General features: G+C 39.2%; 3 protein-coding genes, 2 long non-coding RNA genes, 2 other non-coding genes and 1 pseudogene across 17 annotated transcripts; 3 read left to right on the top strand and 5 right to left on the bottom strand.

Annotated features, from left to right (window-relative positions):
* Nucleotides 1–30997: 30997 nt before the first annotated feature.
* COQ10B (coenzyme Q10B) lies at nucleotides 30998–53355 on the bottom strand. Of its 2 annotated transcripts, none has more exons than XM_036880515.2 (5): nucleotides 53015–53355; nucleotides 49009–49158; nucleotides 45212–45404; nucleotides 40465–40566; nucleotides 30998–31300 (listed from the first exon to the last, which is right to left on the bottom strand). In XM_036880515.2, the coding sequence occupies exons 1-5, from the start codon at nucleotides 53128–53130 to the stop codon at nucleotides 31271–31273; spliced, it is 591 nt and encodes a 196-aa protein (XP_036736410.1). In that variant the 5' UTR covers nucleotides 53131–53355; the 3' UTR covers nucleotides 30998–31270. The 2 variants fall into 2 exon arrangements, with proteins under 2 accessions (XP_036736410.1, XP_036736409.2); XM_036880514.2 differs by lacking the exon at nucleotides 30998–31300 and adding an exon at nucleotides 37956–38964.
* Nucleotides 53356–53489: 134 nt separating this feature from the next.
* Nucleotides 53490–133062, top strand: SF3B1 (splicing factor 3b subunit 1). 5 transcript variants are annotated; one of them, XM_036880512.2, is made up of 25 exons: nucleotides 100650–100814; nucleotides 111435–111601; nucleotides 112949–113053; nucleotides 113434–113548; nucleotides 115382–115461; nucleotides 116423–116593; nucleotides 119292–119529; nucleotides 120515–120727; nucleotides 120979–121100; nucleotides 122446–122643; nucleotides 122741–122842; nucleotides 123387–123566; nucleotides 124232–124318; nucleotides 124438–124708; nucleotides 125014–125159; nucleotides 125261–125407; nucleotides 125551–125676; nucleotides 126056–126277; nucleotides 126569–126751; nucleotides 126837–126948; nucleotides 128389–128509; nucleotides 128818–128949; nucleotides 130072–130344; nucleotides 132106–132322; nucleotides 132576–133062. In XM_036880512.2, exons 1-25 carry the CDS (start codon nucleotides 100787–100789, stop codon nucleotides 132732–132734), a joined length of 3915 nt encoding a protein of 1304 aa, XP_036736407.1. In that variant the 5' UTR covers nucleotides 100650–100786; the 3' UTR covers nucleotides 132735–133062. The 5 variants fall into 5 exon arrangements, 3 of the variants coding, with proteins under 3 accessions (XP_057359753.1, XP_036736407.1, XP_036736408.1); XR_005023736.2 differs by lacking the exons at nucleotides 130072–130344; nucleotides 132106–132322; nucleotides 132576–133062 and adding an exon at nucleotides 127928–127997 and having other exon boundaries at nucleotides 100649–100814; nucleotides 128818–128939; XM_036880513.2 differs by lacking the exons at nucleotides 100650–100814; nucleotides 111435–111601; nucleotides 112949–113053; nucleotides 113434–113548 and adding an exon at nucleotides 113595–115076.
* A 64433-nt stretch (nucleotides 133063–197495) lies between these two features.
* Nucleotides 197496–484869, top strand: ANKRD44 (ankyrin repeat domain 44). Of its 6 annotated transcripts, none has more exons than XM_036880524.2 (28): nucleotides 197496–197669; nucleotides 310099–310182; nucleotides 349127–349205; nucleotides 362122–362192; nucleotides 373408–373608; nucleotides 373957–374044; nucleotides 376483–376625; nucleotides 377688–377900; nucleotides 386412–386490; nucleotides 393768–393882; nucleotides 402297–402379; nucleotides 403515–403578; nucleotides 405544–405612; nucleotides 407853–407993; nucleotides 409624–409704; nucleotides 412608–412719; nucleotides 452918–452989; nucleotides 461300–461501; nucleotides 465493–465580; nucleotides 466545–466662; nucleotides 467865–468081; nucleotides 471400–471487; nucleotides 473601–473684; nucleotides 474735–474880; nucleotides 475373–475455; nucleotides 477112–477194; nucleotides 478258–478349; nucleotides 481899–484869. In XM_036880524.2, the coding sequence occupies exons 1-28, from the start codon at nucleotides 197643–197645 to the stop codon at nucleotides 481955–481957; spliced, it is 2982 nt and encodes a 993-aa protein (XP_036736419.2). In that variant the 5' UTR covers nucleotides 197496–197642; the 3' UTR covers nucleotides 481958–484869. The 6 variants fall into 6 exon arrangements, with proteins under 6 accessions (XP_036736419.2, XP_036736417.2, XP_036736418.2 ...); XM_036880522.2 differs by having other exon boundaries at nucleotides 480617–484869; XM_036880523.2 differs by having other exon boundaries at nucleotides 403461–403578.
* Nucleotides 199272–199333, bottom strand: LOC118909785 (U7 small nuclear RNA). Its single transcript, XR_005023746.1, has one exon. It is a non-coding gene; the product is annotated as a U7 small nuclear RNA (small nuclear RNA).
* LOC130684090 (uncharacterized) lies at nucleotides 422627–436330 on the top strand. The gene is made up of 3 exons (XR_008998221.1): nucleotides 422627–423210; nucleotides 423768–430485; nucleotides 433941–436330. It is a non-coding gene; the product is annotated as an uncharacterized LOC130684090 (long non-coding RNA).
* LOC118909784 (U6 spliceosomal RNA) lies at nucleotides 425838–425944 on the bottom strand. Its single transcript, XR_005023745.1, has one exon. It is a non-coding gene; the product is annotated as a U6 spliceosomal RNA (small nuclear RNA).
* Nucleotides 440527–446673, bottom strand: LOC118909778 (uncharacterized). Its single transcript, XR_005023739.2, has 3 exons — nucleotides 446560–446673; nucleotides 446381–446468; nucleotides 440527–443696 (listed from the first exon to the last, which is right to left on the bottom strand). It is a non-coding gene; the product is annotated as an uncharacterized LOC118909778 (long non-coding RNA).
* Nucleotides 484870–519308: 34439 nt separating the features above from the next.
* Nucleotides 519309–519828, bottom strand: LOC118909779 (elongation factor 1-alpha 1-like; annotated as a pseudogene).
* Nucleotides 519829–526799: the final 6971 nt, after the last annotated feature.

Raw genomic sequence — 526799 nt, 5'->3', positions numbered from 1 at the left:
GCCGCGGGTCTGCCTTTCGGCCTCGGCAGCCGCTGAGAGGCAGTCGCGCAAGAGCAGCTCTTCCCGCCACAGTGCGTGGCGTAGATCACGCTACCGCAGATCTACGGTGGATGGTCAAGAGCGGGCCTTGCTTAAGGGATGAAGACGACAGCTCTGCGGGCCGGAAGGTACGTGGCCTCGGGGCACGGTCGGACCCAGACGGGGCGCGGGGACCCCTGCCTCCGCCTGAGGTGGCGGTGGAGCAGGATGAGGGGGCGGCCGTGCAAGTTGCTCCGCGGGCAGTGCGTCGCCCGTGTGGCCGGGAAGCGGCCGACGCGGGTGTTGGGCTCCCTGGGCCCGGCCGGGGGTCGGGAGTCGGCGCGCTCTGCCGGAGGGGTTGCCCGGGAAGGGAGGGAGGTGGAGCAAGTGCGCCGAGAGCCGCCGTCCGAGCGGCCAGCGAAGTTCGCCGGGGCAGCGGGAAGAGGGGCTCGCCAGAGCCGCTGCTCCTCCGTCCGGGACCGTTAGTGAGGGCGGCTGCTCCCCGCCCGGCCTGGGGCCGCGCCGCCGACCTGCTACCGCCGCCCGGGAAGGGGCCGCAGGCAGAGGAGACGGGCCGGGTCGCGCAGGTGTGGAGGCCGGTGGGCATCTTGCAGTGTGTGGATTTTTTCGGCGGGGGCCTCGAGGGCGAGGGCACTTCGAGCTGAAGTTCAAGTGTGACCCGCGGCGGGGCGGCGGGGGAGAGGCCGCCCCGAGGCAGCACCTTTAGAATTAAAGGTTTTTCATGAGGTACCTCTCGTATTTTTTATTTGGGAATGAAGTTTCTTTACTTTGGTCTGGGAATTGACAGCGCGTTTTCTTGTATTTAAAAATTCCTGTCTTTCTGTCATTGAGGTTTGTAGTCTGCAGCTGAGTAATTTGTAACTAGCCACAGAGATTCTGAGATAGGGACCGTGGGTGTAGTCAGGGTAGGGTGAGGGCCTCTGGAAAAAGATTCCTACCGAAACTCCGTATTAAACAGTTGAGCACAGTCAGAGTCACATTAATTCTCTAAAGTAAAATATAAAACTAGTAGGAGTATAAGCATTCTTCAGTGAAGATTTAAGAAAGCCTGGAGTAACTTGGCCTGTGAACGTCCCCCAGATAAGAAAATACCTCAGCATAGCCCATGTCTTCATTGTGTCAATTAAATGAGGCTATTGTAAAATTTACTTTACCTTGCTAAAAGGCCAGGCTTATCTTTAACTTTGCCCAGATGCTGCTTTTCCTCCTCGAGCCCCTAGTCAAGTAATATATAACCTGGGCAATTAATATGGCAAGTAAGCCCGGTCACAAACAACATAGTAAAAGGTAGGAAGGGTCCCATCTTAAAGATAAGATTCCATTTTAATACCCAGGAAGTTGAGAAGTAAGATTCTTTTTTATATTATTATTAAGGTGTTACTGATATACGCCCCTATGAAGGTTTCACATGAAAAACAATGTGGTTACTACATTCACCCATATTATCAAGTCACCCCCCCCATACCCATTGCAGTCACTGTCCATCAGTGTAGTAATTTGCCACAGATTCACTTTTTGCCAAGAAGTAAGATTTTTTCTTTCATTTATTTATTTATTTATTTTATTAGGGTATTATTGATATATACTCTCATGAAGGTTTCACATGAAAAAACCATGTGGTTACTACATTCACCCCTTTATTGTGTTCCGCCCATACCCCATTGCAGTCACTGCACATCAGTGTAGTAAGGTGCCACAGAGTCAACTGTTTGCCTTCTCTGTGCTACACTGTCTTCCCCCTGATCTCCCCCCACCCCTCCCCTTTGGTAACTGCTAGTCCCTTCTTGGAGTCTGTGAGTCTGTTGCTGTTTAGTTCCTTCAGTTTTGCTTCGTTGTTATCCTCCACAAATGAGGGAAATCATTTGACACTTGTCTTTCTCCACCTGGCTTATTTCACGGAGCATAATATCCTCCAGTTCCACCCATGTGGTTGCAAATGGTAGGATTTGTTTCTTTCTTATGGCTGAGTAGTTAGTATTCCATTGTGTATGTACCACCTCTTCTGCATTACAAGAACAAGTGGAAATACAGAACTTTGAGCAAACTGCCTCTCATTGCCCTGCAATACTAGAATTTCTTAAAGTGTTACTAACATATGTCAACACTTGAGCTTTGCCTGATGACTTCAGTGAAAGATTTTTTTTAAGCAGAGATCATTTGTAGATTATCTCTACAAATCTCACACGTCTTGATTTTTATTTAAAAAGGTGAATAATTAAATCATCTGAATGTGTAACTGAGAGTTTTTAAAGACCAAACATGTCTTGAATTCTATTTATTTTTCTTCTCTGTGGAAAGTGTTATACCTTGCAACCACGAAAAAAGAACTGTTGAACTCTGAGTCGCTGTGTCTTAGAGTGAGATGTGTGTACTGGACAGTGGCCAGGGAACCTGTCTCTTTATCAGGTTATTTACTATTGCCATTTGCATGATTTCAAGCAAATTGTGTAAAGACTCTTAGCTGTTCTAACACCGATAAAATGATTAGGATCCTTTGCATATTCTATCCTACATCAATGTGTCTCATCTATTTTATGATTTTATTAAATAATGTGCCTCACCTATTTTATTAAAACCACAAGTTTTACCCTATGTGCTTTATTAACACAAACCTGGACTTCCTTTCAGATTTTATTTAAGACCATGGAATCTCCAGACATATACATGATTGCTCTTCCTCTTTTTATATTTGAAAAGAAGACATCCCTTAGATGTTGGAATTGACATAACTGACCCCAAATGACAGAGTTCATACAGAAGGGAGGCAATAATAAAAAATAAATAATTGCCTCTGCCCCCTGGTGCCCTTTCATTGTGGAGATATGGGAGCCTTTGCCCCCTTTTCCCTGGAGAGCCAGGAGATGTAATAATAGAAGTGCAAGGGTTGCACTCTCCTGGACTCGTTGGTAAACAATGTCTGCCTGTCTGGCTCTGATCAGCTCCAGACACCACGGTTTTAAAAGACACCATGACATGCAATCAGTATCCGGTTCAGGGTGACTGGGAGACTGAGAGGTCTAGATTTATATTCTGAAGAAGACATGGCCAAAGGAGACAGACTGCTTCACTTTGGATTCTATGGGATGTTTACTTAAAAAGAAAAATAGACTATTTCTCAGTTGTTCCAGAAACAGGACTACCAACAACCAACAAATGGTGTCGCTTGGAGGGAGGCCAACATGAGCTCTGCAGAAGAGCTTTCTAGCAATTAAAGATGTTCAGACTGGAGCCCAGCCTTCCCACCAGGTGGGGACTGCTCCTCGCTGGAGCTCTCCTCCCAGAGGCAGGAGACCATCTCAGCAGGACAGGTACACTCACCTTGCTTTGGGTGAGCTGTGGCAATGGTGCTTTCCAAAGTCCCTTTCAGCTCTAAAATTGGATGACTGAATCTGAATACCCATTTGAAAATGCAGTTTAGTTCAGTGCTTCCTTTAGCCCTTCAAATTTGTTGTCTTTTCTGCCTAATCTGCCTTGATCACCTTTCATTATTTTTCCAGGAGTTGGAATAGAATGGAGAGACTTTGATCCTGCTGAGAATGCCAGTATAAGGGGACAATTCTGAAGCACTCCTTATGTCCACAGGAAGCTCCAGTGCTCAGCAGCCCAAGCATTGGTCCCTGTATTACCAGGCACAAGTCGAGTCCATATTTGTAACCAAGGGATCCCTACATGAGAGTGTGAAATTTCAAGCACAATAGTAGCCACAAACAAATTTGAAAGACTCTTGTCTAAACAATCTGAATCATCTAGATGTTCACAGAAACAATTAAATGATATGGCAAGGTAATCCATTTAAATATTGCAGAAAAAGAAAGGAGAAAGGAATCTTATATTTTCCCAGGATAATGGTGTTACTGGTCATATTTCCAGATAATACTCATTTTTCCCCAAGCAAATCACTTGTTTTCTAGCCTATCATTAGCAAATGAATTAGAAAGATGTATGGGTTAACCACAAAAATCGTGGCTACAGTAACTAACTGAAATTTGTCAGTGAGTATTATTGGCTCACACTAATGCCCATGTGCTGGGTGACGTTGGAGAGGTGAAGGGAGAGGCTGTGAGTCATGGCCCAAGATGCAGTTAGATCCAGGAGTGAAAGCCGATACACTGTATGGGTAAAGCATCCATGCATTCATTCACCCTCTCTCTTCTCACTGAGGACTCTATATTAGGTAGGGGAACCAGATACATAAATCAACAATCACATGATCTTTAAAGCCCCAAAAACAGCAAGATAATGGGGTCAGTTTTAACATGTTGTGGGGTCCATTCGTATTATATGTTTTTGTCTCTAGAGCTTGAGAGGGATTTTTGGGTTGTGAAGATTTATAAGAATCCTCAGTACCATGTCATTGCTGAGAGAGTGCATGTTGGTGAGGAAGTGTGTGTCAAAGGTTCTGGGGCAAGTCAGTATCTAGTGGGGGATAGATGTGATGGTGAAAGCCATCAGACCTGGGAGCCAAGTCATTCAAGGTGGCCCAGGGTCCAGGGCAGGAATGGAGAGGGAGAAGAAGGATGTAAAAGTGGAGAGACAAAGGTAGACTCAAAGACAGCATAAAGAGTCAGGAATTGGGAAAAAATGGAGAAGGAACTTCAGAATGAGCAGCATGGGGCATGATAGATTGGAATCTGGAGGGAATATATTGGTCATCATAAGACTTGTCTTAATCTCATGCATATTTATCCTTCTTCAATTGAAGCACTGTGAGAAACTTAAAGCAATAATGTGCAAAACCCACGGTCTGAAAGACAAATGTAATGATGTGATACAAGCATTTTTCACAGCAAGATTTCAACTCAAAATCAGATTTCAACTCAAGATCAGATTTGAACATGAGAATCAGATTTTAGATCAATAGTCAGCACTTAGTTGTTCATTAGTGAATAGAGAGCTAGGACATCTGTGTGGTTGACCCTGGGCTCCACACTGGGGCTGTCACCAAACACTAAAGAACCTAGTTTCCATTTCAAACTTTACCACAGTACCTAAGATTGCTCTTGTTCAGTAAAGTTTACATTACTAAAATCAATTTTGTTTTCAACAGGCTTTAACAAAATATTGAAATATTTGGAGATGGAAAAATACATCCTCATGCATCTGACTAGACTGAGCTTTCAATACTTCTTACCGAATATATTTCTTAGTCTAATTGTCCACTTACCATTTGTCTCTTTTCAATAGCTATCTGAATATTTTCATATTTATTTTAATTAGAAAATGCATTTTGTAGGAAGCTGGGATTTATTCCCAAATAAAATGCTCAATCATACCTTCATGATTTCTTAACAGATTTTCCAGCTTTCTATTTAGGAGGCAGATATTAACATACATAGGCACAAGCCTGAGTTGCATGATTTCTTCAATCCTTTTGTTCAAGTTTCTCGAAATACGTACCTGCCAAATTTACTGAACACTAACCTCTGGGACTTGAAAACAAAGAAGGAATCAGAAAAAGCCTCCTTTTTGTTTCCAGAGCTGTATTGGGCTTTTATTTAGTTGAGGTTTGAGCCCTAAGTGACACTTCCCTAGTTATGCGAATGTGAGTAATTTCAATGAGAACAAAGAAGTTGATGTTGGTGGAGGTGCCTTGACACACATCCTCAGCCTTTCATATTTAAAATGTTGTCCAAATCTGCAAAAACAATATTGGATCCAATGTTAAGAATGAGCATTTTTTAGTTTGGTTAATTTCATTTCCAGGGGTGAAAGTGTGTGTGTGTGTGTGTGTGTGAGAGAGAGAGAGAGAGAGAGAGTGTCTGTGTGAGTGTGTCTGAGTGTATGTATGAGAGAGAGAAACAAGATAAAAAATAGTAAATGCTTAATGATGGTAGTGGAAAAAATATAGAAGTTGATAAGAAAGCAAGCATCCTGGGGTTTGTTTGAATCTGGAAGAGAAGGTGGGGTGAAACGGGTCATTAGACTTTGAGGCTGTGACATTTGGAAGCCAGAGTTACATTTTCTTTGAAACTGTGAATAAACAGCTGGGAAAGAATCTTAGCATGTTCTTTTCTGATACTGGTTTTATTCCATTTGACTCAGGGCACTGAAAAGTAAGTGTGAGTTAAATTGTTTTGCAGCAATTATTATTGTGGAATGTGTTACTTTTAAATATTTTGATATCTTATATTTGATTTCAATGTAACTGGGATTTAGATTTATATACAAGCATATTGAAAGACCAGGAATCTTTCTGAGGTTGTTGTTATGTAAGTTGTTATATTAAACCTCCTGGCTTACATTCTGTATCGTGGAATAATATTTGTGACATGTGTTTACACAACTGCATAGCATCCTGGTGCTGGAAAGGGACTATAGCAATATGGAAATAAACGAAGATCAGACAAATGAGAACAGGCAAAGCCTATTTATTCAGAGTTTGTTATAGCAAGGTCGTCAGTCACCATCACTTACATTTGGCAGAAACTCGAAGGCAGGGAGATGAGTGGGAACGCTTTATAGGGGGTGAAAGGGGAATCTCTATTTTACACCCCAACTGGAGACTGTTGGCATGGGGAAGTTGTAGGCAGTCCAAGTACAAGCAGGCATGCTAGATGTTTGGGTAGAGGTGCATATTTTACTATCTCTGGTGGACCTATGTGGGAACCAGGGGCAAAAACTTAGGATGCTATCAGTTATTAATCAAGTTCTAACTGTTCTGTGACAATTATTATGCAGTTAATGTTTGGTTTCCTGGATTGGCTGTTAGAGACAGTGGCCTGACTTCTGTAAGTCCAACTTACAGATAGTAGGTTGGCTTCCTGGGCTCATTACTGTAGATAATGGGTGAGAGTTCTTTTTTTTAATATGTCGTCTGGAAATTTTCCATTTGTATATTCAGTCTTTTAGTGATTCTCTAGTCCAAAGGCAGAAAGATTAAATTCATAAAGGATAAATAGCTATGGTTTATTTAAATTAATACTACTTTTTACATATGTGGCTCTGTTTAATTTTTGAAATATTTAAAAATGTAGAATATTATTGGATCCTTCAAATTAAATTAGGGAAATTGAACAGGGCTGATATTGTCTCCATTTTGTAGTTAAGGAAAACCAGGCTCCAAGAGGAGAGACGGAGGGCTCAGTGATGTGAGTCACCAGCCCCTGAATGTGACCAGGGCTGCGAAGCTGGGCCTCTTGCATCCCTTGCCCAGGGCTGCTGTTATAATCCAGCCTGACCCACAGATTCAGATAATAGGGAACCAAAGTGGGACATTTGTATTATGTTCTATATTTGCATTATTTCACTGCTGAAATTTGATGAGTATTTGCATCTAAATATGAATAAATCAAAGTACAGATTCTTTGAACCATTTCTGTAATTTTTTTTTTACTACAGTCATTCTCAAAGATTCCTTATTCGAATTAAACTTTCGGCATGGTGAATTTTACAACTTGTGATTGTTATGTGATCAGATTTCTGAAAGTACTATTAGGTCTGTGCCACTTTAATACATTTATAACACTTGCTTGGTTCTTTTATTCTATTAGAAGCATTGCATTTCCTGCACACATCAGAAAGATGCCTGAGTTGAGAAACCAACTGAATGAATAAATTAATTCAATACTTACTGAGCAATATGCTAGGTGCTGAAGGCACCCAATGGGGAAAAAAAGCAAAAGATGAAACTCAGTCTCTGCTTTCAGAAAACCCAGATCCTGTTGAGAAGAGCAGATCCATAGAGAGGATATAAGAAAGTGTCGGGGCAGAGATGACCATCTCTCAGCATAGGGTGGTGATATGGGTGGGCGAGGCTTCAGAGGGGTCCTAAACTGAGGAACTAGGGCTCAGGAGAATTCACTGAGCAAACACAGATATAAAGGTATTCAAAACAGGTGAGATAGGAGATACTAGCTAGCTATTGGAAACAGTATTGTTTTTGTTGGAGGGACCAGGAAGGAAGAGGCTACAGCAATTTAGTGGTGTTTCTTGAACACAGTTTTCAGGTGGGAAGTGATGAAGTTATACAGGGGGGAATATTGACAGGGTGGAGAATCTTGTGGGTTATAAGAAGGAGCTTAGACATAATTCTGTGGGTAACTGGCTTCTGGAAGGATTATAGTCAGGTAACATTCAGAACAAGTTTTTATTTTTGTTTTTTTTTGTTTTTAAGTATTCTCTCCATGCATTAGAGAGTTGCTCTCGTATCAATTCCCTGAAAAAAACACTGATGTCAAAACAGGAAGTGAGTAACACTGTTAGGAACATCTTTTTCCATGTGTTTGAAACATGTCTCTATGTACATGACAGACTAGCTATCACATCAATTCCCTGAAAAAAATGCTGTTCTGAACATGCAAGAGGTATCACTCATAAACCATATTTGCTACATGCATTTTTAAACGCTTCTGTACATGTATTACAGAATGGCTATCACATCCATTCCTGAGAAAACACTTGTCTAGATTTGTATTTTAAACAGATCATTTGGCAGTATATGGAGCTTATTCCTCGGGTAGTCAAGGACAAAATCTAGGAGACAAGTGGCAGTAATTCAAGGGCTATGACTAGAGTTTGAATCAAAGTAGTTAAAGTAGATATGACACAAAGTTCAACAGAAGGGAAAGCAAGGTATTCAGAAATAAAATCTGCCTAATCTGCTGAGTGATGGGTTTGGGGAGCAGCAGTTTAAGAAAGGGAGAGTCAAGCTTCTAGCTTGGACGATTGGCTAGACAGGAAGAAATGGTGTCAGTTCAGTGTCTGAATGTTAAATTTGTGTTATCTGTTGGGTATCCAGATAGATGCATGCAGCACACAGTTGGAAAAATGAATCTAAAGCTCAGGAGAATGATCCAGGCTTGTGATAAACTATTTAGAAATCACTAACAATCAGGTGAGTGCTAGTTGAATCCTGGTAGATAAAAATCACAGAAAGAGTAGCTGTAGAATGAGAAGAATAGTGACTAAGCTAGTTAGTACCTTTGAGGCAACCAAGATGGAAAGGAGGAAGGGAAGGTATGAATGACACAGAAATGGTGTTAGGCATGGAACATGACACAGGGAGATGGGCCATTAGTGAAGCCAAGAGAATTCATGATATAAATAAGAGAGTAATCAAAGAGTCATCAAATGACTTAAAAAATGTCTTCTAAATTTCCCAACAGAAAGGCACTAGGTGATTTTAGCAAATGCAATTTTAGGAGACTGGTTGGGCTGAATTCATGTCATTGTAGACAGGGTAATGAATGGATGGAAGATGAGGAAGTAAAACAATTAAGTGTGAAGTGTTTTCTAAGAAGTTTCCTTGAAGATGAGCACAAGGGAAGAGCTATTAATGAAGATTCAGGATTGACTGAGGTTCTCCTCTTCTAATGAGAAAACTGCTTCCTCACAGTATTAATCTGCACACTGCAGAGAAAAAGCCCCATGTTATCTCCATTCCTATTTAATGGTGTCATCTCCAATGCAGGTCTAAGTTTCCAATACTATATTGAAAACATTTTAGTAAAGTATTCTTTAATTTTTAAAGGAATCTGGGGAGGATTTGACTTTCGTTTAACAGAATGTCATTCTGTTAATGCACAGACTCAACAGAGGAGCTAAAGGTCCAGAGCCACAGCACGGAGCCCTTACCAAGGCTGGACAGCAAAGAAGAGGGCATCATGGGGCATCTCCCAGAGAGCCCATCAAAGCTCAGGAATGGGATGGAACACCAGGGCCACCTGTGGTTGTCAGCAGACTGGGAAGATGCTCTGTAAGCCCCCTACCTTGTTAGCATGAAACCACAGTTCAGGTAAGAAAGATAGCAAATGATCTCCCAGATGGTAATTCTCCATGCATCTAGAAATTGCATTTGTGCAGTTGTCACATAGAGAACCATAACCATAGATATCTCCGTCTCTACTTTTAGGGAAAATGTTAAGTAGTTCTTTACACAAAGGGCTCTAATGACCTTTTATGCCCCTCCATGGAGCCTCATTCACAAGGACCCTAGAGAAGTGGATGGTGCTTCATGGAGCTGTGGAATGTGGCAGCTCTGCCATCTTAGAACATCTTGTACTGAATTTCTTCAAACGTATCCGGAGGCCTCATCTATAGCATTTTAGTGTGTGAAGTTTAAGTGATTTAGGGTTTATGTCTTCGTTGCTTCCTAAAAAAGAATTTAGGCAGCTGGGAAAAAATAAACAGTAAGTAAAATTGAGGATAAAAACATAACAAAGGCGATCTGAAGGCTGTAGAGAACATAGATATCATGAGGCCTATCAGTGATGAGCTGAAGTCTGTACCTGGACTTTGATCTTGGTACCATTTCCAAATCTAAGTCAAAAGAGTTAGAAAACATTTTAATCTAATAGACCTGTAAATTTCACAAGTTGAAATTAAAATATGTGATGTAATTTTCATTGTTATTAGATAAATATTACTAAAATTAATTCTGTAAAAGCAGCATATGTTTGCTTTGAACCGATGAATCTTCATGATGGACTCACAGAGAGCTGTCAATTGAAATACCCCCTTGCAGAAATAGATAATAAATACCAGGCAGCTTCCTGCATTTTTCAGGTTTCTATTCCTTAAGAGTGATATGGTTCTGAAGAATAAAACAATCCTTTAATGTTCTCAACTCTGATACTCATCTTGGAAAGCAATTTACATGAATTTAGCCTGTGGTCTCTCTGACAGTCATGCATAAAATTGAAACAGGATGAATGAACTCTGTATTTGGGAGGGGCTGTCTATAGGAGAGTACCCCAGCAAATGTAGAACAATTGCTTCCCCAGACTTAAAATGTAACTTAAAGCTCTGGTGATGTTGCCATGTCATGTATCATATGGGTGGCAACTTAACAGCATGAGTTCAAATCTTGGAGAAACATCATTATGTGAATTTAGCAGAAAGTAAAAAATATATTTTTGATAGGCATATGAGAAGAAGATATCTGTGTATTTTGTCCAAAAGAGAAAGAAAAATAAGGAACAAATATTTTGTAGGGAAAAAAGCCATCTCCCAAGGAATGTTGCCATCATTATTCAATTGAGACTTATGGTTAGTTTTTAACTTATTATTCATATTTTAAAGAATCATCTAAGTATGTGCCAGCTCTATCCAAAGCACATGAGCAATATTGGCTCCTACTGTGACTAGAGATATGAAAACTGAGTGTCTGTTATGTAACAGCCACTGTTCTGTGATCTGAGAGCACAATGATGAATAAGGCATCTTTGCATTTAGATGTTCAAAGTCAAGTACGAGACAAATAGATCATCACAATACAATGTGTTATATACAAATAATATGTGAAACTGAAGATTAATCCATTTTTTCTGGGAGTGTATGATTTTGGCAAGAATAGTGAGAGGCTTTTGGTGGATAAAATAATAATTGCTTGAGGATACTTGAGCTACAGTTTGGACCATCAATTGCTGCTCACCAGTTCAATGATGGAGAAGGAAAGTCTGCCTTCTGGATAAACACCTAAAACATAATGGGGTGGGACCAACTGTTGGTGTGAAAAGTGAGGGAAAATTGACTGAAGAAAATGTAAAGTTGGTTGGGACCAGATAGTAAGAATCCTGAAGGACCTTGTATATTAGATAGAAATGCTTTCAGCACAAGTACCAGTGACCAGTGGCTTAAGGGGAAAATGGCCTGTGTTAACTCCCATAGCATCCAGTCTGGAGATAGGCAGCTCCAGGTGTTTTGCAACTGTTACGTGATGATGTCACTGATGACCCAGGAAGTCTCCATCCTTCTAACTCTCCCCTTCTGCTCCCCTTGATGACTTTTTCCTTATCATGAGCTATGACATTTTGGGCATCATGCCTCTGCAGACACTTTCCTCTTGTTGGTCAAAACTGGGAAACATGTCCTCTGGACCAATTATTGTGTGAGGGGAAATGGATTTCCATGAGCTTATAGAGGGCCTTTTTTTCTCTTAAATCGGGGGAACTTTGACTTGAATCTGGAAATGAAATCATAAGTCTGTGTTCAGAGATGAGGGGAATGATATTACATAAGCAATGGGCAGTGTCTGCCACATCATGGTTAGGTTTTGAGTGTTATTTAGTGGACATTTTATAGCCATTTAAATATTTTTTAGGATAGGTGTAATGTAATACAGTTTTCATCACAAAAGATCCAATGATGACTCTAAGTCTTCAAGAATGGTTGACTGGGAGGCAGTCAATATGAGATGTGGAATAAGCTTTAGGTGAGAAAGTCAGGATTCAAATGTTGATTCTGTTAAGTTAGAAGTGCTCTGGGATATCTAATTGAGAAGCTAGTAGACAGTTGCAATTATAGGTCTGGAGTTGAGACTTATTGGTACTAGAGATTGAGCCTAGAGACTTTTGGAGTGGTGAGAACCCTAAGACTGGGTGATTCTCAACTAGAAGGGCAGGATACTGAATCTGGAGGGGGGAATTCAAATATTTCAAAGTGTGAGCAAAGGAAAAAGAATCTGTGAGATCAATAGAAATGGAACAATTATATGTTCCACATTTAAGCTTTTACTGAACACTTAGTAAGTTGCATAAAAATAGGTCAGCTGTAATATGTCTTGGCACTTTAAAATGAATCTTTCAAGAAATGCAGTGTGCAAATATAATTTATAGCATACTTTCACTTTCTTCCACTGCAAACTCCTGAGGCTGCTGTTACGTTTGATGGCATCTAAAATCTGCTTTCCTGTGTTTTTTAGCTCTGTTTTTAGAGCAGTAAATGGTCTACTGAACAGGGGAAATGACATAAATGTCTTCAACCCCTCACACTCTCCAACTTAGATTATGAAGGAGGCAGATAGAAGGGGAAGAAGAAAAGAGCTCTGTTACACCTTTAATAAGTACATTTTTTATCCATATTGGAAGAAATGTGATATATAAGGGCAAATATCTAGTCATATAGATAATGCCAGTGCAATTTAGGGATTCTTATGTGAAAGCAAATCTGTCAACATGAACACTCAAAAGAGCATTTCAATTACTTGAACTCCCAAATATACCATTGCAAGTGTATCCATCGAGGCTACCCTTATACCAGTTTTGAGGGAGAAAAGGAGAATAGGAAAATGTTTGTTATGTTTGTAGTTTTTATTTTTCTATAAAGAAAGATCCTAAAATGTGCCAATTCTGTACTAGAAAATGTCAGTTCCACTAGCAAAAATATATGAAATGAGACTATCTGAAGTTCCCTCACCTTTTGTGTTTGAAACAAATGATGCACCACTTCAAGAATACTCCTCAGTGAGATGGCCTTGGTCCAGAATAGACAAATAACTAGTGAGGAAAGCATTTTAGAATGAAAGAGAGTAAGTCAGAATTTACTCTTTCTCCTTCCCTTCACACTCTTTCTTCATTATCATCACCTTGCCAATGGGCCACTGGGCCACTCAACTACTAATCCCCCACGTGAAACTCTAGAAATGCAACTGACAAGCCTCCTTCTTGATCAGCCAAGGAACCCAACTCCACACCCGACACTCCGGAGGAGGGAGGAATCCACCAGGTCTTCCTCATGAATCCCCCCAACCTCTGTCAACTTGCTCCTCCCTCCCTCCCTCCTGCTTTACAAGAAGTAGTTTAGCCTCTTGAAATGGTTGTTCTTAACAGCTCTTATGAGGAATGGAGGAATTGCTGAAGTGGAGCGAAGGGATGTGTCAGGAGATCTTAGTTCTGATTAATGTAGCCACTGGTTGCTCTGGTGTTTATTAAAGGCACAGTTGTTTAGTAACTGGGGAATCAGAGATTCCCCAGAGGGTGATTCTTGAAGGAGGTGGAGGACTGGAACCCACATGCCCAAGTAAATAATGGGAAAAAGCAGAAATTATGCAAATAAATATAGTACTAACAAAAATTCAAATCTCCACCACTGAACCAATCAATCAGTAGTTTCCAAGCAGCTTGTATCTAACTGCAGTGGTTTCTGGGGGAGAAAGATGCACACACATACATATGCACATATAGATGCATACACACATACACACATGCTTGTACACACACACAGCATGTACTATATAAAACAATTTCTGCCACTCAAAGATCTATACTTCCTTATTTTAACCATAAATTAATTAATTAGTTTATAATTAAATATATTCATTATTATATATTATTGTTTACTGTATACTTAATGTCATTCAGAAAAGAGAAAATTAGTGTGGGCTTGAAAAAGGATAGAGGGTTTAATGGGAGACATTGAGTTTTAAACCAAGATTATAGCAGGTCTTTAAAAATTCGTTTATTATTATTGAACAGGAATAGATAGAGAACTTTCCACATGGGTGAAGAAGGTGGACAAAGGCTGAGGCAGACCTTTCCAGTCAGGCCATCCTGAGTGAAGAAGTATTTTTGAAAGTAAACTCAGAAAGTCTTAGCTTAATCCTACATAGAACAATCTTAAAAAGACCTCAGCTTCTGTGTGTCCATCCTTGTGTTTTTCTGCTGTTGTGAGAAGGTCTACCCTCGGATGCAAACTGAGATGCCTGGAAGATAGGCAGGTAGCATTAGTGAGTGAATTAGGAGGAGACCCTCCTTCAAAACAGGCATGTTTTAACTGCACATTGCATACATAGGCATGTTCTTCACTCCACCAAGAAAATAATTGCCCCATTTTTTGAAACTTGAAGCCCTTTTGTTCTAAGTCATACATTTCCATATTTGTTTAGAAGCTTAGTCATGGGAAAATATTTCTTCATTGCAAAGAAAATCCATTACATATTAGCAAACATCAGGATTAAATGATGGAAATGCAGGTGACCTGAAAAAACAGGGACATCTCAAGGGGACAGAAGCTCCTTAGTGCCAGCTGATGCCCGCCATGAGAAATACCCACCTACAATTCCCAGATTTAATTCTACCATGTGAAATCTCCCAGTTTTTAAATACAGCTCAATTTTCAGAAAATATTGAATCAAATAATTTACTTCTTCTGGCTAGGTATGCAAAGGCTGACAATTTGCATTTTCTGGTTTGTAAAATCAAGTGATGCCCATTCCATTTGGTGAAGGCATGGCATTGACCCTGAAGCACAGGGTGGTTGGATTATAGTAGAAGCAGCAGGAGCCAGGAGACATCCTGCTCTCCCAGCTTTTATTTTCTAGGAGCTGCAGCTCTTTGAGAAGGCTATGCCAAGGGTAAGAGGGGGTATTAGGAGAGGCACATGGCCTTTGATGATTAGAAGGGATTTCTAAACTCTCAAAGAGGAAGAGAGGCCTGGCATTCCATGAATAGTAAGGACCAGCAGCCTATGAACTCACCGCATCCTGGCAAAGTGGCCAGCATCTCACTGGGAGGGAGGACGGGTGCAGTACACTTTGCATAGGGCTTTTTGTGAGGCTGGACATTAGGCTTTATGGTTCCAACTCCAAAATATGGAACTCAGTACTTTTAGGGGCTCTCTATGCTTGGAAAACAGAACCCTGTGATTCTCAGGTGGACTGAACACTGGAAGAGATCTTATATAGTCTGCACAACAGTTCTAGGCCTTTTCATGACCCATTGCAGGAAAGCATTTTCCACCACTGTTAATGAGTCAGTCCTTCATATCCAAAAGCAGTCCTGGGCACACAGTTTCACAGAAGTAAAGACAGATATGGATTTGATTTCATTTAATGAACACAAAGAAATGCACCATTTCTTGCATACCACATTTGCAGAATAAATTTTTACAAATTATAATGCATGCATAAAGTATAATACAGTGGCTGAGCACTGAGGTTTGGGCATCCAGCAGACCTAGATTTAAATCTAAATTCTATTTTATTTGTGATTACATGTCCCTTCATCTCTCTGAGCTTCATTTATAAAAGATAGATGAAAATGGTACCTAACTCATAAATACTATTGAGAATTAAAGTTGAGAATTAAATGAGATAACATATTAACACACTTAGTGTGGTGTCTGGAACGCAGTGATCATTAAATAAATATTAATCATCATTAGGATTCCAGATACCTTCACAGATATCTTTGCAACAGAGCAGGAGAGCCTCTGGTCTGGGGCAATGTAGGCATTTGAGCAGACCTTGAACTAAGCAGGATTTAGACAGAGGAGGTAGGAAGAGAGACGTGCATCAGTGGAGCCGTGGGTTGTTTTGCCAGGGACGGTGAGAGCTCCAGCCCCCACATGGCGCTGAGCACACCCATACCCCAAACTATAGTTCATAAATCATTTGGAGCCCTAATTCATATTCTAATCATATAATTTAAGATTGGGAAAACCACAAGTATATTAGGGCACAAGCTGAAGGCCTAGAGTGTATACCTGGGAAGGATGGGGGCCATTTAATATAAGTAGCACAAAATTAGGATTTAGAAAAGGGAACTGCAATGGAATCTTAAGAGTGTAGTCTTTGAATAGTGAATTTTTACCAGTTGATTTATAAGGAATGCTTTCATCTTGAAAATTCTGAAACATGTTTACTGTACTGTACTTGATAATGCGGGAGTCACTGGCTAGTTTTGCTGATAAACCTCCTGGAAGCTCTAACTCAACAGCATTCATGATTCAGTCCTTCATACTCAAGAAGAGTCCCATGCACACAAACCTAGAGAAGTGAAAAACAGGTGAGCAGTGTAGCTGGGCAGCAGGACTGGGAACTGAGGTACAGTATTTATGACAATTCCTGGCAAACCATAATTAATCCATGTAGTTTGCCCCCCCACCACCTCGCCACCTTCCTTTTCTATGCAAGCAACTCATGCTTTGCAACAATGTTAGTAAATTAATATTTTGGTGGTAATGACTTGAGGAAATTACATAACATACTGTGCTCTGATTTCTCTATCTTTACAGAAAAGATAAAAGAAATGTCATGGTGTAGGTCTTTATGAGATTTAAATTTTAAAATGCATAGACATGCCTAGTATAAAGCTGGCTTATAATAGCTAGTAGACCAAAGTTTATTCTGTTAGCATTGAATTTTACTGCAGAAGTCTCTGATTTTTTTTTCTAGGCCCAAGACTGAAACATTTCCTTTGGAAAGCTCTGTTCATTGCAAATATAATATAAGGTTTTCTTCAGCTACACATAATATAACTGGCCATAGGACTACTATTCATGCAACAGCCTGTGCTTTGTTTATTTGCGCATTTTCCAATCAAGATTGTAGGACAGTGTGATGGCTGTTTTTGGATCCCTTTGAGTTTGCATTTATTAAATTTAGAGAAAGGGGTAGATGCAGGGTTTAAAACTTGGTTGCTGCATTATGCAAAGTTATGAAAAAGTAATCTTAATTTCTCACAGTGTTTCTATACTGCTTGATGGTAAGAATGGGATTTAAAATCATCTTGGCAAGGATGTGGAAATCACATGAAAATTTGATAGTCCCAAATGTATACATTTTCCTTAATAATAGTCAACTTAGTCTTCATCCATCCATCCATTCATTCCCTTTGTGTTTATTTTCTAAGAAATAGTTATTCAGCATCTACTCCGTACTATGCATGGGCTAGACAGGGTTGCAGGGTGTGCAAGGTAAATATGGCCAGCTGGACCCTGTACTCTCAGAGCACCTAGTCTAGCAAGGAAGACAGGAACAAAAATACAGATTCTTATAAATGTTATGGAGAGGAAATACTTGATTTATTTTCTGGCTAAAAGGAAGGCATTTCAGGCAAGTTTCCTAAAGAAAGTGGTATTTAATTTGATACTGGCATGACAAGCTGGAGCTTGACAAGGAAGAGGGTATTGAGTGTTCCCTGCAGCCCACTTACTGAGGTGTGGATGAAAAAGATTTATTTTTGGAACCTGATTAGTGTTAAACATTTTAATATGCTACATGATTCCCAAACTATTTCCTCTTCTCTTTCCTCCATTTCTTCATGTGGACTGGCAGCTTTGGGATGCTATTGTGGCAGTAACGGTCCCAATTACTCCCCTCTCTGTATTCACACCCTTTGCAATGTGCTTTTTGTAGTTCATTATCAAGAGTAAGGCCTATTTCCTGCCCCTTGAACCTGGGTAGTCTTTGTGTCTTGCACTGACCAATAGAATGAGATGCAAGTGACTTTGGGCCAATTCTGGGCCCCAGTCTCAAGAGGCCGTGAGGGCTGGTTCTTTTCCAGCCCTTGCGAGGTGGTGCACCATGTAAACAAACTTGAGCTAGCCAGTTGGAGAATGAGACAGATGTGGAAGAAAGCCAACAGCCTTCTGCCAGCCAACCCCCAAACATGTAAGAAAGCTCAGCATGACATAGCAGTAACACCTAGTTGGCCCACAGCTGACTACAGAGACAAGTGAGCTCAGCCCAAGACCAGAAGAACCACCAGCTGATCCATGGATTCGTGAATAAAACTAAATGAGCGTCATTTTAAGTTACTGAGTTGGGACGTAGTGTGAAATAAGTAACTGATAGAAATACCCTGGTCTGTTTGAATTTTGCTGGCTTTCCCTCATATAGAAATGCCTTGTTATTATGACCTTATGAGTAGAGCATGCTCACTGAGAAACGAACAGTCAAAACAAAAACGGAACATCCACTCTCCCATCTTTTGCCTCACCATCTCACTTTTGAAAGCATTGCTTTTAACTGTCATGGTTGCATCATTTAGGGCCTGTGTATTGCTAAGCACTACAAGGTCTCTTATATTTATTTTTACTATGCAACAGGAACAAGAAGTCAATCTGGTAGAGTTCAGGCCTCTACTGTAGTTTGGGCTTCGCTGTAGGATACTAACTTCCTGCTTGGCTCCACAACACCCCCAGGCAGCTGGGGGCTTCAGTGTCTGTGACCCTCAAGGCTTTCATTCTGTACTGTCAGCTCCGGCAGCAGAAGAGTTTTCCACATTTGCTGTCCTTCCCAGTCATAATTGGGTGCTTGCTTATTTCCTCAGGGAACATTGGCCAGATCCCAGTTACTAGGTTCTGCTTAGCATTTTACACACTAGAGTTTGACTTTCCCTTTCTGAATTCTAGTAGTGAACACATAACAGAATTCTCATTTGTACACAACCATATCCCCAGTAGCCCCACTTTTATGTCTCCGTGGAAAACTAACTTCTGCCTGCTAGAATTTGCATTAATCAGAGAAATAGTTTTATTTATATTTCTCCTGATACTTGTGATACAGCTTTGAGAAACAACCAGAAAAGGAGAACTTGGAATGAGTTAACTATTTTAAATAGCCATAGTATATCTTTATAGGTTTTGAATGTAAATAAATAGGTTATAAAATGTGGAAGGCTAATTAAAAAAATGATAGTAGGCCATGACTGTCACGTTCCAAAGCAAAAAGCTGGACCATTGAAGCAGAATTTGCAAAAAGGAAGTGATCAAAATGAGTTTTTCTGTCCTTAACTGAACTCTCTAGTCTCAGAATGTGGTTACAAGCTAAGAGGCTAGACACCAGGTATTAGACTTATGATAGAGTTTGTACGTGTGTGTATGATGAATCTCCATCCATGACAGAGGAGGGATGAGAAGTGAGAAGCGTCTCCCCCAGTGGAAAATAAAGTGAGAGACTTTAGTGGGACCTGGGAATCTTATTATTTGTTTTAATCATTGGAGGTATATAGTAAAAAAAAAAGTAACAGCAGTTAGGTAAATGACCTATGACCACAGAGCAGAAAATTGCTTAGCAAGTTACTCCAGCCACTGATGATGGGTTAAAGATGTGGGCCAAGTGTGCTTCCCATGGACCCAATTAGGCCATGAAGAGAAACCCTGGAGGTGGCTTAAGTCATGTGGCTGCCCAGAGCAACAAGGACTCTCGGTGTAAGGTCAAGGTGCACTTCGGGATGCCCAGTAGACAGACAGCAAGGAGATCTCCAGGTGGAGATCATGGGAGGCCTCCAGGGTCATGTGAAAGCAGCCCCAGAGTGAGAGGTGTTCACCTCTCTTTCTGTCCCTGCTAATCCCTGCTATAGCCACAGAGTGAGACGCCAGTACATGCTAATGCCAGTCAAGACCTTTCCTGTTCCCTCTCCCCTCCCCTTCATCCTACCTCTGCCCCTGTGGGGGCAAACACAGGAGGGACCAAATGGGGGGCTATCTCCTCTGTGTGCTATTTAGCAGGGTTAATTGGCCAGGAGAGAAGTGTTTTCTTGAAATAAAGTTCCAATTGTAGTTAATGCAAGGAGCTAGGCATTTCAATTATTTCCAAAATACATTCTGGGACTTCAAGAAACTGAAGGATTTTTAATTATCAAAATGCAAAGGAAAAGCTCTGGGACTTGGTCTAGGGTTCATCCAAAGGGCAAGAAAGAACTGCCAACCCCACCCCCACCCCAACCCCACCACCAGGTAGTTGGAACTGTTTGTGGGGAGCAAAAAATGACTGTTTTCTGTTTGTATCTAGGGTCTTCAATGTTCAGATTGTGTCTAAGGTCTTCCATGTTCAAATTAACAGCTAAATGAACAAGTTTAAGGAAAACAGGACCCTATATAATTAAAAAATTTGCTGTAAGATTATTGCAAATTATATTTACCCTGAATTACAAAATTTAAGTTTATCACCTTTGTGGATAATATTTGAGCCATTTAAAATTTTGTGACCAAACTGAAGCTCATGAGAAATCAAATATATTATGTAGACTTCTGATAAATAGCAGATTCGAACGGATTTCAGGTTCCTGATCCGTTCTGCTGCATTTTCCCCATGATTTAATTAGGTTGGGGTTCCCTATTCCCACCTCCACGATCATGAATTCATTCATTTATTCAGCCATTCATTTATTCACTTTTATTTTTTTCAATATAAAGTACTAAACATTGAGCACGTGCCAATGGGGGTGGCAGCTACTAATCACAAAGATTAAAAATGTAATTACAATCTGTGACAAAAGCCCTGGGCCAAGAAAGATGACACCATACTCCCTGTGGACTCTGTTACATGACTTCCTGACAACATGGGAACTGAGATGTCAGGTGAATTAGGAGAAAGAGAGATCAAAGGAGAGGATCAGGAGGTGCAGTGACCCTGTGACACTAGAATGTGTGTGGGAGAGTGGCTGGGGAGAAGAGAGCAGGGTAGCATGGCGAGTGGGGAAGCCTAGTGCCTGGCAAGGGCTGGCTGAGCTGGCCACATTGGTAATTCAGGTCTAACCTAAAAATGACAGGAAACCATTTATGGATTTTAAACTCAAGGTTTGTGTGAACTGATTTACAAAGTCAGCTAATGCATTATCATCTTAAACCAAGGGAAGCAGAATTACAAAGATAAATATGTTGCCCCAAATAACCCGCTTCATAAATCCAAAGTAGAAATGTTTTCTCTACTCTCCAGCCCATGAAATTTCTCTGTTCGTATAACTAATGGAGAGATACTTATAACTGATTGTTTTGATATAGCTAAAAATTAATTCTAGAGAACCTGAGTGCTCAGTTGTCTTTTCACCTAAAAAATAGCCCTGATGGTGTCTGCCTTCAAGGAGCTTCTGCACATATGATGGGGATGGTTTTTTACAGCAGGAAGGCATTTTTGCCCCCTGATTCAATAAGACAGAACACTAGACTGTTTTTCCGTAGTTCACGGGATTTTTTTTGAAACCACTTATTTTCTTTTTCCTAGCAAGATTGTTTGTTAAAGTTACAGGAGCAGTTGAGAATCAAGGAATTTGGTGACATTAACTGATATTATGTGTGTTTAAAGCCATGTGTGGGTTTTAAGCTTGGGTCTTATTTGATTTAGTTTGCAAAGACTGATAACTTCTTTCATATGCTATATATAACTATATGTGTGAGACACACACACACACACACACAGAGTCCCATAAACTTAATTTCTACTGAACATGGGCATAGCCCCTGAGATTATATCCTATGCTACACCATAAAACTGTTGGAAAGAATACAACTGTTTAGTAATTTCATTCTTGTTGAAGAAATTCTAAATATCCAACTACTCTCTGATTCTCTTGGGGAAAAATAATTAACGAGGCATAAGCAATTCAGAAAATGCAGAAGGTGCCTTCATCTTACTTGCCTCTCAATAGATTAATCCTTGTTAAGAACCATGATCACAATGCGCAGGCTCAAATTCTGACGGTAGTGCCAGATCCTTGTGTCTTTCATGGCAAGGAACCTGGCCCCACCCTGTGCCGCCAGGAGACCTCCCTGACATTGGTCCTAGTTGGCAGCTGCAGGTACAATGCACCAATAGTATTCACAAAGAATGCCTGTTTCGGTGAAAAGCCATAAAAGACATTATAAAGAAGAAGGTTGAGACTTATGCTGGACATTTACAGGGACTCATTCTGGAATCTTTGTAAACCGAAGAGGATACATGTCAAATAATATTTGCACTGCCATCTACTATCCAAGACAGGCATTGCAATTTCCTCTGTTTTTTAAACATCAAAATCAACAGAAGTCTGTTCTGTATTTTGGATACTTGAGAAAGGTAAAGAAATGGAGGAAAAGTTTGGTTTTTTTAATAAGAAATGTATAAATAATTCATCTTACACTGGCTTCATTCCTTAAAATGTGGTTTAAAATAAGTCATTCAATAAGCACTTCGTGAATCTTTACCAGGGATCAGTTATGTTACTCAGGAGAAATACAGTGTGGAATGAGATACACAGGGAAGCCTGTACTCACAGAGCATACAGGTTACTATAGAAGGAAAGGGAAGGAAGCGGGAAGGAATATGGACACCAGAGAGAGAGTGGAGTGGCATGATTAAGCTCCTAGAATGAAAGAAGAAGTGCAGAACTTTAAGAGAACCCAATGCACTATGGCAGCGGCAAGACTAGAGATGACCTGATTATGTAAGCTGAACCATGTGTCCCACTGAGGAAGCAGTTTAGATTCTATGATATTAGAAGAGGAGATGAAAGATCAGATTCATCTTTTTTTTTTTTTTTTAATAATTATTTTTTATTGAAGGGTAGTTGACGCACAGTATTACATTACATTAGTTTCAAGTGTACAACACAGTGGTAGAACATTTATATACATAATTCTAGGTTCCAGCTATCACCCTACCAAGCTGTTACAATATCTTGACTATATTCCTTATGCTATACATTACATCCCGGTTACTTATTTATTTTACCATTGGAAGTCTGTCCGTTTTTTTTTTTTTTGTGAGGGCATCTCTCATATTTATTGATCAAATGGTTGTTAACGACAATAAAATTCTGTATAGGGGAGTCAATGCTCAATGCACAATCATTAATCCACCTCAAGCCTAATTTTCGTCAGTCTCCAATCTTCTGAGGCATAACAAACAAGTTCTTACATGTAGAACAAATTCTTACATAATGAATAAGTTACATAGTGAACAGTACAAGGGCAGTCATCACAGAAACTTTCGGTTTTGCTCATGCATTATGAACTCTAAACAGTCATTTCAAATATGAATACTCATTTGGTTTTTATACTTGATTTATATGTGGATACCACATTTCTCTCTTTATTATTATTATTTTTAATAAAATGCTGAAGTGGTAGGTAGATACAAGATAAAGGTAGAAAACATAGTTTAGTGTTGTAAGAGAGCACATGTAGATGATCAGGTGTGTGCCTGTAGACTATGTGTTAATCCAAGCTAGACAAGGGCAATAAAACATCCACGTATGCAGAAGATTTCTCTCAGAACAGGGGGGGTGAGGTTCTAAGCCTCACCTCTGTTGATCCCCAATTTCTCACCTGATGGCCCCCCTGCGACTGTGCCTGTCTTAGGTTGTTCCTCCCTTGAGGAATCTTACCCGTCTCTGGCTAACCAGTCATCTTCCGGGGCCATACAGGGAAATGTGAAGTTGATAACTGAGAGGGACGCTTTATTGTTTGAAAAGGTTAGCTTTTTACTTCTTTGCATATTTATGCCCTGTGGCTTCTATGCCCAGCATTTGTCTTGAGGTATCTTTACCACTTGGAGGAGTTATGATACTCGGTAAATTTGATATGAGGCACGAATTCTATTTAAGGGTTGTAATTAGGAAGGAAGAAGAAAAGCTATAGAAGTAGCAGGCGGAAGAAAACATGGAAGATTGATTATTTCTTTGACATATCTTCTTGTAGAGTAACTTCAGCATATATAGGTTTTAAGCTACTACTTAAATTGCGCACACACATTAACATAATAGGACTATAGTTACATAACCAAAGCATATCTGTAATTACCAGCCATCTCCAGTGAAACCAAGAAAACCATTAAGGCACCTTAGGCATTTGTGAAAACTTATCTATGATATTGTGGATATTGTCCAACTGAACTTGAACAGTCTGAGAGAAATCAGACAAATTAAAACAACCCATTCCTGGGGACTGTTCACATGCCATATGTTCTTTTAACAGTAAATAGTCTGTAGTTGTAAGAGTTTGGAGCGCTACAATTTGCACTTCTCCAAATTCTTGGTTGAGTTCCAACAGTATAGATCCAGTCAAATTTGTTGTTTTACTGTATGCACAGGCCAGCTTAGATATCTCCTTCCTCATTCCCATGGCAAGTCCAGGAACTGGTGGGATGAGCGCATCTACAGCTGTAGCAGTGCGTGGATCTTTGTTGGGGTTTTTTGCTGATCATCTTCTGGCATGAGTCTTCCAGAGAGTGCAGATGTTGGAAGTTCTTTTTCATATCGTATCTTAGTTCATTTTCGGGGTAGCCCAATTAGGCTTTGATCCTCTGTATAAACACAAACAGACCCTTTGCCTACACTTTTATATGCCCTTTATACCCTTGTGCCCTTGTGTAGAACTCGTTGGAGGTTACCACACAGGAACTGCCCTTTTTTTTTTTTTTTGCTTTGTTTTTGGTATCACTAATCTACACTTACATGACGAATATTATGTTTACTAGGCTCTCCCCTATACCAGGTCTCCCCTATAAACCCCTTTACAGTCACTGTCCTTCAGCATAGCAAAATGTTGTAGAATCACTACTTGCCTTCTCTGTGTTGTACAGCCCTCCCTTTTCTCCTACCCCCCCATGTATGTTAATCTTAATACCCCCCTACTTCTCCCCCCCTTATCCCTCCCTACCCACCCATCCTCCCCAGTCCCTTTCCCTTTGGTACCTGTTAGTCCATTCTTGAGTTCTGTGATTCTGCTGCTGTTTTGTTCCTTCAGTTTTTCCTTTGTTCTTATATTCCACAGATGAGTGAAATCATTTGGTATTTCTCTTTCTCCGCTTGGCTTGTTTCACTGAGCATAATACCCTCCAGCTCCATCCATGTTGCTGCAAATGATTGGATTTGCCCTTTTCTTATGGCTGAGTAGTATTCCATTGTGTATATGTACCACATCTTCTTTATCCATTCATCTATTGATGGACATTTAGGTTGCTTCCAATTCTTGGCTATTGTAAATAGTGCTGCAATAAACATAGGGGTGCATCTGTCTTTCTCAAACTTGATTGCTGCGTTCTTAGGGTAAATTCCTAGGAGTGCAATTCCTGGGTCAAATGGTAAGTCTGTTTTGAGCATTTTGATATACCTCCATACTGCTTTCCACAATGGTTGAACTAGTTTACATTCCCACCAGCAGTGTAGGAGGGTTCCTCTTTCTCCACAGCCTCGCCAACATTTGTTGTTGTTTGTCTTTTGGATGGCAGCCATCCTTACTGGTGTGAGGTGATACCTCATTGTAGTTTTAATTTGCATTTCTCTGATAATTAGCGATGTGGAGCATGTTTTCATGTGTCTGTTGGCCATCTGTATTTCTTTTTTGGAGAACTGTCTGTTCAGTTCCTCTGCCCATTTTTTAATTGGGTTATTTGTTTTTTGTTTGTTGAGGCGTGTGAGCTCCTTATATATTCTGGACGTCAAGCCTTTATCGGATGTGTCATTTTCAAATATATTCTCCCATACTGTAGGGATCCTTCTTGTTCTATTGATGGTGTCTTTTGCTGTACAGAAGCTTTTCAGCTTAATATAGTCCCACTTACTCATTTTTGCTGTTGTTTTCCTTGCCCGGGGAGATATGTTCAAGAAGAGGTCACTCATGTTTATGTCTAAGAGGTTTTCGCCTATGTTTTCTTCCAAGAGTTTAATGGTTTCATGGCTTACATTCAGGTCTTTGATCCATTTTGAGTTTACTTTTGTATATGGGGTTAGACAATGGTCCAGTTTCATTCTCCTACATGTAGCTGTCCAGTTTTGCCAGCACCACCTGTTGAAGAGACTGTCATTTCGCCATTGTATGTCCATGGCTCCTTTATCAAATATTAATTGACCATATATGTCTGGGTTAATGTCTGGATTCTCTAGTCTGTTCCATTGGTCTGTGGCTCTGCTCTTGTGCCAGTACCAAATTGTCTTGATTACTATGGCTTTATAGTAGAGCTTGAAGTTGGGGAGTGAGATCCCCCCTACTTTATTCTTCTTTCTCAGGATTGCTTTGGCTATTCGGGGTCTTTGGTGTTTCCATATGAATTTTTGACTTATTTGTTCCAGTTCATTGAAGAATGTTGCTGGTAGTTTCATAGGGATTGCATCAAATCTGTATATTGCTTTGGGCAGGATGGCCATTTTGACGATATTAATTCTTCCTAGCCACGAGCATGGGATAAGTTTCCATCTGTTAGTGTCCCCTTTAATTTCTCTTAAGAGTGACTTGTAGTTTTCAGAGTATAAGTCTTTCACTTCTTTGGTTAGGTTTATTCCTAGGTATTTTATTTTTTTTGATGCAATTGTGAATGGAGTTGTTTTCCTGATTTCTCTTTCTGTTGGTTCATTGTTAGTATATAGGAAAGCCACAGATTTCTGTGTGTTGATTTTGTATCCTGCAACTTTGCTGTATTCCGATATCAGTTCTAGTAGTTTTGGGGTGGAGTCTTTAGGGTTTTTTATGTACAGTATCATGTCATCTGCAAATAGTGACAGTTTAACTTCTTCTTTACCAATCTGGATTACTTGTATTTCTTTGCTTTGTCTGATTGCCGTGGCTAGGACCTCCAGTACTATGTTAAATAACAGTGGAGAGAGTGGGCATCCCTGTCTAGTTCCCGATCTCAGAGGAAATGCTTTCAGCTTCTCGCTGTTCAATATAATGTTGGCTGTGGGTTTATCATAGATGGCCTTTATTATGTTGAGGTACTTGCCCTCTATTCCCATTTTGCTGAGAGTTTTTAACATGAATGGATGTTGAATTTTGTCAAATGCTTTTTCAGCATCTATGGAGATGATCATGTGGTTTTTGTCTTTCTTTTTGTTGATGTGGTGGATGATGTTGATGGACTTTCGAATGTTGTACCATCCTTGCATCCCTGGGATGAATCCCACTTGGTCATGGTGTATGATCCTTTTGATGTATTTTTGAATTCGGTTTGCTAATATTTTGTTGAGTATTTTTGCATCTACGTTCATCAGTGATATTGGTCTGTAGTTTTCTTTTTTGGTGGGGTCTTTGCCTGGTTTTGGTATTAGGGTGATGTTAGCTTCGTAGAATGAGTTTGGGAGTATCCCCTCCTCCTCTATTTTTTGGAAAACTTTAAGGAGAATGGGTATTATGTCTTCCCTGTATGTCTGATAAAATTCCGAGGTAAATCCATCTGGCCCGGGGGTTTTGTTCTTTGGTAGTTTTTTGATTACCGCTTCAATTTCGTTGCTGGTAATTGGTCTGTTTAGATTTTCTGTTTCTTCCTGGGTCAGTCTTGGAAGGTTGTATTTTTCTAGGAAGTTGTCCATTTCTCCTAGGTTTCCCAGCTTGTTAGCATATAGGTTTTCATAGTATTCTCCAATAATTCTTTGCATTTCCGTGGGGTCCGTCCTGATTTTTCCTTTCTCGTTTCTGATACTGTTGATTTGTGTTGACTCTCTTTTCTTCTTAATAAGTCTGGCTAGAGGCTTATCTATTTTGTTTATTTTCTCGAAGAACCAGCTCTTGGTTTCATTGATTTTTGCTATTGTTTTATTCTTCTCAATTTTATTTATTTCTTCTGTGATCTTTATTATGTCCCTCCTTCTGCTGACCTTAGGCCTCATCTGTTCTTCTTTTTCCAATTTCGATAATTGTGACATTAGACCATTCATTTGGGATTGCTCTTCCTTTTTTAAATATGCTTGGATTGCTATATACTTTCCTCTTAAGACTGCTTTTGCTGTGTCCCACAGAAGTTGGGGCTTAGTGTTGTTGTTGTCATTTGTTTCCATATATTGCTGGATCTCCATTTTGATTTGGTCATTGATCCATTGATTATTTAGGAGCGTGTTGTTAAGCCTCCATGTGTTTGTGAGCCTCTTTGCTTTCTTTGTACAGTTTATTTCTAGTTTTATGCCTTTGTGGTCTGAAAAGTTGGTTGGTAGGATTTCAATCTTTTGGAATTTTCTGAGGCTCTTTTTGTGGCCTAGTATGTGGTCTATTCTGGAGAATGTTCCATGTGCACTTGAGAAGAATGTATATCCCGCTGCTTTTGGATGTAGAGTTCTATAGATGTCTATTAGGTCCATCTGCTCTACTGTGTTGTTCAGTGCTTCCGTGTCCTTACTTATTTTCTGCCCAGTGGATCTATCCTTTGGGGTGAGTGGTGTGTTGAAGTCTCCTAGAATGAATGCATTGCAGTCTATATCCCCCTTTAGTTCTGTTAGTATTTGTTTCACATATGCTGGTGCTCCTGTGTTGGGTGCATATATATTTAGAATGGTTATATCCTCTTGTTTGACTGAGCCCTTTATCATTATGTAGTGTCCTTCTTTATCCCTTGTTACTTTCTTTGTTTTGAAGTCTATTTTGTCTGATATTAGTACTGCAACCCCTGCTTTCTTCTCACTGTTGTTTGCTTGAAATATGTTTTTCCATCCCTTGACTTTTAGTCTGTACATGTCTTTGGGTTTGAGGTGAGTTTCTTGTAAGCAGCATATAGATGGGTCTTGCTTTTTTATCCATTCTGTTACTCTGTGTCTTTTGATTGGTGCATTCAACCCATTAACATTTAGGGTGACTATTGAAAGATATGTACTTATTGCCATTGCAGGCTTTAAATTCGTGGTTACCAAAGGTTCAAGGTTAGCCTCTTTAGTATCTTACTGCCTAACTTAGCTCACTTATTGAGCTGTTATATACACTATCTGGAGATTCTTTTCTTCTCTCCCTTCTTGTTCCTCCTCCTCGATTCTTCATATGTTGGGTGTTTTGTGCTGTGCTCTTTCTAGGAGTGCTCCCATCTAGAGCAGTCCCTGTAAGATGTTCTGTAGAGGTGGTTTGTGGGAAGCAAATTCCCTCAGCTTTTGTTTGTCTGGGAATTGTTTAATCCCACCGTCATATTTGAATGATAGTCGTGCTGGATACAGTATCCTTGGTTCAAGGCCCTTCTGTTTCATTGTATTAAATATATCATGCCATTCTCTTCTGGCCTGTAGGGTTTCTGTTGAGAAATCTGACGTTAGCCTGATGGGTTTCCCTTTATAGGTGACCTTTTTCTCTCTAGCTGCCTTTAACACTCTTTCCTTGTCCTTGATCTTTGCCATTTTAATTATTATGTTTCTTGGTGTTGCCCTTCTTGGATCCTTTCTGTTGGGGGTTCTGTGTATTTCCGTGGTCTGTTCGATTACTTCCTCCCCCAGTGTGGGGAAGTTTTCAGCAATTATTTCTTCTAAGATACTTTCCATCTCTTTTCCTCTCTCTTCTTCTTCTGGGACCCCTATAATACGGATATTGTTCCTTTTGGATTGGTCACACAGTTCTCTTAATATTGTTTCATTCCTGGAGATCCTTTTGTCTCTCTCTATGTCAGCTTCTATGCGTTCCTGTTCTCTGATTTCAATTCCATCAATGGCCTGTTGCATTCTATCCATTCTGCTTATAAACCCTTCCAGAGTTTGTTTCATTTCTGCGATCTCCTTTCTGGCATCTGTGATCTCCTTCCGGACTTCATCCCATTTCTCTTGCGTATTTCTCTGCATCTCTGTCAGCATGTTTATGATTCTTATTTTGAATTCTTTTTCAGGGAGACTGGTTAGGTCTGTCTCCTTCTCTGGTGTTGTCTCTGTGATCTTTGTCTGCCTGTAGCTTTGCCTTTTCATGGTGATAGGAATAGTCTGCAGAACTGGGACGAGTGACGGCTGGAAGGACTTCCTTTCTTGTTGGTTTGTGGCCCTCCTCTCCTTGGAGAACAGCGGCCTCTAGTGGCTTGTGCTGCGCAGCTGCGCGCAGACAGGGTTTCTGCTTCCTGCCGGCTGCTATGGAGTTAATCTCCGCTGTTGCTGTGGGCGTGGCCTAGCTCGGGCAGCTACTCCAAAATGGTGGAGTCGCGTTGGAGCAGGAGCGGCTGGGAGGCTATTTATCTCCGTAAGGGGCCTCCCTGCTCCCTGCAGCCCAGGGGTTAGGGTGCCCAGAGATCCCGGATTCCCTACCTCTGGATTAGGTGACCCGCCCTGCCCCTTTAAGACTTCCAAAAAGCACTCGCCAAAACAAAACAACGCCCACCAAAAAAAAAAAGAAAAAAATTTTTTTTAATTAAAAAAAAAAAAAAGTTTTTAATTAAAAAAAAAAAAAAGGTGGTCGTTTGTTTTTCTTTATTCTGCGGTGCCAGCCTCAGGCCTCTGCTCACCAGTCTTTCTGCCCTGTTTCCCTAGTATTGGGGTCCCTATCCCTTTAAGACTTCCAAAAAGCGCTCGCCAAAACAAAACAGCAAAAAAGCAAAAAAAAAAAATGGTCGCGCGCTTTTCTTATGTCCTCTGTCGCCCAGCCTCCAGTGCCTGATCACTGTTCTTGCTGCCCTGTTTTCCTAGTATCGAGCGCCCTGCACTCTGGCCCGGATGGCGGGGGCTGGGTGCTCGGCTGTCCTGGGCTCCGTCTCCCTCCTGCTCTGCCTGCTCTTCTCCCGCCAGGAGCTGGGGGGAGGGGCGCTCGGCTCCCACGGGGCCGGGGCTTGTATCTTACCCCCTTCGCGAGGCGCTGGGTTCTCTCAGGTGCGGATGTGGTCTGCATATTGTCCTGTGTCCTCTGGTCTTTATTCTAGGAAGGGTTGTCTTTGTTATATTTTCATATATATATGTTGTTTTTGGGAGGAGATTTCCGCTGCTCTACTCACGCCGCCATCTTCTGCCCCCTCTTCCCAGATTCATCTTTTAATAGTAAAACTAGCAACATTTCTTTACATGCACATCACTGAGGTGAAATCTACATTTATTATTTTATTCTTACAATAATTTTATGAAGTAGGTACATTTATTTCTCCCATTTTACCTGTGGACAAACGGAAGCTTAGAGATGTCAAGTAAATCGTCCATGGTTGTTCAGCTAATACGGGATTAGAGGGTGGCAGCCCTCATTCAAAAATAAAGCCTTCTCAAGACCTCTAGCCAAAGTATGAAGACAGCTCTCATTGACTGACTTGCATCACATGTCCACCCCTGAACCAATCAGTGAGGCCAAGGGGTTAGAATGATGGACTGGATGGACCTGAGTCACATGGCTACTTCTGCAGCTGGAGTTCAGGCAGCCCCTGCAATGGAACCATAAAAACTGAGATTATTGATACTATCTCCAAAGAAAATTCAAACTACTGTTCCAGAAAAAAAAAAAAAGAGTCAATGGATTCTAGACAGGTGGAAATGACAGATGACCATTACCCCAGCCCCATAAATTTAATTTTTTTAAATATAGTTTTGCCATGTTTAACCATTTATTACCAAAAGTTTTGCCAACAATTTCATAGAATTTTAGCAAATAGCAAACTTGAGTTGTGCATAATCCTACCAACAGTTACAGAAAATGCACAAAAAAGCAAGCCAGAAAGGCGTTTTAAAAGTAGTGTGACCTTTTTCAGCTAGTTTATGATCAATCAAAAATATTTTTGAAGTCGTGGCAATTATCCCAACAGATTTCATTTATAAATATTAAAGAATCAATGAATGAATCTTGGAGTTTGCTTCTTATTATAAGTGATGAAAAAAATGCCCTGAGAATGTGGATGTCTTCCCTCAGGTCTCATGGGCAGGCAGTAGCTTTTCTTGGACATTGCTATTGAGATTTTTCTAGGACAGCATTTAAAAATTGGTGATGCTCAAATCTCCTGGAGTTTCAAAGTTCTTCCCACATTTCATGGTATTTTCTTTGATTTCAAGTTTTGTGTTTTAAATAACTCCACTGGCAAATCTGTTGTATAAAAAGTTACCTTTTTCAGAAAACTCTTTGGGGATTCAGAGTTCGTATAAACGAACAGTTCTCAAACTCTTCAGTCTCGGGACCCCTTATGTTCTTAAAAATTATTGAGAATCCTGAAGAGCTTTTCTTTTTTGTGAGTTAAGTTTAACAGTATTTCTCATATTAGAAATCAAATTGTGAATTTAAAAATTATCTATTCATTAAGATAAGCCCATTATATATTAACAGAATTAACATTTTTTTCATGAAAAATAACTATATTTTCCAAAACTGTAACAAGTGGTCAACAGATTGAGATTGTTTTACATATTTGCAAATCTCTTTAATGTCTGGCTTAATAGGACATAGATTTCTTGTATCTGCTTTGCACTGAATCAGTTCTGGATTCCATCAGATATATTGCTTTGGTGAAAATATATGAAGGAAATCTGGCTTTGTATAGATGCATAATTGAAAAGGGAGGATATTTTAATAGCCTTTTCTTATAATTGTGGATATTATTCGTTTATACTCTTCCCAAACTCAACAAATAGCAGTTTCATAAGGGTTGGTTACATGTCCGTAAACTCATCATGTTCTGTTACATTAAAATCCATTGGTCTAACTTGCACTTTAAATGGATCTTTTTCCCATGCATGATTTATAAGATCATGCTTTAGAAAATATCAGTTCATTAAGTCATGCAAATCTTCCATATGTTGACACATTTTTCTATAAAAATCAATACAACACATTAATTAATATCACCACTGATATCATAAGTCCTTGAAGTATTAGGATGCTATCAAGCTCACAGTGGTGGATACAAGCTTTTCAAAATTTTTGCTTGACAGCTCAAATTTATCATTGTCAACAAATTCTGTCAGTTGTCTCATTAAAGCAATAAGCTCATTTCATTCATTTCTGAGAAAATGTCTACCAAATAGCCAAGTCTATGTAGCAGTGAAAAATACATGATTACTAGTACAGCTTGATGCTGTAGCTTTGATGTGCTAAGGTAACAGCAGCACATTTATCCATCATTGTTTTTGGACTTTCAGTGCATTTGTCAGTACAGTGAGAAAGGCAAATAACACCTTACTTAGTATTTTTATGAAAATAGTTTTGACTTCATGTCCTCACTTCCCCAGTGGGTCTTAGAGATTTCCAGAAGTTCTGCTGCAGGGTGAAAAGACATGACTGTTACTGGAGATCAGACTGAAGTCTCCAGCCGCAGTGGATTTGACCATGTATGGTCTGTGATTTGTCTTGTTCCTAGACACATATATTGCTTAATTTATGCCCATAATGGGCAATGAGTGGTTCAAGGCAGAAGCACAAAGACCATGACTATTGAAACAGAACATGGTATCAGGACCATAAAAATTAGAACATTTGGTCATATTTTGTCTCAGGATAGTTTGTTCTTTAACAAACCACAAAAACCATGGTATAAAGAGGACATGTCACTAGTGTCATGTCCAGTTTTAATTTTCACTTATTAGGAAGTTTTCATGTTAATAAGCTAATGATATAGAAAATCTGAGCCAGGATTCTCCTTCATTTTGTTAGTTAGAAACAAAGTGTAACATGTTTCAAAAATAGGTGAAATGGTTTTTGTCATGTATTCATTTCTAATATCCAGTGATGAAGGGATTTTATTCTATTTTGTTTGTTTATTCTATTTTTGTTACCGCGACACAAAGTGAAATTTCTCTCCCCATGATAATATACATTTGATCCCGATACAAATCATGGTATGTCTTTTCAAATTTATATCTTGGCATATGGATTTTCTTTATGCAATGATTTTAAAGATAATTAAGAAGCACATATTACTTATTAGATAGGTAAAATATGTTGCTTTATACACACATACTTTTTCTTTTAATGTGAAATAAAGTATTTTTTTAAAACAAAAGTACATTTTCATATTTAGTTGAAGTGATGAAGATCCTAAGGGTGTTTCTGAAATTGTACATTAGAATGATGGAGGCTGTCAAATAAAAAATAAATAAAAACTGTTAATGCTCTGCTATGCTACGTTGTTGTGTAAGGAACCAACCATATATTGCAGCATCTCGGGGATCCCTATGTGATGAGCAGTATTATTTATATTCTCTCTACATAAGAAAGTGGAAGACAAGGGAAATCCCAGTTAGATAGAGAAAGCATACAGAGCTAACTTCATATGCATGTGATTCTCTTTGTCTTCTAAACAATGGGTCCTATAGTTCTCTATGTCCAACACTGGATCATAAATTCTACCCATCACATGGCTGCCTCGCTTCTCTCTGATTTTTAAGTCTTCACCAGAATTCTAGTATTCCTGAAATGAATTAACAATTACTTTAGCATCTGTAGTTTTACTATCTGACCCTTCCAAAAACGCTAGGATCTTGCTCCATGATTATAGGACAGTGGGACTCATGGAAAGCTATGTAAGTCTTAGGTGCCTCCTGAGAAGAAAGCTCCATGGAAAGCTGGAGAGAAAAAATTTCTACTCTCAGGGTAGAGTTTTGCATCCTGCTGATACTCTTTTTCTGTGGTCACAGCAAAATGATCAGATTCATTTTATTTTTTCAGCATTCAAAATCATAACCCCTAGGCCTATGAGCATCTTAGAGATCTATAAAAATATTTGATATTAAAAAAATAGCATCAAAATTCCAAAAGAGACCACCAAATTAACATTAATGAATATTTAATTGATTTAGGTCAACTTAATTATTAAATTTAGTATTAAAACAACTCCACTTCAAAACAATTTCTAGATTAGACTAATAGAGCAAAAATTTCTGAGAATGCTTGGTTGCTGTCTAGAAATCATAGTCAACCATGAATTAATTAGGTTATTCACAGTCTGACAATTTTAAAGCAAAATTATAAAATTTCATTCAAATTATATACAGAACAAGTTGCATTTATTATGAGACAGGAGGGTATTGTATATGTTTGTTGTCATGTAAAACAGCCTCTTACTGTTTAAACACCAGTTTATCTCAGATAGCATATGTGTTATTTCAAAGAAAAGGTCTTCTCCAGAAATGAAAGTAAGAGTTTGCAAGAAGCATACTTTGGTATATTAAAAAAAGCCCTCTCTGTGGCTTCTCTGTAGCCTTGAGTCATTGAGTGGAAACTTTCAGCAGTATGACTGACTTGGGAAAATCATGATATGTCTCTGCTAGTAAAGAAAAATATTGTGTATTTAAAAAAAAACAAGATGGAGAAAAGGTATGTCTCCTCAGAATTTGAGTGATTTAAATTCTTTGATGCTAGATGATAGATTTCTTTGGTGAAAATGCACAAATCTCGTATTGCTGGGTAGATACAGAGGCTGAGAACAGTCATTTGTCTTTGCTTTCTGAAAGCAGAGAGAACTCTGATGCTCCTGATAACAGTGCTGGACACCTTGGAGATTATCTGGTAACAATATCAAGGGACATAATCCTGAATAGAAATTCAGTTCATCTGAAAAGCAAAGATGAGAAATGATTGAGAAATGACTACCTTTAAAAAAAACAAAGTAAAACAAAGTGATCATAGGTTGTATGTACTAAGAATAAAAAAGAACTATTAAGTAACACATTCCAATGTCTAGATTCTGCATTTGGGAGTCCCCAATGAAGACTGGCTCACCTAATCACCTTATGGTGAAATTTACCAGTCAATATGCCCCACTTAATTCCAATGAACTTTTTAGTACCTTTCTTTTATTTTTTAATTAAGGTATCATTGATATACAATCTTACTAAGGTTTCACATGAGCAACACTGTAGTTATTACATTCCCCATTATCTAGTACATTGCTTTCAAGTATTAATGGACAAACAAGAAATTTTAGACAGTTGAGGACATCTTCAACTTGAAATAGGATAGCAAAACCCAGAAGGAACCTAGGGGGACCTTTAGATAAATCATAGTATCTTAAGATGAGATCTAGTTTTTATAAAACTGTAAGAAAAATTAGAAAACGAACTTGGAAATTAAAAACTATGGTAAATATAAAATTAACATAAAGGTCTGGTAGAATTGAAATCTAAAAGGCAGAACAAAAGCATGGAAAACAGGAAAAATATTAGTAAAGATTTAATATAAGAGGTAGAATGCCTAATTAGGGATTCTTGAATGAGAGAACCAGAGAATATGGATAAGAGGAAACAAAACAAATCAAGGAAATTCTCCAGGACCCAAAGAAAGGAGCCTGTGATTCAAAGGGCCCACAGGGTGCCCAGCACAATTAATTATGAGGGGGCAACAGGGCGGCAATTTCAGGCAACCCAAGAAAAAGAAATTTTAAAAGATTCCAGAGACCAAAGGAAAAAAAAAATGACACACAAAGGACTGGGAATAAGAATGGCATTAGATTACTAGAAGAGTACCACTGGATGCCAGAATACAATAAAGTCAGATCTTCAAATTCAGGGTGTATATATATATATAGTGTGTGTGTGTGTGTGTGTGTGTGTGTGTGTATTATTTTTAATGTAGAGTTCCACATACTCAATTAGTTGTGAATATAAAACAGCAGCATATTCAGACACTCATGGATTCTAAAAATTTAGCTCCCACTTGCCCTTTCTCAGGAAGCCACTAGAGGATTTCCTCAGCATTTTAAGAATAAATCAAAAAAGGGGGAAGCCAAAAGATTCAGGAAATAGGGAACCGCAGAGAGAGAGGTGAAGGGAAATCCTAGGATGACTGTAGTAATGCCCTAAGATTACAGTTAACAACAGCCTAGAGAACAACCAGTTCAGCCTGGAGCAGGATAGAGAGGTGGCTGCAAGTAACTGAATACCTAACTTTAAATGACTTAAACATTAGAGGTCTGCTATCTTAAATAACCGAGAGCAAAGTGGATAACTATGAGGCCTAATAATTCAACCTTTCATGTTAGAGTACGGAGTTGGCTTCTCTGGAATTATTGCCTCTTTTCTCCGAGTGAAAAGATGGCAGAGGTAGTTGCAAACGTCATGCCCTCATGCAATCATGCCAAAACCATGAAAGTTTCTAAGTTTCTTTCCACAAAGAGAAAAATCTGATCCAGCAGTCTCATCAGGGTTCCCCTCAGGTTCCAATGACCAGATGCCACTTCAAGTTTGTACCATGGTACTTTCCCTCTTAAGATATGGAAAGCATAATGCCAAATTTTAAGTCCACAGGCCATGGCCTCCAGACCGTTGTACTAAGTAAGTAAAACACATGAGCACAGATACTGCAGCCAGAATGCCTGGGTTTGCACTCTGTCTCTACAACTTACTGTGACCTGGGTTCTGACCACACTTGAGGAAACTCATGGTTCAAATGGATGGCTACATCAAGGCAATATTTGGATATTCTTGGGTTCCCTCACCAAAACACAATCTACAAACTATCATAATGCCACCCCAGTCACATCCCAACCACTAAGTTAGATTCTGTACCTAAGACTTCACCTATGGCATGTATAAGAGCAGTGGTAAAGTTTTAAGTTCTTATTTCCATCAAAAGTAGTACTGTACAGGGGAAAAATAAAGTATCTGAGTCTTTGCCATGAAAAAAAATTACTTACAAGGCACACAATTATATGCAAAATACTTATGCTCTGGGAAAGATACCTCATCTGTAAGTAGAAAGGTATTGCTTCACCTATGTGAAAGCACAACCAAGTTCCATGTGTACATTTTGTGACCACTACTTGTATAACCAGCACCTGATAGAGAGCAGGTACTCAGATTTATTCAATAAATTGATACATACATGCTTTTACACACAGAACTAATTGCTGAAGTCCCTTTTTGATCCCAAGAAACAAAGTTAATAGCACTATGACTGGAAGGGTAGTATAAGAGTTATGGGTATGAAGTGAAATGAGGGAAGATCAATATTGATTAAAGGATGACTGAATTTTGCCCAGATTTGTTTCTTCAAAAGCATTTTTAAGACAACAAATGCTATAATTAAACTTTACCATGTCTATGTAAATATACATTGAAATAATACAAGAGAACTTCAATAACCAAAGTAACCATACAAAAAATAAACAAATTAACTTTATTAAGTTACACTGATTTATTTACAGAAGTATCAGTTTGGAAAACATTGAAAGTGAGTACACACAATAAATACAAAAGAGGGATGAATGGTGCTGGAGATGTATCAACCAACTTATCTTCATTTGTGCCATTTTGTAGACAAAATTTGACATACAATCAGCATTATTAAAAGAGCAAAGTATCTGGGAGAGGGTTGGAAACTATGAGAAAAGTAGCTTAAAGCTCTGGACCACTCACCAAAAAAATATTCAGTTTATCTGGTAGCTAACCTCACTGTGACACTGAATTACTACTATCCATAAGAATTTCAAAATAAGAAAAGTGTCAGGGAACCTTCAATAACAGTATATTTAAGTCACAGCTTTTACTTTAAATATCTGATGATTACTCAAATATCCTAAGCCCTGAGGCAGGCCCTATGACAATAAGTTAAAAATAGTCTGAATTTAATAACTTAAACATGATATGGTTACTATAATATACTGTGTGAGCATTTTAACTTACCTTTTGCAGGTAAGGTGTTAATTAAAAGGTTGAAATTTACAGTTTCCATTTCTGCTCAGAAGAGTTATGTCAGTATTCTAGCAACAGTGAATACATCCCATTATTGTTAACATGCTAATGTGCATATTACTTATAATTCCACTTGATTGAATTCTATGTACACATGGTTCCATATTCCAAGTGCAAATTTTCAATGGTGCAGGTTTGTAATCAAAGCTGGATTTGACAAATGCTGTCTGACTTTTGAAAGCAAATGATGAAAGCACTTCCTAAAAGTGAATAAAGTTACAAATAGACGACCAGTTCTTTTTTCCCTTTACGTGTGATGAACTTCATGGAGCATTAATTCCCGAGGTATATTTGTTTCTGGACCATACAGTTTAGATGCTCTTCTTTCAAAGGCAGTTACCATCTGCTTTACAACCTCATCGAAAAACAATGTGGCAAGCTGAGAGTGTAGAAATGAGCGAAATTCAAAAGAAATCTGTAGGAAAGTATTAACGATTATTTTAGGACAGTCTTTCTTTTACTCAATCGCTACTTAGGGTAGTGGTGTTCACACTGTGAAATGGACTACTTGGCCCAGTGTCTAGCAGAGCTGTGCTGGTATATCTAGGTGAGATTTTTAACACCCCTCAGAAAAGGGAATCTTACTGACGTAAGCACAACTGCTGGCATGTGCTTTAGTAAACCAGGCCAATCTCATTTCAAGGCAAAGAGCCTGATTTTATTATGGAAAAAAGCTTTGTTGAATACCACATTTATCACTCTAGCATGTTATTAATGTCCTCCTTTTAGATCTATCCTACCTCCCAAAAGGAATTTAAGGAAGGAAAGTAATCCTTCTTGATAGGTAGTCCCATGAGAAGGTACAGCAGGAAGATGAAATTAATCCACAAGACAGATAGGTAGGTGATTCAATATTAAAGTAGATGATGATTCAGAACTTCATTTATAGTCCCTCAAAATAGAATTCAAGGCAACTGGTTTGAGAAATAGTATTTTAAGGCCCAAATATCCACTAACTTTTAAACTTTTAATTTTTAATTCTGGAATAATTTCAGATTTATAAAAAAGTTGCAAAAATAGTATAAAGACTTCTCTGTAATACACTCATCACCCAGATTCCCCTACTTTACTGTCTTACATAACCACAGCTTAATTATTAAAACCAGGAAATTAACAGCGGGAATTAATACCACCACATAATAGTGCTACTGTCTAATCTATATAAGCCTTATTCAAATTTCCCATTGTCTCATTAATGTCCATTAATTTTTTTAATGAAAGCAACTCAAAAGCTGAGAACATAACAGTAATTAAATCTAAATTATGCCCGAAATTAAAGTGTAATACCTGAGTTGCAAATACAGAGAAAACTCATATATTATCTGTTGGCAAAGAAAAAACCTCAGGTGGCTTTAAGTTTTCTATAGCTAAGGTGATGTGAGCAAAAAAATACCATAGTCCCTAGATTCTAAAAACATATTTTTCCCCTTTGCACTTTATTTCTGCATCATAAGATGCAGATCAAGGTGTAGATTTCAATTGGTGTTAGTAAACTTATTAAGCTGGTAGTGAAGTCATAGCATGTATCTTCTAACCTATGGACTTAGAGAAAGAATGATTATTCAAGGTTTCAAAAATCAAACATAAAAACAGATTCATTAGCTTTCTTTAATATAAAGTTAGAACAGAAAAAAGTGTTCAATATTAAGAACTTTGAGATTTTTAAAAAAACTTTTCAGTAATCAGTATGCATATAAGATTATTAATTATGGTATTTGGGTTCTAATAAATGGATTATTCCTTTACCAACTTCACCTGGTATTTGGAACAAATCAAGGGCTGTGTGAGCATTTTAACTTACTTTTGCAGGTAAGGTGATAATTAAAAGGTTTAAATTTACAGTTTCCATTTCTGCTCAGAAGAGTTATGTCAGTATTCTAGCAACAGTGAATACATCCTATTTTTAGAGACTTACTGAAAAATCCAAGGTACAAGTTCTTGGGTAGCCAGGAAGACCTGGGCTAAAACGCCAAACAGTCTCCAAATGATTGAAAAGTTTCCCATCAGTACAGGATGCCTAGAACCGCAACAAAAGCCCCACAGTATTAATACCATTCGGATTGCCCAGAATCTATGACTCAGGATGATTTCTTTGAGTATTTTTATAGATTACATCACAGGTGAGGAAAACATCTCATTTTTAGCTCTGTGCCAGGAAGTGACCTCTTGCCAGTATTAAGCCTTTTTCTTTTCCCGTGGGATTCTCAAAGTTGCCAGTCATTCTCTTTTCTACTGTTATCACCCACTATGTTACTTAGAGTTCTTTACTCCAACAGCAGAATAGGGAGTGATTTTCTGGAAGTTTATTTCCAACTCTGCCACTTAAAAGTGATGCTGAACAAGGTAATTCCCTGTAGCATACTTACTTATTAATCTGTAAAATGAGCAGAATACCTATTTTACACTATCACTATGAGATAGCTAAAACATTTAGCCACAGTGAAATCATAATGTATATGGCACAGATCCCAAGCACAATTCTGTAATTTTTCTTTCCTACCCCCCAATTTATCTTCTGCCAATCATATTTAGTCTTTCCTTCACTTGCTATTTTTTATTTCTAGAAGTTTCTATAGTTCTAATTTTCTGGAAGGTCTGGCTCTCACCCAAGTCCCTGACCCACTGCTTTCTGACCTCTGATCTCTTCAGTGCTCATATGTGTACATATTGAAACACAATACTTAGCGATACTATGTGCAGTGCATCTTTATATTTCCCACTTTATATCATTTAAAAAATGCTGATAGAGACCCATGAAAAGGGTTGCCTCCTGCAGTGTGAAAAATGATGGCCAGAACCATAGTCACTATTCCATTGTCAGGACTGTTTATCACCCTGAATGAAGTTCATCTTATTTATTTACTGTTGTAAGATGATGCTACCTGGACCTTATTTACTCATAGACAACTGACCTTAAGAATACATATCACTTTCCCTCAGCAGCAAACCACTTGTTAAAATCCTATTTCATCTAGACCTTCCTCCTCAAGCCTTAAATTTTCAACTTCTTTGGCATATCCTGGGACCAATAAATGATCAAGCCCCTCTTATCCCTTTCCTATGTGAAAGGTTTCCTATGTGAACTGGCCTCAAAGGTTTAGTGTGTTTCTGCCCGGAGGCTATACACTACGGAGCAGCAAAGTAACGACTTGCATAGGTAAACTCTGTTTTTCCCCAAGTAAATGGAGTCACTCTTCTTCCCCAGCTATAACCTCTCTAAACACAGAACACAGGATTATTTCTCTGACTGTATCTGGATCTCTCCACAGATAGCTCAAACCTGGGAACCAAAGAGCTAGAAATCTACTTGCAGTTTATTCTTCACTTCCTCTTCATCTAAACCCTTTTGAATTAAGTATCAAAAAAATACTAATTTTTAAAATGGAAACCAGTTAGAAGTTTTAAAATTTACTTAGAGATGAAAAAATAGTCATCAAAATACAAATACTTTAATAGCTAAATTTAGTCACCTTATGCTAAGTCACTGGGACTAGTGAAAGTTTTCTTCTGTTGGCTTTATATATAGTTCTATAATGGCCATTTACTTTTTAAGAGCATCCAAAGTCTATAATAAAATCTTACTATTTCAGTTAACCAACTTTAAGGTAATACATCCTGCTCTTCCTTACAAATCATGTAAGAAGCTTATATGAAATTTAACAATAAAGGAGGAACAATGGTTGTGAATACTCACTACAACAGCGTCTTCCTCTGACTACTTTGTCACAAAATGTGGCAGTGTGGTACTCATACTGATAACCTAGTCCAAGACACACATATTTTTTACTGGTATATTCTGACAGGGGGAATACTGCCAAAGACTTCATTCCAAATAGCAGAGATACTGAACACAGAAGGTGTTCTGATCATGACCTACAACTGGTTGTTCTGATTAAACTGACCCAGACCACACAAACTATGCCATATACAATGTTTATACTGTGAACCAGGCAGTTAAGACTCACGGAACTATTGCCTCTATTAAATTTGTGGAAAACTTTCAAGGGATTCTGGCCATTCCTAGTGTAGAATAGAACTACTGATACATTAAGTCACAGGCACATTTGGGGGAGCCAATAATTCACAGAAAATGTATTATATTCTGGGCCTTTTTTACTCTCTTGGTTGATGATCCCTTTGTTATAATTTTTTGTTACATGTCACATTTGTGTATTAGATATTAAAAACTAGAACCTAAACCCAGGGACAACTGAAAACAGCATATGTAGTTGTGTGTTATTCTCAATATACCTTCAAACCACAAATTAGTACATTAAGCGAGGTGGCTTATCTTTTTTTTTATGTGTGTGTGTGTGTGTGTATATATATATATATATATATTTAGTGAGAACATTGAAGTTCTAGTCTTAGAAAATTTGAATTATATAATGCAGTGTGAACAACTGTACTCAACATGTCTAACATTAGATCCTCAGACCTGATTCATCTTTTTAAAAAAAATTTTTATTAAGGTATGATTGATATACACTCTTACGAAGGTTTCACATGAAAAAAACAATGTGGTTACTCTTTTTACCCATATTACCAAGTCCCCACCCATACCCCAATACAGTCACTGTCCATCAGTGCAGCAAGATGCCACAGATCCACTATGTGCCTTCACTGTGCTACACTGTTCTCTCTGTGATCCCCCACACCATGTGTACTAAACATAATACCCCTCAGTCCCCTTCTCCCTCCCTCCCCACCCGCCCTCCCATACCCCTCCCCTTTGGTAACCACTAGTTCATTCTTTGAGTCTCTGAGTTTGCTGGAGGTGGCTCATCTTAATGGAAAAATAGTTTTGGCATCAATGACATAGGTAGTGTGAATTGTGTGCAGTTCTTAACTTCCCTTCCTCACAAAACTGAGACAGCTATGATCATCTAATACATTATGAAGAGCTTTTTTCCTAATACAGTTTCCTTCCTCCTTGGCAGTATTGAAAGTTACTGAGATTATTATGAACATCTCTGGATCTGCAATAACCCAAGAACACAGATGAGACCTTTATAAGCAAGGAGCCCTCGGATTCCCATCATTGTAGTATTGGTGCTGAGGATACAAAGATGGAAAAAAGAGGAACCCCATTCCCTCAAGCAGAAATATAGATGAAGAAGTAAATTATACTATAAAGTGGTAAGAGAAATAAATGAATTATTTACAAGGCCCAGAGGAATCACTGAGGTAGGACTCATCTGTATGAAAGGAAAGGGAACACTAGAAGGATTAATAAGCGAGAAGTTCCTTACATGTAGAAGGGTGAACAATATGCAAAGGCACAGGGCTGGAATCAGTACTTTATGGTGATTCATGTAACTTTAAGATGTATGGTATAGCCTGAACATTAAGTGTAGATTGTGTGTGTGGGGGGGGGGGGGGGTGACAGAGCGACAGACTGGCTTATGAGCAATGGTAAAGCAGTTGACTTTATCCTGTATGTGTTAAGAAGCCAGGGAAGGAAAGAGCCAGGGGAAGAAAATGAGATTTTTTTTTAGTGTTCTTTCAGATAGATGCAGCATAATATATTAAGATTAAATGGTAAGAGACTGAAGTCAGTAAACAGAAAAAATTTTTACAATTACAGGGGTATTCACTGATGTCAGACAGACTGAACTAGAGTCTTGCCTGTGTAACCTTAGGCAAGTTCTCTTCTAAGCTTTAGTTTGCTCAGCTATAAGATGGAGAATAATAACATTCGAATCTCAAAGGGCTGTTGTGAAGATTAAAGACTAAATGTTGTGAAGATCTGCGGAAGCACTACAAAGAGCTCAATAAATGTTAATTGTTATAAGAGAGACAGTGCAGTGTAGTAGGTAAAATGTCCAAAACTATTAGGCAAACAGGTGAACATATCTGTAATAATGGCGAAGTCCCAGACTGGGACACAGCCTTTTAAGTGGAGTTCAAGTTTTGAGAGTGAGACTAGGGTGGACTCCAAGGTCTCAGCTTCACTAGACATTATACTCTTTCTGGTATGAGAGATGCACCTCCTTCAAAACCTGGCAAAGAACTGATGACGGCATTTAGCTCTGGCCAATTACCAAGAAATGTTATCACCACTAAATCCTGAGGGCAAAAACACAACTCAAGCTTTAAGTCTTCAGTCACCACACTCTAAGAAATCAAAAGAAATGGGTATTGTATGAAATTCTGCCTTTCTGTGTGTTTAAGTCTGAGTACCTTTTTATATACCTGTATCCTCCTTTGACAAGGGTAAGATGATTCACATGAGGCATGTAACAGTAGTTGGCATTCAGTACCTGGTATATGGCAAGACCATTCACCAATGTTTATTTCTCCACATATCTTTTCTACCTTTCTTATACTCACTACTTTCCCTTCCTTAACTTAAAAAGAAAAAATAGTGCAAAGATTAAATTAAAAGATTTCTCACTTGTGTGATCCAGTCCTTTCTGTGCATTAGTAGTCCTCAACAGAAGGATAAAGAAAAAGCTTCTCTTTCTCATATTCTAGTCAAATTTCTATTTGAATAAAACAATATTAATACTGTCTTAAATAACACAATTAGGAGATAGAATAAATGATTTGTTTCTTCCCTCCTATTAGTTTAGGGAAATCTTTCTAAGCTATTATATACTATAACCTATTGGATTAATGTTTGGGGAACATTTAAAAACAACAAAAACCAAAACTATTACCTTTACCAAATGTGGTTTCACCAAGGTTACTACTGATGTATAGCGCTCCAATACAGGTGGAAATCCAATTTCTAATCGTGTTTTGCAATATCCAGATCTTTTTGATATTACATCTGATTTTTTGCACCAAGGAACAAAATGTTTGTAATCCTCCATTCCTGATACTACGTCATACATTTCCTGCATAGAATATCTTAAAAAAATAAAAAAAGGAGAGGTGTAAACAGCAAATAGTTACATAGTATACATATACTTTAAATAGAGTATGAATAAAACTTATTGTATAAGAGGCAATAAATCATTTCTCACACATGTTGAACTACATTCTGGAATCAATGACTTCAAAACAACACAGGAAATAAAATGGAACTAAATATATGTATATAGCAGGTATCATAATTTTGCATACCACAGGCTGGATCTGGCTTGTAGACATGGTTTTTATATTTTTTAATTAGTGGCCAGCATTTAAAACTTGAGAGTTTGAGAGAAAAAAACGGAAGCAACCTAAATCAGTGGATGGATATTAATAAATGCTTAATAATAAATGATTCACAAATTATGATACACTCATACTATGGAACTCTATCAGTTATTTAAAAGAATTATGATCAAATATATAGAGGAAAGAGGTTTATACTATATGGTCATATGAAAAAAGCACATGACATATGAAAAGCAGAAGAGTGGTTGTATTGTCTATTTAAGAAAAATTTAAGTATATACTGTAAATATACTTAAGATTAAGTATTTCCTTAACTTTAAATATTTGGGATTTATTTTTTCCTAACATAATAGTGTTATTAAAATGTAATCAAATATATTTTAAAAGTCTTGGAAGGAAACAGATTAAACAATTAACAGTCATTAACTCAAGAAAAAGAAGTGGGAGTGAAAACAGACTGACTCAGTATATATACTTCTGTATTGTTAAGCTTTTATACAGACATGTAATGTTTTTGTAATTAAAAAGAAAATAAACTATTCTAGAACACAAAGAAACCTCTTATTCTTTTTGTAAGCCAGGACAATATTCTGACAAACCAAATCTGACAAAGAACATTGGAAACAAAATCTAATAAGTAAATAAAAATAGGGGCAAAATCTGTAAGACTAATATCAATCACCTTTGAGTACTGAGGCAAAAAATTCCAAAATCTCAGGAATACATAAAAAAGTACAATCAAATGCAACTCATTTAAGGATGTATGGATGGCTTAATACTAAGAATTATATTATTATAGCCATATTAATAAGCCATAAGAAGAAAAATTATATGATTCCCTCCATAGATGGTACAATACCAAAAGCATCCTCATTAAAGTTAGAAATAAGACAAAGATGCTATCGTCATTTTGTAACATTATTCTGAAAATATTAGTCAAAGTAATTAAATCAACTCGTGATATGTGAGGCATATATGTGGAAAACAATTAGGTAAAATTACTGATTTTTTTGCTTATCAATTCAGAAGAGAATCAATTCAGAATTCAGAAAGGTAGCCTGTTATGAAACATAAAAATTAGTACCTTTCCTCTACTAACAAGAACCAGTTAGAAAACAGTAGCCAACAGTAGAAATGCAAATTATCTAGAAATGAATTCAACAAAAAACCCCTCAGGGATTAAATGAAAAAACAACCAACAACCTATGGATACAACTGAATGAGAGCCAGATACATATTATTATTGGTTATAAAGATTCAACAATGTTAAAACATAATTTGCCTCAAAATGATTAGTAATTTAAACATCAAAATCTAAGTTACAAATGTGTATTTCTTGAATATGACAGAGTGAGTCTTTATACGTTTAAATTAATCTTTATGATCATGAAGTGAGGCCCATAGCAGGGGTAGGGCGGGGGACAAGGGGTATCTACCCTCTGCAGGTTTTCAGACACTTTGAAATAAGTACCAAAATAAGCCCCACGGGAAGTACAAAACCTTGCAGCCTGGAAGCTAACTGTCATAAAAGTAGTCTACAATGACTGAGAAAGCAGTATAGCATAGTGGTCAAGGGGATGGACTTTGTAGTCAGAAAGGGGACTCTGTTCAAACATCAGTTCTAGAACATAGTAAGCCATGTGACCCTGGTATGTTGCCTAACCTCTCATCTTCACTTTTTTCATCCATAATTGAAATACTTCTATAGGATTTTTTTGAAGGCTAAATGAAATTGTTTCAGCATAGTGCACAGTGCCTAACAAGCACTCAGTAAATGGCAGCTATTATTATATGTTTATACAAAATATAACGGAAAAAGAGATCACTGGATAAGACCAGTTTGTATTACAAAGTATTTTAACATGAGAATGTTAAGGAAGCTGGCTAAGAATAAGTAAATATGGTGAGTAAAATAAGCTTTGGAGTTATATCATTTAATGCATGTTATCTCTCTCAACTTTAGTTTCCTCATCTCTAAAAATGGGAATAAAAATACCTACTTAACATGGCTATTGTGAGAATTTAAATGAAACAATAAATATAAAGCACCCAGCAGTGCTTGTCAAATGGCAGGTACACCGTAAAAGGAAGATATTCTTAGTGATTCAGAAGTAAAGCAGACCAATTCACTATTTGATTCTAATCTTTTCATTGCCGTTTCTTTTTAACAGATACAAGCTGTGGCAAAGAAGTCTACTTATCTAAGTATTTAGGCTTGCTTCATGCCATATTCTTGCCAGGAAGCAGCTAACATTAGGGGGCTACAATTCCTACCACTCCCTGTGCATTTAAATGGATTTACATTACTAGTGCTTGCTAATAATATCTGACAGTAAGCACTGAGTGTCACTTCCAGACCAATGTGGCCAAGAAGCAGGTGTATCTTTTTAAGAGACTCTGAAGACTAAGGAGTTATAAAAGTCACAGGTTGGATGGAACCTGGGTTCCTGAATCACTACTTGGAGGATTGCTGCCCCTGGACTGGGAACACTCACTTGAACTTTATATGAGAAACAAATAAGCTTTTGGGTTTTACCTGTGTAGCTGTTAACACTGTCTTAACTAATAGAGTGGCCAGTAATAAGGGTAAATTTAGGGACAAAAGCTATTATGAGTCTGCCAGAAGTCTTTTACTACAGAAAAATCAAGGGAAAAAACAACTGAATAAAATGCATTTTTATGAGAATTCATGCAATACTTAACGGCCTGTTGGGAATTAATGGCCCTGTAAAAATTCCCATATGAAAGGGTGCTGTATTTCTGGTTTAGCCAAATGGCAGTCTCTATCCTCTGCTAGAAGAGAGGTCAAACCTGGCCTGGTTTATAAATACAGTTTTATTAGAACACAACCATGTCCATTTATTACATATTGTTTATGGCTACTTTTGGGCTACAATGAGAGTTGAGTAGTTGCAAGAAAGAATGGTCCACAAAACCTGACATGTTGATTACAGAAAAAGTTTGCTAACCTATGTTCTAAACGGTAGAAGCCTCTTAGCAGGTCTATATATACATATATATGTGCATGTGTATATGAAGGAGCTATATATACGTGTATCTGGCCCAATATATCAGTAATGTTGCTACTACAAAAAGCAACAGTGTACAAAATTGCAGGTCATAAAGAGTTCAGTTATTTTCTTTACATGACAAGGTTTAAATCTATCTATAAAGTTACCATATAATTATATTTATTTAACAAATATTTATAAAACAGCAAGGGCAATGGAAAGACCAATCTAGAAAAACCAGGGCTTAGTTTGTCAGAACAAAGTCCAGAAAAAAAGAAGCATGATACTCTATAGAAAATTGCAAAGGAGCTCTTTTAGTAGCACTATTATTATATACAAACCCTATAATTCTCCTCTCTGAATATTCTTTTCTTTTGTTTATTAATGGTGCAGCAATTCTGAAGAAAGATCTTGCATGTATCTCCTTAGGCAAAATTGAGGTATGTAGTGGAAGAGTTCTGCTCATCCGTATACCACAGGGAGCTAAATATCTAAAAAGACAAAATTATTTGATTTAGAGTGACTCTGAAAATTGAGAAGGAAACACAAATTATAGAGATTGTAATATCTACCACAATTTAAAAGGCTTTGCAACCTTAGAATATTCCTGAAAAAAATACACACACAGGCACAGACACAGACAGAAAAAAATAAGCTTCTTAAGTACTATAAAGAAAACTAAAAATAATATCTTACAGCTAGGTTAGAAACCTCTGGCACAAAAGATCTTTCCCAGAAAGTTGGCTTTCATTCTATACTCATTTATCACAATATATTCTTACCACATGCTTGTTAGGATTTTCACTGTCTCTTTTACACTCATCTTATCTACTCAGGTTGTTTTCCCAGCTGGATCCTTAGGGGTTCCTTAATTCTTGATCTATTCTGAGACCTGAAATTGTTTCAGCCCCACAGAACTATTGCTCTGTTCTCTTTCACCTTCCAATCTCCATTTCAATGCATACATGTAAAAACATCTGTCAAAGTAGTTAAAATATTGTTTGAGACATTTCTAAATATGGATGCCTGATGTACTCTTAAAAAATATAGCCTTTCCCTAATAAGATTAATAATAACTATTTTATATTACTATTCATGCATTAATTCATATACTTAATTGCACTTCTATTCTGTGCTAGACAGTAGGGATATAATGGTGAATAAAACAAACAAGAACCTTATGAAGATTACATTCTAGGTGAGGATTTTTAAAAAATGCTAAAAAAGAAATGGGGTGATGACATGCAATTAAATTAGAACCTCCTTTAGATAGGGTAGTCTGGGAAGTCCTCTGAGGTTCCACTTCAGCTGAGACATAGTTACTGGAAGGAGGAGTTAGCCATGCAAAGAGAGAAATAGGTTTGTATGAACATAAGAAATGATTATGTGTTTGTGTATGCGCGTATATGGGAGAAGTAAGATGGGGGCAATCCAGGTAGTAGGGAAAGAGCTTGGCAGTATCCAGAGACTAAAAAAGACTTTAAGAGCGGCAGCAGTACAGCAAGACAGAGGGACAGGACCATGAAATAATGTTAGAGACAGGTTGTAGCTGGATCATGCTGGGGATTACTGGCCAGATGAAAGCAATTTAGAATTTATTCTCAATGAGAGTTCCAAGTAAAAGAATATTTCATTAAGTCAAGCTCCAAGTAACAGAATGAAATTTCATTGTATCAATTATATCTTCCAATTATTTTAAAACGGAAATAGGGTGGTCTGGTGAAATCTCATGTTATCATATATGGAATATGTTTTACATGTAAATAAAATTTCTTTGAGATGCTGACATCCTACAGTTTGTCTGGGAGGGAAGAGAAAATCAAGTTAAACAAAAATGGTTGAAAAAATTGGGAGTATTCAGCCAGAAGATAAGGGCTCATACTTCAGAATATGACTCCAAAATGTAAAACAAAAGCCCAATTAGAGGGAGATAATTTGAGCCCCATAATATAAGCAAAAGCTTTTGAACAATTAAAACTGTTTATAAAAACTGGATGGGCTTATTTCAGAAGCAATGAAATAGAGGCTAATGAAAACGGCTAAGCTAAATGCCACATGACTAATTGTTTAAGTGTAATAGAAAAGAATAAAACACATGAACTATATGGATGAATTTAATGGCCCCTTTTAAGAATTTAGAACTCTTATGTATCCAGCTATAAGTAATGCTTCAAGAAATGAAAAATGGGTAAAATGTAGTAAGGCAAGTTTTGTGAAGTTTTCTAAGACATCAAAAGTAGTATTTGATTTTATAAGAGCATACTGCAAAGCTATCTATGATGTCCTTTTCTAGCCAAAAAAGATTTTAGATTCATCTCCTAGAGAGAATAAGGAGGTTTTGTATTCCCCAAAACCTTTAAACCTTTAAGTGTTATGCAAACCTTATTTTAAAAGCTGAGATACTAAAAGAAGCCTGTTGTAAATTTTTGAGTAAACCTAGAGTTCACATAAAAGTAGGTATACATCAATAAACTGAATGAGTTACTCTGCTAAATGAAGAACAGTGGAAATAAAATAATTAGGCAGTTAATTTAGCTTCTTCCTTTAAAAGAAGCCACAAAAAGTAATTTAGGATTCTTTTTAATCACATTAATTACAAAAACCAAGTTTGGTGTACAAAACGCTTAATCATCCATTTCCCTTCTGAGATAGGTTTTAGATGTCTTTGTTGAAACAGTCTTAACTTCTTTTTCCCACTTTTGTACAGATAACATCTACTATTGAAAGCCAGTTATGTGGCAGATACTGTGTACAATAAAAATTTTCTGATGAATCGCTATCAGAAAAGGCAGCATCTCTGAGATAAACCTTTATTTACAAACAGATAAGACACTTATTTCTCAAGAGGTGAATTTGAATGTCTTGTTGACGAGGAAGCTCACTTTTCATGTGTATATGGTTTTGAATTTTGTACCAGGGTCATGTAATATTGTCCCCCCAAAAAAGAAACCCTTACACAGTCTGATTACAATTATAAGATAAATACCTGTATTAAAAGCAAGCTAATAGTTTTCCTGATCAGTTTGCATACTATGGTTACAATGCCCTGCACAGCACATCTATTTTCACACACTATCAAGAATTATGTGTCTTCAACCACAATATGAGGAGCCCTACAGTCATATATATACAGTTAAACCATGAAATGAAAATTGCCAGATGAAGAACAGCTGTTTTATCACTAATCTTCTAATATACTACATCTCAAAAACTCTATGCCAAAATCTGTTAATGCTTTAGCCTTGCAATGAACGCATAAACTCCCTACTTCATTATCATAAACAGTAAATATTTATATCTTGTAATTTAATCCCTAATTTGATCACTAAAACAACTGTATTTTTTCCTCAAAAGTTAAGTTTTTATTTCCTATTTGCAACCCAATATTTTATAAGTGTAATATAAGCAGATCTAAAGCATAATAGGTAAGTTTGCTTAGTACTACTTTTTCAGGTTATTTCCTAAAGCAGGAGTAAACGATATGAGATGATTTTATATCAGTTTCAATTAATATTTGTCTAAAAATTAGACATGGAGTTGGCTGTGTTGTTGCTATTTTAAAAATCCTTCATTTAATCTAAGTGTCTTAGAGCTCAACCAGATTTATGCTTTCTCCCTCCATCTCTGTTTACAACTCAATTTATTTAAAACACTAACTTTAATTTTAGAGCATAATTTATTACATTAGTGAAAAGTCACGTCTTCACCTCCACCTACCAAAAAAGAACCAACCACAAAAATAGAAAGCAGACTAGCTCAAGGTTACAGAACCTCTAAATACAGCGGAGTGGAAAAAAAAACCTTAAGTCCCCTACTTAGGCTATGTTTCGTTCTATAAGCGCTAAAAGGTGGGGGCAAAGACCTCTACCAGAAATTGGGAGAGCATGTCTGGCCAGCAGGCACGCTGTAGAAACAGAAAGGTGTTCACTGCCGGGCCAAAACTCCAAGGCGCCCAGCAGCCGGCAAACCGGCAAACCTTGCGCCGCAAAGTTAAAACTTTCCGACAGCTGCGGCGGTCGGCCGTAGGGGAGGAGGCCGGAAGAGCCCAAAGGCACCGGTCGCCGAGCTGCTTTACCAGCTGCCAGAGCCGCTCCGTCGACGATTCCCATTACCTCTGGCGAGCTCAGCGACTGACAAACACAGACCGGACGTCCGGGGCAGGCCGGCGAGCTCCAGCCTGGAGTGATTCGCGCGGCGCCTGGGTGCCTCAAGGCGCAACGCAGGAGTCCCTTTTCTTGTAGAGACGCGGAAATACAACCGGTCCGGCTCCCCAGAAATCCTCGATCCCCCAAATCAGCAGGCCCGGCAGAAAACTACTATCGTCGCGGCGCCCGTGCTGTGTATTACCTGACGTTCCGCGCAGTCCCCTGCGCCGGAGCCAGGGCTCCAGCCGCTGCCAGCGACTTCGCATAGCATCCCGAGACCACCTTTCTCAGGGCCCTGTGGCCCGTGCGAGCTGCCATGATGGTTCCCCCGAAGCCGGTGGCCACCTCCGGACCGGACCGAGACGCCACCCTCGCCGGCCAGGACAAGCCTCCCGGCGCTGGGCTTTCCAGCCAATCGGCTGGTCTCCCTCAGTCAGACACGCCCATCTTCCCGCCCTGATGGCGCAAAGAGTGACGCACACTTGTACTGCCGTAGGGGCGTTTGGTAAATGCTGTCGTCGTCCTGCAGCCAATCAGGGGAATCTCAGGGCTGCCTGGCACCACCTAGTCCCCGGCCGGCCACTTGTTGCCGCCGCGCCCCCTGGCCTCTTACGTCGAACGGACGGCGGCGGCTTACCCCACCTCCCGCGTTGAAGCTCTTCCCCCGATTCGTCGACGGTTGCTGTTCTCCTTACGGTCGCGAGGCCCGGCACGTGAGTCCAGCCCTGGCGCGGGAGGCAGCCAGAGGTTCTGGGTGCTAGTACTGTAACCTTGCAAACCGGTGAGTGCTCTGTGGGAACCACCCTCGCTCCTGGCTGCAAAGTCTGGCTGTCAGTCGTGCTGTTAATCATTGTCTAATACAATACCTGCGTGTTTATCCCTTGAGGTGGTTGTGAGGGCAACGTAAGGTCCAGCCCTTGGGAAAGAGACTAGGTTCTATCTGCCTCCTTGTGTGGCCAACATTTTGATTGTTTGTATGGCTTGGGTTTCCCTTATGCTGCAGAGAATAAACAGCTTTGCTCTCATCCAGTATTTCGGGAATCAGTCGTCTAGTTCTGGCAATTTTTCCCTTCCCTTTCTTCTCAGGTCCATATTTAACCTTTGCATGTCATAGTTCCTTGTCAGTTGTCAAGTGAAGATAGCAGCATTACCTACTACATGCAGTTTTGAGTAAATTAGATAGTAGGTTAAATAGAGCCAACAAATATTCAGCACTTACTGTTTGCTTTTTTAGGTCCTGGATAAGTGAACAAAAGTCTTTACCACCATAGAGCTTATATTCCATGGACGGAGATCAATCAGTATATAAATACAATGGCAGATAATCACATGCTGTAGAAAAAAAAGTAGAGTGAAAATATTTTATATACCACAGAGGTGGGCCTCTGAGGGGATGATCAAAGACCCAATGAACAAAGGCCTGAATGAAGTAAGGAAGTGAACAATTGAATGTTTGGGAGGAAAGTAACTTCAGGTGTAGTGAACAGGTGCAAAGACTCCAGACAGTAACAGTCTTGTGTTGTTTTGTGAAGAGCAAGGGCTTTGGATCACAGTGACTGAGGAGGAGAGTGGTAGGAAATGAGATCAGAGGTAGTGAGGGCTTTATCATAGTGCCTCAAGGCCACTGTATCAAATTTTGGATTTTACTCTAAGTGAAGGGGAGACATTCAAAGTTGAGGGCAGAATAGTGACTCGATCTGATTTACATTTACAGAAATAAATCAGCTGCTGTGTGTATGATTTTTTTTCTACTCTTCCTTTGTTCATTGCAGTTATCACTTAATCGATGTTTTGTAAAGTGAGTTGAAATCACCGGCTACAAAATTTGTCAAACACTTCAGTACAGTACAGGATGTACTTCTTGACTTAGGTGGTTCTGTAGCTGCATCTAAACAATTCTACATCAGATTAACTCCGTATACACAATCCCTGATCTTTTTGCCTTAAATCTTAAATATTTCTAGTAATGTCTTCCTTGAAAACACTTTATATTATTATTCCTCTGCTAAAAAAACTAGTGGTTACCAGTTAACTACAAAATATAAGCATTACACTGCTACCCCTACTAAGTTCTATTTCAAACTACTGGTATTGTTAACTAGCAAGTCTGTTAAACATATTTTTCAGAACAATATATGATTTATGTACTTAATATGCTGCCTTCTTCTATTTAGGGCAAATAAAGGAATCTTCCTAATAGATGATAGTGTATCAATTGACTTCTCAGCAAAGGAAATAATAATATGTCATATGCTTAAAAGTAGTAATAAACTCTGTTTCAGTTTCAGTAAATAACAGTGCTTCCATAAACTGGGAGTTTAAAGTCTATGTCAACGAACTAGACAAACTAGTTCTAAAATTCATATAGAACAAAAAAAAACCCTGAATAGCCAAAGAAGGAAGAATAAAGCTGGGAGGATTATGCTCCCTGACTTCAAGCTCTGCTACAAAACCACAGTAATCAAGACAATTTGGTACTGGCACAAGATCAGACACATAGACCAATGGAACAGACTAGAGAGCCCAGATATAAAGCCAAGCATATATTATCAATTAATATACAATAAAGGAGCTATGGATATACAATGATGAAATGACAACTTCTTCAACAATTGGTGTTGGCAAAACTGGACAGCTACATGAAAGAGAATGAAACTGGATTATTGTCTATCCCCATACACAAAAGTAAACTCAAAATGGATCAAACACTTGAATGTAAGTCATGAAACCATAAAACTCTTAGAAGACAACATAGGCAAAAATCCCCTGAATATAAACATGAGCAACTTCTTCCTGAACGCATCTCCTCGAGCAAGGGAAACAAAAGCAAAAATGAACACATGGGACTACATCAAACTAAAAAGCTTCTGTACAACAAATGACACCATCTACAGAACAAAAAGGCATCCTACAGTATGGGAGAATATATTTGTAAATGACATGTCCAACAAGGGGTTAACATCCAAAATATATAAAGAATTCACATGCCTCAACATCCAAAAAGCAAATAATCTGATTAAAAAATGGGTAGAGGAAAGATGGCAGCATGAGAGGTGAGACAGAGGCTTCCTTCTAAAAGCACATATAATACAAAAATATAAATAATACAACTGATCCTGAAAAAGCAACAGTAAAGAGGACTGTGCGCAACTGCATACACCTGGAGAAAAGAGCAGACCTCATGGAACAGGGTAATGTACCAAAGCTGTGGCCTGGGGGAACCCAAGCCCTTCCCCCACCCCAGCTCACCTTTGCAGGGAAGAAAAATGGAGCCTGGAGGGAGTGGAGGCCTGGGACTACTGAATACCTAACTCCAGAGATCTGCTCTGGGAGCACAGACCTGCATTTCATGATGCTTGCATGGTACTCTCGTGATTAGGGAGTTGGAAAGCTAAGGCAGAATTCCTGGAGAGACTGAGATTCCAGCTGCTTGTGGAAAGCAGGGATCCATATCCGGCTGCTCTCGGACAAAAGAAAGGCGGGCAGTCTGGGAGACTTCCTAACAAGGAAGCCCTTGGCAAGAGGGCTGCTAAAGGGGCAAGGATTGCACAGAGCTTACTGCTCAGGAGAAAGGACAGGTAGACAAAATTGTCCGGGTGCACTCTGCCCAGCAGGTTGGGAGCTTTCACAATCTTCAGGTGCTCCAACTCTCTGGCTGGCTACACAGCTCCAAGGACCCCCTCCGTGATATGCAGCCTACTGCGCCTTTCTCCCGGCCAGCCCCACCTGGCTCGCAAACCGGCAAACTCTACCTTGGTGTTAGGCCAGCCAGAGGGAAGATCTGTATACAGCAACTACAAACGCCAAGCATAGAGGCCTATACCTGTGTGCTTGGCCCCTGGTTCAGGCAATGGAGACAGGCATAGCAGCCGGGAAGCAGAAAATAGCTCTTTCCTCCCCCCAGGCACCAATACCACTCACTTGTGACCCCTGACATTGCTTAAAGGGCTGAGCAGCCTCAGAGAATAGAGCTTCTGGACACTAAAGGACGCCATACACAAATATGAAGTGCCAAAGGAACCTGGTTCAAAGTAAAATTACTAATACAACTTCTGAGAAAGATGTAAATGACATGGACCTCATGAGTTTTCCTGAAAGGGAGTTCAAAATAAAAATCATTAACATGCTCATGGAGGTATGGAAAGATATTCAAGAACTCAGGAATGAATTCTGGTCAGAGATCTAATTGTTAAACAGCATGATGGAGGGTATTAAAAGCAGATTAGAAAAATGAAATAGAAACTAGAGAAGAGGAATACAAAGAGCTGAGGCACAGAGAGAAAAAAGGATCCATAAGAATGAGAGAATATTGAGAGAACTGTGTGACCAATCCAAGCAGAACAATATTTACATTATAGGGGTACGAGAAGAAGAAGAGAGAGAAAGGGATAGAAAGTGTCTTTCAGGAGTTAATTGCTGAAAATTTCCCCAATCTGGGGAAAAAAATAGTCTTTCAGGCCATGGAGGTGCACAGATCTCCCAACACAAGGGACCCAAGGAAGACAACACCAAGACATATGATTATTGAAATGGAAAAAGATCAAGGATAAGGACAGACCATTAAAAGCAGCCAGAGAGAGAAATAAGATCACATACAGAGGAAAGCCCATCAGGCTATCATCAGACTTCTCAGCAGAAACCATACAGGCCAGAAAGGACTGGCATGATGTATTTAATGCAGTGAAGCAGAAGGGCTTCGAACCAAGATTACTTATCCAGCAAAATTATCATTTAAATTTGAAGGAGGGATTAAACAATTTCCAGATAAGCAAAAGCTGAGAGAGTTTACCTCCCACAAACCATCTCTATGGTGTATTTTGGGGGGACTGCTATAGATGGAAGAGTTCCTAAGGTTTAATAGCTGCCACCAGAGGTAATAAAACCACAATAAAGAAAGTAGAACAGCTAATTACTAAGCAAATGCAAAATTAAATTAAGTATCCCCAAAGTCAATCAAGGGATAGACAAACAGTACAGAATATGATACTTAATATATAAAAAATGGAGGAGGTAGAAAAAGGAGGAGAAAAAAGAACCTTTAGCTTGTGTTTGTAATAGCATATTAAGTGAGTTAAGTTAGACTCTTGGGTAGTAAGGAAGTTAACCTTGAACTTTTGGTAATCACAAATCTAAAGCCTGCAATGGCAATAAGTACATACCTATCGAAAATCACCCTAAATGTATGTGGACTGAATGCACCAATCAAAAGACATAGAGTCACTGAATGGATAAAAAAACAAAACCCATCCATATGCTGCCTATAAGAGACTCATTTTAAACCCAAAGATATAAACAGACTGAAAGTTAAGGGATGGAAAAAGATATTTCATGCAACTAATAGGGAGATAAAAGCAGGAGTTGCAGTACTTGTATCAGACAAAATAGACTTCAAAACAAAGGAAGTCACAAAGGACAAAGAATGACATTAAATAATGATAAAAGGGTCAAACCAACAAGAAGATATAACCATTATAAATATCTATGCACCCAATTAGGGATGGCGACATGAGAGGTGAGAAAGAGGCTTCCTCCTGGAACTACATATAGTGTGAAAATAGAATTAGTGCAACTGACACTGAGAGAGAAACAGAGAGGAGAACTGCACTGGACTGCATACACCCAAAAAGAGGAGCGGACCTCATGAAGCAGGATAACGTACCAAAGCTGTGGCCTGGTGGGACCCAAGCCCTTCCCCCACCCCAGCTCACCAATGGGAGGTAGAGAAACTGAGCAGGGAGGGAGTGGAAGTCCTGGACTGCAGAATACCTAGCTCTGGAGATCTGCTCTGGGAGCAGAAACCTACACTTCATGGTGCTTTCATCATACTCTCGTGATTACGGGGTTGGAAAGCTGGTACAGGCAGAGTTCCTGGGGAGACTGGGATTCCGGCCTTTTGTGGAAAGCAGGGATCCATATCCGGCTGCTCTGGGACAAAAGCTTATACCTGAGTGCTCAGCCCACTGGTTCAGGCAGTGGAGGCAGGTATAGCAGCCGGGAAGCAGGACTCTTTTCTACCCCCAGGCACCAATACCGCTCCCCTGCAACCGCTGGCATTGCTTCAGGGGTTGGGCAGCTCCAGAGAGTGGAGCTTCTGGACACTGGAGGGCGCCATATACAGATATGAAATTCCAAAGGAACCTGGTCCAGAGTAAAATTATGAAAACAACTCCCAAGAAAGATTTAAATAACATGGACCTTGTGACACTTCCTGGGAGGGAGTTCAAAGTGAGAATCATTAACATGCTGGTGGAGATGCGGAGAGATATCTGGGAACTCGGGAATGAGTTCCGGTCAGAGATCCAGTTGTTGGGGGACACAATGGAGGGTATTAAAAGCGGGTTGGATACAGTGGAGGGGATGATAAATAAAATAGAAACCACAGAAGAGGGATGCAGAGAAGATGAGGCACAGAGAGAAAAAGGGATCTCTAGGAATGAAAGACTATTGGGAGAACTGGGTGACCAGTTCGAGTGGAGCAATGTTCGCATTGTAGGGATACAGGAAGAAGAGAGAGAGAAAGGGATGGAAAGTGTCTTTGAGGGGGTGATTGCTGAAGACTTTACCAGTCTGATGAGGAAGATAGTCTCTCGGGCCATGGAGGTGCACAGATCACCCAACACCGGAGACCCAGGGAGGAAACCACCAAGACATATGGAAATTAAAATGGCAAAGATCGAGGATAAGGACAGACTATTAAAAGCAGCCAGAGAAAAATAAGGTCACACACAAAGGAAAGCCCATTAGGCTAACATCAGACTTCTCAGCAGAAACCTTACAGGCCAGAAAGGAGTGACATGATGTATTTAATGCAATGAAGAAGAAGGGCCTGGAACCAAGATTACTTTATCCGGCAAGATTATCATTTAAATTTGAAGGAGGGATTAAACATTTTCCAGATAAGCAAAAGCTCAGAGAATTTACCTCCCACAAACCATCTCTACAGTCTATTTTGGAGGGACTGCTATAGGTGAAGTGTTCCTAAGGTTTAATAGCTGTCACCAGAGGTAATAAAAATACACTAAAGAAAGTAGAACAGCTGATTTCTAAGCAAATGCAAAATTAAATTAAGTATCCCCAAAGTCAATCAAGGGGTAGACAAATAGTACAGAATATGATTCTTCATATATAAACAATGGAGGAAGAAAAAAAAGGAGAAGAAATAGAAAAGAACCTTTAGATCGTGTTTGTAATAGCATATTAGGTGAGTTACGTTAGACTCTTAGATAGTAAGGAAGTTAACCTTGAACCTTTGGTAACCACGAATCTAAAGTCTGCAATGGCAATAAGTGCATACCTATTGATAATCAGCCTAAATGTAAGTGGTCTGAATGCACCAATCAAAAGACGTAGAGTCACTGAATGGATAAAAAAACAAGACCCATCTATATGCTGCCTACAGCAGACTCACTTTAAACCCAAAGACATACACAGACTAAAAGTGAAGGGATGGAAAAAGATATTTCATGCAATTAATAGAGAGAAAAAGCAGGAGTTGCAGTACTTGTATAAGACAAAATAGACTTCAAAACAAAGAAAGTCAGAAGAGACAAAGAAGGACATTACATAATGATAAAGGGGTCATTCCAACAAGAAGATATAACCATTATAAATATCTATGCACCCAACACAGGAGCACCTACATATGTGAAACAAATACTAACTGAAATAAAAGGGGAAATAGAATGCAATGCATTCATTCTAGGAGACTTCAACACTCCACTCACTCTGCAGGACAGATCAACCTGACAGAAAATAAGTAAGGAGACAGAGGCACTGAACAACACATTAGAACAGATGGACCTAACACACATCTACAGAACTCTACACCCAAAAGCAGCAGAATACACATTCTTCTCAAGTGCACATGGAACATTTTCAAGAATAGATCATATACTAAAATGCAAAAAGAGGCTCAGTAAATTCTAAAAGACTGAAATTGTACCAACTAGTTTCTCAGACCACGAAGGTATGAAACCAGAAATAAATTATGCAAAGAAAATGAAAAATCCCACAAACACATGGAGGCTTCACAACATGCTCCTAAATAACCAATGGATCAATGACCAAATAAAAACAGAGATCAAGGCAATATATGGAGACAAATGACAACAACAATTCAACACCACAAAATCTGTGGGACGCAGCCAAGGCCGTGCTAAGAGGAAAGTATATTGCAATACAGGCCTACCTCAGGAAAGAAGAACAATCCCATATAAGCAGTCTAAACTCACAATTAATGAAACTAGAAAAAGAAGAACAAATGAGGGCCAAAGTCAGTAGAAGGAGGGACATAATAAAGATTAGAGCATAAATAAATAAAATCGAGAAGAATAAAACAATAGAAAGAATCAATGAAATCAAGAGCTGGTTCTTTGAGAAAATAAACAAAATAGATAAACCCATAGCCAGACTTACCAAGAAAAAAAGAGAGTTTACTCACATAAACAGAATCAGAAATGAGAAAGGAAAAATCACTACGGACACCACAGAAATACAAAGAGTTATTGGAGAACACTATGAAAAATTATATGCTAAGAAACTGGGTGACCTAGAAGAAATGGACAACTTTCCAGAAAAATACAACCTTACAAGGCTGACCCAGAAAGAAACAAAATCTGAACAGGCCAATTACCAGCAATAAAATTGAACTGGTAATCAAAAACCTACCTAAGAAGAAAACACCTGAATCAGATGGCATCACCACTGAATTTTATCAAACATTTAGTGAAGACCTAATACCCATCCTCCTTAAAGTTTTCCAAAGGGTAGAAGAAGAGGGAATATTTCCAAACTCATTCTATGAGGCCAGCATCACTCTAATACCAAAACCAGGCAAAGACACCACAAAAACAGAAAATTACAGACCAATATCCCTGATGAACATACATGCAAAAATTCTCAACAAAATATTAGCAAACTGAATTAAAAAATACATCAAAAAGATCATCCATCATGATCAAGTAGGATTTATTCAGTGATGCAAGGATGGTGCAACATTCAAAAATCCATCAACATCATCCACGACATCAACAAAAAGGACAAAAACCATATAATCATCTCCATAGATGCTGAAAAAGCATTTGACAAAATTCAACATCCATTCATGATAAAAACTCTCAAGAAAATGGGTATAGAGGGCAAGTACCTCAACATAATAAGGGCCATGTATGACAAACCCACAGCCAACATCATACCTAACAGCGAGAATCTGAAAGCTTTTCCTTTAAGGTTGGAAACAAGACAAGGATGCCCCCTCTCCCCACTTCTATTCAACATAGTAGTGGTGGTCCTATCCACGGCATTCAGACAACATGATGAAATAAAACGCATCCAGATTGGCAAGGAAGAAGTTAAACTGTCCCTGTTTGCAGATGACATGATATTGTACATAAAAAACCCTAAAGAATCCAGTCCAAAATTACTAGATCTAATATCTGAATTCAGCAAAGTTGCTGGATACAAAATTAATATGCAGAAATCTGTGGCATTCCTATACACTAACAATGAACTAGCAGAGAGAGAAATCAGGAAAACAATGCCATTCACAGTTGCATCAAAAAGAATGAAATACTTAGGAATAAACCTAACCAAGGAAGTGAAAGACCTAAACTCTGAAAGCTACAAGACACTCATGAGAGAAATTAAAGAACATACCAATAAAAGGAAACACATCCCATGCTCATGGATAGGAAGAATTAATATTGTCAAAATGGCCATCCTGCCTAAAGTAATGTACAGATTCAATGCATTTCCTATCAAAATACCAACAGCATTCTTCAACGAACTAGAGAAAATCGTTCTAAAATTCATATGGAACCAGAAAAGACCCCGAATAGCCAAAGCAATCCTGAGAAGGAAGAATAAAGCTGGCGGGATTATGCTTCCCAACTTCAAGCTCTACTGCAAAGCCACAGTAATCAAGACAATTTGGTACTGGCACAAGAACAGACCCATAGACCAATGGAGCAGACTAGAGAGCCCTGATATAAACTCAACCATATATCATCAATTAATATATGATAAAGGAGCCATGGACATACAATGGGAAAATGACAGCCTCTTCAACAGCTGGTGTTCATAAAACTACAGCTACATGCAAGAGCATGAAACTGGATTATTGTTTAACCCCATACAGAAAAGTAAACTCGAAATGGATCAAAGTCCTGAATGTAAGTCATGAAACCATAAAACTCTTAGAAGACAATATAGGGAAAAATCTGAATATAAGCATGAGCAACTTCTTCCTGAACACATCTCCTCGAGCAAGGGAAACTAAAGCAAAAATGAACTCATGGGACTACATCAAACTAAAAACTTTCTGTGTGGTAAAGAACCCCATCAACAGAACAAAAGGTGTCATTCAGTATGGGAGAATATATTTGTAAATGACATATCCAACAAGGGGTTAACATCCAAAATATATAAAGAACTTACATGCCTCAACACCCAAAAAGTAAAGAGCCCAATTAAAAAATGGGCAGAGTATATGAAGAGACAGTTCTCCAAAGAAGAAAGTCAGATGGCCCACAGACACATGGAAAGATACTCCACATCACTAATTATCAGGGAAATTCAGATTAAAACCACAGTGAGATATGGCCATCATCGAAAAGACTAAGTACAACAAATGCTGGTGAGGATGAGGAGAAAGGGGAACCCTCCTACACTCCTGGTGGGAATGTAAACTAGTTCAATCATTGTGGAAAGCAATATGGAGGTTCCTCAAAAAACTCAAAATAGAAATACCATTCGACCCGGAAATTCCACTCCTTGGAATTTACCCAAAGAATACAGCTCAGATTCAAAAAGACATGTGCACCCCTATGTTTATCGTAGCACTTTTTACAATTGCCAAGATATGGAAGCAACCTAAATGTCCATCAGTAGATGAATGGATAAAGAAGAAGTGGTACGTATACACAATGGAATACTATTCAGCCATAAGAAAGAAACATATCCTGCAATTTGCAACAACATGGGTGGAGCTGTATGACATTATGCTCAGTGAAATTAGCCAGGCAGGGAAAGACAAGTGCCAAGTGATTTCCCTCATATGTGGAGTATAACAATGAAGCACAACTGAAGGAACAAAATAGCAGCAGACTCAGAGACTCAAAAAATGAATTAGTGCTTAGGAAAGAAGAGGGGTGTGGGAGGAGGTGGGGATGGAGGGAGAAGGGGATTGTGGGGTATTATGTTTAGTACACATGGTGTGTGGGTTCACGGGGAAAACAGTGTAGCACAGAGAAGGCAAATAGTGAATCTGTGGCATCTTACTACACTGATGGACAGTGACTGTATTGGGGTATGGGTGGGGACTTGGTAATATTGGTAAATGTAGTAAGCACCTTGTTATTTCATGTGAAACCTTCATAAGAGTGTATATCAATAATACCTTAATAAAAAAATGGGCAGAGGATATGAACAGACAATTCTCCAACAAAGAAATTCTGATGTCCAACGGGCACATGAAAAGATGCTCCACATCACTAATTATCAGAAAAATGCAAATAAAAACCACAATGTGGTGTCACCTCAAACCAGTTAGGATGGCCAGTGTCAAAAAGACTAAGAACAACAAATGTTGGTGAGGATGTGGATAAAGGGGTACTCTCCTACACTGCTGGTGGGAATGTAAGCTGGTTCAACCATTGTGGAAAGCAATATGGAGGTTCCTCAAAAAACTAAAAATGGAAATACCATTTGACCTGGGAATTCTACTCCTAGAAATTTACCCAAAGAAAACAAGATCGCAGGTCCAAAAAGACATATGCTCCCCTATGTTTATTGAAGCACTATTTACAATAGCAAAGATATGGAAGCCACCTAAGTGTCCATCAGTAGCTAAATGGATAAAGAAGATGTGGTACATAGACACAGTGGAATACTATTCAGCCATAAGAATAAATCCTACCATTTGCAAGAACATGGATGGAGCTGGAGGATATTATGCTCAGTGAAATAAGCCAGGCAGAGAAAGACAAGTGCCAAATTATTTCCCTCATTTGTGGAGTATAACAACGAAGCAAAACTGAAGGAACAAAACAGCAACAGACTCACAGACTCTAAGAAGGGATTAGCGGTTATCAAAGGGGAGGGGTGGGGGAGGGCATGTGGGTAGGGAGGGAGAAGGGGATTCAGGGGTATTATGATTGGCACACATGTGGGTAATCATGGGGAAGACAGTGTAGCACAGAGAGGACAAATAGTAACTCTGTGGCATCCTACTATACTGATGGACAGTGACTGCAATGGTGTATGGGTGGACACAATAATATTGGTGATTGTAGTAACTGCATTGTTTTTTCATGTGAAACCTTCATAAGAGTGTTTATCAATACCTTTATAAAAAAGAAATTGTCTATGCAATATGAAGAAATTGGTAGTAAATTAAAACTCAGCAGATATCTTTCCGAGGCAGCATCTTAGAGTCTGAACCAGTTATGCTGTCAAAAATATGTTTTGACACACCACCACATATTAGAAATTCCTTTTAAAATAATCAAATAAATTTGGCCAAGCCTTTTGGTGTACCACTTTACACAGCGAAAAGAAGAACATGTTATTTGACACCAAGGGGATACAATCTGCCAAATACAGAATATGGTAAATTCTATAGGATAAATGACTAAATTTATTAAACAAATTTTAAATAAATAACGAGAAAGTGGGACCCTGTTGTACACATAAAAGCGGCATTATTTGGATTTTGCTTGGAACAAACTAAATATAAAATGACATGTTAAAGACTGGGAAATTCTACTGACATCTCTGCTTTTTGAAAGAGATTTATCATGAGGATTTTATAGGTAAAATAATGGTGTCTGTGATTTGCTTTAAAATAATCCAGTTGGGGTGGAGGAATAGAGTTATGCTGTCAAAAATAAGTTTTGACACACCACCACATAATAGAAATTCCTTTTAAAATAATCAAATTTTTTATTTGATTATCAACAAAATTACTTGTTGATAATTTTTGAACTAAATTATCGGAATATGGGGAGTTTATAATAGTATTATGTCTAATTTTTATAGATGTTTGAAATCTATAAGAAAACCATTATATATGTACATATATATAACTTACGTCTTTACATTTGATCTTTCCAAATGAAGTCTTCCTGATTGACTTCCATCTACAATCATACTTTAATGTTTTCCTCACTTCAGAACCTCAAGTATAGACTAAACAGAACCAGAAAGGTTTCAGGTAAATAGAGGTGGCTATGACTTTGTGTTAGTAGTGTTTTTAATCAATCCTCCAGTCAAAACAAATATGGTGTGAATTTTAACCACAGAACAAGACCTTTTCCTAAACACCACTTACATTTTTTTCCTGAAATAAAGCAAGTTTCTAAAGTTAACATAACCTCATTACTGGCATCTTTTTTGCTCAATAAAATAGTCTTCCCAGCATGCTCAATGGTTTCCTATAGGGATTAATGTTGTGAAATGATTGGTTGAAAGAACACCTTCCTTGGCTGAATCAGGAACTGAGTTATAAGAGATTGGTGCTGCTACAGGTGTTAGTTTCTGATAAAAACCAAACTATCAAAGGGGATTAATCAGACGGTTTATCCTTATTGACTGGCTATGTCAGTCAGGAAAATTACATGTTATTTTAACAAAATTTGATATAAGGATGTTAAATAGGGATTGGAGAACTACAGCGACAAAAAAAGGGACACAGATAAAAAAAAGAATAGTAACTGCAAGAAGTAGGCACCACCCCCAAATCCCCAAGACCACCTGTAGGTTCCATGATTTGCTGAGAAGACTCACAGGACTTGAAATATAGTTGTACTCAGTTATGATTTATTACAGCAAAAGGATACAAGGCAAATTCAGAAAAGGGAAAGGAGCATTGTAGGATGTCTAAGGGAAACCAGGTGCAAACTTCCAACTGTCCTTTCCCAGTGAACTTGTAGAGTCACACAGGACATGCTTAATTCTTCTGACAAGTTCTGACAATATATGTGAAATGCTGCCAACCAGATAAGCTCATTAGAGAATCAGTGCCAGATCACATAAGCACCCTTTATTTGGCATGCAGCCACATTCCAGGCTCCACAAGGAACGCTGATGTTCAACATAAAACATATTGCTTGCACAGTTTAGGCACAGTTAGGCACAGTGAGATAGTCTCTGTGAATGGTGGGAGCTCACATGAAACCCAAAATGCCAGCCAAGGGCCAACTTTATAAGCAGGTCTTTCAAAGGATACCAGGGCAGACCTCTTCTGCATATGCCTCTAGGGCTGGGGGACCAAGGAAGAAGTTGGGGTTATTAGAACTTAGAAAATTGGTGGAGGGGTCCTGATGCTGAAGCCTAGATCTCTGAGAAGAAGGACACTGCTTGGCTGGTGCTAGTGCTTAAGCAGTGTGGAGGAGACATACCCACTATTCCCAGAAAAAACAGTGAGGATGCAGATCTCTGAGGAGGAAGCGCTGGTTCATATTGGTGCATGTGAGGTGGTACAATGAGACCTTGATTCAATCCTTTAGCACATATTTACTAAGGCCTTTGAAAACAGGTTTAGGAATGTTAAGAAGCTTGCACAAGCTAGAAATCAGCACAGCCAGAGTGCTTTTTTATACTATATGACAACTTGAAAAATGTAGTACCAACGTTGTAAACTTGCTAGCGTTGTAAACGTCTAAACTACTGGAACTTTAAAAAAAAAAAACTGTTCAATCAGAGTGAATCAAAACTAGAAGTTTGAGAAGTAATTCAAACTAACAATTTGAGCAAGAAAAAAGAAGATAACTGACTACCTAGGAAGGGTCACAAAGGATGACAGCACAGTTTAGGGGCTCTTCTTAGCTTTCCAGATCCAGGAAGTTTTAGTTAAGGGCACTCAGAATTTATCAAGAATATTTACTCTTCCTGGCTGTATGCTCAGCCTCTTACCCAATCCTAGAATTTACCTTTTGCTACTCCCTGCCTCACACTGGCATCTAGCCACCTAGAACTGCCTCTAGATCATCTATAGACGTCTTGGTGTTTGTTGCCTGCATTGTCCTCTTTTCCTAGAGGTTTCTCCATCCTATTCCCATCCGTTTCTCCTCTATTCCCTTTCACCTGAATAACTCCTCATTCTGTGACCTGATCCAGTGTCACTCCACCCAGGAAGTCTCACCCTAGGAATTAAATATGGCTATAGATAGCATGGCTTGGTATTTCTGTACAGTTTTAAAATACCACAAACATCTCTCCAACTACTTTAGCCAATTTGTATTGTAATTGTTTCTGTATATCTTTCTCCCAGCACTGGACTATAAAGCAGCTGAAATACTGGGGTTTCTGTGATATTTCTATAACATATGAAGACAACAAGCAAAATATTTTATACCAGGATTACCATTTTTGAAATCTGAGACATAGTATCTATTTTCCTATCTTTTGGTGTGAAACATTATTTCTTTAGTCCTTTTGCATATAATATGGGTTTCAGGTCTTTCAGATCTTGTGTCTTTCACAAGTACTACATTTTGTTTAGATTGCTCTTTAAAGTGCTTTTGTTATCTACATTGCTTTTTAGCAAGTTCCATTGGCACCTGGGATGTGGTTGGTTTAGGCCAAGATACCTGCTCTCACATAAAGCTGTTACTCTTACTGTCAGCTCACTTCATTTAAACTAAGCCCATTTCCCTTTCACTCATTTTTTCCCCTTTCATTTAATTTTTGTTTTGGGTTATTTTTAATAGAAAACAAATAAATGAATTGGAGAGTGCATTTTGTTTTCTGTTAATTGAACCATCTACCTCAAGTAACAGAAGTAGTTTCATTATTTTTGCTCCAAACAAAAACCTTTTTACTTCTCTAAGCATTTCATCATAAGCCTCAGGTCACTGAGAGTTTAGCCTTTCTTACATTATTCTTATAGATTTCTGCCACTTTTAAATCTCTTTGGCTTTTTTTCCCCCCACTCACGAATATTTTATTTTACCCTTTTCCTAAGTTACTGAGTTTACAACCTGATAAACATTTTACCCAAATGTGGGAAAACTGCCTGAAGATACAAAGCACAATAAAGTAATTACATGAAAAAACACAAAAATACCCATTAAAAAGTTATTGTAGCTGGCAGTACTTAAATTGGTAATTCCCATTTTTAAAAAGGTTGCATAGCTCCAAGATGATTCCTTGCTGATTAACAGTTTTATTTAAGAGACAATATATTTAATAAATTACAATTTGATAGACAATTCTACATTTAATTAATTAAAATATAATTATATAGCTTGATTTACTCTTTGCATTGCATTCTGTTACTGCTAAACCATTAATTTAAAAATTAAGTTAACATGTTTTATGTGAAAGTCCATTTTCTACTCTTGGGGAAAGAAATAGAAGAACTTGAGATCATGTTCTATATTCAGAGAATGTTTTACTGCTTGATTACTTTTTTTTTTATACTTCTAAGAAGTAAATTATATGGTCTCCAATTTAAGAAGAGATGAATGCGGAAATGTCATGTTGAAGAAAATAAAGAACTCCCAAACTAAAACATAAACTAAAATACTGTTTTAGGGAACTTAATGAACAGTAAATAAACTTTTAAGTTGGTTAACTTTGGCGTCTGAATACAAACTGGTTTTTTTTTTTCAGTTTTACCTGTGTAAATAACTATTAAGGGCTTGAAGAATTTTCAAAATTCTTTGATAATTTGTGTCCTTTATATGCATGTTTGATATACTGTGTTCAGTGGTACTTGTATTCTCTTAGCAGGATATTTTTTCCTGTATGAGTGTCCATTTCTGTATTAATGCATCTCAGAGAAATCAGATTTCTGGCTGAGTATGCTTGCCTGCTTTTTTTTTGCTATGACATACATAGATGTGTGTATGTATATATATATATATATATATTTATTTATTTATTAAAGTGTCATTAACATACAATCTTATGTTGGTTTCAAATGTACATCACAGTGGTTCAAGAGTCCCTGTGATCAACTTATGAATTCTTGCAAATTATTGTTCCCCCTCCCTTCCCCCCGACCCCCTCAACCTGCACCCGCCCCAACCCCTCCCCCTTGGTAACTACTAGTCACTTCTCAGTGTCTATGTGTCTACTGCATTTTTGTTCCTTTTGTTTTGCTTTGTTGTTATATTCCACAAATAAGTGAAATCATATGGTATTTGTCTTTTTCCATCTGGCTCATTTCACTGAGCGTAATACCCTCTAGATCCATCCATGTTGTTGCAAATGGCAGGATTTCTTTTCCTTTTATGGCTGAATACTATTCCATTGTGTATATATATCACATCTTCTTTATCCATTCATCTATTGAGGGACACTTAGGTTGTTTCCATATCTTGGCTATTGCAAATAGTGGGACAATAAACATAGGGATGCATATATTTTTTCAAATCAGGGATTTTGTTTTCTTCCGGTAAATTTCTAGGAGTGGAAGTACTGGAGAAATGGTATTTTATTTTTAGTTTTTTGTGGAACCTCCATACTGCTTTTCACAGCAGTTGCACCAATTTACATTCCCACTAATAGTATAAGAGGGTTCCTGTTTCTCTGATTCCATCCAGCATTTGTTTCTTGTCTTTTGGAGAGTGGCCATTCTAACCGGTATGAGGTGATATCTCATTGTGGTTTTAAATTGCATTTCCCTGATGATTAATGATGTGGAGCATCTTTTCATGTACCTGTTGGCCATTTGTATTTCTTTGGAGAAGCATCTGTTCAGGTTCTTTACCCATTTTTTAATCTGGTTATTTGTTTCATGGGTGTTGAGGCATACGAGTTCTTAATATATTTTGGTTAACCCCTTATCAGATGAGTCATTTATGAATATATTCTCCCATACTGTAGGATGCCTTTTTGTTCTGTTGATAGTGTCCTTTGCTGTACAGAAGCTTTTTTGTTTGGTGTAGTCCCACTTGTTCATTTTTTATTTAGATTCCCTTGCCCAAGGAGATGTATCCAGGAAAAAGTTGCTCATGCTATGTTCAAGAGATTTTTGCCTATGTTTTCTTCTAAGAGTTTCATGACATATTTTCAGGTGTTTGATCCATTTCGAGTTTACTTTTGTGTATGGAGTTAGACAATAATCCAGTTTCATTCTCTTACATGTAGCTGTCCAGATTTGCCAACAGCAGTTGTTGGAGAGACTGTCTTTTCTCCATTGTATATTCATGGCTCCTTTATAGTATATTAATTGACCATACATGTGTGGCTTTATAGCTGGGCTCTCTATGCTGTTCCATTGATCTATAGGTCTGTTCTTGTGCCAGTACCAAATCGTCTTGATTACTATGGCTTTATAGTAGAGCTTGAAGTCGGGGAGCATAATCCCCCCAGCTTTATTCTTCCTTTGGCTATTTGGGTTCATTCAGACCATTTACATTTAAGGTGATTATTGATAGGTATGTACTTATTGCCATTTTATTAATTTTTTTCTGGTTTTTTTTATAGCTCCTCTAGTTCCTTTTTTCCTCTCTTATACTCTTCTCTTGTAATTGATGCTTCTCTTTAGAGTTGTAATGGATTTGTTTTCATTTAATTTTTTTTGGTGTATATTTATTGTAGGCTTTAGTTGTGTGGTTACCAAAGTTCAAGGATCGCTTCCTTACTATATAATAGTCTATCTCAAATTGCTGATTACTCTATTTCAAACACAATCTCAAGGTATTTTTTCCTCCTTCCATCTCCACATTTTTTGTATTAGATGTCATCTGCATTTTTTGTGTACTCCTTGACTTATTTGTAGTTGATTTTGCTTTTGTTTTGTTTTGTTTACTTTCATACTTGCTTGGTAATTAGTTGGTTTACTACCTTTACTGTGGGCTTATTTTCACTGGTGAAGGCTATTTAGCCTTAGGGACATTTCTATTTACAGCAGCCCCTTTAACTTATCTTGTAAGTCTGGCTTTGTGGTGGTGAATTCCTTCAACTTTTGTTTATCTGGAAGTTGTTTAATACCTGCTTCAAATTTAAATGATAATCTTGCCAGGTAGAGGATTCTTGGATGGAGTTCCTTCTATTTCAGTACATTAAATATATCTTGGCACTACTTTCTGGCCTGTAGTGTTACTGCTGAGAAATTTGCTGATAGCCTGATGGGATTTCCTTTATTATAAGTAATCTTTTTTTCTCTCTCTGGCTGCGTTCAACACTCTCTCCTTATCCTTGATCTTTGCCATTTTAATTACTGTATGTCTGGTTGTTGTCTTCCTGGGGTTTCCTTTGTTAGGGGATCTCTGTACTTCCATGAACTGAATATCTATTTCCTTTCCCAGATCAGGGAAGTTTTCAATAATTATTTCCTTAAAGAGACTTTCTGTCCCTTTGTCTCTCTCTTCGCCTTCTGGTATCCTTGTTATGCGAATATTGTTTTGTTTGGATCAGTCACATAGCTGTCTTATCTTTCTTTCATTGCTCGAGATCGTTCTTTTTCTCTGTTCCTTGGCTTCGTTGTTTTCCTGTTGTCTAATTTCCATTTCATTCACTGTCTCCTCTAACTGCACTAATTTACTCTTAAATCCCTCTATTGTATGTTTCATTTCAGATACTGTATTCTTTAGCTCTGAGTGGCTCTTTTTCAAGTTTTCTATCTCTTTGTTGAAGTCCTCCCTGAGATCTTGAATACTTCTCTGTAAATCTGTGAGTATTTTATGACTTTTATTTTGAAATCTTTATTAAGAAGATTGGTTATTTCTTTTTCATTTAGCCCTCTTTCTATTGGTCTGTCCTGTAATTTTGTTTGGAACATATTCCTCTGCCCACTCATTTTGTGAGGTTTTCTGTGTTTCTTTTTGTTAGGTCACTCTGCTATGCTATTTTTCCTGACCTATAGAAAAATAGCTTTATGAAGAAGGCATCTTATGGTGTCCAGAAGCTCCAGATTCTTTACTCTCTAATGGCTGGTTCTATTTTGCAGGGGACCCAGCTGTTGGTTTTCAGTGAGTGGGGCATCTTTCTGTCTGTGCTGGTAGTTGACTTCAGCTGCTGCCTTTGTGATCAGCTCATGAGTCTTGAACTTGCTGTGGGAGGGGCCACCCTCTGCCTGGCCTACAGCAATGGGTGCAGCGATAATGGGGTGGGTGGGTTGATGTGTGGCTCTGCCTGGGCCCAACGCACAGCATTTGGCTTGGACACCCACAGGGAGGAAGGAGCTCTTGGGGCTGGCTCCTGCAGGCACCTTCCTGGTTGGGCTGAAATGGAGCCAAGGAAGCTGGGAGAGTCTCCCTCTGCCTGCCAGGCAGCAAAGTCTGATGCTGCTGCTCGACTAAGTGGGTGGGCTCCTGGCAGTGTGTACAGGGATGAGCCTTGGGGCTGTGTTGGAGGATGGAACATCTGGGTCTCCAGTCTCCCATGTTCCTGATCTGTTGGGCTGAGGAAAAACAGGGGCGGTATCCTCCACCTGCCCTTTATCCTGAGGAGAGAGTTCTGTTGAACCCTTGCCTCTCTAGCCACCCTCCCACTGCTGGCAAGGCTTTCAATCTGCTGCCTCTGCTTTGGGTCTCAGGACTGGTGGAGCCTGCCTGTCCTCCACAATAGCTGGGTCTCAGCCTCCCAGAATGTTCCACCTGCCCTTGGTGTCCCGCTCCACTTATCACCACTTAGAACTCAATGTAATGTGGGCTTGTGCTCCTGGAGCAGATCTCCAGGGCCAGGTGTGCAGTGCTTCTGGACAAGTCAGTTGTGTAATAGTACCTCTTGGCTGCAGTTCATCAAGGCATATTGCATATTCCCTAGCATCTTTACTTGGTGCATCCTTAGATTTATTATAAGTTTTTTTTATAAGAGGCTATAACTCAGTAACAGCCAGATGGTAGAAATGCATAAGGTAATGTATATGGGAAGGGGTTCGGAGCTTCCGTGTTCTCTGAGTGCACCACTCTCCCCAATCTCCTCATGCTCACCAATCAAGAAGCTCCTGATTTATTTTTCTTATGTAGGCATCCTTTCATCTTTTCTCCTTTTCATTAAAGCCTGATTTTTTCAGGAAGTTTCTTATTTATTCATATTAGCATTCATATTCATATTAACTGAAACTCCTTACTTTTTGGAGTAACCTGTGGTTTTATAGTATGTGATTTTTGCCAACACCCACTTTCTTACAGTCTTCCCTTTAGGAATCTTGAATGTAAAAATTAGATTTTATGTATATATATATATATGTGTGTGTGTGTGTGTGTGTGTGTGTATGTGTGTGTGCATCTATACATATATACAGAATGGGTTTGAATACATAACACTAATCAATGAATACATAAAACATTTTGTGGAGTGAGAGAGGCAAGGAAAGGCTTCTACTTTTCATTTTATAGGTTTTTTGGGGGGGTACTATTTCAGTCATTTGTAACGTACATTGTTTTTTGGAATCAAAAGTAAAATTATTCATGACATTTGATCTGGCAGTGATTTCTTGAATATGACACCAAATACATAAGCAACAAAAGAAAAAAATTGGATTTTATCAAAATTAATAACTTTTGTACATCAAAGGACAGTGTCAACAGAGTGAAAAATCAGCCCACAGTGAATTAGAAAAACTTGGTTTTCCACTTGTGTGTTTCTCCTGTGTCTCTTTTACTACTCACACAAAACATTTCACTTCAGATTGCCAAAATGTTGAGGTTTTTCCTACACCAAGTAATTCTCTTCAACACCAACTGGGTGTCATTAAAATTTAACTCAGTTCTAACACTATCTACTTGGAGGTAATGTCAGATCCCACAAGTTAGGGCTCAGACTTACAAGACTGTTCCCATCCTATTTCAGATGTCAGTTGCAACTAGTAGGTCCTCATGTTACCCACTACATTTGTCTGATTTGTCAACAAAGTGGAGGCTCCCACTACCTTTTCCTCAGGGTCAATTAATGTCCCAGAGCAGGTCACAGAAGTCAGGGAAATACTTATGTTTATCACTTTATTAAAGGATATGATGCATGCTACAGATGAATGGCCAGGTGATGTACATACATACATCCTATGTAGGTATAGGATGAGGTCTGGGAGGGTCCTGAGCACAGGAGCTTCTGTCCTGGTGGAGTTGGGATGCATCAGCCTCCCAGTGGTTATGTGTCCACCAACCTGGGAGGTCTCTGACCTCTGTACTATTGGTATTTTATGGAAGCTTCCTACCTAGACATGAGCAACTATTAACTCCATTTCCAGCCCCTCTCCCTTCTTGGAGAAGTAGGAGTGTGGAGGTTGGGGAAAGGGCTGAAAATGCCAAGCTTTAAATTAAGACTTGGTCTTTTTGGTGACCAGCCCCCATCAAGGAGCTGCTGAGGATCTCATGACTGCTCAAAGTCATCTGAGTAGAACAAAAGGTGCTCCTAGTGCTCTTATCACTTAGGAAATTGCAAGGGTTTTATGAACTCTGTGCTAGGATAGGGGTTAGAGAGGGGGACAGAGGTCAATATATGTATTTTCTATTATCTTACATATAAAATAGGAAAGAATATTTGCCATCATGTATCTAATGAGGGATTAAATATCCAGAATATATAAGAACTACAATTTAATAACAAAAAACTCAACTCAAAAATGAGCAAAAGACTTGAATAGACATTTCTCCAAAGAAGAAATAAAATGGCCAGTAACCACATGAAAAGATCTCAAAATTTTTAGCCACTAGAGAAATACAAATTAAAACTATAGTGTAATACCACTTTCCACCTACAAGGATAGCTATATATATATATATGTTTATATATAAACCAATAAACAGAAAATAGGTGTTGATGAGGATGTAGAGAATTTGGATTCCTTAAACATTGCCAGTGGGAATGTAAAATGGTGTAGCTGCTGTGGAAAATAGTTTGGTGATTCCTCAAAAAGCTAAGCATAGAATTATCATATGACTCAGGCATTCAACTCCTAGAATTGAAAAAAAAAGATTCAAAGAGATATTTCTACACTAATGTTCTCTGCAGCATTATTCATGATAGCCAAATGGTAGAAACCCAAAACATAAATCAATAGAATGGATAAACAAAATGTGGTATACACATACTACAGAATATTATGCACTCTTGAAGAGTAAATTCTGATTTGTGCTACAACATGGATGGATCTTGGAAATATTGTGCTAAGAGAAATAAGCCAGACACAAAATGACAAATATTGTATGATTCAATTTATAGGAAATATCTTGAAAAAATGAATTCATAGAGATAGAAAGGTCAGACATTACCAGGGACTGGGGGTGGGAGGAGAATGGGAAGTTTGCTTAATGGGTACAGAGTTTCTGCTTGGGGTTATAAAAAGGTTTGGATATAAACAGTTGGGAGGGTTACACAACAGTTTGAATGTACTTAATGCCACTGAATTGTATACTTAAAAATGGCTGAAATGACATATGTCTGGTTATATATATTTTTACTACCAAAAAAAAGTGTGACCAGGGGTGGAGCCAAGGTGGTAGCATGAGTAGAGCAGCGGAAATCTCCTCCCAAAACCATACATATTTTTGAAAATTCAACAAATACAAATATCCCTAAAAGAGAGACCAGAAGACACAGGACAACATCCAGACCACATCCACACCTGCGAGAACCCAGCACCTCATGAATGGTGTAAGATACAAGCCACAGCCCAGTGGGACCTGAGCGCCCCTCACCCCAGCTCCCAGTGGGAGGAGAGGAGTCGGAGCAGGGAGGGAGAGGGAGCCCAGGACTGCTAAACACCCATCCCTAGCCATCCACACTGGGAACACAGACACACAGTGCATGCGGTGCTGGATACTAGGTAAATGGGACAGTAAAACCTGCAAGTGGGTCCCTGCAGCCGGTGCCCCTGAGATAAAGAAAAGTGAGTGCTTTTTGGAAGTCTTAAAGGGACAGGGACCCCACAGCTGGACAGAAGCATTCTGGGACACTTAGCCCAGCAGCTGGGAATCCCAGGGAACTCCAGGCGCCATAACCCCCTGGTGGCAGTGCAGCTCGGAGGCCCCTCACAGAGATAAAAAGCCTCCTGCCCATTTCCCCTCTGACGTGGCTCCGCCATCACGTGCAGCACCCTGAGGCAGCAGGGCAGAGCTTCTTTCACAGCGGTTGGGCAAGAATCAAGACACCCTGTCTGCAAACAGCTGCACAGCACAAGCCACTAGGGGTCACTGTTCTCCCAGGAGGAAGGCCACAACCAGCAAGAAGGGATGTTCTCCCAGCCAACACATGTGCCAGCTCTCCACAACTACCTCTATCACCATGAAAAGGCAGAAGAATTTGATACAGACCAGACTAACCCAGACGTCCTCCCCTGAGAAGGAATCTGGGGAGATAGACCTAACCAATCTCCCTGAAAAAGAATTCAAAATAAAGGACATAACCATGCTGATGGAGCTGCAGAGAAATATGCAAGAGCTAAGGGATGACGTCTGGAAGGAGATTACAGAAATGAAACAATCTCTGGAAGGATTTATAAGCAGAATGGATAAGAAGCAAGAGGCCATCGATGGACTAGTAACCAGAGAACAGGAACGCATAGAAGCTGACACAGAGAGAGATAAAAGGATCTCCAGGAATGAAACAATATTAAGAGAACTGTGTGACCAATCCAGAAGGAACAATACCTGCATTATAGGGGTACCAGAATAAGAAGAGAGAGAAAAAGGGATAGAAAGTGTATTTGAAGAAATAATTGCTGAAAACTTCCCCAAAGTGCGGAGGAAATAATCGTTCAGACCACAAAAGTGCACACAACTCCCAACAGAAGGGACCCAAGGAAGACAACACCAAGACACATAATAATTAAACTGGCAAAAATCAAGGACAAGGACAGAGTTTTAAAGGCAGCTAGAGAGAGGAAAAGGGTCACCTACAAAGGAAAACCCATCAGGCTATCACCAGACTTCTCAACAGAAACTTTACAGGCCAGAAGAGAATGGTATGATACATTTAATTCAATGAAACAGAACGGCCTTGAACCAAGAATACTGTATCCAGCACGATTATCATTAAAATATGAAGGAGGGATTAAACAATTCCCAGACAAGCAAAAGTTGAGGGAATTTGCCTCCCACAAACCACCTCTACAAGGTATTTTAGAGGGACTGCTCTAGATGGGAGCACTCCTAAGGTTAAACAGATGTCACCAGAGAAAATAAAATCACAGCAAAGAAAGCAGACCAACCAAATACTAACTAAAGGCAAAAAATAAAATCAACTACCCAAAAAAGCAGTTAAAGGAAACACAAAAGAGAGCAGAATAAAACACCCAACATATAAAGAATGGAGGAGGAGGAATAAGAAGGAAGAGAAATAAAGAATCACCAGACAGTGTTTATAATAGCTCAATAAGAGAGTTAAGTTAGGCAGTAAGATACTAAAGAAGCTAACCTTGAACCTTTGGTAACCATGAATCTAAATCCTGTAATGGCAATAAGAACATATCTTTCAATAATTACCCTAAATGTAAATGGACTGAATGCACCAATCAAAAGACACAGAGTGATAGAATGGATAAAAAAGTAAGACCCATCTATATGCTGCTTACAAGAGACCCCCTCAAACCCAAAGACATGCACAGACTACAAGTCAAGGGATAGAAAAAGATATTTTGAGAGGGGCAGAAGATGGCGGCGTGAGTAGAGCAGCGGAAATCTCCTCCCAAAACAACATATATCTATGAAAATATAACAAAGACAACCCTTCCCAGAATAAAGACCAGAGGACACAGGACAATATCCAGACCACATCCACACCTGAGAGAACCCAGCGCCTCGCGAAGGGGGTAAGATACAAGCCCCGGCCCCGCGGGAGCCGAGCGCCCCTCTCCCCAGCTCCCGGCGGGAGAAGAGGAGGCAGAGCGGGAGGGAGACGGAGCCCAGGGCTGCCGAGCACCCAGCCCCCGCCATTCGGACCAGAGTGCAGGGCGCTCGATACTAGGAAAACAGTGCAGCAAGAACAGTGAGCAGGCACTGGAGGCTGGGCGACTGAGGGCATAAGAAAAGCGCGCGACCATTTTTTTTTTGCTTTTTTGCTGTTTTGTTTTGGCGAGCGCTTTTTGGGAGTTTTAAAGGGATAGGGACCCAATACTAGGGAAACAGGGCAGAAAGACCAGTGAGCAGAGGCCTGAGGCTGGCACCGGAGAATAAAGTAAAACGAACGACCACCTTTTTTTTTTTTTTAATTAAAAAAAATTTTTTTTTTCTTTTTTTTTTGTGGGCGTTGTTTTGTTTTGGCGGGTGCTTTTTGGAAGTCTTAAAGGGGCAGGGCGGGTCACTTAATCCAGAGGTAGGGAATCCGGGATCTCTGGGCACCCTAACCCCTGGGCTGCAGGGAGCAGGGAGGCCCCTTACGGAGATAAATAGCCTCCCAGCAGCTCCTGCTCCAACGCGACTCCACCATTTTGGAGTAGCTGCCCGAGCCAGGCCACGCCCACAACAACAGCGGAGATTAACTCCATAGCAACCGGGCAGGAAGCAGGAACCCTGTCTGCGCGCAGCTGCGCAGCACAAGCCACTAGAGGCCGCTGTTCTCCCAGGAGAGGAGGGCCACAAACCAACAAGAAAGGAAGTCCTTCCAGCCGTCACTCGTCCCAGTTCTGCAGACTATTCCTATCACCATGAAAAGGCAAAGCTACAGGCAGACAAAGATCACAGAGACAACACCAGAGAAGGAGACAGACCTAACCAGTCTCCCTGAAAAAGAATTCAAAATAAGAATCATAAACATGCTGACAGAGATGCAGAGAAATACGCAAGAGAAATGGGATGAAGTCCGGAAGGAGATCACAGATGCCAGAAAGGAGATCGCAGAAATGAAACAAACTCTGGAAGGGTTTATAAGCAGAATGGATAGAATGCAACAGGCCATTGATGGAATTGAAATCAGAGAACAGGAACGCATAGAAGCTGACATAGAGAGAGACAAAAGGATCTCCAGGAATGAAACAATATTAAGAGAACTGTGTGACCAATCCAAAAGGAACAATATCCGTATTATAGGGGTCCCAGAAGAAGAAGAGAGAGGAAAAGAGATGGAAAGTATCTTAGAAGAAATAATTGCTGAAAACTTCCCCACACTGGGGGAGGAAGTAATCGAACAGACCACGGAAATACACAGAACCCCCAACAGAAAGGATCCAAGAAGGGCAACACCAAGACACATAATAATTAAAATGGCAAAGATCAAGGACAAGGAAAGAGTGTTAAAGGCAGCTAGAGAGAAAAAGGTCACCTATAAAGGGAAACCCATCAGGCTAACGTCAGATTTCTCAACAGAAACCCTACAGGCCAGAAGAGAATGGCATGATATATTTAATACAATGAAACAGAAGGGCCTTGAACCAAGGATACTGTATCCAGCACGACTATCATTCAAATATGACGGTGGGATTAAACAATTCTCAGACAAACAAAAGCTGAGGGAATTTGCTTTCCACAAACCACCTCTACAGAACATCTTACAGGGACTGCTCTAGATGGGAGCACTCCTAGAAAGAGCACAGCACAAAACACCCAACATATGAAGAATCGAGGAGGAGGAACAAGAAGGGAGAGAAGAAAAGAATCTCCAGATAGTGTATATAACAGCTCAATAAGCGAGCTACGTTAGGCAGTAAGATACTAAAGAGGCTAACCTTGAACCTTTGGTAACCACGAATTTAAAGCCTGCAATGGCAATAAGTACATATCTTTCAATAGTCACCCTAAATGTTAATGGGTTGAATGCACCAATCAAAAGACACAGAGTAACAGAATGGATAAAAAAGCAAGACCCATCTATATGCTGCTTACAAGAAACTCACCTCAAACCCAAAGACATGTACAGACTAAAAGTCAAGGGATGGAAAAACATATTTCAAGCAAACAACAGTGAGAAGAAAGCAGGGGTTGCAGTACTAATATCAGACAAAATAGACTTCAAAACAAAGAAAGTAACAAGAGATAAAGAAGGACACTACATAATGATAAAGGGCTCAGTCAAACAAGAGGATATAACCATTCTAAATATATATGCACCCAACACAGGAGGACCAGCATATGTGAAACAAATACTAACAGAACTAAAGGGGGATATAGACTGCAATGCATTCATTCTAGGAGACTTCAACACACCACTCACCCCAAAGGATAGATCCACTGGGCAGAAAATAAGTAAGGACACGGAAGCACTGAACAACACAGTAGAGCAGATGGACCTAATAGACATCTATAGAACTCTACATCCAAAAGCAGCGGGATATACATTCTTCTCAAGTGCACATGGAACATTCTCCAGAATAGACCACATACTAGGCCACAAAAAGAGCCTCAGAAAATTCCAAAAGATTGAAATCCTACCAACCAACTTTTCAGATCACAAAGGCATAAAACTAGAAATAAACTGTACAAAGAAAGCAAAGAGGCTCACAAACACATGGAGGCTTAACAACACGCTCCTAAATAATCAATGGATCAATGACCAAATCAAAATGGAGATCCAGCAATATATGGAAACAAATGACAACAACAACACTAAGCCCCAACTTCTGTGGGACACAGCAAAAGCAGTCTTAAGAGGAAAGTATATAGCAATCCAAGCATATTTAAAAAAGGAAGAGCAATCCCAAATGACTGGTCTAATGTCACAATTATCGAAATTGGAAAAAGAAGAACAGATGAGGCCTAAGGTCAGCAGAAGGAGGGACATAATAAAGATCAGAGAAGAAATAAATAAAATTGAGAAGAATAAAACAATAGCAAAAATCAATGAAACCAAGAGCTGGTTCTTCAAGAAAATAAACAAAATCGATAAGCCTCTAGCCAGACTTATTAAGAAGAAAAGAGAGTCAACACAAATCAACAGTATCAGAAACGAGAAAGGAAAAATCACGACGGACCCCACGGAAATGCAAAGAATTATTGGAGAATACTATGAAAACCTATATGCTAACAAGCTGGGAAACCTAGGAGAAATGGACAACTTCCTAGAAAAATATAACCTTCCAAGATTGACCCAGGAAGAAACAGAAAATCTAAACAGACCAATTACCAGCAACGAAATTGAAGCGGTAATCAAAAAACTACCAAAGAACAAAACCGCCGGGCCAGATGGATTTACCTCGGAATTTTATCAGACATACAGGGAAGACATAATACCCATTCTCCTTAAAGTTTTCCAAAAAATAGAGGAGGAGGGGATACTCCCAAACTCATTCTATGAAGCTAACATCACCCTAATACCAAAACCAGGCAAAGACCCCACCAAAAAAGAAAACTACAGACCAATATCCCTGATGAACGTAGATGCAAAAATACTCAACAAAATATTAGCAAACCGAATTCAAAAATACATCAAAAGGATCATACACCATGACCAAGTGGGATTCATCCCAGGGATGCAAGGATGGTACAACATTCGAAAGTCCATCAACATCATCCACCACATCAACAAAAAGAAAGACAAAAACCACATGATCATCTCCATAGATGCTGAAAAAGCATTTGACAAAGTTCAACATCCATTCATGTTAAAAACTCTCAGCAAAATGGGAATAGAGGGCAAGTACCTCAACATAATAAAGGCCATCTATGATAAACCCACAGCCAACATTATATTGAACAGCGAGAAGCTGAAAGCATTTCCGCTGAGATCGGGAACTAGACAGGGATGGCCACTCTCCCCACTGTTATTTAACATAGTACTGGAGGTCCTAGCCACGGCAATCAGACAAAACAAAAAAATACAAGGAATCCAGATTGGCAAAGAAGAAGTCAAACTGTCACTATTTGCAGATGACATGATACTGTACATAAAAAACCCTAAATACTCCACCCCAGAACTACTAGAACTGATATCGGAATACAGCAAAGTTGCAGGATACAAAATCAACACACAGAAATCTGTGGCTTTCCTATATACTAACAACGAACCAACAGAAAGAGAAATCAGGAAAACAACTCCATTCACAATTGCATCCAAAAAAATAAAATACCTAGGAATAAACCTAACCAAAGAAGTGAAAGACTTATACTCTGAAAACTACAAGTCACTCTTAAGAGAAATTAAAGGGGACACTAACAGATGGAAACTCATCCCATGCTCGTGGCTAGGAAGAATTAATATCGTCAAAATGGCCATCCTGCCCAAAGCAATATACAGATTTGATGCAATCCCTATGAAACTACCAGCAACATTCTTCAATGAACTGGAACAAATAATTCAAAAATTCATATGGAAACACCAAAGACCCCGAATAGCCAAAGCAATCCTGAGAAAGAAGAATAAAGTAGGGGGGATCTCACTCCCCAACTTCAAGCTCTACTATAAAGCCATAGTAATCAAGACAATTTGGTACTGGCACAAGAGCAGAGCCACAGACCAATGGAACAGACTAGAGAATCCAGACATTAACCCAGACATATATGGTCAATTAATATTTGATAAAGGAGCCATGGACATACAATGGCGAAATGACAGTCTCTTCAACAGGTGGTGCTGGCAAAACTGGACAGCTACATGTAGGAGAATGAAACTGGACCATTGTCTAACCCCATATACAAAAGTAAACTCAAAATGGATCAAAGACCTGAATGTAAGCCATGAAACCATTAAACTCTTGGAAGAAAACATAGGCGAAAACCTCTTAGACATAAACATGAGTGACCTCTTCTTGAACATATCTCCCCGGGCAAGGAAAACAACAGCAAAAATGAGTAAGTGGGACTATATTAAGCTGAAAAGCTTCTGTACAGCAAAAGACACCATCAATAGAACAAGAAGGATCCCTACAGTATGGGAGAATATATTTGAAAATGACACATCCGATAAAGGCTTGACGTCCAGAATATATAAGGAGCTCTCACGCCTCAACAAACAAAAAACAAATAACCCAATTAAAAAATGGGCAGAGGAACTGAACAGACAGTTCTCCAAAAAAGAAATACAGATGGCCAACAGACACATGAAAAGATGCTCCACATCGCTAATTATCAGAGAAATGCAAATTAAAACTACAATGAGGTATCACCTCACACCAGTAAGGATGGCTGCCATCCAAAAGACAAACAACAACAAATGTTGGCGAGGCTGTGGAGAAAGGGGAACCCTCCTACACTGCTGGTGGGAATGTAAGTTAGTTCAACCATTGTGGAAAGCAGTATGGAGGTATATCAAAATGCTCAAAACAGACTTACCATTTGACCCAGGAATTGCTCTCCTAGGAATTTACCCTAAGAATGCAGCAATCAAGTATGAGAAAGATCAGTGCACCCCTATGTTTATCGCAGCACTATTTACAATAGCCAAGAATTGGAAGCAACCTAAATGTCCATCGATAGATGAATGGATAAAGAAGATGTGGTACATATACACAATGGAATACTACTCAGCCATAAGAAAAGGACAAATCCAATCATTTGCAGCAACATGGATGGAGCTGGAGGGTATTATACTCAGTGAAACAAGCCAAGCGGAGAAAGAGAAATACCAAATGATTTCACTTATCTGTGGAATATAAGAACAAAGGAAAAACTGAAGGAACAAAACAGCAGCAGAATCACAGAACTCAAGAATGGACTAACAGGTACCAAAGGGAAAGGGACTGGGGAGGATGGGTGGGTAGGGAGGGATAAGGGGGGGAGAAGTAGGGGGGTATTAAGATTAACATACATGAGGGGGTAGGAGAAAAGGGAGGGCTGTACAACACAGAGAAGGCAAGTAGTGATTCTACAACATTTTGCTATGCTGATGGACAGTGACTGTAAAGGGGTTTATAGGGGAGACCTGGTATAGGGGAGAGCCTAGTTAACATAATATTTGTCATGTAAGTGTAGATTAGTGATACCAAAAACACAGCAAAAATAAAAAAAAAGGGCAGTTCCTGTGTGGTAACCTCCAACGAGTTCTACACAAGGGTATAAAGGGCATATAAAAGTGTAGGCAAAGGGTCTGTTTGTGTTTATACAGAGGATCAAAGCCTAATTGGGCTACCCCGAAAATGAACTAAGATACGATATGAAAAAGAACTTCCAACATCTGCACTCTCTGGAAGACTCATGCCAGAAGATGATCATCAAAAAACCCCAACAAAGATCCACGCACTGCTACAGCAGTAGATGCACTCATCCCACCAGTTCCTGGACTTGCCATGGGAATGAGGAAGGAGATATCTAAGCTGGCCTGTGCATACAGTAAAACAACAAATTTGACTGGATCTATACTGTTGGAACTCAACCAAGAATTTGGAGAAGTGCAAATTGTAGCGCTCCAAAGTCTTACAACTACAGACTATTTACTGTTAAAAGAACATATGGCATGTGAACAGTCCCCAGGAATGGGTTGTTTTAATTTGTCTGATTTCTCTCAGACTGTTCAAGTTCAGTTGGACAATATCCACCATATCATAGATAAGTTTTCACAAATGCCTAAGGTGCCTTAATGGTTTTCTTGGTTTCACTGGAGATGGCTGGTAATTACAGATATGCTTTGGTTATGTAACTATACTCCTATTATGTTAATGTGTGTGCGCAATTTAAGTAGTAGCTTCAAACCTATATACACTGAAGTTACTCTACAAGAAGATATGTCAAAGAAATAATCAATCTTCCCATGTTTTCTTCCGCCTGCTACTTCTATAGCTTTTCTTCTTCCTTCCTAATTACAACCCTTAAATAGAATTCGTGCCTCATATCAAATTTACCGAGTATCATAACTCCTCCAAGTGGTAAAGATACCTCAAGACAAATGCTGGGCATAGAAGCCACAGGGCATAAATATGCAAAGAAGTAAAAAGCTAACCTTTTCAAACAATAAGGCTTCTCTCTCACTTACCAACTCTACATTTCCCTGTATGGCCCCGGAAGATGACTGGTTAGCCAGAGACGGGTAAGATTCCTCAAGGGAGGAACAACCTAAGACAGGCACAGTCGCAGGGGGGCCATCAGGTGAGAAATTGGGGATCAACAGAGGTGAGGCTTAGAGCCTCACCCCCCCTATTCTGAGAGAAATCTTCTGCATACGTGGATGTTTTATTGCCCTGGTCTAGCTTGGATTAACACATAGTCTACAGGCACACACCTGATCATCTACATTTGCTCTCTTACAACACTAAACTAGGTTTTCTACCTTTATCTTGTATCTACCTACCACTTCAGCATTTTATTAAAAATAATAATAATAAAGAGAGAAATGTGGTATCCACATATAAATCAAGTATAAAAACCAAATGAGTATTCATATTTGAACTGACTGTTTAGAGTTCATAATGCATGAGCAAAACCAAAAGTTTCTGTGATGACTGCCCCTGTACGGTTCACCATGTAACTTATTCACTATGTCAGAATTTGTTCTCCATGTAAGAACTTGTTTGTTATGCCTCAGAAGATTGGAGACTGACGAAAATTAGGCTTGGGGTGGATTAATGATTGTGCATTGAGCACTGACTCCCCTATACAGAATTTTATTGTCGTTAACAACCATTTGATCAATAAATATGAGAGATGCCCTCACAAAAAAAAAAAAAAAAAAAAAAAAGGACAGACTTCCAATGGTAAAATAAATAAGTAACCGGGATGTAATGTATAGCATAAGGAATATATTCAAGATATTGTAACAGCTTGGTAGGGTGATAGCTGGAACCTAGAATTATGTATATAAATGTTTTATCACTGTGTTGTACACTTGAAACTAATGTAATGTAATACAGTGCATCAACTACCCTTCAATAAAAAATAATTATTTAAAAAAAAAAAAAAAAGAAAAAGATATTTCATGCAAACAACAGGGAGAAAAAAGCAGGTGTTGCAGTACTAGTATCAGACAAAATAGACTTCAAAACAAAGAAAGTAACAAGAGATAAAGAAGGATATTACGTAATGATAAAGGGCTCAGTCCAACAAGAGGATAGAACCATTATAAATATATATGCACCCAACATAGGAGCACCAGCATATGTGAAACAAATACTAACAGAACTAAAGGAGGAAATAGAATGCAATGCATTCATTATAGGAGACTTCAACACACCACTCACTCCAAAGGATAGATCCACCAGGCAGAAAATAAGTAAGGACACAGAGGCACTGAACAACACACTAGAACAGATGGACTTAATAGACATCTATAGAACTCTACATCCAAAAGCAACAGGATGCACATTCTTCTCAAGTGCACATGGAACATTCTCCAGAATAGACCACATACTAGGCCATAAAAAGAACATCAGTAAATTCCAAAAGATTGAAATCCTACCAACCAACTTTTCAGACCACAAAGGTATAAAACTAGAAATAAATTGTACAAAGAAAGCAAAAAGGCTCACAAACACATGGAGGCTTAACAACATGCTCCTAAATAATCAATGGATCAACGACCAAATTAAAATGGAGATCCAGCAATACATGGAAACAAATGACAACAACACAAAGCCCCAACTTCTGTAGGACGCAACGAAAGCAGTCTTAAGAGGAATGTATATAGCAATCCAGGCATATTTAAAGAAGGAAGAACAATCCCAAATGAATAGTCTAACGTCACAATTACCGAAATTGGAAAAAGAAGAACAAATGAGGCCTAAAGTCAGCAGAAGGAGGGACATAATGAAGATCAGAGAAGAAATAAATAAAATTGAGAAGAATAAAACAATAGCAAAAATCAATGAAACCAAGAGCTGGTTCTTCGAGAAAATAAACAAAATAGATAAGCCTCTAGCCAGACGTATTAAGAGAAAAAGAGAATCAACACACATCAACAGAATCAGAAACGAGAAAGGAAAAATCACGACGGACCCCATAGAAATACAAAGACTTATTAGAGAATACTATGAAAACCTGTGTGCTAAGAAGCTGGAAAACCTAGAAGAAATGGACAACTTCTTAGAAAGATACAACCTTCCAAGACTGACCAGGGAAGAAACACAAAATCTAAACAAACCAATTACCAGCAAAGAAATTGAAGCGGTAATCAAAAAACTACCCAAGAACAAAACCTCCGGGCCAGATGGATTTACCTCAGAATTATACCAGACGTACAGAGAAGATATAATACCCATTGTCCTTAAAGTTTTCCAAAAAATAGAAGAGGAGGGAATACTCCCAAACTCATTCTATGAAGCCAACATCACCCTAATACCAAAACCAGGCAAAGACCCCACCAAAATAGAAAATTACAGACCAGTATCCCTGATGAACATAGATGCAAAAATACTCAAAAAAATATTAGCAAACCGGATTCAAAAACACATCAAAAGGATCATACACCATGACCAAGTGGGATTCATCCCAGGGATGCTAGGATGGTACAACATTCGAAAATCCATCAACATCATCCATCACATAAATAAAAAGAAAGAGAAAAACCACATGATTGTCTCCGTAGATGCTGAAAAAGCATTCGACAAAATTCAACATCCATTCATCATAAAAACTCTCAGCAAAATGGGTATAGAGGGCAAGTACCTCAACATAATAAAGGCCATAGATGATAAGCCCACAGTCAACATCATGCTGAACAGCGAGAAGCTGAAAGCTTTTCCTCTGATATCGGGAACAAGACAGGGATGCCCACTCTCCCCACCGTTATTTAACATAGTACTGGATGTCCTAGCCATGGCAATTAGACAAAACAAAGAAATACAAGGAATCCAAATTGGTAAAGAAGAAGTTAAACTGTCACTATTTGCAGATGACATGATATTGTACATAAAAAACCCTAAAGACTTCACTCCAAACTACTAGAACTGATAGCAGAATACAGCAAAGTTGCAGGATACAAAATTAACACACAGAAATCTGTGGCTTTCCTATACACTAACAATGAACTAATAGAAAGGGAAATCAGGAAAACAATTCCATTCACAATATCATCAGAAAGAATAAAATACCTAGGAATAAACCTAACCAAGGAAGTGAAAGACCTATACCCTGAAAATTATAAGACCCTCTTACGAGAAATTAAAGAGGACACTAGCAAATGGAAACTCATCCCATACTCTTGGCTAGGAAGAATTAATATTGTCAAAATGGCCATCCTGCCCAAAGCAATATACAGATTTGATGCAATCCCTATCAAATTACCAACATTCTTCAATGAACTGGAACAAATAGTTCAAAAATTCATATGGAAACACCAAAGACCCCGAATAGCCAAAGCAATCCTGAGAAGGAAGAATGAAGTGTGGGGGATCTCACTCCCCAACTTCAAGCTCTACTACAAAGCCACAGTAATCAAGACAATTTGGTACTGGCACAAGAACAGAGCCACAGACCAGTGGAACAGAATAGAGACCCAGACATTAATCCAAACATATATGGTCAATTAATATACGATAAAGGAGCCATGAACATACAATGGGGAAATGGTAGTCTCTTCAACAGATGGTGCTGGCAAAACTGGACAGCTACATGTAAGAGAATGAAACTGGACCACTGTCTAACCCCATACACAATAATAAATTCAAAATGGATCAAAGACCTGAATGTAAGTCATGAAACCATAAAACTCCTTGAAAAAAAGATAGGAAAAAATCTCTTGGACATAAACAGGAGCGACTTCTTCATGAACATATCTCCCTGGGTAAGGGAAACAAAAGCAAAAAATGAACAAATGGGACTATATCAAGCTGAAAAGCTTCTGTACAGCAAAGGACACCATCAATAGAACAAAAAGGTACCCTACAGTATGGGAGAATATATTCATAAATGACAGATCCAATAAAGGGTTGACATCCAAAATATATAAAGAGCTCATGCACCTCAACAAACAAAAAGCAAATAATCCTATTAAAAAATGGGCAGAGGAGCTGAATAGACAGTTCTCTAAAGAAGAAATCCAGATGGCCAACAGGCACATGAAAAGATGCTACACATCGCTAATCATCAGAGAAATGCAAATTAAAACCACAATGAGATATCACCTCACACCAGTAAGGATCGCCATCATCGAAAAGACAAACAGTAACAAATGTTGGCGAGGTTGTGGAGAAAGGGGAACCCTCCTACACTGCTGGTGGGAATGTAAACTAGTTCAACCATTGTGGAAAGCAGTATGGAGGTTCCTCAGAATGCTCAAAATAGAAATACCATTTGACCCAGGAATTCCACTTCTAGGAATTCACCCTAATAATGCAGCACTCCAGTTTGAAAAAGACAGATGCACCCCTATGTTTATCGCTGCACTGTTTACAATAGCCAAGATATGGAAGCAACCTAAATGTCCATCAGTAGATGAATGGATAAAGAAGATGTGGTACATATACACAATGGAATATTACGCAGCCATAAGAAAAAAACAAATCCTACCATTTGCAACAACATGGATGGAGCTAGAGGGTATTATGCTCAGTGAAATAAGCCAAGCGGAGAATGACAAGTACCAAATTTTTTCACTCATATGTGATGTATAAGAAGAAAGGAAAACTGAAGGAACAAAGCAGCAGCAGAATCACAGAACCCAAGAATGAACTAATAGTTACCAAAGGGAAAGGGACTGGGACGATGGGTGGGAAGGGAGGGATAAGGGCGGGGAAAAAGAAAGGGGGCATTACGATTTGCATGTATAGTGCGTGGGGGACACGGGGAGGGCTGTGCAACACAGAGAAGACAAGTAGTGATTTTACAGCATCTTACTACACAGATGGACAGTGACTGTGAAGGGGTATGTGAGGGGGACTTGGTGAAGGGGGGAACCTAGTAGACATAATATTCTTTCTGTAATTGTAGATTAATGGTACCAAAATAAAATAAATAAATGAATTAATTAATGTAAAAAAAAATGGGCAGAGGAGCTGAACAGACAATTCTCCAAAGAAGAAGTTCAGATGGCCAACAGACACATGAAAAGGTGCTCCACATCGCTAGTCATCAGAGAAATGCAAATTAAAACCACAATGAGGTATCACCTCACACCAGGATCGCTACCATCCACAAGACAAACAACAACACATGTTATCGAGGTTGTGGAAAAAGGGGAACCCTCCTACACTGCTGGTGGGGATGTAAATTAATTCACCCATTGTGGAAAGCAGTATGGAGGTTCCTCAGAATGCTCAAAATAGAAATACCATTTGACCCAGGAATTCCACTTCTAGGAATTTACCCTAAGAATGCAGCAGGCCAGTTTGGAAAGGACAGATGCACCCCTATGTTTATCCCAGCACTATTTACAATAGCCAAGAAATGGAAGCAACCTAAATGTCCATCAGTAGATGAATGGATAAAAATGATGTGGTACATATACAGAATGGAATATTATTCAGCCATAAGAAGAAAACAAATCCTACCGTTTGCAACAACATGGATGGAGCTATAGGGTATTATGCTCAGTAAGATAAGCCAGATGGACAAAGACAAGTATCAAATGATTTCACTCATATGTGGAGTATAAGAATAAAGAAAAACTGAAGGATCAAAACAGCAGCAGAATCACAGAACCCAAGAATGGACTAACAGTTAGGAAAGGGAAAGGGACTAGGGAGGATGGGTGGGAAGGGAGAGATAAGGCGGAGGGGTCGGGGGAAGAAAGGGGGTATTATGATTAGCATGCATAATTAGCTTGTAGGGGGGCATGGGGAGGCTGTGCAACACAGTGAAAACTAGTGATTCATAGCATCTTACTACATTGATGGACAGTGACTGTAATGAGGTGTGTTTAGGTGACTTGGTGATGGGGGAGCCTAGTAAACATAATGTTCTTTATGTAATTGTAGATTAATTATAACAAAAATTTTTTTTAAAGTGTGCCTTCCAGATATAGCCCATGGGCCAGAGTTTGCTGTCCCTTGCTGTAGAATATTGTAGCCTGAGTGCCCACTTAGCCCTGCTTTATTAACACCTGAGGAGTTCTGGGACCATTTATGTTGACAACCTAATAGCAAGATACTCTTGCTTGTTATACTTGCCACCAAGTTAAAAGCCCATCTAATAATTATCCTCTCCTTATGCTATTATACAGCTCAGTGCTTCCTCTCACCTGATTTTCCCTCTTAAACCTTTCCTTTGTGCCTTCTGGAATATCTAACATGTGATTCATAAACTTCCCTAGTCAGTACAGCTCTTATTATAACCATTTTTTAATTTAATTTCTATTACATTACAGTTTAGGTATTGATGTTTTTTTAAATTATCTGTGTGATCAGGTCATATTCTATGAGTTTTATTTCAGGAGAGTAAAGGGTTGAGAACAATTGCCCTAGGTGAATCCTGGCTCCCCTGTGAAGCTATCCTGCGCTCTCTCTCTCATGGAGGCTACTCATTCTTTCTCATATGTAGGCACATTTTATCTAAAAGTGGGTGTTGTTCATGACAGGCCAAATACAATACTGTTGAACACTCAGGTACATTTATTTCTTCTGACCGTGAGACACTGGAGATCTGTCTGTCTTCTCCCAGGATGCAAATATAGATGAGAAAAGGCTTTGATATGCAGTGTTTCTTAATGCATGGTAATAGTCCACCTGTAATGAATTGTCAGCTCTTGGGCTCCACTTCAAACGTAAGGAAGTTTGCGTTCACAACCTACACTTTTAAGCAGTTCCTTGGCGGATCTGAGTACTCTTAAAGTTTGAGAATCACTGCATTAGTTGGAAAGAAAGAAGGATTCAGAACTGAGAGTTCATGCATTGCTCCCTCCAACCTCCTGCCCCTGCCAACTTCCCAAGAATCACAGAACCCAAGAATGGACTAACAGTTACCAAAGGGAAAGGGACTAGGGAGGGATAAGGGGGGGGGAAGAAAGGGGGTATTAACCCCCTCTAAAAGGCAATGCCTCCTTTACTCTTCTGAAATAAATCTCATAGAATATGACCTGATCACACAGATAATTTTTAAAAACATCAATACCCAAACTGTAATAAAGTAGAGACTCCTGGAGAGGCATAGCCATTGATAAGTTACCATGGAGAAAGAAAAGAGGCTTTAAAATTTTTTTTGATGAGTCACATTCCAAGAAAGAAAGTATTCTTTGAGAATTTTGTGAAAGGGCATTTGGTAACCCGTGTACTACTCTGAACTTACACATGTGCTTCAGGGTCAAGAGAGCAGAGCCATGGTGTCCCTTATTCATCACTAGTGCTTTCAGACCATTTTTTTACTCACCTTTTTTTAAAAGCCCAAACTTCCTTGAGGCTTATAATCTTCTTTTTTTTCAATATTTAAATTAAGGTATCGCTGATACACAATCTTATGAAGGTTTCACATGAGCAACATTGTGGTTACTACATTCACCCATATTATTGAGTCCCCCACACACCCAATTGCAGTCACTGTCCATCAGCATAGTAAGATGCTATTGAGTCACTACTTGTCTTATCTGTGCTATACTGCCTTCCCTGTGACCCCCCTACATTATGTGTACTAATCATAATGCCTTTAAGCCCCTTCTCCCTCCCTCTCCAACCACACTCCCCTTTGCTAACAGCTAGTCCCTTCTTGGAGTCTGTGGGTCTGCTGCTATTTTGTTCCTTCAGTTTTGCATTGTTGTTTTACTCCACAAATGAGTGAAATCATATGGTATTTGTCTTTCTCTGCCTGGCTCATTTCACTGAGCATAATATCCTCTAGTTTCATCCGTGTTGTTACAAATGGTAGGATTTGTTTTGCTCTTATGGCTGAATAATATTCCATTATTAGATGTGTATATGTACCACATCTTCTTTATCCATTCATCTACTGATGGACACTTAGGTTGCTTCTGTATCTTGGTTATTGTAAACAGTGCTGGGATAAACATAGGGGTTCATCTGTCTTTGGATCTAGGATCTTGTTTTCTTTGGGTAAATTCCTAGGAGTAGAATTCCTGGGTCAAATGGTATTTCTATTTTTAGTGTTTTGAGGAACCTCCATATTGCTTTCCACAAAAGTTGAACTAATTTACATTCCCAGCAACAGTGTAGGAGGGTTCTCCTTGCTCCGCATCCTTGCCAGCATTTGTTGTTCCTTGTCTTTTTGATGTTGACCGTCCTAACTGGTGTGGAGACTTATATTCTTAGGCGATAGAAGGGATAGTGTAATCCTCTGGCTCCATCATTGTTATCTCATGGAAGACAATTTGTACACTTGTAGTACATGCTGTGGTGGGCTGCCTGGATTCCTTCCTTTCTCTTCTTGTAACCAGAGCTGTTGGGAGTTCTGACGGTGACAGCTCTCTGTTGCATTCCTTTCTGGGTATTGTTTGTAGTAAAAAGAGAAACACCTCTCCCAAGGTGGTATCCTCTTCCTGAGCAAGCTCACATCCAGTCTTTATGTGGGAGTATAAAGGCCCAGCTCCCTTGTCCTAGTGCAGTATGATTCTGAAGGGCCATCCCATCTTCAGAGTTCCTAGAGAATCAGTTGAGACCTTTGTTGCAACTTAGTGGCCATTCAACTTCTGCCCAATTCTGCTTCCTTCAGTCACCCAAAGGTGTTGATCCTGAGAAGATTCCATGACAAACCTCTTCCATGCAAATCTCAAGTCAGCTTCTTAGGGAATTCAGCCTGTGAGCCAAGAAAGCAGACTCTAAAATGGGATTTTTAGATCTGGATCAGTGTAGTCCTGCTGGCATTGAGGACACTCTTAACTGGTGGTAGGCGAAACACTAATAACTTCTATTGAGATACTGATAGAAAGACACTGAACGGTTGAGAGTGATTCTTCACTAATTAAAGATTAAGTGTAAAAGCTAGAGGGCATTATTATTATTTCTTAGGATTGCAATCCTTCCCAGTCAGGGCCCTCACTTTGTGTAAGAGATTTGCTAAGGCTGCATATTTTGTCCACTTTTGGAGCTCTGCTACTCTTAGTATTAAGCCTAGTTTCCAGAGCTGAACTAGTTTTCAGACCTAGAACTGTTCAATTTCAGACCATTTCATTGAATGAGAAGCTAGGTCCTCAGGAAGGTGGACTCTGTAACAATATGGTAAGGTATGTGTTAATGAATCCCTTAGTACTTCTCCCAAAGCACCTATCATTGGCTCTAGTAACTATCCACTGGAAAAGTGGAATGACCATATATTTTAAAGGCTATGGATACATTGTTCAAGGTGATGTTGATAACCACATTGACATAGTGGCTCCTGTTAGAGTGGGGATGTATAGGGTCATAAATGGAGTCCTGGTCCAGGTCTGGCTCATGGTGCCTAGTGTGATTCTCCAAGTTCCCAAATGTATAATTGGAATGAACATACTCAGAAGTAGGCCAAACTCCCATATTGGTTCCTTGGCCTATGTATAAGAATATAATGTAAGGTTACTGAATAGCCTCCCCCCTCCACTGCTGAGATAGTGAATGAAAAGCATTATCATATCCTGGGAAATTTGGCAGAGATTAGTGCCTGGGAGACTTAAAGAATTAAAGGATGGTGGTCCCCATCATATCTACACTGAAGTTTGGTTCTTAGAATGATTATGCAGATCTTGGAGGCTGACAGTGAACTGTGACAAATTCAACCAAGTACTAGCTCCAGTTGCAGTTGTTTTGCCAGATGTGGTGTCTGGAGCAGATTAACATGACCTCAGGTACATGGTGAGCAGGTGTTGACCTGATGAAAGAGTTGCTTTCAATCTAATGATGAGGATTTAAAACTATGTTCTCTGGGGCTGGAGAACAGTATACATTTTAAGTTTTACCTGTGGGTTAACTCTCCCATAATAAAGTTTACCACAGTAATTCATCATATAGTCTTAAGTTATCTGGGCATTTGAACATAGCAAAACATTATATTAGTCCACCATATTGATGGCATTATGTTAATCAAATTGATCAGACTAGGTGACCAAGAAATGATAAGTATATTGCCATTGTAATGTGATGGAAAGACACATGTGCTCCAGAGGGTGGGAGATCAACCTAATGAAAATTAAAGGTCTGCTCTATTAGTGGTATTTTTAGGGTAGGATTTCTCAATGGTGGCACTATGTACATTCTGGGCCAGAAAATTCTCTGTTGTGGGGAGCTTTCCTGTACAACACACGATATTAAGCAGTATCCCTGGCCTCTAGATGCCAGTAATCTCTTTAAGTTGCTTGAGGTGTTGTAGTCCAGTTCAGGAGAAAGATACAGAAACAATTACAATACGAAGTGGTTAGAGAAGTCAGAGATGATTGTGGTATTTAGGAGTATGACAGAAATACGAAAGCATGCTATTATATCTTACTCGTAGGGTGATATTTCCTGGGTGGGGTGACACTGGGTCAGTCATACAGGATGAGGAGGAGTTAAGTCAGATGAGAGTAGGGGAGATGGGGGATGCAAATAGGGAGGAGGGCCCTTTAGGAAAAGCAGAGTTGTAGCAACCAAAAAATGTCTCTAGACTTTGCCAAGTATTTCTGGGAGATAAAGTCACTCCCAGTTGAGAACCAGTTTTAGGGACATAGTAGCCTAGAACATGCCTGGATATCCTCTCTGAAGGACAAACTATTATATCTTGTACCTCCCACCTCTAAGAAGGAAGCACTATGCCTAATAGGTCTCTCAGTTCTCATTAGCATCAAAAACTGCTGGTTTTGCACTGTAGCTATTGTTATTATTATTGCCAACTTACGTAGGATGATTCTGGTACCTGCCTACAACAGAGCCCCTGTCATAGACACAAGGACCCTAGTCTGCCTAACAACTCTTACCCTCCTTCACAAATCTAACTACTTTTCTGGTCCTCACATCCCACCTTCCTCTATCTCCTATCAGTTTCTTAGTTCAGCTATTGACAACAGCCAGCCCAAGCTGAATCATCAGTGACAGTGTTTCCTGCTCTTGTGTTGTACATCTATCACTGAGCATCCAGCAAACGTGTCAGGTCTCTCTGTATTAGCTAACAGAGGAAGTACAGAGCAGAAATGTTTGGAAGATTCCTTCATTCAATATTCATTCATTTTTTTCAGCACTGTAGAACTGCCAGGTGCCCCATGTACCTGGCCGTCTCATGCCATTGTTCCCCCCTTCCTCCACCATAGACACACCAACGTGTTGCTATTCTTTGAACACCCAACCTCATTCCCACCTGGTATTTATGTAATACTCTTCCCCCAAATTCTTATTTCTTTACTTCATATAGGTATCTGCTCAAATGTCATCCTGTCAGAGATCTCACGTTTCTTGGCCATCCTGACCATACTCTGCTTTTTTTTCCCACAGCATTTGACAGTACCTGAAATTACACACACTCAGATTTTTAATCTGCCTTAAAATAATGTCTGGTATATGACAGGTCCTCATTAAATATTTTTTGAATGAATGAATGGTGAAATTTACCTTTGGCATTTATAGCAATCAGGGTTCAACTGGAGAAACAGACCAGAGGAGATAAATATTAACAGATTTATTGCAAAGAAATGGGCTTAACGATTTGTGGGCACTGGCTAAGCAAGCCCCAAATCTGTAGAGTAGGCTATCAGTAACGACAGGCTGGAACTTTTGGGAACAGGCTGAAGTTGCTGTCCACTGGTGAACTTCTTCATCAGGGAGACTTCAAGTCTGCTATTATGGCCTTGAACAGATTGAATCAAACTTTACTCAGATTATCTAGGACAATCTCCTTTACTTAAACCAAGTATTATGGACTTAAAGCACATCTACAAAAGACTTCATAGCAGCACATGTATTCGTATTTGTTTGACTGTATACTCTGTATATATATTTGGGGCTCTGTAGCTTAGCCATGTTGACACTTTAGGAGACCACCACAGCATTCTAGGCATCTAATGCTTCTGTGCTACAGCCCCCTTAGCTGTCTGGGACACCTACTCAGACTTGACTTACGTGTCCTCTGAATCTAGCTACCTCACCATTATGAATTAGACAGCTTTCAGCTGACTTTTGACTAGAAAAATAGGCTAGTTAATGAATTCACAGTAAGATGTTAATATACTGCTCTTCTGGTTAGGCCTGATATAGCTGAAAGGAAGAGAAATACAACTAAGCTAGTTCAAGAAAAGCAGTATTATTTAAAGAATGGGCCTTTAGAAGCTGGGAGCTGGAGGTAGTTCTGGATTCAAGGTAGCTGTGGAGACTCGAGCAGCAGAAGTTCATGATTCTTCACTCTTGTCTTATGTCATTGAAGTGACATATTACTCTGATTCTGTTTCAATAGCAACTGTCAAGTTCCTTACATACCCAATTCAGATTCCAAGAGAATCTTGGCTTAGCCAGTAACTTCTTTTGTCTATGGGCAGGGTGTACTGTATTCCAGGCCAGCTTCTAGGTAGCTGGCCAGGTGCCTAGCTCTTCCAGGAGTACAACCCAGTGCTGTTTCTCTGAACAGAGAGTTTGGTTAGGTAAGCGGAAGCTATAAGGGAAACTCAGGCATGACAGGTACATTGACATATTCAGAACATCATCTCAAGGTTATCTTTTATTTAACTGAGTAATGTATTATGGTTATCTTTTATTTAACTGAGTAATGTATTAAATTTTCAAAAATAAGACTCTAGTTTTAGAATTTTAGGCATAATGAAAAGGCAGATGGAAATAGGTTTGTGGCCTGGGATAGGTAGAGTCTGATATCCCTTTGATATAGGAGAGTTGGTGAAACTCAGCACTGCAGATCAAGATTATGGCCATTTACCTCAGAAAAGATGGGCTTGATAAACTGTCACTGGTTTTCCTAAGCATGGAACTTAAGACCTTTATAATTTCATCCCCAGATGTAATTTGTGCAAGTTAGAGCTAACATTCATTTTGGAAAATCATCTTGTTATCTGTCTAGAAAAATTAGGTATGCTTGCTACTTTGCAATATTTGTTGTTTTTGTATTTGAGACTAGGAAAAGCAAGCCTCCAACTGCCCCTAAGAAAACAAATGGATTTTCCTTTTAACTGGCTGTTATCACTGTCAATTGTCTAGGTTTTAAAGCACAGATCACCCCTCTGACTTTTGAAACAAAAAAAAAAAACTCACCAGAAAAGGGGAGGAAACCCATTTTAAGTATCTTATTATTATTTATTAATATTGAAAATGGAAAGTAAAAGGTATTTATTGAAAAACCCTTGTTTCTGTCTGAATGTCCAGAGCCACTGTTTTATTAAAGACAAATTAGTCTTTAGAAGAAGTCTAAGAGAAGGAAATCTCCCTTGGTCTTTGGTAAAGTCTATCATATCTCACTATCCCACATATGCCCTTGCCTTAACCTAAGGAAATATGCTCATAATACCAAGTGGCCAGCAGGTGCAACTTCTATCTTGGAAAGACAAGGGATATGTGATACCTACTTTGCAGAAGTTTTTTATTCCCTTAATGCGTTTCTTTTTTTTCATTTATAAAAATAATACATGCTGTAGTAGATACTGCTGGAAAATACTCAAAATTTATATTTATTTATTTATAAATATATATATTTATAAATACTCATTTATAAAAATAATACATGCTGGAAAATACTCAAAATTATAAAGAAAAAACAACTTATAATTCTAGCATTCATAAACATACACTAGGAAAAGGTATCTTTTTCTTAACAGATATTTGTACATGACTGTGATGGCCTTGTGTATGTGTGTGTGTGTGTGTATGTGTATTTTTTAAACATGAGCCAAGAAGTGAAATATTTCATTCTTTTTGTCAACATGAATCTCTCTAGTTTGCTGATTATTGATGGATAATAACACCCTTCTGAGTTCTTATTTCTCATTCTTTTTCCTTTTTTTAACATGCTATTTTGTGTATATAAAAGATAATATATAATCTATGTGTAGTTTATAAACCATATAAGGAATACCTGTAGGTGAAGGGGACAAAAAGACATAAAATTCCAATTATGAATTAGTCAAGGGGATGACAGAACAGCATAGGGAATATACTAAATAATATTGTTAATATCTTGGTATATTGACGGATGGTAATTACTTATCATGGTGAACATTTAATGTAGATTATTATGGACCCTCTACCAATCCAAGAACTAGAATTTATCAATAATTTGCATAATAATTTACATGTTTTCTTATACCCCATCTATTATTTAACCTAAATTAAAACAAATCAAACATTTGAGACTTTTAACCCATCAAATTGATTTTTTCATTGATGCTAATAAAAATCTCACTTTTTTAAAAATAAAATTTCTTCTAAGTACTTTGTTTTGTGAATCTGTCACACAGCGAGGTAAACTGTTTTCTCTGTGGTGGCTCCATGATTCATGTTTTTTTAGGCTGCTCCCTGTGCCAACAATTTCCCTCCTAAGTTCTCTTTTTTTCAGTTTCAAAGCCCAAGGGTAGTGTGACAAGTTTATGCTAGTATAATTGTATAGGAAAAAAAAGGACCAAGGTATTCTATCTTTTTAATAAAAATTCCTGATTTAGGAATGATGTTCAGGATTAAGAAAGGCATTTCATCAATGTTAATACTGGCTCATCAGTGGTGTTCTAAAAATGCATAAAGTTAAAAGGCTTTGGAAGGGTGGCAAAGTTCCTGCTGTGTAATTAATAACTGTGCGACCTTGCACAATATGTATTACAGCCCCGCCTCCAGTTTTCTTCTCATTTCTTAAACGGGATTGGCAACAACTTGCCCACTTTACTGGGTGGTTTGTGAGGTTCAGTAGTGTTGGGAATATACGTTGTAAACTAAACTCCTACCCAATTGGTAAATAATTGTTAAAAAAGGAAGAAAAAGACCATGACTTACAGCACTAAGATTGAGGCCTGTTATGACTGTTTCCATAACTGAGCATTGCAAGCTGAGAACTGATGCTAAGGAAACCTTTTGTCTGGCACCAAGACGCCTTCCTGTGAATTAAGAGGAAAAGGGATTCAAGGTATGGGGTTTCTTTCTAGCCCTAAAAGTGTAGTGTTTCTCACCGAGACTAACATCGGCTCTCATGGAATATGCTTACGGCCAAGGGCAAAGTTACTTTAGCGCACCTTGGCTCATCTAATTCTTTTCGGGATCACCGCGAAAACCGCTTCCGGGGCCAGAGCCGGCCCTTCCCCCCACACCCACAATGCATCTCTCTGTTCCATCTAGGTGGCTGCTCTGTCACGTGCCACCCAGTCGGCGCGCACTCCCGCTTGGCGCATGCGCAGAGAGCAGCCCTAGCTATTTTTCTCCGTGGCAGCGGCGACGAGCGGAAGTTCTTGGGAGCGCCAGTTCCGTCAGTGTGTTCGAGTGGACAAAATGGCGAAGATCGCCAAGACGCACGAAGGTAAGCTGTCTTCTCCCAGTTGCGTGTCTTCTCCGCGGCCCCGCCTGCTAAGACTCCATTTTCCTAGCTTTCCTTCTCGTATGGTTTCTTTTGTGGGGGCACGAACCCGCGCTTCTGAGCCTCTGTCGTCTCTTCGGCGCGAGCGGCGCAGGCCACTTCCCCACGTAATGGCGTCCTACTCCAACACCCCCGACAGGCGCTTTGTTCGTGTTTGGGTGCTGCAGCTTCCGAGTTGCTTCTCTTCTCAGACCAGAGGCCTCGTTTAAACTGCTCCCTAAGGAGGATTCCAGGACAAGGGAGCTGAGAAGCTGGAGTGGGAAAAAGTCTCACTTGCTTCTCGGAACTGCCGTCGGCATAGTTCGTGCATAGAAGAGTAAGACAAGCCCTGAAATACGGTGGCCGTTTTTCGGGCAGCGCTTTATCGAACATAGTCAAACCGAGGCCCATTTCTTCTAACCTTGGCTAATTTGTGTGTCGGGCGTCTACGGTACATTTCTTTCTTTGTGTGCGCGAAATGATTGGGGAATAAAATCCATTGTTTTCCTCTCTCGATCTTTAGCATAATATTTGTCTTTTTTTGGGGACCAAATATTGGTGGAAGAAGGAAAGGCGCATTACTTATGATGGTCAAAGCTTTCGAGGCAGTTGGTCATTTTATTGAATACGGATTACACAAAATTAAGAGAATGTTGGAAATAATACTGGAGTCCATTAGGGAATATCCAGAAATGATAGGGTCAATTTTAAGGAAAGATAAGGCGTGGGAAGTTGGACTACCCATTGCTTGATTTCTGATTTGGGATCTGAAATTTTCATCCAACGCGAGGCTACAGGAAGTTTACTTAACACGTCTTTCTCGGTGCCTGGCTTGGTGTTAGCTTGTGAGAGGTAACACAGAATAAGGCCATCAAAAATTTTTACAGTCTAATGGGGAAAATGTATATACATCTTCTTTTATGAGACAAACGAACGCTTAAGTAAAACTACAAGCAATATGTTCTGGGAACCTGGGTAGCCGAGTAATTTATGCTTAAGGCATTTTCATAGAGGAGGTGACGTGTCCCTGATACCAAAGATCAATCCGTTTAAATTTAGGGGAGGAAATTTGAGCCTGAGAGAACATCTTGTAACAAGGCAGTGCGTCTTGAGAGGTGTGTTTGTGTAGTCGGCTGTGGCAGGAAACTGGGGGTGCAAGGAGGGAAAAAAGATTAATTGGGAAACGTTCTTTGGGCCCAGAATGTGAATGGCCCAGAATTGAATAATTGTGTCACCCACAGGAAATGAAATCCGTCTTTCTGCGATTACTGAAACATACTAACGAATTGTCAATGACCAATATTACTCTTATTCTTGTGTTTACCCCATAGTGTTTTTAGGCACTTGTCCTTTTGTCTTTAGACTATCTCAGCATACCTTTTGCAAAACATTTAGAATATGTAAAGATGTTGCTATTGTTCATTCAGGGGTAGACTATTCATTTGGTTCGTTTTGTGGCTTTAATTACTTATTTATTGGTATGTTCATTCTAAGATACTTTGGACAGGAAAATCAGAGTTCAAGTCAGTTTTTCTGCGTTTTGGAAGCCCAGTTAAAAGTTTAGTTTATAAACGATTGCAATTTATTGGCCAAATTGCTATTTTATTTGGGATTAAGCTGTCTGTCAATATGGATTAATTGATGCTGTAAAGTATTGGTCATTCGTTTTAACATCAGAGCACTGTCTTTGTACAAGACTGTTCATTACTGGAGTATAAGACAGAGTGAAAAGTGTTTTTGTGGAAATACCCATGTTTGTACAGAGTTTCTTGCTTCCTTCCTCATTTAATTTTCCTGGAGAACTCTAGGCCTTCATGGTCCTTTTCTGTTTTCCTTGTTGAGCTGTCTCTGATAACCTGGAGCAGAATTAGTTTTGTGGGGATTTGTTCTTGTTTTTTTGTGTTACTGTAACACTCAATAAATCTTTATTATACGTAGACTATTCTGTTATGTAAGGTTTTCTCTTCCACCTGGAGATTTTGTGTACAGGAACTGTACCTTGGTATTCCCAATAACTGTTGTGTAATGGGTGCTGAATAGTTTATCAACATTTATTGAGATTGATTTATACTGAAAGTATAGAAATAATTTCAAAAAATTATTTTCAAAATAATTACAAAAAAGAATAATTTCAAAGATCATTTAAACTGATCTTTGAACGATTGAGTAGGTTTGAATACATCTGTTTGGCTGTCATAGGTAGAAAGTAAGACTTACTCAATTTTTGGGAACCTGAGCTGACTGGAAGAAAGGTTAGTGTCAAATTAGAAAAGGCTTTTAACGATGAGCTAGGTTTGACTGACTACAGATTAAGGTCCCCTACTTCTTCTTTCAGGTAACAAGCTACTTCTGTAATTTAGGAAAGTCATTGGTTGCATTATGAAAGAATGACTAGTGCAAAGGATGCACTTTGAAAGGAGTAAGAGCAACCATTCTTAGGCCATTTGAAGTAGTTGAGAGGAGATAGCAGCTTTTAAAGGTGTAATACTTAGTTTTTGTTTTAGAGTTGTCCATCATCATATTGCTTTTTTAAGATTGTATGTTTTTATCCATGTTAGTATTGTTGATAAAGATACTTCCTTGTTGTACTTCATCACTTATTTTTAAATGGCTGCATCAGTAGGTTGTACTTGAGTCTTACAAATAATATTGTATTCAGACTGAAGTCGGTTATTGTTGCACCTTCCTATATAGTTCTTTTCACAGGGTATTATTTCCCGTCATTGAGCAAAACTGATAACCTTTTCTTTTCTTGCTGTCATGTTCTTTTCAGATATTTCTTTAAGGATGAGCCCTTAACATCCTCTTGAACCAACACGATTTTTACCCTGGTCAATTGTGGCTTATGCTTTCCAGTATCAAAATATTAAAAAGCTGGACTTAATCAAATATCTTCTTGATCTTTCTTCATGTTAAATTGTGTCAAGTGTATGTAATTATTAATGTGCATAATCTCGCCATCCAGCTGTTCTTCAGATATTGCAAACTTTGACAAGCAGGGGAATGTACTCTTTCTGTTTTAGCAAGGGAAATGGATCATCCCCAAACCCCGTATATTGGTTTGTTTTGCCACTATCTCCTGAGTGGGTTTTTTTGGGGGCATCACAAAGCTGAAAAAGATTTTTCTCTAATTCTTTGCTTGCAGAATTACTTGAGTAGTCATTTTATCATTCTGCATCTTCTGAGATTAGAATTATTTAGGAATTGATTTTTGGAATCTGTTAGGAATTGATATTAATGAATACTAAGTAGGAATTAATCATTTAGGAATTGATACATGTAGTGTTCAGTAAAATAATTTACCACTATAGTTAATTGTTGTATTGGGGTTATGTTTAGGGAACAGACATATTGGGGTTATGTTTAGGGAACAGAGTTGGAATAAAAATCCATTTTCTGTTTTTACGGATTTCTTTTAGTCGAAGTCTCATATTTGGAAAATCCTTGCTCACCACTTGCTTCTGGCCACTGGGGAATAGGTGCACTTATGGATGGACTAAACTAACAGGTGTCAGTGATTAATACCTGAAGGCTATTCCTGTGCAAAACATAATAAAAAGTGGTGATTTGAGCACTGCAAATTATCCAAATTGAAAATGAGGAATAAAGGTGCATCAAAGAGGAGGAAGTGCTACAAGCTAGGGTTAACAGTATCTGTGGCATAGAAAAAAGAAAAGGCACAGGAAGGGAAACAAGTAGAGGGAAGAATTGGTGGGGAGCAGTTCAGCAGTTTTATCAGATTTATCTGCTAAATCTGATAGTGGTGGTTTATCTCCGAGTTTGATATTTAGGTTTTAGTTTAAAATATAAGTGGTAGGTTAGATGTTGCCCATCTTTTAAAAGACCCCCAGTTCTACGGTGCTATGTTGTGGTGTCAAACTCAATTCCAGATAAAACATTTGACATATTATGTCAGAAAATTTAACTTTAACTTCACATTTTCTGATTATAAAAGTTATAAAGATAGTGACATTTAAGTAAGTGAAAATTGGAAATCATTTTTGAATAAATTAAGATTTCAAATAGGATACCTCACAAATTTATTCATTAATTCATACAGTTAATTGATGTCTGTCTAATAGAGATGATTTGTTCTGACAATAGAAAGCATTCCTAGAATCAGAATTTCAGTTAAATAATGACTTCTCTGCAGATCATTGGAGCAAATTTAGTTTTTTACATTAAAAGATTTTACATTAACATCAGTTAGCAAGATAAGAAAGCCGGGGGGGGGGGAAATAACAAAGATTCAGAAGAGTGGAACTTATAAGGATAAATATTACATAATAGAGTTAATAAGAAATTCTGTTTATGTATAGCAGGGACTGCATTTCAGAGAAGAGAGAGCTTTTTATTTTTTATTGCATATGGTTGGAGGTTTTGCTTTCAAGGGGCTAGAACACAGACCCAAGAATGGGAAAAAAAGAAACTTAAAACCATGCTTAAATTTTTTTTAATTGAAAAACTGCAAACACGGACAAAAATAGAATAATGAAATGAAACCCCATGTTGTACGTATCATCTAGCTTACAAATTATATAGGGCCGCTTTTGTTTAATCTGCACTGCTTTCTTCCACCCTTCTCATCATTTTGAAGCAAATCCCAGATGTATCATTTTATCTATACATTTTTCAACTTTAGCTCCAAAATGTAAGGACTTATGAAAAATACCATTAGTGCACCTAAAGTTAATAAAAGATCCAGTTAGTGTTTAATTTTGCTGACTGGGTTAATAAACATTTTTTTCCAGTTTGTTTGAATCAAGTTCTAAATATCCATACATTGTGATTCATTTTATATCTTTGTTTCTCCGTCTCATTTTCTTTTACCTTGCCATTCGTTTGTTGCAGCACCTTTGTTCTGTAGAGTTTCCTACAGTTTGGAGGGAAAGGGAAAGAAGTCAATAGAAACACCCACAACTTCCTCCTAGACTCTCCCACCACTACTGCTGCAGTCAAGATGTCAGCCCTACATGCAAAGGAAGCTCTAAGAAAATGACTGGCTTTAGGTTGGAACACAGTTGTGAAATCAGACTTCAGGTTTAACTTGGAGTAGCCATGACAAATAAATCTAACAAAGGATTTACCAATTCAAGTGCCTTTCCCACTATAATTTTGATAGCAGTGAATATACTCTAACAGTTTTCTAGGAGATTTAACTGCTATCTGAAATTGTTTTGATGAGCCTGGTGATAAATCTACCTTAATATAGGAATACCAGTTTAAGAAAAAGCCTCATTCTTGATCATTTACTCTCAGGGCCCCTCTTTAGTGAGGCTTTTGCAGACTTTGGGAAATAAATGTCTCAAATTTAAGTAATACTTTGATTTCTTGGCCTAAGACTTTTTAAACCTCATCTAGTTCCATCTAATTCAACTCTGAGATTTGAAGGATTACCTGCAACTTCAATTTTAGAATTCTTAATCTGTCAAGGTAAGAGACCCCTGCTTTCTTTTTAAGTGGTCAGCGTCAGTAACCAAGAGTGCTACCATATATTACCTCTCTCCCCCACTACAGATTTTACTGAAGGGAAGGGAGGTTTGGGTGGGTGAGCATTTCATCCAGAAAAGCAGGTAATTTAGAAATTCACATTAGATACTTCTACCTCCTGATATCCCTTTAACACAATAAGACTAAAATTTATTTATCTCATTTATCCCAGTTTTTCTTCATTTTACTTGTTCCTATAATCTCTCTTCAATGCCTCTCTCAAAATCCTTCTTCCTCTACAGAGTAACTCAACTAAAACTTACATAAACCCACCAAAAGGGCTTTCTGAGTTTCTTTCAAAATTAAATATATACTTAATAGACCCAGCAATCTGATTCCTAGGTATTTACCCAAGTTATTTAAAAACCTTTATTCACATAAAAGGCTGTACACAAACGTTTATAGTAGGTTTATTTGTAATCTCTACAAGCTGCAAATAATCTGAATGCTGCTCAAATAGAGAATGGGATAAACATGGTAGAATGGCGGAATACTGCTTGTTAATAGGAAGGTACAAACGGTCGATAACCTGAAGCCTGGAGTATTTATGGGTTTAGATGGATGAAAGAGTGCCGTCTCTTGGCAGTTGTATGTGTAGTCACTAGGAGGTCCTAGTCTCTTCTTGTCAATTCATTCACTAGCAGACAATATCCATTCTTTATCTTCACATTTGAATGTCTGGAACTATACAGGGAGTATAAATTGGGAAGTGATTAGGCAGGAACAGAGGGTTTGTTAATGTTGATCATAATTAAAGTGTGGAGAGATTAACATGACAAACATTTCCTCTTTTCCCTGCCTACTCAAATCTTTTATTTTGGACCTCTAGTTACTCTTTTTGTATATTCCCTCTCATTTCTTTTTCATAATTTCCAACAAATCTTACTCACTGATGATTTCTTGCCAGAAATTTTCTATTTCTCATTTTTAGTTCATATTTAAGAAAGTACAGGGAATACTTGCATACCAGTAGCTATAATTTCATGTTCTATAGCTTTGAAAATAAGGAGTTAGAAACAACTTGTTTTGTCTTTTCCAGAGATGTAAAATGTTTACAAAATTTCAAGTTGTAGAATTTAACAAACCTTTGCTGGCATGAATTGGGAGAGAGAAAAATTTGGAAAATTACTTCTAATGACTAGTACAGATTGAAAATTACCTTTTCAGGGAACCCTCCTTCCTATACTGCTGGTGGGAATGTAGACTAGTTCAACCATTGTGGAAAGCAATAAGGAGGTTCCTCAAAAACTAAAAATAGAAATACCATTTGACTCAGGAATTCTACTCCTAGGAATTTACCCAAAGAAAACAAGTTCTCAGACTCAAAAAGACATATGCACCCTCAAGTTTTCTGCAGCACTATTTACAGTAGCCAAGATATGGAAGCAACCTAAGTGTCCATCAGTAGATGAACGGATAAAGAAGAGGTGGTACATAGACAATGGAATACTATACAGCCATAAGAAAGAAACAAATCCTACCATTTGCAACAACATGGATGGAGCTAGAAGGTATTATGCTCAGTGAAATAAGTCAGGCAGAGAGAGACAGATACCACATGATTTCCCTCATTTGTGGAGTATAACAACGAAGCAAAACTGAAGGAAAAAACAGCAGCAGACTCAGACTCCAAGAAGGGACTAGTGGTTACCAAAGGGGAGGGGTGGGGGAATGTGGATAGGGAGGGAGGGAGGGAGAAGGGGATCGAGGGGTATTATGATTAGTACACATGGTGTTGCGGGGATCATGGGGAAGACGTGTAACAGAGAAAACAAGTTCTGACTCTGTAGCATCTTACTACACTGATGGACAGTGACTGCAGTGGAATATGGGGGGGAGCTTGATAAAATTGGTGAATGTATAGTAATCACATTGATTTTCATGTGAAACCTTCATAAGAGTATATATCAATGATACCTTAATTTAAAAAAAAATCACCTGTTTATTATGAAATAGTGGAACAGAGAAAAATGTAGGAAAAAATATAATGAATACAGTGTAGCCCACTGCCAAGCTTTATCAGTGCTTAATACTTTGCCATATTCCACAGTTTGTTTATTTTAAAAATGAAATATCACAGTGCTACTGAGTTGGAGATTGCAACTTAATATAATAGATATATTCTAAATATTTGAGTGTATATTTAGAAAAACTGATATTTTGACAGTCTTAAAAAATTGAATTTTCTAGTTTTTATTTCACTTGCTGAGTGAAACTGCAGAGTTTTGTGAGATCTGTTAATTTTGTAAATAACATGATGTTTGTGTGAATGTGCTGCAGTTTACAATGGGTAAACGAGATCCACTAGCTTTTTGGACTTTTCATCCATAGTTTCAGTCAGATTCAGAAACAGTATCTGTTTTGCATATAATCATTGGACTACACAACCTGTAGAATTTTAGTAATGAATTCCCCTCAGAATTAAGTAGAAAGCTGCCTGGCCCCAGAAGACCTTGAGCTAGGTAGTTTTGTGCTGAATTTTGATTTAATAGGAATCTAGTCTTGATATACATAGATATACATAGACTTTATGCAAACACTAACTCAGTATTTTGTGTGACTTTGTAATTAGAAAACTGTTGCTAATCAGTAAGCACATAAAATTAGTAGGTAAAATTCAGTGGATGAAAGTAGTTCCTGAGTAAGTGTATTATCCAAATGAAGGACGAGCTGAAAACTTAGAATGGAGAAAGTCTTCAGAAGGGAAATAAGAAAGGTGTTTGCGATGCATTGGCCCCAGGTGGAAAGGTGTGAGTGGGTGGGGAGGCAATCTGCACAGTGGTAAGTAAGTATGGTATGATGCAGTTTTTGTGAAACAATACCCCTTTCTCATTTTTCAGTTGTATTTGAGCTAGGAAGAAAGTGTCAAATGATGTTCTAATGGTAACTGTGGGCTAGGACTGGAAAGGGGGTGAAAGTCCATGAGTTTCTGGGGGAGTGTTAATGCGAAAACCTGGGCTGTTAAGTTGGAGATGGCAACTTGATGCATCTGAGGTCTTTAAGAGTCTGTCCTTGTAACAGGTGTCCCATGTGATTTCGCTGTGGGTGGTCAGTACAGGACACTGATGGTATAGAGGAGAGATGACAGACTGTTTGGCTTGCCTGATTCACCCATTTGTGTTAACTGCCTAGATCCTGTGGCAAGTGGCATTTGTGGTCCTTTGAAAGAACCAACTGATACGTGCATCTAGGGGTTAAAAATAGCGTCAAAACATTTCAGAAATGATAATGTTCAGAAAGGAAGAAAAGAGTAAATTTCTACTGACTTTTTCGCCAACCTTAGCTAAACACGGGTTTCTCCGTATTCTGGGAGAAAAGTGTATGAGGCTGGGAGGGGGGACACTAGGGGCGGGGAGCAAATAAGGATTTAAAGCTTTAAAAATGCATATATGATATTTCAAACAGAAACAAAGTAGTAAAATGAACCACCAATCTCAAAAGGGGGTATTTCTGTTTGTCTTTAATCATGACAGAGGTCTCTGGCTGCTTGAGCTGCGGTAACAATTTTGAGGAAAGAGGTGCAGTAATAACTGTGGAGATGGTGGTGATGTGACTTGAATTTTGAGATCTGGTTACAAACTGGCTGCTAACTTCAGTAGCAAACCTATTACTTTGAGTTTCTTAGGCCTCCCACTCTTCTGGGGAAGTATGGCCCTGCCATGCCTTGCACCTGGTAATGTTACTGCATTTTCTGCTTAAAACCACACCCATCATGAGGAACTGCAGAGGCTTTTCTCCCTTAGCCTGGGGGTAGAGGTTGGGCATTTGTATTTTCCCTGAGGTCTTTTCCTTTTGGTCCTAGCCAACTAGTAAAATTTTTGAAGTGCCTAGTGTTAAAGGGTTTAATTCAGCTGAAGGTAATGAGCTAGCAAGAACTGAAACATCTGTTAGGTCACAGAATTCATTGGTGGTGGAAACTGTTTTATTTACTATTTAAATTACTAAAATGAAACATTAGCCTGTAATTTAGAGTTTTCTGATGTCAGGAAAGACTAGAAGTACATAAAGGAGACTAAAAGAATATGACAACTAAATAAATGGAGTGCCTGGTTCTTGATTGATCATGAGTCAAAGACAGAACACCTAAAAAGGATGTTACAGGGATGATTGGGGAGATTTGATGCTGGATGATGTATTAGATGATATAAGTCAAGGTTTAATTTCTTAAGCATGTTAATACTGTAGTGGTTATATTGGAGAATGTCCTACATCTGAAAGTACATGTTGAAATATTAGGGGCTTTAAATGGCTTAAAGAAGTTATATGTACACACATATATTTGCTTTTTTATATACATAATCATTTGATGAATATAGGTAAAGAGTATGAGTGTTCATTGTAGTGTGTTACATTTTTTAGTCTTGAAAAAATTCATAATTCAAAATTGAGATGTTTGGGGAAACAGTTGAGAAGAGTTGCTACTTCATCCACCAATGTACCTCTTCTAAATGTTAGACCTATGGATAGAACATAGTGCTTGGGGAGGTGAGATATGGCAAGATTTAATTCATTAATTGAATTCTTAAGTGTTGCATGTTATTTCATTTAATCCTTAAAAAATATATATGTCGTAGGAAACTGAAACACATAGGACATAGATAGGTTAGATTAAATAACATATTAATTAGCAGAGAAAGAGCCTGTATTTGAAGATGGACATTTTGATTCTCGATCTCCAGCTCTTAATCATAATGTGATGATGGTTGCAGCCAATTTTGTAATTTTGAGTTTAATCTTGAGTGTTGCTCTTGGCTCCTAACCACCATTGACATAATTTTTTTCATTTGGGGAAGATTTAGAATTCAACAGTAATTTAATAAACTTTGGTAACCCATCCTTAAGATAAAAGTAATTTGTAGTTGATGAAATAGTATCTCCTCTGTGCATGAGTATTGTCTGTCGAGGTAGGGGAAATGTATTAAAAATCCGTACTTGGTATAGTTCTGCTAACCCCCTACATGGTATAATTATTTTAAAGTTTCTGTATTCAAGAGAGTCTTTTGATAATAGGTATACCTCATAAGGAAATGCAGTATTGTATTGGGTGCTCTTTAGAAAATGAAATTAAGGAAGTCTGTATTAACTTTGTTACAGATATTGAAGCACAGATACGAGAAATTCAAGGCAAGAAGGCGGCTCTTGATGAAGCTCAAGGTGTGGGCCTTGATTCTACAGGTTATTATGACCAGGAAATTTATGGTGGGAGTGACAGCAGATTTGCTGGATACGTGACATCAATTGCTGCAACTGAACTTGAAGATGTAAGTTACTTAATATACAAGACTCAAACTTTTCTTTTGATGGAGAGCCAGAAATAATAAGGAATTTATCTGTTTTAGTTGTTGGGTTTAATCTGGGGAGACATTTTGGAGATTGCAAGATCTTTCCTTTAGAGGATTAAAACTCTGAAGGTGTCCTTCCTCTGTAAGGTTCAGAAACGTTTGAAAGTGCTCAGTTCTGAATCTTTATATTAAAACTAGTTTCTCCAGCAAAGCACCTGCATATCATTCATTACCCATTGTAAAGTAAATCTCTATTGTACCTACTGGGCTCTATCTTGAGAGCCCAAGAGAGAAGTGACTTCATTGTAAAAAAACATCTGTCCTTGTGAATTTTGATTTCTGGCTTCAGCTTGCTGCTGTTTTTCCCTTGGCATCTTAATATGAAGAATGTTACTTAATATAAACATGTTACTTCTTACTGATACTAAGGGGCTTTCCATGCCTGTTTCAGTTACTCTGGAGATGACCACTTTTCATTTTTAAATACATCTCTCAAAATGTTTTAATATGTATCACATAACTTGTATTTTGTCAGACCATCCCAATGTCCAAATTTGGTGAAGTAACTATCCATTTTTTGTGTAATAGAGTAACAAAAATTAATGTGTAAAGATTATTAAACTTTTATAACAGTCAAGTCACATTTTATTTTATAGTTGGCACTTTTTTTCTTTTCAGAAGAATTTAAAAGTCTCAAAATTTCTAGAATCCGATCAGACTTCTATTTGCATTATTATACCTTAAGAGGTAGTGATATGTTCCAGAAATGGAGGGGGAAAGTGTTGTTTCCTTTTTCAGTAAAATAAATGAGGTGTTTAAGATCTTGAGATAATCATTATTGCACTTTTTATACTGATAAAGTAACAACATAATACTGTTCTGTTTAAACATACTATTAGGGAAACAAATACATTTAAGGTTAATTGAATTTTACTTGTTTCTGTGGTTAAATTACATTTTTAAAATGTGAGTTTAAAAAACAAGAAAATGGAGAGTTCTGAAAAAGCTGTTTAGTTTCATTAGCTTCAGTGAGAAAATGAAATGGCAGATTTTTCTAGGCCATATGTATTTTAATTGACTTTCCCAGAAGCAATCCTTTCCTTGTTTAATATTTTTCAAAGAGTAAAGAGAACTACATTTAATTTCTTTAATAGCTTTTTGAGTTGAAAGGAAAACCTAAGCATTTGTAAGTTTCATGGACAGTAGCTTGGACATCATACTGTTACTAATCACACTAGACTTTTGATTTTCATATTCAGTGTTTACATATTCTGACTTTTAAGTTTGGACATTTTGTTTATGGCTTTTTGGGGTATTTCATTGCAGGATGACGATGACTACTCATCATCTACAAGTTTGCTTGGTCAGAAGAAGCCAGGATATCATGCCCCTGTGGCATTGCTTAATGATATACCACAGTCAACAGAACAGGTGATTTTTTTTAAAAATTAAAATCAGAGTTTATTCAGCTAAAGAAAACAATGTCTCAATTCCCACGGAAGCTCACATGTTTTAGGAATCAAGGTATTAGAATGTTTTGAGGCGAGTGGATTTGGGAAAATTAAAAATGATACTTAGTTTATTTTATAATGGTAATCATTTCATGAACTGAATGGTAGAAATGTATATATGTATATTGTCTCATTTCTGTATGCATTATTTTTCATATTAATACTTATCCATAAAGTTACAGAATATTTCTTCTGTTAGTAGGCATTTATTAAACATTTTTGCATGTCTTAAAATTTTTGCTTGTGATATGCTGTTTGGTTATTTCATAAGCGGGTAGTAAATTAGTTACCTCTCTTCAGTATGATCCATTTGCTGAGCACCGACCTCCGAAGATTGCAGACCGGGAAGATGAATACAAAAAGCACAGGCGGACCATGATAATTTCCCCAGAGCGTCTTGATCCTTTTGCAGACGGTAATTCTTTCCCACTTTTCTATAAGTATTAAGAAATTTATTTGTATTAAGTTGTCTTTAGCCCTTTGATTTTTTTTGGCATGCTTATGAATTTGCTTTTCTTTTTTAAAATCCCCCTTATTATAGATTTGTATAGATTTGGTTGAAGTCACAGATGCCATATTCTTCATCTTTATAATGCAAGTTTTCTTTCCAGGTAGAAGGACAAGAAAATAATGAGCCAATGCCATAGAAACGCAAAGGGTTAAAGGTTTTTCTTTTACTTTTGTTTTGGGTACGCTTTCTATACTTTGAACAAATGTGTTTTTCTGCTCAAAATACTTTCAAATTATTGAAAAATCTCATTCCAAATCCTAGATTTTTAGGATTGTTACTTTGAGAAACTTTCTCACATTAGAGCTTCCCCCATATTGCTCTAAATATAGTTTAGTAAATGCACCTACTTTGCTCTAAGCATACTTAAAGTAAAAACAAAAGTATGTATACAAAGACTTTGATATTTTTAATAGTTGGAGTCTGTTTTGCTAATTTTAGTGTGCAAGTCAGCACAAGGGGCACAGTAAGCCTGATGGAAGCTTTCCTCAGGTGGGTGAATTTCAAAATCAAAATTAGGTGCCTGTTTCTTAAAATTAGATTCTGCTGCAGGTTTACAAATTAGACTTTCAGCCTGCATGAATTAGTAGGGATATTCTTTTTTTACTTGCATAATTGTAATTGATTTAAACATGTATGTCAGAATTCACAGGCCCATACTAACTGTCCTTAATTTCTTTCCTACAGCAGTACTGCTATATGCCAGTCCTGTCTGCATTCTTAAGGGTGCAGTTCAACACATCCTCTCTAGATTATGGTGAAAAAGTATTCCAAAGGAAGTCTTAACAGAGCTAGTGTCAGAAAGAATGACACTACCAATTGGGCATGATCGTCAGCATAGGAAATGTCTTAGAATTTTATTATTTTTTTCCTAAATTGTGATGCTATACTACTTGTATAGCTAATTACCACATTTCTAAAACATAGTGTGCCTCTGTGAGTCTTGTTATATACTGTTTGGGCTTCTTTAAGATATTTTGAAGTTTGAAAAGCAAATACTGAAACTTTAAACAAGAGACTAACACATCTCTTTGTATACCACTTTTCTTCTGTGTGCATCATAATAACTGGTAGAAGTAATATATTTCAAGTAATATGTTTCCAGTTGTATTTTATACTTGCTAAGAAAATAAAGATGTTTCTGGGTCAACAAAATTTAAAAAGCATGAAGCCCTTTTTAGTAACAACATCAGAATAAGATTCTGGGTATATTTTTTAAAAATCAGATTTTCTAAACTATAACTGTTTTAGAACATTGTATGAAGAACTTACTAGTCATAGTTATTTATAGTAAGGATTTTAACAGCTTGCAACAGGTAATGTTTTGCATATAGATATCTTTCCAAAGTGTTACTAATGGTAAAGAGATAATTTTCTAGGCTTCTATTCTGCTGCTTGAAGTCAGAACTGCTGATGGAGACAAAGGCACGAAAGTGTACGTATTCCGGATTAGCAACCCAGGAACCCATCACTTCTGAAGACTAAACTGTGCTGTCATTTTGTTTTTATATGCATTAAAGTATTTGTTTTAAACTGCTGTAGATATGTTTGTGTTCAAACAGGTTAAATTGATCAGCAAACCCAATAAAAAGTAAGATGTATAATTATTAAAGTTTTCCATCAAAAAATAAATTAAATGATTATGGAATAACATAATATTAGAGCAGGGCAGATAAATCAGTTAAACCTAATTGTCTTTTATTTATTGTACTCTTGTCCTGTTGCTGTTCTTTTCTGCAGGAGGGAAGACCCCTGATCCTAAAATGAATGCTAGGACTTACATGGATGTAATGCGAGAACAGCATTTGACTAAAGAAGAAGTATGTAACCCTGCTTTTAATTTTGATGGTGTTAAAGAATGTAAAGAAAGTTGAGATTGAGAAATTTTTGTATTTCCTTTTTATTTGCTGCACAAATAATGTTTTAATAGTATTAATAAAAATAAAGGTGAGAAAGAACCTTATGCAAAATTCTGCTACCTTCCAAATTAAACTTTCCTATTTCTGTATGGGTTTCTAGTCCCTGACCCTTTGGCCATATTTATACATACGTCTCTTATAGTGGGTATATCTGGGAGGGGGGAATAGACGCTGTGTGTCTGAAGCCAGTAGGTAAGGGAAAGTTGAATAGATAAATCACTCTTTGAAAAGGTTGTAAATTTTCCCATAAGATTCAGCTTGAGTATGGGCAAAAGTTACTGAAGAATTCCTGCTGGTCTACAGGTTTGGTTCTGTTTTGTTTGAATAGTAAGTCTCTATAATTTATTATGAATTTATAATAGATTTGTTTGATGGATTAAATGGGGTATGTAACCCCACTTTAAAATTTTGGGTAAATTGTAGATTTATTAATGACTATCGTATATAATTTTATAGTTACAATCATAGCATAATTAAAAAATTTTCACTTTCTTCCACTTTTCTGTCTTGTTACATAGTCTTAATTGCTATTTATGCAAGTTGTAAATAAAAATTTTGTTTCCGTGTAAGCATTTTGGCTCTCCAAGGTTGACTGAAGACTTGACCTCACTAACTGTATATAAAGTAGGGTGCTCTGTATTGTAAATTCTGTGCTTGTTTGCTCATCTCTTATGCAAAATGACCTTGTATAAAACTGAAAGTACAGTAAAGAGAGGAAAACTAAGAAGTGGGACTCCCAGTAACATTGGAAGGAGAATGAGGGAAGAATAAAATGACATTAAATAGACATGACTGTACAAATTATATAAAAATGTACTGAAAATGTTTTAAAGATACCCATTGCATATTCACGAATTTTTAGAGAGAAATTAGGCAACAGCTAGCAGAAAAAGCTAAAGCTGGAGAACTAAAAGTCGTCAATGGAGCAGCAGCATCCCAGCCTCCCTCAAAACGAAAACGGCGTTGGGATCAAACAGCTGATCAGACACCTGGTGCAACTCCCAAAAAGCTATCAAGTTGGGATCAAGCAGAGGTAATTTCTTTTTATTTTTTATTATTGCTGTTTTAATTTTCTTCTCTCATATGGAGTGTGTTAGTCTGTTTTCATTGACATAACAAGATACCACAGACTGGGTGGCTTAGCAGACATTTATTTTCTCAAAAAGTTCTGGAGGCCTGAAGTCTAAGATAAGATGCTAGCAGTGTTGGTGTCTGGTGAGAGCTCTGTTTCTGGTTTGTAGATGGCCCCCTTCTTGCTATGTCCTCAGCATGACCTTTTTTCTCTGTGTGAGCATGGAGAGAGAGCGTACGCTCTTTAGTGTCTCGTCTTATAAGCACACCAGTCCTATCATATTAGGGCCCTAATGACCTCATTTAACCTAATCACCTCCAAATATAGTTACATTGGGTGTTAGGACTTTAACATAAGGCTTGGGGAGACACAATTCAGTCCATACATGGAGTAAAAGGATGTTCCTTTGGAATATTAGAGATCTGTAAGTATGTCACGTTGTAGAGGTTGAATACAATCTTCCTTGTTTTCTGGATAGATTATTTAAACTTATGACCACACTGTTAGTGGGTTTCCTTGGTCAATTAACTTTTCTAGAGAACTTTGGGTGTTTTTGTTTTTTGGAATTTTTATTATAAAAATATATAACGTAAATTTAGCCATTTTAACAATTTTTAAGTGTGCAGTTCAGCAGCATTAATTATACTCCTAGTGCAATACTACCGTCACCACCATTTATTTACAAACCTTTTCATCACCTCAAGCAAACTCTGTAATCATTGAGTAATAACTGCCCCTCCTCCCACTGCAGAGAACTTCTTTGTATATCAAACCTGTAATACCTCTCTAGATGCTTCCTTTTTAGTTGATGACTTTGCTTCCTATTTTCTCCCCAAATAGAAACGGCAAAAAACAATGAAAACTTAGATATGTTCTAACTATGAAATCTACCAGTATGCCTGATAGAATCTTGAATCTATATCTTTTCTCATCTGCTGTGCTTTTTCTCATTACAATATGAACTGTAGTCTGATTGACTCTCCAAAGCTTAACTTTGCCTTTTATGTGCTGCTTCCCATCCCCTTATTACCCAAGGACTCTAGTATGATATGTTTTTTCTTCCATATTCTAGGTTATCATCAGCAAACACATTTTACCCATTTCATCATTAAAAAAAAAACAAAAAAAACCCTGCAGGAAACCATCCTTTGGTGCTTACATCCCCTTCCAGCTACCATCCCATTTCTGTCTCTTTTTACTTAATGATGCTTTGAGTTGTGTACACTTGTGCTCTCTGCTTATCTAGTCTCTCTTGCGTACACCTTTCCACTAAGACTGCCTCATTGCTAAATCCAAAGGTTAAGTCTCAATCCTTGTATTACTCAGTATACTATCAGTAGTAGTTGACATTGTTTGATACCCTTTTCTTTCTTAGCTTCTGGACTTCATTCTTTCTTGATTATCCTAATACTCTCCTCACTGGTTGCTGCTCCTCAGTCTTGTTTGTTGGATCTTCCTCAGTTTCCTTAAATTTAGGGTGTTCTGATCCTCAGTCTTTTGACCTCTTTTCCATCTAAACTCACTCCTTAGGATCTCATTCCTGTCTTTACATACCATCTCTGTAAGACAATTCTCAGTTTATCAATCTGTCCCCTACTTCTCTGTTCTTTGGACCTGGAATGTTTACTTGGATGTTCAATAGGCTTTTCAAAATCAGTATTTCTGAAGTAAAAGTGATTTTCTCTACTCATCACTCCGTTCAGTCTGCTCCCATGTCTGTTGACCAAACCTTAGGAGTTATTTCAGGGTCATCTTATACTCCTTTCTTATCTCTTACCCCATGTCCTGTCCATAAATAAATTTTATTGATCCCACTTTTAAATATACTCAGGATATAGCCACCTTCTTTCAGTCTGTCTCCACTACCCTAGTCTAATGAATCTTAAATCTGTTATGGTATTAATGCAAATTTACAAACATAAAGCTAAATAGAACTCCTATTGCATAGCACATCCAACTTTAAAACCAAATGCATAGAAATATAAAAGCAGTATAATACTTATGAGTCATTTAAATACAGATTTTGTTTTGCTTAAGTAAATCATCTGTTGCTTTGATATTATATTGTCTGATGGTCTATGTACATCACCTACTACTACCTGTCTCTCAACTACCATGGAACCTTTGATTACCCAGATCCACTTCTTATCTTTTTTTCACTAATCTTGCCAGCATCAGTTAGAGTAATATCATTTCAAGTTTGATTGTAAGTGTAAACTCAAGGACTGAAACCATGAGACATCCTTACATTAATTAAACACACAAAAATAGTAATTCTTAGTAAGAACTCATGGGTATATATCCCAGCCCCAGTTTGAAAAGTACTGATAGAATTAGAGCTGAAATTCCTTGACTGCAGATCTAGATGAAGAAACCTCTGATTTCCCCAAAGCTGTGGAGCTATTAGTAGCAGATCCAAAATAGATTGCTGTTTAAGCTAGGTCTTTTTTTTCATTGCTCCAAATTAAAACTTTATTTTGGTCATAAAAATGTTTGTTGGAAAGTAGGTATCTTTTAAGCAGGATAATCTACTCTAATTCTTAATTACAGAGCATAGAACAAAGATTTATCTGTTTAAAAATTTTTTGACACAGAATTTCTAGTTATTTTTATATGGGTGTATAGGTGTGTGAAATAAAATGTTTTTTGCTCTGTTAAGACCCCTGGACACACCCCTTCCTTAAGATGGGATGAGACACCAGGTCGTGCAAAGGGAAGTGAGACTCCTGGAGCAACCCCAGGCTCAAAAATATGGGATCCTACACCTAGCCACACACCAGCGGGAGCTGCTACTCCTGGACGAGGTGATACACCAGGCCACGCAACACCAGGCCATGGAGGTGCAACTTCCAGTGCTCGTAAAAACAGATGGGATGAGACCCCCAAAACAGAAAGAGGTACTTCTAATGGAATCTGGTGTGGGTGTGTGAAATGTTGACTCTATGATGGTATGTTCATAGGTCAGAACTTTTTCTCTGTAATCCTGAGTAGATAGGTAAATAATCAGCTACTCTGAGGAGAGATAAAGGTCTGAGCAAGACCATATGCCTAATTTTTTTCCCCTTTTTGAAGAAGTTTAAGATTTATTTTAGGAAGAATATAAGGGGGAAGTAAAATTTGTAGATCGTATCTTCTTGTTTTTTATTCTGCTAAAATATATATAATATAAAATTTACCATTTAAACCATTTTAAGTGTACAGTTCAGTGACATTAAGTACATTCACAATGTTGTGCAACCATTGCCACTGTTGGTTTCTAGAACTTTCTCATCTTCCCAAGCAGAAACTCTATACCTGTTAAACAGTGACTCCATATTCCCTCCTCCTCCCAGCCCTGGTAACCTCTACTCTACTTTCTGTCTGTATGAATTTGTCTAAATGTCTTGTATTTTGTGTAAATATCTGAAGGTATATTTCATTAACTGTGAGATTGGCTGTGGCAAGTTAAGATTTAAAAGTACATCTGTTAAATTAAAATTCTATAAACAATTTTTAATGATAGTAGGAGGGTGCATAATGGGCACTAGAGGCAGTATTGAATTGTATATGAAGAGTAGTCTCAACTGTATGGAGAAGCAAAAGTGGCTCAAGATACATAAAGTGGCTGTCTCTGGGTTGTGATATGGGTGATTAAAAAATAATTTGCTTTGTTTTCCTATTTCTCAATGATTACCATGTGTTGTGTTTATGATCGGTGGAAAAGAAATAATAGTGAAGGAGGAAAATACGAATCTGAAACAAAACCTTAAATGGGTCTCCATTTTAGGAATGCCTTGTTTTCGAACTTGATCATTTTTTTAGTGTGTTGGCTCTTTAGAGCGTAAACAGTAGTTTTTTGACAGTGATTAAAGTTTTGGACTCATTTTCTCTTTTTCTTTAAAGATACTCCAGGGCATGGAAGTGGATGGGCTGAGACTCCTCGAACAGATCGAGGTGGAGATTCAATTGGTGAAACACCAACTCCTGGAGCCAGTAAAAGAAAGTCACGTTGGGATGAAACACCAGCTAGCCAGATGGGGGGAAGCACTCCTGTTCTGACTCCTGGAAAAACACCGATTGGCACCCCAGCCATGAATATGGCTACCCCTACTCCAGGTAGAAATTCTTTCATTAGAAATAATTTTCCTTCTTGGAAGTATTTTGAATTTTTCTTTGTGTATTCCTGTGTGCTACTATTAACCCTTATTTTTAGCAAGAATAAAAGGATATAAAAAGTCCTGGTATGAGTTTATAATATAAAAGCAACTAAGTATCAGAATTGATCTTAACTGTCTTGTATCCTAAGGACATATGTAATGATAAAATCTTGGGCTGTAAATTGTTTTAAAATTTGGCTTTTTTGGTAGGTCACATAATGAGTATGACTCCTGAACAGCTTCAGGCTTGGCGGTGGGAGAGAGAAATTGATGAGAGAAATCGCCCACTATCTGATGAAGAATTAGATGCTATGTTCCCAGAAGGATATAAGGTAATAACAGTGATATGAATTTGCCGTTATGTAGGGTATGAATTTTATTTTAATATTCTTTGAAAGAATTGGTCAAGTTTGCAGTGGCCTTTCCCAAATTTATTACTACCATTCTTCTAGCTATTTCCAAGTATATTTTAATTCCAGAAAGTATTAATAGAGATGAAATGAATGATAAGCTTTTATTACTTTTTAAAGGTGAGACTTCTAGGACCATACTCTGAAAACTTCTGCCTTCAGTATCTTGCTGCTTCAATTTATCAGCAGTCCCAAGATTAAGCTCACATTATTAGATCATGTTTATTTTACTTGATTCCTTACAAGATTTTGTGTGTTTTAAGTTTGTGAGTTGCCAGTGAACTCAGAATATTCTCTTTTTACCTTAGCACCTTGAAGTTTATTTTAAATTATAAAATTCTCTAGGTACCTGGGACTCAGGGTCCATTTACCTGGTCTAAAAGTAGTGTGGTTGTATAGCTTGGTGTCATTCATAACCAGGGCTGGACCCTAGTCATTTGATGGCTTTTGCAGAGCCTTTTCTGCCAATTCCTATTGATTTTTAATAGTTTGTATATGTGTTTTTCCTCTATTAAGTTTGTATTAGAGTATTTGTTTCAAGTATCTATGAATTTCTGCTTTGTAATTTCTTGCATCCTCCACATCATTCTGTGGGTATGGATACTGTATGACCTACTATTGATCATTTCAGTGTCTTCTCATTTGCAGTCATTGATTTCCTTAATAACAATAGGAGGGAACAATCCTCTCCTGATGTGAATCTTCAGTGAATTTTTTTTTGGTTTAATCAAAGAAAATATATTTCATAGAGCTTTTGTAAATAATTTGGTTTTAGTTTTTAGTGCGTTTAGTGCATTTAGTGCGTTTAGTGCATTTAGTGCGTTTTTGTTGAGTAACTTAAGTATGAAGAGTTGTTTTTATGATGCAGAGATTTATGTGAATGATTTTTCATCTTACTAAAATAAAATCTTTTTTTACTTTATGTGCACTTTGTGAACTTAGTTCTATTTATATGACATGTTGGCTTACCAACCTATTTTTGTAGATCAGCGTTTGAATGTGATCAGAATTGTGTAAGCCTTCATGTATCTCCTCACTTGCTTACACTCCTAATAAATGTAATCTAAATTTAAATTTTAGGTTAGAAATATGAATATTTGTCATACATATTTTAGTTACATTTAAGATAGAAAAACAAGATTGATGCTAATTCTGGTCTCCAAGGAAAAAGCTTCCTGGCTAATAAACTATAAAAAAACTGTAAATGTTCATGTTATTTCTTATTTTATAAAGTCAAGAAAATCCTAAACTGTCTTTGAACCCTTAGGTACTTCCCCCTCCAGCTGGTTATGTTCCTATTCGAACTCCAGCTCGAAAACTGACAGCAACTCCAACACCTTTAGGTGGTATGACTGGTTTCCACATGCAAACTGAAGACAGAACTATGAAAAGTGTTAATGACCAACCATCTGGAAATCTTCCATTTTTAAAACCTGATGATATTCAGTACTTTGATAAACTTTTGGTAAGTGATAATAGAGATAAAATAACTACTTTTTATTCAGAAGCTACAAATCATAATATCTCAACCTACCTTAAAATTTTTTTCTTTTTACTATTAGGTTGATGTTGATGAGTCAACACTTAGTCCAGAAGAGCAGAAAGAGAGAAAAATAATGAAGTTGCTTTTAAAAATTAAGAATGGAACACCTCCAATGAGAAAAGTAAGTATCAGTTCATTGAATCATCATGTGCATTATAATTTTATGCTTAGACATTTATAATTAACCTCATATCTTACCAAAGATATAGTGTGAGGGAAAAAAGATGTGTAGTTTGAAGGATTTTATCCTTTTAGTAAAAAAAGTATTTTGTGCTAGTAAGTGTGTTGAAATGAGATTCTTTTTTGTCCTGAAGACCTTTAAAACATGATGAAGATTCTAAGATGACTAGTGGAATTAATTATATTAGCATTGTATGTGGCTTAAAGGTGGGTGATCTTCTAGGGAGAGTTCAGGAGTTTTATCGTGTCCCCATGGCTCCATTGTTCTGTTGAATTGCTCATTTTGAATACACTGAAAACACTGAACTTCTGTCACAGGAATTCAAACTTGTGACTGCTTTGATGAGAATGAAACTCATGCTACTTCATGTGAAATGTTTGTGAAATGAACACTAAAGTATTAAGATTCAGAAAATTATGGAGTAGTTTGCTTGTTCAGAATGCTTAATTATAAAGAAACACACCTTTTCTTTTTTCCCCCCAAGGCTGCATTGCGCCAGATTACTGATAAAGCTCGAGAATTTGGAGCTGGTCCTTTGTTTAACCAGATTCTCCCTCTACTGATGTCACCTACACTTGAGGATCAAGAACGTCATTTACTTGTGAAAGTTATTGACAGAATATTATACAAACTTGATGACTTAGTTCGACCCTATGTGCACAAGGTTTGTTCCCCTCAAGTAGTGTTTCTAATGGTTCAGTAGTTTGTAGTATAAAAGGAATTCACAGATACTTTTTACCAGTTTATTATTACATGTATTTGTGAAAATTAAAATTCTAAAAATGTAATAGCTAAAACTATACATTCACAATAAAAGGGAATTTCATCTTGTTGCAAGAGAGTTAAACAATGTTAAATTTACATGTACTAGACTTTAAGTAACTTTTTGTCATCTTTACCATTATGGGTTCATGTTACATTTTTTCATTTGATGAGAGAGGATGAAAATATGTATGTTTCTGTAGCATGCCATTTAGTATTAAGAACCATCTTTTTTTTGGTATTAATGATGGTTTCAAATTGTGAAATACAGATAGATGTGTAAGTTATTTTTTTTTAAATACTAAATGCTAGTGTGTGTGGTTAACAGTTCTCCCAAATTTTTATCTTTATATGGGGATTGAAATTGTCTCATTGAAGTGCTTAATTTGTCCCTTGAATAACTAAAGTCCCAGTAATTATAAGTTACCTAGTAAAGTGAGTTTTTTGTATGCTTGTGTTTTTAAATTATATAAACCACCTATAATAAAGAAAAGTCTGTATTTAATTCTGTTGCATGAGTATGGCATCAGTAATTGGTGTGAAAATGTAGCTCCTTCTCTTTTTCAGATCCTTGTGGTCATTGAACCATTGTTGATTGATGAAGATTACTATGCTAGAGTGGAAGGCCGAGAGATTATTTCTAATTTGGCAAAGGTACTTAGGTTTCTTAGAGAAGAAAGTTTCTCTGTTGATGGGGATTATTTGATGTAGAAGGAAATTATTGAAGGTTAATGTTATCAACTCATGACAGTCCTTTTTTGTTTACCTTTTAGGCTGCTGGTTTGGCTACTATGATCTCTACCATGAGACCTGATATAGATAACATGGATGAATATGTCCGTAACACAACAGCTAGAGCTTTTGCTGTTGTAGCCTCTGCCCTGGGCATTCCTTCATTGTTGCCCTTTTTAAAAGCTGTATGCAAAAGCAAGAAGTCTTGGCAAGCGAGACACACTGGTATTAAGATTGTACAGCAGATAGCTATTCTTATGGGCTGTGCCATCTTGCCACATCTCAGAAGTTTAGTTGAAATCATTGAACATGGTAAGTTGTAACTGTAACTTTGTGTATCTTTTATAAGGTAGATGTCCTGAAATTTGGGCTACCAATTTGGAGAGAGAAATGGGAGAGCTCTAACTACATAAATACCATATAGCTTTTGATAGGCTTTGTAATACTATCTGCTATGATAGGTTTTGTAATACTATCTGCTAATAGGCTGTGGTTCATACTAGCTTTCACCTTATTTTTGTCTAATGTGAACAGATTCTGCAATATGACTAAGTGGTTAGAATCTGGATGGTGTGGAAATTAAGTATGTTTCTTAGAACCTGTGTTTGGTTTTTTAGGTCTTGTGGATGAGCAACAGAAAGTTCGGACCATTAGTGCTTTGGCCATCGCTGCCTTGGCTGAAGCAGCAACTCCTTATGGTATTGAGTCTTTCGATTCTGTGTTAAAGCCGTTATGGAAGGGTATCCGCCAACACAGAGGAAAGGTAGATCCACCAGTTAGATTTTTTTTTTTTTATTTCTACTCAAGTTAAGGCGACTTAATTCTAATTTACTAATTATTTATGAATTTTTTATTTTAAAATAGGGTCTGGCCGCTTTCTTAAAGGCTATTGGGTATCTTATTCCTCTCATGGATGCAGAATATGCCAACTACTATACTAGAGAAGTGATGTTAATCCTAATTCGAGAATTTCAGTCACCTGATGAAGAAATGAAGAAGATTGTGCTGAAGGTAATTGTTCCAAATTGTCATTCCAGATTTGTTAATTTCGTGTGTTTCATGGTTCAAAGAGAACTGTAAAGCATGCTGTAAAAAAACTTAAATTTTAAACCAGGAGTGTGTTTATTTACTACCGTGACTTTTTAACCTTTTAGGTGGTGAAGCAGTGTTGTGGAACAGATGGTGTAGAAGCAAACTACATTAAAACAGAGATTCTTCCTCCTTTTTTTAAACACTTCTGGCAACACAGAATGGCTTTGGACAGAAGAAATTATCGACAGGTAATGTTGCATGTTGTTTTTTTGCCCTGAAGGGCCTCAGAGTTTGCATGTGCTTGATTTTAAAAGGAGATGGTTTTTGTCAGCCAGTTAACTTCCATTTTGATTTTGCATTCTGGGATAAACAACCATGAATTCCTGTCTGTCTAGTAAATGAAATGCTTGATCTGGGTAGGTGAAACATGAATACAGTCTTACCTTAAATCACCGTGACTTAGACTCACATTTAAACTTTTTGGCTAGATTACCTTTCTCAAAGTTTTTGAAATACGAGTTAACTCTTCTCTGCTTGGTTAGCTATATAGTATCTTTAAAATGTTTGGTTTTCATGTCTCTCTGTTTACTTGGAAGAGCAATAGATGTTCTTTCTTCCTCTTTTTAGTTAGTTGATACTACTGTGGAGTTGGCAAACAAAGTAGGTGCAGCAGAAATTATATCCAGGATTGTGGATGACTTGAAAGACGAAGCTGAACAGTACAGAAAAATGGTGATGGAGACAATTGAGAAAATTATGGGCAACTTGGGAGCTGCAGATATTGATCATAAACTTGAAGAACAACTCATTGATGGTATTCTTTATGCTTTCCAAGAACAGACTACAGAGGTAATGACACTAACTTATGGCAAGTTGTCAGACTTTCATGTTTGTAAAAAAAAAAGCATACTGCTTTTCAAACAAATACTGTTAAAAAGTAATTTAATTTGAAATAATTTTTAAATGTTTGCCTACTCATTCCATTGGCTATGAGGAATAATTGTTCTCCCTGACATTTATAGGTTTGATTTTGTTAAAAAAAAAAAGTATTGGTACATTTCAACTCCTGTCAAAACAAACTGAATTCTAGTTTCCAATGAGCGTTGTTTTTTAATTTAACTTAATTTTATTTTCCTTTAGGACTCAGTGATGTTGAATGGCTTTGGCACAGTGGTCAATGCTCTTGGCAAGCGAGTCAAACCTTATTTGCCTCAGATCTGTGGTACAGTTTTGTGGCGTTTAAATAACAAATCAGCCAAAGTTAGGCAACAGGCAGCTGACTTGATCTCTCGAACTGCCGTTGTCATGAAGACATGTCAAGAGGTAAACTTTTGTATCAGATTCTTATTTCTTCACCAGATAGGTTAAGGTGAATAGAAACATTTTAACATTATTTCCTTTATTACAGGAAAAATTGATGGGACACTTGGGTGTTGTTTTATATGAGTATTTGGGAGAAGAGTATCCTGAAGTATTGGGCAGCATTCTTGGAGCACTGAAGGCCATTGTAAATGTAATAGGTACGAAATTTGCTGGTTGTGTAAGATTTTTTTTTTTTAACTTTCTTTGGCTTTTTTGAAAGTAAAGTATAGAATCATATATAAGAGTTGAGTAATGATTTCTGGTACATCACAAAAATCTTTCCCAAAAACCCATTTATGTTTTACTTTAAAAGAGAATAGAGGGCAAGTTTAGGACCTGCAAGAGAGATGGGAATAGTCACAACTCAAAAAACTTTGAAGTTATGGAATGGATGATTCTGATAAAAATAGATTTTATTTGAGATATATTGGGGGGGGCGGTGGGGAAAGACAACCCTGAAGTTTTAATGTTTTAGGACAGAATACTCCATATTTATTCAAACTTGAGTTAGTAAATAATTATGGCATGTTTTTCTGCTTGCTGTCAAATTCCAAGAATATAACCAGGGAGAAAAGTGAATTGCTTTAGTTTTTATCTTGTTTTTTTATTCATATCCAATCCTTTATCCATTTAGTTTTCTAACCCAAAGTAAAAACACAAATATATTACAAATGGTCTGGGGTGTAGAGAGCAAAGCTTTTATTCTTTAAAGTCATTATGATGAAGCAAACAGATGATCTCTTTTGTTAATCCTTTACTGTATCGAACATAAACTGTGAAAGTAACTTGCACAGTTTAGTGGGGCCAAAATCTATCAGGAGGTCACAATAGTTTGCTGGATAGCTAGTTTTTCTCCTTTTAATAAGGGGTTTATATGTAATATAGGAGAATCATTGAAATACTGAATTTACAAATAATCCCCAACTCAGCCCTGTCCTCTATTTGAAGATAGCTACTTGCCAAAAAGAAGAAAAATCAGTTACTTGGCCACTTACGGGGCTCTGGTTTGCAGGGAATTGTAAACCATATTGTTGGTCAGGGAAACATGGGAAAAATCAATGGAGAGAGAATCAGAGCAAGCACTTCTAGTTAGAGCAAGAGCCCCTGCCAGCTGCCTCCTTTTTTCTCTCTTCATAGGTGTAAATACCATCCAAGTATGCCCTGCATTGCAGGGAGACTGGAGATCTGTTTGTTTTGCAGTTAAAGGGTAAGGGGGCCCTTTCTGGAAAATTTTGCTTTAATTTACATGTCTACCTCTGGCTTACATTGTTGTGTATGGCCGGAACATAAGTCGTCCCCATATTTAAATGTCAGTGTACAAATACATTTCAGAGCCAAATACAACTTTTTTTGTTGTTGAGTATCCATCATTAATCACTTCACTAATTTCTTTCATTTCTATGCATAATCAGAAGTTGTTAATGACGAGTTAAAAACAGTTCTGAGTCTGGTTAGAATCTGGGGCCTTTTCTTTCCTTAGGCAGCTGTAAGTTTATATTTATGCCTAGCTGTGTATATTACATTGCTAATAAAAGGTAAATTAAGCAAAGGTTGTGGTTCAAATTTTAATTGATAGTGTGCTGACTTCTATTAAATAGGTATGCATAAGATGACCCCACCAATTAAAGATCTCCTGCCCAGACTCACTCCCATCTTAAAGAACAGGCATGAAAAAGTGCAAGAGAATTGTATTGATCTTGTTGGACGTATTGCTGACAGGTAAACAGATTACCTAAATATTTTTATAAGCAGGATTGGTTTTCACATGTAGCCACTTTTTACTACTCACTTTACAAATTTGCTTAATGTTGGTAACGTGAATGTATATGGCCCCAGGTTATTTAGTATTTTTATTTTCAGTGAAATTTTAATTTGAATGGTAATAGGGGTGTGGCAATATAGTTCTAAGACAAACCATCTTTTCTGAAGAGTAATGTTTTTAATGCTTAAAATGAGTAGTCATGTTTTGAGAACTGAATTTACAGATTCACCTTGCAAAAACTTTCACTTTTTTTTTTTTAAATTAGGGGAGCTGAATATGTGTCTGCAAGAGAATGGATGAGGATTTGCTTTGAGCTTTTAGAGCTCTTAAAAGCACACAAAAAAGCTATTCGCAGAGCCACAGTCAACACATTTGGTTATATTGCAAAGGCCATTGGGTGAGTATTATTTACTTGTGTGTGTGTATATAAAACATAATAAACACATTGTGGTGGTGAAAAACTCTTCTATTTCTGTAGAAACTCCTTAAGGCATTACGTGAGTAATACAGTTAAAACACTTGATTTATGTTGGCCTTCAATTTTTGAAATGTTTTCTTAAATTTTAAAATTAATTAAAATAGATGGGAGGTTTTTAAGTTTCATTTAATCGTACTTCAGTTATTTTCAGAGAGTGAAAGAGTACCATCTTCAGAATAATTGCAAATTTTTGTTGGTCCTTTTTAAGACATACTGTTTAAAATATTAAGGCCTGTTCTTAATAAAACAGCATCATTCAAGTCTCATGTTAGTGTTTTGTGAAGTATTTTTCTAAAATTAATCCACAGACAACTGAATTATAGCTGTATTATTAGATTATCTGTGGTTATTTGCTTCCACTCTGTCAAACCAAGCTAAAAGAGTTAGTCATTGTAGAAAACAAGGTACTATGTGCATGTGGCTTAATAACAAAATATTTTCAAGTGATAAAACATAATAAAAGGTTGATTATGTAGTATCCTCACCCCCTTTTTGGTAGCAGTAATATTTATTTCAGTGGTGAAGTAGTCAAGAAATTTGCCACGAATAGCTGTTGGACATTTTTAGTCCCTGTGTCCCTCTAAATTTGTGGTAAAATAAATGCTGAAAAGGGAATAGATGTGGTAAAGGTGTGAGGGAGGGAGGATAAAAAAAGGAAATTAGGATTGGTGTATGTCATGGGAGACCACAGTCTGGATACAACTGTAAGATTGACCAGCTGTGGTAGCCATGTTTTGACCCCTTAAAGAATTGCTAAATCTAAACATTTGGTTAAATTTCTTTATATTCAGGAAATTTACTAAAGGCTGAAAATTATACTTGAAAATGAATCCATTTGAATATTCTAAAATGGCCACTTTAAATGAAGTTGTTAAGTACAAACAAATGCCAGTGACTTGGAAGTACTCTATTTTGCCTTAAAATTACTAAGTTTCCAGTGACTATTTACCATAAAGTTTTATTCTTTGTGTATTTTCTTTCCCTTCTGGGAAAATTTTGACTTGTAATCTAACAGTTTGCTGATACATTTATTTTTTTCAGCCCTCATGATGTATTGGCTACACTTTTAAACAACCTCAAAGTTCAGGAAAGGCAGAACAGAGTTTGTACCACTGTAGCAATAGCTATTGTTGCGGAAACATGTTCACCCTTCACAGTACTACCTGCCTTAATGAATGAATACAGAGTTCCTGAACTGAATGTCCAAAATGGAGTTTTAAAATCACTTTCCTTCTTGTTTGAATATATTGGTGAAATGGGAAAGGACTACATTTATGCTGTAACACCATTACTTGAAGATGCTTTAATGGATAGGTAAGTGACTTGTACTAAATGCAAGAAAACAGTTAAAATTCTTAGTTTTAGAACTTAGGAAGTAATTATTACATGATCTGTTTATTGTGATGCAGTTAAGTGGAATAGTAGGTATTTATGAAAGAGGAACTTGGGTATTTGTGAAACTGTAAATATGACTAATTTTATCTTCAAATGTTATTGTGGTTCCCCCAGTTATCTCTACCAAGTGTCCCCTCTCCTTTTTCATCCCCTTTCCTATCTATTAGAGTAAATACCTTTTGAAAAGCAGTAATTAATCAACTTCTGTTTTAAGAACTAATTAAAGTCACATATAATTAAAGGAAAATGGTGAGCATGAACTTATTGGTGTAGCAAAGAGACCTGATCTTTTTTAGCTTTTTGTTTCTATAGGTGACACAGAAATTCCTGTTAGGCCTTGAAGTACTGAACATAGCAATTCAGAGCTACCCTATTGCTGTTGCAGGCCCCCCCAGTTAACTCAGTTGGTGACCACCAGTACAGTACTGCCTAAGTTATTTGACAGATTCCTGTTAGCCTTTAAATCCATCTAGACTGACATAGCTTTAGATTCAAAAGTAACCGAAGAGCATGAAGGGAAAGTTCAAAGTCTAAGTAGGGGAGAGGACTGTTTCATTGGTTCTTTATTTTATAGGGAAAATGTTACTCAAGTAGAACCCATCCAATTACTTTTGTGTACAGATTAAAGTTACTCATTACTATATCACCTACCCAAAGGAAGGCCTAACAGGATCCATTTAACACAAGGTGTATGTAACATCTGGAGACAGAATTGAGAATCATGCTCTATAAATAAAGTCTGATCACCTGAGACCCTGTAAAATAGGAGTAAATCATATTTGTTCAGTATTTCTCAGTGGGATGTGCCTAAGCATCATAAGGCAGTCATTGATGGGTGTGACCCACAGTTAAAAATTACGTTCTTTTTTCTAAGAAGTTGAAGTAGTAACTGATGAAAATTACTAATTGAAAAAAAACTTTAGTTGGGAAATTCATTAATGAGGAGTGCTGCTTCACTATGGTGCCTAATAGATTAAACATTGTTACAGTAAATAAATAAGGAATGCTAGTTAACTTCACATATTTTTTTCTAACATACCGTTAAGGTACCCTTACTACCAAAGAGTGTGAGCCAAGTTTTTATAGCTACCACAAACCCATTATCTGATGTTTGTAGTCAGTCGAATAATTGTAGAATGAGTAACTCAATGATTTGTCATAAACATAAGTTAACTTGAGAGATGATAAAGTTCTTTCTTCTGTAGGTTTGAAAAAGACATTGGTTCTTCCTTTCTCCAAATTGAGTTCTTGAATGAAACTTTAAATTTACAAAGGAAGATATTTTATTTTAATTTAGTTATCTATTACATACTAGTACTGAATTACTTTAGAAGATTTAAAATGAGGTATTACCATTAATCAGTAATGTGTGACAAGTTGTGTAACTCCTCTTAGTAGCATAGTAAAATGTACACTGCACAGGGCTCTCGTTGATACTCCTTTGAAAAGTTAATTAAGAAATGTGTCTTATTTTTGAGCCATAGTGAGGTTTGAGTCATTGAAGCAAAAGTTCTCAAGTAGAATTAGTCATCCTAAAAGCCGTTCTATATCAGATATATAGAAAGTGAGGATGACTCCATCTGTTCCACACACTGGATTTGTAATTTAGTTTTTAATAGGAGAATGTTTCCTGTAAAAGTAAGACAAAATCTTAACAAAGAGCATTTTTTCCCATTACAGGGACCTTGTACACAGGCAGACAGCTAGTGCAGTGGTGCAACATATGTCACTTGGGGTTTATGGATTTGGTTGTGAAGATTCACTGAATCACTTGTTGAACTATGTATGGCCCAATGTGTTCGAGACATCGCCCCATGTTATTCAGGCAGTTATGGGAGCCTTGGAGGGCCTAAGAGTTGCTATTGGACCATGTAGAATGTTGCAGTATTGTTTACAGGTAGGTCAGAGATTACTCGATTAACTATTGCTATTGCTAATTATCAATATGGTATATTTTGCCATATGCCAAAACAGTCATGTGGGGAGGGGGGTTAGAATTTTGTCTTTGCTCGTTGAGTTTTGTGTAGTTGTCAGGGTTTTTTTTCTCTTAAAGGGAAATGTCTGGAATCATATCTTTATGGTTTGTTAGTTGTGTTAAGGTTATTCATGTTCTTGTAAACTGAAATAATGTAACCTTTTAATTATTCTAGGGTTTGTTTCACCCAGCTCGGAAAGTCAGAGATGTGTATTGGAAAATTTACAACTCCATCTACATTGGTTCACAGGATGCTCTTATAGCACATTACCCAAGAATCTACAATGATGATAAGAATACCTATATTCGTTATGAACTTGACTATATCTTGTAACTTTGTTTATTTTGTGTTTAATGCACAGCTGTTTCACAACTTAAACTTGCTTCAATTTGGTGATGTAAACTTTTAAACATTGCAGATCAGCATAGAACTGGTCATAGAGGAAGAGCTAGAAATCCAGTAGCATGATTTTTAAATAACCCGTCTTTGTTTTTGATGTTAAACAGTAAACGCCAGTAGTGACCAAGATATCACAGTGATTACACAGACTATACTGGAGGGATTTCATTTTTAATTCATCTTTATGAAAGTTTAGAATTCATTCCTTGTGTTTAAAGGGAATGTTTAATTGAGAAATAAACATTTGTGTACAAAATGCTAACTTGTGTGTGTTTTTTGAACATGACTTGTGAAATGCGGAACTTTTATTTACTTGTGTATAATAAAGTGGCTTGATTTCATTTTCTGTCACCTGGCTTATGGAAGGAAGTGGATACAAACTAAAGTGATGGCATCCTTGTCAAATTCCATTTGTTCTGTTGAAATGACATCAAGAAGAGTAGCTTTGCGGGTGTTTGCCTCAACCTAGCACAACTGTTCCATCACCATAGAAAATAAAGCACCTCTGCTGAACTGTCTTGAATAATACTATTTTGCCCTTACATAGCGCCTTTCATCTCTTGATTTCTCAAAATGCTTTATGAACCTGATTAGGGGAAATGATTCAAGTCATGTCCAACTCTTGACGAGGCTTAGTTTAGAGAGCGGGGAAAGTATCTTTACATCAATACTGTTTTCTACATACTGGGAGTGAGGCTACCTAAGTAATGCTAGTAGAATAAAGACAGCCTTTGGGCTGTTTCCCATGTCATAAATCACTACTCAGCAATATATTTGGCAAATGACCTGTTGAGCACCTACTGTGGACCAGCCACTATGCTTAGTGTAGGGGTTGCTAAGGTGCTTTCGACCTGCCCTTGCCCTTAAGAAATGCACATTAATGGTGAAGGGGAGACACCCAGTTAATGTTACTTAGGTACTGTGATACCACACAGAGGCAGAAGCTAAAATTTCTAGGTTGGCTTAGTTTTGCATTAGTAATCAGATAATTCATCTACAGGTGTCAAGCATAAACTGAAATGCCATTTAATTCTAAAGGAGCCAAGCAATGGGGAAGTACTATGTTTTGGCAAAGAATTTTAAGTATATTTTCAGCTTTTCCCAATTTTCTGGCCAGAAATGTCCTAGTTTTAGTCCTTTTACTACCCCTGGCTGTTTTTCTCAATGCTAATACTCCCGCGAACTCAGATTGTGCAGCAGTGCTACTGCAGGTGAAACTGCTATCCTGGGACCAGCAGGTGTCTTCCTCAGATTGTTAACACTTGCAGCTCCCTGTCCTGGAGGCCTACGTGGGAAACTGATGCTGAGCATTAAGCTGACTCTCCAGGCAGAGTTTGTAATTTCTTGTTTGTTCCTTGGGTGACAACTTTGTGACAGCAGTCACTGTGTACCAAAACAATTTCCAAAATCATCTCGCTGTTCTTATTTAACAGTAGCCCCCCTACAACGTTAAATTTTGTTCTCTGTAGTTGATCACTGACCTTCAGTAATTACTAGTCATGAAAATTGAAGAATACAATTAGATTACAAAGACAAAATTTGTTTTTAAACTTGTCTTGGGAAAATTTAGTTAAATTTTCACTTCAAGTACTTGGCATAACTTTAATTTGCTTGGGCCTTTGCTGTTTTTGGAAAATATGCTTTGTGGGGACATTGTGGAGCAAAGGAGACTACTACACCGTATGTGACTACTAATGCAAATAATTTGACTACAGAGAAGCGAGGGAAATACTGAAGGCTAGTTGGGACCAAATAGAGGCTCACAGATGTTTGGATTATTTTATAAGCATTTTGTGATACACTTAATGTGAAAGACGCTATGTGAAGTTATAACTAAGACCTTTGCACTTTCTTTGGGCCTTTTCTTAAAGCCACACTTAAGCCGAAGAAATTAATGTTCTTAAGGGGACAGTGGGTGGGTTTTCCTGTGAGCTTTTGTTGGTTTTCCTGTGGGCCCTCTAATGGAATTTATCTCTTTGGCTGTTCAGTTTTTTTCATACTGTATTTTTTAAATTTGTTGTATGGTGCCCTGTGAGCATCAAGTACTCCCAGATGAATAAAACTTACTGTATCTAAAGTCTTAGACCAGTTTTTAATCTTAGTTGACTACTCTTCCCGCACTACAGACTGTTGTGGTTGTGCTATTTCAGCAATACTGAGCTTTTTGGATTGTTTTCCAAACGGGAACATGATGTTGAAGAACCAGAGAACTTTTAATTAAGAAAATGAAAAACAATTGCAGCCATATAGGTTTAACTGTTGGTGGCTTTGGTTTCCAGTGCCTCTCAAATCTGGTGAGGTTGAAAGAAGCAGAAACTACAGCAGTCAGGGATTTTCAACCTTGGCATTATTGACATTTTGGGTCAGATACATCTTCATTACAGGGGTACTGTCCTGGGTATTTAGGATATTGAGCAGCATCCCTGACTTCTATCCGCTAGATGCCAGTAGCAGCCCCACCCCAGGGTTGAAAACCAAAAATAACCTTAAGGTACCATCCCATGTCCCTTGGCAAAATCTCCCTAGGTTGAAAATCATTTAAAGTAGTTTAAGCAGGATGCACGTTTGTCTTGATAAAATTAATGATGTATAAAAGTATTTCATTTTAGGCAGCAGTTGCCCAGAAAGTAACTAGAAATACTTAACTTTTGGTAAAACACCCCATTGGTCCTGGGAAGGCAAGCTGAAAATGCGTAAGATGTTGACATTAGTTCTCAGCATCTCTGGCGTGGTTGGAGCCAGGCTCGTGTGGCACAAGGACAGGAGCACCAGGGGCTTGGGGCTGTGCTTGTAATGTTCAGGGCCCTCTGAGAGGCAGGGTGTGGTAAGACAGGCCGGGCACAGAGGCCCTTTTCTCTAATAATGTGAATAGGAAGCGATAAATTCAAGGCATCTTGATAGAGAATTTAGATTTGCAAGGCAGTCATGAAGAGGGAGGTGGGGGTAAGTCTAAACTCAAGTGTAGGTCAGTGACATTTTTAGTGTTCATGTTAGAAAAACAGTAAGTTTCAAAACCCCTCATTTTAGACAAAAAGTTTTGTATGGCGTAATGATTTTGGAAGGAGAAGCTCTGGAGGGGATTTAGTCTGAAGAGTTTTCCTGGAATATCTCTGTACTAGGAAGAAACTTGCAAATAGGTTAAATTGATAATTTTACCTGTCTAACCCAAACTTAACAAAAGTTTTTCAATAATTGAGAAAAGTTAAAAGGATAGTACAATGAACACCCTGTATATCTTCCACCTGAGTTCAGCAATTAAAGTTTTGCTACATTTGCACTTTATATGTTTCTAAATAGTGTTCTATGAAACTATTTTCTGTCAGTATTACCATAGAGAAATTTGGGACCAGATAAAGTAAGGTTAATGAGCAAAAGAAAGCAGGTAACTGCTTAAAGTTTTTGACGAGATAGAGGTGAAGGTCAGGACACGGATGGAAGCATATTCTTGGACAGGAAGAGAAACGTTTATCGTTCTGAGTCCATAAGGAAGACGATATAAAAAGTAACTTTTGTCTACAGTATATAGCATGTAAAAGTTACACTGGAGCACAATATCATTTACACATTTGGGAATAAAATCACTTAGCACCAATGTGATCATCAAGAAGGGCTATTCATGTGCCGAATATCTAGTCATTTCTACTCAAAGTGTGGTCTGAAGATCAGCATCAGTGTCACTAGGAGCTTTTTAGAAATGCAGACTCCCAGGCTCCCCCTCAGACCTACTGAATGAAGATCTGCATTTTGGTAAGGTCCTCAGGTGGTTTATATGCACATTTAAGTTGGAGAAGTGATAGTCTAAGGTACCTCTTCATTCCCAATATGTTAATGATAGGATAATAAAAGGGACGGAAATGCCTACTTAGGTGTGGAAGCAAGTGAGCCTATAGATAGCTGAGGTGATCAGAACACCCGTAGGATGCTACTTTGCTAAAACATGGGTGAAATCAAAAGGGAGGGAGCGAAAGGAGAAATTTTAGTTTTTGTATAAAATCAATTGCTTTTCTCAGGAAGGCTATGCTATGAACTGAATATTTGTGCTCCCCCAAATCTGTGTGCTGAAACCCTAATTCGTAATGTGATGGGATTAGAAGATGGGAGCCTTTGGGAGATAGGTCATGAGGGTAAAACTTTAATGAATGGGATTAGAGCCCTTTTAAGAAGAGAAGTGAGAGCTGGCCTTCACTCTCTGCTCTCTTCCTTGTCAGGATATGATGAGAAGATGGCAATCTGCAGACCAGAAGCAGGCAGGCCCCCACCAGACGCTGGATCTTGCCTTGCGCCTTGATCCTGGACTTCCCAGCTTCTGGAACTGTGAGGAATAAATGTGTTTTTTTTTTTTTTTTTTTTTTTTAATAATTATTTTTTATTGAAGGGTAGTTGACACACAGTATTACATTACATGAGTTTCAAGTGTACAACACAGTGGTAGAACATTTATATACATAATTCTAGGTTCCAGCTATCACCCTACCAGGCTGTTACAATATCTTGACTATATTCCTTATGCTATACATTACATCCCGGTTACTAATTTATTTTACCATTGGAAGTCTGTCCTTTTTTTTTTTTTTTTTTTTTTTGTGAGGGCATCTCTCATATTTATTGATCAAATGGTTGTTAACGACAATAAAATTCTGTATAGGGGAGTCAATGCTCAATGCACAATCATTATTCCACCCCAAGCCTAATTTTTGTCAGTCTCCAATCTTCTGAGGCATAACAAACAAGTTTTTACATGTAGAACAAATTCTTACATAATGAATAAGTTACATAGTGAACAGTACAAGGGCAGTCATCACAGAAACTTTCGGTTTTGCTCATGCATTATGAACTATAAACAGTCAGTTCAAATATGAATACTCATTTGGTTTTTATACTTGATTTATATGTGGATACCACATTTCTCTCTTTATTATTATTATTTTTAATAAAATGCTGAAGTGGTAGGTAGATACAAGATAAAGGTAGAAAACATAGTTTAGTGTTGTAAGAGAGCACATGTAGATGATCAGGTGTGTGCCTGTAGACTATGTGTTAATCCAAGCTAGACCAGGGCAATAAAACATCCACGTATGCAGAAGATTTCTCTCAGAACGGGGGGGTGAGGTTCTAAGCCTCACCTCTGTTGATCCCCAATTTCTCACCTGATGGCCCCCCTGCGACTGTGCCTGTCTTAGGTTGTTCCTCCCTTGAGGAATCTTACCCGTCTCTGGCTAACCAGTCATCTTCCGGGGCCATACAGGGAAATGTGAAGTTGGTAAGTGAGAGAGAAGCCTTATTGTTTGAAAAAGTTAGCTTTTTAGTTCTTTGCATATTTATGCCCTGTGGCTTCTATGCCCAGCATTTGTCTTGAGGTATCTTTACCACTTGGAAGAATTATGATACTCGGTAAATTTGATATGAGGCACGAATTCTATTTAAGGGTTGTAATTAGGAAGGAAGAAGAAAAGCTATAGAAGTAGCAGGCGGAAGAAAACATGGGAAGATTGATTATTTCTTTGATATATCTTCTTGTAGAGTAACTTCAGCATGTATAGGTTTTAAGCTACTACTTAAATTGCACACACACATTAACATAATAGGAGTATAGTTACATAACCAAAGCATATCTGTAATTACCAGCCATCTGCAGTGAAACCAAGAAAACCAGTTAGGCACCTTAGGCATTTGTGAAAACTTATCTATGATATGGTGGATATTGTCCAACTGAACTTGAACAGTCTGAGAGAAATCAGACAAATTAAAACAACCCATTCCTGGGGACTGTTCACATGCCATATGTTCTTTTAACAATAAATAGTTTGTAGTTGTAAGACTTTGGAGCGCTACAATTTGCACTTCTCCAAATTCTTGGTTGAGTTCCAACAGTATAGATCCAGTCCAATTTTGTTGTTTTACTGTATGCACAGGCCAGCTTAGATATCTCCTTCCTCATTCCCATGGCAGGTCCAGGAACTGGTGGGATGAGTGCATCTACAGCTGTAGCAGTGCGTGGATCTTTGTTGGGGTTTTTTGATGATCATCTTCTGGCATGAGTCTTCCAGAGGGTGCAGATGTTGGAAGTTCTTTTTCATATCGTATCTTAGTTCATTTTCGGGGTAGCCCAATTAGGCTTTGATCCTCTGTATAAACACAAACAGACCCTTTGCCTACACTTTTATATGCCCTTTATACCCTTGTGTAGAACTCGTTGGAGGTTACCACACAGGAACTGCCCTTTTTTTTTTTTTTTTTTGCTATCACTAATCTACACTTACATGACGAATATTATGTTTACTAGGCTCTCCCCTATACCAGGTCTCCCCTATAAACCCCTTTACAGTCACTGTCCATCAGCATAGCAAAATGTTGTAGAATCACTACTTGCCTTCTCTGTGTTGTACAGCCCTCCCTTTTCTCCTACCCCCCCATGCATGTTAATCTTAATACCCCCCTACTTCTCCCCCCCTTATCCCTCCCTACCCACCCATCCTCCCCAGTCCCTTTCCCTTTGGTACCTGTTAGTCCATTCTTGAGTTCTGTGATTCTGCTGCTGTTTTGTTCCTTCAGTTTTTCCTTTGTTCTTATATTCCACAGATAAGTGAAATCATTTGGTATTTCTCTTTCTCCGCTTGGCTTGTTTCACTGAGCATAATACCCTCCAGCTCCATCCATGTTGCTGCAAATGATTGGATTTGCCCTTTTCTTATAGCTGAGTAGTATTCCATTGTGTATATGTACCACATCTTCTTTATCCATTCATCTATTGATGGACATTTAGGTTGCTTCCAATTCTTGGCTATTGTAAATAGTGCTGCAATAAACATAGGGGTGCATCTGTCTTTCTCAAACTTGATTGCTGCATTCTTAGGGTAAATTCCTAGGAGTGCAATTCCTGGGTCAAATGGTAAGTCTGTTTTGAGCATTTTGATGTACCTCCATACTGCTTTCCACAATGGTTGAACTAACTTACATTCCCACCAGCAGTGTAGGAGGGTTCCCCTTTCTCCACAGCCTCGCCAACATTTGTTGTTGTTTGTCTTTTGGATGGCAGCCATCCTTACTGGTGTGAGGTGATACCTCATTGTAGTTTTAATTTGCATTTCTCTGATAATTAGCGATGTGGAGCATCTTCTCATGTGTCTGTTGGCCATCTGTATTTCTCTTTTGGAGAACTGTCTGTTCAGTTCCTCTGCCCATTTTTTAATTGGGTTATTTGTTTTTTGTTTGTTGAGGCGTGAGAGCTCCTTATATATTCTGGACGTCAAGCCTTTATCGGATGTGTCATTTTCAAATATATTCTCCCATACTGTAGGGATCCTTCTTGTTCTATTGATGGTGTCTTTTGCTGTACAGAAGCTTTTCAGCTTAATATAGTCCCACTTACTCATTTTTGCTGTTGTTTTCCTTGCCCGGGGAGATATGTTCAAGAAGAGGTCACTCATGTTTATGTCTAAGAGGTTTTCACCTATGTTTTCTTCCAGGAGTTTAATGGTTTCATGGCTTACATTCAGGTCTTTGATCCATTTTGAGTTTACTTTTGTATATGGGGTCAGACAATGGTCCAGTTTCATTCTCCTACATGTAGCTGTCCAGTTTTGCCAGCACCACCTGTTGAAGAGACTGTCATTTCGCCATTGTATGTCCATGGCTCCTTTATCAAATATTAATTGACCATATATGTCTGGGTTAATGTCTGGATTCTCTAGTCTGTTCCATTGGTCTGTGGCTCTGCTCTTGTGCCAGTACCAAATTGTCTTGATTACTATGGCTTTATAGTAGAGCTTGAAGTTGGGGAGTGAGATCCCCCCTACTTTATTCTTCTTTCTCAGGATTGCTTTGGCTATTCGGGGTCTTTGGTGTTTCCATATGAATTTTTGAATTATTTGTTCCAGTTCATTGAAGAATGTTGCTGGTAGTTTCATAGGGATTGCATCAAATCTGTATATTGCTTTGGGCAGGATGGCCATTTTGACGATATTAATTCTTCCTAGCCACGAGCATGGGATGAGTTTCCATCTGTTAGTGTCCCCTTTAATTTCTCTTAAGAGTGACTTGTAGTTTTCAGAGTATAAGTCTTTCACTTCTTTGGTTAGGTTTATTCCTAGGTATTTTATTTTTTTTGATGCAATTGTGAATGGAGTTGTTTTCCTGATTTCTCTCTCTGTTGGTTCATTGTTAGTATATAGGAAAGCCACAGATTTCTGTGTGTTGATTTTGTATCCTGCAACTTTGCTGTATTCCGATATCAGTTCTAGTAGTTTTGGGGTGGAGTCTTTAGGGTTTTTTATGTACAGTATCATGTCATCTGCAAATAGTGACAGTTTAACTTCTTCTTTACCAATCTGGATTCCTTGTATTTCTTTATTTTGTCTGATTGCCGTGGCTAGGACCTCCAGTACTATGTTAAATAACAGTGGAGAGAGTGGGCATCCCTGTCTAGTTCCCGATCTCAGAGGAAATGCTTTCAGCTTCTCGCTGTTCAATATAATGTTGGCTGTGGGTTTATCATAGATGGCCTTTATTATGTTGAGGTACTTGCCCTCTATTCCCATTTTGCTGAGAGTTTTTAACATGAATGGATGTTGAACTTTGTCAAATGCTTTTTCAGCATCTATTGAGATGATCATGTGGTTTTTGTCTTTCTTTTTGTTGATGTGGTGGATGATGTTGATGGACTTTCGAATGTTGTACCATCCTTGCATCCCTGGGATGAATCCCACTTGGTCATGGTGTATGATCCTTTTGATGTATTTTTGAATTCGGTTTGCTAATATTTTGTTGAGTATTTTTGCATCTACGTTCATCAGGGATATTGGTCTGTAGTTTTCTTTTTTGGTGGGATCTTTGCCTGGTTTTGGTATTAGGGTGATGTTAGCTTCATAGAATGAGTTTGGGAGTATCCCCTCCTCCTCTATTTTTTGGAAGACTTTAAGGAGAATGGGTATTATGTCTTCCCTGTATGTCTGATAAAATTCCGAGGTAAATCCATCTGGCCCGGGGGTTTTGTTCTTTGGTAGTTTTTTGATTACCTCTTCAATTTCATTGCTGGTAATTGGTCTGTTTAGATTTTCTGTTTCTTCCTGGGTCAATCTTGGAAGGTTATATTTTTCTAGGAAGTTGTCCATTTCTCCTAGGTTTCCCAGCTTGTTAGCATATAGGTTTTCATAGTAGTCTCCAATAATTCTTTGCATTTCCGTGGGGTCCGTCGTGATTTTTCCTTTCTCGTTTCTGATACTGTTGATTTGTGTTGACTCTCTTTTCTTCTTAATAAGTCTGGCTAGAGGCTTATCTATTTTGTTTATTTTCTCGAAGAACCAGCTCTTGGTTTCATTGATTTTTGCTATTGTTTTATTCTTCTCAATTTTATTTATTTCTTCTCTGATCTTTATTATGTCCCTCCTTCTGCTGACCTTAGGCCTCATCTGTTCTTCTTTTTCCAATTTCGATAATTGTGACATTAGACCATTCATTTGGGATTGCTCTTCCTTTTTTAAATATGCTTGGATTGCTATATACTTTCCTCTTAAGACTGCTTTTGCTGTGTCCCACAGAAGTTGGGGCTTAGTGTTGTTGTTGTCATTTGTTTCCATATATTGCTGGATCTCCGTTTTGATTTGGTCATTGATCCATTGATTATTTGGGAGCATGTTGTTAAGCCTCCATGTGTTCGTGAGCCTCTTTGCTTTCTTTGTACAGTTTATTTCTAGTTTTATGCCTTTGTGGTCTGAAAAGTTGGTTGGTAGGATTTCAATCTTTTGGAATTTTCTGAGGCTCTTTTTGTGGCCTAGTATGTGGTCTATTCTGGAGAATGTTCCATGTGCACTTGAGAAGAATGTATATCCCGCTGCTTTTGGATGTAGAGTTCTATAGATGTCTATTAGGTCCATCTGCTCTACTGTGTTGTTCAGTGCTTCCGTGTCCTTACTTATTTTCTGCCCAGTGGATCTATCCTTTGGGGTGAGTGGTGTGTTGAAGTCTCCTAGAATGAATGCATTGCAGTCTATATCCCCCTTTAGTTCTGTTAGTATTTGTTTCACATATGCTGGTGCTCCTGTGTTGGGTGCATATATATTTAGAATGGTTATATCCTCTTGTTTGACTGAGCCCTTTATCATTATGTAGTGTCCTTCTTTATCTCTTGTTACTTTCTTTGTTTTGAAGTCTATTTTGTCTGATATTAGTACTGCAACCCCTGCTTTCTTCTCACTGTTGTTTGCTTGAAATATGTTTTTCCATCCCTTGACTTTTAGTCTGTACGTGTCTTTGGGTTTGAGGTGAGTTTCTTGTAAGCAGCATATAGATGGGTCTTGCTTTTTTATCCATTCTGTTACTCTGTGTCTTTTGATTGGTGCATTCAACCCATTAACATTTAGGGTGGCTATTGAAAGATATGTACTTATTGCCATTGCAGGCTTTAAATTCGTGGTTACCAAAGGTTCAAGGTTAGCCTCTTTAGTATCTTACTGCCTAACTTAGCTCGCTTATTGAGCTGTTATATACACTGTCTGGAGATTCTTTTCTTCTCTCCCTTCTTGTACCTCCTCCTCGATTCTTCATATGTTGGGTGTTTTGTGCTGTGCTCCTTCTAGGAGTGCTCCCATCTAGAGCAGCCCCTGTAAGATGTTCTGTAGAGGTGGTTTGTGGAAAGCAAATTCCCTCAGCTTTTGTTTGTCTGGGAATTGTTTAATCCCACCGTCATATTTGAATGATAGTCGTGCTGGATACAGTATCCTTGGTTCAAGGCCCTTCTGTTTCATTGTATTAAATATATCATGCCATTCTCTTCTGGCCTGTAGGGTTTCTGTTGAGAAATCTGACGTTAGCCTGATGGGTTTCCCTTTATAGGTGACCTTTTTCTCTCTAGCTGCCTTTAACACTCTTTCCTTGTCCTTGATCTTTGCCATTTTAATTATTATGTGTCTTGGTGTTGCCCTTCTTGGATCCTTTCTGTTGGGGGTTCTGTGTATTTCCGTGGTCTGTTCGATTACTTCCTCCCCCAGTGTGGGGAAGTTTTCAGCAATTATTTCTTCTAAGATACTTTCCATCTCTTTGCCTCTCTCTTCTTCTTCTGGGACCCCTATAATACGGATATTGCTCCTTTTAGATTGGTCACACAGTTCTCTTAATATTGTTTCATTCCTGGAGATCCTTTTGTCTCTCTCTATGTCAGCTTCCATGCGTTCCTGTTCTCTGATTTCAATTCCATCAATGGCCTCTTGCATTCTATCCATTCTGCTTATAAACCCTTCCAGAGTTTGTTTCATTTCTGCGATCTCCTTTCTGGCATCTGTGATCTCTTTCCGGACTTCATCCCATTTTTCTTGCGTATTTCTCTGCATCTCTGTCAGCATGTTTATGATTCTTATTTTGAATTCTTTGTCAGGAAGACTGGTTAGGTCTGTCTCCTTCTCTGGTGTTGTCTCTGTGATCTTTGTCTGCCTGTAGCTTTGCCTTTTCATGGTGATAGGAATAGTCTGCAGAACTGGGACGAGTGACGGCTGGAAGGACTTCCTTTCTTGTTGGTTTGTGGCCCTCCTCTCCTGGGAGAACAGCGGCCTCTAGTGGCTTGTGCTGCGCAGCTGCGCGCAGACAGGGTTTCTGCTTCCTGCCCGGCTGCTATGGAGTTAATCTCCGCTGTTGCTGTGGGCGTGGCCTGGCTCGGGCAGCTACTCCAAAATGGTGGAGTCGCGTTGGAGCAGGAGCTGCTGGGAGGCTATTTATCTCCGTAAGGGGCCTCCCTGCTCCCTGCAGCCCAGGGGTTAGGGTGCCCAGAGGTCCCGGATTCCCTACCTCTGGATTAAGTGGCCCGCCCTGCCCCTTTAAGACTTCCAAAAAGCACCCGCCAAAACAAAACAACGACCACAAAAAAAAACAAGAAAAAAAAATTTTTTTTAATTAAAAAAAAAAAAATTTTTATTTAAAAAAAAAAAGGTGGTCGTTCGTTTTTCTTTATTCTCCGGTGCCAGCCTCAGGCCTCTGCTCACCGGTCTTTCTGCCCTGTTTCCCTAATATTGGGGTCCCTGTCCCTTTAAGACTTCCAAACAGCGCTCGCCAAAACAAAGCAGCAAAAAAGCAAAAAAAAAAATGGTCGCGCGCTTTTCTTATGTCCTCTGTCGCCCAGCCTCCAGTGCCTGCTCACTGTTCTTGCTGCCCTGTTTTCCCAGTATCGAGGGCCCTACACTCTGGCCCGGATGGCTGGGGCTGGGTGTTCGGCAGCCCTGGGCTCCGTCTCCCTCCCGCTCTGCCTGCTCTTCTCCCGCCGGGAGCTGGGGGGAGGGGCGCTCGGCTCCCGCGGGGCCGGGGCTTGTATCTTACCCCCTTCGCGAGGCGCTGGGTTCTCTCAGGTGTGGATGTGGTCTGGATATTGTCCTGTGTCCTCTGGTCTTTATTCTAGGAAGGGTTGTCTTTGTTATATTTTCATAGATATATGTTGTTTTGGGAGGAGATTTCCGCTGCTCTACTCACGCCGCCATCTTCCGCCCCCTCCAATAAATGTGTTTTTAAGCCACCCAGTCTATGATATTCTGTTAGCAGCCAAAACTAAGGTTGCTTAGGTCAGTGTAGTTTTAAAAAGTCACAGGTGTGTATCCACATTGTTTCTCCTACAGTTGACATTGTATGAGAACCTTCGACTGAAGGAGAGATGCTCGTTCTCTTAAGGCCGATACGAGCTGAACTGGAGTTAGAGCTATACAACCTATTGAGAATCCTCTCTGCCTTCATCATGCCCAAGGGAAGAGTGGAACAGGGAGTCAACATAGAACAGGCTTACCAATTGGCTTTGGAGTCTAATATCCAGGTTTTAAATCCAAATCCTGGTATTGTAACCTCAGTATGCCATTTAGTGGCTTTGTGACCTTGTGCAGGTTATCTGACCTCACTATGTTTCAGTTTCCTAATTTGTAGAGTAGGGATAACAATAGTACCTACTTCAATAAGCGATGATCCTTGTGAAGATAACAGAGATACTGCCTGTCTGTAAGGTAAAATGCCTAAGCATAGTGCTTGATAAATGTTGCAGACATTGCTGTTGATACAGTTTATTATTTTTATTACCATAAGGGAGGAGACCCCTGTTGTCATTGCTGAAATTAGAGGGGATAAAGATTGGTAGGTGGCTTCAGGAGAAGCCCTTTGGAAATAACTCTTGAGGAAACGAGAAGGACCTCAGCTAGGACATTTAGGATTGTAAGATAGTCTCAGGGCATTGCAGGGTATTCTCTGCTATTACTCAACAGTCCAGGTGGATGGAGGTGTTTGGTTGGCTTGATTCGCAGGTACAGTGGAAGGAGCGAGAGGATTAGGGGTTGGCATTAATGCAGTTGAAGATTTGAAAGCACAGGTTTGTTGTTCAAATCTTCAAATCATTTTAGAAGGAACTGGTGTCACTGTCACTCAATGGTTAGAAATAAGCATGCTTAAATTTTATTTCTCTGGAGATGGTGACATGATGCCACCTCAACTACTTAGCTAGTGAGTTTATGCAGTCCAACACATTTTCATTTTCTGATGGGCATTTTCACATTTTCATTGCATTGCATGATTTTGAACAAATCGCCTTTTTGGCTTTTGAGTTTATGAAATCATGCCTTTAAAGGGATTTGAGAAATGTAGTCCCAGGATATAAAGAGTATCTACAACTTAAGTCAGAAGGACTTCATCCATTCATTTATTTGACAAATAATTACTAAGTGCTAACTATTTATTACAAGGCCACCTGCTGTAAGTACAGTCGAAGAGGTCCTTCCCTGAAACATAGTGGAGAAAATATTGAAGTAAAAGTAAACAGGAGATAATGCCAAAACACAGCTGTAGCTCCCATTCTCAGGGAGTTCCTTCATATGTGAGAGGAAATAGAGCAAATGTGATTAGAAGGGAGCTTGAGGAGGTGCTCTTAAACATAATCTTTAAGGAAAAGTTAGAATGGCACATATGGTCTTGCAAGGGAAGGACAAAGAACTTTGACAATATAGTGGAAGCTTGTGTTGTGTCTAAAAAGGTGTAGGCTGGTAGGCAGCCCTAGTGATAAGAAATAGTGGGATATCAGATGTAGCCCCAAGAAGTTAGGGTCAGCATCTGATAACACCTGTTAAGATCTGAATCTCCAGCTCTGAGTGTAGTTCCTTCCTTCGTAGGTACCCAATACATACTTACTGAACAAATCCATAATGAGATGTACTTTAACTTCTGTTTACAGAACTCCTCCAAAGCTGTTCTTTAAACTTTATAGGCAACAAGTAACCACCGACTACTCAACATTCATCTATTCAACAAATATTTATTGAAGGTTTTAAAGTAGGGAAATGGCATGAATTGAACTGTGCTGCAGGAAGATCAATATCCCCAGTTCATTTCCTTGAGCACAGATTTATATAGAATTTATCCAGCAAGTGTTCTCAGAGCAGGCATAGTTCAGAGACTCAGACAGACTCAGTGCTGCATGGCCCCCACTCAGCACCTTTCTCCTGCCTCCTTGTCTGTCATGCTGTGGCCCTGTTGGTTGCCACCTCAGTGCTAGCCCACTGCTGCAGAAGAATCTGGGCCAACTGTGGAAGGAATTGATATCAAGCTGGTTTTATGTTCTGTAAATGATTTGCTTGTTTGCATTTTTCCCTAAAAAGTCTAATCTTTATGGAATCTGAAAGGTTTTAGAAAAAGATTTGTTTATCCTACAAAGGGATCTAGAATATTCTGTATTTTTTAGGAGAAAAGGGTTGATGATGAACCTCCAAAAAGACCATGGCTAATTTGACTTGCAGACTGAGGGGCCTCCTGGATATTTTCCACATGAGGAGTTGGGATGGATGAGCTGTCAGTGTTGCTCCTGGAGTGTGACACTACAGCACTCCGGCCAGCAGCCCCTGCCCCACGAGACTGCTATACATTCACAACAAGGTAAGGAAACAGAAGCAGTTAATGCTCTGCAAATTTTAATGATATTTCTCTGTCTTCACTCAAAATTATTCATGGGTCCTACTTTTTAATATTAACTACCAAGGATAAAAGCCTCTTCTTTCTCTCATAAGAAAAATGAGTTTTTATTAGATGTCAATGTTATCAATCATCTCTATCCAAGAAATATCATTAAAGGGGATCAAGCTACCTAGTCCCTTTGATGAGCCCCATCCATGGAGGTTTACCATGGCATGCCTGTGTTAGCTCTGTACCCCAAATGATTTGGACTTCTGGGAAAAATAAATAATAGTAGCCTGAAAAGGGATGGATGATTACTGATTAGTACTTAATATTATCTTGGGTTAGAAATAAAAGACCACGAAGGGAAATTCTTTTTGAAAGCAATGCTGCTTTCTTGCATGCTGAACTTTTGGTCTTACTAGTTTTAGCAAGAATCAATTAACCGGGGCTTATCAGAACAGAATCATTCCCAATTTTGGCAAGGTCCTGAAACAGTCAGATATGGACAGAAAAAGAACATTGTGATTATAACCTTAGTGTTCAAAAGCAGCAATTATGAAATCTACATTCATACAGTAAGCAATTTAACAACATGCCTTATATTTGATTAGTGCTTTATAATTTCCATGATGCTTTAGCATCTATTTGCTCATTCATTCCCCCAACAGTTTTATGAAGTATACATTTATTACACTCATTCTACAGAAGAGAAAATTAAGTCTCAGGGCATGTGACGATGATACCCTTTCGACTGATGCATGTGTTCAGCGTTACGGTTAACTATTTTGAGTACTGAAATTAGTTTTTGATCCTGTTGTTCTGGACCAGTGAGAAATATATCATTTTTTATGGAGGGGTGTCATTTTCTTACCAAAATCCTTCAGGACCAATAAAATCAAAGAAGTCCTCAGGAGATCAGAAAATGGAAAACCTTATTATAGAGCATAGAAATAAATGCCTATTTAATGTTCGTTAGAGAATGAACTAAACAGAAAGAAAAAGTCATGGAAGAATTTTTCAAAAGGCTGTTCAGAGGAAAAATATATGACTCATTGAATGGTGATGCAGATAAATGAGATAAATAATGGAAAACTAAATGGTTAATGCCTTGGTGCATGTGTATTCTGACAAAGACAAAACAGTTTTTGTGAGGTGAAGCAATTGCCCACCCTAGGGGAAATAGGGGAAGTGGACACTAAATTTTAAGTACCTCCTCATAGGTTGTTTTCAAATCCCATAGATGGTCACTGTTTTCTTTTTTTTCCCTTGCTCTTTTTTTCTGTTGTCTTGTGAACAGTAGCTCTGATTACATGCAGATCTTTATTGGCCATTTAATGGCTCCCTTTCCTCATTCAGGTCTCGAGATAGTGTCCTCAGTTGGCTGGTAAAATACTTTGCCGCTTTTGGAAGTAAATGGAATGCATGGAAAACAAAGGGCAGCTGATGGCGCCTTAGTGGGATTTTCTGCCTGACTGTCCACTTCAGGAATTCCTTTATTCCCTGATCTCTGGCCTGGCCATACTCAGACACAGTGAAATGAAGTGGCCCTAAGATCAGAAGGTGCCAGGCAGAGGAGTGGCAGCTGGGTAAGTGGGAGTTAAGCCCACCACATGATTCAGTTCCCTTCTTGCTGTGGCCTGAACGTGCCACCCTCTTCTGGGCTTCCCCACCCTGGCTCATACAGGTGCTGCTGTCTGAAAAAGCCTTTTGTTCCCTTTTTCTCGTGGCTGGCTTCTGCTCTTTCTTTGAGAATGGGCTTCTTTTACTTCATTTGGAACCCACTGGCTAAGGGGTGCGTCACTGCTCCGCAGCACCTGGTACCCCACAGCTGTGCTTGCTCTATGTTGAAGTCGCCTGCACACTTGTGTATTTTGCGAGTGCGCTGTGAAGGGCATGAACCCATGCACTGACTCCAGCACCTACCTGTCTGCTGCTCAGCACACGGGTGCTCAGGGACTCGGCAAGTGAGGGCTGCCCCAAATTATTTCAGGCAGGTTATTGCTGCTGTGATTATTATTACTGCTGTGCAAGGACTTCTAGGCAGTAAAGCAAGCAGGCGCATAGTTAGGCAAATAATTCACAAGATAATGAGAATATCCTATTTCACCATGTCTTTGAGGGAATCGTATAAACCACTGTTCTGTGAAAAGCTTTGTTCAAAAAATTCTGTTTCCTGTAACAGACTTAGCTCCTGACAGGGGGCAGCAGAGCCCATAAAAACAAAGGCTGGCCCCTTAACTGATGCTTTGCAAACATTTGGAATCAGACCTTTAACAATTTTCAGCAGAAACCAGCCCACAATATCCAACAAACCTCACTGGGGACAAAAAACTTTAAGGTAAAGGTTGGCTTCTATTAATTTAATATTCTTCGAAGGCCCTGCAAATGATTTACTGTTCTCTTCTTTTTTTTAAGGACAAATAATTATTTTTTTTAATGCAGACGACCATTTCCCTCATATTACTAGGTAGGAAAACCCTACTTTCCCCCCTGTGTATCTCTCCCTTACTACTCACACAGAGCACTTCACTTCTGACACTTCCAATCACCAAATGTGTGTGGCATTTTCCCTACCAAGCAATTCTCTGCAATACCAGCTGGGCAACCTATAATTCAATTTCATTGGAGTTAGCATTGGATCACACAGGTTAAGAGCTCAGTCCCACCAGACTGCCCACCCTCCCTTTGCAAGTTGCAAGTCCCAGGTTGTCACCTGCACTTCTGACCAATTGGCTATATCAGGGTCCCCACAAATTCCTCCTGGGCTTCAATAATTTGCTAGAGTGACTTACAAAATTCAGGGAAACACATTTGCTGGTTTATTATAAAAGGATGTGATAAAGGGTATTCCTGCAGATGGAAGAGATGCATAAGGCAAGGTATGTGGGAAGGGGTGAGGAGTTTCCATGCCCTCTCCAAGCCCACCACTCTCCTAGTGCCTCCAGGTGTTCAACCTGGAAGATCCTCAAACCTTGTACCTTTGGGATGTTTATGGAGACTTTATTCCATCATAATAACTGATCATGAAAGCCATAGGCCTCCTTACCTTTCTGAGGGATAGGGGATGGGGCTGAAAGTTCGGAGCATCTAACCATGTCTCGCCTTTCTGGTGACAAGCCCCCATCTAGGAGCCCACCAAGCATTGCTTGTTAGGACAAAAGGCACACCTATCACTTAGGAAATTCCAAGAAATTTAGGAACTCCGTGTCAGGAGCCAGTGTTAAAGACCAAATATTAGAACAAAAGATATTCCTACTGCTCTTCTCACTTAGGAAATCACAAGAGTTTTGGGAACTCTCTGCCAGGAACCAGGGACAGAGGCCAATATATATATTTTCTATATATATATATTTTTTTTTCTATTATTGCACAATTACAAAGTCTTAAAAAAAGATGAGTGTTTATTTTTTGCCAGCAATTGTAAAATGATGCTAAGGCATGAGATAATTCCAGTTGGTATTTGGTAGTGTGAGGATTTGCAAATTATTACTAGATGCTGGGGCTCCCCTCCCCTCATCTCCCTTGGGGAATACAAAGACATAAAGTAAATAAGAAAAGATAAACAATGAAAGCAACTGAGGTAATACCTACAGCAAATAGCCAGAGCCTAAATCATCCTGCCCCTGCCCATCATGGTGTTCTTGGGTGCTGGTCTCATGCTGGTCTTGGGCACCTTCCCTGGTCTAGTGCCCAGTGCTGGGCCTGGTGGGTGGTAGGCACGTGTTCAGCAAATGTGTGGAATTGAACAAACACCCGTGGCCTGATCATGCAAGTTCTCCAGGGGTGTTCCCAAGTTGTCTATCACATCTAGTACTCCCATAAACCTGTGCAGGTGAGAGATTTGCCCTCAGAAACATGATCTCAGGTCTAACCTCAGGAACTGTGTTGATGTTCCTCTTCTAAAATCATGCAAGTGGGAAGGGGGAGGGAAAGAGGCAGGAGTCCACGTTGCTGCCCATTGAGCACATGGAAAAGAGACATACAGGTGGGTTGGGTCTGGTTGTTAGGAATTTGGCTCTTAGCCCACATGGTCAGCTTGAAACCAGGAATACAGAAGAAGTTGGCAGAGTATCTTAAGGCTCTCTGATGTTCTTCTCCTGCTTAGTCTGGGGACACCACATGAAACGCCATGTGAATAAACCCTTTGAAATCATGCAGTATCACACGACCTATTGGAGGCAGAGCCCAGATTCATATGTGGGCTGTTTGACTCTACAGCCTGGTTTCTTAGCACCCCTTCATATTGCACTTTCAAGACAACCTTTTCTGGAGCCCAACATTACCTAGTCAGGTCTTCATTCACATGTGTTTTCAGTCTAACAAGAGAGAACACTGCACAAGTTATAATTGTCAGGAGAAAAATGAACTCTGGACTCAGAGTCAAGAGGCTGGGGCTTGAGTCCTGCTTCTGACTCGTTTGCCTTTGGCCAGTCATCTAATCTTGTCACATAGTCATTTGCTTTCCTGTAATGTAAAAAGAAGGGTGTACCCTTTTCTCAGGCTCAGGGTGAAGGCTCAGGGAGATTAGTGAATGTGAAAGTGCTTTGTAGGCTGGGAAGTTCTGAACAACCTTAAGGGTTAATACAAATCAAGGGAATGCATGGGGCCAGCAGGCAGTCATTTATAATTTGGGCTGATATGTATGCAGAATATTGACCTTATATGCCTCATTTGCTTCTGTGAAAAATGTACAAGTGATGGTGTCTTGAGTCTGCAGCCAGAGGAGGGGCCTTTTTGTGTGTTGTGGGTGTTGCAGGGGCTGAGGGAGGAGGCCAGGAAATGAAAACCATGTGCCTCTGAGTTGGGCCTTAAAGCTTCAGGCTTCTCCACCAGGAGGAAGAAGAAGGTGTGCTAGATGTTCTTGGGTGATAACAGTGAGAAATATGAACCAAACATAACGTTCTTGGCTTCTTGTATTTCTCTTAAGCAAATGTTTCTGCCCTTTAGGCAACTTAATAGCTAAATCACCTTTCATTTGTTGAAATATGGCAAAATTGGGCAGAATCAGAGGCCCAGGATGCTGTAGTAAAAGTGAGCTATAAAATTTAAATAACTCTCAAGTGAATTTGACCTCAGGCATTAACTAAAGTTAAAGAAGAATTGTGTGAACTTGCATATTGCTTTTTCTTACTGTCCTCTGCTATGGTGGGCAGGTCTATTTGCAAAAGTGCTCACGTTTACAATTCTAGTCTTTAAGGAGAAAAAGTAGAGAAAGTTCTTTAACCTTTCATTTCCCTGCAACCCACCATTGCAGGAAGGATCCAGTTCAGGTGTCTAGGAAGGCACACTTGAGAAGTTCCATCCATAAGGGTCTGTGTTCTGGGGGTTGTGAGGCAATGGCATTTATCAGAGAGCACGAATGAAGACAACAATCACTTGTGAATCAGGCAGAGCTACTGAGCAGCAGGGAAATCAAAAGATCCTTGACCTCAATTTGGAAAACTGAATTAACTAGAAGGGTCATTAACAAATGTGTGGGTGCATATGGAAAAGAGAGTTTAACATCATAGAGGTACTCTGGCCAGGCATGAACAATAAACAGCTCTCACATCAAAAGTATCGAAGCAGAGCAGAGAAATACTGGTTTGTCATGTGAAGCTCCCTAAACAGATGATAAGCACATACTGGAATTACAGGTACAGCTTCTCAAACATCCACTTTAACAGAGAGCTTTCACCCCAGGTGATTGAAATTACCAACAAACACCTTATAAATCCAACTTAACGAGATGACCCCTGATTACTGAGAAAAGCAACTAGAAAAAAAATAGGAAAGTAACTTTGCTCATAAAAATGGTCAGTTGTGTGACACTCAAATTTTTGAGGCAATTCATTGACTCTTTGGAGCTGGAACAACTTCAAAGATTCTTTCATCCAAACCCCTCAGATGAGTAAACTGGGACCCAGAGAAATTCAAAGTCTTGCCTAAGGCCTATGATGGGAAAGGGGCTGAGCCAGCAGCTAGCTCCAGAGTCCTCTGTCCACATCCTGGATGAAACAGTCAGTGGGGTTTCCTCCTGAGGCTGCGCTTAGGATGCAGGGGCAGTTGTTCTGGGATACAAAGAAGCCTCTTTTAATATTCCCTCATTTTAAAGGGTTGAATTTAACATCTGGTACAGAGAGAGGAAAATAAATTCCAACTGGCCTCCTTTTTCATTCTGTTTTATTTCTTATTTAACATTGGGGGTAGAAAGAGGGGCTGGAAGTTGAAAGACAGTAACATGAGCCATGAAAGCACTATGTGATCCATAATTAGAAAGTGAAATGCTTCACAGATGCCACCAAAAAAAAAAAAAAAAAAAAAAAATCAAGCAAGCAAGCAAAGAAAAGAAAGAGGAAAAGGCAGTCTTGAACCCTGGTTGCACCTCTTTACCTTCCACATCAACCAGGTAAAATGAATCAAATACTAATAATAACATGTCTGCTCGACTCCATGACTGTTTATGCAGTTGGCACTGTTAGGCTAGAGGAAGGAAAAACAAGGACATGCAGAGAGATGCCATAGGGGGAGAACAGACCAGATCCCAAAGTCCATGCCGTATATGGAAAGGGGACAGCTCTCCCTGAATTCCATCTGGATGTGCCAACTAAGACCCGGATGTCAGGCTCCTCCCTCTTGGAAGGAAAAAAGTTTCTAGTTGTCTATTATGTCACCTTCAGCCAATCATACCTCTCCCCGCCCCCTAGGATAGCTTGCCCACTCCTCCCCCTCCTAACCCCTTATAAGCCCCCACCTCCCTGACCGGGTGTGACTTCCCCGGCCTGTAATACCCAGACCGGGGAACATCACCTGGGAGTTGCACTCAAATAAACTACCTGGCCCTTTGTTGCCTCTCTTTGCCTGCTTATTTTGGCTAAAATTTATCTTACAGGCACAAGTGACCGTAGAGTATACATACCCATGTTTTGAATCAGATTTCTGTGCTACTTCCTCCTAGTTCTAACCTAATCAAAGTGGATGTTCATGTCCTGGGGTTCTTTCTTCACAAATCTAAAATCAGACTTGAAATTCCAAGCATACAGAGGAACTGGTATGTGACTAGTTGCTGTCAAAGTACTAGGACTTGAACTTGCCAAACTTGTCAAAACAGATGAAAGTTCATTCTTGGGCTTGTCCATCTCTTTACACCAGATAGTCACTTCCTACTCATCCAGCCTGAAGTGAACTCCTTCTACAGTTTGCTGCTTTCCCAATAGGCTTTTTTTTTTCCATTTAAGCCAGAACAAACCTAAGAGAAGCCTGGAAGATCAGGATAGATGCTCCTTGATGATATGCTGAAGGAATATTAATTAATAGGGGTGAGATTTCCCATTTATTGCTGAACATGGGCAGGTGTATTTTCTTCACTTTAGATTATAAGGGGTTGTAACTATGGGGGAAAAATACATTCCCAGCTTGCAGCAAATAACCTTTGAAGCCGAAATCAGTCAAAGGGAGAAATGAAGTGGGAGAAACCTGTGATTTGCTTTTAAAAAGTCATCTGCTCCTGCTCACCCAGGTCCCTCTCAACCCAGTTGCAAAAAAGACCCCACCAAACTTCACTAGTTTGGTCACGCCCTTCTCCCCCTCCCATTGTAATCACCTATTGATATGGAGATGACTATTTCTCTCCACCCCTTGGAAACACTTATTGATATGGAAATACACTAAGGCCAGGCAAGAAATTCTGGAAATATTGCAATTTTCCTCAGGGGTAATGATGGATATTTTACTTCCCTAGAATATTGGTAATTTAAAGGGTTGGCCACAAGTAACAGAGAACCCAGTTTACTAAGGCTTAAACAGTGAATTTCAATTGCTTACTTAACAGGAAGTCTGGAAGTAGGAGTCTGATGGCGTTGGTTTGGTGGCTAAAAATGGTGGCCAGCATCCTGGTGAGTCCCTGGGCCTTTCCCCTGCAGTTGCCAAACATTGCCCAAATACATGGCAGAAAGAAGGTGGGGAAAGGCAGGCCAGCTGTGATGACCTCTTTTTACATCAGGAAAGCTAAGGCTTTCTTAGACCATGCCTCCAGGAGGATTTCTGCTCTGTCTCTTTGGCCTGAAGTGGAACATATGGCCACCATTTGCATGTGAGCCAGCAAAGGAAAGGAAGGAAAGGTGATCATGATTAGTTTAGACCAGTTTTGATGTACCTGAGACTGGATTCATTGCTTCTCTTAACTAAATCAGGCTTTTGTCACCAAGGTGAAATTTGGTGATAGATTTTTAAGTAATAACTAGCAGTGTGCATACAATGGAATTCCAATTCAGGACATTTACAAGTATAATTTTTATTGTTAATAGTACACAAAGCATATTTAAAATACAGATATGTTTACTACATTATTTCCCCTTTGTCTTGATGGACTTATAGTTTCCTTTGAAATGGTCACTGACATCCATTTTCTTAAAAGCAGCATTGTTAAGACTACGCCTGGCTGTTTGCCTCCAGGGTTCTGACATGCGCAAAGCTACATTGGTTTCCTGGTACATATATCTTCGTGAACAGCTGGAAGTAATTTCCAGCCTAAGCAGTTCACATTTCATGGATGGGTGAACTTTACAATAACTTTTGAAGTATTCTAAAGCTCATACATCTTTGACTGGATACTTAACTAACCCCATCTATTTCATTGGTGCTTAAATATTTAAAAACTAAAAAGGTCCTTCCCAGAGTTGTAAAAGAGACACAAGAAAGGCACAAAGAAAAAAAATCATGTCTTCTTGTTTTTCTTAGTACAGTCAGTCTATTCTCTACACAACAGCCGAAGTAATCCTTCAAAATAAAAAGTAGACAATGTCGTATTTCTGTTCTCATCCTCCAGGGGCTTCCAGTCATTCTCCAGCACAATCCGAAGTCCTTATGATGGCTTCCCGGGCCCTGTGTGCCTGTCTGTCACATTTCCTACCCCTCCTCACTCTTCTTTGGCCACACTAGCCTTCTTCTTTGTCCCTCAAATTAGCCAACCATGTTTCCATCTCAGGCCTTTCTCCTGCTGTCTTTTGGCCTGGGATTCTCTACCTTAAGGGATTTGAGTGGCTTGCTCCTATCTCTTTTCAGCTCTCTGCTCACATGTCACCTTCTCAGAGAGCTTTTTCCTGACCAACCTATCTAAATTATCATCCTGCACCCCCACCCATCATTCTCTATCCTCTAGCCTGCTAGAGGCCTTTTCTACAAGGCCCTTATTTTAAGCTGGCATTATATTATATATTTATTATTTGGCTTGTTTATTATGTGTTCCCTACCAAAATGTGAACTCAACAAGGAACTTGATTTTGTTTGCTGCTTTATCCTCAGTGCCTAAAATGGTGTCTGGTACCAGTATGTATGTAATAAATACTGATAAGTATTTGTTGGATGGATGAATGAATAGGTTTAAACTGGTTCTACTGTCACTCTTCAGAAGATGCATGAGTGGATCAGAGCTGGTTGGGCAGTTTTTTTCCCATGAGTATACTAGTATTTTATTTATTTCATAAGAATAAAGCTTAATAAAAATGATCAGTTAAGTCAAACAGTATTACATTGAAATGTGGTTCTTTCTTGAACCATTCATTCAACAAATATTTTTTAAGTGCCTTGCTTTAGGGAAGTGCCATGATTTTTCATGTTTAATGTTACCTCTATATTTCTCTATGGAGTTAACTTTACATTAACTATTAATAAAAGGGACCAGGAGAAAGATTTCTAAATTTTCTTCAGGACTCAGTTTTTGGCCCTATTTCATGAACATGTTTTATTGATGACATGAATGAAGTTATAGAAGGCTCTGTGACCAATTTAGCAAATGATAGGGAGCCATTTGCATCAGTGATATTACAGAATCAGGATCCTTAAATGTCTTGACCAGCTTGAAATAATGAGATACCCTACCAGAGATTAAAAAATCATCTGGTAAGAGAACGTGTTCCAAGAACAAACTGAGTTTAATAGCAACATACTGGGAAAAGATTTAGAACTACAATTACTGTGACTCAGTAGTGTGCTACAGTTATCACTAAAATGAAAGCAAACTTAGATGGGCTAACATTAGAATATGACCATATTATTAGTTATATTGATCAATATAATTATAGTTATATAATTATAATGTAATAAATATAATGTATATTGTCACATAAGGAACAAATCTGGATTTAGGAAGGTCTGAGACTTTATTAGAAAGGATTGTTGCAGAAGGGGAAAGAAACTATTGAGGAAGGGGAGAGGAGTAATTTCAATAGGGAAAGCACTTGGAGCATAAGATCTTCAACAACTCCAGAGATGGCAAAAAGACTTCTCTTTCACAGGAAGGAGTAAACAAAGAACCAGGTGTTGGGAAGTGGGATGACGGGTGACATGATGGGACAGCAGGTCAGAGAATGTTTTACCTGAGGCCAGCCTGTTCTCAGGACAGGCTATATACCAGCTCAGGCTGAGGAGGGCCAAAGTTCAGGGGCCTGGAGGAAGGAGAGAAGCTTAACCAAAGTTTAGCTGGGAAGAACAGTGCAGCTAGTCATTTATGAGGCAAAGGGAATTTTGAGGGTCTGTGTTTGGCCTTGTAAAGGAGGAGGGCATCTGTGAGTCTTATTGAAGTCATGGGAAAAGGTGGTTCCTTGTAGTAAGCTGTTCTCCAGAACACGAAGAGGGGAGATTTCTTAACCTTCACAGTTTTCCAGGCTCACAGGGCTCAGGTAAAATTCAACCTTTATATAATATATAAATTATATAATGAATAATGTACAAATCAAAATTATAGTATATAAATCATATAGTTAAAAAAATATATAACATATATGTTACACACACACACACATAAATAGCTGGTATAATATAATGTCAGTGGCCTATTTAGTGTCAGGGAGGTGACAGTCAGCTTTACCTTAGTCAGAGAACTAGAAGCCCAGAAAGGTAAATATTGCTCACATGTCCCCATATTATTTGGCTGGCATGTGAGCTTAAAGTTTTGAATATGAAAGCTTTAAGTCGCAGCTTAAGTCCAGCTCCTGCCATTCCTATGTCTTTACACTGGGCCATAGCCACACATTTACCTTTAGTTAGGGTCTGGCTCCTGGAAATGTCTGAATTTGCAACCCTTAATCAAGAGCATTATGGGCCCACCCTTTAAGGAATGTGGACAAACAGGATCATATTCAGGAAAAAAACAACACAGTTGGCAAGGGAACAGAAAGAATGGCCACCAAATGAGGACTTCAGAGATTTAGTCTAGACAAGATGGGGCAGGAGGAGGATGAGAGAGGCCATCAGGACTGACTCCGAATATTAGAAGAACATTTTGCCATGGGGAAGAATAGATTTGTTCTGTTTGGTTCCAAAAGGGTAGTACTAGGATAAGTGGGAGGAAATTAAAAGGAAATAGGTTTTGTATCAGCACAAGGAAGCACTTTCTTACGGAACTGCCTCCAGAGAGTGGGGCTCTCCCTGTTCCGCCTGTCTCACTGCCACGCGTCCTGGTGGAGCTGCAGGAGAGGATCCAGCTGTTGAACGGGGTGGGTTACATTAAGTAGTTTTTGAAGATTGCTTCGTACTGTAAGACTTTGATTCTGTAAGATAAAGTAAAACTCCATTATTTTAGCATCTACATCTACTGATTTTGAATGAGTATAAATTCTATTGGTGGGGTTGGATGAATTTTGCCTTATAACATTTTATAATATAGTACTAATTGTTATTATTTTATAATATTTAAAAACTTTTCTCATTAGGAAAACATTTCAACTACCTAAAATTTATAAGATGATAATTTATTGTTGATTGTGTATAGGACACTAAGTTTTATGGAGCAAAAACAGAATATAGATGCATCCAAGAGAGAAAGATGCCTAAGAATAAACTTAGCCAAGGAGGTACACTGAAAACTATAACACATTAATGAAAAAACTGAAGAAGACCCAAAGAAATAGAAAGATACTCTGAGCTCATATGTTGGAAGAACGGAATGTAGAAAGACAATATATTCTTCCATGGGAAGTCATGGTTTTTGTGGGAAAATTTGATAAGCACATGGGGCAGTAAGTGAACCAGAAACTATGTTCATTTATATGCTATTTATTTACAAAATAAAGCAAAATTAGGAAATAATAATGCACTAATTGTCAGGAAACTCAGTAAGAGTAAAAGGGGAGCAAGTGAATATAGTGAAAGCATGGTTTACAAACAAAACATCAGAACCCAAATCAAAGATTACTAACCAAGTATTTGATGTCAGACTGTCTGAAAAAAGAAGGTCTGTACAATCATTAAACAAACAAATTGAAGAGTCATCATGGACAATTAGAATCGTGGATCTTGAATTTGTCCTCGAATGTTGGTTATAAGGAAAACAAACTAGGCTAGCAAGCATCTCAGAAGTAGGTAGAAATGAGGCAGGTGAGGATGAGAGGTGACAAGAAATTGTCCAGCTGAGGGAGGGTGTATGACAGGAGTGGAGGGAAATAAGATCATTGGATAGACCCACTGTGAGATCCAGGCAGGGATGTTTGCACTCAGTGCAGTGGGGAGCCAAAAAATGAAATCATGCGAGAGATTTAGAAGAGCAGTTTCTAGTTCATTCACTAACCATTTATTGAGCCCTTTACTTCACAGCAGGCATACACAAGATGCTGAGGATCTCAGTACCCTCGAGGATATACTATTAAGTGGGAGAGAAGGACAAGGAAAGGCTATTGTAATTCCGTGGATAAATCCTGGAGAGAGCACAGGCTACATCTAGTTCAGGAGAGGCCTGGGTAGGGTTGGCCCTACCCCAGGTGAGGGTTGGTCCAGTGTCACAGAAGGCCTTCAGGCACAGTAGTATCTGAGCTGAGGTTCAAAAGACATGCATGTGAGGTTTCGGGACAGGCTTGCTAGCAAAGTGATCAGCACATGCAAGTGACCTGAAAATAAGTGGGGAGGTAGGAAGGTCACACAAGAACTGGCATGCAGAACTCTGGAGGGTAATACAGTGATGGGTGACAGTGAGAGATGGGCTGAGCCAGGTAAAGAAATGAATGAGATTGTGGAAAGACTGAGAAGCCAGAAGGCCAAAGCAGGGCCCCTGGGCTAACCATGGTTTCCTTTTATACACAATCAACCATCTCTTACATACTGGTCACCTGCTGTTAAAGCAAACTTCTGGCAGCCTCTGCTGGGCCACACTAGTGGGTCTACTTTAAGTCTTCAGACCTTCATAGCAGGGTAACAAAAGATTCATTTTCTTGAAAAAATTTCCCATGATTCATAGTTTTTCATTTTTGTTCTTACAACCTAGAACTGTTAATATTTCTGTTGTAGGTTAAAATGTTTTCCCAGGATTGGTTAAATAAATTGTTCACTAAGATACCACATGGTCATTAAATCATGCCTTGGAAGAGTATCTAATGACACAGGAAATCACTCATGTTTTATAAGCAAAAAAAAAAAGCTGCTATAAAACTGTATGATGTTATTTAAAAAATTACTCATTCTGTATTTGTGAGTCTTATTTTCCTCTTCAGTGAAATAAATGTATTAGATACTGGTTTTACTATCCTCCATAAACAGTGATAAAACTGTATAAAATATATAAAGCAACTGTTTTCAGGTATTGGATTACACTTCAGACAGTACAGGACTGTGTTTTTTAAGAAAAACACCAAAGGCAAGACCCTGCATTCCCCCTGGCTTTCTGTCTGGGGACATGTTTGAACTGTGGTGCAGAGCAGGAGCCCAAGCAGAGCGGCTGTCTCACTGAGCAGCAGTTTTGTGAGTGAGAAAGTGGAGATCAGAGTCCAGCATTGCTGAGATAGACTCTGCAGCAGAATACTGAAGAAGAGGGACCCAGACAGAAGGGTCCTGAAGTCTACTAGAGGGTTCTCCACGGCTTTCAGCTAGTGCTGGCTGCTTACCCAACAACAGACTCCACAGGGCCTAGTGGCACAAGAGAATTCTGTGGGTGAGGGTGGAGAAAAGAGTGGATGTAGGCAGCATGGTGCTTGGAGATGCTGGAATTCGGCCAAGTTCTGGCTCACACGTCAGGAATTCAGTTAAGATCCCAGAAATGTCATGCCACAGGAATAAGAATCATACTAGATTGAGGACAATACCAAAGTGGTCCCACCCTAAAAACACCCAGAATTAAATGTGACCTGACCAAGAAGGTTTGGCAGTAATTTAACCACTTGCCAGAAAAAGCTCAGTAGCCTTAAAGGAAGCCAGTGTAATCCAGATTCCATACCACTAAATAAATAAAGGTTAGATTAATAATGCCTAAGACCCCTTCTAATTATAAAATTCTATAACCTAGAAAGAATACCTTGTTTTCCATTTGGCTTCTCTCTGTTCCTCTCCCTTTCATTTTACAGATCTGGAAACTAAATAGTTCAGTAATGAAATATTTAATTTATGTGGCATTATTTAATCTTTTAAAAATTATGTTTTATATATTAGTAGGTTGTAGGATGTGTAGAAGTAAATATTTGAGTATTTATTGTGTGTGTAAAACTTTGCTCACTATTAAGAATCCTACAAAGAAATTCCACCTTGAAGGAGTTTATAATCCAGTTGGAAGGGAATGGAGATTCACATATAAACTGATGAAGAAGAATGATGAGCAATAAAAGTAAAACCAAATTCATACATTCCATCACCTCAGAGAAACATGACCAGAGGAAAAGCCATGGCCTTAGCGCATACTCAGGTTTGCTCCCTAGATGGCCTACACAACCGAGAAGGGGGCACGGCCTCTGCCACTGCCTCTGAGCCCACCAGCCTTCCCAAAGCTTTGAGGTTCTGGGAGGACAGCCATCCCACAGGCTGACTGCCCCTACCAGGTAGCTAGAGGCCTCTGGCCAGGTGTGCAGGCTGCTCCCCTTAGCCCTTCTCGCTTCACTGCTGCTCCTGCTCTCGACCTCCCATCCCCTCGAAGAGGATGCCCTCTGAGGAATCTCTCCTCCCTGCCTCACCCACTCATCCTCACTTAGGACAAAGTCAGTTGGTGGATGAGTGCTGCTATGCCCTCCACTGCCAACTGCTGAAGGATCTCATGCTTGGGAATACCAGTTGCTAAGTTAATGCCCTCGTCAGTTAGGAGCAGAGAAATGCCAGCAAGGTCTGTCCTTTGCAAGTCCTTTTCCTGCTCCCTTCCCCAAAGTTGTTATATCAAGGACAGGGCATTCTTATTTATTCCCAGACCTGCTCAGAGGAGCAAAGATTAATTACTAATAACTCAATAGCTTGTCTTGATTCCTGAATTAACCAAAATATTGTGGCCAGGTCTTGTTGAATAGTTCATTATCCAGAATTTACTCTAAATAATATATTTGAAACTAAAACAAGGATAACTCTAACTTCTTTCTACTGGGCAAGATTATAATAGTTGAAACCTGTAGATACCCGCTCTATATAATTGTATGAGTTCTTCATTTGTAGTTATACTTATTATGTATATATATTTAAAATGTTTATAACAGTAAAAGTGCCAGAAGTCTGTAGAATAATGGGCAAAGGACTCAGAGTAATACATGTTTTTAGTAAGTAAACATAAAGATGCTTAACTAATGAGTAACTGAAGAAATGCAAATTGAAACAAGATGACATTAAAAAAATTTTTTTTATTAAGGTATGATTGATATCCATTATGAAGGTTTCACATGAAATAACAATGTGGTTACCACATTTACCCATATTATCAAGTCCCCACCGATACCCCAATACAGTCACTGTCCATCAGTGCAGCAAGATGCCACAGATACACTATGTGCCTTCTCTGTGCTACACTGTTCTCCCCGTAATCCCCCACACCATGTGTACTAAACATAATACCCCTCGATCCCCTTCTCCCTCCCTCCCCACCCACCCTCTCACACCCTTCCCCTTTGGTGACCACTAGTCCCTTTTTGGAGTCTGTGAGTCTGCTGCTGTTTTGTTCCTTCAGTTTTGCTTCCTTGTTATACTCCACAAATGAGGGAAATCATTTGGCATTTGTCTTTCTCCACCTGGCTTATTTCACTGGGCATAATGTCCTCCAGCTCCATCCATGTGTGGCAAATGGTAGGATTTGTTTCTTTCTTATGGTCAAATAGTATTCCATTGTGTATATATACCACATCTTCTTTATCCATTCATCTACTGATGGACACTTACGTTGCTTCCTTATCTTGGCTACTGTAAAAAGTGCTGTGATAAACATAGGGGTGCATATGTCTTTTTGAATCTGAGAAGTTGTATTCTTTGGGTAAATTCCAAGGAGTGGGGTTCCTGGGTCAAATGGTATTTCTATTTTTAGTTTTTTGAGGAACCTCCATATTGCTTTCCACAATGGTTGAACTAGCTTACATTCCCACCAGCAGTGTAGGAGGGTTCCCCTTTCTCTTCATCCCCGCCAGCATTTGTTGTTCTTAGTCTTTTTGATGCTGGCCATCCTTACTGGTGTGAGGTGATATCTCATTGTGGTTTTAATTTGCATTTCCCTGATGATTAGTGATGATGAGCATCTTTTCATGTGTCTGTTGGCCATCTGAATTTCTTCTCTGGGGAACTGTTTCTTCATATCCTCTGCCCCTTTTTTAATTGGGTTATTTGCTTTTTGGGTGTTGAGGCGTTTAAGTTCTTTATATATTTTGGATGTTAACCACTTGTCAGATATGTCATTTACAAATATATTCTCCCATACTGTAGGATGCCTTTTTGTTCTGTTGATGGTGTCCTTTGCTGTACAGAAACTTTTTAGTTTGATGTAGTCCCATAAGTTCATTTTTGCTTTTGTTTCCCTTTCTGCATTCAGAAAGAAGTTGCTCATGCTTATATTCAGGAAATGTGTGCCTATGTTGTCTTCCAAGAGTTTTATGGTTCCATGACTTACATTCAAGTATTTGATCCATTTCGAGTTTACTTTGTGTATGGGGTTAAACAATAATCCAGTTTCATTCTCTTGCATGTAGCTGTCCAGTTTTGCCAACACCAGCTGTTGAAGAGGCTTTCGCTTCCCCATTGTATATCCTTGGCTCCTTTATCATATAGTAATTGACCATATATGGTTGGGTTTTTATCAGGGATCTCTGGTCTGTTCCATTGGTCTACGGGTCTGTTCTTGTGCCAGTACCAAAATGTCTTGGTTACTGCAGCTTTGTAGTAGAGCTTGAAGTTGGGGAGCATAATGCCCCCAGCTTTATTCTTCCTTCTCAGAATTGCTTTGGCTATTCGAGGTCTTTTGTGGCTCCATATGAATTTTAGAATGATTTTCTCTAGTTCATTGAAGAATGCTGTTGTTATTTTGATAGGAATTGCATTGAATCTATAGATTGCTTTAGGCAGGATGGCCATTTTGACAATATTAATTCTTCCTATCCATGAGCATGGGACGTGTTTCCATTTATTGGTATCTTCTTTAATTTCTCTTAAGAGTGTCTTGTAGTTTTCAGGGTATAGGTTTTTCACTTCCTTGGTTAGGTTTATTCCTAGGTATTTTATTCTTTTTGATGCAATTGTGAATGGAATTGTTTTCCTGATTTCTCTCTCTGCTAGTTCATTGTTAGTGTATAGGAATGCCACAGATTTCTGCATATTAATTTTGTATCCTGCAACTTTGCTGAATTCAGATATTAGATCTAGTAGTTTGGGAGTGGATTCTTTAGGGTTTTTTATGAACAATATCATGTCATCCACAAACAGGGACAGTTTAACTGCTTCCTTGACAAACTGGATGCCTTTTATTTCTTCGTGTTGTCTGATTGCCATGGCTAGAACTTCCAGTACTATGTTGAATAGAAGTGGGGAAAGTGGGCATCCTTGTCTTGTTCCCGATTTTAAAAGAAAAGCTTTCAGCTTCTCGCTGTTAAGTATAATGTTGGCTGTGGGTTTGTTATATATGGCCCTTATTACTTGCCCTCTATACCCATTTTTTTGAGAGTTTTTATCATGAATGGATGTTGAATTTTGTCAAATGCTTTTTCAGCATCTATGGAGATGATCATGTGGTTTTTGTCCTTCTTTTTGTTGATGTGGTGGCTGATTTTCGAATGTTGTACCATTCTTGCATCCCTGGAATAAATCCTACTTGATCATGATGGATGATCTTTTTGATGTATTTTTGATTTCAGTGTGCTAATATTTTGTTGAGTATTTTTGCATGCATGTTCATCAGGGATATTGGTCTGTAATTTTCTGTTTTTGTGGTGTCTTTGCCTGGTTTTGGCATTAGAGTGATGCTGGCCTCATAGAATGAGTTTGGAAGTATTCCCTCTTCTACTCTTTGGAAAACTTTAAGGAGGTTAGATATTAGATCTTCACTAAGTGTTTTCTAAAATTCAGTGGTGAAGCCATCTGGTCAAGGGGTTTTGTTCTTAGATAGTTTTTAATTACCAGTTCAATTTTGTTGCTGGTAATTGGTCTGTTCAGATTTTCTGTTTCTTCCTGAGTCAGCCTTGAAAGGTTGTATTTTTCTAGAAAGTTGTCCATTTCTTCTAGGTTATCCAGTTTGTTAGCATATAATTTTTCATAGTATTTTCTAATAATTCTTTGTATTTCTGTGGTGTCCGTAGTGATTTTTCCTTTCTCATTTCTGATTATGTTTATGTGTGTAGACTCTCTTTTTTTCTTGATAAGTTTGGCTAGGGGTTTATCTACTTTGTTTATTTTCTTGAAGAACCAGCTCTTGCTTTCATTGTTTCTATTGTTTTATTCTTCTCAATTTTATTTATTTATGCTCTAATCTTTATTATGTCCCTCCTTCTACTGACTTTGGGCCTCATTTGTTCTTCTTTTTCTAGTTTCATTAATTGTGAGTTTAGATTGCTTATATGGGATTGTTCTTCTTTCCTGAGGTAGGCCTGTATTACAATATACTTTCCTCTTAGCATGGCCTTGGCTGTGTCCCACAGATTTTGCGGTGTTGAATTATTGTTGTCATTTGTCTCCATATATTGCTTGATCTCTGTTTTTATTTGTTCATTGATTCTTTGGTTATTTAGGAGCATGTTGTGAAGCCTCCATGTGTTTGTGGGATTTTTCATTTTCTTTGCATAATTTATTTCTAGTTTCATACCCTTGTGGTCTGAGAAACTGGTTGGTACAATTTGAATCCTTTTGAATTGACTGAGGCTCTTTTTGTGGCCTAGCATATGATCTATTCTTGAAAATGTTCCATGTGCACTTGAGAAGAATGTGTATTCTGCTGCATTTGGGTGTAGAGTTCTGTAGATGTGTGTTAAGTCCATTTGTTCTAATGTGTTGTTCAATGCCTCTGTCTCCTTACTTATTTTCTGTCTGGTTGATCTGTCCTGCAGAGTGAGTAGAGTGTTGAAGTCACCTAGAATGAATGCATTGCATTCTACTTCCCCTTTTATTTCAGTTAGTATTTGTTTCACATATGTAGATGCTCCTGTGTTGGAAGCATAGATATTTATAATAGTTATATCTTCTTGTTGGAATGACCCCTTTATCATTATGTAATGTCCTTCTTTGTCTCTTCTGACTTTCTTTGTTTTGAAGTCTATTTTGTCTGATACAAGTACTGCAACTTCTGCTTTTTCTCTCTATTAGTTGCATGAAATATCTTTTCCATCCCTTCACTTTTAGTCTGTGTATGTCTTTGGGTTTAAAGTGAGTCTCTTGTAGGCAGCATATAAATGGGTTTTGCTTTTTTATCCATTCAGTGACTCCATGTCTTTTGATTGGTGCATTCAGTCCATTTACATTTAGGGTGATTATTGATAGGTATGTACTTATTGCCATCGCAGACTTTAGATTCGTGGTTACCAAAGGTTCAAGTTTAACTTCTTTACTATCTAAGAGTCTAACTTAACTCACTTAATATGCTATTATAAACGCAATCTAAAGGTTCTTTTCTTTTTCTCCTCCTTTTTCTTCCTCCTCCATTCTTTATATATTAGGTATCATATTCTGTACTGTTTGTCTGTCCCTTGATTGACTTTGGGGATAGTTAGTTTAATTTTGTATTTGCTTAGTAATTCACTCTTCTACTTTCTTTACTGTGGTTTTATTGCCTCTGGTGACAGTTATTAAACCTTAGGAACACTCTCATCTATAGCAGTGTCTCCAAAATAGACTGTAGAGATGGTTTGTATGAGGTAAATTCTCTCAGCTTTTGCTTATCTGGAAATTGTTTAATCCCTCCTTCAAATTTAAATGATGATCTTTCCAGATAAAGTAATCTTGGTTCCAGGCCCTTCTGCTTCATTGCATTAAGTACATCATGTCACTCCCTTCTGGCCTGTAAGGTTTCTGCTGAGAAGTCTGATGTTAGCCTGATGGGCTTTCCTTTGTATGTGATCTTATTTCTCTCTCTGGCTGCTTTTAATAGTCTGTCTTTACCCTTGATCTTTGCCATTTTAATTTTTATATGTCTTGCTGTTGTCTTCCTTGGGTCCTTTGTGTTGGGAGATCTGTGGATCTCCATGGCCTGAGAGACTATCTCCTTCCCCAGATTAGGGAAGTTTTCAGCAATTACCTCCTGAAAGACACTTTCTATCCCTTTCTCTCTCTTCTTCTGGTATCCCTATAATGTGAATATTGTTCTGTTTGTATTGGTCGCACAGTTCTCTCAATATTCTTTCATTCTTGGAGATCCTTTTTCTCTCTGTGCCTCAGCTTCTTTGTATTCCTCTTCTCTAGTTTCTATTTCATTTATCATATCCTCCACCATATCCAACCTGCTTTTAATACCCTCCATTGTGCTCTTCAACAATTTGATCTCTGACTGGAATTCATTCCTGAGTTCTTGAATGTCTTTCTGTACCTCATTAGCATGTTAATGATTTTTATTGTGAACTCCCTTTCAGGAAGACTCATGAGGTCCATGTCATTTAAATCTTTCTTGAGAGTTGTATTAATAATTTTACTCTGGACCAGGTTCCTTTTGTGTTTCATATTTGTGTATGGCACCTTCTAGTGTCCAGAAGCTCTACTCTCTGGAGCTGCTTAGTCACTGAAGCAATGTCAGGGGTCGTATGGGAGTGGTATTGGTGCCTGGGGGGAGTAAAGAGCTGTTTCCTGCTTCCCGGCTGCTATGCCTGCCTCTACTGCCTGAACCAGTGGGCTGAGCACACAGTCATAAGCCTTTGTCCCAGAGCAGATCTCTGAAGCTAGGTATTCAGCAGTCCCAAGCCCTCCAATCCCTCCCTGCTCAGTTTTTCTTCCTCCCACCAGTGAGCTGGTATGGGGGAAGGGCTCGGGTCCTGCTGAGTCACAGCTTTGGTACGTTACCCTGTTCCATGAGGTCTGGTCTTTTCTTCAGGTGTATGCAGTCTAACGCCATCCTCTTTCCTGTTGCTCTCTCAGGATTAGTTATATTAATTATATCTTCATATTATATGCGGTTTTAGGAGGAATCCTCTGTCTCACCCCTCACGCTGCCGTATTTTAATCCTCTAGCAAGATGACATTTTTAACTGCCAGTTTGGTAAAGATTTAAATATTAATAGAAGTATGAGGAATGATACTCTTAACATGCTATTGCTGAAAGTGTAAATTGGTAAAACCTTTCTGGAGGGCCATATATGTTCAGTTAAAAAATTTGTATAACATTTACCCTAGGCATCTTATTTCTAAGAATTTCTAAGGAAATAATTAGACATAGGCACTAAAATGTAACTGCATGCATGTTCACTCTAATAGTATGCATAATAATGAAAAGTAGTACCAGATAAACATTAATATAGGATAAGGAGGTATGTTTTAAACACACAGACAATGCTTATCTCTCTCATTAGCTGTACATTGTGATGATATTCTCCATAAAAGTTTTGCTGAGCATTAGATAATTGGGGACAGAAAGGTTGGGAGAATTGTCTCAACTGCTTTACCATGGTGAGTTGATTATATAATGTGCACCTAATGGAAAGGCAGCTTGCCAGAATAGATAGCTCTCTCCCATAGTGTCCTGGAGCCTATTTGCTTTTTTAATAAAGAACATTTTTGACCCACTTAGAAATGGTAAATTTAGTACAAAGCTTTCAGTTGTTTTGGAGGGGGAAAAAAGAAACCCTAAACTGATTCAAAGAACACAGGGACTTAGAATTTCAATTGAAACCAGATGTTCTCATTGTGGTTGTGTTTTCATGGCTAACAGCAATCAAATCCTAAAACCTACATCTTTGACATGGCTGGGCTGACGTGAGTCACCCACTAATGATTGGACAAATGACCTGGTTCCTCTGTGGACAAGGAACAGATAGCATGCTAGGAGCCTGGGTGTGTGGAGAACTGACTCTGTGCTCAGCCTCATAAGTAGGCCTTACATTCATCTTACCTCATTTAATTCTAAGAAACCTATAGAATCAAGTGCTTTCTCTATTTTATAAATGGAAAAGTTGAGGCCATGAGAAGCTAATGGCTACTTAAGGTCCTCTTGCAGGGATTCAGGACCACAGCCTGGTTCTTTCCATGCTGTACAGGAAAGGAAACCTGTAGAAGAAAGGGTTGTAGGAGGGTTGATATTCAACTGGTAGACACCATTGTGGCCACAGTGATTTTCTAAATATTAAAATATTTGCAGACTGATTGGTGAATAGCTGCTCCTCTTTAGCCTCTCCTCACCCCCAGTGCTCTTCTACTGCCCTTCTCCTGAGAGCCCACCCCTCCCAACTCCTAGCCAGCAACTAGAAAGGTCACACCTGATCCAGTGGGGCCTCAGGAGCTCTTCCAGGGCTTTCTGTTTGGGCAGTGTGGGGATTAAGTCTCTGAATTTCACCCCTGAGGAGACTCTCTAGTGAGCACAGGGCTGAGACAGAGCAGCGAGCTCTAGAACATTCAGCCTTATTTGTCCCATGCCATCTCTAGCTACTCTACATTATACATTAAAGGCTGTCTTTGCTTCAGTCCTAAGTCAATCGTATGTTCACTCTTGGCTGCTGCCCAGCACCTGGGGCATGAGATCTGGCCTTTCTGTAGTGCCTCTTCTTTCCTAGTGGCACCGGTTCCTCACATCGTACTTGGTGCTGTCAGCTCCAAGGCACAACTACATGTGATTGCAGCATTTGGAATGTGGGGGAATTTCATCACATCTAAGACATCATTGACTGTGAGGTTCACTGTTACTTTGTGTAAAGGAAGAAAGAAAAAGCTGCCAACCAAGCTGTGACCCATGGAAGTGCCGCGCCGATGAATCAGTCACACCAGCCTCTTGTGGTTTTGAAGTTTCTCATCTGTTCTGGAGGAGCTGGCACTCACTCCTGCCTTTGGTTGCCATGATAGGCAATCCTTCTGCTCTCTTCTATGTAACAAAATATACTACAGAGTCATCTACTTGTGGGTACTCATCTTCCTTTCTTAGGTTCTCTAAAGACTGTGCTTGGTTTATCACTTTGTTAAAAATACGTAAATATGCAACTTTAATACCAAATTCACATTCTACTCTTGTTTACATTTTGTGCTATGCTGTTGCTACTGAAACTTTTCATATCGGTGTTGAATCACGATGTAATCGTTGTGGAGACACTGTAAATGGTGATTCAAATGTAAACTATCAACAATGCATGTAACTCCATTAAGGTGATACTGTGAGCCCCTAGGAGCAAGTTAACAAAAGCACAGGCAGGGACAACTCTGTTGTGGTTACTGCCTGGCCTGCAGTGATTACAAGATGTATCCTGATTTCAAAGAATTTACATTTGAAAATATGTGCATCTTAGAATGGATTAAGATGCACTTCATTTATCTGAGGTAAATCAGTTGAACTTTGCAGATGCAAACACTGACTGCAGATGCAATGCAGAGCAGTTGAAGCACTTCAGGGTCACAAAACTCATAATCGATGGAGCTGGTGTTCAGATCCAGGTCTGTCTAAGTCCAAAACCCATGCTTCTTTCCACATAACTAATCATCCAAATGGGAGAAAAATCAGTCATATATGAATACTGAGGACACTATTAGTATTTCACTTGGTCACCTTAGCAACCATTACTGGTTCTGTGTTCCCATCTGCAGTTTCCAGGGGCTTCTCTCTTTCTAGCTCAACTCTGCAACCTTCTTCAGAGAACTACCCTACAGCTTGACCTGGACCCTTCCTGGGCTGAAAGTACATGAATGTTCCCATGCCTGCAGAGCAGCGGAAAGGCAGTGACTGACCGCTGCAGGAGGAGGAAGCCCGGCTCCTTGGGGCAGGACCGATTCTGCAGTGACACTGGCCTTGCAGAGTCTCTCTTGGGGTCAGGCGGAGGCTGGGACCTCACCAGCCTGGCTTCTGCCTCCTTCCCCTTCTCTATCCTATTTCCCCACACTCTTACTGCTTTCTCCTTGGAGCCCTTCCTTAATCACTGGCACACAAATCCTCATCTAAGGGTCAGCTTCTGGGAAACCTGACCCAAGACTCTGAAGACATGAGTGAATAAGGCAGCGTTAGAGACGACACCATAATGCCAATGGGATATGCTAACTGAGGCCAGCCTTTGCCACTCCTCCAGTCCTCCAGCCAGTCCCATGTTTCCTGAGTTTCACTGTTACAGTTCTGACCAAGTTCGGGGAGCTATGGGTCTTGTTAAGTCCTGTCCCTTCTGGGTCCCAGGTGAGATCCCCTTGGACTCCTGAACCTAATGATGATCTGCCACATTCAGCATCAGCTACTGGGCTGGAGGCTGTCTGAAGCTGCTCCTAGGAATCCTGTTTTTATTGTTGTCACTATTCAGGCCCAAACCTAGATTATTCTAGAGGCTGTATCCCTGGGCTCCACATTTGGGATCAGTAAAGTCTGGATTTTCTTCTATAAACATGATTTGCTTCCTGCAGTGCTGAAAAATCATCTGGAAGTGACTTGCTCAAGGTCAAAAGAAAAAGCTGGGAAACTGCCTAGGAACCACAGTTCTGTTTCTAGTACAGCCTTGCCCTCAGCTCTGGAGTTAATGTGCTTCTGAGTAAGACACAGAACAAACTTGTTTCAAAGAGGACAGTTCCCTCCATTTTGTGTGAAATTCAAATCCCACTTATATCTAAGAATACCTAAATTATTCTCCCTTACAGTCCTTGAGGTCTTCAAGAATGTCACATTTATCTTTCAATGCATAAACCTAATCCCTTCATCTCTCATCTAGGATGCCCTAGACACTTCCATTTGCTTCTTGGGGTGGGGACAATGTGCTTCCCTCACTCATGTGTGCAGAAGAGCTGCCTCAGAAGTCTGTCCTTCATCTCAGAATTTGATCCCTACTCACTGGTACCACTAAAGGGAAAAAGGAAAAGCCCCAAAAGCAAAAGGAATTAACTGGAAAAAAATGATGCTCCAGATTTGTGCTGTGCTATTGGCCCATTTGAAATCTCTTCTGGGAAAACAGAGGCTAATGTACATTGGGCTAGGAATTAAGGTAGAGCTGATTTTGGATTTGTTATTCATACATCATAATCCTGCACAGAGAAAGGTATTTCTCAGCTTCACTAGCCTGAGGCAGAATTATGAGGGACCCAAGGGTCTTTTTTGGAGAGCCTCCTCTCATAGCCCTCCATCCTCTGATAAATGCCCCTTAGTGCTTGGTGCCCCCAACTGCCACTGTATCTTCTGTGGGGGTGGTATGTGACACAGTGGAAAGAGATGGACCAAGTGAAACATGGTCTACTTGCCATCTAATGCATATACTTACCATTACCATCTCCTGGGACCCGGGAGACCCGTGTGACTGTCTGAGCCTTAGTTATTCTAGTTATGTGAGGGCTTAACACTTCTCTTTCCTAGCTCACTGTACAGGGGACATTACATGAGATCATCTATGAGAAAGCACATTCTTAGACTGTGCTACCTTCTCTGTGGTCCTTGCTTTCTTCTGGGTGATATTGGGCCTCAGTCAGTGAAATAGATAAATTAGTTTCCTCAACTTCAGTGGCTCGTGTGCCATCTTCTTGATTTTTACCATATCCTCATGCTACACATACTGTTATCAATGTAATATTCATATGTACATGAACTTACTAGCCATATTTTTAAAAATTAAGTTATCATTGATATACACTCTTATGAAGATTTCACAAGAAAAACAATGTGGTTACTACATTCACCCATATTATCAAGTCCTACCCCCATACCCCATTGCAGTCACTGTCCATCAGTGTAGTAAGATGCCACAGATTCACTATTTGACTTCTCTGAGCTACACTGTCTTCCCTGTGACCCACCCCCACACCATGTGTGTACTAACCATAATACCCCTTAATCCCCTTCTCCCTCCCCACCTGCCCTCCCCCATCCTTCCCCTTTGGTAACTGCTAGTCCCTTCTTGGAGTCTGTGAGTCTGCTGCTGTTTTGTTCCTTCATTCTTATACTCCACAAATGAGGGAAATCATTCGGTATTTGTCTTTCTCTGCCTGGCTTATTTCACTGAGCATAATCCCCTCTAGCTCCATCCATGTTGTTTCAAATGGTAGGATTTGATTATTTCTTATGGCTGAATAGTATTCCATTGTGTATATGTACCACCTCTTCTTTATCCATTCATCTACTGATGGACACTTAGGTTGCTTCCATATCTTGGCTATTGTAAATAGTGCTGCGATAAACATAGGGGTGCATATGTCTTTTTGAATCTGAGATCTTGCTTTCTTTGGGTAAATTCCTAGGAGTGGAATTCCCAGGTCAAATGGTATTTCTATTTTTAGTTTTTTGAGGAACCTCCTTATTGCTTTCTACAATGGTCGAACTAGTTTACATTCCCACCAGCAGTGCAGGAGGGTTCCCCTTTCTCTGCATCCTCACCAGCATTTGTTGTTGCTTGTCTTTCTGATGTTGGCCATCCTAACTGGTGTGAGGTGATAACTCATTGTGGTTTTAATTTGCATTTCTCTGATAATTAGCAATGTGGAGCATCTTTTCATGTGCCTGTTAGTTATCTGAATTTCTTCTTTGGAGAATTGTCTATTCATATCCTCCACCCATTTTTTAATAGGGTTATTTGCTTTATAGGTTTTGAGGCATGTGAGTTCTTTATATATTTTGGATGTTAACCCCTTGTTGGATAAGTCGTTTACAAATATATTCTCCCATACTGTAGGATGCCTTTTTGTTCTGTTGATGGTGTCCTTTGCTGTACAGAAGCTTTTTAGTTTGATATAGTCCCATGTGTTCATTTTTGCTTTTGTTTCCCTTGCCTGAGGAGATGCATTCAAGAAAAAGTTGCTCATGTTCAAGAGATTTTTGCCTATGTTTTCTTCTAAGAGTTTTATGTTTCATGACTTACATTCAGGTCTTTGATCCATTTCAAGTTTACTTCTTTATATGGGGTTAGACAATAATCCAGTTTCATTCTCTTGCATATACCTGTCCACTTTTGCCAACACCAGTTGTTGAAGAGGCTCCAACTAGGTAAATTTAAGTATATTATTTAAATATGTAAGTTGCTAGTTGTGATATAATGAATTATAAGAAATACATATTTGGTCATTCATATGACCAGATACATATTTCCCAGGTATATTTGGTCTTCATCCACTTTTGAAAACACTGCAGAGCCTTAAAGGTGAAATGGGTGTTTTGTCACGTTAATGAGAGACTTGGACCTCTTCCCCCACCTAAAGGTATGGGCTGGATGTTGAATCAGTCAATGGCCAGTAATTTAGTCAATCATGACTATGCAATGAAGCTTCACAAAGCCTGTGAGAAGAGCTCCCTCATTCTCTCTCTGGGGTCTGCTCTGTGCTGCTCGGCTCCATTGTGTCCTGCTTCTCCATCAGGGAGAGCTTCTATGCCTGGGGAACCAGAACGCCTCCACGAGCTACTGAGCCAGGCCCCAAGCTCCATGAGGACAGAAGCTCTTGGGACCTTGCCCTATGTCTCTCTTCATCTGGCTCTTAACTTGTATCCTTTATTAAACTGGTAAATGTAGTTTTCCTGAGTTCTGTGAGCTGCTCTAGCAAATTAATTGAACCTAAGGGGTAGGTCTTGGGAGCCTCCAATCTGTAGCCAGTAGGTCAGAAGCACAGGGAACTGCCTGGGGCTTGCAACTGGCATCTGGAATAATGGCTGGAGGGCAGTTTTGTAGGATGGAGCCCTTAACCTGGGGAATGTGATGCTGTCTCTGGGGAGATAGCACCAGAATTGAGTTGTTCTCCAACACCCTGCTGGTGTGCAAGGACTGCTTGGTGTTCTATGTGGGAAGACCCCACCCTCCCACATAGGAATTGGGTCCGGGAACTTAAATGGAGCTTTACTACTCTTACTGCTGGGTATAACATTGTTATTGTTATACATATATGTAGGGAACAAATACCCCATTGTATTTGGTGTCAGATGAGTGAGAATCACACTAGGTAAGTCAATTCAAATTATTTTAAATGATAATTTCTTTGAAAACCCAGGTTTGAGTTGCTAGTTACATGTCTTCCTAATACATATTAAAGAGAAATGTATAACTATTACATTGGAAAAAATCATCTAGACCACCTCGTTGACTTTAAAAAAGGTATGTGACACGTTTTGGGAAAGGAATCTCTGTTGCATGTTGACTTGCTAGTAGCTCCTGGCAGTTCTCAGCTAGTGTGCAAGGTGAATCCTTCACAAGAGGTGGGGGGGTGTTGGCAAATTTTGACTAACGTGTAACAGTAATTCTTGGGATTCAGTGGACATTTATTTATATGATGTCTGTCAACTGGAATAGGCTGAGAGGGTTGCTTGACACAATGAATGTACAATGGCATAGAACTTGCTGTAGGTAAAACAGAAGAGGTGCAAGGATAAGTGTGAGCCGGTGTCAGAGAAAAACTCTTCTGTTGTTTGGATGCGAGACATGAGGTAATTGCCCTAAAAATATATAGCAGAGCCTGGTTAGGCAGTAAAAGGGTCTGTCCAATAGTAACATGGTGATCAAGGGTGACAGTGATATTTGAGGCTGCTTTGGCACACTGCAGTGCGATTGTGTTGTGATCATTGCTAATTGGCTTAGTATTGTCTGAAGTCTTTCAAGTGTGCCGCTGTTGTTCAAAAATGTCCTGCAGACCAAAAAGATTCAGAATTGCCAGTAATCCTTTAGGCCAGTTACAGTGTACACACCTGCTTAAAGCAGAGGCCCTTAAGGGTAATGTTATTGGTAGAAATCTCTGGAAAACTTGCAGGCCAACAAGATACTAGTTTGAGAAAAAAATCTGCCTCAGTCATTGATCATCCCAATTACTGAGTCTTCTTTTTGTACATTGTGGATGGGCAGATGGCAGAGGGATAGAGGAAAAAGACCAATTTTGCTGCTAAAGGAATTCCTGAATGCCTTTTCACCACATGTCTTAAACTGGCACTGAATTATTTGAGGTTACGTCTACTTTCCCTGCCTAATTCCAGTTATATTTTCTCTTACTTATTTTCTTATTGAATTAGTTTTGAAGAGCTGCATTTTTTTTAGTTGATTATCTGCTTACTCTGTTTTGAGGTTTATTGTCAAAAAGTTGTTCTTAAGTATTCTCTCATTTTTAAAAATCTTTTTTGAATTTATAATAATGTTGCCCCTTGATTCCTAATATTGTCTTATTTATCCTTTCTCTTTTTATTTCTTTAGCAATTTGCAAAGTTTTGTTATTTTTTTATATGTCTTCTGGAAGAGTTCTATTTTGGCTTTGTTGATTCTCTTTTAACTTCTTTATAATCCATCTTTATACCACATCCCTTGGCAAGCGTTATAATATCTGTATGTGAAAACTCCCCGAATAACTAAAAGCTGCTGCTCTGAATAAACGAAAAGTCCCCTTATCTGGAAAAACTTTAAAAAACTTCCTGTGTGGGTGTATTTCCTTATTTTCAGTCTGCTTCTATAAACTTGTTTTAATATTCTTGCTTGAATTCTCTTTTCTTTGGACAACATTTTCCCCAATTACGGGTTCATTCCCTCTCAGTTTCATTGCTGTTCAAAACCTGAAGCACAGCAAGAAAGTCCTGCTTCAAGGGCAGTAAGTCATTAGCTTGGTTTATTTTGGAAAGCTCATACTCAGGTTGAGCTATGGAAGATGATTGTGATTTGGGTAGGGGGAGGGGAGCAGTGGTATTCTGGGTAGGGCTTGAGGTGTGTGTGGATGGCAATGAGATGATTCCCCTGCCCTACCAAAAACCTGGAGGTTCAAAGTAATATCCATCATCCAACCTCCGCTTGAACCTGTTCTCTGGCTCACTGTGCCCTGCCGGAGACCATCTCTCAAGGTCTCAAATCTGTGCTCCTCCCTTTTACCTCAGGGCCTCTGAGCCTGCCCTTCCCTCTGCCAGGATGTTCTTCCTGTCCTTGCCACTTCTCCCTATTTTATTTCTATTCCCCTTCACAGGAATCTGTTTAATCTCTGACCTTTCTTCATGAGTACTTTTCTGGTTCCCACCAAGGAAGGTCAAATTCCCCTATTATAACTTACTGTGAGTGTAATTTTATATTAATTGTATGATTCCATATTTAGTGGCCATCTCTCTCTCTGGAACGTAAACTTCTTGAGGGCAGGAACTGTCTTACTATTTTTGAATTTTTGCCCAGTGCCTCACAAAGAGTAGGCACTCTGGTAGTAGTTGTTCAGTTTTCTTTTATTTGATAATTAGTTAACATAGAGCTGAACAGTGCAGAGAGCTATGAAGTCCATCTCTAGAGACATATCGTCCAGACAGCAGCTTCTTGGAATTTGAGAGTACTGAGCTGTTCTCACTTACTAAAAGAAACAAAGAAATACAAAACAGACCCAGAAGCATTATGCTACTTTAAATGTTTACATTGAAGCAACTAACACTTGATTGTGCTACTCACAAGATAATTATGGGATTTATTAAATTGTTCTTTCACAGTGTGTTCAGGCAGTGGGGACTGATATTGGGGTTCAAGCATAAAGGCATGCAATACATGCCTTTCTTCAACTCCATTGTATCTCCTGGCTCTCTAAATAGCCTCCTCCATTCAAGGCCCTTTGTGAAAGTGATGCCCATGCCGCATCCCCTCCTGGGCCACTGCCACCCCGTGACAGGACCAGGCTTGACCAAGGGTCTTCATCCATCTAAAGAAAGAGCCAAGGAAAAGGAGATGTGCTCAGCACTGGAAAAGGGATCTAGAGAGACAGACCCTGGCAAGCTCTCTCCTGCACCATACACCCTGGGAACAACCGCCATCTCACTGCGTGCAGGTCAGGTCCCAGAGACGAGTTGGAAGCATCTGGGGATCAGAGGGCCAGCATGCCCCCTTGGCTCTGAGTTTAGGCTCACCAAACAAGGTGCAATAATGTCAGACACAGTGCTGGTAACACTGTGATCTGGGTAATACTCTATTAAATTCCCCCACATCCCATTTTGTGTTGTTTGAGTATTGCTGCATCAGATAGTCCCTGATTCTAGCAGTTCTGGGCATATCTAAACTATCTGACAGTTTCTCAGTCCCAAAGATATATTAAGGGATTTAACGAATACAAAGAATATATAACACATTCTCTAAGAATATAGGTGGGTAGATTGCACATGGACTATTATTATTTCTGGGTTAAAGTCAATGCTTAAAGGCTGATCCCTTATCTTTTATTCTTGTCCTTGTAGGGGAACGAGGGGCCTTGAGATGTACTTATCTCTGTGGTTACCTTACATATGGGGTGACTAGGAACAAGTGCATTAAAGTTGAGCGTTCACAGCCTCTTTTACCCACAAAAAAGTATTCTGCATCCAGCAGCTGCCACCTCCCCTTTGCCCTGAGAGCTAAGGAGGCTTCTGTCTTTGCTAGGCTGGCTTCTGGGTTTTGTGATGTAGAACTGGGCGATAGTAGAAAGATAGAACAGGGGAGAAAAGATGGGATAGGGTATTTTCATGGAAAAAGGTCAAGATTTACTTACAAGAGAGAAGAAAGAGGGAGGATAGAAGTGGGGAAAGAAAGGGAAATCCAGAACTATGAGGACTGTGTTTTCCTGTTAAGTTCTGTAATTGAGACATGAAGGTCAGGGGTTGGAATTGGAAGACCACTGAAAGTGGAGGTGAGAGCATTTAAAAAAAAAATGACGTTTTGTTCTGTATTAAAAATATACTTTCCTGTTCTTGCTGCTTTTCAAGATAGATGGTCATAATGATTTCATTTTGTTAGTTTGATTGCTGGACCATTTGAGTGGCAGATTTCCCTGAGACTGGCCTTGGAACCGCAATTCTGTGTGAGTGAGAATTAGACGCTGGGATGGGCTGTTGTTTCCTCTTGGAGTCTTCTTCAGGCCTTGGGTCTTTCATCCTGCTTTGGTCAGAGCCTGGCCTTCTGGGATGTTGAATGGCTTTGTCTTAGCCTGGGCCCTCCCAAAGCAGATCATGAGGAATTTGATCCTCAAGATCTGAGTTCAGGTAGATTTTTTGGAAATGTGATCCCAGAGTATGCGTAACTGGGAAGAAGCAGCCACTACGTGGATGTGGCCCCTGAGGTTGGCACAGGTGTGGGTGACTAGTGTTCTATCCGGTGGGACCTTCTGAGGGGCTTTATGAAATGTGTCTCAAAACTGTCCTCTCAGGGAACAAAAGGAGAAGAAGCATTTATCCACTGGTTCCCATCTTCTGTTGGTCAAGAGTGGCCTCAGAGGCTTAAGTTGTTCTGGACTTTTGGCTTGTGCCCACCTGAGAGGTGAGCAGTATTAAAAGATAAACTGAGACATATTAAAATTTTTAAGAGTTTATTTGTGCCAAAAATCAATTCCAATCAGGCAGCGCCAACCTCAGAATGGTCAGGAGAGCTCTGTGAGCAGGAGCCAGGGAAGCCTTCACAGGGAACATGTGGGAGCAGAGCAAGGAAATGATTTGATTGACTACAGCTTAAGTCCTAGTTGGCCATTTCTGGTCAGTTGTCCTTAGGCATTTACAGGCTTAGATTTTGGTTTGCCTATGTAGGCCACCACAGCATTAAAACCACCTCAGTCCAATGGTCTCCTCCTTTAATGAAGCGAATAGTAGTTTCTCACAGACGTCCTACTTTGTGAAGTTAGAGAAGCCACAAGTCATAAAGCGAAAGGCCCTGGTGTGGAACAGAGACAAGATGACCTGAGGCTGTGCTTGCCCAGGCCTCATTGCCCCAACAGTGGCATGTAAAACAACAGGTATGGAACAGAAACTCTTGGGAGATGGCAGTGTGTCTGCCTGGACAGTGTCTGCCAAGTGCAGCAGAGAGAGCGGGCAATGTTGAGGGAGGCTGAGTGAACTTACGGACTTCATCCTGAAAGCAGTGGGGGACCGGTAAAATGTTGATGCAGATGAGTGGTCCAGTCATATCTGTGTTTTAGAAAAAAGAGCTAATATCACTGGTCATAGTGCACAGGATGGATTAATGGGTGTGTGTAGCATGTGGGGGTGTGAGGTGGTTGTTACGGCAATTGTCAGGGAAATTGTGAGACCTGTTAGGAGCCAGTACAGTCAGTCCAGGTGAGAGAAATGAGGATCTAAAATACGTCTGTGGTAGGCAGGGTCTGAAAGGGAGGTGGAACAAGGGAAAATGGCCATGGTTGTGCGGTCTTGTAACCCAGGCGGAGCAGAGCAGGGTCATGCTTTGCAAACTATTAAGATGTGACCTCAAAGCTAGTGGCTGCTCTGTTCTCCACTATGTAGAAAAATACTGTATGTGAGCTCTTTTAGACACTTTGATTATCATCAGGAAAGACAATCTTTCAATACCTAATAATTAATGTACACCATTGTTTTTGCTTTGTTTTTCTCCTGGACCTGTGAGAACAAGGCCTATACACATCAGATGCTGAGGGGGGTATGGTGTGTATGAGTGTGTGTGTGTGTGTTTATGTGTATGAGTGAAAGGGAGAGAGAGAGAGAATGACTTTATGCTGTGGAGTTCCCACATCCAGTCTACAGTCTATCCCAATGCCCACTTTAAACCCTACTTTCCATAGTTTGATGGTTTGTTTATATGAACATATAATTTCTCTCTTTTGGCTTAAGCCGCTTGAGTTGAGTTTCTCAAAAGTCCCAGCTAAAATAATATCTTTGTAACTAAAGCTTTTTTTCCTACTTTAAGTATTTCTTCAACAAATACTCTTCTAAGGAACAATAATAGGCCCAAAATTATCACCAAGTTACACCATCTCCAGAAATGCGTAAGAGTAACTTATTTCACCATATTCTTGCAAGTATTGAGTAATACAGTTTTTTAAACCTTTGTTAATTTCTTAGGTTAAAAAAATCTTGTTTAAAATTACTTATTTTTAATTACTGGTAAGGTTGAAAATATTCCAATTCTATTTGTTTTATATTTTCTGTTTTTTGGTGAATTGTCTATATCTTTTAACTATTATCTTTATGGGGGTCCAAATGTTTTTGTTTTTAAAATCAATTTGTATGAATTTTCTCTAGCTAAAGACTATTCATTTGCCTGTCATATTTATTTCAAATGTTTTTCCCACTTGGTTGTTTGCTCTTAATTTTGCTTATAGTTCTTTTGGAGATACAGAAATTATAAAACGTGATGTAGTTAAATGTGCTTTCTTTCACAGGTCTTAAACAGCAAAAAATAAAGCAGAACCATTTTCTGTTCTTTTGCCTTTATAAGTAGGCTACAAATTTTTTTAAAAGAAATGACTCTTATTTTTGTTTAAAAATTAAAATAATTTTTTATTTTTGTATTGGTTTCAGTTGTACAGCATAGTAATTGACAGTTATATACATTACAAAATGCTCACCACAATAGGGGTAGTTACCATCTGTCACCTTGCAGTTATACATTTTTTGACCATACTACCTATACTGTATGTTTCATCGCTGTGGCTTATTTATTTTTTAATTGAAGTTTGTACATCCTTATTTCCTTCACCTATTTCACCCCTCTCCTCACCCCTATGCCCTGTGGCAACTACCAGTTTGTTCTGTGTTTGCAAGTCTATTTCTCTTTTGTTTGTTTTATTTTTTTAGATGCCTCTTCTAAGCGAAAACATATGGTATTTGTCTTTGTCTGACTTATTTCACTTAGCATAATACCCTTTAGTTCCCTCTATGGTAGCAAAAAGCAAGATTTCATTCTTTTTTATGACTAAGTAATATTCCATTGTATATATGGACCTCATCTTCTTCTTTGTCTCTTTCTTTCTTATTTATGTCAGTATGTATGTATGTATGTATTTATATTATAGTTGATATACAATCTTATACTAGTTTCAAATATACAAAACAGTGATTCAGCAGTTACCCATATTATTAAATCCTCACCCCCTCTAGGGCAGTTACTATCTGACAACATAGGAAGATGTTACAGAATCATTGTCTATATTCTCCATGCTCTACTACCATCCCCACGACAAACTTATATTATGATTAAGAATTTTCGTGGCCCTTTATCCCCCTCATTCTCCCCTCACACCTACCCAACCTCTCCCTCATGGTAACCACCAGTCATTTCTCAGTGTCTATAAGTCTATTGCTAATTTGTTCATTTTGTTTTGTTTTGTTTTTATATTCCACAAATAAGTGAAATCATATGGTATTTGTCTTTCTCTGCCTGGCTTATTTCACTTAGCATAATATACTCTAAGATCCATCCATGTTGTCACAAATAGCAGGATTTCTTTCTTTTTTATGGCTGAATACTATTCCATTGTGTATATGTACCACATCTTCCTTATCCGTTCATGTATCAATGGACACTTAGATTGCTTCCATATCTTGGCTATTATAATCAATGCTTCTTAAACATAGGGGTGCATATGCCTTTTCAAATCAGTGATTTTGATTCCAGGTAAACACCTAGAATTGGAATTACTAGGTCATACAGTATTTCTATTTTTAATTTTTTGAGGAAGCTCTATACTGTGTTCCATACTCCATACTGTGTTCCACAGTGGCTGGACCAATTTATATTTTCCCACCAACAGTGTAGGAGGATTCCCTTTTCTCCACATCCTCACCAACACTTATTTCTTGTCTTTTGGATAGTAGCCATTCCGACTGGTGTGACGTGATATCTCATTGTGGTTTTGATTTGCATTTCCCTGTTGATTAGTGATGCTAAATTATACAAATTGATTTAAAAAACAAAAACATTTGACCCCAATAAAGATAATAGTTAAAAGATATAATTAGGCAATTCACCAAAAAAAAAAAAAGAAAATATAAAGCAAATAGAACTGAAATATTTTCAACCTTATCAATAGTTAAAAATAAGCAGTTTTAAACAAGATTTTTTTTGGACCTAAATCATACTGATAATTTCATGTGTCTGTTGGTCATCTGTATGTCTTCTTTGGAAAAATGTCTGTTCAGGTCCTTTGCCCATCTTTTAATTGGATTATTGGTATATTGGTGTTGAGTTATATGAGCTCTTTATATATTTTGGATATTAGCCCCCTATCAGATAAATCATTTGCAAATATATTGTCCCATAGAGTAAGCTGCTCTTTTATTTTGTTGATGGTTTCTTTTGCTGCGCAGAAGCGTTTTAGTTTGGTGTAGTCGCACTTGTTTATTTTTGCTTTTGTTTTCATTGCCTAGGGAGACACATCTATAAAAAAATTGCTAATGATTTATTACTATTATCTCAATGATTACAACACTTCATGTTTCAACTAAAAATTTCAAAACACTTCTACTCCTTGAGCCCAGAACTAAAAACAATTAAAACACCAAAGCACTTTGTCCCTTGAAAAACAAAATGAAGAAAAATTTGTTCACTTCTTTTATTACCCCAATAATAATAGGATTACATATTGTTATATTATATATCTAATTACAGTCATATTTAATGATTATAGCCACAAATATCTCATTTCCCACACCTAGTTGACTGACAACCATCTAATCTCTATTCAAGAATGATTAATTCAGTTAACATCAAAACAAATAACAGTCATCCATAAACACAAAGGATAGACTTGAACCCTAGTACTTATGTCACTTATTCTATTTACTGATTCAACAAACTAAATAATGGGCAAGAAAAATAACAAGCCCAATAAATAAATAACCTCACTGCACATAAGTGTATTACTTTAAATGTGTAAATTCCAAGTGACTGACATCTCCCTAGATCCACTCACAACCTAACTTCTTAATGTGAGTTAAAAACTAAAGCAAGACACTGAAAATGTCTGTATGAGTTTACTAACTCCATAAACACATGGGTTTGGTCCCAGCCATTCTACTAATTTTTAATAAAGTCACACATTCAAGTATCCACAGCCCAGTGAGAATGCCCTCGAAATCACTACTACAGGCAATTGAAAGGAGCAGGCTGTCAAGCACACCAAAAGGTCACTCTTAATGCCTTGCTTAACCTCCCCCACCCCCGAAAGAGCAGTGATAGAAATTAAGCCCTAAACAAAAGTTTGACTGAGTTACATGAATTAAGGTTGGTAAATTTTGTGTCAGCTGCCACAGTCATATGATTACCCCAAGCTAATAAAATTTTAGCATAAAGTGTGTTAAAGATGTTTTCACAATAAGGTGGAATTTTAATTAAGCTGTAAAAAGCTACAACTAAAATAAAAATAAGCACTCAAAGTGACTTTAACATTCCTGACTACACGATAGATAGCAAAGATCCAAAGGTAGGTTTGATACTGCAGTATGCTTAGCCCTAAACCAAAGTGATTCACCAGAGTACTACTAGCAATAGCCTAAAATTCTCCTCTAAAGGAGCCTATTCTATAATCGATAACCCCCAGTAAGCCTCACCATCCCTTGCTAATTCAGCCTATACACCACCATCTTCAGCATACCCTTAAAAGGAGCTACAGTTAACACAAACACCTCACATAATAATGTTAGGTCAAGGTGCAGCTTGAGGGATGGGAAGAAACGAGCCACATTTTCTAATCAAGAACATCAGACTTACACGAAAGTCTTTATAAAATTAAAAACTGGAGGAGGATTGACTAGTAAATGAAGAATAGAGTGCTTCATTGACTTAGGCCATGAAGCATGCACACACAGACTGTTGGCCTCCTGTGAAACTCACATACAACTTATTAATAGTTACTAAATACAGAAGAGGAGATACCATAGAAGGTAAAAACACTGGAAAGTGTGGTTGGATAAATCGAACTGTAGCGTAAACATAGCACCTAGTATATGTCCAGGAGATTTCATGTTAAATGACCACTTTGAACTAATGCTAGCCCCAAACACTACCAAACTCAGTTAACATAAATAAATTAAACAAAACATTTACTCAGGCTTAAGAGTATAGGTAATTAGTGCTATAGAGGAAATACCTTCTGGGGATTTGAGAGAAATAATGAAAGTATTCAATAGAAAAGTTTACCCTTTTTTACCTTTTGCTCAATGAGTTAAGCAGAATAACTTAACAAAGGGAACTTAAGTTAAATAGCCCAAAACCAGATGAGGTATTTATGAACAGTTTTTATAGAACAAACTTATTTATGTGGCAAAATATTGAGATTCCTAGGCGGAAGTGGAAAGCCTCAGGAGCCTGGTGATGGCTGGTCATCCAGAACAGAATTTCAGTTAACTTTAAATTTACCTCACCTCCCCCACCCCCACAATAATTCTAATGTAAATTTAAATTATATTCTAAAAGGGCACAGCTTTTTAGGCATGGGGCACAGCCTTCCTTAGAGAGTAAGTATAAATAAGATCATAGTTGACCTAAGAGCAGCCACCAATTAAGAAAGAGTTCAGTCTGAACAGTACGTTCATCTTACTGCCAACAATAAAGCTAGCTGCTAATGTAACACTGGACTGATCTATTAAATAACACTGGGCTAATCTATTAAATAATAGAAGCAATACTGTTAATATTGAATAACAAGAAATATTTCTCCTTGTATAAGCTTCTACAAGAATGGATACCTGCTGAAAGTTAACAAGATAAACCTAAACTAATGATCATTTATCAAGTTAACTGCTAATCCAACACAGGTATGCAATTAAGGAGAGATTAAAAGAAGGTAAGAGGAACTCAGCAAGCACAAACCCTGTAAGGTTGCTGTAAGGTTGCACAGTATTATTGACTATATCCCCTATGCTGTACTTTTTGTCTTTGTGACTTAATTTCTAACTGGAAGTTTGTACCTGTTTATCCCCTTCACCGATTTCACCCAATTTCCCCCACCCCCATGGCAAGCACCAGTTTGTTCTCCATGTCTATGAGCCTATTTTTGCTTTTTTTGTTTGTTCATTTGTTCATTTGATTTTTTTTTTTAGATTTCACATAAAAGTGAAATCATATGGCATTTGACAAATGACAGTTATTAAACAATGATGGAGTTCAGAGAAATATGACAGAGAAAAAGAACAAATCAAACTAAATTCTACCATTTAAACATATCTAGTGGAACATGGAAGTAGACATACAATAGTTGGGTAGCTGGCTGGATGGAGATAAGGGGCAGGGATTTATGTTTGTTCTGTACCCTATTTATCCGCTCATGTAGAACAATGACCAGCATGAGGTGGGCACTAACAGGCTTGTTCAGTGAATGGACAGATCAAATTGTTTTCTAAAAATTGGATGGTACTCTCAGAACCCAAGAATGGACTAGCAGTTACCAAAGGGAAAGGGACTGGGGAAGATGGGTGGGAAGGAAGGGATAAGGGGGATAATAGGGCATTACAATTAGCACACATAATGTAGTGGGGGGGACACAGGAAAGGCAGTATATACAGAGAAGACAAGTAATGATTCTATAGCATCTTACTACGCTGATGGACAGTGACTATAGTGGGGTATGTGATGGGGACTTGATAATAGGGGGAGTCTAGTAGCCATAATGTTGTTCAAGTAATTGTACATTAAAGATATAAAAAAATTGGATGATACTCTATCTTTTTCCATTAAACAAAAACAATATTGAGTTTAATTTTATTTGAGTTTATCAGAAGGGAAAGCTTTAGTAAGTTGTAAGGAATTTCTGAACTGCATAAAAGATTTCTCAGCTTAAAAGATAGTGGTTTCTAGTACGTACACTCTTAAGATTTAAAAGTTAGAAAAAATGACTTCATTTTCTTGGACATTTTCAAATATTTTTCCAGATAAATTTTTGAATCTTGTCACCATCTCTTAAAAAATTCCATGAGATTAAAAAAAAAATGGAATAACATTAAGCCCATAAGTTTATTTATGATAAACTGACAACCTTATAGTATTCATTTTTAAATCTAAAACAGAGTATGTTTCTGTATTTATGTAAATACATGTAGCTATTCAACTTTGATTGGCATTAAAAAATACACCATGTAAATTTTCCTTAAAAATATTCCTACTCCTAGGTATTTTATAGTTTGTGAGGATATAAATACCATTTTCTAGCAGTTATGTGGCAGTTTAGGACAGCAGAGTCAGTTGTCCCCATGAATGATCCAGGGTGTGAGAACTGCAGAGGACTGAGGAGGTAAAGAGCAGTTCTTGGAGCAACATTTCTGGGTCACATGGAGTTCCGCCGTCTGTCCTACGCCTCATGGGCTTAAGTGCTAATGTAACCTTAGGCTGGTGGGGCTTGAGGAATGGACGCTCCACAACCCGACTTGGAACATTCTAAATGCTTCTTTACCTGGATAAAGCTTTTTTGTATGTCAGTAAGAGCTTTATAGACCTTCATCAAGACTCCTAAGAACTTGTCAGTGAACTAGTTGTTGGATTTGATATTTGCCAGGATATTTTTCCTCATGGGCTGTGGGCTAGCAATTACACAGCAGAGAAAGTCAGTGTAGAATGCACAAGCACATTTTTAGATTCTTTTGCTTTGTTCTTGATTTCCTTGTTAATACTTCTAATCACCAAAGTGTCAGACACTAAATCTTAATTCCTTCCTGTTTCTACAAAAATTGACGGTACTTTTCTAGGGGTTCTGTCATCACTGGTTTACATCTACATATTCTACAAACTGGATGGGAAACCCCAGCGGTATCTTTGCATCTTTGAATGTCTAATTTGAAAATTAACTGATTTTCAGTATTCAATGAAACCACATATAGACTTGGCCAAGCATGTTCCCCGAGTTTTTGAAAATGTGTACATCTTAAGATATGTGTTGAACACGTTCCTTGTTTGTTTACCATTGATTGCCCCAAATCTTGCACTGTGGGGGTTAGACACTGTCCATGAGCTCACAGAACCGTTTTTGAAGGTGCTCTTCTAAAAAAACAGGAAGTCGCAATACACCAAATGTCAAGTGAATTTGAACTTGAGAAGATTTGAATTAGGTTCAAAACTTTTGAGTTCATAAATTTGAGCTGGTTCTAAATCGGCATTGATGAGTCTCTTAGGCTCTAATTAGTTTTCGTCTACTCCGCGTGTGTGTGTTTACACAGTGCCTACTCTGTATGCACTCTAAAGTGCAGTGATGAGAAGGAGAAGTTCTGTTCTGACTACACTGGATTTGGGGAGGGAAGAAAAACAATCCTGAGGCTACAGACTTGGAAATTCAGAATGTGTATTTAATCCTCTGTGGACAGTGTGACTTTGGTCCTGTTCTTTGTCACATGTTAAAACCATTGAAATGGGGGATATTTATACTTAGTGGCTCGTTTTAAAGATATATTTCACAGATTACTTAACGTTTTATTGAAAAGAGTGCTTCACAAGATAATTTAAAGTGTGTATGTCCTAGACTGATCCTCTCTCTTTTTTTGTGGGAGGTGGTTAGGGGCCAGGAGGAGGCCTGGAAGCGTCCCAGGACCTGAAAGCCTGAGCAATGAGCTGACGTGCCAGCTATGCGCTGGGTTTCTTTAGTGGATGGTGAGTGAGACTGTACAAGTTGATTTAGAGAGAGAATTTTTAGAATATTAAGACATTAACTTCTTTAACAACATCCTATCTATTAGAAGAGATCATTTTAGTTCAGTTAATAAAAATTTAACTGAGGGAGTATGATGAGACCAGGTAACTGAGTGTGCTTGGAATACAAAGATGAGTTTGAACTGGCTCTTCCCTCAGGGAGTTCACAGTAGAGTTATAGACAAACCAACCATTGACTTTTAAATTGTTCTGCCCAGTGGTCAGAGTCTGTGTAAGGTACTGATTGTACAAAGGAGGGCAGGATTCACCCATGTGGGGTGGTGAGAGAGGATGCCCGGGGAATGTACAGCACCTGGCACTAAGCCCAGCATATAGTAGAGGTTCAATAAATGTTAGTTCCCTTCTCCCCTTCCTTTAGATACAATGGGTTTATATGCAAAGATTATGATGCCTGGCCAAACAGCAAGGGGATATAAATTTAGACCTCTTTCCTTGTGGACTGGTCAGTTAGTACTGGCTCCTCTGCATTTAAAATCTTTTGATTCCTCTGGGGACAAGTGACCCCAAAATCACTTACCAATGCAATGAGCAAGTTAAGAACAAAGAACAGACCTATAAATCAAAGCTCAAATATAAACTTGGCCCCTGATGTAAGTGTGTCAGCCACACTTTTTTTTGCCACATTTGCTGAAAGTACTTCATTCAGTCTTTGTTTCATTTCAGCAGCGTGGAAGCCTACCACACTTCTATTAGCAGTGTTTATTAAACTTTCCCTAAGCACCCCAACTGCATAAGCGAGTAAAGACTTACTCCTAGCTTGGGAATGTGAAGGTTTGCAGGAGGGAGATAGTGTAGAGTAGTCAGTCCCCTGTGAGCACAAAATATTTGAAGTCTCAGATTTATTTAGAAGATGTATGCAAATCCTGAAATCCAAACCAGAGTATTTCTGTCTATGTAAATATGAAAACACTGCTTCAAGTTACTGGCGAAGCCCAGTGATTTAACTCTGAATCATCTAGTGAAATTGGCACTCCAGGAAGAAGAGCTGTGTTTCTCCTGCAGTTTCCCTAGCCCTGGTATATGCCAGTTTGAACAACGTGGTCTTAAAAAAAGAAATAATAATAGTAATGATATATATATTTGTGATTATATATATATCACAGATTGTGTGACTGTGTTCTCACTTGTCCTGTCTTTTGAAACATCTGGCCACTCATTCCAGTTGAGAGGTGGGGTCTGTGCTTACTTCGGCAGCACAGGCATTAAGGTCTTACGCAGGACACAGGGGAGCGGTACCTCCTATGCCTTTCCTGAGAAACATTCCACTCCTTGTCACGTTCTCCTTGTGAGAATGCCATACAAGTTGTTCTCTCTCTCTCTCTCTCTCATCTGTTTCTTTCTTTCCACTTTGTGATGTATGTTTTTGTTGTTATCATTAATATACAATCACATGAGCTCAACCGCATAAGTGAGTAAAGACTCCATTGACACATGGCCCTTCCTTCCACTATAACCTTCACTCTGGGGCAAAGAGTAATGTGGGGATTCTGCCAGTTATTGAGTGTGTATTTTAATTACATATTCAAGAACTGAGGCTAGCGTGGGCCTGCAAACCTACTGAATCCATGGTGATTTATACTTGGGTGAAAACTCCATTTATCACCTGACAACTCTAAGTCTCCACTTTGATTTCTGGATCCAGGGATATTTTGGATCCTAAGGAATTAGCAATAATTTGGAAACAGTATCTAGTAGTCCCTGAAATATTGGACATTTCATTTTTCTGCATGCATGGTTACCCTAACAAGTGACATCATGTTCCTTTAGGGAAGGCATTGTGGTAACTAGAATCCCCCCTATTATCAAGTCCCCACCACATACCCCATTGCAGTCACTGTCCATAGTGAGATGCTATAAAGTCACTACTTGTCTTTGTGCTATACTGCCTTCCCTGTGTGCCCCCCCACCAACATTATGTGTGCTAATCATAATGCTTTTTATTCCCCTTTTCCCTCCCTTCCCACCTACCCTCCTCAGTCCCTTTCTCTTTGGCAACTGTTAATCCATTCTTGGGTTCTGTGAGTCTGCTGCTGTTTTGTTCCTTCAGTTTTTGCTTTGTTCTTATGCTCTACAGATGAGTGAAATTATTTGATACTTGTCTTTCTCTGCCTGGCTTATTTCACTGAACATAATACCCTCTAGCTCCATCCATGTTGTTGCAAATGGTAGGATTTGATTTCTTCTTATGGCTGAATAGTATTCCATTGTGTATATGTACCACATCTTCTTTTATCCATTCATCTACTGATGAACACTTAGGTTGCTTCCATATCTTGGCTATTGTAAATAGTGCTACATATGTCTTTTTGAACCTGAGAACTTGTTTTCTTTGGGTAAATTCTTAGAAGTGGAATTCCTGGGTCAAATAGTATTTCTATTTTTAGTTTTTTGAGGAACCTCCATATTGCTTTCCACAATGGTTGAACTATTTTACCTTCCCACCAGCAGTATAGGAGGGTTCCCCTTTCTCTGTACCCTCGCCAGCATTTTTTGTTCCTAGTCTTTTCTATGTTGGCCATCCTAACTGGTGTGAGGTGATATCTCATTGTGGTTTTAATTTGCATTTCCCTGATAATTAGTGATGTGGAGCATCTTTTCATGTGCCTGTTGGCCATCTGAATTTCTTCTTTGGAGAATTGTCTGCTCATATCCTCCACCCATTTTTTAATCCGGTTATTTGCATTTTGGGTGTTGAGGTATGTGAGTTCTTTATATATTTTGGATGTCTTGCCGGATATGTTATTTACAAATATATTCTCCCACGCTGTAGGATGCCTTTTTGTTCTGCTGATGGTGTCCTTTGCTGTGCAGAAGCTTTTTAGCATGATGTAGTCCCATTTGTTCATTTTTTATTTTGTTTCCCTTTTTGCAATGTATTTTTCATATGCATTTTGTCATATCATTCTGTAAGGCATTAAGGAGAGACATCCTTAGCCTTATTTGACCAATGAGAAACTAAAATCTACCTAGGTTAAGTGATTTTCTTAAAGTTACCTTCATTCAAAGGTATTTACTTTACACATACTTGTGTCAGACACTATCTAGAAACCAGACACAATGGTGAATAAAATAACAGCCCCTGCCCTAAAAGAGGAGCCAGGAAAGTAAACATGCAATTATAGGATCAAGGGACAAGTACAGTAATAGGGGTTAAGCAGAGGGCACTAAACATAAACTGTAGGGAAACTCTAGGGGAGAGCTTTCTGGGCTCAGTGACTTCTAAACTGAGATCTGAAGGACGAGTAGGATTAACTAGATGAAGATGTCATTAGGGCAGATGAAATTATAGACAGGAAACAGCAATATGCAAGGGTTCAGAGTGAGAGGAAATATCATGCCCCAGAGAAACTGCTTTTAGTACAGTGTATCAGGAGGCAAGGCCGCCATGGTTAGTCTCACAGGGTATGCGCTGCACTACTCCAGCCAGTCACAATTCACTTAGGATGTGAACCACACCTTCCAGGGTTGAGCAAAGTGGCTGGAAGAATGCAAGAAGAATGATGCAAGGGGAGAGTGGAGGACCTTGACAAACAAGCCTGCTAAGTGTTTATAAATAGCCTGAAGGCAATGGAAAGCCATTGAAACAGAGTGACTTGTTCAGGTTTGGATTTTAGAAAGATTTGTGTTGCCAGTGGAGTGAAGAAACCATCTAGGAGGCTATTCAAATAAGGCAGGTAAATATTGAGACTAGTCTGAAGTGAGGTCCTGTAAACTGGAATCGGAGTAAGTGATAGATTTAAGAGGTATGATGAAAACATAATTGAGTAGACTTGCACAAGCTCACCTTTTGTTCTTAGACTGAACTGGGTCCATGGTAGTGTCGTTTACTGATACGGGAAACATAGAAGGAGAATGAATTTACGGAGAGACTTAATTTCTTTTTGGACATGCTGAGTGTGAGGTGAGGGGTTTTTCCTGAGATATCCAAGAGAGAAGTAGGCAGTTGGATGGGTCTGGAGATCAGGAGAAATATGGTTTGTGTAAGACACAGGAATGCATTTTGGGCCAAAAATAAAATGTCATCAGGATGTACCTTAGCAAGGTTGGTTGAAGTGGCTTTGTTTGCGGGTGGCAGGGGAGCTCAAGGGAGTTGGCAAGGGCTGAGGAGGTGAGAATGTGGAGACAAGAAAGAAAAAGAGAGACAGCTTTTTTGAGAAGTTTGGTTGTGAAGAAGAAGAGAGGGAGCAGTTAGCAAATTTTGTGACTTTGCATGTTCATTTTTCAGGAGGAATGCTGAGAATGGCACCTCATATTCTACAGTGTCCCAGCGAATCTGAAGGACCACCATTGACACTTGACCCTTTCTTCCACTATAACCTTCACTCTGGGGCAGAGAAGTAATGTGGGGATTCTGCCAGTTACTGAGTGTGTATTTTAATTACATATTCAAGAACTGAGGCTAGCGTGGGCCTGCAAACCTACTGAATCCATGGTGATTTATACTTGGGTGAAAACTCCATTTATCACCTGACAACTGTTAAGTCTCCACTTTGATTTCTGGACCCAGGGATATTTTGGATCCTAAGGAATTAGCAATAATTTGGAAACAGTATCTAGTAATCCCTGAAATATTGGGCATTTCATTTTTCTGCATGCATGGTCAACATAAGTGACATCATGTTCCTTTAGGGAAGGCTTGAATGAAGATTTTTTGAATATACATGGCAATGCTGCAAAATTCTTCCTCAAGGGGACCAGTATCCCTTTCAATCAAGGGGCTCTATGTGAACTGGCTGAGGTATGGAAACTGGATGAGGAAGACTTCATTTTGATGGCTCAAATCAGGTTTAAGGCAGCGGACTATCAGAGTTTTGCCTGTTAGAAAGATCAAGGAATATTTCAGAATACTACCCATCTATTTCATTCCTAGGGCCACCTAGGTGTTACCAAATATATCTGTAGGTTGAGACCTTTGATACTACTTTGTCCCTGTTGCCCATTGTAGCAACTTGTCCCTGCCAATTGAGTGCTGTCCCTGGCCAATGCCATCCCAGGATCTCACTCTCATAGCAATCAGGGAGCATCTCAGTGGAAGCATCACTCACCATTATATCCAGTGACCACAGAACTTTTCTGATGCTACAGTTTCTAATGTGTTTTTCAATGCTTTAGGGTATAGAACATCATCTGGGCCTCTAGGGCTATGTAGTTTGGGGTGGGGCATACAAATTATACATAAAATCACCCCAATATTGCCATCTCCATAAACCTCTGGATTTTTTTGTTTGGATTTGGATACTAGGAACATTCTGACATCCCAGTCTCACTGAATATAGACCAACCAAGACCAACCAAGCATATTGTTAGAGTCACTGTCAATGCATGAGCTAAAATATTAAACCCAGAATATCTGGTAAATGCATCCATACCAATAAATATAGTCCATTCACTTGCTCTTCATTTTGTCTGGAACCTGACTAAGACTGTTCAGCCTTTCACAAAGGTAAGTCACCTATGATAACATGAATATTGCTATTTGAGTTGCTAATACAACACATTCATACCGGTTTGCATTTGTAGGCCTCTCATTCATAATGGTTCTAGATACAGGTGAAAGCATCATACTGTTTACTTTGTCTTCTAATAGAGCTGTGCTGTAGCATTTACTTATTGAAATGCACATTAACTACAGATTATTTTCCTTTATTAACACAATTAGGACATTATATTGATCTTTGGGGAAAGTTGCATAGGTAGGTAATATTATCTGTGAATTTCATTTCAGGATATAAGGGGAGTGTTAAAAAAATACAAGTTAAAAACAGGATGATGGGTCTGATAGGATTGAGAATGGCTCCCTCTTTTCAAACTGGGCCTCAAGAACTAATGTACAGGCATGCACATAATGAACCAAAGTGGATCTTGAGTGCATCCACCTGCTGGGGAGGAAGACACTTCCCCTACCCCTCGAGGTTCTTCTAGCTGGCTTAAGAATCAAATTGACATGAAACACTTTAATGGGAGAAAAAACTCAAAGTTTAATTATGTAGTATGGGGAATCCAAAGACATAGATTCCAAAGACCATCAGGGACAGTGAGGTATATATATGTCATCCTGAGCTAAGGAGAAGGTGGTAGGAGCCTGAGACTTCAAAGGGAAAGGGAAGTAATTCACAGGAATATGAAAGAGTAAATGTTTGGTTATCAAATGTTCATTGGGCCACAGAGGCATTTGGGACAATGGGACAAAGACAGGCATTTTAACACAAGTTGCCACCATCCTCCCTGTCTACAATACCTAGTGTAATGTAGTATCCATGGTGACAGCTCTCCTCCTGGAGCAATTCCTCCACCTAAATTCCTTTTATGCAGTTGTGGGGTGGTGGGCAGGGAGGGAAGGTCCAAGTGTCTTTCTGAGTCTTTTGGGCCTTGTTTCCAGCTGGGACAGAATCTGCACGCCGCAGTGCACATGTTGGAGTAGCCAGCCTTTGGCCCCCCAACACCAATTAAAATAATTTGCTATCACTCTTCTACAGGATGGCTATAGTTAGTTACTTATAAAGCCATGCAGGATGATATTGATATTACATAATAATATGTAATTAATATATTAATATGATTTCTATACAAACTACCTCATAGAAGCAACAAAAGCAATCTCTTTTGTGTTTGAGGGAGGCCTTGGAGAGAAATCCTTTTTGTCTCTGAGCATCACCCAAGGTGGAGGAGTAGAAACCAGGAGCAAGCTCCCTTAGTTCCCACTGTCTGCATGATCTGAGTTACGATTTCAAGGTTAGATGATTAATGCGAGGCTGCTACACAAATGCTGCCATTCCCTTCTCTCCTTTCTCACATGGTAACTTTGGAGAGACTCAGAAAGTAGGAAGGGTCCACTTTAATTTGTGAATGAAGGGTAGCTCTTTGGTTGTGACCCAAGAGCTCTGGTCTGGTTTGCAATGCTACTGCCCTGCAGGTTCGCTCTGTGGCGCACCAGGGGCGGCTCCCAAGTGGAGCTGCCCGGGAGCAGCAACCACCCCTTCCCCCCAAGACCCCCCACTTGCCGACCTAACTCTTCCTGCAGAAGCTCAGCTTTTGTCAAGTTCTCAGGAAGCCTGCCCTCACCCACCACACTGGTCTCATTCCTTTGTGTTGGATTCCCTCAGAAGCATTCCCCCCACCCCACCCCGTGATCCCTCATCTCAGTTTGTAATTACATTCATTCATGGCGACTTTGTGGCTTATGTCAGACACCCTCTAAAGGGAGGTATCTTTCCTGGTTATGCTCCCCCTTTCATCCAGTGCCCAACTGGTATCTGGTACAAAACAGGCACTCGGTACACAGTTGTTGAATGGGTAAATTGAATGAATTTGCTCCGAATTCCAGAGGTATCAACTTTTACTATGATTAAGTATATTACCATGGTATTTGTGTCCCATGCTGTTTGACAGCTGACTCTTCTATCTGTTGAAGAGCATGGTAATTGGATTGAGATAAGTGAGTCAAGACTGGTAGAAACACTCAGCCCCATTAATGAGGTAATTTAGGACCTGTTTTCTTCTCCAGTAACTGCTCTACCTCCATCCTCCCCAAATCAAAACCCAGTGTTTGAACTTAACGATGGGGTTGTGTGTGTGTCTTCCTAGAAGTGGCTAGGGACTCACGGTGGAAGGGCCAGAGCCCCTGTCCCCACCTCGCAAGTGTATGACCATCACTCGCGAAACACACACCGTGTTCAGGGCTTCCCCGCATTAAACAAAGAGAGCCTCGCAGTTACGCCCTGACCCAGGTGGGATAATTTGGAGAGCAGCGCCATCTAATTCCGGATTAGGGGAGGGGTGTGGCCCCGTCTCAGGTTCAAGTTGGTGGCTGGTGAACGGCAGCCCTTCTTGCCCCTCGGGGTGTGTCCGCACGGGCTGGCTCCCCGGTTTGTGTCCGTGAGTGTGTAGGCAGGTGAGGCACGCCTGGGGAGGGGCGCCTCTGAGCGTGGGGGCCAAGGCTCGCCGGGGCGGAAAGCAGGCGACAGTCCGGACCCACGGCGGCGCGCCGGGGGCGGGCGCAGGCGTGCCCCGGGGCCGCGGGCTGCGAGGCGCGGCAGCGGGCGGCAGGAGGCAGCGTCGGCCCAGGCGGCGCGGCCGCGAGTGAGCGGCGCGCGGTGATGTCAGTGGCGGCCCGGCTGGCAGCAGCCGGCACTTCCTGTGCAGAGGCGGGCGGGCTCGGCTGCAAACCCCACAAGCCAGTGTCAGCCTCTCGGCGGGAGGAGGCGGCGGAGGAGGAGGAGCAGGGGGAGGGCTGTCAAATTCGGGAGCCAGATTTCTTTCCCTTCCCCTGGCAAGCCCTTCCGCTCGCCCGGCTCCTGACGTGACATCTGCGCACCGGGGACCTGCATGTGTGCGCGCGCGAGCGAGCTGAAGAATGGCAGTGCTCAAACTCACCGACCAGGTAGGGGGCGGCGGCGCCGGCTGGCGGGACGCGGGGCCCCAGAGGGGTGGGGGCGCGGCGCCGAGCGCGCCCGCGGGCTGTTTACTCTCGGCGCCGGGAGGAGTGTGTGCGGCCGCCCGCTGCTCCCCGAGCCGCGGCTGCAGCTCTCCTGCCCCGCGCCGCGACCGCCCTGGGCTGTCGGACCTGCGCCCGGCTCGCGCCCGCCGGGGGCCGGGGCAGGGGCCGGCGGGGTGCGGGGGTGCGTGCGGGTGGGCTGTCCGCCCGACCGGGCAGGGGGAGGGGAGGCTCGGGGTGCTCCTGAGGCTCCTCCGGGGCAGCGCAGCGGGGGCTCCGCCAGCCCGGGCCGCCGAGGAAGGCTCGTCCGCGCCGCTGGGAGGAGGACGGTGGATGGAGAGGGAGAAAGGGTCGCAACCGGGGACCCTTTCCCGAGCCAGGCAGAGCCCGGCCCAGACCGCGGCTCTGCGTGGTCGAACTGTCTTTATCCACTTGACATGACATCCTGACTTCCTCTTTCGTAGCCCAGAGGCTGTGTGTGCGTGGTGCGCGATGGGGTCCCTTGGAGACGGCGCTCTCGGCCCTGGCCCGCCTCTCGGGAGGAGGAGGCGTAGTACGGCCGGCGAGGGCTGCCCTCCGCGTGTGTCCATCAGCTTTGTTGCTTTCCCGGCTGAGCCACCATACGGGGCAGCTCTAGGAGTCCTGGCTTGGAGAGGTGGGGTTTATTGCCGAATTGGAGAGGGGGCAGCCCTTGCTGCAGGTCCGTGGAATGGGAGCATCCCGCCGTTGCAGACGTTGCTGCTCTCAGGACATTGACACTCATAGGCGTCCAACCAAGTTGCACGACAAAACTCTGCAGCTCCTTACACGAAAAAAGGAAACAGTTTGCTTTTTTTCCCCCTGCCGTTTATTCATGGATAATGAGTTGAACGTTGTTTTAAGGTCCTGGTAGGCGGAGAGGCAGTCTTGCCTTTGACACACACAGTCAAACATGTCAGTCCTTGGTACGAAACTTCTCATGCATGTGGAGTGGGTCGCATCTGGTGCCTCCCTGTGCTCAGAACCCAGCCAGAATATCCTGCTGCTTAAATACAGTCAGTCACCACAATGATTTTTAATTATTTGTTCTCCTGCCATTTCGATTCAAATTTTTGGTTTGTTTTCACTATTTACAGGCTTTTTTTCCTTCTTTTGTGTGGGAAGGATCACAATTAAAATTCATATTATCCTTAAATTTAGTAAGAAGAGCAGCTGGTAATTGTGATGACTACTTTCTCCGACCGGTTCCAGAGCATTTAGAAGTGTTGTGAGTTGACACCAGAATCCCCCCCCCCCACCTTTAGATCATATACTTCAACAACCGTTAGATATTTGCTTGTTTTAAATCTTCCAGTTTTGGTCTGTCTTGGTCTTGTCATTTTACTGGTGCAAGTTACTATTCTTGTTTGTTAGTTCCTAAATCTTCAGAGAACAAAAAAGGCTTTTAATAGGCGTTACTGTTATTATCACATACACAAAAGAATTTCACATAGAATTTTAGACTTGTAAGGGATGCCAAAGGTGATCTTAGCCCAAAGCCTTCATTTAAAAAAAAAACTTTTTTTATTGCGGGGCTTTCCAGAAAGAACTGGAAAACCTACTAGACAAATTCTAAAAGAGCTGTAACCCAAAGCCTTCATTTTTAAAAATGAAATCCCAGAATCTGCTGTCTAGAGAAGTAAAACATGTTTTCCTCAAGCTCGACACTATTGGCCTGCGAGAGCTGAGACTACCTACCTCCTGTCTCCTGCCTTCTCGGCTCTACTAGAGTTTGTAAGATTCCTGTCTTCTCAATGGATATACTGAAAGGGTTTCAAGAAGGCATCCTCTCCTAAATCCAGGTGAACACCTAGTGAAAAGTGTATTTTTTTTGGTCTTAGAAAGAAGTTACTCTTCAGGACTTTTCAGAATAGAACTTTAAAAGATGTTTGTCTTTTAAAATGTTTCTCAATACATCCCTCTCCTTCTGAACAAACAAATAGTATTATGGAGACAAAGTGTCACATAACTTACATTTGGTTCTATCGCCTTATATATAAAAGAAATCTGAGGAGGTCTAAGATTCAGGAACATTAAAAAATTTCCAGCCTATCTTGGGACACAGCCAATGGGAGGCTGGGTGAGGAGGTGGTCTGAGTGGGGCGGGATTGAGTGGTGAGCAAAGATGATTTCTGTGTGGCTTAGGTCCAGGAAGTGTGTGGTCTTTCTTGCCTTATATAGTCTTACCTTTCAGTTTGAAACTAAATTCTTAGTTGCCAGTTCGTAACCTCACTAGGAGCTTAAAAAGCCTTTGCTTAAACTCCTACTACAAGAGTTTTGCTCTGTCATTGTGGGTGGGGAGCCCCCAGCTTGGAATCTCTGCCTTAGAGTTTGTAGAGGGGTGCCTAGCTCTCCATTCAGCTGTTGCTGAAATATTGACTTAATTTGTCCATCATCTCTTTAATGCCCTGTTTATAAAGTGAATCTTGCTTTTTGCTATGGCACTTGCTTTAGCTTGACATCTTGACTTTCTCAACACATTCTTGCTGTTGATAACCTGAATTACAAGTCTTGGTTTGTTTTGAAATGTGCCCAAAGTAAGGAGTGAAAGATGGCATTTCCTGTCTTGCTGCAACTGGGTGCAGGAGCTTGTTGGGGTGATGGCAGTCATCACTTCAGCAGTCGATCCTGCACTGATGTCTCCATCATGCAAAGGGAGGAACATGCCTTTTCTGAATTCTGTTTTCGTAAAGTAAAAGGAAAGTGGTGGGGGAGACAGGCAAGTTTTTTGTTCTTTGTTTTTTTTTTTTTTTTAACTATGAGAAGGAACTGGGAGCTGTTGCTACCAACAAACAGCATTTAGCACTTCTGCATTTGTAAGCTTATCTCTTCTGTTTTCCTCTTCACACAACACACATCATTTTTTTCTTACAGCATTTAGAGCACCAACCAACCCAGTGTGCCAAGGACTGAGGGGTTTCCCAGGATGTGGGACTTTTGTTACTAAATCTGGGGGAAAAAAAGCTGGGACAACTCATCATTCTGTACAGCATAGAACACACTCAGCTATGTAATTAGCATAATAATGTAAACTGTTCCTCCTAGATGGACATTATTAGGTTTGTTTATCTCTTTGATAAGTGAGGTAAATTTAAGTTGGGAAAGAAAATTCTATTACATACAAATGTAATGCATTCTGGCTTGAGATAGCCGTGGAACTCTGCAATTTGATTTGCTGTTGAGCTTTTTGTGGCTGCCCTTTATGCCTGCTCTTTATATCATATAATTAAGGCACTGCAGTCATTGCAAGTGTGTGCTCATACCTTTAGCCTGGCCCCCCTGCCAGCTTTTCAGAGTTAGGGAGCCAGGATGGGAAGTTGTGTTGGACCTTTGCAATGTTCACTAGTCTTATCTGAATATGCTAGTGAAGCAGAATGCCACTGCTGTCTTGAGGGCTGCCTGTGGACAAATGTGGCAGCAGGTGCCCCTTTCGGGAGAGCTTCTTGCCTGGAGACCTTCTGCTTTGGTGTCCCCTTGCCAAGTCCGAGCTCACACTTGAGTCACGTATCTCCTTGCCAAAGGCAGCAGTTGGCAGCTGGGGCAGTGGCAAGAGACTAGGACTCCTGTAACTGTGAAGCAGGATTTCTGGTCTGCAGTGTGAGGCCCTGGACACACTGCATATTTTATTGGGTTGCCCTCATCTTCCCATTGCTCCCTAGAGCCATGGGCTTACAGCAGACACTATGTTCCCGTCCTGCCTTCTGCAGAGATGAAGGGAAAAGAAAGGCTTTATTCTTTGGACCCCTCTCCAGTTCTTTTGGAACCCAGGCGCATAACTAGGGAGTGCGATTGAGGGCTGGTGTTCATGGCAGAGATGTAATAGTGGCTTATGTTTATTGTGATCTTATTGCATGCTGGGCCCTTGCTGTGAGTCATCTCTCCTAATCCTTACAGTCATACTAGGCAGTAGGTGTTAGTGTGAGTCCTACTTTATAGATGAGAAAACAGAAATAGAGAGGCTAATTGACTTGTTCAAGGTCACACACCTAGTAAGTGTTCAAACACAATGTCCTACCCAGTAGGCTGATGGCACAGGTCGGGCTGTAAGTGCAAGGCTGTATGTTAAGAGTTGCAATGGCAGTGTAGTCTGGGACTCATGGATGCTTGCTCCTATATATTGGGAAGCCACTGGGGGAGCTGCACTTCTGCACTTCTAGGTTTTGGGGCCAGATCTAGTTCTGTCAGTCAGGAGCTGCTCTGAGACCTCTGCTTTTGCCAAGCTTGGGCCTGGCTTATCCTATTAGCCTCTATCCCTCCCAGCCCTGGTGAAGGATGTGTTGGTTGGTAGCTTGGTGATGTTTTTTTCTTGGTTATTAACAAACTATTATCATTGTTGAAAAATCAGAAAGCTAGATAAAGGAAAACACTGAAAACCATCTGAAGCATGTATATTCAGTGACAACAACCATCGAAATCTTGATATAGAAGGAAACTGCTAGTCTTGGTAGCCAGGTAAGAATTTTTAAACTTTCTGCATGGTAACATCAGTAGCCTTCTCTTGAGAACAACCTTGTATCTATGCTGTCTTGACTGATGATTTTCCAAATAAACTGAACTTATGCTTCTCTTAAGTAAACGATTGGCTGCTCTAGTATAAAGGCAGCGGTGGCATACAATGTCTAGCCCTGGATTGACTGAAGGTTTTTTAAAAAATAAGATTTCAGCTTCTACTTCCTCTTTTTCTCTAAGCAGAGAATATAAATATAAACTCAAAAAGGCAGAGTTGTTTGTGCCAGAAACAGCACTGAAACATTTTTGAAAAATTTCTATTTCAACAGTGTAATGACAATTTTTATAGGCTAACATACAACATGAAATAATTTAAAAATAAGGGCTACAAGGATCTGATAATCCTGCGATTCTCAAACTTGCATAAGCTATAGATCTCCTTTTCATTTTCTCCAAAGAAAATTCCATATTGAAACTCAGTATGTAAAAGAGACTGGTGGTAGTAGGGTCCCTGAGGCTCTTTCACAGATTATGTGGGTTAGTATTATTTAAAAGCCCCCTTGTCTGAGAAAATTGCTGATGACTACTTTAGTGTTTTTTTCTTGGCACATTATATACTCACAAAACAAGCAACTGCATTTAGAAATGTTTGTAGATGATGAGGAATTACACAGAATTTGGATGACTGTATCATTTTTATCCAAACTGGGACAACTCTTTGAGAACGAAAGGGAGTACTGTTAAGTATTATCCTTGGGAAATAGGTGTGAACCAGGACACAGAGCCACATAGACTGACTCTGCTTACCTCAGGCTTGACAGTACCAGTGAACTAGGTTGACTAGTAGACTAGTCACTCTCTCGAATCAGGCTTATTACTGGAGCAGGTATTGTAAAGGTTGTTTTATGACCTCACGCAAGTCCAGGGTTGGAAAATGGCTTTCACCTCACACATGTGCTCTGACCGGTTGATGCAGCCTTGGCATCTCCCTCTCCCTGTGTGACTAGGCCCCTGTGTTGGAGGGTTTCCGCTGTAGTCTGCCTCAGAGAGGGGGCCACGGAGGGTGTCCTAGCAGATGGGCTCTACTTTAGCTGTCTGGGTAACAAAGTCAGACAGTTCACTTCAGGTCCAGAAGAGGGTTTTAACCAATGTCAGTGATTGAGGAAGTACCCTACCCACCTTTGTTTTATAGATAACAATTTTTATATTGTAGGTGATGAATTGTCTTGATTATTCCTCTTCTACCCTTTCCCCAACACCATGTTTGCCTTCTGCCCGCCATCAGAGATTGGGAGAGCAGGTATTTTCTCTTATCAATGTTAACGTTTGTTTAAAAAAAAAGTCAGGAGCCCAAGAGGTTGAAACTAATGATTCATGACTCCAGTTTTCTATGGTACTCATAATTCTTAAAGATCCTTTTACTTGTCTCCCCTTTTGAAAGTGATAATTTGTTGAGTAGTCTATTAATTGGTCCAAGCAAATGAGTATGTAGTCTACCTGTGGGCTGTTCCAGCCTTTACTAAACCAAGGCTTGCTTGTGCTTCTTGGTTTTCTTATGTCTATAATCCCCTAACTCCCACCCTCATGAGTCATAAGCAGCCCAATATAACTTCCTAAGGTAACTTGAATACCAGGAAGTCATTTTGCCCGAGGGAGCCTCCAGAGAGCTAGTAAAATTAGAGAGATTTGTAGGAACATCTGAGCCAAGACATGCAAAAGATAATCACCGTTCTAACCTGTCTCTAAGGGTTTCAATGTTAAATTGCCTTTCTTTATTTTAAAACTAACAGTATATTGGGACTCAGAAGACCTGGTTCTTTTTCTAATACTTGTGATGCTCTGGGCAAATCTTGGCCTCAGTTCCTTTGTCTGTAAAATGGGAGTGGGTGAGTGGAGAATCCTCTAAATTCTTTCAAGCTCTTAACATTCTAAGCAGAGCCGCAGATACATCATTGTCAACCCTCTGCACTTGTGGGATCTGGTTTGAAAAAGTATCTGCCTTCCCAGAACTTCTGATTTCCCCAAGGGTCAGGGGTCCTTGCCCCAAGAATGGCATCTTCTGGGAGTTCCAGGAGCTTGGTTTCAGGGACACAGAACCCCTGGGGCTGTTCTCAGAGTGGCTCTTTGAGAATGTCCTTGACAGGACATTCAGGGCATTGCAGGCAATGCCATTGCAGGGCAACCGGAGCTAACCTCCAGACCCCACCTGAGCCCTTCTTGGAGGAGCTTTTTAGCAATGGCCTGCATTCTCTCCATGATCCTGTTTTATCTGACTCCATAGCAACATCTAGGCTAACAAGTCTATTCCCCAACTGTTGGCCTCACAGATTGGGTGCAGTTGACACAGCAACCAGAGTTTCTCAAGGAGGGAATTCTACATGCAGTCAATAGCCTCTGTGTGTGTAGCCTCACATGTGCTCAGTCTGTGGAGGAAACTTGTCTTGCTCTCTAAGACTGGCAAGATGAAGAGAAAGGTAGGGAGCGCAGGAATACTGTCAAGATAGAAAGCCAGGCAGAAATTCAGGTTGGCGGGGACAAATCAACCAGTTATTGTTAAACAGTGGCCTTCAAAAGTTGGGGATGCTTCTAGGTCCGGCCGTGAGCAGGATGCCTTATTGAGTTTGGGAAAGAAAATATTTGAATTCTATTTCTTTTTAAAAATCCCTTTAATTTTTTTATTTTTGTGTATTTGTAATATATGCTGTATACTAGTACTATAAAATCCTCTAAGTTCTACTTCCCAGATTTTACCACTGGCCAAACCACCACTTGGTTGATTGCATTGGCCTTCTGACTAGTCTTCCCCTAGCCGGCCTTGGTCCCTACATTCTACTGTCAGCACAGCTGTCAGAGTGATGGAACTCAGACGATGTGGCTTCTCTACTCAAAACCCTCCCATCTCCCACATAAAAACTGAAGTCACCACCAGGCCCCCTCCACTCACCTGTCCAGCTGTGTCTCCTCCTGTCTGTCGCTGGCTGCTTGGCTGCAGCATGCATGCCTCCCCGCTGTTCCTGCCAGCTGTGAGGGGCTTCCCTAGATGTCTGCATGGTCCACCCATACCCCTTTCAAACCTTTACTCAAAGGTCACCTTCTCAGTAAGCCCTTTTCTGACTACTCTATCTAAAATGCCCATTCCACATTTCCTGTCCCCTTTTCTTTATTTTTTCTCCATAGTACATATACCTTATACCATATATTTTATTTTATTATTATTTTAAAATAAAAACCTATGTATAAGAGAAAAATAATAGGGCAAAGTTGTTGTTTTGGTTCATTTACTGCTTTAACTTAAGCACTTATGTGTAAGTGTAATTTATGTGTAAGTAACTTACACTTATGTGTAAGGCACATAGCAATTGCTCATTAAATATTTTTTTAGTGAATAAAGTAAATGTGTGCATGTATATGGACATCTACATATTCAAATGGTTTTAATCATGAGGTGCTCAAACAAACAAAAAACCTTGGAAACACTTCTGCAAGCAGAGCTTCCATTCGTACACTGGGGTATTGAAATTCCATTTAAACAAAATGCAGAGAAGTTTTTCTGCCCCATCAAAAGAGACAAGATCACATATCGTGGTCTTTTCTGGTTCTGTTTTCTCTCTTTTTAAATTGGGCTTTTGGTGGTGGGGATGGGTTAGCACTGTAGTTAGTTCTGAGTGAGTTCCTTTCTTTTTCAGAAGAGGTATCAGGGTGACAGTAGGGAAAGGGGAAGGGAGATGTTGGCCCTAAATATTAGAGGAGAACCTCGCACCCATGGCAAAGTGGATCTCCTATGGGTTCAAGCCATCAGAGTGTTTAAGAACTCCATTTCCATGGCAATGACTTTGCTGGAGTCCTCTGCTCCTCCTCTTTCCACAAAGTGTAAGAACAGGTACAATAAAATAATTAGAAACCACAGAGATTTGGGAAAGAGGAGATAAGACAATAATCATGCTTCATATTATTTAATCCTAACAATATCCCTATGAGAAAGTATTATTTAATTTTACAGATGAGGAAAATGAGAACTGAGAGATTAATCATCTGTACAGGGTCACATGACTCTGGAGTTCACATCTGGGCAAGCTTGACTCCAAGGTGTACATGATTAGCCATTGTGCTTCTGGCCCCCTGAAATAGGTGCACTACGACAAGAGGCCCTTTTCCTTATAGAGCTTATGTCTTGTTAGAGGTGATGTTGCATGCCTTTGCATGGAAGCCCTCCTCAAATGTGTGCTGAAATGCATGTGGCATGTGGAACAGCTGTCCAGCTAGGTGTAGTGCATGTGGGTTTAGACTACGTTTTGGGGTACTGATTATGGACTACAGGAGTCCAGAGAGGGGTGGTGTTATTAAGAAAGGCTTTAGGGAACAGGAGGGAGTCCAACTGACCCTTGAGGAAGGGAATCATTTAGACAGCAGCCAAGTGTGGAAGGCATCCCAGGTGAGTGGTGTGCCACGTACCTGTCAGGTAACCTGAGGACTGTGAATTAGTGAAGCAAAGCATTCATATTAGGAAGGCAGAAGAGGAAAGGAAAGAAATAGTCAACATGCAAACTTGGTAAGAGAGGATATTAACAAATCCTTCTCACTTGAGTTCTTAAAGGTACTATATTTAGGTACTACATATCCTTTCCTGGAGACATAAATTAATGAGTTTGTAGCTGCACAGGACTCCTTGTTTTCATTTGTTGTATAGGCATGTTCTTTTAAAAATTAGTTTGTATTTCAACTTGTTTCAAAAAGAATTGAAGTATAAGGTAAGATGTCACCTTGTGGGGCCTCTATCTCTGTGATACCCCCACCTGGATAGAATGTCGTATGTGTTCTTGTAACGGCAACATTTTGTGGACAAACGTGTATCCATGGAGTGGCGTTGAAAGAGGCTGGGTGGTATTCATGGTGTAGGACATTGATAGAATTATGTAGTGAGTCTGGAGATGGTCTGTTTCTATTAAAAATAAAACATTAGTTTAAGAAATTTATACTCTGGGGAATCCACAGGAAAAAATGATCCCATTTCTTTAAAAAATCAATTGCAAGAAAAAAAGATGGAGGGGAAATAGACTAAATGAGAATTAAGACACATATAAACTAATTGCAGCAAATAGATTTGGATTCTGACTCAAACAACACATTTCTAGGAGACAATTATGGAAATTTGAGTACTGACAGGATTTTTGATTATTTAAAATATGAATATAGTATTGCAGTTGTTTTTAAAAAGAGTCCTCATCTTACAAAACAAGGAACCCAAACCATCAAACCTTAGCCTTGCTCAGGGCACTTAAATATTTTAGTGACTCACCTTTTTTCTAAGCTATTTCTCCTTTTTACTTCTTCCTGCTCCCTTTGTGCTTCGCCTAAGCCCTCTACTCTCACTTGATAGACTATCTTCAGTTGGATATTAGAATCCTTTTTGATCATTTGTTAGAAAAGCACCCAATTCTGCTAGTTTTGTTGCCTAAAGACAGGCACTTCTGAGTTAGTCCTGAGGTTCACCCATCTATTGACTTAATTTAAGTGGCCCTCATAATGCAAATCAGATATTTGAGCATTTGCCTTAAAATCACATTTTGTGTGCCTTTAGGAAAACCTAGCTTTGGCTGTCCTTCTAAAATATTTCAGTGAAAGGTATTTCCATGGGAATTTAGATATTAGACCTGCCAAAATCACTTTTTAGCCACGTTTCTAGTTAAACTGGGTAGTTTTTAAAGACTGCAAGCAGTTTCAAGGTTTCAGTTTTAATGACACTTGCTGTCACTCCTCTCCTCTTACCTGAACAGGAGCACTTTGTTGTGCTCAAGGATTTCCATGTTGCTTTAGGCATGCTGAAATACATTCCTTTATTCGTACAAGTGTGAAAATCCTTTCATAGCCTTCTTAATGGAGTCCAGATTTAAGAATAGACTGTAAGCTTGATAAATGGCCAATTGCCATTTGAGTAAATAATATTGTCACTGGTAGTTTAAAAGCCAAGTGACTAGGGTTTTAGGTACTTTGGAACCTCAGCACAGTTATGTCCTGCAGTGTAACATTTAGTTGCTAATGTTTTCTCAGCAGCCAAGAAGAAACAAACTTCATTTGAGGAGCTCTTCTCTTTCGTAGGGTCTTTATCAAGGTTCCAGGGTACTCTGTTAACTGTATTTATAACATTTAAAAATATTACGGCAGCTCACTGAACAATTTCCAAAAATATCACATGGGAGAGGCATATAGTTCAGAGAATATTGAAGTTGATGTCTGGAGATCTAGGCTGTAGGCACATTTCTGCTCTTAACTAGTTGGGTCTGTTTTTGTATGACACAACTTTCCTTGATTGTAAAATGGGTTTAATAATACTTGCTTTCTAGGGAAATTGTGATAATCAAGTGGAAAAGGTCTTTGTATAGCAAGTGGCCCATAGTAGGTACTCAGTAAACAATCCTTGAATCTCTAGTTAGTTCTTTATTTATTGGGTTAAAGAGACTAGTTTCCTAGGGTTCATTTCGGTTCTATGAGGGTATGATTTTAATGATATTTTTTTAGCTGGTCTTCTTGCTAACTTAAATGACATTGGTAGAAAGTGTTTCTGTTTGTTTTATTTTTGTGTGAAATCAACATACTTAGGTTTGAATGGTAGCATTTTGGTTCCTACAATTTTAGAAAGTATACTTTTCTTTCATTTTGATTTTAACAAATTGATTGACTTAGTTTGACTGAAGGATTTTGTTTAGATAGATCGAGGAAGATAAATGTATGTCAAAAAAATTCTGAGGAGTTTGCAGTCATTCTTGATCTAAGTTGCCAAAAAGAACTGAAAATTACTTAGAAGAATGCCACTTCCTCTTCACAGAAGTATAAAACTGTGTCTTTTTGAGGAAGTGTGTAAGAACAAAATAGTTGATAGAGCAGTCTTCATAACAAATCATCATGGCAGCATTTCTGAGAAGCATTGATGTAAAATTTCAAGCCTAGAGTGAGTGTACAACAGGATAGAAAACCATAAAGTTCTCTGAAAAAAGAAGTGGTTAAAAAAGTCAGATGAAGAATCCTCTGTAAAAAGTCACTTTAATTTGGAGTCTTCTTCTATCAAAACTACAGAATGCTTTTGAAACAGGAGGTAAATTAAGCATCATTGGATGTGTATATTTCTAAAAGGTATTTCAGTTTGAGATCATACCCAGTTATAGCATAGGGCAAAATAGAAAGGGCCACAGAAAATGAAAATGAGAATTGGTACCCAAAAAAAAAAGGTGAATAAAGAAAGAAAAATAGGAGGATAGAAATAAATTTTTAATAAAAAAGAGGGAAGGAACTAGGAATGTGAGGGAGGCTGACCATGCTACTTACTGAGGTGAGTGCTAGAGACACTCTTGAACATTAAGCTAAACTGGTCATCACCTGCTGTGCTCTGCTTTTTAAAATAATTTTTAACATCCATCTCTGCTCTTCAACCACATGGACATGGATTTTTTGGAGTTCTAGAATTAGAATAATCAAAGTGGAGGTTGTTACTTAAGCTGCAGAAATGACCAGAGCCATATATGTGGGAGGCTGGGAAGAATCAGGCTGATGGGCTATCTGGCCTGACCTGTGGGTCGTCCCTGCTGATGGAGAGCCTTCAGAATCAGTGTGTGACCAGCGGACAATACACTGTTTTACACAGTGGGGAGGCAGGTATCAGAGGCTTCTATGCCTAGTAACTAGGTTCCTGTGACACATCTGGTTTTAAGCGCCCACTGCCTGTCCTTGTGAGCTGAACTCAAGAGGGACATTCCTTCACCCCTTTACCTTTTCAGTTAGCCTTTCCAGAGGTCTGATGCTTACCTCCACGTCTGCCATGAATTGGCTGTGAGACCCTGGCCAGTCTTTACACCTCCCTGGGCTTCAGCTTCCTCTGAGGAATGAGGACATTGGCTTTGGTGAGCTTGCGGCTGTTCCTGTTGTCAGTGGCTGGAGCCCCGAGGTTGGCAGACTACTGTTCACAGGCCCAGTCCAGCCCTCTGCCTGTTTTCATATGGCCTGTAAGCTAAGAATAGTTTTTACATTTTTAAGTGGTGAAAAAGGTCAAAAGAATAATATTTTAACACATATGAAAACTATATGAAGTTCAAATTTCAGTGTCCATAAATGCACTTGTACTGGAACACAGCCTCCCTCATTTGTTTATATATTGCCTGTGGCTACTTCTGTTGCATAAGAGCATAGCTGAGTAGTTGCTACAGACTTGCCTATATGGCCGACAAAGCCAAAAGTATTTACTATTTGGCTCTTTACAGAAAAAGTTTGTCAACCCCTGCTCTAACCTGAGCACAACCTAGGACCGACCACACTCCTCAGAAATTGAGTCTACACTTCTGTAGACTGAGTATTACCTAAGCTGCACTTTGATCTATATTTAATTAGATTAAGATGGGAATTTTGCTTTTATTATTTTCTCCTGGAGAAAGTAGAAGCTTAGTTAGCTTTCTTGGTATGCTTTTAATTAAAAAAAAATACTCCTTTAAAACAATAGTTTGTATTCAGACTTTTTTCCCCTCTCTCTAGGAATCATTGTAGGGAAGGAAGCAATATGTTTGTATTTTAAATCATTTGCCTTTTAAACTGGATTTTTTAAACTCCAGATGTGGGCTCAGAAACAGTTAAAATGTACTTCTGATGTTCTCACACAGCCATGATTGGAGAGAACTTTACTTCTTACGTTTGAGGGTGAAACTGAAATTTTAATATTTTCTATTTTCCGTTGTGTGCTAATGATACTATTTTTAGCTTCCTTGAGTAGGGACTCTAGATTAATATAGGGATGGAAATGGCTTTAAGTTTATGGAGAGTCAATTTGAACATTTTAAAGATACCCTTAATTTTTACAAATGGAAATTATAAAATTAAAAAATAAGTATCAATAGTATCTACTTATCTATCATTTCTCATTATCTAGAAAGTTCTCTCTGAAGCTAATTTCTGTGTGTGTTATGAGTTTGGGTGAGGAGTGTGCGTGTGTGTGTGGTTCCCAGTGTCATGTCGTTGCCATTAGAAAGAGGCTCTCCTCCCCTCGTGTACTTCCAGGGTCATCTGAATTACTCTAAAACTCCATGTAGGCCTGGGGTTCCTGTTGATCGTAGGAGACGATGGACACCTTGAACTGGTTAATGAGGGGCAAAAGGGAGGTCAACCAACACATCATCTTTCATGTAAAAATTAGCTTCATTTTCCTCTTCTGATCCCCCAGAAAGAATTAAGACTAAAGATACTTGTTGATAAAGGAAATTTGTACAGAAATTCATGTAATGTATAACTTTGAAAACATTGGCAGTGGCTCAAGCTTACTGAAGACCTCCAACATTTTCTGTTGAATAATATCATAAATCATCTGGGGGACACAGGAGGTGAGCACTAGATTCCCCATTTTTCAGAGGGAATAACTGAGGCCAGTGGTTGTTACTTGGTTTGCTGACTCTTAGTGAGGGGTAGAGCTCCTGTTCCACTCCCAGCCCCCCTCAGTCAGAGGTGCATTTCATTTGCCTATCCTGTTCTTAAACAGCACTTGTAAAATCACATGTCATTTCTAGTTATGTTTGGGATACAGCCTGAAACACTGTATAAACACCCTGTGATAGAACTGAAGTCCACTGCTTGGGTAATTATTACATGGTTTTGGTATCATATCATCATCTAGATTAGAATGTATCACCCATTTCTAAGTTGCTCTAGAAGACGGAGCCCATTATGTACAGGGCCAAAAGGATATTGCCTCATGTTCCCCTTTGGGTGAGGAACTTTGCGATACACAGAAGGCCATGGAACTTCATTCTTGTTTAAAAACACTTGTAACTGTTAACAGCACTGAAACGCTAAGGCTTTACCATGCCCTCACCCCCAAGATACCTCTACCGTGTATTTTGTTTTCTGTTTTAGAATTTCATGGAACAGGCTTTAACTGGAATTGCCATCTGAAAGGAATGTTTGTCACAGAACTGCCTAATCTTCAGACATGTCTAAATGCAGATGTATTTAATGAGCACTTTCATTTTCCCTCTTAAGCTGGAAGGGGGCGAGTTTCTTTGGTGAGCCTTTCACTTCTGGTTTTAATCCATTTTTAGCCTCTTGATTAATGTGCAGCTTGGGAAGGTTGGAGCTAAGCGATTACTTGCCCTTTTCTTCTGGGGTAAGATGTTTGCACCCCCACTTTTTAGTAGGCGAGTCTCTGGTTAACCTGATAGTAAGTTAGTAGTAATTGCTGAATGAATGAGTTGGTCTAGTGCCAGTCTCTGCTGCTGTGTTTTCTCCTTCCTGCCATCTTTCTCAATTTCTTACTATTTACTTTCTTTCCTCATCCTGGAGTCTTTACCATGAAGATGGAAAGGACAGGATGTGATTAATTTTTTGTTATATAAATAGCCCTAGTAAAAAGATTGCTAGTGGAAAATAATGCCAAGTTTTTTTGGTGCATTTTTTTTTCTTGGTACCTTGTTAAAAATTTAGACTCAAAAATTGTGTAACTGATAGTGTGGTGAGTTGTGGCATGAACAGATCTGAAACAGCTTCTCCCCTCATTCCAGTCAAGAAAGTAGTACAAGAAGGACATGTTTGCTTATTATTTTTTCTGTATTTGCAAGATTTTAGACAGGCTTTAACTGAGACAGCTCTTTAAAGAGTTGTACACGAAGTCACTATTAATGTGGGTTCTTGGTTTAAAGTGTTGAGCTTAGTCAAGCCCAAAGGAGGCAGAATATGATTCTCCCCAGTGATCCTGGTTGGAGCAAAGGGAGGGCAAAGCTGGGCCATCTACTCATGCTCACAAGGAATTCTGCAACATCTGAGCCCCAACTTCCACCTTCCAAAGATTTTTTACAAACTATGTATGCACTTACACATTTTTTTAGGTTGACATTGAAAGTTTTCCATCATAAAGTTAGAAAGATACAATGGATGTAATTCCAGGCATAATGTAAACATTGACTTTTAAAATGAAAAAGTATCATTGTATAAAATATATTGATTGGAATTTAAACACTATTGTTACTTGAGGTGTCCCATCATCACTTAAAAATCCGTGAACAATCACTTATTTAATAGCTGGAAATTTTGCATCATTCCTTTTTCTCCTTGAACTCATACTTCCATTCTGCTACCTTATACAGAATTTTCCAAATGTAATACAGTAAAAAAAAAAAAAAGCCCAATTATCCTATGGTTGTTTGCAATAAAAATATGATCCTAAGGTGCTAAGAGTTAAGTAAGTTCATGGATTCAGTTTATCTTTATAATAATTATTAATAATTTGTCAAAACATTATAAAGTTTGATAAATTATTAACAAAACACACCAAGTGAAACATACTTGTTCGTGTTTCTTGGTTTTTGATTAGGCTGGTTTTCTTGTTTTAAATGAGTTCATGGGTTTATAGAGAACATAATTTATTGCTGGAATGATAATCAAAGGAAGTTAATTAAAGGAAGAGGGTGTTAATTAAAGGAAGTTCTCCCAACCCAAGTATTCTAAATGTGCCCTTTCTTTGGAAACAGGGCGTTTTCACACCTTGAGGGTGATTCCCTCAGTCAGAATCAGAATGGTGAGAGGTTAAGTCTACCTTTTGCCAGCGCCAGTCAGAGAAAGAAGATCATGGGGAGGGAGGTGTGAGAAAAGCAGCAGTGTGATTCCTCAGCCACAGGCAGCTGCCTTTTAGGAATGTGTACGTATGGAGGCTGAGGATCTGGAATGTGATTCTACAAACAAGGGGTGCTTCCCGACCTCTCAGAGTTTCCCTGTGCTCCAGGGTAGAAGCCTTCCTGGGGGATGCCCGCGGCTCTAGAGAGGCAAGCCTGGAAGAGCCCCTGTCTTTGTGGGGGCAGCCTGCATTCCCGTGCCCCCTGGGTTCCCTTCAGTGGGCTAAGGATGGGTCACTGGGTCCCCTCACGTGTAAATGACACACACATCAGTCAGCTTCCACAGGCAGTACAGATTGCCTTTGAAAGTTCTTGCTTGTAGTTTTGCAAAACCAGGTTAATATGTATTAAAACTTTACCTTTTGAAGGTAAGGTAGAGGAATATGTGATAGGTCTTTATTTATCTTCTCACTTAAAAGTGTTTTGAGTTAATCCATGATCTCTGTGTTTCTGTAGGACAGTTCTAGTAAGTAGGTACTTGAGGAATGTTGGTTTTGTGTGTATGAATGTTTGCGCAACTTACCTCTCTGACATTTGAAACTTTATCTGGTGGTCATGAGACTTCCCCTCAGATGTGTGGGATCGGGCTCTATACGCCTCGCCCTGTAGTCCACTCTGCGACTGACTGAGTGATAGCAGGATGTTAGTAATGGTGTTTCTCATTAGATTTCAACATTTAATTAGAATTCAATATATTTGAAAGCTGATTTCTTATACCTAAAGACCTAGATCTTGCTTTTATAACTGACTTTTGGCAAACTAGGTGCTTGAGGGAGTACATGTGACAGCTACTCTAGCTTCTTTGTCAGTTCCTCAGTTAGCTAACCAGTCCCTGGATTTCCTGAATTGATAGTGAAATTACATTTGAGTAGGTACTTTATTAAAAAAATGAGGTGAAATATCTAGGCATAAAATTCGAAATGATACATACTTGTGTATATGCACTGACTGGCTTTTTCTGGCTTTGTGTGCTGTGTTTCAACAGCATCAAAAATGGTTCTTTGAAGAGAATTCTAATGTCTGATGACTAGTGTTGCTGGTTCCTCTTGAGCTCATCTCTAGACCAAACAGAAACACGCGTTCTCTCTGCCAAGTATTCTGTGATGTCACGAGGTGGCCCTACAGCACAGCAGCTTTTTCTTACACTTCCTTTTCTGGCTACAGGAGATTTAACCTCTTCCTCAGCAATTTTACCCATCTTCTCAGTAGGAGGATATGTACTATTATCATTTAGGACACCTAGTAATATAAACACTTTTCTTAAAAAAATAGTAGTTGTTTTTTCAGAGCAGTTTAAAGATTCACAGCAAACCTGTACAGAGCAAAAAGTACAGAGTTCCCATTTACTCCTGGCCCACCCCACCTCAACCTCCCTCACCATCAACACTGGGAGCCAGAGTGGACCATTTGTTACAATCCATGGACCTGCTTTAACACATCACTAGCATCCAAAGTCCATTCTTGATGTTAGGTTTACATCAGGATTCACTTTTGGTGTTGCATATTCTATGAGTTTTGTCAAAGGTTTAATGACCTGTTTCCACCATTATAGTATCACATATAATAGTTTCATTTTCCTAAAAATCCTCTGTGCTCTGCCTATTCATCCTTCTCTCCCCATCTCCTGGCAATCACTGATCTTTTTATTGTCTCTGTAGTTCTGCCTTTTCCAGAATGTCATATAGTAGAAAAAATTCTTTTTAAAGGGGATATAATAGGATAAGAGAATTTTGGAACTTTAAGGGATCTGAGAGAGTTTCTGTTGTGTGGCCTTTTCATGTTTACCAAAGCTACATATTTTTTAATAGTTTGAATAGAAACCAACACATTCAGCTTCACAAACAAAAGACTACTTTGCAGTGTTTAAATAAAGTTAAGTATTTCTGGGAAAAGTAAAGAGAAGCATTAGAAAAAAAAACCAAGGTGGAGGAAATAGAAGGACATTCTTTTTGTCCTTGGGAATTCCATGAAGAATTTGTAAGCCAACTTTGGTTGCCATTTTGGTGGAATATAGAGAGATTTTTGGATTAAATTAAGAGAGATTGCTATCAAGTGGAGAGAATTAGTATTAAATAGAAATGTGCTCAATTTTATTGCAAGGTATAACTGGAATCTGTTGAGGGAAAAGATGTTTGGAAAGGAAAATGTGCTTTAATAGTGTTATGGAGAACTTTTGTAGAGCAGCAAATGATTATGTCAGCTAACCAGCTGCAAATAGTCAAATGAAGTCTTTTCTTCGCTGTGCCAAACTGACTATCTTGCCTCCTTATGACCTGGGTGGTAGTGCTCTCAGACTCCCCCAGAGTTAGCTGTGGGGCTCAGGCATTTTATGTGGGAGATGGAATGGTTGTATTACTTTCACTGGAGTGCAGTGATAAAGCTGGCAGAGGGTTCCCAGAGGTGAGCACACCAAAATCTCATCTTTATTTTTTTTGGAATCGGGCGCTGTATCAGTTCATTGATTTCTTTAAGCTCTCCACAGGTTCAATGTCAGCCACAAATGGTGTTTTGACTTTTCTTACTGTTTTTTGGTAGTCTGTTTTACCAGGGTTTATTTTGCTGGAACTTGGGTGGGGGACATGACTGAGACTAATGAACAGGTCTAGTCTTTAGTGCTCTGACATTGGACTGTTAATAGTGTAGGAGACTGTTAGTTATAGAAGTAAGTCATAAAGCCACAGAAGGATTTAGCTTCTTGAGAAAATAAAAATCTATTTAGCATGTTTTTTTTATTAAGGTATCATTGATATACACTCTTATGAAGGTTTCACATGAAAACCACTGTGGTTACTACATTCACCCATATTATCGTGTCCCCCCCATACCCCACTGCAGTCACTGTCCATCAGTGTAGTAAGATGCCACAGAGTCACTACTTGTCTTCTCTGTGCTACACTGTCTTCCCTGTGACCCCCCCCCCACACCGTGTGTACCAATCATAGTAACCGTAATCCCCTTCTCCCTCCCTCCCAACTCGCCCTCCCCCACCCCTCCCCTTTGGTAACTGCTAGTCCCTTCTTGGCGTCTGTGAGTCTACTGGTGTTTTATTTGTTCAGTATTGCTTTGTTGTTACACTCCACAAATGAGGGAAATCATTTGGTACTTGTCTTTCTCTGCCTGGCTTATTTCACTGAGCATAATACCCTCTAGCTCCATCCATGTTATGGCAACTGATAGGATTTCTCTTCTCATGGATGAATAGTATTCCATTGTGTATATATGTACCACATCTTCTTTATCCATTCATCTACTGATGGACACTTAGGTTGCTTCCATATCTTGGCTATTGTAAATAGTGCTGCAGTAAACATTGGGGTGCATATGTCTTTTTGAATCTGAGATCTTGCTTTCTTTGGGTAAATTCATAGGAGTGGAATTCCTGGGTCAAATGGTATTCCTATTTTTAGTTTTTTTGGGAACCTCCATATTGCTTTCCACAATGGTTGAACTAATTTACATTCCCACAAGCAGTGTAGGAGGTTCCCCTTTTCTCCACAACCTTGCCAACATGTGTTGTTGTTTGTCTTTTGGATGGTGGCCACCCTAACTGGTGTGAATTGATATCTCATTGTGGTTTTAATTTGTATTTCCACAAATTACATGTGGAGCATCCTTTCATGTGCCTGTTGGGCATTTGACTTTCTTCTTTAGAGAAGTGTCTGTTTATGACCTCTGCCCATTTTTTAATTGGGTTATTTGCTTTTTGGGTGTTGAGGCATGTAATATTATATATTTTGGATGTTAACCACTTGTCAGATATGTCATTTACAAATATATTCTCCCATACTATCGGATGCCTTTTTGTTCTACTGATGGTGTCTTTTGCTGTACAGAAGCTTTTTCACTTGATGTAGTCCCATTTGTTCATTTTTGCTTTTGTTTCCCTTGCCCAAAGAGATGCGTTAAGGAAAAAGTTGCTCATGTTTATATTCAAGAGATTTTTGCCTGTGTTTTCTTCTAAGAGTTTTATGTTTCATGATTACATTCAGGTCTTTGATCCATTTTGAGTTTACTTTTGTGTATGGAGTTAGGCAATAATCTAGTTTCATTCTATTGCATGTAGCTGTCCAGTTTTGCCAACACCAGTTTTGGAAGAGGCTGTCATTTCCAAATTGTATATCTATGGCCCCTTTATCATATATTAATTGACCATTTATGCTTGGGTTTATATCTGGGCTGTCTATTCTGCTCCATAGATCTATGGATCTGCTCTTGTGCCAGTACCAAATTGTCTTGATTACTGTGGCTTTGTAGTAGAGTTTGAAGTTAGAGAGTGTAATCACCCCAGCTTAACTCTTTCTTCTCAAGATTGTTTTGGCTGTTTGGGATCTTTTGTGGTTCCATATGAATTTTAGAACTATTTGCTCTAGTTCGTTGAAGAATGCCATTGGTATTTTGATAGGGATTGCATGGAATCTGTAGATTGCTTTAGGAAGGATGGCCATTTTGATAATATTAATTCTTCCTATCCATGATCATGGGATGTGTTTCCATTTATTGGTACTTCTTTAATTTCTCATTAGTGTCCTGTAGTTTTCAGATTACAGGTCTTTCACTTCCTTGGTTAGGTTTTTTCCTAGGTATTTTATTCTTTTTGATGCAATTGGGAGTGGAATTGTTTTCCTGATTTCTCTTTCTGCTAGTTCATCATTAGTGTATAGGAAAGCAACAGATTTCTCTGTATTAACTTTGTATCCCACAACTTTGCTGAATTCAGATATTAGATCTTGTAGTTTTGGAGTGGATTCTTTAGGGTTTTTTATGTACAATATAGTGTCATCTGCAAACAGGGACAGTTTAACTTCTTCCTTGCCAATCTGAATGCCTTTTATTTCTTTGTTTTGTCTAATTACTGTGGCTCGGACCTCCAGAACTATGTTGAATAAAAGTGGGGAGAGTGGGCATTCTTGTCTTGTTCATGATCTTAAAGGAAAAGCTTTCACCTTATTGCTGTTAAGTATAATGTTGGCTGTGGGTTTGTCATATATGGCCTTTATTATGTTGAGGTACTTGTCCTCTATACCCATTTTGTTGAGAGTTTTTATCATGAATGGATGTTGAATTTTGTCAAATGCTTTTTCAGCATCTATGGAGATGATCATGTGGTTTTTGTCCTTCTTTTTGTTGATGTGGTGTATGATGTTGATGGATTTTCAAATATTGTGTCATCCTTGCATTCTTTGAAGAAATCCTACTTGATTATTTAGGAGCATTTATGATACATCTTTTTGATGTATTTTTGAATTTGATTTGCTAATATTTTGTTGAGTATTTTTTGCATCTATGTTCATCAGGGATATTGGTCTGTAATTTTATTTTTTTGTGGTGTCTTTGTCTGGTTTTGGTATTAGAGTGATGCTGGCCTCATAGAATGAGTTTGGAAGTATTCCCTCTTCTAGTATTCCTTCTTTTTCTTTTTTGCAAACTTTAAGGGGGATGGGCATTAGGTCTTCACTAAATGTTTGATAAAATTCAGCGATGAAGCCATCTGCTTCAGGGGTTTTGTTCTTAGGTAGTGTGGTATTTTGATTACCAATTCAATTTTGTTGCTGGTAATTGGTGTGTTCTGATTTTGTTTCTTCCTGGGTCAGCCTCGGAAGGTTGTATTTTTCAAGAAAGTTGTCCATTTCTCCTAAGTTATCCAGTTTCTTAGCATGTAATATTTTGTAGTATTCTCTAATAATTATTTATATTTCTGTGTTGTCCATAGTGATTTTTCCTTTCTCATTTCTTATTCTGTTTATGTGTGTAGACTCTTTTTTTCTTGATAAGTCTGGCTAAGGGTTCATCTATTTTGTTTATTTTCTTGAAGAACCAGCTCTTGCTTTCATTGATTCTTTATTGTTTTATTCTTTTTGATTTTATTTATTTCTGCTCTAATCTTTATTATCTCCGTCCTTCTACTGACTTTGGGCCTCATTGTTCTACTTTTTCTAGTTTCATTAATTGTGAGTTTAGACTCTTCATATGGGATTGTTCATCTTTCCTGTGGTAAGCCTGCATTGCAATATACTTTCCTCTTAGCACAGCCTTTGCTGCCTCCCACAGATTTTGTGGTATTGAATTATTGTTGTCATCTGTCTCCATATACTGCTTGATCTATGTTTTTTTTGTTTGTTTGTTTGTTTTTGAGAGAGCATCTCTCATATTTATTGATCAAATGGTTGTTAACAACAATAAAATTCTGTATAGGGGACTCAATGCACAATCATTAATCAACCCCAAGCCTAACTCTCAACAGTCTCCAATCTTCTGAAGGATAACGAACAAGTTCTTACATGGTGAACAAGTTCTTAGATAGTGAATAAGTTCTTACATGGTGAACAGTGCAAGGGCAGTCATATCACAGAAACTTTCAGTTTTGATCATGCATCATGTACTATAAATAATCAAGTTAGATATAATTATTCATTTGATTTTTATACTTGATTTATATGTGAATCCCACATTTCTCCCTTATTTTTTTTAAAAATAGAATGCTGAAGTGGTAGGTAGATGCAAGATAAAGACAGAAAGCATAATTTAGTGCTGTAAGAGGACAAGTATAGATGATCAGGTCTGTGCCTATAGACTAAGTATTAATTCAAGCTAGACAAGGGCAATAAAACATCCATGGATGCAGAAGATTTCTCTCAAAACAGGGGGGGGTGAGGTTCTAAGCCTCACCTCTGTTGATCCCCAATTTCTCACCTGATGGCTCCCCTGCAATTGTGCCTGTCTTAGGTTGTTCCTCCCTTGAGCAATCTTACCCATCTCTGGCTAACCGGCTGTCTTCCAGGACCATACAGGGAAATGTAAAGTTGGTAAGTAGAGAGAAGCAATATTCTTTGAAAAGGTTAGCTTTTTACTTCTTTGCAGATTTATGCCCTGTGGCTTCTATGCCCAGCATTTGTCTTGAGGTATCTTTACCACTTGGAAGAATTATGATACTCAGTAATTTTCAATATGAGGCATGAATTCTACTAAAGGGCTGTAATTAGGAAGGAAGAAGAAAAGCTATAGAAGTAGCAGACGGAAGAAAGTATGGGAAGATTGATTATTTCTTTGACATAACTTCTTGTAGAGTAACATAAGCATGTATAGGTTTTAACAAACTACTAATTAAATTGTGTACACACATTAACAGAATAGGACTACAGATACATATCAAAAGCAGACCTACAATTACCAGCCATATCCAGTGAAACCAAGAAAACCAGTTAGGTACCCTAGGCATTTGTGTGATCTATGTTTTTATTTGGTCATTGATCCATTGGTTATTTAGGAGCATGTTGTGAAGCCTCTATGTGTTTGTGGGCTTTTTAATTTTCTTTAGATAATTTATTTCTAGTTTCATACCTTTGAGGTCTGAGAAGCTGGTTGGTACAATTTCAATCTTCTTAAATTGACTGAGGCTCTTTTTGTGGCCTAGCATATGATCTATTCTTGAAAATGTTCCATGTGCACTTGAGAAGAATGTGTATTCTGCTGCATTTGGGTGTAGAGTTCTGTAGATGTGTGTTAAGTCCATTTGTTCTAATGTGTTGTTTAATGCCTCTGTCTCCTTACTTATTTTCTGTCTGGTTGATCTGTCCTTTGGAGTGCATGGAGTGTTGACATCTCCTAGAATAAATGCATCGTATTCTGTTTCCCCCTTCAATTCTGTTAGTCTTTGTTTCACATATGTAGGTGCTCCTGTGTTGGGTGCATAGATATTTATACTGGTAATATACTCTTGTTGGACTGACCCCTTTTTAATTATGTAATGTTCTTCTTTGTTTCTTATGACTTTCTTTGTTTTGAAGTCTATTTTGTTTGATACAAGTACTGCAACTCCTGCTTTTTTCTACCCAATAGTTGGCATGAATTATCTTTTCCATCCCTTCACTTTTAGTCTGTCTATGTCTTTGGGTTTGAAGTGAGTCTCTTGTAGGCAGCATATAGATGGGTCTTGTTTTTTTATCCATTCAGTGATTCTGTGTCTTTTGATTGATGCATTCAGACCATTTACATTTAGGGTGATTATTGATAGGTATGTACTTATTGCCATTGCAGGCTTTAGATTCATGGTTACCAAAGGTTCAAAGGTAACTTCCTTACTATGAGACAGTCTAACTTAACTCACTTAGTATGGTATTACAAACATAATCTAAGGGTTCTTTTCATTTTCCTTCTTTTTCTTCCTCCTCTATTCTTTATGTATTAGGAATTGTATTCTTTACTCTTTGTCTATCCCTTGACTGACTTTGGGGGTAGTTTATTTGATTTTGCATCTGCTTAGTAATTATTTGGTCTACTTTCTTTACTGTGGTTTTATTTTCTCTGGTGACAGCTATTTAGCCTTAGGAACAGTTCCATCTATAGCAGTCTCTCTAAAATACACTGTAGAGATGGTTTCTGGGAGGTAAATTCTCTCAGCTTTTGCTTGTTTGGAAATTGTTTAATCTCTCTATCAAATTTAAGTGATAATCTTGCCAGATAGAGTATTCTTGGTTCATGGCCCCTCTCTTTCATTTTATTAAATATATTATGCCACTCCCCTGGCCTGTAAGTTTTCTGTTGAGAATTCTGATGATAGCCTGATTCGTTTTCCTTTGTATGTGATAATTTTTTCCTCTCTGGCTGCTTTTAATACTCTGTCCTTATCCTTGATTTTTGCTATTTTAATTATTATATGTCTTGGTGTTGTCTTCCTTGGGTCCCTTGTGTTGGGAGATCTGTGCACCTCCATGGCCTGAGAGACCATATCTTTCCACAGATTGGGGAAGTTCTCAGCAATTACCTCCTCAAAGACACCTTCTATCTTTCTCTTTCTTCTTCTTTTGGTACTCTTTATAGGAATAAAGCAAACATTTTTCTGTTTGGATTGGTCACACAGTTCTGTTAATATTCTTTCATTCCTAGAGATCCTTTTTTCTCTCTGTGCCCCAGCTTCTTTGTATTTCTGTTCTTTAATTTCTATTCCATTTACCGTCTCTTCTACTACATCTAATCTGTTTTTACATTCCTCCATCGTATGTTTCTTTTCAGATATTGTATTCTTCAACATTTGTATCTCATTCTTGAACTCCTCCATGAGTTCTTGAATATGTTTCTGTAGTTCCATGAGCATGTTTATGATTTTATTTTGAAATCTCTTTCAGGAAGATTGAATTCAGTTTTACTTGGCCGTCTTTCTGGTGTTCGTGGGATTTTGGTTTGAACCAGGTTCCTTTAACATTACATATCTGTATGTGGCATCCTCTAGTGCCCAGAAGCTCTAGCCTTGGGAGCTGCTTAGCCCCTGGAGTGATGGCGGTGGTCTCAGGCGAGCGGTGCCTTTGTCTCTCAGGAGTAAAGAGGTCTTTCCTGCTTCCTGGCTACAGTGCCTGTCTCCACTGCCAGGGCCAGTGGGTTGAGCACACGGGGGGAAGCCTTTATGCTTCGCACTTGTAGATGCTGTAAGTGGAGCTGCCCTCCAGCTGGCCTGGAGCAGTGGCAGGGACAGCAGGTTTGTGAGCTGGTACCAGCCTTGAGGAATGAGCAGCAGGCTGTGTATCACAGTGGGGGGCTTCGGAGTTGCATTGCCAGCCAGGGGCATGGAGCGCTTGAAGCTCCTGTAAGTTCCCAACCAGCTGGGAGAGTGTGCCCAGACAATTTTGTCCAACTGTCCTTTCTCCTGAGCAGCATGCTCTGTGCAATCTTTGCCCCTTTAGCAGCCCTCTCACTGTCAGGACATCTGTCAGACTGCCCGCCTTTCTTTTGTCCCAGAGCAACTGGATGTGGATCCCTGTTTTCCACAAGCAGCTGGAATCTCAGTCTCTCCAAGTATTCTGCCTGTCTTAGTTTTCAAACCCCACTAATCTCCAGAGCACCATGTAATGTAGGTTCATGCTCCCAGAGCAGATCTCCAGGGCTGAGTGTTCAGCAGTCCCAGGCCTCCACCCCCTCCCCTCTCCATTTCTCTTCCTCCCTCCAGTGAGCTGGGGTGGGGGAAGTGCTTGGGTCCCTCCGAATCACAGGTTTGGTTCTTGACCCTTTTTCTTGAGGTCTGCTGTTTTCCCCAGGTGTAGGTAGTCTGCCACAGCCTTCTTGCCTGTTGGTCTTTCAGGATTAGATGTATTTGCTATATTTTCATGTTATATGTGGTTCTGGGAGGATGTTTTTGTCTCACCTCTTATGCTGCCATCTTGAATCATCTCCTACTTGGCATGTTAATGAGAAAGGACTGAGGGTCATTTCTCCGTTAAAGCCAAGCATTCAGGCTCCTACATCCAACTATAATGTTTCCATAGTTTGGCAAGTGCTTTAACACACAGCTTGCCACTCCTTAAACCTGTTTCTTCCAGTTGTTCCATCACAGGCAGGCTGCTGTGTATGGTCTCAGCCTAGAAGAGGAACAGGGAGAGCTTGATGCCACAGGTAGTATTTTATGGCAACAAACATGCTCCATTGATCTTCTCTTGGCTGTCATGGGCCCAACCACATTCCTGCACAGGAGGATTTGTGGAACTTGTTGATGGAGGTTTTGCTACATTGCTCACCAGGGGTCACAGGTCTTGTGTAACACAAACTTACTAACTTTTCATTACTTCCTACAGAATGTGTTATAGGTAGACTGAGGGATTTGACTAGAGACTAATGGGTAAGACTCAAAAATCATTCAGTAGGTAAAACTCTTGGGTGGCTTCTAAGTGCATATTGCCCAGAGGGCCACAAAACTGGAATATCACCTCTTCAGTTCATGCTCCCAGAAACTTTTACTTGCTTGCATATGAAAATGATCCTGCTTAACTAGGAGAAAAGATATTTCTAATTATAAGTATTATAGATCTTTATATCTTAAGATTTTATAACTTAAAATTGTCCAAGGAATCATCTTTCCAGAATTTTGTTAAACATTTATGTATATGTAGCTTTTGACTACACATTGCCTTAATGTCTTGTTAGATCATGTAGTATTTATTTATTTATTTATTTTTACATCTAAGAATTGGGAAAAGGGCCACGATTTTCATGGTCTGGCAATGTGGACCTGCTCATAGAACATGGTTGTCCTGATAGATGACAGTTGGTAGATCAAATTGTGGCAAAAACTCAAAGAAGTCCTGGTAGCCTCCCAGAGGCCCAAGGGACCCTTATTCATCCTCACCATACAATTCTTTAATGTTTGCAAATGGGTTTCACTAAAATGAGTTCCATCTTTTACTGTCACTAGGTATAGATGTCTGTCCATATTTGGAGATACTTTGGGAGGTGATCTTATACCAAATGAACATGTTATTACATACTTCTTTATATGAGGCCTGATACTTTATTTGCTCCAAGAAAAATGCTGATATTTCAGTACTGTAAATTCTGTTAACGCATTTTAGTTTTAGTTTTCCTGTATCCCTCAATCCAGCAAAGAGACAATGTCCTCAACCTTTCTGGGAGAAAATTGTTTAACTTTCTATTCATTTTCTTCTTGGTGAAATGGAAGTTACTTTGCTTAGTTAAAATTGGAAAACCATCATTAGGTCTTGTACAAGGCACCAACTCCCAGGTAATTCACGTCAAATTTCTTTTGAGGCTATGTGTTTCCAAAGCCAGCAATAGGATGTACAGTGCACCTTTTAATGAATCTAGCAGCATATGTGTTTAGAAATGAGGGGATGATGTTGCTAACTTGCAAACTGTGTTTTGAGGGACAATGAAAGGGGGTGTAGTTTGACTGGTATTTCCTCTATTAAAGGAATGCAGGCAAACTTTTCCCTTTGGAATTTAAAATGTATACATTATTCTAAAAGCCTCCTGGGAATTTGAAACTGTTGCTTGCTTGTATCTTCCTCTGATTTTCTTCCCAGCAGTAGAAGGGATGTTAAAATCTTGTTTAAATCCACAGTAAACTTTGGGTATTATGAGACTTGTTGGTAGGTTCTAATTCTTAATCAGTGTTCTGTCTAAAACCATGTGAAATGATTCTGATACAGATGTGGAAACTACACTGTCTACCAATATTTTCCAATGAAATTTTTGACTTGGGAGCATTGAAGAAAGAAGACAGGGTGGGTGAGGGCAGTTGCTGGTAGTGTGTGTGTATCTTGAAGGCCAAATTTAGCAGCTTATGGTAGCAGTGGGGTTTGTGGCACCCTGTGCTTAAGGGTTTGAGGATGAGTCTGGCATTTGCATATGGGTAGGTTAGTTTAGAGAGCTTGGCTGGGACTGTTGGAGTGGTTTTTCTGTAGCATGATGAGGCCCTGATGTGTATGGGCAGATCCGAGGGCCATTCTGGGATGTTGAGAGGAGAGACAGAGAGGAGGGATGACATTTGGGATTTTAGAAGGTTAGGAGGAAAGGGATTGGACCTAGCTTCTTACCTTTTTCACTACTTCCTTCAGAATGTGTTATAGGTGGACTGAAGGATTTGACTAGAGACTAGTGGGTGACACTCAAAAATCATTCAGTGGGTAAAACTCCTGGGTGGGCTTCTAAGTGTATAGTGCTCAGAGTGCCACAAAACTGGAATATCACCACTTCAGTTGTATGAAAACGAACCTGCTTAACTATCAGAAAATGTATTTATAAGTATTATAGGTCTTCATGTCTTAATATTTCACAACTTAAAATTGTCCAAGGAATCATATTTCCAGAATTTTGTTAAAAATTTATATACATGTAGTTTTTGACTGCACATTGCCTTAATGTGGGGAGGGTGAAGATGAGATATTTGAAATGGAATGAGCAATAATGGAAATGGATGGTGTTTAAGACTGTGTTAGGAGATGAGTTCTCCAAGTGAAAAGAGAAGCCAGATGCATGATCAGTGAAAGAAGCATCTACTTTCTTAGGCAGAGAATACAGGATGGGACTCTGCTTTTATGAATTAAGAATCTAACAGCTTCCAGATTATTACTTGGCAAAGTAACTAGTGGTGTTCTATATCTGTTTAGAAACTTTCTTAATTCTTTTAGATGAGTCCCTTCTAGTTTTTTTTTTTTTTTTGAGGGAAGGAAGCATCAGGGGAGTACTTCTAGAGAAGAGTACTTTTGTATAAAGTTGTCTCCACTTCACTTAGATTACCCCTTACTCACAGGATAGGTTAATTTATCTTGCCAGCATATGGAGACTGGTGAGAGAATTTGATGATCTCTATCTCAGAACTTGTTTGGCCTTGTCTGACACAGCCATGTGACACCAAACTGTGTTAGTTAAATTTTCTTATAGTGAGGATATTAAATGCAAAAAGCCCATTATCATGAATTCCCTAGGAACAAACAAAATGGAATACAGTTCATTTTCCATGAACAAATATTTATTGAGTCCTGTAAAATTTCATGTCAGTCTCTGGGCAGAGCCCCGAGATACAATCTTCCAATACTTCTACTGAAATTTCATTATTAATTTCCATGTTTCCATATGAAGCAATTCAAGTAAAAAATTTATAGTGAAACAATTGCTAGCATGATGTGCCTTTTAAAGTATAGTAAATATTTAATGTTTCCCTACAGAATAATTTTTATTCTTAAGAGAAACCCAGCTATTGAAACTGCAACAAATTAAAAACCTGGGTAACAAAAATTATCAAATAAATATATATTTTAATGATTTATGGTGGTGATTTCTCAAAACAGTTTAATATAGCAGTGAAGTCTTTGGGATCGCTGTTAGCAAAGTGGATTTTTAAAATTACATTTCCCTCTTGCAAATGTGTTTACAGCAGTAAGGAATCATCAGTGGGGCATGGTAAAGCTTGGGAACTGTCTCAGGTTTGAGGAGTCAGCCCTATGTCTGATAAGGGAGGTGTGCGGATTTTGGTATGGAGATTTTCAAGGTTGCACTGTCACGAAGGGTAGGGCAGTGATACCTGTATTCTATTACTTAATTCAGCACTAAGTGTGGAAGGATTTTATAGATGGAGGAGCACTGCTAATTATCTCTTTCCCCCTTTTGCAGCATCTATGGATGGTATGTAACCCCAGTCACTGAAAGGAAGAGAATACTCTTCTTGGAAATATTTTTATGAGCCTGGAGAGACAATGTTGTGAACAGAACCAGGGCTTAAGAATTTAATGTAAAGAATACTCTAGTAGTCAAAGACTTCTTTTCTCCAAGTGAGAACAGAAGAATATAAAAATAAAAACAAATCTTAGCTGAAGAGGTTTAGGATGGGTAGTAGCAGGATCAAGTAATGGGGAAAAAAGACTAAATACATTGGGAATTGATTGTTAACACGCCACTGTTAATTGGTAAAGGTAATCTGTTAACTAGTGATTGTCTTTCGTAAGTAGCTGGGTTTATTAAATCACGATGAGACCCCTTGGCAGCTTTTACTTCTTCAGTGATGAAGTCAGAAGCAGAATTGCTCCTCCACCAGAATGTCATCATCAAAGCCTAGCATGATCATGAATATCATGCAGGGGTGCTCAAGGCTTCCCCCTTTGCCTCCCCTTACCACATAATCTGCCCTGACCGACCTTACATGTGTGTGGAGCCAGTCAAAGTTTTTCCATTTCTCTGTTAAGTTTGTGGCTCAGGCACAGGTAACTGGAAACAGATGTGCTGAGTGAAAACTGCTGGTTTTCTTGTTGAGCTTTCAGAGAGTGGGGGTGGGGCACCCCATCTGCCTTTCACAAACCCTGTGTGCTTTTGTTACATGCACGGTTTTCCGACCTCAGCAGTATTTGCCCATATTCTATCCAGATGCTTTCTTTTCTGTTTCTTAGAGGGATCTCTGACTGAGGTGGAAAGGAGCCGCAGCCCCCTTTTCTTTATGCTAAGCTCTTTCTCTCTTGCCTGTTTCCTGTTTGTGGACTGCACATGGCCCTGTGGGACCTGGGGTGATTTTCCTACCTAACAATCGCCTCTTATGATTTTTCTGTTTAACACTCATTAAGCTATTCGGCAGCCCTAGGGACAGAGTGAATCGGCAGTCCTGCCACGTGCTCAGGCTAAAAGAGAGGACAATGATTGGACAGCAAGGCAGAGAAATAAGATGCTTTGAAGACAGAAGTATCTCAAAACTGTAAGTCTTAGTGAGGACCAAATGCTGATAGTGGGGACTGCTGAGGGATGATGGCAACGAACCATTTGTGAGCATCTGTCCACTCAGCAAGGGGAACAGGTGGGATGCTGGGGAAGCCGGTCTGAGATGCTGTGCCCAGGAGCTTCACTGTCCACCCGGGGTGGGCTGGGGGTGTGTGGAAATAAAGCAAGCACCATGCGGGGCTGTCTGTGTCTCTGCCAGCTAATCACCATCATGGCAGCCCGGTGGCAGAGAGCATCCAGGGAAGGGTGTTTCCTGAAAAGCAGCTTTGGGGAGAATGTGCAGTTTAAGCTGTTTTTTAAATGCCTCATGGTGGGAGTTCAGTTCTGCAGACTGGTCAGCAGGGGGGAGGTTGTATTCTGGGCAGAGGTCAGCAAAGCATGAGAGAAAAAGGAAGCTTAAGGCCACAAAAAGAGCCTCAGTAAATTCAGAAAGATTGAAATCCTACCAACCAACTTTTCAGACCACAAAGGCATAAAACTAGAAATAAATTGTGCAAAGAAACAGAAAGGCTCACAAACACATGGAGCCTTAACAACATGCTCCTAAATAATCAATGGATCAATGACCAAATTAAAATGGAGATCCAGCAATATATGGAAACAAATGACAACAACACAAAGCCCCTACTTCTGTGGGACGCAGCAAAAGTAGTCTTAAGAGGAAAGTATATAGCAATCCAGGCATATTTAAAGAAGGAAGAACAATCCCAAATGAATAGTCTAACGTCACAATTATCGAAACTGGAAAAAGAAGAACAAATGAGGCCTAAAGACAGCAGAAGGAGGGACATAATAAAGATCAGAGAAGAAATAAATAAAATTGAGAAGAATAAAACAATAGAAAAAATCAATAAAACGAAGAGCTGGTTCTTTGAGAAAATAAACAAAATAGATAAGCCTCTAGCCAGACTTATTAAGAGAAAAAGAGAATCAACAAAATCAGAAACAAGGAAGGAAAAATCATGATGGACCCCATAGAAATACAAAGAATTATTAGAGAATACTATGAAAACCTATATGCTAACAAGCTGGAAAACCTAGAAGAAATGGACAACTTCCTAGAAAAATACAACCTTCCAAGACTGACCAAAGAAGAAACACAAAATCTAAACAAACCAATTACCAGCAAAGAAATTGAAGGGGTAATCAAAAAACTACCCAGGAACAAAACCCCTGGGCCAGATGGATTTACCTCGGAATTTTACCAGACACACAGAGAAGACATAATACCCATTCTCCTTAGTTTTCCAAAAGACAGAAGAGGAGGGAATACTCCCAAACTCATTCTATGAAGCCAATATTACCCTAATACCAAAACCAGGAAAAGACCCCACCAAAAAAGAAAACTACAGACCAATATCCCTGATGAATGTAGATGCAAAAATACTCAACAAAATATTAGCAAACAATTCAAAAATACATCAAAAGGATCATACACCATGACCAAGTGGGATTCATCCCAGGGATGCAAGGATGGTACAACATTCGAAAGTCCATCAACATCATCCACCACATCAACAAAAAGAAAGACAAAAACCTCATGATCATCTCCATAGATGCTGGAAAAGCATTTGACAAAATTCAACATCCATTCATGATAAAAACTCTCAGCAAAATGGAATAGAGGGCAAGTACCTCAACATAGTAAAGGCCATATATGATAAGCCCACAGCCAACATTATATTGAACAGTGAGAAGCTGAAAGCATTTCCTCTGAGATCGGGAACTAGACAGGGATGCCCACTCTCCCCACTGTTATTCAACATAGTACTGGAGGTCCTAGCCACGGCAATCAGAAAAAACAAAGAAATACAATGAATCCAAATTGGTAAAGAAGAAGTTAAACTGTCACTCTTTGCAGATGACATGATACTGTACATAAAAACCCTAAAGACTCCACTCCAAAACTACTAGAACTGATATCACAATACAGCAAAGTTGCAGGATACAAAATTAACACACAGAAATCTGTGACTTTCCTATACATTAACAATGAACTAATAGAAAGAGAAATCAGGAAAACAATTCCATTCACAATTGCATCAAAAAGAATAAAATACCTAGGAATAAACCTAACCAAGGAATTGAAAGACCTATACCCTGAAAACTGTAAGATCCTCTTAAGAGAAATTAAAGAAGACACTAGCAAATGGCAACTCATCCCATACTCTTGGCTAGGAAGAATTAATATAATCAAAATGGCCATCCTGCCCAGAGCAATATACAGATTTGATGCAATCCCTATCAAGTTACCAACAACATTCTTCAACGAACTGGAACAAATAGTTAAAAAATTCATATGGAAACACCAAAGACCCCAAATAGCCAAAGCAATCCTGAGAAGGAAGAATAAAGTTGGGGGTATCTTGCTCCCCAACTTCAAGCTCTACTACAAAGCCACAGTAATCAAGACAATTTGGTACTGGCACAAGAACAGAGCCACAGACCAGTGGAATATATTAGAGACTCCAGACATTAACCCAAACATATATGGTCAATTAATATACGGTAAAGGAGCCATGGACATACAATGGGGAAATGACAGTCTCTTCAACAGATGGTGCTGGCAAAACTGGACAGCTACATGTAGGAGAATGAAACTGGATCACTGTCTAACCCCATACACAAAAGTAAATTCAAAGTGGATCAAAGACCTGAATGTAAATCATGAAACCATAAAACTCTTAGAAGAAAACATAGGCAAAAATCTCTTGGACATAAACATGAGCAACTTCTTCATGAACATATCTCCCTGGGCAAGGGAAACAAAAGCAAAAATGAACAAGTGGGACTATATCAAGCTGAAAATCTTCTGTGCAGCAAAGGACAACATCAACAGAACAAAAAGGTGCCCTACAATATGGGAGAATATATTCATAAATGACAGATCCGATAAAGGGTTGACATCCAAAATATATAAAGAGCTCACACACCTCAACAAACAAAAAGCAAATAATCCAGTTAAAAAATGGGCAGAGGAGCTGAGCAGACAGTTCTCCAAAGAAGAAATTCAGATGGCCAACAGACACATGAAAAGATGCTCCACATCGCTAGTCATCGCAAATTAAAACCACAATGAGATATCACCTCACACCAGTAAGTATTGCCACTATCCAAAAACCAAACAACCACACATGTTGGCGAGGTTGTGGAGAAAGGGGAACCCTCCTACACTGCTGGTGGGAATGTAAATTAGTTCAACCATTGTGGAAAGCAGTATGGAGGTTCCTCAAAAAGCTCAAAATAGAAATACCATTTGACCCAGGAATTCCACTTCTAGGAATTCACCCTAAGAATGCAGCAGTCCAGTTTGAAAAAGACAGATGCATCCCTATGTTTATCCCAGCACTATTTACAATAGCCAAGAAATGGAAGCAACCTAAATGTCCATCAGTAGATGAATGGATAAAGAAGGTGTGGTACATATACACAATGGAATATTATTCAGCCATAAGAAGAAAACAAATCCTACCATTTGCAACAACATGGATGGAGCTAGAGGGTATTATGCTCAGTGAAATAAGCCAGGCAGAGAAAGACAAGTATCAAATGATTTCACTCATATGTGGAGTATAAGAATAAAGAAAAGCTGAAGGAACAAAACAGCAGCAGAATCACAGAACCCAAGAATGGACTAACAGTTACCAAAAAGAAAGGGACTAGGGAGGATGGGTGGGAAGTGAGGGATAAGGGGTGGAAAAAAGAAAGGGGGTGTTATGATTAGCATGCATAATTAGCATGTGGCGGGGCATGGGGAGGGCTGTGCAACACAGTGAAGACAAGTAGTGATTCTACAGCATCTTACTACGCTGTTGGACAGTGAGTGTAATGGGGTGTGTGGGGGGGACTTGGTGAAGAGGGGAGCCTAGTAAACATGATGTTCTTCATGTAATTGTAGATTAATGATAACAAAATAAAAAATAAAAATAAAAAAGGAAGCTTAGCACAGGGGTTTCCAGGAGCAATGACTCGAGCACTTTGACTGGAGCAAAGGGTTTGCACTGACAGCTGGGGGAGATGAATTAGAGAAAATAGTTGGGCAGTGCCCATGTGTGGAGACTCCCAAAAAGCAGCTACACAGTTTGGATTCTGTGGAGCCATAGAAGATTTGGTCAGGGGTTGTGATTTGTGCAAAATAGTGTTTTAGGATAAATAATTTAACCATGAGGTAGAGAACCAATGGCTTATTTACTGCCTCAACTGTGTGAGACTTAAGCCATCTTCCAGTTATGAATGCATTTTTACTGTCCACAGGCAGACCCCTGGCATTGTGTTAGGAAGTGACCCTCACAGTCTTGTTAGTTAGGAGAGGGAAATGTTTTATCTCCAGCTTCTCTTAAATCCACAGGAGCAGTATTTTATCAGTCTTTGAAATGAGGGCTGGATGATTGATATGTGATCCACTCTTAAATTCAGCACTACTAAGCTCAACCCTGCAATCATCTGGTCATGAAATATTATCCAGTCTGACACCATAAAAAAGAATCCCTCTCTGTCTGACGTCTGACCTACTCACAAAACATCAGATGAGAACGTAACCTTTGAAGAGATGTGGAAAGACTGGAGAACTGCTGACTACATGAAATGCAAATGAGAATTGCATGTGGGGGAGTTCTTTCAGAGTTTTTGGTATTTTCTCCTCTTGAATGTTTGCTCCAGACCACACCACCTGTTTGTGCTCCAAATTTTTCCATGGCCAAAGGTCTCGGCCTTAGAGATTTGAGGCATTGGCTTGCTGACTCACATGCAATCCCAGAGAGCCGGGGAAGGATGGAGGGGAAGAGAAGGTGGGCAGAGAGACCTTTTGGTCTTTGCGGTTAATAAAAGCTGAGGCCACAAAGCAGTGCTTTGATTGGACTTCTTCATCCAGAAGCATCTGTTCTCCCAGCAATGCATCTGGAAGTTGGGGGAGCCATGGAAATGGGGTGTAATACATTGTTGTTAGTCTTGCTGCAGCTTAGCAGGAGAAATTCCCATTCCCACAATAACGCATGAAATAACTGGGCCTGCCTTACCTGCGACTCCTCTGCCAGGTCTGGGTAAGGCCGGTCCAGAAGAAACCTGAAGTCTGCTTGATTTGGGCTGATTACCAGTGGCTGAATGTGGGTGGTCAAACCAAGATTTCATTCACTGCAGAAGTCTGGTCTTCTTCTAACTGTGGACCTGGGGTTATCAGTCATAGAAGAACATAGGTCAATAGAGGGAAGGAGCAAAATAGAACCAATGAATTTTCTTTAGGGTCCTGCAGACAGAGAAGTAGCCACTCAGCTGTTTCTGACCTGGGACTTCTTGTCCCTTGTGACATATTCTGACTTCCCCTTTGATTAGCCAATCTCATTTCACATCCGTGAAGAGTGCAGGCTTCCTCTGTTTTCCTTGTCATTTCGTTCTCATTGTCCACGGACAGGTGACAGCCATTACGTGATTGTTTATGGCGATACTCTATTCTCAGATGATATGACAAACACTGGTTTAAAGCCTACTGGGAAGCTCCCCGAGCTGTGAAGGGAACCCTCCTTTGCTGGCTGAGGTCGCCTCACTCTTTGTTCACCCCTCAGCTGCTCTTTCATCCCGACCCCCCTTCTAAATGCCTCCTGCGACATTCTGAGTAGTGGTCCCCAAGGCGTGGTCCACAGGTCAGCAGAACCAGCACCCCCTGTGAACTGTCAGAAATGTAAATTTTAGGGTCCCATTCAGGAGCTACTGAGTTGGAAACCTCGGAGGGAGGGGCTCAGCCATCTGTGTTTTAACAGGCATTCTAGTGCATCCTAAATTCTGAGTTTCTGAGTTTGAGAAATGCTTGTCACACAATGGATGGCTTATGAAGAGCTTTCATCTTTCCCTTAATAATGATAAAAGTAAATTTTGTATCAATCTGGATGCACATCCAGGATGAGAATAAAAACAGAATCTGATACATTTCATCTTCATTCCTATTCATCGCTGACAATTTCTGTATTAGAATGGGGAAGCTTAGCACTTTGCAATTTAACAGCTAGTTAAACACCACTTAACCCCTCAGCACTAGCCAATTGCTTTTTCTCCACACGGGTTTCCATCCCCACCTTCCCCACCAATACTCTTCTGATTGCTGCAGTCACCCACTATTAGGCTAATTTGCTGCTCTGGGAGACAGTGTTAAGATGGCTCTCTGATTAGGTGGGAATTGATTAAGCAGAAGCTGCTTTATACTGTTGTTAGTTCAGTGGGAGCAACGAGAATGCTCCTAACTCCAAGCCTCCCTCCATTTTGCTGTTGCCTCAGTTAAGTAACTCTTCTGTGACTCGTGGTTCATTAGCATCGGTGAGTCCTGAATGCCTGCTCTCATTCTAGTCTTTCCAGATATATGTGAATGATAATATGCTCTGACTCCCCCATAATGGTGGTTTCTTGTCATCCTGAATGCTGGTGATGGGAAAAAATAGCAAGATGGAAATGCAGCTTTGGGACAGAACTCATGCTCGGTGAGCCACCTGGGCCCTCCCCTGTACTCACAGAACTCATCCCCACAGCGGGCTCCTGAGGATCAGCTGCAGGGTAAGCCATCCTCCTGGGGCTGGAAGACCTGACTTTGAAACTTGATTTAAGTTTCTGACTTCTCTAGGCCTTAGTATCTTCTGAAAGACACGGACAGGGCTGATGTTTACCTCAGAGGGCAGCTGTGAGTTTAGATGGAGGTAATGTGTGTGAAGGGCCTGTGCGTGAGGCTCCCCAGAGAAGAGGCTCCGGCTCCTATTGTTCCTCAGATCCCCACTCCTAGGTGCCTTCTTCAAGACACTTCCCTCAGGCTAGCATCTCCCTTGCTTGAATTCCCGTAGCACTTTGCTGGTGTCTCTTTCTGGCATTGACAGTTCCGTGAGTGCCATTACTGTTATCATTTACCCTCCCCTTTTAGACTGTGAGCACCCCCAGACAAGGTGATGGCCTGGCACCCCTATGTCCTCCACAGCTGTGACTACTAAGCCTCGATGGGCAAGAATCACCCAGGGAGTACGCCTTTGAGAAAATACAGGTTCCTGGTTCTAGCCCCAGAGAACATTCTGGTGAGTCGGGTTGGAACCTGGGAACCTAGATTTTTCATTTCATGGACGCTGCAGATTCTTCCCCTGCAGGTGGGCCTCAGACCCCAGTTTTATAATCAGTTCTGTAAGGTAGTAGTCTCCAACTCTGTTCAATGCACCATCCATTTTATATGTTTTGTAATGTCCCTTTACTTCCTGAAATGAAATTCAATAAGACCTCATTTATACACATTAAAAAAAATAAGAGTCTAATTATTTTATAAAGGAGAAATAACATGAAAATGATTTATAATAAAATAGCTTGTATTTCAATATGTGCACAACTGTATTAGAAGACATAATGAAATAGATATTTGCTCTTACAATAAATTAGGTGATTTTTATGATATATTCAACTGAATATTACCAATAACCTTATATATAAAACCTTAGAAATAAGGGTTACCTAAGTCTTTTTATGTATATCACTAAGACTAGATAACTGTAGATGTAGACTAATATAGCTGTGTTATAGGGGTGACTCATTAATATGAGGGACATTCCTGAAATTGTCCTGATTTTTGGAGAGTGTAAAAGCTCTTGAAGTTCTGAATAAAGTATATTCTTACCTTGATTAATAGGGTAATTGAATTCCTAGAAAATACAGCATATTTAAAATGGAACAAAATATTTTTATGAAATGCAGAGGTAAGATCCATACTCAGATAATTATATAAACCTTGTTTTTTCTCTCTTAAGAGAGTTGGGTGGGACATGGGACAGTCCATCATCAAGAAGGACCTTCTGGAGTATTGTTGGAATCTAGCGTTCCTGCTTGCCACCTCCTCAAAAGCCAGCAGAGCCCTGCAATTACTGTTAACAACCAAAAGCCCCCTACCCAGTTCTGAAGCCTCTACGGGCAGTGCCACCCCACTGAGAATCACACCTGTGGAGATGGAAAGATGTCAGCCCTGAAAATCAGTGTACAGCCCTTAGGGCCCCCAGCAGTGTGCCCCCAGGATGTGGTATTCTGTACATATTTGATGAATATGAATGAATTACCAGACTTTGAATACTTGAAATACACCTGCCAAAAAATCCTAGAAAGCAAAAGAACAAAGTTTATGAACTTGATTTTGTTTAATAAACAAGAACTGGCCTCTGCTTTTGGTCACATAATTGAAACCTTGGGGTACTTAAAATGGCAAAAGGGCTTTGTTGCAGATTGGGTTCTCTGGAAGCAGATGCCTACATGGAATTTGGGGTGCAGGGTGCTCCTTAGGGACCAACACGTAGCTAAAACAAGAAGCAGGATTGGGTGCAGGAAGAGGTTGAAATGGCCTCAGCCAACCTGGTGGGAAGCTGTGGCATGTTTGCAGTCGCGGTGTCCTGCTTTGTGTGAGAGTTGCTGGGCCTCAGTCACCTGGTGCGGATTTTTGCCAGAACAGCAGAAAAGGTGTGGTCTCCGGGAGGCTGCTCTGCAGCTGAGGCAGATGCTGCGGGAGCTGGCGGGGTGGCAGCCCTGCCCTGAAAGGGATCTGAGCAGCTGGCCACCATCCACCACAGGCTTTCATGTGTATCCTCTCTCATGCCTCAGGAGAGGGTACAGTTATCATTCCTGTTTCATTGATCAGGAAGCTGAGGCTTCGAGGAGTTGTACTAACTTCCCTGGTTTAAGTTCCTAACTGGATCTCAGCGAGGACCGTATTCCAGGCCTTCCAAATGCCAGGTTCCCTCAGTGATGTCCGCCTGGGCTCGGTGCTTCTCTGTCATCCGTTCAGCCGGTGTGAAGCGCTGTGAGCCATGCGTGACAACTGAGCTACCAAGCCCGTCCGGTTCATACTGTTCCTTTGCAGTTGGTCGAGTAGCTTACAGGTAGATTAGCACAGTGAGGTAGAAATATCTGAGTCTTTTAAATTCCCAGCTTTTCTCACTTGGTCGGCTTAGGGAATTAATTTTAAAAATCCTTGACATGCCCGAGAACTGCTTGTTTTGTGATCAGGTTTTCCTTATAGGCTGTTTCTGGCATGGCCAAGGACATTTGATTTAGGGCTTCTTTGAGAGAGTGTTGAGGGCTTTCAAGATTCCACTTCTCATGCTCCAGCCAACTGGAATTTGTGGCTGGCAGCTGCCTGGGGAATCCAACATGCACACCAGGATGCATGTGCTCACCAGGCCCCACACTCTCTTCCTCTCTCTTTGCTGGGCAGCTCCAGTGTGGGCTTTTGGTAGCTCGCTGAAAAAGCTTTCAAGTAATTTCTGGGTCCCCCAGAGTGAACTGCTGTCTTTAATCAAAGGCAAGGCATTCCTTCTACAGTGTGTTGGAATAATTTGGATTTTTAACAAATGAAATGGGAAATGACTGCTAGGCTATGAGGTTGGCCATAGGCAAGTCCAGTGACTTATAAGCTTGATTAACTCTGACAGATGAAATAAACACAATGGAAGCATAGTTCTTAGTTATATAGTTTGATATTTCCAAGGCTAGAATTCTTTTAAAATTTAATTTTTAAAAACTAAGGAAGACATGCTTGCTGTGACTAATCTTTCCTCTCCCATGCTCTCACACCCTCAAGGACATCACTGTTCACTGTTGTGTGTGCTTCCTTCCCTACCTTTTTCTGTGCTTATTCAAACATGTGCAAATATGTTCTCTCACATTGTTTTCCTTCTTTTTCAACAGAACTGTGATTCTAAATACCTTATAAATTGCTTTATCCACAACCAATATACTATGGACATTCCCTACCCTCCACCTCCTTCAGTATATAGCTTCATAATATTCCACAGTGTGGATGTAACATGATTTATGCAACTGTTTTCCCTACTGATGGACACTGAGCTTGTTTTCAGTTTTCATTATTAAAACAATGCTACAATGAACATTGTTTGTCCTAATAGTGCTTCTACACCACTGTGGAGCTGGGGTTAGAGAGGTGAACAAGACCACAATGCTCCCCACTTTCTGGAAGTTACACTGTGGTGGGAGGATGCCGTATGTAAACAGATAAAACAATACATAAAGTGGAAAATAGCAGTTACAGATAAGGGCTCTAAGAAAAATATAGCAAAATGCTGTATTGGAGGAAAGGCCTCTTTCAGGAGAAAAGCAGAGATAATAAATCTAAGCTGAGCTCACAGGACTGGAGACAGCCCTTTTCACACCTGCAGCAAGAGCTGTCCAGGTGAGAGCTTAGATTCTCCTCCTGGGGTTGTTCATTGATGGAGTCTGCCTGATCACCTTCTACAGAAGCTGTAGTCATTCCCGGTCCATGTGGCAGTGTCTGGAGCCCTGTTTCCCCACACCTTCCTCAGCTTTAGTTGTTATTAGTCTTTCAAAATTTTGCTGAGCCTATGTGTGAACAATGCTGTTTCCCTGAGTGCTGCTGATGTAAGCTTTTTCTGTGTTCTTGACCTTTGCACATTTCTATTCCTTGAATTGCTTTATTCAAATGACTTTGCTATTAAAAACAAATTGGGTTATCTAGCCTCTTCTGACCAATTTGTAGGCGCTCTTTGTCAGAACCTCTTATATGTTCTGACTTACTTTCTGTTCATCTTTCTACTTATAAGACATCTTTCCTTTATCCCCTGAGACATGCAGGGTTGGTTAATCGTTAGGGATTGTAGACTTGAGGCTTCGGGCCTATGAGCTTATCAGAGGCCTCAAATACTGAAACTGCAAAATTGCAGGTAGTATACATTTAATCAAATGCCTATAAAATATAACTATGTCAACTCCTCATTGACAACTCAATATATATAGTTATTTATAACTCAAAGAAAAGTAGTGTGTATTTAGTGTATATTTTTACATTTTTAATATTTTAATATAGTGTGGGGCAAGACCACTAAATGAGAAAATGGTCTGTGGCCTCAGCAATTTTTAAGCCACCCTCGAATCTCCTCGAATTCTGAAAATTCTGCTTTTCTCTCATGTGCATTTCTTTCTCTGTGCTTTCTGCAGCGTCTCTGCTTGATTGCCTCCTGGTCCCTTGGAGGTCTGTACTTAGGCTTTGCGCCCACCATGCCCTGAGCCGATCTAGCGCCTTCTCTGACAGCCTCATGGTCCAGCTCTCACCTTAGCCTGTTGTTTTCCTGGGGCTGTTGACCTTATTGACAACCTGCTTCTGGAACCTCGTGGCTTCCTTGATTTTTACCATTTTTTCCTAGTTTTCCTTCTACCTTGATGACCATTTCTCCTCAGTACCCCCACCTCCCAACTCAGTGTTGGATCCTCACTAATCCTTCCCCGACTGTCTTCTTCCCTTGGTTCATTTCAGCAGTGCCTTTGTCTTCCCCTACCTTCACTGTTTGCTGTATACAGCCTGCAGTCCTTCGTAGAGGAAAAAGAACATACATTTTCAAAAGAATTTGCATACTCTGCTACTCCCCAGTCAAAACAAACCGTTTACTATTGACTTAACCCAAGAGTGTGTTTTAAAGTAGTGATTTGCAACCCATTAGTGGGTTCCTAATGTAATGGGCTGTGCCTACTTTAAAAAATAATTAAATAGAACAGAAAATATAATTTTATATCACATGTATTAAGATAGATATTGTTTCATGTAACTTTTGTTAAAATGTATTTGTGTGTGTCACAACTGGCCTCATAACTGGGCTTCAATAAAAATTACTAGGAACTTAAGGATGGTGACAGCAGAGCCTGTCACTCACTGTGAGGGGGGTGCATCTGAGCTCGTGGCCCTGTGCAGCTGCCCAGCTTGCACGCCCATGAAGCCAGCCCCGTTGGGTATGACCTGGGTGGAGGTGGAAAGTTACCTTCTTACTATGGGTCACAGGCAAATAAATCTGAAAGTTGCTGTTCTAATAATGTGTGCCAAAATTCACATGACAGGGTGGCACCAGCATGGGGTCGCTGGTTCTAAACTGTCTGTGTTCAGTCACTCCTGCCCTGGTGTGCTCACCTCTACCTTGCCAGCCGGCTCTGCTTTCTCCGTGCCTGCCTGCTTGGGCCCAGGTGCTGCTGTGTTGGAGCCCAGCTGGGTAGGCCCCCCTCCAGTATCTCAGCTGTCTCATCCCCAGTTGCCCCTCTCCCTGGTTTGTTTAGCAAGTCTGGGGAACACCCCTCCTGGGCAGGGGGGCCTATGCCTGGGACATGCTTACAATTAGATGCTAAGGCTTCTCTGCCAGCCCACTTGACTCTCCTCAACATTAGTCTGTTTATTGCTTCTTAGAAATTCCACCTGGATTTTCCTTAAGTGCTTCGGACTAATTTGCACCTCACTTTTCCATCCCCCTCCAAACCTGCCCTTGCGCTCATATTCATCACTTTGTATAGTGCCACTGCTGTCTGTGCAGTTGGCCAAGCATAAAACCATGGGGTTATTCTTTTTCCATTCTTCCTTCCTCCACCTCCTCATATCCTGTGAGCTGCCAAGTCTTGTTGGTCTGGCCTCCTGCGTAACTGCTTTGAGTCTGTGGTCTCATCTTCTTGTCTCGCAGAGCTGGATTCCCAGGCAGGGCATGGAAGGCCTTTCCCTCTGGTGCTCACCTGCATCTCCTGCTCAGCTGCGCCCTCACCACTGCCAGGCCCCTGCTCCAGCCACACCTCTGTTCCCAAGTTCTGGGGCTTCTCAACTGTGAGCAGTAGCACACCTCTCACTCCCTGGTACATGTGGAAATGTGGGGGGCATTATATTCATTATGATAATGATTGGGAGTTGATGCCAGTGCTTAGTGGGTGGGTCAGAAATATCAGGTAGCTTCCAGTGTGTGGGGCAGTCCCTGAAACACGGAATGGTCTCACCCAGAATTGCCAGTAGCCACCCTGTTGAGAGATAGAATGGTGCTGCTGCCGGCCTCTGTCCTTTGTACCTGCCTTTCCCTTGGCCTGAGATGCCCTTCCTTGACCTCCACCTGGGGAACTCCTACTTAGTCTTTGAGTTGCGGTTTAAAAATGCCACCTTCCCTGAAGCTGCCTGCTCCCCTTTTTCACACCAAAGTTAATTGGTTCCCTCATTGTGTTTCAGAGCATTTGCACCACCAGCGGAGCAGTTCTTTGAGTGTGTCTTTCCCTGCAAAAGGGCTGGTCTCACTCAGCTTCGAGCTCCCTGCACCTGGTGTAGTGCCGGCAGGTAGAGGGCATGCAATAACGTAAAGACGGTGGAATGGCAGCAGTAAGCAAAACCCATAGTCTTGCAGTCATGCAGTTCTTGGATTGGGCTTTACTTGTTACACTTGAGTTTTGCCTTCTCCTCCCTCCCCACCCCCTCTCTCCTTTTTTCTTTCTCAATTGCAGGCTTTCTAGTGCTGGCATGCACTTCTTCATTACTACAGATTGGCTGTCTTCCATAGTTACAGTCATCTGTGGTTCCTCGAGGCATCTAAGAATTGAAATAGATCTTGGCCATCAATGCTCCCGAGGTGTGATTGCAGTAGTTACAGCTCCTGTTTCCAAGGCAACAGCCTTCGGGTTATGAGTGGAGTGCTTCTCTTAGTGGGTCTCCATTAGGAGAGAGAAGTCTTACCGCTTGTATCTCCATATTCAAACTTATCCTGCTTTATTGCTTATAAAACGTCAGTTTACATTAGAATAGGGCAGGGATAAAATACTACTCAGCTCTGGCTATTTAAAAACTTTTTATTGAAGCATACTATACATACAGAAGAGAGCACATATACTATGTATCTCCATGAACACACTTGTATAATTAGCACCCAGATCAAGAAATAGCACCCTAAAGCTTACTGGTTTTCATGAAAATGTTTTCTTTGCCCCCCTAATGTGCATTTCTTATTTTATCTAAGAATTACATTTTTCCCAAACTGACCTTAATCTAAGATCCTGTGAGATGCGGCCTGATTTAAGACCCTTGGAAAGTCAACCCGGAGGTTAGATAGGGACCTTCAGGTTGTTTCTATTTGAACATGCCCTTTCCCCAGCATTAGGGGGGTTCCCCGCGGGTCAGCTCTGCCAGTCTGAGGGAAGGTACAAATAAGGAAGGCCTCCGTGCAGGCCGGTTTCTCGAGCCCACGTGAAATAGACGCATGCACACACACAGGCCCTTCTCACCCCTTCTCCTGTTGCTGCTGTTTTTGCTTAGTCACGCCTCCTTGTGTGTCAGTTAGTGCAAGCAGGATTTTGGAATCAGGTCGTTCCAGAGTGAATCCCTCCTGTTACCCATGTGGTGTGGTGATAGACAATTCTTTTCACCCCTCTGGGTCTCCATTTCTTTACCTGTATAAAGGGAATAATATATTCCTCTTGCAGACTTAAAATGAGGAATGAATGAGATGAGTGTGGAAAACACTAGCAGTTGTGCTTGGCTCACAGATTGTCTCCATATATGATAGTTTCCTCTCTTTTTTCCCCCAAAGCTGAAATGTGTCAGAGCCTTTGCCACGTTATTCCCGGGTAGCCGTTGCCACTACGTGATCTTTTTGCTTCCTACGTCTCCTTCCCAGTTATCTCCAGTGCTTGTCCCTCCAGATTTATCTACCTGAACCACTCCTTCTTCCCTTACTATTCCCTTCCCAAGAAGACCAGTAGATTTTCATGGCACGTGTGTGTCAGCCTGACCTAACAGGACTTTGTAGGTTGCCTCCAGAGCCTCTGACTTACGTCATCACCGCCATGCTGAGAACTGTGTTATTTTAGCGAATGAATGTGTCAGTCACACTGTAATGCATGCAGAGAAGTCAAGCAGTCATCTTTTCAGTGCGCTTTAGGTTTGCAGTGGCCATGCCCTCTCATGGGTCAGCCACTCAGACATTTCAGATACAGAGGCCACTCTGCCCTTGGGCCATGGGGAAGAGGGTAGTTGGCAGCCCCATGCCCTTCCTTTCCTGTCATAATCTGCTGGGTTCCTCAGCCTTGCCAGAACCTGAGATATTTGACCCCTACCTGAGGTCCTGTCCCATTTGAGCTTTGAAGATTTCAGCAGCTCAGCCTTCACTCTGGGACTCAGTGGGAAGTCAAGTGTAGTTCTGCCTTTGTGTTGCATGTTGTAAAACTGGGTTTCGGTTTTATTCTCAAATTGTAATTTCTACCTTGTTGTTGATTCTGATGACTCGTTTCTCAGTTCCTCCCTTGGTGTCTTACTTGCCCCCAGCTCCCCTGGAATGACTTCTTCCCTTGAACCCTAGTGCTGAAAATGGGGTTTCCACTTCCTATGGACAGGCTTACCTGCAACTCCTGATATGTTGATTTGGACACCCCTCCTCTAGCCCTAGCCCAGTTGCTTACTTAGGTAACGACCAGTTATCTGGAGCCAACTGGTACCAGTTACCCCACCTAATGGAACAGTTGCCTCCTAGCCCCTGGAAGTGCACAGTGAGATGGTGTTGAGTTCATTTAGTACCCCTGTTTGGAACTTGGATGTCTGATCTCTTCCTATCTAGAACAAGGTGGAGAATCAGGAAGCAGTCTGAAAAACAGAGCTTGTGATATCCAAATCTAGATGTCTCAAGGTCTAAGGATCACATTCTCTACTCCTAGGAGAAGGCTTCAGGCCCTCACTTAGAAACTTCTACTCTTGCTTTAGATACACAACCGGTTAAGTTATGACTAATTGGCTTTTAAATGCACAGTAAATTAGAAACAGCCAATTATATAGGCTGTTTACAAGAGGGAGAAATGACAACCTAACAGAAAGGAGAGGGTGGGAAAATGATAAAAGCATAAAAGAGATGAAAAACTACATCAAAAACTTCAGAGTGATTTAGTATGTGAAAGTATGATAAGAGTGTTTTTGAAATATATGATATGCACAGTGGTGACCCTTTGCTATTGGAAAAATGTGCATTTATGGTCCTTATAATCGTCTCAGCAAGGTAAAGGAGGGGCTACTCCATAATTTAAGAAAATTTCCACATGAAATAACTTAAAATGAAATGTATTCCCAGATATATAGGGACTACATTTGTATTTGTTGACTTATCTAATAGTTAATGGGCACCTATGATACACTAAGCACTGTTCTAGGTGCTGAAGAAACATTTCAAAGCAAAACACAAAATCCCTGTCATCTTGGAGATTAATCTAGAAGACTAGGCTTTCTGGGACAAGTAATTCCCCATGACCTGAGAGGGACAAGCTTTTAAAAACATTATTTAAAATAGATTATTTAGGGACTTTTTCTACATTGCAAATAGATTAAATTGAAGAGATTTTTTCTAAGACTTTCCAAATTAGCTCTATGAATGGCATATATCACATTGAAGGTCTCTTTGGAACTTGACTTACCCTAGTTATTTCATTTTTCATCACAGCAGGATGCAGGAAGTATGATTTGCTTTTTTGCAGGTGCTGAAATGGGCGCGTGGAGAGGTGTAGTAACTTGCTTGAGGTTATACGGGGGTTAGTGGCACTCTTCAATGCCCAGATTTCCCACTTCCAAGTTCAAGGCACTGGGTTGGGACTTCCAATTTGTATACAGAAAAAGAGGAGGAAGTCCAAATTATAAAAGGTAAACAAAACAGAGTGATTTACTGTTTTGTGTAGTCGGTCCTAAAATGAATTCCTCACTTGTGGCTTTCTGGGTCAGATAGTTGAGACCTGGTTATGTATTAGTGGCTTAACTGGTAAGGGTATGAATTCAACTGTAATTTTCCTTTCCCCCCTCTTTCCCTCTGGCATGCTTATAGAAGGCTCTTAGCTATTATTTGAGACTTTCTAAATTATCATGATGAAACAGCTATTGTAGCTTTTATTCTGGTTCTTAATTAGAAAGGACTGAAAATGATGTTTGGTGGAGAATTCTTTAGATAGTCACCTCAGGTTCATCCCTGGAAAGGCTGTTTTTACCTGGAGGGGTAGTTACTACCCCTCAGATAGGTCCCATTTGCCTGAGCAGTCGCTTTGCTATTAAAGCTGAAAGCCTTCATATACAGTTTTCCCCTTTCCTGCATCCAGTTTATGCATGACTTTATGCTTAGACAATGAGCATTTGATATTTTTTACTAAGGGTCATTTCTTTATGTAGGGATAGTCATATGCTTTGCATTCTAGAATTTGCCCAAATCAAACATGCTTTAAATTTTAGCCTGTGGAGGGTGTGATAAAATTTATTTAATTGAAATAATTATGTGATATTTTACTTATTTAATTAAAAAAACTTTTTAATTGAAGTATTGTTGATATACAACCTTATGTTGGTTTTAGGTGTGTAACATAGTGATTCAACAATAATGTACATTAGAAACTGTTCACCATGATAAATATAGTTACCATCTGTCAACATACAAAGTTATTACAATATTGTTGACTATTTTCCCTATGCTGTACTTTTTTTCCTGCAACTAATTTATTTCATAACTGGAATTTTTGTACCTCTTCATCCTCTTTACCTGTTCCATTCTCCCTCACCCATGGCAACCACCAGTATGTTCTCTGTGTTTATGTGTCTCTTTCTGTTTCGTTGGTTCATTTGTTTTGTTATTTAGGTTCCACAAAAAAAAGTCATATGGAATTTGTCTTTCTCTGTCTGATTTATTTCACTTAGTATAATACCCTTTAGGTCCCCATGATAAAATATTTTTACTACTGGAATTCAATTTGGGAAAACATAGGTGGTTTGGATTAGAACTCTTTTGTTATACTGTTAAAGCCAAAGGGTTGAAATAGTATCAAAAACTTTTCTTTTGTCATTCATTTTAATATCATGGAATTATGTGCTCTTTCAAGTGTTAAAAGAAAGTCATACCCATTGGTTTATGATATTCTCATGGCAACATTTAATATGCTCTGTTCCTAAATGGTCTCAATTATAATACCTGCATATCAGAAATATTACACTTAGGAGTTAATCACAAAACAGAGCCATTTTTATTTGACAAGACAGAGGTAGTAAAGAAAAAAAAAAGCCCAAGTTTTCATTTTAAAAAAGGTTTTACTTCAAGTGTATGTATTAGTGTTTCTGTGACTAACACAGGAAAAAATTACCTGGCATGTGGAATGGGTTAATGATGTCTTACTCTTATTTGGATTTCGGGCTGGAGTGAGATTAGGGGTTGATATCGAAGAGAGTAGTTGTATGAGGAATCAACTCTGCAGGAGGCAAACTGCATTTTCTCAGTGTTTTTGGCCATGGCTGCCACCCAGACAACTTTTGCTTTCATTCTGTAAATGGTAATGAATGTTAAAAAATTGAGAAAGTTTAGTGTCCTATTAGATAGATTGTGTAATTATCTTTTTAAAAAGATTTTCTTTTTTTTTTTTTAGAGCAGCTTTAGGTTTGCAGCAAAATTGAGAGGAAGGAGTAGAGATTTCCTATATGCCTGCTGTCCTGCGTATGCATGGCCTGCCCATTGTGAGAATTCCCCACTGAGTGGTACATTTGTTACAATTAATGAGTCTACATCGACACATGATGATGATATGCATATGCATGTGCATGCTCACACACATATGCGTATTTATTTGTTTTCTTAAGAACCTAAAAATTTGACCTGGTAACTTTGTCCTAAGTGTTTTGTCCAGTTATCTGGAGTTACGGATTTTGATTTCACGAACTATGAAAATGTGACTTTTCTCTTTGTGTACCTGGGAGAGGTTAAGATAGGGGTCCCATTTTATAGATGATGTGAAGTATTCCAGGGCGCAGATACATCCTACCTCTCAGGTGTAATACCTGCCTGTCAGAAAAATGGAGAGATGATGAGGACAAGATGAGATCTTTGTTAGGTGGATGAGATGATGCTAAGGCAGAGAAAACCTTCCCTGAGGGAAGGTAGGAGAGCTACTTCTTGCCACAGGTTATTTGGTGTACATGTTGATTTCAGGGATTGTGACAATTTATACTAAAGACACAAAAAGATTAATGTTAAAATCTAACTAACATCATATACTGACAGTGGTTGCTAAAAACATGTTGCAAAACTTCCTTCAAGAAATCCAGAGTGCTTTCTGTTGAAGGAACAGAATTCAAAGTGCTTTAAGAGATATGTTAGTTAGAATACTAGTTTGGTCAAAATAAACACAGAAGTTAATTTTGTTCTCATCTATACTAGTCTGAGCAAAGCAGACCAAGGTTGAGAAGAGGACTCCATGATGTTGAAGATAGAGATTCTTTCTTATTACTATGCTGTCTCTGCCACATGTCTTCCACCTTCCATAGAAGCTGGAGGGGGTTGCTCCAGGTTCTATCACTGTGGCAAAGTGGAATAAGAAAGGAGGGGGGCAGTGTCTTTTCCTTTTAAAGCATGACCTAGCAGTTGCAAACATCATGTGCCTTATAGCCATTACTCAGAACCAGTCACATGACTACTTACCTGCAAGGGAGGCTGGAAAATGTAATCTTTAGGTTGGCAGCTGCACGTCCAGCTGAGCCTTCGATTTCTGTAGAGGAGGGGAGATGGGTATTGGGGAGAAAACTGGAGCCTCTGCCACATGAGTATGTTCTTCAGTGCTGTGCTACTTTGGCTTTAATTAAAACTTGACACTACACCTTTTAGAGTGGCATAATTCTAATTCCCAAAGAGCACCAGAACATATGCAGTGTTTATGTCTTACTTAATGTATTTCTCAGATACCCATGTTAGGCAAGTAAATTTTGAATTTGTTGTCATTCTTAGGTTAAAAATGATTGTACTTTCTTTTAAATATTCTTTTGTGAGAAGAATGGACTCATTTTGGCAAGTTAGAATTTTCACACAGAAATCCCATTAGCACAAATCCATATGCATCAAAATGAGACAAAACTCAGAAAGGGCATCCTCCAGGAGTGGGTCAAAATATTTCATTCTGGATGGGAATTTGATTCTGGAGTCATTAGTGGTCTGCAATTAAGGTTGACTTTATGTTGTTGATTCGAGGAATGGAGCCAAAACATTACAAACTCATTTGTAAGTCTCCCCACCTGCTGTGAGTAACCATATTAATAAGTAATTTTAGGGTCTGGGTTCTAAAATAATTTTATTAAAATAGAGTAGTGTCTTTTGCTTCTGTACAAGGAGATAGTGCCAGAAAGCTCTGCCATTTATTCTTTCTGGCTGCTTTCTGTCTGGATCTCATTTATTATTTTCTGCCCAGAATGCTCTATCAGAGGGAACTACTGAAGGGCCAGGAAGGTTTGTTTGTATAAATGTATGTGAGTATTTTGTCTTGGTTGGTAGGAAGCGAAGCACTGAAACTCAGATTCTTGTAGTAAAACCTTGCGCATAGCATACATTATAGATTTTTAGTTGCATTTATAGTTGTGTGTGTGTTTGTATGTTGCCCTTGGTTTTACTCTTATTTCATTGCACACAGCAAAGGTGATTTTGACAGCCTTCTCAGATCCTCTTTTCCTCATCAGGGTGAGCTAAACTTGTGGGCTCTGTCTCCTGGCCACCTCCGAAGCTAGCAGGCCCTGCCTTCTGTTCACTATGAAGCAAATGCTCTCATCGACATCATAGTATTATTGTGTCTCCAGCGTTGTTCTGGTTTTTGTTTGCAAAGAAAAGTCTCCGATTCTCTAGGGTAACTTGATGCCACGCTACCTTACACGTTCCCCCGCGGAGTCAGCAGTAAGGACAGCTGCTGCAGAAGACGCAGGGCGTCAGCTGTCATCAAAGCTTCATCGCTGGCATAGAGGCTTTAGGGGGAAAGTTTTTAGAAAAGGTTTTTTTTCTCTCTATCTCTTTTTGGCTGGCAAGAAAGTCGTTGGTGAATTTTCCTTTAAAAGATGGTTTGGTCCAGGCCTCTGCTTCCAGGAATGCCATTGCTACCATCTCTCAGGTAAGGCCACTGAGACGTGTGATTTTTTTCAGGCAGTACAGGCTCTTCTCTTTCTTGCACCACATTAGTTCCAGGAGTTACAGCAAGCACCCTGGGTTTATAGATGAGCAAAGGGTGGTTAGAAGGCCCAGAAGATACTTCAGGATTTCAGACAAAGAAAGAACCCGGCGAAGGTGGACTGTGTCCATGGGGAGTCCTTCCCGAGGGCACTGTGGCGCCTCCAGTGCCACGCTCAGCCCCTAGTGCACAGAGGTCTGCGGCATGTGCAGGCTGCCTGTTGAATTAATGACTATGAATTGGAGGACAGTTTAACAAAGAGAAACTTTCTCAGGCAGCCGAAGGAGGGTTGGATGAGCTTAGATGGAGAAGGGAAAGATATTATTTGTAGGAGTTTGGCAAATCAAGGGTGGATTAGACAAGAGCAAACCAGATGCCGAGAACTTGACAAGGACTTCTCTCCCAAGTGGACATTTAACTCCAGGGTCTTTTAAGTGTTGTCCTTGTTTCTTAGGTTTATGAAGCTGTTTTTATAACGAAAAGGTTGAGTCTCTTGCTGTGTTGCGTTCTCAATGCGTAGCTCTGGGAGGGGTGCCAGAGAAGGTAGGTGTGCGTGCGTGAGCAGGAGCCAATCAGCTAAGGCCTCAGGTAGAAGCAGCGATGCCTGACATGCCCAGAGCCCTGGGACCATCCTGCTTTTCCCCCACTCAGCTGGTTCATCTCTCCCTGGACAACAAGCACTTGCTTTATTGGCAATGTTAGGAGGAGGGCTGTGGGTAAGGCTGCTTTACTTGGCCCTTAAGAATCTGGAAAGAAACTTTTGAAAATATCTTTTATGTCCAGGGCCCAAGTTTTTGTACTTGGTTAAGACCTAAATAATGGAAACTCTGGCCTCTTAGTTTTACTGTGTTGGAAGATCTTCAGAACTCCCAGGTATTTCATGAGTATGTACCTAGAGCAATGATTACATTTCTATCCTATGGAAAGGGACACTGCAACAAAACAAAAGACATACTTTGAAATACCATGAAAAAGAAAGTGGAACAATCACTAATCATTAGGGAAATGCAAATCAAAACCACTATGCGATATCACTTCATACCCATTGGGATGGCTATTACATAAAAACAAAACCCAACGGAAAACAGTAACTGTTGGTTAAGTTGTAGAGAAATTGGAGTCCTTGTGCATTGCTGGTGGGATTGTAAAATGGTATGACTGCTGTGGAAACAGTATGGCTGTTCCTCAAAAATCAAACATAGGATTACTATTTGATCCAACTGTTCCATTTCTGGGTATTTTTTGAATGACTTGAAAGCAGCGACTTGAACATGTAGTAGTACACCAATGATCATAGCAGGAGTATTTACAGTAGTCAACAGACAGAAACAAGTCAAATGTCCATTGACAGACGGACGGATAAACAAAATGTAGTAAGTACATATGATGGAATATGATTAAGCCTCGAAAAGGAATGGACATCTGATATATATGCTACAACATGGCTGAATCTTGAAGACATTATGCTATGTGAAATAAGCCAGACACAAAATGACAAATATTATATGGTTGCACTTATATGAGGCACCTAGAGTAGTCAAGTTCATAGGAACAGAAAATAGAATAGAGATTACCAGGGGCGAGGGGGAGTAGACAAGGGGGAGTTAGTGTTTAATATTTCCATTTGGGATGATGAAAAAGTTCTGGAGAGAGAGGTAGTGGTTGTATAACAATGTGAATAGACTTAATGCCACTGAATTGCACACTTGAAAATGGTTAAACTGGTAAATTTTGTTACATATATTTGTGCAAAGAAAATAGTTTTAATATGCCAAAACAAAAGGAAGAATGGAACTGAAGAAAGTCATGGGTGTTTTTTTCCCAAAGGTTTATAGTAATCAGTAAAAAGCTGATTAGGACTATGTGTTGATTGCAAGTTTTATTAAGTAAACAATCTTCTCTGTGTCCCTTTAATTTGTTCTTTAGAGAATATTTTTTAACACTATTGTCAAATCACATTGAACTGGCTAATATCCAGCTTTCCTTGGTGGGGTCTATTTGGTATCCCCATTTAGCCACGTGACTTCCTTTGCAAAATGACCTGAAAGAGAGCCAACTGCCTTAACAATAGGAAATCCCATAGGTAGCGGTGGCCGCCTCCAAGTGAGTCCCAGAACCTGCTTAAGCTGAGGCTTCTGTGTTCTAACCCCTCAACCTGTGGAAGCAGTGTGCTTTCTTCTTACGGGTTGGATTTATATTTTCACCTATTCTTCCATTTTTATGAAGACAGTCTGCTTTTATAGGTTTAGAGACAGCTACTGAGTTCTCTCTTTTCTGCCCCTCCTGAGGCACCCAGAGCGTGAATACAGTTTTTTTCCCCTCCTCCTTTTGGGCAGATGCTGTCTTTATCCATAATCTGTGAGAAGGCTGAAGGCCCTCACAGCAGATGACTATTTACTGGGGATACATGGAAGTCTTGAACTAGGGTCATGTGGCTGGTTCAGATTTCATAGGAAGTAATTGGCTTAGAATATGACGTTCTCGACTTGTTTATGCACAGACCCTTACACCCCCCTCTTTTCCTTTGCCGTGTTCTGAAACACCTAGGCCTTTGTTTTAAATCTGTGCTACAGGAGATTAATGTGTTTGTATGTACATCATGTCTTCAGAATCAGTCTTAAAGTGTGTTTCAAAAAAAACTTGAGCCTGAAAGTACATGTTCAATGTTAACTTTAGGTTCATTTTATATATGTATTTCCCCTTCATCTTTCCCAGGCTGACTTATTTCCTGATGTGATGACTATCATGCACTGTGGTTTTGTTACTTTGATGTAGTTACTTATGTTCCTTGTCTGATCATTTGGCTCTGCTGTGCCTACACATACTTTTTGTAAAGCTGTCAGTATATGGAGAATACCTAAGTTTTGGAGCTTTAAAGTTAAAAGGTCTTTTAAAGACATGCAGCTGAAGACACATAATGGAAAGGCAGTGATCTTTTCTATTATTGCTCTTGACAGTTAGGGGTCCAGGCCCCACACACCTAGTGATTTAGAAACCAGCCTGGTCCCCTGTTGGACATTTGCCAGAAACTCACTCTTTTTTTCATTTAAAAATCTCCCCCTTTTTAATTTTTTTCCCCATTTTTCTTATTTTCTTCCATTTAGAGCAAGACAAGAAAACAGTAGAATGTGATGATACACTATCTTAGCTTTGAAAGTAGGTTTAAATTATAGATCATCCATACATTTTCTTTCAAACACATATTCAAATACAGCACCCATGAAAAATAGTAAATTCAGAATTATTTACAGTAAATTCCTAATTATTTTAAACTGCACTTAGTGATTCCCCTTTTAAAAGGTTTCCCACAATGCACAGCACAGATGCATGATTAAACGCTTATTGGTGGAAGCCTTTATGTCAGCGTGGTGCCCTGCTCTGGTGTTATGTGACTAGAGGTGCGTTGTCACCCCTTCAGCAATCCAGCCCTGCTTGCTCAGGTTTCTTATGCTGGTTGATGTGTCACTGGCCGTGATGGGGCAGCCTTGCTGGGGAAACTCGGGGGGCTGGGTGAGGGGCCTGCCTCTTTTTCACAGTAGCATATGTGAAAACAGCAAGGCATGTAACAACCTGTAGGAAAAGGGTGTCACAGTACTGCTACAGATGAGCCTGTACTTCTTTTTTTGCAGGGTATGAGGGGGCACCCATAACTTATAATTTACAGATTCTTCGTTCCAAAACTAGGACAGTTTAAGGCAAGTTAGACTGGTTCCTTCTTGCGAGGTAAGAAGTAATTACTAGTTGATATTCAAGTAGAAGCCTTGACCATTGCTTATTTGATTTTGCTGTCCCTTGTCTTTTTTATTTTTTTTAATTAGAGTTGCTGGGGCAAGACTGTACCCCCAGCAGGGTAATTTACCTTATGGTGAGTGACACTCTGGGTGCTGTATTGTGCCTTTTTCATTACTTAGCTCATGTTTCTCAAACTGGAGGTCTTTGTAGTGTGCTGGGGTGAACTAATCAGAGAGCTGATCTTCCAAATTGATGGAGCCCAGCCCAAGAAAGATGGCCCTCTGGCTGGGGCATCTGCAGGGACCCAGGCAGCATTTCATTCTACGTCTTGCCCATGCTTCTCTCTGGGTGTCTTCTTCATTCCTTCCCTTTCTGAAGGCTACTTTTCTTGACTCCGCAGACCACATAGCAGGACACATAGTTACAGGTCCATCCACGTAGAGAGATTACATCTTGCCCTTCATCTGTTCATATTCCCTGGATAGAGAGTCTCCTTGGTTGGCCAGCCTTGGGCAGAACATTGCACAAGTGGCTTTCTGGAACTTGCTTTGTGGCTGTGTCCAGCATTTGGGAAGCGGAGGGGAGCATTTTGAATAGTGCAGACAGTCTGATAGGTGTGTTCCTCACTGGGTACATGAAATGCTATCATACCTTAGTACCTCCCCCTCGAGTATCCATTTCTCCTATAGTTTTAGAAGAAATATCATTTTGATATTAAAGCAAATGCATACATTTAATAGGGACTCAGATGAAATATATGGAAAAAATTTTAAGATAACCATGAGGGAAGATAATTTAAGCTTTCTTTTGGGATATGCCTTTGCTGTTAGGGTACTTTGGTAGGACAGCTCAGGAAGCACCCAAATTTCTAGGCAATTACAGGCTGGAGTTGGAGAATTGATATGAAACCATGTGTTAAGATACTGAGTGCATGGCCCTGTTTTAGTTCAATGAGGCTAGAATATTTACTGCCGCTGTGTTATAGACTTGGGCATGAAATATTCCCACCGGGGCTGGATGATCTAAGAAACATTAATGTAATCTTCCAAGGAACCTTGGACTGATTATTAATGGTGTTTCTAGAATGAGGCAGAATAACAAGATGCAGACAATTCTGGGCCACCATGTACTTAAACAGTTAACACTTTTACTTGTTGACTGAAAGACCACCCAGAGTTGCCCCTGTGTCCTCATAGCACATTGTACACAGTGTGACTTTCTTCTTCTGGGCTGCAGAAAGAAGAGAAAACTCTAACCACAGGGGCATCTCTCCATCCAGTTGAGGCCAGAGCCAAAGTGCTTTTCTGTGATTTAAATACCTACATGGGAATACCCTGGGGAATAAGTAAAAACTTGACTTTATGGAGGCTTCTACATTAATATCCTCCTGGTTTTCAAGTTCATCCAAGTGTCTCTCTACATATCTACATATCCATTTCATACGTACATCAAATCAATGTATATAGAATAACTCATATTAATAGACTGATGGAGAAATCTTTATTGAAGACATTAATAAACTACCTGCTGTATTTATTGACAAAATAGAATATGTGTGTGTGTGTGTGTGTGTGTAGATAATACATAGAAATAGAATAATGTGGATGTGACATTGGATACGTTAATAACCTATCTGTTGTGCTTATTGACATCTTAGAATACAATTCTAATATGCCTAACAGTGACAAGAATTCAAAACCTACCAGTGAATAAATTGCGAATGACACCTGGGTTATTTATGAATTCCTTTGCAATTTTCCCTAAGGATAAAAATAACTTCCCCAAAACCTTAAGGAGAAGTTAGAAAAAATTAAATTGCTCATGATTGCACCACCCTCATAGAAGGGCTTCATGTCATTTCTAAGCAAGCAGCAAACAAACAATGACAAAACCCTTTGTGAAAAATGGGACTCAGGATTCCTGAATGCTTCCTTCAGGGAGTACCCGGAGGATGAACTAGGGGTATGGGTGTTGATCCTGAATGCTGCATGAGCCATACAAGGAGGTAAGTCAGTGTTTGTCTCTGGCCTCTGCTCTTCCTTAGGTAAAAGATGAATTAAGAGGCCCCTTTCAACACACAACAGATCTAAATACAGATCTTTTGCATATCATGGCTTAAAATTCAATATAAATATTCACCTTATGGTTCTTGTTAAGATTTAGTGTAAAATGAGAATTTTGTAGCTAAAATACTTGAAAACTTGGGGACTATTTTAAAAGTATAGATTATCAGGCTGCAACCCCAAAGATTCTGATTTGTTAGACCTGGGCCTGGGGGAGGAGCCAGGAATCTATATTTTTAAAAGACTTTTAGGGATTCTGGTTTGGGAATAAATATTTAGGTAACAGAAGGGAATTAAAGGCAGAGTCTAAAAAAGGTGTGTATAACAATGTGCCTTATGCCTTCTCTTTTTTGCTAAAAGATTGAAGAGTTTTATTATTTGTGTTGTTTAGAGGAAGTTCTTTTTTTTTTTCTACTTAGACAAAATCTGAAGATACTGGTTTTTTTCCCCCTCTCTGATTTTGCACCTACCTAGCAATTTCAGGATAGAAACACAAAAGAAATCTTATAATGGTTATTATCCCATTTTGAAAGAATAATCCTTTATTGCACAGTGTAGTTGACCCTGAAAACAAAGACTGATATATAAATGTTATTATTACTCTTAGAATTTTGAATATAGTGATCTTAATATGTGTTTTGGGAAAAAAAATAAACAGTGGAAACATTCTTCTTCATATTTTTATAGCTAAGATTGACATTTATGCCTCACTTGTTGAAATCTAGGAGGTTTGGAGAATGAGGTGGAATTTGGATCCAGCCAAGTGTGAGTCTAGATGAACCAGTCGTTTAGTCTGCATGGAGTTTGCGCCAAGGAAATTAAGCCAACTTTGTTTTGAAGTATGTGAATCACAACAGCACTAAAAACCAGAAAGATTAATGGGCAAAGAATAGGAACAGATTTTTTTCACAGGAGAAAATACTTGCAAACACTGTTGCAGAGAAAGATGCCGCTCCAAGTCAGAGAAATGGAAGTAAAAAACATGAGAAAGCATTTCATGGATATTAAACTAAGACAAGTGTAAATAAAACAAAGCTGATATGACCTCAGAATATGGTATATTCTTAGATATCTGGTAGCAGTGTTAGTAGATTAGTTTTTTTTGAAAACACATTGGTGTTGGATGTAAAAAGTAAGACCCTTTGACCCAACCACTCTACTCCTTGGAATTTATTCTACAGGAAAACTTATAAAGAAGAAAAAAGCAGTAAGAAAAAAGATATTTGATGTATTGTTATTTTAGATGTTGAAAATTTAGAAAAAATGTAGAGGGACAACAATGGATAAATAAAATAGGACTATTTTTAGCTATCCTAAATGATACTCAGGAAGACTGTAGAATCAAAGGAGAAGGTTTGGAGGATAGCATAGTGAAATGTATATACATATATTGTAGAATATGTAAGAAGATCATCAAGAAATAAACAATTTTATTATGGGGGGTAATATATGTGAATTTTTAAACATTAGAAAATAGTGTTAGCAATAAATAAAAGATATTTTAATGGACCATTATAAAGTTTGTTATACTTGTTATAGTTTTCCTTCTTTCTTGCATAATGCATTCAAGATAGGTGTTTTTCATTTGAAATTTGAAAGGCTTTACAACTTTTCTCCTTTTGCTAGTTTACCTCCCCAAGTGAATTTTCTAACCACCTCAGGTATCTTTTTTGCTTTTAAATTTTCATAGCCACCCTAGCCAAGTATTTGGTCTGACCCAAGCCAAGCTGACCCAGCTCTGGGGTCATACTGTCTGGATTTAACACCTATTTCTGCCACTAACCAGGTATAGACCCTGGAGAAACTGTATGACCACTCTGTGCCTTGTCTGCTTATTTGGAAAATGGAGATGATAATGCCTTCTAATTGGTGAGAATGAAATGATATAGTACATGTAAAGTGTGTAATAAAGTGCTGTACTAAAAGTACTCAACAATATAAGCTATTATTTACACATGTTTGGGAGGCCCTCCTGATTGCCACCCCATTTTCTTACTTGTTAACAGAATCCCAGTTTGGTCCAGGCATCTGGCTGCAATATGCCCAACCCTAGGAGTAAATGAAGACTTCTCAGCTAATCTTGGCAATTTTATTCCCATTGGACACAGATTGCTTTAGAAGTGGTCATGTGACTTCACTCTGATCTGTGAAACTTTATTGGAAAGTCAGTGGGAGACTTTGGGAAGGATATTCCTCTCTCATAAAAAAGGAGAGAGAGGGACAGGAAGATATGTCCTCCTCACCTCTCCCTGTGCTTAGCTTTCCTGCTTTGGACATTCTGTGTGACGATGTGTTTTTGGTGCTGTTGCAGCCATTTTGGAATCACGGGGGTGGTCACCAACAACCAAGGCTGGTGGAGCCTGATGGAAAGAGCCTGGTTCTCTGATGGCATCACTGAGCCATCAAACTACTCAGCCTAGATTCACCAACCTGAAGAGACTTTGTTAAAAAAGATATATAAACATTCAGATTACCTAAGTAAATTTTAATTGTCTCTTCTGGTATTTGTGGCTGAAAACATCCAAACTGATTTAGATAAGGTATGTTTAATTGTTATTGCCTAAGTGTGGTGATTTTAAAATGATGCACCAAAAGAAATTGTTTTTCAGGATTAGATTAAAATTTCTGGACTAAATCACCACTCTCCTATTAGTCTTTTGTTTTAGATGTAAAATTTTCATTATAGAAATAATTCTTTTAAAATTAAACCTAAATTAATACTGTCTTACATATTTTGGGCCTAGAAACTTCTTTAAAAACTTTGATAATAAAAGTGAAATGTAGGTGGACTTGTATGCTTTTAATTATCAACATGAAAAAAGGCTCAAAATAAATATTATAATGATGTAGACATTTTGGTCAGAGTGAACGTAAACCTGTAACTCTACAATTGATGATCTAGCTGCAGCTGTGGTAGGATTATGGCTTAAATATTTTGAATATCTGTTTAAAAATAAACTTCAGGGCAGCTGATGAAGAGATGATATGTTTGCTGAAAACTACATATGTAAAATAAATAGGAAGTTGTATTTTTCCTCTGCTCTGTCAAAAAACTTTTTGCTCCCCAGATAAAAGTATGCTAGTGGCCACCAGATTCTCCCACACAAAGAGCAAAATTGGGCAGTTCTTCTTCTTCCATAATGTAACTCTTACCTTCTTCAAGAAGGTTAAATTGATAAAAATTACTTGTCAAATGTGTTTTCTAGTGGGATTTTTGTAAGCAAAGTGAGCTTTCTACCACTTTTTTCTTACATATTATAGAATGTTCAAGAATAATAAACTCTTTTTAGTGAAGCTAAAAATGTTAGTTCTTCCTAAGCAAAAATTGTATTCAACTCAAGAATCCCCACCATCATTCTGCAAAGTCCATATGTATTAGTACTTCCCTCCACACAGACAGCACGTGCTCCCTGCTTTGAGCCATTCCTTCTCGTCTCCCCAGAGATCCTCCTTAATCTGTAGAAGATCTCCATGGTATTCTATCTTTGCAAGGTGGTGCCTGTGTTAGGATTCTCTACAGAAGCAGAACCAGTAGGAGATATGTATCGTATTTATTATCAGGAATTGGTTCATATGATTATGGAAGCTTTGAAGTCCAAAGTCTGGCAGGCAGGAGACCCAGGACTGCTGATGCAGCTCTGCTGAAGAGCAACCCCTGCCAGGGAGGCTGGTCCCTTTGTTCCATTCCGGCCTTCAGCTGGTGTGAAACCAACGCATGTTATGGAGAGCAATCTGCTTTATCCAGAGTTCACTCCTTTAAATGTTAATCTCATCCAAAAACACCCTCCAAGTTGACATATAAAACTCACCAGTCCCTCTAGTCTAAAGGAAATTAGGCTCTGCTCTCTCCCTGTAGCGACATTGGGCAGGAAACCAGGAGGGACCAGTGTGGATCTGGCTTCTTTTTTCTCTGCTTCTGGGTTGTGCAGGTGTTTTGGGAATTTGGGGGCGTGGAAAGGAGAACAAGAAGGAGGGAGAGGCCCTGTCCAGGATCATCACTGACTGTGCGCAGTCAGCACAGTGAGTGTCTTAAGCCCCAGAAACTTCGACCTGGAACCCCGTTGCCAGCCACTTCCCAGTTCTCCTTGGGCCCCTCTGTTCCTCAGCGTGGACTCTTGGTCTGGGTTGGGCAGAACTTTCTTTTCCATGGAAGTGGCTGTACGTGTGGGGAAGAGGCTGTGAGAAAATAACCGCTTTACCCAGCTGGGGTTTTGGGCCGGACTTGGAGAGAGGAGACGGGTTCCTATCTTCACTCTGTTGTGTGGTTGGGTAAGTCACTCATCATCTTTGCCCATCAGTTTCCTCATCAGCTAAATGGGATGATAATAAGGCCCCAGAATGCTGCTGTGGGGGTCACGTCAGAGACTGTGTGTAAGCGATTTATGTCCTGTAAAGCACTACATGAATTAAGTTTGGGTTTTTAAATTTACATTATTCCATTTGTTGCCACTGGAGAAAAACCAAATTTATGTAAAGCAATCAATTTTGCTCTGGAAACCCAGGACTTCTGCCAATATGACTGCCCTGTGATAGAGTTGCCAAATTTTCTTTCAAGGAACAAAAGGATTTATTGTAAGGAGTTCGTTTCCTGGATTGGGGTGCCATATTTCAATAACCTGTGCCCAGCAAACATCCCCCCACCCCCCACTCTGTGTGCTTTTTAACACATCTGGGATGCAGATCTGTTAGTGCTGCCTTGCTTGGAAGCCCTTGCTGACAATGAGGAGATGAATAATTAACCCAACAAGCTCTTGTGTGAGTTCCTTGTTGCTTGGTGTCATGTCCAGAGATTAGATTTCTTGGGCAGAAACTGAAACATTTTTTTCCTATGGCATTGAAAATAAGAACTGTGAATGAAATAAAAACAGTTCATTCATTAGCCTGGACGTTCATTCAGTCAAAATGTATTCAGCATGAGGAACTGCACTGTAGACAGTAAGGGAGGAGCAAGGGCGGGGAGAGGGAAAGAAGACTGGAAGGATGTGGCAGTGCTGGATGGGTAGGCTGGAGAGTTTGAATTTCATTCCGTTGATGTTACAACATAAGGGTTGCAGGCATCGGGCTTGGCGTTTGACCACCTGGGATTCAATTCTGGCTCTTCTTCTACTTGTTAGCTGTGTGATCTTGGGTAAATGACTCAACTGCTCTGTGCCTCAGTTTCTTCATCTGTGAAATGGAAAGGATGATACTATTGTATATATTTCATAGCATTGCAGTGAGGATGTAATGAGAGAATACATGGAAGGCACTTAGAATAGTGCCCGACCCTGGGGAACTGCCATAGGTGTTTGAGCTGTAGAAAGTGTGTGTCAGGAAATGAATCTGGCAGCAATATGAGGGTAAGGTGGCTACCATGGGGAAGGGCTGAAAAGGGTGGCAGCTGGGGAGACTGTGCAGTATGTCCAGGTTACTTGGAAGCCCCAGGGGCCTGGGAATTCAAGCCCCTTTTGTAGGGATAGCTGGACAGAGTGGTTTACAAAGGTAGGGCCTGTGCACGGCAGGGCCTAGGTATTTGTGGGGTTATAGCTGGGCTCTCGTCCTTTGCCCCACGTCCTCCTTGCATCTCCTGCATCAGCGCCTGGCCTGTGTCAGGGCTTGTGTGGCTGCATTAAGCTGAGGTTCTCTGGGTCACGTTCTGGTGTGGGGATAGACCAGAACATACAGGGGTGAAGAATCTAAAATAGTCACTCTTCCTTTTCCCCACTTTTTTTTTTCTATTTGTTTTCTGCATTCACTTTCATGAGATAAAATGTTGCATGGTAATCTGAGCATTTTATTAGGGAATATATTTTATTTGCCTGCCTTCTGAGTTTTGAAAATGAATTTAGGTACAACTTTGATTTGATCAGCCTCAATTCACTTTCCTGTCCCTTTAATTGTCCTGAGCATAAAGATACTCCATTGTCATTAGGAGTCACAGTTAACTAGGATGGCTCCAAGCTGCCTACTGACCTAGCAATAAGGAGTCTCGGCCTTATGGTGTGAGGGTCTATCACTGGGAAAATAACCTCATAAACAGCTTCACTCTTAAGTCTCCCTCTTCCCTTTATCTGATAAAAACAATAGCAAATGGTCTTTTCATTTTGTAAGGTAAATGAGCACCTGCTCATTTTAAGTTAGTCTGCTGTGTAAATTGAAATTTTCATATATTTTCTTAAAATCAGCAGCATATAAATACCTTCCAGATGGGCTGTCCATGGAGGCCTCTGCTTATCCATGCATTTTTACCGTGAATGTAGCAATCGGTCATCTTGGCAGAGCAGGGGGTAGCTAAAGAGATCAACGTCACTGCTGGAGATGGTGACTTGGCTGTCTTTTAAAAATTGTCAAACCAAGCTTAACATTAGTTAGACTTGCGGGTATAAAGTGAATAGCAAACGTCTTTGTAAATGTTGTAATTTTTCCCATCTTCCGTTTTCCTGTCCCTCCAGCACATATAAGATGTATGTGGTATTCTGTCCCAACTCTGTTCTGACATATGCTTGGTCAATAATTAGAAATGATTATTAGAAAATAATATTAGAAACACTTGAAATCCTTCAGAAAGACAGGGGAATAAACAAAAACTACTGCTTGCCTGCTTATATACTGACCAATCCCTAAGCCAGTACACTCTTCGCGTACGCTAGAGAGTGGGAAGCTATGTTGCCTCTAAGGCCATTGTGTTCCATCATGCACACGTTTATCCCCCCTTTCCCGTTACACCGTGGGTAGTTGTGAAGAGCGTCTTGACAAGGCATTTAAAAAAATTATTTTTTGTGTCGCTACTGACATGAACTATTAAGAAACATGAAACTTTAACAACAGCTGCTTCCTCTGTCATTTATAGCCACCTAAGTTGGTTTCAATTTCTTTGTGCTTTTGAGGTGTGGCTCGCATGCGTGAGAAGTATTTCGTTATTTTGATATTTTTGTCTTGGACTATGATGTGATGACTGCTAACTTTTATACATGGGTCACTTTGTGTCTGTGTTCATGGGTGACATAACAATAATTGTATGTTTATTGGTAATGCTATTTGATTTCTTAATAACTCCCTTGTTTGGGGCCCACAAAACAACTGTGGTTGTGACTGGGGACAGAAATGCCTTAGCAAGAGTGGTTTATAGAATTGCTAAATATGGGACTTTGATGTCTGGCTCCTCCTCTCTCTTTTGAGAAACCTGGTACAGCTGGAAATGTAGGAAGCCTTAGGATCAAGCACACTGAGAATTTTTTTCCTTTGACAGAATTGTAATTTCATTTTACTTTTCTGTATATTCCACCTTGCTATGATTATCGAACTGAAATTAAGTGACAGGAAGCAGCACATATTTGCTACATAGATGTTATAACTTTAGTTTTTCTATTTTAATTATTTTCTTTATTTTTTGTAAGTACTTTAAAATTTATTTAGATTGTTAGATACTGAAATAACTAGCCATGAAGAAAGATCTGCTTTCATGGAATTCTCCAAGAATAATCATGTATTTCCTGGCATATAACAGGCATTCAATAAATTGTTAAAAGAATGAATAATACAGCTTAAAGGTCTATTGATAAGAAAGGTCTACTGATAAAGTTTTATTTACAGTGTGCCCAGAAAGTTTGTATATATAGGGTACTATTAAGAGAGAAGTCAAGAAGTTAAACCTGAAAGACCTTTTAAATTAGCCGTTTTGATTAGGAGGAAAAATCCCCACAATAATGTAAATACATATTTTTAAGATTAATATTGTAGAAGTATTTTTATTATGTTTTTAGGTTTTAGTTTATTCATTAGTAGTGGAAAAATCTTTAAAGAGTTTCTTTTCCTCTTTCAGGCTGCCAGAACTCTTTAGTAAATCATCAAAATAAATTTTTCCTTTTTATTCATCATATTACTATCAGGATCTGGCATACCAGAGGCATAACAGTAAATCTTAAAAAACAGTAATTGCCTCTATTTACTAGAAAGAAAAATCTCATTTTCAGTTACTTCCGATTTTTAAAAATATTAAAATAATATAGATTCAAATATTAGTTTTCCTAGAAGTTGTGTAACTTTTTCAGAATATAAAAGCAATATAAATTCATTGCAGAGAATTTGGAATACAGATAATTAAGATTATCCATAAACTTCAGTACCCAGAGATAGCTATTTAATTTTGATATATTTCTTCCACTCCAGCAGTTTGCCGTGTGTAGTCTATATAAGATGCTTTGATGAACAAGAGTCCATGTAGGAAATCTGTCTACTGTGCCCCTCTTGTAGATACATAATGCTTATTGGCAATATTAAAGGCTCTGAAAAGGTATGTAAGAAAGAAATATTTTTCATTTTTTAAATCAGTGTTCCCAAGCTTATTTCACTACTAAGCCCTTTATGTGTCTGTGTGTGTGTGTTTAATGTCTATAAGCATCCTCACATTTTGACAAATTTTATTCTATTTTTTTTTCTTCTTTTAAGTCATTAGTTTTTCTGAGAGTCTGCTCAGGCTATGGGAAATTCCCTTTAAAATTTTTCAAGCCTGATCTCTTGGTACACCACAGAAAGACGACCAAGATTCAGAAGAGAAAATTTGCCCTGGAAAGGATGAATAGTCTTCAAACGTCTGATCACTGTGGGCTACATAACACGATTTTGCATACCTCCAGCCCAAAAAATCAAACGTACGCATTGTCAGTAGGATACTTCTGAGTCTTTCTTTGCCAGCTGTGGATTATATATCTGGGGAAAGCTGATGGAGAGGCCTTTGATCCCAGGCTGGCTTTTTGTAGAATTTCCTGATTGCAAAGAACAGACAATTATTTTTAGGAGAGGATGGGTGTGTATTGGGGGATGGTGGTAGAGAATGGGCCATAAATTGTGAGATTTGTTTATTATGGTGTATACCACGTCCTCGGATCTTTCTTTCTGAGATGACTTTTATCCATAGTAAAACATTACCACATGCTGCTGTGGTGATCAAAACAACGTGCTTCCAGACTGCTGTAGCCAAGCTAAATCTAAACCAGGCACAAAGCACTGTCACCCTCGGATAAAGACTTGCTAGAAACAAGGTAGCCTCTCCAGCAATTTTGGGGAGGTCTCCTTTAAGCTTCTAGCAACCATCACTAGTCACTAGATCGCTGTGTTTTGAACAGTTTGAACGATTTCCCTCTTGCTTCTTGCCCAGCTCTTACTATTAATTTCTGAAATGCAGTCTGCTTGGTGGTTGAAGTCTGAACAATTCTTTTTTTAAGGAAGGTATCAATTGGGTTGGATGTACCTCTTGAATATGTATTTCTATGCAAGTGTTCTCTTCTATAACCAATAATTCAATAATTGGTATTTGAGGTAATCTAGAAATTCTGTGAGCTAAAATGCATATATTATAAGGAAGTGTGTTCGAGAGCTTTGCAGAAAAATGGAAAGCCCTTCACCTGATGGAAAACCCACACTGAAGCCATTTGAAGAGAAGACTGGCTGCATTTGGTTTTTATATCAGTGTGCACCGGCCACATTTTCCCCTCTTGATTAGGGTCTCAAATCCACCAAGATATTGAAACTTCCAAAGACAGGTGACGAAAGCACGGAAGGCAGGTAGTGGACCTGGAAGGTATACAGAGTGTGGAGCTCTGCCTTCTGGGACAGTGAAAATGGTGCAAAAATTTTATGAAGTTGGAAGATAAATTCAAAGCAGAATGAAGAACACATTTCGGAACTCATGGATGATGACATTTGGTTGCTTTACATGGATACTGACTCTGCTCATGTCAAAGCTCAAATTACTTTTCATTGTTGAGCTTACAGGATTTTCCCCCCACTTTGGTCAAGTCTGGCTTGCTTAGACTGTGGAGAGACCTGCTGTTACCAGGAACAGCACACTAGAGCCCCTCAAATATTTTTGCCTTCTGTGGCAGAAACTGCTGTTTGTCTCCCAATATTTGGCCTTTTAAAATTTATAGTAATATGAGTCTCCTGGAATAAGACTATAGTCCTCAAGCTTCCCTTCCCACTAGGTATGACTGTGTGGCTACTGTATTCTGGCTAATAGACTTTAAGTGTGAAATTTTCTGAAAAGTGGAACATGACCCTTCTTTACTCTCTTTTTTCCCCTTGGTGTCTGGAATTGGATGGGATGGCTGGACTTCAACAGTCATTGTGATCATGAAGTAGAATCATGAAATAGATACTGAGGAAAGTTTTACAGCAGGAGAGATGGACTCTGGGTCCTTATCAGTGTAAAGTTTTATACCAATTCTGGGGAATTTTCCTCATAGACCTTATGATGAGGGTGAAATATACATCTATCATGTTTAGGACACTGTTTGGGGTTTTCTGTTCTGTGCTGCTGAACTTAATCCTTCTATCAGATTATGCTTTCCTTAGGGCTAAACCAGTTCTTTGTTGGGATCATGATTATAACACAGATCAAGGAAAACCAAAATTCATGGAGAAGAGCCAGTTTACTAGTATTATGCTGAGACAGTAGATTATGTAGTTTTCAGAACGGACTATCTTAGACTATCTTCTACACTTTGTCCTTACTTGGACTGACCATTTCCTGTGGTATGGTGTCAGGACATGATAGGATTTGCTTATTAATTCATTCAGCCAAAGAATTGAGTGCCTGCTGTCACCAGGCGTTGTGCTGGGCTCCGAGAGTCTAGTGAGAGCAAAACAGCCACAGCCTCTGTCCTGACAGGGCTTATGGTCTATTGTGGAAGATGGATATTAATCAAAGCACCATACAGTTACATACTTAGTCTACAAACTGTGCTAAGGGCTCTGAGGGAAAAGCACAGGAGGCTACAAGAACCCGTATAACAGAGGAATCTCATCTAGGTGGGGAGTAGGGGGACGTGGTGGTGGGGTTAGTCAGGGCAGTGCTGTCCTGGACAAGGGGCTTTTGAGTTGAGAACTGAAAGGTGAATTGGATTTCACTGAGTGAGGGGGTGTGTATAGGGTGTTACAGAGGCAATTGTCTTTGCAGAAGCTCCGAGGAGGGAAGGGATGGGTACATTTCAGCAGCTGCTGCATTGCTGTGCTGGTGCACAGGAAACAAGGGAAAGTAGCGGAAATTAAGCTTATTTGGCAAGGATTTCATTTGTGTAAAAAATTAGACGTTACCTTTTATTGCAAAATTATTTTAGAGAATCAGATCACTTAGTCCCAAGTCTGTCATGAAATAGATAAAGCCAAAATTTTGTGTCTTGGCAGTGATGCTCTGGGCCATATAACTAAGTTCCAGTTTCTGCAATTCTCTTTTGTAGTGATTTTGATCATGTACATTAGCTGTCATTGAGACATCTGCACAGGTGGAAAGTGGTCACAAATGGAGCCAGCATTAAGGACATCATATAAATTGAGGCTTTCAGCGAGAATGCTAATGTTGTGAAATATTTTTAATAAGTACATGCTCCCTTGAGTGGGGCCACATTCCTAAAAAAAAGTTTAGCAGAATAGTTTGAATACAAAGTAAGTTAGTGAGTCTTGTTTTTTGAGAAAAGTATTACTGAAACGGTACCTTTTAAGTTAATGTGACTGAAAGTAGAAACAGCAGACAGGAAAATACTTGTTTTCTAAACTTGTTTTATTTATAGATTGAGTTCTTAGAAAAGATGATTTAATAATTGATTCCTTCTTTGTTTTGAACAAATACAGTATTTTGTGCCTTTCTTTTAAGCATAGGAACTAGAACTGAAACATTCAAGAGTGCAGTACTATATGAGAACAAAGGTCTTTTCTTAGGGAAAAGCAGTAATACAGTCAGCTATTATACAGGACCCACAGTTGATGGCAAGCAATTTAAAGGAGTTGTGTGTGCTCTGAAAACGAGTCTCTGCTGCCTCTCAGCTCTGCTCTACGGCAGTGCCCTCTCTGCTGCTGCCAGGGCATTCGAGAACACTTTGTTTCATCCATTTTCTTCTAGTGAGTGGCAGACCGCAATGTCAGGCTTCTCTCCATTTTCCCTCAAATGTTCCTGAATGCTGTTAGGGCTTTGCTGCTTCTGTAGGAAGGCAGAAAGGCATCCTTTGCTGCATATTCTGTGCATACTTGGACCTGACGTGGTGCTGTGACTCTCTTTTTCTCAGTAGCTACTGTAAAATTTTTCTTCTTTCCCTTCCTTCCTTCTGTCCTTCCCTCCTTTCTTTCTTTTTTTAGTAGTTTGTTGTGGGGAGAGACAGGGAGTTTGGAGCTTAGATAGAGACTCTCTTTGTGACAAACAGAGAAAGAAAATTGAAAGTTATTTAAGAAACTCCATGAAAGGGATATGTAGGCAACACTTGTAACCATAGAGCTGAAAGTGCAAGGCCTGTAGACCAGACCAAGCCTAACACAGAAATAAGTTAAAACAAGAAATCTTTTATAATATCCTGTTGAAATATGCTTTGCCTGTGTTCTGTTGCTCCGTTTGTTCGTGAGTTCAGGCTCTGCCGTTGAGTGGCTGGGGAGATGGGTTCAGAACACCCTTGTGTTTGAGTAGATTGTTTAGATACTTGTGAATGCTTCAAGGCAGGAACCTTGTGCTTTCTTATGCCAGTCTTAACTTAGGCAGTGGGCACACAGTAGATGCTTTAGTGATGGTTTTTTAATGTATTTATACACACTCAGCCTTCAAGACAGGAAAAGTGCCTAATACTTAAATTCTGATCCCTCTAAGAAGGCTTTGCTGAGAAGTCCTTTGCAGCCTGTTTGGCCTGAGGAAAGGCAGGTGTAGGGGGATTCTGGAGAGCATTTGGGGTCTGTACTGAACCTCCATGTGGAATCTGTTGGGTTTTTACCTCTTACAGAATTATTTCCTCTGGTCCTGTTCCCACCAAGTGCACAATTATACTTCAGTTCATTTGTCTAGGTATCTCTTAGAGTCAGAGTTTATCATTTTATGGTCACATAAAAAATAGCCCTCATCAATTGATGGCTTTTTTAAGCCCTCATTCCAGTACTGAGGTCCCTGCTTAGGACTACTTGTTTGATGTTCCTTCCCTTAGGTTACTGCACCTGAGGGCTCCTCCTACAGCACTTACTGCTGGTGCTGTTCCCTGGCTAAGCACACTTTGCGTTGCTAGTTGTTTTATTCATATGACCCTCATCTCCCCAGTTGTTTTATAGTTTCTGGAAGGCAGAGGTTGGATCTTATACTACTTTTTGTTTTTTGATCTTATACTACTTTTAAGACCCTCTCAGCACATAGTTGGCAATCAACAAATACTTGGATTTGGAAATTCCAAAGGAGGATAGTTTTGCTTTTCTAGATGATTCTGATAATATCATTTCATTTAATTCTTTTATAGAGCCCAAGACCATGCTTAACTGGGTAGACAGTTCCTTATAGCATGCTAAGATTTTCACATGCCTGTCTTCTTTCTTTGGTTTTAGGATTTTGTGTGTGTGTGTGTGCGTGTGTGTGTGTGTGTTGAGGCTGAAGATTATAATGCTTAACACAGAGCCCACAGGTAGAGGTCCCTCTCTCTGCAGGTAAAATATAGGACTGATTGAAAAATGTCATTAACAGTAAACAAGGAATGCAGTTTGAAAGATTTAGCATTGAATGTAGATTGCTAAGCCTCTCTTTAGCCTCTTAAAAAGGTTATATTGAGTTCACACTATTTTCAAAGAAGAGCCTTCTACTTTTTGTCACTGGGAGGAGGGGGGTATTAGAAAGAACTTCACTGGAAGTGTGTTTCAAGTGAAATCTGGAGAGAGGCAATCAGCTGGAGTCCATTAACTTTAAAAGTTTAAGAAAGCTTTGTAATTTTGGAAACTGAGAACTACCAAACTACCATCAGTAGGGTTAAATAAAGTTTGGGATATTTGCCTAACAGAAACCCATATGCTACTAAAAAGAATGTGGTGGATATGCATACATGATATGGGAAAGTCTACAAAAAGTCAAGAAGCAAGTTGCAATGTGAAATAAATAATAAATAAATAAATAAGCAAGTTGTAGAACAATTCATAAAGTATGATTCCAGTTATACACAAAACAAAATGAGATTTCTGTATATATGCATGTATAGTCAGTTTGCAGAAAGGAGTCTGGCAGGATGCACCCCAGACAGATTGATGGTTGTTACCCCTGGGAAGTGAATTTTTTTGGTTTACTCTGTATATTTTTGTATTTGAAACTTTTAAATAGAGTGTGTATTTATGTATTATTTGGGTATGAAAAAAAAATACAGCCACTGGTCCATAGATATTCCCTTGTCATTCCAGCTTTGTGTTGTCTTGTGAGAGAAAACTGAGAGAACACTTGAACAGGGTGCAGTTTTGAATTGTTCAACTGCATTATTTTTCTTGGTCAAAGAGTGTGGTTAAACTTGAGTTATTGATAAACTGTGAGAAGCTGTGATATGAAATACAATGTAAGCAGTTTCTGTTTATTCCCTTTATTAAGTCAATTTAGAAGTCATCAGATACTGGCTGAAGGAAAAAGAGCAGCACTAAGTTTAAGAATACCGTTTACTTAATCAAGTTTGTATTTCCTAGTAGTTCTGCCTTGGCTAGAGACATTCAGTATCTCAGGGGCATACTGATCACTTCCAGGAAGAAGCTCTGACACCAGCATTACAAAATGCCTTTGCATATTTTATTCCATTTTAGGACCATTGAGTGAAGTGGAGCAGGCAGCAATGATTCTGCTTAACACAGGAGGAAGTAGTCCTGGGGAAAATTAGTGACATAAACTGAGGCACAGGGCTAGTAAGTGACAGGGTCAGGAATTGGATAGAGCAAGACTGTCCAATTGCAGTTTTTGTCCTCTTTTTACCCAGCATGAGGTGTACCCCATAACAGATCTGCCCAGGGTAGAATGTACTGGGACCATGTTTTGTGGCAATAAAGCCTTGAACCATTGAAAGGTATTGTGAAAGAATATTAGGCCTGCAGGAAGAAGTTGAGGGTCAGATAAAATAACTAATATGAAAGAACTTTCTTGAAAACATTTTACAAATGTGAGGTCACATTTCAGTTATCATTGGTATACCAACACATTCCATCCCTTCTTGGCATGCTTTTGAGAAGATCTGCTGTCTTCTAGATTGGAAGGCTGATGCGCAGGGAGAGGAGAGGTGAGAAGGGAACTGAGCCTCATGAACTGCCTTTCATTTGAATCAAACAGACACACTGCCTTTAAGAGGAGCTTCTTACTGGGAGTAAGTGGGTCCTATTCCAGAAATAAAGGGGTTCCTCTTCCCTTGTGTGGGTAGATTTTGAATGACAGACATTTTTGGAATTGTGCCCTATCCTTATGCACCATGTTATTGGAGCTGAGATGGTAGATGTATATGTAGAGCTCAGACCAAATGGAGTTCACAGTGCAGCTGCCAACGTGGGTGCAATTTCCTATGTATTTGGTTGTGGATGAGATTTTGTGAAGAGCTAACTTACAACAGCGAGGCTTGGTGCTTCATTACCAGCCTCTAAGGTCAAGTGCTCCTTTGAGCATTGGGTTTCTTAAGGACAGCTGGGTTATCACCTCCTTGTTGTTTTGTTGGGTTTTCAGAATGGGAAGACTTAAGAATGAAATGCCGTCATTTATTTAAAAGGTCAGAGTGTGGAACACAGTCGTTCAAGGTATAAAGTCATCCATCCATCCATCTGCTTATTCAACATGAACTATGTGCCTTGTATCAGTGGATAGTGGAAGATGGTGATGGACAGAAAGACCTGTCCTGTTCTTATCCTGTAACTCATAGTGGTGAAGAGGAAAAAGAGACATGGAAACAACTATTCCATTATAATGTGCTAGATGAAGCATGGGGCATAAAGTAAGTACTCATAAATGGCCCATGAATAGACATGTTATAAGAGATGTACAAAGTCCTAGGGCCAAGTTTTGTAACCACAGTGCTTTTGACATTTTGGGCCAGGTAGGTCTTGGTTGTGGGGGACTGTCTTGTGGGCTGTAGAATGTTTAGCAGCGTCCCTGGCATCTCCCTGCTAGATGTTCGTAGCTCTCTTCACCCAGCTGTGACCATCAGAAATACCTCTAGACGTTGCTAAATGTCCCTTAATGGGGCAAAATTGCCCTTGATTGAGAGCCACGGGCCTAGAGGAACATGGGACTATCATACCACGTTCGGCAGGGCCTAGGGAAGGGTGTGCAGGTTAGGATATTCTTAATGGTGAATAGCTCAGGCTCAGCTCAGTTTATCCCCAAGAAGCATGGCTGCTGACGGTGACTTAGGTAAAGGCCCCTCTGTTTATGTTTGTCAAAATCTGGATTGATTTCTTCCTCTTCCTCATGGCAGAGACAATGCTGTATTTCATCAAACCCCCTCTTTTATTCTTCTCTGTAGAGCCCATTTTCCAGGCTTTCTTTCAGTTGGGTAGGGACAGGTGATTGAGTTCTGGCCAATGGGATGCAGTTACTTTCCGGTTTCATTCCTATGAAATCTCCCACATGTTTCTTCACTTTGTCTCCCCTGGTTTGTTGACTGTAAGCACAGAAACCAGAAGAGGATCCTGAGGCCCTTCGGAGATGGTGGAGCCACTGGAGGAAGAGGCCTGAGACCCTGAATGGTTGTGTGGAGATCAGCCCTCTCCTGATCTGCACTGAGCTGTAACATGGTACAGAAAAAAGCTCTTACTGTGCTGTACCTCTGAGATTTAGGAGATGTCTGGTATAGTAGTTAGCTCTCCTGATTCATATGCTTCCCCTTTCTCCCTCTCTTCTATGGGATACCTCTCACATGTCACAAAGATACTGTTTAATGTTACTTCTCTGTGGTCATTCTGGTGACCTGCCATGTCATAACCTAGGATATACCTATCTTAGCAGCCCCTATGATGCAATTAATTCTATACCTTCCAAGCGCACATGGGTTTTCCTTTCAAAATCTTGGATTGGAAGGGATCAGTGTTTGGATCTGCCTCTAGCTGCCCTTTGAGACTACTAGGACCCGGTCATGGAATAAGGAGTTTGGGTTATAATCCAAGCAGAAATTCTTCCTGCAAGCTGAGTTCATAGTAGCTTTATTCCCTACACAGTTCAAATGGTGACATTCTTAAGGCAGAAGAAGAAAGAGGACAGTCAATTCCTTTATTTTAATTTTGGCAAGACTGGGTTATGGTGCTCTGGGGAAATGCAGTCACAGATATATTAACCTTTTAAAAAATTCTTGGCAGTCTAACTTGTAAGTCATAAACCTAAACAAAAGCAGTGTATCCTTGAAGAAAGTTTGTGTTGGCTATGTTTGACACCGACATCCCACCTTCCAAGATCATCCTTCTGTCTTTGCCTGTGAAATGCAAGTTCTATTTAGTTTCTTTTAATCAGTATCTGTTTCCTAGATTATTTGGGTGTATTGTGATTTTCAGCATTTAGACAGTGTTATGATTAGCTCAGCAATCACTGTGCTATATATGATTTGCTGCCAAGTAATGGATAAGCATAAGGGAGTTTTCCTTTTCTGATTCTAAGTGATAATAGTGCACCTCCATTTGAGAGGCAGCATAGCAGGATGGCTAAGACCATTGACTTTGGGGCCCTATCACCTGGGTTCAAACCCCAGCTTAGTGTTTTCCCTCCTGTGTGCCCTTGGGGCAAGTTGCTTAACTTCACTTTGCCTTGCTTTCAGAAACAATAATTGTACCCGCTTCATAGAACTGTTGTGAGAACCAAAGGGTTTACTTTGTATGTAGACTTTCAGTGCATACCTGGCTAAATGCCAAACTCTTGTGTTTTTGTATTTTAATTACATGGTAATCAAAAGGCGAACTTTTTATTATTGTTTAATTCATTGGGTCTTTAAACCTCCTCTGTGTTTTTTAAGGACTTAATTAGCCAGAGATTTTATATCTCATTTAGGAAAATTTTCTATTTTTATGTATATATACACAGACAGGGAAAAATATGAAAGAATATGTGCTAAAATGTTAATAGTGTCATTTCTGGGAGGTTTGATTATGGATGATCTTAATTCATTTATAATTTTATCATTTGCATTTTCTAAGTCTCTACACGTAAGCCTATATTACTTGTAGATTTTTGTTTTGCTAGAACAAGGAACTCAACTAATATTTTCGATATTTTTAAAGGATGTTATTTGTATTGTATTTTCATGTGATTTATAGGAAATTTCATATTAAGTCAATATTTTTTGCCCTAGCTTTTTGTGATTTTCCCCATATTTTCTCCATTTGAATGAAAACATTAGTAGGATCAGTGACACAAATTGCCACTCACGGAGACTTCTAGAACATAGCTGCACATTTCATGTAACTTCTCTTCGAGTAGCTTTTGTTTCTTTGTTTCCTGTGCCCATTATGTCTGGTAATTCTGGTAATTAGCTGTATTCCTGCCAGTCACCCTGATTAGCTATAGGATCAAATAGCTACAGGACATGGAGCTAATACTATGGGGACTACTTCCTGCTTTTACCTTGAAGAAAGCACTTAACATATGGGATCCCCATAGATGAATAATATCCCTGTGCAATTGGAGGGTGGTTAACTAGAACCCCTACAGTCTACCTGATATTTCTCAAACTCTGTAAAGAACTGGACCAGGTCAACAAAGAAAAATCTCCCAGTAAGAAAGGGAAAGGGAAGAGTTTGAAAATGTGGCCTTCAACAATATTTCCAATTCTGTCATGACGAACAACTGGTGACTCAAGTAGAGTAATGTCAACCACCTATTGAAAGCTTCCTATTCGCCTTCATTTTGCATATCTGATCCCAATATTTACCATAACCCTGTGAGGCAGGGAAGTAAGAACAATAATACTATTAAATAGTAACCAACAGCTAACATTTGTTGAGCACTTAGCATGTGGCAGCCACTGAGCTAAGCTCTTTACATGTTTGTCTCATGCCAACTTCATTGGATGTTTAACAGTACATGCCATCATGATCCCCACTGTATAGGTGAGCAACTGAGGCTCAGGGAGGCAACTTGACAGTGCTAAGATGTGACTCAAGTCTGCCTCACTCCACAGTCATGGTTGTTCCTCATGACATTATATTGCTGGATTGTTCCATAGTCAAGTCTTTTTTTTTTTTTTTTAGGAATTCTGTACTCTTGAATGTCTTCACTTTTCATCTGGTGGTATGTTTCTTTTCATCTCCTTTGTTTTTTCTAGTAATACCCACATTTATGTATGGTTTTTAAAGGATGTTTTTATATACATGTTCTCTCCATTTAATTATCTTTTTGGTCTTCATAATTAACCCATGGGGTGGTCAGAACAGGTGTTACACCAGCTTATCCATGAGGAAAATGAAGCACTGAGGAATGGACTTCCCTCGGCATATGTGACCAGTACATGGCAGAAGCTGAGGGCTTTGGACTCCTGGTCCAGGTCTTGTTCAACTCTGCCCTGGTTCTGACACCTCTTTCTCATGGGTCAGCTGCCTTTTTCTTCCTACCCCAAGAGGATCACACTTTTTATTAAAACAAAACCATTTCCTTGGTTGTTTTTAATAGTTCAGCAGGATTGGGACATGCACATGGGATCAGTCAGGACAAGCAGAGGAGATGGCCTTCCAGGAGTTATCACGCCTTAAGTTGTGTGTATCAGGAGGTGTTCACTAAAGCTGGGTGGGTTAATTGGCTTATCCCTTTCCAGAATCTTGGAGAGGAGCCAATGATGTAACGTGTCCCCCAGTACTTGAGGAACTTGGCCCATTTCCAGCTCCCTGCACTATTCCTGCAGGCCCATGCTCAGCTCTCCCTGGAAGCAAAGCTTCAGACCACCCGTCAGCAAATGAGACCTTTTTCAAGAAGTTGCCCTGAAGCCATTTCTTTAATGAAAGCTTCTAGTTCATCCCTTTGCTAGAAACTTAATTTATCACCGAATGAAGATTTTTAGAAGATATTGTTACTACTTTTTTAAAAGAGAAGTATCAGAGGACAGGGGTTGGTGAAAGCACTAAAGAAAACCATTAATGTGTATTGAGAATCAGACTGCTGTTTTCTGATGAAGATGGCAGGAGGGGCAGGTGTTACCATTTCACAGGGTGACAGAGTTTTCATAACACAGCAAAGAGCGGGGCAGAAAGGCAGCTGTTGGACTCTTGTATAGCAGACCAGGAGCTCTCAGGGAATTGGGTCCAAATTGTGGTGCCTTTTTTTGGAATCTGAGATTCTGAGGTCTAATTTCGTAAGGAGAAATGGAGTTATGAAAGAAGGTAATGTAATAGAGATAAAAAGAATCTGAAGATGTGGGTTATAACCCCAGCTATGTGACTAATTGCCTCTGTGACTTTAGGAATGTCACTTAACAGCTCTGGGCTTTAGCTGCCTTACCTGTAAAATGAGCTGGTTGGACCAGATCTGTGGTATCCGACCCTCACTATGCATCAAAATTACCCGGGAACCTTCTAAAAAAATAGAGGTTCCTGGGCCCTATCCATAGAGATTCTGATTTAATTGGTGTGGGTTTTTCCCAAACATCAGTATTTTTAAAGGCTCTCCAGGGACTTCAAATGTGCAGCCCAGTTAGATCGACTCTAAAATTTCTCTAGCACTAGCAGTGTGTTTTAAAATATGTATAGTTGGTCTCTTACCAAGGGATTTATAAACTGTACAACAGCTTGTAAATGGGTATACTGTAATGAAGAACACTGATCATTTTTGTCTTGGAAAACATAGAAAAGTCACTGAAGAGTTATTGAAGCTATGTCATTGAATCTCCAGGGGAAGCCACAAAAGTTTTCTTCAATGAGACATTGAAGATGGGAAAAAGAGAGCTTAATATGTCCAGAAAGGAGGAATTGTTCATTTATAGGTAACTGAAAGCATTTTTCCTCAGAGATTTATGCTAGGAGAATTTGTGCAGAGTTCTAGAAGAGAATGTTTGGGTTGCAAACTATTTTTAAGGTAAGCACAGTAATTTCTAACCTACACCACCTTTTAAGAGAAGAGAGAAAATCATATTTTTATAGATGCCGAATTATTAGGTCTGTTTTTAGGTCAAAATTCCAGTCATTACTAAAGCAAATTACCCTTCCTTGAGAAACAAATTCCCCCAAACAAGGTTTATTTCTAAATGTAGTGCACTGAAAAACATGATTAATTGAATAGTCTTTTTGTTTACTTAATTTCAAACTCTTAACCCTGAAATTATCTTATAGTATATCTTGTACATACTGAATTATATGATTTTATTGTATATGCTTGTGTATCAAAAGAAAAATTATGATGTGTGACATAAATTTGATACCAAAGTTTTCCCTTCAAGGACTTTCTGTTCAAATCTTTGGTCCCACAGATCCCCAGAGACGGTTATCATCTGACACATAAGCAGGTCATAGTAAATCCAAAGCCCAAGGTCACCCCCCTTTCCTTCTTTCCTCTTCCTCCCCACCACACACAGAGAGCTCTGGCTTTGTAATCCTCTTTTGTGTCAGAAGAATCTTGGCAAGATTCTGAACTGTTGTTTCTTCTAAATAGGAAGTCACCATATGTATCCATGATTAACTTCACATTTATTTTAAGTGTAGAGCCTGTGATCTGTAACAACTCTAGACCAGGAAAGTAAATGACCTCGTGCTGTGTCAGGTAGGAGCAGATGCAGTTAGATAAGAGGTACTTTTAAAACAATCAATGTTTCTACTTATTCCTAGCCCTTGATTCTTTTTCCTGAAAAGGGAAAAAAATGGAGTTTGTATTTAAAAATTCCATGAGGGTTTAAAAACATATTGGATGATAGTTTATTAAGTACAGAAAAGCATAGAGAGGAAAATAAAAATGAGCCCACCTGGGTAATTCATCACCTAGGTAATCCTGTAAACATTAGAAATACAAATATCCAAAAAGGACACAAAAGACTTCTCCCTAGATATCTACTTTAAATAGAGAACTTAATTTTTTAAAATTTCAAATATGAGTCTAGAAAATACTAACTAATATTTTGATGACTTATGTGCTGGCTCCTGTACTTACGTCTAATTCTGCAACAACTATTATAAGGTAGGTATTTCTATTATCCTCACTTTACAGATGAGAAAAGATGCTAAGTAATTTGCCCAAGGTCACGGTTAATATACAGGAAAGCTGGGATTTGAACTCAGACAGCTTGGCTTCCAAGGGCCAACTCACAAACCATTTTTCTGTGCTGCTTATCCCACAGTGTTTGGGAGTTAATCTGTAGGAATTTATAACTACTCCTGTTAAGTAACTAGACTGCTATGAAAATTGAGGTTTTTTTAAAAAACACATCCTAAAACCATCTCCTTCTGCTGCATATTCAGACCTACACTTTGGGATTGGCTCAGAAAAGCAAAATTTGGTTTTAACAATGCTACCTGAAAGATTATGCAATTTTATATGCTGTATTAGATTAAAATTATGTTTATAAGGAGGAAAGTGTCAATTGTAGATATAGCTTATTAAAACTGAGTTCCTTGTTTACCCTCTTTCCTTCTCATTTTTCAAACTCTTTTGTTTCTGAGTATCTTTAAATTGTGGTCCAGATTTAATCCATGGAGAGGCACTGCCATCAGAGCAATGGTAATGGTGGTGGTGTTTCTCGAACCCTACCTAGTGACGTCTAGGGCTTGATTCACCTTCTAGAATACAGAATGTGCCCAGGGAATGGTTTAAGGGACTGAGCTCTTTTCTCTACTTATAGTCAGCACCTCAGAAGCCAGTATTTCATAAATACAGACAGAAAATTCTTTTCCTAAATACATTTTATTACATTATTTTTTGAGGCTGGCTTACACATTATGGAATCTTGTATTCATTCATCAATTTTTTTTTTCTTTAAAATTTTTTGATCTTTAAGACTTGCTTCATAAGTAACAAGTGAAAGCACACAAGTAGATATAAACATTTACATAGATTTACAAGAGTTAAAATCTGAAATAATAAATGGTGGAGAACACAGGTACACAGGAACTCTCACACACTGCTCCTGGAACTGTAAATTGTTACAAACACCTGGAGAAGGATTTGGAGATAGTCAAGTTGAAGCTTTGTACACCCCGCAATCCAGGGATTCTACTCCTGGGTTTATACCCTTGCCTCTGTGTATAAGGAAACAAGTATGAGGGTGCTTGCTCATTATAACATGTCTGTAGTGAAAAGCAGACAAACCAGCCAACTGGAAACAAGCTTACCTGAAATGGAGAAATAAATTTCAGTGTTTTTCACACAGTGGAATACTATGCAGGAGTGAAAATGAATTAAGTAGAATTACATGGACCGATATAAATAAATCACCAAAACATAATGTCAAATGGGAAAGGCAAGTTCCAGAAGGATTTATCCACTATGATTGTGTTTATACAAACCTTTAAAACACTACATTGTTTATGATTATAAACATACTCTGTAAATATTTTAAAACATATGGGATGATAATCACTGATAGCAGGATAATGGTTCACTGTGGAGCAGAAGGATGGCTAATGGGTCTGGGGCTTATTGCTGTAATATTTCATTTCATAAACTGAGTAGTGGTACATGGGTGTCTGTTATAATATTGTCTGAACAGTTTTGTGTGCTTCAAGTATTTCCCAGTTTAAAAATAGGAAAGAAAACAACTTTCTTGAAACCCTGTTTTAGTTTCATCAAAATAGCAATAGCAAAGAGGAATAAGGGAAGGAAATCTGATGGAGTAACATGAAACGACCATTGCTTAAGGAAACACAGAAGGAACACAGCGCTACATGGTGAGAATGATGCCCTTTCTTTAAACTCCTCCTGACCCCTTATTTCTTGACTGTTATGATCTAGTAAAAGACCAAGGAGGAGAATGTGGAGGATAGAGGGTGTGTTCATGGGCTGGAGGAGAGATCTAATCTTCCAGAGGAATGGGAGCATGAAATGTTTTTTAAAGCTACCTGACCCACAGGTGATGGGCATCTCAAGGCTTTAATTAAAACTTCCATCTTCATGAAAGTTTCTGATCCTTAAAGAAAACATTTAGTTCTCATTACTCAGCATTTTGGTAGAGTGTGTGTGTGACTTGTCTCCTGCCTTTGAACTTCCAGCTACGGCAGAAGTTTAGGAGCCTCCTTCCCCACCTGTGTCTGCTATCAGGGCAGCAGGGGGTGCATTCAGGGAGTAAAGAGAAATAAAAGTACAAAGCGGATCCTGGTAGGCAGTTACAGCATACAGTGGTAGGGTTGACAGCCTAACACTGTCCACTTTAGAAGTCCAGTCTTTGGTTCTAGAAACCTTTATTCTCTGTCTTCCTCTAGGTGCCATTCTTAGTGCAGAATCACAGAAGAGAGAATCCAGGAAGTATTTTCATACTGGCATTTTAGTATAGGAAGAGGCCTTAGACATGCAGTGCAGCGTTCTCATTTTTGCAGGTGGTAAATACAGATTTCCAATCCACGGTGAGTAGGCTGACCCAAGAGGTGGTGGAGGGAGACGAGAACCCATACTCCCACACTTGAGGCCAAGAACCTCCTGTAACTCCACGTTGTCTCTCTAAGCCCATCTTGCCTTCTAGTCCTGACCTGGGGCTGAACTGGTGTCACTTTCCCCACTGTGTTCCATCTCTAGCTCTAGAACTTGTCCCGGTTATCTCTGATAAAAAAAGACATAACATACTATGTTGTCCTTGTGCTCAAGACTTTCCAAATGATCCAAAGAGAACACCGAGGGTGGTGAAAATAAATGCATTTAATCTGAGTCCCTCACTCTGCTGCTTCCTATCAGGAGGGAATTTTTCCTGGAAGAGATGAGAGGTTGAGGCAATCTGAGTTATGCTTCCCCTGTTAGGAATGAATTTCCTCTGTCATAGATGCTGGAGCAGGAAGTTAAGGTCAGGCCTGCTAGTCAAAGAATAACCAAACTATTATATTAAAAACAGTTTCCTTATCTAGCACCTGTGTTTTACAGTAATTCAAATTATGCAAAATTAGGAGAATACATTCTCTTAACTAATTTTGGAAAAATAACTTTTCCCATCACATAGTATTTCTCAAAAGCAAACGATCAGCGGTAAGCCTTCCTGTGAGTCAAAATAAAATGGGCTCCTGAATGTCCATTTAATAAAGATTGTTAAATGTCTCAGAGGTGTTAATGTTGATTTAGATGAACAGGTACATTTCTATGGCAAAATTCTTCTGGGACTGACTGCTGTGGGCAAGCTAGGTGCTTTGGCTTGGAGCTGTGCACAAATCCTTTTTTTCTTCTTTTCTGCCAGACATATAATCATCCTGAAACAGCAATTAATTGAAGCATACATCTTCAGGCTATATAGGCTCCCAGCCAAGTGAAGGGTATTTATGATTGAGTCTGGCTGCCAAGCAAATTGCCAGTGTCCACCTATGACAACTCTTCATCCCACTTCTTTCTCTAGGGCACATTCATTTTCTCAAAATACACACTGACAATACTTTGATGAGTGGAGAAAAAGGCAGAGAGATAAGAAAAACCCATTATGTAGAGAACCCATTTTATACGTTCACCAACATGATACCAAGAACATAATAGTGGCTAATCTAATGCCTTCTTGGATCATAACACTGTAGGGTTTATTATCAAGTATTTAGGTATATTAATATCAGAACATTTCATTCCTGGGGAAAGGAAATAGAGTTATTCAAATTTAAGTATGTGATAAAAGAAAGAAAAGCTGTGAAGTAGTTTAAGCCTGCTATAAGAAAGGATTACGTTATGACTACTTTTTTCTTTCTTTTTTTGTGCACTGAAAAGTATTATAGAACATTCTTATGTAAATTTTCTAGATTAATTTCAAAGTAATTTATATTGCACAGACTTTTCTGACATGAAAAAACAGGGTCCTAGACTATTCCTCCATTACACTTCTAATACATTATTTGTATTTATGTGTAAAGACAATATGGAGAACAGCTTCCTAAAGCTTGTTAAAATAAACAGACTCTATTCTGCTGAGGCTTTCATTCTTTTTCGTTCTCCTTCCATATTCTCTAAGGTTTTCCCTGGCCTTAGGAGATTGTCTGGCCTGACTCTGATTTCCTCTGTAGAATGTCTCCTTCCCATGGGAGATGAGAGGCACACTTTGGCATATTAGTGCTTTCTCCTGGTACAGATGTACAAGTAAAGAGTCCTTTTTTCAGGATTTTACACCATATGACCCATTTGGTTAATTATTTTCTGGTCTTCCCAGACTCTGATTATTCTTTCTTTCTTTTTTATTAAGGTATCATTGATATACAGTCTTATGCTCAGTTTTCACATGAGCAACATTGTGGTTGTTAGATTCCCCCTATTATCAAGTCCCTACCACATACCCCATTACAGTCACTGTCCATCAGCATAGTAAGATGCTATAGACAGACTCTTATTATTCTTAAGAATCTTAAATTAGGGTCCCATTTTACAGCACCAGAAAATTTTGCTTTATTCATTGTTTTTAAACAACCCTCATATCAATACTCTGCATTTATTTATTTGTCAGGATTTTGTTAGAGGCAAGTGACAGAAATACCACTCAAACTCGTTTACACAAAGGTGACGTTATGTTACAGAGATGGATGGTAGCGATGGTTGCACAACAACGTGGATGTACTTAATGACACAGAACTGCATCCTTAGAAAATGTGACTTTATTGGCACCCCCATTTGGGGAAACCTAAAGAGGCTTCAGGAAACTCTTTTTTTCCCTCTTTCACATGCCCAATATTTAATTTCCTGTTGTTCCTTTCTAAAGCTCCAGAAGTTCAAATTTCCTTCAGTATGTGACAGAGATATGTAGAAGGTGGGGAGTGGACTGGGGGATGGGCCACAGGTGGCTTCACAGCAGAGTTGGTTACTGACCCAGGTTACTGGCTTGGGAGCAGTTAGTTCTCCAAGTAAGGTGATGAGCTTCAGCAAAGGTGTGAGGGTGGAAACACCTAGATAACTAGTTCATTTTGTCTCTAGAATATTCTGTACAATGTGCACAGAGCAAAGGGGAGTGGCATGCTATAGCCAAACTCAGCAAAGGTGGCTGGGAAGGGTAGCGAGTACCACTGCCTGGGAACTTAGACATCCCTGGAGAATGAAGGTGAGAACGTGAGGGTCAGGATAGTGGTCCTCATAGAGAAGGCAGAGACTCCTGCTCTGGGGAATTGGAAGGGAAAGGAGTGTTGGGGAAGGAATATCTCAGGAAACATTTTTCATTCCATCTGTTGAAATGCCTTTTTATCCTTTCATTTACAGGATGACCTTCCCATCTCTCTGCCTTTTTAAAGTATCCCAACCATATAAGCATCCATCTGTTCTGATGTCCTGATCTGTAGAATTGTTCTATCTCATTCTACTGTTTTAATTCTGCCTATAAATTTTCTTATTTAATTTAACCTAAGCCCTCATGCTATCCACTCTTTTTATCCATCAGTAAGATGCAGAGGGATCTTATTTAGTCTAGGAGTAAAGGGCTTTGTTGCTAGATGTCCTTTCCACTGGGGCCAATTACTCAAGTATTTTCCTGGAAACTATGGGAATTGTGTATTCTGAGCTTAACTATAAATGTTTTTAGGTCTGAAAGGACCTAAAAGAACAACAACAAAAACATGCCATTCTGCCTATTTAACAGATGAGAAAACTGCATCCCACAGTTAGGTAACCGTATCATACTTTTATTACCTCAAACAACAAAAATCTCAAGGAAGAGCAGATGAGTGATTTAGAACCATTATTGCTCTGCCCCAAAGAGGAAAATAGCCTCTTCTGGACTTTTCTTACCCAGCCATTTTCCTGTTGCTTAACCTGTCAGTTGTTTTACACAACAATTGCAGGTGTCTTTCAGATACAGAGCTGAGTGGGTTATTTTTGCTGCCTCCCTCCAGGAGAGTCTGTTATGTCATCCAAGCAAATACTAGTCTGGCTCTAGTTGAATCACTTGAATTTTGGTAGGCTATGATAATGCCCACATTTTCTGTATTAAGGAGCACTAATATGTTCCCCCATTGAAATCCATTTCAGGGGCTATCCAACCTTAGTGGAAATCTGAATTTCTGGATGGTTTTAGAGGCTTTAAATGAAGTCCTGGTGATGTCCCCAGAGGGACATCGTATCTGTCCCTCTGTATCTTTCTTTACTTCTTTATGGGTTCCGACTGGCTGAAAAACATAGGCAAAGGAAATAATTGTGGTTCTTTAGATAACTTAGTAATGTGGAAGATAATTGGCCATGAAAAAAAACTGGCAAGTCAATGAAATGATTTCTATTCATGGGCAAAACCAGGCTCACCTAGCAAACGTGGTGGGAAAATAGTCAAAACTCCTTCCCCTTCACGCTCCTCTTCTGGGCTGGTGATTCTGTTTGGGAGCTTTTACAGATCAGCCAGCTTTGCCTTTTTATTTGCGATAGTGATTGAGTTTTTTATTTTGCCAAAGGAGTGATATTGGTCCTTGGTTTCTCTCCCAGCGGGCTTGCTCACAAGCCGGCTGCTGGCTGCTTGGGTGGGTCTCATGCTGTTTCAGGGCGGCGAGATCGTGTTTCCTGGAAGGTGACGCCTGTGAGGACAGAAATGTTTTTCTGCTGGAAAATGGCCTGGGAAGGAAGTTTATGTGTGAGATGATGTTAGTGCAGTCTGGGAAGTCTGCTCTCTCCCAGTTGTAGAGGGAAGACGAAGATGGTGAAGTGCACCCTTACTCAGTAGCATCTTGGAGGGAGGTCACCCCTGCTGCCCTCCCAAGATTCAAGTCAATTCCTAAAAGAGAATTCTGACTGGTCTGCCTGGGTCTTGTGCCCACCCTGGTGGTGAGGGCTGCTTAGGGAAGTGTTCCAGTGAAGAGTTTTATCTGAATCACAAGGGTCTAGGAGGGACAGTTCCTAAAATGGAGGGAGTTAAGATGGACTAAAAAGTCCCAGCTTTTTCCCACAGAGACACTGATCCTTTGGAGAACATTGATGAGTTCCCAGGAGGTACTCTGAAGAATTGTTGGATCACTGAGAGGATGAACCAAGCAGGGAATATCACTGTTCTCCGAAAGGGAGGGATTTTTCCAGTGAAAAATCAGCTCATTTCTTCAGTTGAATACAAGTACCCATTCTTGTATATTTCTAACAGATTAGGACAATCATTTTTGAAAAGCCATAGCAGACACTATTTTGAATGACCGTTTTGCAGCCTGTGCCTTCACAGGAGTTGTTCCCTTGAATCTTCACAGCAGCCCAGAGTGGTTGGCGATTTCCTTTTGGTTTTATGGATAGGGAGACTGGCACCTTTGGGGTGAAGTTTCAGAGCTGGCAAGAGGCAGAGCAATCCTTGAACCCTAGTTTGTGTGATTCTGGTGCTCTTTCCTCTATGCTCCAGCTGCTTAGGAGAGAACTGGCAGATGCTGCTGTTAATCAAGGTTGTGAAGTTGAATACAAATTGAGAAGGAAATGAGGAGGCAGCATCATAAATCCTGCCACACAAGTTTAAGACCTTCAATATGTCAGGGTTCTTAGGATCTCTCAGTTTGTTGCCATGTAATAGGGCCCAAAGTCTGAATTGCAGGTTCATTTTTGAAACTACATGCCCCTATACCAGCAAGATTTATGTTGAGACATTTATTTTACATAGATGGCTACTTAGTGACAGGGCTTAATAGGTATCTTTTGAAGTATCAGATATTTTTTTTACAGGTGCTTGGTTAACCACGAATGCATACCTTCTTCATTAACAATACATAGAAATGTTTATTTCAAATTGAAGCCATTTGAGGCCATCAAAAATTGTTTGGGGAGATTTTTCTCTTATCTGTGGTTTCAGGGATGGGTTAAGTTGGAAACTATGGACTTACTACCTGACACTTTTCCCATTTCGATTATTAACTTGAGTAATGGTATCAGCTAATTCCCTGCACAGAGAGAAGCTCACGCTGCCAAAACCGTGGGTTTCTGTAGCCCACCCAGTGCCATACTAAATAGCCTTTTCTCCACCAAAAGCAAGAAAAGCTTCAGGTGAAAAATTGGGGCTGGTTATTTACTTCTTAATGTTTTTCAGTAAGCAGAGTAAAATAAACAAGCATTTTGCTTCAGTATATCATCTGAACACAGAAAATTGTATTGCAAAACAAGGGATGAGGTATAAACTTGCTTTTTAATACAGCTGCTGTTTTTTCTGTTCCCTGAATTCTGCTTGGGCCTGACTTTGAGCATCCGTCTGGGAAATCTGTGACCTTTTGGTCTAAGGCTTTGCTATAGCTATTGATATCTTCCGACTTCCGTGTTCTACTTACTCTTTAAAAATTCTATTAAAAATGGAATTTCATTTAGACATCTGTTTTTATATTTAATTTTTGTAATGTTTCTTTTCTCTCCCAATATCAGAGGTGGTTATTAACTATAAAGATCTGGAATAAGCATATGAGAAAAAAAAGGGGGAAAATAACACACTTATAACCTAATCATTAAGAAATAAATACTGTTAATTTGTTGATATTTTTCTTCTTACTCTTTGCTTTATGCTTATTTATGTATGTGTATTTGCATTTAAAATATAGATTTGCTATCTTGTTTATGGTACTTTACACAACAAAATTCTTTGTGCATATCTGCTGTGTTCCAGGCCTTGGATATGGTTTTATTTACTTTTTTCTCTCCACCCAGTATTATATAACAAATATCTCTCCAAGTCTTTAAAAGTTCTTTGAAATGTCATTTTTAATTGCTGCATAAAATTCTACTGTTTGGATGTATAATATTTTGTGTGCTTATTCCCTAAGATTAGATAATTAATAAGCTTCCAATTATTTTTCATAATAAACAACAGCCTGATAAACATCTTGAACATAAATCTTTGTGCCCATCCCTGATTGTTTCCTTAGTGTAATTCCCCACAAGAATTACGAGGGTAAAGGATGTAAAGATAGGTATAGCTCATTTGAATGTACCCTTCAGTGGCAAGCTCCATCTTATGCTTTGGTTCTCTGTCCCCTAAACTTGGTTGCCTTAACGGGATCCTAAAATTCACATAGCATTAAAGAAACCTAAAATATATTTTAGAAAAAATTCTATACTCCCAAAGATACAACATTTAAACCATTTAAAGTGACTGTGGTTGAGATATGTGTCTTTCTAGCAAGGAATGAAAGAGTTCTAAGCTTGTTTATTCAAAAAGTCTAATAAACCAAATCATTAAAAGTGTTACAGTTGTCTTGTTTATGAAAACTTGCAGTTGGTTTAAACTGGCCATTTCAAAATTGTATGAATCAGTTGCCAAGAACTTAGCAATATACAGGGCCAATTCCATTATTTGCCCAATAACGATTTTATATTTACTCTTAGCATATAAGCCTGATAATTCTGGCATGATAAGACTGCACAGTGCTCAAGTGTATAATAAGCTTTGTTTAGCTGGAATAGAGAAATATTTACCAATGTTCTGCTAATGAGCTGTTCTTCATATCATTTAATTGGCTGGATTTATTTTAGCTAGGGTGAAATGTGTTTAATATGTTTAATAGAAGTCTTAAAGTAATGCATGTTGAACTCAGGAGAAATGCAGAAAAATTCCTAGCAGGCTTTCTGTGAAATAATCACCACACAGATATTATTTTGGTTCATCTTAGAAAAACCAGAAAGCTGGTTGGAAGAAGATATACTGAGTCCTAATTCATGCCAAAAATAATATTGTCTATATTGTTGACACTTCTTGTACAGACCACTTGTGTAAGCAGATGAATAGCAATCTCCTTTGGGAGGTATTCCTTATTTAACCTCATGCTTTGTGTGACTACCAGGCTGTTTTCAAGGTGATGCAGCTTTACTGAGTGACGGTTTTGAAGTCAGTATATGAGGCAGAAGTCATGTAGATTCAAAATTACCCTTGAGAATCCCTTTGAAAGTCTCCACCCTGGAGTCCTACATGATCTCACTGAGGCCAGCTCAGCCAGGTTGGGCCCTGCAGAGTTGGAATGGATTGCTGTTTCTCTGAGCACCAGATTAGCAGTTGGCCTGCACCGAGAGGCTAACTTCTATGAAAAACGTGTTTCTTTAAACACTAGAATTGCACTCACCTCTGTGAGATGTTCACACCGAGAAGCTCGCTGATAGAGATTGAGGAGCTATGGAATGGGTTTTCATCTCTTCTGTCTCTCCCCCTGTGGTGTGGGATCACTGAGTGGGATGGCTGGCCAGTGTGCACGTGTCTGCCTCTCTCCCTCATAGTGGGTGTTATTGAGTTCTTTGAGTGAAAGCACATGTGACATGATGCTATAGCAGTTGCTATAATGCAGAATTTTTACCTATGTAGTTCTTCTGTGAGACCCTGCAGTGACATTATTGGCTGACCCACACCATAAAATAAAGCAGAAGAGGCAGGGTAAATGAATATGTTATTTTAAAACATCCTATAATAATACTATGAACTTCCTTCCCTACATTCAATGTACATCGATTTATTGAGAACCTACTATGTGCTAGGAGTTAGGGACACAGTGGTAAACACAGTGGGTGCAGTCCCTGCCTTTCTGACACTTACGATCTTGGTAGGTCCCTGAGAATTTGCCTTTGCCTAGGCTGAATTGGATTTAGATAGGTATTAAACCTATAGAGACTGAAATATTTGGTGTAGAAAATGTTCATTTTGGATTTTGTTTTGGGACTGTATGGTGAAAATGGTCTCTTTGAGAACCATCCATTTTCTAAGCTTGCACACCTACTAGCTTATAGAAACCAGCCTCAGAAGCCAGTTGACCTTCCTATCTGATACCAGCCTGCTCTCACTGGATCACCATCTACTTGGTTTTAAACTCTTGGCTCTAGTGCTGTGTGATCTCTGGCATCTTCTGTATCCACCAGCACCAGCGCCTCTTGCTCTGATTCCTCATTCTCAGGATCTTCATGCCTGCAATATCTCCTCTCCTTCACCCAAAGTAGTGGTGGCAGGATATGTGTGTTTGTATGAGGGAGAGAGGTAGTCAACAAAGTAAATTCCTGTGCATGAGAGTTAGCTTTTGATTACTAATTCTTCATCATTGGTGTGTTGGTCACAGACCTGGAGAAGAGGGCAAAGTGATTGGGTTCCCACTTGTTGCATATGTTCCTTTGGTGTTTTTGGTCTATTAACCTTCCATGGGGCTTGGGCTGTGTCTTCTCCTGCAGGCTCTCTCCCATTCCTCCTCTTTTCTGAACTGTAGTTTATAACCTGCTGCCTTTCTTGAATATCTGAAGCCTCCAAAGTTGGTCAAAGAAGGCAAATCTCATGGTGGGGTAGGGCAGCTGGACCCTATGCCCTCACTTGGTCTAAGATTCTCATGCCTCTCAAGATGGCATGCCTGCAGCATGCCGGGGTCTGCGTGATTCACAGGATTGACATGGTTTATCTTCCCGATGATTATTTTTAAGCCATCTACTAAAAACATTATTTTTACATTGAAACAAATGTGAATATCTTAAGGCATGGACTGCAAAATTTACATGAATTTCAAGTTGAAAAGTTATTTTTGAGGCAGACACTTAGGGGAATACATTCACTCTTGTCTTCTGTTACAAGTACTCTGGAGGAAGAGTTGAAATAGGCCTGGTTGGATCCTGGCTCCTTAGCGATTTGAGATGTGCAGGAAGCATGTATGCCAGTTCGTTGCCTTCCCTCCCTGGTCCCCACTCCTCTGAGGTATCTCCTGTGTTATCACTCACACTAGAGGTGCTGTGCTCTGTATGTCACCCCTTCTCTGTGCCTATCTGTTCCACAAATGCTGCTGATGTTGCTCCTGGGCTTCATTGGACCGGCTCAAAAGGCAGGCCCTGTGGTCCCTCAGAATTTTGAGGGTGAATAGCACAGGACCAAGGGATCATGGGGAGTAGCTGTAGCCTGACTTCATGGCACCAGAGTGGGAGGCATGTGCTGAGAGAAGGGTACAAGGTCTACCTGGCCCATTACCCCTCTTGACATGCAGGTGCACAACGGTCTACACAGCGTGAGAGGGTGCTGTAGTCCCTACCTAAATCAAACTGGTGGAGCAGGACAGGATCAGCTTGTAGGTGACAACGCTGAGGAGAGCGGATTCTGCCCTGGATGCTTTCTGCTCCATCAAAGGCCCCATCAATCGCAGAAGGACATTTGTCCCCCGACCTTTTAGTCTCCTCTGCCTGGAACTGAGGCCGTGCTTAGCTTTGGTTTCTGGGCTCCTTTGAAGCTGCGTCTTTCTATAGGGAGGAATGATACCTGAGCCCGAGGAAGCCGACACACCGTTCCAGCCCATAGCCCCCAAACCCCTAATCCCTCCCAGGCAAGATGTTCCAACAGGTGGGGCAAGCCTTCTCTCTTAAGGCCTGTTTTGCAAAAAGAAAATTTGCTTCCTTCCAAATCTCTGGAAGAAGACTATGGAGTAAGACAGGCATCAGCCTCAAAGAAAATTTCTGAGCGTGTCACGTGTGTCTTTGACGCCTTCCCAAAGGAGCCAGCTCAGTGGAATGAGAAACGCACAAGCTTTGGGGCCAGACAGATCTTGATTTGGATCTGATCTCAGTCCCTCACTTGCTTTATAACATCAGTCGAGTTGCATTACTGAGCCTCATATTCCTCATCTGTAAAAGGGTGGTGTTAATAACTCGTTGTTGGTGGTGAGAGGGAGCAGGGTAGTGCGTGAGAAGCGCTTCCCATGCAGTAGCAACTCCGTAAATGCTCCTCGTGGCTGTCCTCCACCCCCAGCCCAGTGCCGGGTACAGGGCAGCCTGTCATAGGAGACTCCAGATGGCGTTTATTTCCTTTCCTTGTCTCTGTTGAAAACAGCCATCCTCTCCTTGCTGTTGGTCTTTATTTAGGAGTCAAGGGGGCCAAAAGCCTAAATAAACTAATTCTCCATAATATATGACTGAATAATAATATTCTAAAGTGCTCAGAAGTGGTTTCAGACTGATAGGGAAACTACCTCAAAGAAATTTCTGTTACTAAGAGAAGTCCCTTACGTAGTAGGAGTGGGTTCCTGTGTTTCTGGGCAGGTTCTTTGCCCATGTTCCCCCAGGTGAGGCCACAAAGGCCCTCTCTCCCCGGCAGCCCTTGCCTCCCAGCTGCAGGTCTGTTTTCATTCCTCTCAGGCTAAACTCTTGCCCTGATTCTTTCTTTGCTCTCCTGATTCAGAAGGCAGCCTTGTACTGTGTGAGGAGGCTGCATGCTTATCTGTCCATCTTACAGAAATCAGAAATGATTGTTTAGTACTTAACTCTTCCTAACTTTGCATGGTGAAAACTATCGCAACTACTCCAGTTCTTAGAAGAAAATAAAATAAAGTACTTATTATATAAAAGATTAATGAACTTATCTTTGTGTACTGAAAGATCATCTAAGTTTCTCTTAAACTAGAGTAGCAAACAGGCCAGCTGTTGATTGGCAATTGCTGCCCACAGTACTCAGGTGTTGAGAAAGCTTCTGAGGTTGTGTCTGTGTGTTGAAAAGAGGGTTGTGCTTGATTAGTAACTTCTGTTAGAGACACAGGAGGGGAAGTGGCTGCTCTGACTACAGGTTTGTTACGCCTTTCTCCAACTTTCCAACCTCCAGTCATTCTGCCACTTCTCTCTTCATTTGCTCTCCCACTTGACAGCCGTCAGGGAGTCAAAGAAGGTGTTTTCAAGCTAGGTTTACTCTGGTAAATGATTTAGCAGCGCTGAAGCATGACACCAAATAAAAAGTTTTCTTTGGTTTTCTGTAGATTTCATAATTACCATATTCTTGGTATCCATTCGCATAAATAATTAAGAGTTGTGGTGAACTCAGAGTTTTCGACCACAAGGTCTGTAAAAAGCATCAGGTTTGGTCGATTTGAAGACATTACTCAGAGCGTCTTGCCTTTTCATCTCTGAAGAGCTGTGAGCATGTGAACTGTTCAGGGGTCACTTGAGCGGCACAAAGCAAAGCAAAGAGCTGCCTCTAACAGTGCTGGCTGCTGTATCCACTTTGCCTTTATCGTCCATGCCTATTTTTTAGATAGCCTAATGGATGAGTCACACAATGTTCTGAGAGAAGCAGGCAAACAGCCTGGAGAAAATGGGTCATTTACATGGGCTTTCAGGTTATTCTTCTCCAAGGTTGCATGAGAACCCATTTGAAGGCATTGAAATGAAAGCTATTTTTGAAAAATAGACATGCATTGTGCAGTATGGCTTAGCTTTGCTCACTCACCTCTCCCAGGGGGAAATGGGACTGGTCTTTGAATACTGGAGTTGAAGGGCAAACAGCTCTGCCCTGAAGTGTTGTGTATCTCTTCCTTTCCCCCTCTTCCCTGGAATGGGGGGAGTGGTTGGGGTGGATAACCAGATGCACTTTTCTGAGGCCTAAGGAGAAACTGGCCGGCTCCCTCTCTCTGACCCCCATCTGGTTCTGGCGCTGCTGCTGTGTGGGGGGTTGTTCTCGGCCCTGAGCGTTCTCCACCAGCACACCAATGCACAGGTTTAGGTCAAACCTTGTTTTAAGGGGTCTTCTATGGGGTTACTTAGAAAATATCTAAGTACTTAACAAACTTGAGCCTCTCTTTGAGCATCCAGAGTAAAATACATATTTAGGAAGTTCCAGGGAAGCAATTTTTTACAAGTTCATCAGTATTATCCAAGACTAATAATAAAATAGCAACAGAAGCCCCCGGCACCATTTAGCATCTCCTCTTCTTTCCTTTCTGTGCAATTTATAAATGGAGGAGGAGGAGGACTTTAACATCTTACATTTAGGGATTTGATAAATTTTTCCAAAGCTGATTCTGTTTGGAGGTTGGCTCATGAGTACCCAGGGAGCATATGCCTTTTCCTCATTTCTGTTTTTCTCTGATTTGCTAACTGTGAAGGTTAGGATTATTCAGTCATACGGGATTTCTTTCTTCCTATAACATTTTTGGGAAAGCAGATTTTGACTCAGTACCACCAACCCAAGCAGTATGCTCCCTTGTGCGGGGGGACCAGTGGAAGTTGTACAACACACCCACGAAAGATCACCATGGCGGAAGAGGAAATTAGAAGAGGGACTTTCTCTGCGACTTGAGATCAGTAGTAATTACCTGAACTGGTGCTGTAAGAGTCATGTTTCAAATGAAAAACGGAAAGCGGAGGGAACAAGATCATTTTCTAATGTACTTTTTTTCTTGCCATTGACATCCTGGAATGAGCAAAGATCAGAGGAGTTGTCTGAGAGGTCACCAAAAATAAAAATCATGGTCATGAAATGTTACAGGAGGGAAGAAATCCCATATGATAAATAATCCTCACCTTCACATTTAGCCCACCATGAAAAACAGAAATGAGGAAAAGAGGAGCGGCTTAAGGTGCCAGCCACAGGCACAGCTGTTTATCGAGTGATTCTGCACTGGGATCAAGTAAAGGAATGAAGAGAATGTTGTAGCTGTGACTTAACCAGCAGGGGCTCTGGTCCGAACATCCTGGCCTCACCGGTGACCTGGGACTGAGACTGAGAGGAGTTCTTCAGGCCAGGGAACAGGGCAGATGTCTGAAGGCAGAGGATCAGGCACGGACGGGGGCCCCCCTGCAGACCTCTTGCAAGGCCCTGAACAGGTACACTCTTCAGACACCTCGTGAGTCGGGATTCCCCGGGTGCTTGTTCTGCCGTCAGTTCTTGGGTAAATCCACCCTTGTTCCCAGAACGCCTAGCAGTTGTCCCTGTTACAGCAAGAAGAGTTTTCCTTCTGTCAGGCCACACTTAGTAAGTTTTTAATAATTCTCCTAATTTGTTAATTTAATACCCCATACCCATTTTTTTCAGTCAGTCATTTGAATGATGAATTAAAATGTTTATAAATTCTTCTTAATTTCCATGAATGAAATACATTAGAAGGGGGTAGTCTGATTTGCTCTCTTATGGATAAATATTACTGATGTAATTCTGAGGAGAGCTGACCTTATTAGGATATAACCTTTCAGGTTGATCTTACGGGACTCTTATGCTTTGATTCTTTTGGAATTGATGATGGAGGAGGAGAACCATCTCTCTAATGTCCTTTAACTCCTATATTATTATGGATAACATCATCAACCAGCTTTTTGTATATTATTTAACACTTTCATAGAGTTCTTTCTTCAGCGTCTATGGCCTCGCAGAGGGTGAGCCCCGCCACAGCGAGGACTCTTTCCTTTTGCTCATTCATGTGTGTCTGGTCCCAGCAGAGTGATCAGCACCTAGCAGGGCTCTGTCGTATTATTTCCTGAAAGAAGGAAGGAAGGAAGGGAGGGCAGAAGGAAGGGAGGGAGGGAGGGATGGAGGTAAGAAGGAAGGAACGAATGAACGAACGAATATACATGTCATCTCTCAGCTTCACAGCATCTGCCCAGCCACCATCTCTGCATGGATGACCATCACCTCTTGGCTGAAATTACTGCCGCCACCTTCCATGTGCTCTCCCTGCCTCCAGTCGATTCTCCCCTGCAATCCATTTCCACACCACAGCCATGTTCATAAAATGTGATTCCGAGTACCTCACTCCCTTGTGTTAAGCCTCAACTCTTTCTGCTTGTCTGAGAGTAAATGACAAAGTCTTAGTGTGGCCCTGTGTGCTTGGGGCTCTGCCCTGCCCACCTCACCAGCCCCCTGTCTTGCTGCCCTTCCCCTGGATTACCATGCTCCAGCTGTCCTGAACTGCTCTCATTTTCCCACGTGTGCTCGGCCTCTGGGCCTCTGTAGATGTGCTCCCTCCACCTGGAGTCCCTTTTCCTTCTCACCTTAGGGCACCAGCTTTGAGGCTCTCTCCTCCTGGAAGCCTTCCCTGAAAACACATGGCTGGGCTGGGTACCCTTCCTGTGTGGCCCCCTAGTTCACTCACTGCCATGTAATCGCTTACTTTTCTGCTTTCCTCACTAGATTTCAGAGCTGCTCGAGTCTGAGACTGGGCCTCAGTCCTTGCTGAATGCCCCTCACCTAGTCCCGTGCCTGGCTCACCAGGGCGCTGGAGGAATACTAGTTGAAGGGGCAAGAGGGCGAGGTGGTGTAGCTGAACTAGCATGTGACTTGAAGCCAGAAAGTTCTCCATGACTGGCAGTAACCTTGGGCCATTCTCAAGCTCCCCAAACCTTAGTTTCTCTCTATGGGAGATGGGATGGACGGCGTCGCTTCAGACCTGTGTGGTTGTAATGAAAATTCAGTGAGAGGACGGAAGGAAAGCATTGTAGCCAGGAGCCCCCTCCATAATGAGTTCCAGGAAATTGTTCCCCTGCAGCCTCTCCTTCCCCTACCTGCCTGCTAGGTAAAACCACGGATTAGAGAAATAGAATGCCGGCACCAGGGTCAGGGCGGTTCAGTGCAGTGGTTCTAAGCCACCTGCCCAGCAGCTGAGACACTTTTAAAAAATGCACACTTTCAAAAAACACACACTCCTGGGCCTCAAAAAAACCACTCCTGTGGTTGTGTATTTTTTTCAGGTTTCTGATGCTCAGCCCTGATCGGGAGCCTTTGACCTAGTCCATCTTCCGACCCGAAGCAGGAATCTGCCTCTGCAGCCTGTGCCGAGACTCCTCCGTGATGGGCGTTTTGAAGTTCCCTTTTATTGTCAGGCAGCTGCTCTAATAGAAACCACCCCCTCATGTGCTGAGCACGGTTCTGCATCCTGCCATGCCCAGCCTTTAGGCCCGCTCTCTCTCCTGGAGACAAATGGGCCAAGTCCGCATCTTCCACATAGCTTCTCTTCAGATATCTGAAGTTACTACTATGTCCCTTCAAAGGTTTTTCTTTTCCAGGCTAAACACGCCTCTTCTTATAAACCAGAATTCGCTGATGGCGCCTGTGGGCTACATCCGGTCCATGGATGTGTTTTGTTTGGCCTGTGGTGTTTGAAAAACACTGAGTACGTCGCCAACATTTAAAAATCAGGACACCGAAAAGTCTTGAGCTTTAGCGTCTCTTGAAAACTCAGAGGATCTGAAGCCCCAATTCCAGCTTTGGAAAGCACATAACTTCTCTAGATTGTGGCAGTCTCAACTGCTCCGTACATTATTAAATTGACACTGAAATCATTGTGTCACTTTTTAAAATACTTTTCATTGTTCTTCCTCTCTTTTCTATCTGTGCTCCAAACTAGTCTCATTTCTTAAAAATTTATTTTTATGATTATAAAAACAATGTGTAACAATAATGATACTTAACAATGAAAATAATATTATAGAACATGTGGGCAATTACAAAAAAATAAAAGACAGAAAATATATATCAATAACCCTGCTTAGCAGTTTTGTAAGTTTTCTTTCGGTCCATGTTTTTTGATGCATATATATATATTACGAAGCTGGGATCACACTAAGTTTCATAGGCTGGTTTTTCCATATTTCCTACATCATTAAACTGCCTCCAAAGATCAATTTTAATAACTAAAATGTTTTATGATTATAGTGGTAAAATACATATTGCATAAAACTGACCATTTTAAGCGTTTTTAAAGCATACAGTTCAGTGGCATTTAGTATGTTTACAGTGTTGTGCAGCTATCACCACAGTCTGGTTACAGAATGTTTTCATCAGCCTAAGGAAACCCCCATCCATTCAGCAGCCACTCCCCATTCCCTCCACTTCCCAGTCCCTGGCAACTACTAATCTGCTTACTGCCTTTATGAATTTGCTTAATCTGGATAGTTCATATAAATGGAGTCATACAATGTGTGGCTTTTTTGTGACTTCTGTGACTTCTTTCACTTACCATAATATTTCCAAGTTTCATCTATGTGTAGTTTCCATCACTATACAGCATTTCTTTTTTTTTTAGTTGAACTATCGTTGATATACAATCTTATATGGGCCTCAGATGTACAGCACAGTGGTTCAACAGTGTTGAACCCATATTATTAAATCCTTACCCCCTCTAGGGCAGTCACTATCTATCAATGTAGGAACATGTCACAGAATCATTGGCTATATTCTCCGTGCTTTACTACTGTCCCCATGACCAACTTATATTGTGATTGTGAATTATTGTGCCCTGTTCCCTTCCCCCTCCTCCCCTACCCCTCCAACCCCTCCCCCATTGGTAACCACCAGTTCCTTCTCAGTCTCTATGAGTTTGCTGCACAGCATTCCTTTTCGTGATTGAATAATATTCCATTGTATGGCAATTGCACATTTTATTTCTTCATAAATTAACAGATTTAGTTTTTAAATTAAAATTAAAAAATTTTTTGGGCTGTTTGAGTTGTTTCTGCCATTTGGCTACTGGAATAGTGCTGCTGTGAATGGATGTGTAGAAGTTTTTGTTGGAACAGTCATTTTCTGTTCTTTTGAGTATACACCTAGGAGTGGAATTTCTGGGTCATAAGATAATTCTGTGTTTAATTGAGGAATTGTTTTCCACAAAAATGGCTGCAGCATTTTATGCTCCCATCAGCAATGTTCCAATTTCTCAACATTCTCACCAACACTTATTTTTTGTTTTGTTTTGTTTTGTTTTAACCATCCTAGTGTATCTCATTGTGGATTTGTATTTCTCTAATGATTAATAATGTTGAGCATCTTTTCATGTGCCTGTTGGCCATTTTATGTCTTTTTTGGATTTGTGTGTTGTAACTTGACAATTCCCCTACCTCTGACACTGGTTCCTTCCTAATTATGCTCTCATAAATATCATTGCTGTGAATATCTCTATGCCAAAACTGTTTGCATATCTAGTTATTTCTATAGGATAGCTTCCTTGAAGTGATTTAGGGGGTCCAAGTGTAACATTTCTAAGGTGTGGAGATTCAGTACTGTATGTTGTGTTTGAGGGACACAAAGTTGCCTGGAAAGCCTTTGCAAGTGCCTGTGCTGGGACTTCTATCTCTGACTTACTGCTTCAGGCTCACTGGGGTGGAACCCAATTTCCCAGGAGAGTCTGATATGCAACCCAGGTGTGAACCATTAGCCAAATTTCTCCACCCACCCAGGCCTCCCCACCCCAACACACACACCAAAAGGCACTTTAGAACTGCATACTATTGATCATGCCAATATTATGACCTGTGTTTTGGTCCTACTATTCTCTCAGAGTGAGCTTACCATCAGTTGGACCCCTTGGTGGGTTTTCTTGCTCCTGGGAGTTGATGGCTGTGAACATGTTTTCTCCGGCGAGGAAACGAAGGTGTCTGCTGGCTTTGTGACTTGCCCTGGTTGTCTAGCGCCTGCTCACCAAGGCGAGAGCAAACCCAGGCTCCTGGCTCCTCAGATCATTTCTTTCCACTTCTCTCGGTGGCCTTGTTTTGACACTTTTGATTGGTCACGATTCAAGAAGCAAAATGTAGTCGCACATGCCAAATGCACTCTGAGCGCTCCAAGAGAGAGAGAGAACAGGCCTCAGCGCGTCTGGGCAGGCCGTTTCGGTCACACGAGACCCTGTTTTACTGCCTTTGGCCAAGCCCACTTCTCACCCTGGCAGGAGGAAGGGCAGCCAAAGGTCCTCCTGAGTCAGGACAGTGGGACCATGTTCTCAAAAGGAATGTTGTGGGCTGCCTGGGTAGCAGTTGCTAAGGCTTTGATGCTAGATATGCAGATTCCCAGAGCTACACTGGACCTGCAGAGATATTAATGGGGTCTCCCCGTCATTTAGAGCCAATGTCAGGGGGAGGCTGGTGACGAGCAACCCCGGAAGGAGCTGGCTCAGTGAGGGGCAGTCAGGCCCCAGGAGGCCTCCGGACCCCGGCTCCCTCCCTGAGACCCAGTCTCAGATCTCAGTTGCTTTGTCATTGGACTGGTGCAGGGGTGGACAAGGACTTTTCTTCCCCCTCTTCTTTACTGCTGAAAGGAAACACACAGCAGTTAAGTTTTATTTAAATTCAGTAATTCCCTCTCCTTATTAAAAACCCTTATTTCCAGCAATATGACTGTCATGATTATGTCTTTGAACTTGGCATTCTAGTTAACATCCTGGGAGTAAATCTTGTTTTCCTACCTTGAAAAAAAATAGGTTGAAGCAAATTTTAGGAAAAAAAAAAAGGAAAATCACAGGCTTCCCTGTGGCACCATCTCAGTTAAAAATTACGTGCAACTTCTAAATCTCAAGTCTTTGAGATAGAAAAACACACTCATTTTCTTATGCCTAATTCATTTTCAGGACTTAACCGTAGAGCTACCTATATGCAGTATCAAGGCCTCATATATGTCTGGCATATACACTGAGCTCTCAAATCTTATTTATCAGTATGATAAATTTTGAAATAGGTTTTTAAGTCTGTTTTATAGTCACATGGACTTGGTAAATTGCCAACAGAACATAGCAACTTGGAGTGAAAGACCAATGCTGTAGTGGCTAGTATGTATGAGTATCAACATTTTTAACAGTTTTTGATTCTTAAAATAACTCCATTTTTTGTTAAATTGCAGTCACTTAAATAAAATTCATTATTACTTTCTTCCATGTTATTCATGTTATTTTTCAGAGGGACAGGAACAGTTTAAATGACTGCTATTGTTTGAAGGGCACAGAACAAGGTGGGGTGTGTGTGTGTGTGTGTGTGGCTGTGGGGAGGGCGGGGGCGGGGCCATGGGAAGGCATAGGAAGGAAGAGATGTGGGGAGTATTTTCAAGCTTATGCTGACTGGACGCAGTGCACTTTAAACTAGTGTTAGTGTAATGCTCTGTGGCAGCGAAGCTTGGGTTTTTTTTTATGGCCTGAAGCTGAGGCTGGGTGGGAGTGGGAGGAATATGAGAGGGGCTCTTTGCAGAAGCAGCAACTTAGAGAAGGGACTGCTTATCGTCTCTGCTGAGTGTTTCTGTGTCTAATGTCAGTGCTGTGCCCGGGCTCATCTGTCACTCCAAAGTACAATTTTTTTTCTCCATCGAGCTAAACCATTCCCAGGCCTTGTTCAAGTCCTGCCTCCTCCACAGACACCCCTGACTTCTTAGCCCTTCTTGTTTGCCCTTTTTCTGAGTCAGAGAAGGCCTCTAGACTGTTAAGGCTAAAAAGGCCTTTGAGCTATCTTTCCCATCTGCCGAATGAAAACTTGGCTTCCATTTGTGTGGAGCCTGCAGAACATGCTTCGGTCCCATCCTACACAGTCGCATTGTTTGGTGTGGGTCAGGCTTCCCTGCTGTATTCGGCCCTCTCTGGGGAAGGGACCGTAGCACACATTTCTCCTGTGTATTTCATACAAGGACTATATAGCAGGTACTCAGAAAATGCATTCAGCTCTGGTAGCATTTTCCTTTGAAACGCGCTGGTCAGGATAGATACTCATAGAGGCTTGCTTGTGGCACAAGCTAGAAACAACTTGACTGTTCATCCAAAGGGGAACAACTGAATACATTGTGGTACATCCATATTATAATAGCTTTCAAAGGAAATGAGTTAACCCTGTAGCTACTGATCTGGGGGATGCCCTCAATATATCATATTTTTACAAATAGGAAGAAAGGGAAATAGTGAAATAGTAAAATCCCACTTTTGAGAGAACAGTGTTACCCCCTACATCTGTATCTCTATTTCTGTATATCAGCAGCAACCTGGGGAAAGTGGAAGGATACACATTAGGCTGTTAATCTTGGCAGTGGGAAAGGTTATTATGTGTGTTCTTCACCATGTCTTTGTACTGTTACGACAGGAAAACTAAGATTAAAAACCAGCAAATATGAGGGAAAGAGGAAACACATAGAGGTTTTCATGGGTTAAGAAAGTCCCTTTCCCATAATACTCCTATCTTTTAAACTTTATGTGACTGGAAAAAAAAGGACTCTTATCCTTTGACTAAATTTTAGAATTAGGAAATAAAGATAGCATTATGCTTTGGTTAGGGATTTTTTGTTTCTTTCTTTTCAACTCATGGCATGAAGTTAAGTTTTTTCTTTCTTAGGCTGTGAAGATAAGTTTCCTTTTTACCAAAGGCTGAAATGAAGGTGGTACTGAAACCGAAAGCCTTGGCAGTCTGGGTCCTGCGGTGGAGCAGGGAGGGAGGTGCAGGTTACCCAGAAGCAGGAGGCTGACTGAGCTCAGGCCCTAAGGACTTCCTGCCCCAGAGCTGCACAGGGCAGAGCAGGCAACTGGAAGGGCTTGCAGAAGTGGAAAAGTAAAGAACGCAAATGCTGCTGAACTTCCGCTGCTCCTCGGCTGGTGGCTGGGTGTCTTTGCTCCAGAGTGGCCTGCATCCTGTGGAGGAAGTTGGCGAGTCTGAATATAGGCAGCCATGTACCCAGTGGGTAACTCTTGCGGCATGACAGGTGGCGATAGTTGGTTGAACTTTTCAGTCTACCTCTTGGCCTCCAGAAGAGTGCTTCCCTCACCACCAGAGGACACTCCATCTCCGTGACCTCTTGCCCAGACTGTTGTTGCAGTCTCCCAACTTACTTGCTAGTTTCACTCTAGGTTTTCCTCTCAGTGCATCACACAGTCCATTTCTAAGGGATCTTCCTAAAGCACAACTGTTAGGTAACTCCCCTGCTCAAAAAACCATGCGTGGCTCTCCAGTCTTACAGAAGAGAGTCCAAATTGCTTGGCTTGGTATTCAAAGCCTTCTATAATAGGGTTCCTGTCTACTCAGCTCACCTCACTTCTCTCATGCTCCACCACACGATACTGTTCCCTGTGTATGCTTAGTCTTCCAAGCTTCTGCCCACATTCTTTTGAGGTAGGAATATTCCCCTTCTGTTCTGTCCATATCTACTTTTTAAGTCTTCTCCAGTCTCCAATACTCAGATGTGATCTCCCTCTTCTTCATGTCCATCTCCTTCGGTATTATTACCTCACACTCAGGGTGTGTGTGTATTCATATGCTCTGGCACCTCGGGACTCCTTCAAGGGAAACTGTAACATCTCAGTGTCTGAATTTCTTAAGCTTAGTAAATGCCTTATGTTAATCCACCTTTGTTGGATTGAATTGAATATGGTTGTTATCTGAAACATACCAGGTTAATTTTTTTAAAACGTATCTTTCATCTCTTGTTGGCAGGGTACTGTGCAGAGTGATAAAGGAAATATCAACTGGGTGGTGTATCTGCAAGGAAATAGGATGTGACTGTCCTTTTTTGCCCAATTTCCCATTTTATATTATCTAATGTTTTTCAGTCACTTGGACTCCTCTCTTCCTGCTGCCTTATCATTTCCCTTTGACATCTGTCGCTGAACGTCCTTACCATGACATTGAGTGGGGAAACTGAGAAGATGCTTCCTGGAAGACTACACCAAGAGAATCCTTAATGGATTTGCATTCCTTGTGATTTTCCTGGTTTTGGGGATCAGTGGGGAATCTGCAATCATCTCAGGCAGAGACTGATAGAGGTCCTGGTCAACCCACTGCCTCAGATTTGAGAGTGATTTGACAGCCAGGGCCAGGAAGGGACTCAGTTCTGCACATGTCCCTCATTCCTCACCTGGCTCCTTGTGGACAGGGGGTGAGCATTTAATTGCTACCTCCTTTTCCAAGGAATACATACAAAATTCAAAGAAAAACTACAGAGACAAAGAAGAAGGTTTAGAGGGAAACTCTTCTGGGCTTTGGAAGGATTTGGTTGGGCAAAAAGTGGCTTTTGAAAGAATCCAGGTTCTAACAAATTTCAGACAAACCCAGTTTGGAGTTTGCCAAAATCACAAATGACTTCACGTGATTGAGTTAATCCATATATTTCCTATGTGGTAATTCCACCCACCTCAGATATAGCAAAAAATAGCCACTTTCTTGATGAATGCCCTTTATTTCGCACATTTATTTTGTTGTTGTTTTTAAAGGACAATTGAATTGCTTTATTTAGCTTTCAATTTCCGGTAATTATTAAGAATTATTACTTTAGACCAGAAGAAAATATTGCTGTAGTTATAATTGTCTATCTTACTTTCTTAGGAATATTAGTCTAACTGCACCCTTTTTATAAGGAATGTTCATACCAGGTACTAAAAAAAGTTGTGTTTTTACAATGCATCCTAAAGCTGAGAACCACTTTCAATATCTGAACAAAACTACACAGAATATACTTATTAGCCTGAAAATCATCTGGCTGTATAATTTTTTCCCTGTAAAAATCACTAAAATGACTTATATTGATTAACATTATCAAATCACCCTTCATATTTGAAACCACATGAATTCAGTATAAGATAAAGTTATAGGAAGAATGTAACCAAAACTAGAATTGAAATTAAACCTTTATAACAAATTTTCAGAACAGGAAACTGTTGTAGAAGTGTATTATTGTTCATTTTGTTTCACTGAAATTACACTGATTTAAATATTCTGTATGAACTGACCTTTTGCTTGCGTGTGCTCTTGCTTAAATTAACTTTCTTTGAAAGTTAACTCCTGAGTACTATTCAATTAACTGTGCTGAAGTTTAGATCTGATCTCAAGTCATTTGAAACTAGGCAGAGTGAAAAAAGACGTGGTAGTTGGCAGCAGATCCCAATAAAAATATAGCATTTGGCAGAGTGTGTCTGCCTTGTTTTGCTTTGCTTTTCTCTTTATGGATGTGGCCTATTTTTGAAATGCTATGATTTAAATTCAGGGATCAAGTGACAAGTCTGACAAAACAGAGCTTAGTTCCACGGAGGTTCTGTGAGGGGAGAAATGGACGTGTTCCAGGAACCAAAGGAAGTAACCTCAGTTTCACCTGGAAACACTTAGTGTCTTGGGGGCAGGAGATTTGGGCTATATATAAAAAATGAAGGAAGGTGGCCAAGATGCTGAGCCAAACTTGCATCCAGGAATAGAGTGACATCAAAGAACTGAAAACAGTATCTGTTGTTTCCACTATATCCCTGTAAGTAGCTATGGGGCACCCTGAGATGGAGGAAGATCGGAAAGTTCTTTCCCTTCATGCCTTCCATTGTGGCAATAGTCTTCTCCCTGGGTTTTCTACCTCCATTCTGTCCTCCTCCAATGCTCAGAACACACTGTGGACAGATGAAATGTTTGCACAACTTGGAGCTGTTCTCTTACTCAAAACCCCAGTTCCTGTTTGCCTACATGACTAGGTGAAAACTTCTTCCAGCACGTTGCACCTCCCACCAAGTTATTTATTATTCTAACCTCTTCATGTACTATTCCCCAACCTGAAAGATTTACTCCAATCTCACTCTTCAAAATCCAGCTTAACACCTACCTTCTCGATCCTTCTGGTAACTCAAACCCACACTGAACCCTGCTGCTTCGAAAGATCATACCTCCTTGTTCTCTATCTTTTGGCAAGATTGTTTTATTAGTTATTTTATTGAGAGTAACTCCATCTAGAAATATATACACATGTATAGTCACTATGTGGCCTAAATATACACACACAGATGGAGAGAATATATATATAGTGATATTTTTCCTTAGTCATAAGGTATTTTTATATTATGTTTATATTTTATTGTTTTTTATATATTTATATTTTATTATTATATTATTTATATTTACATAGTGAGTCATAATATTTCTCCATAGGAAGTACATTGAAATTGAGGCTAATTCCTGACATGAATGATGTATGTTCATTCTCTATTCATCATATATTATATCCTATCATATTAATCTCATATTACATGACATGTGAGAGAAAGTACTGAAGTGGGAGAATCAGGAAATCTAAGTTCTAGTCGCAGCTTTGCTACTAACGGGCAAATCATTTGATCCTCTTAACATCTCTGACCAGTGGATTAATCTCCTTTATGACCATCAGGAGATAATAAAGGAAAAGTATAACTATGCATTTATGATGACCTTCAGTAGTAAAAGTACAGTTTCATGTCCCATCCAGTGGGCATGAATATGCGGCACACTTTGATTAGTCAGAGAGATGATGTGTTATTCAGGTGAGTTGCTGCTGTTTTGATCTTAGAGGTTATGTGGCACTTTTGAGGTTGCTCGGTGTGACAAAGGCAACCGGGTTCGGTTTGATTTTTACTCCCCTCCTGTAAAACTGCTCTCTCAGTATGCTGGGCTCCTCTGCTGTAGAGGTGATGTTGAGGGGATTATAATCCTAACTTGATTTATTTGGTCTGTGTGATTTTTTTAAAGGAAACTCACTAGATTGCTGACTTTTCCTTTCATAGGTTGGATGTAAATGTACTTGTCTGTGAAAGTTTTTGAGTTTGTTAACTCAGTGTCACACGAATTGCTATTTTTACTGAGTGCACAGTAGGTGTCTGGCCCTGGAGGGGGTTGGGGGTAGTGCTGCATATATTAGGCTATTTCTTAAACAAATCCTGTAAAATAGCTCTGATAAGCCCATTTTATAGATGAGGAGACTGTGGCTAGTATTTAATCCCAGCTCAGTCTGATACCGTACATCAGTCTCACTGTGGAAGAAAGAGACACCTGGGGTCTGCAAATATCATTATTCCTCTAGATTTCAATTTAACCAGTACTGTTGTTTCATCATTTCCTTCAGTTCACCTTTGTGAGTAACTAGTAGCAAAGTTGACTTGCCCGAGTTTCATTTTTCCTCGGGTTAGCTATACTCTGCTGAAGGTGCTAATCAGTGGGATTAAAGAGCAGGGAAATAGCCAAGGAGGGTGTCAGAAAAGGGAGGTGCAACAAAGGATAAATGTTCCCAAAACTGATAATTGGTTCTTGATGAACTATTTCATAGCCCATGACTATGTGTTATTTTCATTTTGGAAAAGGTTAGATAAGAAACCAACCTTTCCATTTTCTCTTTAAGTGTAGTTTTTTTCATAATTAAGTATAGAGTTAATAAATAACTATGTATAGAGAGGGTATGAATGATACGTGGAATTTTATGCTTTCTTGTTTTTAACAATAATTAGAAGTATTATAGACATTTACTCTGTGGCATAGCCTGTAGGAAACATTTTCAGACATGTAGTCCTGCATTAAAAAAATGTTTATGAGGACTTAGTATGTTTTGTTCAGTTCTTAAGGGAAACAGATTTTGATTTGATGATCATCATTATCTTTCTGTGATGGAGTGAACTTCTCTCCAAGTAAAAAGTGATCTATATTTAGGAAGCACTTAATGGTATCCTTCCAGCAGATCACACAGCAGGACCCACATGAGTAGAGCTAACAAGTTTTGTCCATTAAATCTAGTGACTCAAACAAACTTTTATTATCCTTTTGTAAAAATGCAAGCACTGTCTTATACAAAACCATTTGTTACCTAATGAAGTGTCTCAGCATGTTCATATAAGTTAATGGTTTCATATGGCCAGTCATTGCTGCACCAGCTATTAGCTACTAATAACATGCTCCCATCTTGCTTTAATGACATACTGTATTCAGAACTCTCAAGTATGGACAGATGTTTGGGAATATCATTTTTTCCTCCTGGCTGTTGATTAATTCCCAACACCCACTCCTGATTAGAATGCAAGATGTTTTCTTTTAGACTTGGGAGTCTTTAATTACCCAATCTAATCAGAAAAAGACAAACAACATACCAGGAATGTGGAATGAAATACTGGAGCATCTTGTTGGACTTCGTACCATTGACTGTGGGCGCAGATGCTCAAGGCTTATCTTCCAGAGCCAATTCATTAGTAAACATGCAGCTCAGACAAAGGGAATGTGAAGAGTACTATACAAGGTTTTCGTAAAAATAGAATTGGTGGTTTCAGTAGGGGATTTTGGAGGGGAGACCCCTGACCTCATTAAGGGATGGAGTGGATACTCTAAACTAGCCACACTCTCTCTGTAAAACGCATGATGGGCTTCACTTTTAAAATAATGATATGTCTGATGCCACTGGTAGCGCTTTTTAAAAGTGGAATTGAGGAAATAATTGAGCTGGGTTTCTCAAATGATGAAAATGATACGTCAACACCTGGGTTTTAACATAGCTTTATTCTTATCTCCTAAAAATCTGGACCCTTAGTGAACAATAGGAAAATTGTTTTTTGTTTATCATCTTGGTATGAACATAGTCTGTGTGTGTTTACTTAGTACTAAGAACTCTTTCAGAAGCTTGAGTTCTTTTTTGTCTCCATAAAGTGGATCCTCCAGCTACCTGACTTCTCTTAATTACACAACCTGAACACGCCTATTGCACAGGTAACTAATTACTATCTTGCTCCCCCTAGTGGAACTGTAACTCTACTTCAAAGTTAGAAAATACTGTATCAGTACATATTTAATTTAGCATCTTATTTTTGGAAATAGGGTATTTTTCCAGTTTGTTTTCAAAGACTGAGTATAAAAGATAAAAATACTTCATTGGATGGGCTGATAGGGGAAATGGGTAGGGAAAGTGGCTTTTTGCTGATTAATTTTCAGTTCCTAGTGTTTGCAAGGTTAGCTACATAATGACAATGGCTGCCAACTTCAAGGGCCCTCTCTGCTCTTCATTTCTGTCTTAGAGGGGTCAAATGGCATCAGCCTGGCAGACAGTCACCTCTATAAGGCAGCTGTCAGCACTCCTGGCAAAGAGGATGGGGTGTGGATAGTTGGTGATGTTGAAAGACAGGGACAGGTCCCATCTGCTTGTTGAATCCCTCTTGTGCCATTGGTAAGTGGGCCCAGGAAGTACCCTTCCTCCTTCTGAATCTATGTGAGGGACTGCGCCACGGTACAGCGCATGGCAGTCACTTCCAGTTTATAGCTCCTAAGCATGCTAGGAAAATTCTTGTAACTGAAGCTGAGATTACTGCATACCTCCCTCTGGCTTTAAGAATTTAAATTTCTTTAGGGAATGATAACCATGGTTTCCTGGCATCGGAATCTTTTTTTCCTGCCACTGTTTGTTTTTCACAACTTTGACCCTCGTTATACATTTGTGTTTATTCAACTTTGTGTCCTATAGCACACAAGGCCCTCCTATTTTGCCTATGTTAGTGTTGAAGTGCATGAAACTTCAAAAACAAGTATCCATACATGCCAAGGCTTAAGGCTGTGCTCTTTTGCAGGTAACACTTTGCTTCTAAGCTTATCAAGGTCGAGGCAAAAAATGAAAAAGATATAGTGGTGACCAAATTAATGGTCAACAGAGTATATGTACTTAACACTATAAGCAAGAATACTGTAAGTAGAATACTCTGCTTTTTAAAAAAACTGTATAATAGAGAGGGTATTTAGATATACTTTTTCTAAATATTTATTCTCAGGGTAAGTGTTTACCTAAGGAAAAATAAAACATCAGGTTCAGATTAAAACCCCAACAAAAAGGAATGCCAAAGTGCTGTCTGGGATGTTTTATTTGGGAGCATGGGGGAAAAGAGAAACACCCATAATGCTTTAAAAAAGTACTATTTACTGAAGAATCATGGTAATTTTGTTGAAGAATTACATCCACGCCAACACACAGGCTTTTGCTAAGCAGAGCGAGTATCTGTGAAGTTCTGGTTTGGAATCCCATGATGCTTGGATTCACCCTTGTGAGGCAGTGTCACAGCGGCCACACAGACCAGCTGCAGCTACAGTGTCCACATAGCGAGACTGCGGGCTTTGGAGAGCAGGCACTTTTCTGTTCCACAGGGAGTGTGAGGGATTTGTGTGTGAACTGGTGTGCATCTCTGTGTATACATGCCCGAGTGTAGATACAGGTGTGTATGTACATGTGTAAACATGGGCGTGCACACGTGTGTATACCTATGTACGTAAGTGATGGCAGCATTGGGAAAGTCACAATAGCTCAGCTTCCTCTTCACAATGGATGCTGGGAATTCTCTGCCCTGATGATAGGATGCCCTTCAGAACAGTCTCAGGGACAGGGCCTAGAGCTATTTGGGAAGCTCTGTGCACCGCTGCCGGCTGGAGGACTGCGCTGGCACCTGGGTCCGGCAGCTTTGTCCGGGGGGCTCTCCTTGGGAACATTCCAACCACAGCTTGGAACCCCTGTCTCACTTGAGAAGTGTGAGGACTGAATGCAACAGAATTCCCTACATTCAGGAAGGATGAGAGGCTTTGCTTACTTAGCTGTGTGTCCTTAAAATGACCAGTGGGACACTACTGGGATGGGTTTGTTCCTCAGAATCTTAACTTCTCAACTGATTGATTGATCACTGTTGATTTAACACTAAAATTTTCCTGGACTCTCCTCTGCTTGTTATCCTGTGGTTCTTGGGGTTTGTTATTTGTTTTCTCTTGAGGTTCAAAAAGGCAGAAAAGTGCACACAAGCATTTGGCCATGGGCACCACAGATAGGGAATTAGAACATAGATAAAGAGTCAATATTTTTGTTGAAATCTTGAGTTTGTGTTTTATATGAAATGTGATTCTTGCCAGGGGACATATAAGCCAGAGACTTGGTTAGTAGGTAGGCAACAAGCAAGTGGAAGGGGCTCCTTGTTTTTAGGCAGGGCAACCAGTTGACACCGAACTAGTAGAAAACTTGCTTCTTTTCAAGACTTCTTTCTTGCTACTTAACTGTTGGCAATTTGAAAAACTATCTTTGACTCATATACTGTGGCAAGAAGGTAGATTTGAGAGAGTATTTTAGACACAAAACAGATACACCTGTCTACTTGCCTGAAACTTTTATGGCAAGGGGAAAGCCATGGACAAACTCCTGGCGTATTAAAATATTTAACTGCAATTTAACATTTTTTATATATTGTTTACTCAAGGAATCTTGCTATAGCCTACTGACAATACTTATCTTGGTCACCCCCCAAAAAACAAGAAACACCATGAGAACCTGTATGAAAGGCAATAGGAGGGTAAGAAAGACAAAAGGATATGTAGAGGGAAGACCAGGACTCGGATTCTCACAAAGACAACACTGGCAAAGGTCAAGGCAGGTGACAAGGATGACTTTACCGTGGCCAGTGGCTGTCAGTACATAGGAGTTAAGTGGGCATTTGTTAAAAATAGACTCACAGGCCTCCGCCCCAGATATACTAAATCAATCTCCAGGGAAGGAATCTAGGAATATTTTAATAAGCATCTCAGGTGATTCTCACAGTCAGGCAGGTTTGGGAGGCTGCTGTCTTACGACTGTCTACGAGGACTGCTGTAAAGTATTGCCAAAAGTGTGAGAGTGACTGTGTATGAGTGTAGTTGCCAAGCTTTTTAAAGTTTGAAAAAAATTATCAAATAATCCATATTGACGTTGAACATTTCTAATAAAAACAGCTGCAATTTGTGTAGGGCTGTATGGTTACAGAGGGTTTTCCCATGTGTTATCTCATTTGTTCCTCTAACAATCCTATGGGGGTTTGGGCCACAGATCATACTCCCCCAAGAGTACGCATGGGAAATGGGCTCAGTGGGTAGCTGATAAGTAGCAGGAACTGGCTTTAGGCAGGACCCTTCACCATGTGCGGCAAGCCCAGCATCAACCCCAGAGCCCACTGCTTTTCTTCTTTTACCTCATTGCTGCTCACCGGGTTGATGGCATTTCTAACATGTCAGGCTCTTTATTTTGCAAAGCCACACCTTTGCGCACCCTGAACCTTCTGCCTGGAATGCTCTTCCTTCCCAGTCTGCAGACTCACACTCATTCATTAAGGTGCCATCCACGAAACTTACCTGGATTCACTCTCTTCACCCTAACTACAATGCAGGCAAAACTGTGTTTCTGTCCCACTTTATATATCCTTCTATGGTATGTTGGGCTTTGTTCAATGTAGGGGATTTCAATAATGAGCACTCATCCGTGCCCCCTGCTTCTTGCTCCCCACTCGGCCATTGTACCACTTACTTAGAATAGGCAGTGGGACATAATCTCATCTAAAATGCTCAATGCTTGTTGGTTTTGGGAGTGATTTCAAGAGCTTTCCAAACATTGACAACAAAGTGTTCAAGAGGCCAGAAACATGGCTGTGGACATACTCTAGTAGTGCAGTTGTCTGAGGTTACGAGAGAATAGTGTCTAATGAGAGGTGGGGGAACAGTAGGCGACTGTATGCACAAAACCACAGATTTGGAGGTTTGATGGGGGAATTTAAGGGCCTTTCAAGGACATCTTCAACTATGGTGATTTTCATGTTCTACTCTAGTCCCAGGTTAGATGTGACTGTCATGGCTTTCAAATTGGATTATAGTTATTTATGTAGGTATCTTCCACACTAGACTTCTAGTGAGGGTGCGCCTGCCAATTGAAAATTGTTGAATAAACTTTTGTGGAATAAATCTAGCCACTCGCATCTGAATGCAGTCAAGTGTATTTGATTCTAATTCACATTCTCCTGTGTTTACAGCCACCACTGGTCCAAGCAATCTTCAGCGGTGATCCAGAGGAGATACGCATGCTCATTCACAAGACTGAAGATGTGAACGCTCTGGTAGGAGATGCGTGGTTTTGCCTGCTCAGGCCCTCTCAGTCTTTTCTGTGTCATGCACCTCTGGCATCTGGTGAAGGCTCTGAACTCTTCTCAGAATGTTTGTTTTTAAATCTATGAAATAAAATAGATAGGGTTCAAACAGAGATCAGTTATATTGACATACAGTTACCAAAATACTAAAAATCAAATTTGTGATATCGTAACATATATGCTTCTTTATCAACACATTTAAACATCAAGACACAGCAGGTCTAATACTGATCATAATTTAAAAATAGTGATGAGCATGATCAATATTTTTTATCTGTGAGCACTCTAATGTAGTATGAACATATCTGTGATTTCTGCTCATGACCACATCATAGTTACTACAGAGACTGCCTACATTCAGAATGGACAGAAATGTGAGACTTCCACTGGAAGTTAGTGAAAATAAAGTTGTAAAGTTGTGATAGTTTTATGTCTAGAACTCATGCCCAACAACAGGGATTGACAAACTGGTCCATTACCTGCTTTTTGTTACAGGCCACTGGCTAAGAATGGTTTTTATTTTTTAAATGGTGAGGAAAATGAAAAGAAGTAAAACATTTTGTGACACATGAAAATCATATGAAATTCAAATTTTGATGTCTATATAAATAAGGTTTTGTTAGAACACAGCCATGGCTGCTTCACACTCCAGTGGAGTTGAATAGTGACAGAGACCCAACTCTGCATGGCCCCAAAACCCCCCAAAATATTTACTATCTGATCCTTTGGAGGAAAAATTTGCTGACCTCTGTTCTAGAGGGTTCATGAACCTGGGATCAATGAATGAAGTAGGCACCCTGTGGGCACTCTGAAATCCTGTGTAATACACGTGTGTACTTGTGGATTATATATCTTGAATATAAGGCTCAAGACATTTCATTAAATTCTTAAAAGGGTCTATGACCCCCTAAAGATTAAGAACCACTGGATCTGGATGTTCTTGAAACAAACAAACCTACAGTGAAGAAAGGTGAAAAGAGTTAGTCAATAATTTACCCTTTTAATAGTTTACTAGACCTAGATGGAACAAGCAATTATTTGCAGTACATGCTACTAATTCTCTTAATGTAGCTCAATTACCTAAGCGCTCCGGTCCATCAGTGAGAGGCGTTGTCTTTGAAGTCTCTAGTGTCAGGTGGGAAGAAGAGAGCGTCAAACACACCTGCAGAATGAGAAGAGCTTTGCCACGGGAGATGGCGTTATGTCGAGGTTGTATGTCTGCATGGTTGGCCTGATGCTTTACGGAGCAGGGATCCGGTGCCACTTTGGTTCCATGGCAGTTTGGGTTGGGGCAGCAGGTTGGCAGTGCAGCCTCTTGGAAAAGCTTTGGGCAGCTTCTCCCTAGCTGGCACTGAAAACAACGGGGCAATGTTTTATGACATTTTGCAAGGTAAGAATAGATGAGTCCAGGGCCAGACTGCTCAAGATGGCATTTGGGCCTTTGTCCAGGGCCTGCGGGGCATGCCCTGAACTTCTGAGAAGAGGTGAGGCCAGCAAGCCGACTGTCCAGAGTTCTGACATCTACACTGTGTCTGTGGCCCAAGCCCAGGCAAGCCCCAGGCAACATTACTATCTTTTCCCAATGTTCATGAGCAAACAGAACTTTAGTTCAGTCATACACTGAGAAAGATTGTACTGTCCTCTGAATGGCCTTTATTTCTCCTTAGAAAGGTGACCAATGGTTGCCGGCTGGTAAAGGGTAGGAGAGCTTAATTTTAGCTGTGACCTGTGTTACTGAATTAGATAGATAGGTTAACTCCTGTAGCATAGACTCCTAAATGTAAGGTGGCTCAAACGTTAAGAGTTCACTTCTCTTATGAACAGATTAGAGGGGTGGCTGTTTTCTACGTAGGGTGCCAGGTGTCAACATGTAGCTTCTAAGTTCCCCTGAGGGGTTTGTCTCCAGGCCAGCTAGCCATCCAGATGGGGAAAAGAGCGTGGAGGCAAAGCACGGGAGGATTTTTATAAGTCATTTGGAAGCCCCACAGTCACTGCCACTCACATCCCACTACCAGAACTCGGCAACGCCACACCCAACTCTAAGGGAGGTAGGGAAATCAGTGTAGCTGTGTCCCCAAAGAGTCAAAGAGCATGGGCTGCAATGAACAGTTAGCAATCTTGGCCACACCCATTTTTTATCTCACAGAATTCTAGGACTTTAGGTGATAACACTGACTTGTCTGCAGTGTCTTATTCATTCAGTAACTATTTCCTGAGTTCAGACCCTGTGCTAGGTGCTAGGGATACACACAGCAGCAAGAAGACAACCCTTTCCCTCACGGAGTTTACAACATGGCAGAGAAATCAACAGCAGCAGAAAAGAGAAATCGTACTGCCTGATACTTCTGAAAGGGAAAATCCAGACACTGTGGTGGGGCCTGGGTTCATGATGAGGGACGAAGAGGTGGTGTGTGCGCTGAGCCGATGAGGCACTGCTGCGGGGGAGCCTTTGTGCAGCAGCAGCGGGGGTGGGGTCACGGGGTTCACAGTCTCTCCTTCCCTGCACCTTAGGCTCTCTCTTCACATCCTCTTTCTCTTCCCACAGGTGAGTATAAAGACTGGTTGGTTCCCAGGTACACTGGAGACACTAAACTGTCCTTTTAACGTCATGCTTTTCTTTTGCCAACACTCCTCAGGGTCAGTGGCATTACCTGTTTTGCTGGGAATGGATCAGGAAGTTTAGGGAACGTGGTTGTTAACAGAAGGCATGGGAGATGGAAGACAAATAAGCATTTGAAATCTACACCTGGAGATTCATTGCGGGAGGGAGGAGGGGCTGCGATCATGTACATTGAACTGTCAAGGAAGGGGAATAAATAGTGGAGGAGCTTCTGTCGGTGGGAAGACAATATTCATGTTCTGCCCTCACCCTTTGCTTTTCTCTCTTTTTACTCCTATTTATTCACTTTCTTTTTTCTTTGCCGTCCTACGCTCTGATTCTTTGCCTTCTTTTTTCTTGCCTGCCTTTCTGTATCTTTTGACGGGTTACCTGTTCTTTTGGCTTTATATACCCGTTGATTAGCTGACCCTGATGCAAACAATCTCATTCAGCTTGGCTTCTCTGTGTTCTTCCAAACTTTGTTTCCCACCAGTAGTAATCATGAACTGTGCATCAGCTGAAACAAATTATTCAACCTATGGGTATTTATGCTTTTCTTACTTCTCCACTGCGCTAATTCCATCTGTCCTTCCAGACCTACTTCTTCCTCCATTAAATCGTCTCATTCTCACCCCCTTTCTGCTGCCTTCTCTACCACCTTCTGACCCAGCTGAAGAAACCTACCTCCTCTTTCAGCTTCCATAGCTCTTTGCACCTTTACTTGGGTTATTTACATCTGTGTTTTACTCTTGAGAGACTACATGCTTGATGACATGGTTGCAATCTCATTCATTGTCATTTGCTCAATCTCCCAGTCTAGTCCTTGCAACACATGTTGAGTGGATGACTAAGCCCCACTTTATGAGTTATATTGAGCCAATTTGTGGTGGCCTAGTTTTCATTTCTGCCAATGAGGAAATGTTTGTGAATAGTGTCTGGCTTAGTTAGTGTCCCTCTGGTCTCAGTTATAAGATTGAAAGTTCTCTTCTTAAAACTAAAGATCTGCAGATGGTTTTGAGGAGCCACTGAGGATCAGGAAGACTACTCTTGAATCTTTTTGTGGTTTCTCTGGTTAGTGGCATACCAAGTCCTGGAGATGTGGGAAGACAGTTGTACACACCGAGAAATCCATTTAAACTGACCCAGATGTGGCTGATAACTAGAAAGATTGGGAGGGCTTCACCAGACTAACCAAACTGAGCTCAAGGTGGGGCATATGAATTCAAAATGAATGCAGAGGTCCTGGAAACCAAAATTTGAAACCCAAGAGAGGCATTTGGGGGATTGTGCTATGACAGCATGATACAAACACACAGTTTTGTTATGCCTCACTGGAGTAGGGACAGAGACAAACTGGTGCCTATGACTGGCAAGTGGTGCAGGCGGGAGGAACTATGCCTTGTGAGGAAGGACTGAAGAAAGTGGTGATTTTTAGCCTCAAGAAGGGCAGGAAAATGGTCCCGAATAGTTCAGACACTGTCAAGTTAAAATGGAACTGGACTTATCATTATGTCATGTGGTCGTAAGTGAAAGAAAATAAAATTTCAGCTCAAAATATAAGAAGTGACTTAATAGACAGAGCTGTCTAAAGAAGTAAGGACTGACCTGACAAGAAACAAGTCCCTGGAAGACCACGACACTGAAGGTTCTGAAGGAGACTGATGGTAGCGCAGACGGCCCCACTCTCCTGTCTTGTGCCCACGGCCAACAGTAGTATGGTTCATGCCTTTTCCCCCCCACTTCTTTGAATCTTAAAGACAAAAATTTCTTTCAGGACAGCACTATTAAATTGGAGTTGGCCTGTAAATTGAAACTTCCTTCCCATGCCTGGACTATGTGGTGTTTAAAGTCTCTTAAAACTGTTAAAGATTGCCTTCTAAGATTTCTAAGTCCCACCTGTTAGCAAACCCACAGAGGTCATTTCTTTTCCAAAGTATCACTAACAGATAGGAACACACGCAGACCTGTTATCACACCAAACAAAATGAGCAGTGACTCCTCAGGACCATCTCATACCCTGGGCACATTCAATTTTATTTTATTCTATTCTAACAATTTCAAAAATGTCTTTTTACAGTTGGGTTGTCCCCAAGTGGATTATTATAATCCATCTATTTTATACAACAAAATGATTTTGTCAAGCTGTTAGTGTTTATTGTTTTTCCTAATAGGATTTGGTCCAAGTATATTGGTGCATTTTGCTTACTCTCTCCAGTTACAAGATGGGAAAGGATGATACATGAATATAATAGAGGTGTATCTTGAGGTGGAAGCCAAGTGTATGTTGGCAAAGAACTGACAGTGAGAAAGGGGGATAAAATCATTAAAGCTGCAGTTCTTGATGACGAGCATTAATTCAGATGATGGTGGCCTGCTCCTCTCAAGAGCCAGGTGAGAAAATAGAAGCTGTAGCAACATTGTTGATGAGGGTTTTTCAAAATAAATAAGAAATTATCAATAGTAAACTTGTACTCTGTTCTTGTGTGTATGTGTGTTTGTGTAGAGATGTTACAATATTCCTTTCTTTCTTTTCTATATTGCAAAATAATCACCACAATGTCTAGTTAACATGTCACCTTATGTTGTTACCAAATTTTTTTTCTTGTGGTGAGAACTTTTAAAATCCACTCTCTCAGTAATTTGCAAATATGCAATACAGTATTATTAACTATAGCCACAATGCTGTACATCATATCCCGTGAATTATTTTATAACTGCACATGTGTATTATTTCTTTTAAAAAAATAGAATGTTATTTTTCAGTCCACCAAGAAGGGTGCAATTTGGCTTTCCTGAAGAGCTTTGACTGATAAATTTAATGTCTTTTCTAAATTTTTCTCAGCTCTGTTCTGTCAATTCCCCTAGCACATTAGAAATATAAATATAATATAGTACAGCCTTTTATGCTTCTAGATTTTTGTGCATTTTCCCTCACCTACGTATATCTTACCTGAATTTTTCTTTTTTTAATAAAGAATTTGACATGGGGATAAAGACATGAGCTGTTTTGTTAGCTTAGAGACCTGGGCACTTGCTCACTCAGAACCCGCTAGGAGCAAGGAGGCTGCAGGCAGGGGTGGCTGACTCAAGTCCCAGAAGCCATAGAAATGAACAGACTCGCTCGGCTCTCTCCCAGTGTTGTACAGGAATCCAGGCACAGTGTGGCCCAGACTTAAAAGTTTTTTAAGAGTAAATACAGGAAATCTCTAAATTGTTCAATGTTGGTTCCAAAAAAATGATAACATTGTTCAGGCCAAAAAAAACCACATCTGTTGGCAAAATCCAGCCTGCAGGCCACCGTTTTGCTAACTGTGGATGAGAACAGCAAATAGCAGTTTAGGTTTCTCTGGCCACCTGCATCTGGAAATCTAAGTGTGGTCCTGAAGCCGGTGCTCCGGGGAGAGCAGTGGCCTGTGTTCTCCAAGTGTGGGCAGCACTCCTGGCTCACTGGCCCTGGGCGGAGGCCGGTGGCCCCTTCACAAGATCCAGGAGGGGTGCTTTCTGTCCTGAGGGTAGATGCCCGTCTCTCAGCACATGCCTGGCAGCACTGTTACATCTCCTGTTCCTTGTTGGATCACTGCCCGGGCTGTGGGGCTGTGGTTTGGAAGCCATGCCCTGTGTCCTGTAGAGAATGATTCATGAACCCCAGACGGCACTGAGCAGGCTGCAGTGATGTGGCTTCGCGGCCATTTAAAATGTGGTAAGGGTTCTGGTTAGCATCATTCCTAATTGTCCTCCAGGGGATGCTGGGTAGCTTGAAGCCCCATTCCTCCAGCACTGGCCTTTGAGGTTGAAGAGGCATCCTGGGAATCTTACAGGGGTATATGATTTGTACCCTCCAGATGATGAAGATGGGTGTTTTGGAGCTATGGAAGCATTGCAAGAATAATGGCCTTAGTATTTTGTAATTGCTAGACATTTTTATAGCACAAAGAAAAGTATTGCAATTAAAAGATGTACTTTGTAAATAACTTGAGAATGTGAGCATTTCTGGGATAAAGGGTTATGGCTTTTTTTCCCACATTATATATTAACTTTGGAGGGAAGATGTAAATGTGAATAAATGAGGCACATTATTCTTACATGGAAAGAAGACTCATTTGTTTGAAATTAATATGTAAATATAGTGCAGTTGAAATAGGACTTGGGTTGGAGGGACTTAACAAGATCATTCTAAACTCTGTCTAGAGGAATAGACATGTGAGGAAGCTCTTGAAAAAGAAAATCAGGGGAGAGTTTCACAAAGTATGTTAAAACAAATTACAAAAGTATAGCAATTAAAACTGCGTGTTACTGGTGCGGGAATAGACAGTCAAATTAGTGGAACAGATTAAAGAGTCTAGAATTAGACCCAACTGTATATGGACATTTGTTATAAAAAAAAAAAAAGGAAGCATTTGAAACCACAGAGCTTAGATGGCTTATTTAATAAATGATGTTGAGACAACTGGCTGGTAAAAGCTAAATCCTTCACTAATTTCTAGTACCAAGATAGATTCTGGAGGTAGAAAATAAAAAGGTGGAAGTAGTGGAATACAAGGGGGAAATATTTTTTCAATCTTGGTGTGGGGAAGGACTGTTTAAGCATAATAGCCATGATAAAAACCATAATGGAAAAGGTGGAGACCTTTGAATATATAAAAACTATAAGTTTCTGTATATTAAGTCACCACAAACGATAAAAAAGATAAACTAAAGATAGGTACTATATGTGAAAAGTGTTAATACTCCTAATATATAAAGAACTCTTGCAAATTATTAAGAAAGAGATAAACACCCAAATAGAGAAGTGGGCACAGGACATGCAGGGAGCCCTCACCAAAGGGAAAATGCAAATAGCCAAAACATATGTGAGAGGGTGTCCAGTCTCAACATCACCTGAAATCTAAGGGCTCAAATAAAACAGCTGTACCATGCCATTCTTTACTGGTCAGTTAAACAAAGATGAAAATAAGATCTCAAGGAGGGTTTAGATGAAGGGACCTTGGATGCCTTTTTAGGGAGAGTGTAATTTGTACTAGCCTGTGGAGGGTAGTTGGCAGTCTGTACCAACATTCAGGTATGTGCGCCCTTTGACACAGCAGCAGGACTCCTGGGAATTATCCGTAAGGGAGACAACTGGACAGCTGTATATATAAAGTCTTTGTTGCTATGTGGTTTATAACAAAAAGGAATTGGAAATTACCAGTAGTTTATTTCTTAATTATAGTACATCTATATGTGGTAATATCATACTATATTTAAAAGAGTGGTTTGTGTCAGTTTTTACTTATTATATATATTTACTGATAGTTGAGATCTTCAAGGTACTTTTGAGTGAAAGGGCTAGTGCTTAAACAGCATATGTCACATGTATATACAAATAGAAGAAGATGTCTAGAAGAATGTTCTGTAAAAGGTTAATTATAGTTAAGTCTGGGTAGAGGGATTTTTGCTTTTTTCTTTATTCTTTTATGTATTATTAATATTTTTTACACTGATCATGTGTTATGTTGACAAATGGTGGAATCAAATACATTTTATAAAACATGCATGCATACACATCCACATACATGAAAGCCAACAAACTAGCTTCCAAGGTTATTTGTGTTTAGTGTTAATGGTGTAACTTTTAAAATGCACTTACTGCATTTGTCTGTTTGAATAAGCGCAGACCATACTTCAGTGGCATGGTACCTACTACCTGTAGAGACAAGCAGAGAGCTTTTCTCATCTCTTATTATATACAAGGGCCTCTCTTGTGGTATTAGCCAGACCCCAAAGAAGTGGTGGTAGCAGTTTGGTGCTATCTCAGTAAAGATCTTTTCCTCTTCCATCATAACTCCTACCTTTTGGAAAAATCTCAGGGGGACCCCCTTCTTTGTTATTGAAGACTGAAAATGTGTGTGGATGAGATTCTAGATGGCAATATAATAAAATTTCATGCCTTTTTTTTGAGGCATAGGAACTGCATTTCATATAATAAATTATAGAAAAATAATTTTTTAATTGAGGTAAGTTGACATATAACATTATATTAGCTTCAGGTTTACAGTATAATGATTCAGTATTTGTATACATTGCCAGATGATCACCCCAATAAGTCTAGTTCATGTCTGTCACCATACAGAGTTGCATTTTTTATTCCTTATAATGAGAACTTTTAAGATCTACTCTCTTAGCACCTTTCAAATATGCACTATATTATTATTATATATGTAATAACATATATAGTTAATAAGTGTTATATATGTAATAAATATTATTAGCTATAGTCACCATGCTGGACATTATATCCCCATGACTTATTTATTTTAGAACTAGAAGTTTGTACCTTTTGACCCCCTTCACACATTTTGCCCATCCTCTATCCCTTGCCTCTGGCAACCACCAATCTGTTTTCTGAATTTATGAGCTTTTTTTTTTTTAGATACTACACATAAGTGAGATCATATGGTTTTTGTCTTTGTCTGATTTATTTTATTCAGCATGATGCCCTCATGGTCCATCCATGAGGATTTCATTCTCTTTTATAGCTGAACAATATTCCTGTGTGTGTGTGTGTTTGTGTGTGTGTGTGTGTGTGTGTGTTTCCATTCATCCATCAGTGGCCAAGGTGTTCCATACATGGCCATTGTAAATAAATAATGCTGCAATGAACATGCATATATCTTTTCAAGTTAGTGTTTTTGTTTTCTTCGGATAAATACTCAGAAGTGGAATTGCTGGATTTTAGTTCTGTTTTTAATTTTTTGAGGGACCTCCATAGTGTTTTTCATAGTGGCTGCACCAGTTTGCATTCCCACCAGTAGGCACAAAGCCTTCCTTTTCTCCATATCCTTACCACTCTGTTATTTATCTTTTCGATAATGGCCATTCTAACAGGTGTGAGGTGATACTTTATTCTGGTTTTGATTTGCATTTCCCTAATAATCAGTGATATTGAGTATCTTCACATATCTGTCACCCATCTGTATGTCTTCTTTGGAAGAATGTCTATTCAGATCCTCTGCCATTTTTTAATTAGATTATTCCTTTTTTTTTTTTTTTTTTTTTGCTCTGGAGTTTATGAGTTCTTTTTATAGTTTGGATATTAATCTCTTATCAGATATGATTTGTAAATATTTCTCCCATTCAGTACGTTGCCTTTTCATTTTGTTGGTGGTTTTCTTTACTGTGCAGAAACTCTTAGTGTGCTATAGTCCCACTTACTTATTTTTGCTTTTGTCAGATTCAAAAAATCATTGCTAAGACCAATGTCAAGGAGCTTACTGCCTCTGTTTTCTTCTGGGAATTTTATAGCTTTAAGTCTTACATTCAAATCTTTAATCCACTTTGAGTTACTTTTTGTGAGGAGTGTAAGATAGTGGTCCAGTTACATTTTTTTGCATGTGGCGGTCCAGTTTTTCCAGCACCATTTATTGAAGAAAATGTTCTTTCCCCATTGTTATTTTTGGCTCCTTTGTTGTAAAGTAATTGACCTTATATGTGTGGGTTTAATTCTGGGCTCTTACTTCTGTTCCACTGATCTATATGTCTGTTTTTATGTCATACCATATTGTTCTGAGTACTGTAGCTGTATAATATAATTTGAAATCAGGGAACATGATGCTTCCAGTTTTGCTCTTCTCTCTCAAGATTACTTTGACTGTTCAGGATCAAAAAGTAAGTTTTGATGGTTAGTTTTGATTAGTATAAAAATCAAGTAAAGCTTTCCAGGCATTTTTTGTTTTATTTTTTAATTTTTTTTTTACAATGAGAATATCCTTGCAGTGAGAAAATTTTTTAAAAGCTTTGTGGAAGAGGTAGCTTATATTTTTTAAGTGAATTGGGCAGTGACAACCACATATCCAGATTATTCTTAAAGTATGTGTTTAAAAGGTATACTTAAGGTCACTTAGTTGTGCTGGCCCTGATTTTTTCCAAGAATATGTTACTTTTGGTTTCAGAAATTAAATAACTATAATTATAACAGCCAGAGGAGTTCCCAACTCTAGTTTTATAGGTGTATTATTATTAAAACTGACTTAAAAGAAAAGAAAAAATGCAAAGAGCTTAAATGTATATGTTATTCAATTAGGGTAGATGCCTTAGGGGGTGGGTGGGCTTCATCCCCAGGAGGTTGCATAGCTGGTTATAGTCATGTCACTTGCCAGCTTTCTGTTTAAAAGGGTGTTACTGGCAGTCAGTCTAGGACAGTTAGGGGTTTCTTGCTGTGTACTTTCTAAAGTCAGCCTCAGTGTAACATAAGCCACCTTGTCCTTCTCTCTTAGCACCCCCTTCCCCAGCTCCTTCCTGACTTTACTCACCTTCACATGCACGTGTTCAGTTTCTCATTGCCCAAAATGACCACCTGAGCTCCAGTTGTCATGCCCAAATTCCAACAAGCAGGAAGGACAAAGGTGGAAGAAGGGTATGCCCCTTCTCTTGAAGGGCACTTCCACTAAGGGCAGATTGCTTAGATATTGTCCAGAACCACATCAGATGGCCATGTACTCAGCTAAAAACCAGTGTTTATTGTGGAAGAAAGAGACAGGGGGGAAAACCAGAATCTTTGCTTCAATATGTGAAAGACTTTTATGACCTAGGAAATGCTCTGAGTGCAAAAAAATATTCATGTAATATTGCCATGAGGCAACTCATAGACTTTCATCCATTCACCAAATATTTATTAAATTCTTGCTGGAGGTCTAACACTATAGCTGACATCTCATATATATCCTCATAGATTTTCTTAGTCACTTTATGTGATCTCCAAAAAAAGAGCTTGAGAGATTCATGTAGCTGTGATTTTTTCCCCTGCACTTTGTACAGCATGTGGAAGCAGAACATCACTAAGATACTATACCCCTTTCTTTGGGAGGCAGCAGGGAGAAGGGTGACATTGGAGCATGTAGTAAATGTACTGCTCTCTAGCTCAGCAGTACAGACACCATGTCTCAAAGAAATCCTGTCTTCTGCAGTCAGTGCTTTGTGTTGATTTGTTTCTTGCATCCTCATTTGCTTTGTATATTTGCCTTTCTCCCCACTTAAAAACATGTGCTGAATTGGCTTTGCATCTTCTGCCTTCTCCCTTTCAAACAGGGAACACTCAGTGTTTGAACAGGCATGTATTTTATTTGGGAAGCAAAGATAGATAGATAGATAGATAGATAGATAGATAGATAGATAGATAGATAGATAGATAGAACAGGCATGTATTTTATTTGGGAAGCAAAGATAGATAGATAGATAGATAGATAGATAGATAGATAGATAGATAGATAGATAGATAGATAGATAGATAGATAGATAGATTAGATAGATAGATAGATAGATAGATAGATAGATAGATAGATAGATAGATAGATAGATAGATAGATAGATAGATAGATATGAAGGCAGATACGTAGATGGATAAATTGATCAATTGATTGGTGGTTGGATGGATAAATAGAGATAGATAAGTGAGCAGGCATGCATAACCTAATGCTCAGGCAGCATCATCCATTCCTGTCTGGTTCTCAAGGGCCCTGATGTGTGCAGGACCCTACGTAAGTAGGATCTACAGTCACAGGTTTAGGATATTCCACTTGGAAGGAATCTGGAAATGTCTTACAGCTTCCTTGTAATCTTTCAGGATTTGGTGGTATTGGGATTTCTTTTTTAAAAATCTTGTTTTATGAAAATTTTGAAAGATTCAGAAAACCACCATGAGCCCATCACTGAGATGGAACAAATGTTAACACACTTTGCCATATTTACTTAAAAAAAAAAACCCCAATAATATTTTACAGATGCAGGGCTTTTCCCCCACATAAACACGATGATCCTTGTGCCATGCATGTCTTTGCATAAATAGCACCTTGTCTGGGACACTGCCCCTGATCTGCCTATGTAGCCCCCCTCCACCAGTCTCTTGCTTCCATTTTTCACCACCTGACATATATAGTGTATTTCTTTGTTTGTCTTCTGTCTGTCTCCCTCCACTAGCACATCAGCTCTGTGAGAGCTGGGGTGTGGGTTTGTCCCCACCGAGTTGCCTTCGTCCCCAGTGGGGCTGGCACACACTGGGACCCGAGGAAGAGAGCTGAAGCCCTTTTATAGGCTTCCTGACCTGTCACCTTTCTCCCTGCTTCTCTTCCTGGGCAGAACCACTGCCTTGAAGTTTTATATATTCTCCCCATCCTTGTCTTTATATACTGTAATTTTATTTATACCTTTAAGTCTGTGTGCATTCTGTGCATATATGGCAATACAATAGATGGTGTTTTGTGTCTTTAAAAACATTACATAATCACACTGTTTACATCCTCTGTAACTTGTTTTTTCTCACTCAACATTATGTGTCGAGATTTATCTATGTGAATATGCAAACATTTACTTCATATATTTCATATTCCTATGATATTCCTTCTAGGATTTTACTGCAGCAGGTCAATTCTTGCCCAGAACCTATAATAACAGCGATATCACCTTTCTTTGGTCAGGGACCCTTGAGTCTGGCCTGTGGTAACAATTGTACCAATCCAAGAAATTGGTTAGAAAAATGGTTAAGATGGTAAATTTTATGTGTATTTTATCACAATTTTAAAAAGTTAAAAAATATCAAATCATATGCTTGGAAAAAAGTAAGTTAGAAAGGGAACCAAGTAAGGATATTCAATAAATATATACTCCTAATAAAATTAAATTATTGTAAATGGTATTTTTAGTGAATTTCGCTCAGCACCAATGAATACACTTATTTTTAAAATTCTCTTTTTCAAGGAATTGTGATTTTGTTCTTGGTAATTTAGAAAACAGAATTCCCTCATAGAAGACATAACAATACAGGTGGCTGGCAGGTATAAGAAATGGTGCTCAATATCACTAATCATCAAGGAAATGCAAATCAAAACTACACTGAGATATCACCTCACACCTGTCAGGATGGCTATTTTCAAAAACACAAGTGATAGCAAATGTTAGTGAGAGAATATGGAAAAAAGAGAACCCTTTGCACCATTGCTGGGAATGTAAACTGGTACAGCCACTATGGAAAACAGTAGTAGGTGCCTTAAAAAAAATTAAAGATAGAACTAACATATGATCCAGGAATCCCACTTCTGGTTATATAACCAAAGGAAATGAAATCATTATCTCAAAGAGATACCTACATTTCTATGGTCATAGCAGCATTATTCACAGTAGCTAAGGGGTGGAAATAAACTAGATGTCCATGGATGGATGAATGGATAAAGAAGTTGTGGTATATATGTACAATGGAATATTATTTAGCCTTAAAAAAGGAAGGAGATCCCACCATTTGCAACAAGGAGGAATCTGAAATAAATGAGACAAATACAAATTCTTCATGGTATTACACATATGTGGAATCTAAAATCCAGAAAGAAAAAGGCAAATATGTCAGGTGATAGATGTTTTCATTAACTCCCAGGGGGAATCTTTTCACTGTATGTATATATATATTTCAATACATAGTTCTCCCATATTAGAAAGCCTTTAATGGCTTTTCTCTCAAGGAGGGAAAACTAGAGAACAAGTATGTCAAGTTGCCCTAAAGTAATATTCAGGACTCTTGGCTTCTAACAGTATTCTGGGTGTAAGAGAAGTCTGTTTTTGCTGTAACATGATTTGACTTTGGTCATAGGTACAGAATAACTTCAGTGCCTGGATTTTCTGTAGGACACATTTAAGTATCTTCTTTCCAAGCTTCTTATTGAAAGAATACTTGTTAGAGGGTAAAGTTTTATTTACAAAGCATTTTGTAGACTTTGTAGGTATAATTGAAAAAAGTTATGAAAGATTTTACCACCCAGTATTTTGAATAATGACCCAGTAGTCCTTGCCTGAATGTGAAAGTGTTCTAGAACAATTCCATGATTGACCCTATTTTGCATTTTGCTCATAAAATTCCATCAGGGCTATGCAATGAGTATCTTGTTTCTAGAGATATACTCAGACTTTAGTTAGCTATTTAGCAATTTTGAAACAGGTCTTGTTATGAATTTCCTAAATTTGGTTGATATTTGTCCTCAAACCCTATTAAATTTGAATATTTAGAAAGTATTTAAAATACACGTGGCAGTTAAATTAACTACAACCATGGTTATTTCACTTCTTCTGTTCAATCGGCAGACATTTACTGAGTATTGAGCTTCTTCCCAGCACTATGCCAGGGGCTGGGACTATAAGATGAATAGGACAGGGTTCCCGTTCTCCTAGATGACATAATCAGGTGGCTGAGACAGATATTTAATCAAGTTCTCAGAGAAATGGTCAGTGCTACAATAGCAGTAGAAATGTTCTGTCTTTGCTCAGTCCCTGTGTGGCCAGGACTCTGAGAGTCATAGCTTAGTGCCCTGAGCATCAGTGCCAGGAAAGGCTGGGTAGGTGTGGGTAGGGATGGAGGGAGAGCTTTAAGCCCACCCACTATCTTTATCAACCTCCTTCTCCGGGCTACTTCTACAACAACTACCAATGGTAATGATAATAATAGTAGTTTTTTATTTGGGAAGTTGGTGTTTTCTCAGTCTTATAGAAAGCATGACTAAAAAGATCCTTAGAAAATTTTGAATTTTAAAAATACACTTTATTTTTAAGAGCAGTTTTAGGTTCACAACAAAATTGCAAGAAATGTCAGAGATTTCCCATATATCCCCTGCCTATACATGCATAGCCTTCCTCATTATCAACATCCCCACCAGAGTGGTGCATTGGTTACAATCCATGAATACATCATTTTCACCCAAAGTCCATAGTTTCCATTAGGGTTTACTTTGGTGCTGTACATTCTATGGGATTGGACAAGGGGGTAATGCCATGTCCTCACCATTGTAGTATATAGTATCTGTAGAACAGTTGTACTGCCCTAAAAATCCTCTGTGCCCTGTCTATTCATCCCATCCTCCCCTGTTTACTGACTATTATGTATAATCTAAGCAAGAACAGTTTGCCTGGGACACAGGGTCTGCTGCGCCAAAGCCTCCCAAACATGCCCTGGGACCACCGCTGGCCGCCAGCTCCTCCCGTCATCCACGCCTCTGTTTGAGAGCTGCTGTGTGTATAGCACTAAGTTTATGTCAGGGTCTGTAGCATAAATTAGATCCAGCCCCAAACCAATGAATGCAGCAGATGTGCTCAGAGCCGACTCAGTGGCCACTGTCTGCCCTCTCCAGTCTCACTTGGATCACCCTCGTCTTTACAGAAAGAGTGGAAGTCCCTGAACAGAACTGCCTCTGTGCAACTGAGGGTTGGGGGTCTTTTATACTCCAGATGTCTGATCGCAATACAAACAGACCTATTTGCTTTTAGGGAGCAAGTGTTTTCTGTGTTCAACTGAGCTTGTAAAATTTCATTAAGAAGCTAATCATTAGCCCTGATTAAGTAAACACTGGATGTTTGGCATGAATATTTTAACTTCCTCTTTCCAAGCTGGCTCAGCCTTCTCAAGGTTACTGATTGTCAGCTGGGACCCATAATTTCTCTGTTACTGGTGCAGTTCCCCCTCTACCCTGCCACCATCCCCCACCCCCATTCAACTGGGGAAGAAAACCAAGGTTCTCTCGGAGCCCCAGACATGAAGTTAGTTCTCTGATGCTCAGTAGAGGACTTTTCTCTTGCAATGTAAATAGTGAATCTCATCGCTGCCTACTCCAGTGCAGGACAGGAGACGAAGCTCTGCTTCTTTTTCTAATTCCACTCCATGTTTGCTTTTATAAAAATTTCAGGCTTTAACAAAGATCAGATTTCTTTTCACTGATATTTAAAATATACATATATGAAGAGGTGATAATATTAAGCATTTATTTTCATATCTTGGAAGCAGCAAAAGAGATAAAGATGATAAAGCAGAAAGCTTAAAGCAGTTGCTGCCAATTATTAATGTCATTGTAGGCACAATGAATCGGAATGGCATTAGAAAGACTTCTTTTCTTGTGAAGAATGCATTATGACACCATTTTCCAAAGTATGTTTCTTAAAGTCCAGGACAAATCTGGTGAGTATTAGAAAGGGAAAAAAGAGGTTTTGTCGATAAATAAGTCGGGAAATACTGCTGCATATTTCCTTCTGTTTGAGTGATTTCAGTGCATATTGCCATATTGGAGGCTCTGAGAATTCCTGCCATTAGGAAACCTTTTTACTTCCCTGAACACAGTGTTTTCCAGTCATTTGGCTTCAAATGCCTACCCCTTAAAAAAAAAAATTAACCTAACACCTAGAACTTTCCTTCAGAACCTGTGGCATGCACTTACACTTTGCTGTATTAGAGAGTCTCTGGAATAGGCTGTGACAGTGGGTCTTGCACTTGAGAGAACATCAGAATTTCGGAGGGCTTGTTAAAGTACAGGATGCTGGGCTTCACCCCCAGAGTCTGATTTGGGAGGTCCAGGGTGGGGCCTGAGAATCTGTATTTCTAGTAAGTTGCCTGAAGATGCTGATGTGAGCCCATAGTCCGTGATCACACTGGATGGAAAACAGAAGTTCCGGGGGTGTGTGGGTGGGGGGATTGTGGGTTGGGGTGGTGGTCCCAGGTGTGCTGCAGTACAAGTGTGTGAGTTCACGCACTCGTTCAGCACATGCTGGGGCCGTACTGGCGGCGACACAGGCCTGTCTTTGTCCTCAGGAGCCTACAGTGGAGTGGAAAGACAGGTAGGGAACTATGCAGGAGAGGATCCGACAGGCCCATATAAATTGAGGACACTACCGTGAAGAAACCAGCAGCGCTGTGACGCTGAACACAAGGTGGTCAGAAAAGATCTCTCTGAGATGGCGGCATTTAAGTGGAGACTGGCCATGAGAAGCTGGGGCCAGCGGAAGAGGGGGTTAATGTTTCAGCCTGGATGGAGACCTGAGCGAAGGCCCTGAGGGGTGGGGGCAGGGGGCGGCAAGCTCCGGGAATGGAAGGAGGGCCAGTGTGGCTGGAGGCTAGTGAGAGAAAGTGGAAGGAAAGAAGTTTGGAGAGGAGACAAGGAAGGGCCAGGTCGCCAGAGCTGAGGGAGGGAGCTTGGGTTTCATTCTAAATGCAAAGATCTGGTGAATGTTTTAAAAGTCACTCTGGGTGTTTGTGTGAAGGAAGGAATGAGAAGGAAGAGCAGGGCTGTGAGAGCAGCGGGAAGACCCCAGCGGGAGGCAGGGTGGAAGTGACCTGCCTGGGGCTGGGCGGCAGCGGGGGTCACAGCAGCTGTGCACTGGTGAGCTCCAGGGGGTGCCACTCACAGGGGTTACCTGTATCCAGTAGAGGTGGAGAGACGTGGATTGCTTCCAGGTGCATCAGGGAGGCAGGTCATAACAGGATTTGATGGTGGATTGAATGTGAGGGCCAAGGAAGAGAGGGGGCCAAGAATGACTTGTGGGCCCCTGGCTTGAGCAGTGAAGAAAGAGCTAGAGGAGGAAGAGGGGGTGGAGGAGCCAGGGCACTTCTGAGGGAGGGGACAGGATGAAAGAGTTGCTTTTCAAGGCATGGTGAAGTGGCCATAGCCCCCATTATTTCTGCAAATACAGTAACTGGCTGTTTGCTAGAATGCAAAAGAAATGCTGTTGGGATTTAATAAGTATTCTTATTAGACAGTTGCCCTATATGTGGTATAGCAATGGCTGCCTGGTTTCCCTGAATAGGAAACAATAAAGTTATTTAACACTAGACATAATGTTGTCTTTCTCTAATAATTCAGAGAGCACTTCAGAATCTCACAGAGACTGTTACTATTGCTGTGTAGCACACCACCCCACAATATCATGGCACAGAATAGCCATTATATTAGGCTCATGGATTTTGTGGGTTAATTCAGATGGCACATAATGAGTGGCATAGCTTTTCTCTGTTCCATGATTTCTGGGCTCAGCTGGAAAGACTTCTTGTCTTGGGGGGGGACTTGACAGATGGGTACTTGAATCATCAACTGGCTGTTGATGCTGGTTACACGTGACGTGGCCTCTCCATGTGGCCCAGGCTTCTCCACAGCAGGGCACCTGCAGGGTGGTTGAACTTCTGACGTGGCAGCTCAGGACTCCAAAGGAGAGTCATTGCTGCAAAGATCTTGAATCTCTAAATTATGTGGCACAGGTAGCTGGATTCATTCAACCTTAAAAGGGTGCTAGATCAGAGAAACTGCTAGGCGCAGCATTCTGCCTCGGGGATAATTTGGTAGGGAAGAAGAGCCCAGCAAAGGGAAGGGCTGGGTGTTTTGCATGAAACCGGATGACAATGATATTCTCACTGTGGCTGTGAGCCAGCCATGTGGTAAACAAGTATTTTTCCAGTCTCTTCCACTTGCCCAGCCCTGAGAAGTGAAGCAACCAAGAAGCATAGTTCATGCTTATCAGATAAAAGAGGATGTTTATAAATAGGACACATAAGAATAGGTTTGAATTATTTAAAAACATTACCTGGACACAGATTTCCCAAGACCCCTGCTCTCAGATCCATGTGGCTGGCTTCATCCATGAATTAGCAATGCACAGTGCTTCCTCTAAGTGTAGAAACTATTCTTGATGTGCATTTGGGTCATCTTTAATGATTAGTTGGAGGTCTAGCCCTAAAATAAGGTCCTTGATCTAAGGCAGGAGGTTCCAAGAAGGGAAGTACAGGCATCCCAGAAAGTAAGCAAGATGACCCATTAGGGCAGTGGAGTATCGTCTTCTCTTTCTTAAAAAACACAATGTATGTTTTTGGGTGCATCTTATAGAATATTATATATGATAATATAGTAGTGAGTATATGAAATTTATGAATGATTAGTTAAATAATTTTGTGCTCAAAAGTGATTTTTGCTGATAGGGCACTGCTTGAAGGCATGTTTAATCATTTATATCTTGTAGCTAATGCTTTTCAAACTTTATTATATATACAAATCACCTAGAAAAACTTGATTTTTCTCAGCTCAGTGCAAGAACGATTAGCATTTGGGGAATTGATTCACACTATCTAACCACACAAGTAACTGATTTATAAACCAACATGACAAATTTATTGATTTCCAATAGCTTGACAACTAGACCAATCATTTATATACATTATGTTTTTAATCTTAGACAAAGTAATTTCTCTTAGGATGCGAAATAGCAGATGAGAATTGGCTTGATGAACTTTAAACTAGAAAGACAGCTCTTGGTCCCTAAAGTGTATTTGCAAGAAGTCAGTACAGCCTGGTGGTAGGTGTTTCTGGGAGGCACACAGAACAGTGGCCAAAAGTGTGAGCTCTCATGGCCAGACTGCATGGCTCTGCAGCCTACCAGCTGCAGTGTGACCTTGGCTAGGTAATGAACCTCTCTGTGCCACTGTTCCCCATCTGCAAAATGGGGATAATCAGTTCCTACCCACTCTGAGGAAAATCCATGGAAAATGCTTAGATCAGGGCCTGCACATGTTAAGAACTCAGTCTCTGTTGGTGATTCTTCTCCATTCTTAAAGTATGCTACTTTCTAAAGAATTTTTTGTTTGTTTGTTTGGAATCAGCAGCTTCTACTACTCTAGACACATTCATGTCATGTAACATCCTCTTTATAGTATTCCTTGATTTCATTTGGTTTCCTTGCCATTTCAGTATTGTAAGGATCCTTGTTCATTCATCTTTGTATCCCTAGACCCTATCACAATGCCTGGATTTCAAAAACTACCCATCACAGCTTACAGCATCTCATGTGCCTCAGAACATGTTTTTGGACTGCAGTTTATTTGGTCCAAATTGCATTGTTTTGTACCAAAGACATGGGCATACTTAGAAGGGAAAATACAAATCTCTGCTGATGTCTCAAAAGCTTTCAGGGTGCAGTAGGCAGTTGCAGTGTGTGAAAAGGTGGCAAGGGGAAGGGGGCTGTGCTGAGCTACAGTGCTGTGGCCCCAGTAGAAACATTCCAATTTAGATTTTCAAAACCTCTGTGCCAGCCAAGTAGAAGATCTATGGGCAAATTTGGGGTCTGATTTTTGAGCCCCATATAGATTAAAAACAGGTGTACACTTAACATATATATTTATGGCCTCTACTGAAGTATGAATTTATGGTCTAGAACAGTGTCATTTCTCTTTTTTTCCAACCCTTCTCTCTAGATTCATTGTAAAAATTGTTAGAAACTCCTTCTGTTCATATCATAAAGTGACTCAAATCATTTTCATAATTTCTATGTCATTTTAAGTGTATAATTCAAAATAAGTCCAAGTTGAAATGTTGCCACATAGAAATAGGTACTCATAGTTACTGTCAAACAGTTTTTTCATTGGTTAGGTTTTAGGGTGAATGGTTCCTGATGCTACATATGCCAGTACCTTCTTTCATCAGTAATGCTTCCACAAATTGTATTTTGTGGTGGGTTACTCCTAGGAAAGCTCCAGAAGTTGGCTAAGTTGTCCATTGTCTTTTTGACACAGAATTGCATTTTCTGAGCTTCTCTGGTGTTCTGAGGGCTCTTCTTATATTTGTCCTCCTGGTTACCCACCTGTATTCCTAGCTGCTCACAGGGGTCATGGCTCCTTTCTGGAAATGAGATGCCTTGCATAAGCCACTTACTGTGGTGGGTGCTCACCCCTCCTTCCTGTCACGCAAGTAATTACAAGCAGTTGTGGCAACAATGAGGTCGTGTTCAGCAAAGATGTAAGGCTTGTCTGGTCAGCTCTTCTGTCAGGTGACACCTCCCACAATGTTGAGCATATTTTGTTTTTGTTCATCTGATCCCGTGCATCTCCAGCCACCGAAACTACTAGAGAGGATGTTTATCTGGCTTTGGTCATATATCCCCCCTGCCTGTTTGGATGGTACCTTCCTGATTACCCTGGAATTTCAGTGAGACTGTGTGGAACACCTTATGCTTCCTCACCTCTGTCCCCTCCCTGTCTTCTCTCCCTCGTTCCATCAGTTGGCCAGAATGGACATACTGGGAAGAGGGAAAACTTGTGTTAAAAAATACATTTGTTGAGTGCTAACTGTATACTAGGAACTGTGCCAGATGCTTTATTAGCATAATTTCATTCCATCTTACAGAAGGTAGGTATTGTCTTTATTCCCATTTTACAGGCAATGGCTCAGAGGAGGGTCCAGTGATTTGCCTGAGGTCCTATGGCTGCAGGTGGCAAGGCCAGGATTTGGTCCTTCTGCCTGCTAGGTTGTACTGCATCCTCAGAGGTACCTAAAATCCAAGCAGTATCAACTAAGTGCAAACAAATCCAGGGACCAAGAAGGGAGGGCCTACTGCTTCTGAGAGAGCAACAGAATCAATAGGAAATCTGAAGTAGCTGGGAAGGCATCGCTGGGAGAGCCTGAGGGTGGTGGAAGGCCGGATCTTGTAAAAGAACTAAGACATCACAGGGGTGGAGAAAATGAGGAGGAGGAAGGTGGTTCTGCTTAAGAGGCAGGCATGACTGAACAGCTGCCCGGTGTCAGGGCAGTTTGTGCTCTGGGGGCAATCAGCAGGGGTGGTGGTGATTGACATGGGGATGGGGTGGGCAGAGCTGCAGGGAGGGTAGCAGTGGGAGGTGTGGGAATCCTGTACAGGATGACCTTGACCTCCCTTAGATAATGGACTGTGGTCTCCAGAAGCCCAACCACAGGCTTCAGAGCCCATGCTCTGTGGAGGCAAAGCCTGCCCTTTTTCTTTCTTTAAAGAGACCGTGCTGTGGGGAAGGGCTCTCCTGAGAGCTGCTCTTCAGCTGGGGGTTGTGCATGACCTGCCTGACCCCACAGTGCGGCCCTGGAGAACAGAGGGAAAAGGCTTCCTGTGTTAGGCCTGCCTGGGAACTCCAGGAACACAACAGCTGTGCTTCCCTCCCTTTGATTTCAGCTGTGTGCCCTCCACCCCCAACCCACCCTTGACCTTGTGCTGCCAAAGCGCAGGTGGGGTCGGGGGATCCTGCTACTTAGATACAGCTGGTGGTGTCAGACCTCCAGTGACTGAGGAATGCAGACAGTCCCTCCTCAGCCAGGTTGGAGGCAGTCATTTCTCACTCTGAATAAAATTTCTGTTGGAATTCTGGTTCTAGCAGAGTGGCATGGCTGGTCTGAGATGTGGGTACCCCAGCACACCCCAGCCTCTTTGGGAAATCCATCCTTCTGGGAAATTTTTGTGGGCTGAGAAGAGTCAGATAGCACCTGTGACCCTACTTCTTCTTCTTGTCCTTTGTAAAGCACGTTGATGGAACCCCCACCCCCCACCCCCACCACCGCCGGTAATCTACGCAACCCTCTTTCAAGAAATAGTGCTAGTAAACCCATCACCAGCACCCTCCCCAGCAGCAGGCCTGTTCATAAAGACGACCAACCTGTGCCGCCTTCTTTCTATGATGCTCTTCCAACATCTAGGTTTCCTATGCTTGGAACTATTCCATACCAGTAGCTTCATTTTAACTGGAGCCTCTAATCATTTCATACACAGGTTTGGGCTAGTTAGAGACAAGGGAGAATATGTTCCACATTATTAAAAAATTCAGTGTCGGTTCCCTAGTTCCACAAGCCACTGGGTTTCTAGGAACTGGCACTTTAAACTGACCATAGACAATAACGTCCCTCTCTAGGTCTCATTGTAGGTGAGCTCTCACAGAAACCACAACTCCACAGCAGGCAGCCTTCGTTGGAGGGGGCACAGGTTAGTTTATTGACACGGATAGCTCTCTGAGCCTCATGGCTTCTTGTTACAGTCTTCTTAGCAAACCTTACCCGCTGGTCCATAAGGCCCCAGTTGAGAGCAACAGAATCAATAGGAAATCTGAAGGGCCGAGGCTTCTGAGATGGTCAGACTTCTTTGAAACAAGGTTAAGCCCTTCCTGTGATCGACCGAGGGGGCTGCTGGCTTCGATCAAGGTTAGAGATGGGTAAGAGCTACAACCATGGCCTTGTAGAGAACCACTCTCTGGCTCACCACAGAAGCCTGTAGGCCACCCTCACATAAACCCTTTTGTTATTGGGGGTTAGAATTAAGAATTCTTATTTTCTTTTTCTTTTAAAGAGTCTAAGATACATCAAGACATTATTCCCTTTTGTTCCTCCAAGATACATATACTGAGCACCTACTGTATGCCAGCTGTGGTGCTAGATGGGTACAGATGAATAAGACTGCCTCTGCCCTGCTTCCACAGTCTGCTTAGCGGGAGGCAGGAAAACCAACGCAGACAGTCAGATATGATGGTGCAATGATAGAAGAGTGGAGGGTGGAGGAAGGATGTGGGGTAGAGAATCAGAAGAAAGCATGGTTTTGGAGGAAAGGACACTTGAGCTGAGCGTGGGAAGACTCTTCCAGGTGACTCAAAATCTCCAAAACAGGGGCTGCCTATTTTGTGACTTAAAAATAAAAAGTTGTCCTTGTGTTATGTCAAATGTCCTGCTTCTTCTCAGGAGGAAATTGTACTGTGTTGAGTGTCTTAAAGCATCATGCTTCTACATTTCCATCTGTCTGAAATTCACCTTTGATCAGGAGGTCACTATGGCCATCAGTCTTTGCTTTGGTGAGGAGAAGGTAGAAGATGCTTATCAGGCTCACAAGGGAGGACATACAGAGTCTTAGAAATAAAATGGCATAAAGAAGTAGGCCAAAGGTCATAGAGCTCTGTTGGTCTGTCCAGTGAATTTCAGGAGTGGAAACCCAACCAGCTCACCACATTTAGGATGGGAAGGGAAACCATGTCAGGCCAGTTATGCTTAAAATCTAAGCATATCATCTTATAGGTGAGGTTGGGGAGTGATCTAAGGCTAGTATTGACTTAAGGATTATAAGGAGGAAAAAAATTACATACCAGAACATGCTGGGGGGCTAAGCCATCTAGCCAGGTGGGTCATAATGTTGTTGGGGTCCCCTGGGGATTTCAAGTGGAGTATCATACACATCAGTGAGTACAGGGCTGGTGGATAGGAGGTGGCTGATGGCCCAACTCTGGAGCCTGGGGGGACCTGGGTACCTTTGAGTTGAGGTAGGACAGGAGACAATGGCCAAGCCCATGCAGGCTGATTGCTTCTGGTGGGAGAGGAGGCAGGCAAAGAGCCGCTTCTGGACGGCTTTGAGTAGGCAGCATCGGCCCCTCCACTGGTAATCAAACATCAGTCCTTACCAGTAAAGTTGTTTCTCCAGAAAGTGTTCTGAATCTCCATATTTTGTCTAATCACCAAAGGGGACTGAAAAAATCAGGATAAGCCACAAAGTTGTCCATAATAATAATACTTGAATGGCTAACATTTTTTGGACATGTAATTTGTACCTGCAAGAGAAGTGATCCTATTTTCATTTTACTGAAAAGGAAAATGAGCTTCAGAGATTGATTTATTTATCCAAAGTCACACAGATAAAAAATGGCAAAAGAGGGATTCAAAGTCAGGTCATTATGACCCCAGAGTCTGTGTTCTTTTGGCTACACAAGGAAGCCTCTGATTAAAGTGTGTGTGTGTGTGTGTGTGTGCTGTGTGTTGTGTGTTGTGTGTGTGTGTTGTGTGTGTGTGTGTGGGTTGTGGTGTGTGTGTGTGTGTGTTGTGTGTCTCCCTGTCCAGCAGGTCACTTGACAAGAAAGACTAGAGTAGGACCAAGGCCTCCAAAGTGCTGTACGCGAGGTGGAAGCAGGTTCTGCCTTCGAAGAACTTCCTAGTCCCTAAGGCCCTATGTGGCATTGTGGGAGAACACAAAGATCGTGGTATCAGAAAACCCAGAATCAGCGAATTTTGGTGTGATTTTGGACAAGTCTTTTAACTCTCTGAGTCAGCCTTGGTCCCTATCCTGTAAAAGGGGGATAACAATACCTACTCGATCAGTCTCCCTGGATTTCTTCAGAATCGGATGATGCATTGTGGAGTACTTCGGCCACTTCATGGAGCACAGCACAACTGCTGTTTTCCCATGTTTAGTCATAAACATAGTACTTTGTCATTTGCAAAGAAACACATTCACACATCAATGATTTAAAACCTGCTGTAAGATAATGAAGGCTTTGGACAGGAAATAATGTTCACTGCTTTATAATTTATAGGTAACTACTTAAAACTAGCTCTTGTTAGAGAAGACCTATTTTTTTTAATAGGAAAGTCTTTTCTTATTTACAAAAGGAATTTTGTTTTCTTGTTTCTAAATTGTATTACATACAAGCCTTGAAATGCAGACAAAGGAAGGAAAGTGAAGAATGCCCATAAAATTATCCACCCAGAGGTAAGCTTTGTTACCGTATTGGTGTGTGCAGCCAATCCGGTATCGTCGGTCCAGGTAACTGCATTGGTGATTTTCACTATCAGTATTATATATAAACTCTGTTTCTAAAATATCCACCTGGAGGCTGAAAAAAAACTTGTAAGGAGATACTAATCATTTTTAGTTAAGATGATTGTCTATGGACCACAGCAACTATTTTTATCAGCTTTTGCTTTTATCCACCTCCCCTCCCGTAAGACAGAGAGAAAAAGAGAGAGAAACAGACCCAGTATCTGAGAGTTATTGTTTTATCCAAAGTAGATCAACATGTTTGAGCACTGTTTCCCTTCATGCCATAGTCTCTCTCTGGTGTTTTCTAACACTGTGTGTGTGTGTGCCTGCTCTTTGCTGACTGATGGGATCAATCTAATATTAGTCCACTGCAGGAAATGGCTCATGGTCTAGAGTCAAGAGAGAAAGATTCTTTGAGGCCCTGTGAGGCAGGGACCCAGCTCTCCACTGAGGCGGTCCCGGCGCAGGCGCAGTGCCTGGCACTCGGGAGTTTCAGGACGTGTGTCATTCATATGAATGAAGGGTTCCACCCTGCCATTCATAGCTGTATGACCTTGGGCCAATCAGTTCAACTCTCTGGTGTCCCTAATGTCCTTCCAGTTCAAATATTTTGTAATTCTAGGTTTCCTCTCCTGAGATTTTGATTCTGATACCATGTGGTCCTTCGGCTGATGACAGGTTTTCACTGTTGCCAGCCCTTTACAGGCATGAAAACTAGCAGCTACTTCCTTTTCACCCTTTCATCAGCAGGAGATAATTTTCCAATCGATTAAGTTATTTTCTTGGCTATCCCTTTCTCAATTAGACATCTATCCTTGTTAAATAAGTTGGCTGATGAACTGGTTAAAGAAAGACAGCCGGGGGTGGGGCCCTAACTGAAACTGGACTTCTCACCTTGCTGGTTTGCTCATTGCAACCAAGAGCAGTTCCAATCTGTGGGCTTCCTCAGATTCCCCTTAGCGCCAAAACATTCCCACCGTGTGTACAAGAATTAGGGTTTCTTTATGAAAACTATTTCACAAGTGCCCTACATTTAAAGACACCACTTCTTCATATGCTTGTGGATGCTGCAGGAGCAACTGTGAACTTCATAAGTCTTTAGGATGCGGGTGGAGGCGTGCTTGGGTTTTCATCAGATGCTCCTGACGATTTCTTTGCAGCGGGTGGGCATGTGTTACTGTTTCACTGGCGATAACATACACGCATCTTGGCCGGTTTTCTGTTCTGTAGGACTAGAGGACTAGAGCCTTTTCCCATATTCTGTTCCTATTGACGCTCAAGGAATGTCTCTGGTCAGTGATCTCAGGGCAACAGAACGAATGGTCGGTACTGTATCAGTTTTCTCAGGCAAAGACTGCTCAAAAAGGGTGCTAGCACTTGGGAATCTCTGGGTGCTGTGTTAGAATACCAGCGGTCCTGTGGTTATCCACTGCTGACATGCTGCAGTGCACCCACAGGTTAGGCATAAACCGTTCACCTTCCAACTTGTATGTAGTTTTCTAGATTTATTTTCTATATCCTTACTCAATGTACAGTTGTCAAAGATATTGTTTAGGAAATATAAATGTCCCAAGGGATTTTTGAAGAGAACTCTTGCTCGAGTCTGTTTTTAAAGCATGTACACTAATCCAACATCTCATTCTTTTGCAAGAACTTCATTTTCTATCTGTACATTAGCAGAATGTAACATGAATTGCCTCTAAAATGAACTCATTATTGGTTGATTAGATTTTGCCGTTTCTTTTCTCTTATTAACTGAATTTACCTTGTTGCCTAGGTGTATTTTTTAAACTCTTAAATATGCCCTTCTTTATGTTACACAGAAAATGTTTTATTTGCCTGCTTATATGTGAAAAACAGTTTTGTTGAGATATAATTGGCAAATAATAAAGCAGACATACTTGAAGTGTACAATTTGCAAAGTTTATACGCATGAAACCATCATGACAATCGAGATAATGAACATATCCATTGCCTGCCAAAAGCTTTCTTTTACTCCTTTGTAATCCTAAAAACTCCCACCCCTCCAATCTTTCCCCCAGCCTCCTCAGGTAACCACTTATCTGCTCCCTGTCACTGTACATTAGTTTGCATTTCCTGGAGTTTTATATAAATGGATTCATACAGCATGTACTCTTTTCTTGCCTGGCTCCTTCACTCAGTGTAGTTATTTTGATTCATCCATGTTGTGATATATAATACCAGTTTATTCCTTTTAATTGCTGAGTAGTGTTTCATTACATGGAACTACCACAGTTTGTTTATACACTCATCTGTTGATGGAAATTTGGATTGTTTCCAATTTTTGGCTATTACAAATAAAGCTGTTATGAGCATTCATGTGCAAATCTTTGTATGGATATAAACTTTTATTTCTCTTGGGTAAATACTTAAGACTAGAATATCCAGATCATATAGCAGGTCTGTATTTAACTCTTTAAGAAATTGCCAAACTGTTTTCTCAGGTGGTTATACCATTTTACATTCCCCCCAGCAGTGTAGGAATGTTCCAGTTGCTCCACATCTTCACCAACACTTGATGTCATCAGTCCTTTTAATTCTAGCCATTTTAAATAGGTATGTAACATGATTTTAATTTGCATCTCCCTAATGATTGATGATGTTAACATTATTTCATGTGCTTATTTGCTATACTTTTTTTGGTGAAATACCTATTCAAATTTTTTGCCAATTTTTTAATTGGACTGTTTGCTTTCATATTAGTGAGTTTTGAGACTTTTTGTATATTCTAGATAGAAGTTCTTTATTCAATTTATGCTGTAAAGATTTCTTCTAGTCTGTGGCTTGTCTTTTCATTCTCGTAACAGTGTGTTTCAAAGAGACCTTATCCATTTTGATTAATTTACCAATTTTTTTTAATGGGTCATGCTTTGGTGTTATATCTAAGAAGTGTTTGTCTAACCCAAGGTCACAAGGGATTTCTCCTATGTTTCCTTTAGATGTTTTATACCTTTAAGTTTTACATTTAGTTCTATATTCCATCTTGAATTACTTTTTGTCTAGGGTGCAAGGTATTGATTAAAGTTTTTTTTTTTAATATGATGTCTGTTTCAACACTATTTGTTGACAAGGCTATCCTTTCATCAGTGAATTGTCATTGTGCTTTGATTTTGGAAATCATGTGTGTTGTCCATATATGTGTCTGCACCAGTACCAAATTGCCTTGATCACTGTAGCTTTATGATGAGTCTCAAAATCAGGTTGTGTTAGTTCTCCAGCTCTATTCTTCTTTCCTGCTTATACATTTTACTTATGAGAATTTTGTTCTTTGATGTATAGTATTAAGGCAAGCACTCTAAGTGTAGTTGACAGTGACTTTCATATTGTTTACCAAGGCTTGTAACTATTCAGAGTCAACAAGAGCATGAACAATAGAATCAAATATGGTTCTGAATCCTGGTTCTGTGACTGAACAGCTGTGTGACCATGCTCAAGTTACTTATCATCTCAAAGTTTAAGCTCCTCAACTGTAAAATAGGGATAATAATATTTACCTCACAGTGTTGTTTTAGGGATCAAATTAGAAAATGATGATTGAATAAAGTTGTTTGATGGTGCAGTATATAGGGGCAAAGATTTGCTGTCAGCTTTGAGACATAGAAAATTTCAGACAAGGAAAATGTTCTCCATGGGATGTGCATACATGAAAGATGAATAATGAATATAAATCTAAATTTTTCTCTTATGGTGACTTGGGGTCACCACTGATCTGTCTCTGCTGTGTCTAGGTGAGGGCATAATTTGAGTTTTCATTGAAAGTTCAATTAAACAATATATTTTTTAAAACTGCACATCATAAGAAAAAGACTAATAAGTGAATTTAGAAGTGGGTAAAGGATATGCACAGGAAGTTCACAGTTGAAGAAGTCAGAACTTTTAGTAAACATATGAAAAGAATCTTAACTTCACACGTATTTAGTGAAATATAAATCCAAGCAACAATGAAATTCCATGTCAGGCACATCATCTTGACAAAGAGTAATAAGGTTGATAACTTCAAATATTGGCAAGGATGTTTGGAAAAGGAACTAATTTATGACTAGTGAGAGCATAAATGGGTAAAACTACTTTTGAAAGCTATTTGACAATCCCTAATTAAGTTGAATATGTGTATACTCTAAGACCCAGCACTGAACTTTTCTTGGTATCTGCTATGGAAGATTTTTCACATATATGCAGAGAGGCATGTACATTGCAGCACTATTTGTAATAGTGAAGAATAGAAGACAGCCTAATCTATCTTCTCTTTCTCTTTTACACACATACACACACACTTCAAATTATTTTCTGAAACATTACAAGTTACAATACTCATGGCACTTTACCCCTAAACCTATTTTTAAAAACAGAGTTCTGAAGCAGATATACAAAAATGTTAACATGTTTGATTTTGCTGATGGGAACATATAGACCTGCTATTTTCTGTACTTACTTGTGAGATGTTAAAACTTGAAAGTAAAGATGAAAATTTTTAAAAGAAATATGATACTCCTTTCTCTCTTTTGCTTTCTTTTCCTCTTTATAAACTTCCTTTAATTCCCCACCTTAGGACTAAACATCTTTCCCATTTTGTGTCTTGTTTGATTTAAATCTATACATTTTTTACTTTTTTCCTCATATGTTTTGAAATATCTCCAAGGTATCTATATTGTTTTCAGAGTTTCTTTACACATCTCCTTGCTTCTAGTGATCTCTTTCAATATCACATTAAGCTTGTTTGGTTAAGTTGTTACTTATTGCCTTGCTTCTTTGTTACTAGCAGGAGTTTGGATTGATGGTTGGAATTTAACTTCTGTATTTCATGATAGCAAGGCTTTGCAGGGCTTGTTTTCTTAATATTGCTCCATCTGCCTGTATTGGTATTAAGATACTTACATGTAAGGATCGGATGTTTGTTTTATAATGAAGATTAGACATGCACTTCTAGCTGAGAATTTCCAAAGCATGTAGTAAACAATTGTTAATCTTCAAAATAGAGGCTTAGGATGTCCCTTTAGTCTACCTGTCTACACACAGTATTTTTAGCTGTCAGAATGGCCTCTCGCCCCATGTCAAACTCACTTTATGTGTACATACTTCAGATTCCCTATTTTCTTTGATCTACTTCTTTGGTAAACAGAAGACAGAACTTCCTTTGCCTGATCTCTCAATGACGTAGTGCAAATTTAGGTCAGATGCTTGCTGGCTGTGTGTGTCTCTGGCTATTCATAGAAAGGGAGGGTTTACCTTCCTTCCTCCTGGAGAATCCTGGGTCTTTTCATGGGTCTGAACCTGTTCGCAAAAGGCTATTTGAAATTGGAGCTACTGGGTAATGAGAAAAGATCTTTCTTTTTGTGATACTTGAACAATTTTTTAAAAACTCTGTTGATGAATCATTTCCAATGTATATTAGTCTTACTGTGATTGCTTTGAACTTACTGTCTCCTCTAGTATTCATGAGTGCTATAAAAACCTACTTGACCAAGAGAGCTAATACCCATTCTTGTTAAAGTTTTCCAAAAAGTAAAAGAGGAGGGAATATTTCCAAACATATTCTAAGAGGTCAGCATCACTTTAATACCAAAACCAGACAAAAACATTTTACAAAAAAGAATTTTAGACCAATATCCCTGATGAACATAGATGCAAAAATCCTCAATAAAATATTAGCAAACCGAATTAAAAAATACATCAAAAAGCTCATCCATCACAACAATTTATTCCAGGGATGCAAGGATGGTACAATATTCATAAATCAATCAATGTGATATACCACATCAACAAAAAGAAGGTTAAAAACTACATGATCATTTCAGTAGATGCTGGAAAAGTATTTGACAAAATACAACATCCATTCACGACGATAAAAACTCTCAACAAAATTGGGATAGAAAGAACATACCTCAACATAACAAAGGCTATGCATGACAAACCCACAGCTAACATCATATTCAATGACAAAAAGCTAAAAGCTTTTCTTCCAAGATCAGGAACAAGACAAGGATACTCACTCTCCCCACTTTTATTCAGCATAGTACTTGAGGTCCTAGCAACAGCAAACAGAAAAGAAATAAAAGGCATCCAAATTGGTAAGGAAGAAGTAAAACTGTCACTATTTGCAGATGGCATGATACTGTATATAAAAAACCCTAAAAACTGCGCCAAAAAACTACTAGAACTAATAACTGGGTTCAGCAAAGTTGTAGGATACAAAATTAATACACAGAAATCTGGTACATTCCTATATACTAACAATGAACTAGCAGAAAGAGAAATCAGGAAAACAGTTGCATTTACAATTGCATCAAAAAGAATAAAATACCTAGAAATAAATGTAACCAAGAATGTGAAAGGTCTGTTCTCTGAAAACTATAAGACTCTCATGAAAGAAACTAAAGAAGACACAAATAAATGGAAATCTATCCTTTGCTCATAGATAAGAAGAATTAATATTGTCAAAATGGCCATCCTGACCAAAGCAATTTACAGATTCTATGCAATCTCTATCAAAATACCAACAGCATTCTTGAAAGAACTAGAACAAATAGTTCTAAAACTCATATGGAATCACAAAAGACCCCAACAGCCAAAGCAATCCTGAGAAAGAACAAAGTGGGGGTATTACATTTTCTGATTTCAAGCTCTACTTCAAACCTATATTAATCACAATGTGGTACTGGCACAAGAACATATCCATAGATCAATGGAACAGACTAGAGAGCCCAGATATAAAGCCATGCATATATGGTCAATTAATATACGATAAAGGAGCCATGAATATACAATGTGGAAAACAGCCTCTTCAATAACTTGTGTTGGGAAAACTGGACAGCTACATGTAAGAGAATGAAACTGGATTACAGCCTAACTCCAAACACAAATGTAAACTTGAAATGGATCAAAGACCTGAATGTAAGACATGAAACCATTAAACTCTTAGAAGAAAACAGGCAAAAAATCTCTTGAACATAAGTATGAGCAATTTTTTCCTGGACACATCTCCTTGGGCAAGGGAAACAAAATAAAAAATGAACAAGTGGACCACATCAAACTAAAAAGGCAGCCTATAGTATGTGAGAATATATTTGTAAATGATTCATTGAATAAGGGGTTAACATCCAAAATGTATAAAGAACTCATATGCATCAACACCAAAAAAACAAATAACCTGATTAAAAATGGGCAGAGGACCTAAAAAGACATTTATCCAAAGAAGAAATATAGATGGACAACAGGTACATGAGAAGATGCTCTATATTGCTAATCATTAGGGAAATGCAAATCAAAACCACAGTGAGATACCATCTTACCCCAGTTACCCTATCCAATCGACAAGAAATAAAAAATGCTGGTGAGGATGTGGAGAAATCAGAACCCTCCTACACTATTGGTGGGAATATCCCTTGGTGCAGCCACTGTAGAAAACAGTATGGAGGGTCCTCAAAAAACTAAAAATAGAAATACCATTTAACCCAGTAATTCCACTTCTAGGAATTTATCCAAAGAAAACAAAATCCCTGATATGGAAAGACACATGTACCCCTATGTTTATTGCAGCACTATTTACAATAGTCAAGATATGGAAGCAAACTAAATGTCCATCAATAGATGAATGGATAAAGAAGATGTGGTGCATATACACAATGGAATATTATTCAGCCATTAAAAAGAAATTCTGCAATTTGCAATAATATAGGTGGATCCAGAGGGTACTGTGCTCAGTGAAATAAGCCAGGTGGTGAAAGACAAGTACCAAATGATTTCACTTATTTGTGGAATCTAAAAACAAAGCAAAATGGAATCAACAAAACAGCAGTAGACTCATGGACACTAAAAAGTGACTATTGGTTACCATGGGGGAGGGGTTGTGGTGGGTTGTTGGGGAGGGTGAGGGAGATAAAGGGGCACAAAAATTCTGAATCACAGTATAACTTGGTCACAGGGATAGTAGTAGTACAGCATGGAGAGTATAGCAGGTGATCTTCCTATGTAAAAAAATAGTAACTGCACTAGTGGGGGTGAGGATTTAATAATGTGGGTAACTGTTGAACCACTGTATTGTATATTTGAGACCAATATAAGATTGTATATCAAAGACACTTCAATAAAAAAGAAAAGTCCTACATGATCATTCAGCAGCTGTTGGTCGTCATGAGCATCCACTTGGACAGCAGATGGGAGTGAATGCAAACAGCGCAGAACACTTAGCTTCCCACTATGCCTATTTGCTGCTCTGGTCTTGGCCTGGCTCTGGGTTCTAATTTTGATCCAGACACTATCTCTGAATCAGCCTGTAAGATATACTTGGGGCTTTGTAGTAACCTAAAAGTCTGGCCTAGGTCTTCCAAAGTTCCCAGATAAACTAGTTGGCAACAGGGCCTCTAGAAAGTCCTGGGTAAGATGTGTTTAGTTTCCAATTTGGAAAATATTTTTTTCTTGTCATTTTAGACTTTCTCCCCAGGGCACTTCAGAATTGGCAGTTCAGGGCAGTTTTCACTAAGACATTGGTCTCATCACTTTTATTTATTTTTATTTTTTTTAGTTTGATATCGTTAATGTACAATTACTTGAACAACATTAAGGTTACTAGACTCCCCCTATTATCAAGTCCCCCCCATACTCCATTACAGTCACTGTCCATCAGCATAGTAAGATGCTATAGAATCACTACTTGTCTTCTCTCTATATACTGCCTTTCCCATGTCCCCCTGCCACTACATTGTGTGTGCTAATCGTGATGCCCCTTTTCCTCCCTTATCCCTCCCTTCCCACCCATCCTCCCCAGTCCCTTTCCCTTGGTAACTGTTAGTCCATTCTTGGGTTCTGTGAGTTGGTCTCATCACTTCTGATAATTTTCACAAATCATTTAACATCACAAATACCACTAATTGCCACTTACTGGTATTGTTTTGTTCTGATGTCTTACATTTGGAAACTGGTAATTGAACTATAAGTTTCTTTAGAGTGAGGACTGGCTGTTTTTTAAGTTGTATTCCTATTGTCCACCACCATGTCTGGAGTATAACTTCTCAATAAATGTCTATGTCTAGAAAATATGCCTGAATAAATGGTTGTAAAACATATCCCAGAGTCACTATACTTATCTTTTTATTTTTATTTTTGCCTATCCTTTCTTACCTTTCTGTTTACCTCTCTTAGGCCAAAAATTTCAATGACATCTCGTGTCAAGTGTTCATACTGCTTTCCCTTAACTCTTCCTTTCTACTGCTTCCCTGAATTTTGTCCACTTAAAAACAATAGTGCTTTGTTTTTTCTCTTGGGCTTTGTCCTTCATATCTTTAGTGATTTTAAACATTGTTCATATTTCTATCTGATTCTTCTATTATCTCAAGTTCTTTTTGGTAGGTGTGCCTGCTGACCCTCGCTTATGGCTAATGGCTTCCACGTGGGTCTTGTGGCTTAGGCTTGTGAGCTCATCTTTAGTGGAGGTTTAATTGATGGGTGTTGCTTTGATTGAGGACACCTCTCTCCAGATAGGTTTTTTTTCCTTCTACTTAGCACCCTAGGGGTATCCTTGGCCTAGAGGCAATTTTTAAGCCTGTTTTTCAGCTTGAAAGTTCCTGGACTATACAGGTATTGTAAATGTAAAACCCCAAGCCACGTGAGGGAAGATTTGGGGGATGCAAATGCCCAGTGGAGACACTTTTATTCCCCCACCACTAGCCAAGGCATTGCTTTTCCAGCTGCTTGTGGGAACATTTGGCTTTTTTTCAAGCCCACCACTTCAAGAAACTTTCTTCAAGACCACTTTCAGAGTCTCTGTCCTTGAGGGTGTCTGTTCCTAGTTCTCAGTTCTCTGCCTTATCTTCTGTCCTTGAGCAACTGTTAAATCCCAAGCCCCTGGTCTACTGACTTCTTCTTGAAGTTTAAGATCATGTGCTTGGAGCTCTGGCTCTCAGTTTACTGTTCATTTCTGACCCCAGACTGTTTAATTTCTTACAAGCTCATTTAAAAGGATATTTACTATATGTTTGTCACATTTTTTCCAGAATTTCTTGGGGATTATAATGGAAAGGTTTTTAGACTACCAAGGCAACTTCTGTTCTTGCTTCCATTTTGATAAAGAAGAGAAGTTTTTGGTTGGGAGCTAGGACACCTAATTCTTTGACTTCAATTTGCTGTTTTGGGCAAAAGGCATATAACCTATCCAATGGCTTGGATTCCCTATCTTTTAAATGGTGATAATAAGGCTTAACAACACAGGTCTGCAAGTTGTGTCTCCCCTGATAGGGATGTTATGAGATTCAAGTAGTAGAATATTTGAAAAAGCATTTTGAAAAAAAACAAAAAATGAAAAGCACTCCATAATTATCAGATAGGTTTGTTTCTCCTTCTAGATACATAAAGGTATCATTGCCTAGAACCTATTTTTACTAATATTATTGCTCATATACTCTTTCCCCCAGAGCCTTCCCTTCCTTCTACCATTAAATCTCCTACCCCATTTATCTTGCTTATGGCAAAGTAGAGTAACTCTATATTTAGGCAGAGGATGAACTGCAACCTCTTGGCTGACTGCACCTGACTGGGTATGGTGATTCTTCTTGCTCTGTTACCCACCCCTCGGCTCCCATACTGTATATCACTCAAGCTCTTGGTTAGAGGCCAGCTGTTGGCTATCCTTTTTCAATAGTGGAAATGCACAATGATTTTAATTAGGTCTTAATAGCACACACATTTGTTTATACGGTTGTTCTGCTTTGGAGAACTAAAGCTGCCTGAATACAGTTCTCTGCAGTTCCTGTCTATGGCATGTCACTGAAGGAGACTATCAACTGGTACAGTTGTTTGGAACTTATAGGAAACCTTTAAATGCATACTAACAGGAAAACTGGGGCTTTACAATCATGAGTTTTTACAATATGATCTCACATAACACACCCATTTTATATTACAAAAACTTAAGTTTGAACAAGCATGTCATAAAAGGGACCACAGATTCAGTAAAGCCAGTCATATAATGACAGGCCAAGCAGATTTAGATTTTGGAGTTTTCTTGGCTTTTTATTTGAGGCCAAGTTCTCAAACAGAGCATTGACTTTGCTCCAGGTCAAATGAGTCATAATTGGGGTTGGGTTAGTCCTTGTTTAAATCCTCTTAGGTAAGGTTTAATGTTGAACCAAACCCTGGAACCAGTTCTTTTCACAGAAGAACATATAATTATATAACCTTTATCGCAAGACACAGGAGTTTTTCAGATATAGTGGGGGTTCAAAGGGAATATGAAGCTAAAGTGGAAAGTGTTTGCGGAGATATCAGTAGAACAAATAGAAATAGAAGGCATTTGTGAAAGCCTGGTCTCAGTTATTTACATAGTTCAGTGTACAAATTAATACATTTGATTCTCTCATAAGGAAACATGTTTGTGAGTACTGAATCTTTATTTTCACAGAAAGGGTGATACAGCTATAAGAGAGTTAACTATGATTATAAATCTTAACAGAATTTTCCAAGGCATACCATTATTTTATATGCAAAAATTAGATGACTGCCCTATTTCTACTTACCTGCAGTAATTACAGTGCACAGAAAACATAAACTTCCAACAAATTCAGGTCCACTTAAAAGCTAGTCCATCCCTTCATAAAACATTTACAGACTCCTAACCAATAGATGGGTTTGAAGATCAGTTTGTGTCATGTCCTCTGCCTGCCATCCGTTTTAGCTATCAGTGAGTCACGGAATACCTATAAGCCATAGTCTGAAAGAGACTGCAGAAGAGCAGAGGGCCTGAACTGTCAGGAACCAGAATACCCTTGGGCTAATCAGGGGTTGTTAGATGGATTGTATAATCAAGTGATAACAGGCATGGTGATTCAAATCAGCAGCAAATCCAGAAATCTGGAAACTAGAAAGCATGCTAGTTTTAGGAGAAACCTCCAGGGCAGCACTGCAAGCTTTACTGTTGTTAGGGAGCTGCTGATGTACTTTTGTGGAAGCGGCAGCGCACACGGACCAGTTCAGTTTGGGCAACTTATGCCGATCGCTGTGTGTGCTGCCACTCAGGGGATGAAGGGGGAGTAAGACCTGTTCTTTACCCTCTATAGGTTCTCAGTCTCTGAAGGACATTATTGCACAAGTATCCGTGCTGACGACATGCAGGGGGCACTTGGTGGGCATGGGCCTGGCCTCAGGCCTGCCTAGGGCTTTGTTTACTTATATTATCTTGAATTCTCTTATCAGTTCCCTAAGGTGGATATTATTATCTCCAGTTTACAGATGGGGAAGCAGTATTTTTCCCCCTGCATGTTATCATGCTGCCTCTCAGCACAATGTGTTAAATCCCTTGCCAAGGACTTAGACTGGAGTCTGACAGGTGAAGGTCCAGTTGTGGCTCTGCTGTAGACCTGAGGTGTTGAGGAAATTTCTTCATTTATTTGAGCCACAGTGTTTTATTTATGAAACAGAGATGCTAATATCAGCCTCAGCTCTCAGCAAGGCCTTACTCGACCACTGTAAGGACTCTCTTCCCCATCTCCCTGGTTTTGCTTCCATTACCCTGTTCTAATTTTGTCATTGCCTCTATCACCATCCGAAATGATCTCAGGTGCCACTGGTGCACGTGACTATTGTCGGCCCCCCCACTTGAATATAAGTTTCATAAGGACAAGGACTGAGCCTGTCACAGTCCCCCTTCTGTCCCCAGAATGTGTTTCCTGGCATATAATGGGCATCCAGTAAGCGAATGGGCAGCTGTCTAGGCAACAGTTAATAGGGATAGAAAGGAGACAATTACTGTACTTACGTTTAACGTCCTTGTGATAAATTCCACTATGTTCCCTTAGAAAGAAAATAAATCATTGAAAGCTTTGAACTATGCTATTAAGGTAGGTAGAAAGGTTTGATTTTTTTAACCATACCAAAGGTTTGTAATTATATTGAATTTCATCATCCAGTGCATGGTGGTCCATCATTGACCTGATCTGGGCTTCACTAAAAGGAGTAGAACAGCACATACGACATACAGACACAGAAAATGGAATGTATTGTACAAGTGGCTTTGGGAGATGCTGAGAGAAATGAATACACCAGAACTCACCTGAGTAGGTGTTCGGCCTTCACTGTCTCCCATGAGCGTTAGCGTTGGAGTGAGTGGCATGACTTACTAGGTCTACAGTAGGCATCTCACGCCACCCCCTGACTCACTGTTTATCTTTGCCGTTGTTTCAGGATTCCGAGAAGCGAACCCCGCTTCATGTGGCTGCGTTCCTGGGAGATGCAGAGATCATTGAACTCCTGATTCTGTCAGGTAAATACCAGCCGGATGTAATGTCAACTACAGATAAAAATTGAAATGACCAGCTCACTAGATTGCCTACCATAGTGAACCCGAACAAAATTTATGTTTGTGCTCATGAAAGTTTATATGGTCAGTGATCTTACCAGTAGATAAAAGACAATGCTAGAAGTTATTCTTACTGAAAAATGACTTCTCCATTAAAACTTTTCTCTTGCTTTGAAGGTAGCATTCCTGATTGTTTAACCAGGCTCAGTACTGTAGATGAATTCTCTTTTAATTTTTTTCATTGGAAAAGAAAAACCCAAACAAGAAAACTGGCTTTTTGAAGTCTACAAATATGTGTATGTACTTACATATATTTAAATTGTGCTGCAAAACAATACTACATTTGTTTATGGACACATGACTATGACTGTAATGAAATCATAAAAAACATGGAAGGGAAGGAAACATCAATTTCTAGATAGTGGTTACCTCTATTATTTTCTAGATAGAGGAGGCAGGTTGAGTGAGAGATGTTTTCATGGAAGGGTATAAAAGAGAGTAAAACTCTATAAAATATTTTATTTTTTAAAAATTGGGAGCAAAAGGGCAAACACATGTTAAATCTGGCCTTTGTGTACACTGGTCTTTGTGATATTATTCTCTCTACTTTTCAATGGATTTAAAAATGCCAGTGCTTTCATTTTTGGAAACATGTATGCTGGGTACATCTCACCAAACAAGTTTCAAAAACCTATATGTGCTTTCTCCCTTGGTGTCTGCTAGGCAAATCCCCGGAATGAATCGGAGCGCGTGTGCATGTGTTGGCGTGGATTGTATGCAGACCAGCTGGATTTCTTCCTCCTCCTCTGTATTTGGGGAGATTAAAGTTTGTTGGAAATGCCTCTGCCCACAGACTCTGCCAAAGGCCTATACTAAGGCTTTGCAGTAGTAAAGGGAAACTAGAATTCCAAAGAAAGCTATGCAAAGACAGGGGCTGGTACATTCTGCCTTACACACGTGTGCGCTGAGCCCCTGGCAGTTGCGAGGAGCTTAGGTTAGGTTTCGTGTGGCATTCCTTATGCTCTCCAGAACAGGCCTTCCTTCTGATGATTCGAAAGACGTTCCAGGGCTGTGTTCCAAACAAACATGTATTGTTTGGTGCTGGCACAGACTGCAGCTGTGAGCCAGTGCACACCTGGGTGGTGGCCCCAGGAGTAGAAATTTGACCCATGGAAAATTGTAGGCAGAAACACTGGGGGTGCAAAATAAAGAATTTTGTGGTATGGCACCTGATGGTCCCAACAGCTATACCCACCATCCAAATGTTGTATTAACTGACTGCTCAGAATCTCAGAGAAATGTTTGGTTCATGAATATGCAAATTCAAAACTTTGTCTTAGACGCCCCCCAAGCTTGGATTTTTGTTTGTTTTTCACATATTAAAGCAAAGATTTTAATTCTGCAGTGTGAAGTTGACCCACCTGTTTTCCTCAGGCATCTGGGGACTGATGATTCCTTAAGAAAGTCAGTCTTGGTTCCACATCACCTTCATGTGGGTGTGGAGCCTTTCTTACTTGGGGGCCATTCAGTGTGCCTGGAGAAATTGTTCCATAGATCTTGATCTGTACACCAGTTTGGTCTTGGAATTACTGAGCTGTTAACCTCTCTTGTATAATTTTGGGTGGCACATGCTATGGAATTTATCTTCCTCCCCTATAAAATTAGGAAGACAGGGCATGGGAGAGCACTGGGAAACTTCTCCAGAAATTTTACTGAACTGTGGAAGCTTAGACAAACTCTTGGAAACTCTTGGAATTCACATGGCTCTAATTTCATCAAAAGGTCCTTTATCCAATTTGTATATTATCTTCCTAAAGAAATATTGCAAGAGCATGATGATTTAATCTATGAGTTTACATCTGGCAGCTGACCCTTTAGAGAATCTAACCAAACTGTTTTCCAGTTTAATAATGAATGAGGTGCTGCTAATGATCCCCATGTTGGGCAAATAATTTGGCCTTGCCAGAATAGTCCATTGCAGCTGTGTTTTCCTTTGTTGTATTAACTTCCAGAGCATAGTGTAACCCAAGCCTGCTAAATTCCTGCTGCCATTATCTCTTGTTAGTCAGGGAGATGGAACCTTGCATGCTACTGAGCAGACAGGGAGGAATTCAGGCCTTGCAAATTTCCCCTTATAGCCAACCACCAGTCCAAATTCTGGCTTTATTTTCACTCCACCACCACATCTCTAGCTTCTGTTTGGGAACTAGCCGAGGCAGGATTAAGGCAGAGAGAAGGTCAGGGGCTTGCTAAATCAGTTGCCTGGAGATATATTAATGAGATCAGTGTGAACCAATCAGTGGATAAGAGTTAAGAGACTATGTTTGGAGTATAGGAAGCAGAGCACACAGAGAAATGACCTACAGTGACAATACCCTGTAGAGAAACTCTGGGGATGCACAAAGGTTAGTCGCAGGATGCAGGAAGAAAACTGGAAGTACCCACCCTCTACCATGGGGGTGCTTGTGAGGTGTAACTACTAGTTAAAAACAATAAAATCATTAGACTATATGCCACCAACGAGTGGTATTCCTGTAAAATTATTTCTTGTCAGTTTTCAAACTGTGATTACTACTCCCAGTGAAAATTGATTCTAGAGCTGGTGGCAGGTCATTCTTTCGACTCTATCATGCATAACAAATATTCATCCTTTGAGGTTGGTTTGATTTTTTTTTTTTGGGTCTGGAGAAACAGATGAATAAATCAGGCAATGTTGATTTTGGCCCCAGTGTGGTGCGATGATAAAGTCATGAACCGTTTTCTGGTGGGTGGGTAAACTGGCTCTAAAGACAAGTCCAATTGAAAAACGTTTTGAGAAATTGCCACATGCACGGAATCGTCATACATTCTTTCAAGGCCATTGCTTTGAAGGACAGTGCTCCTGGGCTGTAATAAGATTTTGTCTGTTTCTTAAAAAAAAAAATCAGTAGCAAGTAGTCTCATTAATTATAATCATATTTCATATGATCTTCCTTTAGTATTTGTTAATTTCTATAATTAAAAGCCAAACTTTGGAAAAATAAAACTTAAGAGTCAATTATTCTCTCTGGCTTGTAGGATTTTTTTCAACCACTTAGTCTACCAAAATTTTCCTTCGTTCTGCTTCTTCCTAGATGGCAAGGCTAAAGGAACAGAAATATTGCCTCTGGAAAAAATCCTTGGGTACTTTAAAAATACTTTACTCTTGATCTCTGTGAAAATCAAGTGGTAATAAGGATAAGATGAAAAACGTATTTAATTTGTCATTGGGGTTCATGCCTGTCGACTTTCAGTTGGGTCTTTGTTTCTGAAGAGTCAGTAGAGCCACACATTTTTTTTTTAATGTTGAAGCTTTAAAATGTCCTTGGGTGAAAAGCATTTGCCTTTAAATCATTAGACATGCAGACTCTGTGTCCTTCAGTGCACAAAGGCGCTTGACGCTTCTTTGAGAAAAATCAGTGATAAACATTCAACTCAAAACCATCTGACGTCCCCTTCTGACATGTAAACCAGATCCTTGGATGTGTTCGGAGGAAGAGGATGAGGAAGCCAATGGCAGGTTGACACTGATGAACTGCTGCTTGGTGGTCCCTGCTCAGATAACTCTGCTTCTGTCCTAGTCATCCTGGGGAGATGCTGTTTTCCCGGCAGCCGCCTGTTCAGTCCTCCAGAGGAGGATGATTTGGGGGGATAGAGAACTTAAACAGTGACTGTAAGAAGCCACTTCCTAGATTTCTAATTACCTTGCAATTCCTTAAGTGACCCGAAGCTGCATGGAAACAACGCTGGTGTTTGTCACATACTGGGTGTGTGTTGCTTTATGATGCCCAGCAAGCTCACGGTCGTTTTTCTTCTTGAAAAAATTTTAATATTAAAAGTCATATTTAGATCTATGTAAAACTGGAAGTTTTAAAATATATAAATAGTAGTAATAGCAATACAGTATCCATGTATAAATATAAATCATAAGCAAAAACAATAATAGAAAAATAGGGAAACTAGGCAAAGAATAGGAACCAGCAGATCTCGGAGAACGAATTGCAAATGGCCAGTAAACAAAGGTATTAGGACCGATGTCCATTCTCAGTATTAAACAGGAAAACACAAAATGTGAGACCATTTTCTTCCAGTCAGATTCACAGTATTTAAATGACTGTTAATATGAAGTATTGATGAGGATGTGGAGAAACATAGCAGTCTTCTACACTGTGAGTATATAATTTGGCGGTGCTTGGAGGGTTGAGACTACCTATTAAAACTCAAAGCGTACATGACTTATGATAACAGAAAGTCCATTTCTAATTTTCTGTCCTAGACAAATCCTTGTACATTTGCATAAGGAGCCATTTTATAGATGTTTAGAGAAATATGGGAAACAACTGAAATACCAATGGACAGGATGTGTAAAAAATATGGTGTATTTATATGTTGGAATGCATGTGGCAATTAGTAAGAATGGGTTCATACACTAAGTATCAACATAGATATGAAAAATATGTTGAGTGAGATAAGGAAATTCAGAGTGTTACAACATGGGGCATTATTTGTAAAAGCATACTTATAGCATAATTGCTATTGACTTTAAAAAATTGTGTAATATTTAAAATACACTAAAGGAATATTATACTGACCCCTCAGCTTAATTCTCTTGAAAATTTTCTGAGAGTCCACATATTTACATATGAAGGTGCAAAAGAAACTGGAAGGTGACCATCAGACCCAAAGCAGTGGTTTTCTTCAGGGAGTTGGGGGGAGAGTCCAGCACTGGGGATACTCCAGGGGACTTTGCCTAAATCTGTAATGATCCTTGTTTTTAAGGAAGAATGCACTCAAGTATTACTCATTTGATCAAATCCTAAAGCAAAATAAATCTGCTGTCATTCATTGTGACAGGGTAGTTTTCATAGCTCCAGTTCAATCTAGCTCAGTTCAGGAGACATTGCTGAATCTCTCTTTTAACCAGAAAGCATCCTTCTATTAGCAGCTATGAATTTAGGTCTGCCCTGGGCTTAGATATGCACCAGTGGCAGATGCTCACAGTCTCTACGCCTCAGTCCTTGACTTTGCTCCAGTAATAGTTAGTGAACAATTACCTAGTACTTATTGTGGGCCAGGACGTGATCTCAGGGCTTGTGTATCCTTCTAGACTGTTCAATGTTTTTACACAAATGGGCTCATACTGTCTGTCATGTTTTAGTACTTGCCTTTCCCACCTAACAACAGTTTGTGAAAATCTCTCCACATTATTAAGCATTCTTATAAAGCATCACACCCACATCATTTGACTTTACAGTAATTCATGTATCCAACTCTTTGTCTATCACCAAAGTTGTTTCCAATATTTTATGTTTACGACTAAACTTTCATAAAACATCCTTGAAGGTCAGTTTTTTTATAACTGGAAGTTGGTACTTCTTTATCCCCTTATCTTTTTTGCCCATTTCTCCACCTACTTCCTCTATAGCAATTACCAGTTTGTTTTCTATATTTATGAGTCTATTTCTTGTTTTGTTTTATTTTTTTAGATTCCATATATAAGTGAAATCATACAGTATTTGTCTTTGTGTGGGACTTATTTCACTTAGCATAATACCTTCTCGGCCCATCATGTTGTCACAAATGGCAAGATTTCATTCTTTTTTATGGCTGAGTAATATTTCATTGTATATATGAACCACCTCTTTATCCATTCATCCTCAATAGACATTAAGGCTGCTTCCATATCTTGGCTATTGTAAACTATGCAGCAATAAACATAAACCTATTAAAATTATTGCTATTGTTCAGATAAATACCCAGGAATGGAATTATTGGGTCATATGGTATTTCTACTTTTAGTTTTTTGAGGAACGTCTGTATTGTTTTTCATAGTGGCTGCGCCAATTTACATTTCAATCAACAGTGCATGAGGGTTCCCTTTTCACTATATCCTTAGTAACACTTTTATTTGTTGTATTTTTGATACTAACTATTCTGACTGGTGTGTAGTGATATCTCATTTTGGTTTTGATTTGTATTTCCCTGATGACTAGTAATGTGGAACATCTTTTCATATGTCTGTTGGCAATCTGTATGTCTTAGTTGGAAAACTGTCTCTCTTCAGTTCTTCTGCCCATTTTTATCGGATTTTTTTTATGTTGAGTTATATGAGTTCTTTATATATTTTGGATATTAACCCCTTATCAGATCTTTTGCAAACATCTTCTCCCATTTGGTAGATTGCCTTTTCCTTTTGTTGATGGTTTCCTTCGCTTTTTAGTTTGACATAGTTCCACTTGTTTATTTTTGCTTTTGTTTCCCTTGCCTGGGGAGACATATCCAGAAAAAAAAAATTAGTCCTAAAGGTTAGCCTTAACATTCACCCGTAGTTATTTTCTTTAGAAACATGTGGTAGAACATTGTAATGCACACACACACAAAGACAGCAATAGGTTGTCTGCATAAGGGAGACAGGGGAAGAGGCGAGGGAGAAGAAACAGAGGATGATGGAAGGTAAGATTTGGACATGCAATGGCAGAAGTACATGGACTCGGGCCTGGGAATGTACTACAGACATGCCATGTGCCTCCATCAGTATCCTGATGTTTGGCTGGTGAAGGAGCTACTGGTATAAGATGCTTATATTCAAAATGTGTAATAAAATTCCATTTATAGAGATAGCAATGGATTCCCTAAGATTCTAGAGCTCCCCACCTTTGGTAGGCGTCGGCTTCCATGGTCATCCCTTCCTGCGTGCTCTTACCTTGTTTCTGTTCTACAGCTGGGAGTCCACCTTTGGGATCAGTTGTAGTGATTTGTGGAGAGAGGAGAGCATGAGCCAAAAAGTAACACTGAGACGAGCAAGGAGCACATCGTTAACTTAAAAATTTCTTTTCAAATTGGACTGTACAGCTGAGGTTATCTACAAATCCAACAGCAGATATTGCTCCCATTCTCTTACACCTGGGGTGAGGCGTAAGAAAACCCTCACAGAGACTATGACCGGGCTACTTTATATGGATGGAAGTATTTTTTCTATCTAGGAGAATGACACTAACCAATAAAAAAATCATTTAAGAAAAAGCAACTTAATCCCCTCCCCCTTTTTATGAAGAAACTTAAAACTTCAAATGCTCCACCTTTCTTAAATATATTTTGTTTGTAAATATTTCAACATACAGAAAGTATGGAGAATAATATCGGTCATGTACACCAAACTTTAAGAAATCTTAACTTTTCCTCATACTGGCATCTTATCTTTTTTTTAAGGAAATAAAACATTGAAGACACAGTTGCACCCCATTTTATACTTACTTTATCTTTTTCCCCTCCCTCTGTGGAGGCAGCCGCTACCCAGAATTGGTATGTTTTCTTTAGCCATTTGTTGCTTTTATTTAATGTCTGTGTATCCATAAACACAGAATTGTTTTTGTAAATTTAAAAACTTTATATAACTGGTATTACATCATTGGTATTATTCTGCAACTTCATTTGTTCATTCAGTGTTATGTTTTGGAAGTGCATCTGTTTATAGATATGTAACTTCAATTTGCTCATTTCCATGACAGTGTGGCATTCCACTGTGCAAACATACAACAATATAAATGAGCCGTTTTCCTCTTGATCAACGTTTAGGATTCTAATTTCTTGCTGTTACAAACATGCTGCAGTGAACACCCTTGTACATGTGTGAGATTTCTCTGTGATATGTGATTGGGATGAAATTGCTGGGGGTAGGGTGCACACATTGTCAATTTTACTAGGTAGCCCCAAATTGCTTCCCAAGGAAAGGGTATACCTGTTCACACTCCCACCAGCTGTATGTAAGTCTTCCTGTTGCTCCATCCCTTTTTAACTCTTGGCATTGTCACACTTTATAATTTTCACCAATTTATGGGTGTGAAATGGAATGTTAATGTTTCTTTCATTTGCCTCTTTCTGGTGAATTTTGAGGAGAGGTATCTTTTCACATCTGTCTTGCCAGTTGGGGTTCTTCTTGAATTAGCTTTTTGGTTTATACACAGGGCATGCAAAATTTACTCTTTCAAAGCCTACGAATAATAAAATATGTATTTCTGTTCCATATTATTGTAAGTGGTGAAAGGAAAAGGTGGAAAAGAAGGCATGAAATCAAGGGGAAATATATACATATATGAAAAAAATATGAAAATGGAGAAAGAGAAAGAAGAGTGATTCTAAGATACAGAGCAGGATGGGAGAGCAGAAAGGAAATTCAGTCAGTGTTTAATTGAATGCTACATGAATGTTGGCTAGTTATGAAGTGAGACACAGTCAGTGCTCAAGAACTTAGACTTTGAAGTTAGACTGGCTGGGTTCAGATCTAGCATTTCCTAGCTGAGTACCTGCAGTGCATTACTTCTCATGGCCTTAGTTCCTTCGTCTGTAAAATTGACATAATAATAGTATCTCCCTATTAAATGGACTAATACACATACATTAGTGTACAGAGTAAGTGCTCAGGTTGTGTTGGCAATTTTAACACCATTCTAAGCAATTGCACAGCCATAATAATAGAATCATAGCTCTTTAGAACTGAAAGGAACTCTCAAACAAATGAGTAGCCAAGCCTGGGCTCTACCACTTAGCATGCACATCAGCACTCCCAGGATGGTAACCACAAACCAGTTGTGCCTATTGAGTATTTGAAGTGTGCCCAGTTTCAATGGAGATATGCTGAAAATATAAAATACACATTAGACTTAAAACTTCAGCATAAGTAAAAAGAATGTAAATGATCTCATTAATAATTTTTAAAACATTTACATGATAATTTGAGTATACTGAATTAAAGAAAACATATTACTAAAACTAATTTTACTTATTTTTTTGTGCCGTTTTTAAGGTGGCTACTAGAAAACTTAAAATTATGCATTTGGCTCAAATTGTATTTCCACTGAGCAGCACTGATGTTGGGGCTCTGAGTCTGAACTGATCTGGTCCCCAAAGCCAGTACACATGTGATACATATAGCATCCCTTCCTACAAATATACCAAGAGAAGGAGTGACTGACGTGATGAAAGGAACAGCATGCAGATGCCAGGTGCAAATTCAGCCGTAGACGCAAAGTGGTGTTCTCCGTCTCAGACGACTGATTTGACTTGATGACATGGACTTACTTAAAAATGAACAGGGCAGTCAGAAGGGATACCTGGAAGCAGCCATCCTTACCATTAGGAGTGAGACTTGATGCTAGCCCTCCAGGACTGTGTGATGTCTGGGTGATGGTTGTGACATGAGTACCAAAGAAACAGCCTAGGAACAAATAACACATATGCTTTTGACTCACTAGAGAGAATTTAAAGTTTGTCTTCTGATATGCACGTATAAAGATATTGTGGTAAAATATGCATACTAATGACAAAGAGTGAGTAATTTTAAAAGGACTGAACTGCTTCCAGAATGTTGGGAAAGGAAATACTGGGATCTGAAGGGTGAAATGCTTTTTGTGTCTAAACCAGAAAGGTAGGCTTTGTAACGATCATTTGGTGCTCTCTGAAACTAAGACTTAGGAGAAGAAATCTAAAATTCATTTGTGGCATTGGCAATTTTGTTTTAAAATTCAGTTTTTTCTTTTCTTGATTACATCTGGGTTTCCTCTTCTCCAGCATTCTCTAGCACTTAAGTCTCTCAATCTTAAAAAGATATTTCTTTGTGCAAACTCTGAGTGATGGTTCTTTGTGTTTGTAAATCTGTATCTTTGACTCCCCCTTCCTTTCCTATACTTCTCACTTTCTAGAAAATCTGAGTTGAAGATTTGGAGGTGAATGAGACATAAGAGGGGATTTGAAAATGAGAACTGCTATTATTTTTTTAGTGCTTTGCAGTTTACAAAAGCACCTTCAAATTCAAATGATTCTTCCAACCACCTGGTGAAGTGGGCAGAGAAGTATTTATTCTGTTGTCATTTTAGCCTCACTTTAGAACTTAGTGGTCACTGGGTCAGTAAGTGCTGAAACAGAACTCAGATCTGTCTCTTTTGATCGTGAATCTCACTGGCCTTCCAGGACCTCATTCATTTCACTCCAGAGCATTTAGCCCAGGACTTCCTGCTTCTGGGGAGGGTGATACCCACTGCCTTTGATACTTAGCATGCCCAAACTGATTTTCTTTAGTCCTGACTTATGTAAGGGGCTTGAAGCTTCTCTAGTAAATTGCCTGGATGGAGCTAGTAGAATTAGGATTCAAATAATTTTAAGCTTGAAAAAACTAAGCAACAATTTATCACTGGTTCTCTACCTTGACAGCATATTACATTAACCTTGGTTCCTGGGAAGGCTATAAAAAATACTTGTGACTGGTTGCATCTCAAACCAAGAAAATCAGAATGGGGCAAAAGAGATATTCTGTCTCTCTTTGTTTTAGGGGTTATTATGTTCTGTTTTCTAGAATATATGTTTTTTTGTTACAAGGAAAAAAGCATTGTATTGTAAACTCAAATTATAAAATAATATGTATGAATCTGTGCTGATATAAATCTTGGTTGAATCTTGGATGAATTGGTGAAATACTTGGATGTAAGTATTCTTTTATATAGGAATACTCATCTATTAGTAAAGAATAACTCCAAGTAATTCTCCCATACAGAAGAATTCCAAATAACTCATATATATATATAAACACCTTCAAGGAGTAGAGCAGAACTTCCTCCTTTTGAAGTAAGGGCTTAACATAGTAAATTCCCTTCAAACAATACAGTACAGAAAGTGGGGGGAGTAACTTTACAGTGAAAAAATCTGACAAACACTGTTTCAGCCAGATGATCAAGGTAAACATCCACAGTGATCATTATGTTAACAGTATCACACACTTGATATGCTGTGATGAATATGGCACTTTGTGATATTCCCCCAAGAATACAGAACCTCAGTATCTTAGTCTATTTAGGTTGTTACGATGTAATACCATAGACTGGATTGCTTTTAAGCAACAGAAATTTATTTCTGCTAGTTCTGGTGACTGGAAAATCCAAGATCATGGCACTGGCAGATTTAGTGTGTGGGGAGAACCCACTTTCTGGTTTACAAATGGCCATTTTTCCACAGTGTCGCTGCATGGCAGAGTAGGTGAGGTATGTCTCTGGGGTGTCTTTTACAAGGGCGCTGATCCTGTTCTTGCCTCGTGACCTCCTCTCCCAAAGGCCCCACTTCCAAGACCATCACACTGGGGAGAAAGTTTCATCACATGAATTTGGTGAGGGTGGGGAGGCACAAATGTTTAGTCTACTGTAAGTCTAATCATGAAAGAAACATCAAGCAAATCCCACTTGAGAGACATTGTATAAAATAGCTAAACAGTATTCCTCAACATTGTCAAGATCATGAAAAACAAGGAAGGACTGAGAAACCATCACAGCCAAAATAGAAAAGGGATTTTTGGTAAAAACTAAGGAAATCTAAATAAAATACAGATGTGTAATAATTATGTATCAGGTCATTCATTGTGACAAATATACCATAATAATGTAAGATAACATGGGACACTGAGTGTGGGTATGGGATAGAATTAATATTGTTGATGGTATGTGTTCTTCAGTTAAAGAAAAAAATAGTGTTAAGTTCTATGATTTGTTATTTCCATTTAGCTGGTGTGTTAAACTAAATCTCTAACTCACTTTTACCCATGAAAGTCTCCTTCTGCCCTTTTTTTTAAAAACAAGGTTTCTACTTTTTATCTGTCAGCTGGTGCTGGTGCCAGAGAGATCAGTCAGCCCCTGCTCCTATCTGACTCACTTTCTCAGCCCTTGTCTTGCAGGCACCCCCTCTGTCCTTCCCCTCCTCTGCCTTACTTTCCCGTTTCTTTGATTCATCCCTCTACTCTTCTTCCTTGCAAGCTTCCATCCTTGTCCTAAGGCAGACATAGCTCCTCTTACTGCATCTACAAACATACCACACATATTTATTTTCACCTCCTCTTTTGTAGCCCTTCTATAAAACTTTCCATCTCTGACCAGAAGACTGATGAAAACCCTGAATCCCCCCCAAAAGGAAGTTCCTTTTGGCTCTTTTTATGGCCCCGGTGCAGACTTGGTGGGCTTGTATGCCTGGAGAATTGTTGAGGGTGTCATGGAAGGAGGACATACTGTCCTTCCTTTGAACCCATCCATGCTGGTGCTGCGGTTCCCAGAGAGTTGAGCATGAGGCAGATTCCTGGGTGTGAGCTGGTCCTGGCTTGTGTGTGAATCTGTCTGCCTGCCCCATAGTGTGAGGGAGCTGTGTGCAACCTAAATAGGCTTCATGTGTCTGTCTGAAAGTTCCACGGAAGGTAGCTTCTTTCTACTGAAATATCTGGCTAATCCCAGAGAAAGAATTGGGATTCTTGGATAAAATAGATTTCTGTTAATCCCCTCAGCCCAGATCAAATCTCATCAGAGCTCAACTTTACAAGATTTGTTTGAATCTAATGAGCTTATACCCTTGGTTAGAAGGCTGCTCATCCCTGACAGTTGGCAAATAAGGGTGTTGTGTGCTCTGTGAGATAAGTATATTTAATGACTCAGTGTATGTGATTGTAAGTTTTATATTCAGGAATATATACTATATTCAGGAACACACACACATGCACACCTGAAGAGTTGTTCATTCTTCAGAACCTTCATCTGCATAGTCCAGAAGAATCTCAGCCTTCTTACAAGTATATCTCCTATCCAAAGAGATACTGCATTTCTTATCTAGTCTTCACCCAATTCTTGTGACATTCTTAGCTCCTGAACTTGCTCAGTCTGCTCTGCCAGGTGTCTCCTCAGGTCTATTGGCTAGAAAGCACATGACTAATACAAAGAAAAAGCAAAACAAAATGTGGTTGTACCAGGCAAATGATTGTGCAAGATATAGTGTTTGACTTAAACATCAGCAGAACTTCCCCTGACTGCATCTGCCTCTAACGTGTGCTCTTTGGTTCCAGGAGCTCGTGTAAACGCCAAGGACAACATGTGGCTAACCCCACTGCATCGGGCTGTTGCCTCCAGAAGTGAAGTGAGTTGATTATCTCATTTAATCTAGCACTTCTAGTTCCCAGCAAGAAAAATGCTTTCTGCTGAATTAGGGATTCTCATTGGTGAGCAAAAGGCTTTTACTTCTAATGCAGGAGGGTCACCAAAATTCAACAACAGTTCATTTGAGCAACTCCTGCATGTCAGGCATCATGCTAGGGGGTGGCTAGAGCAGTCCAAGGTGGACAGCATGATCCTTGATTTACATCAGTCTGAAGGGGGAGGCAACGAGGTAAGTAGATCAGTACCATATCATAATTGAATTGGAAGAGGAAGCAGATAACTGCCTGCTTGGATAGAGAAAGTCTTCAAAGAGATGTCAATTGAGCTGATCCTTCGAGGAGGGGTAGGGGCTTACCGAGCCAGGGGAAGGAGGGAGGGCTGAGGCAGAAGGATGCACATGCCAGAGGAGGAGGCACAGAAGTGAGTTGGTGGTGGCTCAGTTGGATATAGCTGGAGCACAGGGTATAGTGGAAGATAAGTCTGAGAGTAGAATCTGGGTCAAACAGCAGAGAGCTGGATGCCCTCTGAGCAGTGGGGAATGGTCACAGCAGAGATGAGTGTGAATCTGGTGGGATTTGGAACCTGGTGAGAGGGTGAGATGGGAAAGAAGCCACTGAGTGAATAGTGAGGCCATTAACTGAGAAAGCAGGGCTGAGGAGCAGGGGTCGGGAAGCTAATCAGTTCCATTTGAACATGCCCAGGTTGGCAGATATGTCACTGGAAGGAAAGCCCCATGGGGGCAGGGTGTGTGTTTTGTTCCCTGATGTGTCCCAAGCCTGGTACACTGCAGATGCCCAAGACAGAGTTTATTTTGAATGTTGGAAATTCTGGTGAAGATGGCTAATAGAGCATCATTATTTATACAGGTCTAGAGCTTAGGAACAGAGAGGATGGTCATTGAGCCAAATAGATCAGATAGTTTAGGCAAATGGATCAGCTGGTTCAGAGAAAGTATTAGGGATAAAAACACCAGTGCAGGGGAGACAGGACGGGACTGGGAGTCCTGGTGAATAAAAGCTGTGAAGCCTGGTCAGAAGGGTGCCCACCATCCAGGGATGCAAGAGGCTATAACCTAGGAGGCACTTGGTAGTTGATTTTACCAATTGAAGCTTCTCCTCTGCCACTGGAGAAGGTGCTATTTGTTAGGGGTGAGAGGTGTTTCTGAGAATGCATACCCCAGTGGCACAGGTGTCAATGTCTGTCATCAGTGTCAGCTTTTCCTCTTTGGCAGCAATCTGGGAATTTCACAGTACACTTGCTCGATGACAGCTTAATGCTCAGAATATTCCTTGCTATGGTGTGTGGTTTGAGTATTTTTAGTGCAAGTTGGTTGTATTCTTTTTCCAAAGAGCCCACGTGGAAGGAGTGAGGCAAATGATTCTAAGTTTTCTGGCTCAGAACACAGGGAATTCAGAATCTTCCTAGGGTTTCACATTTCATTTCTATTTTACCTGGGAAAGCATGTGTGGTGGGCTGCTTGAGTTCTTGCAACTGGCGTCATAGGACCAGCTCCTTCACAAAGAAGTATTTCCTGGTCTTTCTAGACCATTTAATCTTTGGTAAATTTCTTTTAATTACCTTTTGGAAAATGGGGGTTTGTTTCCTCTTTTAATGGGAATCAGATTTTTTAAATTCAAAAACACATTCACTGAGCCCTCCCTATTGGCTGCACACTGGGTTTGCTGATAGAGCTAAAAAGGAAAACAAGACACATGGCCCATGCCCTTAGGAAGCTTGTAGTCTAGTGGAACAAGAAGACACCACACCAAATGACTTCAGTACCGTGTGACCTTCCCAAAGTGAGTTCCACCTTGGTAGTTCAACTCGCTGCAAAGGCTCAATCCTCAGCGCATCCATTTTCCATCAACCATCAGCCTACCTTCTTTACATATCTTTAGTATAATTCAGTCAACCCAATGATGGAACAACCTTTTTATCTGAGAAAGGCATATGTTTCTCTAAGGAACCAGCTCCCTCTGCAGGTTTGCTGGGGGAAAAAAAAATCCCTTGCAGGTTATCTCTTGCCAGGAAGGAATTAAATGCAAGCCGACCCTGAGTTGTAAATAATCAGGGTCATGTATAACCTTGTGAAAGAGGATGTCTTCATGTGAATATCTGTCACAGCAAAGTTGGAATTTTTCTTATGAACACTGTAGTCTCTGTAACTATTGTCAGAACTAACTGTGGGCATCTTAACTCTACATCACTGTGCTATGCAAGTCCTAAATTCAGATTTCCTTCTTTTGAATTCAATCAATTGCCATTAGTTTATGCCTCCCCTAAATAATAGGTGGGGGAAGGGAAGTAGGCTTGACAGGGAAAGAACAGAAGGTTGGGCCCGGTATTTTGGAATCTGGCTGTTAGCACTTGCCAAAGGGGATGTGTGTGTTCAGCATGAGAGCTGGCACGTCTATCTGTTGCTTAGATTGGCAAACACTGACATAACTTACACAAATATGTAGTAAAAACCATTTCTTCATTGAAGGCTTATAAACTGTACTGTCCCTGAAACCCCTTTACTTCTGAAACATAGGTAACTGATCTGTCAGAGTTCAGGGCTCAATCAGGGAAGCAGAGGCACCATGAGAGACATAGCATAAGATATTATAGGAATTAGACCTTACACAATTGTGTGAGCTGCTAGAAAAGCTTATGTAAGGCTGTCACGTCAGTTTGTTTGTGGTCCTGAAGGCCCTGTAGGCCAGCAGCATCCAGAAGAGCTGGATGTGGAGTGGGGCAGAACAGGGACAGACTGGGACCAGGCTGTGAGTTGGAGGCCTCACTGCCTCATCATGGCATGCGGAGCTGCATGCGTCACCTGTGTTCACACATACCTGGCCCAAGAATGGGAGAAACTGAAGATGCAGTGGGGTCTGAAGAAGCGCATCCATCCTGTGTTGCCCTGTGCCAACACTGTGATGCAGCTGGTCGGTGACATCGTGGGCAAGCTGCCACAGTACCTGGCACCCATGCAGCAGCCAGGCTGTGGTTTCACTTACGCCTTCTGAAACGCAGGCAGATTTCTCTCGGGGCCAACCCTAAATGGAACAATACAGGGGAGGGAATTCTGGGAAGTGTAGTTTAGCTTGGCTGACTTGACACAATACAAAACCACCATTTGAAATTGTTATAATATTTTAATTGAAACAATCTTCTAGACAATAGGTTCCTTGAAATGAGTACCATGCCTAGTTGTCACTATTTTTTTGCCAGCTAGCCTGCTCAGTAAGTGGTTGTGTTTTGACTTGTGTAAAGACTGGATTAAGTTATGTTAACATGATTCTCTGCACAACTACTAACATGGAACTAATATACACCACAGAGAATGCTGGTGGTAGTTATCTTTCATGCATGCAAAGTAAAGTGACTTAAAGCTTGTTTATGGGAGTGTATTAGAAGCCAAGTTAAGCCGCTGGAACATGCAAAATCAGAACAAATTTCAAAATTGCATGCAACATAAATATCAAAGATTCCAGTACAAGTCACAGTTTCTGAGCCTTCTCTCCATCCAAGCAAATTTTATGTTCAGATTCTATGCCTGGAAAAATCATGTTCACTGCTAAATTCATTTCCTGAGCCTATTATAGCAATGGGAATATCAGGTCATAATATCAATTAAACATCCACCCATTCCTGACATTATAAGAGCTCCTTCACAGACAAGAAAGTACATCAAGACATGGTCATATCCATTGAAAGTGATCCAACATAGGTTGGGTTCTGGACATAAACCTTCAAGACTTGGTACTGACCAGTCTGTGTTGCGTGTTCCCATCTAGGGCCAATCCCACATCCTCCTCCCACCTGCACCCCCTCCCCATGGCTGGGATTCCCAGGGAGGAAACAGCCAAACAACTGCAGCCAAACAGCATTGTCTCCTTATTGGCTCCCTAAGGACCTCACTCATCCCCCTCTTTTTTTGACTACTGCCACGGAGTATGAGAAGAAATGAAGAAAGTCTCTTACCGAAATACTAAGGAAACATATTTTGCCATTCTAGATAACATAGATGAGTAAGATTTGGAGCTTCCAAGGAGAATTTTCTGAAGTGTTATGGTGAATTATTTTCATATTATTTCCCATTTACCTTATTCTTGTTGCTCTTTTGTTTTTCTTCCTTAGGAAAGAGTTGCTGTTAGGGAAAGGAATTAAATGCATACGCACCTGGAGAGTTTAACACAAGTTTGTTGAAGCCTGTGGAAGGCTGTGTTAAGTGTTAGGGAGGCCTCGAGGGGCTTCGAAGATGTCACGGTTAGGGCCGACAACCAGGCACACAGTCTAGTCTGGCCTAGTCCAAATGCAGGGGGCGTTTCACATATGCCATTCTTATATAAGGAACCAAGAGTAGCACCAAATGAGAACTGCTTGAACTTTCCTGTTCTAGAGGCTATCTTTTAGTTAGAAAAGTTAAAAATGGTTGTATCCTTTTTTGGGGCTGTAGAATTGAGGTTATTGTGTCCAAATACATATTGTCACAGCAAACATTTATTGAGCACTTACTGTGCTGTAAGCAGTATGCTAAGGACTTCCTGTGCGTTACTCAATTGTAGCCTCTGAGCCACTCTGAGATTGATACTGTGATTCATCCTAATTTTTAAAAATCTCAGAGAGGCTTAGTAATGAGCCTGAGATACTGCAGCCAGTAAATAGAGGAGAGTGTAACTGGAGAACGTGTATTCCAACCAGCATGCTCTGTCGCTTCCCTAAAGCCACATGAGCACCCTTTTGGATAGTGTTCCCACCCAAAAAATAGCTCTTTTTGTGTGTCTGTGGACACAGAAGTCCCGATGGGGTATAAAGATGTTTCCCAGAGCTGAGCAGAATAAGCATTCTATTTTTTAATTTAAAATTTAAACCTCATGTTTTCCTCTTGCCTCTAAAAAACATTGTCACTATTGTGGGTGTTGCTCAGGGAGGAGGGTGTTCCCCCCTCTGGGCAGCTTCACTATGAATGCAGTGAGACCAAATAACGACAACAGAGTATTAGGGGTTAAAAGGGGCTCATAACAAGTTTTATGCTCACGGTGGTCACCTGGCTATGTAGAAGGGGCAAAGACAGTCTTCATGTCGGTCTCTGGTCTGGCCCCAGCCACACACAGCCCAGGTGCTGCCTCCTGCTCCCCAGCACCGCCCCCCGCCCCCCAGCGGCTCTGGCTGCACCTCCACAAGCTCCGGCTCAGCAGGAGGCTCCATGGCTTCTCTGTGCCTTTCTAGCATGGGGCTCTGCTCTCCCCGCTCTCTCTGTCATCTCTTCTCTGCTCCCACCCCTCTGTTGGCTTTCTGCTTCCCAGCCCCTAGAACCAGAAGGAACCCTGTGGGCAGGTCTCAATGGTGATTGGCGGAGGCCCGACCAATACGTCTAGGTGCTTGTGCGTTTCCCCTCCACCCTTCCCGGGGTGGACACTGTGACTGACAGTTCACTCTTGGGACTCTATTGGCTGGTAAACATTCTGCCCCCTAGGGGTATGTGAGTAGGTTCTTTTATATATACAATGGGCAATATTAGAATAAGGACAGGTGAGAATCCTGGCCATAACATTTCCATTTTTCTCTACAGTGGTCTATCTGCTAGTAGACAGGAGAATTGGGCAAATTATATGAGAGACTACAATGTTATTGCTTTCCTTAAATTATCTTTATGATTATAAAAAGATGATAACATATAGATAATATTTGGAGAGGGAAGATAGTAAGCATTTTATAACCTTAGTTAAAATGTAGATGAGTGGTACTCAGACTTAGTGTGCATTCAGATCATCTGGGGTGCTGTTGAAAGTATCTAGAACTTCACCCATAGCGATTCTGATGAAACCTGTGGTTGGACCCAGAAATTTGCATTTTAAAAAGATTCTGATGCATGTTGTCTACATACCATACTATCAGACTGAGATCGAAGACTGGGAGTACTTTAGTACCTGATCTTCCCAATGTTTAGAATTAGTGCTTCTTAAATAATTTCCTTTGAATTGTTTCATATCCCAAAGTTTCTAGTGAGCCCCCTTTGTACTACTGATTCTTAGAATAACCGTACTCTAGTAATAATTATAATAATGAAGGGTGAGTTTAGTTTAATAATGGGTACTTTTAGAGGAATAATCTGATTGACTGAACAAATGAGTTGAGCACCAATTTATGGAGTTCTTACAGAATATGCAATTGCTATAATCAGCAGAGGATAAAAGCCCCAAATGATTATAGAAATAGAGTAAAAGCCTTCAGGACTTGAGCGCAGCTTCCGAGTTATCAGCCCAAGCAAATGTCTTGTTAATACATGCATATTATTACTTAGAGAGCTTGCTAATGGTTTCACCAAGGTCTTTATTCTATCTGAAACTAGTGAACATGTGCAAGGCACTTGCCAGGCTTTGTGGAGAATACAAAAAATGTTACAAGACTCAGACCCTGGTCGAAAGCAACTTAGTTTATAAAATTTGACATTGCTCATACCTGCAAGGACTCTGTATAGTCACAAACAATTACTTTTCCATGAGTAATTTATGATCACTTAATGCAATGCACATTTGAGAGTAAGGAAACAGATATTAGGAGTGACAGTTTTTAAGACACATGCTTCCTATTTCTCATCTTTTCTGTGTGCCACGGAGTATGTTTCTACTTCTTACTACAGGCTTGGAGTGGCCTTTCTTAAAAAAAAGAAAATCATAAAAAGTAGAAATCAAGTGACTGCAAGTGCCATCTCCAATTCCCTCCAGTGTGACATCCCATGACAGTGTCTCCCTCTGTCTGTTATTTCTGTGTCTTATATAGGCCAGCCTACTACGGAGTATAATCAAGGCCTACAGTCCTGAAACTGAGTGTTAACTGGGCTGATATCTCCATTCAGGAGAAAAGCTGGAGTCCTTACATGTGCTTGTTCATTAAAAAAAAGAAACAAAGCCTTTGAAGGAACTCTGCTCAGTGTGACCTGGTTACTGGTCTGGGTCCGTGACCTTTTTGTCTTACTGTCATGGTAAGAGTAAGCATTCAGAAACCTTTAGAGCACTTTGATAGAGTAATGTCATACCTGCTATACTTAATAATAAAATGATTGAGCTAATAATTTTTGTCTTTGTCTTTTTTCTCATTTTGCTCTACCAAGTACTTTTTATTGTATTTTACAAAAAGTATTGGCTCATGATGGATTTGAAATAATAATTTTTAAAAAACTGTTCTTTCACCACAGATCATTTGAGAAGCACTGTCTATCTTTCTTGTCTCAGTAAGTGTTCTGCTTCCCTTCCCCCAGATTAGTTTCTTTTTTACTTTATAAATTTCTGACAGTAAAAACTCCTACATACTAAATTTCAGCCAATGTGCAATACAGGAATAAAGAGACTGCTTTTGGTTACAAAAATCAATTCCCTAAATAGCCATAAAATTACTCTCTTAAAACCAAGTTAAAGTGCTTCCACGATTAAAATTTTTGAAAGAGAACTGTAATTTTTAAAAAAGGAAATTGTTGTCTCTTTAAATCAAAGCTTTGTTTTTGCTGAAATAATATATTAAATTTCTATAAATATTTTAAGCCAGTGTGGCAAGCTAAAACTTTAGATTTTAAAAGTGTAAATAACTAAGGAAAATTAACTTTAAAATATTTATGTCTAGGTGCTTAGCTTTTACTGCCCACTGAGTAAGCTCTGGACCAGTAGGAAATGCAATAGCTCTTAAATTAGCCAGGCGGGCAGATCACTGCCCTGACTTCAGTCATCTTGCTTTTAAAGCAACGATGCCTATCAAATGAAGGGGTTAGACTAGATGACCCCTGAACCTTCTTCACTTCTGCTATACTATATATCCATAATTTAATTCCATAATCATTTAGACTGCTTGTATTTTCATATAAAAAAGTTAACTATTGGAAATTAAGAACTCCTCCTTTGTATAGTAAGTATTTTTTTAAATACTAAGTATTTCTTGATAGAGTGTTTTCTTGTCAAGTAAGTTGAAAACTATGCAATTAATTACATAAGCAGATAAAGAAATAAAAATGAAGAATGGCAAAACTTAAAACATTTTAGAGAAGTAGAGAGTAAAAGTAATGATCATTCTAGGTGTCCTTGAACTGTACAAGTTGAATGCTGTTCTGAAAGAAAAGTGTGGTAAAATTGGCACTCACATGGTAAGTGCTTAAAGCTCACATAGAAAGAGATTTACTAGAGACCCTAGGCACTTCTTTTTTTCCCATCTCATCAATGAATGTGAAACTTTTCTAATTTTTGAAGTGTAACCCAGATGTTGGTCAATAACATCTTACCTTCTGAACAGATGTGACTGACTGGAAACTATGTACCATATCTTGTGTAGAGTCTAATAGTCTCCCAATGATTCCAAAGATTTCCTGGAGAATTCTTTGGGTTTTGGTTGCCGGGCTGTGCAAGCCTGGTCCTGTTACATTTGTTTGGTGTATAAGTAAGCTTTCCCCTCCTCCCTCTTGCCTGATGACTCTGTTCCCACCCAGATATACACCTCTGCCCTGGGGCGCAGGGGCCATGTCCTCTCTCCTCTCTCTGTCCTCACCCCTTCCTTCTTGCCAAGCTTTAGATGCTTCTCCTCTGCTCTGCAGAGTGGCGCAGCTCCGTACAGCACCCTTCCAAACTCACTGTGGGCCCACCACTGCATAGAAGGGCCAAACACAGAGGCCTCTGATGCTTTTAACAGGACTTTCCCTCCTTTGAAGATTATTTGGACTCAAAACAGTATTTTTTTCATGGTGGTAAATAACAACGTTTTGTTTTAGACAGATTTGATAGTTTGCACTTTGTAGTAATTCAAATAGGGAGCAAGCCCAGGAGGTCCCATTGTCCTCAAGGACCACATAGTAAATATTTTAGGCTTTGATGACTACATAGGGTCTCTTGTCACATGCTCAGCTCCGTGGTTATAATTCAAAAACAGCCATAGATAATATGTAAACAAATGAGTCTGTGTTCCAATAAAACTTTATTTACAAAAAGAGACCAGAATTTCTCTGTGATTAAGATATTTTCAGGAGCTATCGCCTATTTAAGAGTACAGGGTTTTTTTCTCCCTCACAAACTCTAAAAGCACATATATATCATCTATAACTGGCATGTAAGTATATATATATTTTTTGCTTAACCTATTGCTTTGTGTGAAGTGAAAATCATTCTTAAATATTAAATTAGAAGTAGAGTCTCTCCTAGGTAATATCTTGTTCACCTGGTCTGAGTTATTTTAAAAGTAGTCATGTTTTATTAGGCTTAAAAACAAGTTTTCATGAATTATTGGTCTTATCTCCAAATAATATAAATTTGTGAAATGTTCCTGTATATTTTGTTTTGTTAGTCTATAGTGAATTTATACAATATTTAATGCAAAGTATGAATCTGTGCAAGTACAGATTACACAAATAATATACATGGCAAAGGTATTAAAATATTATGTATTATTATTTTGCTGGGAATATGTGAAAAAGATACTATGCGATTTTTTTATATGAAGTATTGCTTTGAGATGGTTCTCTCCAATATTTTTTGGCTATATATCTGTAAAACATTTTCATCATGCCTCTTCAAATATACATCTCGTTTATTTATAAATTACATATAGAAACTACAATCAGCTAATATGTTCGAGTTCCAATATACTTAGGGTGAGGGTTTTCATTTATCATAGTCTTATATAACCATGTAGATGATAGACTTGTGATGATTTTTCTCTGTTTTGGCCAAGCTCTTGTCAGATATGATTAAATTTGTCATTACTTTAAACTTTTAATGTAGGTTATAGGAAGCTTTTACTTGAAGTAGAAGATGTGTCAGCTTTGTGACTTCCATGGTATTTATGCTTGCCTTGGTATTACTATGTTTAATCTGTAGGTTCCTTGCATCAGTCTTGTACATTTTACGGTATTTTTAGTTTAAGGGTGCATATTACCATCTGTAAATCGACTTGGCAGGCCCATCACTGTACATTTCAGTGCACTTGAAGCCCCACTACCCCAGCACTGTGGAAGCCCCACTCCTCCTTGAGGGCATCACGAATATTGTGAGACAAGATCCTCTGTGAGCTGACTGAGGGCACAATGCCAGTCCAAAAGTTAAATATCAGCTAAATGCTTTCCTTTTTAAAGAAAATATGTGTAAATGGAGGTTCCAGTATTTTCTTTCCACACCACTACAGATTGTGTATCTACATAAATCTCACAGTTTTTGAGACCAAATTTGATAAAAATATTATGTTTTTCTTATTTAAACCTTAATGCTTGTACTGTGATTTCGCTTTTCTTTTATTATTTGTTTACCCAGCTAGTTTTTAGGATTGAGCCTGGCCAACGTTTCTTTCAATCTTGCAAATTCTAGCAGTGTTTCACACATAGTAGGTGAGTGTTGATAATATGTGTACACATGTTTCACTCTAATATGGACTCCAGGAATGTTTAGTAATCATCATTCCTTTATTGTCAGTCTTGTGGAGGTTAGATGCCATGTATCTTTTTTTTTCTCTCCTTTTCAGTAATCGTAACAAACTGCTTGGGCCCTATCTGTTTATTGCCCTATATTTATAACATCTAAATGGAGTCACACTGTTTATTTACACTGTATTCTCTTACTTGCAAAGTTAATTTCTTTTCACTCTCATTCTACATATGCCAATTAAAAATATAGAGGGACAAGCAGGCACAGGCAGTGAAGACCTGCCTGCTCTGCTGAGTTAGTGAATACCAGTCATTAAGCCACTGACATCTCTTGGGCTGTGAGGTTCTGGTGTTAGCTGAGAGAACCAACGATTTATAAATAGATCTAGAATGTCTGAGACCTTTGAGGCCTTTGGTTTCGGAAGATGGAGGCTTATTGACAAATACCTGTAACCTTAGGTGGTCTTTGAGGGTTCCTGGCCTGAGGATGTTTTAGCCTGCTGTGCACATTTGTACATGAGTGCCCTCATTCAGCCTAAGGCTACTTTATACTTATAAAGGTTTGGTTTTGGAATGTGCCAGGGCTCACGGTGGAACAAAGAAAGGTAAAGTGATTTTATTTTAATCTACGCCACTCTTCCAAACTTTATCACATAGTATCTTGCTTGTCTCAGAAGAATAAATAATCTTGAGCCAGCCTGTGAGGGCAGGGAGCCTTCCATCTCTGTAGGTCCAGGATCTGGGGAAGCAACTTAGACCCAACAAGTATTGACCGAGCATTTGCCAGTGACCTCTGCAAACTCTGCTTTTGTTGTAGGAAGCAGTGCAAGTGTTGATTAAGCACTCGGCTGATGTCAATGCACGGGACAAGAACTGGCAGACCCCCCTCCACGTGGCAGCAGCCAATAAGGCTGTCAAGTGTGCAGAAGTGATCATTCCCCTGCTGAGCAGCGTCAATGTCTCCGACCGAGGGGGGCGCACAGCCTTGCACCACGCTGCTCTGAATGGTCATGTGGAGGTGGGTGTCCTCATTGCTGTGAACAAGAATCCTCCCTACAAACCCTCTTAGTCCCAAGTGGAACCCAATCTTATTGCTGAGATAGTTGAGAATCTGATATTTGTACACCAATCCTCGCAACTCTGCCGTATTTTAAATTTAGAGCCACAGTGAATGGAGAAAGTAGCTGTCTCCTCAGTCTTTTCCTCTGACACACATGCCACGGGGTTGGCTGTGACATCATCTTATTACTTTTGAACTCCATGTCTCTGATCTGCCTTTAGATTTTATTTTAATTTAACTCAGATCACCTGCAGGCGGTGCGGAGTGCTCACTATTACAATTATTTCACTATTGGTTTTCTTTCAGATGGTCAATTTACTCCTGGCTAAAGGGGCGAACATCAATGCATTCGACAAGAAGGACCGACGTGCTCTGCACTGGGCAGCATATATGGGTAAGGAGTCTATGAATGGAAAGAAAAGTGCAGTTAACCTTAAGTAAAGAAGCCACAGAGCTCTTATTGATCATGTTGGCATTCTCTCGGGCAAGTCTCACTTCTTTTCAAGCATGAGTTTCAACTGAATTAGGATTCGGACCATTTTACCGGCATGCGTAGAGCACTCTAAAGGGGCAGTTGCTTTGTCTGAGATTTATTATCCTACAAAGAGGAGGAGTGAAGAATCATGGCCTGGACCTTGTTGGAAGTGTTTCAAACTGGATTGGAAAGCTGCACAAATTATGCTTATTTTAACTTGTTATGGCAGCAAAATAAGGGTTTAGAAAGAAAGAGGACTGGCTGGCAAAGCAAGGACATAAATTCCATTTGTCTTCTTATTTATAAATATTTTTGAAAGAAACAAAAAGGAAGGAAGGAAGAACACCCCCTGGCTGTTGGCAGGTTGGTGTGACCGGGCCACCGTGGATTATCTGGCTGCTCCACGGCCAGCAAAGTCAGGGCCTTGCAGTCCTCCTCTGCCAGCTCTGGTCGGGGAGGTGAGAGAAGGAGTTACATTAATATGTTTTCCCTTTTCACTCTTCTTGGCACAAATACCACTGACAAATGATAGATGTCATTGAATTTATCCTCAGTGTAGACTTGTGGGAAATGAAAAATGAAGACCCTTCCTTTGTGTTTCTAATTGGAGACCATCCTCCAATTAGAAAAGCAAGCAGGACTATCTGCACCAAGTTATAAACAACCTGAATGCCCATCCACAGGAGACCATGTTGATAATTATAAAGATCTACACAGTGGGACACTATGCAGTAACTACAGTGATGAGTCATTAGATTTATTAACATAGATTCTGTGACATGTCAAGTGGAAACATATTACAACCTAGTATGAATAATATGATCCTCACTTTTGTAAAAAAAAATATGTATAATATAAACAATCTGGGATATATTATACTCAGAAATGTTAACTGATTATCTCCAGATATTGGTGATTGTGGATGATTTTGGTTTCTTTTAACACCTTTTTGCCTTTGTTGAATCTTTTTTAACAAGCATACAGGCCTTTTGAAACATCATAAAGGGCAATAACATTAATTGTGGGGAGAAAAAGAGAGTGAGTTGGGACGGGGATGAAATAAATTATGTGGCTATCCATGAGTCTGAATGACTCTTTGGGCCTAAAAACCAGAATCCTAAGATTTTTTGCAAGCGTTATCATTTTTTTTTAAGGCAGCATGGGCTTTTGAGTTGCCTAAAAGAGATTGGGTGTCCTCGTGATAACTGTGAGACTGGAGCCAGTGACCATTTGCCAGGGTGATGTTCAGGCAGAGCACACGCTAAGCTGCTGTGAGAAGGGACTCAAAGACCCTGGGGTTTCAAGTTTGTTCTTTGCTGATGCTTAGTTAAACCATTTGTGTAGAACTGCTTTAAAGATGTAAAGTTATTTTGTATGTCATCAGGATACAAATAGGAAAAAAATATATAGGTGACTCTCATTAGAGAATAAAGGACAAAAACAGGATGAAAGAGACTGAAAGTAATTTTTTCTATATACAAGTCTTGGAGAAAATGTAGAATTTTACTAAAATAAGCCAACACCAAACTTTCTGTTTGTCTCTCCCTCTCCCTCTCCCTCTTCTTCTCTCTCTCTCTGCCACGCACACACACACCCCACACACATTTTAGACCCTGGAGTCAGTAGTTATCTTCTACCCTTCATTTACCAACCATATTTAAAGCAATGACCCGGAAATAGTGAACGACCTTCAGTCACAAAATACAGGCCAACTACGTTTATCATGCTATATGTAATGAGATGGGGAACAAAGGAAAATATTCTAGAAAGTATACCAACAGAAACAGAAACTGGAAAGGTTTCTGTTTAGTCAGTAATTCATGAGAATACTTTAAGTTGAATCATATGAAATTGCCATTTTCATGGGTCAAAAAGAAAAAAAAAAAGCCAAACAGCAGCATTTCCATGTGATTTCACAATAATCTGGAGTCATTCTGATTAATTGATTTTTTTTTCCCTTAGTTTTTTTCCAAACCAAGTTGTCATCATTAGACGTTTCAGTGAGGACTGGCAGTTGGTTTCAAAAGCACTGTTTTTTATTTTATCATAGTTTTTTAAGGGTGTGCCACTGACATAGTTGCAGTGCCTTGTTATTGTTTCTGGTATCCCTTCTGCTAGATCTCCTTGAAGAGGATGCTCATATCTGAAACATCTTTTGTTCCCCACAGCATTTCTATAAAGTGTGACATATAGTAGGTACTCACTAAATATTTATTGAAAATTTGCCATGAGCTGTTTTTTTAATAGCTACCAAAATGCTGGTGGCCATAAGAGCTAATAGCGATAATTTAGGTGGATTGAATTGTCTAATTGTCCCAAAAAGGTTAATGACATTTTCTGCTGCTTTGTTTGTAAAGGCCACCTGGATGTCGTAGCACTGCTCATTAACCACGGCGCAGAAGTGACGTGTAAGGATAAGAAGGGTTACACCCCCCTGCACGCTGCGGCCTCCAATGGACAGATCAGTGTTGTCAAACATCTCCTGAATCTGGGGGTGGAGGTGAGCTATGATTAATGCATCACCCCATGGGGTATTTGTGAGGTTTCTGCGGTTCTAATATTAAATCTTGTTTGTATTTTAATGCAAGAGAAAAAAACCCCTCATTTTCTAGTACCCTATTCTTTTGAGTTTACATACAACTGATGAAGGGCAATGGGGGCATATACTAAGCAGTGGAAAACTAGAAACAAACTCACTTCCTATATCTTTCTATGTCCACATACATAGAGAAATATTTAGACATATATATGTAATACATCTTAACCAGTCATTTTTCAAAGGCTGGGGTTCTTCATCCCTCCAGAACCGAGGCTTCTACCTTGTGGCTCACAAACATTAATGAATAAATGAATGAATGACAGGGACAAAGAGCAGAAGTGTCCAGTGCCGTGCTGGCAGAGTCAGCCTCACGCCCTTCTCCTTCATCTAGCAGAGCAGGAGCAGTGGTGAGGCTGTGGAACACGCCTGCCTCTGGAGCACAGGAGAACCAATGTGGTACTGAGACCATGGTGGAACCCAGCAGCCTGGGCAGGTGTGGGAAAGCAGAGAGAGCCAGGGGCCAGTACCCAGGACTGTCCCTTGGCTCTGCTCCCAGCATGTGGCACTGCGAGGCGTCACACAGCACAGCCAAATCTGGAGTGGCTCCTGAGCCCACCCTCCCAGTTTGGGCTCCACAGCCCCTCCCTGCGATGCCCCTCCTTTCTCTTCAGGTGCACTGATGAGTTCTGGGCTCTTTTCTTGCTCCCAGAGTCGGTTGTCCTCTGGCGTTCTGAGGCAGCTTTGCCTTACCTTATACCCCTCCCCTGGTGGAACAATATTTCCACAAGCTGAAACCTCTAACTCTCCCTCCCAGGTTTGCTTTTTGTCACGTTCACTCTTTGCAGATCTTTACCTGGGTGACAAGCATTCCCAGAATGGCCACACTGGGCAAAAGTAAGCTCTGAATAATTATGTTGACAGAGGGACATTTTCTTTCTTTAGCACAGCCATTAAGCATTTTGTGGAAAATGGAGCAAAGTGGCTCTGGTAATTTTAGTCGCCCTGTGTTGGACTCATTCGCAGATTGACGAAATCAACGTGTACGGGAACACGGCTCTTCACCTGGCCTGCTACAACGGGCAGGATGCTGTTGTTAACGAGCTGACTGACTATGGTGCTAATGTGAACCAGCCGAACAACAGTGGGTTCACCCCTTTGCATTTTGCTGCTGCCTCCACACATGGTGCTTTGTGTCTTGAACTGTTAGTAAACAACGGGGCGGATGTTAACATTCAGGTATGACACTCTTTGTCTCTCTCTGTTAAGTACCTTTGCACTGAGCCTCTGAGCAAAATCAAGTGCCATAAATTGTGTCATGTTTTAGTGAATTGCACCTCTGAGTACCTTGACTCCCACAGCCTCATCCTGTATTGGCATCTGTGCACAGTCATCTGCGTTGTTACTGCGGGGATGGTGGGACCAGCTGGAAGGCACTGAGGTTCTAGCCACTGGCCCTTGGTAGCTTAGTGAATGTTCCAGAGCAAATACTGGGTCTCTGGGATGTTGACTTGACCTTGGTAGAACTGACAGGGCAGAGCCACTGGGAATCAAAGGGAAGGCCTGATGTAATGATCTCAGATCTGTGCCTAACTGTGGCATGGTCCATCAAGTTTTTCAAATAATTTCCTCTAATAAACCCCAGAGAGTAGCTTCAGTGATGTGACACAGACCTGGTCCCAATAGTCATTCCCTTATTCAGCAAACTCACTGAAGACTACCCAGTGCTATCTGTTTGGTTCTGAGGGAGTACTCCAAGATGAGATACGATCTCTGCCCTCAAGGAATTTACAGTGTGGTGAGGAGGTAACGCACTGATTAGGAGGCAAGAGAGAATGTGAGTGGCATGAGAAAGTAATAAAGCATTGCAAACTCTAAGAAGCAAGTGTTGACTTGCTTCTTGTTTGGAAATCAAAAATGGAGCTTCCTTTTGAGCTGAGACTTGAAAGGCTGATATCAGTTGAGATGAGGAGGGAAAGAGAGAATATGAGAAAGAGCAGCCCAGATAGAATAAAGGGGTTGGGAGTTCTGGATGGGAAAAGCTCTGCGTTACCTTTAGGTAATAAGTCAGCTCACTGTGCCAGATAACCAAGAGGAATTTAGGCATGCAGCCTTCATGACCTGGGCTGCATCATTTAAATGCATTTGGTCTGCACTGGAATATCCTAACCTGCACCAAATAACCTGGTACTCACACTCAGCTGTCCTCCAGGCACGCAATAATCCTGAAGCCAGTTCTGCCCCTGCTTTTCAACAATCATAATTTCCAAGATTTAATTTCAAGACTATTGGATCAATAAATTTTAATTACTTCATTTTACATATTTTTCTTACAATTTCTCATAGTGGGGGAATATGGGATACATTTTTAGAATAGTGATTTATTGTGCTTGAACAGAGTATAAATTGTATGAAAGAAGGAAACCAGAAACAAACCAAAAAGTGACCCAACCAGGGAAGGCTGAGGAGTTTGGGTAGGCTGCAGGGCCCTTTACTCATTTAAGAGGCCATGTGATCAGAACTACTCTTAGGAATAATGATCTGGCCACAGAACACCAGGGACAGAAAACATAAAGGAAGAAATTGTGTATCTGACTACATAAAAATTTTAAACTTTTATATGGTACCCCCCCACCACCAACAAAAGAAAAAAAAAACCCAAAACCTTAACAATCAAAATTAAAAGATGAACAACTTAGGGAAATTTGTCTACAATATACATAATAGGCAACAAGTTAATATGCTTAATGTATAAAGCACTCATAAAAATCAGGAAACATCTGAGAATCTACTAAAAAATACAGGCAAAGGAAGATCACAAGACAGAGAATATAATATCTACTAAACCTATGAAAAAATATTCAGTATCACTAGAAATTAGAAAAATGCAAACTAATACACAAATATATTTGGCTGTAAGATTGGCAACTATCAAAAAGCCGACTTATACTCAGGGTTACCAGTGGAAAAAAATACAATAAGTACATATGAACTATTTTTTTAATTTAGAAAAGTGATGTGTCTGTGTATATGCATAGAACGAGGACACTGTTTGGAATATATACCAATATACTAGCAACAGTTATCACTGCAAAAAGGCAAAATTATAATTTGGATTTTTTTAGTTTCTTTTTTTATGCATTTGTTTTAATGCACTCATTGTGATGCAATAAGCATTGTGTTATTTTTACATCGAGGGAGAAAAAAGCTATTTTCAGTTTTGTGAAAGGAAAATTCAGGTATAGGGGACTTAGAGAGAAGACAATTAGAAGCTAACTGGAAGTCAATATAACTGGTCTAGATAGGAAGTTGTGTGGACAGGGAAATGGGGATAGCCAGCAGAGGGAGGCTTTGCAGAAAGAAAATCAACAGACTTTGTTTGGACAAGAGATGGAGTTGTGGAAGATGAGTGTAAGAACTGAAATCTGGTTAATACAGGTAATGGAACACAGTGGCTATGTGTTCAGTTCTGAAGCTGGCCTGCCTCGGTTCCACTCCCAGCCTTGACTTTCAGTAATTACATAACCTTAAGCAACCCTCTATGTGTGTCTCAGTTTCTTTATCCCTAAAATTAGGAAAACAATCGTATCTCCTTCTTGGAACTGTTGTGAGGATTAAGTAGGTTATCTCACATAAATTGCTTAGGATGGTGTCTGTCCCATGGTAAGCACTTGATAAAGGATTATTGTATTTAAGAGGGATGTCAGGAGAAAGTAGGCTCCGGAGGTGAAACTGAGGAGTTTAGTTATTGAGAAGGTGATTTTGAGCCTTTGGTCTGAGGAAACCAACAGTAAAAAATGGCATGCTCCAGTATGGGAGAGCAATAGAGAACAGAAGAAAAAGCTTAGGTTGCTTCATTCACACGGAGGTGGCAATTGGTAGTTGAGACTGGGAGAAAAGGCTGGGCTCACCCAAGAGGAGAGAGCACTTCATAGCAGGAGCAGAGAAGGGGATGGGGGACTCCTCGTGCCCTTTACTCTGAGCATCAGGAGGAGGAGGAAGAGCCAGAGAAAGGGATGGAAAAGGAGTTAGAGAAGATAGGGAAGAAATGGAGGGCAGTGCAGTGTCTTCATGAAAGCAGGTGTCAGGCAGAAATGAAAAAAGCAAAATAGGTGAAGAGAATTTCAGAGTTCCAAATCTTGTAAGTGGAGCCCAGCCAAGGTCCTGAGTGCAGGTAAAGTAAAGGTCTTTGGGGGCATCAGGGAGAACAAGGAACTGTACCCCAAGGGGGGCAGGGAGTCATTGCGGGGGGTTGCAGTCCCAGAGGATGGTGGTGAGAGGGCAGGAGCTCACAAGTGCCCACCCCGTCACTATCCCCAGGACCTGTGACACTTGTCTTGACATCCTGGTGTCTGGAGGATGTCCTTGAATCCTCCAAAGAATGGAAAGTTATTGAAGTTAAATAAAGAAGCTTTCTTACCTCCACTTAATTAACTCACAGGTTGTCTGATGCGCTACAATTACCTTTGTAAAACAGGCGGCTCGTGCTCCCGGGGGCCGAGTACCCAGGCTAGAAGGGCCCTTGCTGGCACACCCATCTGCTTCTCGCACCTAACCGAGCAGCGGTCAGGTCAGACTGGCTTAGTGGCTTCAACTATGGGTGGTACATTGTTCTGTGGCAGCCTTCTTTTCTCCCCTATAAAATGGATCTGGAGAGCATGGTTTCTTAATTTTAATAGTTTTTTTCCTGTGGACTGCTAATCATCAGCAGAATATAAGAAACATCATTTAAAAAATCTGAGACTTGGATTTATGTATTATTTCATCTCTGTAAGTACGATTTTGAATGAAATTTAGGTTTCTCCCTCAGTCTCCTTTATCTACACTGTCTGAATCCTCTGATTTCCTTCTTTTGAACCCTCCCCTGAATGCTTGGAGAGTCTAACATTTTGGAAGAGTCATTCAGTCCGACTCTGGAGGTAGCTTTCTAATTGAAGTTGTTATCTCTCCCTACCACATTGCTCCTTGGGGTTTGATAGTGTTTGTAGATTACAAGACAATTTGTAATTGTTTGGATTTTCCAAAGTTTGAGGGGAAATAGCATGTTGAAATGTAGCCAGTACCCACCCACATGTTCCCTTTGTTGTCCTCTATCCTCACAAAAGACTTGAAGTGATATCTTCATGAGCAAATTACAGGATGATGCATAGATTGACTATGGCCCTATCTTTGACTTTGTAATATTAGTTTAATTGTGAAAAATAATAAAAACAATACTTTACACAAGAAACTATCGAAGGTTCACTGTATTTTTCAAATGGGTAGAGTATGAGAAAATATAAAATAATTTTTCTTCTCCATCACAAAGCACATTGTAATTTCTATTAGCAGCTCAGGTCTCTTTTCAGAAACATTCAAAGGATGTGTTAAAGAAGGCACTGAACACAGAGCCATGCCAGATTTGACTTAGAAAGATAGATTCAGAGCTTGCCATTGCCAGGTCACCTACCTCCTGCACTAACATTCAGCTGGCCCATGGTTCCGATGCTCTTCTGTCCATGGGCCTTTAGGTCATGTAGCCTCGAACACTGGAGCTGAAGCCCATCTCATGTCAACTGAAGTGGACCAGCATCCTTCTCTATATGTACCAGGACTAAACTGTAGAAAGGGTTGCATTGCAGAGGTTGAAGGTGAAACCTGGAATTGGCACAAGAAAGCAGTGGTAGGGACATGGCACTTGGAACTTTGGAGAAGAAGTGGGGAAAGGAGAGCAAAAATGAATGTGTGAGCCAACCATGTACCATCTCCGGCCTTGAAAACCATTAAAAAAAAAGTGGACTATGTATGGCTTTTTGCAATCAGGGTTTTAGATTGCTCTTCCATTGAATTAGGAGCCCCTTTTGGCCTTCTGGCACCCCCAACCACCTACTGACAGGTTTTATTATTATCTGGTAGAGGCTTTACCATCAGGACCATTGAGCCATGTAATGCCACAAGACACTATGCCAACAGAGAACACAATACCTTTGCTGTGTTCTGGGGGAGTAAGACCATCTATAAGTTTAGGGGAGATTTGTGGGATGTTGGAGGACGAGGAAAGAGGCATTAGGAGTAGAACAAAAGAATGAAAAGAATGAATGGATTTCTGAGGAGCATGGTGGTCAGGAAAGTAGAAACATCCCTAGCTCAAGGATTAATCTTCCTTGGGGGATGTTGACTTCAGTCCTGAAAGAATACTAATATTTGTTATAAAATATTCTTAATTCTCATTAGCTTTCCTTCATGGTTTATGGCTGAACCATGTATGCCTAAGTGAACAGATGAGCTTCTTGCTTAATTAGACAAATTCTCAAAATAACAAATTCTTTCAAGCCCTGAATTGGATGGGAAAAATGCATCGAGAAATTGGAAGGAGACGAGAAATTTAAAAAGATTTTTTATAAAAGCAGTGCCTTGACTAAATGAAAGAACTGAACCAGTCCTCTCTTTTGGGGCTGGAAGGCATGTTTAATCCTTGTCTGAAGTTCTCAGAACAGCAGCAGCAATGGCAAGTTCCTCTCCCTACCTTGTGAAAAATTTCTCAGGCAGATAATGAAACTCAGTAGGACCCCTAGTCTCAACCTGAATATTCTGAGTTCTAATTTATAAAGACTAAATAAAAAGTATTATCCTTTTGACCCTCATTAGTTTTTAATGGTTTTTTGAATAATAAGTTTCCTTTACACCCATACTATATAAACAAAACTGCCCCCAAATGGCTGCCATGGTACTCAGTGCTTCCTGTCCCCACCTACTCCCACCCCCTGCCACCCATATTCCTTAGAGAAAAAAAAAAAAAATCAGCTGAGACCTGGACCTGGTAGATGAACCCAACAAAGATCTGCAAGGTTGGATCTGAAGCAAGCACCACACTGAACATCTAGCCATCCTTGGCATTTTAACAAATGTGGTCATCTCTGTTTATTTGTCCCTTTACTAAAGGCACAAGCACTCCAAGGGAGAAAAAGTAGTGTTTGCTGTCCTTGAAATGGGATTAACTCTGTGACCTGCACACCATAAAAACTGGCTCTTTCTGCTTTGGTTCTCTGGCTGCAGTTTGGATAGTTTACCACCAAGCTGGTGGGTATTCCTTGTTAAAACCCTTAAGCTATTTTCTAGGCATGGGAAAGTGCTTAGTTAAATACTTATAAAGATATTTCTAACCACTGAAATATTTATGGCTTTACATGTATTTAACTAAATGCTAATTACTTTTTTCACATTAAATTTTAGAGAAAATATTGGAGCAAAATTTAAAGAAATAGCACCACCTAGGGACAAGTTAATGTCAACTCTGCAATTTTTGTTTTCTCTCTCCTTAGCACTCTTAAGATTGTCGTCAATTTTTTACCGGAGAGGGTGTGTTTTCAATCGTTATTCCTCAGTAGTTCCCAGGCTTTTCAGTCCTTTGAACTGTCTACAGTTCTGACAGCCAAGACCCAGGCTCAGGAATCAGCTATTAGAAGCTCTTCTCCACTATATGCCTGAGACTATTAAAACCTTCTTCTGTTAAAACCTCGTGGTCTTAAAAGCTATTTCAGCCTGCAGTCTAAAGCAGTAGCTCCAAAGCTTTAGTGTGCTGTGCAAGCTAGAAATGGGGATCCTTTAACCCCAGTATTGATATATTAGGTCTGGTTTAGGGCACAGAGTTCACATTTCAGTTCACATTTCTAACAAGTACAATGAGTGATTCAAATGCAGGTAGTCCTTGGTTTACTCTAAGAAATACAAATGATTATTTAAGAGTCATTGTAAAACACAAGTATATGGATTATGTCACATAATGAACTTGCATTTTTAAAATTTTTTATTTATTTATTTATTTTATTAAGGTATTGATACACACTCTTCTGAAGGTTTCACATGAAAAACATTGTAGTTACTACATTCACTCATATTATCAGGTGCCCCCCATACCCCATTGAAGTCACTGACCATCAGTATAGTAAGATGCCACAGTCACTGCTTCTCTTTGTGCTACACTGTCTTCCCCATGACCCCCTCACACCATGTGTACTAATCATAATACCCCTCAATCCCCTTTTCCTTCCCTCCCTCCCCACCCACCCTCCCTCACCCCTCTTCTTTGATAACCGCTAGTCCCTTCTTGGAGTTTGTGAGTCTGCTGCTGTTTTGTTCCTTTAGTTTTGCTTCGTTGTTAAAGGCCACAAATGAGTGAAATCATTTGGTACTTGTCTTTCTCCACCTGGCTTATTTCACTGAGCATAATACCCTCTAGCTCCATCCATGTTGTTGCAAATGGTAGGATTTGTTTTCTTCTTATGGCTGAATAATATTCCATTGTGTATATGTACCACATCTTCTTTATCCATTCATCTACTGATGGACATTTAGGTTGCTTCCATTTCTTGGCTATTGTAAATAGTGCTGCAATAAACATAGGGGTGCATCTGTCTTTTTCAAACTGGGCTGCTGCATTCTTAGAGAAAATTCCTAGAAGTGGAATTCCTGGGTCAAATGGTATGTCTATTTTGAGCTTTTTGAGGAGCCTCCATACTGCTTTCCACAATGGTTGAACTAATTTACATTCCCACCAGCAGTGTAGGAGGGTTCCCCTTTCTCTGCATCCTCACCAGCATTTGTTGTTCCTTGTCTTTCTCGGATGTTGGCCATCCTAACTGGTGTGAGGTGATATCCCATTGTGGTTTTAATTTGCATTTCACTGATGATTAGCAATGTGGAGCATCTTTTCATGTGTCTGTTGGCCATCTGAATTTCTTCTTTGGAGAATTGTCTGTTCAGAACTTGCATTTTTGAAATCTCATATTTTAACCTCAATCTTTGGGAAGTGTTTTTCCTGAGACTTAGAAAACTAAGTTATATAGATTTCCTTCTTTATTTGTCTTTCTTTCTTTCTTCTTTTATTTTTTCTATGACCTGAGTGAAAGAATATATTCTTTAATTGAGGGTACTTGTGGTCTAAAATTACAGTAATGTTTTCTTTTGGGTATTACTATTTTTAGAAGAAAAAATAGTATATAGAGTTTTTAAAAGAAATTCTGTAAATGACTGTTTCTTAATTAGATGTGTAGGACTTAAGTATTTGTAAAATGATGATCAGTATATGGATTCTGTACATTTTCCATGTTTTGACTTAATCTGTGTCAGGGAGTTCTATCATTTATAACTTGAAAACTAAAGAAATGTATAAATTCAGCACATATTTCCAAGTGATCATTATAATGGCAATTTGCTAATCCATTGCATGTCCTAATCCCACCATCTCAGTATAACGAGTTTAGTGAAACAAGCATTTCTGTTTTGGAACAATCAAAAGTGTTGTTTTCCAGATCAGTATTGAGGTTTTCAGTGATTTATAACAGTTTAGTCAACTTCAGGTCAAGCAGAACCAACCATTTGTCTTTTCTCTTATTCTATAGACCAAAGTTGAAAAAAACCCCTTAAAGGAAACCTTCTTCATCAGTAGATCACAAGGGAGGACAAAACATTTTGGATGATTATTTCAGTTTGAAACAGGATAGTGTGATATCATCAGTGTAAAAGAAGTTCCACATTTCTTCTCTAATTTTCACCCCTCTAATCTTTAAAATGTGATGTTTGGCAATAACTTGAGATAACACATTTACTTTAGCTATTGTTTTCCAAATTATCTTTTACCTCTTGTAATTTTTCTTTTATCATACTAAAAAAATTTGAATTGACATTTCCAGGGCATTGCTGGTGGTGTCCACAGGGATGGTTCAGATCGATGTCACTGGTCCATTGTTTCTCTCTCCCTCAATCTTTTAGAGTAAAGATGGCAAAAGTCCACTGCACATGACAGCTGTCCATGGAAGGTTCACACGATCACAAACTCTCATTCAGAATGGTAAGAGAGATTCTTCTGCTGTGTCCTTGTTTGAACAGTGTCCTAGTGTGACATAGTCTCGTTGTCAGTCACCTGCATGTGAAATATGATGCTCAGTTTTAGAGCTTATTAAGCTTGAATGTACACTGTCCTTTGATTAACTTTGCTAAAGCTCTTTATCAGCCATATCATCACCATCAAGCTTAGGAGTGAGAATACAACATTACTAAGTTTCACAGGCAATTCCCAGTCAGTGAAAGAACATGTATGTTTTGCAACTGAAAATGATGTGCTTATATGGGCTCAAGAAACTGCACTTTTCACTCTGAAACTAATAAAAACAACTATCATTCATTTTGTAATGGCAAATCCAAATTGTTTTTAAACTTCAGAAATCACCATAGTTCCTAAGTTAAAACTCATTAAGTTGCTAGGGCAAAGGTAGGAGAAGTGAGGTGACTCAGAGGAAAAGCAGTTAAGTACGTGCTATAAAGGGTCATAAAATCACAGGCTTGATAGAGACCTTGGAAAGTCACTTAATCTAGTAATTTTCCAGGTTTACAACAAAGGTTTACTTGAACCATTGGGTTGTCTCTGTGCAAAGTACTTGAGATTGTCACTTCATATCATGGTTTGTGTTCTAGGTCATGGCCAGTATTGATGAATGGATTGTTCTTGACAACACAGCTTCTGTTATCTTAGCAAATCCTAGAGACAATTTTTTTAAAAAGCAGGCTTACTCCAGATTTTATGCTGACATTGCAGGCAAATCCAGCAGTTCCTAAACTATCTTTAGTTGACCCACATTTCTACTTCTCAACATTCTGGCATTAGCCAACTTTCTTGGATTATCTTTTTCTCATCTATAAGAATTTTGGGTGACATACACTTGAATTATTAGTGCTACTAAGTTATGTCTTAGGCACTCAAGTCATAAAACCAAAAAGGCATTTGACATTTGAATGGAAGACCAGCCAGTGAAATTATGCTTAGGAAGCAAAAATATCTGCAGCAAAGCAAAGGAAACACAAGCATTTCAGTGAAACTGCAGGGGAAAAGAAATCTTGGTAAGTTTCCAGTGAGCAAAGGAAGGTAAAATGAACATTAGCTGCTTAATACCTTTTAATTCTAATTTGAAATATGTGGTATGCCTTTGACATTCACTTTATTGAAAGGGCCATTTAAATTGTTTTGTTTTACTTGTAAACATGTGGAGGTGGGGAGTGACCCTAGTGTCTCTCCTTTGCAAATTTTCCTTATCCCACTGTATTCCTCAACTCTTTTTCAGAAACAATATCCATTGCCTTAAAAATAAATAAAACTAGGGAGCTAGTTTTATTAACTATAGGGAGCTAGTATTATTAAAAATAAATAAAACTAGGGAGCTATTTGGTATCCATTAAAAAAAAATGTAACGTGAATTTAATCAGTGGGTCTTAGCTCGGTGGCATACAAAGCTTTGTTCCCTGTTAAAGCAATTTCAAGCACCAGTGACCAGATCAGACAAATAGCAGTTTTTTTCCTTGCAGGCACTGACAAGTTACAGGTCCACCCCTGTGGGCCAGACCATACTGGTCATCTCCTTTGAATCAAGGACACGACCTGTGCCCTGTGTCAGGCTAGGGTGCCTATCACAGTCCTGGGGGGCTGCTGGCTGCTTTGACCTCCCCAAAAACCATCTCTAGGGATTTGAAGACTTTTGTGACATTCTTGCTAGACTTTTGAATTGGGACAAAATGTAATAGAGACCCCATCTCTTGTCTTCTGTGATCAAGGAGCTTGTTTCAGAGCCTTCCTCATTCTTGGTTGGCCTGGCATTTTGCCTGTGGGTTGGGTGGGGTCCAGGGGTCTGAAATGATGAAGATATAGTGGCTATAATATATAACGCATTATACCTATAATAATAAAGCTAACATGGTTAAGTGTTCACCCTGTGCCAGGCACTTGGCTGAGCACACCATATAAATCCTTTTAATCACCCCATGCGAAAGAGATGCTATTATTATTTCCCCATTTCAAAGATGGGGATAGTGAGGCAGACAAGTTGTCCCTTCTGTCAGGATACTGACAAGGACTGGAACACAGGCAATCTAATATCAGAGATGAAACTCTTAACCACTGTGCTTCTAATATATTCTCTGGATAAACAATGACATGTTGAAAAAAAAATTTTAACTTGAATTCTATTTACTCTGAGAGTCACTTATATTTAGAATAGAGTTATCCCTGTAAAAGGATGATTTTGCATCTCTTCTCTTAGCTGACAATTCTTTGCATTCATCGCACTTTAGAGAACTGTGAGTTTTTCCATTTGACATTTTAAAAAATGCCCTTAGGGAAAAGAATAAGAAGCTCTTTTCTTTCCTCCTCTTTGTTGGCTCCCATCAGGGAAAAATTCAGAGGCTCACACCCGCAGGGTCTGGTGCCTATCCTCTGGATGGGCCACTGCACAACATGATCCAGAATGCCCGTCCCACGTGGGGACATGTGCGGGCTCCCCAAACCAACTTAACATGCTACTAAGGGACATTCTAATGTTTATTTATTTGTTTTGTTAAATCACTCTGGTGTTCAGACTCGGTGCGGCATTTCTCTGCTTTCCTGACTGCTCGCCAGTCAGGGTTATTAATTCTTCAAAATAACTTTGTTTTTCTAGAATCATTCAGCTTTGGTAAGACAATCATTAAAAAACAAATTCCTTTCTCTTTTGGTTAGTAAGCAAAGACTACCTCTGCTGTTCAATCACATCATTTATCTTCAGGAGCTCTGTTGTCATAGCCACAGAGGGAAAGAACTGAATGAAGATACAACATGATATCAGGAAGCATTTGATCCAGGCATTTGCACTAGGTAGCTGCCCCAGACACTGTCCAGCAGGTCACAGAAGTTCAAAAGTGATGTATTTTTTTTTCCACAAGATTTTAAAAAATAGAGTTTGAAAAGGAAGAGTCAAGTGATAGGTTAGGATGATTCATCGTGAGATTTTTGACCTTTTGGCTCAGCGCTTGCAAGGCAATTTAATAAGATGACCATTCTTGTTTGTGCCTTGGAAAACTGATTTCAAATGAATGTTTAGATAATGCTGCAAAAATGATCTGACATGCATCACACACTACTAAGGTCACAAATTTTTATTTTCCTAACTGATTATCAATGCTCGATTATAACATTTAACTTGCAATCTTCAAATGAATATCAAAGATATTTAATTTGCATTCTGAGCAAATCTTAAAGATGAAATCTTAAGAATGGAAAGGTTTGGAGAGTGACTATAAAATAGGACTTCATCCAGAAGTCCTACTGTAATTTAAGACATATTTCTAAATAACAAATACACAGTTCTATTTTCTTTCTCCCCTAAGTTATGATGTTTTCCTGAAATGTATTTTAAATGACAGCAAAAGCCTATCTGGAAGATAATTAAATATATTTTTACAGTTTTAAATTGACTTATGAAGTGATAGTAAAGGCAAGAAGAAACATATCAGTTCGGCTCCTCTTTTCCATCCTTTCCAGTATTTTCTACTCTTCTCTTTCCTTATCTAATTTTTGGCATATATGAGACTGGTAATCATGGAGGCCCTAACACTTAGGAAAGTCTTGATGGTTCACGGCTGGGAAGGACATGGAGTGATGTAATGTTTGTTCAGGACAAAAGCTTCTCTGAAGCCTGGGCATCTGCCCCCCACACCTCCCTGGATCAGCGCCACTGGGGACCCGCATCAGGCTGATCACATGTACCCTGATTGCTCTGAGGTATTCAAGCTGCCAGTTATAGTTCCCTGTTACAGTCAAGGTCAAAAAGGAATTACCTTTTTGTTAATTGCTATTAAGATGCAGTCCTCAAAAGTGCCAATTTATTGGCAGCAGATTGATTTTTCAAGTTAAACTGTATATGCTGAAGTATTGGCTGTATAGTGAAGCATCTGAAACTCTGTGTTAACAAACATGTGCTAGTTGCAGTTTTTAAAGCATTTGCCCCTTTGCAAAGCCCACACATATTTGGTAATTTTCACTTTGTAGCAAAGATTTCTGATTCACTAGCTCTATATTTTACCAAACAACCCAGCTAGAAAAAATGTTGTTTGCTGAAAATTATTCCTAGAGAATTGGTGGTCGGAATGACCAATAACAGCATTCAATACAATGAAGGGCCATACAGATATTATTGTGAGGATTTTATAATGGTCATATTATAGGAGACAGTATCTTGGCCTGGAAGTTACTACTCATTCCCCAGATGTGAAAAGACTCTCAATGGCATCTTTTGGTATATGCTCAAATATACTGCTAAATGGGAGTGCCAATAGTCATGACCTTTCGCAAAAGCAATTTTCTGTTGTCCATTTTTATTACCTTAAAAAATATTCATACTTTTGATACAGTAGTTCTTCTAAAATTGTTGCTGAAGGAAATCACCTGAAATGTAGATAAAGATTATTTATAGTTATATTCATTCCTGTATTTTTCTTAATGAAAAAAATTGGGGAATAGCCTAAATGCTTAATAACTTGAGACTTGCTAAGTAAATTCCATAAAATTGGTGTTATATAGTTACAACAAATTAATGACATGCAAAGTGCTTATGATGTAACTTTAAGGGAGAAAGCAGGACACGAAACTCTTTGTACACTATGATCTCAAGCATGAAAAATGCATATACACATACACACAAACAACTGGAAGTATCCCAGAATATTAATACTGATTATCCCCATTTTTTCCTTTGTATTTTACTTCATCTTCTAAATTTTCTACAATTACAAAGTTCCTTTCTCAATCAGAAATGTTATTTAAAACAAATAAAAAATTTTATCTAAGTTGATCTGAACCATTCACAAAATATTTGCATTTCCTAGGATTTTATATTTCTTATTCTGAAATGTATAGATGTGTGTGTATAGTTTAGATATACAAGCTAAACATTGCAGTATTAGTATCTTATAATGGGATATTTTAAAGATACAGTAAATATGTAGAATATTTTGTGAAACAAAATTCTCCAAGGAGACCAACTTTAAAATACCTAATATCCAAGAGCATGATTTAACAATTCAATAACTTACTACTTTCCATAATGATGCAGAGATTTGTTTACAAATAGAATAGCCAGGAAATAGAACCTCAGCATAATTTATATTCTGAGCCCCTTTCTTAAAGTAGAAGTGCGTATTAGTACACAGATGTAAGTACAAGTACACATGTTGTATTTTCTCCTTGGTGCGCTTCCCTCTCCTTTAATCCTTTACCTTTTCCTATGGCTTTCTTCAGGCCCTTCCATTTTAATTGGGATATAATTCATTTACCATAAAAGTCACCATTTTCAAGTGTATGATTCAGTGGATTTTAGTATTTCACAAAATTCTACAACCATCACCATTATCTAATTCCAGAATATTTTTATCACCCCCCAAAAAACCTCATCCCATGTAGCAGTCACTTTCCTTTCCTCCCTCTCCTTGATTCCTACTTATTCCTCGATTTTTAAGGCTCTTGACATTATTTGGGAGATTACCAATTGTCAGTAATACATGTTACAAATATATTTTCACAGGTCAGTTTCTTTACTGCAGGTATGTTGGGAAAGCCTTTCTAACTACAATGCAAAATCTAAGTGCAATAAAAGAAAAAACATAAATTACAAAAAAAGTATTTTTTTTCAGGGTTAAAATACCCAAAGGAAAATGAAAATCCGGGGGGAAAATATTTGCAATATGTATTACTAATAAATGTGCAAGCATCACTAATATCCATTTCCAGAACTTCTTCATCCTCCCAAACTGAAACTCTGTACCCATTGCAAGTAATCACAATTTGCATCATCCAGTAATGGAATAACTTGGCCGTATGTTTGCTGTGGAGACGTGGGAGGACATGCACATCAACTCTGGGATATTCTTGCCAAAATGATTAGTGTGAATCTAATAATGAGGAAATAATCACATAGCTCCAGACAGCAGCCTACACTACTCCCTCTTGGCCTTCAAAAATAGCAATGACATGAGAGACTAAAAATTAAATAAGAGGCAGGAGGATTGCTTTAAAGGAAACTAAAGAGATATAACAACCAAGTGCTGCCAGAATTTTTGATTGTATCCAAAAAATAAAAACCCAGTTACATAAAGCACATTTTTGGGACAATCGGAAAATTGGAATATGTACTGTATATACTATATAAAACTATGGTATTAGTGTTAAATCATGGTATCAATTATGGAATTGTGGCTATGTGGGAGAATGTCTTAATTCTTAGGGGTGACATGTCATGATGTGTAACTTATTTTTAAATGGTTCCTCAAGTAAATTAATCAACAGACTAATTATGTTTGCATAGACAGTTGACCCTTGAACGACATGGGTTTGAACTTCATGGGTCTGTTATATGTGGATTTTTTTTCAATAACTATATTGGAAATTTTTTGGAGATTTGTGACAATGTGAAAAAGATTTTTTTTCTCTAGCTTTATCGTAAGAATACTGTAGATGATATATATAACATACAAAATATGTGTTAATCAATTGTTTATGTTCTCAATAAGGTTTCTGGCCATCAGTTTGTTAGTTAAATTTTTGGGAAGTCAAAAGTTATATGCAGAATTTTGACTGTCCAGGTTGGCAACTCTAATTCCCATGTTGTTCAAGGGTCAGCTGTATATATGAAAAAAGGAGAGAAAGCAAGAAATGTAGTAAAATGAAAAGATAGGTAAAAAGAAGATAAAGTAAAATAAGATAAAAATGCCATATTAGTAAAAGGACTATAGATGATTAATGTGCAAGTTTTTATAAATATAGACATTTCAGTTTGTAGTTTATGCTTTTCCTCATTTTACTCATCATATTTTAAATTAGGTAATCAAATTATGTAAAATGTTTTCCTGAATTCTCTTTCCCTTTGGTACTTATGCTTTAATTTAGTATAAGGTTTACACAGGTCTTTAATATTAATTCATCAGGTAAAATTAAAATTGAGTATATCTTTAGAATTACAGTTTTATGAAATTTGATTACACTGTTCCTTCAGAGCAGGAATCTAGTTGTGAATAAGATTTTAGACCCTTAAATAAGATAATATGGAAAGATTTTTCAAAAGCATTTCTAACAGACTTCCCTCTATGCAGATTTAATACTACTACTTCAGATGGTGACTTGCCCCCTTGAAAAGCACTCTTGTACTTCATAACAGAGATCTACACAGAGTAGAAAAGAAATCAACATTCGGTCAACATGAGTAACTAGCATAGAATATAGGATCCTCAACTAAATTCTTATGTTATCCTGTATTAAAACATCTCTTTCAGGAGGTGAAATTGACTGTGTGGATAAGGACGGCAACACTCCTCTCCACGTGGCTGCAAGATACGGTCATGAGCTGTTGATCAACACCTTAATAACCAGCGGAGCTGACGCAGCCAAGTAGGTCGCTGCAGGGTTGCGGTGGGACGTCCGCCACACGGGGAATTCTGCCGTGCGGTGGATAGTTCCCATTTATCCAGGTTAAGGTGCATCTGTATCATTATGCTAAACACAAATTACATTTGAACTAAATTAAGTTACTTTGAATGACAAGATGCAAGAACAATTTTATTTTTCAGCTACATAGAACAAGGCCTATTCCAGTCGTTTTAATTAAGGAGACTTGAACTTCGTTCCTAACTCTGCTTTCTAATCTTCTGTTCTCCAGTGTTCCATGTTAGTTGAGCAGGAAAATGGAAACATAATTGGGCAAATTCGGAATTATTCAGGGTGCCTGATGTTTAGTGAAATAATTATAGGGTACAGTTGAGTAAATCTGATATGTAGAGAAGGGGCACCTGACTTCATTTTACACTTCGATTCAACAAGAATATGTAAAGAATCTGCATTAGTCTGTGACAGTGCTCGGTGCCATGGGACATTTCAGAAGTAAGTTACCTGGTTGGTACCTTCAAGGAACTCACAATTATGTTGGAGGCCCAAGACCTACTTAAAACAAAGAACCATGCAAAATAGTATATAGTAACATTCTAAGTGAAACAGGACCTCAAGCAGCCTAATGTTTGGTGTGGACCATATACTCCACTGAGTGTAGACAGGAAGGAGAGAGCTCAAAGGTGGCCAAAGTTTTCAGAGATGCCTTCAAGGAGAAGGTGAGTACTGGGTAGGCTTAGAAGGGTGACAGTTGTTTGAGTAGAGCAGAGGATGGCAGACATTCAAGGCATGGAGGAAAGCAAGAACAAAAGATGAAAAGAGTACAGTTCTGGAAGGAGTTTGGCCTGACAGCAGAGGGTGTGTGATGGCACCATGCTCTGCCCAGAGGCAGTGTCATGTCACAGGTTGGGAGCCCAGACTTTCATGGGCACTACCTCGATTCTAAGGTACTTCACTTGTGAGCTGTGTGACCTTGAGCCTGTTGTTTGAGCTCTCTGTGCTTTGGTTTTCTCATTTGAAAAGTGGGAATAATAATAGGACTTGCCCATAGGTTTGTTATGAGTATTAAAGGACTTAAATACTAGTAAGGCTAGTAAGAACTGTATGAGTTATACAATTATATCTACTAAAGTTATTAAACAAGGGAATCCATGTTAAAACCTCTTTGAACAGTGCCTAGTGCACAGTAAACTATCCATAAATGTTAACTATTAATTTTATGAGTTAATAATATGTAGTAGAACCAAATTAAAGAGGGCTCTAAGCGCTTGAATGAGGAGTTTAGCCTTGATCACAGAGGCTGTGGGTAACAATAACTAAATTTTCAGGAGAAGGACAATATGAGGACAGTCTAATATTGGGAATTGTATTTATTTGCCAAGTGTTGTGTAACAGAATTGAAAATCTTGTTTGAGAATGAGCCAAAATTTTAATGGTTCAGGAAAGGCATGATGGGGCCCTGTGACCTGGGCCCCCAGTCTAGCAGTGAGCTGAGATCAAGAGCAAATGACTGCAGTGTTGTGAAGTCTGTTGTGATGGAGATTTGGATCAGGCTGTGGGAACAGTCAGGGCAACACTGACGCTGGGGTTCCACAAGAGAGGTGACATTTCAGCAGAAGAAAGGATGGCTAGGAGTTTGCCAGCGGGACAGGACTGTGTGAGGTATGAAGACAGAGGTGGGGAGGTAAGGCAGGCCATCGCGAGAGGGGGAAGCGGTGTTCACGAAGGCGCAGCGTGTGAAAGTGTTGGGAGCAGATTCCTGAGGCTGGATTATCTGATGTATGTGGATGAGGGGAAAGAAATGAGGGGGTAAGGCAAGAAGAGCCTCGTCTTGAAGGGCCTTGTGGGCCCTGCTAAGGAGCTGGATTCTGTTCTGAGGCATTCGGAAGCTGTTAAAGAATAAGTGGGTATAGGGTAGGTTGTATCTAATGATCCCATTTGTGTACAAAAAAGATCATTCTGATGGCAGTCCAGACATACTGGAGGTGTTCCAGACTAGAAACACCTTGTTAGCCTCTTGCAAATGTCCGGGGAGTAACCGTGAGGGCCCTGGCTTGGGACAGCGCTGGGGGCTGGCAGAGGAGGGGCTTGTTGGCACATAGTAGAGCAGTGTGGTACCTCCTTTCAGAAGAGAAAGGAATCCACTTCAAGCCAAAAGACCTTTTTGACTGGGAGTTGCAAGTTTAAAGAAGCGTCTCAGTTTGTAGAAAGAGCACTGTGCTGGGATTCAGGAGGCTTTTACCAGATCCCGGAGTTCTCAGCCAGATCATGGCTACCAAGCCAGGGGTCATCAGTGCTCAGTGTTCATCCATTAAGCAGAAGGAATGTCAACTTCCCCTGTGATATGTTAATATTTTGGGTGGTATTTTTCTTTGAGCTGTGGGTTACTTGGGGAGATTTCACCAACAACCATGAACTTCTGATTTTCTTTCAGACTTGAATCCATCTGATGAATAAAGATAAACTGGGCCCACCATTTACTTAGAATTTCCATGGAACACTTTTAACTCAATAAGCACAATGTTTATTTCCTCTTAATTATTTTTTCTTTGATCTATGCACATACACAGCATGTGCAAAAGCGACATAGAAATGGTGTAGCCTTTCCTTGCTTGGGATATGCTGTGTCTGGGGGATGTGGATGAGGGAAACGTGTCCCAGCCTTCCAGGGCCCATCTGCTTTCTTCTGTCACCATGTATCTGGGGGTAAGAATGCTCCCTTCAGGGTGGTTCCTTAGACAGCAGTCATGTAAGTGCAAGTGTGTGTGTGTGTCTGCCTGTGCAGAGCATGGGGAGGACAATTACCTAAGGGAAAATAGCAAAGTGATGTGGAGGAGAGTTGGAAAAGATAACTTTGCTAAAGACCCCCTCAGAAAACCACTATTCTCTGGGCTCCTTGTAGATCTATAAAGGGTAGCTTATTAAAGAGGAGCAGGCTTTTCCTTCTGTAAATAAGTAAACCAACAAATAGCATTTATGAAAAATAACCCATCTTCATCCATAAACAATATGGCCAAATGTACTGTAGACGATCTCTGTGGGACAGGTTCTATGGCTGTTACTCCCTTGTGAATTTTTTTTGATCTTTCAGTCAGGCCTTGACTAAATGTCCCTTTTCACTCTTTCTGCTTTTCTGAACTTTAAGTCAGAGCCCGTTTTGCAACTTGACTCAAGGCTCATGCAACTTTATGTGGTGTCAGAACTCTTTGGTGTTTCTTCCCTGACTTTTTCAGGTTTGGGGCACTTGTCTCTAGGATTTTGATTTGTCTTCCATCTTACCGGTTATGCTCTTTTTCTGCCTCAACTGCAGCAGAATTGAGGGTGTGTAGTTATGCAGGTAACTGGTTCTGACATTCATTCACTCACTAAATGTCTGTTGAAGGCCTGTTGGGTGTCACCCAGTGTGTCGGGTTCTGGGTTACAGAGGCCCCTCTCTGCCTGCAAGGAATTTAAAATCCACTAAAGGCAAGAATTAAACAAGCAATTACAAGCATGAATGCTAAGTGTAATGCCAGAACAATTGCCAGGTGCCACTGGGACTGCAGAGGACATAGCTGGGCACAGGGAGGCCAGGGAGGGCCTCCAGGAAAGATGATGGTTAGTGGAAGCTACAGGATGAATAGCAATTAGTTAGGTCATAGTATTGAGAGTCTTGCAAATCCCAAGTGTAGACAAATTATTTTTATTATTTGAATATGTACATACACAAGACTAGAAAGAAACTCCTTAGGCTTTTGGCTCTTCTATATCAGTAAATATGAGAAAATTAAAAAATACATGCAAATGACACTCATATTGCCTGCACAGCTTCACAGGAGTGACAAACATTCATGAGTGCTTACCCACACTAGGCAACAGTCTGAGGGTTGGTTACATGCAACTGTCACAGAACACAAGGGGTAAATGCTGTGATGGTCACCATCTTACAGCTGAAGTAGAGGAGGCACAGAGAGGTTCAGTTACCTGCCGTGGTCACAGAGCTGGAAATGGGAATCCACCCTCGGCTGTCTGGATCTGGAACATCAGCTCTGAGCACAAGGCTTGCTGCCTCTCTATGTAATATAATCTCAGAATCCACATTTGACCAAAATTAAATCATCATATGCATGGATTATGGTCCTGGTGGCTAGGGTGCTGACTCTTTAGAGTTCAGTACACACTGTAGGAATGGAGACTTTTCAGTGGCTTAAAGTGGTGGGACAGTGGACTTGTCATACAGCACAAGGGCTTTTATTCAAACTACTGCTGATTTTGTGCATACAGAACGCCCAGTGTACTGCATTATCATTAGCTTTCTGCAGGTTCAGACATCATTTGTCTGTTAGGTCCAACTTTATTCTTTTCTCTCTGGCCCCTGACAATTAAAGTAAAGTAGTACCACACAGCACCAATGTGATCCTAGATATTAGGCGCTGAAATTTGGCAGAGGTATGTAGTGATATGGTGGTCATACAGATGAGCCAAAATATGCTTTTATGTGAACTGCAGAAAAAGATGATTTAAAAATTCCACAGAACACTCTTGAAAACCCAAAGATATTTCTGGTGACCCTCAGAACTGACTAGTTTGAGAAAAGCTATATGAAACAGGGGAGAAAGGTGACAGAGTTTCAGGTGGAGGGACCTCCATGTGCAAAAGCCTGGGGCAGGACAGAGCCTGTCTTCCTCAGGAGGAGTGAATGCAAGTTGGCTGAGATTCTAGAAGACACACAGGTTAAGCAGCAGCTGGATCCAGAAGGGCCTCGCCACGTTAGAGTGTTTGGGCTTGGTTCAGAAGGAGCCGCTAAACATGTCTGTAGGTTGCAGACAGCAAGGGGCCAGGCCTCATTGTTGTCAGTTATGTCCAAATGCCATGAAAATACTTGGGATGACATAAGATAAAATTAATAAATTGATTTTTTAAATTCTGGTTGATCAGTCGAGTAAGAACTGTAAAATCATTTTTATGTGATGAGAAATGGCATTGTTTTTCAAGTTTTGCCCACCCAGTGGGCAAGTAGGAAAGTTGAGAGATAATTATTGGGAAAGATTTCGAAACATGGGAAGATAACAGAAATGCTAGCTGACCACAGTTCATCTTTGGCTTTTAAGGAAGCGTGACCTGATTACAACTTCAAAACTCACAGACTGCTGAATACCCAGCTAAGCTAAGAATAATTGCGTGGGCACTAATGATACTGACATGTATGGTAAAGTTTACCAGGGGCAGACCCTCATGTGTGTATTATTTGTTAGTCCTTACAATTGCTCTGTGAGATCGACACCATTATTATCTTTATTTTTGGTAGGAGGGAACCATTATGTACCTGCCGAAGATCAAATAACTAGCAAGCAGCAAAACTAGGACTCAAACCAAAATTTCTGAGCCGGTCACCTTAACCGCAGTATTCTTTACCATACTGCCTGAGAGAAGGCTCTAGAAAATACGGGCTGTGGGAAAGGACAGCCAGGCCTCTCTGATGCCAAGGGTAAAGCTTAAAAGAACTGATAATCTAACAGTGCAAAAGCCCTCTCCCTACCTCTGATAGCACTCTACAATTTATTCTGACCTCATTTATTCTGAAATAACTGGGCAGGAGATGCCACCCAATAGCTAAATTAGAAATAGCTAATCCAAATGTGTTCATTAATTTTATGACTGGTCAAATAAATGTAGCAGTTTAACTGGAATTGGTCTCCTCTTTCCTGTAATTTATGCATTGTTAAGCTTAGTGTTATCTGACGTCTTTATTTCTTGGCCTTCCTTGACGTACACCTGATGAAGTAAGAGTGATGCTTCTTATTTGACTAAGACAGCCAAACCCTAATTTTCCTGCTATAGGTTTTATGGCCCTTCCTTTATAAGCAGTCTTACTTTATAACAATAAAGGAGTAATTTTATTTTGAAATGCATGAATCATTTCTAAAGTGATTCAGAGATTCTGAATTCTCCTTTCCAATCTCAGGTTGATATTTAGTTTTCCCGTTTGAACCATAGCATCCTATTAAGCTCAAATGCCAGTAGTACTTACCTAAATTAGTGTGTTTTCAAAATCTGCACTGAGGTTATGATTTTTTATTAATGATGGAATAAAAAATATGTATTAAACAGCATTTCTGCTAGACCTTTTGGAGTAGTTCTACCTCTCTTATCTTCTCAGGTTTATAGTAACAGTGGGGGAAAAAATGAAATAATTAGCTAATGTAGAATGTGATGAGTTATCTAAAGACAATGGTGTTTAAGTGGTAAGGTTGATTAGAAGTATTGATAATGAAGTTTATGGAGTATGTTAACAATATTATTGCTGTTATGTTATCACTTCTACTTTTTATATTTTTCCTAATTGGATTCTTATAGAGTTTGGTGCCATTTTTCTCTAATTCATTTGCCAGTGTTATTTTATATAAAGATATATATTTAACATATCTTTATAAAATGTATATTACATATATTATTTGTATATGTATGTGTATATGTAATATTACATATATAATATATATTACATACTTTAAAATCTATTTATATTTAAATATATATACATATGTATAGTTATATATTTTTGTTTAAAAATATATATGTTTAAAGCATGTGGGGGGTCCAAAGAAATCTTGAGAAAGCCACCCCTTGATTTCAGACATTTTCTTTCAGGAACTTAAAACCATCCTAGAAAATAATTCATTTTCCTCTTGCAAATGTCCAGAGATATTTAATCACATACTTTTGCCTTAACTGCCCAAAACAAATAAAAATGATTAAGTAAACGCTCATTAGCTTAAAGTCCCATATAGTAAGGAGCTTTTAAAACATGTTTCACATTTAAGAAAAAATTACCATGTGGCCCTGGAATCAAGAGGGAACAGTATAAATAGCAGCATAGAGAGAAATACTTCTCTTCCATCCCCCAACTCCCTCTTCCTTTCTGTGAGCGGCAAGGTTGTCGCTGATGCAATTGCTTTTCAGAATTTGTTGTGTAAATGATGAGAGAGGCAAGCACAAGCAGTTCTCCTCCACATGACACTACCCAGAGGACGGGCAAATCTCATCTCTTGACGGATGCCAGCTATTGTATAGACTGGGTTGGAAATCTCCATGTAGGGAAAGGAAAACGAGCCGAGGTAAGACTGAACAGAAACACACATAAATAGAAGTTTTCGTGAAAAGAGGTGGTTAACTGCTGGCATACTCAGATTTTGCCAAACACTGAATACCATAAAATACCTGTGAATATGTATATACTTTCATACATTCACACTCAGCATGATAACATTGAGACAGCAGATAGAATTCATGTATTCAAAGCTTAACAAACTTACATCATAAGTGTTTTTTTTTTTATGAAGAATAGAATCTGAAAATGGGCCACTGAGTGCAAGAGAAGAAATCTAGGTAATTAATGTTGCAGGTATAAATATACTTGCTTGTGTTATGCAGGGGGTTTACAAACTCTGAAATATATTATTTGAATATGATGAGATGAGACCCGGCCATTCACGGTATACATGCTTGTAAGTACACAGGAACCTCCCGTGATGCTGTTTTTTATGAACGACAATTCAGCACATGGCTTTGGGACCTTGGTCGAGGAGAGGGGACAGGGGAGAGGAGGAGGATTTAATTCTAAGGGAAAAAGTGCTGCCATCAGAAAGCTGCCTGTCCTGTAACAGATCATCCTGGGGACTGTGCTATGGTGGGAGATCAGTTTTAAAAAGTCATTTTCTCAGTTCTTTCCATAATACTGCTAGGGAAAATATGAAAGATTTCTGAAATACATGTAGGCTAATGTTTATTACTCCTAACTCCTTTTTCATGACTGATATCCTGATGTGGGTTAATGTGCAATATAAAAAAATGTCTATTAGAAAGGTGAAGTGTCAACTGCAAAAGGTAAACAGTTTTTAGTTCTCATCCAAAACTTTGTTTTCAATAATACAGCCATTATTAAATTCTAGCAAAGTGCTTGGTACCTAATGGGTCAATAATAAATATTGATTTTCAGTTCAAGGACTAAAACATGTTGCTTTTCAAAGTTGAAAGTTTGTCTTACCTTTAGTACTGAGGATAGTAGCTGATGCTCAGAAAGTGTGGAATGAATGAATGAATGAAGGAATGAATGAGACATAAAATTGCTAAGCTGAAAGATAAAGGGATGTTAATTTTAAATGTAAAGAGTCACTGTTTCTGTGAACCATTTTCTTAAAAATACACATTACTGTTGTTATGGGCTTTTAAACTGGCTTAGGTCCAGAATTTTATTTTGAGTTAGAAAATGATTGCATAATTATTTCTCGAGTTGAAGAACTGCAAAATTATTTCACCCAATAGTCCTTAAGTGAGATGTCATGGATTTAATTTTCTTCAGAGAACTTCTACAGAGATAATTGTGCTTCTTCATGTATCTTGAGGTCTGTTACTGTGAGCTGTTCTGTTTTTTTCCTCCTTAGGTGTGGAATCCATAGCATGTTCCCCTTACATTTATCTGCCCTAAATGCTCACTCTGACTGCTGCAGAAAGTTGTTATCATCGGGTAAGTAACTCCATTACCACAGATGAGGTTTAATGTGTCCTGTAAATGAGCCACATGGCTTCAGGTGTCTGAGCAGAGTGAGTGGCTGCCTGTGCTTCCTGTCACCTCTTAGCTCGTCCAGGGACAGCTCCCAGCAGTCCTTGGGGTTGGAGCTATTAGTCTGTCAGTGTTCCTGCCTCAGAATGAGAGTCTTGTTTGTTTTTCAAGTTATAGCTTGGGTGATGCAGAGTCAGGGATGGCCATGACTCACAGGATGCTTGTCATAATCGGAGAAAATATCTTTGAGGCTTGAAATGGTGGCCTTAACATGTAATATTTCTAACAAAGGAAGAAGGCCAAATGCCCCACATTCTGACAGTAACCGATGTCATACTATCATCCCACTCCACGGGCTCTGAAAAATCACTACCATTGATCCCCTCCAACTAGGTTTAATTTTTATTTTTTTAATGCGGGCCTATCTGGAACCAAGAAATTCTTTCTGGTTTGGAGCTTTACTAATCTTTCTTATCACTGCTTCTGCCAACCTCCATGTATTAAGACGTTCCTGGCTTTCAAAGGTGGTAGAGTTCTGCAAGGCAAAGATTGTTTATGAATTAATTCAACAGATACCCCAGAGGCATTTTTTTTTCTTCTCTTTAAGTACTTTATGTATGGTTGATTCTGCTTTCACTGCTTCTGGCATGTTTAAATTGGCCCTGCATGAAAGCATGTTTTCCAAATCTTAAACCAACTGAAAGCTAATAATACTTTTAAGGAAATAGGTGTTCAGCATGTTAAGATGACTCCTTTGCCTTCCGTGTTTTTCCATGTGTTCTGTCTGCCTGTCGATTGCCCTACTCATCTCAAATTGGTTTCATAAATTCCTATCCTGGCTTGAAATATGGGGCTGTGGTTCACCCGGGGCTGAATGTGAAAATAAATTCTTCCTGACTTCACGGTTCTTCCTTTAAAATTGCCAAGCTTGAGCAATTACCATTCGTTTCCATGACAACCTCTTTCTGACTACAATTGCTTGCCATTCTGGTTTTCCTACTAACTGATTTTTCTGTCTCTGCAATGTTTCTTGTGGTTTAACTAGGACAAAAGTATAGCATAGTGTCCTTGTTTAGTAATGAGCACGTGCTGTCTGCAGGCTTTGAAATAGACACCCCAGATAAATTTGGAAGAACATGCCTTCATGCTGCTGCTGCAGGAGGGTGAGTAGTTAGCAGTTTTACTTCTTCCTTCATGACTTAATTGCTAATGCATCTTAATTGACTTAAGTTGTCTGTGAATCAAAGGCAGTTTCCTTAGTAAAATGGGTAAGAACCATTTCTATTAATACCAAATATCACTGTGCTGCATTTCCAGATTACCTGTGTGTTTTGTTCTTCCAAGGAAAAATTGTTAGCCCATCTCATTTAGAAGATACTTTTTCTTTTGTTTTCTCTTCTCTGTTTTCTTTAAGCTGTAGGTCTTCAGCCTAAAGAGTATGTATCTTCTTGGTACTCCCCTCCACCAAGAAAAAATAATTAGAGACTTGTTCCTAAGTTTTTCCTCTTTTGTTGCTGGTAGGTGGGTGATCAAGAGAATCCAAGATTGAGTTAATTCATGTTCTTTTACAGACAGTTTTGTCTACTTAAAAACTGATTTTGAAGTCTATTATAATGATTAAATGTGAACACAGGTCAAGAAAACCCAAAAGATAGGCAAAAAGTGATTTCATCCTCACCTTTTTCTTTTTAAATTAGAAAGAGGATTTCTTATCAGATATTCTTTTTCATATCAGTGGTTAGATTAAGGCTCTGATCAATATATTGTTGATATATGACTACACATTAACCTCATGTGGCCTCTCAGATGACCATATGGGGGTTCTTAACCTGTTCCTTAGTCCTTAAGAATAGCAGCATTGCTCCATTTGTCATCTATGTATTACCAAAGGCATTGCCTATTTATCAGAGGTGTATTGACTGTGAAGCATGAGAGCCCCTTATTTCCATGGGTCCCTTCCAAAGTCTTGTATCTAGTTTTATATTCATAATTTTGTATTTTTTTTAAAAAAGAATCTCCATCTCCCCAGTCTATCCCCCCAAATCGTCTGAACTTCATGAGCCACACAACTTGGATCTGTCTCTGCCTTGGAGCCTTTGACTTCATTCAGTGGCAGACAGGTGCTTTGTGTCAACTGGCATGCTATACCAGCATGTAGTGGAGTCAGAAAGTTCTTACATTTTATGACTAAAACAGCTAGTTCTCTGAGAAAGGGGGCTGTAATTGCTGGATGTGGAGTGGGGAGAACCCTGTTCAGGTTTATCATTAATGAGATCATTTTTCTTATTTAAGTGATAATAAAACAATAAATCCTAGGTCACTTCTTAGCATCCCAAATTTAGAACAATGATGAATGGTTGTCTTTTTTTATGCCCATATTTTTAAAAATGTCAGACCTGTACAGAAAATGGCAACGTACTGTTCTGGATTCGTGTCCGAAACTCCTGTTAGAATTAATATTTAGCTACACGCCTGTCCATAGGAAAATTCAACTTCAGTGGGTCCTTTTCTTTCTGCTAAACATGATTTATTGCTTCTTTGAATGACAAAGAAGCTTTGGAAGATCACTATGCTCCATTACATCATTTTCAGCCTTGGTTCTGCACATTTATTTACCTAGATTACAATGACAGGGAAGTGCAGCTGTTTTATTTTCCATTACGGAGAGTCTGGGTTGAAAATGGTTATCATGGTGAATTCATTCTGCTGTGATAAAAGGTAATGTTCATCCATTCTGGCTCACTGTTTAAAGATGACATGAAATTATTATAGGTTTAAGAGGTTGTTTCATGAACTCTTGATGGTTTTGAAAGAGAATTTTAGGATAAACAAGGAAACCATTACTGAGAAGTTTAATCATGTAATAATCATTAAATTCCTTAGTCATAGAACTGAAAATGTTCCATCAAACTCTTTTTTAAATCATTAATTTATTACCTTTGAAAGAAGAATTTTAGTAACTTGCAATATGGCATGACTCTAATGTGTTCCAGGTTTTTTGGGGTTAGCCAAATTTAAAGCTGGAGCTATCGTTCTATCTCAGCCTGCACTGCAGAAAACAGCTCTTTGTGAAGATACCCCAGCAATTGACCTCTACCATCTTAACGATGTTTTCCCTGTCTTTCTAGTAATGTGGAATGTATAAAACTCTTGCAGAGCAGTGGAGCAGATTTCCATAAAAAGGACAAGTGTGGGAGGTATGTAAACAGGGAACTCCACTTCAAGTGCCTAAATACAAGGCGCGGGAGCAGTCCATCTGGAAACCATCTTATATTGAAATGGTAAACAGGGAAGCTAGCTGGGGAGATTCCATCCCCCGAAGGAAATCCCTTTCTGTAGCTGAACACCAGCAAAACAAGCCAAGCCATGAGGAAAGCGGCTCCTCTCACAGCTTCCATTTAGAAGTGCCAGTTGTCTCTCTTCTTCCAAATTCTTCCCTCCCTCCCTCCCTTCCTCCCTCCCTCCCTCCTTCCTTCCTCCCTCCCTCCCTCCCTTCCTCCCTCCCTCCCTCCCTCCCTTCCTCCCTTCCTCCCTTCCTTCCTTCCTTCCTTCCTTCCTTCCTTCCTTCCTTCCTTCCTCCCTCCCTCCCTCCCTCCCTCCCTCCCTCCCTCCCTTCCTTCCTTCCTTCCTTCCTTCCTTCCTTCCATCCATCTCCTACATGGGTACAGTTTAGAAAATTATTCTTGTAACAGAGCAGAACACTTTAGCCTTCCAAACCCAGAATTTGGGCACAAGAGCGGGAGCATTTTGTTTTATTTATGGAAAATTTTATCTTGGGATATGTTTCAAAGACACACACCACCATCACCACCACCGCTGCCCCTTTGGCTGTTGAGATTGGTCATAGACCTTCTCTTATCTTAATAATGGTCCTTTGCATAGCTAAATCATACCATAATACTAGCCGGTAGGATACATATACATATGCATATACGTATTTTTCGCCTAAAGCATCTCTCTACCCCTCCTTTCTACATGCACCGTAGCTCTTGGAGTTGATACGACTTTGTTTTACCTGCCCACCTGAGGTAACTCCTACTCATCCTTCCAGACTTATGTCAAGTGACCCCTTGCTCCCACTGTGCTGGGACGCCCCTGCTCTCTGCTCCCCAGCACCCTCCATACGCCACAGCTGGAGAACAGGTCACACTGTCATGGTGGACTCTTGGTTTTTTGTCTTTCTCCTCACCTGACTATAGATCTCCCAAGGACAAGGACTGGGTTTTATTTCCTCTTATTCTACACTATACCACATGGTTGATACCTATGGCATTTCTTCAGTGCCTTATCTTTTACAAGTTGTGCTTTCTAAATATCACTTGGTTTCTCATAGTAACTCTTGAGATATAAGGATATGCTTATTATCCTTTTTAATAGATGAGGAAGCTGAGCCCAGAGAAACTAAACACATTTTACACATACACGTACATGGAATCTTAGACCTGGAATGGACCTTTAGGGACAGCTGCTCAAAGATCCTTATTGAAATAAAGATGAGGAAGCCCAGGGCCAGAGAGGAGATGTGGTTTGGCCCAGCTTACAGATCGGCCCAGACTAGAGCCCAGGACTTCTGAGTCCTTGTGCATTATACTCATTAACTTGTGTCCCTGCTGTCAAGGAATTTACAGTTTAGTGGAAAAGATTGGACAACACCAGTAGTTAAAGTCAAGGCAATATGTGGTGAGACCTCAAGAGAGAGCCAGACAAGAGCTACATGGTCTCAGACAAAAGAGAAAGAGAACTTCTGGAACGTAAGAAGTTCTGGGGTTTGGTGGGTAGAGGTCGTTCAGGAAAGGACATTCCAGGGAGAAAACAACATGGGGAAGGGAACATGAACATGATCGGGAAGACCTCTAGTTACTCAGTTTAGATGCAGTAATGGGCTCATCTAGGGGAGAGAGATATACTTTATACAGGCACATTAGGACCAGCCTGAGAAGGTCTTCAGCTCCAGGGACCACAGCTTTGTTCAGTGGGGAGGCCTGAAGGTTTTAGAGTGGGACTGTCATATGTGGGAGTTGAACTTTAGAAAATCCATTATTTTGGATTATTCATGTCAACTAGAAATTAGGTTGAGTTTGTTTAGAGCTAAGGAGGCCAGTAGGGATGATATAGCAATAGCCCAAATGAGCAGTAATTAGACCTGAATCAGGATAGGTAGGAGGAGTGGAGAGAAACGATAGATCCACAGGTGGGTGGGTTCTCTGAAGCCACTGTCTTGGTAGCCTCTGTTCCAACTTAATGAGTCAAAGGAAGGCATATCTTCTACACTCCAAGAGCCACAGGAATAGGAAACATAGCCGTGAGAACAGCAGAATGACCAAGGTTTTGCCCTAATGTTGCACACCATTAGGAATATTGCTGTCCATGCTAGTGCTAATGATGGGGTTCTGTTTTCCAGACTGAATGACATAATAAATTTCTGTTTGTTTTTCAGGACCCCTTTGCACTATGCAGCTGCAAATTGTCACTTTCACTGTATTGAAACATTAGTGACCACAGGGGCCAATGTTAATGAAACAGATGACTGGGGACGGACAGCTTTGCACTATGCTGCTGCATCAGACATGGAAAGAAAGTAAAAATAGCCTTGCTCATGTTTCCTCTGGGGGTGGGAGTGTTTACTAAGTTTTCTTTATTCTGCCTCATAGATACTGTGAGTGAAGAATCTCTCTCATTCAGACTCAGAGGAGTCAGAATTGCTTCATCCATATCCCCCGTTTTCCCATTCCACTCTCTTTATGTTTGACTATTAATGTGTTGCTGCACAATTACTTCCCATCTCTGTTCGTTGGGCTTAATGCCAAGCAGAGCTGTCAAGCCCAGGTTTTCAGTTCATTCAAAATGTGTCGTAATTAATTTTCATATATTGCAGTTTTCATCACCACCACTTAAATGCTTCATTTGCTGTAAAACTTATATTTGCTAATAAATATGTCATATGTCAAAAATATCCCTCTACATAATTGCAGTGGCCTTCAAATGCAGTGGCAACATGTGTCAATTGGGTACACCTGTTCCAAACCTGGGCATGAACGCTCTTTCAGGAGCTCGAGGAAGGAAATTGGTCACCCTGAATACATTTGGACTGTAGGTGGCTAGGACTAGAAAGCAGAAATAAGTGAACCACTTCAGGGAAAAAAGTGGGAGAGGTGCCCACAGCTTCTTGAGATGGTTCTCAAAGACTTGAAGACCAGGGCCTCTCATAGGTATGCTTTTTTGGTGACTGTGTTTGGAGAACTGTTGAGTCATTGCTGACCTGTGCTTTGGAATGATTCTGGATCAGGGCTAACTCCTTTTCTCATAGGGCAATGGCTTTCAAAAGTTTTAGATGGTAGAAATACATTTTACGTCATGACCCAATATACACATATATATATGTTTTATATATGTATATAAAATGGGAACAAAAATTTCATTAAAAAACCTTATTTACTTTTACTATGTGTGGTGCATTTTGATATTTTCTCTTTCATTTCATTAAAAAAAAACCTACTGATTGCCACCCACTAAATTGGTTTCACAATCCAGTAATGGATTATGGTCCATATTTCTGGTTTGGTAAATGCTGCTTGTTTTTCTCTTCATGTTTATAACACTGGCGAGTCCAGTGTAGCACTCAGGATTTCAGAGCCATGCACATGATTATTGTGACCAACATTTGTTGAGTATCTACTATGTGCCAGGCTCTGTGCTATTCACCTGGCATAGAAAGGGAGACCAAGTAATCTTCATCTGCTAAGAGCTGGACAAGGAATCCTAGGTGATGAGGAATTGCTCTGGCAGATGAGGGGTGACTAGGACCCCATTCCTGGATAAATGAGATGTTGAGTTGACAGGCAGGCAGTAAGGAAGGTGGTCAGGGTCAGAGAAGTTTAACCTACATTCTCTCTTTTTTACTTGGGGAGTTTTGGATATTTCCGGAAGGGTGGACAACTTGATTGTTACCTCAGTCACTGAATCCTGGGTGGAAGTTTGAGGAAAATCATGTTCTTAGTTGGAGTCCTTGGGAAAGAAAAGATTTACTGGATGGCCTTGGAGAGATGGATGGCCTTGGAAAGAACTATGTAATCCTCCATGAAAAATCAATAGTACTTATTTCTTTTGGGTTGGGGAAATTTGTGAGATAAAAGTTGCATGGAAATCATTAACAACTTTGCCATTAAAAAAGTTCATTGTAATTTTTTTCTTTCCTTTATGCTGAGAAGTAAAACTATCTTAGGAAATGCCCATGAAAATTCAGAAGAGCTTGAAAGAGCCAGAGACATGAAGGAAAAGGAAGCTGCATTGTAAGTTTCTTGTCTGCTTAAGCACGAGGTGCAGGAACTGATCTTTGCTTCTCTGGGTTGACACGTGGGCCAAGCCCTGCTATTTTGGGGTTTCACTTGGGATTTTGAGGAAGTGATGAGGGCTTGCTTAGTGAAGAAGAAACTGTTTTTTAAATATATCCTTCAATTAAGGTATTTTCACCCAAAAAATTCTTTCTGAAATTGAAACCTTTCCATAACCCTGCAATTGGTAGCAGTCTTTAGGACCAGGTGTCCTAAATATCATTTCTGACTCTGCCATGTATCATGTGTCTCAGCGCATATATTAAGCCTCCTCTTGGGGCCTTAGGCCCTACTTTAATGACCTGGGGCGATAACTATTCCGCAGATTCTATAAATAAAAGATTTTGTTGTGAAATACAGTCATTACACTCTCCCCTCCCTCTGCGGCACACACACAACTTACAAGTAGTCCCAGTTCCCTGTTAGCAGCTGCTCCTGTCCCACCTCTGCCCACTGGCCTCCCTCCGGCTTCTGATGGAGTCTTAGCTGTTACGGTGTTGGCGGCTGGAATGACTGCTGTCACCCCAGGGTGCTGATCCATGGGCAGCTCTAACACCGTGTCCTCTAAGAGTCCTTCCTGCACTGCATGTCACAGTGAGAAGGCTGTGCCCAGCATGCAGGTGGTGTTCAATAACTGTTTGTTGAATAAATGAATGGTGCCCACCCTTTGTGTCCTGCCCCCTGAGACCCAGTGGAAATAGTGCTCTAAGAGTCTGTCCACACACAGGCCTTAACTTGGTTATTCTCTTCTCCAGTTGTCAGAAGAACCAGTTTCTCTGTGACCTGAATGCTTGTGTCTGTCTAGGGTCTTCCCATTACCCATTGGGCTCTCCTCCCATGTCATTGTGGGAGGGGCGTTTAGAGAGCATAATGGCCTGGTATAAATAAAACCATAATGGCCCTGGTATAGGTTGGATGACACAGTTTTTATTGTTACTAAGGTGGGGACAGGAAACGTAGCCATGAGTACAGCAGAATGACCAAGGTTTTGCCCCAGTGTTACAAACAGAAAATAATGATACTCAAAGACTATACTTTTAAGCCACCTCAGCAAATGTCCCCTTCTCCAGTGAAAGGCAAGCTTGCCATGGGCCAGAGCAGCCTCTTCAGTTGATGGAGAGGGAGGGAGCAGGGGAAGGCCAGGGCATCAGCCTGCCTGTGAGCTCTTTTATGCAGTGTCTAGTTCCCTTGACTAGATACACTCTTGGCTCAATGTGCACCTCTTGATGTGCAGCTAAGATGGTGAAATTTGCTTGCCATCAGGGCTCTGGGTAGAGAAAAGACAAGCAGTCCCAGAGAAAACTGGAATTCATTTTTCCGTAGAAACAATATAGAGAATATTCAAATTCTATAAGACTGTTGTTATTTTTAATAGTGCTGTTGGTGGTATAATTTGGCTGTATCCTGGGTTAAATAACTCTTTGGGAGCAATTCCAAGTGCTTTCCAAATTAAATACTAAATTTGTCAACTGATTTTTAGAATGTAATCCTTCCAGAAGGTGGGGATTGTGTGTTCACCTGGATACTATTCCAATTGAATGATTTTAAGGCCAAATTCAGTTTCAAATTAGTCACACCTGGGATCCTGTCCACAGGCATTGAATTACCAAAATAAAAAAAGACTTCCTTTTAAGGTGCAGATCACCAAAGACAGCATGATATCAGGGTTCCAATAATAGTTTGATTTACTATGAAGCTTTTTATAGATAAATCATATGACATATAGGCATTTGATTTAAAAAATGTATGTCTGTTATCAGCTTTTCTAGAAACTAAATTACCCATTTTGTCTCCTTGCATGATTTATTTACTTCTTTTGCCTTATGCCAAAAGATAGATAAATGTCATTTAAAAGTTTTTGACTAAGCTGCAGACATTTTCTGTTAGAAGTTCTTATTTAATTTACAGGCCAGTATTTAGAATCTTACCATTTTGATTTGAGTATGCAATCAAATCAGCTTGGCCTTGTAAAGGATATGTTTGTCCCATGGTCACAAAGTAAAACTGAAACTGTGGAGTGGTGCTCCCTGCCTCGTTATTCCCTTTTCACCAGCAGGATCGCATTGCTTGCAACAGGCCCTGCCTGAGCAGAACTCATTACATGGCGGGGAACTTGTGTCCTGGGGTCAGGAGCTCTGCAGCAAAGGGGGAGCCACACTGCTCCCTCTCACCTGCTGCAGCTAGAAGCTTTTTCAGAAAAATTACAACTCTGTCGGAAAAGGCTCTTCAATTTTATTATTTATTATTTTATTCTAGTCTGCATTCCTAATAGGGCAGTTTAAGCCTCTTTCTTCAGGTGCGGTGACTGAATTAACCTTCTTTTTAAATGTTTACCCATACCTTTAATCATTTTATTGTTTCAGCTATCCTTAGGTTCTTTATTGTTGTTTTCTTACTCTTTCTTTCATTTTCCACCATTTTGATCTTAGAGTCTCCAGAACAAAGGCCAAAAGTAAACCCCCCTCTCTGGAGGTTTGCCCTGCTGCAGTGGCCTGACCACTCTTTATTATATTTGAGACTTGGTCATTTGAACATGGAGCTCTAAAACTTATTGTTCAGTAATCTTGATGGCAGACAGGTTCTGTACCTTAAGATGAGAAGGAAAAATGTTTTATTGCCCTCTTGTTCCTGAAGCCTTTCCTGAATTCTAGAATTGCTATTTTCAGCTGATATAAAGATAGCTGCAGAAAACACACACATTTAAAACTTCTAGTACATAAAACCTCAGTGCTGTAGGATTTTTAAAGAAACACTTAAACTCCACAAAGTGCTTTGTGGAACATTCATAACAGGAGAAAATTTACATTAATTAATTACTCTTTTTGGTCCAGATATATTTTAACATATCTTTATGCTTACAGATGTCTAGAGTTTCTGCTTCAAAATGATGCGAATCCATCTATCCGGGACAAAGAAGGCTACAATAGCATACATTACGCTGCCGCCTATGGCCACAGACAGTGTTTGGAATTGGTGAGTTGTTTTCTCTAACTGACATACACACAGTCACCCAAGCTTGGAAATGCTGTCTTAAGTTCTCAGCAAATTCCCTCACTGCCTAAGAACGTCCTCCCTAGAAATTGCCTTGAAGATACTCTGTAGTAAGTGATTAAATTGTTTCACTTTACAATACATAGATTTCATTGTTCCGTTTCTGTCCATTCTAATCTCAGAGCTGACTGACAATTGATTCTCTTCTACATTAACTGTGACTAGAAATGTTAGACCCCTGTATGGACACGGTTTGTATTTTAAAGATCATTTAGATGTATCAAATAAGCTCAGTATATATTTCCAAAGTCACCTTTAGCACCTCCAGTATATTCACTAACAGTGTTGTTAAGTGGTTTATATAACTGATAGGCATAAGGGTTTGTCATGGTCCCACATTTGTAGTTTAGGGAGAGAAATTGGCAAGAGCACAATAGCAGAATTTACTGGAATCTCCAAACCACCAAAAGTTTCAAACTGAGAGCGACCAGGAAACACCTGAGTTTAGAGTCTGAAATTCCTCTGTTGGTATAGGTTACCAGACATAAATGCGGACGCCCACAGGGAAAGAAATAATCAAGTAAATACATGGAGTGAACCCTAGTGTAAAACAATAGGGAGTGGTGGGGGTTGTGGCAAATAGAGACGATATATTCTGTCTAAAGTGAGAAATAGCTAGTCAGCTCCTGCTAATTGAGATCAGGTGCTAATGCATACCCATGATTGCTAGAACTTGAGTGTTTCAAGAAAGCTAGAAATTAGACTTTTATGTGAGATTTCCTATTTTGGAAACACTACATGGGCCAGGAAGAAAAAAAATAGGTTTGTGGCTGAACCCTGCCTGCGGGCCACCATTTGCTGTCTCTTGAGGACCACCTTTGGTTCAGCTTTACCAGGATACATGGGGTATCCCAAACACACTGTCTCCCATACAGTGATAGGCACTATCTTTCTTACTGAACTCCAACTCTTTTCCTTGTCTTTTTAAAAGGAGAAGTCCAACTTTTCAGAGTTATTTGGAGGCATGTTTGCAGGAACACTTGCACTTTATCAACTGCACAGACTGTTGGGAGAGGCATGGGGCAGAAAGCCCGTGAGCAATGGTGTCACCCCTGCAAAGAAATGACTGAAGGATGCCCCAGCTTGTTCCTTTGCCTTTGGCCTTGCTGCTGATTTTAAATGGTCCCATTTAGGGTCATTCTTATTATATTTCTTTAACTATGGATGTGGGATATATTATTTATTTATTTATTTATTTATTTATTTATTTATTATCCTTTACTATATTTCATAAAGGTTTCCCAGTTTCTAAATAAACAGGTGATTATTTCTAGTGTCTTTTTGTGGCATTTTCTGGGATTTGTACCTACCTTCCTCATTCTTGAAGACTTCCAAGTCTTCTTTCCTGAGGTTCTTGTGGATGCAAGAACCCCCCCTCTAGTTTTGATTCTATCAAGGTTCCTTTTCCAGTTATTGTGGCTGCATACCAAATGACCCCAAAATTGAGTGGCTTAAAATGATAATAGTCACTTATTACCTCTCACTGTTCATGTGGATCAGAAATTTAGGAGTGGCTTATTTGAGTAGTCCTAGTTAAAGTTTTCCTATGAGATTATAGACAGCAGCTGGGGCTGACATAATCTCCAAGGCGTCTTCACTCACATGTCAGTCCCCTGGGTTGGACGATTCAGTAGCTGACATTCCTTGGGCCTCTCTCTCTGTATTTCTGTATGTGATTTTCTCTGGCATGATGGTGCCAGAGTAGCTAGATATCCTACAGTGGCTCAGAGATCCAAAGGCATCTGCCCTGGGAGAGAGTGGGAGAGAAATCAAGAGTGAGAGCAAGTGAGAGAAAGAGATCATGCTACTTCTAATGATGTAGCCTAGTAGGTCACACAGGGTCACTTCTGCTGCATCTGTTTATTGTGACAGTTGCACAATCCAGAGAGGTGAAGTTGATTCCACCTTTCAAAGGGAGGAATATCAAAGAATTTGTGGACGTATTTGAAAACCACCTGCTTCCCTAGGAAGATGTGGAAAGCCAGTGATTTCATAGCCTTCTGTAAGATGAATTTTAATATAGAAAAAGTGGGCAAGGAGCAATCCCTTATCCTTATGGATGAGCAAAATACACCACAGCATTAATAGGCTTGTCTGAAGTTACAGCTCTGGTCAGCTGAAGAGGCAGGACAATGAATCAGGATTTCTGATTTTTAAAGAAGTTGTTTACCGCATCATACCGCCTTCCACTGCAGGTCAAAGGTCCACTACCACCCAAGGCTTTTCCACCATAGAGCAAAGCTTGATAGGAATTGGGTAACATATAAAGTGATATCACTTCTATCTTCTAAACCAACATCGCTGTGGAAGTTGATCTAGACCTGTCAGTAAGTAGGACTTCATGTTTAGATCCCTCCTACGAAAGGCTCCTTACAAAGTGTGTGTGTGTGTGTGTGTGTGTGTGTGTGTGTGTGTGGTAATCAGTGGCAGAGTGAAGGCCTACTATACTACTGTAATTACCCTTTATGAATCTGCATTCTAAAACATGCTTCAGACACAGCTGTCTTCAGTCGGTTTCCTCTATGAAAACCATATGTCATAATTGGACATGTGAACTTCTATTACAAAGTTTGTTATTATATTAATAACTTGTGCTGGTTTAAAGTACTTTGAAGAGTTATTCTTTAATGCCAGAGTATAGTAACTTTGTGAATGATTATCCTGTACCACCTTCTTTTGATACAAATAATATATTGCACATTATTTTCAGTTTTCAGGAAAGCTATTTCAGGGCTATTATTTCAGTTACCCAACAAAAGGGTTTTCTGTCCACAAGGTTTCACAAATTCTGTATTATAATGAAATTACCTCTTTTAATTAGATCAGCATTTCCTTGTGTGATTTATGAAGAGATGATTATTCTTGGCACTTATAAGACATTCAGAAGCAGGTAGGGGGAGGTATTAATTGATCTTAATTTGCACTGCCAGCTGGAAAGGACCAGACTATCAATATAAACTGGAAGGGATGTCACCATTGTTTGCTTTTAGGAAAGAACCTCAGTGGGTCATTTATAACACAGACGGGATGGAAATTCTTCTCATTTTCCTGAATGATTAGAGTTGGATCAGAAGTCCTGTGTACTTCCATCTTGGAATGCATTCTGAAATCCCTCTTGGGGGTAGTTCAAGTAAGCAAAGATTCTAAGCAGGCCACAAACAGTCTTGTCCCCTCCCAATCAAAACCAAGCCCAAATCTGGGCTCTCCTGGGAGTGGCATCATAGTCAGGCCGTTGCAAGCATCTTGTCTCCACCCCTGGCTCACCCAGCTGTAAATGGATTTGGGAGTGGATGGGACCGCCACCAATGGCATTTATTCCATGTTCATCCCATGCCTGGAATTTTGCATTCATTATGCCATTTAATTATTTTTTCTTTCAGTTTTATTGAAATATACCTGAAATACAGCCCTGTGTAAGGTTAAGTGTACAGCATAATTACCTGCTTACATATATTGTGAAATGATCACCACAATCAGTTAGTTGCATCCATCATCTCATATAAATACATATGCACACACACATTGCCAAAAAAGGAAACGAAAACATGTTTTTCCCTTGTGATGAGAATAAAACCTGTTCTTGATACAAGAGGTGGGTTTTTTTGAGGGGCACTTTTTCTAATACGTATTCTCTTTCTAGGACTTCAGTGCCCTCATGTTCCTTAAAACTCCCAGTTCTTTGGGTACTAGATGTTAGGAAAACAAACCAATTAGCCAGTTTTCACTATGAGTACATTTCTAAGAATCACCACTGCCATACCTGCCAGTCTCTCTCATCTCACAACACAAATAACCCCCAATCCTCCTAGACCGTCATCCTTTTAGCAAATTGGTCCTGACTGTGTGCTAGGTACTAGACTTTTGCCAGTGAAAGACATTTCTGGTATCTCTGAATGGCTTATTTAAGACTGTGAGTAGGAATTATGCAGGAGTCTTTTCTTTGTGTCACATATCCTAGCTTATTTCTGGCCTGTGGAATGAATAGAGAGAGTAAATGGCCCCCAAGCCTTCCTTGCTAGAGCAGGGCCTGTGCCCTTTGGGAGTTGGAGTAGGACTGAAGAGGATGTGTGGCCTTCAGAGCCTTCCCACTTAGTTGAGCAAATACAGTGATTATGCATATCACTAAATACGTATCATTAATTTTGATGCATAAATTGTGCTGGTTTTGACTCTGACATTTAACTTGGTATGTGTTTACTTGGCATTTATGGTTTGTGGCTCCTGTCTGTGATCATGTGCTTAGAATTTATAGGCCATACTCTGTGTTGAGTCTGTTTTGCTATAACCAAGAAGGAGCAGAAATCATTTTAGTTGTTTTCACTCTGCTTCCTTATGTGGTTATACTGAATTCATTCCATGAGCAAAAAACTTCTAGAAAGTAGTATGAACCTCTTAGCTTTAATAGAATAGTCAAGGTTCAGAATTCTACCAAATCTGCCCACTTAGGCCAGTATTCTTAGCTGGTCTTGATCAAAGATATATATACTGTGTATGCAAGCAGAAATCTGCCCACAAGTGTATGCTGAGAGCTGGGTGACCAGTCCTATTCAACTGGACTCAAAAGATCAAAGCAGAATGGAGGAGACTTGGCTAATAAAGTATCTTGTGTCTGAATAAAACTTATGTTTTGGTGGAGGAAGGGAGTTGGCAAAGGGGAGCTCTCCCTCCTTGTTCCTTTGTCTGGAATGCATTCTTACTGACTCTGAAGGGAAAAACCAGAAAATCATGCCCCTGTTTGGAATTAGTGTGAGTTTATATCAGTGTACTATTTTTTCTTTACAGTATTTAAGATGTCTGTGAACATAAAGATCTTTGTGGCTTTGTTATTGAAATGGAAAAATATATGTGCCAATATAATTACATAATTGCCTACAGAAATCAAGAGAGTTTGTTTGAAAACTCTAAGCCTTTGATGAAATTCAGTCCAAGATCTTACCATGCCAAATCACTTGGAATTTGGCTTTTTTGCTGGGACTTCTCCCCCTTTCACTGTTAGGAGCTAACTTGAACTTCAACTATGGGAGTATGTAGGGTAACAAGTACCTGTGCATATATATTCAAGGAGTTTCTGAGATTTCCTGAAGACCGCTATATCTTGGGCAACTGAACCCTGAAATCATGCTCCTTCCAAATAAGCTGCTCAATGTTTCAGGTTGTTTCTTGTGTTTATCACAGGACTTTAGGAAACTCTTACCAACTGGCTCGGTGTAAGATGTATTTATGTTGGCAATGTCTAATTAAGCTTTCAAGAGTGAGAAGGCAGGGTATAGAAGATGAGTTAAATCAGGAGCACTACTAAGCAGTCATCTGCAGATGAGAAGATGAGAAACCAGCAGTCTTGAACCCTAGCCCCAAACAAGTGACTGGTGACTTCTTTCTGTCCCCAGAGGAGCTGCTGCAAGTTGGGACTAGGGGTGTACATGACCTCCCAGCATGCTTCCAGTGGCCAGTGGAAACCTCAACAATCCTCATCTTGTTTTTTATTCTATTTAATTCCATTGAAGAGAAACATATAATCTTATGGGGAACTCTCATTAAGGGAGGGAGTAGAGGGTAGGCACAAATATTTTGATGCTCTTGGCAGCCTGCTCATTGCTAGGAATGTAACTACAAGCCCACAAATTTTGAATTGGAATGTGATGTGAATCTATCTTTGGAAGAGTGGAATAGATGATATTTTATGACAAAATGGTCTATTTATTTCTTCATAAAATAGAAAAAAAATGTTTTGGCTTTACCATAAGTGAATTTAGCAACTAAAGAACCATTTAACAGGATGTATTAAAATAGACAATTTCAGTCTCACCTTCAGTCAAGAGCCCAGGACAGTAGGGCCATTGCCCCCATATTTCAAAGTGAGATCCTTGAGTTTCAACCCATGGTCTTCTTACCTATTTAAGAAGCTGGAGATCAGAGGGCAGATTTCTTTGGAGAGAAGCCTGCTGCAGTTCCCACTACCACTCCCCTCCCGGCCCCCCATAGTAGGAGAGAAAGGATTCTTTCTCCTGATCCCAAGCCCAGTGAGAGAAGCTTCAATGTGATTGCTTGGATATCTGATATGTGTTCCATCAATTTAGGGGGCTGGGTGGATGGGCATGTTATAAATCTAAAGACCAAATGGCTCTGACCAGAGCTTGTTTGCTAGAAGTTAAATAAAAAGAGGGTTTTTATTACTCTACCTCCACCAACAGTGGGTCAACAGTATATGTTTTCCAACATTTAAATGTAAGCCAAGGGCCAGAGCTGGCCTGGAGTTCCACCGGATCCTGTTTAGGAGGGCAGCCTGGGAGAGTGGATGCCTAGCAGGGAAGGGGAATGACAGCTGCCCGCAGAGACGTGCATTCACCCAGGGAGAAGCAACGGCGGGCAGGAGGCCCCGGGGGTGAGGGGTTGCCGGAGAACCCAAACACACATCCCAGTGAGACCGTGTAAACATCTCACTTAGAGAATGTCACTGCCAGAAGGGGATCGGCCAGTGGACCACTGTCGGTGTCCCCTCTGCGCCCTCCTTTCCCCTGTCCCTTTCAGTTGTGGAGGAGGTAGGGGCAGCCACTGAGGGGAAAGGAGGAGGAGAAGCCCTTGGCCGGGAAGCAGAGGACTCAGCCCTGTCTCCTTGCCCACTGCAGCCCTTTGGGAAGGGCAGAGAGAAGCTTTCGGAGTTTGTGGTCACTCCCCTGGAACAGACATAGGAGTTACTGGCATGAAGCTATGTTTGTAACAGAAGTGCCCAGAGAATTTTTTATTCTCTGGGGCAGATTTTGTCTGAGGTGGTAAGAATAAAGTAGCCTTATAAAGGAATTAGACCTAGTATAGGAAAAGAAGATAAAGTTATTGTTTGATCATACCCGAAGACTCACTGTCTCAATACAAGGTTACACATTTAGAATCACTGTTTTAGGAAAGATTGATGTTCAGCTCTAGAGAAAAAGAGGCTATTATCCTTTAATTATATTTGAATTTAAATTTGAACTTTATAAGACAGAAATTCTAGTAATGCCAAGCACTTATCAGGTGAACATCACTGAACAAATGAAATGCACTTATGAATGATTAAGCTTGACTTAGTGATAAAACTTAAATAATGCTGGTTTGTAAGTATTATGGTGACTGTCCTGTTCATTAGAAAGGTATTTCATGGGTGACACAGGTGAGAAAGGAAATGAAAATTACTTTTCTATGGCCTGCCTTTTCTTTATATTTGATTACTTCTCAACACAACCGCATTTTATTGCAATCTTCCCTCCATTTTATTTTCTTCTTCAAGATCTTAAAACCTATGCTAATGTGTCAAACTGGTAGGAAGGCACTCATCAAATTAAAATCACACACACACACAAACATACTTTCTGTAATTTCTTCCACATGGATAGTCAGCAGTAAGGGGTTCCGAGAAAAAGAATTATTGTTCCTGATATGGGAGCGTCTAAGGACTTAGTGATGTAGTAGAAAGCTTAAAAAATAAGTTAATCTGACCATTTTTCCTTCTCCCCTTTTTTTTCCTTCCTTCCTTCTTACCTTCCTTCCTTGCTTCTTTTATTTCCTCCTACTCAGTTACAAGCCCATTTGGCAAGCCTGAGCAGGGCAGGAAGGTGGTCCAGCTGGGCCTAGAGCCCAATAAGGAGGTGTCAGGAAAGTAGAACCCATTCAAGGAGAGTTTTTTAAATGTGTAATGCACCAAACAACAGAGCTGCAATAGAACTGAAAAACAGAGAAATCTACAATTACACTTGGAGACTTTAGCACCTCTCTCACAACAATTGATAAAACAACTAGACAGAAAATCATCAAACATACAGAATAACTAAATAATATGATTAACCATGAGGATCTAATTGACATTTATAGAACACTCAACCTAACAACAATAGAATACATATTTTCTCAAGTGCCCATGGAACATTCACCAAGATATCCTGAACCATAAAACAAACCACAACAAGTGTAAAGCAATTAAGATCATATAGAGTGTGTTCTCCCCATATGATGGAATAAAACTAGAAATAAAAAACAAAAGGATACCAGGAAAATCTCCAGTACTTGGAAATTAAATAATAGACAGTTCTACCAAATAATAGACAAATAACCCATGGGTCAAAGAGAAAGCCTCAAGGGAATTCCAATATAATAATAATAATAATAGATTGAATTGAATGAAAATGAAAATACAAAACAAAATTTGGGGACAGAGTTACATTAATGCTGTACATTAGTGCTGAAAAAAATTTATAGCACTAAATGCTTATATTAGAAAAAAGAAAATATCAATAATCTGTTCCTACCTCAGGAATTTAGAAAAAGAAGAGCAAAATAAACTCAAAAGAGGCAGATAAATAACAGTGATGGTAACATAAGTAAATAAAATTGAAAACAAAAACAATGGAAAAAATCAATGAAACAAAGACCTGGTTATTTGAAAAGATCACTAAGTTGACAAACCTCTACAAAGACTGACAGAGAAAGTAAGAGAGAGAGAAGACACAAATTCACAATATCAGGAATGAAACAGGGGATATCGCTACAGACCTTGCAGGCACCAAAAGGATAAGAAAGCAACATTTTCTCTATGCACATACATTTGACAACTTTGGTGAAATGGATCAATTCATCAAAAAATACCAACTTATCCAATACGAAGTAGATCATTTGAATAGCCCCATAACTATTTAGGAAATTGGATTTTAAAACTCTCCAGGTCCAGAAAACTTCACTAGACAGTTCTACCAAATATTTGAAGAAGACTTTATTCTTCTACTTTATTACCAACTATACACAACACCTTCTGAAAAAATGGAAGAGGAGGGAACACTTTCTAATTCATTTATAAAGCTAATACCTTGATACCAAAATCACACAGACAATACAAAAAGAGAAATATAGACCAATATTTCTCATGAATATAGGTGCAAAAATCCTTAAAATATTAACAAATAGAATTCAATAATATGTACAAAGAATTATATAACATGACCAGGTAGGATTACTATAGGGAAAACCTGTTTTGGTATTTGAAATTCAATATAATTCATTATATTACAAGGCTAAAGAAGAAAAAATCACAAGTCAAATAATGCAGAAAACAATTATAACAAAATTCAATACCCATTCAAGATAAAAAAAAAACTCTCAAAAATAGGAATAGAGGGGAACTTCCTCAGCTTGATAGAAGGCATCTAATAACTTGGTAAAGAAAAGCTAACCTTATACTTGGTGTAAGGCTCTACACCAGTTTTGTGGTGAAAAGACTAAATGCTTTGGTGAAAGACTGAATTCTTTCCCCCAAACTGTAAATAAGGAAGGAGGTCTGCTTTCTCCACTCTTATTTAACATTGGAAGTTCTAGCCAGAATAGTAAGGCAAGAAAACGAAGTAAAAGGCATAAAGATCAGAAAGGAAAAATGAAACTCCTATTTGCAGATGACATAATTGTTTACATAGAAAAACCCAAGGAATCAAGGAAAAACTCCTAGAACCCACAATGAGTTCTGCAACACTGCAGGATACAAGATAAACATACAAAAATCAATTGCACTTTTATATACTAGTAATGAACATGTGGACTAAAAATTAAAAGTTTAGCATTATTTACAACAGTCAAAAAATGAAATATGGGACTTGTATGCTGAAAACTACTAAATGCAGATGAAAGACATAAAAGCAGATCTGAAAAATAGACATTATGAACTTTATGGCACCAAAGTTCATAAACTTTGTTCAATGATATGAGGTCATTATACCTGTATTCCTTGAAAGAATCAACTTTTCAAACAAAGAAACACCCTAATTTTCTTTCAAAGCCTTTTATCACGGGGCTTTTTAAATAGGTATTAAAAACAATACCTATTTTTAATAAAGTCATAATAATGAACATTTATTGCAAGAATGTTGGGCTAGTACCTGTGATTGCATCATCTCTTTTAGTTCTCACAACAACACTGTGAAGTAGCTCCTATTTTTAGCCATATTTCACATGTGAGTATCCTAAACTGCAAAGAAATTAACAAATTGCTGTGGGTCATACAGCTGGTATGATATAGAACCAGGACTCAAATCCATGTTTATCTGACTCTAAATTCCAAGTTTTTAACAATTATGCTGTACTGTCTGGAGGACTGACAAACTCCAGACTTTGAAAGCTGTCTCAGAACATCTGAATTCTACATCAACCAACACAGTGACATCCTTTCAAGATATCACTGTGATGGACAGTCTTTCTTTTTAATTGAAGTATAATTGAAATAAAATATTATATGAGTTACAGGTGTACAATATAGTGTTTTGATATTATATATTTTACAACATGGTCACCACATTAATTTAGTTACCATCTGTCACCATGGAAAATTATTACAATATTATTGACTATGTTTCATATGCTATACTTTACATCGAGTGACATTAATTTTTTTTTTCTTCAGTATTTGAGCATTTTATTTTTATTTATTTATTTTTAATTTTTTATTAAGGTATGATTGATATACATTCTTTTTTTTTTTCGATAATTATTTTTTATTGAAGGGTAGTTGACACACAGTATTACATTACATTAGTTTCAGGTGTACAACACAGTAATTCAACATTTATATACATGATAATTCTAGGTACCAGCTATCACCATACCAAGTTGTTACAATATTTTGACTATATTCCTTATGCTATACATTACATCCTGGTTACTTATTTATTTTACAATTGGAAGTGTGTTTATATATATATATATGTATAAATTTTTTTTTTGAGGGCATCTCTCATATTTATTGATCAAATGGTTGTTAACAACAATAAAATTCTGTATAGGGGGATCAATGCTCAATGCACAATCATGAATCCACCCCAAGCCTAATTTTCGTCAGTCTCCATTCTTCTGACGCATAACGAACAAGTTCTTACATGGAGTACAAATTCTTACATAGTGAATAAGTTACATGGTGAACATTACAAGGGCAGGAGTGACATTAATTTTATAACAGGAAGTTTGTACCTTTTAATACCCTTCACATATTTTGTCCACCCTCTGGCAACCACCAGTTTATTCTCTGTATTTATTAGTCTGTTTCAGTTTTGTTTGTTCATTTGTATTTTTAGACTCTATGTGTAAGTGAAATCATGTTGTATTTGTTTTTGGCTAACTCATTTCACTTAGCATAATACCATCTAGGCCCATCTATGTTGTTGCAAATGGCAAGATTTCATTCTTTTGTGGTTGAGTAATATTCAATTGAGTATTACTTAATACTGAGTAGTATTGTATGTATACATACCACATCATCTTTATGCATTCACCCACCAATGGATACTTAGGTTTTTTCCTATATCTTAGCTATTGTAAATAATGCTACAGTGAACATAAGTGTGTATATATCTCTTCAAATTGGTGTATTTGTTTGCTTTAGATAAATACCCCGAAGTGGAATTCCTGGATCGTATGGTATTTCTAATTTTAATTTTTTTGGAACCCTCCATACTGCTTTCCATAGTGGCTGCACCAATTTACATTACCACTAACAGTGCATCAAGTTCTCTTTTCTCCATATCTTCACCAACACTTACTATTTCCTGTTTTCCTGATACTAGTCATTGTGACCTGTGTGAGGTGGTATCTGTGGTTTTGATTTACATTTCCCTGATGGTTAGTGCTGTTGAGCATTTTTTTCATGTATCTGTTGGCCATCTGCATGTCTTCTTTGGAAAAATGTCTATTCAGGTCCTCTGCCCATTTTTTAATCAGACTTTTTTTGGCATCAAGTTGTTCTTTATACATTTTGGAAATGAATCCCTTCTCAGACATATCATTTGCAAATATCATTTCCCATTCATTAGGTTGCCTTTTCATTTTTTTTTTTTTTGATGGTTTCCTTCACTGCGCAAAAAAGCTTTTGAGTTATATGCACTTGTTTATTTTTGCTTTTGTTGCTCTTGCCTGAGGAGACAGATCCAAAAAAAAAGTATTGCTGAGATTGAAAGATAACAGTCTTTTTAGGCTTTGTCAAAGGGAAGCAGGAGAACCTCAGACAATACCAATAACAGTTATGTTTGTGTCATCATCCATTTCTTTGAAAGCCTTATCTTCACTAGAAGTCTGTACTTTCTTTTTCTGTCAGGAGAGCAGAACCACCTTACAGCATTACTAGCCCTGTGAGAAGTAAAATAGCCCTAGCTACAACTCTGAAGTACATCCCACTGCAAACTAACCCCTGGACTTTAGCACATATTTTCATAAATGCACTCTTACTTGGACCCAACCCTCCTTCTGGAATCTGTGTTACAGCTGCTGTCAGCTTGGCCTCACTCTCCTTATGATAACAGCTGCCAGGGATGACCCCTTCCAGTGTGGGGGGATAAGAGGAAGAGGGACTTCCCAGTAAGATTGTTTCTCCAAAGATACGTTATCCTTGGCAGCTGCCAAGGACCTGTCACTTGTGAAGTCTAGACCAGGTCTCTGTGATAATCACTTCCCTTCTTGATCCTCATTCAGCAAAAGAAAATGTAGAGACTTGAGCATTTTCTCATCAGAGTAAGAGCTTGCACACCTGTGCATAAAGGTGATGGGTCATAATACTAAGAACAAAGAGCCTTTCTAAGATTCAAAAGGAGGGCAGAGTCGCAGCCATCTGTAACAGCTGAAAGGGGTATTTGGGAAAACCAAATCCCTCAGCAATAACTTGAGATATGTTTTCTCACATAAGCAGATCCCTATACCCAAGAGGTAACATCACTGAGTTTAAATTCTGTGGGCCATTCAGCACTTGGAAAAGTCATTTTGTTAATACTAAACAATAAAATTCTCTTGGTCACTGGAAATGCAGTTTAATATAGAGTCACACAACTTCATAGATTTCTTTCCCCTAGGGAATATTTATAGTTTTCCAAACGTGATTTATTTCACACAAAAATTATCTTTTTAATTATATACATTCTTAGCTTATAGAAATCTTCTTTGTGTCTCAAATTCCTCGTACTGATGTGAGACAAACTTTAGTAAGAACACAAAGCAATCACTTCAGACAAGCAGTTACATTTCTGGTGTCATTCTGTCCTTTTTTTTTTTTAATGGAATATTACCCGAATTTGCATGTCATCCTTGTGCAGGGGCCATGGTAATGTTCTGTGTATCATTCCAATTTTAGTATATGTGCTGCCAAAGTGAACACTGGTGTCTTTCTGTCTTAAAATAAATTTTTTAAAGTGAAAGGTATATTATGGAGGAGATGTTACTTAGTAGTTCTGTGTACTGGTCTTTTTAAGGCTTCACTAATACTAGCAGTTGGTAAGTTTGGAGATCAGAGTCAACATATCGGCTTTTACAAGTTCGTAAATGTTATTAGTCCTTTGGTCACACTAGTATGCTAAACAAGAATTTTTTTTTGGTTAATTTATTTATTTACAGTGAAAAGTAACCTGCTAAGAGGACCAGGGGAATTTGTGTTATTTGCTCTCACTATGTGTCTTTCCAAGTAGAAGATCCAATTTTATAAACTGAATAAAGATCAGACATCTTTCTTTCTGAATACGTAATACAGTCAAAGGAATTAAGTAAAGTCAATGAGCTCAAGCTCTGGTGACTTTATGCATTCTCCTCTACTCAGGACCAAGTGCCTTATCCATCAGAATACCCTTGGCAACCTGGCCAGGACTTAGAGAAGCCCTTAGCACTGATGCTGTTTTTCCTAGACTCCACAAACCCATGGTAGTCCATTGGGACAACTTATAAGGTGTGGTTTTTCTTACATTAGCTACCTTTATGATGGCTGCTTTCTGGGGATACAGAGTAATTGTAGGGAAATGTGCTAGGAGCCATGGATGACATAGAAATATATTCATCATGGATATTACTTCCAAGGAGATCTAGTTTGGTTGGTAAAGCCCATGCTATATAAATATTGGCTCAAAATGTCCCTCACATTTCTTAGTTCTCCATAGGATAAATAATAGGGTGATAATAACCATCCCCAAATTATTTCTCTGGTCACATCCCTTCCTCTTCTGCCAAAGCTTTGGTTCCAGTTCCTTCTGAAGAGCCCGTGATGTGTTTCCCATGTGCCCTCTGGACTTCTCTTGGCTCCCACGGACACCCACATTTCCCTCCTTTCCTGTCCTTGCCCTCTGTGGTGGTGTCTCCCATTGCTGTTAACCGCCAAGAAGCCGTGTGGTCACAATGTTCAGTAAAGACATTGTTCCCATCATTGCCCACCAGGGGCAGTACAGGGGCTGCCCATGGTTGTGCCCAGTGTGTGGAGTCTGCACTCGGCCACAACCTACAGTGCCACTAACCATTTTAGGCCTCCCACTCTAGCTCAGTCCTGAGCCTATGGGACCTGGGCCAGAGGAGGGACCCTGTGGTATAGTTGAAAGTTCAAGGACTTCCACATCACACAGGCCTGGGTTGGAATGCCTCCTCTGCCGTTACCTACCTGCAAGGTCCTTAAGCATTTTACTTGGCTTCTCTGAGTCTCCAGATCTTGCCAAGTCTGTCGTATAGAAATTAGGTTGTTCTGAGCATTGAATAGAATAATGTGAGTAAAGTATCTAGCACAGTGGCTGGCAAATGATAAGTAGAAGCAGCAGCTATTTTGATGTATTCATTTAATTTATCTTAATTCCCCATCTTCTGGGCACTGTGCTGTATGTGAGGCCTAAAAAGATGAAGAAGCTGCTGTATCAGGGAGTTTTCTGTCTACTAATGGGGATCAGCCTGTAAATAAATAACAATGATAAAGTATTATAGTTGCTCTTTTAGAATTCTGCATGTCTGTCATTCTTACCATTATCCAAGATAAAACATGATATCCCAGAAAAGGTACAAGTGACATGCTGTGAGAGTTCAGGGGAGAGCATATCCTATTCTACGTTCATTGGTTAATGAGAAATGCACTGGCACTTATCAGCATAATGTGTTTGCTGTATTTGTGTCCTTAGATTTCTTGTTTCATCACCCCACCGTTTGTGTGAATGTGGAATAGTAGATCAAACCTGAAATGAATTGAATGATGGGGCATATAGGTGGATGTTTGAACTTAGTTTGATAAGTGGAGCAGCACTTCATTTTCAAAATATAAAAGAACCTATTTCCATGATGGTTTCTTTCCTGTTGATGATATTCACATCATCTGCTAAATAGAAAAGTTATAACTGGGATATACATTGGAGTAAAAGGAAAATGGATGCTGTATCCCAAATTGTGCTCCTGAATGCCATCACTGTCTAGGATCTGCCATTCATAAAAGATTAAATGTGAGGCAGGCACATATCTGAATACATGCATGTCAGTCTTGCCATCTGTTTTAATTTTGCTTAAAATAATGAGAGCTTTTTTTTAACCCATTTACTTGAGTTTGTGCCGATTCTTTTCATGTTCATTAGCTGGAAGTAGCCTGTGGTATTTAGCTAGTGTTTCAGAATCCCACTAAGACTAGCTTTAATTAAATTATTGGAAATGTCTTTAAAGCTGTATATTTTATTGTTGGGACTAGAATCACTAAAATATTGATACATAGACTGGGAAATGTATACTGTAATTTAACATAAAAATAGCAAACAAAGGAACATTGTTAGTTTGCACAGCTCTTGTGAGTACTAAGAGCAGGTAAGCAAAATGCTTTTCTGAAGTAGGATACTTTTTATGTTGCATAAAATTTTTTGAATTATTAAAAAATTAGTAATTTCTGTGTTCAAATCTACTATCTCCTTGTTCTCTTTTTGTACAATTTTTTATCATATTACCATGTGATTACCATTTCTCTCAACCTCTAAATCCCTTTCCAACCTGCTCCTACCCCCTAAGTAAAACCTCTCTTGCCCTATACAAATTTTACCTTGTGCTGAGGCAGAAAGTAAACTGGCATGATGATAATGTAATTCATGGTAACCTGGAAATATCATCTAGATGAAAATTATAGTTGATTAAAAGCAGTAACTCCTAAATTTAAGAATTGCTCTCAGAAGTCACCATGGAAACATGAGGCCAGTATTATTGTTTTTCTTGGTAATACACAAAGAACTGTATATCCTCAGCAGGTAGAATTGATCAAATGTAACAGCCATGGCCCTGAAGATTTTATAGGGTTGACTGCTTGTCAACATTTCAGTATGTCTGTCACTTAATACCATCAAGTGTTGTGCAATGCAGAACTTCAACTGAACTGGCCCTCAGTCAAGTACTTTTGTTGATAGAAATGTGGGACTGAATACATTTTAAGCAGTATGAAATCCAGGAGACCTGCTGCCTTCTTGTCTTAGATAGTGACTATAATGGTGATTAGGCCTCAGACTTATATGAAGACTCTCTTATAATCAAAGCTCTTATAGTTACCATTCATACTTTATTAATAAACAAATACTGCCCCAGGAGGTAAAAAATTAAACCAACTGACATCAAATCTAGGCATCTGACTTTCATTAAATTATCTATTATTTCTTCTCATCTTGTATGGCATTCTTTCTCTGTTTAAGAAAAGCTTTACTTTGCAGACCACAGGGCAAATAAGAGTTCAATACAGAAAAAAACCTAAAAAGATTCACAGTCTAAGTATAGCTAAAACACCTCTCTGAGTCCCTAAATTCAGTTATAGTGCTTTTCTTTGATAATTTTGAGCCATATTGATGGAAATATTTGGTGACTTTGGAGACCTGCAATGTCAGGGGTGGAATGGAGGAGTAGATAATTATTAGCATGTGCAGTAACTGCAATCCCGAGGGATTTTTTTCTAGATAGTACTTAAAGAGAAAACATTCTTTACTGTTGGAGTGAAAAAGTAGCTTATTACCTACTGTGGCACCATCTGGTGATTTCGTTTTTAATGTTACTGCATATTTATTAAGAACATACAATGTACCAGGTATGCTCACTAGAAAGTGGACTCAGCTTCATCCTAATGGACTCAGCATATATTGCTAATTGACAAAAATACAGGAAATAAACAAGTGGACTGCTTTGTTGGAAATACATGGTTCTGATAAGGTGCTTTGTTTTCCCCAACCCCTAGACATGTTTCATTTCATATAGGTAAAGAAATCACAAAAATTTTAGACAGAAGCAAAAAGAACTGTTATGTGGTTGTGTCAACATGGACAAGTTTCAGAAGATTATAAAGTGCTTAAGGACAAGGATCCACTCTTTTTTCAATATTATTATCTACAGTTCTTCAATTGTTCAACGTAGAACAAAAAAGAATATTTTTTAGACTGCTTCCATCCTATAGTACTGCCAGTCCTAAACAAAATATTGTCAAATTAAGTGCAACAATTTACTAAAAACAGATGATATATCATAACTGAATGAGAGTATCCTGGGAATACAAAGCATTAAGAAGTTAATCAAGGTGATTTATCACATTAACATAAAAAGGAAAAAAACATCAGATAAACATTTCAATTAATGTAAAAGTAGTTGGTAAAGCTTGATGACCATTGGTGATTTTTAAAAAATTCTTAGCAAACTAGGAATAGACAGGAGCTTCATTAATCTGATAAAGATTATTTGCAAAATATCTGTGGCAAACATCTTATTTAATAGTGAAATATTGAAAGCTTTTTTTTCCCTTATAGTGGGAACAATACAGATATACCTGATATCTCCTCTTCTGTTCAGCATTAAACTGGAAGTCCTAGCTGGTGCAATAACGGAAGAAAAATAAATAAAAGTATAGTAGACAAATGGCCTCCAATGATGTCAACATCCTAATTCTTGGAATCTGTGAATATGGCAAGAGACACTTAGAAGATGTAATTAAGTTACAGACATTAAGATAAGGCTAATTGAATGTGCTAAAGATGACCTAATTTATACCCTCACTCTTACCATATAGAAGATTAGTATTTTAAAAATCAGTTGCTTTTTTGTATCCCAGTAGCAACAAATGGAAATTTAAATTTAAAAAAATACCACTCAGAAAAAAATTACAATATTAAATGCCCATACCATAAAGCTATGGAGTGTATTATGTAAAAAAATTAAATCTGCAATAAGTAGAAAAACATTATTTTTATTGATTAAAAAACTCAGTATTGTAAAGATAACAACTCCCCATAACTCAGCAAAATTCCTATACAGTTTTTGTATGTGTGTATAAACTGAAAAGCTGATTTAAAATTTTATATGGAAATAGTGCAAAGAATATGCAAGGCAATCTTGAAAAAGACAAACTGGGAGTCTTACACTTCAAGATGTCAAAATCCATTTTAAAGTTAGAGAATAAAAACAGTATGGTATTGGAGCAAAGGTAGATAAACCAACCAATGGAACAGAATGGAGAGTTGGAAAATAGATCCACACAGGTTAATAGAAATGGGTTATTTCTATTAACCTGTCTTCAAGTGCACCGATTCTTTTGTCTATGGTATTCAATGTGCAGATGAATGTGTTGAAAGAGTTCTTCATCTTAGATTTTTTTTCTAGTATTTCCATTTAACTCTTTTTATAGTTTTCACTTCCCTGGCAAAAGTCCCTGTTTGTTCACACATGTTTTCTACTTTTTCTACTGAATCCTTTCACATGTTAATCTTAGGTATTTTAAAGTCCATGCTTCGTAGTTCCATATCTAGGTCATTCATTTTTTAGTATGATTCTGTTTTGCTTTAGCTCTTGAAAATAGGCTGAGTTTATTTCCCATGCCTTGTAATTTTGGAATGAATGATCAGCGTTGTGTATGGAAGAATAGTCACAACTGGGTAAATAATATTCATAGCTGGAAATGGTTTGACCTCTTCTCCTCAGTGTGAGTGTGCACTTGCCTCAGTCTAATTAGGAGCTGAGGTGGGTTTGAGTTTTATTGTTGCCATGGTTACCTTCAAGGCTTCAAATTCGTCTGGAATGACTGTTGCTACCTTGACTCCAGGTGCCAAAGATTTTTCTCAGTGTCCCTGGTTCTCTCTCACCTTTCATCAGTCCCTGCATATCTGTTCCACAGAAGTGGTACTTTTCACATTGCTGCCTCTCTCCCAGCAGTAGATTGCCATTGTTCTTACTTGGTACTATGCTTATTGTGGGGGCCGGAGTGGGGCTTTCTCTTGCCTAGGTCCAGCTTCAGTCTTAACCAATTCCTGTATACCTAGGTCTCAGGGCTTTCTTAGCATTTCTGCTCCTCTACCCTGTGACAGACAAATTCTGCCTTGTATTTATGGTGGTTCTTGAGTGGGAAAGAGATCCTGCCTTCCGTGTGTGGTAGCAGAACTTTGCTTTCTGTGGGTATTAGATGTAGCAGAGTAGGGGCAGAGGGCTTTAGCTTTTAATCCCGGTTTTAGTTCTGCCCCTCCACCAGAAGTAATGGAATATCGCCAGGGTCTTAGGGATGAAATGGTTGCTGCTCCATCCCAGTGGCATAAGGTTTTGCTTTGTAGGAGAAAAGGATCTGGGGAAACAGGCAGTGTTTTGTGCTTGTCTTGTAGCAGTAGCCAATCACCTCCTCCATATGTGCTCCACTGAGGGGAGTTCTTGGCTTCCAACCCAAGTTCGTGGCCCCAGTCTTGCTTATGAGCACCCAGTGGGGCCCTTTGGCAAAGAGCTTTCAAGTGAGTACAAAATCCCTTTGTGTCTAAGGTCCCCAACTATTCTGAAAGATAGCGTGGCCTTTAAGAATTCACTAAAAATTGGAGTTGGTTTCTTCTCATCTGCTGCTTTATGGAGGTCACTGCTTTCACCCATGCTTGGCCATAGCTAAAACAGTTCCTGTGTCCCAGCTCCCCTTGGATGGGCTTATTCTTCTCTGGAATTCAATTACTTAGTTGCCTTTTGACCTCAGCTCTCTGAAGAGCTCGAAAAAAGTTATAATTGTGTAGATTTTCTTTTTTCTCATTGTTATGGTAGGAGCACTGTGCTCTGTGGAGCTCAAAATCCTAAGCAGAGGTAGAATGATAAAGTCACTTTGGAGAACTGTTCAGCAGTATCTATTAAAGCCAACATTAATTTTAAGAGGATGTGTTTCTTTTCAGTGGTAATACCTATTAACGTTTGATGTGTCCCTGCCTTTGATGTGGTTTGAGCCTTATATCTTCAGTATGTCCTAAAACGGGCCTAGTTGTTATCTGATATCTATCCTTCTCCTTCATTTTTTTCTTCTAAGTGTACATTGCCACAATATAAGGATATGTGCACTGTGGAATATAGAATTTGAGGAGACCTTGATAAGCTAGTTCTTGAGTAAAATGCTATCTATTAGCAAGATGTTATATGGCCAGCTACATAAGCAGGTAATACTGGGTGAGATTTTGATCTGATTAGTATCTGTGACTGATTATTTACCCTTTTATTCAGTAGCAGTACTCATGTCAATACCTAAAGGACAGCCATGTAGGTGGGACTTGATGATTATTAGGGAATGTAGCAGAAAGACAGAAGGGGTAGAATTGACTTTTCCATTTTAGGTTGTTTCTTGATTATAAAAATAATATGCTTGATCATGGAAATTTTGGAAACATCCTAGAAATATAAAAAGAAAACTGAGCACTCCTATACTCCCACCATCCAGATATAACCATTGTTTAGCTTTTAGTCTGTTCCAGTCTTTTTTCCTATGTGCATGCAAATGTGTGAGAATGTGTGTTTATGTGTCAGAGTGTTTTAACTTTCTCAAGGTCTTCACAACAACAGTAACAAGAAAACAGGAAATCATTAAAAAAAAAGGAGTTAATTTAGATTCTTACTCAGGAGTGGGGTAGTCAGGCATAAGTTTAATTTAAACTTCAGCACAAGAAATATTTTATTTGGAACTTGGCTAAAAGAGACAAATTGGGGCCATCTGGTTTTAATCCCGCCTCACCAGCTGAGCCAAGCAGCTCACCTTCTCCTCAGTCTGCACTTCCCGTGCTGTTTGGCAGAGAAGTACACACCCTGGCATGATGGCCAAACAAATTAATGCTTCTTAAGTCGGCTTGTAATTAATAACTCCTGACAGAACATGAATCTTCTGTAGACTTGGAATCTTGCCTAATTTTATCTGAGACAAGTAATTAGATCCTGAGGATGGATAAGGCTCGTTCCTCTGAGCATCTGCCAAGCAGCCTACATCTGTACGTGGATGATTAAAATCTGAAAATGGCTGGAGGTTTTCTCATGTGTCACATCACTGAAGATAATTATTTGTACCCCATCTCCAAAGCCCAACACTTCCCGAAACAAGATTTAAAATGGATCAAAAAAGGCTATACTTATAGTCATCTCAATTGTTTGGTTAGCATCTGTTTTCTATTCTTCTCTTTATTCAACTCATACATTTTCTATGCAGTCAAATTAAATCCAACGGATGGGTTTCTCAGTAGCTGTGAACACAATCTCAAGTTGATGTTTATGCTTTTCTCTGGAACTCGGTCTATCTACCAATGGATTCATGTTTACTGAACTCCTTTCTAAGAATCTACTAGGACACTCCCAACAAAGGATTTCTGTTTGGCAACTTGTCTTCATGTTATAGTTCTAAGTCAGAACTTTATACTGCCTGCCTGGTAACCCTTCCCAAAGGTTCAGAGGGAATACTTTTCTTTTGTCTACTTTTATTTCATTTCCTTAAAGCAGAATTTCTCAACTCAGCACTATTAACATTTGAACAGGGTAACTCTCTGCTGTGGGGGACTCTCTCGTGCACTGTATGGCACTTAACATCCTCCCTGGCCTTTGCCCACTAGGCACCAGTAGCAACCAATGCCCCCTCTAAGTTTTGATGATCAAAAGTGTTTCCAGTCATTGCCTAATATCCCTTGGAGGTTACGGTCACCCTTGTTGAAACCCTCTGGACTAAAAAATAGTATTCACATCTCAGTGGTGACAGTAAGATAAAGTAGGTCTTTATTTATTGGTAAAATGTATCTGGTATTCTAAGCTAGTTCATGCATCTCTTCAACAAAATTACTATTAAACAATGCAGCAGGCATGTGTGGAAGGCAGGTGATGGAACACATATTCGGATTTAACCAAGCTGGTACTTTCTAGTAGCTGGATTTGGTAGATGCATATAGTTTATAAAAAGTTGGGCCCTACTGTTTGTGAGCCATCAGCACTTTAAAGATAAGAAAGGGAGATATGTGAGTAATTTTACATGTGGAGGTGCTCCTCTCAGGGGCCCAGCTCTGCTTCTGAAAGTGCTATACTCTTGCAGAGGCCAGGCACAGCGAGGAATAGCCAAGGTTTATTGCATAATTTTCAATAGGCATGAACATTCAAAAAATAACCTGGTGGTTTGCCAACAAAGGAGTAGCCCAAAGTAACTGTAATTATTTGGGAGAAAGGTTTTTATTGCAACTAAGGATATTGTGAATTTGTAATAAGGAAAAAGTAGAATGCTTTGTTATTGGTTGTTATGGGGTGAAGCCACTCGATTCATTTAGAAGAGTAGTAGGTGCTAAAATAGAATAGAAAAAGCACTCCAGGAATCTTCCCTCTGTCTTTGCTTAAAATCAGTGCTAAGGTCAAATTCTATTTTTTTAATTGAGGTATACAATGATGTTGGTTTCAGTTGTACAACAGCTTCAAAATAATACTGGTTTCAGGTGTACTACATAGTAATTTGACAATTATGTACATTACTAAATGCTCACTGTGATAAGTGCAGTTACCATCTGTCAGTATACAAATATATTGAAATATTATTGACTATATTCCATACACTGTACTTTTATCCCCGTGACTAATTTATAATTTGATGTTTGTGCCTCTTTAGCCTTTTCACCTATTTCACCCATCATCCTACCCCCCGCCCATAAGACAACCACCCATTTGTTCTCTATCTTTATGAGTCTGTTTTGGTTTTGTTTTGTTTGCTTGTTTGATTTGTTTTTTAGATTCCACGTGTAAGTGAAAGCACCTGGTATTTATCTTTCTCTGTCTGATCTATTTGACTTAGCATAAAGCCCTCTAGGCTGATTCATTTTTCACAAATTGGAAGGTTTCATTCTTTTTATGGCTGTGTAATATTCCATTGTACACATGTACCACATCTTTATGCAGTCATCTATCAATGGACACTTAGGTTGCTTCCATATCTTGGGTATTGTAAATAATGCTGTAATAAACAAGGAGTGTATAAATCTTTTCAAATTAGTGATTTTTGTTTTCTTCAGGTAAATTTCCAGAAATGGAATTACTGAGTCCTATGATATTTCTACTTTTAGTATTTTGAGAAACCTCCATACTGCTTCCCTTAGTGGCTGCACCAATTTTTATTCCCACCAACAGTATAGGAGGGTCCCCTTTTCTCCATATCCTTGGCAACACTTGTTATTTCTTGTCTTTTGGATACTAGCCATTATGACATGTGTGGGATATCTCATTGTGGTTTTGATTGATTTCCCTGATGATTAATGATGTTGAGTGTCTTTTACTGTGTCTGTTGGCCATCTGTATGTCTTTTTTGGAAAAATGTCTATAGGTCAAATTCTCATGGTAGGAACTCAGAAGAGCATCTGGTTATCCTAAAGGCATACATATATAAAAGCATGAAAATTTAAGGCATATTCATTGTGAAAACATGAAAGTTAGATAAGCAATGATAATGTTCTTTTAACAGCAGAGAACTTAAATATTAGTGTTTGGCTGCATGGATGTTATGGGAGGGTAAAACAGGGATTTCCTGGTATCACGTACTTATGTAGAAGTGCCCAGTTACCTTCCAAATGGTAACTGGGGACTTCCTGTGAAGTTGTAAAGTTATGGAAAAGCCTTTTACAAATAAATTTTTAGAAGATAAAAAGTCTTTAATGATTGAATACGTGAAAATAGGTCTACTTAGCAAAACACAACGTAAAAGATTAATTATTGCATAGTTTTCAGGAAATCCATACAAAATATTTATTCAAATAGCTAAAAAAGAGGTTGAAGATGTAAGTTCTTAAAGGAGTAGCAAAAAGAAATTTGGTATGTGGGGTTTCTTTGTTTCTTTCACTTAGAATGGGATATTTTTGGTTCCAGGGGGCATTTGTTACAGGTATTCAAAAAATTTACTGAAGTCACTCTTATATTCTTACCTCTTACCCTCTGACCCCTCCCACAGGGGCCCTTTTGGAAAAGGTTGCAAGAACTTCTCTACTGAGTTATAAAGTATGCTGAGTATCTGCCATTACTAGAAACAATGTGGCACTAGTCCTATAGGATGAGAAATTATTTTTTCATTAATTTATAGTTCTTATTAGCAAAATGAACAAACCATTTAAGGACTCAAGTGATCACTATAAACCCAAAGTGTATATTTTCTAAGAATAGTTTCGGCTAAATTTTAAAATCCAAGTAGACAGTTAGATGCCATATTATTCTGTGTCCACTCATGTCTGCAGAGGATTGCATATTGGTTATCATTTTAAAATGGCAATTCTAGATACTTTATTTACCAACTGGAGATAAATGTTTAAAGAAAATTGTAGTAGTCTTCTGGAGACACTTTGCTTTTTTAAAGAGAGGCTAACTTTTTATTCATTCCTTTCTTGCAAGTTGAAGTTCATATTTATTGAACAAGGTTGAAAAGATCAAAGTTGGTTTGTTTGTGTTAGTTTAAACATAAATCATTCACTCTTCACTTATTTAAGGATGAGCACAGTAAAGAATCTATAAGTAGTGGAGTACAAGATTCATTTTAGAAAATGTGCTTGCTACTAGAAAAAATTTGTAGATGTACACTGCTCCAGCTGGGCATGAAAGAACAGCTGGAAATACCCATGGAGCTATTTTTAATGAAGGAGAGGCAAGTTCCCTGCTCTCTTTGAGGGCTCAGGAGATGGTTCCTTGGAGAATAGCTGCTTTGATGAGCCCTGAAAATATAAGATCAGAGATGGGGTGAATAGTGTCAGAAATGATGAACTAAGACCAAGGATATTCATGCATTGTATCTCATGCCACCCCAAAAGTTGTTTTAAATTGCCAAAAAGATTCTGCCAATTACAAATGAAACCCCTTAATATTCTGCTTCTTGCAATTTATCATCAAGCAATCATCATGAATTTTCATACAGATTTAGCCATGCAAATATTCCTAGCTGTTGATACAATATTAGTAATACCAGGAAGGGAACAACCTGAAAGTTCAAAAATAGGGAAGAAAGTAAAAGTATTGAGATATTCTTGCACCGATTTGTTGGAATTCTGTGTAGCCATTAAAATGACATTTCAAAAGAATATTTAGTGCAAGCCAAAATATTTACTTCATGTTAAACACAAAAAGAAAAGCTATAAAATAATACATATATAGTGATTTATGTGTGTTTATAGACTTTTATATGACTAGGAGGGCACATACTAAAAAATGTTGGCCATTATGGATTAGGAACGCATTATTTCCACTTCTTTTGGCATGTATTTTAAAGATCAGTTTATAGTTCTTTCATTTTTAAAATTCATATATTAAACACATGTATTGGATACCTTCTGTGAGCCACGTGCTGCTCTTGAGTCATGCATAATGTTAAGTAATGCCTGCCTTCCTCAGCATATCTCATTTAAAAATTACGTCTTTATAAGTCAATGGGGAAAACAGTTGTCAGAACTAAAAGCCCATTTTAAATGAAAATTTGGCTTTCAGAGTGGCCAGTAGTGTTTAGAAGAGTAAGCTTTCAAGCCTGTCTTTAGACAAAGGAGGGCTAACAGGAGCAGGACACCTAACCCTGTCTCCCATCTCCCTTCTGATGATGCTTTTAGGCTGCCTGCCAGGGAAAATGAACACAGGGATGGGAATAAACACATGCCTCAGGTGGGATTGCCTCAGAGTTATGGAGGAGGATTTTTAGTCTCTGCTGTTAATGGTTTGGTCCTGTTAAAAATAAAATACCTTCTGAGTAGTTTAGATGGTGGTAACCTGACCTCATTATTCTAGCAGAGAAAGCACACAACTTCTTTACTGCAGTTGAGGAAGGGAAGTAAAATGAAAACAGAACTATCAGCATGTAAAAAGGATGAAAAAGAAGAGCTCCTGGCTGTTCAGCAGAGTGAAGAGAAGACGGCTGTGAAAGCAGTGCAGGACAAGCCGGGAGAGCCCCATAGACACACTGCTCTGTTGTCCTAGGGGCTAAGGGGAGAGGCAGCAAAGAAAAATCCAAGCTGTGGTTCAAGCTGTGTGGCCATTTGTGAAGTTATCAGAACCTGTAATAATTTTTCTAGCATTTTAATAAAATCCACCATTAATATTTAAGTTTAATGATTTTAAATTGGTCTTTCTAATCTAGCACTCTCCCTGAGCACAAACTTGGAAATTTTTTTCAAAGCTGTTTCAGCAATTGAAGGCTGAAATTAAGCTGTAATTTAAAATGTTTTGCTTAAATATAAAGCTTCCTTTTTACACCTCTTTTATGGCATAGCTAGTCACGAATTGATGGCTTACTTTAATATTTTAGGACCAGGTGAAATCCCTGTCTGTGCTTTGGGTATGTTCATTCATTTATCAGGATCATGTCACCTTCCAGGCATATACTTAAAAATTGATCATTGTAAATAAATGCAAAGCACCCTTTGAGGAAAACATCCTTTATGGGCCAGACTTTAAAACTGGAATATGCAATTGGAAGCTGTAGGGGTTGGTGTACAATTCTGCACTTATAGTGTTTGTCAACCATTGAGGCAATTACAGAATAATTATATTGAAAAGAAAAATTCTGAAAAACACCTCTCTGTTGTGATAACGTGCAGAGCAGTCTCCCCAAATTTTTCACTTTGTTATTTTCATTACCATTTTTATTAGTTGATAAGTAAAGTTCCACAGATGTAGTGATAAACAAAAAGGAAAATATCCTGCAAGTGTGATTCTGTTCTCTTAAGATGTTAAGATATCTGTTCTTTTCTTGATTTTAATCTTTTAATCACTGATCCCTTGACTTAAAAAAAAATCAAACACTTAAAATCACACTTCTATTATAATTATTTGTATTTGGGGCACTAGATTTTGTACACAGACCATTCTTATCTAATTTGAGCAATCTAATTTATAAACTTGGTAATCACAAGTAAAATTAGTGCTTTTATTTCATATGTGTTCCTATGCCATACACTTAACTTAAGAATCCATGAAATAATGTGTGTCCTCAAAGGGGGGAAAAAAGATCCAAATTTGACAACTGCACTATTATATAACAAATTAGGGCAGTTTAGTTTCAACCATATTGAGCTAACAGCATAGGCACCTATTTTTAAATTGAACTCTGAAATTTTTTCAGCTGCCTTTCAGCTGCACACTGACATGTGAAAATCTACCTTTTGTTTTATTGGAGTATAGTTGCCACACAATATTGTGTTAGTTTCAGGTGCACAGCACAGTGCTTCGACACTTGTATACATTATGAAATGTTCCTCACAGGAAGTATGGTTCCCATCAGTCACCAAACACAGTTATCACAATATTTTTTAAAAAGTGCATCCAAATGAGATTTTTCCATAGTTTTAGAGAGTGCATATAAAATATTTCTTAATGTAACTCTTTTTGAATAAAGTCTTGTTAAAATACCAGAAAAGAGTCATTGTTATAGGTAATTGGGAGCAAGAAGGGAAAACACTTTACAAGTAGAGTGTAGGTTTCTTTTAATTGCTCTTCTGAATGACATGAAGTTGCACAACATTTTAAGGTTTTCTTTCATTAGTAGGGATGAGGTAGTAGATTCACAGGGAATACAAAAACTTAATTGTAGCCAAAATTTCACATTTTTCTTAAACCCTTTATTGACAATATCAGCAAGCAGTGAGCCTGGCCACTGAAAGAATTGTAAGAACCTTTGTGATATATTTTGTTAAATTAAGTACCCCACCTGATTCAAAGAACCACTCTAAGAACCACTCCTGGTTCAAAGAGCTAACTAACAGCTGGAAAGAAAAGACAACATGTGGAAAAAGAAGCATAGACACTCCCAAAAGAGCCTTTGAATACCATGGGTGAAATGGCTCCATGTGCATCCTGGTGGCCCAAAGTCACAAACCGTAGTGTGTTTTCAATGATGGGCATTATTTGCTGAAGATGCTTCATTCTCGCTGTCAGCTGAACATGACTTACTTTGGGAATTGCTGGGTCGGTGGAATTAATAGGGAGACAAAATAGTTTAGGTCCTGATTTTTAAACTCAGTAGAATTTATGATTATCCACAGGCTCTCTGATTTGCAAATTGTGTCTTGGATTGTGGTGGTGTATAGGAAGCCAGGTGCCTGTGCTCCCCAAGAGATGGGTAGTTCTTTACATATATGCCCAGGAGGCTGGAAAGGGGTTTTGGTTTTAGTGGTGGAGGGGGAAGCTGTGGAATGGGGAGATGAAGTTAGAAAGATCAGGAATTGAGTAGGTCCTGCAGGCAGTGTCCTTCCTTCTCTCCCAGGAATGCTTGCTGCTCTGGAAGGAAGACGTCAGTATTTCCTGTTAAATAATAACAGGCAAGATAACAGGAGTCAGACTTAGGTAGGTAGATAGCCTAACACCTCACAGAAAGAGAATCCAGGAGGTTCCCAGCAACCCCTTCAAAGAAGGAGAGGCAAAATGATCAAGGGTAGAGTCTGTCTGTGGCTACCATGGTCCACAGTGGAAAGACCCACAGAGGAAACCATTTTAAAAATTAACAAAAAAATCAGGTTTTGAAGCATCATAGTTTCATTATATTAAAGGAGAGTAGAACTCTGTTATGATTTTGTGATTGTTTTATCTTTTATAAATCTAAAACCATATTTTTCTCTTAATTTTGTAATTTCTGTACCAGTAAAACAGCTGTACCAAACAGTCATCTTACGTAAATGAATGGAATGAAATTTTAAAAGCTTTGAGAGAAACAATGTTTTGCATTACCTTATTTGGCTTAAATGTAATTAATGTGCCCTTGCTTTCTTTCTTAAATAATCTATGCTTTATTGTGCATTTCATTTTCTTCTGCAGTGACATTTATTTTTGAAGAGAGGTGAGATAGAAGAGGAGAGAAAGGTCTGCCTCTTGGGCTGTAGGTGATCTGAGGTTTAAGTCCTATATGGATGTGACTGGGGTGAGGTTCTGTGCTGAGGATTCCAAGTAGAGAAGAAGGCCAGAAAGAGAGAAGAGATGGTACACTGTGAGTGCCCCCTAAATGTGCTGGGTGAACTTAGCACTCAGGCAGACCTCCTCTCTTAGAATGGGGGTAAGGAGAGGGACAATGTTGGTATCGGGCAACTCTTGTTGGTTCTGGGAGGAAAATGCGTAAGTGCAGGCCAGGAGGCCATCAGTCCATATGGAAAGTTCCTGGCCATTGCCACGATTCTTTGGATCCAGCAGACACTTGAAGGGGGGAGGGGAGCCCATGATTCCTCAGTCTGAGAGCCTGAGAAGTTCACTGGAAATCCAGTGGCATTGCTTTTCCCATCTTGGTGCAGTACAGCTCTGTCGGCCCTGTAACTGCACAAGTTCCTGTGGGAGGAGAGGAAGGCACCTCGCGAGTTCTCTTAACGTTCCCATGAAGAGTCCGGGTGGAACAACAGGAGGGGAGGAGGCTGTTACAGGCATTTCCATAGGATACTGGCTTTTATGGTCTTATGTTAAGATGGGAGTTGATGGGTGGTAGTAAAGTATGCTTCCTAAAAAGTTTAAAACATGACTCATGAAAAAGAGGAACGTGTGTTATAGGTTTTTTTTTAAATCTCGTTAAGTAATGATGGAACTGGTAAGATGCTAAAGGTGTACTTGAGGAACAGAGCATTTGTAGACACTTTAATAAAATAATATTAGAATAAGATTGCTAGGTTAGATACAAAACTGGCTGGTGTCCTAAATAAGCTATCACCTCTGGAGTTCTCTTTTCTACCACACAGAAATAATATGTATCTCTGCTGGAAACAAGTTTATAAATTAACATGCAACTTCATAGACATGTAACTTAACTAACATTATACTAAATAATTAATCTTGGGTGGACTTGGTAAAATAATGATTCAGTATGATTTGAAAAGAACATGGAATTAGTGTCTTTGCTTTATTTACAGGTTTTGGATAATTTTTCTTAACATTAGGGAATCTATCAAGTGCCTCTTGATATTTACCCCTCTTATGCTTTTTCCTAAACTTATATGTTACCCACGTATGATAATCCTTGATTAACACAAACCATTTGCTTTTGTCTTCCTCTCCTCTGCTCCTTCACACACACACACACACACCCCACCACCACCACCATCTATATCACAGTGTAATGCAGGGATCCAAAGAGAGAAAGACAATCAGGCAATCAGGCGATTCTTCCACTGATGTAATAACACCAGTATATTGAACTCACTGCTGATACAGAATGGTGAGCTTAACTTTTGAATTACTTTGCAAAATTCAGGAGGAGGTAGGTATGGTATGGGCTAATGCCTTTACTCTGAACTTCAGGGGAATAGCTGAAGTTTTATGTTGTGTAGACATGTCCTTTCAAGAATTATTGCTCATCATCACATCCCTAGTAGATGTTCCACGGGTGCTCCCCAAGGCTTACTTAGCTATCAAGACATAAACTTTGTATTTGAGCTGGGTGCTTCCAGGATTGGCTGGTGGCTGCAGGTTGGTGGTGTTCCCTCACACATTCCACAGGGGGCCTTTCCAGCTCTGTCTCTTGTCTGTCCTGTCTCCCAGACACAAGCATTCCTTTTGTCTTTTGGCTCACCACCCACATAAAAGAATGAAGCCACAGTCAGTTTTAGGAAACTATGGCACCAAAAAGAATAATGTCTTTATTAAGATGGATTATGCCTTCTGTTTAACCTAGATAGAGAAATTTTACATTTTTATTCTGCTTGGGGAAAATTGAACTTAAGAATTCTGAGTGTTACTTAGACCACTTAAACCCAAAGCTGCTGTGGAACTTCTCAACTGAGGGAGCACCTTGATGATGCCTCTCACGTCTGGGATGGTTCCTGCAGTGATTCTTTGCGACTCCGCTCAGTTCAAACCCTTTTCTCCTCCATACCAGTTTTGGCTTCTTCCAGCCAGGGATCAGTCCTTGTGTTTTCAGCAACCATGATGCCATATCCCTAAAATTAGTGACATTTCGTATGAATTCATCGTAATACTCTAACTCATCTGAAAAGCCTATGACAAGATGAAAAGTATCATACCATTTTGTTATTTCAGAAACATATTACCTGACTTTTTCTGGACCAATTTAGGTATTTCTAACCAGAAAATGTGTTTAGAATTCTTTTACTAGTATCTCACCTTCTTCATTATACTGGTTCATCAATCATACCAAATTTCATTTGATGTTAGTCTTCTTTAGTTCCTTATGATAGAAGAGAGGACCACCTCCTGATGAGCTCTATCGCTCTCTGGTAACCGTAAACTGGCATTGGGTTTAGAAAGACACGTGTGTGCCAGAGCATTTTGCAGTTATATAAGACCATGCTCTGTGAAAGGTCAGGTTGCTTTGTTTGTTTTGCTGGTTAGTTTTTTAAATGTAGCAATGAGTATGTTATTCAAATTGTTTTTATGACGGGAAAAAATCCATCCAAAATATCAGATAGCAATAATGTTTTTGATAGTTTTGCAGTGTCAAAGCAGGCAAGCAAATGTGTTACCACCCTGTAACTGATTCCACTAATGCTCTCTCATTCACTTATCAGATTTAAATTACATTCAGCAAACATTTATGAAAGCCAGCTACATGGTATAGGTAGTCCCTGTCCCTAAGGAATTTGAAATTTAATGGCTGTGAAGGAATGCCCTTCAACCAGTACTGATACTGGCCAGAATGGTGTTACTGCTTTAATAAAGAAGCAGTAGTCCCGGTCATTACAACTCTGACCCCTTAAATTTTGAGTAGCTACAGTACAGAATATATAAAGGGACCTTGGAAACAATCTGGCTCCACCATCTCACTTTTAAATAGAAATTCATCATAATCTTTCTTAATCTATGTTTGTTGTAGAATGCGTAGAATAGTGGAAACCAGAAGTCCAACACCCAAAGTCCCACCACCCCAAAGCAATCATTATTAACCTCTAGGTATATTTCTTTTCAGGCTCCTCAAATATTTCATTTATCACGTATATGAGAGAACATTACATATGCACTTTTGTACGCTGATTTTTTCCATAAAATATTATGACATAATCCTTTCCCAATGCCTTTAAAAACTCATGATAAACATTTTTTAATCTAAATAATGTTCAGTTCTTAAATTAACCATAACTTAGACAGTCTTCTACTAGTTAGGTTATTTACACTATTTCACTACTGATTAGCTTTGGGCTTGAAACTTCTCAGGATAGAGTCTCTGAAGTAGGTTTACAGGTAAAAGTACATGAGCATTTTCAAGGCTCTTGCAAGAAGTTTTGAACACCATGCCTTTTATGTCTTTTATTTGGCTTTATCTTCGCAGCAGGTTTCATTAGCCTTCCTTACACATGCTACAGGCTCTTCTGCCTTTTAATTGGCAAGGAAATGACCGGGAACTGAATACACACTGGAGGGAGAAGATAAGCAGAGTAATCAAAATCAGCTCCCAAGAAGAATGGAAACTTAATCTAGCTAAGTTTCTCGTAGCACCCTCCTTAATTTGTGCTATCTCCTTTTAAAGTGGCATAGACCTTGACTTCCACAGTGTAGAGTTAATGGTTCCTTGCTTATGAAATGATGAGGGGAGGGGGTTGGAGAAGCAGAATTAAAGAGATTCCTACATTTCTAGAAGCCACTGAGTCTCCAGTAATTGTTGTTAATACCAATTTCAAGCAACACAGCATTTTCTAATAGCTGTGAAGAGGTGTGAGCAGAATCATGAGAAGCAGTCACTACTGCTACAGATGTGCCACCATGGAGAAGCTAGTTTATTTGGGGCGAGGCACAAAGGCCTGGGGTCCACCAAGGTCCAGTGTGGCCTGGAATACCAGCTTAATTCTGAGACCAAAAGACCTGTGGGATCCCTGTGGTCTGTCCCGGACCCTTTGGGGTCCTCTGAATGGAGTGTATTGACATGTCTGGGTGGCCTGAAACTTCTGCAGACCCAGCTCCCCACTTTGGGATGGCACCAGAGTCAGGTCGCAGCACAGGTGACTCAGGAGTGACCTTGACATAGCCCAAATAGCATTTCATTCTCAAGCACAGACCAGTGGGATGTGAAGTAGACTTTCTGACAAAGAAGCCAACTTTCCAACAACGCTGGCCTGTGTCCAACCCTTTACAGACTTGAAGACTCCTAAATGTCTTCTCAGTCCTCACTGCTAAAAGATAAATAAATCCATTTTGAAACCTTGCCTCTACATGGTCCTGGTGGAGATTTTCTGATTGGTTTTCTAGGTCCTCCTATCCCTTCTAACTTGTAGAAACTAGTTGTGTAGTGAAGAGTCTAACCAGAACCGAAAAGAGAAAGGGTTACCTTACAGACCAACTGGCTACACATTCTGTTTTTAGAGCCATACTTGCTTTCTTCTTTTGCACAAAGCACGTTTAAAAACTGGTTTGGATCAGCTTGAGGTCTCTTGGGATCTCTGAATTTTTTTCTTGCCATGTTTTCAAATAGCCAGTCATAATCTATAGTATTTATAAAGCTTGAGTTTCCAGCTCAAGTATAATATTTATGTTTCCTCACAATTTTGGATGATAAAATTACTGTTTTATTAACCTAGTGGTCAGTTGGCTTACCATTGAGTTTATGTTTATTCTTGATTTGTTATCACAGATTCACTTTGTAGAGAGAGGTTTAAACTTGGCCTTCTATTACCTTTGCTGCTTTTAAATCTGAGACATTGAGATGCTCTTGTGTGAGCCCTCCAGTCCTGTGGAAACACTGTCCAAATCCAGAAAATGTCCTATGAATTGTTAAAATTTCAGTGCAATTGTTTTCTCAGGCCTCACCCACTCACCCAAATTATAAACCTTCCCAGCCCCAGCCCTACACACCCTCAAGTTGAACCAGGCAGCCATATTTCCCAAATAAGACAGTTGAAAAGTCTGCTGGCTGTCTTCCTGGCTTCTTTCCCTAAATTTCCACTTCAGACACCCATCTTTACTTGTCAGTGGAGAGTTGGTTGTGACTTTCATCCCAAACCTGTTTTTTTACCACCCAAGAGTCTTGGCAAACGCAGGATGGTAGCAGGAGGCTGTAGGGGGGGAGTCAAGCAGTACTGGACTCTACATACAAGCTGCATAAATGATTCATCAATTGAGAAAAAGAAGCAATTCTGGGATTTTGGAGATGACAAGGAGTAAGATTAAGTAGTCTAGATAAAGGCTTTATTAAAGCAGCCATTTTAATAGGTTGTTTAGGCAGAGAACCAAGTCAATCCTTGGAATGAGTGCAGTTTCTTATTGTGCTGATAGAAGCCTGTGGCAACATATTGGATGTGAACACTGGATTTATGTATGTAATTCAATGTGAAAATTAGCGTGTGAATGTGTGGATTGTGTAAATGTTAATGATAACCATGAGGGTATATTAATTGCAAGTAGTCTTAAAAGAGAGAAAGTTATAAGTAGTTTGCCTTATGTTATACACATAAAATTGTATTCCTTGATTTATAACTATAAGCTTTATGTGCAGAACTCATTGCTTTTTATGATGCTGCTTCTTTGGCATGTATTCTTAGCTATAATTCTGCTTCAAAAGAGCCATTCCATTTCTGATTTTGACAAGGTAGGTTGAGGTTGATCTCTGTAGAGCAATGTTATTTTCTAAATATTGCAGACCACAGGCTGAATTATGAGTTTGTAGATGAGTCATGGTACGAGTTCTTTGTCTCTCTCCGGCTCCCATATTCCTCCCCAGAGAGATTGTCACAGAGCAGAGTATCTGAGCAGTATTGTGTATCTGCCTCATCTCTTGCTCTTGATATGTTTTTAAATTAGAAAGGAAAGTTAGGTCTAAATGTGAAGGCCAGTTTTGAATGACTTACACATTGCTTTTCTCCCCACTTTTCCACATTGTCTTCTTAACTAACAAAAAAAAAATCGCCAAAGAGGAACACTCGGAGGAGCTAGATCGCAGTTAACGTCTCCTGTGATTGCTAAGTAACCAGGATGAGTGCTTAGCCTCTCCTTAGGAAATTAAGGGGGAAAATCTCAAGGATTAAAGGAAATTGTTGAAGGTAGAGACATAAAAAGACTCTCACATTTAAAACAAAATGAAACCAAAATCTCTGTTTCCTACCTTCATCCTTGCTGGGTTCTTTGACATTTTTTTTTTTTTTTGTATCAGGGCAAACTTTCAGCTTACGGGTCGATAGGAAGGCATTCATTGGTGTGTGAGGTGAACAGCACGAGTTAGACCTGGGTGCAGTTCCCCAATCTGTGCTTTACAGGCCATGTGAACCTGAGCAAGTCACTGAATGGATTAGCTGAGGATAGACTGAGGTGACCCATGTAAGGCCTTTCGTAGAATGGCTGGCTCCTAGTAAATGCTTAATTACTTTGGCTGTTACTAGTGAGAATCTTCGTCGTCATCATTTTTCACAGCCATCACCTTCATATCATGCTTATCATTGCTGCTGCCACCATCACCACCACCGTCATCACCACCACCACCACCTCCATCATCACCACCACCTCTGTCATCACCACCATCATCACCTCCATCGTCACCTCCATCACCACCACCACCACCTCCATTGTCATCATCACCACCACCACCGTCATCATCACCTCCACGTCACCACTGTCACCATCATCACCATCACCTCCATCATCATCTCACTCTCCTGGTTTTCCTCCTACCTCTCTGTCCATCCCTCAGCCCCCTTTTACATACCCTCTTCCTCTTCCAGACCCTTAAATACTGGCATTCCTGAGGCTTTTGTCCCTTTTCTGTCCTCTCATTACACATTCTCACTGGGCTGTCTCATCCACAGTGGGACTTCATGTCTCAGCCTTTGCTTATGATTCCTAAATCCATTACTCTAGCCTAGATCTGTGTTCTAAACTTCAAACATTATATCCCTCTGTCTATTGGATGTCTCCCCTTGAATGTCCTGGTAGCACTTCACACCAACACTCAACACACCTCTCTTTCCCTGATCTTGTATGTTTTTTTCTTATCTTAAAGAAGGCATCACTGTTCACCCTGTTCTCAAAGCTAGAGCACTGGGTGTCATCTTTGACTCTACCCTGTCTCCTTCCTCCACTGCTCAGTCCATGAATGGTGTCTGTTACACCTTCTAGACTATATGTTTCATGTGGGTAGAGGTCATTTTAGAACACTAAAATCTGAGTGCCTCACACAGTGCTCAATAAATAATTACGAATGAATGAATGAATAAAGGAGTAAATGAAATTCTTGAATACACCCACTTCCTTCTATTTCCGTTGCCCCTTCTGCAATTCCGGCCTCCATCAGTTCTCAACAAATTAATAATTCACAATTTAGAAATCCCATGTCGAAATATCCCAGTTGATCTCTCTGCCTCTAGGGTTGCAGTCCCCACCCACACACGATAGCAGTTTATTGTCCACATTGAAGTCAGAGTGATATTTATGAAATCCAAGAATATGATCGTGATAATGCTTCCTCCCTGCTTGTAGCGCTTCAATGACTGAATAATTATCCTGATTCAACATCCTGGTTTACAGTTGTGCCTGCACAATTGTCATGCTCAAAAATGTCCTGGATTGGACAATAATAATATGATTACCATATACCTAATTATCTTCTGCTTATGTTTCCAGCTTCATTTTTCTTAACTTTTTCCTCACCCCCACACACTACTCTAGTCTTATTTAACTTAAGGTTTTTCAAATTTGCTGTACTCACTGCTTTCACATGCTCTTCCTGCTGCCTGGAAATTCCCTTCTCTGTTTGCCTGGCTGGTTTCTACCATCCAGGTCTGAGGCCGGACCTTCCTTTATAGAGGAGTCCTCTCTGACCCCCAAATGTTATATCAGTCACCTCCAAATGTTCCCAAAGCATCTTGTACCCTAGCTCTTTGCCTGTTTTCATTACCTGTTCACTTCTGTGGGTTCCCCATTTATCTCTGAGCTCTTTCAGGTCAGAAGCCACATCTGCTTGCTGCACAGTTGAATCCTGGTGCCTAAATCAGGTTCTTGCACATAGATGAAGCTCAGCAAATATTTGGTGAATGATTGAAGTAAAACATCACATGCTATTAGAATGATCAAAGCACATGCGTGAAAAAATCTTAGCCATAATAAGTCTTCTGGGAACATGCCCAATTTGTGGTTATAAACAGTACATTGTCTTCTTGCCTCTGTCTATCATGTTTATGATAATAGTGGAAATGATTCTGTGTTCCTTTGATTAAAAGTTTATTCTAGGACAGGATTTGGAGTTGTTACAAACTCCAATTCTGGGAAGTCTTGCAGGTGATAATGTTGCAAAACAAAGCAAAGAACAGCTGTTTTCTAGCCTTTTCCAGTAGTAAAGGCTACTTCTGCTTCAACTGTGTAGAATGGATTTGTTTTAAAGTTATTGGCTTTGAAGTTAAAATTAAATTTACTCTCATTATTCTAACATATCCTAGCTTAAGTTCCAAATTCTATTCTCACCGTAATAAAAACAAACAGAAATTGTCTCATTGTTCTGATACAATTATTTGTATTGCATTATTTACAAACTTGAAGTTTTGTGCCTTTAGATGGTACATTTTACACTGTCACTTGATCTACTGAAGAATCCAAGCCTTTTGTCCCACATGCATTGATTAGAAAGGAGTTCTGGACCTACCTGGGGTTCTGTGGCAATCATTCTGTTAAATGAAAAGGAGGGATAATAGCTTTTTTTTTCTAAATAGACTTGGCTTTACAATTTTTCTGATTCAAAAATCAATACACATTCACTGCAAAAAAAAAAAAATTTCAGCAAAGATGAAAAAGAAAATAAAAATAATCTGTAATCTCACCATTAGGTTCCTATGTTAAACATTTTAGGATATATTTCTAGGCTTTTTTCTGCACATATAGTTGTGTCAATACAGGTTTTTTTAAATGAAAATGATATTGTTCCACACATATGGCTTTAAGATGTGTTTTTCTACTTGACAAGTTTGGGACTTTCAGGGAAAAAATTAGTGAAGTGGTTTTTAGAAAATTTTGCCATTTTAGTATATTGAGTGGTATAATTTCTCCTTCACTACTCCCATTAAGGAAACTTCTATAATAATCCATATTGCTCTTTGAGTAAGTCAGGATTCGTTTGAAGGAAATAGAAACTATGCCAGCTATTTCAAGCAGAAAAAGAAATTTGATTTTTAAAAATAGGTATATACAAGGTTGTTGAGGGATTTAGAAGATGGGGCTCTGGGATGATCCTCCAGAAATAAGCCTGAATTGATGAGCTTGGACTGCCAGGGTGGCTGCCCCTTCCCCATGATCATGGAGACAGAAAAATCAGAAAGCAGCCACCAGGATGGCTGCTCATAGACACATCCACCTAGCTGACATACAGGGTCAGACTTGTCACTGCCACTACTGTTGGCCCTAGAGCCACTGAGCATCTGCATGCATCCAACAACCACCTGGTTAGCATGTACTTCTGGGTGCTTTAAAAGCATCTCAACCTTAATATTTCCAAAATCAAACTTCTCTTTCCCACGCATATGTTACACTCACAGTCTTCTCCAGTTCGATTCATGGGACCTCCATCCTTCCATTTGCTTAGGATAAAATCCTGGGAGCCATCCTTGACTTCTTTTTTTCCCTTAGGTTCACATTTAGCCCGTCAGAACATCCTGTTGATTCTGTCTCCAAAAATATCCACATCTACTACTTTCCTCCATCTCCATGGCTTCCTGCTGGTCCAAGCCACAGTTATTTCTCTCTTGGACTTTTGACCCAGTTCCTCAAAGGACTGTGCCCTCCCTGGAGTCTAAAAGTTGGAACATGTCATCCCTCTGCTCAACACTCCAGTGAAATTCCATCTTACTCAGATGAAAGTCAAAGTCTTTACAACAACCCAGAAGGCTCTTATTGATGCCACCACCCACTGCTACCATCTCTGATTTCCTTTCCTGTTGTCCTCATCCTTGCATACTTTGTTCCAGCCTCCTTGATGTTCTTAAGCACACCTGTCCTTAAGAAACATGTCAGTTGCTGGCCCCTCTGCCTGGAATGCTCTTCCCCCAGGTGTCTACAAAGCTCTCTCATCACCCTCAAGACTTTGTTTAGCCACCACCTGCTCAGTAAGACCTTCTCTGCCCACCCTATTTAAAGTTGCAAACTGACCCAACCTCCAGTCCACCAAACCCTCCTTCTCTGTGTTATTTTTCTCCATAGCACCTACCACTTTCTTACTAAATATGTAACTTCTTTCTTTTATTGTCTGACCCACTGCCCATGAGGAAATGGATAGTTTCATATATTATTTATTATTAAATCCTCATTGCTTGGAGTAGTGTCTGGGCACATTGGTAATCATTCATCATATATTTGTTAAATGAACACTTTTTTTATGCATGTGTCATTGTGAATTATCTAAATTATTCATTGGGTATTAATTCCTAGGGTCAAAGATATTTATAAGTTTCCCAGATTGGTTTTAATAATTCTCCCACCAAGAATGCATGAGAATGTCTTTTTTCTGATACCCTTGTCAACATCATGTTCCAGTCACACTGTATTTTCTGTTCCTTGAACTCACCATGCTCGTCCCTACCTGAGACATTTGCACTGGCTCCTCCCTCCTCCCATAGCACTCTTCTGGCACACCTATACTTGGTTTAATTCTGCTTATTCAGGTCTCACTTTAACTGCCACCTCCTTGGAGAGGGCTTCCCTGACCATTGACTGTAAAGGAACTTCCTGGTCCTATATATCATATGAAAGCATATATCACTACCAGATATTTTCTTATATGTATATCTAGATATTTTCTTATATGTGTATCTATTTGTTTGTCTATCTTTCCCTTTCTAGAATGTATTTCTCCATGAGGACAAGAGCTTTATATGTCTTTTTCAACACTATTGCCAGCAAATGTGGAATAAACACAGGATATTTTAATTTTCTCATTATTACCTGCTGGGTGAAAAGGGGATTAAACATGAATTTTCTCTCTGTGATGGTGGGGCTGAGCATCTTTCAAGTATGAAAGCCTCTTTTTGAATAGTAGTATATGCTGATATGATCTAAAAATTGAAATATTCTGTTAGTGTATTTGTCTTAGATATGCTGTATCAGATTTCTTGTATTGCTAAGTTGCATAATTTCTTGTTTCTGAAGCCTTTTTTCTCATTTTATGTCAACATTAGTATCTACAAAGCAGGATTTCTTCTGCAAATTACACTCACGTACTGTTTCCTTTTTGTCTCCACAGCTTTTAGAAAGAACCAACAGTGGTTTTGAAGAATCAGATTCCGGTGCTACCAAGAGTCCGCTCCATTTAGCTGTGAGTCAGATGCTGTGGGCAGCTCTCTGTGTTATAGAAAGAACCTAAGTGTTGCTAAAACTAAACTGCTCTTAAAAAAAGCATAGTGAATGCAGCAGTAACTAATAATGAAAACAGTACATGGATCCTGTGGTGCAGGGCGTGGAGAGAAAGACTGTCTCGAATCCCAATCCCAGCCTCACCTGCTGGTGACCTTAGACACATTGCTTACCCTGTCTGAGCATCATAAAATGACTGTCATAAACTTTAACAATCTTTAAAATAATCATTAGTATCTACTAGTAAAATCAATCAACTGGGGAAATTTGAAGAAAACATTTTGGTTTTAGAGATTTGGTTATAGACAATAATACATAAGTATTCATCCTGTAGATAATCAAATGTCACAAATAAAAACTTGTGAGGTATTTAAACACAGACCCGTGAGAGCAAGATGTGCATTGCTGCAACTCTGTTCTCCCTGGGCTTGACATCGGGGTCTCAGAGGAAGAGTCAGGCTCTGATTCTTGCACTGGGTGAGATCCTGGGGGGAGGGAAGAGTTCTTCTGTTACCAGGAAAGCCGCCTTTCCACGGCTCAGTACTTGAAGGGAAAGGCAGCACCCCCGAGCTCCCCTGGGGGTGAGTGAGCTGGGAAGCTCACCCCCACCCTACCTCAGGGTCCTGTGGTGATCAGCAGCTGTTCCCTGAGAATCCGTAGTCCTGGCAGCCACGCCCAGCAGACTCCCTGGCCAGCGTGCTGCTGGGGGGTGAGCCCTCTGCTCCGGCCACAGCCACAGAGGTGGTGTTTGGATGCCCCAGAGGCTGCGGGGTGATAAGGGGCTGGGTCTCTGTTTAACTGTTGTGACATTTCATTACCGTGCACACATCAGCACTTCTTCAGTGTCATTCTGAGGAAAAGCTGAACTGGAGAGTAGAGACAAGTGTTTATTAAGTGTCTGGGCAAAGTGAGAGGGCAGGAGGCCGGCCAGGAAGACTGGGATGAGCCACTCACACTGCAGGGAGCCCTCCCTTCATTGCCACACACTACCCACACACTCACCAACATGTCTGCTGACACCCCACTCACCTCCCTCTGCCACACCCAGGACACACCCATGGATACACCCAGACACACCCTCTGCCACACCCACAGGCACACCCTCTGATACACACTCATTTTGAGTCTAGTGAAATCAGGCTAAAATATGCATCAATCTTTGTTCTGGAGATGGACTAGGAGTGGAAAAGATGGGTGGCTAGTGGGATATTTGTGTACAGAAAGCTTCACACCAGTTGGCCCTAGTGCAGGTTGCTCTAAAGGACGCTCCCTAGCAGCTCTGCCTGCCCACCTGCTGTGCCTGGGCCAGTCCCCCAGGCTGGGGATTCACAAACAGCACCGGCTGCCCCTTGGGAGGCCTGTTGGGAAGGTTATTTCAGAGAGAATTTTCATGTCCTTTCAAAGTGGGGTTGATGGCATTGAAGAGCCTGCTAGTAATCTGAGAAGAGATTTTCTTAACTTTCAGAAATTCTATTATCTCTTATCCATTTTTTCCCAAAAATTATTGTTGAGTGCTGTCTGTGTGCCGGGCGCCCTGCCAAGCTCTGTCACTTTCCAGGCACGTAAGGACAGGCTGCCATGGTATTGCTGGAGGTAGCCAGACTTTGGCAGTCCTGCAGCTGGCAGGGGCCTAGGAAGAACACGCAGAGAAGGTCTTGGTCCCAGTCTTCTCATTAGCAACTCATCTGGACGTGGTTTTCTCACCTGTAAATTAAAAGGCTTACATTAGTTAAGGATCCCCAAACCCTTTCCAATTTGTGAATTTGTATGTTAATTGTGTGATCTTGGTCGGGTTCCTAACCTCTTGTGTCTCAGTTTCCCCACCCATAAAGTGGGGAGAATAGCAGTACCCCTATCACAGGGCCGTTGTGGGGATGACACGAGTTAATGCGTACAAGCAGTTAGAACAGTGTCTGCACATATGTGCAGTCAGCTAGCTTCATGCTCACTGTGACTAACGTTAATGTCGTTCTTTCTTCTGACATATACTGGCTGTGTACATGCTAAGCTCTGTTCTGGGAGCTGGAGAGGTTGTAGGAAATAAGAACCCACCCACTGGCTTTGCAATTCCCAGTCTAGGAGAGACAATAGGCAAGTAAATATAGAGCATGACAGGTGATAAGAATTGCTATGAGCACTACAAACACGGTCACTGACTTAAGAGCACTGAGGTTGCAGACAGGCACTGTTCCACATAGCATAGATGCTTACGTTTGTACCAGGACCTTAAGAGCTAGCCATATTGGTACCTGATGGAGAGTGTCCTGGGCAGAAGGGCAGAGTCCCTGCGGTAAGGGCATGCATGGCATGTTCCAGAACTGAAGGAGGCCACCATGGCTGGAGCAGAGTGGTGAGGTGAGGATGGTAGGGGACCAGGTATGACATGTCATGGAGGGAATGGGGAGCCAGGGGGAGGGCCACGAACTCCACTGTAAGAGTTTCGACTTTTACTCTGAGCCAAGTAGGAATCCATCTGGAGCATTTTCAGGAGATAGATAATATGATAAGAATTTTGCTTTTGAAGGCTCACTTTAGCTTCTGTGTTTAATGCATAAGGGAACAAAAGCAGAAGCAAGACAAGCAAATGATAGTCGTGGTGGCGGTGTGATGGCGAGGGTGAGGCTTTGACTAGGGTGACAGCAGTAGATTAATTCTGAAACTATCTTATTCTTGCCCTCTAAATGCTAAATTAAAAATATATATATTATTTGCTTCAAGAACCCTCCAAGTGTGCCCGCCACTCTCTCCAGGGTCTTCTGTAGCAATTATCTTGATAAAAACCCAAGGCACCTTACTTCTTCCCTCCAAGCAACAAAATAGAACCAGATGTCCCCAAACTATGACTGTCACAACAAACCTGACCTGCCTTGAGTTTTCTGGCTGAATGATTCAAGCCCCGAGGGTTATTGTCCCAGGGAATGTCATAAGCATTTCATCCACTTGAAAAAATTAAACCAAGAAGCAGGACTATGCAAATGAAAGTCTGCCAGTGTGGAAATTTCCACATGGACCCATTGTGTCATAGATTCTCTTGCAATCCCAAATTCTCTCCCTGTGTGGTCCTCAGTTCCTATCCAAAATTTTCAAATAAATATTTAGGACACTTAATGAGATTTTTTAAAGATATTTCATAGAACAGATTTAAAATGTTTGATTGCTAAACTGGTTTGTTTATTGAAAGCCAAGATATTATATGCTTTTTGAATGAGGGTATTTGTTCTCTTGTGTGATTGCTTTCTCCTTTAGTTATTTCAGAAATTATTTGTGAAATTACTAAACTCCTGGTTTAGGATACAAAGAGAGAGAGAAACAGGACAATTTTTATAATGTATTGCTGACATGAAAAATTTCCTGGCTATTTCAGTCTCTTTCAGAGTGTTTAAAGCCTTATTGTTTATTTTTTGTATACTCTAAGACCCATGTAACTGCCTCAAGACAAAATCATGCATTTAAGCATAAAATAGAATTTCATTATGATATAGTAGTTTGTTGCTAGGGTTAAGCTCTAAAGTATGAAGGGAAATGAAAATTCCTGTATACCTTCATTATTCCCCTTAAATTATCCTTGAAGTTTAGTTTTATACATAGTTTTATATCTTCAATTCTGTGTAGGAATACTTACGCATACTAAAAGTCATGAGCTGCAAGCTAGACTAGAGGAAGAAATGAGGAGACTTCTATGGGTAAATCTGGGCTTTCAACCATTCGGTCTTTAAGAGAATTTTCAAGTGCCTGCTGTAAAGTATGGGTTGAAATTTTGAAGCTTTCTAATTACCAGCAGGCTCACTCCATTTTATTTTAATATTAAGCTTTTTAACATGTGTTAGTGGATTTATTTTTGCTGTGAGGAGTAAAGGAAAGTGAAGGGATCTTTCATAGGGGGTGAATTCCTAAGTCAGCCCCTGACTTCCGTGCCCTCTGATATGACTCTGCTGTTCTGAATAGCGCTGATTCCTTCATACCAGCTTCCTGAGTGTGTTTTTCTTTGACCTGAATCTTCTCTTTAGTAAGTCTAAATATATTAGCCTCTATGCATTGTAGATATGCGTGCAATTTATAAGTTGTTAATTCTGTTTTCCTAGGCTGAATCATATTGACAGAGATTAAAATGTTTGCTATCTTTTTCATAATAGTAACTGGCATCATTTCCCTTTGATATAAAGTCAGGACTTCAACATAAGCTGAATCAGTTACTACCATTACAATTTAAACTAAGAGGAAGTGTTATGCAAAGTTGGTTTTCAAATGCCACAGACTCAAGCCCAGACTGATTTATAGTCCAGTGTAGACATTCCTATACCATAGCCCTTTATGGGAAAGGTGCTCCGGATGTGGCTTAAAATCACCTAGGGCCCGAGGTGATAGTGGTTGAACCTGGGTGATGGGTATAAGAGAATTCCTTACACTATCTTCTCTTCTTTGTATAAGTTTGACATTTCCTATAAGATAAGTTAAAGAAACATACACCTTATGGCCTTACTGCACCATTTCCATAGGAGCACGTGATAAGCTCAGGCTCTGGGATCTGGCTGCTCCGTCTTTGAATCCCAGCTCTATTGCATAAGGCTGTGTGACCATGAGAAGATTAGATAACATCTCTGCCCTTCTATGTCTTCATTAGTCAAACCATGGATTGTTGGTGACAATTAAATGAGGTGCTAAGTGTCCAATACTGCTTGGTATACACAGCCAGTGCTCAATAAAAGTTAGCTATTGCTTCAGAATTTAGGTTAGCCTAAAGGCTTACCATCCTATGCAGTAGTGGTTTGCATAGCCAGTACAGATCAGAAAGGTAGACATACAGGAGTTTATTTTCCTGACTCAAGAAAGGCAGTGCATATAGTATAAGCACAAGAGTCTAGAAATTAGCCCCAGAATATACCTTCTTACTCATAGCTCTGTCAAGTCACTTTACCCCTGTATTAAGCCTTCTAGAGAGGGGTTTAGGTTTCTGATTTGATTTGTTATTTGACTCTCTGTGATGTTATGTGTAGAGACAAAAGTATTTTGTTTGAAAGTCAATCAAATAGAATTACTGGGGAAAATTTTAAGATGTTGCCTAAAAAAGCAAAGATTTCAGTCATCACAGATTCTGGGTTTCAAATCCTGACTTTGACACTTACTAGCTAAGTGATCTTGGACAAATTAACATCACTCGTTTTGTTTTTTTCAATTATAAAAAGGATGTTTACAAAGACTAAATGTGATGCTAGAGTTAGAGAGCCCTCAATAAATAGTTGGTATTTAAAAACATATTCCTACCACTGGTACTACTAATAATCACTATATTCATTCATTGATTCATCAAATAACTGTTGAGTGTCTCCTTTGTGCCACGCATGATTCTAGGGTACAGTGGTGAACCATACACATAAAATGCCTTCAATTATAGATGACAAACAAGTCAGTAGAGATGTAACATATCAAGTGATAGTAGGTGCAATGAAGATAAAATAAAGCAGGATAAGTGGGGTGGAGAGTATCTGGGAGTGTGTTGAGTATAGCTAATAGGGCTATTTTATATAGGCTCTGGGAAGCCTCCAGACAAAATGCTGTTTGAAGCAGAAGCACAGATGGCCAACAGACTCATGAAAGGTGCTCCACATTGCTAATCATCAGGGAAATGCAAATTATAACCACTATGTGTGGCATATCAGCTCACACCTGTCACAGTGGTTAGTATAAAAAAGACAAGAAACAACAAGTGTTGCTGAGAATGTGGAGAAAAGGGAACCCTCTTGCACTGTTGGTTGGAATGTAAACTGGTGTAGCCACTATGGAAAGCATGTATGGAGTTACTCAAAAAATTAAAAATAAAAATACTGTATGACCCAGTAATTCCACTTCTGAGTATTTACCCAAAGAAAACAAAAACACTGATTTGGAAATATATATGCATCCCAATGTTTACTGCCACATTATTTAAAACAGCCAAAATATGGAAGCAGTGTAAGTGTCCATCAATAGATGAATGAATAAAGAAAATGTGATACATATATACAATGGAATATTACTCAGTTGAAAAAAGAATGAAATCTTGCCTTTTGCAACAACAGATGCAATGGCCCAAAGGAGAAAATGCCTGTATTTGACCATGGTGGAGGTGTACGGCGGGGCAGGGTGCCTAATATGCCTGGAACTGAGTGAGTGAGACAGATGTTACTTTTCAGCATCCATTTGCCCTAAAGTCCCAGAGCCGTTGTGCAGGGCTACAACTCTGGGCTTAAGAGGAAAGATAAAGATGACTCCAAGGTTTGGGGTCTAACTAACTAGAAGAATAAAGTTGCCATTTACTGAGATGGGGAAGGCTGCAGATGGAGCAAGTTTTGGAAGGGAAATTAAGAATTTTGTTTGGGAGGACATGTTAAGCTTGAGATGCTCATCAGACATTTAAGTGGAAACACCACTAGGCAGTTGAATACACCAGCCTCGAAGTAAAGGAGAAGTTAGAACTGGGATATAAATTTGGGATTCATCAGCATATGAAGTTGTCATTCTACATATTATATATAATAAATATGTCTAATATATAGCATAGAATAAGCATGATTATGGTCACAAAACCATGAGTTTGTGAAAGATAAAGATATTGTCTTTCACAAAAATAATGTAATGAGAATGTTTTAAAACAAATCCTGTCAATACTCTTAAATCCTTTGGGTTCTTTTAAATCAAGTTTTTGTTATATTGTTAGCATATACTCAGGAAAAAAAATTCAAAGGATTTTTTAAAAGGTAAGGTGAAATAAATCCAATATGCTCATTATTTTATTTCCCATTTCTAGAGGTAACCACCTTTAATAGTTTTTTTATGCCTTCTAAAATTTTCTGTGAATATAGAAACATACATAGAGGACATGTATATATCCAGATATATTTGCTTTTTATATAAATAAGGTCATGTTTTATGTACAGTCTGCAACTTAGTTTTTTAAAAAATTGTTGACAAATTTTGTCAAATCACCCTCCACAAATGTCACATTGATCTATACTCCAACCAACAGAGCATAGTTTTTCATTAGTAACTAATACTGGACACGACCAATCATTGCAAATCGGTAATTGAAAAACAGTACCTCAAAAGTTTACAAATTTTGTTCATATACTTTTTAGCCTTTTAAATTTCTTAAGAATTCCGTGAGCTATCTTTTTATGCCTTTGCACATTTTCCCAGTGTTTAAAATGGTTTGTAAGAGCTTTTTGTATATTAAGGAAATCAGTCTTTTGTTTGTGCTAAGCCTTTTTTCAAATAAGTTGTACCTTGGTAATCGCTGCAGTTAGAAAAACAAAAAGCACAATAGCATAAGGGGACTTGGGCTGCTGAAGACACTGGAGACGTTTTTCTGTATCTTACTTCTTACCCTCCTCCTATCCCCCTGCTACCATATCCTTATCCCTTTTTATTTCAATGTCCTTTGACTTGTGTGTTCATATACATTTTTTTTTACCTTATACACTTAAAGATATTTTCTTTCAGACTTTCACTTTTATGTTTTAGAAGTAAGAAGACTCTTAACATAGCATGGGACATCATAATAGGTCTGAACTTGGCACTGATATGTGGAATAGATTTCCATAATTATTTCTATGTTTTTGTTATAATTATTGGGAGAAATAAAGAAGAAAGAAGACAGCGTAAACTAATATATTATGCAAAGTGTGCCATTTTATCTCTTTTCGTCTTCTTTAGAGAGCAGCTCTTATTGCTTTCATCTTACAGATGGGGGAACAAATTCTTAAATAAAATTAAGAAACTTGCCAGGGTCATACGGTTAGAAATTAAAAGGTTGGCCTATAATAGAAGGTCTATATGCCTCTCTTAAATGACCAAGTCTACAATGTTTCCAGTAATTTTTTCCTCCAGGTTTAACAGAAAAGTCTTCCTGAAAAAATATTCTGATTATGTCAACATATTTAGGACTGACAAATAGAAGAATATATTAATTCATTCAGCTGCTAGTCTGTATTACATCATGAGATCAATAGCTAAAAATGTGAACATGGATACAGTACCTTTAGTACCTTTGGAACAAATTACTTGACAAAAGAGAAGGAATGTGAAGAAATTCATATGTAAGTGGGACATTGGTGCAGTATAATTTTTCAGTCTAACTCTCTGGTTAGCCTGTGTTTCAGAATTTCTGCCAAGCATCTTTGTGATGTACTCTTTGGAAGTGGTCTTGGCCTGTGACCTTAGAGGCCCAGCCCCTCGTGTGGATTGTTGTGGGGTTCGAGGTAAGCAAGCATGTGAGTCCTTGGTTTCTTCTTTGCAGGCCTACAATGGGCACCATCAAGCCCTGGAAGTCCTTCTGCAGTCGCTGGTGGACTTGGACATCAGGGATGAGAAAGGCCGCACGGCTCTGGATCTGGCTGCCTTTAAGGGACACACAGAATGTGTGGAGGCTCTTATCAACCAGGGTGCATCCATCTTCGTGAAAGACACTGTAACCAAAAGAACCCCACTCCATGCCTCCGGTAGGTCGCATTGGGAATCTGGTAGCCGTCGTTTTGCAGCCCACTTACCAGTGGGGCAGAAAGGAGGGCAGCGTCTCCTTTCATCCCAATTTTTTTGTGTCGATTTTCTGCATCAAATATGCCTACACTCTTCCAAAATGCTTTTGACTTACTGTCTACTCAGAGATGACTTGTGTTCTTTGGCCAGACAGGCTCTGACCTTCTTAAAGACTGTTTTATTTTTTGGAGCAGTTTTAGGTTCACAGCAAAATTGAGAGGAACAAAAAGAGATTTCCCATATGTACTCACTGTTCCCCACCCATGCCCAACCTTCCCCTTTATCAATATCCTCTACAAAATGGTACATTTATTACTGATGGACCTACACTGACCCATCATAATCATCCAAAGCCCATAGCTGACACTAGGGTCCATTCCGGAGCTGTACTTTCTATAAACTGGACATACGTATAATGACAAGTGTCCATCCTTACAGTAGCCTATACTAAATACAGCCTGTACAATATAGTATATATCCTGTACTATAAATCCTGCCCTAAAAATCCTCCATGTTCCATCTGGTATTCTTCATAACTCAAAAGAGCATTCAGAACCTTTGGCGAATGGCTATCACAAAACTTTCTGAAAAAAGGGCAAGGTGTAATGTGATTATCAGATAAGTTATGTTATCTGAAGCAGAGCATTTTAAAGCATAAAATTAATGATATTTCATAGCTATTTCATACAAGGAGTAATCAGACAGCAATCTAATCAGTGCATGATTCCACCAGCCTAAATGATGCTCCTTAGCTTTTGCTCTGATTGTTGATGCATCAGATGTAAAAATAGAGACTTTTCAGAAATTATGTATATATATCAAGAAGTAAGTAACTTGCTTTTTGGGGGATTTTTTTTCTCCATACATAAAATAAAACTGTCAAGACACTTTGGACATACAGATATAAAGGTATTATGAAAGAGTCTTCAACTCAGCTAATGCATAAATTCCCTTGGGGTCAAGAATTCCATGATATTGGCCTTTGATCAGCACAGTAGATGTCTTATAAAGAGAAATAACTGTTTTACTCACATTGTGAAATAATGGATGTATTGAGGAAGCCAGAGACTGAAGATAGTCTTCAAAAGACTATGATTCTTCTTCTTACTTGGGAAAACTGTCTTTGAATGTTAGACCTTTTGGAAGTATTTCCATTCACATCCCTGAATTTCCAAACCACTGAGGAAAGCAATATGGAGATTGAGGAAACATTGTGTTGCCTAATTATCTGGAAATGATTGTTCCTAGAGGAACTTTAGCCATGAAGTCAGCAATTGTTGGTATAGTTAAATTAAAAATTAGTCTTTTTGTTCTTGGTATTATTATTGTTATAAAGCTTGGTATTCTAGTTGTTCTTGGTATAATAAAGTTCAAATTTAGTTCTCATTTTGAAAGAGCAGTTGCCTGTTATTAAGGCAAGGGCCCTGCTTTAGTTACCATGTGCTTCCTGACAACTACAATGGGCCTATTTTGATTGTGGAAAATCGCCCTTGTAAATGGGTAAGCAGTGAAGAATAATCGTCACTCATTTGCCACTGATATAGGTTGTGGTCCAATGGAGCCCCCTAGTGATTGAGAAGACTTACTCCTTTTGGGTTTCTGTCTTGACATTCATTAAAAAGATGCAAGCTGTCAATTGGACTGTTTTCCACAAAATGCTGTGTGGATGGATTAGCCCTTGCTTTGAGAATCTGCTTATCCATAGTCTTTTCCAACTCATTTGAGAGGCCACCTTTTTTGTTTAAATCCTGGAAAGTACTGTGAGGACCAGAAGCCGGGATGGATTTTAGAAATTTTGGCACCAAGAGTTGCAGTGACAGTTGTGGTCTTGAAGAGGCATGAAAATGGTTGTCACTCATAGCCAGAGAGGGGCTGAGCTAGTCTGTCTGAGACAAAGCTTGACTTGGCAGGGCACAGCTAAACACAACGTTAGCATCGTTTTGCTAGAAGACAATTGAGAAAAATGTAGTACGTGGGAAGCCAACAAGAATTTTAGTTTGTCTACACTTTTACAATAAAAGGTAATTAATTTTACCCAAGGGCCATTAGCTAAGTTCAAAAAGCTACTGCATACCCCTGGCCCCCACCAAAAATAGTGATACTGTAAAAATTGGTTTCCTCTCCAGCATACTGGGTGAGTGATACCAACTTCTCCCTTTTCCTATTTAGCCAAAAACCAAACATCTTTGGAATGATTATGAGTATTTAAAGAATCTCAGATCAATATAGAAAAAAGAATCAATCAAAATACGATGTACCTCCACTTTCATGAAACCCTTGCCTGTAGTATTTAGCTGTCAGTCCTCTGCTAATCATTTCCTTTCAAGCATACATTAAACTCCGTGCATATTTCACCACTGGTAATACATTTAAGGTAATTTTTAAAACCAAAAACAGAACAGCAACAACAATATATTGTCTCTACTCCAGTCCACACAATTTCCTCCTGAGATATATAAATGGAAGGTTGCTGAGAATGAGCTGAATGCAATGGTCTACAAAATGTGAATGTTATTCCTGTAGTTAATTTGAGTGGTGGCATTGAATGTGAGCTAATTCTAATACGTATTGTCCCTGAGAAATGTGTCGTTGTTAAATTAGCATTCTGTCGTGACTGGCATGCAATAAAAAGGACTGTAAAACGCAGTTCTTAGAAGAGTCTTTAACAATCTAACATAGCTGCATCTCTTCCTGTCTCTCTCCACATCCGTAACGAGGTAAAAGCACTGTATATTATGTGTTCTCACTGTTCAGAGAGGAGGGAAGATCACATATGGAATTTTAAATGTATTTGTTCTCTTCCTGCTCCCTGGGAGAAAGCCTGTCTTTTGTAAGGCTGTGGGTTCCATTCAGCAAGCCTGAGGTCAGTCCCTTCCCCCAGGCGATTATCATCCTGGGAGGTTTGCTTCCCCTGCCCCCTGGCACCACCACTTCTAAGGATGCATCTTGCCCGCTGTGTACGCAGACATGGCCATGTATTCTGCCCCAGCTAGTCAAGACCAACAAAGCATTAGGGTCACATTTACTGCCCATCGGCAGCCCCCACTGGTCACTGGGTAAAGAGGAGCAGGGTGAGAAGCCCCTGGGAAGAGAACAAAAGGGCGTCCCAGTCAGACAGAGCTTGCAGGGGAGTGGACAGGACGGTGGGTGGCCCCTGAGCACAGTCCCAGCTTGCTGGAGAATCTGGAAGAGGCGCAATGGGCTGTGGTTTGGGGAACCTCCGGGACAGAGGAGTCCTCCCGCTTTGTGGACCCCTCTGTGAGTCTCCTGAGGGTGCCAGTCAAGCATGACAGTGAGCTGATGGATCGTGCACACCCTTCTGCCTTGAGGTTTTGCGTTAAATCACCACTTATCAGTCAGAACTGTTGTTCAAATGTCTACCTCAGTATGTAAAATGACCCGGGGTGGGGAGGTGGGGAAATGGAAGAGGCAGGACCTGCCCCCAGCTCCCCTGCTGCCCTCCTCCCCTTCCCTCCTTCGCCTTCTCTCCTCTCTCCTCTTCTCTTTCTGTTCCTGCTTCCTTCTTTCCCTTCCTCTCCCTTCTTCCTTTTTTTTTTTTTTCAAAAAAGGGCTGGAGGCAGCCTGGACATGCAATTACATAGAACTGGGTGACTCTTAGAGAAACATAAATGATGACTGGCAAACTGGAGAGCTCATCAGTCCCGTATGTGGAGATAACAAAGGATGTCAGGTTTAAGGGAAAAACCTGTTAATGCAGGAACCAGGAAAAAGCTAGGTGAGGATCAAAGCACTCAAATAGGAAGAATGGGGAAGATGGCTTGGTAAGTAAACATCAGCACATGATGTGCCCCACAGCTAGCGTGAACTGGAAACCTGGGGATAGCTGCCTGCAACAACTGAAATTGGCAGATTTGGAGTCTAAATAAATTTCACGTTGGAGGAATATGTGTAGTGTTGGTCTGTTAAAACAATGCCCATTATTTTCTTTTTCAGTAATTAATGGTCACACACTGTGTTTGCGGCTATTACTAGAAATCGCAGACAGCCCAGAAGTGGTTGACGTGAAAGATGCCAAAGGACAGTAAGTGTTCTCACACTTGGCCTTGGCGGGGACATTTCAGTCACAACAGGTGATCAGTCAGTTGATCAGGAGGGCTACTGCTGAATCCTAGGTTCAGGGATTATATTTGAATGAAATTCATGGCTGAAAGCCCTAGAATCCGGAGGGAGGTATATACCCAAGAAACACATGTGAAGAGCCAGCTTTTCATGCCTGTGGCCCTGTGTCCTGGCCTTCCTTTACGTTCCATCCATATTTATCCTTTTCTGAAGCTGCTGCCTTCCCTTTTTAAAAAAATTAATAATGGCAATAAGACAGACCTCAAGAAGTTATCTCCATCACAAAAATCCTTTATGTTTTTATCCTTCCTGAGTTTGTTTTTCCGAAGTGTTTTCCATCTGTTAGCCCATTTCCCCCACCCAGTTTCTCTTATGAATAGGAAATGCAAAGCTGAAAACACTAGTGACTCACCCCAGATACATGAGTTAGCGTGGAAGCCACCTTCTGGGTCCCAGCTCTGTGCTTTTCCCTCTAGACGTATCAGACTTTTCTTTAAATCAATGAAACTTCATTCAAATGAAATCTTGAGCAGAAGTCCAACATAGAAAACTAAGAAAGAGTTGCAGTGATAGAAGCAAGAGGGTCTCTTACATACACACACTCTCTACTCAACTGATATCTAATATGTTTTGAATATCTAATATCTACATAGTTTTGAAAACGATGATATAAACATGAACATTTTGAGAAGGCATCTTCCTCTGTCCTACCCATGTTGATCATTGGATGTGGCCATTAGAGGCAGATAGCTTGTTCCATACAGCATGCAGCAAACTGGGAATGCTCGGAAAGTATTAAGTGATTGTTGGGAGGAGAGAAGGACAGATTGAGAGAGAAAGAGACAGAGGGAGAGGAACAAGGGGGTGTTGTATGAGGTGTTTTTTTTTTTTTAACCTTTTAAAAAGCCTAATTTATCTCTCTCTAGAACCCCACTGATGCTTGCAGTAGCGTATGGACACATTGATGCTGTTTCATTGTTACTGGAAAAGGAAGCCAACGTAGATGCTGTTGACATCACGGGCTGTACAGCTTTACACAGAGGGGTATGGACATCTTTCTCAGCTTTAGTCAAGCAGTTATGTAGTGACTTGTTTCCTCTTTCATCATATGAATTTTTAGTAGAAGGATTGTTTCCTAAGGTAACCAATTAACCTCAAGTCAGTCAAAAGAAATTACAAAATCTTTTGCAAGGGTAAAATAATGGCAGTTACTCTTAGGTCCCACTCCTGACATTTCATGTTAGACTGTGATAATAAATACATGAACACCTACTGTTGTTAGAATTGGTTCTGCTTTCTGAATACATGTCTGTCATAGAAAATTTTGGCAAAATATTTTTCAAAAGCACAAAGAAGAAAATCACCATCACCAGTAATCCTACCTCCTGGAGATAACCACTTTGTGATATAAATATCACCAATCATTTTTTTTTGTAAATAGATTTGTTTTAAATTTTAAAAAGAGGGAATACCAAAGATGCTATTTGGAACTTGCTTTTTTCTGTAGTATATCAAGCAGCTTTTTCCATGTCACTAAATATTTTTCTGCTCATTATTTTGTGTAGATGTCGGAATTTACTCCAATTGTTACCTAGTTTTGAGTAGCCATGCTCTTTCTAATTGATATAATTACAGATTTTGGCCCATTCCCCTGAAATATGTATCATGTGACAGTTGTCCACCTGAAATATGTATCCTGTGGACAATTCTTTATACACATCTGCTGAATTGGTTTTTAAAGCATGTCAAATAAACTAAATGAAACAAAAGCAGAAATCATAGAATTGCTATTTGGGCATGCTACTGAACACCTCTAGGCTGTGAACAGACTGGGAGCCTTTATTTCATTAGTTCACAGAACAACCTATGAGATCATTATTATTCTCCCCATTGACAGGTGGATTAAATGAGGCACAAAGAGGCAAATGGACTTGTCCAAGTTTTACAAGAGAGAGCCAAGATTTAATTCACATCTTTCTGATTCTAAAGCTGATGTTTTGCATTATATCATGATACCTCTCAAGGTTGTGTATGGAGAGACCAGAGATGTTTCTAAACTGCCTGTGTTCACACGGACTTTTCTGTTAGGAATCTGGTTGGGTTCATCCTGCCTCTGAAGCAGGACAGAGTCCACTTCCCTTAAGGCTCAAGCATATGTGCACTTACCCTGAGCCCAGCTTCACTCAGCCTCCTGAGTCTTCTGCCCTTCTGAGAACTGTTTTGTGTCTTTAATTGAAATACATCAGATTATGACAGGACACGAGGAATGTGTGCAAATGCTGCTGGAACAGGAAGTGTCGATTCTCTGTAAAGATTCCAGAGGGAGGACACCCTTGCACTATGCTGCTGCTCGGGGCCATGCCACATGGCTAAGTGAGCTGCTCCAGATGGCACTTTCTGAGGATGACTGTTCTTTCAAAGATAACCAGGGCTACACCCCACTGCACTGGGCTTGTTACAATGGTGAGTTGATTGTTATTTGACTGATTCCAATGGACTCCCCACCCCAGCACCACTGTGATGTCAGTGGAGGTTAGAACATAGCATAATGTTATAAACCATGGTTTCCAATATTTCTGCATCCAAGATAACATTAAAAAAAAATTTACCCTCCCCCTTTTGTTAATCAGCAACATGTAACTCTGAATCAAAACTACTAATGAACTGATACAACCAGTTTTAATCAGGGTTTCTGATCTACATAGGTAACCAGAGATTCTACAAGGAATGAAGGTAATGTAGCTAAAAACAAAAAATGTAATATGATATAACAATCAGTCACAATGGACTACTAGTAGATGTATGACTTATTTTTGGCATTTCTTTTTTATGTCTAATATCTCCCATTCATTAAGTTGGGTTTGTTATTGAGATTTTAAATTTTTTGTTTTACTTAATTGAGTAAAACAGAAAATGCATGCAAATTGTAACATTTCAAAAATACTGAAGTGTCTAAAGTAAAATTAAGTCTCTGTTTCCAGACTCACTTTCTGATGTAACTTGGTGTGTATCTTTGATAATTTTCCCTTGAAAATATAAATACAAATGTATGTGCATGTTTTTTAAAACTAAAAAAATTAACAGATATCACTTTTTAACTTTTTGTTATTGTTTACTTAACATTCATTTGCAGATATCCTTATAAGTCATGATGTATCAATATACACTGGTCTTTTTTAATAGTTGTGTATTTTGTAGCAGATAGCTAGATAGATATAGATGTGTGTGAGTGTGTATACCAGAATTTTTTATTTATTCAACCAGATCCCTATTGATAAAAATACAGATTGTTTTCAGGTTTTTGTCCTATTATAAATAATGCTGCAGTGTATATTCATATTGTGGTATCTTAAAGTCTGTCAGATAAGTTTTCAGAAGTAAAATTATTGATAAAAGAGCATGGTATATTTTTTTACTTTAAATAAATTACACTGTATTAGTTTGAAAAAGAATATCATGATTTATTACTCCACCAAACATATAAGTAAAACTTAGTATTTTTCCAACCCTTTGGCAGGCCAAGATGATATCATCTTTTTTATTTTTTCAATTTTGAAGACAAAAAAGCTATCTTATTATTTTACTTGTGTTTTCCTGTTTAATAGTGTATTTGTTTATGTATTTGTGTTTTTTCTTCTGGAAATTACCTTTCCATCCATTGCTCATTTTTTCCTATTGAGTTGTTGGTGTTTTCTCATACATTTGTAGGAGCACCATGTCTTAAAGATAAGAACCTTCTGTATGTAGCATGGGTTGCAAATGCCTTCCCTCAGTCTACACCTTTGTCTTTGTTCTTTCTTTGGGATCTCTTTTTTCCATGTAGAGATTTTGAACTTTCATGTAGTTGAATCTGCAGGATTTTTCATTTGTGATATCTAGGTTTCCAGTCTTGCTTAAAATGTCTCCATCCCTAGGTTTATATGGATATTTTCCCATGTATTTCTTACTCTGCTTCTATATGATTTTATTTTTCCATTTTCAATTCTTCTATTACAATTTTCACTCAGAAACTATATTACTAGGTCCAGAAAGTTTTTTTAGCTGCTCTAATTCTATTGATTTAAGATGTTTGATGTTTTCATTACATTCCTCCTTTTTTCATTGGTTCTGAGTTCAATGAACAGCCAAATTTTCTACTTATTCAGCCTAGTTTTGCGCCCTCCCTTACATTGGAGATTTGAGATTTTAGAGTGTTGGGGGCCTAGTAATGGGTCAGGGCTTCCAACTCCTCACTTGGGTCAAGGTGTGAGATCTCTCTGGCACCAGGAAACCCACAGAAAGGGGAAAATACACAGTAAGAATATTGATTATCATGGTGGTGGCAGACCCACCACAGACCACATCCTCTCCCCTGGAGTGCGGTGGGCTGGGGATGGCAGGTCTGTGCTCTTAGGCCTCTCCAGGTACAAGCAGGGTAGAAGAGCAGTCCTCTGCCAAGCAATTCACCCTTCTAGTACAGTGTCCAGGTCTGAGGTTCAAGCCCCCATATTCCCAGAATTCCCTTTGCTGAGCACTCTGAAATACTGGAAGTATTTTTCAAATACTTTCCATATCCTACCTGCAGAGACCCTCCTTAGGTTGGGATTCACATAGTCTCCAAGGAATGGTATGCATAAATGGTATGCAAAGCTAGGTCTTTGGGGGGATATATACTAAGAGAAGGGCTGAAATGTCTGGGACTACTTGAGTAAGGGTTGGATATAGTGGAAAACTAAACAGTGTAGCTTGCAGAAAGCTAGGGGATTTTTATATTCATGACTTTCTATGTTTTTCAATCCTCCTAAAAGCAGCTCCCCCTTTTCTCTTGGCAGGTGAAAGGAAGGTTTGATTTGTATTTTAAACCTTAAATTGTCCAGACTGTGCCATCCTGAGGTAGATCACAAGGGAACTCTAATTTAGCACTGAGGTCAGCCCAGAAGATGCTCTGGGACAACAATCTATATTCCAAAGCCAAATAGCATTGCCTTCTTGCCTTAACAATTGTATGTTGCTTCACAGGCTACATTTAGGTCTTTCATCAAGTAAAGTTCCCATCATCCTGTGACAGAGGTGGGGCAGATATTACTAGTTCAATTTTTGTTTCTGAGAAACTGAGGGTCACAGATACCAAGTGAGTTGTCTAAGATCACATAACAAGTAAGCTGACAGAGTTGGGGCCTTACTTTACTCAAATTTAGTTGATTTAGAAACTACTTGTCATTTTGTTGAAAATACTTCCTCATGTTCATTCATCTACTTATTGTAAAAAGTACTTACTGAGCATATACCACTTGCCAGGAATAGGTCATGGTGCCATTTTAAACACTTACATAGTATTTTATAGTCAAAGCCCTTTATTGACATTATCTCAAAAAGTACTTTCTGTCAGTCACATCTTCTCCCCTTTTTTGCAGGATGCACAGTTGTAAGTGAACCTATTCTTATGCCTGAAAGGGAAATTTCCTATTGTAAATATGGACAAACTGAGGCATACTCACATTAGGCATCTATCTATCAGGAGTTGAATCTGTTCTGCTTGCAAATGTGATCTTCTCTTTCTCTTTTCTCAACCAGACCATATGGCTTTCTTTCACTGTTTGATTTGTTCATTATGTCTCAGAACATCTGTGAGCATAGTAGATAACGTTTTGGCATTTTGTGGATTTTATTCATTGGAGAGTGAACATTCAACCAATTCAGAAAAATTCATAAGCCAGAGTTCAATACTTAATGAAAATAATAGATTATGTTGAACAAAGCCTCTTTCTTGGAAACTCCCTAAAATATTTTGATTCCTTGCAGGTAATGAAAACTGTATAGAGGTACTTTTGGAGCAAAAATGTTTTCGCAAATTTATTGGTAATCCCTTTACTCCACTGCACTGTGCAATGTAAGTAGGATGCTGGATGTTAATGGTGTTGCTTTAATTCTTTTAACTATGCATAGAAAAATTGCCTTTTAGGGATGGGAAAATGCTTTTAGATTATAGATAAGACCAATATATTCCATTTTGCTGCTGAAGGCAAATAGGCCTGATAGCAAAGCATGGTCCTTATATTAATGATTTACCAGGAGTTTTTTGTAGAGGGCCATTGTTCCAAGGTGACTCACATACCACCTTAGGAGGATTAATGAAGGGGTGGACTGAGAGGCATATTATACAACCTGTGAAGAGCTCTGCCACATTCTAAAAATAAGTTGGGGTTAACAACAGTATGCCTATAGATGATTAGAAAGACATTTTATACCAGGAAGGCTTTCCATATATTGTAATACTGCATTCTTCATATGTTGTGAGTTCTTTTTTGGGAAATGTAATTTTTGCTGCGTTGTCATAGTGTGAACCATTATGCAGAGAAGACAGTGCCTGTAAGCCAGACTTCCAAGGTCAACCAGAGGGTAGAGGGGTTGGTCATGGCCACCTGTGGCCCGTGTTCACCTGGGGTCCATGCACACCTGGGTGCATTCTCCCAGGAGGTCAGCGAGCCTTGGGAGTGCTTTGTCTTTGCATGGTCTCTGGGCTTCACATGAAGCTGGGTCATTTCACTGAAAAGATAGTAGACGTATTACATAGATCAGCAGAGAAGGGGTAAGGGATAAAGAGTAGGAGTGATTTTAAATCTGAAGGAACTATGTCTTTTTCACTTTGGTATCCCCAGAACAGCTAACTTGAAGTCTTGATTAAGTGGTATGCAGTCTCTCCTTCCCAAATGTGGGGGTTTTGAAGAAACGCTGAGACTTATAGAGTGTGTGCTGTTAGAACTGTTTTAAAAAAAAAGAAAACAGTGGAAGTGATACAAGCAAACTTTACACTTCATTAAGCAGGCAGTCTCCACTTTCAAGAGCTCAGAGAACTGCAAAGCAGGATAGAAGGCAGGAAGTTTTTACAGGATAAAGAATAGGGAACCAAGAAGAGAAAGAATAAATATATCTGATTGGCTGGGATGACATATCTGGCCTTATTTGAGGTAGCATAGGAACAGAGCAACCACCCATATAACTTGATGGTAATGGATTGTTTACCTAGATAGTCGGACGTATGAGTAGATGTGACATTTCCAAGAAATCTAAAAGTTAAGTTTCATTTTGCTGATGTGGTTTCCCAGGATTAGTGATGCCCAGCCCACAGAGCAAAGGCTAATGTGAGATCTAATTTGACAATCCCCCCACCTTTGGCCAACTTCTGGCCAGGCAAGAGGTTTGAGGAAAGACCATGCTGCAAGTTAATCTCAGTTGCCATTGCTTCTTCAGGTCTCAGTATATAGTCCATAAATGATGTCAGGTTCATCATTCTCGCTGGAGGGAGACCATTTGTTAGCTGGCTAATGGCTGCATATACTCACCTACAACCCTTGAGAGAATGTCACACCCATGGGCTTACCACAGGTGCCTATTACTCCTTTAGCTGCCACCATCTACTAGGGACTCCCTAGTGTAACTGTCTTGGAACATTTCTCAGGTCCCCAAACCTTTCTGAAAACTTTAATAAACCCCCTTTCTCTAAAAAATGTTTGATAGTTTGGTTTGGAGAGCTACATGAAAGGGCGCAGTGCTCAAATCCAAGAGTGACTTACCCACAGCTGACGGCTGCACAAGAACAGTGAACCCAAAATGTTCAGTGGGGGCCTTGCCTGGGCATCTCATCCTGTAGACTGTTAGTAGTCGGCTTTGGATCTTATCCTCATTGCCAAAACTGTTAAAATGATGAAAGGACAATTTTAAGTGATATAAACTTTATTTAAAACTTCAGAAAGCAAGCAGTTCTCCAAATTTTTGAGAGTGGAGAATGCTTGCTTCACAAAGTTTAAATAAAGTTTATATGTATGACCTAAATTGTCTAATTTAATCAGTTGAACAGAACATAGACTATAGATACTTGAATCAGATTATTTTAAAAATGCATTAGATTTGACATATACAGTGCCCATGAAGATAGAATGGATGGGGATATATAATTTTTTAAAGAGGAAGATTTTAACATTTAAAATCCATTTTCATTTTAGAATGAATGATCATGAGAACTGTGCATCACTGCTTCTTGGGGCCATAGATTCCAGTATTGTCAATTGTAGAGATGACAAAGGCAGGTAAGTGATCCCGGGATAACATGCCTCTTGTCTTGATGAACCTGCGTCTCTGCTTTGTGGTTGCAGAGTAGCCAAACACTTGTTTATTTTAATTGAAAAAGTAATATATAAGCATGGCTTTTTAAAATTAAATATAATAAAGGGTATATAATGAAAAGAAATTACCCACTTAGCCCAGAAAACCCCAGCCTCTTCCATTAAGAAAGCAACTTTAAATTGTTCTTTCCAAATTTTTATATTCTCCCAAATATTTTCTAGATATAGCTACAATAGATATAAAAATACATATGAATATACTCATTTTATGCAAAGGGAACATTCTATGCAATGCTCTGCTTTTAGTATATCTTGGAGTTCTTTCTATACCAGAACATATTGACTCACCATATTCTTCTAAAAGCTTCATATTGATCTATTGAATGGATGTACTATAATTTAATCAACCTGCCCTCTGTTGAAAAGGAGTTAAATTTTTTCTAATATTTTGCTATTTCAAAGAGTGATGCAGTTTAGTTTTCCAACGTTTTTGCTGTTTTAAAGTGTGATGCAATGATGTGTCTATTCAGATGGCCAAGGAAATAAAGTCCTAGAAGTAGAATTACTTAGTTGAAAGGTCAATAGTTTTTAATTTTGAAATATAATGCCAGTTGTCCTCCCAAAGAGATCAGCTATCCACATTAGATGACGTGACCTTTACTTTTTATTTAAATAGCCACCTATCTTCAAATTTAAGACCTAATTTAGGAAGTATCTTTATCAAAGATGAGAGCAAAGTCACTGGAGACTCAAGAGTAAATGGTCAGTAAAGATGCTGATTTCATCATCAGGACCGCCACCTATACTCCCCGAATCTAGAGGGTGCCATTCACAGAGGTGACTGTTCAGTATCTACCCCGAATGACCTTTAGAGGGGCCTGATCTTTATCTCTGTAAACTGAGAAGTTTTAAAACGCTAAGACAATACAGCATGTGTGTTCCTTGGGCATTTACAGAAAAGAGAGTATGTTAAATTGAAAGGAAGCTAAAAGCATATTTGGTTTAAATTGTTAGGACACCCCTTCATGCAGCAGCCTTTGCTGATCATGTGGAGTGCCTGCAGCTTCTTCTGAGACACAGCGCTGAGGTGAATGCAGCAGATAATTCAGGGAAAACAGCATTGATGATGGCTGCTGAGAACGGGCAGGCAGGCGCTGTGGGTATGTACGTGGCATGTGGACTTCACATTTGGGCCTATCTAAAACCACAGTCACATGAAATCAAGACATCAGTTATTCTCTTGGTAAATATTTGTAAAGAAAAAAAAAAGACCAACATTTTATTTTAGCCACTTGATTTCACTTGCTAATCATCTTCAGATCTTCAGTCCCCTAAATTGGATTATTGGTTGGACCTTGTCACAGTGAACCAACCTTTCAGCAGTGAAATCTTTCAACATTAGAAACCAAATATAATAAAAGAATCATTTCACTTGAAAATAACAAAACTGTAAAGACAATGAAAAGTAATGCCTATAGACCTTGGATTTGGATAGAACAAATATGACAATAAATTGCTCCTTTTTTCTTTAAAAACATCAAATGTGATTATGTGAGCTATACTAATTTACATATGCTATTATTTGTATAGTAACTTAAACAAAATGCATGTAATTTACATGTAGTCTAACTCTCTTTTGGCTTTTTCTATAGATATTTTGGTGAACAGTGCCCAAGCTGATCTAACTGTAAAGGATAAGGACTTGAACACACCCTTACATTTGGCTAGTAGTAAAGTATGTGTATAAATTTGAAACACTGTTACTTAGTGTTGTAATAATAATAATGCCACCTAATTCTGTCTCAGAAGTGTATATCATGGGTTGTGTGTTTTTTTTTATAGCTTTGTGTTTGCATGTAGCTCAAGGTTTCTGCTTCTGTAAAAGACAAATTTTACATATATATATATATATATATATGTATACATATATATATGTATATGCATGTGTGTGTGTGTATGATTTTACAAAGGTGGGATCATACTGTTTTAAAACCTTTTTTTACTGAATCATGTGTTATGAATATCTTTCTTTTAGATGTTATGTTGTATCATGTTTTAGAAGATGTGTGGTATTCCCCTTAGGAATACACCATCCTTTATTTAACCCATCTTCTATTGTTAGACATTTGCTCATTTTCAGATATGTGTTACTGTAAATAAAGCTAACTATGGAAAAATCTGTTCTTAAACATCCTTACTCATTCTTTTACAATAAATTCCTAAATGTGAAATTCTTGAGTCTAAGGCTATGAACCTTTTAAAGACCAAACCATCCCCCAGTGAGGCCATAGCTGTTTGTACTTCACCAACAGTGCATCTGCATGAAACTTCATTAACACTAAAATTATATTTAAAGGTCTCCCTTATAAGGCATTATAGTATGGTGTCACTGACACCAGTTCTGGTGCTTTATTTAAATGTAGAGTATCACAGGTGTTTTCTGTACCCAGTGGACCAGAAGTCTCAGCTATTCCTTTCATTGGTTGTATTTTCTCATTTCATGTTCTGGAAGCCCATGGAAACCACCAATTTTATGAAATTTGTGTCAAGATGTCATGTTTTTTGTGAAAATAAGTGCTGTTCTTTTCAAATTTTATTGTGTAAAAGAATCACCGGAGCATCTACTTAAAATGCAGATTTTGATTTAGTAGGTGTGGAGTAGGACCTGAGAGTCAACATTTCTCACTCCCAGGTGTTGCTGATAATCCCTGTCTGCAACCACACCGAGTAGCAAGGATTTAGGAAGTCATGACCCCTTATCAGGGCAGAGGCCTGAAATCGAGAAAGGATCTCTGACTTATCAACTCATTTTTTAAAATTATCAACTACCTACTGTCATAAGATAGATATTGTTCTCTGGTTGAGGCACAAAAGAATGAGCTTTCCCAAAACAGAGTTTCTTCACAATATAAGGCAGTAAATAATGATGATAATACAGGTAGCAGGTGTAATGGGAATCCCAAGGATAGATGGATCACTGAAATGTTGATTGGAGGCTTGAGGAAGGAGATGGGGCTTGTCTTATGTTTAAAAGTAATGTTGAAGGATTTAAAGGATACTCCTAATTCTGCTCTCTGTTTACCAGCTGACCTAGCTGAACTAGCCTCTGCTTAACTTTCTGGACATTAATTCTAAAGTTACCTTAGAGATATTAATATTTTTGATCAGATTTATATTAACTGAGGACTCATAAACCTTAATCAAAATCTTTGAGAATCTAGGCCCCTTTAACCATTTGCTCTTTAGAAGAAAAAGGAATTACTTAGAAAATAGCCTTATAAAATGTTTTCAGGTAGAGGACACTTATTTTTTAAAGCATAATGAAGTAATTTTTCAGGAACTTTTCTGTCTTTCCATCCTATGTTTCTTATCATTTTTATTTCTTCTCTAGGGTCATGAAAAATGTGCCTTGTTAATACTTGACAAGATACAAGATGAGAGCCTTATTAATGCCAAAAATAATGCACTGCAGACGTAAGTATGAGTGCTGAAGTTTGACTTGGACCCAGATTCATAGTCATTTTATTCAACAAATATTAAAGCTCCCTCTGTGCCAGGCTAGTGCTAGCAAACATAGTGGTGAAAGACACAGACCTGACTTCTCCTTTATCAAGTTTACAGTCACATACCTGCAGATGTTAACAAGGATAGACATTTTTAGCTAGACTCTTTATTTTCATAAGCCTTCACAGAATTTTGTGAGGTCTGTGTTTTTCTTTGTTGATATTTCTGTGATAATTCTAAATTCAGTGGGCTGGTAGAATATTTTATGGGCTACCATATTCAGGGAAACTGTATGAATGTATAAACATTATGTATTCATACTGAAAAACAACAGTTTTATAAATCAGATTCCCAGAATACATTTGAAGAATTTCTAAGCTGTTTGTCTTAATTATATTTTAATATAATTCAGTGTAATTCTTAGTGTGAAAGACCTAAAAGCTGATTCATTTTCCATTTTAGGAAATGACTTATGCATTTGTTTTCAGAGCAAAGGAATATTAGGATTTTTTTCATTAAGATGCTTAAATAGTATATAGGAGAATATATTGGGTTTGATATTACTCTTTAAGGTATTCTATATTCAGTAAAATATTATTTAGTATATTTACTAATAACAAGAATGTTTGAAATTATATATATGGTTGATATTAATACCAGTCATGTTGGTGAACTGTGTCAAATGATTCAAATGCTGGAGTAGAAAGTAACTGTAAAGAACCTTCTAGAAAACACACCCAGAGCTTGAGTTCTTCCTCTGACTTCCTATTCACTGTCAGTGAGGTTGTTTGAGATGCATAGTATTTTTTAATATCTGCAGAGAAATCTGGGTCAACATGCAAGAACAGTTGGATCATTAGTACCTGGAAAATGTCTGGTCAACAAATATCTTTTTTTAAGAAGGTAAAAATATTCATGTGCTATTTATAGATTCTTAAGTACTTTCTTCCTTTTAGCAATATGGGCTACCCCAAATAACATATTCTCACCCAAATATGTACCACAGTTGACGCTCAGTGTTATCTTTTTTCAGACCCCTCCACGTTGCTGCACGAAATGGCTTGAAGGTGGTGGTTGAGGAGTTGCTGGCCAAAGGGGCCTGTGTACTCGCTGTAGATGAAAATGGTAAGTGGAAAAAATAAACTATGACTACAGGTACCGTCCCTATGCTGTGCAGCCAGAGGAAAATGAAAAAGATAGGAGCTAGTTAAAAAGGCAGTAAGAATTCTCTCCCTTTCGAAAGTTCCCTGTGTGTGAGAAATCAAACAAAGATAATTCGTCCTGTCTGTCTTTGTAAAACACATAGCCTATCTGTAGCCCACCAGTGCCTTCCATTTTGCATGTAATGTCAGCAGCTGCTCTCTAACTCCTCAGCATGGTAGTTGAAATATTTTAAACACAGTAAAAAGCTTTCAAATTTGCATTTGAAATTCTACTGCACATGCTGGTGAGTTAGGGATTACTTGTGTCATTAGTGCATGCTCAAGGGTTCAAATAAAAACATAGGTCTTTGTATTTAAGTTCATTCTGAGATCAAACTTTTTTTTTAAGAACAAATCAGAACTCATGTTCTCAGTATGGGTATTTGGGGAACATGAATAAAATTTTTAAATTAATTTCTGGGTTTGAAAGCATCTCTTGATCTATATAACGTTCCTTTTCTAAATGAACTAACTCTTAGCAGAAACTGTCTACTCTGCTTCCTAAGAAATTTTGAAAGCTAATGAATACTAGAATTGAATTGAACTACCATTTTAAGCAAAATGCCTATTGACCTTAGGGAGCAAAAGAGGGACTTCTGGATATTTGCGAATGAAGTAATTTTTAAAATGTGGCATTAATTGTGGCAAAGTATAATTAAATGTATTAATATAACTCAATTAACTGCTTATTACAGGTATTGGAATTAGCAGCTCATGCCTATTTCTCAGAAGTAAGCAGCCATATGACATCATTAGCTAACTCCTGTTAGTTATGGTTTTGCAGCCCCACTTACCCTAGCATGTGTCCTGCTCTGTCCCCAACCTGACTCGTCTAGGAGGTGCAGAACGTTTTCTATTATTCCATCTTCTTGGTTTTCCCTCCTCTCCTTCTCTCACCCTCTTATCACCATTATATATCTTAGGGTAGGCATGTAGATTTTTTTCCAGCATGACCAAAGAAATGAGAATAAATTAATTTTGCCTTTCTGTGGTATCAGTCTGCAGTGTCTGAGACTGTCCAGCCAATAATGATCTTGGGAGCAAGAGCCCCAGGTCAGTGGAACTGTGGCCTTTCTCAGAGCCTAGCTAGCTGCATCCCAAAGGCTTGGGAACTTTTGGGGCAATTTTGTACAGCACTACAATTATAAATTCTTTAGTCATCACAGACTCTTGTGGAATGGAATGTTGAGATAGCTGTCCATTATTTGTTTTCATACCAGAAAGAGGAATAATCTGTTGGGGGAGCCAAGGGTCAAGTGCTGATAAACAAAACTAACATTTGTTGAGTTATATTGAGCCAGTTCCTTTGAATAAATGAGTAAACAGTAGTAAGAACTTTTCCAGCACAGAAGGCAGGCTGAGCCTTTCAAGCCTGTAGACTTAAAGTTGGATTAGGTTAATAGTTAAATCAATGAAATTACCTACTTCCCTATGCACCTGTTCCATGTATTGAGATAGTTTTCTCATCTGGATTGGACCCATAAAATCTAAATGGTATCATGACTCAATGATAATTCTCCCACATCTGTTACATTTAGGATTTGAGAATTTGATTGGTGTTGTGGTGTCACTGTTTTTTTGAAATTCTGTTAAATTGATCTTAAATGATAGTAAATTTTTAATCACAAACAGCTAGTGCTTTCGAACCAGTTAAATGGTGCGTAGTTTATATAAGTATGTATAAAGTGACAAAGCTGCATTACTCACTTTCACAGAGATCTGATTTTCAATATCTTCTCTAATCTGACACAATTACCCTCCATGAAAAGTCATTGTTCTCAGAATGAGAGTGCTCTGGCCCGAGCCTGAGGCCCATGGTATGCCTGTGCTCTCAAGTGGAAACTCCTTCCTGGTTGTCCTGTTGCTAGTTTTTTGTGGAATTGTGTCCCACCCCCAACCCCTCATGTTTCTGTTCACTAGATGAAAACGAGAATTCTGCCTAACTTCAGTTAATGTAGTGCTTGTTGCATTGTAAGCTGAAAAACGCTTCTGAAAATGCCACCCCGTCCCAGTCCCCTCTAGCCTCACCCCTAGCATGACTTGTGGGAAGTAACTCCTCCTTGTGCCTGGCATGATTTCTAACTCAACATGCATCTCCCCGCGTGAGGTCATACGAGATGTACTGTGGAATGCTCACGCCGCCTCTGGATTGCCCGGACTAACCACTGCCTTGTCTGCATTTACGCCCAGGTCATACCCCGGCCCTGGCTTGCGCTCCTAACAAAGACGTGGCTGACTGCCTGGCCCTCATTTTGGCTACCATGATGCCTTTTTCTCCTTCCAGCACAATGACGGCTGTCAACTTCGTTTGTTTTAAAAAAGACAATTTGAGCAGGACGACTCTCTCCAGTCTGGGTAGTATGGTTAGCCTATGCAGGAACAACGTAGGCTCCGAGGACGGGTACAATGACAATGATTCTGATTCGGAAACGTTTTGACTTTGGACTGTAGGAACTTTTCCTTGACTACCCATGTTGGAGGAAAGAAGCTTGTATTCCAGGTTTATGTTGTGTTCAAGTATTACTATGGGCCCAAGCTTCCAGAAGCCAGTAGAAAGGAATTAATCAAATGTAGGGATGGCAGCTAGGCTGTTGGGCAAAGCACTGAGGTGGGACCCGATTTTTATTTGTTTCATGTTTTCTTTAGCTTTGAGATACTTCTGTGAAAGCCTACCTCTTATTTTAAGTAAGGGATAAAAAAATGCATTTAATTCTTTTTCTTTGAGGATAATGCAACTGAGAGGGAGCTGTTCTCTATAAAGATTTTATTTTTCACGTATTCGCTCAGCACTGAGTTCTCAGAAGTTTATCAATATGACATTCATTGTCCCCTGGGAGGGGGGTGAAGAGGTCGATAGAAAATGCCTCAAACCTCTTCTCACTTTGATGTTTACTTCCTCACTAGAAGCCAAAGGTAAAGGTGTTCATTTTCAGAAATAATGCCTGTAATAATCTTTTTAAGGGAGTCCAATTATTCATATCCTCTCTATAGTAAGCATTAAATATCCCGAACTTCATTCCAAGGATTTTGTTAAAGTTGATTGAAACTTGACCTTGCTTTTCTCATTTTAACACAAATATGGCATTCAGTGCTCCCTATAACAAGCCTGTGACTAAGTTTCACCCAAGTGATTAAGTCTAAATCTACTAACATTTTAGGTGAAAATTATATTGCACCAAACTTTGAGACATATGCAAATTTAATATGAAACTACCCTTATTGATTTCTTCTTAAATCAAAATAATAACTTTTTAAAAACATCAAAACCACCAGCATTGTTCACCAATAGTAAAATATTAGATAAGTTTCTCAGTCCAGGTAATGCCAAGTGAGTGGGAATGTGACTGCAAAAGGCAACGAAGACAGTGAAAACAGGAGAGAGAAATGGGTGATGTGGAAATTCAAGCCAGTTGATGGTTGCCTGATGATGAAATCAACATAGTGAATACTGTGTCTGCTCCCTCTGCCAAAGTTTCTAGGTCAAATGGACCCCGTTCTGCTCCTGGAATAGCTGGACAAAAAGAAGAATGAGACTCTAAAAATTATGCACATACATATGCACACATACATGTGTGTATACATTATATATACATATGAATATGTCTGTAGTTCATCGATCAGCTATGTATGAGGACCCGAATGCTTTGGTCCAAAATGGAAGATCTTAAATTGTTTTCCTTCAAAATGGAAATGAGAACTGAAGTAGCTTTTCTATGGAGTTAAAATATAATCTTTTTGTGTAACAGTTTTTGTTGTATTTTATATTTCTAATGACACAGATTTCTAGTTGATGGCTAAACATTTGTAACTGAGGATGTGTTGACCGCAGCTTATTTTTTTTGCCAAACTAGAGAAACTGTTCATATACTTTTGACGTAAATGTGTTTATATTTATTTGAAATGAAACCACAGCCGAGGAAACATCCATTGTTTGTTCTCTGTTTTAATTGCTATGTGTCTTACTTGGAATAATAAAAAAAGCAGAAAAACATCCAGGACGCTCCCTGGACTAGCCAGCAGTCCCAGGGCCAAGCCCAGTGCTTCCACCGCTTATGTTTCCAGCCGACCAGACCCCCAGGTTCTTCCTCCTTGTTTGGAGAGAGGTGCAACATCTGTGGCTCAGCCCTAGTCTGTAGCCAGCTTAGAGCTCACAAGACTCATCAGTCCTAATGCCCTTCTGCGAGATGAAACCTGAAGTGCGTAGTGGATCATATGGTCCAACAAAAGATACAGAAATTATCCTAAATACCCCAAAATGGTCCTGATAACCTAATGGGAAATTATGTCAGTATGTGGGCATATTACAAAAGGAGAAAGAAAAACCGCCAGCTCAAGTGCTATTTTCCATGTTAGCAAGACACAGGAAGGAAACATGTTACATTATGGCAGTGTTCTCTGACATTATATAATCCATTCCATTTTCACCCTGGACATTTCTGTTTTACAGTGTTTTGAGCTATTTTTAAAACAGTGTTGTATCATATCTGGATCAAATACAGATATATATTATATGTTTCATCTAGCTGTAAAAGACTTTAATCTTAACTCTTTTAATATCCTGGATTTAATTAAAAGCTCATGTTGGGGTCTTCACAAATGAGAACCTCTTCAAAAGACTTACAGCATTTGTATTAATCTCACTGAAAATTTTCGACACCACCCACCTTGTGTTTTTAATTCTTGGTGTTGTGTTCCCCTTCTTCCTCTGTCCTTTTTTGTTTCAAGAAGGTGGATTTTTGAAAAGTAGATAAATTGACTGATGAGCAATAAGGACCTTATCTTTACCACAACAATGAAAATAAGGAAGATCTAACACTGAAGAAGCACAGCATACTGTGGTGTCTATTTCTGAAAGCAAATGGAAATCTTGCTCAGTTGGTATTTAAAGCAGGAAACGAAATGCCTGCTTTAATGGTGAAGCAGCGTTAACATTTCTCCTGTAGAGCAGCACAGAGAAGAGGGACGCTGCAGCAAAGCAGTGACTGGGCGCGGCATTATCTCCATGGAGCTGCCGTTTGACTTTCCCCGCTCTCACCGGTAGAAGGACAAAGGAACAATGAAATCATACTCACTGCAAACTGTTATTGAATCAATCTCCCTTCCTCTCTCTCTCTTCCTATTTCTCCCTCCCCGCCAGATCACATTTTTTCCTTAGCAAAATGACTTTAAAAACTACGAATTCTATGATTTTCAAGGACATCCTTAGAGATAAAACTAGATTTCCAGCATATCTTTCTAAGGGGGAAAAAACAAACAGAAAACATTGTGCTTTTAATTGAGTCTTAGTTGCTGAGCGCGTTTACCTAAATGTATTATTTTCAGACTACATCTTAGCCACAGCCACAGGGATCATGTTTCATTGCACTTACCTATTCGCCGTGTCTGCCTATCCTTGGTAAATACATTACTATCTCCAAATTGCCTAAAATCTGCTATGATTCTACAGTAAATAGCTCAGGGGATTTCTTTTTATCACTACTAAAAGGGCACCGTAGTATGTTCTGGTACTTTAGGCAGTAAATAGCTGCTTGATCTATTATTTTGTTATTAAACTAGAATGAGAACATCAAATGGATTTGCTGCACTAGCTATTCTTTGTACTGTTGAGCAACTTGGTTTGCTTATCTGTTGTTGGTTGAAGAACTCATCCTTTTTTGTCTTGTAATATGAAGTTAGAGTGCCTTTTTATATTTGTATATTCTGAAAATGTTCTGTGAAATGTTTTGTATTTTTTCATTTGAGTGTTATCAGAGCAATATAATGCCAGTGAGTTTTCATTTCAGTCTTTCTTTGAATGTATAAAGTGTCTTTTTTTCCTATTTTCCCTTTTACCTGCTTTGAAATGAAAACAGAAATGCTGAAGTTTTCTATAGGAATTATGTTTGATTTTGCAGTGCTAAAATGCTTTCTTCTTACAAAACTGTAAACCATAGGTCAGTGTTATAGGGGAAAAGCGTTTCAAGATAGTGACAATCTGAGTGTGTGTAAAAAATTTAATTCTCTGCATTTCTTATGCAGTGATCTAAAAATTCAATGCAAATATCTTTTCTTTGGTAGTTTTGTCTACATATTTTATGCTTTAGCATGTGCAATATATCTTTGCAAAGCACGATGATACAAATCTGGTGCCAGTGTTATATTTTGCATAACATATTTGTAACAGCATAAAATATTGTTTGATGATTTCAGTGGGATTTTGTCTGTAATGTTTTCTTATGTAAATTGGAGTTGAATGACTCTGGTAAATGTCATGACTGTAAAAATGAGGAAAATGACTTTTAGTTCAGTGAATGACTTTCAACCAGTCTGAATCTACTCAAGCACAGTTTAATACTTTTTCAACTACTGAATGCTAATAATGTAATTAAGTACTTAACTGTAATATACTTTGAAAATGCATTCAGATGGATATTTTTACAAATAAAAATGGTACAAATATTGTTGCAATTTGTGTTGTCTTTAATTTTTTCCAATTTATGCTAACTTTTTTTTTGGTATCATTAATATGCAATTACATGAGCAACATTGTGGTTACTAGATTCCCCCCTTTATCAAGTCCCCACCACATACCCCATTACAGTCACTGTCCATCAGTGTAGTAAGATGCTATAGAATCACTACCTGTCTTCTCTGTGCTATACTGCCTTCCCTGTTCCACACCCCCTACATTATGTGTGCTTATCATAATGGCCCTTAATCCCCTTATCCCTTCCTTCCCACCCATCCTCCCCAGTCCCTTTCCCTTTGGTACCTGTTAGTTCATTCTTGGGTTCTGTGAGTCTGCTGCTGTTTTGTTCCTGCAGTTTTTGCTTTGTTCTTATACTCCACAGATGAGTGAAATCATCTGATACTTGTCTTTCTCCGCCTGGCTTATTTCACTGAGCATAATACCCTCCAGCTCCACCCATGTTGTTACAAATGGTAGGATTTGTTTTCTTCTTATGGCTGAATAATATTCCATTGTGCATATGTACCACATCTTCTTTATCCATTCATCTACCAATTTATGCTAACTTTTCCAATTATTCTACTGATTTAAATATTTGTCCCAAATTAACCAAAGCCCAATTAACCTTAAATTTTGAAAATTAACATCTTTAAGGATAGAAGTGTGTCTCCAGATATTGTCACAATTAGAGAAAAAAAATTCAAGCATGTATGTTTGTCTTTATTACATATATTTATGCTTTCAATCTTTTCCATAAAGGAAGTGGCTCACAACAAGACGCATGTGATAAAATAGAAGTAGAAAAACTGGGACAGGGAAAAGAAAATGCAAACAAATTTGGGAACCGTAAAATTTAATGCAGTGGCTACAACTGAACTTGAGTTTGCGCTAAGCTTCCTTGAACTCACGAGAAGAGGGGAAATGTGACTAATTGTAGAGATCACATGTATCAGAAAGGTGGAAACCTCCTACTTCCTCAGTTGTGAAATTAATCATGCTTACCTTTGTTACTATTACTACCACCCTTGATCTGCTTCATAGCAGCACAAGACCCCACCCTCTCTGCATTATTCTTAAAGGTACATATAGAATTTCCTCTCTGTCTCTCCTTAAGCAGTAATTTCCCTATAAGCACTAAGGAACAATTTCCTAATGATGGAGTTTCCAGGTAATGAAAAGAGTTTGGGGCCTTCCTGAGTTCCTCAGATTAGTGTCATAGAATGTTAGCAATTCTCATAGTGTAGCCCAGTCCCATCTCCATCTTTTTCATGAAGAAACTGAATCCCAGAGAAATTATATAATTTGCTCAAATTTGTATAATTAGTGATCTGAATATGCAACTTGTGCCTGTAGATGTTCTGTCTTCTATGCCATCCTGCCAAATGATGATTTGTGGTGGTTGGGATTTTTTTGTTTGTTTCCTAATAGAGATGTTCAGAGATGTTTTGCATTCTGCCCTGACTCACTACTTATTCAAATATACAAATCTGAGTGCTTTTCATTCTTGAAGGCTCTAAAGCATGAATCATACCACAGGTGAGTGTTTCCTATAATTCAGAGTAGACTAGGTTTATTAGTTATCTAATGTGGTGTAACTAATTATTCTACAACTTAGTGACTTAAAACAAGTGTTTATCATCTCACACTTTCTGTGAGTCGGGCATGATTTAGCTGGGTCTTCTGACAAGTGTCCCTCATGGGCGGTAATAATGGTGTCGGCTAGGGATAGATTCATATCTAAGCTCATTCATAGCATGGTTGGTAGTATTCTTCTTGGCTGCTTGGACTGAGAACTTCAGGCTGTGGGCTCCCCTCAGTTTCTTGACAAATGGCCCTTTCCAAAAGGCAGCTAACAACATGGCAGCTTACCTCATGAGAGCGAGCACATTGAGAAAAACCAGGGAGAGAAAGCACGAGACAGGAGTCGCAGCTTTCAAACTGAATCTTGAAGTGATATGCCATCATTTTTCCCATATTTTATGCATTGGAATCAAGTCACTAGGTTCATCCCACACCAAAGAAAGGAGATTACCAAAGGCTGTGGCTACCAGAAGGCAGGAATCACTGGGAGTCGTTTTTAAAGTTATTTACTACACTGGGGATAGTGTCCTTGCAGAGCATTAAATTCAGACCAGGATAACGTCTTCCCAGTCATTTCTAGGGAAGTCATTTACTTGACTTCCTAAATTCACCCTTTCAAGAAAACAGGGATACCCTGATTCACTTGTACTCTCAGAAGTAGGCAGAAGGGGGATAATGACCTCCACTGCAGTAGTTTTATTGGTGAGCATTGATACGGCTCTTTGTCTCCAAACTGCTTGTCAAAGGATCTCTCTCTCTCTCTAATTCCATTCGGTAGGTTTAGATCCCCATACATCTATCCTTCACTTTACATACTTGATGTGTTCCAGAATTAGCTTGTAAGTCACAAAGGCATTAAACTACAAGGCTATTAACATAATGTAAAAATATTGTGGGTAAAAGTGCTATATGAATTGGCTGTAGCAAATTTCATACTGAAAGTACATTTGCTCTAAAATATAAAGCAGCAAAGATAATGGCTATGCCATTCATTCTTTTTCTAGCACTCCAGGGGAGTGATCACAAATGTGTGGGCATTTGTGGCTGGCACAATGACTGGGGCGCACGAGTGGTTGCTACTAGCATTTACTGTACTAGCGTTTACTAGACCAGAGATCCCAAACACCATGCTACCCAGCCCAGAGCACACCCACCCACCCTCAAGGCCATGCTCCCCCACCTCACTGCTCCTCTGCTTCCTCTCCTCTTGTTTCTGAATCCTTTCTCCATCAGTTTATTTGTGAAGCCAGCCATATTTTAAATCTGTCTTCACAGGGAATCGTATAAATATGCTCTAGTACACACCCCCATAAAGAGCACTTACAAGCTTAAGAAAAAAAACCTGAGAAGCATTGTTGAATACATGTTCCCTGGTTGTGCATTTCTCCAGGAGAGATTGCATGCGGGTGAGTGAAGTGCCACACAGATTTCACAGATTTGAGACATATATTTAATTCTTTTCTTATTAAACATACAAACACCTGCACACACACGAACATTCCTTGTCTTAAGTAAGGGATAATTGTACCTGCTTCGTGGTGGGGAAACCCTACTCACAAAGCTGGGGCACCTGGCCCACAGTCACAGAGCAAGACCTGGCAACAAAGAACTGTTTTCTTAATGGTTCTTTGGTCACTGGTAGGTGCAATTTCTAGTACCACTTTCTACATTTACCTGACAATTTAATGAAGTATATTTAAGTTCTTGAAGAATTTAAAATTTTTCAAAAGTAAAAATGTTGAAGCAGTATTTAGAGCACAAAAAACTTACCTATGTTTATTTTCAGTTGGTAAAGCATCCAGCAAATTTGAGAACTTGAATAACTCATTTCTCATAGTTGTGTTTCCTAAGAATTATGAACACCTAAGCTTAGATCTTAATGACAAGTTGCCAGCCATATAAAGATCAGAGGAGAGAACATTCTAGGGAGACAGAACAGCCAGTGCCAACACTCAAAAGCAGGAATGAGCTTAGCATATTCAGGAACAGAAATGGGGCCAGTCTGGCTGTAGACTTGTGGAGGTGGTAGGAGCAGAGATCAAGTGCGTGCCGTCTTGGGACCAGATATCGTAAAATATTTTGAGCTGGAAAAAAGAGTTTCTATTTTATTCTGGATGTGATTTTTTTTAAAAATCCCCTGGAGAAAAGCATAAAAATAGTGTGGTTCTATTTCATTTTGAAAGGATTGTTTTAGCTGCTGTAGAGAGATAAGGAAGTAACCCTAGTGATGGGTTGGGTGGTCACTACAATAATATGGGTAGGTAAACACAGTGGCTCCGATTGGTGTGGCAACAAGAGAGGTGGAAGCAATGTGGCACATTGTGGATATTCTTGAAGGTAGAGTTGGCTGAACTTGCTGATGTTTTGATGTTGAGCAAACAACCTGGAGTTTGAGGGGAGAGGCTGGCACTGGGGTCATATGAAATTACAGATGACCAGAGGAGATTGTCTTGGGAATAAATAGAAGAGCCCTGAACTGTGGACACACCAGCATGTTAGAGGTCAGGCTGAGAAGACGATTTGGCAGAGAAGACCGTGAAGGAGAGGCCAGGGAGGCAGGAGGAAAAGCAAGAGATCAAGATATCTCAAACCTGAGAAAGAAGAAATGTCATGGAGGAAGGAGTTTCAGTTGTGTCTAATGTCTCCATTGCTTCTGGGAGGTCGAATAAGATATGACAGAGAATGACCAGTGAATAAAGCAAACAAGAGTTTATTAGAAACCTTTGCAAGTAGAGGTGCATAAGAGTGATAGGGGCACCAATCCAAAAAGGATAGGTTAAGAGAAAGAAAGGGAGGAAAGTTATGGAGATGAGAGAGTATTTGTTTTCAAGATAGCAGATGTTTTAGCATGTTGATGCAGAGGGGGATGTTTGGGAGAAAGCAGGGAGAAGTTTTGAGAAGGGATAGGAGAGTAATTTTGGAAAGAACATTGTAGAGCAGCTGAAGAGGATTGCTGAGTAGGTCTTATTAAGTTTGAGATTTTTGGCATACGTTAAAATGGTAACAGTCAACCTGGTGTATTTTTCAGATGTTTGAATACAGTCATAGAGCAAGGAGATAGTGGAATTTAAGCAGTGACAGAGTTTGGTTTGTCGAGTCTCAGGGAAGCTAAAGAACTGTGGCACTTTCAAGAGACATGATTATATACGTTATTGATTCTAGACTGGGTAAGGAGGGAAGTGAAGACAGGGAGGGTGATGAACGGTGAATAAGTGATACAGTCACTGGTCTAAAGTTCTCGAGAAGATGGAAGAACTGCTGAGTTGTAGCACCAGAGTTGGTGAGCAGAACATGGGGTGCTTGAAGTATAAAGATTTCAGAGGTGTTTTTTTTTTCCTGAGGCTGACAAAGCCAAGGATATAACCATGAGAGTGGGTGGTTGAGAATGATGGAAGGGAAAAACGAATTCAAGGTGAAGTACAAAACTGAGCTGGCCAACTTAACAAATGGCTCAAAGGCATTTAATGTAGAACTTGAGCAAAACTGATGAGAAAATGTGGCCACTTCAAGAATTCTATTATTCAGGTATTTTACTTTAAGTAGATGCACACTCAGAGCTGATTTATTATCACACTGAAGTTTGGCTCCAGGATTAGGATGAAGCTTTTAAAGAAGTAAGAATGGTCAAGTGCATTTCTGTTTAAAAAAAAAACTAGACCTTGGCTGTAATACAATGACAGGTTTTATGACAATATGGTTTAACCTAAATGTGTTTATGAGACTCTCCAGAAAAGATGGCAGATGGTTAAGAGCTACAGAATGAACAAAAGCAGCGTGTAGATCAGACACATGCCTTAGTGATAACAATGAAAAATTGAATACTTTCCAGTAAGCCTTCCGCAGAGGACAAAAGACTAAGATCGTTGGGATTCTGCATTGCTCTTTAAGTGAAAACTAAATTTACAATGTTAACTTTTCCTGAAATTTTCTATTTTTAACTAAAAATAGAAAGCTAATGGGTTTATAATTCCCTTTTGGATTTCTTTTTTTCAGAGAGGATTTTTCCATTTCTATATCCATGCCATTTCTTAATTTTTAATTTTTCTTCAAGCTTGAGATTTACTCCATGGTAATTTATTACTACTTTAAACTTGTAAGAATTTTGTTAGAGGACGGTTACCTGATAATTGATTGATTTTCTGCTTAACTTCATTCCAAGGGTCTATCCATTAGCATATAAATTTTGATTTGGCTGCTGGGCCAGATTCATTTCGGCATCAGTGCTAAAAAAGCTGAGTAAGAGTTCAGTTGGTGCTATCTGGGATCTTGCTTTGTGATGTCACAGAAGACACTAGAAATTAGATTGAGAGAGCTAATTTCTCACAACATAGTTCAGATATTGAAAAAGAAAAGCCTTTCAGGGTGCTAACAATATTTCTTCGAGATAAGAACATATTTTCTAGTATGTATTAATGATCCATCTTCATTTTCCTTGCTGCCAGCCTCATGATCTGATAGTGACCTGGCTGGTGAACAGAGCACATTCTTATTAAGCTGTTGCCTGTGACCAGAACTGTTGAACACCAAATAAAAATCACCTTTATTAAATTGGTGATTCGGGTTGTTTTTCCAGTTGGAGTGAATAATAAAAATGGCCGAAACTCACTGCATTTTGCCAGGCACTGCTGTGAGTGCTTTACATATATTTAGAAGGTAGTTGCTGTTCTTATCCCCATGAACACACAGCTAAATAGTGGCAGATCTGGGATTCAAACATAGTAAAGTGGTTCTAGAATTCATAATCTTAATTACTATGCTATGTATATTGGAAGGAAAACAAACTGCTTGATGTCAATTTTTCTTTCTTTCTTTAGCTTTTTAAAAAAAAATTTACAATACTATATGGCCTTTTACTCATGGAGTAAATATTGGTCTACAATAGAGGGTTGGTACACTATGGCCCATGGGCCAAAACCAGCAGCCACTATTTTTTAAATTATAATTTTATTGAAATATAAATGACATACCATAGAATTCACCTTTTTAAAGTGTACAATTTAATGTTTTTTAGTGATTTAAAAAATTTATGTAACTATCACCACTATCTAATTCCAGAAAGTTTTCATTACCCCCGAAAGAAACCCTGTATCCATTCATTCTCCATTTCCCTCCTTCTCCCCAACCCCTTGCAACAACTTGTCTACTACCTCTATGAATTTGTCTATTCTGGACATTTCAAATAAATGAAATAATGCAATATATGGCCTTCTTAGCTTAAAGTTTTCAAGGTTCATTCATGTTTTTATATGTATCAGTATTTCATTCCTTTTTATAGCCAAATAATATTTGATTGCATGCATATACCACATTTTTTAGTCCATTCATCAGTTGATAGACATTTGAGTTGTTTCTACTTTTGAGCCACTGTGAATAATGCTGCTATGAACATATGTCTACAGATTTTTGTATGGGCTTACATTTCAGTTTTCTTATGTATATACCTAGGAGTGGAATTGTTTGGTCATATGGTAACTCTATATTTATCATTTCAAGGAACTGCCAAACTATTCCACCACAGCTGCCAAATATTTCATCAGCAATGTATGAGAGTGTCAATTTCTCCATGTCCTTGTCAACCCTTCTTTTTTTTTTAATCTCATGACTTTTTTTTTTGAGAGGGCATCTCTCATATTTATTGATCAAATGGTTAACAACAGTAAAATTCTGTATAGGGGACTCAATGCTCAATGCACAGTCATTAATCCACCCCAAGCCTAATTCTCGTCAGTCTCCAATCTTCTGATGCATAACGAACAAGTTCTTACATGGAGAACAAATTCTTACATAGTGAATAAGTTACATGGTGAACAGTACAAGGGCAGTCATCACAGAAACTTTCTGTTTTGATCACGCATTATGAACCATAAACAATCAGGTCAAATATGAATATTTGTTTGATTTTTATACTTGATTTATATGTGAATCCCACATTTCTCTCTTATTATTATTATTATTATTTTTTTAAATAAAATGCTGAAGTGGTAGGTAGATGCAAGATAAAGGTAGAAAACATAGTTTAGTGTCATAAGAGAGCAAATGTAGATGATCAGGTGTGTGCCTGTAGACTAAGTGTTAATCCAAGCTAGACAAGGGCAATAAAACATCCATGGATGCAGAAGATTTCTCTCAAAACAGGGGGGGTGAGGTTCTAAGCCTCACCTCTGTTGATCCCCAATTTCTCACCTGATGGCCCCCTTGCTACTGTGCCTGTCTTAGGTTGTTCCTCCCTTGAGGAATCTTACCCGTCTCTGGCTAACCAGTCATCTTTCGGGGCCATACAGGGAATCAACCCTTCTTATTTCCCATTTGTTTTTATTATGGCCATTCTAGTGGATGCAAAGTGATGTCTCATTGTGGTTTTGATTTGCATTTTTGGTTCATGACTAATGACATTGAACATTGTGTCATACACTTACTGACCATTTGTAAATTTTCTTTGGAGAAATGTCTATTCAATCCTTTGCCCATTTTAAAATTTGGTTATTTTTTTATTGTTGGCTCATAAAAATTCTTTGTATATCCAGGGTACAAGTCCCTTATCGGATATGGGATTTGCAAATATTTTCTCCCATTCCATGGGTTGTTTTTTCACTTTCTTGATAGTGTCCTTTGAGGCACAAATGTTGTGCTTCTGGTGTCATATCTAAAACCACTGCCTAAGTCAGTCATTAAGATTTTACTTCTGTTTTCTTTTAACAGTTTTATAGGTATACCTCTTACATTTAGAATCTGTATATCAACTTGGGGAGTATTGCCATCTTAACTACATTAAGTTTTCTGATCCGTGAACATAGGATGTTTTTCTATTTAGTTAGGTCTTTCTTTCAACAGTCTTGTAGTTTTCAGTGTGCATGTTTTACACTTAACTGTGTTCAATTTATTCCTATTTATTTTACCTCTTTTAATGCTATTGTTAAAGGAGTTGTTTCCTTAATGTCATTTTCAGATTTTTCATTGCTAGTGAATGACACAGAATTGACTTTTAAAAATTTATATTGTATTCTGCAACCTTGCTAAACTTATTATTAGCTTGGATGGTTCTTTTAGTGGAATCCTTAGGATTTTCTACATACAAGATCATGTCATCCGCAGAAAGAGAAAGTTTTACTTCTTCCATTCTAGTCTGGATAGTTGTTGTTGCTTTTTTTACTTTTTCTTGCCTAATTGCCCTGACTAAAACTTCCAAAGTTATGTTAAATAGAAGTGGTGGTAGTGAACATCATTGTTTTGTTCCTGATCTAGGGGAAAGAATCTAGTTTTTCACTATTAAATATGATGCTAGCTGTTGGTTTTTCATAGATTCCCCTTATCAATTTGAATGCATTCTCTTCTATTTCTAGTGTTTTTGTGTGTTCTTATTACAAAAAGAGGCTGGATTTTGCCAAATTCTGTATCTTTTGAGATGATTGATCATGTGATTTTTGTCCTTTATTAACATGCTGTATTGCATTGATTAATTTTCATATGTTGAATCAACTTGGATACATGGGATAAATCTCATTTAGCCATTGTTTACAATCCTTTTAATATGTTGTTGGATTCTGTTTCTCTCCATCTGCTTTGGTGGGGAGGGAGGGGGAAGACCCTCTAGTTTCATTAATCACTGGGTTTTCCCAGATGACATTCCCCACAATGAGTATAGAATTCCTGAATTCCCCAGGAAGCCGGGAAGGGAGGTGTCAAAGAACAGCTGGTTTGAGCATCAAAGCCAACCCTATTCTGTGGGCAACCTGAGGTGAATCACCAATCATTTCCTTGAATGTGGCTACTCCTTAGGCCAGAAGATGTTTGCAGGGGAGGCATAAGCTACCCCCAAGAGAATAGACCTAGGAAAAAAACCCACATAGCCCTGTGATAGGCTCAGGACTCTGTAGCAGGGAATTTCAGCATCTTGGATACCAAAATTGTCCTAGAGAAGGTCACAGATTCTAGCTGAGTGCATCCCCGTTGGCCCCCTGACTCCTTGCTCCATGGGGAGGAGTGTAACTGGAGGTCAGGTTAATTGCCCTGAATGGGTCAAGGTCTAAGTGTATTGCTGCTATTCAGTACACTTTTCTAATACCTACAAGTTGAATATCAGTACTTCAGAAAAGCAAAGACATATATGCCAAAATGCTTATTGCATTCTTTGGTAGTGGGAAAAAACATGGAGACAATTTGAATGTCATTCTGTTATATCCCTACTATAGAACAATATGAAACTATTAAAAATAATGAATGTAGTCAAGAAATATTAAGTATGGTTAAACAAAAGCAAGTGTCAGTGAAATGTTTATGGTTATGACCCCAAACAATGTCAACAAAAATGTATATATGTTAATATGTTCAGTATGTTGTATGATTGTGGCCAAAGATATGGCAGGACTTACCCTATAATGTTAAAGAGGATGGTACAAGAAAGTGGTGAAATTGTAGTTAAATGGAAAAATGTACATGCATAATACTAAATGAAAATATAAAATGTAGAATATAAAATTGTTTTATATCACAAAAATAGGTAAAAATAGTACACGCTTATGAATAAGGACTAGAATGTAAAGTAGAAAAATTAGAACTTAATTGACAGAATTGTGGATAACTTTTACTCAAATTATGTTGTTTATTGTTTTTGCAAGAGAGCTTTTAAAAAGGAAAGAGACTGGAATGCATAAATAAGAACTAGAAGGTAAAGCAGTCAGATATTCTATTTAGTGGTAGGTTAATACAGTTCATTAGAATGGCTCCAAGCTCCATAGTTAAAAGAGGAATGAAGAAAACTTGGAGATGCTCCAATAAAAACCACAGATATATTAAGAATTGAAGAATACATCCTTTTGGGAAGAGTAAAAGGAACTGAACTTAAACAGCTTAAAGGTTTCTTCAACTATGAAATATGGAGATTTGAGTCAGTAATTTCTAATATCCTTTCAGCTCTGACATTTTTAAAATTCTTAGACTAGATCTGTCAGTCAACAGAGTAACTGCCAACCGCCTACACCATTTGAAGCAGTGAATTAGGCATATGCATAACTGGGGAATAAACGTTGTTGGAGGCCGACTGAACCATTAGTCCTCCCACTGTACGAATTTCTTCCAGACAGAAGAGATTAAGGAGATGTGCCTTTCCTCCTCTGAGCAAGAAAGTAAATGGGCTTTAACTAGAGCATGATAAATTTAGGATCATGAAAAGTTATCTGAAAAAGGTAAGGTAAATATAGAGGTGGTAGATACAAGACTGATTGTAAAGTCTCTTTACTGGAGATTTACAGAATTAAGGCTGCAACTCATCACTCCAGGGTGGTGCTAGAGAGATGTCTGATAGCCAAGGTGCTCAATAGCTCGGAACTCTTTCAAACACCATATACACAACTATCTCCATCCAGCTTATTGCTCCATATTTACTTAAACATTTTCTCTGTCCCTCGAACAACCTATAGTAGCTGCCATATTCAGAGGCATCAAAATTCATCCTGTGTCCCTAAACTGAAAACCCAATAGACATCCTAGACTTCTCCTTCTCCTTCACTATCCTTATCCAATTGGTTACGAAGTCCTGTTCCTTCTGTGCCCTCTAAATGTCATTTGAATCAATTACCTCATTTCCTCACCTACTACTCCTGTTTCAGACCCTCCCCATAGGATTCCTAGATGACTGCAATAGCATCCTAACTAATCTCCTCACGTGCAGTCTTGCCCTCTCAATATTATTCAAATTTGCTGCCCAAAACTATTTTTTAAAAGTCAAGTGCTTTATTCGGAAAGCATCTGCCCGTGTCTTTATCTTCATTTCCCATCACTTGCATCACTCATGCTCTACTCTATAGGCATTTTAGAAGAACTAAGTCCTCCTCCTCTCATACAACCTTCATGTATTAGTCCTTCTACTTAGAACTTACCCCTTTTTTTTGCCTGTTGAACTCAACTTTTCAGACCTAGTTCAAATATCACCTCTTCTCAAGTGTTTACTATGATTTTACTTGAAAACTGAAGGAAGAAAAAATTGTCACTTCCACTGTGCTTCCAAGGCACCCTGAACATGCCAGGAAAGTGTTGATCATATCACTTCCCATGTAATTATTTGATTACATATGTGATGAAGATGAGCTATTCTTGTGTCTATGCTCCTCACTCCCCATCTTCTACCTGCCACTATATATGTATGTGTATATATATATATATATATATATAGCTTCCTTCTCTACTCTGTATTATTTCTCCAGTACCTCAGACAACACCGGGGGATGACTTAATAGGTGAATGTATGAATGGCTCATGTGTGCAAGTATGTTGTGTCTGTCCCCTTCCAAGAAAATGCCCCAGGTTTCCCAATTCACATTAATGAGCAGTTCCAGATGGTGTCACTCTGCTTAGCACTCCGTAGTCCTTGCAGCCAGGCCAACAGACGAGACCGCCCACAGGCTGGAATATAGGCAGAGGCACCTGGGTGAACACTCAGGATCGGGGGGAAAACAGCCAGTGAGGAAAACGTGGCAGTAGTCAAGAGGATAACTGTTCATGTGTTGCCGAAAGAAAGGCAAAGGCTTAAGAGTAAAACCAGCTGTGAGATCAGAGGCCAGGCGAGTCCGAAGGATGATGTCCAAGTCCAAAGCGCTGAACAAGTGAGGTGTGTTCAGAGATGAGAGAAGGGGATACTCTTCAGGATGTGTCTTCTATTGCAGGGGCAGCTGTTTAAAGACGTGGGTCTAGCTGTGCATCACCTTCCTGCATCCTCCTCCCCCGCTGAGCAGCGTCATCCAGAGGACCGAGGCCAGTCTTATAGCGGGTAAACCTGCTGGTGCCCTAGCACCAGTCATGTCAGTGTGCTGGTGGTCTCTGTATTCCACTGTCACACACTTGCAGGACAAACTCTCTGGTTTTCTAGTCGGTTCTCCACTTTTCCAGCCAGGAACCCTTTGCAGGACCATTCTTGGAAGGAACCAACTTCAGTAGGACCTCGACGAAATCCAGTATTCTCAATCAACTCCCTTTGCACATTTGATCTTTCCTCTTTTTCTCATTACTTTTCCTTTTGGGTAAGACTTAAATTGCTGTTGACTCAGTATAGGAAACAACATAAAACTATGAGAACTGCTTTTCACATTCTTAATCTTGGCACTTTTTAGTCTATTAAATTTCCTTTTCAATATAGATAATCTATTGTAGGATCAGCTTTCGTTGCCATTGTATGAAATTAGTCCTATATGATTTATTGCATACAATTATTTGTCTAGTTACTTTTTAAAGATCCATTTTCTACCAATTTAAATCAGGCACTGGTATAATATTTCTGCAAATGTTTTCCTTACTTGAGCACTTTGCATCCCTCATTTTCAGAAAATTAACATAATTGCACATTTTCTTTTTCTTTTCTTTCATTTTTAAATAGCAGCCCAGGCTGTTAACCCCTTAGAATCCAAGAACATGGGTCAGCTGCATAACAGGAGCTCTGAGGGACGGGTTATGAATCAGAATGTGCTTTGTCCCAGCAAACGGACTGCAAAGGGTTACACTCTGCGTGAAGCTGTGGAGACTGCTGTGGGGGAGGGGAGAGGTTTTCCTCGTCCAGCCCTGCTTGGGAGCACTCACCCTTTATTTTCCTTCTGGGAGCAAGTACTGGAAATTCCCCTTCCACTTAGAAAATAGAAGACAAGGGTACTTGCTGTGGGAATTAGAACTGGGTAATATTTCTAGAGCACTTTGAAATTCTTTCAGGGTAAGTGTTATAAGAACACAAATTATTTCTTTTGTTGTTAAAGTATGTTCCTATCATCAATAACTGCAAGTGAAGCTTTTTTTATTAAAAGTCTTGATGCTGTAAATCACTAGGTAACCAGAGAAGTTCGCCATGCAATGAGGGAGGAGTCCAAGGCTTGTAAAAATCAGCCTCTGATTAAATTACGTTTGTCCACCATTTCCCATCACTTTATAGTAGACTGCCTGCTGGACAAAAGTAAGAGGGGAGAGGGTGATAGAAAGGCAGGAGAAATAATTCAAAACGTAAGCCCCAAAGCTCAACTGAAAGGGAGGGGAGAAACCAAATGTGGTATGTAAACAAAAGAGAAGTGCTTGACAGGAATGGAGTCTATTAATGTGGGAAGGAAAAAGAAATCCTGTTCTAAATTATACGACAGGAAGGAAGAGAAAATCAAGAATGAATGTGGAGAAGCATTTGGCCACATTTTGCAATTTTGGCTGTAGAAGATTAAAGTACACTTTGCAGACCAATACTAAGGAAAATAGTGTTCTCTCCTTTTCTTGTTTCATTTCACATTTATGTCATCTGTAAAGAATTACCTCTGGGAACTCCATATTGACTAACTCATACTATCAAGTTGTTTTTAATTGACTAACTAATGACAAGTCATGGGATATAACGACTGGTAGCCCCCTTTTATTTGCTATAACTTTCCACTTCCAAGGATAGATTCTTTTTGGACTTCTCCATGTCCCTCTAACCTAAGTGTATATATATAAACAGTTCAGACATTCATCAGTTTTCTCATTGATCTCAATTAAAGGCCTCCTTTCCTGGATTTGAATCCTCTTCTAGCCCCCTACCCATTTGCAGTTTTTTCAAAATGTGGCCTGCAAACTGTTGGCATCCCACAAAGTTTTCACGAGGTCAAAAACTATTTTCATAATCATTCTAAGACCAACTGCCTCTTTCACTGATGGTGCAAAAGCAACTTTTAAAGTGGGTAAAATGTAACACAAATGCCAGTGTACTGAACTCTTCTTCCTGTCACTATATTTCTACACTGTCACAGTTGCAGGAAAAAAATTTGATGCAGTAAAAATTATCAATTTTATTAAAACTCAGTCTTTGAAGAAATTAAAGTAGGCAGAAAGCACTTGTGCTACATGCTGAGGTACAATGACTTGACCTGCTAGCCAAGTCCTTGCTTTTTTCAACGAACACTATTTTTACTTGAAAATACAACTGATGAAATAAACTGTGGTTACTCAGATTTGAGTATCTGGCAGTGAAATGAATGAAGTGAAGCTGTCACTTTAAAGAAAACAGTATTTTTTAATGAATTAATGAATAAATATTTTTTAAAAATCTCTCTGTTAGTTTCCAATATGATGAATATCAATAGATATAACCCACAAAAGTGCTTGGGGCCCTCACAGATTTTTAAGAGTGTCAAGAGATCCTGAGATCAAAAATTTTAGTTGCTCTAAATAAATGCTTCTCAGGTGTATTCTTTGGATCCTGGGGTTGCTCTAATTCTGAGCTATCCAGTAGCCACATGTGGTTCCTTTAATTTACATTAAATAAAACTTGAAATACAGTTCTTTACTCTCACTAGCTACATTGTAAGTGTTCAACAGCCAAATGTGGCAGGCAGATTAGGGAACATTTTCATCTTCACTGAAAAGGTGCCTCCTCTTGTTCATTCACCATGATCATTAGCATTTGAAGACTCTGCAAAGTTCTAAAAGGAGGAAATACTGTTTCATTTTGCTTAAGCATTTCTCAAGCTTATTTGAACACAGAACTCTATTTTCCACATGACATCCATCAATTACCATTCTATGCAACACACTCAGAAAATGCTCTTCTGCCTTTTTCCAGGATCTTTATCTTAACTCTTCCACCCATAGGAGGTGTTGCAATTTTTGTACCTCTTTTGGAAATGAATGGTTATAAATGATATATTAAATTATAGAAGCCTATCATCTGAACCTAAATTCTACTCCTTTGCTAGAATTTCTCTCTATTGGTATATAATCCAGTTTAGATTATTTTTCTGATTATTTTTGAATTTTTAAGTCTATGTAATATTTGCATTGAGGTTATATATTTGGGTTTACTAAACAGACTCTCAGAGACTATCCCTGACAGGAGTATCTGTGACTTCTGAATAACCCCACCAGTTCGGACATCAATAAGATGTTGTAAGGTTTAGGTTTGTTTGTTTTTAATATACTTTTAATTTTAGAATAGTTTTAGACTTACAGAAAAACTGCAGGAGTTACAGAGTTTCTGTATACCCCACAGCCAGTTTTCCCTATTGTTAACTTTACCATCTTGTCTGCAAGATTTCCCTTTAAAGTTTCTAATGTAAAAACAATGGATTTACTTATTATTTTCCAAATTCAAATCATAGTGCTGAATGTGCTCTTTCAGGCCATCAAACTCCAACAGTTAACTGTGAGTCATTATTCCAAGTCTTCTTGAGCATAGCTAGCTGGGGCTCCAAATAGTCTGTGATCTTACCAGTTTAGACCAGCAACACTATATATTTTTCTCAGGTAGGTAAATAACTGGGCTGGTGACATCGGAACCAGACCTGTGAGCAGGCAGTGCTGGCTAGAAGCTGGAGGGCCACAAGAAAAAAGAGGCATTGAGTCCCTTGACTCCAGTCAGGGTTAGGGAGCCAGGGAAGTAAAAATGTGGTGTACAGAAGTTGACAAAGTGAAAAGTCAGTAGTAGAGTATAGAGGCAGAAAGCTGAAAACAACTAGAAGGAAAGGAAATGCAGAGAAGTTGACAGCATGGATTGCTTGCAGATAAGTTGACTAGTCAGGAGGAAGCTATTAAGGACACTGAACTGGTTTGGCTGAAGTATGCATTTTCTATGAGAAAATAGTTTATTAAAATAGTATGCATGTTGATTAATTTACATGCTGTTTTAAATTTTTTCTCTCATAGAATCAGTTCATGTATATTCATATTTATGTTTGTGAATGCACATATGAAGACAATCAGGAAGAATATACACCAGACTGTATAAAATGATTACTTCAGGGAGTAATTACTTCTGGGAGGGTTGGGGCTTAGAGTGAGGTAATAGGAAGTGGGGGAGGGTTCACTTCCCTCTGTACTTCTCTAGTGTTTCAATTATTTACAAAATATATTAATGTATTACTTACATAAGTTAAGAAAACAAAAAGTACCACTAATATTTTTGCTTACAAAATTGGGAAATATTGAAGAGAATACAGAAAAATGTAAACTATGTTCTCACCACACAGTACTAACCATTCTTTTAGTGAATTCTTTCCCAATCCCCTTAATATTTAGATATATAAATGTGGTAGGCTGTAATATTGTTCACAAGTACTTGGTGCCTATCCCTGTCCTGTTGAGCTCAGATGAGGCCGTATTCCCTCAACCAATGAAATATGAGCAGAAATGATGTGTGTCACTTCTGGGCAGAGCTTTAAGAGTCACATCATGCTTCTGCAATCACGGAAGCCTGTCTCACGATGGAACCTCAGTCGTCATTATGGGCTCCAGAGTGTCTATGAAGAATACAGCAACCTTGGTGTCCCAGGATGGACAGGCAGCATGAGAGAGAAACTAACTTTGCTGTGGGCAGTGGAGATTTTCAGGTTGTTACTAAAGCATAAATTAACTAACCCTGACTGACAGAATAGATAAATAGATAACTGTGTGTATGTATGTAAATGCAACTGTATGTGTATATGTGTGTTCACAGAGAGAAAAATATATACAAATACATAAAATTCACTGTTACTGTGAAGGTCGGCTCATGCTGTATATATATATTTTATAAATTCCTTTTTTGACTTAATATTTTATTATAAAACGTTTCCTGCCCTACCATATGGTTTTTGAAAATATGGTTTTAATACAAGATGTTACAACATGATTTAATACAATAATGGCTATATATTATTCCATTTCATGGACTTACCACGTGTATTATTTAATTTATCTCTTATAGGCAGACATTTAAGTTGTTTCTTTCCAAGTTGCATTCTTGTAAATTATCAATAAACATACTTGTCCGCAGCTTTGATCTAGGATAAATTTCATACTTAGGCTAAATATCATAAAATGGGTTCACTGTTAATTCCAGAGCTGACTCAGACTCTCAGCCCCTCCACTGTCCCCACACCAACTCCATAGCATTCATGAAGGTCAACAAGGTGCGACAGTTCAGCTGCCAACCCACAGGGACACTGACACCCCACAGGGACAGAGCACTGAGCCTCTTGCCAGTTTTCATAGATGGGATAATAATCTTATCTTTTCCATCTCCCATCAGTTCAGCAAAGACAAGGTTGAAATACTTTTCACTTTAAGAAATTTCAAGAATTTCCATTAAAAAAACTGGGAGTAAAACAAAATACATTTGCAGAATGTAATTTCTGCTACTAACATAACTCCTCGCCAAAGATTACCCTTCAGAGTCCCCAGTCCCCAGCCTTTTCCTCACTAACTCCCTGCTAGGTTAGATGTGATAGCTGCCTGAAGCCTCCCAAAACCAGATTCCTGGTCTTCTTGCAGCCTGAGCCTTTGGGTGCGTGCTCACCGCACTCCATGGCTCCAGGGCACCCTGCATTAACATAACAGCAGCACTTTCCCCCCCTGTTAAAACTGTTGGTTTCCTTTTCTGTCTTGTTGGTTAGCTAGCCTGTGAACTTGATGGCAGAGATTGTATTACATACCAATAGCCACAACGATTAGTGTGGTACCCAAAACTTGGCAAACATAGAGTTAATATTGGGTGAATACATGAATTCTTGCAGGAACCAATGCATAGATTCATGCCTACATGAGTGAATGAGTGGACATAAGAAGACATAGGGGAAGTATTTTTCCATCTCTAGGATCTGAAATGGAGTGTCTTCCTGCCTCAGGGTGGTTACATTTTACATCTAGATGAGCAGTTTATTTGTAAGCTATCAGTGCTTATCAAGTATTGGAGAATGCTTATCAAGCTTTGAGGAGCAAACTGAAAACCAAATAAGCATATTTATTTTTACCTCTCTTGGGACTAAGTCTCAGTTATGGAAAATAAAGAGAAAATTAAAGAAACTATGAGTATGAGACACAGCCTTCATCACCATGTCTTTTTGAAATGAGAGGTACATTTTCTAATTTCATTAGTCACTCCAATTTCACTGGATACACAGTGTGGGGAGCAGGTAGGGAAAGAGTCACTCTTAGTCATCATTGGTGGGAATGTAAATTGGTGTATGTTGAGATAATTTGGGGGTTATTAAAATTCTAAATGCGCACACCAACTGACCAAGCAATTCCATTTCCAGGGGTTTATCTTCCAGAATGCTTGCATAAGTGCATAGATATGTGTGAATAAGGATGTTAATTGTAACACTATTTGTTATAATCAAAAATTGGAAATAATCCAAATGTCCATCAGCAGGGGATCAGATAAACAAAACGTTATATCAGTAAAGTGGAATATGATAGAGGAATTTTTAAAAAGGATATAGCCCTTTATTTAGTAACATGTGAAGATATCCAACTTAAATTATTTAGTGGTGAAAGCCAAATTGTAGACCAGTTTATTTAGTATGATTCCTATTCCAGAAAGAAGATGTATATGCATAGGAGAAAGACAAGAAGGCTATACTGCAAAATTTTTTTATTCAAGTATCATTGATACACAAACTTATGTTGGTTTCAAATGTACAACACAGTACAGTTACCCATATTATTAAATCCTCTCCCAGTCTAGTGCAGTTACTGTATTACAGAATCATTGACTATGTTCTTCATGGTGTACTACTGTCTCCATGCCCAACTTATATTGTGATTGTGAATTATTGGGTCCCTTTATTCCCCGATCCCCCCACCACGTGCCCCAACCCCTCTGCCTTGGTAACCACCAGTCACTTCTCAGTGTATATGAGTCTACTGCTGTTTTGTTCCTTCTGTTTTGCTTTGTTTTTATATTCCACAAATAAGTGAAATCTTATGGTATTTGTCTTTCTCTGCCTGGCTTATTTCACTGAGCATAATACCCTGTAGATCCATCCATGTTATTGCAAATGGCAGGGTTTCTTCTCTTTTCATGGTTGAATAATTGCTTTGTATACACGTACCACATTTTCTTTATCCATTCATCTATTGATGGACACTTAGGTTGCTTCCGTATCTTGGCTATTGTAAATAGTACCATGATAAACATAGGGGTGATATGTCTTTCCAAATCAGGGATTTTGTTTTCTTTGGGTAAATTCCTAGGAGTGGAATTACTGGGTCAAATGGTATTTCTGTTTTTAGTTTTTTGAGAAACCTCCATACTGCTTCCCACAGCGCTTGTACCAATTTACATTCCCACCGACAATAGGAGAGTTCGCATTTCTCCACATGCTCGTGAGCATTTGTCATTTCTTGTCTTTTGGAAAGTCACCATCCTTCCTGGTGTGAAATAATATCTCATTGTGGTTTAAATTTGCATATGATTAGTGATGTGGAACGTCTTTTCATGTGTCTGTTGGCTTTTCGTATTTCTTCTTTGGAGAAGTATCTGTTCAGGTCTTCTGCCCATTTTTTAATTGGGTTATTTGTTTTTTGGGTGTTGAGGCATATGCGTTCTTTATATATTTTGGATGTTAACCCTTTATCAGATGAGTCTTTTATGAATATATTCTCCCATACTGGGATATACTGCAAATTTAACAGTGGCTAGCTCTAGGCAGTGGAAATTGGGGAGATGAAGAAGACATCTTTCTATATCTTGTTTATTTACTACTGTGCTTAAAAAATTATTTATAAATAAGCACTTTTAATGTAAAAATAATTAATTGCTACTTTTTCAAGTTCTAGGCTGATAATTTACCTATTCTTGGTCTTAGGAACCTTTAATGACTAAATATATTCTTTTGAAGTAATTTAAATGATGAAAGGAACAACACTGAGCAAAATACCAGAAATTTCTTAAATTTTGCAATAATATATAGTATCTGCTGTCAGGTGTTAACACATCATAGCCCTGTGTTAGATTCTTTTGTACAGTAGTTTAGATGTTTTTTAATTAGATCATTCTTAAAATCTACAAGATGACAGTAGGTACACATGCAGGCTTGGTGTTGTTGGACCTATTTTAATTTATCCATAGCCTTCCCAGAGCAAACCCCTCAGTAACAGTTTTTGATTGCTCTGGTGTATGTTAATTGTTTGTTTTGTTCTGTTTTGTTTGCCCTTGAAAGTTGCCATGCATTTTCCCTGAGAACATGATTTCTCAGTATTCTAGGGTTAAGCCCTTGCCAACCACATTTCCCACTTTGCTTTGGCTCTTCTAGAGTAACCATTACAAGCACTTTTCCATTCCCCTAAGAATTAGTAACACACCCAATGCTGGCCACCAAGATCTAGACCAGTAAGTCCCTACTACTCATATCTACTTCCAAATACTTAAAGCACTGTACACCAACATCTGGCCATATCAGCCTGCACTTTGGGCAGGCTGAAGAATGGACAAAGTTCACTGAACTGGTATGTGCTTTTTTGCCATAGCTCTGGGCAAAATCTTCAAGTGTTGTATTTTCTATTCTAGATTGTTGGCCAAGATTTTGGAGGATGCTACATAATCCAACAGGCCATTTCAGCTGGAGTCTTAATATAAATACAATCACCAACACCCACGACATCTTTGCTTTCAATGCAATGCCTGAGTGCCTTAGTTTGGCTATCAGGGTTGGGGTAGGAATGAGGGGTGATGAGGCTGATGAAGATGAAAACATGTCACTGAGCCCCTGGAACTGGTTTTGAGCCCATAGAGCTACAAAAAACTTTTCACAAAGAAGCAGCTGTGCTTTGAAACCAGATGTCAAAGAGTGGCACGGAATTGAAGAGGACTGTTTTCTCCATCTCCACAAGGAATCCAGCATTGTTCTGGCATGTAAGACCGGAGGATTTGGGAACGTTCGGAGATAGCATTCTTGGCATATTCTTGGTCAAGTGTTCCACAGTGACCTTTTGCAGCAGAGGCAGGGATGAAAATATCTTCCAACCACTTGCCAGCATGAATGCCAACAAATGGGAACTGGAATAGACCAGGAAAAATGCTATGGATGCCCCAAAAGGGCCAGTACTGAGATGTCAGTAAGACTACTATATCCCCTCACATGGGAGGTGCTCAGGACATATTAAATGAATGAATAAATGATGACATATAATGATTAAAGTTGGAAAATTGTTTTGTGAATATGGAGAAGACACTTGTTTGGGGATTCCCAGAAATAACCAAAATTGTCTTTAAAAAAATAACCCTTGTTTAAAGAGGATAGAATTTGGATCCATTGTAATTTATGAATAGCTATATTGTGACCACATTTATATCTATAGTCTGGTAAAGATAGGTGAAAATTGGGTTAGGAATATTTTCTAAACCATGACTGCCAAAATAACTTTTATTAAATAGATGATTATGAGGCTTTTTTCTTTTTTTCAAGAATAACATCGCTTCTAAAATTGGGCAGTATCCATGGCAGTGGTCTCAACTTGATTTTTCTGTAGGCAGTAGGATCTGTAACCAAGACTGAAATTATCCCACTTTCAAAAATGTAAATATGCTTAAGGAACAAAAGTTCTGTGGACACAATATAGCTTACTGAATTTCTTTGTTCTCTCTCTGGATTAGTTGGGATTGAAGACAAATGTGGGACTATTTGTGGCTATGAGTGCTTAGTTAAAAGACTTGAATAGTCATCAGAGTCTGTTAAACTCTAACTAACAAGTTCCCTTCTAGTTCTCAAATCTGATTTATTACAGAACTTTGTGTTTGCATTTTAAAATTTATTTCTAAACTGGGTCTTAAATAAGGAGGAGAGGAAGGAAAATAAGGCAAATTCTGTTTGGTTTTTAAGGTCAGGCAGTCGATTTGGCAGCTGGGTTTGTATAACCTTTAACTTCTCCTAATTAGAAATTTTCAAGGTACCTGGCTCTCTCCAGGATACCAATTTGCTACAGAATCTGCTTGCAGCCTCCTTGAGAGAAGTCAATTTGAAGTCTTAACCAACAAAATAACAAAAGCTTCAGCTCCATGAAACAAGTTGTTCTCCATTGTTTTCCAGACTCATTGCAAGGTTGGGGTTTTAACCTAACTTAATATTAAAGTTGTTGATCTTAATTAATGTGCATCCCATTCAATCACATCCATATTCTACAACTAGGTCAAACCTTCATAAACCTTCAGAGGGAAACTAGTCATAGAGGAGATGTTTTTTCCTCTCACTGATGTCAGAAGGTAACTCTTTTTAATGTTAGTTTCCAGATGAAGGTTTTAAAAATAATTAAACTTTGTTATTCTCTTAGTATCTGGTAAAATCCATTATATTGAGTTCAAATTAACATTCTATGAAATATTGGTTGTGATAAACTAATCAATTATCATAATAACAGTAAAATGGAAAGCAAAGGGAAATTTCAACTTGTATTAAAAAACATGAAGTTCAATTTATTTCCATACAGAATTTCAGGATTACATGCTGGAAAATGAATGTGCTCTTGATTCTGCAACTTTATATGTTTGTCTCCATCTCATGTAACTTTATCCCCATCCATAGCTTCAGTTACAATTTACAGCATGACTGAAGCTGAATTCAGTAGCTTTCCTTCCACACACATTCATTTTTTTCTACTCCCACTATTGGTAACTGGCACTACCAAGCATTCAGTCCCCTAAGTGAGGTATCTAAGAATCATGCTGTAGTAATGCTGGAAACACAACAAACACACAGACTTATTGAGATATAATTCATAAAACATGAAATTCATCTGTTTCAAATGTACAATTCAGTGGCTTTTAGTATATTCACAGAGTAAGTGAGATTGGTCTATAATTTTTATGTGATTTTTGCCAGGTTTGGTATTAATAGTATACTCATTTCTTAGAATATTTAGCATCCTCATATCCTATGATGGTTTCAAAATGCAAATTCCATGGATGAGTATCCCCAGGAGTGGGGGATGAAAAAAGGAGGGCTTTCAATTTTTTTTCTGGGTCCCACACTCTGTAGAACTAGGGTAGAGCTGAAGAATCTGCATGAAAAACAAAAAACAAAAAACACTCACAGGGAATTCTATCAACTTGTGGAAATGAGATCATCCCAATGCTACTTAATCTAGTCCAGAGCACAGGAAAAGAAAGAAAACCAATCCCACTTACAGGGTGTAAAAATCTTAACTATTAGCCAAGAGAACCAACAACATATTTAAAGATAGTATATATTTACAAAATATATTCCAAGAATACAAGTTTTTCCATAATAGGATGTCCATTAATATTTATCGTATTTATAAAGCTAAGGAGAAAAATCAGATTATTGCCTTCATAAATGTCAAAAACCACATTTGATAAAATTCAACATCTATTCATTGTTAAAAATACTCACTTAAATAGGAATTGAGGGATACTGCAGCCCATTAACCAGCTTCTTATTTCATGGGAAAACATTACTGAAAGTAGGAAGAAGACAAGAGGGCCACCATATTCATTACTATTTAACATTGAAAACAGGTGTTAACCAATACAATTAGACAAAAGAAAGCACTTAGCTGCATAGAATTGAAAGGAAACTGAAAAACTTTCCTTCTTTGCAGACAGTATTATTTTTCCTGGAAAACAAAAAACAAATGGAAAAATTAATATAAATAATGAAAAAATTTAATAAGTGGAATATAAAATCCATATAAATAAGTCAATAACCTCACATAAAGAAACAATAGACGAAATAATGGAGGAGCAGAACCCATTTAAAAGAGCAATAATATAATACTGGCATATAAACTTAAGAGAAATGGGTAAAACCTATATAAGAAAAATTATGAAACAGCCCAACATAGATTTGGAAAAATAAAAAGATACAGTGTATTCTTGGACAGGAAGACTTATGTCATAAAGATGTAAATTCTTCCCAAATTAATATATAAATTCAATAAAATAAAAATTATTAGATGTTTTTCTGAATCCAGATAAGTTGATTACAAAGTTTATCTGAAAGTACAACCAAAAGAATAGTCAGAAAACCCTAAGGAAAGAATTGAGGGGGATAAGTGCTATCAAATATTAAAACATATTATAAATTTGTATAATAGAAACAATGCTGTCTTGGTACGAGATTAGACAGAAAGACCATGGTTATGGGAAGAAAATCCAGAAATAAATGCAAGTGGAAAGAGAAATTTAGATAATACAAGTTGTGTCTCAAATCATCGCAATATGTAGATCTTATTTGGATCCTAACCCAAACAAATCAAAGTAGAAGACATTTTGGAGATAATGGAGAAAACTGTGCACAGAATAACATATTATACTAAGGAAACGTCCATTTTTCTTTATATGGTAATGGTATTGTGAATATAGTAAAATATCTGTCAGAGATAAAAATTAAGTATTTATTAGTAAAGTAATATACAGTCAGGGTTTGTTTAAAACTCTAGCAAAAAGGAGATGTAGAATGTAGAATTAATAATGGGAAATATTACTAATTGTTGTGGCTGGATGATTAGAATATAGAAGTTCACTGTAGTATTTTCTCCACTTTTGTTTAAGTTTGAAAAATTCTATAGAATAAGAATTTTTTAAAAGACTGGTTTCTGTAACTGATAAGTGGCTTCTCTATATTACATGTGTATTTATACATACACACACTCTAGAAAAAAATACCAGATTTTTAAGTCTACAAGACAGATCTGTTTCTGATTTTACAAATCTCAAATAACTTTTTTTGATTTTTTTCCTATTGGAATATAGTTGATATACAATATTTTGTTTTTTTTTTCAGATGTACAACATAGTGACTCGATATGCTTGCCTTGGTAAGTGTAGTTACCCACTGTTACCACACCAAGATATAATATTATTGGTTATATTCTCTATGCTGTACCTCTATTCCTATGACTAAATTACTTTAAAATTTGAAGTTCTTACCTCTTTAGCCCCCTTCATGTATGTCACCCATCCTCTCATCCCTCAAGTAAGTTTTGAAGAAATTATTGATACCTCTGTGTATTGCTGAGGTATTCTGGTAATAGTCTATCGATGAAAAAAATTCCACAGGTGAATGGGACTAAGTGACTAGGTATGGAGGTGGAAGGAGCAACTTTGACTTTTCATCTTATAATCTGTTTGGATTGTTAACCATGTTTATAGAGCCTTTAAGAAAACTAGTTAGTATTGGGGTAAGAATAACTAATAATGTAAAAAAAAAGTTTCCAGAAGATTGTGATGGAAGGGCTAAAACTGGTGGTAATAACATAGGAATCCTGTATGGTCTGGAGGCTCCTCTTGCCACATCCCATTTCACACCCCTTATGCCAGCCAAGCTCCACCTAATTGCAGTTCCCTGTCACAACAGGTTATTCCCCAGCTCTGTGTCTTTGCTCTGTGCATGGCATGCTCTTTGCAGAGCAAATATAGAAGGTAGTCTGCTATCCAGTGTCACACTCACTGAAGACTTTCTTGAATACCTCCTCTCTTGAACACCCACCCCAGCTCCAGATAGAATTTACTATTTCCTTCTTTGTATCACTCTGTGAACATTGATCATTCCATGTCTGCTTCATCTCAGGAGGCCAACTCCTCCCTAAGCATACTCCTTACCCTAACATATCTTATCAATAAATGAATGAGAGAGAGAAAAGAAAATGTTTGGCTTAATTACTTGACAGTTGCTGTCTCCATTCTGGAGTGAGACTCTAAACACCCCTACTCTGGTTTTCCCAGCCAAAGTATTTACTATCTATCATGATGATGAGTTAGTTTTGAAACACACTATAAAAGAAATATTCATACTTCTTTGAATTAAAAAATGACTGTGAAAAATACTTCCTCTTTAAGTTGTATCCATTAAAATTAAGAGGTAGGAAAGGTACCATTTGTAAATGATTAAACAGATTGTCAATATTTTCAATTGCCTCTATCAGTTAAAGATACTTATGGGCACAAGTCATTGCCACCCCTGACCTTATGCTCCAGAACAAAGGTAAAGCTTGTGGAACCCAAGAATGCTGTGCTCAAGGCAGGGTGCAGTCAGTGCCACTGTGGTCCAATTACCCAATCTCCACTCAGTAGGGGGCTCCCACAGTATATGTTAGTACCCTCCCAGAAGTGCTGTTACCATCCCATCACCACCATAGACAGATTTTTGGTCTCCTCTTCCCTGAAAATTAGCTTGAAAGTTCTAGTGTAGAGACTGGGGGAAAAGAAAGATGGTCTCTGCTGGCATTTTGGAGGATGAAATGGTGGAGAGTTAGATATACTTATGATAGCCTCAGTTAGAACTAAAAATAGTTTAGAAACTATGCAATTAAATCTGTTAGGTTCTATACTATAGCATGTACTCCATTTCAGGTATAATTGAAAGCTAGTGACACTCCTTAAGAAATTGCAAACAGGAATTCACCTTGCATCCCAAATTCCAAAGCCCTTGCAAGCAAATTATACTCCAAAAGTTCATTTGTAAATTTAGGACTTTGTATTCATCAAATCAAGAGGAAAAGACAAATGAAATAAAACACATCTCTGGTGATACATACCTTAAAAAATAACTCTTAAAAGTAATGCCTTTCTTTGTTCTACTGCTGAACTTGACCCTGCTTGATTTTGGTGGTGATAACCCTCAAGTAATCAGAAATCATTGCTGTAAAAATTACTCTACATGCTGGCTGCCCCTCCTTATAAGAATCACTATACCTTTGGGGGGAGGGGTAACTTGTTTATCATTAACTATAAAATGGCTATTTAGTCTTCACTCTTGGTGTTTTCTTCTAGTTGAAAGGATGTCAATTAGCATAATCCTCCTGATACTTCTCCATCCCTAAACTCTACCCTAGGAAAAAATTACCTACATGACCATGAACTTGGGAATAGGAACTGAGCAATCAGAGCTCCACTCTTCCTCCTTTCTTCTTCTTAGCACCCGTGTCTTCCTATGTTACAGGAAGCCACAGTGTTATAGGACAAGTCTCCACCTAGGTTGCCAGTGGTAGTCCATGTCTCAGTGGGAATGTCAGTCTAATTCTTGAGTTTAGTATTGCTGAAAAACATAAACCAAATTTTCGTTAATCAGGTCGAAGTTTAATGGTGTTTCACTGTGATTTTATTTTACATTTCCCAGATTAGTGAATAGTTTAGTATTTTTAGATATATTTGCACTACATTTGTGTTCTTGCTTTTTATGATGTTGAGTCCTTTTATCCATGAGTATCATATATTATCATTGTTTTTATTTATATTTAAGGTCTTTTTCAATAACACTATTTTCTCATAAAGGACTTGCACATCTGTTATCAAGATTTATTCTTAGGAATATAACGATTATTAACATCTATGCACCCAATATAGGAGCACCTAAATATATAAACCTGATACTAACAGATCTAAAGGGAGAAACTGACAGCAACACAATAATATTAAGAGATTTTAACACTTTACTTCCATCAATGGATAGAAAATAAAAAAGGAAATAGAGGCATTGAATAGACATTAGACCAGATGGACTTAACAGATATTTACAGAACATTCTACCCAGAAGCAACAGAATACACATTTTTCTCAAGTGCACATGGAACATTCTCCAAAATAAATCACATATTAAGACACAAAAAATGTCTCAACAAATTTAAGAAGTTTGAAATTGTATCAAATTTCTTCTCAGACCAGAATGGTATGAAACTAGAAATCAATTACAAGAAAAAAAATAAACTGGAAAAAAACACACATGAAGACTAAATAACATGCTTCTAAATAATCAGTGGATCAAGGAACAGATCAAATAGGAAATTGGATAATACATGGAGACAAATGAAAACAGAAACACAATGGTTGAAAATCTCAATGGTGGGATGCAGCAAAAGTGGTTCTAAGGGGGAAGTTTATATCAATACAGGCCTACCTCAAGAAACAAGAACAAGCTCAAATAAACAACCTAACCCTATGACTAATGGAACTAGAAAAAGAAGAACAAATAAAGTCCAAAATTAGTAGGAGGGACATAATAAAGATCAGAGCAGAAATAAATAAAATAGAGACTAAGAAAACAATAGAAAAAAATCAGTGAAACCAAGAGCTGGTGTTTTGAGAAGATAAACAAAGTCAACAGACCCCTAGCCAGACTATCCCAACAAACAAGAGTCCAGTACCAGATGGCTTCATGGGTGAATTCTACCAAACATTTAATGATGAGCTGATATCTATCCTTCTTAAAGTATTCCCAAAAGTAGAGAAGAGGAAATACTTCCAAACTCATTCTATAAATCCAGTATTACAGACAAAGACACTATAAAAAAAGGAAACTATAGACCAATATCCCTGATGAACATAGATGCAAATATCCTCAACAAAATATTAGCAGAGAAAATTCAACAATGCATCAAGAGGCTCATTCACCACAACCAAGTGAGTTTTATTCCAGGGATGCAAAGATGGTACAATACCCACAAATCAATCACTCTGATATACTAAATTAACTAAAGGAAGGATAAAAGTCATATAATCTGAATAGATGCTGAAAATGCATTTGACAGAATTCAACATCCATTCATGATAAAAACTCTCAACAAAGTGGGTATAGAGGGAGTATACCTCAACATAATAAAGGCAGTATACAGCAAACCCACAGCCAACATCATACTCAAGGATAAAAAGCTGAAAGCTAGTCCTCTAAGATCAGGAACAAGACAAGGATACGCATGCTCATCACTTTTATTCAATGTGATACTGGAAATCCTAGTTAGACAAGAAAAGGAAAACTGTTACTATTTGCAGATTGGACATAATAGTATACACAGAAAACCCTAAGTACTCCATCAAAAAATTATTAGAACTAATAAACAGATTCAGCAAAGTTGCAGGATAAAAAATCAGTAACAGAATTCTGCTGCTTTCCTGTACAGTAAAAACAAACTATCAGAAAGAGAAACCAGGAAAACAATCCCATTTACAATCACATCAAAATGAATAAAGTACCTAAGAACAAACCTAACAAAGGAGGTGAAAGACCTGTATGTACTATGAAAAGTATAAGAAACTGGTGAAAGAAAATGAAGAAGACACCAATAAATGGAAATCTATCTCATACTCATGGATAGGAAGCATTAATATTGTTAAAATGGCCATCCTGCCCAAAACAATTGACAGATTCAACGCAATCCTTATAAAAACACCAATAGCATTTTTCAGTGAACTAAAGCAAAGAATCCTAAAATTTATATGGAACCATGGAAGACCCCAAATAGCCAAAGGAATCTTAAGAAAGAACAAAGCTGGTGGTATCACACTCCCTGACTTCAAGCTATATTACAAAGCTATCATGATTAAAACAGTGTGGTACTGGCCTAAGAACAGACCCATAGATCAATGCAACAGAATAGAGAGCCCAGAAGTAAACCTACTCATATATGGTCAATTACTATATGACAGAGGCAAGAATATGTATTCTTCAATTAATGGTGTAGGGAAAACTGGACAGCTACATGTAAGAGAATGAAACTAGATCATTGTATTTCACCATACACAAAAGTAAACTTGAAATGGATTAACAACCTAAATGTAAGACAGGAAACCATAAAACAGAAGAAAACATAGGCAAGAATCTCATGAAAATCAGCATGAGAAATTTCTTTATGGACAAGTCTCCCCAGGTAAGAGGAATAAAAGCAAAAATAAACAAGTGGGACTACATTAAACTAAAAAGCTTCTGCACAGCAAATGAAACCCTCATCAAAACTAAAAGGCAATCTACTGTATGGTAGAATGTATTTGCAAATGATATATCCAAAAAGGAGCTAATATCAAAAATATATAAAGAACTCATATGCTTCAACACCAGAAAACCAAATAGTCCAATTAATAAATGGGCAGAGGACTTGGACAGACATTTTTCTAAAAAACACATACAGATGGCCAACAGACACATGAAAAGATGCTCAACATCACTCATCCTTAAGGAATGCAAATCAAAATCATAATGAGGTATCACCTAACACAGTCAAAATGGCCACTGCCAAAAAAGACAAGATATAGCAAGTGTTGGTGAGGATGTGGAGAAGAGGGAGCCCTCCAACACTTGTTGGTGGGAATATAAACTGGTACAGACACTGTGGAAAATAATATGGACATTCGTGAAAAAACTAAAAATAGAAATACCACACAACCCAGCAATTCCACTTCTGGGAATTTACCTGAAGAAAACAAAATCATTAATTTGAAAAGATACATGCATGCCTATATTCATTGCTGCATTATTTTCAATAGCAAAGATATGGAAGCAAACCAAGTGCCCACTGATAGATAAATGTGGTTACGGAATATTACTCTGCCATAAAAAAGAAGAAAATCTTGTCTTTTGTGACAACATGGAAGGATCTAGAGGGAATCATACTAAATGAAATAAGCCAAGCAGAGTAAAACAAATACCATGTGATTTCACTTATATGTGGAATATAAAAAACAAACAAAAAAGAAGTAGAACTGTAAATATTGATAAGAGACTGTTGACTGCCGTAGGGAGGGGCTTGGAGGATGGGTGAAGTAGCAGAAGAGGATAAAGAGGGAAAACTAAATGACATAAGAATGGAAGTACAACAAAGATTTTAACCTATAATATTGGAATATCTTGGTATGATAATGGGGTAACTATGCCTACTGTGACAAGCATCTAGTAATGTATGCAATTATAGAGTCACTATATTGAACATCTGAAACCAACATAATATCACATAATAATTTTATTGCAATAAAAATATAAATTAAATAATAAAAAGATTTATTCTTAGGAATTTAGGTATTTCATTTTGCTGATTACTTATATAGTATCTTTATAATTACTTTTTCTAACTTGTTTTTGTTATTTAGAAATGAATTCACTTTTATATGTTGATTTTTTATCAAGTAACTTTATTAAATTTATTATGTTCACTAGTTTATCTGGAGATCTTCTGAGTTATTCCATTTAGGAAATTATATTATCTACAATGAGAGTTGTTTCATCCTTTTTTGTTCTTATGCCATTTGTTTATTTTTCTTACCTTACCACACTGGCCAATATCTCTGGTTCAATATCGAATACTTGGGATAGCAAATATACTTGTTGTAAAGTAGAGTAAAAGTAGTGGTAGTGAATATTCTTGTCTTGCTCTTGATCTTACAGGGAATGCATTCAGCCTTTTGGCATTAAACATACACATATATCTCTAAGCAATATGAAATTATACAAATAACATGATGTTAAATCAATCTTTTATTTCTGAAATAAAACAAACAACAACTTTTTTTACATGATAGGTTTGTTGTTATCATTTAGGGTTTTTGCATTTATGTTCATGGACGAGATTGATGTGTAATTTTTCCTTGTTTTTGTACTGAATTTCATATCAAAGTATTTTAATGTTATAAAATGAGCTAGGAGTTTTTTGTTTTTGTTTTTATTTTTTCTTTTATCAAGGTATCATTGATATACAACCTTATGCTCAGGTTTCACATGAGCAACATTGTGGTTACTACTTTTCCCCAATTATCAAGTCCCTACCACATAGCCCATTACAGTCACTGTCCATCAGCATAGTAAGTTGCTATTGAGTCACTACTTGTCTTCTCTGTTGAGCTAGGAGTTTTTATTTCTATTGTCTAGAGATATTTGGGTAAAGATTAAAATTAAAGCTTACCCTTGAACAACAAGGATTTAAATGGCATGGGTCCACTTATATGTAGACATTTTTCAATTAATTGCATTGGAAAAAAATCTTTCTAAATTTGCAGGAATTTGAAAAAACATTTTCTTTTCTCTAGCTTACTTTATTGTAAGAGTACTGTGTATAATACATATACAAAATATGTGTTGACTCTCTATGTTGTCAGTAAAGCCTCTGGTCAACAGTAGGCCATTAGTAAAGTTATGGAGGAATCAGAAGTTTTATGTGGATTTTTGACTGCACGGGGGATGGGTGCCTCTAACTCCCACACTGTTCAAGGGTCAGCTCTATCTGGTTAAGTCATCTTATTAACCCCCCTTAAACCCCTATAAATTTTTTTTCTGCTTTATCTATCAATTGAGGTAACTGTGACACTTTTTCACTAAGATTGGACTTTTTTCTCTTTTGTTTAGTGTATTTTACATACATAATAAGTATTGAACATGTGGATTTATTCTTAGCTTGTTATATTGTGGGTTTTTAAATTTATTCCACATAAATATTTGCTAAAATATGCCTGCCTGTAAAAGTTTTCTGGGCATGGTACTTTTCTTTTTGGAACAGTTTTTAACTTCTGCTTTAATTTCTTTAAAGGATAAAAGACAATTCAGCGTTCTTCCTTTCTTCTTGAGTCAATTTTGTGAGTTATATTTCTCGAGGAATTCATCTATTTAATATGTTTTCAAATTTATTGTATAAGGTTGTTCATATGAAAAACTAATATTTATTTATTGAGGATGTATTATGCACTATGTATGTACTGCACATTAGTGTTCTAGGTTCTGTTTTCTTCTTTTATAGCTTTTTAAGCAACTTTTCTGAGATAAAGTTGAAGACAATAAGCTGCACATATTAAAGTGTACAGTTTGATAAGTTTTGACATGTGTAAACATTCATGAGACCATCACCGCACTCAAGATAGTAAACATATCTGTCACCCTCAAAAATATTTTCCTGTTCCTTTGTAATCCCTTCAGAGTACTACCCAGTGCCTGTGAATTATGAGATTTTTTTTTCTAAACCAACAGGTGGTAGCAATCACCACTCCAGGCCTTTGTGGTTTCTGGGTACTCTGTTGTAAATGCCTTCAGATGTTTCTTTCTCTGGCCCCAAGTAGCTTCCTCACATTCATGTCCTAAGTTGTCTCTCTGTGCAGCTTTCTCCCAGTACTACTTTGCAGACTCTTGCTTCTTGGTCTCCCTGGACACTCAGCTCTGTCTTCTCAGAGAACTCGGGGAACCTGCTAGGCTTCCCCTGGATTCCCCTTACCTGTGCTGTGGGCTGGAAACTCTCAAGAGAGTAAGTTGGTTCTATCACAGGGCTCTCCTCATTTGTTTTCTGTCTCTTGGGGACCACTGTCCTGTTTCTCTGGTAATCAGTGTCTTGGAAATCAGTATTTCACCATTTTGTCTGATTTTTTGGTTGTTTTAGGCAGAATGATAAATCTGGTCCTTCTTACTCCATCTTGGTCAGAAGTGGGTCATAATATTCTTTCTGTTTTTAATGTCTACAGTATCTTGTTTCCTCTTTCAATTCTTTTCTTTCTCCTCTTTTTTCCCCCCTTGATTCAACTTACCAGAGGTTTGTCTAATTTTTCATTTTAAGGACCCTTTTGTTTACTGATCTTTCCTTTTATAGGTATATTTTCAGTTTCATTAATATCAGTTCTTATTTTTATTTCCCTCCTTCTATTTCATTATTTATCTGTTTATTCTTATATTAATATCAAAACTTCCTTATTTTCTTGTGTAAGCATTAAAGACATTTGTTGTATCTCGTTGGGTTTGTTATGTAGTGTTTTCATTGTTTAATTCTAAAGAATTTCTAAATTTATCATGATTTTTCTTGACTCATGACTTTTTCAAAATGTTTTTTAAAATTTCCATATGAAATTTTCCTAGTTTTCTTTTTATTGTTAATTTCTAACTAAATTACATTGTACATAGAAAGTTATTTTTGAAATATAGTTGCAGACAATAAACTGCACATATTTAAAGTGTATAATTTGATAAACTATAACATATATAAATACCCATGACATCATCACCACAATCAAGACAGTTAAGTTATCCATCACTCAAAAGATTCCTCATGTTCCTTTGTAATTTCTTTGATCAGGCTTTAAGTAGATCAGGCTGAATAATGGAATTTTTTAATTCTCATTAAGCTTTGTTTTAATGGGTCCCAAAATTCTGTGACAAATTCTTGGTCAAGTTGTTTACATTAAAAGGTACTGATTTTAACAACTAGTAATTTTGTTTACTAAATAAAAAAAACACATATATAAAAAATAAATGGTCTACAAAACATTCTCCTTTCCTTCTGAAGGTTTTGCAGTACATTTTGTCATTAACCAGTCTCTTATTATTAAACTTGAATGCCTGAGACAAACAGTCTGAGACCATTTTTCCACCACTGATTAAGATTGGGATGGCAGGTATTAGGGATGATAAGTCATTTAGCTTTCTGGGAAGACTTGGGGACCTTAGCAGCTGCACAGCCTCCTTGTCCACAGCTTTGATGACACCCACATCAACCCTCTGTCTCATGTCATGGGCAGCAAAACCACTCAGAGAAGGATGGTCAGAGACGTTCTCAATATACATGGGCTTGCCATGAGCCATATCAATGATGACAGCATCACCAGGCTTCAAGAATTTGGAGCCGTCTTCCAGCTTTTTCCCAGAACAACAACCCATCTTCTTCAGCTCAGCAAACTTGCAAGCAATGTTTGCTGTGTGACAATCTGCAACAGGTACTGCTTTGGCCTGAATCATTCACCAGAGCCAGCTGTTCCCATTGGTGGGTCATTTTTGCTGTCACCAGTCACACTGACACAATGAGCATCTTTGACAGACACTTTCTTGCCACAGAAGTCCAAATTGTTCCCAGAGAGAGCTTCACTCAAAGCTTCTTGGTGCATTTCAATAACTACTTCAGGTGTATTGCTGACTGGAGCTAAGGTGACTATCATGCGGCTTTGAGAACATCAGTCTCTGAACACTTTACCCAGTCAAGGACTGGCATCATATACATTCTTATTAGGGTAATGTTGTCTGCAAGTAACAGAAAATCTAACTTAATATAGCTCAAACAATAGTTTGAAAATTTACCATCTTATTGAACAAAGAGTCCTGAGGAAGTGTGCCTCTAGAGTTATTGTATTCAGCAGCTCAGTGACATCACCAAGCTCTCAGGATTTTAATGTCCTCTCCTTCCATATTTTCGACTAGCTGCCTTCCTAGTTAGAAGATGCCTGCCCCTTTTCCCAGTACAGATATACACAAGCCCAGCAGAAGAGCTCATCTCACTTTTATGTGCCCCTTTTAAGAGTGAGGGAGGGTTCCAAGCAGACTTATCCTCATATCATCATAGTCAGATTTGAGTCCCTAGCTATTGTTACATGCCAATCTAGGATAAGAAATCCCACCCTTGCTCCTCCTTCATAGAGCTGGAACTGGGACTGACCTGCCTGGAGCATATGGCTATGAGAAAAAGACGAGACCACTTTGCAAGGAAAGAAGGAAAGGATTACAGGTCACAACTAAAGTTGTCTGCTACATGAAGCCACCCAGACACCATGAGAAGAGGAACCATTAAAAACCAGTGAACTCCAGTCCATAGAGCACACGGCCCCCTGTGTGTCCCTGGGGAGTGTGCTTATGTTCACTACATCATACCACATACAGAACTGTGTCAAAGCTTATCTTCTTCAGAGACTTAAAAGCAGGTGCAGGAGGTAAAGGTTTGCATTCCTTTCTAAGGAATAGCATTTAAACTAGCCTGAAAGCCATGGCCTGGAGTGTTCCTCTGTGATATAGTTAAGAGAAATTATTCACCCAATCATTTCTCAACTACTTTAAGTACATCCTCAGGCAAAAGAGAACTGAAATCAGTTATTAGTTATTAGTTTTATTGAAATTAAAATTATTCTTTTCCCAAATTAATCATCTTTAATGAGTTGCATAAAAAATTGCATTCCACCTATAAGCTAGCTTCAGGTTCTCATCACAAATTAAAAGATAGAAACACTTTGCTTCCTTTGCAACACTTTTAGCACAGCATTAAGAATACAAGACACTGGATAGCGTTCCAATTGCAAACTAATTAATTCACCCAGGAAATCTCAGGAGCTGTCTTTCTCCCTCTCTAGTAACCACTGGAGGGAATACTCAAGGATTCAAATGTATGGGAATACATTTCCATAAATGCAATATGTATCCTTATACTTTTGCCTATAAATTACCTGACACAGGATGAAGTGGTTTCCATGGTAAGTCAGGAGGATCAGTCTGGAGGGTTATTATCATGGCTTTGTTCCTAAGATTCAGATTTCAGAAGGCTATGAACAATAGTGGCAAGGCAGTTGGGACTGGTATGAAAGTAGCCGCGATGGATATTGGGTTGCTGTAAACAAATGCCTACTACATTTACTATGTGCCATGGTACTGTGCTTAAACCCTTTTACGTGTATAAATCATTTAATTTTCTCACAACTCCATTGGGTTGGTGCTATATTATCCTAATTCTATAGATGAAGGAAATTAAGTATGAGAAGGTTGAGAAACTTGCCCAAAGGCATACTGCTAGAAAATGACACAGTCCAAGTCCACCTGACTCAAGAGTTCACACTCTTAAATACCGCATTAAGAGACTACATGGTGGGTGGGCAAGGTCTACCTGAATTTAAATATTTTCAATACAGTCCCTCACTACAGCTCTTGATTTGGGCCTTCTTTTTTAACCTTAAAAAAAAACAAAAACCTCCAAGCTTATGCAACTAATCACTATTAGCTTATACCTCTTTAATAATAGAGCCATGTTCTCATAGTGTGGTCTCCAAAACCAACAACACTGGGCATCACCTGGGAACCTGTTAGAAACGCAAATGTTGAGTCCCCAACAGAGATCTTCTGAAGAAGAATCTCTGGGTGAGGGCACATCAATCTCTATTTTAACAAGCCTTCCAGGGAATTCTGATGCATGCAAAAGTTAAAGAAGCACTGTTTTAAATCTCCTTTCTCCTACAGAGGATTACAATAGGTCAAGGGCCACTGAGGTCCAAGTTTTTCTCTCTAGTCCTGTTTTGTCCCACAATGTCTCTATTGATCTCTTGTGCTGACAGATGATCGTGCTTTCAAGTTTCACAGTCTTTGTTTCTATGTTTGCTGCTGTGGGTTCACAGACTTCAGTAGAGAGTTATTGCTACATTTTCTTCTGATTTTATGTTGCTTTCTTTTTTTCACTTTTGTTATTTCAATTTTCCCCTTTTTCTACTTTTCTTTCCAAATTTTTCCTGAGTACTCTGTGCTCTGCATGATATACTGTCCTAATTTACCTCCTTTTCCTCTCCTGAACTTTCTCATAGTAGGATGGGCTATTAATTATTCATCAGGACACTTGTTTTGGTAGAGAAGTACTGGGTTCTTGGTGGCACGAAAAGGAAGACACTTCCATTTGTAAGCAATTATTAAAAATTCCTAAAAATATCTTTCTATACTTTCTTTCCTGAGAATGAGAGTCACTGGATTTCTCTCTAAACTGAAAATGTTTTGAGAGCAGGACTTCCATATATTAATTCATAGCAGTTACCCACTGCTATGGAAACTGAGAATCCTCAAAGGCAATCATTCCCTCTTTAAAAATGATGGTAAAATACACAGTATAAAGGTTACCATCTTAACCTTTGTTTAGTGTTTGATCAGTGTCATTAAGTACATTTGTTTATTGTGCAACGGTCACCACGATTCATCCTCAGAACTCTTTTCATCTTGCAAAACAGAAACTCTGTGCTCATTAAACACCAGCTTCCCACTCTTCATTGATTGTTGCCTTTGTTCTGCTCCTCACTCTTTTTTTTGTTGATTACACTTTGGCAACTTGTCACCTGCTCAGTTTCTGAACTCAATGTAGCCACTACTTTTTGGATCTTTTCACTGACTGCTTAAAGGGAATTTTAGCACTAGTTACAAGAAAGATGGAGGATCCATCATCTTCTATCCAACTAGGCATAAGGGTGAGTCAGGAGTCACTGGTAGGAGCTGCTGGGCTGGACTGAGCAGACATGGGCACTAGCACATACCCGTTTGCCTAAAGCCCATGGTGTGTGACCCACCCACAAGCTGCAGAAAAAGAAGTATCAGGTTGAAAATAAGGCTCATCCCTCCCAGACAGACTCTGTGCTGGCTCTGGTTCTACTCAAAGTGCCAATGGGTATTCGTCATGCAGAACCTCTCAGAGGGGTGTTCCTAGAACCTTCATAATGTGACTTATTGAATTGAGGGTTCTGAGACCAGTAGAGCCAGGGACCCTTTTGTGTACCTATCATAGCATTATCCTCTTCAACAGCCAGGAAGTGAGCCTGGAATCTTCCGGTGTGTTTCATTTCTTAGAGGCTGTGAAACACAGCATTAGCAGCAGGCTGCCCAGTGTATGAGACACACAACAGCAGCTGGAGGTTTGCAGTAGGCCTTGTAATAGCAGAAGGGAAATGGGTCACACAGCTGTAGGAGGAGCCACCTAACAGAAATATGCTGGACAGCTGCTCAGATCACAGGTCAGATAGGGGTTCAAAATTACCTGTCCACAGAAACTCAGCCTTCACTGAAATGTGCTTCCACTTTTGAGGGACTCTCCAGCCCCTTAAAAACAAAAAAAACAAAAAACCCAAAACATTCCATTATCTTTTTGTTGCCTGTAAGGAAACTGTACTCATCTCTCCTTCTAAGGACATCTTTTATGTCAGTATTTCTGGATGTCAGTTTTGTGCCATTCATCATGTTAGCCTCTCTGACAGATAGAAAGATGACAGTCCTTGTGTTCAATTAACTGTTAGTCTTTCCTTTTTCTTTTCCTTTTGGCATTAGGAAAGTCTTTTGATTTTACTGGGACAAGTACTAGTTTTTCTCAATAACCAAGTGCTATGAGGTTCATAGCAATATACTTTTTTTTTGAGTGCCTATTACATATGAGGCACTTTACACAGATATCTGTAATCTTCCCAGCAATCCCCAGGGAAGAATTAGTTTTCTTATATTACAGATGAGGAAAATGAGGCTGAGAGAAATTAAATAATTTCTCAAATCACAAAAACAGTAAGTCAGAAGTAAAAACTGAAGCAGGCCTCCTTACATTATGCTATTAGCTAAGAAAAGTTCATTTTGGAGTTTGAACTCCTTGGAAATTCACTCTGCTTTCTACCAAGTCATAAGTAAGTCAGGATTAAAAAGCTAATTTATTAATGGAAACAAGATACTCATAAGCAATTCTTCCTAGAAATATCAATTTGCTTCTACCATCATCCCCTTTTTACTGAGATTATGTCTTAAATAGGCATTTTCCTTTCAACTACAATAGAAACCCTCTGCTAACACAGTTTTTGGCGTAAAAATGTTTTAAACCTGATCGTTTTTTACCTCAATGGCCTAACACTAGGACCAGGAAAGTATACATGAAGAATTTTGTAGACAAGGCACTCAGATGGTAAGAAAGGCAACTGCAGAACTTTGTGCAGGTTTCGCTTTCTGGTACCACTCTATAAATGTCCTGACATGTTAGTAACTATTACGTTGGTCCCTAGCCCTCTAAGAGGAAATTTAAGATTCTCAAAAACAATAGAGTTTATTTTGCCTTTAAGTTCCTCAGAGATATTTCCTACATCCATATGTTTGCATATGTTTCACAAAGTATATGCTACTTAAAGTGGATCTGTTAATAAAAGTCATATTACTACATCAAGCAATGTCACAATTTTTCATATAAATGCACAGTAATACTAAAAAGACAGAACTCGTGTTAAATTGACGTACATTTAAAGTTTGAATTATATTAAAAGCCTACGTTTGCCTGCCATCTCACCACTAATTACATTTCTTGACAAATGTCTAATGAGTTTGGAAAATCCATGTTGGCTACTGTTCACACTCACAGATAGAGAATTTTGAATCTGGAATATTAAATGAGGGATTGTGTTGTCTAATAATCACAAACTATAGCCAACATATCAAGTTTGGCATGCTGTTTTTGTAAATAATATTTTATTAGAACACAGCCCATTTATTTATCTATTATCTATGGCTCCTTTCGTGTTACAACAGCAGAGGTGAATAGTTATGGCAGAGACCTTAAGGTACACAGGCTGAAGATATTTATCTGATTCTTCTCAAAACATTTGCTGCCTCCTGGTTTAGTCTAACCTCCTCAATATATAGATGAGGACACATTTTCAAATTCTTTGCTCATATTTCCAAGGCCTTACCAAGTGCCATACTTTGCTTAAATATATGACCATGCTCATTAGCCCAAACTCATCATCTTTTCCTTTATGCTTTAACATTCTCAAGACAATTATATATTTGTCTCACGTGTTGCTGGTACTCTCTTTTACACCATGAAGTCTTTCATGTTAGCTAAGCTATTTTCTGAATTAATATTTTATTCTTCAAGTCTTTTCAAAAACTTTTCCAAATATTAAGAATTGTTTTACAATAAGTAGTCTGCCTTGGCTATTAGTGCTTACAGTTCAAATGTGTTTACATATGACAAATTTTGCATTTCATAGTAAAAGACCCAAAGGTAGCTGAAATCTTTAAATAAAGTATAGGGTATTACTTAAATAAATAAAAAACATTTATGGAAATACCTCTAATTGCAAGGTCCTGTGCTGGGTATTTGAAATGACTAAGACCCTCTCACAGCCCATGCTTTTGAAGTGCTGGAATTCTTTGGGGGAAATGGACATGTAAGAAGAAAACTGATATAATAAATACCCCCAAATAATGACTAAATTAATCATTCTTACCCATTAGAGTTATTATCTGAATTTCAGTATGTATTATCTGCAAATACTAATATGCCATCTAAAGCCTGCTAAATTGTACTTCCATTAAAGCAAATTTCTATTGTGCTGTTTACCCCAAAGAGAATCCTCTGGCTTTAAGTACATTTTTTAAAAAGAGGAACACTGCATTTTTTTCCCACAGCCTTTTAAAAATACAATTGGTACATAACATTGTGTAAGGTATGCAACGTGTTGATTTGAGATGAATACTGCTTTTATAAAACACACAGCACCACTAGGTAATGTGATGATGCTAAACCAGGATTCTGTTATCCAAAGTTGTTATTATTTCAGGATCATGATTTTATTCATGGTAGATTCAAATGTTCTGTGGAACAAAGAACAATGTTATAGTGGTGTTTTGCTCTAAAATCCAATTATTTTCCCCTTGATGCCTATCACTTTTTTCATCCTGTGCCCTCTCTCCTTATTTCTTTAAATATTTCACTCTTGAAATCTTTATCCTTTTCTTATAAATTCCCATTATTTTCTTATATTATTCCCAAGAAATGTTATTTTGAGATTCAGTAATTTAAACCTTGACAGTTTTGAGGTTGAAACATATTAGGCTATTCAGCAAATGTACACAGTACTCTACATTCAAAAGGTATTCTTCATCCTCGTGAACAAATTTAACTCTTTAAGAAAAGAACACCAACGTACAACCCAAGAGATTAAATTTTTGCCTCATTTTAATAGTGAGAGACAGCACAAATAGAATTAAAAATCTGGATTGCAAGGCTGGAGTTATGTTGTCTTTCATTTTGCAGCAAAAGAGAGTGAACTGGTGAAAAAAGGGTAATCAGGTTGAAAATCCTTATTTTGTTTTTGATGATCTACTCTGTTTCCTTGGAAACAGAGCTGGCAGCTACAGAGTTGCAGGCATTATGTTTTCTTTCTTTTTAAGCTTTGAAGCATCAAAGAAAAGGTAAGGTTTTATTGATATAATATGTAGAATCTGACTTATTTTCAAATAAATTAAAAACAAATATTTATTGAATGTTCTATTACATATATGATATTAGGCGGTAAAACTAGTAAGTTTGAGAAAGGGCTTTAAACCAATTGAGTGGAATAAATTTTAATTTCTAAGAGCTAATCTAATT

The sequence above is a fragment of the Manis pentadactyla genome, chromosome 6 (assembly GCF_030020395.1).
Source record: "Manis pentadactyla isolate mManPen7 chromosome 6, mManPen7.hap1, whole genome shotgun sequence".
Classification (NCBI taxonomy): Eukaryota; Metazoa; Chordata; class Mammalia; order Pholidota; family Manidae; genus Manis; species Manis pentadactyla.
This window is presented reverse-complemented; position numbering and strand designations above follow the sequence as displayed.

Bases quoted from the DNA above. Each gene is read 5' to 3' on its own strand.
- COQ10B (XM_036880514.2), bottom strand. From the start codon at position 53,130: ATGGCAGCTCGCACGGGCCACAGGGCCCTGAGAAAGGTGGTCTCGGGA. The intron at 49,159-53,014 runs GTAATACACAGC...TTGTCTTTTTAG, and splicing joins GGGACTGCGCGGAACGTCAG to ATATTTAGCTCCCTGTGGTA. The intron at 38,965-40,464 runs GTAAGTCTCTAA...ACTTTCCTACAG, and splicing joins CTTGTACCTTGGATTTTTCA to ATTTCTTTTGAATTTCGCTC.
- SF3B1 (XM_036880512.2), top strand. From the start codon at position 100,787: ATGGCGAAGATCGCCAAGACGCACGAAG. The intron at 113,549-115,381 runs GTAATTCTTTCC...TCTTTTCTGCAG, and splicing joins TCTTGATCCTTTTGCAGACG to GAGGGAAGACCCCTGATCCT. The intron at 119,530-120,514 runs GTACTTCTAATG...TTTTCTTTAAAG, and splicing joins GACCCCCAAAACAGAAAGAG to ATACTCCAGGGCATGGAAGT.
- ANKRD44 (XM_036880519.2), top strand. From the start codon at position 197,643: ATGGCAGTGCTCAAACTCACCGACCAG. The intron at 386,491-393,767 runs GTAAGAGAGATT...CATCTCTTTCAG, and splicing joins ACAAACTCTCATTCAGAATG to GAGGTGAAATTGACTGTGTG. The intron at 405,613-407,852 runs GTATGTAAACAG...TTTGTTTTTCAG, and splicing joins AAAAAGGACAAGTGTGGGAG to GACCCCTTTGCACTATGCAG.